Source organism: Cyrtonyx montezumae, unplaced genomic scaffold (assembly GCF_038088225.1).
Source record: "Cyrtonyx montezumae isolate F1298 unplaced genomic scaffold, pur_monq_1.0 scaffold_4, whole genome shotgun sequence".
NCBI classification, from domain to species: Eukaryota; Metazoa; Chordata; class Aves; order Galliformes; family Odontophoridae; genus Cyrtonyx; species Cyrtonyx montezumae.
The window spans coordinates 10,931,804-11,493,366 of record NW_027072045.1 but is presented as its reverse complement, the minus strand read 5'-3'; the positions used below and the strand labels follow the sequence as shown (position 1 = coordinate 11,493,366).

Sequence of the window (561,563 nt, the reverse complement as noted above, 5' to 3'; positions counted from 1 at the left end):
CATGCTGGTGGGTGTTGTGGGTGCACGGGGATTCATGGCAGCGAGCAGGGGACTCACTGCAATTCGGGGAGGGGTAGCGAGGGCAATGGTACTCAACTACAACTAGGGTTAAGGCTACAGCCCTTCACCTACTGTCCAAATCCATGTGTTGCTAAGGCGTTTCTTCTTCTTCAAGGTGCATCCATTTTTAAGCCAGAAGCACAGAAATAGCCATAAACACACCTTGCTTCTGGTCTGTGAGTCACTTATATTTTAAACTGTAAGGAATGTGTTTTTTTGTTATAATGATTGTTTCTCAGTAGCATTAGTCCAGCCACGTGCACGGGGTTTGTTGGTTGGGAACCAGCACCCAGTGCCCGTCTCCATGCACAGCAGGGGGAGCTGGGCACTGCCAAATGCCACATCCACACCTCCGCTCCGGCCTTCCAACACGTGCCAAATCTGACGTAGGATTTACAACTGTAGGTTTCCTTCAATGCCTTAAAATTGCCAGCTTTTGCAAGAGCCGGAGACTGCGTGTGCTACATGTCAGTGCCCAGGCGAGGTTGCCATCATGAAATCGTACTGTCCTCTCAGTGTTGCCAGAGTAGTTCCTGGAACCAGCAAACTGTTCGCTCACACTCTTTCCTCTTCTATTGTAAGGCACAAGTTAATAATTAAAAAGAAAGAAATAGTTACATGAACCAAATGAAGCTCTTCTGTCTTCTTTCCTCCTGTTTCACGTGGCGTGTAGCACCCTTAGCCATAGAATCATTAAAGTTGCAGAAGACCACTAAGATGGTCCACCTCAGTCCATCCCCATCATGCCCACTAACCACATGCCTCAGTTCCACATCTCCACATTTCTTGAACACTCCCATAGATGTTGACCCCACCATCTCCTTTGGCCACCTGTGCCAATCCCTCACCGCCCTTTCCTGAGAAGAAACCTTTCCCACCAACCAACCTGACCCTCCCCAGCACAGTTGGAGGCCATTCCCTGTTGCTCTGCCACTAGTTAGTTACCCAGGAGATAGTCATGATCAAGGACATCCTGTCTGTGATGGAGCTCACAGCCCAACTCTCACAAAGGCCGGCAGACAAGAAGGAAATATATGGCAGGGGAAACCCCATAGAGCTGCTCCTGTCACTGGGGTGCAGCTCCCGGCAGGCAGGGCTGGCCATGGGGTCCAAACAGGTGTCTACCACACCAGCCACACTTGGTGAAGTTAGTGGCTGCCCAGTCAGGGAGCAAGGCCGCCCACAGTGGGACTGACCTTGCTTGCCCCAAAAATGAGCTCAGAGGCTGTAGATTGTGTCACAAGATGGCTGCCGTGCCTCCTCTGCGCACCCACGAGTTACAAATGGCTTATTGTGCCCAAGTGAAGGCAATACAATCTATGTCTGGGGAAGGTTAACAGAATAGCAGAGGGTGTACCCATCTCCCAAACAAACCCATGAGAGCGGGGACAGGGGGATCTGCCTCTTGAGTATGAAGGTCCTGTCCTGTCCTTTATTCCAAGCCTCAGCCGGCTGCATGCTCCCAACAAAGCTGGGCTTTACTATATAGTTAATGACACAGAGGGCCTGCATTCATGAAGGAGAACAAAGGAGCTCGGGGGAGGAGAAGACATTGTTTTGGGAGCAGATGCAGCTTTCTAAGGGGCTGCAGTGGAGATTTCCAGCACTTCCAGAGCCCTGAGGAGGCTGTGGTGCTGGAATAAGGCCTCTGCTGTGGCCCAGTCTTTCTTATCGGGTTAAACACTTGGGCGGAAGGAAGAACACTGCAGCTGCTCAAAGATTTATACCTCTGCAGAGCCACAACCTCTCAGTAAAAAACGGCTGCAGACACTGACTGCACCATCGGCCTGGGAAGCAGCAGCGGACAGCTGTTCCTCCATCACGCTGCCTTGCTTTTATCTTTATGCTGGGGAGAATGGCAGCCCCCATGCAGGGGTGCAAGCTCCTGCCACAGGCCTGGGTGACTGCATTTTCCTGGAAGAAAAAGCTGGCCCTGCAGCTGTGCCTCGTTTCATTGCCACGAGGATGAGATGGAACTGCTCACACAGCCTGGGCTAGGTCTGGGTTGTATTCCTGCTGCTCCAGTGATGGAAGAGACCATTTCCATCGGGATCATGGATTCAAGAGCCCTTTGGCACCACTGGAGGCTCTGCAGTAACTGTGCTGAGATGTACAGTGCCTTCAGAACTTGGAGAGCCACGACACACAAGGAGCAGTTTTGTCAATCATACTTGTTTGGATGCTGGAATCCATTTAAGGATTATGCCAAAGGAAAACAAGCCAAGGAAAACCCAAATAACGCTGCATTCCTGCCAAAGGAAAACACCTCCATTTTGAGACTGGGCAAGAACCCTGCTATTCTGCAAGGAGGAATCAATGGCAATTTAGGGAAAAGCCTCTCCCAGAACCTAGGGCTGGATCTGTCCCACACTCTTCTTGCCAGCTCCAAGTAGATACCTCTGCAAGAAGAGCTTCATCCTCAAGTGAGTTACCCATGTGCAGCCCTTCATGCCAGCAGTCAGAGCGATCAGATGTCCACCCACATCAGTGGGAGCTGACCCTTTAAATTCAAGTCAATCCTCTAACAGCACAAGCAATGCAGAGCTGACTGGTGCCTTCTCAGCAGCACATGGGAAGGGCTGCAAAGCAGCTCCTGCAGGAACACTTTATTTTCTTCATAATCTCTGCCAAATCCTCTCCATCCACTTCTCTAGAGCTAATGTTTCCCTTGGAAGAAAATAAATATCTGAGGTTTTTATTTCCAAATGGCATATTTTATCAAGTAAGCAGAAAACAGAAGAACTCCGTTCCACTTGGGGAAATGTTTCTTTTGTAAGTCTCCACTGCCTTGACACAAATATATCAATATACTAAATGAAAATACAATGCAGCCTCAGCAAGAGCTCTGCAGCCGCAGGGCAGTACATCAGTATCACGTTTCACCTCAGATGGAATTACTATTCATCCCTCAAAAAAACAACAGAATTTGACCAGCTGACCTGCCTCTATGGCCCCTTCCTGAAGCTTAAGCAAACGTAAGATCTGCTGGCTCTTTTCAGCAGAGATCCCAAAGATGATGTGCGAAATTCAACTGACAGCCAGCTTTCTTCTCTTTGTGTTAAACTGGTCGCAGGAAAAAAAAAGGCAGAAAAAAAGAAAAGCTAGTGAGGAGATACTGTATGTAACGTCGTCCATCTCTCTCACCATGTACCTATTGCAGCACAACAACGGTGTTTTGTAGTACCTAAACATTCTGGTCAGCACCTGGTACCTCCCTCTGTTGAGCATGCACAATATCAGACTTGTGTGCACCATCTGACCCTCCTCCCTTCAGAACAGGAGATAATACACAGACGGCCTGAAGGATTTCTGCTCCTCATCTTTGGGAGCAAGTGTTAAGGCAGTTCCTGGCTTCTGCACCTCTTGTCTTGTGGCAGCACAATTCAGGGCCGGGTGCAACAGCAATAGTAAGAAAATAGTATCTATACATCGCTATCACAGAGTCTGTCCATTTAAAGACAGCTCAGCCATAAATGTGATTAGCCTCTTGAAACTTATCTTCTTGTTACACTAAATCTAGATTAAACAAGGAAAACAGAACCTAACCCACATGGCTCAATGCTCACGACTTGGCCTCAGCTTGACTTTGCATTTATGAGAGCTCCTGGCACTACGGCTCACGGCCTTCTCTTGCTAGGAGTTGTAGAACTGTGAGCTCAGAATTAGCCATGTCACCACCAAATAGGTAACCATAAAACAAATCCAGAACTATTTCATCATGCAATGAAACAATATAATGCCTGCAAACCAATGAACAACTCCAAGCCCATATTCTCCTACTTCCTGAGCACGAGGCTGGCTCACCTGCCACCAGGGCAGAGGTGCCATCCCATAGGAGGCCTGGTGTTACAGAAGCAATTCTATCATCAGAACCAAAGTGACCGGAGGAAATCCAAGGTTAAAAGGAGACCAACAGAAATAAAACAGCAGCAGCAGAGCTGAATGATTGGCACATTTTTAAGCAAGCAGGCTGATTGTGCAGGAAACCACACAGCCCACATTTCAGCCTTGACAATTGCCAAAGGTCACCCCCCACTGCACAGTGATGTGCCAAGCAGAGCCCCAGGGGGTGCAGCAGGAGCTGGAGAGCAGATAAAGCACCAGTGCTTTGAGGGTACACGTTAAGGTGGAAGAAAGCACCATGTTCAGCCAAGAAAACTTCGCTAAGAATATGCTGTCTGGAGGCAGTTGAGGAAGAAAAAGAAAGGAGTGGACAAATGGGAAATAAAAAGTCACTAAGGGCTCATACAAAATAATCCAGGCAACATTTTTGTTTTTGAATGCATTTTTATGCATTCTAGCTGTAGCTCTTCCCTCATTAAGCCACTGAAGAATGAGAAAGCCTAGACTGTTTCATTTTAAGTGGCATGTGCTTTACTCTACTGATAAACTGCAAAGATTTTGCAGAAGCCTTGATACAGTTACTGCTCCCAGTCAGAATTGCACGGATGTAGCAGACAGCTCAGCTAGATGGATCTGCCATTAGTTTTTATTTACAAAGTCTAACACTCACATCATATTTAGTGGCAACACTGTCACCTTGAAGCTATGCACAAGTCAGTGTTATCCTAGAAAGACAAATTTCAATTAACTATCAGCTTCTGTATGGATGTTAAACTCTGCAAAGTCCTTTGGTAGGCCCAAAGTTCAAAACTGGACTAGGGGAGAATTTGAAACACAAAATGCAACTGTAATAGAGCCTTACATAGAAAACAAAACCATAATTAGTGATGGAACAAGAAGTGGCAGTACTGTCCAAGCCAGAAACTTTGCACACAGCTGGGATGACCAGAGCTGCAGAGGAAGACCTGGTTCACAGGGGACTTCATGATGTCAAATCAAGCAAAAAAAGGGGCCTGGTGACTACAGGATTATTTATCCTGTATATGTATTGAGAAATCACCTGAGATTTCATTTTATTCCAGGTAATGAAATTACAGTTAGCTCCAATGGACATTCTGACTTTAAACCATCTTTCATAGTTAAACCTTCTCACCGAAATCAGTGATTCTAGCAACACCACATCCAGCAGTTTCAATAATGAACTGCTACAACTTTGAGTCTGACACAGGCAGGATGAAATGGAAATGAGAGTTCAATATAAAATTAGCTAAAATAAACTTTATTTTACCATTACAATATATAATCTCTTATCAACACAGCTCACAAAGTCTTTACAAAATATTTCAACTTTCTGATGTATTTTAAACACTACTTTTGTACAAACTTTGATGGGAAAATAGGCAATTGTAGTTAAACATGTTTTTGTTGGTTTTTCATTTTTTAGAAGCATCACAAGAATTACTTCAAAGACGACTTTTCTTTTGTGGTGTTACCTTCACAGGCAAAACTGAACATTGTAGACTTGAAGGGGGATTCATGAAAGCTTTCTTTAGACAAAGGAAGCCAGTATTCCTATGCTGACACAGGAAGCAAACGCATTAGAGCTACCTTAAGTGCTCTGAAATGCCTCACAAAGGACTCTTCTTCCCTTCACTACACTGACCATAGAGGGACCCTTAACAGGTTCTTAACAGTAGCTTTCACGAATCTCCACATATACAACTGAATGTGCAGCAAGAACATTGCACAGAGCTCTAGTCCTTGCTGCTGCACAAAAGGCAATAAAAAATCATCAACAGAACAGAATTGAAGTACTACAGCTTTCACAAAACCTAATAATTTAATACGTTGAAACAAATGAACAAAAATGCTACCTACTGTCTTCTGTGAACGTGGTAGTAACAGGCACATGCCATACTATTTAATCCCTCAAACCTGCTCTGTATTCCACTCACAAACACATACTGCAAGAAGTGGAAAAAGCTACCATTTTTCACTACTGCTTGAAAAATATGTGCTAAAATGAAGGAACCCGTGCTGCTGCTCGTCAAGTTGTTTGACAGATTTTACAGGACAGCAGAATTCAGCTATTTTAAATACAGCAAGCAGGTAGAAAGAGGTGCTATTTTTTTGTCTTGCCTCCATGCATAGTTTAACCAGCTTACAGCCAGCTCATCTCCATTCAGACTAGAGATGCATGATCCACAATTTGGTGTAAGTCAAACTACCAGCAAATATTTTTCAAGTGCAAAGAAAAATTGTTTCTCTTCAAGAAAAACAACTGAATCAAGTTCGTGATACATCATTTCCTACCTATTTTGGTCTCCATTTGAAGAGCTGCCTTCCTCTCCCAAATCACATCTGAAGACAGATGATCACTATACAGTTTTTTGCACCAAATGACTGTTTCCACCCAGAATACACCACACTGCCCTCTGAAGATCATCCCTGAGAATACTGTTTCAGCTAGACACTTAAAAAGTAAGCAAAATCCCATAGCTTAGGGGAAAAAGGCTGTTCATCCTGTGAGGTCTTGCAGTTTTAGGAAGTATTTAAAGAAATGCAGCAACTCTGAGCGTTTTAAGTCCCTGAGCTGAGTGAAATTTGATAGCTGTCAGAGAGTCACATGTCCAGTTACAAGCATACAGCAGTTAGCAGGAGTTTCTTTCACTTGCTTCCTGTCAGAAAATACGATGGCCTTCTTTGGTGAGAAACAGCAGTGAAGTTGCTTCATGACTTTGGATTCTTTCACCTCCTGATATTGTAGCAATCTAAGGTATGGCGAGAGGAGATACCACCAGGCCATAGTGCAGCACAAGTAAGCCATCCTAGAGAGGAGAGAGAAACTGTATTATCATATCACTTTGCCTTCTCCATAAGGCATTTCCATCACTGCCTGGTGTGACAGTCACTGCGTGACTTCAATCTCATTCATCATTTCACTGCACTCCATTCCATACAAGGGTGTGAATTTTTAAAATATCAAAGCAGATAAAAATATATTCACCTCTCCTTTCAGGTGGAGAAGGATTTTTAAGAATAAGAGAAAAATGTAGTTCTTTACTTTAAAATAATTTATATTAAGGTGATACAATTCCATTACAATAGGCACCATTTACAACTCACATTACTTCCCATCTGTCTCGCAGTGTTGTAATACATAACCTAATTAAATAGCTCCAGAAGCAGCCACCAAATTCTGGCCATTAACTCCAGACACCAGAAGTCAAAAAGACTTTTGAGGAAGAGGAAGGACACACACTGCTGCCTGAGCATGGAACCTGGATTCCAACTTCTACTGCTAACTTCAGTACCTTCACTGGCTGCTGCAGCTCACTGCTCAGTGGCTCTGTTACTTTTGACAATTGGGATAATTACAATAGAAAGACAACAAAAGAGATCAAGTCACTTTTCCTCTTTTTTTAAAGTGCAAAAGCATTGTACCTCTCCATTTCTACAAGTTAACCAGAGTCCTGAATATGTCAGTAATATATTTAATATAATTCCATCAGTTTCCTTAAGCAGAAATAAAGCCATGCTGCCAGCTTACCATTTCTTCCTACTTTTTGACGAACAACACATTTTTTAAATCCCCGTGCTTCCACTGAAGTTAATAAATACCCATTTCACCTGCAAGACAGTACTTCCTGACTCATTACAATACATCTTTCTTGTGTTACTTAATTCGCACAGCTGGTGAAAGATCTACTAGTTAGTCTTCTTCCACCTCTGGAACCTGTTCCCACTGCTGATCCCCCAGGATTCTGCCTTGCATCAGAGCTATTTATATGGACAGGCTTTAATAAATGCTTTCTTTTGAAGAGAGAAATGCATTAATCACAGACAACATATTAAAATTTCCTAACATCTTTCACTTTTGGTATTTTTATCCATTAACATTAGGACTCAGTGTGTGTTCCAGAGAAGTTACGCAGTCCTGTGTGAACATTTTAAAAACAAACAAACCACCAAAGCAACAGAAACTTTGAAGACTTACCATTTAAATTATACATAACAAAACACCACGACTGTTTTTGCTTTATGCCATTACTGCACTATACTACAGAACCTGTGAAGCATGACAGTGGTCTAATCCATGTTTTTGGAAGACTAAATATTTAATAAGCTCCTTCACCATAAAAAATGTTTCTGACAAGTTGGTATCCTTAATTACCCAAAAATCTGAGTTACTTGGGATTGGAGGAAATCTAAAAATCAGGAAATCGAGCTTAGAAGGACTCAAGTGAATAGGATGTACCTGTCCACACCTCCACGACATACTCTTTTTCTTCCCTCAGGAATCATTCTCAGACAGCCTCTATCAGCACCTTAATATTCTGTCTGAAAGATGGATGCTAATTAGAAAATTGTTTTGCCTTCAGTGGCAGAAAGATCCTTCATCAGGAAAAAAATAACTGCACCTGAGCATAAGCATAACTCTCTCTTCTACTAATATTTTCTTTAGTTCTGGCAGATAACTGCCTAATAACAGGTAATAAAAACAGCTACAGAGCAACAACAAATATGTGCTGTCGATTTCATGTAGACATTTCACTTCTCTTTAAAGGATGCTTACAATGACAACAGAGGGCTCAGTGCAGGGTAGTGGCCAACCAATTTTAACTTTAACGGACAAGAATGCAAAAAGAAATTGCCTATTTCACTGCTGGCTTTTGTAGTGTCAGTTTATTTTCCTTCATCTTCTCATTCTGTTAATAAATGGAAATTCATTACTAACTCGTGTAGATTTGAGAGAAAGAACGAGCTTTTATTAATTCTTTTATTCAGTACCGAACAAAATGGGATGGCTGTGTTGCAACGTGGAGACAGGATCCTGCTTGCCTTCACTTTTTGTTAGGTACTTAAAAGTTACTTATCAACCCCTTGGCACATAGAGTGTTGTTATACCCTCACAAAGGTATGTTTACTCCTACTTCAACCTGTGATCAACACAGCTTTTCCTCTACGGAAACTTTTCTTAAGGGAAAGAAATGCTACAGGGTATTCTTTAAGAGTTTTCCAAAAGTACATTTGGCAATAGGACACAAAGAAATGACCTATTTACATGGGAAATACACTTCTCAAATCAAAGGCCAAACCCACTGCAATTACTTCTGTACAATGAGAAGTTGTGAGGTGGTCCAATACTGGCACTGCTTACTCTGTAATTGTTCACTTTCTAGGTATTATACATTTGTGTCTGTTCAGCTGCTTTCTCTAGAGACAGAATTCTGAGATGGAAATACAAAGAGATTGAGACCCCACTGATTATTACAGATCTCAAAACAGAGCAACTCTGATGCGTCCAACAGTAAAGCAAAGTACAAGCTCTTCTCACAGGAGCTCCTGCCTCTATGTTTTTTTGCCAAACATTTGAAAACCTGACCTAAATTGGAAAGAACCCCACCTGTTAAATCCAAATGTAAGCATTAGAGTGAGCAGACTGACAGAATCATGGTACACACACCCTTCAATGTTATAAGAGCAGCAGTAGTGACGGGTGCCCCGCTTTCCAAATTCAATATTCACACAGAAAGAGTGAGAAAAACTTCCATAGCAGATGTGTGCTACAGGGAGACACTAACTAAATTGTATCACAGCTCTTACCGGCCAGTTCAGGAAACACTGGGACTGAGTTACAAGAAGGTGAGAGCTGCAAAGAGAAAAGTATCACTCACAGGAACTCTGTGCCAAGGGCCAGGGACATAAGGGAAGCTACTTTTTTAGCTTTGCCCATCTGTGAGTTCATTATATCCCTCAGTGACGCAGAGCTTTGAGAAGGGCTGTTTCAGATAGGTGAAAATCACCTGTAGCTTGGATCACATTGCAGTCATGCAGCAAAGGAGAAGAAAGTAGTGCAAGGAAGAAATTACATGGCCACAATAATTAGTAACAAGCTTCCTTCCTCAACTATTTGCTCAAAATCACAGGCTAATTGTAGCACTTTAAAGCAAAATTCAGCCTTTTAAAGATTTCTGTCACAGCCTTTGATCTCTACTTGTAAAAAATTCCAGAAGTTTTACACCATTATAAAAATTAAACAAAACCATTTAAATTTTCCTTCCCTTAGAGCTTAAAAATCACATTTCAGGATAATTAGAAAGATTCAACCAACTGCCAAATTTTAGAAAACTGGAGCTTAATGTAAAAAAATCTCTCAATGTTCCTGTGTAGTCACAGTCTCACTGGACCAAGAAAACCACTGAATTTTAGGTCTAGTGAAAACAAGACCTGCAAAAAGCAAAGACCTTTTTTCTGTTTGCCCAAGAGAGCGGGCTTGCCAGAAATCATCCCTAGCATACTGACTTTGTATAATGAGACTTGCTATATCCTCAGAGAACAGATCCTCAGACATCTGTTCTCTTTGTGGAGCTGCTGACTGGTACTTAGCCACTAAACATCAATCAGGAATACCTTATTTTAACAAGAAATGAAAAACTCAGAACTTCATTCAGGAAGATCCACTTCTGGCAATAAATGAAAACAAAGCAGTTTTCATTACAGTTCATTCATTTCCCAAGAGCATCTTTCATACACAAAAAAATTTTACGCAATGATGAAATCTAAAACTACATACATTTAATGATATCCCTGCTATTTCCTGAAGCTTTTTAGTAGGCATATTTCCAACACTATTTCTGTTGACTGCTGTATGTTATATTTACCATAAACTCGCGAGTCTGTTACTAGTTGTTTCTTCCTCACAGTTTCTATACTCCCTAAAGTGGGTAAGGCTACTAGTGGTTTCTTCCTCCCATTTTCTATACTCCATAAGGTTAAATCTTAAGTTTCACTTCATACTCAGATCAACAGCCAAGACATCAAGTTTGACACTCACTTCCTTTGACTGCAGAAGCCACGATACGCACCATAAGCCTTAAAGATTTTCACTTTCTGCAATGCTGTGCTTGATCTGTGTGCATCTGCCCTGACTGTGGGATCTCTCCTAGTTAGTCAAATTGGCACAGGTGATGCACTGCCCAGGACACCTTGAGACTGGCTTTTTACCCTTTGCCCCTGACACACGATCCCTCTTAGAACATAAAAGGGCACAGTGTGAAGTTTAAGTGTAGTGGATTGTGAGTGCAAACAGACAAGTCACGAGAACTGAATTTGCTACTTTAACTTCTGTGTCATCTACTTATATTGCTTTCAATACAATACCAATCTAAACACTATTTGTTCCTACCATAGTTGATAAAACAGTAAACGTTTTTTTCAAACTAACAGGTATGATAAATACACTATCTACCATACAACATGGTTTTACTTCCATATTCTAGTCAGCACTGGGGAGATTATTTCATTGGTTTTGCTGCACTTGAAATGGTGTGACCCTTCCATTATAAAGCTGTTTGGAGAGATTCCCAGGGAAATAAAAGGCTTTCTTATTTGCAGTGCCAGCAGCATTTAACACATAAGTTATTGATTAAAAAAAAAAACCAGTTGGCTACCTTCAAATTGTGACCAAGACCTGTGTAATACGCATCAAAGACACTAACTGCACTCTGGTTTGTGCTTTTATGAGCAATTGCTCCCCTGATACTCCCCTGTACAGACTCAAGGTTAGCCTTTGCCTTATGTGGGATACTTCAGCACTCTGATAATCTTTGCAGAGATGCAATCACCAGGAAGAAAACCAAGAAATGTTAGTTGAAAAAAACACCTGGTATGATTTCATTAGTAAGACAGCAGCCTGTTTCAGAACAGAAGAATTTCGTACCTAGAACATCATCAAGCTGTCAAGAACACTGCTTTTACCTGGTATATTTCTCAACTACATTTACAATAAAAAGAACAATTTGCATAAGCTGAAAGGTTCTTAAGTAATTTCTTCAGGTACGTTGGTTTTACCTGATGGAATATTTCTTAACCTATTTTAAAACAGTACAAAATCCCAACTGCCACACATACCTGTACTGCACTCTCTCCTATGACTTGCCGGATTTCCCTCAGTGTCTGGTAGTGTTCCAGCAGGTGATCACCACATATTATGTCTACCTGTGGAAGAACACAAACACTGTCAAGTTTAACTTAGCTCCCCTTCCATCCCCTGAGTTGGGGCTTACTTCTGGAATTGGAGAAGATGGTTTGCTTCATGTCCTGTTGGGTGAGCCTACTGAAAAAAAGAAACAAACCCAAACTGCTTTGAAATAGCTGCGATGGATTAAATAGGAATTTAGATCAAATCACACAAACATCCACAGTCATTCGTTATCTGCAAAAAAGGGCAACTTGTCAGTGCTACTGGCAAGAAATGGGCCAATACTACCCCCAGTTTTATTCCCAGCAAGAAAACATGAGAAAGTTTGCTTAATGAGGCTGCTTGGAAGAAGGATTTGAATAATAAAGATGAAGCTCACTGTACGCTATTGTCAGCAAGAACTCTTCACACAGTCCTTCTTCAAAATATAATCAACATTTCTGATGGAAGTAATAGGCATACTCAGCAATTCTGAGCATCCTAAACTGCAGCTAAAGGACATCAACAATGTCTGCAATTCCAGAGAAAGCACTTTTGTTAAGTAGCTGAATACAAAAAGCATTACTCCAGGAAAAAAGAGGTTCACAGTGAAGTGCTCTGGACCCCTTTTGCCTTGACAATTGACAAAAAATAAGCTTCTTTATTAGAGCAACCAACCCAGCACTGTTTCTCTCACAACTGCACCTTCATTATATTCTTCTTCACAGCAATTCCTAGAGAGGGCTCTCATCCATATTATAGAGATCAGACCACAAAATTAAGAGCATTGTCAACATGATGTTGTATAGTTTTCAGGGAGGAACAAGTTCTTGCTTTGCCACTGCACTGGTCAGGGAGCATATACTGTAATATTGTTACCTGTCCTCTTACCTGGTTATACAACTGCTTCCCACTATACTTTGTGCTGTTCAGTTTGTCTGTATGTATGCACCTTTGCACACTGACATTTCTCTCCTATTCTTCATGAAAAAAAATTTAGAAAGATCTGCATGTCACACTGGCAGACTGTATTATTCTGAGCACTGGGAACAGAATTCTAATCCTTACAGATTAACAGAGTATTCCTTTTCGTTCTCATGTTAGAGAAATGAATTTCTCTTAGAATAAATCTTAAATATTGGTTCCAGAAAGCATATATAGTATAAACTGCTTAGTAGTATTTCTGCTTCTGGCTTCCAGGAGGAAGCCAGAAAGTAAGAGTTAATCTGGACATAACATTAAACACTGATATGGTATATATTAAAAAAAATACACATAGACTTAAATATTTAACATCAAGATTTGAAGTTTTTAACAACTTAAAAAAAAAAAAAGAAGTAGTTTGCAGTTATTTCTCCTGTTTCCCTGGCATGCTGGCCTCTACAGTTACTGTAGGAAGACAGACTTGCCTGCTTTGTTTTCCATTGATGTAAGAATTTAACAACTTAAAAAGTGTCAAATGCTGACAACCTTTCAAAACAGAATGAGAATTCTTTCTTCAAAATACTCCACAGTTGACCCTCTTGCTGCCCCAGTTTTAAATGGTAGTCATTAAAGATTCAGTGTCTTCTAACAGATTCTTTTTTCCATATTCATCTCCTCATTAAGTTAAATTCTCTCATTCTAGCTTCAAAGCCAGAATTCTTGCCTGCTAATTGTTAACTAGGATTCATTCTGTAATGACAAATTAAAAAAAGCCACCAGCATGGAAACCAGTTGCTAAATCCATGTCTCAAAGTTATCCTTCTGCCTTAGAGAAATTATATTCTGTTACGAAAGAAGCACCAGCAATACAAGTGATGTAAATCACACTGTAGTGTTGACTAAGTGGTAAAATTGTAGCCAGCTAGCAGTACAGACAAGTGAGACAGCATTAAATACAGCTTGACCTCTTGCTTAAAGGAAAAATGAATGTGCAGCTACTTAACTCAAATGCAACTTTGAAAAATCCAATTAAAATAAAGTAGCCTTCTCATTATGGCATTTATTTCCATTAGATGACATGTTTACTGCACTTAAAAGCTATTTCCCCAAAATGAACACGGTAACAGGCAATCACAAATTAACACTCACAAAGTAAGAGGAAGTTAAAAAGGAAAACGATCATATAAGGGACATTCCTCATAAAATTAACCCCAAGGGAAAACTGGCCTAGAAAGCACTGAATTGCAATCTATGGGTTTCTATGCCAACCCACATTATGCAGCAGTGAAGGACAAAGAAAACAGTTTTGGAGGTCAGCATGACTATTAGGGATAGTTACTCAAAAGCTGAAATTTGCTTTTCTAAGGTACCAGAAACATCTGTTTCAGGAGTTAAAACTGGCAAAGAGAGGCTGCATCAGCAATGACATTGTTTAAGAACAAACCTTCTTCCAATGTTACCCCACAGGCTGTAGATAACACACCTGCAGGAACACACATCTGATTACAGAACATATCTATTTTTACATAGAAATGTTCACATCAGCCAAGCTGCAAGTGTCCCTGCAGTCTCTCTTGTCCTTATAGAGAGGATGCCAAGAAATATGACATCACTGCAGGATGACTTCAAAGGGAAAAAACATTAAAATAAATCTTCTCGTTTTCTCCCTACTCTTCATCAAAACACCAACCATACAAATGTACATCAGATGCCAAAGTGCCCGATGGATTCCAAGCAACAATGCCTGCGTTTAGTTCAAATTAAGTATGATCTACTTGGCTATTACAAGCAAATTTAATTGCTAAAAAAAAAATAATTCTCTTCACACACACAAAAAAAAGGAATAACAAATCTCATAAGAACAGTCTAGAGAAAAGCTGCAACTGGAAATGGCACTTTAGAATTCATACACATAATAATGAGATTTTAAACACGTTGCAAATCAGTTGGGAGAGCTGCTCCTAGTTCTGCATTAACAAACAGCAGAGGCAGAAGCAGTAGACCATAATGAAGTATCAAGTGCCACTGTCAGGGACATACCTGACAAGCAGGGTCCAGATCCATCTTCCTCCTGAGGAACTTCTCCACGTGTCCGATCGTTGCCTCTCCTGAAACACGCACAAACTTCTTCTCCAAAGGCTGCAAAGAAGCACATGAACTTAAGACCCTGTACATTTTCAGCCATCACCCCTGGCAATCTCCAAACCCAACTGAAGGCCCACTAACTGCAGATGACAGCTTAAGTTCTGGACTTCTCTTTGATCTTTTTCCAAACTACCACGAGGGAAGGGACTATCTATCTATTAACAGACTCTGTGTTCAGACTTCCTGCTGTTTGAAACAACATTAAAATATAATGATTTATTTCACTACTGAAATAGGAACAAAATCAAAGAGAATGAAATTTCCTATTAATTCGTCATAGAAATTTGTATTGGAGAGGATTTCAAGAACTCTCTCTTCCCTTCAACCCCTCTCCACTTCTAAAAAGGGTTTACACAGAAGCATGAGAGATAGTAAGATTTGCTTCTTTTCTCCAAATTAGGCTTGTACATCAGACATGAATTCAAATAGTTAAATGCTATTATTATGGAACGCAAGGAAATTAACTTCCTTTTAATGCTAGAAGTATTATGTATTGGGCTGGAATCAACTTAATAGTCCATAAAATACCAGAATCCATTAAAATACACTACTATGCAGAACACAAGGGCAAAAATGGTTGAATGGTCTTTCCATATAATTTCTATATGCTTTCTTCGTGAGAACTGTAGCAACAGAACATTCATCATGTCAGCCTCAAAGATTCTAATAGGTTTCTTTTCTGTGGGTAGAATTCTGAACAGCTGACTGATGATATGGGCAGCTAAACAAATGGGTACAAAGGCAGAGCAGGTGACTGCATTCAGTGTGATAAACATTCCCTTTTGAGTCATTTAATTGGATTTTTACATTAACTTCTGAACTGTTGTGGTTTACTATCCACAGTTCATCATATTCTTTCAGTTTGAAAAAAAAAAAAGTCAGAGCACTGGGGGCAAATACTAACCCTGAATTAAATAATGAATTAAAATAAGTACTTGAAAGAAAGCTCTGAGAGGTTTAAAGACTACCCTTGAATTCAGTCATGAATTAAAATACCTATCCACAACAACAGTACTTTTGGAAGAGGTTTGATTTACTCATGTGTAAGAGCTAGAAACGCCAGCAGGACCACAGCTAGGAACCTAAGCTAGCTGAAAGCTTGATGATACACTTACTGCATATAGAAATCACCATTAATGGCCAAGAGCATTATAACCTGTTCTCTCAATCCACCCCAGGGGAAAAACAAAACAAAACATACAAACAAAAAAAACCCACTTCATATATTAATTCAATGTCTAATTCAGAAAAAGAGGTTAGTTACATATTTGAGGAAAGAGCAATATTTTGTGAGAAATAAAAAAGAGATGGATTTGGTAGGTAGATGAGCAAACCTCTTGATCATGGAATAGAAATAAAAAGAATGAAGATACAGAAAGAAAAACATAAGGAAGAAGCAGAGAGGTAATATGCAGAAAAAAAAAAACAACTGAAAATGGTGTAGAAGAATACCTGTCAAGAAATGTGGTATTGCTATAAAAACCATATAGGAACCTAAATATGCACACGTGCAGAATGGCACTTCAGTCTATGGATGGTGACATTATAAGCACTACCAAATGATTCCCTGAGAGTTAATGTGGGCAGCCTTTTACCTTCAACATCCTCAGAAAAACAGAATTAACGTGATTGAAAATGCATTATTCATGACTTAAAAGGGAAAAATACACACATAAAACCCCTTTTCTGAGTCACTAACACTCCTTAATTATGTTAAGAGCTAAATATGTATTAAAAGGCAAAACTATTCCCATTGGAACGGCATGCAGAATATCAGATGGAATAAATGCCTGACATTTTAAAATTAGAAAACACAGGTTAATAATATGTTTCAATGGCCCTCTGATAATTCATGTTTGGTCCAAAATGAAAAAGACAAAAGTCAAACAAAAAGAAGAAAAGGTAAATAAGAGACATGAAAGATTGGAGGTGATATAAAAATAAGAATGTTGAAAAAAAGTGTGATAAGCACTAAAAAAAGGATGTACAAAATGTTGGGTGGTGCTTGAGAGTACTAAGTGAATAAAATTAATAGGTACATTTTTAGAAATATTGCTCCCATTCTACAGAATGGATTTCTATTTGTGAAACTGAACTTAAGTTCTTACACTTAGTGCACATGAAATCTTAATTATCCGACAGTTTGAGATGGCCTGCTAAGAACTCTCATACCAAATGTCATTAGTATTTAAAAATAGTAGGAATAGATGTTGCCATATCCAACACTTCAGATATGTGCTTGAAAAAATATTGATTAGAAATCAACTCTGCTGAGAACAAAGGAAACTAATAAAAAGAATGAGGAGAATCCATATTTCAGTTAGTAATACACTTTGCTGATATTCTCATACAGTAAAATCCAAGTTCTGCTGCTAGCAGTACACGTAAAACATCTCATTCTGTTATTCTGTGCCATTCCATCTTTTGATTCCTACAATCCCCAAAACAATGAAATGCAACATACACTGTTGTTTTGAATTACATATCCTTCCTGCCCTGAACAGAATTTTGTTTCCTAAATGTTCATCCAAAATAGTGGAAGAGCATGCTCAGTGAATCTCTAATAAGATCCTATGAAATAACAAAGGCAGCAAACAATGAGTAGTCCATCTAGAAAATCTCAACCAATTTCATTTTCTCTCCACTATGATGATCCATAACAGAACAGAGACTGTTTGGGAGCATAGGGGATGCTATTTCTTATTAGAATAGCCACTGTTTAGACAACTAGCTTTGATAGTGAAGGGATGCTGAAAAGCACTTTGCTGCAGGCTACAAAAGTATTGTCCAGAAAATTTACATAGCTTATTATTTCAATTTCAACCATGCAGAAAATTATACCATCTTTATACGTTGGGTAATGCTTCCTCTGATTAATGTAGGCAAACTTTCCACAACTAGACATCCTTCTTCAAAAACTCATTTTTGGGAGAATAATGACACCTTTGCTTAGTATTCCAAGCAAAGCCATAGTAACCCACCTTTTGGTGGAAGATGCAAGAGTAACTACCTAGAATTTCTCAGGTGAAGTTTTGTCAATATTATTCCCATTCTCCTACCATATCTAATTCCCAAGCCTTGGAAGCATTCACTTCCTCCTCTGTGATGCTATAGGACAGGTTTGAACATACACTGCTAAAAGTTCAGGCTGCACTCAGTGCAAGAAAAACAGAGACAAACTAAACACATTCAGGTAAAAACATATTTCTGAAGTAAATCATATAAGAGAAAAGTTCAAATCACATCTGCACCTTAAAATTCCCTGTGCCTTCGTTAGCTCTGAAAAACAAGAGAAGAGTAAACACAATCAATATTGCTAAGGTTAACAATTAGTAACACCCTCAAGCTCTTTATTATAATGACTATTAAATTAGTGTGGTACATCAAGCTTATTTTTAAATCACTCTTCATTAAAATCGAGTATATGAAACAACGTCAGTTGAAAGTTAATCATGTTCTCCTAACCTTTATTTGGTACCCCATTTCCTTCTTTTGAATTCAGTTACTTGACTTTGATAAAGTTTATCTACATGAAAATTAAAAAAAGCAATGCACACTAAAACCATATTTTATATACAATATGACATTAAACTGTAATACCAATGCTGTTTAAATATCCACACTTTATTACCCTCGATAGTTGGAATCTTAATGCACAGTACCTAGAAGCTGCTGACAAAACATGCCCAACCACTAAAGAGGCTTTCAGTGCTTTCCAGACTACAATTACAGGATTAATGGTAGTGCTGTCTAGGAACTCAGGAAAGCAGCAAGAGCTTCTCTGGAAAGTCAATCATACACACAAAGGTGGCAAACAAACAAATTCCCAGCTGGTCTCAATGGAGGTTCAGTGATTTGGACAGCCTGAGCACATGAGCTCTCACATATCTACACACTGCATTCCCATCTTCCAGTGCAGCATATAAATTCCTCAATTAATCAATCCCAAAACACAGCATTTCTCTACTCTTGCATTACCTGAATGAGTGCACATGTATGACAGAGGTAAAATGCAGTATTTCACTGCACTGGAGAGAGCCAAGAAGAAATACTACGAGTTGACAATTTTTTTCTGACCATTTAATAAAGCAAAAATGAATTTGCAATACTTGTGCAAACCACATATTAGCATGGCACTTCAAATTACTGTAATTAGGCATCAAACAGATCTAACTAGAACCATTATTAATATTTCAATCCAGTGGCAAAAATTAAATTTCTAAGAGAACAGACAAGCTGTTCCACTCTTGTCATTTTCTCTGATCTAGTTCCACTGTTTCAGGAGACTGTTTAACACATCTAATACATGGCACCGTTTAAAGCTTTCAAAATAACAATTATTGCTGGATTGTTCAATCTATTCCAAGTTTTCCCTCTTCAAAGAGCTTTCTTAACATTTCACTGCCAAGATAAGCTCTTCAATTTTGACCTTTGAAGAAAATAGATTTAACCTTAAACAAAGTATAAGATTGAACATTAAAAAAAAAACCAAAAAAACAGCCCAACATAAATTGCAAGACAAATATTACATCAATATCCTTCTTTAATTTGAATCTTTATGGGCTTTACTCCATTTATGTAATGAAAGCAGCAGACAGTTCTGCATACTGTAGATTGTATTTGCACAACTGCAATTGCTGCATTGCTAGACTACAACAGAAACTTGAAAAAAAGCTACCAGAGAAACAAATGCACTTAGATTGAAAAGCCATCTTTTCAATGTTCCACACACAGGCATATACACGTTTAATTCATTTTGAGGTATAAGTTGCTCTTCTACTACTTCATACTCTGCAAAAAAGAAAAATGTACCTGCTGAGAATCACCCAAGGCCACAGTGGGAGTAACCAGGAACCATGACAGTAGAGCTCTAAATCACAGTACTTTCACTGCAACGAATTCAAACTGTACCTAGTCGTTCAGACAAGATAATGTAACAAAGCTTTCTACACAGGGATCAAGAAACTATTGTTCCAACCTGAAAGGGACATAACCTGAGTCCAATTTCGGTTATATGAAGTCATTTAACACTGCTGCTGTGAGCAAGTTCCTTCTGCCACCTGGTGGGCCAGCACAGCACTGGCTGCTACCTGACAGGTCCCAGAATGAGCATCCCTCACACAGAAGTCTAGATGCTAAATTCATGATTAATACTTCAATTTAATCACATTTTAGCCAAAGCAGTAATAATCATGCCTGAGCACTAGGCCAACGGGACCCTGCAAAAATTTAAGTTTACACAACATTTATTTAGGAAAAAAAACCCCTACTTTTTAATTGGATTTATAGTGTTTTCTGTTAAATACGCACTGAACAACTGTGCCTGCTTCCCTCTCCTTGTACAATGTATGACTCTTGGCTTATAAAGATCCTGCTCATAACACAAAAACCATTAACTTTCTCCTTGCCACACTTCTTTCAACTCATGGATGTGCTCCCACACCATCCTACTCAGCAGAGCAGCAATATAACGTATTATTTACAAAGAGGAATCTAAGAGACTGCATTGAAACATAACAAAGAACTGCAAGTGCCCAATTTGAGTCATCTAAAGCTGAAATAATCTGCAGAACACTTCATACTACAATCTTAGTCATGACTCTCACTGCTTTAAAATGCACGCGTGAGCATGAAGCACACCTGACAGTCAAGCATGCACAAAAATAACATGGAATTCAATTAAGTGGAGACCTAAGCATATTCTATAGCAGTGGCAGGGATTCTTCTGTAGATACTTAGCTCAAAAAAACCCAACAAACCCTTCTCTTTCTGCAACTTCCTGTCTCAGCTACCTACAGAAATAATATTAAACAAAAAACAACAAAAGCCACATGATGGGCAACACAAAAAACAAACAAACCACACCACCTACATGATCAAAGTTTCATACTATGAATTAAAGAAATCACAGTAGAAACATTGGACATAACATACAAAAAGGCTAGGACACAATCTCTACAAAACATGAGGTCAAATCAAGTTGGTATAAGTTCATAATTTCATAAGTTCATAAGGTTGGAAAGGACCTACAAGATCACCTAGTCCAACCATCTTCCTATCACTATCCCTACCCAACTACTCAATCAGATCCCTTAGCACCTCATCTAAACGCTTCTTGAACAGCGCTAGGGATGGTGCCTCAACCACCTCCCTAGGCAGGCCATTCCAGTGCCTGACCACTCTTGCAGAGAAAAAATGTTTCCTCAGGTCTAATCTAAATCTTCCCCGGCCCAACTTCTGGCCATTCCCCCTCGTCCTGTCGTTATTTATCAGGGAGAAGAGGCTTTGCTGCCACAGTTTCCCAAGTTCTGAATGTTTAACTTTAACTCATTTGTGAAACAGTTTACAACAGTTGCGTGCAAGTTTGCAGAACACATTGTGTAGACTGCCTGTCAAAAAGCAGAGGTAATCTGCATGGAAGAGTATGTGCTGCACACCAATCAAACCACTTCCTCCTGTCAATTCAAGTTCTGCACTGTGCAGTGCTCTCAGTAGTTACAGCTTTTATTCCACACATCGTAATTCCTCAGTCACTGTCATGTAAATCTGCACCATGGCTTAGGGCATACTATGTTCAAACAGTGAACTGGTAAATCCTGGCAACAATGAGATCTATATCACTCAGCAAAGCAGATATAGGACTCTCCCAGGCACACATCAGAGTTGCACTATAATTTGTAACTAGGACTAGAGCATTCTGGTCCCTCACGTGCATGTGCTGTTATCCTGAATGAAATGTACTGCCCCAAACATTAATACTGCAATCACAGTGATTTCAGAGATGTTTCTTTGCTTCCCTTTCCCCAGTTTAGGCCTACAACCCTTTCTGGTGAGCTATCTTTAGAATACAGTATTTTTGTGGCTAATAAAAGCACATCACATACAACTACAGTCCCCTATTTACATGACCAAAACCTAGCACAGCCACTGCTAACAGTACTGCCACAGGGACAAAGAAAGCATAAGAAACAGGAGTTTTGATGCTCCCATTTACTGAGACTACACTACTTTTTCAGAAATAAATGTAAATTTTAAAGCTCTAAACTTTTCTGAAACCTATTTTAATAAGAAGATAAATATTTATTTTTAGCTGCATCACCTAGATACGCAAAATTGACTATTGCTATTCCACACTAAGCGGAAAACAGCCTCCCATCTGCTACTAGACATGAAAGAAGTAAACTATCAATAAAAACAAAGAGCCAGAAACAGCCCGAGGCATGACCAGAACCCTCACAAAAGCAATTTGCTCATAAATTTGTGCTCAACTTACCCAATGAATTCAAGTAATATTGAGACGTCAAGCTCTGGTGGGATCCGGAACACAGAGCCCAGAACTTTCCGAGGTCTTCCTCTGCTTGCTGAAACTGGCTGTGGGACAGCTAAAATATTCAAACAGCCAACATGCAAACAGAGCTTGAAATAAAAACAGAATAAGATGCTAACATGTGCCAACCAAACAGATAAGCCATGAGGGAAGAAGCATCCTATTTTTTCTTTAGGAACTAAATCAGCTCTGCATACATTTCTTGCTATGTATGTGAACCAGAATTTTATTACCAACTCTCAAAAGAGATGTTTGTTTGACAGTAAGACAAAAAACCAACCAAGAGAATCCCTCATCTGTCAAAGGACATCCAAGTTCTTATCTATTAGACTTCCTTAACTTCTGCTAAGTATTAGGGGCTAGAAAATACAATTAGCACATACTTAACACACTTTCCTAGGCAAAAGTAAAATATAAACTGTAAAAATACCCAACCACAAACTAGGTTTAAGTGTTGCTAGCTTCCATGTTTGTCTTTAGTAATCTGAGAACTATGACAACCAAGAATCTCACATTTCCAACACTACAGTATTACTGTAGTCGTGAGCTCACATTTCAAGGAAAACTACTAAAAATAAATGGGATAGTAAATATCTCCTTAACAACATTCTCTAGATGATCACAGCTCACCTGGTTTGGGCACTTCTAATCCTCTTTCTTTATAGAAGTCATGCATTTGTTTTTTTTCTCCTAAAAAAAACAAAAACAAAAAAACAAAACCAAAACAACAGAAAACCCATAACAGATTGAAATGTTATTTCGTATGCTGAAAACATACACACAATTTCCAATGATTAGAGCTTTCCAAGCACCAACAAATTTTCATTATTAGTATTCTGTGCAAAGCTGAACTGATTAAAATACCCAGACTTTAGTCTTTGTTAGTAAAAAACATGGACAAAAATCATACTGAATTATCTCCACAAAGCAGCATCCTTCTGACTATTTAAATGTTCTCTTACATCTACACCATTTACAGTCCACCTAAGCAGACAGCACAGAGTCATTGGCTCCCCAAGTACAAGGTAATGGACAGGTGACAGTGAACATACATAACCAGAAGGAAAAAAAATCCCATCACAGTGCTGAGGATTTAAAAAAGAAAAAAAAATCAACAAACAAAAAACAAGATTTCAGAGAATCAGCAATGTTTTTTTGTTTGTTTTTCTTTCTTTCTCCTGAAACGAATGAACTCACGATTAGATGGAACAACATTTTCTTTACTTACACAAAGCATGAAGGATGACTACAGAAAATTATCTGAATGTGTACCCAGATACAGTAACACCTGCTTTGCATGAGATATAAAACAAACCAAAATATCTTCAGCACAATGACTGTCATGCCCATCATCAGAATTGAAACTTTTTCATGTTTTGGTGTTTTTCAGAGAAAAACAACAAAACATTTTAAAAACAAAACACACATTGCATATAACCACACCTGGGATGGGAATTTAGAACCAAAGCTCACTTAAGCACCACAACTGTTTCGTTGTAGTGATTAAATATAGAACTTCCAGATCATCGTTGTACGTTGTGTTACATTTTACACAAATACACCTGCCCAGGGTACATACAGCCACGCATAACAGAACTTAGCAGCCAGAAAAATGCCAGTTGGCATAGGTAATTCATTAGAATTGATAACCAAATGTTATGAAGCTATTTTTAAGGAGCTCAGAGTTAAAATGGGACTTTGAGTTAATATCCTTTTTTGCTCATTCTTTCCAATTTCTAAATGGCAACAGAATAAAGAAATGGACTTACTTTCCTCCAAATTGACAACTAATTTATAGACTATGTCTTGTAGTTGCCTGTCCAATCTATCAAAGAGAAACAAAAGTCTTTAATGTAAGATATTCTCTATTTCACCAAATTGTAACAAAGCTACTAAATATATTGTTGAAATACATAAGAGACAGAGCAGTAACTCCACCTGCTTAAATTCACATCCTGATAACAGATTTCCAACAGAAGAAGCCATATAAAAAAACCACCACCCCTCACGAACAGTTCATTAAATTAAACCTTAATTTCTATTTTCAGATTTAGTAAATATACCATGCCAACAAAGATTCGTCTAAAAGAAGATCAAAGCAAATCACTTGATCTTTTTCATATAATCTAACACTGTGCAAGTGCACAGAATTACCCAGGATGGAAGGGTAAACAAACCCTGGAAAAAGAAAAATCAAAGGAAAAAAACGGAATAATTTTATTTTCACTGCTGAGATGAAGCTTACAAAAACAAAGAACACATCTTCCTTGTAACTGCTCCCTCATTTGAAATCAGAAAGCACTACAGGCTGTAAAACCATGCTTTTAAAAGCAAACAGCAAAATATGATGTTACACCTACAGAAGTGGGACAGACTTATTACCTGATATTATAAAGAGGCTGTGTCTGATGTACAACTATATTGCATTTCGGACATCTGTTGCTGTAGTAGAAGTGTCTCACTATGCAGCTTTTACAAACTGTAAAAAAAAATAATTAAAATCTTGTAAGTCACGTGTATGTTCTACAGTGATATCTGCTTAAGCAAGAGAAGCAATTACATTCAGACTTGTCAAAAAGAAATTAGAAACAAAATAAAGTCTTTCTGCAGCACTAACAAACTGCCTGTACCATACAGAATACGACACATAGGTTTATAATCCTACTGATTCAAAGGTAGGCATTTAATGTTCTGAGTGCAATACCCAGGACAAAAGTAGAGTTAAGTCACAGAACACTGATTGCTACAGATTAAAGGTTTGCTGAAAAGCATCCTACAAACTACTCCAGAAGAAGAACCAAGGTAAGAAATAATTCTGCAATTTTCATATATTTTATACATAATTAATATACATAGCAGTTCTGTTTTCGTTTTACTTGGGCTCCATCCTTCTCTGAATATTCTTCTCTACCAACCTGGGTAACTAAGCTGACTTAAATCTTGATTGAATTAATGATTTTCTGTTGCTTGATAAAAGCATCCATATGCTTTCCTTAAGGACCAGTTAGCTTTAAATAGCAGATTATCTTTGTGAAGTCAGAACACCTGAACATGAATTTTTCATCTGCATTTGCAACGAGGTTCTTAGAACGGAAGCACTGGTACTTACAGGTGTGCAGACACTCTGTAATAGTTGTAGCATCAATAAAGTAACCTTTGCAGATGGAACACAGGATGTAGGGGGTCAGCTCTGCGAGGTTTATCATACGCTACAAACAAAAACAGTTGACAAGAATTTAAACATAGAGACAAAGCCATGAAGTGACCTAATTGCAGCTTCCAAAATATCACAACCAAAATAATGAGAAAAAAAAACAAACAACATCCTGAATGCCCATTGCTGGAGGTGTTTAAGGACAGGCTGGGTGAGACCCAGATCAGGCGGGTGGTAACCAGCCTACAGTAAGGGGTGATCTTTGAGGTCCCTTCCAACCTAATCCATCCTATGATTCCAAAGACTTTTGTCTAGTCTTCAGAACTGACCTTTTTGTGAGCAGTGTCCAATTTACTTCATGAATCATATCTTAAAAGCAAACAAACTTTCAGGACAAGTTGTTTTGAACAAGCTCTGTAGCAAAACCATCAATCACTATTTGAAAAGGGCTCAGCAAACGCACGGAAGAGGCGTATTTAACGCCGCCTCTTTGCCCACATACAGCTAAACAATAAAGCAGGGAACGAGCTTCACTGCCCCATACTGTGGTACGGAAGCGTTTTATCAGGAATGCACACGAGGAGTTTCAGCAGCGCAGGCCAGAAGCCCTCTGCTTCGCGAGGGAACAAATTCCTCCCACGGCAGCGGCTCTGACAACAGCTCTGTAGCTGAGAAACCCAACACGTGCACGCTGCTTCCCCCAGCCTCAAAGCCAGAGCTCTCCGCGCTCTAATCTCACCCCCCATTTCGCGCCCACCCTTTCAGCAACGCTGACTACGCGCAAAGGCGCCGTTCAAGCGCAGACGAAAGGAACGCGGCTAACAACGAAAGAGCCGCTTTCCACCACGAAGCCTTCCCGAGCCCTCAGGAGGAGCGGGCAGCGGCCCCGGCCCGCCGCACAGCGCGGTGCACGCCGGGAGCGGAGCCCGGAGCGCGACGAAGCCCCGACGGCCGCTGTCCGGCCGCAGCTCGGCGATCCCCCGCCTTTACGGCCCTCCTCTTCTTTACCTCCCGGTCTTCATCCGAGTCGAGCTCGCCGTCGTCTGTACCAAAGCGAACCCCGGAGTCCCCCTCGAGCTCCTCTTCCTCCATCTCCTCCTCCTCTTCTTCCTCGTCGTCCTCGTCATCCTCATCGCCGCTGGATTCTGAACGGCTCCGCTCGAACTCGAAGGGTAAAGAGCGCGACCCTGAGCAGCTGGGGGCTCCCTCCATCTCCTGGTCCTCATCGGCGGGACCCGCGCCGGCACCGTCCCCGCCCGACAGCCCCGAAACCACGGAGCCCGCGTCCGCGTCCATAGCCCGGGCTGAGCCGGAGCCGATCGCGCATGCGCGGATAGAGCTGGTCATTGCTGGCCGGCCAGCAGGGCGCATGCGCAGGAGGTGTGCTGGGAGTTGTAGTTTTACCAGGGAGTGCAGTGGCCGGAATCGACCCGCTCATAATTAGTACAGCTTGCGGCGTTCTTTTCTAAGGACGTTTTTACGCCCTTTGCTCCTCCTGCTGAGAACTGAGTGATCCGCTAACGATGTATGACGCCTAATTCGCCTTGAAAGCTCGTCGGCCACAAGATACCACTTTTTAAAGTGCTTATTCTGTAACGTCAAAGACTCATGATGTCACTAAACAGATAAAAAGCTGGGAAAGCACGTGACCAGCTGTAATTACTCCGGAACCAGCCTCGTAACGGCACTCCTAGAGACATGGTCGGTCTTCTCCAAGGAAGATACCAGAGGTGGCATGTTAATGCAAAATCAAAGCAACTTTGAACATGACCTCTTGTATACGCGCACAGAAGGCAGCGCTGCGTCCTGTGGTTCGCACTCACACGGTCACTGACCCGACCGACCCGCAACTTCCCCGCGCAGCAGCACAGCCGCACACGGCGCGCTGCAGACCCATACCAACCCGCTGCCGTAAAGCCCACCCGGCAGCGTCGCAAAATGAATCCAGTCACAGGCGGCTTCCTTTGCCCTAACTGTCGCAAAAACATCTGCGCCTGACGGCAGCCGCCCGCTACCGGCGAATGGGGGGCGATGCAAGATGGCGGCGGTACCTGAGGAGCCGGTGGAGGTGTCCGCGGTGAAGCCGGACCCAGAGGCGGGGACGCCGCCGCAACCCCCCGCCGCAACCCCCGCCACCGCCGCTCCCCCTGCTCCCTCGGCCGCGGCGGCGGAGGGCGAGGCGGCGGGGAACGCCGGGGACGCGGCGTCCGCTAAGCCCGCGGCGCCGGGCCCTGCCGCCTCGCCGGCGGCTCTGGACCGGCAGACGCTGGTGGCCGTGCTGCAGTTCCTGCGGCGCAGCAACCTCCGCGAGTCCGAGGAGATCCTGCGCCGCGAAGCCCGCCTGCTCGGAGAGGACCTCGGGACCGCCGCCCTCAGCCCCGCCGGTGCCGGACTGCCAGGAGCCCCGGGAGGCGAGGGGGATAGCAGCAGCAGCGAGGCGCTGCTCAGCCGGGTCACCGCCGCCGCAGCCGTCGCGACAGGAGGCAGCGTCGCCCCCGTCTCCTCTTCCAGCCCTGGGGTGGCGGCGGCGGCCGCGGTGCCACCGGGGAAAGGTGAGACCCACGCGGGAGCGGGGCGACCAGGAGGGACTGGGTGTGCATCCCGCTGCCTCGGGGCAGTGTGATGCTGGGGAACGGGCTGTGCTCCCCTGGGTGGGTACTCCGGGGTCAGATAAGGCTGCACCCCAGTCCTCGGGGAGATTGCTGGTGCTGTCAGTCCCCTCCACACGATTTTGGAAGAGATTGCCGTTTTGGGGAGTGCATCTTGGAGGACGGGACCAAGAATAGTGGCTGTTTTACTTGCTGGATCCACTGCTAGAGTGAAAGGTGCTTCCTGGGTACCATTTGAAGAGCATCAGAAGAGTCCCTTTGTAGTTAGGCTGCAGGGATGATGCCAGAGCCCCGTGTACAAGCTGCATTTTGAAGAAGGAGCAATAGGGTACTTGTGGAGAAGGCTTTATACATTTATAGTGCAAACTGACAGCAGCTTTAAGATATTCCTCAGATAGTTTGAATATAAGTAACTTTAATCAAGGTACTCTATGGGGCAGCTTTACATAATATTGGAAATGTTTCAGGAACTTACACGTCTGAATGACAGTTAGTGTGCAGTAGGAAGTCAGCTTGTTCCTGGGATTACCTGATAGGAGATAAGTATATATTGAGGTAGAAGTCCAAGAGATGAAAATGTTTAATAACTGCTATGGAGAGTACTAGCAAGTGACAAAAGTCTCTGCCATATAATGGCTGTGTACTGCCATTATACACAGTATACTGTACTGTACTACTGTAAACTGTTCACTTGATTAACTTATTTTGCTTGCTTGTTAAAAACAAAATAATTAAACTGATTGTATCTTAGAGGCCTAGAAAGATTCAGCTCATTTGACCTCAGTTTCTAGCCCTTGCAGTGGAGGATTCTGATGCTGACATTAGCTTCTTTCCACTTACCTTAGCTGAGTTAGGCACTGTGTTAAACACCTTGTAAGCAACTTTTGGGAGGGAGGGCACAAAAAGGTGGTAAATGGTACTTGAAGGATCAGTTGCTGGGCTATAGTTAGTGTGCCACCATCCTCTCAATTGTATCACTTAAAGGTAGGGCTGAGCAAGATCAAGACAATGTTCTGTTTTGTTCTGAGTGCCTCACCTTACCTCAGGAGTTAGCCACTGTATTTCTGCTATCTGTACATTGCTCTTTGAGGCAGTGTTACTCAAATCTGTTGTTCTATGCTAATGCTTTTGCAGTTGGAGGAGGGGTTGTTGTGGAGGATCAGCCAGATGTGAGTGCAGTGTTGTCTGCCTACAATCAGCAGGGGGACCCAACACTGTATGAGGAATACTACAGTGGTTTAAAAAACTTCATTGAATGTTCCCTGGACTGTCATCGAGCCGAACTGTCTCAGCTGTTTTATCCTCTCTTTGTGCACATGTACTTGGAGTTGGTCTACAATCAACATGAGAGTGAAGCAAAGTCTTTTTTTGAAAGGTAAGTAATTTTCATTTGTGTACTTCATTTATGTGGTGTTTGCTACTTTGATTAAGTCTGTAAGCTGTGGTGGCTGGCATAGGTGTGTATGTATATAGGTACACATACAAACACATGTTCTTCTGTAATGCTGAAGAGATTTGCAATCTGTGGATGAACTGCAATTGTTAATCATTTTCCAAACTCCAGCAATAGAAAGATATGCAAACTACATGCTTTTGAACTGTATGCATACAGATTTTAATGGTCTCTGTGTTAGGTGGCAGGCTCCTTGCTGCAAAGTGTCAACGAAGGGATGCTGCTGCTTTAGGGAAAGACTGTGGGCTCATTTTCTAGCACTTGAAAGTTGCACTGAGATCCAAAGCAATGCAGTCTATAAATGTTTACTAATACCATAGTGCATATATTTAAATGCTTCTAATAAGATTAAAGGAAATAATTTACCATTAATCTCCATTTTTCTGTGCTCTTACTGTGTTTCATATCTTGAGAATAAGTTTAAATTAAATTTGTATTCTGGAATCAGACCAACTGTGAAGAATTTCAACTTGTGTTTATCCCTCAAACATGGTCAGAAAAAAAAGTTATTTAAGTAGTTCAAATGTTCCCTGCCACAAATATTTTATAAATGATTTGAATTAAAAATGGAAACTTCTTTTCTCAAGGCGTATGTCAGCTATTACATAATGTGAGTGGAAACTGAGGAATGTATTCACTGTTAAATGTGCATATTCATGTAACAAACCAATTAAGAGTACATCCAGGTAGCCTTACCTGAGAAGAAATGCCTTGTACTTTATGGTTCCACAAATTGAAGTTTCATTTATGTAAATAGATGCATTACTGCAACTATTTACTGCAGGCAATAACCCTTTGTGCATATGAATTTCTGTGAGATTGTCTTTGTGTACTCTCTCTGTCTTGTTTCCTTACCTCTTGATTCATTTCACTGTATTCTGTAAGTCACTGATTCCTCGAGGAAGAAATTTTATTTCAGCAGAAAGATAATTCCATGTATAGTTATGTGAGGACCCTCTGGAGCTACTGTGTTTCAGGTTAAAATGATGTAATTAAGTGTGCACTTAGGGTTTCCTAAGAAATCTATTATCACCTGTTAAATTATTTCTGTAGATTTCATGGGGATCAGGAATGTTATTACCAAGATGACCTCCGTGTACTGTCTAGCTTAACCAAAAAAGAGCATATGAAAGGTAATGAGACCATGCTGGATTTCCGAACAAGCAAGTTTGTTCTACGTATTTCCCGTGACTCTTACCAGCTCTTGAAGAGGCATCTTCAGGAAAAGCAGAACAACCAGATCTGGAACATTGTTCAGGAACATCTCTACATTGATATTTTTGATGGAATGCCTCGTAGTAAACAACAGATAGATGCTATGGTTGGAAGCTTGGCTGGGGAGGCAAAACGAGAGGCAAATAAAGCAAAGGTAGGAGGAAAAGAATATTGCTCATTATTATTGAATGTTTCCAGAGTTGTTTTTCAGCAAGTACTGACTGTCGCTACTTGAGATCTTAAAAAACATCATGAGCAAAAGAAAAGTAGAGTACTGTACAAATAGATGTTATCAGGAGTAGAGAAATCAAAATGTGTCACTGGCTGGTAGAAGGAATTGTGAGAAACAATTCTATGTTCTGTTCACTGAGCTAGATTTAAACTAATAATTTCCTGTCCGGTTTTAAAATTGACCGTCTGACTTCCTCTCTTCCAGTTGTTACTGGAAAGACTGTTGTGTAGATCTCAGTAATGCAATGCCACAGTGCTACACAAATAAATTTTGTAAGCTGTAGAGATTTTGCTTTAGGGAGCACTAAGAGGTGGTGGGAGAACTTAACAGTTGTCCAGATCAATTGTTGGGTAAAACAGCACAACATGTATTACACTTGTGACAGGCTAATCAGTAATGAATGCAGTAATGTTCAACTTATTAGAACTGTCCCTTTCAGACTGCTGTTTGGAATCTGATAAAAAATCGATTTTCAGTGAGAACAACTGTTACCATTATGTCATATGTATTTCTTTGGCTTGCAGGTTTTCTTTGGCTTATTGAAGGAACCAGAGTTTGATGTGCCTTTGGATGATGAAGATGAAGAAGGAGAAAATGAGGAAGGAAAACCAAAGAAGAAAAAACCTAAAAGAGATAGTGTAGGGTCAAAAAGTAAAAAACAAGACCCTAATGCTCCTCCCCAGAACAGGTACCAAGGGAATGATGTGTAGAGGACTCTTGTTAAATCCAGTATTACCACACCAAATGTGCAGTGCTGGTCATGTGATGTTTTTAGCTCTTTGTCCGTATCAGCTGTAGACAGCTTAGCCATGAGATTTCAAGGGAGGTAGTGTGAAGCTTAGCATGTAGCCTTCTGTCTTTGCCCTTCGAGTCAATCTGGATTTCCCTTGATTTTATTTGGTTACTCCCTCATCTTTTCAAACCATACGCAATTAGTTACCTTGTCTACCTGTCTGGAATTCTTAAAGCTATTGCTTCTTTTTCTCATCAATCTTTTACGTAGTATTCCATTCTTCCAAATTCACTTTGCTATTTGAATATTGAGGTATAGAGTTGCATGGGAAGCTCCTGCTTTCTCTGTTTAAACTGACAATATGGAAAGATTGTAAAAATGTGTGTTTCTAGAATTCCTCTTCCCGAACTGAAAGATTCAGACAAACTGGATAAAGTGATGAACATGAAGGAAGCTGCTAGACGTGTGCGTCTTGGGCCAGAGTGCCTGCCTTCCATCTGTTTCTACACGTTCCTTAATGCTTATCAGGTTGGTAAAAGAAGAATTTGGGCCATATGAAAGAGGGAATTGAAATGATGAGCTTCATTCTTAATAAAGGAAGTAGATGTAAGAGTTAACATTGATTATCAGAGTACTTGGAACATTCAAGATTATATTTATAGACTTATGGTTGGACTAGGTGATCTTGTAGGTCCCTTCCAACCTAATGTATCTATGAATCTATGACTTCTTAAACTAATCTCCATTTTCCTTGGGTTTGCTCTGATTTTACCTTAATTCTTTCTTGCACTTTTCCTATGTGACCCTGAGTGTATTCTGCACCAAAATGCTGAGAAGCAGTACTGCTTTGTCATCATTAACTGTGCCTCATATATCTTTCTTTTTAATGGCACAAGAATGTGTGTTTATTTCAAATACGTACCTGTCCAAACTATCCTGTTCTTGTTAAATGAGTATAGTTAATTCTTTTTTCAGTCTTTAGGATCTGGTAATGTTTGATATACGCTGTGAAAGATACACACAACATCCATGGCTGTTTTGTGTGCAGGGTCTAACTGCAGTGGACATTACAGATGACTCTAGCATGATTGTAGGAGGCTTTGCTGACTCTACAGTCAGAGTGTGGTCCGTGACCCCGAAAAAGCTGCGCAGTGTGAAAGCAGCAGCAGGTAATCAAGGCAAAATTATTAATGTGTGTATTGTTTGTGACGTGTGTTTTGTGTGAACAGAAAAATATGTGTCAGGAGAGTTGGTTTGAGCAGTTGCACGTTGTGACTTTGAAGAAACACTGCGTGCAGTTGTATAATTGCATCTTATTAGAAATATAAGTTTTTAAAGGGGTGAGATATCTGGTTGTGAACACGTACTGCTGGGCAGCCTGTACATGGAACTTGGAACCCAGAAATAGCATAGAAATAGCTACCACCCAGACAAGCAGCAGGATGGCTATACCTTATAGGAGACAGTTGGGTTTAGAGAGGATCTAGGTAGGAGAATAGAGGTACCCTGGAGAAAGATAGAAGGAAGAACTTTGAGAAGTGTGGAAAAAAAGTCTCTGTCCCTCAACACTTAAAGCCTGGTTTCCACAAATCTGTCTTTTAATTTCGCTCTTACGTAACAATGTGTTGCATTTGAAGCCGTGTACCAAGTGAATAATTCTTAATCTTGGTGTTGAAATGAAATGTGGTTGCCGTGTTCAGCAAACAGAAGCCTACAGGTTGAAAGCTATTTTAAGTCGTGTGTAGTGGGAAGCTGTTGAAACACACCTGAAAAGTGTTTGTGCCATATTTACTTTCTGGGGAAAGACATGAAAATTCATCATCTCAAGAGTTGTGCCTTGAGGCTGAACACTGCTTGTATGAAAAACAAACTCAGAAGGATTTTATCTATTCTGAATTTTTATGTTTTATCTATTACGAAGACTTGTGAAAGAATGATTATTGTGTAAAGCATTATTATCACCTTTTAGGATGGTGAAAGTATTGTAAGTGCCATTGTATATATTTCAGCGTTACCTATTCCAAGGCACTTTTGTTCATGAGTTACTTATGGCTTTTGGAGAAAGTGTTATTTGCTTTCATGGCATTTATCTGTGAATGTCTGACAGTTGTTATGATGCATGAACTTTGAAATATTGCAGATCTCAGTCTAATTGACAAAGAATCAGATGATGTCTTGGAGAGGATCATGGATGAGAAAACTGCAAGTGAGCTGAAGATTTTATATGGTCACAGTGGACCTGTCTATGGCACCAGCTTCAGTCCTGATAGGTAAAAGTTTACAAGCTAATTAGTTTGCTTGAGTCTTAATTATATGCCATGAATATGAACGTTTTTAATGCAGCTTTTTCCAGAAGATTAAAGTAACTCTTTAAAATCTTTAAAATAACAGATTTAAAAACATTGATAAGCCATGCAAGGGATAACCATCACAGAAACATAGCTGAGATGTAAGCCTTGTGTGGAACATGATAAGAGTTTGTATAGACTGTAGTCTATATAGAGAGTATATTCACAATTTCCAATGAATTAAGAATCACTATCACAGAATTGTAGGGGTTGGAAGGGACCTCTAGAGATCATCTGGTCCAACTCTCCCTGCCAAAGCTGCTCCCTAGCCCAGGTTGCATGGGTAAAGAAAAAGAATTCATACTGAGTTCACATTCAGAGAATCTTATCATTTAGTTTAGAGTTACAGCATTTTAAAGTAATGTAGTGTAGCAATTTACTGTTTGGTTTTTATTCCTTGTGTAAATGTAATTCTTAAGTGAAGACTAGCTCTTTTTTCAGCCCCTCTTTATTGCTGTGTTGTCAGAATTAATCATCAACATGCAAATGTCTCTCTTGCATAAAGACCAAGGGCTCGATCCTTCCTGAGCGGTTTACTGTTGCTTACTTCACTAAAATGCAGATGCATATAGGACATACTAAATAGTTGCTGCCCAGTGGAGACTTTTATGTATTGTAGAATTACTACGGAGTTTATGCAATGATCACAGAGTCTGTTAATTTGATATGTAATGTGCTGTACTTTCTCCTGTAACAGGAACTACCTGTTGTCCTGTTCTGAGGATGGCACTGTCAGATTGTGGAGCCTCCAAACATTCACGTGTCTGGTGGGATATAAAGGACACAACTATCCAGTGTGGGATACGCAGTTCTCTCCTTATGGGTATTACTTTGTGTCAGGGGGACATGACAGAGTGGCTAGGTAAGAAACAAGATGAGTTTTCTACACATCAGTTCTGTGGTAAATTAACTCTGACACTGACTAGCTGATATACTATAGGCTAACCTATTACTGGAAGTAGATTTTATTTCACATGAATTAAATACTAAGCAACTGTTTTAATGTTTGGTTTTTTTCCTTTTCAACACACATTAGAGATAACATCCTCTTATGTGGTCGTTTAATTAAAAATATTTTCTCCTGTTATTTAATAACCGTGACAGAATGGTCTTTATTTCTCCCTTCTGAAAAGTGTACTTTTCCAGAACAGAACCTGCTAATTCATTGAACTTACCAGTAAGAAGCCACTCATTAATTACTTCCTTATTTTGTTATTATTGTGCAGCACATTCTGAACTTCATTAGGACTCCTTTCATTAACGAAGCTTTTCTTTTCAGACTGTGGGCAACAGATCATTACCAGCCTTTAAGGATATTTGCTGGCCATCTTGCTGATGTGACGTGTACTCGATTTCATCCTAACTCTAACTATATTGCCACTGGCTCAGCAGACAGGACTGTACGGCTCTGGGATGTTTTAAATGGGAATTGTGTAAGAATATTCACTGGTCATAAGGTAAAGGCAGATTGCTCGTGTGACTTCATTTCTGTGGTGGGATTCTGAAGAGTAGCATTCAGAACAAGTGCAGATTGGCTGTCTGAATATAAGTAGACTTCATTAGCTTGTTTGGCTTTCTTGTCTGCAAATGTCCTTTTTAGGGTCCGATTCATTCATTGGCATTTTCTCCTAATGGACGATTCCTGGCTACTGGAGCAACGGATGGCAGAGTTCTGCTGTGGGATATCGGACATGGCTTGATGGTTGGAGAACTGAAAGGGCATACTGACACTATCTATGCACTCCGATTCAGTAGAGATGGGGAGATTTTAGCATCAGGTAAAAGTCCCTGGAAGCAGACAAGTTTCCATTGCGTTTCATCAGTATGAGGTGGAATTTGGTAATGGATTCCTTAAGTTGAAGAGGACAATTTAGAGGCACTTTCTTAAGCAGAAGCAGCAAATTAAAACTGGTGGTAAAAGGTATTGTGGGAACTGAAGGAACGGCGTTGCAGTTAATTGATAATGAAGGCTGGGGTCTGTGTGTACTGTTGCGGGTGGAAATTGAAGTCAGAAATGCCTCTAGGGCAGACAAGAAGTAGCTGGACTTAAAGATGCTTGGGATACTGAGATGGGAAGAGAGGTGGGGGACATGTAGCAGGACTTGAAAGGGAAAGGAAGGAAAATAAGTAATCTGTAGCCTGTTTCTTTATGCTAGATTTTTGATATAAAATCATACATCAACAGTCAGATTTATGAGCAGTCGAACTTGTGAAGCTTGCTTGGTTTTCCTGCCAGTTCACAGGGGTACTCTGGTAGCTGAGCACAGACCACTGGACCTGCAGAGTGGTCCTTCTTTGACACAGGTCTTCCCTGTATCAGAGGAAGTATCAAAGCATCAAAAAGTGTCCTTACGTGACTTAGAATCATTAACATCTGGTGTGGTTGGCACACAGCCCCTAAGGTTGTCTTGCCTTTTCACGTGCTGGTTGATAGAATGGAAACTCAGAGGTTATGAGGTGGTTCTTTGCACTTTATCTATCCACAGTGTGTTCAGGTTGGATTACAGGTGGTAGCTTTTGTGTGTGCATTCACTGTGTTAATGGTAGCTTTTGTGTGTGCATTCACTGTGTTAAAGGCTTGTTTAAAAATGCTTCATTGCAGGATGAGGGCTTAGTATTCAGTTACCAGCAATTCTGCTTTGTGAGTTTTAATCCCTATTGTGTTAACTTGCTGTCTAACTTGCTGTCTTTAAAATGTTACTTTCCCTTTTTCCCCTTTAGGTTCAATGGATAACACAGTTCGTCTGTGGGATGCAGTGAAAGCGTTTGAAGATTTAGAAACAGATGACTTCACTACAGCCACTGGACACATAAACTTGCCTGAAAACTCACAGGACTTATTACTAGGTACATACATGACCAAATCTACTCCAGTTGTACACCTTCATTTTACACGCAGGAACTTGCTGCTAGCTGCAGGAGCCTACAGTTCACAGTAAGTCATGAAGATGTAAGACTGACTGTGCCAGATTGTTGCAGCAGTGACCCCAGGACGTGAGATGAAGAGGAATGTTTTGTACGGGTGGACTTTGCTAGTCCACTGCAGGAAAAACAGAACTATGTAAACTAACTCGAGCAACATCTTCTCTGTTCTGCTCTCATAAGTCTCATATTCTGCTCTCACAGTTTGAAAATGCTGGAGATTGACAAGACAACGTGAGTTAAAAGGAAGGAATCATTTCATGGTGCTTTTGATAAATGTATACATACGTATGTACGTATGTATATGAAAATGGCTGTCTCCTCAGAGGTGGTACAGAGCTCTGCTGAAACTTCTGGAAAGTTAACAGCCTTGGTATGTGTTCTCAAATGATTTTGTTTTTAAAGCACTTATTGTACGGTTTGATGATGTTTAATCAGTCTCAAACACAGGTAACAACTCCAGATTCAGAAAAGGAGAATGTAGTTTAACTCACTCTAGCCTGGGCTGGGCAACAGGTATGGTGAGACTATCACAGCAACAAACAGGGCATTGAAGGAATAAGCCCAACAGGCAGAGGCTTGTGGGGAACTGCAGAGAAGTTACGTGTTGTTTTTATGCATCCAAGTACCAAGTCCTGAAAAGATTTCAAACTTCCGTGCTCTTCTGAGATATTAGAAATGCAGATCTTGTTACTCTGTTCTGACAGGTAGCTCCTGCTGTGTGCTAAGCAACACAAATTGCCATGTGGATGCTTTGGAGGGAGGACTTGGGGGAAAGAGATTGAGGCACAATGAAATGCATCACCCAATCTTAAAAACAATATAACCCTTGTATATTTTATTAGATCTGAAGAGCTTCAAAAACCTGCATCCTTTCAGCATACAGTTTAATACATCAATCTGTAAAACTCGTGAAGCATCAAGAAATTGAAACATTATTGCAAAGCAAAAAGCTTGATCAGTTGTCAGTATAGTGTCAGTTTGGTTTTGAAAGGCTGGCTTGTGTGCTGGTGTGACAGCTGCCGCCCAAAAAGAAGCCTGCTGTACTCCTGCAAGCCTTGCTGGACAACCAGTAAAGCTCAGAGCTTTATTTTTAAGGAAAAGTAAAATATACAAAACAGTGGGAGGATAGACATGGGTTTGAAGTCTGTGAATGGGAACATCACCACCGAAGGGAAGGCCTTTATAAAAGGTTTTAAAACTGTATGCAGGAAAATGTCAATTTGTATTCCTGGTTACTTGCAGCAAGGGTTCAGACACTTAAACAATCTGCTGGCCCTCTATTGAAGATGTAGAAAACCAAGATCTGACATTTCTAAGGTAAACAGAGCTACCTCCTATCTCATCCTTTTTCTGACTAACCCTTGGAGTAAAGGGGCATTAAACGTCAAAATAAGGGTGGAATATTCATAAGGAAGCTAATCTGGAAGTCTTCTTTAAAGACAAATGTTTAAAACTAAACTATTATGGATTTTATCTGTATAGCTACATCAAAATTTCCTAGCACTCAAGACAACCAGTTGGTCTTAAGTAAAAATATGGTGAATCGAGCAAGTTACCTAAAAGCATGTACAGCTTTGAGAGCTTGAAAAAATCACTGCCGCGTTCTGCCTTTTTATTTTGTACAGTTTTATACTTTTTATAGTATAATAAATACTAAAACCACATAGCTCGTGGCTGTAGACTGTATGTTGGAAGAAGATGCTTTCTTTCCTTGATGGCTGCAGTGAAACAAGAACAGGGGTTTAAAAAGTGAGTACTCTGCTAGGATAAACAAAGTAGTTGATGACTAGTTGTTCAACCTATGTTTAGTTCTAACTCTAGGCAATACATTTTAGCCAATTGTGTGTATTACACTGTTACAACAGTTACTGTTCAACTGGAAAGTTGGGGAGCTGAGGCTGTTGATGTAAACAGGACAGAAAGACTAGACTTACTCAGAAGGATGCCTTTAATAATAAATTAAGGATGGCAGGAGAGCAGAAGAACCCCATGTGATTTCCTCTGGCCTACGTTTTCTCTTTCTGCCATTAACCGTGCCTAGCTCCTGACACTGAGTTGGGCACTTTTTGGCCTCATGCTTTTGCTTCAGAAGTGCCAGGTTCAACCCTTGTTGCTGGTGACCTTCCAAGAAGCACTGTATAATCATTTTCATCCGAGGAACTGAATTTTACTGTAGAAAGATGGTGAGCAGAAAGCTGGCTGTATATAAGTCAACATTTTGAGAAAGCAAGGAGCGTGTGTGCTACGATTTGATCAGAGGGATGTGAGGGATGTTTCCACCCAAAACCAGAAAGGATCTATGCAAAATACAGACAATGGAGCCAGCAGCTGACTGCTGTCGTGCACTGCACTATCACTCATGAAGTAATGCTTCCCATGTAAGCTAGCAGCTGGAAGTGTAAAAATGGGAGTAACCAGCACAGCCAAGGAATTGCAAGCCATACAACTTTACTGATGTCTGCTATGACACCTGGCAACGCAGAGATGCTCTGAGCTTGGTATGATCATGCTGCCAAGTTTCTACCAAGTGCTCAGGTCAATTTAGGATGTGTTACAAACAGCAAATGAGTTAAAATACTCATGACAAGAATCAGCTACTCCATCTCCACTACACGTCATTCTTGAAACAGGAAAAAGTACTCCACTTCTGCCTCTTTGCACCATGTCATTTTCAATAAAGCAAATTATCGTTTTTTATATTTTATTAGCCATCATAGGACATCAATTTCCTTTACACTGACACAGATTGGAGCTTCAGACATGCCGGAAACCTGCTGAGAGATGACAACCAAACATATCAGTAGCACTGTGCGAAGTTTGCTATTTGAGCATCATCCCTTCCCAAAGCCCAGACAATTGTACATAAAAGCAGGCAAATTTCAACACATTAAAAAAAAAAAAAGAGCAGTGGCCCTTTATCATACAACAGTGATAATAAGCTGAAGCTCATTGTTTTCTACCCCTTTTGCAGGCTGTGAGGACAACCCAAGGGTTTTTTCAAAATGTCATTTCAATGAAAATATATTTGAGAGTGGGCTACTGAGTTTTGTAACACTTAAGAGCAAGTTCCACCACTTCCATGTGGTCCTTGCCAAGCAAGGTCTCAGTGCATACAGCTTTATTGTACAGGGCTCCTCTCTGTTCAAAACAAGGTCCTAAGTGCAATATTAATCTCCTCTTAGAATTCTCAGATACAATTAATACAGAAGTCCTTAACTGTTACAACAAAGCAATAGTAACAATAATTATTTACAGCAAAAGGATAAGTCACAGGCATGTATTTTGTACAGGCAAAATCTGATGTACCTAGATGCAACATACATCCACTCCTCCTTCCATGCCCACCCTTGCTCTCTGCACGAGGTCCCCTAACCATGTTTGCTATGTCTGAAGAACAGAAAATACTAGAAACCCATGATTCCTGTAAACTCCAGTAACAACCTAACTTGTTCAGAATGCCCCAACATAAAATGCTGCACTGCAAATAATGTTTAGAATCGTGCACAAAATTCACGTGCTTGTGTTTCTCCTCCTAATTATGTTTTGTTATTAGCCATTTCTTTGTCACCCTTCCTTCCTGGGCTGGAATTGAATATTTTCTGGAAGAACACCTGCCACTTACCATTTACTTATCTGCCACAGCAGGAGTCTTCTTTTTTGGTCTAAGCTTGAAATATAAGACGAGCATTGCAATGCCTGTGTACGTTGCTATTACATACTGAAAAAAAGGAGTTTCTGATCAGTCTAAAACTCAAAAAAACATTATTATTACTAGACTACAAAAATTAATTGCCATGATACATACGTTCCTCCTGCCAGTGATGGTATAGCTATTGAAGTACTTCTGAAATCCAGTGAACTGGTGTTGAGATCCTGAATCATGGCCAGCCATGGCTACTCCTAACAAGCAACACAGGAGAGTTAATGAGTTTCACAGTCAGTTGCACAGGATCAATAGAAAAGCAATGTGATCACTATGCTGTATTTAGTTCTTTAATTGACAGCTATTTAAACTTGTTTTCAGGACATTTAACAGACATGCATGAAGAGCAGGCACAGTGTGCCAATCCTGCCTACACAACCATAACTATTCAATACAGCCAATTTCCTAGCAGTTGTTAAAAAAAAAAAAAAGCTCAATAAAAGCTCAGCTAGGGAATAGCTTCAATTGCATACCCAAAGCTCAGTGGTGACCTGATTCAGTTAAGACCACTGCTCCACTTTGGGACTTAAAACGCTATGTGGCAACTTTCATGCTATATTAGAATATAAGTGTTTGGTCATTTAGACCTGTCCTGCTCACAACTGCACATCATTATCACTTCTTACTTGATCAAATTGGGCTAAAACGTATGCATATTTTTACAGTTTTCAGGTATACCAGGAAGCCATTTGAGGCAGCTTCAGAACCTTGTATTTTCACAGGTACAGTGAAATCAGCAAGCACACGAGGGCATGTTTTTGTGTTCTGTCTGCATCTAGACCAAAATTTCAGGCCTACTGCAAGAAGCCAATTAAAACAAAAGGCTACTGAACATACAGGAGCATATCTGCAGAACCACTCAGTATTTGAGACTGGCACCTCTGGAGATCACATAGTCCAACCCCAACTTGATCAAAGCAGGGTCACTCATGAGCTTGTCATTGGGTTTTGAGTATCTCCAGAGGTGGAGGCTCCACAAATGCCCTGGGGAGCCTGTCTCAGTATCCAACCTTCCTTACAAGGCAAGAGGTTTTAACATTTAGAGACACCTTTTTCTAAGAGTGTGTTTCTCTTATGCTTAAGGAAGTATCATATTTAGGACAGATACTTGTTTACTTCATACCTCAGCTCAGAAGAAGCACACGTGCCACGCCAAGCTCGGTAGAGATGCTTTAGTCACTGGCACCCTGTAAAATAGATAGACAGGGAATGGGCATAGCTGGTTCTGTATTCATTAGCACAATCCTCGTGCAAAGCGGACCTTGTAACAACCTGCTATGCAGTCAGGGATGCCTGCCTGCACCTGGCTAGCGGCGCAACAACAAACCTCCCCAAACACTTACAGTACAGGACTTGGAAGGTCAGTCTCGGGTAGCAAAACCCTGCAGAAGAGTCACTGGGAACCTCCCCGAGGGCGGCTCGGAGCCGAGACACGGCAACACGAGCTGTCCTACCGGAAGAGCTCTACGCCCTCGGCCTGCCTCACACAGAGCCGGCACGCAGCACCGCAGCGCTGCCTCGGCACGGCCCGGGGCTGGGGACGCGATGCTGCGCCTGAAGGTCGCAGGCAGCCTTAAGCACAGCCACAGCCCAACGCTACGCACACAGCCGCTCTCACACAAAGCGGCGAAACAGCCCTCCCCCAGAAAAAAAAACAGCAGGCAGCAACCGACACCGAGGCGGGACGAGCTCCCTCCCCCAACAGCCACACCGAGTACCTCCACCACCTCCTGCCCTACAGCCGCGCTCTGCCCTTCTTCAGCGCCCTCCCACAAGATGGCGGCGCACAGATGCGCGCGCAGACACCGCGCCGCGCGCTGATTGGCTGGCCTCGCAAGACGGACCCTCCCTCCCCCGCTCCCCCCGCCCTGCCCAGAGGACGCCCCGCCGCTTCCGCCCGCCCTTTGACCTTCGCGTAGAGCACTGCTTCCGGAGCCCGGGTGAGCGGCGCACGTGAAGCTCGGAGCGGTGAGAGCGGGGTGTTGAGGTGGGGCCTGGGGAGGGCACACCGGGGCTCTGGGGGCGAAGGGCGTTCGGCTGACCGCTTTGAATTTCACACATTACTTATGTAAAGCGCGTGTTTACGTGGGCCCTCGCGATACTTCAGTGTACTCACGGGTATGCCGTGAGTTTCTCGTCCTCCCTGGCCGTCTGGAAAGCAGCCGGCTGGGCTTTTTTCATACTTTTTAGATAATTCGATCTTACGCCTGTTCAGTGTTCGTGAGGGACAAGTGTAGCAGCTGTATGTTTAACTTCTGTGCTGTCGTTTGTTTTATAGAAGTGCCGGCATGGCATCTGTGGAAGATAACTTTCCTCGAGGGGGAGTGCAGAAGAAGCCCTCAGAGAAAACAGGGGAAAAAGCAAAACCGAAGTTTGAGCAGGATAACTTGTTTGATGTACGTCATTTGTATGCTCTTGATTAAGCCTTAGATTTCTTCCACTGTCAGAGTATGACCTAAATTGCACCCGTCCCTTGCTTCCTTAGTAACCTATAGAAGAGTCTTCCGTAACGGAATAACTGCTGGCATCCTCCTTCCTTCTGATCTTTTAAAGATCCCAAATGTCTGATACATGTTGAATGGGTTAACAAGGAATTTTGATGACAACTACCAGCTGATGTTGCACAAGCATCTGGTGCTGAGATGCTTGCATGGTTCCGCTAGAGGTGTTGCACACAGACAAACTAAGTTTTGTTTTTCTCTGCAGTGTGATGTAGCTTGCTTTTACCACTTCTCTCTGCTCCCAAAATTCAGTTTTATAAATGATTGGCCTCAACTCAAAAGGTGATATTTTAGAAAACTCCCTTGGAGGCATATAGAAATTAACATGCTTATTTCTTTTTTCTCCAATCTTGTGTTTTCATCTAACTTTATTTCCGACAGGGGAGTTCTGCCTTAGCATGATGTTCATCTTGTTATATGCTTTTATTCTTTTCCTCTCTGCTTATAATCTAGGTTCACCATGAAGAACAATCCCAGAAAAGAAAAAGGAGTGAAGGGGATCATAGGAAGCAGAAAAAGTTCAAGACAGACCACAGGGCTATTGTTAAAGACAAAGCTTTTAGTGTTGAACCACTCACAATTAAGGTTTGTGGATAAACATTTTATTTTGTATGTTTCTCTCTTTGTGAGCTTGGTAAAAATGGTGTGTTTTCCCTCGATAAAACCTGCAGCAACAATTCAGGACAAAAATGTGCCTCCCGCATTGTTATCATTGAGATAACCACTGTGCTGTTCTTTCTGTCTTCCCAGGATTTCTGTGAGGGGATGCTCCTCCTTGGTTGTATAAAAGAGGTCACTGACTTTGAGCTTGTCATCAGCTTGCCCAATGGACTCACAGGATTCGTGCCAGTCACGCAGATCAGTGATGCCTACAGCGAATTGTTGAGCAAGCAAGTGGCCCAAGGGGAGCTGCTGGAGGTGAGACTTCGGGTCAGGGCTGTGATTTCTGTCTGGGAGCTAGGGAGTATTAACTCACAATCAACTCTGAAGTCTTGTTTAGTAGCCTAGTTTCTGGTGTCTTGTGGATAGCTGAAGTTTGATTGCCTACAGTAGCTTAAATATTGTGTGAACTTCATAGACATCCTGTCAAACTTTGGAGGGGTTTGTGCTTTCTTTTTTCTTTTAAGCTGTATTATCATAGCTTAATACTGATCCTTGTCTTTAGGCAGTAAAGTGAGGAAGTTAATGAAATGATTGGAAGATGATGTGAAGATGCCAGCATCTCTCAGAGAGTTTGGGGAATAGCATGGCCCTTATAATTTTATTGTGTTTCTCCATACAATATCCTGCTGCATAGTGCTAATCTATATTTACTCTGGGCCCAGCTATTTCAAACAACCTTTTCAGTTTCCTTATAATGCAGCTCATTGGAAAGAAAGAGGATGGAGTAATCTGCTACTCCATTTATTCAGTGCTGGCTCTCCTTCCATTGTTGTGGAATATATGATGTGCTGGATGCTGGTCATTTAGTGGTGATATTTTTGTCTGTTAAAGAGGGTGGTGAGGTTGGTGTCTATGGCTCTGAAGATGTGCTTTGAACCTCAGCTGCAGCATCTTGGCACTGTTCTGCCTAGTATTTCTGTTCAGGAAAGATTAGAAGACTTTCTAGTATATGGTGTTTTCCCTGCCTGTGTATTGAGATCTTGTGTTTGTAATATTTCCTGTCTTTTTTTGTTGTCAGAGATCAAGAACTTTCCTATGGGATTTTTATTTCAAAAACACCTTCAGTAACAAATTCCGTCCTTCTTGCAGTATTTAATATCATCGTATTTGTATGTTTTCTTACTTTTGGTCATCCTTCTGGGCAGGACTTGAATTCTCTCTCGGACCTGTATTCCCCAGGGATGCTGGTCAGATGTGTTGTGACCAGTGCTGAGGAAAGTGACAATGGACGACGGAGTATCAAACTGTCCATCAACCCTAAAAATGTCAACAAGGGTCTGAATGCATCAGCACTAACATCAGGCATGGTATGTCTTCACAGCTTTTCTGGCCTTATGAGGTCCCTCTTGGAGTGCATGAGGGGAACACCTCAGTTTGTCCTTGTGTGCTGTCAGAACAGAACAGGGTGCTGCTTCTACCAGGGGAGTAGACCTGGGAGGGGAGGGCAGTGTTGGATCTTGTCTGTGTTCTTACAGGCTGTCAGCCATGAAATCTATTTATCTGATTTTTTTTAATTTGGGCAAAAAGTGTAATTACTTCTCTCTGCATAAGTTTGTTGTTTGTGCAGAGAGCTTGGTTGTTTAATTTTTGGATTTCCAGTTTGATGATTGCAGGCTTGTGCCTGCAGTTAGAACATATCTGAGCTATATCTGAGCATCCTGTTTTTATTTTTTTTTTTAACCTACTTGTTCATTAGCTAGTTAACATATGTAGCTGGTCAAGGGTTGAGTTCAGACCCCACTGTCGGATGAGCTGTCTAGTAAGAAAGAGTGTTGCATTCATTCTTCTGCTTGGCAAAACTGTTCTCTGGCCACAGAAATGAATACTTGTGTGGTAAATCTCTCGCCAGAGGTGCATTATCTGTAGACTTTCTGTTTCTTCAAATTACTGAATTGCAGTGCTTCCCTCCCAACAGCTGCTGTCTGGATTTGTGTCTAGTGCTGAAGACCATGGCTACCTCCTTGATATTGGAGTCCATGGGACTTATGCTTTCCTTCCTTATGAGAAAGTCCAAAATTACATCAAAGCAGTCAACAGAGGTAAGTAGTATTACAAGAAGAGCTGCAGAGGTTAAAATGGATGTGGAGAATGAAGGGGATTGAAACTCACTGTATCTGTGGTGTTAGTGCACCTCAGTAAGTTTTGGGTCATGATGGAGTCTTTGCAAGTTGTCAAAAACAGCAGTGACTGATGAGGAACGAGGTGCTAGGTTCCCTATTTTCTGCCAGACTGTGTTGTTGTTCCAAGCCTTGCTAGCAGTAGACCTGAATTTGATGAGGTCTTTTAGCTTCTTAAAATAGAAAGAACCCTGAAAAGGCTTTGGAGAAAACTACAGACAAAAGGGAGAACCTCTTAGTGCTTCTGGATGGGGATTTATGCTGTTTCTTGCCTTTGTAGGGTCTGGCTTGAAAATAGGGCAGAGCCTGAACTGTGTCATTGAGGAAGTAAAGAATGAGGGAAGAGTGGTCCGTTTGTCTGCTGATCGATCAAAGGTTGCTGCATCCATTGCAACAGAGCAGCAGAACTGGACGCTCTCTAATCTATTGCCTGGGCTGGTGGTGAAAGCTCAAGTGCAGAAGGTAAGTTATGTTTCTGTTTGTGTTTTTTTTGTTTGTTTGTTTGTTTTTTGTTCTTGTTCATTTTCAAGCTCTCCTGGAGAGGTACAGGTAAAATGGGCATGGAAGTTGTTAATCTGTAAAACTTCATGTTTGAGTTCAATTACATGAAAAAAGAAGGCACTGTTTTCAGCTAGGTGCTCTGTGGTTTCACCTACAGTCTGATGTATGCCATGCTTCTGATGGGATGAGTATTAATTGCCAGCAGTTGGCAATTAACCATGGAGAAGAACGGGATGATTTTTTTTTCTCTGGCCTGTGCCTAGGATAGTATTTGGCACTGTTGCAGCACTCCTCAGAGTATGGACAACGTTAGTGGAAAATCTGAAGGATTGTTTTTACAAAGCAATGTAGAAAACAAAATTGTTATCAGTGATGTTGTCTATTTTGATGTTTGTTTAGTGCAGGGTGACTTTTTGTGAAATGTGTAAATTGTTCTCTGTTTCTGAAAACTAATTTTTTTTTCTCTGCATCTTCTTGTATAACTTTCTTCCCCTTTCTAGGTGTCTCCACTGGGTATCAGTCTGACCTTTCTGTCTTACTTCACTGGCATTGTGGATTTCATGCATGTGGATCCAGAGAAATCCACAAATTATTCTCCAAATCAAGTGGTAAGAAGAGGATGAAGACTGGCTGGAGTTATGTTATCTTTTCCAGAAGCATTTTGAGGAAGGATGTTTTTCAGTTTCATCTAAGCTATTTTTCTTATCTGTCATTTGAATTATTATCATAGCTGCTTTAGGGCTCTAAAGAGCAGAACCATTTCTGGGGTAATTGTTTGGAAAGCATGAGAGACTTATGTATGATGGCAGATGAGTTCTGCAGTTGTCTTCCCCTCATTGCGTTGTTACCAGACTAGCCCATAAACAACAAATGAATGCAGAAAGCCCTGATCTGTGGAACTGTTAAAACTGAGAAGATGCTAAGTGCTCATATGTGAGCAGAGTTCAGGCATCAAGCGTGGTGTCTAAAAGCCCTGAATAGTGTGACTTCCTTCAGTGTTGTATGTACAGTGATGTTATACTGGTAACAAATATTCTCCTAGGTGAAGGCTTGCATCCTCTCTACCCACCCCACCTCCAAGGTGGTGCGGCTCACCCTGCGGCCGGCCTTCCTCCACCCTGGAAGATCCCCAAACCAGCTCTCCAGTGATCGCATAGGGGCCGTGGTGAAAGAGTCTACAGTGAAGGCTTTCTACAAGCAATTTGGTGCTGTCTTTGAGCTTGATGATGGCACTCTTGCATTTGCACGGGTAAGTACCAGGGCAGTGAAGGGAACTCCTTCATAAATCTCTTAGTGTCTTGGGGAAGAAAATTAGGACTAAGTTTTATTTCTTACCATAATGTTCTTTGAGAGACAAATACAAAATAATTCTAAAAAACATGGAAGGTGCTGGTTAAATGCAGCCTCCCTTATATAGGTTGGGCATGTAGGTGAATTGTTGCACAAGAGCTGGTGCAACTTGCTGCACAAAGGGTATGTTAGAAAAATGATTTTCGTCAGCTGCTACTACTTCAACTTAAGGTTGTTTCCATTTCCCAAACACTGAATTCCCATTTGTTTTTCCAGCTAAAACATCTCTCAAAAAACAGAAAATCTTTTAAACCTGCAGCATTCAAGACTGGATGTAAACACAAGTCTCGAATCATTGACTACAGCCTGATGGATGAGATGTGCATAGTATCTCTGAAGTAGTAAGTTTACAGACTCCCTAGTAAATTTGGTTGAAGGATCAGAAGGGTTTGGTCTACGTGGGTGGGTACTACATTGATTTGCAGAACTGGCACTTGCCATCTGAAGGTTTTAGCTTTTATCTGTGTTGTCTCATGTCAGGGTACATGGATATCACATATGTTTTATTCTAACTGTAGCGACGACATATGTGTATGCTGGGCTGAGGCCCAGTGAGGCTAAATGTCTTCTGCTATGGTCATGTCAGACTGTGACTGAGCAGGTAGCTGAACTGTGCTCTTCCAAGTCCCAGCCTGTTTTGCTCCTCCCTCTTAGTATTTCCATTTGTGGCTTTAAACGGTGCGGATTATGGCTTCTCTTTCCATGGAGCTGTGCCTGGTGGTTGTCACCAGGAATGGGAACTGGTGAGCCTCTCTGACCTTTGTCCAGAGAGCTGTCTTGGAAAGTGGGTCAGCTGGGGTAAAGCACAAAACTGTGGTGATGCGGAGTGTTGGGTATGTGTGGTATAAGAGATACTTCAGACAAAGTGAAAAGGAGAGTGAAAAGGAGATTGTTTCCTCTTATCCTTATTATATATATATATTTTAAAGTTGCCTGACAGGTCACTTCTTGTTCTTTCTTTCCTAGCCAAATTATTGAAGCTCGTTTTCTTCTCTACCGAGATATTCACACGGGGGATGTCATGCAGGTGAGCTCCTGAAGCACTGACACTGTGCAGCAGTTGTACTTAAAGAAATGATCTAGCTGGTGTACATTTTTTTTTTGCTTAATGTGTATACTCATTCAATTTCTGATCCAGACTTGTGGTAGGAAAGCAGAAAGAAAAACTTTTCCTTCTAGGGACTTCATTGACAAAGTGTGATACTTGTCTTTCTGTTTTCCTCAGCTTTTTGTTAATGGTGGCAAGGTGATCACAGTGGATCATTCTTACATTTGAGTCATGACTCTGTTGGTTGTATCTCTGCAAACAATTGCAGTTTGCCAGAGTCGATAGGAATTTTGCAGAAGTGGACTATGTTTAGGTTGTGGAAGTGTTATGCAATGTGTAAAATGTTTAATGGATCAGATTAATTTGATGTGGGTTAGACTAAGATTTGATTTTTATGGGGCTTGTCAAATTTACTAGTAGTATGTGGTGCAGTGTTGTGATTGCTTTTTCCCTGAGCATAGCTTACTTTTCATGCTGCATTTGCTGATCATTTTCTCTTATTTGGTCTCTAGGGCAGAGTATTGTCTCTGAAACCCATTGGGATGCAGGTGAAAGTTGCTGATGGAATTAAAGGGCTTGTGCCATCTATGCATCTTGCTGATGTGATCCTGAAGCATCCTGAGAAGAAATACAGCATAGGAGATGAAGTCAGGTGTCGGGTGAGAGCTGCTTGAAAGGATCTTCAGCTGCTTTAAATAGCTATATTTCATTCTAACTATTTATCTTCTGTGTTGGTTGGACAATGGCAGACGTGCCTTTTGAACCTTATTTTACTCTGCTTTTGTAGGTGTTAGAGTGCAATCCTGCAGAAAAGAAGCTATTCCTTACTTTAAAGAGAACTCTTGTGCAATCAAAGCTTCCAATCCTCTCCAGTTATGAAGATGCAGAACCAGGTCTGATCACACATGGCTTTGTGGTGTGTGCAAGGGAATTTGGCTGCATTGTGAAGTTTTACAATGATGTCAAAGGTCTGGTACCGAAGAACGAGCTGAGCTCAGAGCCCATATCTTGTCCAGATAAAGTCTTCCATGAAGGCCAGGTAATTAATTTACCTATGTCAAGCCTTGTGTGAATGAATGCAAAAGAGAAATCTGCTGTCAAATTGGCTTTGATGTGAGTTTTCCTTGGAGAAACCAAGTGCACCAAGAAGTACTCACTTTTCACTTTAAGTAGTAGTTAGCCTCATCTATGTAAGTAGAGTGTGTGAAAGGGTCAGCTCTTCTTTGACTATCTCACAGAGTTTTTTTATTCTCTAGGTGTGTGGGGTTTTTAATTTTTTGTTTTTGTTTTTTTGCTACAGGTTGTTAAAGTAATGGTCTTAAAGTGCGAGCCCCAGCAGGAAAGGCTCTTGCTGTCCTTAAGGTTATCAGGCAGGCCTGTTCCTGAAGGCAGAAGTGAGTGTACACCAAAGAAGAATCAGCAAGTGAAATATCAAATAGGAGAGGTATTGAATTCCATGACTATTTTTCTTTTTGCCTCTAAGTGTTCTGTACAAAATTTGCAATCACTTTGAGCAACTGCTTCAAGAAAAGCAGCTGGAGGTCAGGAGCCGGTGTTAAATATGCATTTCTTATTTTGTGGTCAGATCAAAAACAGGATCTGTGTAGTCAGAGGTCAGGACAAAGGAAACCCAGGACAGACTTCTAGGGGATACCAAATAGTACTTTTGCTCCTTGATGAAGTCATTTTTCTTCTGGATGCTGTTTTTGCTCACTCTAAAACCAACTGATTTTGTACCTCAGAGAAAAATAACTTCAGATAAATGTTTATTAAACGCTTGCCTTTTGTTTTTTGGAATGAACGGTTTCTAATACCCTACAGATGTTAGTGGTGCAGGAATGTGACAGTTGTTCTATTTGCTTGTTTTTAAATTTGGATGAAATGATACCCTTCACCCTTCAGACAGAAAATCATAACCAGGAGAGTGTTTCTAGTCTTTGGTTTCACTGGGAACTGAGAATCACAGCGGGCATGTTTTTGAGGCTCAGCCCTGTTGATGTGAGATTCTCTCTTGTATGGCTGAGAGGCCATGTCAAAGGCCAGCATTTGGCGCCCTCTGCATACTTCAAAGACGTTTTGGTTTTTATATCACTTTATTTCTTCTCTTTTTCAGATGGTTGATGTGAAAATCTTGAAGAAGAATGAGAATGGGCTAGAGGTTTCTATCTTAGAAGACAGAGGCGATGTGATAGCCTCTCTTCCTACAGCGTACCTCTCTGACTTTGTTGCTAACTCTAAACTGCTGTGGCATTGCCTCCAAGAAGGGGATGTCTTGCCCAGAGTTATGTGCCTGAGTGACAAGGGGGATCATATTGTATCCTTTGTTTCCTCACCAGTCAAATGAGGGAGATGGAGGACAAGAAAAAAAAATCTATCAGGAATCTGGAGTATCTGCTGCAAACAATATTTGCTAGTTAATGCATTGAAGCAGAAGTGCCTTCAAGGAGCCACTATAATTTGCTTGTTGAGTGAGGCTCTACTGCTTCTAGAATCCCACTGAGACAAAGATGTGGTTGTGAAATTGGTGAGCTTCCCAAACAGCTTCTGGACGTCAGTGTTAATCATACCATAATCTTAGCAGAAATGTTGCTAAACATATAGCAACATTTATACCAAAAGGAGGAACTGAAATATTAGGAAGTTTTCAGTTCAGCTGGATGAAGCATGCATCATTAATACTGAGTAACATCTACTAAATTTTAGTGTGAAGAGATGAATATGTTAACTGAAATTGCAGGATTTTGGGCTTCTGTACTGCTAAATATGTAGAAAGTGCTGTAGCTCAATGACTAGCAGCATCGAGAGATTGGTATCAAGCTCCTTTTATTCATCTTCACATTTTTCCTAACTGTTTGTTAAGATCTTGTGCAGGAAGTCTGCAGTGATTTCTGCTGTACAGGAAGAGCAAGTTGTGAGAAGTTTCTCTGATATCCAGCCTGGGATGCTGCTGATTGGTTATGTGAGGAAGGTTATGCCCTTTGGAGTGTTTGTGGAATTCCCTTTTGGTGTGACAGGACTGGCACCTAAAGTGGTAAGTCATGCATTCACTTGACTTCAGAAAACAGCATGTGTGTAATCATCAGGAAGGGCTGAAAGATGATTTTTAAGCAAGGCTGGAGGGAATAGTAGGGCTGGGGGTTCTGTGTTTGGGCATCTTCCCCTCTGTGGTAAATGCTGCTTATGTGTTGGTGTTTCAACTCATTTCTTAAATGAAGTAAAGGGCATTGTTCAGAGATTTCGTGTGACTTCAGTAATTCATTGTAATTGACAGCTTTTTATTTTGGCTAATTTCTCTTGGAGTTTTCATTAAGTCTTAACTCAAACCCTTCTCCAGAAAGGCACTGCTGATGTCTGACAGTTATCAGCTGTGTCCAATAATCCTTGCCACTTTGTTTCCCTGCACAGAGCATGAGTGACAAGTTTGTGACAGACACCAAGGACCACTTTGTGGTGGGACAGACCGTAATTGCAAAGGTGATGAGCACTGACAAGGAGAAGCAGCGTGTGCTCCTCAGTCTGAAGGTGTCAGAGTGCAGCTCTGGTGATTCAGCTGCAGAGAGCTTTTCACTACTGAATCAGTATTTCAAGGAGATGGTGGAAATCAGGAACTTGTTGAGAAGAAGAGGTAAAAGATTGCATATGTTCTACCAAAGGGGATCGTATCTTGAAAAGCAGTCTTCTTCAGAGGAATAAAAAAGGAAAACTGTTATTATTATTTTTTTTTTAATGAAAGAAGTTCAAGCAGAGATTTAGCTTTCAAGAGGAGCTTCTTAGGAGAAGGATGTATGTGCAGTGTCTTACATTGACAAGAAAGTTTTTTGGAATTAGAGCTGGAAGAGGGCAAAGAATCTCTTTGCACTTGAGTCTGCTAGGTTTCTTGCATTGGTTTGAGGTTGAAACTTATAAAATAAAAAGTGAGGGTATAAATAGATGAACCTTAGGGTCAATATACCAAAAGAATAATGGAGATGCAGTGCAACCAGTAGAGGAGTGTCTCGAAAGTGGCTATGAAGGTGAAAATGAGACAGGCCATGGTGAGATTGGTTTCTCAGTGGACCACAGCCTTTTTCCAGCAGTGGAGATAAGGTGTTTTTTTTTTTTTTTAATGTGAAAATTTGTAATCGATTTATGAATCAGTCTAAAAGTTGAGCAACTGGAGCATCTTGTGGCAGTGATTTCATAGTTTAGTTATGTCCCATGAATAGTTGTCTGTTTTCTTTAAATGTGGCAATGGTTAATTTTTTTGCACTGCATGCTCTTTTATTATAAGAGCCTTAGCCTACTGACCTGAGTTAAACTCCAAACGTCTTATGGGTATGTGAATATTGTGTCAAGCTCTGAAACTTCTCTAATGTTTAAACAGAGGTGTAAGCATGTGGTTTTTCCTTTTTTCTTTTTTTTTTTTTAATGGAAAAATGACTCTTGGAAGTCCTGAAGGAGTTTTTCCTTTGTGCCTGGGAGTATTGCTGCAGTGTACCAGTGAAGCAAAACAGTGCCTAAACTTGATTTTTTTTTTAAGAATTATCAGATCCTTAATGTCATAAAATTGTTTCTGCTTTCATTAGGTCATACAACTTACTTATTTCTATTTATTTGTACTTACTTTACAGATCCAGGAGCGTAAACAGTGTTTTCCACTGTGGAGGTGGAAATAAGTGCTTGTTTGTGCTGTTTTAAGCAAATGTGAAACTGTGTTGTTAAAAACATAAGTAAAATTAACATCCCAATCTTCCTTCCCTTTTTCTAGAGGAGTCTGGCTTGGCCCGACTCCTTTGTGAGCTGGTGCCTGGGAAGGAGCTGCAGCTGGTTGTGCAGGATGTGAAGGAGGATGGCTCAGCGCTCTTCAGTGGCAGCTGTGTCAGAGGCTTGACTGTAACAGCAACTCACTACCACTTGGGAGGTGGGGGTCCTTTCTTTGCTTGCTTTGTGTTTCGCTCATGTAGTATGAACCCTCATCTTGAAATTAGTTATTCAGGTGAGGAACCAACCCGGGAGGAATCTAATCAGAGCAGGGACAGCTCAAAGTGTAGTTTGCTTTTCTGCTATCTTCCTTGAGTAACTTAGTTACAGTTAGCAATTAAGTAGTCTTTTTGTCACTGCAACTTTATGAATTAAACCATTAAACCTGATCCAGAGGTGACCTTTACTGCCTGTCATGTGCCACAAGCTCAGTTACTCGAAGTACTTTACTGTTATCAGGAGATAACTTCTCTTCTTGTTTGTAGGCAAAAATATTGTTCCTGGTGAGAAAACAAAGGGTCTGGTTCTTCATGTAGATGTCATCACATCCAAGGTGTATGTTTCTCTTCGAGAAGATCTCTTAAAGAAAAGAGCCAAGCAAGTAGGTGTTCAGTTTTAATGTTTCTGTTCCCATCTTACACCCTAGCGGAATAATGAATTTTGAGTGGGGGAAGCCTTCTTTCTCCTTTTATGCTGCAGGAGATTGTGTAAAGGGAATGAAATCTCAGCAATGTCATCATCTCCATTTCTGTTTAGCGGCTCACAGAGAGCTCCCAGCACCCTGCCATCGTGCAGCACATAGCAGAAGAGGTTGCCATCGTGTCTCTGTTGGACTCAGGCCGGCTGGCAGCTATCCCCATAGCCTCTCACTTCAATGATACCTTCCGCTTTGACTCAGAAAAACTGAAGGTGGGACAGAGAGTCTATGCAACCTTAAAAATGGTGAAGGCAAATGATCTAGGACTTGTGTTGGCAGTACAAGACCCAACGAAGAAGAATGTTTTTGTAAGGGACCGAAAAGAGTCTGAGACAGCATTAGAAGAGACACTTGCTGCTGCTGCGAAACACTCTCTTTGTCTGGGGGATATTGTTACTGGTACTGTTAAATCTGTCAAACCAACTCATGTCACAGTTGTCATTGATGACAAATTCACGGGTTCGATCCATGCGTCCCGGATTCTGGATGAGGTGCCCATACATTCTTTTCCAACATACACTCTGAAAGCTGGACAGAAGGTGACTGCCCGGGTCATTGGAGGCAGAGATGTGAATACTCACAGGTGGGAAAATAAGCATTAAAAATAAGCATTTATTTGTGAATGGAAAAGGTGGAATTATTTTAATTCAAATGTTGTAGGCTGTTCTCGATGTTACCAGATGCTGTTGTGGCTATCCTTTCTGAACTAGTTGAGACCCTGAGAAAATCTGCTGTTATATTCTATCTCAGATCATGTTTCAGTGAATCAACTGTTATCTACCTCTGTCACTGGATTTATCTTGAGTGTAGATTGTAAAAAAAAATCAGACATCATTCTTAATGTCCAGTGGAAACCTTACATGCAAGCAGAATTTGGTTCAAGATTGAATTTACTTAAATACTTTGTGTACCTAAGTTGGCACTGAAATAGTACTAGGAAGGGCTAAAACAAGAAAGGATTTTGTAGTATTTAGGAGCTTGCATTTGTTTTTCAGCAGTGCAGAGGGAGTACAGGTGGCTGGGGTGTGGTGAAGTAATGAGAACCTTTGATACTGTTTGTGTCCTTTAGGTACCTGCCCATCACCCATCCACACTTTACACGCTCCATTCCAGAACTCAGCATTCGTCCAAGGTGAGTGTTGGTCTCTGTATTGTCTGTACGTGCTTTACAGACCTTGTATCCATGTAGCCAGTCAGAATCACGGTATCTCCCTTCATGTTGAAAGAATTCTCATCTTAAGCTCAAAGACATTGTCACAGTAACATTGATTCACCACAATTTCTTGGGTTTCTAATTTCTGTCTGCATTGCTAGGACCAAACCTAACTGATGTCTACTTTCTTTGTTTGTAAACAGTGAAATAGAAGGGAAAGTTGAAACAATGACAGATGACGCCCATGAGAAACTTGGACCCTACAGCATTGGACAGACAGTCACCTGTTTTGTGAGGAAGGTGAGGTCAGAAGTATGCTAGGAGGAGACAGCAGGTGAAGGTAACCCTAGGGGCTTTAGCTTAAACCTGTGAACAAACTGACATTACCAGGCTCTTAATTAACCATGAGAGTAGTCTTTGCAAAGCATAATGTCTTACAAGAAGACTAGAGGGAAGTTGTACTTTCTATACTTGAATGAGTTGAGCTGACTGGTAGTCTTAAACATTCCAGTGTGTTGCCAGCAGATGCTTCCCACTGTGCAGTCTACCAAAATGGCCTTTGATAAATTGAGTGACCAGCACTAAGTGTGCTCACTGTTGATCCTTTCTGCATGCTTGTCTGTGGATCACAGCAGCGTTATGTGCTTAAGAGTGGAACTGAAATCACCATTTTTGCTTGGTGCAGGAGCCAAGGCTGAAGTAGTTCTTTCTAGCCTTAAAATTAGTGAGTCCACTGAAGGAGCAGTGTCGCTCACCAAAGTTCTCATGCTGTTTTTGGCTGTTTGTTGTGTTTTCAGTATAACATCCTGAAAAACTGGCTGGAGGTAGAAGTTGCCCCTGATATTCGAGGAAGAGTTCCTCGTCTGCTGCTGTCTCTGAACACCAAGGTAAGGGGTTATTTTTTCTGTGTATGTCTGTTAGTGACAGCCATTGACACTTCTGATGTCCATGTGAACTCAGCTTTGTGATGTGCCTTTTAGGCATAACTGCTTCTCAGTGCTAAGTACGATGCCTGTAGCTAGTTCAGACCAGGTTAACTGAGCCATTGGAGGAAAGCTGAGCTATCTGTCAAGGGTACGCAGCTAAGATGCATTTAAAAAGTTTGAAGCTTCTTCAGAGTATACACAAGTCATTGTTGCTGTGCAAAGCTCCTTTTCTGGTAATAAGTGGAAATCTGTCTTCCCTTTCAGGTCTTAAAACATCCAGAAAAGAACTTCAAAAATGGCCAAGCATTATCTGCTACAGTGACTGGAACAGATGCCTCTGAAACAAACCTCTTCTTGTCACTCACAGGTATAGTGCAGCCTTATCAGCAGGACCCAATTAAATATAATGCTTTCCTCAGAGGTGGATCTTCACTGACCTCCGCAGTGAAGGAAGCTATTACACTTGAGAGCCAAGCTGAAGCTCCTTGTAAAATGGAACTAACCCCTCAGAGCCTGTCCCAGATGTAGCAGTGTACAAGGCAAGAAGGGTCAAATCTTTAAGGAATTGCTTACCTACTGTCTCAGACAGAAATCCTTATCTGAGTGTATTCCTTTCTGACTTCAAACATGAGGTGGTACATTTGTCAATATCTGTAACTTATTCTGGGTGTTGTAACTGTGCAGTTAAAAGACCTTGTCTGTGCTCTCAAGACAAGCATGGTGCAGTAAACTGAGAGAGCACAGATCGCACCTTGCTGAAAGCTAGTGGGTTTTATATGTGACTGTGCAACTAAAATCAGCCTCTGTGGTTCAGTAGCACTGTTACTTTGGTTGCATGCTTTCAGAGTATTATAAGGACTTTTCCCTCCTTTGCCTTTTCCAGGAATTCACTCACTGGAAACGGGTACCATCACTGTAGGCATGGTAGCAAAAATGATTCCTCACGTTGGTTTGAGCATTGCTCTGCCAGGTGGGAAGACTGGCAAAGTCAGTATCTTTCACCTAAGTGATAAGTACACAGAGAGTCCTCTGAGTGACTTCAAAATTGGCAAGGTTGTCAGGTCAGTAACTCTTGTTGTTCTTTGTTGTTCTTTCAAGAAACAAAGCTTAGAAATATATTCCTATCTGCTGACAGTTTTTTCACTACCATAAGGTGATGTCAGATCTGTAAGGTTCAGCTTGTTGCTAAGAAGTAACGCTTACTTTTTGGGTTACTTGTTTAGAAGAGAAGGCTGTAACCTCATATGTGTTCAGCTGAAACATCAGTTTTCAAGAATGAAAAAGCCCCTTTTGATTGCCTTCTCAGACTGTCATTTGAGAGAAGATAATCTTGTACTTAAGTTGATGATGAGGTTGAGGGCGGTCAGTTATACCAGATCTGCTGTAGTTCTGTGTGCTATTTGGCAAATCAGTTGCTTTTACTTTTATAATGCTCAAGTAATTGCCTTTTTCTACTGCACAAATTTGTTGGGAGGGTGAAACAAGTCAAGTAACTCAGCTGTAACACTTTCCAGTTCTTTTATGCTTCTAATAGAGACTAGGTATGGGAAATAGACTTGTTTCAAAACGCCCTTCAAATGCTGTCATGAGTTCTTCTGTCATGCTGCTTTGTGTTAGGCAATAAGTACTTCAAGGGACAGTGTTTTTTTCCATCTGGAGTTTCATTTTACTACTGAAAATATCTGTTTCCATGTGTGCCTTTATTTAAGGGTAAAAAATTATCCCTTTGTTTCCTCCCTTTATTCTGCTATGCAGATGTTACATCCTCTCCAATGAGAATGGCAAAATCCAATTATCTCTTCGGCAGTCCAGGTTGGTGTCTTCCCTTCAAGCTATTTATCTCTTACAAGTGAGAAAAAAGATTATGAAATCTGGTTGCTTTTGCTTTGCACAGTTCATTGTGAAGTGTTCAGAAGACAAGAGCTAGATTTATTTACTTATTTATCTTCTCTGAAGGAGAAACTTGTTTCCTGTGTATCAACAAGTCTGCAGAGTCTGACATTTAATGTAGAGCTGATAAAGAGTGTTCAGGTTGCATTTTTATTTCTCATTGTTTATAGAGTTGATTTGGCAACCCCTTTTTGTTTAGGAAGGAAGGAAAAGTTCCTAGAATTTGCAATTCAGATATGTTACTTTCAGTGTTCAGCTGCATTTTAACCATTTTAAGTAAAGAACAGAATGTGTTAAATATCTTCTTTTAAAACTGAACCTCTTGTATTGTCTTCTCTATGCAGCAAAAATATATAAAATGTGTTGGAATGAACTATCTTAAAAATAAATGAGGAGGAAAAAAAAAACCACCAGGCTAGTCTTGCACAAAACTTCAGACAGCATTTTACATTAAGAAAATGTCAGAGGAAACCATGCTGATCTGTTCATAGAATTATAGAATGTCTGAGGTGGAAGGGACTTGCAAGGATCATTGAATCCAGCTTCTAGCTCCACACAAGACCTCCCAACATTCAAACCCTGTGTCTGTGAGTGTTGTCCCAGCAGTGCTACTGTCAGTCTGGTGCTGTGACCGCTGCCCTGGGGAGCCTGTTCCAGTGCCTGACCATCTCTCAGTGAGGAGCCTTTCCCTGACTCCCAGCCTGACCTCCCTTGACTCAAGCTTCATACCGTTCCTTTGGGTCTGTTGCTGTCACCAGAAAGCAGCCATCAGTGCCTTCCCCTCTGTTCCCCATAAGAAAGCTGAACAAACCAACTGACTTAGCTGCTCCTCATACATCCTGCCCTATAGACCCTTCATTGTCTTTGTTGCCTTCCTTTGGACGTTCTGTTACAGTTGTATATCCTATTTAAATTGTGGTGCCCCAAATCCATTTTGTTGGGCTCGTTTACAGTACCACATCTGTTCTCTAATGCTGTGTATAACTTGGCAAAGATGCAGATAGTCCATTAGTGCATTTGAATTAAGTGAACGGTGTCTCTGAGCTGTTTTCCAGAATGTACTGGCTGTTCTTAATACCAATTTCTTTGTTTGATATCAAGAGTAGAATGTGGTATTCTTAGATGAAAGAGTGCTGTACTTTCTAACCTCTCTGTTCTTTTAGGCTAAACCCAAGGAACAGCAGGAAAGTGGAGGATGTTGAAATAACATGTATTAAGGATGTCAAAAAAGGCCAGCTAGTAAGAGGCTATGTCAAATCGGTTACTCCATCAGGAGTATTTTTTGGGTGAGCACTGAATAAAACTGTACTGGGAAATGGGAGTTTTGGCAAACTTTGGATGTACAGTTCTTGAATCTTCAGGAGAGCATCTGTTGTAGTTTTGTGTTGCAAACCTGGGATTAAATTCATTGCTGCATTCTTAAGCCTGTGAAATTGAAATATGGACAACTTGTGTGATACTCTACAGAACTTGTGGTGCCACTGATATGTTCACTGTGCTTTTTCTCTTCTGTTAAGGACCATTTATTTACATATGTTTTGTCCTTCTCAGCTTGTCTGCTTCTCTTCTGGGCCGAATCCTGTTCCAGAACGTTTCCCCTTACTTTGTACAGAAACGCTCCTTATATGAGAAATACCTGCCTGAGGGAAAGCTGCTCACTGCCAAGGTTCTTGAGTAAGTCTGAGGTTCTTGAAAAAGGGCTCTTCATTAGTAGAAGGGAGATAAGGTAGGAAGTGTGAATGGAAATAAGAACAGTAAAAGGTTGGAAGATTTTTGAGACTAGCTCAGATAGTTGCAGTCATCTTAAATGTTCTTATGATTGTTTTCTTCTCTCTCACTGCTCATGGCAACTCTCTGAAGTGTAAATAAAAAAGAAAATCACATTGAGCTCTCTCTCCTGCCTGAGGACACTGAGATGCCAAGCATCTTGCCCGAATCTCTAGGCTTACCACGTTACGGTGCAGAGGAAGAGAAAAGAGAAGAAGATAACAATAAAAAGAAAGAAGAGCTTAAGATGAAGAGAAAACAGAGGAGAGTGAACTCTGAAAGTGAGCAGGTATGGATGTAGTTGCCTAGGACATGCTAAAGGACTTGTTTAGCCCAAGTAATGACTGATGACTGGGAAAATCCCCTGGGATTGTGCTGGGCTGGGGAATTCAAGTAGGGAAAAAATTATTAAATTTCATTAGAGATAAGCAAAAGGGAGAAACAGATCTTTTTGCATTGGAATTTACTAAATAAGCAGCCCATTAATGTTGCAGTGGGAGCTGTTCTATTGACTTTTGCCAACAGATGTAGGTGAGCATGAGTTCATTCTGTTGTCTCCATTATATGAGAGCATAGTAGAGAATGCTGTTCCAGGGCATTGCCTTTTCTCTGCTGTCATACTCATTACTATGCGTTCAGAATTGTCTTTAAGACTTAATCCAGCTGTCTCTTTTCACTGTGTGCTCATTTCCCCCTGTTGCAGGAGACAAAGACAAAAAAAAGGAAGGTCACCCCAGCAGATGAAAGTGACAGTGGAATTGAAGTGTACTACCGTGAAGAAGAGGATGGTGACCAGGAGGAAGAGGCAGCTGAAAAGAAATCAAAGGTGAGAAGTTGGAAGGAGTATGTGAATTGGAAAGAACTTTGCAGCTCTGTATCAGTGCTAACTGGCATGACATGAACTGTCATTGCCAAGATACAAGGGGCACAATTTGTCAGCTATGAATGGTGCAGGATGAACTGGGTTTCATTTACAGCATAGGTGACCAGAGTTCAGTGCTTTTCTGGTGTGCTGTTTGCGAGCATGAAAAGTCAATGGTAGACTGTTACAGTAGGCTGTAAACACCAAACAAACAGCATCTGTGTCTACTTTCAGTGTAACATCTTCAAATTAAAACCTAGGGCATGCTCTGTTTTCCTCCAAGCAGATAAGGAAATGTGGTGAGGTTCTGAGGCTGCAAGTTTCCACAGGCTTCACATGGGATGAGGACATGAATGTGGTGGAAATGCCTGTACCGAGTCAGAAGGAAGATAGCTCGGAGAGCGAGGAAGAGGAGGAGAATCCACAGCCTAAGGTACTGTGTGCTAGTACCTCCTGCACTGGAGACACCACATGGTGGCCATCATGTGTTGTCTTGATATTTGCATGTCTGACTGTCTGGAAGCAAAGCCTCTTAACCCAGGGGACCTTCTCTGGCAGCTAATACAGAAATTCCTTAACTACTCTTGAGTGCTGGATTTAGAAGCAGTTCTCCGTAAAGCAGAGAAGAGAAATAGGGATTCCCACATAGACATGTTAAAAAAAAAAAAAAAAAGGGTTGAACACTTTAATGAAGTTAAAATACTTGTACTTGATTTCATCTGTGTTTTGTTTTTTTAATTGTTCTAAATTTAAAGGAAAGCCTGGAGATGGAAAATGTTTTCAGATTACAGCCCTCTTACATAGAATACATAAAGGGCTTCTTTATACTGTGATTAAGATTTTTTTTTTTTTTCAGAGAGTGTTTCAGTGTGAACAATCCAGCAAAACTGGAAATAAACTCATGAAATGCTTTCATATTTACTTTCCAGGATTTTCTGTCCCTATAAACTCACCTCTATAGAGGCCACACATGGCAAATACTTTGCCCAAGGTATAGTTGCCTTGTGCTGAGAACTATGCCGTCATCTATTTCTAGTTTAGACCTGAGTCACTTCAGTGATCCAGCCACATACCCCACTCTTGCACAATTTCTTTCCTTGTATCCTGGATCTTTAGAGTGGAGGATGGTGGCAAATGCTGTCCTGAGGGGTTGGGGTTAAAGAAGAAAAGCAAGGGTGGATGTGAAAGTGTGAGTCCTGTAGCTGGGATGCAAGTCTAATGAAGCACTTACAGCCCTTCATGTATTTCGTGAAAAGAAATCATATTTCATGCAGTTCTTTTCTTTTTGGAGTTGGATACTCCGTGTGAGTGCAGGGGTCCTCCCTGAAAAAAATGGCCCCCTCTTCTTGAGAAACCTGCCTAGCCTTGGACATGCCAGGGTCTGGCTGTGCTTTAGCTGGGCCTGCGTATTCTGACATGAAGTATCTGTTCTTCCCCAATCCTTCATTAGAAGAAACAAACAAAGAAGGAGAAGGAGCTGGAGAAGCAGAAGAAGGAGAAAGAGCTGTGCAAATTAGAGGCAGCCCTGATGGACCCCAGTCGTCAGCCCCAGTCAGCAGATGATTTTGACCGCCTGGTGCTGAGTAGTCCCAACAGCTCCATCCTCTGGCTGCAGTATATGGCTTTCCACCTCCAGGCTACTGAGATTGAGAAGGCCAGAGCTGTGGCAGAGAGAGCACTTAAAACAATCTGCTTCAGGTAATAATGGGACTTTGCCTTTCTTTGCCTCCTAGAATAAATAATGGGGAGTTAATGGTGATGGGAGAAGAGCACTGGTTGTGCCATCAGTGTGTGTGTGTGCATGTGAAGTGGGAAGTTCTGTTTCAGTGAGCTTGGAAGAATTCAACAGTGGCAGTTTTCGGCTGGTCCTTTGAAGGTGTGATGTGAGTCACTACACTTGGTCTGCAGCTGGCTTGCTGCAGCTTGTGGGCACAGTAACTCCCCAAAGTATCACTGAGTACACAGATGTACCTCTGAGCAGTTGGAAGGGTTTGGAAGAGCGTAATGCTGTCAGGGATGCCCGTAAATGACATAATTAAATAAACTGTGAAACTTGTATTGCTCATTCCATAGGGCTACAGCCTTGGGTATTAAAGCATTTCCACAGCATGGTAAAGTGGATTGTGTTTTCTTGAATCATACATGTGGTTTTTAATTACAAACAGCAGTGATCAAAAGTTGTAGTATGAAACAACTGCAATGTGTATTCCAAGAGTGGTTTTTCACTCATCTTGATAACAGGCTGCAAGTTAGCAAGTCTTCGGGTGGTTTGCAAAAGGTGATGTTGGCTGATAAGACTGTATGTTCTTGTTCACATCTACTTTAAGGGAAGAACAAGAGAAGCTGAATGTCTGGGTTGCTCTTCTGAACTTGGAGAACATGTATGGCACTGAGGAGACACTGATGAAGGTCTTTGAGAGAGCTGTTCAATACAATGAACCTCTGAAAGTCTTCCAGCATCTGTGTGATATCTATGCCAATTCTGAGAAGTACAAGGTAAGACTGTGCAAGCACTTCCCAGGTAAGTATCCTGTTCTGTCATGTCAGTAAAGCACTGACTGTGCAAGCTTCTGGCTCTCAGATATTAGCCCTGTCCTATTCGTAACTCAGGTTAATAGTTGTGGTTGCCATCAGATGAAGAACTATTGATTCTTATTTCTCACAAATGTTTAGAGATGCCTGGGCCAGGAACAAGAGTTTAATGAGCAAGAGTCTAATGAGCTACTGGGCTTTGTTGTGAATCTGTGTGATCTAACCCAACCTTGCCTTTCCAGCAAGCAGAAGAATTGTACCACACAATGCTGAGGCGTTTCCGTCAGGAAAAATCAGTGTGGCTGAAATATGCCTCTTTCCTCCTGAAGCAAGGTCAGACTGAGGCTACACACAGGCTTTTGGAGCGTGCTCTCAAGGCTCTGCCCACCAAAGAACGTAAGCACTTGTCGCTAATCATAACGTGGGCTAAGCATTGTAGGTCCCCAGTAGGTGGGCTGCCTTCTGATATCTCTGCACATGACAGTGATTATAGTAAGTGAAAACTGCAGCCAGTTAGTGTTGAGTCTGCATTCCTTGACTGCAGGGAGAGGGGTAATTTCAGCATGGATATTAATACCAAAGCCTCTTGTGAAACAAACAAAAAGAATTCACCACTCCTTTGCTCTGACCCTCCACATGGGACCAGAGCCACTTTGCACAATGGTCTCTGAACAGAGGTGATGCTGTGTCTGTGCCTGCCTTTTCTGTGTAATTATAACTCAAATTTGTGTCATTTCATAGGAAATAGGACTGCTGTGATCCCCTAACGTGTCATTACTTGTTCCAGATGTGGATGTCATTTCAAGGTTTGCACAGTTGGAGTTCCGTTTTGGTGACCCTGAACATGCCAAGGCACTTTTTGAGAGCACCCTGAACAGCTACCCGAAGCGGACAGACATCTGGTCCATCTACATGGACATCATGATCAAGCAGGGCAGCCAGAAGGAAGTACGGTGAGTTAGCCAGCTGGGAAAGGGACAGCACAGTGTTTGGAGTAACTCCTGAAAAGAGCACAGGTGCCCTGCAATGTGATATTTTTGAGGGCCTCTCAGAGCAAAGGAGAATTTGTATCTCATAGGGAAAAAAAAACAGAGGTGTGCAAAAACTTGTCCGCTCCAGATCTGGGAAGGCTCCAAGGAGATCTGCATGGCAGAGGAGGATTTGTTAATAGTAAAGAGTGATCTACAAAACAAAAACTAGAGGGCTTGAAGTAAGGTTCAGCCCTTCCATCTCTTGTAACATAAAACTGAGAACCGTCTCTTTTTTCTGAGAGATGACAAAAGAAAGTTCAGCTTCTCACACTGTATATCCATTCAGCTGTGGGCACTTCATGAACATAAGGTCAAATAGAATGGCTGGATCTTAGTGTAAATTGTCCTGTAACTTCAGAGTGACAAAGAAGGCTTCTGGTTTGAGGCTTTCACCAGTTCTCATGAATCTCTTTCTTGAGGCATTAGATTCTCCCATGAGTTTCTGTGCTTTGCTCAACGGCAAGGTACAGGACTTGTGTTGAGTGCTGTCACCAACATAGCAATCTGAATCACTTTGGTTTCTTGCAGGGACATCTTTGAGAGAGTCATACATCTGAACTTAGCACCAAAGAAGATGAAATTCTTCTTTAAGCGCTACCTGGATTATGAGAAGAAATATGGCACAGCAGAAACTGTCATGGCTGTTAAAACAGCAGCACTAGAGTATGTAGAGGCCAAGAGTTCCCTCGCTGACACCGAAACGCAGCACAAGTAATAGAAGAGAGACTCCATTCTCCATGCAAAGTGGGAATTTTGTTGTGAGTTTCCATGGACGGTGAATTTCTGGAGAGTATTGGTCTATGACCAAACCAAAGTAGAAAGAGCAAGCAACCTAAAGAAAAGATAAATGTTTGTGGCTTTGTCTGAATGTTACAAATAATCTTTGTTGATGACTGAAGACAGTTTATAATCAATATAAACATCACCCCTACCTGGTCTACTTTCCTATGGAAATGGTGCTGTTGTGATCCACTGTTTTTAGGTACAGTGGTTTGTTATTGATTTCTCTCTCTGGCAAGATGGCAGAGAAGAATATTACCTTTCACTTGAATTTACGCTTATACAGACTAATCTGAAGTTCCTTGTGCTTCTGGTAATTGACAGAGCAACAGAATCATGGCATAGATGAGGTTGGGAGTGACTGCTGGAAATTATCTGGTTCAAATTCTTGCTCAAAGCAGGGCCAGCTAGAGTAGGTTGACTGAGACCACGTCCAGTTTGGTTCTGATTTCCAAGGATAGAGATGCCACAGACTGTCTGGCAGCCTGTTACAGCGTTCAACTACATTCACAGTAAAAAAGTAAAATAAAGATGTTTTCTTACTTTTAAATAGAATTTATTGCTTTTTGACATGTGCCCATTTTCTCTGAAACTGTCCCAGGGCACCACTAAGAAGAGTCTGGTTCTACCTTTTTTTATATACCCTCCTGACAAGTATTCATGCACATGGATAAGATCTGGCTGTAGCCTTTTCTTCTTCAGACTGAACAACTCCAGCTCTCTTGGCCTCTCTTTGTATGGTGGTTACTCTAGTCCTGTTGTCATTTTCCTGTTCCTTTGCAGTTTTCACTCTGGTAATCCCAGTGATGGTATCTGCACTGACGAATCCAGCACTGGATGCATCACCCCAGATGACTCAGCACTGCAGAGCAGAGGGAGAATTAACTCATTTGGCCTTCAGATAACATGCCCTGGGATGTTCTTGGCCTTTTTAGCTGAAAAGGCGTGTACTTTTTAAAGCATACAGTGTCCAGTTACAGTGGATCCCACAATAACAGCCATCTTCTAACAAATTGTCATTGTCTGATGACAGAAAAAGTGATTTTCAGTAGGGCATCTTTTAAGAGAAATCACTGAAGTCAAAGGGAGTGCTTTTTCTGTTCTGGGGAAAAATAAATCATCCCCAGCTAACCCACATAGAAAAAGCCAACTATCTTCAATATGCTGTCCTCTGCAGGAGGAGCATAGAATGTGTGAGCTCAGCCTGTGTGATCCAGCATTCCAGGAAGACAGGTGCCTTGCTGTGGCTTCCCTTTTGGTATTTTGCTTCCTTACTCTTGAGTTAAAAAGCTATATGACATAGTGTCCTACTCTATGTATTTTGGCAAGTTAGTCAGCCCCCCCCACACTTCTCCTTGCCTCTTTGCTCCCAACATTTCCCACATATTGGTAGCTGTCGCCCTGACTCCATTCCTCATTGGATATTTTCATCCTTGTGTTGACCTCACCTCACCTTCAGCAGGGCAGGGTGAGTGACTGCCTTGGCAGAGTTAGGGATTTCATTATTCATTGCAGGGAGCTGAACTAGATGACCACTGAAGACGACTTCTAACTCAAATGATTCTATGATTCATGAAGGGACTTGATGGGCTATGAGGACCAGAAGCCCAGAGCTGTGTTATCAGTGATCATTCTCAGGGCTACGGAAGAAGGGAGGAACAAAAAAGGAAAAAAATTCCTACAATTGCATTGTTTGGGATTTGCTACGTACTAGAGAAACACCACAGTGAAGTATTTCCAACTGCAGTGTCTTGCTCTGCTCCTTGCTGTCAGTTGCTGGCCCAAATCTGCCTCTCCAGGAAGCTGGTGGGAAATTTTTCAAGCTGCACAAGTTTCTGGCCCATCCCAACACATGGAAAGCAGCTGGAGTTAATGGATAAGACAGAAGCTAAACAAAGCAAAGGCTGGGCTATACACATGCTGTATTCTTAGGATAAACAAATCCTTCAGCAAGCGTTGTGTTTTGTCCCTCTACTTCAAAAGGAGAGGAGAGGAGGAGAAGGAAGTGGAGGTGGTTCAAAGGAATGAGGGCTGTCATGAAGGGAAGTAAGTGGAGTAAGCTCATGCTACTGTTTCAGCAAGTTACCTTGCATCTGCTGACTTGCACGCGGGGGTGGCAATGGCGTATGCGTGTTCACCCCCAGGCCTATGAGGAGAAATGCAAATTAACTCTTTTATCTCATGTGAGTGCAGGTGTTGGTTTTTTGGGATTTTTTTTTTTTTTAATCTTGGATATGATAATTCCTGAAGATTAGGTCAGCTGGTAGCTAGGCCTTCCCACAAATGCAAGGCAAATTATGGTGGAGCTGAGCGTGGGTCCCAGGACACCTCCTTCAAGTTATAATATGTGATGATATTTTAAAACATAGTACCTTGGTGTTATCTGAACAGAAGAGGATGTAAGTATTTAATAGGAAGAAAACATAAGTTACCAGTCCTTGGCTTAAAGGGACTATTAAAGTATGCCTTCTGTGACCCCCTTAAAAAAACCCTCAAAAGGCAATGAAAAGTATCTCTTTTAGTAATTTATTTCAAATCTTCTTGTGTTTAAACTCCTCTGATTTCAGCGAGCTACTTTTTTAACAGTTCAAGACTTTTTAGTAAAAGGCACAGTGTGAATGGAAGTTGTGTCTATAGAGAAACTGTGCAAGTAGGAAAACCAGACTCCGTTGTCCTGCCTCCTCTTGAGCATTAGGTGCATAGATCTGACTCATGGGCAGAAAGGGGTGCAGTGCCAGAATAGCCTTGAAACCATGGTCAGCACAGTGTCAGTGATTGCAGTACTGTAACACCTTGCTGGCCTTGCACTCTCAGTACAGCTGAATCCCTAAAACAGACAGCTTGCTGCAGGGACTGTTTAAAGCAGTAGAAAGAATTCAGTGGTAGAGGATTAGGGAGAGGGCTGCTCCCCTCATCCCATTCCCACAGTCTTGTGCTGCAGTAGTGTTCTGCAACAGATCAGGTGAGTGCATGTAATGTGGTCTTTTTACTGGCAAGTTTCTTAACCTCCTTTCCCTGAAAGAAAGATGCTCCATTAGTACAACAAAGTATAATTATATATACAGTGTTTGTGTATACATATACACATATAATTATGTTATATATAATTCTGGCTGGGGCTTTGCTGCACCTTGTCAACTCAAACAAGCAGGACTCTCACCCAATGGTGGATGAGCAATGCAATGAGCTGCACACACTGCTGTGGTTCACTCTAAGTGCTGTGCTCCCTTTGAGCTTCCACCAAGCCAGCTCGCCTGAAAGCTATTCTGCTGATGGTGTCACCTTCCAGGGTTATATTCTCATGGCTGCAGCCATTTGGGCTCATTAGAGGTTGCTAGATGCTTCAATAAGAACAAAGGGAGTTTAGTGTCCTACCCAAATTTCAACTTGGTAATTACAGAGTGCCTTTTTGAATGCCTACAATATCGGTGATTCCTCCTGCCTTAGTCTCTCAGTTATTTGGTGTGCTGCTGTATTACTGATCCACTCCTTCCCAGATGCTATTGTATCCTTATTGCTACAGGAATGTACTTACTGCTTCTCTATTTCCCTCTGAAGTCTGTAAGGTGCTCCAGGACCTGTCTGTGTAATAGGCACTCCAGAACTGTGTAAGAAGATACTGGTGTCAGTAAAAAAAAAGGTGGGTGTGTAGGATGGCTGGGACTAGCCCTGCTACAGGAGAGGTGGCACTGTAAGAGTCAGAGCTAGAAATGTCCCCAGCTCTTCCTCCCTGAGGTTTCTGATGGTACTTAAGACAGCAGGGCTCACCAGCAGCCTGGAGGTAAGGTGTGCATCTGTTCTGCTTCCCTTGTCCCTCTGGGAGCAGCAGCAAGATGGTTGTCTCCAAGGGAGGGGTTCCTCAGCTCAGTGCATTGTTTATCAGTCTCTACCTTGAGGCTGTCGATTCCATTTTACCTGCTGAGAGTAGTAATCCTGCTGGTAGGAATATTCCCAGCAAATCCATGAGCTGCACACCAATACTGTTAGGCCTGCCAGGCAGACTGGGGAAACTGCTCCTAGTGCCTGTCTGTCTTAGGAAGCCAAGAAGAGCATTTCATGGCCCTCTGGGGTAGGCCCGTTCCCTTCCACCCCTTTTGCCCATTTGTGGAGCCGGCTGTAGAGGGGGAAGCCCTTGTTCTCCCGGTAGATGTAGACACCCGTGATGGCGTTCCACTGGGGGCTTGGCTGGACGCCCTCCACTGGGAACTCCTGCACCAGTTCCTTCTCCTCCTTGTCAAGTGCCACAAACCCAAAGAATTGCTTCACGTTATTTGCTGCCAGGATCCTGGAGTGGACTTCAGCTGTGCGGCGGAAAAGCTTGTCTTCATTGGAGCGGTACTGGGCCCAGTAGGCCTCCTGACGGTAGCTCAGTGGTGAGCAGCAGTGCTTCAGGCACTTGGTGAGGAAAACCAGGACGGCGACGATCCCGATGAGCAGCCAGCCAAAGAGCTAAGAGAGAGAGAGAGGTTGCATCAGAGCATGTCATGATGGCCTTACCCACTGCATGCAGCTCTCTGCCCAACAGGCCTACCTGGGACTCGTATCTCAGCCTCCGTGTCACATCGTCCCTGAACTTGGTGAGGTTTGCCGGCACGTCTTTGCAGGGGAACCTTGCCAGCACCTCAGCCCCAAACTCAGATGGGAATTTGTCCAGGGAGGATGGCCTGACAAACTCGCTGAGGGCACAAATGTAAGCCTCCCCACGCAACAAGGAGATGACCGACCAGGTGATGGGTGCCACAGCTGCCCGGCCCATGATGGAACCGAAGAGGAGGAAGGTGGCGGCAGTGGAGAAGTTCTTGGTGCCACGCTTGTGGCACTCAGCCACTACGTTCCAGGTGTGGTTGTTCAAAATGACGCCGATGAGGAAGAGTGCCAGGGCTGGGACACCGATGGCAGCCAGCCCGTAGATGTAGTTTCGGGCTGGGGAGCAGGGACAGTGAAAGGCAACAACTGAGAAGAGCTCCTCACTGCCCACCGTGCCCAGGGCCACCAGGCCGTTAAAGATCATCACATCTTTGCTCTTGAAGAACAAGGAGAGGAAGCGGAAGTTTTCAGCAATAAGGGCAGCCATCTTATTCTGGAGATGGGTGATGAGAATAGGTGCCTGCTGCAGTGGGGGGCCGTGCTAGCCCACGTCCCTGCCACAGGGACACGACGATAGGAAGTGAAATGGCCTTGGGATCGCTGAAATGAAAGGGAACACGATACCTTCACTACAGTCACTTAGAGCTGGTGTCCCAGGCTGTGGAGCTGGCTGCTGCTACCGGGGACACTTCAGAATGGATTGAGGAGGGATTCAGCCTAAGCAATGAGGGTGAACCTCAGCCTCTTCAGTTTTCCACTAAACTCTCCAAAAGCATTTCTGTAGCAGACTACCGAAGGGATGATCATTTCTACCCTTGTCATTTGCACATTCATGGTCTTTCCTTTGGCTTTAGTCACATCCCACAGAAGTGATTACCACTGGCGTTGCTGCTGGACACTTATTGATCTCCCAGGCCTGTAATGAAGGAGGACGCTGTGTTACTGGGGAAACTGGACTGGGGCATGGATGTGTCCCCAGTTCTGCCACTGACTCACACTCTAGCCCTCCCTCCTTAAACCTGATGAGTTAATATTTAGTAAAAGCCCAAAGTATGCCAGGGAGACAGCAGGAAATGAGTCCTAGGGGTGCTGTGAGTTTGCCTGGCAGGTTTGGATGCAGGGAGATGCTTTGTGGGGGGACCAGGAAGGAGAAGTGTGAGCAGGAAAGCAGCAGCTAGGGGCTGAGAACCTACTGGAGGATGGTGTCCTACTGCCCTGCATGTGCCTTCCCTCATACTGCATGTAGTGGGAGCTAGCTCCATGCTAATGCAGTCTGTTCTTCCATCAGAGGCCTCTTAACTGGGAGAGGGGCTGGTGGTACCAACAAGAGATGTTACTTTCAGGGAAAGCAAAGTTTATCATGATCCAGTATACAAACATTGAATACCTATAGAGCTGGGCCTGAAACCACACAGGAGGTGTTGCTAGGATGGGATGTGGTGGGATGATTCTCTCCCACAATTGCCTTGCTGCCCCCTTTGTGAGTGCTGCTTAGCTAATTTCTTCATTCCCTTTGCATCTGTGTGGTTTAATTTCAGGAAGCGCCAAATGTGACAAAGCCTGCGGGCCTCGGGGTTTGCTGGAGGCAGGAAGGACCTGGGCAGCCCACTAACAGTCCCTGGTGGTTTGTGCAGCACTGGCAGCATCTGTGCACATCATTGTACAGCTGTTCTGGGGGAGACCTGACCCCCCAGCACTGCTGTCCCAAAATCTAGAATGCACAGGGTGAGTGAGATATCCCTGTGCCAGCCCCAAGCTGCAAGGAAAAAGCTATGGAGGCACTGGTGTAGGTGAGGGAAAGGCACCTTAATTCACCCCGCTCTAACAGGAGCACCCAGTGCCTTTAATACCTTCCTACATCTTCCCAGGTTTCCATATACAAAACTCCCTCCTTAAAGCCAAAACCCACAGCCACGTGACAGCAGCTCCAGCCTGCGGCTCTGGCTGCCATGCTTTGTGATGCAAGCAAGAACACTAAACCTGCAAACTTGCCCTGGTGTGTGGTGTTCAAATCCCTGTTATTAGAGCAAGCTGATAAGCAAGGCTTTGCAACCTCTCCTCCAGAACCTGGAACCGGGCAAAGCCAAAGAAGAGGAGCTGGCAAGGGGTGTGCTATGCTGGCAGAGGGGTTACCCTCGCTCTGCTGCTGGGTTATGATGAGAGAAACGGGTGGGTGGGATGGGAGGGGAAAAGATGTTTTCAGCAAAGGATTTTTTAGCAGGCAATGTTAATCTTTCCCTGAGACACCTCTGGAAGCAAGTAAAAAAATGCCTTCACTTACTTGGAAAGCTGTTGAAATCCTTCTGGAGCTTTCTCTTGTTGGTTTCGCTCAGGCTCCGGCAGTGGGGCTCTCCCAGCAGCAAGGGGGATGAGCAGCAGGGAGGGTCCGGCTGAGGCCCGGCAGGTGGGCAAAGCAAAAGTGGGTAAAGCAGTGCTCTAGCTCAGCAGCTTCCTTTGCAGTGTGCCCTGGGCTGTCAGCTTTTGGGAGGAAGGAGGGAGGAGGCTGTTCTTGGGGCCTGTGCCTGGGTGGGGCGATGAGCAGGCGCGTGGTTTGTGCTGGGTGCAAGGCTGAGGTTGTGCCTTTAAAAAAAAAAAAATACCAAGAAAGGAAGGAAAAGCTGAGAATGAGTCAGTGGAAAAAGCACATTGGTATGTTTCAGATCTGCGATGCAGCTGTGCAGAGGCTGGCTGTGGAGAGGATGGGGTTAGCCTGCAGGATGGGAGCAATGAATGCCTCGATGGAGCCCAATGGGGAAATTCTGGAGCCCCTACTCTGCTCCGGGTGTGATCCCCATGCTCCCTGGGGGATGCTGGCGGAACCAAGGCTGGAGCCCATAGGAATGAGGATGGGACCCGAGGTCGGGCAATGTGGGAGAAGCCCTTCCTTGGTCCAAGGTGAAGGGGCAGGAACTGCTGCTTTTGTGCCTAGGGCTGGCTGAGCTAGCAGGGAAGATGCCAGTCTGGCTGGGTTTTCGGGAGGAGCAGGAACCCAGCAACACAAGCTCTGTCAGGTTTTGCTTCCTGTCTCTGGGATGGACCCACTCTCACAGATTGAGCAGAGGGGTGTGATGGCTGTGATGCAGTGCTGTGGTTTGTGTGGGGCAAGCTGTGCACGTGGGGCTGGGTGCAGCCCACAAGCTGGAGATTGCAGCACTTTCCTGTCTGTCACCGCCTTTTTGCTTTTCACTTCTTCTGTAGACTGATGCCTCGCTTTCTCTTCTCTGCTGCCTGTCCTTTGGCCCCAGTTCCACCCTGTCATGGAGGCCAGAGGCTCTGGCCCTTTTTCCCCAGCCTCTGTCACTGTGTCCCCAGGGTTAAGCTGAGTGCTCTTGGGATGATCTCTTCAGCACAGGCAAACCTTCAAGTAACACTTATGTTCTCCTCTGCACAGAGCAAACCTGTGCTAATCCAATGCTTGGGGTCCAGCTGAGGTCTTTGTCCTGAGTCCTCCTCACCCTCAGACATGGGTTTGGCTCCAGCCTTACCCCATCCCTATGTACTGGCCCTGCTTTTTGCAGCTCTGTGGTACTGGAGTGCACCATGCCCCATGGCAGTCCACTAAGAGCCTCCACTACCAAACGTGCTCTGTGCCAGAACCGCAGCTTGAGAGAGCTACACCGCATCCCCCAGTGAGGGGTCTGTCCCCCAAATCCAGGAAAGCTGCTGGGAGAACGTGGTGGCACAGAAGGAGCACCCTGCCTGCCCTGCAGGGACTCTGCCAAAATTACTGCATGGGGCAGAGCTTTGATCACAAAATCTGAACTGAAACTCCAGAAGCTTTTCTTTGCAAATGCACGTAGATTCCTTGGTATGTTGATGGAGCCAGCTGGCCCCGCAATGCTGATCTCAGCTGTGGTGGGACTCGGGGTACAGCTTTCTGGGTGAGCCATAAACAGTGCTGAGCTGCAAATAATGGGAGTGGAACTGCCTTTATCTTTTAATCTCCTTTGCTTGTAAATCAGGTTTTGTGCCTATTAATTTCTGGGCAGGTGCCTTAATTAAAGTTTGGGGTGTGAAGATTCATGATAAATCTGTGTCATGCTCCTTTCTCCTGGGAGTCAGCCACGTTCAGCCTTTGACTATGTGCTGGTTCATGCTGCAGAGCAGCCCGAAGGATTCCAATTGTCATTTTATCCTTTGTTCTTCTCTCCCCACAACCTCTATGGAGTTAGACACTGGTAATTAAGGTTTGTGTTCACGACAGTCACCTTATAATGGGTTGGTTTAAACAAGAACACAGGAGAAAAAATTTCAAGGAGATGAACATTTACAAAGGGATGTGGTGTGGGGGGGGAGGGAGGTGAATTTGTGTTTCTAAGAGCTTTTTTTCTCCTGCGTCTTGCTAATGCAATGAGAGCAAGGAGAGATTTCCATTGCTGCCTCGAGGCCCTGGGTTCTGCGATCTCTGGGCTGCATGGAAATCAGTGCCCGCCTGCTGTTGCACAAGGTTGGTGCTGCACCCTGCAGCCATGTGGCTGACCCAACTGTTCCTCTGTGGGCAGCCCTGGGCCAGTCTCACATGCTGCTGAAATAAAGAAACCATGATGGATTTATAAACAGCCTTTGCAGCTCTAGTGCATTGAGCCTGAACAGTAAGCCTGAATTATTTATTTGGAGCTGGCTCCTTAAACAAACACCTGGGCTGGTATATAATGTCTGTTCTCATGCCAGGGGGGAATCCAGGTGAAGCTGCAAGAATGGAACATCCTGCAGAAAATTCTTGGCAGGAGAGTCAGCCTGGCCCTCACCTGTCCTGGTCCAGGCACCCCCTTCCAGGAGCTTTTCCTTGAGCCATAACCCTGACACCAACCACACTGCTCCCATCACAATGTAGGACACCCATTCACTGCTTTGTTTTTTGCATCATCTTTATTTTAAATCTTCTCAGGGCCTGGAAACTGCTTGTGCGTGTAGGAGTCAGTGTGTAGAGGGGCTGATGGAGAGATGGACAGCCCAGCTTGATTCTTTACTGGGAATACTGCAATACTGCCCAAATGCACAGTGCTCCTTGAAGCTGTGGGTAGCTCTGCCCGCTCCAGCTCTGTCCCAAGCCATGAGGTGCATGTGATGAAAGAAAGGAAGCTTGGCACATCTGCCTCAGCATCCATTTCCACACAAACCTGTGTCACAGTGCCGTGGGATGCACAACATGCCCCAGCATCTCCAGGGCTCATCTGTCACATCAAGGCCTTGGCTGGCTGCCTCCCTCAATGCAGAGCTCATTGCCTGCATTACTGTAACTGTAGGGCTGCAGACAGGAAGCAGATGACATCACCTGGGTACCAGTGCTGCCCTCTGGGTGCTCGTCACCCCACAGTCCTCCCAAAAGCACGGCTCTGCTTCTGCTCACACCCCACTGTAGTAGGCTGCGACTTCCCTCCGGGGAGCAGGGGGCTGTACAGGGGGCTGCCATTCCCCAGCCCAGCCATTGCTGCTGTAGGGTGGGGCTGGGTGGAGGTGCAGTGGGGGCTTGCACCTGTGCCAGCTCTTCAGGGCCGTGTTCATGGTGCCCCAGTCGGTGATGCCCAAGAGTTTCTCTGAAGCTTCCCCAGCATCTGTGGGGGCTTTTCTGGGGGGGTGGCAGTGAGTGGCCGCCAGGTCTGTGCTCATGCCCTGGAAGAACTGCTGGATGCAGACCTTGGCAAAGCTCTTGGCGTGCTCTGCACAGGTCTCATCAAACAGCTTGCGCTCGATGTCGATGTAGTGGGACCAGTACCTGCTCTTCAGGAAGACAGCTTGGGTGAAGCAGGGCCGGAGGGATCTGACCAAGAAAGCCAGTGTGGTCATCAGCAGCACGAAGCACCAGCCCAGGGCCTGTGGGGGTGAGTGGGGGATACCAGACCCTTCATGGGCAGACCAAAATAACCCCTTTTCCCAAACTCAGTTTCTCTTCTGAAAATAGGGATGATTCCAATCTGTCCTAAGAAACTCAGGGAGAGCAGCTTTAAACAGGAGACCACGAGCAGTGGGAGAGTATTGGACCATCCTGATTCTAGCTGTGGCCAGAAGCAAGAACTTGAGAAGAATTAAGCACAGGACAGGGAGTTACTGACACTTCATCTATAGTTACCTGGTGAGGCTAATAAACACATGCTGGCTGTTTCCTTGAAGGCAGCAGAGGCAATTGGCATAAATGGTTATCAGCTCATTGCTTGCATGAGCTATAGCAAGCGCTCAGAGCAGCCACAGGTTACCAATGGGTTACGTGAGGGGGTGGCAGCCATGGAGTAACAACTACATTTATTCCTTCTAAACTTGCCCTAAAGGACTCTTGGCATACATCTCAGCTTTGCATCACCATCCTGGGCTGTTCAGCCTGGTGCAAGTGGGATCAGTGGTCAGGACACAGGTCCTTGCTCCAGATCCCTGCCCCATGGGAATCTCCTGCTGTTCACCAGAATACTGTCAAGGTGAAACCTGCCACAGTTGGGATGGAGCAGAGGGGTGCCCGTGGTCAAGGAGCCAATACCTGGACCAGGTTTGGTGGAGAGGAGTCAGAGAGGCTGCTGTGAGGGTACAACTTGTCCCCCTGCAAAACTACCCATCTCTCCTCCTGTGGCTTCTTTTCAATGAAAAACCTCCCTTTAAGGAAAAGCTACGGCTGTCAGTGCCTAACCCCAAGCCATCAGAGAGGGTACAGCTGTGATGCCTCTTACCTGTGAGATACAGCGCAGGTACCTGACCGCCACCTCATTGGCGATGAGCTCCTGTCCATCGTAGATTTCCTTGCAGGGGATTCGGGCAAGGACCCGCTTCACCTCTACCTGGGAGAGGCCATGGTGGCTGGCATTGCCCAGGGACTCCACAGGCAGTGCGGTGCAGAAAGCACACGTGATGCACTTCCCATCCAGCAGTGTCACTGACACCCAGACGGCCGGGGCAATCATGGCGCGCTGCGCCATGGAGCAGAACATGTAGCGCAGGACAGCCATGTCCTTCCCCCGCTGGCCCTGGGGCCTCCTCCACTCCTCCGCCAGCATGGACACATTATTGTTCAGCACAAAGCCCAGCAGGAACAGGATGAGGGGAGGCACCAGGAGGACACCCAGCCCATAGGCCAGGTTGTAGCGTGGCAGGCAGGGGCAGTTGAAATCAAAGGCTGAGTAGAGCTGAGCGCTGGCCAGGGCCATGATCCCACAGATGCCGCTCATGAAGGACTCCTGGTTGGACTGGAGGAACTGGAAGACCATCCGAAACTTGTCCATTTTCCTCCTGAAACAATTCCTCCCCTATTGCGGTCCAAGCTGCATCTTTGGTTTATTTAATTCTTTCTGACCCTCTCTGCAAAGATGGACATCAGCAAGTCTCTGTACAGTTCAGCAATTCACTTACATGCTCTGACAGCCCTATTATTTAAAGCAGGAAACACAATCTTTTTTTTTTTTTTTTCTGTTTATTTTGCTTCTTGCAGATCTTCAATTTTTGTGTCCTGCAGTTCTTCCTTGTGTCCCTGGGACCTGGTTTGTTTCTCGTTTGCTAAATCTGGCTCCATTCTTCTCTATGTCCTCATTTCTGCAGTCTCCCTGTTACCAGTCCCCTTTGCTGGTGGGTAAGGGTGCTGCCGTGGCTGTGCTCTGCCCAGAGCAATCTGTGTCCTGGCAGGAAGGGGAGTTGCTGGTTGTGCTCTGTGAACCTGTTTGCAAATGCAGCAGGGCACCTGGGTGCCTCCCACACTGGACAGGATGCCCCACCTCTGCTCTGCTGACACATAAGGAAAATGGGGCTTCCCTCCCTGCAAAATCTGCATCAGCCAAAGCTTAGCTTCTACAGAACAAACCAAAAAGAAGTGGATTTTGTTGTTGCTCTCCTACATCTTGACTCCCATTCCACAAAGCAACTCCTTCAAGCTGGCCAAAAGATAGGGGAATATTTGCACTCCACGTGGCCTTAAACATATTGGAGCAGTGCTGAGCATCAGCAAAGCATTCAGTCCCTCCAGCCTGTCAGCATCTGTGCTACTGACACGGGTGTCAAAGTGGTACCACCACAGTGGTGATCACAAAGAACACTGGTAACATGCAGTGAGTTCTAGCTCTGCCTGCTGCAAAGAGGTTAATTGCATGATCTCAAAACGGAAAGAGATTTGACTGCATGAATACTGATGAGGATTATTGTGTCTCTGGCTAGGAGAGCCAGCTGGCTTCTCTGCTCACCTGGTGTGTGGATTTTGCGTGCTCAAGTCCATCCCAGCCTGGGGAACTGCACCTGGATGCCAAGTCAGACACCATGACAGAGAGGTGGGTGGGGGTCTCTGTGTCCCAGTCAATACAGGAGATAGAGAGGAGGGACAGGAAGGTGATCATGATTCCAGTATCACTGGGAACATTGTTGATGGGACGGGGAATGCTGTTCTTGCAGTCAGCACCGCTGTGTTCATGGGCTCCTGGTGGATGAGGGGCCCTGAGGACTTCAGACACATCTGCACACTGGGTGTCAGGACAGCCCTAAGGGACAAAATAGCTGCTGAAGCTCGTGGGTGACCCTTTCCCTTCCTCCTCTCATACCAGAGCACAGTTTCCTTACAGAGCTGGTGAGAAGGGTCCTCTGGGCATCACCACTGTAAGACCAGTCAGTTGGAATGCAAATATTCCCCTATATTTTGACCAGCTTGAAGAAGCAACCTGGTGCTTCAACACTGCTTTGTGAAATGGGAGTAGAGATGTAGGAGGGGAACAGTGAATCAAGCTTTAACTGAGCCAAACGTCTCAGGAACGTATCTGGAACACAAACTGCTGTGTGTTTACGCTCCAAGATTTCTGCATCTGTGTAACAGTCACAGTATTTATGCAATAAAGCAGTCCTGTGCTACCAGAGGGTACTAACACCAAAAGTGGGTAGTTTGCATGAGCATAAATGCCTCATTTGCACTTGCAGGTGTCTGGATATAAAAAACAAATGCAGGGAAATAGTGAGGAAGTTGTGCCCTATTGCAAGATACATTTATGTGGCTCTGCTGCAGTTCTATCATTGAAAACTTCAAGCAGTACATTTATTTTGGTTGGTGACTCACTTACTGCTCTTCAGCTTGAACTGATTCCCAGTCAGTTTAAACTAATTCAAAATGAACCCCTCTTAAGTGAGAATGTGTCTCCCTCAGACTGGTTTCATTAAGAAAAAAAGTAATATCCAACACTTAACAGTCAGGTGCTAGATGGCCACAAGACTAATCCAGATATATTCTTATCTGCTTTTTGAGGTGCCTAAAACAGCAAAATCAATTGGTCAAAAAAGGTGATTTTCCTGCTACGTTTAGTGTTGGGGCAGTTTCCCCTTGAATATAGCGCGCAGAGCTGGGCTGGGTCCCCTAGTAATTGTTGGGCCAGTTGGTGATTGATCAGTAGGTCAATAGGTCAGAAGCTCAAGGGTCATCAGGACAAAGGTCAGTGGGTGAAAGGTAACCAGGCCAAAAGTCAATATATATATTAAGTCAAATGGTCACTAGGCCAAACATCAAAAGGTCGTTCTACGGGCACTGAAGGACTGTTATGACAGATGGAATCCAAAGTTATGGACTAAATGAACACCATCAACATTTATGTGGATGGTCCATAGCCTATGGGTATGTTATGTGTGTTTCAAGAAGCAAGATAGATGATTGTAATTAGTTAGGATATGCAGAAAATGTGGCAGCTGAGCATGATGTGAAAGGTATGGATTAAAGGGTGAATCTTGTCTTGAGTCCTGATCAAAGGCTCAAAAGGTCAAGGGATCAGAGGTCAGGGGCTGAAGGGACAAAGGCCAAGAAGTCACAAAAAAGCTGAGAGCCTGAGCACATACAAAATTGCACCAAGGACCCCACCTATCAACAAGGGCTGCCCTGTGACCAGGCTGACCCTCCCCACATGAGCCTTTGTACACCTGCAAAAATCTGTGGCACTGCCCTTAAATCCTACTTCCTCCCGACACAGCTAGCAAAGCTATCCCACATCTCCTTTGCATTTTGTGGCCGCTCTGAGATGAGTTAAAACATGAGAGCATGGAAAGCAGCATGCAAAGGAGAGCTCTGGACCTCTGGTCTGAGCAGGGCTAGGAAAATTTCTGATTTGACTTGTGTGGAGTGGTGCATCTGCAGCAAACCTCAGTCTGAGATTTTCAGTGTCATATCTGGTGACAGTAAACCAGAACTGAAATCCAAAGCGCAATATTCACTCCCTGGAGCTAAAGAGCATGGGAAGAGCTCTGTGCTGATCCCAGAGGGTGCTGCACACACAATTCTGGCGTGCTCAGGGGGGCCTGGGGTATTTCTGTGGCATTTCAATATCTGTCAGAGCTGATTTTTTTATGAAAGTAGGAAAAGCTCATGATGATGTGGGAAAGATGGAGAATGGAGATGAAGGAAGGGAAAGCAATGCAGGATGCAGTTTGCAGTAAGAAGTTTAATGCACCTGAGCAACAACGCTGGACAGAAATATGAGTCAAATTCATACATGTCTGAGATAAAACATCTACAACAGGGGCTGGAAAGAGGCAGATAAGAAAATACTTGCCATTAGAGGCTCAGAGCTTACATTCAAATGACGCTGAAACTAAGAATGGATATGCCCAGAGAGGCAATGTAAGGATGATCCTTTGTGTAGATTGGTTTGTACTAAAATCTAGCAGGAAAGTGCCTAAAACCCAGGTGCATCCTGACGATGGCACGGTGCTGGTGCTTGCAGAACCTCCTGAACACCAACCAACACAGTCCATTCTTCATTCCAGAATGGTTTTGTCACAGCTGCAAACTCTTCAAGATGACAAAAGCACAATTCACAGCTCTTGGATGAGTATTATCATGAATGGTGTCTGGTTCTAGAACTCTAGGATCTTGAGAGCTGAGTGTTGCTAGTTCAGCTAGGAGGTTCTTCTGGGTGCCCCAGAGCTCAGCTTTTGTGCCTGGGGTTCTGGAGGAAGAGGTGAGCACTGTGGCCATCCATCTGTTGGTCACAGCTGTGTTGACTTAAGGACAATATCCCCTTTACACATGGGTGTGCTGGGTGAATTTAGACCTGGAATCACAGCTACTTGCCTGGGTTGGAGGTCTCTCTAGCCCTGGCGGATGTCTGTGGGTTGCCTGGCTCACATCCAATGGAGGCTTCTCAAAGTACCACGTTTTCAGAAGTTTGTTCACCTGATCCTGGTCTGTGATGCCGTGGAGAAGATCTTCCTCTCCTTCCTTCTCTTCTTTCTCTCTAGCCAAGTCAAAGCTGTGGTGTCTGATTTCTTTCCGCATGCTTTCAAAGAAGTGGAGGATGCATTGGTGAGCAAAGAGCCGGCTATGCTCACAGCAGGTTTCCTCAAAAATCTTCTGCTCAATGTCAATGTAGTTGCTCCAGTGACGTGTCTGTAGGAGGGCAGCCTGGTTGAAGCAAGGTGTGAGCCAGCGGGCAAGGAAAGCTGCTATGATGAAGACCAACAAAATGCTCCAGCCAAGCGCCTGGGTGATAAGAAATAAGCAGAGCAACAGGATCAACGTAAGCATAAGGGCAGGTATGAGCTTACACATCTGGACCCCTATCTGTCCCTTCAATCCAGCTCTTGAAACTGCACTCAGGCTGAGTGTGCTGTGGAAGCTGTCACCTTTTCCCAGCAAATATGTGACATTTATCTGCTTATCAGTAGTTTAGTAGAAATAACTTAGTAAAGTGAGTCTGGAGCGTTTGCTTTAAGCACAGGAGTGCCTTAGATGAAGGGATTTGACCGTCTCCTGCTGGCACCCACTTATCTCCAATGAGAGCCACCTGCTACCTTCACCAGCTCTAGGGCCAGGTGTCGAGTTCTCACATAATTGCTGAGCATATTTTCACCTGTCTCAGCTTTCACCCTAAACATGCAGGGTTTTAGCAGGCCTGATATTCCTCACAACCTACTTTTTATCATATGGGTGTAGAATGTGCTGGTTCTTCTAGCAAAATTCTGTTAGTTAAAAAAAAAGTCCTTTCTTTCCTTCTTTTTCTCTTCCCAGGTGACTTTGGAGATTGTCACTGAGGGCAGCAGCATTTTGGGGCATAAGGCAACAAAGAGCAGCCCCGCTCCCAGCCAGACCACAGCAAAGCTGTGCTGAATGAAGAGCAGGTGCCTTTAGCACATCTCAGCCATGGGGCTGAGCTGGCAGCCACCCACCTGGGACCAGCAGCGCAGGTACCTGGACACTGCCCTGCGGGATGTGCTGTTCCTCATCAGCTCGTCCTCCTTGCAGGGCACCCTGGTGAGCAGCTCCTGTGCTTGTGCCAGGGTGGCATTGGCAAAGCCCACAAACTTCTTGGGATCCACAGAGCCACTGAAGGCACAGATTAGGCATTTACCATCCAGGAGGGTGACGATGATCCAGATGGCTGGGGCAATCATGGCTCGCTGCATGATGGAGCAGCACATGTACCTGAAGCAAAAGAGACAGGAGCTCAGTTTCTGCCCGGGAAATCCTATTTATTTAAGGCCATTCTCACTCTGCTCTGTGCAACCTGTGCTCTGGGTAATGGTTTGTCTGTAACAGGGTGAAGCTGGTTCTCCTTGCCCTTTTACTGGTATGTCTGCAATAACTGAGCTGAAGGGAAAGAAATCACAATGCTTTTCATAAAGAACAGTCATGATGGATTGACACTCCTTTTGCATGTATAAGCACCTCATCTTCTTGCACATTTAAGCCCTGATGGAAAACCTACACATGCACAGCACATGTGTGCTGACCATGCCCCAGACCCCATGCTTGTGGGGTGAAGTGTTGGGAAGTGGGTTTAGATGACTTACTGGGAGGATCAGAGATACAGAGAGGAGACAGGATAGAGGAGAGGTGAAAGGGAGAGGTGAAAAGGCTCTGCTCCTGGTGCAATCCCCACCTGATGACAGCTAGGTCCTTCCTCCTATGTCCTTGTGGCCGCCTCCACTCCTCCAGCATCACCAGAGATTGTCTGTTGAGGATGAGGCCGCAGAGGAAGAGGGCAATGGGGGGCACAAACATGATCCCCAAGCCATATGCCATGTTGTAGCGGGGCAGGCAGGGGCAGCTAAAGTCAAGGCAGGTATAAATCTTTACGCTAGCCAGAGCTAACAGCCCACAGATCCCGTTCATTACAGACTCTGAGTTGGACTGGAAGTACTGGAAGACCATCCGGAAGCGGTCCATCATGCTCTTTTATCCAATTCTCCTCCTAGGAAACCGTTTCTCTTTGTCCCCCTTTCTGCTGCTTTGGGGGTGAAGAATATGGAAGAGGACGCCCAGCTTTCAGAGCTCCTTCTTTCACCCCTTGCTTATCTTCTAGTACAGCAGCTGTTAGTTTCTTTAGCTGAGCAGGAGAAACAAAGTGAGTCCAATTTGCTGACCTTTGCTGCAGCTGTGCCACTCAGTTTCTTTTTGGTGAAGCAGTCCCCCAGCCCCGGGAGCACAGGAAGGACGTGGGAAGTGCACGCTTGGGTCTGAGTCCACCCCATCGCCACTCGGTCAGATTTCCCTAAATGAAAATTGGCTGAACAGACCAACCCAGCAGTCCGGTGGCTGTGAGAGCTGATGGCTTTCCCAGTCTGGAACGACACCTTGTGGCAAAGGCGTTGTACTGCAGAGACATTCTTGTGATCTGGAGTCTTACCAGTAATTCCAAGCTGAGATGAGGGGTCACGGAGTTGTAGGAGAAAGACAGTATTCCTTTGTTGCAAAAGGAGTTTTCTGGAACGAGAGAGAAAGAACTCTGGAAATAAGAAAATTGCTAAACATGGGCAGATGCTCAAAATGCTTATCAGAGCCAAAAATACAATTATTTAACTTTCTCGTGTTTGATGTGGGCACTATCTTCTGGAGATACACATCTGCTCCTTAATTGACAGCAACCAGAACTGGTCAGCAAACCGTTACAGACTCAGGTGGCACAGACCTTTGGCTTTAGCCTGTGTAGCAGAAATGCTGAGGCACAGCTTGAAGCAGTGATTGAACACCTGGTGGGAAGGCAGGGCCAACCCGGGGGAGCTCAGGTGCATGCAATGTACTTGAGTGACCGGAAGGAGTGGGGCCAGGATCTCCTCCTTCCCAGACCTCATTTAAGGGTTGGTAGTGAAGGCAAGAGTATCCTGCTGGAGTTGTCTGTGTACCTGAGGACTTTCAAAGGTAAGTGAATTTTCTTCTTTTGTTTTTGTGTCTGTGACTGCTGTATTTGGGTTTGTTTGCATTTGTTGTAGCCTAGAACCTCGCTACCCTGCTCTTACTGCTGTACTTTCTTTTGTGCTGTAATGTTACAGCCCAACACCGTAGCATCAGAGCACTGGGAAAGGGGCACCCTTCCTTATTCCCTTGTGGGTGTAAAATAGCATATATATATATTTTTTAACTCTATCTGATAGAGAGAACAGTAGTTTGGGTGCAAGAAGGCCTTGCCTTGTGGGTAAGAGCTGGTATGGTGCAGCCTTCTTGCTTTGGGGAAAAGGATGGCTTCACCAATGAAATTTGTGTTCCTCATTTGAAGTAGGATAAACTCAGCAGGAAGGAGAGATTAACTTGGATATTCCTTGCTATCCCTGTCCTGCTCTCAGACAGAGCTGGCACCCATAAGTGGATATTTCACTCAACTTGTGGCCTGTTGGAGCCGGGCCATTGCTGCCACCTCCTGTGGAATGGGAAGTGCTGGTTTACCTCATTAGGAGCTGCTTGTAGTAGTTTATAACTGCAACAGTGGAGCTCAACTTATTGCCCTGATCCTTTTTGTGCTTTTGCCCCATGAGGTGGGCACTATATGAGTGGTTTTTTTTATTTTTGCGGAACTGAGCACTTTCTCCAGGTTACTCAAATAATGTGTAATGAGCACTAAATGATTAATGAGATGCCAGCAGAAATAATGGCAGCTTTGTGAGATGTAGTTTGTTTTCACTAATTAAGCTATCTGGAGATTGGATGCTCCTGTGTTCTTCCTTATAACTTCATTAAAGCACCAACATACAGCTGACTGTTAGTGAGGAAGTAGATGGCTTAGTTTCGTCTTTCTTAAGAAGTCATTATAAATTGCTATCCTGGCCATTAAAGCTTAACTTCTTGGCTTATGCAAAAGCCTTCTTTCATCTCTGCATTATTCCAACCTTGACCTAATTTTCACCATGTCTAAATGAAAGAGCTTATTTCGAGGCCATTTATCTGCTTGGCTTTGAGCTGATGCTGCAGTGAGATCATTTCAGTGTTGTTAATTTACCAAAGACCCTTGGGTAAGTTATGGCTAACATCTAAATCTGCTACCATAGCTTTTGTCATCCTCTAGAGAAACTCTTGGTCAGTAAGTGTGAGAGCTCTTGATGTGTGAACTTTGGCTACTCGCATCCAATGTTCAGACAGGTTTGCTGTCAACCCTCTCCTGGTTGCTCCACTCTTATTTGATTTAACTTGGTTGTGTTTCAGTACTTCTGTGTAAGTTGTGCTAGGTAAGGTTTGGGTTGGATATAAGGAAGAACAACTTTTCCAGAAAAGTGGATGGGTGGTGGCCAGGTGGTAGTGGAGTCACTGTTCCTGGGGCTTTTCAAGACATGTGGAGACATGTTACTTAGGGATGTGGCTTAGCCAGCAATGCTGGTGGTGGATGGCTAGGTGATCTTAGAGCTCTTTTCCAATCTTTGATTCTATCTTGGTCAAGAGATGTCATGTAAGGAATACTTTCTGTTGCCTGTTACCAGCAACTCAGGCAGTAACCATTTGAGTTACTGGATGAACCTCTTGAATTTACAAGATGTAAAACCGTAACACGGGTTTTCTAGAGCCCTCTTGTGGCCACATGTATATTGCTGTAATGTGAATTAACCCGTTCTGGTTGTGGTCGGGCTTGACTTCAGTGCTTCTGGGATGCGCAGACTATGAAGTATGAGTTCACTAGAGACTAATAGATTAATGTGACAGATCATTTGTAGAGGGTTATACAGTATTTCTGTGATTTATATGTTGAGAAAGGAAAGACTTTCTAAAGATGAATTAAGAATTAAGAAATGTCATGTCCCCTTCTCTCCCTCCCACACCACAGGGGAATATCTTTAATAGTGGTCTTTAGAAAAGCTGACTGTTTTTGAGGCAGGCACTGAATTATGAAGAAGCACCCCAATGTCACTGCTGTGGAGTGTGGTGCAATAGAGCTGAGGGGTTTAAAACACCCACAGAGCATGTGGAACTGCTGCTTCATGATAGCTGCAATTCATCTGTGGGCAGAATTAGAGTCCTGTTTCATGAGGTTGTCTTGTCACCTAGCTCTTGCCTATCCCTCTGTGCCTTCTCACATCGTTAATAGTCTCCTCTGTGTATTTGTGATTTATAGAGGTTGCATGTCTTCAGAATGTGACAAATGCAAGTGCTGTTATCTGACTGTGGCGATTCTGCCTTATTCCTAGGAAATAGCAGCCTGTCTTAAATTCTCAGAAGGTCTCTTCCTTTCACCAAGAGCTGACTATTTCTCTCTGTCATGTTCTAGTTTTGGACTAGTTTTCCTGACTCTGAGCTTATGAGTTTCAGAGCTCATGCTCTAACAGCTGGTGGGAAGGAGAATGGGAGGAAGAGGTGGCTGCATGTTGCTGTGGATTTAGGGATGCAGTGCTGGCCTCTGCTTTGTCCCCACTGACTGTCCCTGGGTACATGATTGTGAGGGATAATTCACATCTTTTTTAGAAGAAGGAATCCCCAGAAATCAGACTTCATCCAGCACTGTGTGATTAAAAAAAACCCAGTAAATCTAACCCCAGCAAGTTCTTGTAATCTAAGGGCAAAACCATGCCATTCTCATTTGGTTCTTCACAAAGCAACTCTGCCCTCTGATCCTTAGAGCACAAAATACCTTAAGGTGACAAAATTAAGGACTGCAGTCCATAACCTTACTGAATTCTAATGGTTGTGGACTGAGCGGGTAAACAGCCTTTTAGGGCACATAATTTTCCACTGCATCAAGACAAATCCTTGTGGTCTTGCAGGCAATAATTACCGGCTGTGCCTTGTGTCCTGCCAAGGATAATCATCTCTTCACTGTCCCTTTAGCAACCTCCTGTCTCTGTCCTAACACTCCTGTGTTTTTGAAGCAAATAGCCAGCACTGCATTGTGTAGGATGATAGGATTCTGTGACTTTGTAATTGCTGCCCTGTGCTTCTTCATGCTTTAATCAAGACCCTCTGCTGGCAAACACTCCAGTCTCTTCTCATGTTTCCATGTAGCGGGTGTTTGTCTCTTTAAGATGCTTCTTGTCTTCAAACCTCATGGAACTTGCCTTTTCCTGTAGCTGATGGCAGCCCTTCTCTGCAAAATACCATGTTGTAGTAATGCTATGGAAAATACCTCAGGTCTCAGCCAGGGTCCCTCAGCAGCCTGTGGTTGAGAGGCTTTCTTGCAGCTCATTTCCCAGCCAGGGAGCAGCACCTCCAGCATCTTCAGCCTGCTCAGTTTCCCCTACGCCTTTCCTGGTATCTGCCCCATTTTCACCAGCCCGTTTTCCCACCTGGTCTCCTGCTTTTGTTGCAAGAGCTATCCTTGTTCCTTATGAGTAAATCATCTGTGTAATTAAGCTCATTTTTGGGAGGGATCAAGCTAGCAAACAGTGGCCACGAAACAACTGTAAATTAGCTTTGGTGCTGCTGGTTGCCAGGAGCTGACTTTGCTCTGATATTTGCTGGCTCTGAACCACAGCTTTCTGATCTGAGCAGTGGAGCAGAACCATTAGCCATATAAGTGCAAGGCAAGGGTTGTATTTTGAATTATTTCAGATTATCAAATTCTCAGTCTCCAGGTCTGGTATAATCACTGTTTTGTTGCCTGTGTCTTCACTAGAAGTGAGCTCTGGATACAGAGAGAAGCATTTTGACACCATCTCTTGCTTTCAAATTCCTTCCCAAAATGAGGATATATCCCACCTCTAACAGTTTTGACCAGTGTGAAAATGGAGAAGGTGAAGGTAGTAACTGAGGCGTTGGAACAAGCTGCCTAGGCTCTGGAGGTTTTCAAGACAACTGTAGATGTGGCACTGAGTGATGTGGTCTAGAGCAGTCACAGGTGTGGGCTGATGGTTGGACTTGGTGATCTTTGTGGCCTTTTCAACCTTTGTTTCTATGAAAACGCCTATCTTGGCAGTTGGCTGTAACTCCTAGCAGTGCTGTAACTAGGACTTTGACCTTTTCAATTCATGGAAAAGAAGGTTGAATGATGGAATCATAATTTGTAAGCATCTATTTTGGCTGCTGCACCAAATATAAGAGCATCTAATGAGCTCCACTGACATGGAATTTACATCTCAGCAAACTCAGAATAGAAATGATCTGCAAGTTTTTAATAGACAGCCATTTATACACTTAAAAGTAATAGTGTGGTAGACTTGCAGCTTTAAAATTAGAGGCGATTTTGGTTTTCAAATATTTTAGTGATAATCTCAGCATTATTTTTTAGGTGAAGAAGCAAATTTGCCTTTTGAATCCAGTAGGTGAAACTCATGCAGAGTCTTTGAGAAGAGATGATAATGTCAGGAATGTGTTCATCAGTCGACGAGCTGAAAATCTTTCACTGTTGATGTAGTGACTAGTGGTAGATGATGCTCAGCCAGGCTGTAATGCTGCCTTCAGGACTGTAGTGACAGTGTGAACAATTGAGAGTGGTGTGGCTACAACTGGAGTATCAATTCCTATGGGAAGGCAGTGTTAGTCCTTTTTTATTTTTACATTCATCAGAACCCAGTGATGGCATCTGATTTCATATTGTAATACTTTGTGCAGACTGGAAATTTGGAGGAAAGAGCAGATCTGTCAGCAAGATTATTCAAATAATCCCTGCTGGGGACTTATGCTTCTCTTCTGTTATTCCCTGGTTTGGTTGTGCATTTTGAGATTTGTTTTGAAATGTGTGCTGGCTGTTCCTGGCTGTCAAGCCAAAATTAATGCTGACATTTGCCTGTGGGGTTTGTCTTCATTGCTGGGGCAGGATTGTACTCTTGGGGAACAAATAAAATAAAGTTGCACCTGTTCTGCTGAATTCAGCGGTTCCTTATATTTTCCTGGTGAAAAGTGCTTCCCATTGTGAACACAAAACAGACTGTCTTTGAGAATCAGTGGGACTACATGATACTAATGTTGACGTTTCTGAAGTTCTGGTTGGTTCTCACCATTTGAATCAAAGAGTAAAGAAAAACTGTGACTGCAGATGCTAGCAGCAAGCTGCATATCCACTACTACTGGTGTTAAAGCCTCTGTAGTCTGGGATGAGAAGGTGACTGCTGATATTTTCAGGTCTAGTCAAATTCAGTGCAATTAGATAGGAATCCCTAATGGAGACCAGGAGGGAACTGAGCAGTCAAAGCATGGATCTAGAGCTAGGAGCTGTCAGCAAGCCCATCTAGTGAGGAACTACTTGTGAGAGATAGGACCTGGACTGAAAATGTGTTAAAACATAACCAGTCCTTGTTCCTTTGGCTGGGAAATCATGAAATATCTCCACCTGTAGGAAAAGCAAAAAATACTTTGATAGTTAACTATTAGGTAGTGTGCCAAAATCTTTGTCAATCTAAAGCACAGTTTTAAGTGTTGGGGATGTCAAGCACATTTAGGTATGCAGAGTAGTAGCCCTTAACACACTTACCCTTTCTCTAAATGACCGTCTTTACTAAAGGTTGTTTTTTTTTTAACAGTATTCCCAAGGAGACTGGTTTCTTGTCAGGATCTACCTTTGGCTAGCATTGACCCAATTAGAAATCTGGACACCTCCACTGTTCATTTGGAAAGTAAATCTAATTAAAAGCAAACATTTGGATGCAGAAATAAGAATAGGATATGAGAATTGTACTAGCATCTGTCATTACTCCTGATTTGTTCCTGTTTTAATAGAAACCCATTTAGATCTGCAAAGACTGTGGGATCTCCTTTGGAAGGGAAATATCTCTCATATTTCATTCTTTCATGGCATTCTGTCTGCCACTTCAGTAGGAATGTCCACCATCTTGACCATGATGTTGAAATGACTGAAGGGAAAGTCTGTTGACAAGGTAACTGTTTTGAGATAGGCTTTACCCAAAAGTAAAGTGACTGGGTGCAAAGACCACTGCAATGCTGGTAAACGTGGTGTGCAGCTGGTAGGCTTCCCCCAGCACACTGAGGTGCATCTGAATTGCCCTACTTCTGGGAGTAGGGTTCTGGTCTGCCTGACAGGCAGTGATACTCTAAAGGGAAAATCAAAGAGCTGGTTATTAGCTCTGCTAAAATCCTGTTAGATTCCTCGTGTAGATCAAAGGGGCCTTTAAAGGGGGAGGAGCTGATTCCCCTGGAAATAACTTCTGCTCAGGGCTTTTATGTAAGTGTTAAGAGCTGACTGCTGGGATATGGTACAAATGTGGTCATTCTCTACTTGTTGGAGTTTTTCCTCAGTGGGAGGAGGCACACTTTGACCTGCTCTGATGTGCACATGGGGCTCAGCCCCAGTGTGGGAAGCACAAGAACCTTGAGTGACTTTAGCCCTCCTCACCTAAGTGTTCAAGTGCTGTAGGTGAGACTTGCATGCCAGAGCTCAAAAAAAAAAAAAATATGACCAGCAAGTCTAACCACCCTATTTATTCTACCCTGTTGATAGCTGTCTTCATACTATTAATTCTGAACATAGTTCATGGGAAACGTAACCAACACTTTGCAAAATGGCTGATAGAAATGTAAAGGATCTCCAGGTTCTGCTTGTCAGTGCAGGGATCAGACCCGTACTATGACTTCTGTCCCATAAGCAGACAGGTTTCATTAAAATTGAACTTCCCAAATGGAGCAAAGGAAGTGATTCTCTTGCTTTTGCTCTTTTCCTTGCTTTTTTTATATAGTAGCGCTGTTATTGAATTTATGAAGCTTTTCATACAAGTAAAAGAATAGGAAAAATCAAAAGATGGTGATATAAAGGCTTGTATACAGCTAACTTGATTTAGTTCCATAACATTGTGTGGGGAGATGAATGAAACAGCTCTGGCCCATTCACACAATATGCTATAGAGCCAGTGTGTTGTGAAGGATGGAAACTTCCTTCCTACCCCACTCCTAGAAAACATATACCTACATTTTTATGGAAGAGCTGACACAGGGCCTAGCTCTAAAGATCACCTGTTATGATTTCCTCTTGCTGACTGTCGGCTGAGCATTGTACAAGTGTTGGTGAAGATTTGCATCATCAGTCTCTGTGCTTTAAGCTATTATTTCTAGATATATATTCTAAAGTGGTGCTGGATGCTGCTGTGGAATCTCTTGGCCTTTTAGGACAAGAAGCTGGTCATCTGTGAGTGAAAGCAGACTGTTGTCACTTCTCATTTTGATTCACAGAGCTGAGTTTGTGTCTGCCCCATCTAATCCTCTTACCTGGCTCTGCTTCAGTTTCAGAAGTGGCAGTGATGGGGGCAAACTTTGCCAACACAGGTGCTGCGGTGTGTTTTGTTTTGGGGTGATGTAAGATCTGACCTGGCAGTGAGCAGAGTCCTGCCTTCAGCACAGGGGTGAATCTTCTTTCCAAGTGAAGCCAACCATTGTCAAAAGAGGAATGAAATCTATGTAGGTACGAAATCTGACTACTGATAGTGCAGTTTGGGTGAAGAGAAGGAAGGAGCAAAGAATCCTGGGCCACATCAAGAAGGCCTGTTTCCAACTGTCATTCAGGCAATTTAAAAAGCAACCAAGTAAACTAAGATATTATCCCAGTTAGGTACAGTATGGATATTCTAAAAAAAAATCTCTTCCTGCAGCATGCAGGTGTGTATGTTGTATGGATAGGTGTGCCCTTTTCTTCCACACTTGTAGAAATTGATTAGGGTCAATTAAACAATGTCTGAGATCTGCGGATTCTTCAGGATACAAGGCAAAGAATTAAATGAATCTATGTGTGAAGTTAGCAGGGTTCAGTGGAACAGTCCCCCTGCAATGAGTAGGGACACCTGTGGCTAGATCAGGTTGCTCAGACATTGGTCCAGCCTGCATCATCTCCACCAGACTTGCACTCCTTGATGGGATTGGTGCCCAGAAATTGCATGTTCGTACTCGGTTCAATTGATACCACTCATACTAAGAAGCCATGTTCTTACTCGTTGGTATGGAAGTCCTGTAGCTCTAGCAAGCTGATCAAATGTTCCCTGTTGCTGAAGTGCAAGAGAAAAGCAAAACCCAGAATCAATATGCTCCTATTTTGATGGTCAAGGGCCCCTGTGACAGAGCACCCTGCTCAATGTTTTCTGCAGAAAGACTGCCACAAGTTGGCAAGGACAGAAGCAACTGCTCCTTGCTCCTTACCCAGCCAGAGCATGTACTAATTCAGAAACTCTCTGACAGAGTGAACAGAGATCAGGTCACAGTAGAACCTCAGTGCTGTTTTGTATTCCTCCTCACTCAGTCCTTACAGAGAGCTCCCACCCCACAGTGAGTTCCCATGGTGAGCAGCATGCATGGTACATGCATGAGTGCCTGTGGTTTAATAGATGACTGCACAGGGATGCTCCCTGTGTGATCGTATGAATGTACCCTATATCTGCAGTCCAAAACTGAGAAAACTCCAGAAAAGTGTAAGTCCTCTCTTAAGAAATTGGAGGACAGGTATAACGGAAATTACAGAGAAAGAGGTGAGACTGCAGGCTGCCAACAGTTGAATTCAGCAGAATGGTAGGTGTTGTAGGGCAAAGTGATAGGGTTGCTCATCTAATGGTAATTTCAGCCTTGTGTTTGTGGCTGGAAATACTGTTCACAGGGGATATGAATATGAATGAAAGGGGTGACTCTTCCCCACCTCTGCGCAGGAGTTTCCTGTTAGTGCTTTCACTATGGGGACAGAGCAGGACCCAACATTCCTACAACACCTATAATTGAGCAGCTTGCATTTGGGAAGGAGCTCCAGCCCTGTGCTGTGGTAGTGCCTGACTGGCATTGGTTCTCCCTCAAGTGAGAAGGAGGAAGGGTGCAACAATGCAGCACAGCTAACCTGTATTGTAGAGCAGGGCTTGAAGGCTCAAGCTAGCCTGCTCCATTGCATGGAGGAGTTGTCCTCATCCTGATGTCAGCATCAATTTTTGTCACGCATCTTCATTGTTTCTTACCATCTCTTCCCAGTCAGCCTCAGAAAGGCTCCTGAAAGTTATTTGCCTGGTTTCGAAGAGCAGTGTTTTGGGGTGGGGACTTCATGGCAGTAACAGGTTTTGGTGTGGGAATGTTCATGTGTAGCCCCTGACTGGGAGGATATATTTTGGTATCCACTAAGAGGAGGCAAGGTGGAGGTGGATAGACAAAATCACCTTTTGGGAAGAAGCTGAGGAGTAGAAATGTCATTTACTTGGGGGAAGGCATGAGTCATTTTTTGAGTCCTGACACTGCTGAGCTGAAGCAGTTCTTTGCCTTCAGCAACCACTGACATCCCAGACGAAGCTTGCAAAGGCATCTCCAGAACCTACAGTGTTCTTTGAAGCAAAGTGGATGTAAATATGCAGACACGCATATCCACGGGTGTTTCACTGCCGGACCCGGGACCGCCCCCCCCGCCCCATTACCAGGACCGAGCTCCGTGTCCCCACCTGTGGCACCAGCGGCAGCACATCTGGGCTGCGCACTCCCTCCCTCCCGGAGCCGAACAGCCGTCTCCATAGCGACGGGGCACAGCGAGGGGGGGGCCTCGGTGCCGCCCCGCCCCGCCGTGCTGAGCCGAGCGGAGCCGGCGCGGCCCCGCGGAGGGCAGCGGGAGCGCGGCCGTGAGCGCGGCCGGAGCTGCCCGGCATCACCGCACCTCCACGGGAGAGACCCCGCGCGGTGCCGCTCGGTTCGGATGCGGCCATGGGCAGCCGCTTCTCCAGGATCCCCGCGCTGCCCCGCGGTGGCCAGAGCCGGCTGCACCGCGCCCGTCATCACCACCTCAAAGGTAACGGCTCGGCCGGCACCCCGGGGTGGGGTGGGCACCTGAGCCGAGAGGAGACCCCAGTTTGGTTTGAGCACCCACTGCGGGGTGGGATGCCCTATGCCTGGCACTCCATGGGCGGGTCCTCTTCGTGTGCAGCCGCGCCCCGGGAAAGCACGGGCAGAGCGGGTTGGAGGTGACAGACCACCGAAGTGTGTTCTGGTGTTTCCCTGTGAAGGACTCCTTCGTTTTGGAATCTTTTTCTGGGTGCTTCAGAGATGTATCTGTGTGGTGCGGGTCTGTCGGTCCCGTTTGCAGGAGGGCAGTTGATGTTTGGGGCTCCCTGTCCAGCTCGTGTGGTAATTCTGAAGTCCCTTAGCTGAAATCCTAGAACGTCATCAGGACCTAATTGGATGGGGCTGACTTCTGTGAGCTGAGCAAGTGGGAGTGACTGCTGAGGTCTCCTCTGTCCCTGCCCTTTCCCCCCCTCCCCCCGCTTTTGCAGTAGCAGAAGATAACCTGTCCTTCTGGAAGGGGATTTCTTGAGCAGCAGTGCACACTGTGTATGTTCAATGCATCCTTTTAAGTGCATTTTTGCAGCTGAGGCATAGCATGACAGTGGGAGAGGATGCCTGACGACCCTCTGAAAGCTAGGAGTAGGACAGGTGCTGTTCCCACTGCTATTTCAGGTGGTCAAAACTTGTTGCATCTTCCCTGACATGTTGGGATTTCCACCCCCCAGTGTGGGAAATAGGGATGCTGGTATTCTTCCTTGTTTGTACTGAGGTTTTTGGGTGCTTCTTTGATATGGTCTGGGGTGTGGAATTGGTTGATGAGCTGGGCACCTGGTGGCCACACAGAGGGATTCTCTGGTTATCCTCTCCTTCCACCTCTCTGCTCCCTTCCTCTGTGCTTGGATGGTATGCAGCAGCTGTGTGAGCTGAAGGTGATTATACCGTGGCTTTCTTAATGACCACGAGAGGAGAGGTGAGGAATGCTTCCTGTTCTGCTACAGACAGTGGTTGTGCCTAAAATTAAACCTGCAAGGAGAGGGTATTGAACTCTACATGGTGAACCTTCATCCTTTGTCAATGCAAACCAGAAGGTACATGCAATGCTGTAGTAGCTGGTGTGCAACTGTAAAGTGCCAGTGAGGATTTATCTCCACAGATCGTGCTGTCAGCTGGAAGTCTTTCTGGAGCAACCTTAAGCAGATAAGAATTTATAACCTGGAGCCAGAAGGGACACTGCCACTTAATCCATTATCAGCGGCTTACGTGAGCTTTCTGAGACACTCTGTATGGATCACCTCACTGGGGGGTGTGTGGGGGACTAATGGCACTTATATTTGTCTTGTTCTTCCTTTAATTTCCATTTTAATTAAATTCCTACCTGTGCCAAGGCAGCAAGTAGGAATATTTCCTATCTGTAATGTAACAGAACAGTGAAATCATGTTAGTTTTGAGTAAAGAGTAAGCAAGATGCCTTTGTTGTAAAAACCAAGCAAATGCCAGGGACAATATGTGCCTTTTCTGTCTTTTTTGAAACCAAACTGCCTCAAGTCCTACATTTAAATGCAGAATAAACAAGCCTGATTGGATCTGACAGGTTCCTGTAAAATGGTCTGGAGGCAGAGCAGTGAAAGTACGAATGTCACACAGTGGTGTTACAAATCTGCCATTTAACATTTTGTAATGTGCATTTTAATTGAAGGTCCCTGGTTCTGCCCTCGGTGCCTGGCTCTGCACGAGGGACACTGGGCTTTGTAATGCGGCCACCACAGAGCACTCTCTGCCAGGACTGAGATAGGTCCTTCTTGCTGAAGAAGCTGTGGCTGCACTGTGATGTTATGGGGGCTGTGAAGTCAGCTTCTGCCCTACAAGTTCATCTCTGCTGTATAAGAGCCTCCATATCAAGTAGATCTGCTTCTTGCTGCACTGAAAGTTTTTATACCTTTCCTTACCTGCTTGTTCTCCTTAAAAATGTTTACCTTTAGTTGAGCAGGTCTTCTGAAGGCCATGTGATGCTTTTGGTGGTACTGAAGGCATAACTCAGATATTAAATCTGGATCTCCAGGCTGATCAATTTACAGCTGCTTTCAGCACTGGGCGATGATTTAAGATGTGATCTGCCCACCCCTTTATAAAAGGGCTTTGCGTTGTTTCTCTTTAGAAACCACTAGATGCAAGGACTTCAGAACCTCTTCCAAAGCTCTCAATCACCCTTGGTACTACTGACACTGTTGTACCCATGGGCTTTAATCATAGAATCACATTGGGATTGGGTTGGAAGAGACCTTAAAGGCCACTCAGTTCCAACCCCCTGCTGTGGACTAAGTGCCCCCAGCCAGGTCAGGGCCCTTGGGCATCTCCATGGATGGGTGGCCAGTGTGGAGACAGCGAAAACTAAGGTTAGTGGAACTGGAAACATCCAGGACTTCAACCCTTCAGATGCCACAGCCCTGAGCAGGTGTTAACCTTAAAGTTAACAGCCAGTGGCTGGAAGGAGGTCTTTGTTTGATGGTGTAATGATGAGACTGAAGTGAGATTACTGCCAGCATTCTCGTGAATTCTTCACTTCCTGTAAAGCAGGTGTAGCTGTTTCCTTGGGGTGACAGAAAGTGATGTTGTGTGCTTTCTTAATGAGCAAAAGACTGTGATTATCTGGTAACGGTCTCCTTATGATATAGACTGATAAACTCCAGCAAATACTTGCTCTCCACCCTCTCCGAAGTGTTGTTTGTCACTGCCACCAAATGAGGTGTGTGTGGCTGTTTGGCACAGCATGTGGAGTGTGGACTGCATATCCTCTCTGGGCTGTGATGTTGCTGTTCCAGGATGCTAGGAATGCCTTTTTGCTGTTTTTTTTAGCCAGAGGTGAGGAGTAGACCTCAATTCCACCTCATGGGTTCTGTGGGGAAGTGGCTTTATCTCCTCGCTGGTCCTCCATGTCCTCAGCTGTAAGGCTTAGCCAGTTCTGTGGACTGCAGATCAATATTACATCACAGAACCTAAGAAGCATTACTATCTCCTCTCTTCAGTCCTCTCCTCCAGCCAGCCAAGTGAGTTTGCTGCTCTTTCCTGAGCCTTCTCTTGCCTCAGAAGCCTGCTCTCTGTGATGAGTGACAGCCTGTGGGATTCCTTCCTATCGTTTTTCTCATGGGTTAATGCACCTGTGATTTTTATGCAGAAGAATGCATGCACTACAGTTGAGACAGCCCGAGGTAGTCAGAGGCACTCTTCTCGGCATTGGCTGATTACTCATGGGTTCTTCTCCATTATTTGCATGGCAGTGGCATCTGGAGGCTCCCGTGGAGATCTGAGTCATGCTGGGCTGGGTGCTTCTGTGGTCCCTGCTGGAAAACTGTTCTGTCCGTGTTGCTCAGATAACTCTAATTCATGTGCCTGGGTGACCTCTGCAGGACACTCTCTAAGATTTGTGTCTCTGAAGTTCTCTGTTGAAGCAGGCTGGTGCCTTGGTGGGACAGTCCTGGCCCGTGGGGATGCCAGTCATTTATGATATGCCTTATGGGCTTATGTAGTTTTTGCCTGCATTTTTGCTCTTGCTGATCTGAATGTTATATGTTTCACTGACACATAAATCAGTCAGACATTTTTCTCCTTCTGCTGGTATTTTATGAGTCTCTGAAATAAATGCAGAAGATAGTGATCTGCCTGGTGTACTCATTGCAATAATTATGTGTTGTTGACAGGAAAGAATATTGCACTGCCAGCTCTGTTTCTTTTACTTGCAAGATAAAACCAAGTGGGGAATAGAAGGACATGAGCAGATGATGAACATGGGAACTATAGGTTGGGGTGCAAGTACAGCACTGGGAGAATGCTGGTAGCAATGCCATGGGTTTGCTTCAGCTCCATTGCTGTCATAATCAGTCTTTTCTTTCTGCCTTAGGAAGTCAGAAGGTTTGCTGTTTCAGCTTCCTGCCCTTCTGCTTTCGTTTTGTCTTGGGTTGTGCATTTCCTCTGACCGCTGGTATGCCTGGGTGGTAGGTGGAAGAGTTGGCCTGGCTCTGGTTCTCAGGTTTATATGACCTTTTCCCAAGCACTCTGTTCTTTCCCCATTTTGCTGAACCTTGATTTATTGTATTTAAACTGCTTAAAATTGCTCAGTGTTTGAAACACAGCAATTTATCGATGTTACTTTTCTTTCCAGTTCTCTTTTTTGTAAGGCAGGGGAGCCTGCTGGTGGAGCACGTAATGGTGCAGCTTGTCAGAAATTTCCCAGGAAAAGACGTGGTGCTTTGCTATCAACATTTCCCAAGGGAGGACCTAGAAACCAAAACAGACTATTGAGTTGAAAATATTAGTCCGAGTCTCAGTAGCAGTTAAAAAAGCAAATATTATATTAGAAATTATAAGGGAAGCCAAACAGAAATAGTCCACAAGTAGACACAAGTAATATACATCTGAGTCTAGTTCTGGTTCTTTACCTTTCACCATCTTCAAAAAAGGATAAAGGAGAATCAAAAGGAGGAGGGCAACAAGGGTGGATAATCAAAGCTCTGAAATAATTTAATGTAGGGAATGATTGAATAAGCTTGAACTCTAACCTCTGATGTGGAGGAGTGGTAAATGACAGGTTTAAAAGTCACAATTGGCACACAGAGAATGGACAGAGCTCCACTCTTCACTGTCTCTTCCAGTACAAGAACTAGGAGGACATCCAGTGGAGCTCGTAGATTCCAGGTCCCTTTGAACAGAAAGAGGTTGTAGCTATCTACAGTGGCTAGCAGCTCTCAGAGCTCATTAATAGTAGATGTTATAAGTGCAAATATGGGTCCGATTTTACAGGAGATTGGAGGAAGTCATGAAAGAGAAATTCTTTGAATTTTGGTACATACAAAGACCTCACATTCACCCTGTTTATATGGACTTCCTAAGACTACCCATGTTCAGCTGATAATGACAATGCTGAGTTGAGAATTGAGAATTCCTCCATACCAGTGGCAGAGGGAGCTGGGATGTTCAGAGATTGCAGTGAAAGCTGGAGGCATACAGCCTGCTCCTGATGCTGGCCAGCTTCTAGCTGGATCTTCTTTGCTGTGAGCATCCTGGGTACTTGCAGAGCATTTCATCTCCATGGCAGCCTCAGAGTCTTGCACAGAACAGAACACGCAGGCTTTATCTGGGAGGCAGCAGGGGTTGCCACGAGGTCCACATGCAAACTCCCACCACGTCTCTCATGGATAAATCTGTGCCTCCTGCAGCCTGGAGTTTTGAACAATAAAGGTGCTTTTGCATGGGTTGGCTTTTTTTAAGTAAGAGAGAGCATTTTCTTTTAGCTTACTTTGACACCCCAGGGGACAAGGGTCTAAGTAGCCCTCACTTTATTTTGTTTCCTAGACTACTGAAATGCTAGATTTTGTGGAGGACTCTGTATCTGGGGAAGGTTTCTAATACAGAGGCTTGGAAGATTTCAGATTTGGCAGCTGTTCTTACCTACTGCTGCTAGGATAATTGCAGGAAACAGCTACTTCTGCATCGCTGAAACTGTTGCCCATGGCAAGTGCAGGAGTACCTGTTGTGAAGTTATGTACTGTAAACATAACTGTGGCTACTTGTTTCAAGGGGAGGATCCATGTATTCTCTGGCTTAGGCAGCCTTGAAATTCTAGAATGCCAGAGGAATGCAGTTCTGAACTGTTCTGAGGAGTGGGGTTTGCAGTGCCCATGTTTGGGTAGCAGCTCCATCCTGCAGTCTCCATCTATGGCTGATCTGAGATTAACCTGATTGATGGCACCCTGCATGCCGTCAGTAACAAATCCCAAAGTCATTTCTGACTTTAATCACAGCACTGTGCAGGTGCCTTGTGCTGTGCTGCAAATTGATAAATCCCAAAGTAGTTTTGTGGACAGGAGGTGAATTTTAACTGAACTATATCCATGCTTTAAGTTTTAAACTTCTGCTGTGACTGCAACACGTGTACACAAACCTGATCTGCCTCATAACCTAGCTACATAGGGTACTGCTGGCTGTGTAGCTGGGGAGGAGGGTAGGCACATGGGTTGTATTTGAAAGTCTAGGTTGATGCATCTCTGTAGTTAAAATTCATCCAGGGCAAGTTTTCATCTCCAATCGCTCTTTGGCATCTCTAGCTGGTAAAAGCAAGTTGTATGTAGAATTCTAGTTCATGTTTGTAATATTGGTTATCTGTCCTTCCAGTGACAGGATTAAAATAGGATTGTGTTCTAAAATCATGGAGTAGTGGATGCCATGGTGGTATGTGCATACAATGGAGAGAGCCTCGGTTCATCTTTGCTGGTGCATGGGGAAGGATTCTCAGCTCACTGGGTCAAATCTCAGAGATATTTTATGCAAAAATCTGGAAAATACGTGTTGATAGTTCTCAGTCAGCCTTTGAGATAAACTACTGTGCAATTTTTTTGTTGGTTTAAAAAAGCCCAGTGACCATTGTGTAAACATTTTTTTTTTTGAAAACTAATACTAAGATCTTAGACAAAATAAATTCTAAAGTCTGGCATTTCTTGCAGAGTCTCCCTCCTTTCTTTGTTCCTTCTTATTCAGTGTTTGGGTTTTGTGCTGCTAACGCTGACACTTCCAGCTGTTTCTGCATGTGTAGGCTTACACATGTGCATGGGCATAGGCAGGGATTTCCTGCTGCCTGCTGAACTCATCACTTGACTGGTATGGCCAGAACACACGTGCTGTATGGCACCGGGTCTAGAGAAGGCTGGCAACTTGCATGTAATTTTCCAGTTGCATTACAGTCCTTTTGGCAGAGCAATGGATGGGGAGCTCTGTAACTGTCCAGGACAAATGCTGGTGGGACAGGTCTGTAGGCTGGCTGTGGGGTGGGTGCAAGTGTTCTGTCTGACATAGGTCTGCCTTTGCCTGGAACAGATTTGCCTTGTTCATGCTCTCAGTGTTGTGTTCCCTGTGGCTTGTCTCATGAAGGGGAACCAGAGGCAACCTTTCATGTATAATTAAAACTTTATATTTGACTTGGGAAACCACTGCTGTATATCTTGCTAGCCAAACTAGGGGAGAGTATGCTGGGAAGCAATTGTGTGAATGATTGAAGAGGGAGAAAGCTGATGAGTGGCTCCATTGGCCCAGTGAAAATGTTTTTACTCCTGGTATGTCTTTAAAAAACAGTTCACTTTGGGTAATTGAAAAGGTGGTATTTGTTTTCAAACAAAATGCTTTGACAATCTGTTGGATGGGACCAGCAAGTGGGTCGGGTTTGGCAGGTTTGGAGTGTTTCCAGTCTTTTTCAAATAGAGGCTTGAGAAGAGGTTATAGGTTCATTTCCTAACGTGAAGGGAAAGATGGCACCACCGAGAGCTTTTCTTCTCAGCAACAGTCACACCTACCCTGAAAAGGCATTTTTTAGCAGTAGTAGAATTGGATTTGGTAAACTGTTTTTCTCTATGTAAGAGAGGTCTCAGCGCTTTCATCCATTACATTTAATAACAAATGAAAACAATTCTTATCTGAAAAACCTATTTATAGTCATTGAGAATACTCTGTGTAAAGAACTTGCTAAAAGGCAAATAAAGCATTTCAGGATAGAATTTTCTAACAGGCTTGCATAAGCATTTGGGGTTATGTGTTGAGGAGAGGCCTCATCCTACTGATGAGGCATGAAGTAAGAAGCCTGGCTTCTGAAGAGACAAGGCTCAGTGGAATGCTGAGCAGAGGTGGAAATGTGGGATCCTTTACCCCAGGGGAATTCATCAGGAGCACTTTGAGGTAGTCATTTCTTACTTGAGGAGCTGAATGAGAGTATGAGCGTCTTTGTGAACAGCCTCTGTCCGGACACCCCTCTGGCTTCATTTTATTTGAAAGCTGGAGATCACACCCTGACCCTGTCAGAAGAAACATGATCATGTTACGCTTGATTCATTTTAATTCACATTGACTTCCTGTATGTCAACATATGATTTAAATACACCACTGATCATCTTTTATCCTCTGTTAGGCATAAGCTCTGCTTGATTTACCTTTAACTGCTACTTGGATGGAGATGTGACTATGTTTTGTGCTCTGCTGCTTATCAGCACCATCTAATGTAAAGACAGTATTGGACTCTTAACTTGCTGCTGACAGTGTTGTTAGATTAGCTGAGCAGCAGTAGATCCAGAGCTTATTTGCTATCCAGGTTACAACTTTTTCATCAGAAGTTCAGTTCAAATCTCCTCCTTGAGTGGTATCTGTGCAAAATGAATATTGTATTGGTATTATTCTACATTTCTCTCACTTGAGCAACTGGTGCAATTGTAAGTATATATATATTTATATCTCACAGGATCACTCTGTCCATGAGAAATGGTTATCTTTTGTACTTAGCAAGTATTTACTGGGCAGGAAGAAAAGAGATGTTTTTTCCACAGAAATATTTTCTTCCCTTAGAAGACAGGATGCAAATAATTGGAAAAGTTGCAGAATCTTTTAAGAATGTTTTACAGAATCATTAAGATTGGAAAAGACCTCTAAGATTATCCAGTCCAACCGTCAGCTCATCCCCACCATGGCCACTAAACACATGTCCCCCAGTGCCACATCTCCATGGTTCTTGAATGCCCCCAGAGATGGTTACCCCACCACCTCTCTGGGCAGCCTGTGCCAATGCATCACTGCTCTTTCTGAGAAGAAGTTTTTCCTACTATCCAACCTGAATCTCCTCAGTGCAAATTCAGGGAATTCCTTTTTGCTGTTATGCAGTATAAGAGGCTGACCCCCACCTTACCACAGCCTCTTTACAGGCAGCTGTAGGGAGCAACAAGATCTCCCCTGAGCCTTCTCTTCTCCAGACTAAACAATCTCAGTTCCCTCCAGACACTTCAACAATTTAATTCTATACCTGTTAAGGGATATAAAATAAAGACAAAAAAAAAAAAAAAAACAAAGAACTACCAACACAAAGTCTATGAATGCCTTTTATTTCTAAAGTTTTAGAGCTGTGATGCTAAGCAACAAGTACAGACCCCTTAGCTTTACTCATTCACTTGAGACAAAAGGACACAATTCTGTGGGTAATACTGGTGGTTGGTGGATGGTTCTAATCTGTATGATTCTATTATTCTGTGTTCATTTTGGCAGAAAGTTATTACCTATGCTGGATGATTAATGTCCTGTTTGGACAATCTGGTGCGTGGTGCATTGCTTTGGGCAGTTGTTCTCAGCTTGGATTGACTGCATGAGCGGGCTTAGCAGATAGAGTAAAAATCTGTTTGAGGTTTCAAGTGGAGAGGTCCTGCAGGTGGGATGTGTTGCAATGAATGAGGTGAGCTGTGCATGCTGCTACCTGTGCTTTGTGTTTGGTGGCTGAGCGGGAATGGTCATCCCAATGTGAAGCCCAAGAGGAGAAATTGCCAAGTGATGGGTGGGAGTGGAGACTGAGGGTAAACTCTCAATTTAGAAATGTTAATGTTACATCCATTATTAATAACCCCATTGTGAAAGAAAAAAATTGCTGCAAACAGAGCAGTGACATGGGGAAGTGGCAGGCAAAATTAAAATTTCATTCTCGCCATGGTCTTACAATAAAGGTTTTGAGATACACACCCGGCAATGCCACTATAAATAGTCTTGTTATCTAATGTTCCAACTCAGACTATGACAGAAGATTACAAATAGGGAAACAGTGCTGTGTAGCTTTTAGCTATTTTCCCACTGCTTCCCTGGCTTCTGCTGGAGCTTTATTGCTGTGCCCCTTGTAATTCAGATGCAGACAACATTATTCACGAGTACAGCATGTCACTAGCAGGAGGAGAGTTCAGATAAAACCCAGAAGATTTATGACATAGTTTAGATAAGGCCACGTAGGAACTGGGAGGAGGGAAAGCAGTAATTCAGAGCCTAGCAGCATTTCTCAGGGTGTGGTGAGAACATCCTCATGCCAGTTCTGCTGGCTCACATACAGAGCATTATGAAGATGAAGGTGCAGGTGGAAGGGATGTTCACCTCCTCTCCTCCCCATCTCCTTGCTCTGCTGGGGATGTAGGTGCTCAGTTCTGACCCTTCCTTGGCGCCCTCCATTGTCTGCATCTGTATCATTACCTGAAGGCAGTGAGGAGATCTGAGTCCTGGGAAAGGGTTAAAAATGCTCTTTTGCAGCCTTTGTGTATGGATACGAATGACCTTTCCCATAGAGGACTGCTTCCTCAACCTTTATTAAGTAATGCAGCCTTGTTGTGGTCATGGGAAGAGGTGGGAGGGAGTTGTAAAACCTTAGCCCCGTGGGACTCAGACCACCCTCTTTTTCCTCTGTCTTAAGACTGTCCTAAGATAGACTGATGTCTAGGAAGGTAAAATGATTCATTTATAATTTGCGCAACTGATTGGCAGGAAGACTGCATTCATCTGTTCTTACATCCATCAGTTCCTACAGAGTCCATGTCATCCAGTTTTGCCTCCTGGGGCGATGCTGGGAGTTGAGGACTTCCCTGCATCCCCAGCCCGCTGAGGCAGCCAGCAGGTGTTCTTCTCCACAGCACCTCCAGCATCCTGCTGAGCAGAGGCAATCACAGTCAGCTCTGCTGACTCACTGCCTCTTGCAGTCCTCTGAAAGGCATCCTTAAATAGTACTGAAAACAAATGAGCCAGAGGATGTTCCTGATTCTGTCTGGTTCAACAGAGACCCAGTGTTGGTAGCAAATTATTTGGGTTTTTCTAATCCCCCACCCCATATTCTGATATTTCATCTTGAATTCCCAGACATAAGTGATCAGAAGCTTTCTGGGCATGGGCACTCTCAAGCTGTTCATCAGGAAGGAAAATTACTTTCTTGTGATTAGATTCTGCAGGCAGATCAAATTTGCTGCTGGAACAGAGGTTTTTATATATAGTAAAATGCTCCCAGGTGTGTTTTTAGTAGTGCTTCTGGGTGCTAAGGATTGATTAATAAGAAGCACCCAACCTGTATTATGGCTGAGGCAGAGCAGAGCAGGGTGCTTTTGCTCTGATCCAGGGAGTTGATTGAATTCAGTGGCAGACGCCAAGTATTTATGTCCTTGCCTGAGTTTATCTGTTAAATTAGAAAGTGTTAAAAGCTGGAGTTATTTGGGGAATAAATGCATTAAATAGCGATGGAGGGCTCCAGATAGGTATCGGTGGGACAGTATTTTATTTTTATGGATGCTTGTTCTCCAGTAATACACTTCAGATATCAGAATATAAAGCTGCAAGGATAACACATTGCTGTAGATTTACATCAGAATACTTGAGCTGAGTTTGGAGGGCCTTGTGTCTTCCTTTGTGACATGCCTGGAATTGTGAATAATGCAATTATAGTATCATAACATGACTGAAGTTGGAAAAGACCTCTAAGATCACCCAGTGCAATCATCTACCTACCACCAATATTGCCCACTATCCACATCCCTCAGTGCAGCATCAACATGTTTCTTGAACATCTCCAGGGGAAGTAAGTTATGCAATTGTGCATATACAATAAATGTATATTAGTAAGCAAGTGTAAATTTTGCTGTGAGGTTCCTGGCAGTTGAAATAAGGGAAGAATTATCTTAAGTATGTTGTTTAGCATATTGATACGTGTCCAGACTCTAGAGGAGCTGTTATTTGCCTTGAAAACCATTGCAAACACATCTTCTGGTTCCTTTTGCTTACTCTCCCTCCACCTACTATCAATATTGCCCATTAAACCATAAATGGTGACAACTGACTGCTGAACCAAGACTTGGGGTGAGGCTGAATAGCCGACCCATAAACTCCAGGCAAGTTGTCCTATTTCCAGTGCCTCTAAGCCATCTTGTGCCTCAGATATTAATACGTATCTGCTCCTTACAAATTGCCTTCCGCTATGCTCCATCAAATAATGCAATGCTGTAATTATTTGTGACAGTGAAAATCTCCGAAAGCATTCAAATAAAAGCCAAAGCATGTCCTGTGTGGGAAGGTTATAGTATAAAGATGGCTTGCTTTGCCTGCAGGTCACATTGACACACAAGGCAGAAATACCCGTACAAAATGAACCCTAGATGTGCTAGATTTAAGGGGGAACTCCGTTGCTCCCGCAATGGGACTGTTTTCAGGTGCTTGTCTGACTGAATGACCCAAATATATTTTAAGCCTATGACTATTTAATTTTCATAGCAATGCAAATACACTGGGTGAAGGCTAGGAGCTCTGCATCTAATTTAGCAGTGTTGCTTTAGCAACATCATGCAGGATGCAAATAGTCTCCTTGGTAACACTTCCTAAGTGGCATTAGATAAGTGCTGGTTACAAACATAGAAGCTGATCAGGAGGAGAGACATGCTCTTCTCCTGTACCTTTCTGTAGTCCCAGGCATCACTATTAGTGGTGCTTCTGGGCCAGGTTTGGGCCAGGTACAAGAGCTGTTTGAAAACTAGATCTGGGTTCCTTTGAGTATTGAAGACCTTTTTCTGGGAAGCAGCAGCGTAGTAGGGATGAAGGTGACAAATGGGGTTACTTATTGCTCAGAGACAGGGCAGTTGCTTCTGCTGTTGGCAGTGTCATATAGAAAGCCATGAATAGAGACACCTTTTCCAGCTCTCATAATTGATTTTTTTTCCTTGAAGAGAAATTGCAGGGCTTACTTGAGAATGCTAGCTTTCGTTTAATCTCCACTCCTCCAATTCTGTGTACTTCTCTTTTACCTATGACCTAATATAGTCATAGGTAAAAGAATATGACCTAATGGCTCAAAAATCAGAAAGCATACAAAAGATCTCCCAATGTTTTTTTTTTCTACATTGCTCTTTGTTTTAATTCCATTGTTTGATGCCTGAGGATCTAATCCAAGGAACCTGAGTGCATGGTAATGTCAGCTGGAGCACATGAAAAATGGTGGTGAATGGCGCCAAGTGCATGAGGCATCGAAAGATTCTGGTTAGGGATGAAAGCCTGTAGCAGCAGATGGTTTTATTTTATCATGAGCTTGTCCTGCTTCAGTAGAGGCAGACATTTGATGGAATTGTGCACGCATTTTTTTTGAAAGGGACATCCCTGTTTGCTGCAGGGGAGTTGGACCAGATGGCTTTAAGGGTCCCTTCAAACTCAGATGTTTCAGTGGTTCTATGAAAGCTAATCCAGAGCCTTGCAGTCAAGAACATACAGAACAGTGATTTCTGGCTCCAAGCACAAGCCCAGGGACTCTAGACCTGCCAGTCCAAGGTCCTTTTTTCATGCTGACAGCATGTAGCATCTTGCAACTTAGATATATGTCAACAGGCTGACTGCAACTTTTTCTCTTTTGATGTAAAAGGGAATTCAAATGTCAGTAGCCTCTCTTTCTAAGGAGAACTCTAAATAAAATTAAAACCACATCCCCCACGGCCTTTTTTTCTCTCCCAGATCCTCTTGGAATCCATCCATCTTCATATCACCCTTATCTCGTGGCCTCCGTTCTAAATGTCAGTGCTAATTAATGGGACCTTGGCCCTCAGATGATTAACAGTGAAGTATTTGTTTGTGAGATGGGGGCCCTCAAGTCTCCCCTTTCCCAGGATGAGGAGCTGGAGATGTCAGCCTGGTGCGTGACAAGCTGCAAGAGCTATAAAGCAACACTTTGCCTGAGGGTGTCATACACAAGCAAGTGAAACTTCTGGGCTGGGTGAGAGAAGTGTTTCTTAAACCTCCTAGAGGTTAAATTGGCACTGGGGAGTTGTTTGGATGCTGGGATGCTGTTCCAGCCCTAAGATAAGTTGTTGCTCCACTATCTGTGCAACGCAACAGCCTTGATGCCACATGTCTTGGTCTCTCATGGTGCTTTGGGGTCTCCAAGTCAAAAATAGATGGGGAAGATAGAGCCACGATGTAGATCATGGTCTTGCAGTGAAGAACTGGTGACTCTTCCAGGAGCAGGTGGTGTGGTGACCATGTGTATGCCATAGAGAGGCACTCAAGTGCCTGATCCAGCATGAGACCCTGCTCTGTTCTGACCCCCAGCCCTGACTTACCATACAGAATCATAGAAAGGCTTGTGTTGGAAGGGACCTTAAAGATTGCCTAATTCCAGCCCCCCTGACATGAACAGGATTGCTGACACCTAGATCAGGGCCCAGGGCCCCATCCAACCTGGCCTTGAACATTTTCAGGGCTGGGGCACCCACAGCTCTGGGCAGTGGTGCCATGTCCTTACTTCCCTCTGACTACAGTATTTCCTCCTAACATCTAACCTAAATTTCCCTCTCTTAGTTTAAAGCTGTTCCCCCTTGTCCGATTACCGTCTCCATTTCTATGAATCCACTACTTTCTCTTTTCCTTCTCTAAAAAACTGATCAGAAGAGATTGCAGCCAAAACTTTCTCCTGAGCAGCCAGGGTGCTGCGGGGTGACTCTGGCTTGGACACAGATGTCTCTTATTCAGCATTCACCTTTGACAGCAGATGACTTTTGGCAGCCCTCTGCTTGCTCAGATGGGTTTATTAGCTCTTGTGTACTCTTTCTCTGCAGCTGGAGCTTCTCTCACGGATGTGCAGGCATCGGCAGTGTCTCCTGCTGGCACCCTTGTCTGTTACTTTTATATTTTTAGTGGCCTTCCTTGTGCAATAACATGAATTATCTCTTTGACAAGCATCTTCTTAGTGGAATATTAATGTATATAATTAAGATAGTATTTGGTTCTTGAATCACACTGTTCATCCACAAATTGGCTTAATTACACAGCTGCTCCTCTTGAAGGAGGCTGGTTTTGTTTAAAAGCTTAAATATGTAGATAGGGGCTAAACTTCTTCCTCCAAGGAGACAACCTCCATTCGGGCTTTTCAGCAATTTTATTAACAGTTTTTTCTCTGTTTTAAGGATGGGAAGAAGTAGATGGAGATATCCAAGGTCAGGCTGGATGGGGCTCTGAGCACGTGATGGAGTAGGTGTCCCTGTTCATTGCAGGGGAGTTGGACCGGATGGCTTAAAGGGTCTTTTCCAACTCAAATGATTAGATGATGCTATAATTCTGGCACTACTGATTTTTTTTTTTGTTGTTTTAATCCTCTATACAGAGAGGAAAGTATTTGATTCTGTAGTTTCTGAGCTACTGAGGGTTGAAATCTTGAGGATGGCACATCCATTGGATTTGCTTACGTTTGGTTTCAGTGTTTTTTTTCTCTCTGATGCCTTATAACTCAGGTATCCCTACCAGCCAAAGTCTGTGGGGTAAGGCACCCCCTTCCAGTTGGCAAACTGTAAAACAAGCTTTAATAGCAGCCTCAATCCCTCTGTGTTATAATGGCATGGAAGAAAAGATGCCTCCAGACAACTCTGGAGCATTATTTTAGCTTTCTGTGAGGCAGCTGAGAAGTTATGTTCAATTTTGCTATCAATTCTCCAGCTTTGAGCATTGCTACTGTAAACTGTCAGCATCTCCTGTGAGTACGTTAGTGCTGGGAAATATGTAGTAAATCAGATTATAGCTGCCCTTTATTAACCCAATGCAGAAGACTTCAGCAGTAGAGGTTTGATTCAGGGAAAATGAATGAGGATAGTTAAAGTCAAATATAAATAGAGCTCATTAAAAAACAAACAAACCAGCCTCTGTTTCATTATGTGACTTTTAACTGCACCAGGAGTACAGAAGCCATTCTCATTAAAGTCCCTTGGCAGCCTTGTTCTCCTCATCTTCTTCTGCATGCTCACGAGCTATAGGAGCTCTTGGGGATGTGAAACCAATCTGCACCTTGTAATGGGAGAAAGAAAACAAACAAAATAAGCCCATATGTTTGTGTGCACTATAAAAGGAGCTCAGCCCTGCCAGCACATCCATGTTCCAAAGAGTCATAGTTGGGTTGGAAAGGATCTTAAAGCCAGTCCAATTCCTCCCCTGCTCTGTGCTGGGTGCCACCCTCTGGATTAGGGACCCTATCCAACCAGGCCTTGGGCCCCTCCAGGGATGGGGCACCCAGACCACTGCACCTAGGGCCCTGCTCCTCTGCTGTCAGCATCCCCTTTTGCAGCCATACAGCTACAGTTTGACTTGCACGCTCTCCACTCTGGTGTGGGAGGTGTTCGTTTCTGCTGTGTTTTGAAATACATATGTTTTGGGGGAAGGGAGAAAGTCCAAAAACTGTGATTTACTCAGAGTATGGAACAAATCCAGCAATAGTGATAAAACGCAGTGTATAGCTGTCTGCACTGAAGGAGCAGAGGTGGCAGAATGGCATCCAGAGTTCTCCATTCACCTACACTGAGTGAGGCTGTGACTATTGCTTTGGTGAATAGGAAATGCTTGCTATCCTATAGCCCTGAGTGTGTAGATACAGAAAGGGGTGCCCCTTGTTTTGAACACCTCTAGGGATGGTGACCCTTCCACCTCCTTGGTCAGCCTGTTCCAGTGCCTCACCGCTCCTTCCAAGAAAAAATTTCTCCTAATGTCCAGCATGAACCTCCCTTGGCACAACTTAAGGCCATTAGCTCTTGTCCTCTTGCTGTTACTTGGGTTGATGGGCAGTGACTGGGAGGAAAACCCGCAACTACTTCTAAGACAAAGTTACAACATTTTGATTTGGGAAAGGTGTATTAAAGAAAAGGTGGTGTGAATCTCATTATGGCTAGTGTAATAGCACAAGTGGGAGGTTAATATTCTGCTTAAGGGAATAAAGCTGCAATATCTCTTGAGCAAACTTGTTCCCATTGGAGAACTGGGGAGCTTAACAGCAAACAGCAACTGTATGCCATTTACAATTGCAGCTCCTAGAAGAAGCGTGGAGCCTGCAAGGGACATGTCTGCATCACACTCTGTTGTTTCCCCTGCTACAAGCACCAGTTCAGACCCACTCTCAAACCCCAGTTCAGTCTCAGCTTTAGTACCTGTGTGAATGTTGGGACACCAAAGCTTTTGGTCTTTTAAAGCAGTGTATCACTGGCCTCTGCTCAGCACAAGTTTAGCATGTGTGCCAGCTATGAGGGCTCCCTCCATTCCAATTTTATGTGGAAAATCATTCCAAAGTTTTAATTAATTTTAATTCATGATTGCAGAGCAATTTTAGCAAATGCAGATGGCAATTAGTAGAGAAATGTTAGTTTGTCTCACTTTAGCATTTTTCGTGCATATGTTTTACAAAAAGAGTTGCAGCTTACTCAGAACCTGGACTGGACTGCGCCTGCCTGTTTAATTACTGCTTACACAGAATTAATTTGTGAAGTGTTATTTTCCACAATCAATGTGCTCCAGTCCAATAAATATTTAATACTTCCATCTGCCATTTTCAAGACAGCTACCACCCCTCTTTGATGAAGTCTCTAGAACAGTTTGCTGCTGATGTAAGGAAAGCTCTGAGATCCAAATTGTGCAGAAACCTAGAAAAAGTAGGTTTTCTACACCCAGCTGGATTCTCTTCTCTAGATGTAAGATGCATAGGGAGACAGTTGTGTGTGGAGAGAGGTTTTTGGCAGACATGCTCATGCAGCATCTTCAGCAGGGAGGAGGGGTAGAGAATACCTCTGCTGACGTGGGCAGGAGGGATCCAGTGGGATGTGGACCTCTCCTCCTGCAGAACAACTCCTCACTCCGGCTGCATGGTGGCAATTTGATTAGTGGTATTCATGGAGGATCTGGAGCAGGATGGCAGTGTCCTGTGCCAATGCAAATGTCACTGCTCGCAGCACAACACGGGGGCCTTGATGATTAGTTCTGTTTTACTGTTTTTCTAGTATAATTATGTTTAATTCATGTGTTGTTTCATCAGAGTGTCTGTCACTCAGGGCTTGGCCTCATCTTCTTAAATAGCTGGATATAAAATTACAATGTGTTCCTCCAGTGAGACCATATTTCCCGAACATCATGACAGCTTTATTATGACACAGAGCTCTCTGTTTAGCTGAACAGATACAGTGAATTATCCTTTTAAAAAATCAGAATCTCTTGCATTGGGTCACTCCTTGTTCAAGGTTACTCTGAATCAACATCACAGGCATCTGCAGCTGTGGTGTTTGTGCTGTGGCCTTTAAGCTGGGTCAGGGTGGGCTGTACTTAACTGGGAGGCAAACTGAATAGCACCAGGTGGAGCAGGGCTCATTTTTCAGCAGAACCTGCTCTGTCTTTATATCCTTCCACAGCTTGGTGGCACCTTCCAGAGAAAGGAGAGAAATAGTGGGAGTGATCCTCATGTAACTACGGTGGTTAAAATTCCTAATGACCCTGGGGGAGCGTTGCTGCTGGTCCTAGCACACTTCAAATACCTCTTTCCTAAATGACCACTGTGGGCTGATGTCAGATCATAGAATCATGAAGGTTGGAAAAGACCTCCAAGATAATCCAATCCATCCCCACCATGTCCACTAACCACATCCCTCAGCGCCACGTCTCCACATTTCCTCAATACCTGCAGGAACAGTGACTCTATGACCTCTATGATCAGCCTGTGCCAGATGGATGTGAGCATGAGCCTGTGAATACAGAAGTGTAGTTTGGATAATGTTTTTTCAGTGTACTCAAGTTCTCGCCCAAAGCTATTTCCCACTATAATCTCGTGTGGTAAGACCAACCTGCCCAAGTCTAGTGGGACCATAATGAGTTAAAGAGTTAATGCACTCCCAATACACCACATGATGTTATGATGTGGAATAACAATAATACAACAAAAATCATAGAACCATAACAAACTGATTCCTGGAGCTCTTCTGCTGGGCAGCTGGACCTAGTAACTGCAGTTGTTGCACTGGGGACATGTGACAGCAAAGCTCTTCTACCCATGGAGGTGGTGGAGTCACTGTCCCTGAATATGTTAAATAAAGCTGGAGATATGGCACTGAGGAGCATGGTTAGTGGGCATCGTGGGGTTGGGTTGATGGTTGAACTGTGGATGATCTTAGTGGTCTTTCAAATATTACTGTTTCTATGATTCTGGATATATTTCATGAATTTGCTGCAGTTGATGGAGGGCCTTTGGGATGGGTGGAAGTGTCAATCAATCTAATGATGACACCTGTGGATTGAAAGTTTCACTAGATTATGGAACAAGTGTTGGAATTGCTTCTGCAATGGGCTGCCACTGCATGGCTGAGAACCACAGTTGTGCAAGTTTTGAAGTTCATGCGAGTGGTGGTGTCCCAGAAAAGGTGGAAAAAAAGATGGCTGTGGGGAATGTATTGGACATGTAGTTTGCAGTATTACTTTGGTACAAGCCCTTTGATTTTTGTTTTTAATGTGTATTTTGTTTTTAATTAAGACATCTTTTAAACTTTGTGAGGCATTTGGTGAATGGCTGACTGCCCTATGGCTTCATTAAACACCATCCAACCTCAGGAAACACCCAGTGGCAGGAAACAAATATTAAATTAAGCAATGCTTTTGGCTAGTGGCTAAGCCTCCGTAGCCAGCAGCGTGTTGTCCTGGGTGGTTTTCTTGCTGCTTTTGTGTGTGTTCTGGGGGGAAGCCAGACCTACTGTGTGCAGGTGAAGGGTGAGGAACTGGCTCACAGTTTCATGCACCAAACTTAGATGTGTGGTGCTGGGGCAGTCCTGAAGGGCTGGGTACTTTCTGTTTTCATCATCTTCTTTGCAGATTTCTGCAGTGTTTGAATTACATGTTTGAATTCTGTAGGAGAATGTAATTCAAACACTGCAGAAATCTGCTTGTTAATGGAAGATGACATGGTCTACTAGGCACAGCAGGGCTTAGTGGAGATAAATCCCTCTGCTTGATGTTCCCAGCTCTCCCACGCAGACACTGAGGCATTCACCTTGCTGTGCCTATGTGCAGAGATAAAAGAAGTAGAGACAGAGAGTTGCATCGCTGCTGTTGTGGCCTCATTCTAACCAGAACCCAGTGGCAGGAAGGAGCAGGCAGCTCCTGATTCCTGCTGCTGGCATTTACACCTAAATTAGTTACTCAGTGAGAGACCCCAGGCAGTTTGAGCTGATTGACATCGGGTCTGCTGCAGGCAACCACTTCCTCTCCCCCATTTCTTTTGAAAGGATCATACCATGTGCCTTTGCTGAATGTTACACTCCATTGGAGGGCTTCATAGAGGACTGAAGGTGTCTTTGAACTCAGACTGTGGTTTGTCATTTGACCAACTTATCAGATCAATCTCATGAGCTCTTGTGAGATTCTGGGGAGACTGTTCACCTGCTGACATCTCTTCTGCTTTCTGTGACAACTCTGTGCAAACAGGATGTTCCTGAGAACAGGATGTTCCCAAGAATGACCATACTTGCACTAATCTGTAGGAAACAAAATGGTTGCTGGAAAAAATAAAATTTTTGGTGAGGATGGTTTGGCTGTTGGACTGGATGATCTTAGAGATTTTTTCCAACCAGAATTATTCTAAGAAAAGCTGGAGCCTGGCTCAGCAGAGCCAGAAATCCAGCAGCCCCCAGCCTGTAGGTTGAGACCTGGGGTAGATCTTATCCTCTGTAGTGTCCTGTAGGGTAGCCAGTGCAGAAGGAGCCTTGTCAAAGAAATAAGCAAAGACAAGCTGGGAAATACCAGCATTCCTTAGTAGTGCCTTTCCTGGGTATTAGAGTAATTCTGTGAAGCAAGAATTTAATAGAACAAATCTGGCTGTTAACCATTCTGGTAAATAATAATAAAATAGCTCTGACAGTTCAGCCCTTGCTTGACTGATGTAGAAATAGTATCCATCTTGAAGAGAAAAATGGCAGAGGTTTCCTTTCTGCCATTTGTCAGCTTTGCAGGTGCTGTCATTGGGTACATTCAGGCCCAGAGACCAACACACATCTGCACACCTTTGGGTCTGATTTAAGCCTTCTTTAAGTACCTTTTCTATGTCCTGTTCCTTTGTTCTTGGTGCATTTCACCCACTACATGGAAAGCAACAGTCTCCTTCCCTCAAGTAGTGTGGGGTTAGTTTCTCTCTTTCTCAGGAAAGACTGAAATAGCAACCCAGGCAATCTGTTTCTCTTTTCCTACATTAATAGCATTTTCTGGTGTTGAGAGACTTCTGGTATCCAGGGCAGCAGCATGGATTGCGTGCTTTCTCTTACTTAGTGACCAAGAGGTGTTAGAGACAGGTGATAAACCTCATTAAGCATGGAGCGGTGATTGAAAGGTCTTGCATTTACCCAGGTGGGAAATGGTGCCTTTGTTGCTGTGCTTTCCTGTGCTTTTCTTCTGGCTCGCTTTATGGCATTAAAAGCTTGGAATTAATTTGCTTTGGTTGGAATTAATTGGTATTGATTGAAAGGGGCTGCTGAGTCATCTCCTCCAGTCTGCATATTAACGTCACCCCATTCTCCTTCGCCCTTTCTAGCTGGTCTGAAAGCAGAGAGTGACAAAATACTTGGACAAGATCAGCCTCTGGCTTTCAAAGTGCTAATAACTGATGTTGGAGTTCACCTTATGGTAAGTTAGAGGATCCAGTTAAGAGCTGTGGTCTGTGTGTTCTGATGCAGTAAGGAGAGCTTGGGGAGCACAGGTTCTGTCTTTGAAGCTGTTCATCAGTCTTGCACAGGTCTTCTATATAGTTGTGTGACTGGTCTGTCAGCCTTTATTTTGCTGTGTATCAATAGAAACAGCTTTAAGTGCCCAAAAGTTCAAGTTTGTTTTTCTTTCTTTCTGGCTGTTGTTTTTAAAGCAAAAGGGAATTAATTAGAGTAGCTACTTTAGTAAGGTAATGTTATTTCCAGCTTTCTAAGAAAGTGTTGGAAAGGGAAAGTGCAAGCCTTTGCTATATTTGGCAGCTTCCTTGGAAACTTTATCCTTGTATGAGAGTGCATTAAAAATAATGCTCTCTGGCAGCACTTTTGGAGCCTAGAAGTGAAAAGGTAGTAACCAGCTCTGTATCACAGACTTAAGTCTTCATGAAATCTGCAGTTGTGAAAATCTCAGAGTTGTGACTCAATCTTCTGGAGAGGAAAGCCACTAGGCATACTTAATGTTAATGACTTTTCAGTATTATGTTGTTCTTTCTCTTTCCCCAAGCTCTGGAATCAGGTTTATGCTTCCATATGATAACAGAGGATGAACTCTACAGTCTCTCTTTAATGGCCAATAATTCTGTTTAAGTTTGCTTGGGGCTTCTCTGCTGATGCCTGCTGCTATATTGTCTCTTTGGCTGGGATGTCATCCAAGTTTGTGAGCAGAGATGAGGTTGAGCCTCTGAGTTTGGACCTAGCTCTGAGTTTTCCTGGAGTGCCAACTGGCCTGCTGTTGGGTACCAATTGTACTGACTCACTAATAAATCATATGATCCTGGGTGATAAAAATCAGCATCTAAATTTAGGATACCAGGGAAAGTGGTAGCTGTGGAGGAACATTTTTCTCTGAGCTGTTACTAATCAGATGTGTGTTGTTGGAAACACATCTTTATTTTCTTTGTACCTTTTTTTTCCTTATTATTGTGAAAAGACTTCACCCATTCATTGCTTATCACAATGCAACAGCTTGTTGATATTTAGTGTTCTGAAACTGGGGTACTGCTGGCAATCTACAACTTAAAAGTAGGTTGGAATAACGAAACCACAGGTGCAACTGTGCTTGGAAATAGCAGTGGCTGATGCTGGCCCTGAGAGTGTTGGTTCTTTCAGATAGCAGTGAAATCTGTATAGATGTGCTGCAGCTTTGTGCCTGGGGCTGTGGCTCCTATTCGTCTTCAGCTGTTCTGGTGCATGTCCTGATGAATTGCTTTACTGAGTGCAGTCAGAGGGAGTGGCTTCACAGCTGTCTTTGGCTGCAAGCTAATGCTTGAATTCCCTGAAGACTGCTCTCCTGTTGGAATCGTTCCTCCTGCTTTCTCTTGCTCTTCCACAACCATTACTTTGGCTCTCTGTCACTTTGAGCTGCGTGGTTCAGGTCCATAGCACATCCGTTGTTGTGCAGTGATTTGATTGGCAATCAACTTTCACAGTTGTGATTGCCCTTAGTCTCATATATTGAATTTTGGGCACCTGGTTACTGGAAAGACTGACAGACATTCTGAAAAAAAATATATATATATGGTTGTCTATGAGATTAAAGAGATATATTAAAGTACTAAGATTAGAAGAGCTGACTGAGTACCCAGCAAAGACTAAATAAGTAGATTTGCCTATATTGCATTTGATATGTGCAAGCATGAAGGAGGAAGGCTATTTGTGTTCACTGTGAATACAGTGAGAATGAAATAAAAGAGGAAGACTTGATGTGTTTAGCAGGTAAACTCTGAGACATCACTGTGTCAGAGAAGCCACAGACCTTTGTAACATCAGACTTACTGATTTTAGTCTTGGTAGAGTTTTTCTATAGTAGAGAAACTAACGGACTTTGAAAGGAAGAGATTACTCTGGTCTGGTAGTCTGCTCACTGGAGGTTATGTATGGTAAATCTTCACCATCCTGAGATCCCAGTGGTGATGTGAAGACAGAACCTGTGCTAACCCTGCAGGGATTTGAGTCTTCCTGGCTAATGTCTGAAAAACTGAGTGTGTAGCTGAAAAGCCCTGTATTGTTATCCGAGGAGGCTGATGTGCTGCCCTGCCTTTAGTATTTTATCGCTGTTACAAACATCTTCGTCCTCTTTCTTCTCCAGTTTCTTGAGGTCCATCTAAGAGCTCAGGGCCACCCAGTGTGGAGCAGAGCTGCTGTTGCTTTCCCTTCAGCAGCCTCTAGTGGGGAGTGTCACGGCTGGAGCCGGACACAGCTCTTCTTTACTGCATGCTGCTGTCTTCGTGCAGCAGCCAGAGCACTGAGCTGGTGTCTGGAGTCGGGGATTAATTGTTTTAATCTTTGTATTGTAAGCAATGGTTGATGAATAGGAAGAAAAAGTAACTTTTTTTTCCCCCGGGCAGCTAATGTAGGAGATTTTTTTTTTTTTTCAGATGTGGGTGAAATAATACTATCTAGAGGTGAATGAGTCATTTTTCTGAGTCACCAATAGTGGGAAGAGGGGATTTAATATTTGTGAATCAGAAGCAAAAAAAGTACAGCCTGTGCCCTACTTGGTGTGAGAGAGGAAATAAGTGCTTTCTGAAGTTGTCCATTTTCCTCCCAGCAGAAGCATGTTTTAGGTCCTACTTGGAATGACTGTGATCTCTGGTCCCCATATCCCTGCTGTCTGGCCAGAGGTGCTTCTTGCCTCTGGGCTTTTCCAGACCTCAGGCCATTGTGTCCAGCACTACTGATGACTTCTTGATATCACCTTGCTCATAGAATTGTTAAGGTTGGAAATGACCACTAAGATCATGTAGTCCGACCGTCAACCCACCATCCTATTGCTCACCACTCACTTTCTCTTCTACAGTGTGAGGCCGGAGCTGGGAGTTTGAAGTTTACTAAGCTAGACTTTGTGCCTTAAGCGTCCCGTTCTCTTTCCCACAAAGAAAATGTGCAAATGCTCACAGGCAGCAGGAGGGGTGGCAAACAAACAGAGGTGGTAAATAACGTGTTGACTGTGTGACAGCTCCAATTTCTGCTCCTGGGCTCAGTGTGCGTGTTGTGGCTCTGGTTCAGCTGAGACCATCCAGAGCAGGGGGGCGTACAGCAGGTCTGGTGGTATGTGGGGCTGTCTCCTCATGTCCGCCAGCTGTCACTGTTGCTGCACACACAGGGGTGCGTGTTGTCTGGCTGATTACATTCGCTCCCATGAGTGCTTACACCCCTGCAAGCGGCCCCCTGGCTGCATCCTGATGGAGGCTGCAGAATGTGTAGGAAGATGTTTGTGGCCCCAAACAGCCATGGAGGTTTGGTTCACACAGAGTATTTAGCATTGTCCGAAGCTGATCCTGAAGCTACAACTTTGTTGCCTTGCAGAACCTTTTAATAGTTAGTACTCTTCATGTGAATAAGATGCTAACGAGATATGCTTGTAAAACGAAGGAGCTGGAGCTTTGCTTCTCCAGTGGGAGGCAGCTCAGAGGTAGTGGTGTTCCTCTGCAGTACTTGTAGAAGCAGTCAGCATCCCTCTGAAGAACTGTATTTTTACCTCCTCTGCCAAATACAAAATTCAGTGGGTACTGATCAGCCTAATGCAACAGGAGCCTGACAATAGCCTGATGCTCACCTGTATTTCAGGAGATCGGACACTTGTATTGTAATCATGTTTTGCTTGCATTCAGATGCCCTGGAGTCTGACACTTGAGTAGACTGGGTCAGGATAGTGTTACTTTGAATTAACTATTCATGTACTCCTTGGAGATTATGCAGCAGCAAACTGATCCCGCTCCATGTTTTGGGTGACAGTATTTTGGATATGAGGTCTCCATCCATTTTGAACCAAGAACTGCTGTAAGAACTGCAGGTGTAACTAAATTAATGCCATCTGTCCCCGGTGCTTCTCTAGCCTTACAGCAAAGAGCAACATTTGACCTTTAAAATTTAATTCCAGTAAAAGCAAGCACCAATCTAGACTAACCTCTGCATTTAGATTAGATCCTGCCTCATACAAATATAATTCAGAGGAGAAAACAAGTTCCTGGCAGGGACAGATGGGTAATCCCAGCCTCTGCTTTGTGCTCTGTGCTTTCTGTTAACTCTTTTCAAACCTATGTTTTTGTCAGTTGTTTCTCATGAAGCTGAGTGTTCAGAACACCAAATGTGGATGATTTTCAATAGTTTTCCCAATTCCTGACCAGACCGAGCAGCATGGAGTACAAAAGGGGAGAATCTGTGGGAATACTTGACTGTGATGAGTTGATGGTTGGACTTGATGGCCTTAGTGCTCTTTTTCCAACCTTAATGATTCTATGATCTTCTGTTACCATGGGAAACTTTCTGGGAAGAGGTTGGTTAGAATTAATTTTTTTTTTTTTTTTGCTGTAGTCCTGTGTCAGTCTGCCCATATCAGTGTCTGTGCAGCTAGAATGGGAAAAAATGTCCTTCCGATCTATGTTTCTGATTCTAATTTGGCAGAACAAGAATCTGGTTTGCAGCCAGCTAAGTAGCTGTTCTCACAGCCTTGCCTGTGCCATTAATGCCATTAAACTCACTAAAGGTTTTGGATAGCTTCTCTATAGCCTAATTTTGATGGAATACCCAATTAATGGGGTTGATGGAATTTTATGCAGGAGTAGCTGGGATGGAGTTTCTCCAAGTGTTGGTGAGTGATGGGGTTGTGTTCTGCTAGACTTGTAGGACCCCTCCTTGTTTCTCTTCTAACCCTCACCTCTTTTTGTTTAACTACAAGCACCATATGGAAATCGTGCTACTAAATAAATGTTGCAGTCCTGGCAACGTGTCTGTTTTCTGTGTTTCTTTGCCACTCTAAGGCTTATCTTGCTTATCAGGTTTGAGTAAACAGCCTGTGGCTGTTCAAAGATGGGAGAAGCAAAGGGAGGGTTGGCCACATGGCACCCTAAACTGCCAGCTTGGATGTAGGCAGATGTCCACATGCAGTTCAGCTCGCTGAGGCTGAGCCTGGATATGTAAGCTCTGCTGAGGCTTATGTTGCTTAGGCTGAGCTCAGCACTGCGCTGAGTGCCCATTCAGCATTCAGAAATAGGAAGGAAAGAGGAACTGTGGGGCCATATGTTAGCCTTGGTCCTCATCAAACAGCAAATTGAGGCAGTGACGCTGCAGTGGGGCTGGGGATGGCCCTTTCCTGGGACTTGCACATGGTTACTCCCTGCTGAATCTGTCCCAAAGACTTTTAAGACAAACGAGATAACCCGATGCTGGGTTTGCTATGGTGTCGTTTACAAAAGAGGCTGCAGGACTCTCCTTCATCTGCACTCTGAAAACAAACAATCAATTTTTCATTTTTAGTGGTTAATTCTGCAAATATGAAGGTCTGTTTAGTCTTGTCTCCCTAACATAAACCAGCCAGAACAAGGCAGCTCTAGGGGAGTTTGCAATAAGTTCCCTTATTTGGAATAGCAGGCATTGTATTGATGTGGCTGTTGGGGACCCCTTGCTGCCCTGGGGGTCGGGTGGGGGTCAGGCTGCACCACAGGGCTGTGCTGGGCACCTGAACCAGCCTTGGCCATGTGGCCAGGTTCTCTCCTGTGCTGTGTGTGTTGGCTGTGCTCAGCTGGCAGGAGTGGGTTGTGATTTGAAGGGCCTAGGAATATGAAATGCAAAAGAAAGATATTCTGTTTTCCTTAATTTGTGCTCTTGTTTTCTGCTTGCATCAGTTTTTCAGTAGCTTGCTGATGGCGCACCCTTGTAAGCCTTTCAAACTTAGAGGTTTCTGTGATCTGAAGGAAATTCCCTTGGTCCTCAGCAAAAAGGGGAATTAGTTTTCTGAGCTTGTGCTGGGAGCTTGGTTTTGGCCAGCTAGGCTCAGCTTCAGCTATGTCATAGAATCACAGAAACATTAGGGTTGGAAAAGGCTGTCCAACCATCAACCCATCCCCACCATGGCTTCTAAGTGTGTCCCTCTGTGCCACATCTCTATTGCTTTTGAGCACCCCTGGGGACAGTGGCCCCCCCACCTCTCTGAGCAGCCTGTGCCAATGCCTTCCCACTCTTTCTGAGAAGAAATTTTTCCTAATATCCCACCTGAAACATGTTCTGGACTTTGGAGGTCTGGTTACTGTTTACCTTTGACAAAAGCAGAAATAAAGTTAACATGTGTATTTCATTTCTATATCTGTCTTTTAAGTTAAATATTGTCCTTGAGCTATTTCTTTACACTCTTCTGTGATGTTGCTCTCTTTGTGGTTGGTATCCCAGCCCTTTTTCGTGCTGCAGCTGCTAGAGGCTGAGTTGCTTTATCCAGTGTCTTCCAGTGCTTTACACCTTTATTGGTTTGGTTTGCTGGAGCTGCATTACAAGCTAATATTTGATATGACAGACGCTAAGCATGCTTAAGATAAGATGATATTTGGATATGCATTCATCAGTGGAGGAGCTAATATTTTTTGTGTGTGTTCAAAAGCAGTAATGACAAGTCCAGATCTCAAATTCTGTGCTGTCCTCCCAAGAGCACTTGCAGTATCAATAGGCTTGATTTCATTGCAGCTGTCTCTATTGAATTTGTTCAGAAGGTTGGAATATGGAACTGCTTTTGTAGGTAGCTATCCATCATTACATAGTCATCTAACCAAATTTCCATAAATGGAGGGTTAAGCTCTGTCATGCCATCTGAAATTTCTTGCAGACTGTTTTAAAGTCCTAACAATGATTCTAAGGTGATGGAAATGTGCATTGGCATGAAGAAATATTTCCTTTTAACACAACATTTCCAAGGAATAAGTGTAATAACTTGTATTCCTGCACAAGGTGCTTTATAAATTCTGGATCTAGTTCAGCAATCCATCCTTGTTTAGCAAAGTGGTTAAGTGCATATTTGAATTCCACCTACTACTTAAGAATTGGTCCAAGTTTACGTGGCAGGAGCCTGGAGAAGACTGAGAAGAACCCACTCCCCCTCTTTGCTCTAAGTAGGGGCTTTTTTGCCATGCTGACATTCCTTTTTGAATGAATGGAGTTGTGATGTTTGGGAGCAGGAGCACGCTCCCACAGCACTTTGGAGTAGCCATACTCTTCGCTTCTGCCTGCTTACTCAGAGGATTGGGATGAACTTTTATAAATTTGCTCCTTTTTTAAGCCTTCCATACCAAGTGTCTAATTGACAGTCAGAACCATGAGTTTAATCTCCCTTTACACCCACCTTTTCCTTTAACACTCCCACTTGCAGAGAGCAGTAATTACACATGCCTTTGGATTGCTTTCCTCTCTGTAAACACAGAGCCTGACATCTGGGATGTTTTGAAGATTTGACTGAATCTTGATTGTTCCTGTAAGTAGGCTGTGTGTCATGCCTCAGTGGCAGTAAGTAGATATATCTCTTCCTGCAGGGACTGAACAGGACATGCTCTTTGGAGTCATGGTAGGTGCAGTCTGGGGGATGGACACCCTCAGGGCTGAGCCTGTGGAATAGGGATTTTTTTTAACAGGCTTGAAAGTGCATGGATAGGTGTGCTCATGACTGTGTAGGTGCGGTGTTAGGACTCTGGTAGAACAGATTATCAAATGAATGAATGCTGTGGATGGAATCATAGAATCCTTAATGTTGGAAAAGACTGCTAAGATCATCTAGTTCGACTATCAGTCCATCCCCTCCATGCCCACTAACCACGTCTCTCAGTGCCACATCTCCATAGTTCTTGAACACTTCTCTAGGCAGCCTGTTCCCCGTCTAACTTCTTTTTCTGAGAAGAAATTTTTTCCAATATTCAACCTGAAGGAAGAGACAGAACAAGTCAGTTCTGGGGAAAGCCTTGTTTTTGATGCTCAGATATGAGTATCAAGCTCAAAGATGAGCTTGAAGTTCCTTCTTAGTGCAGTAGGAAAATCTCTAGTTTCCATGTTGGATCAATATGAGTCAGGTGCTAAAATGGATTTCATTTTTCCAAACTAGGAGATATTCTGCTGTATGGTTTAAAATAAAACAAACAAAAAGCTTAGAACCTTATGGTGAAGAAATTCTAATGTGTAGATGAATGAACATGTTTTTTAATGCAAACGTGAAGTCACCTTCTCACCCAAAATAGAAACCTTGTTAGTTGATGCCAATAGGTTTAAGTGTGGTATTTCCCTTTTCTCTTTGTAACCAAATGCAGACCTAATGTCTTGAAGAGAGGTTCTGCTCACTGTTTGCTGCTGAGGTGGAAGTGGTGTTGCTGACTTCCAGGCAGAGGGGGGTGAGGTCAGGGAAGGCTTGTAGGGTTAGAAATTAACACCAGATATCCTGAGATCCCTTTTGACTTTTAAGCTGTGCTGGGGAATGCAAATTTTCTGTGCTTGCTGCAGGAATGGATTGAGGAAAAATTATTTTTAAGTTACATTTGGTATAAACACAATTCCTTTTCAATGCTTCGTGTCCATACAAGTCTTGTGACAAACAAAGACTGAAAGTTGTTATGAAAGGCTGTAATTCTTAGGCATTGGAGGGGGAAGGAATGAAATATTTCTCTTAATCTCTATAGCATATTCCATATTTTCCTTGCTTTGGTTACATTTCTGCAAGGCAAACTATGAATTCCCTCGCCTATTATTAATTTATTGTTACTGGAACATAATAGTGCACAGCGCAGTTCATCCAGGAAAAAGCTTCAACGAGGAGTGAGTCACGGATGGTAATAAACTTCCGTCCCTCTCCATAGACCATAGGACTGCTTAGAAAAATGCTTTTGCCATGATCCCTGAGTTGCTTGTGCTTTGTGCAGCAGCTGGTAGAGATAAAACTGAGCAGAGCTGGGCAGACTCTCTGTCTCCCCTCTATTACTATAGCATGCTTCTGAATCATATGCAAAAAAATGTTTTTTGGTATGTAAAAGTGTCTTCAGAAAAGCAGCTCCACTTGAAAACAGCCAGTCCTGCAGAGAGGGTGCATTCTTGGAGCATGATAGCGTGTGTGCTATCTGCCATGCATGTGGTGGATGGGGCTGGGAGCATGGACACGTGGAGCTGAGCTCTTGCTGCTGCCCTTGTGTGAGATGTGTTATCTCCTGGGGCTGTCCGCCCACAAACAGAATGGATCTGATAGGGCTCCACAGCTGTTTGAGTGGAACGTGGCTTTGCATGTTTCCATCAGTTATCTCCATCTTGCTGGTGTGCAAGGTCTCATTTGCAAAGGGCTGGTGTCACATTAAACTGATAAGTGTTGTGTGTTGCCTGCTATACTCAGGGCTAGGAGAACCAGGTATTTCTGGCCATGCTGTGTCTCAGCATGGTTAGGTACTGGACTGATGTGAAGCACCTTCTGAGGATGTTCACCTCATCACGGCATCACTGGGGTATGGAGAGCATAAGCAGTCCTTGAACAGAGAATGCTTTCAGTGGCATGGGTCTTACGTACATCACAGGAAGACTTCAATGCTTCTGATACCATTTCCAACCTTGTTCTGAGTCCTTCTAACATTCCCTCTTCAAAACTCATCCATGAGACAGGGTGTGCTAGAGAGCCATGGTATTACTGAGAGCTGTTTGTAACCATGATGGCTGGATTCCTCACGACTCATTAGCTGGTGTGTTGTGTGTGTGTATGTCACGCTAATGGGACGAAGGTTTGCATGCTGAGTGAATGCAAGCAGCTCTCAGCTGAGCTGTGGGGCTTTGGTTGCCTGCATACAGCTGGGAGCTGTAGGGATGTGCAGTGCCATAGCTGCCTGTGCCAGAACTGTTGAAGCAGTGCTTCAAGTGCAGTTTGTCATAGGATGTTTGTAGCTGGCAATTCTTATGATTCTAGCAAGCATGACTGCTGTTATCCTTCAGGGCTTGTTTTCTTTGTAAAGCCTGCAATTGCGTGAATCTTCTTGAGTGCAGAGGTGTTTTCTGTAATGCTGCTTATTGCAGTGGTAATACAATCATTTCTTTTTTCTTTCATGGTAAAGAGACTTATTTTTTGCAGGAGATAAGAAGTTTTTATTAAATATTTTATCATTTTAATGATTGTTTGACAGATTTTCCCAGATCCTCCTGTATTTGAACCCTCAGTAGGTTTCGTATACTTGCAAAAACGTATTCCTCCCCTCATCACTCAGGAGCAGAGCACTGCAGCAGCACCACAGGCACCGAACAGCATCCTTCAGGTGGGTGCCTGTGTTTCCTGCATTGCCTTCAGCTCTGCTGCTGGGGAGGAGTGAAGGGACCTGTCCTGCTTGAGTGGCTCTGGGTCTCTTCCACCCAAAGGAAGGAGGCTGAGACTTGGTTCATTTGTTTTATCATTAATTGTTTAATTTCTGCACTATGACAGGCCAACACAGTATAAACAGAAGGATGATTAGAGTTAGTGCAATTGCATTACAGCTGTTTAGAGCTGATAAAGCAGAAGAAAAATTGTTCTCTCCTGTGTAGTACATTCACCTGGAAACCTCAAGGAATGGATGGCAGGGGAGCTGGACAGGGAGATGTGGCATGGGCTGATGCAGCCCTGCCATGCAGTGCTTGTTAGGGTCATTTAGCCTTGAGGCACCTGGGCTGAAGGCATAGGAGGAAAAGGGCTGAAGGTAGAGAGACAGAACAACCTTTTCAGGCAGGGCAGAGCTATCAAGTTCCTTCTTGGAAGGAAGGAGCTTTCTGGTAGGCACCATTAATTTATTATTTTTAAAATTAGTATTATTTTTGTAATTGCAACAAATTGATTCCACTAAATACAAGCGCTGTCCAAATTAATTCTGGATATTTCCAGGTAATGTAGGTGTGTGCTGCCTGCCTTTATTTTTATATCTGTAGAGGTATTGGACATCAGGGACACAATCTCTGATCTCTCTCCCAACCAAAGATCAGTGGAGAAGTAACTCTTAAATATCCTATGTTGCTGACTTAAGCCCAATGTCTTTTACTTCCCTACAGAAATGGGATGCTGCTGTAAGTAGGGGCCTTTTTGATACAGGAATCACTTTTCTTGATTATGTAATCCAGATATTTTGCGTCAGTTTTTTCTCATCAGTGACACACGTGGGTTTGCTATAGTGTTTTTTTTTCTCTTCTTGTTTCTTACGTGTATGATTAACTGATGACTGCAGCAATTAACTATCTGCAGGTGGCTCCCATTCTTAGAGATGTTTTTGTCCTTTTGATCAAAGTACTGCTGCCATTGTCACTGAAAATTGGACATATAACTAGCTATTGTTACTTGTTCTCGTTTGCTGCTCATTCTGAATAGTCATAGAATGGCTTAGTTTGAAGGGGACCTTAAAGCCCACTCAGTTCCAACCTCCCTGCTGCAGGCTGAGTGCCCCCCACCAGATCTGGGCCCAGAGCCCCATCCAGCTCGACCTTGAGTTCCTCCAGGGATGGGGCAGCACAGCTTCTTTGGGCAACCTATTCCAGTGCCTCACCACTCCCTGAGAGTAATGGATGATGCTGAGACATAGCCAGGGTTTAACATAAAATTCTGTCATGGACAAGTGAATGATGAGGCTGTTCTCAGACACTTCCTAGTAGATGTGACTCTGGAGTTTACCCACGTGACCTTAGTCTTGTAGGATCAGGATAGCATATGTTGGTTTAAAGGGTAGAGAAGCTGTCAGTTATGTTTTGTTCCAGAGCACTACTCGATCAAGGAAGGATCGTGTGGGATGGGTGAACAATGGGAAGTTGTACTGTCATGAGGGATTATGCAGAAAACTTCTTCTGGATATGAGTTTATCTGTATTTAAGGTTAACATGTTTTGAGCTGTTCTGCAAATGTGGCTTTGTCAACATGGCACTTTCTGCTGGCCCTGTGTTCATTACACTAAGCCTTAAAGAGGAGATAAGGCGAAGTCACTGCTTACTAGTTAAAGCTACGCTTCCCTCTGCTGCGGTCATCTCTACGGCAGGGCTCTGAGTTTTGTCTCTTAATGCTGTGCAGCACACTCTAAAATGTTGCTTGCTTGTAAATATTTTAGTGTTTGAATACACTTTAAAAGACTGTTAATATTTAAATCTGCGCCCTGAAATGTTTCCTGCCTAGCAATTAAAGTTGCAGCCAGAGAACAGTGCTTCAGTTTAATGGCTTGTGAACTCAGACTGCAGTGATACTGCTTTCTAACAACTGTTTCTGTAATTTTCAAGAGCAAAGACCAGTGAAAAGCTAATGTACTCAGTGCTGAAAAATGTCTATTTAATTTGGTGGCGATGGGTTGATGGCTGGAATTGATCTTAGAGGTCTTTTCCAACCTTAATAATTCTGGCTGTGGAGACAGAAATACCATGAGTGACCCTGCAGGACTTTATCTCAGGTGGGAGATGGTTAGCTGGGCGGAACAAATTCAGACTGCCTCAGTTGACTTCAGCAGTAATTTTGCATTATTACATAATTATTCTTATCTATCTTCCGCTGAAATGGACTGGAAATTGCTGTGTTGACCATGTAGTACTTCAAGTGTAATCATCATATATCATGCAGAATCATAGAGACTGCAATCATCTCAGTCCTCTGTAATGACTTGGATGTTCAATCTGGCGTTTTTCACACCCCTATCAAATGTACTTTTCATTTACTGATGATGTTTTTCAAATGGGCAGGTTTATCTTTGCTACGAAACTATTAAATAGGGATTCTTTTTTTCAGGATGCACTACGTTTGTATCCTTGGAGTCTGCTTTCCCTCTGCTGCCTTCTGCCAGTGTCCCTAGTTCTTTTTGTTTATTTATTTAGTCATCCTAGTGATTAGATTTCCTAATTAGCATCTTCTCCCATTTCACTTAATTCGCTATGTCCCTTTTTTGAGTGACATGCTGGATATTCATCTGTCCAAGTGATGACACAGCTACCTGGGTTTTCTCCCATATGGAGGTGTTTGCTTGGTAGAATGCAATTATTGGCAGGCACCAAATGCCCTCGCTGCTGCCTTATTGGCTCAGGTACTTATGGCTGCTGATGGATTTGGCTGATGAGATGTGTGTTGTTCTCCTTCAGTTTTTAAGACAATTCCCGTATTGTGAATTACTGAATCCTGTCAAATTCCTTTCACCTACTTTTCATCCTACTTTTCATGTAACTTGAAATTTTGACCAATTTTACTTATTTTCTGAATCAAGACTTTTTAAAAGCAGTCTTGTCACTCTTGTGACATCTGGTGAAATGTCTCCATCATCCAATCATTTTTCCATTAATTCTTTCCCAGCTAATTTTGCTTGTAATTGCCTTCACTTCTGGGAGTTGAGTCTTCTATCATCTGTATTATTCCATAATTACTGTTTTGAACTTACTGTGTTTCATATGTGGAATGCAATCAAGTTGATGAAGTGGAGCACCTGGCTGCTACTATTCTTTAACTACTTATTCTATGCGAAGATGAGATTCGCTGTGGCATTTCACCTCTTACTGGAGATCTCAGAAGGTGAACGTTCAAATTGCTTAGCCTCAATTAAGCACTTGAGTCTTATGAAACGTGTGTGGGAGCTTACTGCCGATGGCACTTCAGGGTCAGGTGCTCACTGCTGCAGCTCCTGTCTTCCCAAAGCAGCTGCCAGCCAGGCACGCGTCCCCTGTGAGGCCCTCCCCGTTGTCCTCGTTGAACTCTGCTGCTCAAGTACTTGCTCTCCCTTCTCCCCAGATGATTTTCCAAGATGATATCATCTGAGATCTTCACTGCTGCACTAGAAGTGCAAAAAGCACAGTGCTGCATCTGAAAGCATTAGGGTAGCTCTGACGTAGCTATTCAGGGACAACCTGTCCTATGCTCTACCTCTTTTCCTGGAGAGTCTTCAAATTCTTGAGTTTGTTGAAATAACTCATCGTGATCCCTCTTATTGATTATCCTTTGTGTGATAATTAAGTTGCATCTTAAGGCAGGCTGTTGATGCTGCAATGCCCCTGAAATTGATGCTGTTAACAAGCCTTCTCACAGGAACAGATTTACTTCTGTGAGGAGGGAAGCTGTAATATTTTATTGCATGTTTCAGTCGGCTGAGAGCTTGGTCATCACAAATTACTGCAGCTCTCTTTCTGGGGCATAATTAGTTAAGTAGCTGGTTATGTGCCCATGTCTTCAATCCTTTAACAGGATCAATGACCTGACTTAGCACAGCAATTCCTAATTCCTTTATGAAACCTTGCACTGATCCAGGACTCCATCCAGTCCAAGAAGCTTCTGCTTTTCATTAGGGGCTATCTAAGAAAGCAACTAAGAACAGCCTTTAAAATTAGTGTCAAGAGTGATGTTAAAAGGAGTACTTGCTCTTATTTGAGGTGCAGTAAATTATTTTAAAAGCAATGAATTGGTCATAAAAATCTCCCAATTGATTGTATGCATGCAGTGGTTCTCTGCCCATGACAATGGTCCTGCCTTGAACAAATAAGCTCCAAAGCAAAGATATGGGGAGTGACTGCTGGAGGCATCTATGAGACAGTTTTTCAGGAAACTGATTTCTTGAGTGCCATTAAAAATAGCATTATCAGTAGCTGTATTTGAAAACATTGTCTGAAAAATGCCTGGGAAAGGTGTAGAAACACATAATAGAGCACAGAGGAGACAAACAAGAACAGTGAAGATGTGGGAGCAATTTTCAAAGATAAATTTGTAGAAAGAAATGGGGAGGTGAGAGGAGGCAGGCAAAACCTTCCTTTGAGAGGGCTGTGGCAGAGCAGAGCTATTTCCTGCCCTTCTTCGAGAGCAGGATAAGGGCAATCACCTTTGGTGGAGTATCTCAGTCAAATGTCTGGGAGAAACTAGTTCTACAGATCAGCAGAGGCAATGTCAGGACTTGACAGAGAAAGTCCTTCGTTAGTCTGTGCCCTAGGTATGCTGCAGTGGTGGCAGTGGCACTACAAAAGTGCGGTGGTTTAATCCTGACCTGGCAGGACCACTGTGGGGTCAAAGGGTGCTCAATCCTATGGAACAGTATTGTGTTATAGGATTAAGGTTGGTTTGTGCTTGGGCTAGATGGGCAATTCTGGGTTTCTTCCAAGAGATCATAGCCGAAATCGATATTGTAACTCTTACCAATAAAACCTAAGCAGTGAAAAATCTCACCTGTAAAAGCTGTAATAGCAACTTAGAGTTACCTTCTGATCGCATCTCTTTCTGGAAGGAAAGAGGAAAACTCAGGGTGATAGGACTGCACGTATCTCAGTGTTAGACAAGCTTCAGGTCCTGCCTTAGTGAATTTGTTTCACTTTCCTCTTAGATGTACTAGTTTGGTACCATTTTATGCCTGTGTATGCACAACATAATTATTATTTTTGTGTCTGTGACATAGGGTGTAGTTTAGGAATATCACTTCAGAGCTGAGCTTTGAGGTTTAACTCATTATTTAAGCTGAAATAATTAGCCAAATATTCACAAGTTTTGAACATGACAGAGTCCTCGTAAATCCTATCTGAAGCCTCAACCTGACAATATCCAGCCCCTGAATTAGGCCTAGCTGTTTATTTACTGAGTGATGCTATTTAAAGTATAGAGTGAATGGATGAAGCAGATTACTGAGCAACCTGAATATACCTGATCTTACCCTTCACTTACCTGCTTACCCTTCACTTGTATCCAGCCCCTGTTCTTTGCAACTACCTAGGTTGGGTTGCAATATGGGAACAAGTCAGGACTGGGCAGAAATAAGCTTTGCAAGAGTAGATAAGAGAGACCTACAGGAACAGCAGGTGCATCTTTTCTCTACAAGTCGATGATTCCTTAATCCTCTTAAGAGCAGCCTCAGTAAAATCCCCTTTGTGACATTAGGCATAGCTCTGGGCCAGGTGGCCTTGGCTTCTGTCACCAGATCCATGAGCTCCTTTGCTCTGAGAAACTCTCTGTGATGCTGTGAAAAGCCACCACAAAGGCAGACAAACTACCAGGTGTGCAGGAAGAGCCAGGTGACAGCTAGCCTTGTTGGACAGACCTCTGAATACATCGAAGAGGTTGCTTCCATGTTCTTGAATATCTTGGAGTTGGTGATACAGAGATGCTGAGCGTCCTTCCTAGCAGTTATGTACATAAATCCAATGTGGAAAAATAAACAGTGTGGGGCAAGGGATGAGTGATATAATACAGGCTGGTAGGGACCCTCAAGGAGGTATTACCATCTATTATTTCATGATTAGTATTTCATACCCTCAACAGAAGTCAAAACCCAAGCTCTATCCCATTGCTTTACTGCTTCAGTGCCTGTCACACTCCTCTTTTCCCCATCTTGTATCTCAGCCACCAAAATCTGCATCTTGAACATTCTTCCCAAACCCATCTTATTAACTGTGATGAGGAGTGGTGAAAGCCATGTTTGAGTGCCATATGCTACTTTCACATTTGTAGCATAACACTGAAAGTACTGTAAGGACAAATGGCTCTAAGATTGTTGTTTTCCTTTCAGTTTGGTAGACACCACTATTTTTGTTCTTGTTTTAACTAGCTAAAGAATTTTGGTAAGCCAAAATTCATCTTTGGAATGACATAAAATGTGCTGTGGGAGAATATCAAGGCTGCCAAGTTCTCTGAATTTTGGTGAAAATAATTTTGGAGGGAGACATCTTGATGTTTACAGTCGGGCAAATATCCCACTGATTCATCCATGTTAAAGTCATCACAAGGAGATTATGGAAAAGGACTGAGACCATATGCAGTAAATTTCTGTAATGCATTTTTTGCGTGTCCAATATGGTTGGTATTAGCTCTATTTCCATACTTTGATTTATTTTTTAATTCCTTCACTACTCTAGTTTATATGTTGTAAAAAGACCCTTCCTGATGCTAGGAAGAAGGCAAAAATTTCTGGCCTTGCTTCTTCATGAGAGATGGTAATAGCAGCTGCGTTCCTAGTGCTGCTGGTGATGACAAAACTATGGTCAGAAAGATGACATATTAGACAAATTAAACATGGCAGGTTCTCTATGGTGATGTTACATAGCCCTTGTGATTCAAGGTTCATTTCCTGTCATGGAAGCACAGCTTTATGATCCAGTCATTCAAGCAGGAACAAGCTGCACTCTGAGGGTATTTTTCTCTGTTCAGTATTTTTCACCAATGAAACTGATCTTCACAAGAAGAAACCACATGAGGGAGAAGAGTCTGAAGTATGATTTTGAGATACTGAAATGAGCACTTAACTTCAGAAGTTTGCTCAACCCTGGATCTGCTCCTGTCTTAGCTTCTGCCTTGGAGAAATCTCAGTCATCTTTGGCTTGGGTCAATTTCACAAATAGGTAAAAAAGATGTAAAATAAATTAAAAAAAAATCAAGACAGTGTTTGCATCAAACTGGCTTTTAACAAATGGTAAGACATGGATCTGTTATGGCATTTTGCACTTTTTTTTTTTTTTTTTTTTGCTTCAGCGGTGCTACTCTGCATTTCCCCTGATGTAAAGAAATCCGAATCTGGCCTTTTGGCTGCTCTACTTTAGCAATTGAATCTAAATCAGCCTTGCTATCCAAGCATGTAGAATTGAAGATTTGTTACTAATTATGTAGCTGCGATTCCCAACTATTTTTCTTCCTAGTTTAGTCAAAATCTTTCTGACATTTAGCAGATTGACGTTCTCTTAGCATCTCCACAACAATCTGTCCAGTTTGTTTAAGACGACAACATTTTTGGAAGAAGCTGAAGCATCTCCATTGGAAACTCAAGTACCTGGCAAGAGATGCTCTAGATACTTGTTGAGCTGGCCAAGTTCTGTTGTGCTTAGTAATAGCAATGGGCAGTTGCGTGACCTCATGTTTCTTCAGCTGTCTAGGGTTTACCTTTTGTTTTCTGCTGGAAAGCTTGAGAAAAAGTGACTTGGAGCAGTGGCCACAGCTAGAGCCCTGTTGCCCTAAAAGGTTTGCTCTCTGCAGTGCCAACTGCTCTCATTGGTGAGAGGTGGCCGATGCCAGCATGACACATGGTCATGTTTCTGGTTTGTTTGCATACTTCCTTGTTCCCGTGGTGTGGATATAACCATTGCTATTCAGACGTTGTCATCAACACCTGGGGAATGTTTGACTTATATCACTGAAGATATAAAGTGTGGGATGACTGTTCCTGTTCCCAGAACTTTGAGGGGGAAGGCCTCTATGAGAATGTTGCTACTTCCTGGCTATATTTCAAGGGACTACTAAGTTAAGAACTAAGCTTGTGTCCTAAGCTAATTTACTCTGAAACCAAGCAATAACTACTGAATGGCAGTCATCACTCTGGAAACAACCATGACGGTTGAACAACTCACCCTTTACCTGGGGTTACATTTCTTCAGCCTCTCAGCCTGCTCTCCCCACTGGTGTCTGACAGTGCTCCAAGCCTCTATGCACTTAGCATCGTGCTATGTGAAAAGCTTGGCTCTGTGCTTGATTTGCAACAGCTAATGGTGAAATGACCTATCAGGGTGCCTTAACAACTGTGAAAACACTTTCAGGCATATGAAAATAAGTGAAAGAGGTATCCTCTATTGTATTCTGTTTTGGGCAGCGCTTGAAGATATTTATATATAATGCATCTCACATTTTGAAGTGGTCATACTGAGGCCCTCTGATGCCTGCTCAGATCATAATAGAGATGAGTACATGAGGTGTGCTCATTGTGTACTCATCTACATGAGGCTCAACTTTTTAGTTTTGTTCTTCATTGCAGTAGTTCAGTGGCTACAGGCAATTTTCCATCTTGTTGGGTAAATTGGTTGTCTTGCAAGATCAGCTGTGCTCATTGTGAATGAGAAGTGGTTTGCGTGTCTTTTTTACATAACATATTGCACAGCAACAATAATTTTCTGTTGTATGTGATGACAGGTATTGAATTCCAGGTTAGCCATAATGAGGTATGTGCTATTTTTGCTAGTCCTTTTCTGCCATTACGGAAACATGGTGGTGACTTTGGGTGTTACTAACTGATCCTACAAGGGTTACTTAAAGTTCAGCCTTTTAGCAGATACTTAGCTTATCTGTACTTGTCCCTATTGGAAGATCACTGTTTATTCTCATTTTGAGCTCCATGATTTGGATAGCTTTTTACACATTGCTCATTATAAATTATACTTAGCGTGTTTCCATTTGGCCTGGATTCCTTTCTCTTTAAAAGCTTATTCCAGGATTTGTTCACTATCTCTGTTTCATATTTAAGTGGCCCTTTTGTAACCTTGGTAAGAATTTGCATGTAATTTAAAGCCTTGTGTCCAGTTTCAGTTTACAGTCCCCTTTCGTTTATGTTCTTCTATAGACATAGCAATTAAAACAGTATTGTTGGAAAGGCCACGAGGACTTGGTTGCAGAAACAACTTAACTGGCTAACTTGTTGCTGTTTTAATTTCAGAATGACAGCATAGAAAATGTGAAGGCTGTGCTTAGCCAGAGCTTCAGTAACAACACAGTAGCTATCAGTACCTCTGAACAAAGTATTTACTGATGGCTCTCCACTCCCCAAGACTTCTAGGTAAAAAAGATTGGAATATATCAAGTCCTACCCTAAGAGTCCAGGGCTCTTTGACTTAATCTGTAAATTCTCCTTTGTTCTTGGTTGAAGAGGGCTTATGATTTACTTAGACATTGTTTTACTCTGGCTGCTGCTTTGCTGCCTAAGAGGCCATCTATTAATTAGTATGCTGGCAGAAACTCACTCTCTTTTATATAGCAGTTGTCATTTGAAGATCTCCAAATTTGTCCAAAGCGGAGAAAATTTATCATCTTTATTTTGTAAATTTAGCAACTAGAAACAGACAGACACTCAAGGTCAGAAAACCATTGCCAGAGCTGGAAATAGAGCTCAGCTCTTTTGAGTCATGGTTTCTGATCTTGCTAAGAGCTAGATCACAAATGTGGAAAGGAAAATAGTTCTTAAAACCACAATTATTAATTTACTTCTGAAGTATCTTCTGTTGAAGTGTAGTTGCTAGGTTGCCACAGTCTTTATATTGTTATCTTGCATTGGATAAATAAAGCTGTTTGTGCAGTGTAAACTAAGACATTGCTTTACACACAGTGGCAGTAAACCATTGCATTGCTTAAGAATTTTGGTGGGTATTCTAGGAGGGGCTGAGTGTCCTGGTCCAGCACAGTCCTATAATGCAGTGACAGACCCTAAGGGTTGGGCACTGCCTACCAATGACTGTACGGACCTGGCAACATGATGCCTCCACTCTACTGTGATCCCCAAGATGTTGCTGAAATAATAATAGTAAATAACGTACTTTTAGACACAAAGGCAGTGGACTTGTAAAAAAAACAAACAAAAAATTAAGTGTGAAATCCTCGTATGTTGCAGCATCCAGTGAACCCACTGTGTCTTTTTTGTTTTCCCAAGTTATTCATGCAAGCTGTCTCACTCACTGTTATGATAGGAAGTAAGGAAGCACTCGCAAACATAATTTGGAACCACATATAAGAGAAAAATGTTTTTGTGCAGAAGAGTTGGAGAAACTTTATCATCTGCATGTAACTGGCAGTGTCTCCCTGGGAAAGACAGTCTCTGAAATTCCACCCATTCAGTAATGGAGAAAAGAGGATTTTTCATCCTTGTCTCTGCTGAAGTCAACTCCTTTTTGTCAGTCACAATTTATCTCTGCTAGAGGTGGATGAAGCCTCAAAATAATGACAGCATTTCAGTTGTTTCTGTTCTTAAGTTGATCTCCATTGCTGCGTTCAAACATCTGTTCCCCTGGGATGACCATTTTCTTCAGTATTTTGATTTGGAAATTGCTCTGACATAAATAGACAGCAACATTGGATTCAGCATCTTGAATGTGCTTTTCAATCTCTGCATATCTTCAGGCTACCTATTAAATTTTTTTTTGAAGGTAGTGCCAGTGAATTCACTTAGATGCTATGTCATTTAAATTCTCAGCCTTTTTTATCTATTGTTGTTATCAGACATTTATATAATAGTACAAAAGTGTGTTCTCCCTCCATGTTCACTCCAGCACATAGCCATGTAGGCTTGGAAACAGCAGCTTAATGGGATTCTTTTGTTAAAACGGGCATGTCATCTCTAAAATGGAGGGTGCCCTGATCTGATTTGAGATGGTGTTTTCTGGTTTAATGGAATAATACAACAAAACTGTCTTGAAGCAAACTGACATAACAGGCCACTTTAGAAATCCTTGGATTAGCATACATCAAGGGAATGGTGCATCCATCTCTGAGAGAGAGCCCACCTCTTGTTGTCTGTGGCAGTGCTGGGAGTATCTTTTCTTAATTTTGAAATGGGAAGTAATTGAATGCTGAAGACCATTTGGGCACGCTGCTGCCAAAGTGAGATGATAAAAATTCCTGAAAGGTTGGTTAGTCTGAAGTGAAGGTTTATGATGCATTTTGCTGCAAGATGTCCCAGCAGGCTGCTTATGTTAAAGACAGCTAGCAGAAGGGCTAGTCATCCTATTGTGTTGGGATAGGTTTTTTTTTTTTTTTTCTTTTCTGTTCTTAGACTCATAACCTTTGTGCCTTTCTTTCAGGTTCCAATTTTCTATGCTCAGGAGAGGTTTTTGATACAGGATGAGGTTTTGATACAGTAAGAGTTGAAATGAAATCTGGATGGGAGGAAGGATTTTTAAGTAGAATGCTATGAAACTATTTTTGTTAATACTTATTAAACTCCAAAGTCCAATGGGTACATCAGTTTCTTCCTTAAACGTTAAACACTACTTGAATTCCCTTTGATTATTCTTATTATGAACAGACCTGATGATTGCTGGGGTCGTTCCAGCAGCAAAACCAGCTGTGACACAGTTTCATATTCCATATAGCTTAAAAGCTGCTGGAAACCAAATGAAGCCATTCTGTACCATCCAGATTGTTGAAAGCCTTCGGGATGATTAAGGATGCTGTTCGCTGTCCCAACTTTGGTGTTTCACAGCATATTAGTAGCATCTCTGAAGACTACTGAAGCTCTTGCTTAAGGACAGCTCACCTGGTAGATGTGAAGGAATCTTGAGGGCTTTGGAGGACTGATATTACATGGGGAAAAAAAGAACATATAGGTGCAAATTGCAACAGCGATTTTGGATGATAAGTGGCCAAGGGTATAATCCACAGCACTGACAGTCCCTTCACTTGCATTCTTCTTGAAGTGATATATTACACGTTTTGGCAAATTTTAATTCAGCAGCCCTGCTTGGCTCCAGACAGATGTTGTAACTAATAGTGAACAAGTTCAGGACAAAGCTAAAATGAAGCCATGCACGCAGTGCTGTAACTGCAGATTTTTGTCCTGATAAACTTTTGGCAGAAGTGTATATATATTTATATAGTACTGAGTACCTTGGTCTCTTAAGCTATAAAACAGAAGATGAAGAGTTGTCACAACACCATTACCTTTCTGCAATGATTACAGAAGCAACAACTGTAATGTCTGTAAGGTGGAGTAGATCCAGTGGGATGTGGCGAGGCTGTTGTGCTCTAAGACTGCAAAACATTGCTTGTGATTTGAGCAGAGTAACTTGTTCTTCACACTGCTTTAAGCCAGGAAAACTTGTGTTGTCCTCTCAAGCATCCCTGACAAACCTGAGCCCTTGGCAGAAGGTCTGGTGCAGTTACAGCAATTTCCTTTTTATCAGTGGCTGAAGTATCTGTTATTTATTTGCTGTTATTTATTGAGCTGTGACAGAGTGCTGCCTATGAACCCAAACTGTGGCATAGACCAATGCAGCTTGCACTCACCCTTAGCAAACAGTGCTCTTCTCTACAAGTAGCATTGAGACTGTTGATTCTAGGGAAGAGGGAACATGTAAGGAATAGCAAGAGGTATGGCAGTGCTTGCTACCCCATGCCACCTGTCCTCATGTTTGGAGGACAAACCCTTCATCTCCAGGGCTTTGCCTCAGCTCCCATTGGGACTGAGTAGTATTCAGAATGACCCTGTGCACCTCTGTCCCACCCTTGGAGCCACAGTGGAGTGAACAGAGGCTGTTTTGGAGATGGGAGAAGGGAGGGCATATGAGGGAATGCTGCCTCGCATGGGGAGAGGAGTAACAAATGACCAGTGAGTTCCTGGTCTCCATGCACAACTTTAGCCTGACTCTTCTCCTGCCTTTTAAGAGACCTTTAGTTCAAAGCCTTGAGGTGACTGAATGTGTCAGTTGTATTTTGCCGACAAGTGATGGGGAAAACAGTGAAATGAGTGAGATGCTGTTTGAGCTGGTGCTGTGGTAGATGTGTTACCTTCTGCAGACTGGGTATGGAGCAAATGCTAAACTTCAGCAAGGGCTGTAGCTGTGTTTTTCAATGATTTCATTGCCGTTGACAGTCATCTTTTAGAGTCCCTCTGGATTCTGAAGATTGTATACTCTGACTAAAGTTGCTGTGTGGGTGACCTCTGGGAAAAGAGGTTTTGCTTTTGATCTAGTTCCATTTTAACATCACAGGCAAGAAAATTCACTGTTGAAATAGCATCTTTGTTGAGAGCAGAGAAGCCCAAGACAGCAGAACCAGAGAAAGGGTCCCAATGGACTGCCCCAATGAGGTGCCCTCTGTGCAGTAAGCAGTTGGAGCTGTCCTGTTCATTGCCTGCAGAGAATCTGAGATATTTGTGTGTATATCTGAAACTTTGTGGCTGCTCCACCATCAGTTGTTTCTGACCTTTTAATCATGAATTATTGTTCGCTTACCTCTTTAGTCTGTGATAGATCCCTTCATGGTAGGGTTTCTATTTATTGGTTGAGTGACTGTAATTCTCTATCTTGGGATGGGTACATACAGATTAGTGTGGTCTTGCCTGTCTGAGCATTTATCAGTTCTGAATAAAACATATGATGGGTTTATATTTACCACTTCTGTTTATCAGCACATTGCAAAGCTATCTACTGAGGTCAGATTGATGGAGAACTGAAGTGTCATGGCAGGGATGTAAGGCTTGGATAAATGAGAGGAAGGATTCACACTGTTCAGTCTTGCGTCTTTTAGCTTTAAAATAGATTTGAAACAACATTCTAAAAAAAACCCCAACATTGTAAAACTATATGAATGTGAAGGAATAGCAAACGTTTTCTTTATCAGGGAAGCTTTCTGTGCACAAATAATCAGAAAAGATGCAGAACTTGAACTGTGTGAGACTTGTCACTCCAGAGAAATAGTAATCATGACAATTTCCAAATGTTACAGCTGGTCCATCACCAGTGATGGTCTGTTAAAATGCTTGCTGCTTGGCAGTACCCTGTTTCCCTGCAGGAAGAGGGGCAGAACACCAGGCAGTTCTTGAGCACTGCAGTCCTGGTTCTGTGGGTCTGGCGCTGGTACCTTCTCTCATCTTGTCTGGGCTCTGACCCACATCTGGTTGGGGATGGAAGTCCCAGGACCTCAAAGGACTCAGGATCTAGTCTATCTGCAATGTCACTGGCTCTTGCTGGCCATGTTCACGTGTCATTGTTCATCCAGCATTCCCATTTCTCCTCTCCATCTCCCGTGATGAATAGGCTCTGTGTCTCTGTAGTCCCTCTTCATATTACTTTTTGCTTATTTAAAAAGGGGAAGATAGAGAAGATCAGGTGGTGTCAGGCTCCATCATGCCTACTGCCAGCTCACTTCCCTGAAAAATCATGTGACCAAAGGGAAATCATTATGCTTAATGCTTTGAAATGTATTTTGTACTGAGAAGGAAAACACAAAGAAAATTGAGGAAGAAACCTGGGCATTTTATAATTCTGAAGAAACCGCTGTGTTTTATTCCTTAGAATAAAAAACCCGAACACCTGACTTATTAGGTAAGAAACAGATGGCAGAGGCTTGAGGGACTGTGTGCACACAAAACATCTGCCATGCAGTTAATATTTAGAAAATGATGGTATTGGAACCTGTTGCTTTCTGAGGGCTATACAGTGTGGGAACAACCGTAATGTGCGTGATTCCTGGGAAGAGGTTTAAAAACAGATTTGACTGCCCTGAAATGCTAGCCATGATCTAGCTGCAGTGGCTTGGTGCTGCTCTGCTGCTTAGCATGTACAAACTGTCCGGGGTTAATGGGCAACGATGCGGCTGAGAAACCCGCGGCCTTGAAGGCCTCTGTCCATCTGTGTTAGGGACATCTGCAAGGCCAGTGAGTGAGCAGCAGCAGAGATCCGACAAACAGTCGGGGATTTTAATTGTTCAGTTGTGGAGAAATTAGCAATGTAATTACATAATTGAGTTTTCACGGCCCATTCAATCGCTGTGACTCTGCAGGGACCCTGCTGTGATGGTGCTGTGAGCGGTGGTGGTGAAACCGCCATGCGGATAAGGCCATCAGGTGGCATGTTGCTAGCAGCACCTGGGAGATGGTGAGGGAGATGGCACACCATTCCCACTATTCTGTCAGTGTGTTTTTTCTATGAGAATCTTGGAAAACACTGTCTGCGTTTTAAAGCTTATCTACCTCCTTGTGGCTGGGGATCTCACCATCAGTGGCTGGGCTGCTGTGTAGGTTTCTTTATGTAGTTCTTCACACTGTTTTTCTGTCTCCAAGTGTGGATCTGCTGCCTGAATGGCTAATCCACTCAGTGGCCCTGGGTTCTGATGTGATAGTCCAAGTGCTGTTTGGCTCTTCTGCCTTCTTACTCTCTTTTACATGTTGTGTGTGCAGAGGCATTAATTCCTCAACATCATGCTCCTGATTGTGACCATCTCATTATAATCTTAAAGATACAGATGCTTTGATTTATACCAGTTAAGGAGTTAGTCTCGGAAGTTAATATAATCAGTTCAGAGAAGCTTATAATTTGCAGAAATACTTTTCCGTTACATTCAGATAACTTAATTTTATGCGGTCTACTTGAACAACACGTTATTTACTACAGATTTTATCAACATTTTTTTCTATTAGGTATATATCTTAATCTTTGTATTTTTATCTTTCTTCCTCTCATATTATTTGCTATAGAATTAACATGATTATCTAAATAGCAAATCTTTCCAAATATGACTCAGCAGTAGCAGCTTTGACAAAGTGTCAAAACTCTCAAGATCACGGCACTCATACTGGAAAATGGATATTTAAAAGCCACCGTTTCCTGTGGTGAATTTACCCAGCTCATAGGCTAGTAACTGCAGCAATTTGTATGGATCTGACATAGCAGTTGTCAGATGTTGCTTCCATTTCTTCTTTTGTTTTGCTTCACTGGCAAAATTCTCATTGATTTCACTGGTGGCAGATTAAGTCCTGCATGTGTTTCATTTCCATGAGCCAGCAAAATGTCTCTCCTCTTTATTGTGTTCATCTTCTTTAAATATTCCTGTCTTTGCACAACTATCCCACTCAAATTTCAATGTCTTCCAAGTCTCCTTCCTCAACTCAAGTTGTCTAAATCCAGACAATTTTGGGTCCATACTGCAGTCTCACACAGTTATCAGATAGCTTCTTATAACTAGAAAGTTAAACAAGGTATTGAATAAGAGTGCTTTTGTGCTGTTTGAGTTTTAAGATCAGACTGTCCAGTGTTTTACAGACTTGCAAAGCAGCAATGTGCAGTAGGTTTTGTGAGGAAAGTAGTACAAGTTACAGAAGAAATGACCAGAAAGGAGACTTTGATCTCTGAGCTTCCAGGGGACAGGCTGTCCTTCACGCTCTTCTAAAGAGCAGCTGATTCATAGGGGAATCACTGGGGTCACTGTAGTATGGCTTGCCCAAATCTCTTATCCATTCTGTTAAATAAACTTCTGCCTTGTCCAGTGGTATCAGAATTTGAAGCAAAAACCGCAATCTGAAAAGATGAGAGGTTCTGTTGGAAGGCTTAATACCTGAAATAACATCCATGTAATGCATAGACCTATCATCTTAACACTGTATGTGCAGACATGGGGCATGAAAAGATTACTGATGTTTCTATCTTGATCTAGAAGGGCAGAAAAAGAATTGTACTACTAAGCTGCTCTACATTAATGGGTGATGTTCTTCTCTCCCATCCTCCAATAGCACACTGTTCAGTGGGAGAAATAGTCTCTAAAGGGGGAGAGAGAGACCCATCATCAGACTTCAACTGAGATCTTGGAAATATCTTAGAAACAGTACATGAATCAGGAATGATTCATGGTAGAACTTGATAAGTATCCAGTTGAAGGAGGGGAGCACTGAGTACTTGCTTTTTGGAGGTGAAGGTTGGGTATGAGTAAGGTTGGGATTCCTGTGGGAAGAGCAAGAGCCTTCCATGAACAAGGACATGCTGTTGCTACCAAATAAGTTGGTATTAGCTGTTGAAATTACAAGGCAGAAAGAGATGTAGATGTTGTTCACTTCTACCTTGACAGGATAAAAACTTGGCAATGAGCATGGCTGATAACTCAAAGAGACACAAGAATATTTGCTTCTAACAGATCAGTCTTCCTTGGTGTGAGTGTAGTGAAAGACCACATGAAATCTCTGTTGCTTTAACTGTGTCGATAAAGTCTTTGAAGAAGGACATTTGGTCTTTGTGGTTACAAAAAACTCCAAAGCAACAGAAATCATCGTAGCTGACACATAACTGTGCAGGTAAAATGCTCTTTTGCAGGTACAACACCTCTAGAATTTAGCAGCTCGGTTAAGATGATTTGATAGGGTGGGAGAAATGCTCTGTTTGTACTAATGGTGTAAGTGCTGAGGTCATTGTTGATTTTTATTAGCCTGGGGTATGGCTTAGAGGTCACCTTAAGAAAGCTAGTAACTCCATAGAACAGCTGTAGAGTTTTTGAATCCTGTGGAATGTATGCTGTGGTCCTAATAAACAATATTTATGCCTCCATTGAAACTGTTCTGATTTTGTGTAGAAATCACAAATATTATTTTTAAAGCCTCGGGCTGAACAGAAGTCAGATGTATTTTGTCTGTTCAGTGACCAACTGTACTGGGGTCAGATTCTGGCTATTATTAAGAATACGTGAATTTCATAAAATCTCTTGTTTATACTGTAAGCTATCCATTTTTCCTTTCTCAGATAGGTATAATTTAACCTTATAACATTCTTGTATTAAAGAAATTTTCTTGTGCTCCACCAAAAACATGAGATTGAGAGAAGGGTGGGAAGATGCAGACATCTAAGTAAAACATATGTTGAATGGGAAGAAATCAGTCATCCTGGGTTCTGGGCCTGTGATTATTTCCACATGCCTGGACTGTATCGCCGAGCTGTGTGCCATTAATGTCATTAGATGCTTTATGTCAGAGCGGATTTTTGCATATGCTGATGAGATTGTAAGATTGAGACCTCACTGGGTTGAGTCTGCCAATGTGGTTTCAGGGCTGCATGTAGAGGCGAGTGTCCTTCCAGACCCCCTCCTTGTGCCATGTGCCCAGCCCAATGTGTTCCCCAAAGTGCCCATAAATGTCTGGTTGGGTTACAAGCCTCCAGGCAGCAGGGTTTGTCCTCAGCCCTTTTCAAGAAAAGCAAACTGACTAATCAAACCCCACCTTGTAAAAACGGATATTTAAAACTGCTGCTTGGTGTTGGAAGGAGGCACAATGAAAAATAAGCTTAATGTTCTTGTTCAAAGGTGCCTGTGTGTCGGGGAGAAATGCCAGCCTTCCCCCATTGTTTGTCTCTGGGCTGATCTCTGAGAACACGAGACCTTGGGAGCCATTGCCATTCTACTTGGTTCCTGGTAAAAGGAAAAGAGATTTGACTGTTCCCTCCAGATAAAAATACAGAGAAGAGGAGTCTTCTAGGCCAGAAAACAACTTATTTTTCTTTCCTTGTTTTTTTGTTATTTGAGCCTGCCAGATTGGTCTGTTCTCTGCTCTCCAACTGTGTGGGCGGCACAGAAGAGGATGCTGAGACAAAGAATGGGGGAGGGAGGAAAGAAATGAAAAAGACCTTTGGACTGGAGGCATGGTGCATGGGAGGAAGAGAAAGTAATGGCAGTCAGAGTGTTTTGGTTTGCAAAAGTTTGCAGCAGGTCGGAAGAATCTGTGGTAGGTCAGAGACGCTCAGTCTAGAAGTTGTAGTGATGAATATATTAGCATGTTTTTGATCTTAAAGCATACAGATGTTTTTTTTTGCATTTGGTGATTTTATGAAGCTTGCATCCTACTGAACTTCAATGCCTACTGCTGGAAATGGGGATGATGGGTGGAGGGAGAAGTGACTGAATGGGAACATAACCATTGCTCTGCTTTGGTAGAGTATTTTACATTTTCAGTTAATCTGCTTTGTGCTTTGAATTAGGCTCTAAAGCAAGTGGAATCTTATGAAGCTAAGGCTGATTTTGTCCTGACAGAATCCCATTTTCCTGAGCTGAAAACCAAATCTCATTTCTCATTCCAATAATAGCTACCTTCCCCCAGCCTACTGCATCTGGTTTGTGATCTTTTGTGGTACTTGTAAGATTGCATTACACGTGAAATGTGATTTAACTCCTTTCTTCAATTTTTTAAATGAAAAGGGGAGTAAGGATAAATTTCAAATAAAACTTAAAAATCTATGATGAGAATAGGATGGGGAGATACTGGACAGTATCTTAAGGTGAGGGAGAAAAGGAGAGCAGAAAAGAGGTGGTTAGGAGATGAACATAGGGAGAGAAAAAGGACAATGCACATGTGAGGCATTACGTGACTTGTTTCCTACTTAAACATGCAAAGTTCATCTCATCTCATCTGGCCTAGGAGGTTGACCCTTGCCATGTATTTTGCCCTTGGAGCATTTGACCTCTAGCTCCTTTGGTTTCTTGTAATCTAGTGCAAAAACTCATAAAAGCAGCCCTGTAAGGACAAGGTTTGAAAATAAATGCCACTTCCTTTGGGACAGCCCTGAAGCAGGAGGCAGGGAGATTCTGGTAAGAACAGAGGTAGTCCTATGAGAGGATTCAGGACTCTCCCCTATGACTCCAGCAGCCTTTCAGAGCCTGAAACTTAGAGCCTGCAATGTGTGGTGGGGATGTTGGCTCATGGACATGTGGTGTAGCCCCACTCGCCTATCTCACCAGCCCACACAGCTTCTTTGGGGCCTGCTGCCCTTCATTGCCCTCTCTGAAGGACTTTTGACAGGGTAGGGACTTCGGGTAATAAAAAGGTGTTTCTCTGCTGGGCTAATATTTACATCACAAACATATGGTGCTTTGGCTTGGTCACAAATCCCTGTGCGTGCAAGTAGGAGGCTTTTTTTTCAGAAAGGGTGGAACATAAAACACAGAGGTTATTCTCTCCTGTCACTGTGTTTGCTAAGAAAAATCTTTAGGAATTACACCTTGATGCTGAGGGAATGTTATCGCTGTTAGAAAGTCGATCTCTCAAAGGTGAGCACGTGCTGGATGGAAGCAGTTCGTCTAACCTTCATTTGCACCCCAGTGCTTTCTGATTTCTTTACAATATGCAAAAATCAGAACATGATTTTCTAGCTTGGACAGAGGCAGCACCTCTTCCAGGCATGTTATGAAAACAAATGTGTTGTTTGCTCAACATGCACCATAAAAATGCTATGACTTTTGTTGGTAATTTCATTTTTCAATGTAGGGTTTGGCTGTTGCCTATAATAAAATATGAATGAGACACTTTATATAATACAAAGGTGTGTATGTGTATATATATACTGCAGAAGTATTCTCTGTAGATTTGAGTGGAACAATTCTGTGGTTTTTTTTTCACTAAACTATTACAGTGCCATGTCACATGGAACGATGCTGCTCTGTGTTTCCAAATGTTTAATAGCCATAAAACTGAGCCTGAAATAACACTTCTCAGTCCTACCTTGCTGTTGTTATGCTGCCATTAGGCAGAGCTAAAAGGAGGGTATTCAAGTGGGACTCCAGTTCTACCATCAAGCAAAGATTTTTAACTAAAAGAAAACAGGCTTCTTGCAATTGATCTCAAGGCAAAAGTCAGTTTCATTAGGTGAAAGGTACAAAACCAACAGCTCTTCACTTTTTTAGATCAATTTGTTTCTTCTGGTGAGGTGCTTGCTTGATCTTCTTATTTCATTACACCATGATAGGTCTAAAATGCTTTTGAAAAAGCATTGTACATGAAGAGAGAACCTCATGCTCTCATTGCAAAATGTTGTGTTAATGTTAATTTCTCATGTAAATAGACTTGAGGGCATTTGGAAGTGCAGTCAGTGTTATGTACAGCATATTTTCCCTCAGTGTGGGCTTTTGGTGAATTCCAGGCGATATTGCCCCCAGAGCAAGCACAGCTTTTTTATAGTGTCTAGAAGTCCTGCTCAGAAATGCTGTTTAGCCCAACACAATGTTTTATGGCAAATTGTGTCTTACATTGAATTATGTATTTTCGAGCCTCTGCTACCTGGTGTCAGTCCGTGGGAATTTCTGAACTACATTATCCTTTGGTAGTGCAAAAGTATGTAAGGAGTGGAGCACTTCTGCTTTTGAAGATAAAAACTGCAGCCAGTGGGAACTTAGGAGTATTTGCATGCTGATGGAAAGGTACTGTGCCAGCAGCCTGGGTTTGCTCAGTGCCTTGCCTTGGAAATCCTTGCTTTTCAGTCCTGTGCCTCTTGCTAGCAATCTTCCCTTCTGCTGCTTCTGCAGGGTGGTTGCACAGGGATTGAGATAAAGCCCTGAGCAGGCAGGGCTCAGCTGAGCATTCCTGTCACTGTGTCTCCTTCACTGAACCAGCCCACATCTTGAACATCCCCTCAAATACCTCACTGATGTCTTCATTGCCCTCTTGAACGGCAGCCTTTACCGCTGTGCCGCTGTGGTTCCTGTCACCAAAGCAAATGGCGCTGATGTCTTATTTGTACTGAGTGCAAGTGAGAGGGAGATGCTCAGCCTGCAAGCTTCCCTGCCCCTAAATCCTCCATCCTGCTGTGCTGCAGCAATCTGCCCTGGGATATCCAAGCGCCTGGGTTAATGTTCATGGTGCTGGAGGTAGTAATGGTGATCTTGATTTTTAAGGATTTCAACTTGGATTTTTAATTTCTTTTGACTTATGCATTGAGGATGGGGTTTTCATCCAGAGTAATACTTCAATTACATAACTCATTACATTCTCAAATGGCTGCATGTAAGCATCAGCTATTCAGCATTCCTTTTGTTAGACTGATATCTGTATCATTGTGTTTCACACAAAGAATAGACCAAAGATGCATCTCTGCTTTCCAAGTCCCCTCTATTAATGGCAATAAATTCAAGTTAAGAGGATGCTTAGAATGTAAGATGTCCCAGCTCTGATCGCTGTTTTTCATGCACTAATGCATTCTGGTGAGGTGTTTTCTCTTGAATGCTTCCTGTTGAGAACATCACTTTTCCTCGAGTTAAGTGACTGAGGTTCCTGAAGGAAGCCTGTTTTCTGTACAGGTGAGCTCTCTGCCCTAGCAGCAGTCTGATGCTTACTCTGAAAAAAGACCTGAGAATATGATCCTCTGAACTCTCCCATCTTCCTCGGTCTCTAGCTGCTTGCTGAGAGATACTGTATTGAGTGAAAAAGGGCAACTTTCTGTCGATTGATTTGTTCCCATAAAGCTGAGGGCACGTGGTAGTAGCAAAACTGATGTCAGCTTCTTAAACACTGAAGTCATTAAGAGAAGGTTCTCTGACCCTGGCAAACATCAGATTGATTTCCACAGTTCCCTGCTTTCTTCCACAGTCATTTTTGAGGAAAATTCAGATCACTTTGTGGAGAAATGTTTTAAAGCAGAGAAAATCCTATTAATAAAGGGCCAGGCTGAGAAACAGAGTGAGTGCGAAGGAAGATGGCAGTTCATAGAAACATTAAGGTTGGAAAAAAGACATTAAGATCATCTAGTCCAGCCATCATAGCTACCAACCCATGTCACTCAGTGCCACATCTGCCCAGTTTTTTGTTTTTGTTTTTTGTCTGCATGGGCAAAGGTCATCAGACATTACAGCTATTATGGGATGTATATCCCAGACCTTGATGGGTCCCTAATGTCCTCCATGCTGAATGTCAACCTGCTCCTGCCTTGGTGTGAGGAAAGCAATGAGGCTGTCTCATCTTCCATACTCCAAAACACTGCCCAATGCTCAGGGCTGCAGATGTATCCTGGGATAGTGGGAGAGGTGCCCCCATTGTCTGCTCAAGGATGAATCAGAACCATCCAAGGCTTCAATCCAAAGAAGGAAGCGTGGAGACTGTGTCCTTTGCCACCTCAGCATTCTAATCTTCTAGTTAATAAATATATTTAGCAAGGTCAGATACTGCCTCAAAGCACGCTCCTGCAGTAGATTCTTGCTTGGATCAGTGATGCTTCTTGGATTTAACTTGCTGGATACTGTTCATGAACAGGAATGGATTTGGGAGCTGGGTTTCTGTTGGGTCAGATTTTAATATCTCTGTCAATAATTTGTCAGAAGGGAACACAAATGGTGATAATAATGATTTTTATTTTTTTTAGTACTTGATGTCACAGTCACAATAGGAGACCTTGCCAGTATTAGCAGGGACAGAGAAGTAACTCAAAGGGACCTGAGGGGTATCAATGTGGAGAATGTAAAATGGGAATAGGGATGTAGATAGAGTTGTTTTTGTTTTTTTCCCTAATGTCTGAAAAAAAAAATCAGAAACATGGAAGAATGAAGAGAAATTTGGAAAAGGGCAAAGTCTGAAAGGGGCGTGGAGGTGATAAGCCTGGATCAAAGAAGTTCTAGTATGAGGTATAGAATCATAGAATGGCTTAGGTTGGAAAGGACCTTAAAAATCGTTAAGCTTCAACCCCCCTGCCATGGGCAGGGTTGCTAACCACTAGATCAGGCTGCCCATGGCTGGAGTAGAAAGCTTTGCCATCTGGCAAATAATCCTTCAGGAGTTAGCACTGCATGAGGGGCAGACCATTCTACTGTCCTGGTTCTCTGGGAATCTTGGGAAGGGGGGGTACATTTGGTACATTTAAATTATTATTATTATTATTTTTGCAAAAAAAAAAAAAAAGGCAATTTTTCAATCAACTGAAATTGTTTATATATAATTTTCTGCCAAAAAGGATGACTCATTCTGGCAGCTTGCCCTCCCCACCCTCCCACCGCCCCATATAAACAAATAAAGTCAATAAGTTACAAACAATAAAATAATCTGAAAAGATAACAGTTCAAAATTTTCCTTTTGGTGAACATAGATCAGAATGCGTAATGTTTTTTTAAGACATCATTTCCGAGCTGGATTCGATGACCGTAACTTGAAAAAATGAGGTAAAAATAACTCTTTAAAAATGCTTCATTTTTGAGTAAAAGAAACATTTTGTTCAGTGAAACGCACAAAGCATTCAGTTTTGGGCCAACACAAAATGATATTTTTTTTCTTGCAATCTCTTGGTTGAGGCAGCGAACCAAAAACTCAATTATTCACAGAGCTGCAGCAAGATTAAGGTAAGGATGGAAAGCAGAGCTGAGCAAGCAAGGGAGAAATGTTGGGGTTGGAGAGTGGAGTAAATCTTATTTCCTTGGGGTGAAACATGGTGGTTTAAGGCGTCAGTGCCTATCGGTCACTTCGCTGTCAGTGTGAGGCACTGGGTCAGTGTGACCCAGGTGATGCCCTGTGCCAGCTGGGATGCATGGGCCATGCTGCGGGGCTCCTGGGGACACGTCCTCGTGCTGCACCGCTGCTGCTGTAAATGCAGCATCGTCCAGGAGGGGAAGAATAAAAAGAAGGAAAAAAAAAACCACCCAAGTCTTCTGCCAAGAAGCTGCTGTAAGCTCTGCAGAGTGTGAGTTTGGGCAGGGAGGAGCTGAGTGCTGCTCATCCCAGGGAACGCTGCTGCTTGGCTCCGGGTGTGAGTCTCCTCGGCGGGGCAGAGGGAGCCGGGTGCTGGCGGTGCCTGCTGCTGCTTGGGGATGCTCCTCTGGCAGGTTCGAAATGCTTGGCACAGCTTTCCTCACACACACGGTATTAGTGCAAACACCCTGACTGTGCTTCTCTGGCTTGAGCTTTTTTGCATTGCTGTTTTTTATTTTTTTATTTTTATTTTTTCCCCTCTTATCCAGCCATCCTAAGCAATAATCTAAATTTCCATTATCCCAGTGGGATAGTGAAGGAAATGGGATGGCAGGCTTTGCCTAGCACCATGGTAAGGGGAGGGAGGCAGAGAGGGCTTGTGGCTGTGTAAGTTTGAGTCCCACTCCTTTGCAGAATGAGGAATGACTGTGGCATAGCAATAAGCTGCATGAACTACTTCTAAATAAGCCAGCTTGGATGCACTGTGGCTGGCTGTGGCAGCATGATGCCTGCTGTGCTCATGTACCCCTACAGCAGCAGACAGGAGAGGTGCAAGGGAAGTTATGCACGTGTGGGGCTGGAGATGGAGAGGAGAGAGCCGGTTCTTGCATGGGAGAAAAGGAACAGGACCCTATGCATCTCCCCACCCCCCTGGCATCCCATTCCCTGCTACTGGGGCTGCTTTCTGCCAGCAGAGGTAATGGGCTGCAGTGTAGGCACTGGACTGAGCATGCAAACCTCGCACCAAGGAGTTGACAGGGGTAATGTTTTTATTATTCCAGTCTGTGGTGAACCAGTCTGCATTTCAAGTACTTCTTTGCTATTAAATAACTAATAATTAACCAGCAGAGGCCGTTTGAAGACTCTGGTGCAGTGATGTCTGGTAATAATTCTTTTCCACCTATTTTATTTTATTTTAGATTTTTGCCCTTCCCATTTATTCTAAGGCTCCGCACTGGGATCCCAAAGTGGTTTTCAGTGCCCGAAGCCGTTGGCTGTTTATAAATAAGTTCTGAACGCGGTGAGTGAAGTTGGCAGCGCCTCGGGCTTTGTTCTGAGCGCTGCCGGGTACCACGGCCACCTCCGTGGCTCCGGTTTTGGGAGCGCAATATGGGATGCTGTGGGGAGCGGGTGGGGGGAACGCCGCATCCCCGAAGCGTCGGCAGCTATTTCAGGAAGACGCGAAGTCTCCTCCTTCTTATGTAAATAAACGTGACAGCTCCCAGCGCCGGTGCGGGAGGGCCGCGAGTGGGTGGAGGCAGCCGGCGAGGGGCAGCGGGGGCCGGGGGCTGCGGAGCGGAGCGATGAGCGGCGGCGGTGCCTGAAAGGGGCGGCTATGGGGGGCCAGGTGACCCGCGGGCCGCTGCACGGTGAGCGCTGCGAGGGGGAAGGTGGGGGCCGGGGCGATGGAGGAGATGCGTGCGGTGTGCGCCGGCTTCCAGCGGGGGATGGAGGTTGCTGAAGGGGAACTTGAGAGGCTTTGGAAGTGGTCACCTTGCGTCTCCTTGCCGTCAGCCGCTCCGTAGCATCCATTCATTTCTACGTTGTGTTGATGCAGCGTGGAACGGACGCTGGTTTGAACTACTCGGTGTACGCTCTGGCTGAGCCATGGAGCCTGCTCGCTTTGCTAGGTAACGTGAAGCCGCGCAGGGAGGAGGGCTGAGCGCCCAGCGCGATGCTACAGCAAAATCCAGGCAACGCGCGGCCATGGCCGAGCAAATCTCATGCCGTAAATATTTTGGTGAGAATCCTGTGCTTGTTGAACGTGCCGATGGCTCCGCAGTGTTCTGCTCACCTCGGGACACAGCGAGTGTGCTGCACGTCCCGTGCGGGGGGGGACGGGCTGTCAGAGCAACTTCCTCGTTGCTATAGTAAATAGGGATGGGAAAGACGCAGATGGTGTCCTGTGGGCTTGGAGCTGCTCGTGTGCTTCCTTTGAGTAGAGGTGTGTGAGGTATATGCTGAGGCTGTGAGTATTCATGTCCCCGTCCTGATTTTTGTTGGGTTGGGTGGAAACCACAAGCTCTGCAGTTTAAGGAACGAATGGGCAGTTAGGAAGCAGATGACTCTTTCCTAATGGCGTGTCTTGAGTGAGATTTTAATTGGTTCATCATCTGTGTTCTGAAGTGTCACCCTTAGCCTGACCTTATTTGTTCTATAATGTCGCAGTGTACACATCACGTGCAGAATATGAGTGCTGCTGGGTCAACATTGACAAACAAACAAACAAAAACCAACCCAAAACAAGCAGCTCTGGCTCTTGTAGGTTCCTTTTCCCTTTTGACGAGGTGTTTGAATGAACTTGAGAAACCTGGCTGGAAAGGAGCAGCAGCTCTGTGTGTGCCAGGGACCTGGCATTCCTGCTGGGGCTTTCTGCTGCCCGCTGAGCCTAAAACTTCTGCCTTACGGTGCTGCTCCGCCCGCCAGCACGGCTCTCCTTAATTTCTATTTTCTTGGGAGATGCAAAGTAATGAGGAGACATGGGTAATTAACTCTGATGCATTTCCCTGTGGACACAGGAGCTACAGGCTGCGTCATAATGAGAGGTGATACGCTGCTGTGTGTAGCACAAGTCTTCTGAAAAGTGGGCGTGCGTTATATTTAAAAATAGGAAGAAGTCATCCACCAAATGACATGTAATGAAAATAGACTACATCTGCACTTGTGGTTTGTCTGTGGCTGCCATTCCTGCAGTTCTATCTTTCTGCTGAACATTTCTGTTTTCAGATGTTCTCTTTCAGGGGAAAGAGAACTGAAACCGTATCAATTTCTCAGAAGAACAAGTGAAACTGAACGTAATGACACTGAAAGGAGCTCTGTGAGCAGCCCTGGGGGTTAACACCCCTTGCTTTTAGAAGCCACAGGCAAAGTACACATTTGTGTCTTACAGATTGAAAGAGTGGGCTGGGGTTTTCAGGGGCACCTGAGTAATTTAACTCAGCTGAAAATCAGCAGGGACAGGGCAAAGCCTTGTGCACCCTGCCCAGCTGCTGGAGGCTCCTGCTGGGATGGGCACAGCTCCCACACCTGGCATAGTGTGCGGGGGCCTGCCTGCTCCTGGTTGCCCATCTTCACTTTGGTGGGGTTAGAAAAAGCGAATTGAGAGACGGGCTCCTGAACTGGGCTGTGAGGGTGGCACTCTGAAAAGTATCAAAGCAGCGTGGTGGTGTTTAAAAGCTGTGGGACGATTGGAAGGAGACGTCTTACGGCTTTGCATGTTGGCACACAGCTATTCGTTCCTTCTTTGTGAAACGATGTACGTTGCCCAAGTGCCCTCATGCAATCTCTGGCCACGTGCCCATGTTCTCCATGGTGCTGTGATGGCCTCTGCTCCTCTTCCCCCTTTCTACCCCATGCACACAAGTCCTTGGCGTGCTTTCCAGTTGCTCTCCGTGCAAAAAGAAGAAAAGTCAAAATAGGAAGTCCAATGGTAACGCAATCGTGATGGACAGGATGTTTACAGTCCATGCAAAAGGGAACATCTATATGTGTGGTGTTTATGTTAGCAATATTTTAAACAGGAAATGTTAATATGATTGCTCGTGGTTCATCTGAGGAGAGTTTCTTCAAGTCTGGCTGTGTGCTATAGCGTTCCTACAACATAGGCGGACTTAACTAAATATTTATGTTCAACTACTTGTTAATAATCGTGCATAAAACATCTCTGATGGATGCACATCTCAGAACAAGTACGTTGTTCTTACGCATTTGGTTCAACTGTCACCTGCTACGTTCGTTTTTAATTCCTCTTTACGGCTATGAGTAGGATGCTATTTGCATTCAGTTTTAGGGGATCAAATCCAATTTTTGAGAAAAAATGTCTTGAGTATTTTTTTTATTATTTTAAATGTATTTTTATTATTAACTTGGAACAGAAAGGACAGAAAGTCAGGCTTCAGCCAAGGAAGCTGCTGCACTGTGCTGGAGAGGGCTCAGTGCGTGGCTACGTGCAGAGGTTAGTGATGAACGTGTCCGTATCTCTTCAGAGGGCTTTTGACTAGCTGGAGTGTACACAGTGGATTAATTTATGTGCAGGGGATGTGTCTGTGTGTGTGTACATTTGCTCAATAACCTTCCCTCCTACGAGTCACAGTTGCTAATAAGTCCCTCATCGCAGGGCTTTGTCTTATTTTTGTTTTAATCGCTCACGTGTCACAGGTGCTCATCGGTGATCTGCAGCAGAATAATTTTTACAAGGAGCAGGGAAAAAGGTATCTTGTGTCACATTTCCCAAACTGTAGTTGAATGGCATTGGTGTAATTGCAAAGAAGTCCCTGGTGAGAATGCATCAGTTTTTTAGCCTGGGAAACAGCAATGACTGACAGATGTAACTTTTGGCTTAAACAGTTGAGTTTTTAAGCTTCTTAAGTGGACGATCTCTGTAACCTGAGTATGCAATAAAAACAATGGCTCCTGTCTTTGTGGGGTGTATATATAGGTGTAAGCATTATGTATGGCCAGAATTTCCCCTTACCTATCTAAGCACCGGTGTGCTGTGCAGCTGTGTGGTTGAGTAGCAGGAGGCAGAAAGAAGCAGGAGAAGTGGCATAGCAGCTCTCCATCCACACTGCATGATGGTGAAGACTTTTGGGCAGCGCTTTGGGTTCATTTTCAATTTCACTGGCATTTTGTTTGCCATGTTTTTTTCCTGCACCTGGCTGATGGTTTATTCCTGTGCACGGCAGATGTGAAGTGCTGGCACAGTCCTTCCTCTGCCTTTTGTTCCTATGGAGAGCAGTCTGTGGGACTCACTGACAGGTGTCACTGGGCAGTTTGGGGTATTTGGGGTTGGCTGGAAGCCTCCAGCCCCAGTGAATGCTGCTGAGCTACCGCTGGAGGGCTTTGGGGAATGGTGGAAGCTGGAGGTCATTTCCTGAGTGAAAAAAATAGCCATCGTGCGCAACTTCATTTATTCCTTCTTTGCACAATGGAGCTCTATTTTTAGCTTCTTCTTAATGCTTTGTAGTGTAGTGAATGGTATATCTATAGACAAGTGCTGAATCAGCCCCTTGCTGTATTTCTCACTTTGCGTGTTCCTTGCCCATTCTGTAACAACCTTGTCAAATGCTGCATTACACCCTTGCAGTTAATGCCGCCCAACAGAACTGTACTCTAGCACACATTATTGTACACACCTTCAGGTTTAATAATTTCTTAGCTACTTTGACCTGATTAAAACTGTAAAATATCCCAGAAGAAATGAGAGGTAAAAAAAACAACGAGCTGACATCACCAGTTTAGTGAGATTTCTTCACAAATTCATTTTACTTTGCATTTTTTATCATCTCTAAACTATTATCCAGATTCTGAAGTATCTTACCTAGCTTCCGTATGTGGAATGATCGAAAATTGCTTCACCCTCGCTAGGGGGTTAACATTTCCTATATTCTGCAGGCAGTCGCTAACTGAGAGCCAAGATGAGATGGGGAGAGGAGGCTCTTTCTAAGGTCATTCTGCTTTCAGCAAGATTGGTATCTAGCTCTGAAAGCAAATGAGTATGTGTGTGTATGGGAAGTTAATCCTGCTCAGGGTTGGATTAACTGGTGCAGAAGACCCTGGGCAGAGTGCCAAAGCAGTGCTGGCATTTGCTAAAAGTGGGGCTCCCAGAGATTATTTCAGTTTGTGCTTCTCACCTGCAGATCACCTTTGAATGTCCTTAGGTGGCTGACAGTATTGACTGCTGACAACACTTCAAATGAAGTGGGTAGTGCCTCCATATATAGAGATTTTATGGGTAGCCACACTTATACTTGAAAACCCTATTTATTGTGAAAGGCACACGACTTCTTTAGCTGTGGCATTATTTGACTCTAGGGGTCTTGGTATAAGTGGTGGGAGCAAAGAACATCCCAGTTCTAGTTAAATCTTTTGCTTTCCTAACATTATCCCTGTTCATTTTTCCATGTCATCTTGATGCTCTGTACTGACGGGACCTAGGGACTGAATGTTTTGTTGTTTTTCTGATTTGGTTGTCTTATTTGTCTCCTCTTTGAGTGGTCCTCTCCCTCCTCTACAGGGAACTGTTCTTACATCTGATCTGTCTTCACTTGTTCCTTACTTAATTCCTCTTTTGTTGAGAATCATGGATGGTATATTTAGCTATCATTCAATTAATTTAGAGGTAGCAGGTGTTTGTTCAGAAGGATTTGTTGGATCCTCTGATGAGTCCCAGGGAATCATCTTCGTGGTTAATCAAAACAGATATTCCCAGAACCAGAAGATGCATACTGTTAATTTAATTAAGTTAATTATTAAAGAATCTTACATTAACGTCCATACGTGCTGAGGGTAAAATTGAGATCAGTCTAAAAAAGATTAATCATAAAGAAAAAGGGAGCCTCTTGAAAAGTGAAGGCAAAGCAAAGAATTGATCCTGATGGATTGCCCTGGGGAATCAGTAGGGATTTACCGATGGTGCAGCAGAGGGCGGAGCTAGAGGTCAGGAGAGATCTCATCTCCCAGAGGCTGAACAAGGAGCGTGCCTGCCAGCCTCATGGTCCATGTGCCCCTGCTCAGAGCATATGCTGCAGTCCTCTGTCTGATCTTATTTTGCTGTAGGGTTGATCCCTATTAGTGTTGCTGTCTGTTTGTTTTTCTCCCCATCTATCCCTCTCTAAATTATAGTATTTTTCTTTGAAGACATATTTATCTGAGTAAAGCTGGTCTGAGATGAGTCACAGCCTTCCTCTCTGTAGCTCATGACAAGATAGTCTCAATGGTATATCAGTTCCTTGACTCTGTCCTTGATTGTGTCTTGAAGGGATGTTGAACTTTGTTGGCATTAAAAATAACATTTAAGATGACTGCAATTGGTGAGTCTAGGAAGAAGTGTCCTTTGGCTTTCTGGGATTTGTTGTTTGTCTGGCAGCCTAGCAAAGGTGGGAGAAACACAGAGAGAGCTACAATTGATCAGATTCTTGAATATGTATTTACCATTGTAAAGGTTGATAGCACTTTTATCTTAAAGAAAAAATGACAGTATAAAAAAAAACAAACCCCCAAAAAACCTTATTATGTCCACCCTCCACACTCTATCTACATTACCGAACATGATGCAGAATGTAAATGGTATACTTCTGCTTGCTTCCCCTGTAACAGCCTGTGTTGGCAGAGATCTGGAGTTCTTGCCCTTTTCCTCAAGCCCTCGGGATAAAACAAGACTCCTTGCTATAAAAATCAGCTCCTTTTCTGTGGTCTGTTTTGCATTTACTTGTGTAGTCAGAAAAGGATATATGCTAATACAGAAGGGGAAGTGTTAGAGGTCAGTTAATGCAGGGTGCCTAGAGTTTGAGTTGTCCTACCTTGTATATTGTGGCGTCCCTCATACAGCAAGCCTGCCCAGAAGCTGGTCAGAGTGTGGAGACCTACAGGCACACTGCTATAGCTCTGGGGCATTACATTGCTAGCAGCAGAATTTGTTGATGGCGTCTGGAGAAGAGAAAGGACTCTATACTTGATCAAATAAGAAAGATGTTCAGTGACCTCTTTGTAAATTTCAACTAAATAACAGAAACTGTTGCTGTCTTTGACTATTGAAGAGAGATCATTATGGATCAAAGCACACAGAGCCCTGGATAGTTCCCAGCACTGATGTGCATACTGCTCGGTGTGCTTTCTGAGAACACCAGTTCTAGTCTCACTGCAGGTTTTACACTGGTTTGCTTCTTGTGATTGCATGAAGCTTTCTCTGTAGCCAATGGATACCACTCAAGACTGAGGTCAGTCTTGGTGTTGTGTGTAGGAAGCGCACTTCAGTTGGTGTTTTGAGGGCGGCAGGTGCTTGTGTTTGACTTGCACCTTTGCAGGAGTGGAGGTTTGCTTTGACTAAGCCTCCGGCAAGAGCCTATTCTGTTCCCTGTGGTGTTTCCCAGCTAACCAAGCCCTTCGTTTTCTTTGCAAAGTTCAGGTGCTCCTCAGGCTGCTGCAAGTCCCAGACCTGTGCTGTCAGCCATGAGAAAGCCTGGGGGGAGGGTGTGGGTTTGAGCCTCGAAGTGCTCTCCCACTTACTGAGAGGTTTCCAGCAGTCAAGGAAGGATGGGAAGTTGCTGTGTAGAGCCCTAGTATGATGCTACCCTCTACTTGCAGAAAAATTGAGCCATAAACCATACTATGGCACACAGAAAGTGTTATAATTTCAGTCTCTGCTGGAAGGACCACATGGAAAAAAAAATGTGATCAGTATAAAAAGAAATATTTATGTTTCTAGGAGCATAGACCTCCCAAATAATTAACATCACTTGACAAACTGCTGTTTAAAATGCAAGTGGTTTAAGTGCTGCAGCTCAGCAGGCATTTGTCACAGTTCTGGCATAACTGCAATGCATGCTTTGGGTTGGTTGCTGCCTTAAAGTAAAGAAAATTTCTTCTGGTAAACATCTTTTGCTTAAGAAGAAGGTCTTCATAATTTTTCTTATTGGGAAAAGCTATGTGTTAGAGAACTGTCCAAATGGCAATTTGGTGGCAAGGGCATTGGGCCTACTGTCTAGGAATGAAATAAATCCTGGACTTAAGGGAAAAGGCCTTGGGGAATTTTTGGAAGCTACAACGTGAGCTCTAATTTGTGTATCTGTAATGGTCACTCACTGAGCTAAAATTACCTAAAATAGAACCTTCCTTTTCTCTAAGGTGACTCTTGGGTGACTGACAGGAGACATAGAGATTGTTAAAAATTGGTATTTTCAAAGGTTAAAAATTAGAATCTTACAAAGAGACTGAGATTAAAATAAAAAATGGAAAGAAAAACGTCTGTGGAAGATAGAAATTTAAGGGTGCCCATAATGTACTGAAACATCCCAGATCAAAATGACTTATGTCTTTGCACACCAGATTCATATTATCAGATATAAAATAGAGCCTTAAGAATCTAATTACTTCTACAGAGGAATTATTAATGCTGTAAATTTCACACAACTTGGAAAAGAAAAATTGCTCTATTTATTTTCTGCCTATCCTGAACTAGTTCAGTATTGCTCTCTGATTTTTCAACTCCAAAGGGAAAGAGACCCCAAAAAGGGGCTGTTGTCTTATAGCTTCACTTAGAATCGAAATACGTGTTTAGAGAGAATGCATTTTTTGGGAGTCCTGATGAATGATGGTCCCTCTCATACAGTAGGAGTTGCTTTTATTCTACTTACAATTCCTCTGTCGCTCAAAGGCTTTGCAAAAATTGGCTGAGGAGTCCTTGATCAAGTGACATGGCCATGACAAGGTTTCAGGGTAGACTCCCTTCTGTCCAGCCCAATGCTTTTTGCTTTAGCAAGGGTAGTTGATTTGGTATCTAGATTTTGTGTCTCTGTAATTTTTGGCTTGGAATCTGCAAAAGATCTATTTTTCCTTGACTTGATTGGTGTATTGTGAACATGGCTTCTAGCAGGCTTAGGTGGGAGAGTGGGCAAGGCTGTCTTCAGGATACAGTAGGAAATCTTGTATTATGCTAAAAATTTATTTCTGAAATCTCGTATGTTTTGAGAAGACAGACCACCTCTTGTTTTGTCAGATCTGCTCTAGCAAAGTACCTGCCAGAACATCAGAGCTCGCACATTTTTATTCCCTACACCTCTACCCCTGGGGTGCTGCTGCTTGCAAAAGATCTGATCCTACTGTGAGATTTCATCTGGGCTTAGAGTTCTCACTTGATGCAAAGAAAGGAGCAGTTTCTGCTAAATTTAGCAATTAGAATGATCAACACGAAGATCTGCAAGCTGTAATCGCAGATCTCTGTGCCTTTGCTTAAGGTGTTAAAAGTGGGCATGGAGATGCAGGGATTCCAGCTCCCTGTCTCCTTTTTTGGCAGTTGTGCATTGGTATTTATCATACAAAGGATAAAGCTTTCAGGCTATCCATTCCTGTGGTAGCAAGGATAAAAAGCAGAGAAATATCACCTGAATATTCTCCAAGTGGATTTGAAAGGATGTGAAAGTCATTCAGCCTATCTGCAAGGGTCGACTGTAATTCTTCTTCACCAAAGGTCAGGTAACCTAAGCCACTTTGCTGGAAGATGTTTCTACCCTTTTATCTAAGTGACTGCCTGTGTTCTCTTTAACTGTTTATCAGTCATCCCACAGTTTCAGACACCTTCCCTCTGTACACCCTCGTCCAGCAAAGCTGCTCTCTGGGGACTCCAAAGGTCATCCCACACTGATTGCAGTTCAGACTTACCAGTGAGCAGGTAATTGCCTGAAGGAGATTGAGAAGTTATTTAGCATGTGGTAACTGGTATCCTGCATTTTGTTTATTGTCCATGACAATACACATTTTGCATCTTCTAATCCTGTACTCTGGTAAATCTGTGCTTGAATTCTCATGGACAAACCCTATTTAATAGGTCTTTGCATGTAGCAAAATCAGTATTTCTGATTCTGTGATACGTGTGCCGGGTTCTTCAACTTGTGTGATGCAGGATGAGGAACGTGACATTGTGTAGGAAGCTGTAATTGAGTGAAAATACAGGCAAGTTACCTTGAATAATTTCAACACATCAGAGAAGTAACTTTGAAGTGTACAGTCTGGGAAAGTGTAGAGATGGATAGCAGTTTTGAACTTGTGTAACTTGAATTTGATGGCAAACTGTTTTTATTCTACATACCATATATACAGCAGTTGGTTCAGACTGTGTATTTGAGATGTGCTTTTGAATGGAGAAAACTAAACAGCAAAGTGCTTCAAGGTCCAGGGGTCCAGATTTGTAGACTCCTGTTCAACAGCTGCATCTGTATGCTGGCAGAAGGAGCATCTGTCAGACACACAGTGTGCTCCTCATTATATTAGAGTTTAGGGTTGTGGCTTATAGAAACAGGTGCAATTATATATTTAAAAAGTAATAAAAATCCTGAGGTCTTTGTCAGAAGAAATGCCCCTTAGCAAGTCAAAGTGACTAAAGGATTTTCCATGATTTTTTAAGCTATGGTGAATGAATTGGCCTCAGTGCTTAATTGGTCCTTGCTCTTGTGTGACAATGTAGATGTCTTTCCACCAAGAGGATACAGTCCCTTGATTCCTTTAAGATTGTTTCTTATTCATGCAGGAGCTTCAAGGCAGTCACACAATGATTGTAGTTACATCAGGACCAGTGCTCTGAATTGCATTTCTTCCTCTTTCCATTCTTTAATTTGCAAAAATTCCCCTTTGCATGAATTTTAAAACAGCATCTTCTTCCTTTTACAAACTGTTGTGTTTTTCCAACACTTCTCTCTTCTTTCAGCTATTTAGAAATAGTCATCTTCACGTTGTTCCTCCTACGTTACTTGCTGTAAGTTCCCCAACTTTGGTAAATAACTGGTCATCCTGGTGTAAGACATGGTTATGAAAGCAAGTCTGCAGCAGTAGGAAGTTGCCGAAGATTGCGTTGTAGGTTTTCTTTTGCATAGCTGGTGTGTGTTGATGTTAATAAAATTTCAAACTAGAGGTAGGGGAGCTTCCTAAATATAAAGGTAACCTCCTCTACTTAAGAGGCTGACACAAGTACTAAGGAAATAACAACACTTTATGGGAGTTCTGTGAAGGCTTTTAATAAACAGACCTTGAGCGTTCTTGAGGGTCTATTTGCCTCTACAAAATCTGTGAGTATTAGAGGCCTTGTGCTGTTAGAGTCACCTCCAAGCTGTCTTCTGGTGTGAGATCCAGCATAAGGATAGCAGGTAGAGTTGCTTTGGAAGACAAAAAGCTTCTCTACATGCTCTTGTTCTCAGGCAATTTGGATACAGCACCCTTGGTCATTTACTGGCTGACCTGTTGCAGTAGGCTCTAAGAAAAACAAGTTCCTGTATGGACTACTGCAGCACCTATTTATAGCGAGGCGTTAAGTAATAACTTCATGGGCCTGGCATGGGAATGGCTCGAAGGGTTATGGAATAGTGTTCATGCTTTTTCTTTGGAATTGACGCCAGGGATGCTGTTTGTCTTCATTACAGTAAACGGTAACTTTATTCCCTGACTGGCCATTGAAGTTTCAGGTTTGAATTCATAGGGCCAGATTCAGATGCAAAAGAAACAGAGTTAATGACCGGTAGAAGTGTTTAAACTGGTGCAAGTGATGTGCTGCAGAGCCAGATGGACTGGCAAAGTCAGTAATTTAGATTCCTCTTCTCCCTTTGGTACAGAAAGTGAAGATTAATGAAGGAATACACCAGTGGACGGCCAAATTCTTGTATAAGAGGAGAAATGTTGCCCTTCTCCTATTTTGCTGCAGCAGCACTCAAATTATTCGCCTGGAAAAATATTATTTTAATTGTATATGGTGGCTAGCACATCTAATTTTGGAGAAGAAAGGATATGAAAGCCAGCAGAGGCAAAGTTTGTGTGGTCTGTGCTCTTCTGGAGAGAGAGGTAGGAGAGGAGAAAGGAGGATGTCAGTAGAGAAATGGTGGAGGAGGAATTCAAGGAAGTACATTGCTCCTGTAATTTCTGAAACATTTATGAGGCTGTTAAACATGACCACATAGTAGAGTCACATTTTTGTGTACCTGCTAATCTGCTAGATCTAATAACCCTGTGCTTTAAGGATTTATGTGCTGCCAAACATAATCTGCTGGGATCAGTATCTTCTGGGATGAGTCAGACTGTGTAGATTCATAGATACATTAGGTTGGAAAGGACCTACAAGATCATCTAGTCCAACCATCCTCCCATCACCATCCCTACCCACTAAGCTACTCAATCAAATCCCTTAGCACCTCATCTAAACGCTTCTTGAACAGCGCTAGGGATGGTGCCTCAACCACCTCCCTAGGCAGGCCATTCCAGTGCCTGACCACTCTTTCAGAGAAAAAATGTTTCCTCAAATCTAATCTAAATCTTCCCCGGCACAACTTGTGGCCATTCCCTCTCGTCCTGTCATTATTTATCAGGGAGAAGAGGCCCACCCCCTCCTCACCACAACACCCCTTCAGGAAGTGGTAGAGTGCAATAGTGTCTCCTCTGAGCCTCCTTTTCTCCAGACTAAAATGTACATGTTTTCTACAGACTAAAATGTGTACATCAAACCCAAAATGCAAGTGCAGTTTCTCTTTGTCCGTGAAGAAACCAGAAGACCCTCAGTAATTACATGCTTAAAGGACTTCCCTTTAGGACTTCTTTGGCTATTTATTTTGGATGAAAATCTTTGATATCTGGATAATGGATGTAGATGTAAATAGTTCTAAGACTGTAGCAACTAAGTGCAAAGTGAGGAAATTTCTTACACTGAAAAGGGAATTTTCAACAGGAATGAAAACATACCAAAAATCAGAAGACATAGCGAATGATGGTACATCTACAGCTACCAATGTGCAGAAAGCAAAAATCTGAGTATTACAACATCAACACCAGAAGGATTTTGCAAAAAATTCACACAACAGTCATCGTATTGCTTGGAGGGACGTGACAGCAGTAAGGAAATTACTGGTATATCTGTTGGGGGTGGAAGATCACCATTTTATCAGAATAGGCTGCCCAGGGTGGTGGTGGAGTCATTGTACCCGAGGTGTTCAAGGGATACAGTGATTGGCACAGAGGGACGTGGTTCATGATCAATGTAGGGGGTGGATTGATGGTTGGAATAGATTATCTCTGTGGTCTTTCCAACCTTAATGATTCAGGGCATGTGGAGCTGAGCACTGTCCTTTAGCTGTGCCATCACCTTGCTGTGTGCAACCCTGGCAGCCCTGCAGGAAGGGAAGTACTGCTCCTGGGTTTGGACACACTTGCAGGCAGCAGCCAGTAAAGGAAGAAGATGTGCTTAAACCTCTGAGAGCAGTGGGAGGGGAGCTTTCTGCAAAGCGTTGTTTGGGCTTGGAAAAATAATCACAGTGTTTTAGAAGTGCTTGTTAAGTTTTAAATACGGATGGGGTAAGGAGCTGCTTCCAGCAGGCGTGCTGTCAAGAGACCCTGCGAATAACAGTGGCAGTGAACTTTAGAAGGGAGAGTGTGAAATAAATATGACCCAAGCATTGCATTTTTGAAGAAGACTAACACAAAATGACCCAACTTTGTAGTACCTCAAAGTGAATTCAAATGGGTGGTTTATATTAGGAAAAATGGCAGACTCCAGAAGTAAATGTCATGTATAAGAAGAAAAACTACTTCCTGAGATTCTTTAGAAATGGCATTATGGCTTAAAACTTCATGGTATGTGGTAGTGAATGATAAACATAATCTACACTGTCCAGCTGGGTAAGAAGAGAAGTAAAAGAACAGGCTCTGTGTTATATATCCTGACCAACCAGATACTAAATTAAAGTGAAGCCATCCACACATGACATTTGCAATAAATTCAAACAGCAAAATGCGGAAGAGACTGCGAAGCCACTGGAAATTTCACTGTTTCTATCCAAAGTTGTCAGCATTTCTGAGTTGTAAGGAATGTTAATGCCTTGTTCATATATGCTGCTGTAAGGCAGAAGCATGTGGACTTGGTGCTGGGTGTCCCCATGCTGTGCCCAAGGATGGGAATTTGGAGTGGCATGTTAAGGTGCTGAATCCCTGGTGTGGTTGAGTCTGTGTGCTCTTGAGCAAGAGCTCTTTTCTGATTGCTGTGATCTAAGCTCGTCTAGCACATTGGTCTCTGAACTTTCTGTGTATTTGAGGAAGTTGTAGTATGAGAGCTATATCACTGTAGTCTTGGGGATAGCTCAGTTAGTACAAGTGTAGTGTTTGCTTGGAGGTGAATGGTGCTGTCCCTGTCTTGGAGTGTTTTCCAGCGTCTTTCTAAGAGTATCCATCCAGCAGCCTTTGTTCTTATCCTGCAGCAATGGATACAAACTTTAAATGTCCAGCACCCATACCACCTTCCTACAAATGCTGTGTCTGCAGAGAGATTCCTGCTTTCTCCCGTCTGTGTTATTCCAGTGTACTGCTCACTTGCTTTATTACAGGGATACTTGGCAGAGCCACAGGTTTTGTAGAGAGCATGGTAGGAAGGTGTATCCAGTCTGGGACTTTTGTCTTTTGCAGTGAAAGTGGTCTCTGCTTAGGGAGCAGTGCTATGCAGAACACTTAGTACATGGGAGGTCAGAGACAGCGCAAGATTTTTGGCCACTGTCTTATGCATCCCTAATGTGTAGTTCTGTATGCACTAAGATGACAGGTAGTCAGCTGGAGGATGCTCTCACAGTGCTCTATCCAGACAGGAAGCATAATTCAGAGATGCTCATCATTACCCTCTTAATGCCCTATCTCTTGTTACTGGGGACAGAGGAACTGTATTAAGAAAAACATCCTGCTGTAGCTCATTGTATCATAAATATGCAGTATGAGTGGTCTGCTATAGGCTTAACTCAAGCTGCTGAGTCTAGAAACACATCCTTGATTTCTCACAAGTAATTCCAGGACTTGAGAACAGCAGCTTCTCTAATTTGTATTTTCTTTGCACTGTTTGGTAGATTAGTCCATTTTCTACTCTCTTAGATTTTAGTTCTGCGGATTCATATTATTGTTGCAACCACTTTTATGTTTGCTTTATGCCTGGTCTCCACTGTTCCCACCTTCCTTCTTGTCTTGAGAAATACATGAAGTTGAACCTTGACAGATTACTACTTTTTGTGGTGAACTCTCAATATTCGGACTTTCAAGCTATTATACCATACATGGAAAATGTGCCCAGGATAGACTTTCCATTAAACTATTTAAATTGGAAGAGACAGCTGGCACATCTTCAAGTATTCCAGAATTAGATCCTAAAATACTGAGGCTAGTTAATCTTTTGGAAGAACAAAAACTCTTACTGATTTATATTTAGCAGAGGGAATGCATTTTAAAAACACGGTCTATATGAGGCCCCTAGAAGAAAACATCTTTTACATTGATTTGTAGTCCATGGAAATACTATGTAGCCATAAAATATTTGCAGTTGGGCTCTGTTTTTATGTAGCTACTTCTTTGCAGTGGGAGCTGTCATTACCCCTCCTGGCGTTTCTGCTCTGCAGGCTATGCAGTGAAGCACAGCTGCCTCTGGGCAGCAGCTTTGCCGTTCATCACAGCTGTGCCTAACCTTGCAGGGGGGAAAGGGAAAATGCATCTTATGCTATGTTGGGAACTCTAGCTGGGTAGATGAAGCTTTGGAGGAACTCTAATACAGATGTAAAGTGTTTTACATGCATTGCTCTGCTCTGTACTGAGAAAATGAATAGCAGGAGTTATGGTAGATTTCACTGGTTTGTCTCAGGTAGACTATATTGTGTGATACTGTAAAGGACAGTGGCATAGGAGGAGGTTGTGGTGATGCTGGTGACAGATTTGCTGCAGATGTCTGTGGGAGATGCTGAATGAAGACCCCCTAATTAGGGGCCAAGAGGTAGTTAATTACTACATGGCATCATTACTGAAGGTGCTGAGTTTAAAAGTTAATTTACGAGGGGAAGAGCTTTCTTTTCAACAGCTTTATAAATATGTAGAATACTTCTATATTCCTCTCAGCTTTCATGTAATCTTTTTTATTATTATTATTATTATTATTTTTCTGCCAAAAAGAGCTATCCTCTCATTACTTGGCACTTCTGACCCCTCACAGTGCCAGCAGCTGGGTCGTTTCTCCTGTGGGTCACCTCCCCAACTCTGTCATACCCTGCTCTCCTTGCTTCCCGCCTCTCTGGCATTTTGGGTCTTCCACAACTTCCTTTGCACGGAGAATCATACAATCATGGGATCGTTAAGGTTGGAAAAGACCATTAAGATCATCTAGTCCAACCATCAACCCATAACCATCATGACCACCAAACCATTTTCCTCAGTGCTGCATCTTGGGCTTTGCCCAGGAACATCTTCATTATTTCTCTGAGTAATTTCCACAAACATTAGTTCAGACATAACCTTTCTACAAGTAATTAAACAGATTCAGTGCTCCTTTATGGTACCTATATCTCTTTGCCCAACTGTATTTTTACTCTCAGTTTTTTTGTTTTGTTTTGTTTTTCTTTTTTAAAAAAAGTATTACAACTCAGACTTTCTATGTATTGATTGGAGCAGAGCTCTTCTCCCATCTCTCCTAAGCTTTTCTGTCTCCTTTTTCAACCTCTATACAAATTGCCACCCTCCTGGCCTTTGCTCATACTTGTAACCTCTGTATCATTTTCAGGCACACCCTCAGAAAGCCTTGCATCTAGGTCGTAACCGAGGGTGTACTGTTCAATGGGTTCTGCTGAGGTTGCTAAAAAGGTCCCACACCCAGCTCATTGCCTGGCACTCCTGCAGAGGTTATGGTCTCACCGTGGGAAGTGGCCAAACATGATCCATCACTGCTCCACACTGAAGTCATATTCCACATCATGGCTGCTTCTATGTTCTGTCCTTTTTTGCACCACTTCTACTGTTTTTTTTTTTTTTTCTCGGTGACATTAAAAATAAGCTTAATGACTTGGAAGGTTCCTCAGACACTAACCACTTTCCATCAGTCAGTTTTAAGAGATGGATCCATTGTGGATCATCCTGCACTGAGCTCTGGCTTCTGTTGCCTACTTTTCATAGTGGAGGGACATCTCACAGGCATCTACGAAACCACACTTGTCTTACAAGTCTACTACTTCAGACACTGCTTTGCTTTTTTGGTCTTAAAAAAAAAAAAAAAAAAGGAATAACTCTTTGCCTTACCCGAGCTGGTATTATCTCCTTTCATGTACATGTTGTCTGTCTGCACCTGTCTCTTGTCTCCTAGTTTGCAGTTTAAGTGGAAAATCTTACACTATGTGCTAACCCACTCTCTTGATACATCTAATCACTGCTAAAATAGCACAGATGAAAATAAGTTACGTTTTGGCTTTGATTTGTTTTGGAGTCCTGGATGGGAGTGCTAGATCTGACCTACTGGCTCAGATCCACCTTGTAGATAAGTCCCTAATTCACTACAGTTTAACCCAAGATGCTCTATAATTTCAGGTTGCCTGGATTCAGTGTTCTAGAATTAACTCTTTGCATTTCTATCATTCCGTGCCCCAAACCCCCATTCCTGCAAAGCTGTAGTCCCTGTGCAAGGGCAAAGCTTTGTGTCCCAGTCATCTTGTAATGCCAAGATCAGTAGTTGACTGTAGTGACAGCAATCTGATGAGGACATTGTCACCAAACAGGCATGGGGAGAATTGGTTGTAGCCTGGAGATAAGCAATTATTTATTTTTTCAAGAAAAGCAAGCACGTTTATAAAGGCATTGAAAAATACTTTGTTTTTACATTTGCAATTATTTATTGTTCCTTCTCCACTGTGCTAATGTCCAGGATCAGGCTGCGCATGAAGAAAACAAGGCTTGCAACCCTTTTCAGTTTCCCATGGTGTTAAGCTAATATTTATTTTTAGTAAACTGTATCTTGAAGTGTGCTTTGAAAAATTCACTTGCAAAGCCTAGCACAAGGAATTCATTGTGGTTTTCTCCTTTTGAACTTAGTTAATAAATGCAAAGGATCAGTGGAACTAGCTACTCTATTTCACTACCATAATTTCCCAAAATATAGAACCACCTCAAAAAGCAGGCTGCATTGTTATTATTCATCTCATACTTGATTGGTTTGTCTCCCTGTGCTGCTGGTAACCGTATAGCTTTGGAGAAGCTGTGCAGGTTTTTTTTCAGGGCTAAGGCTTTCCTGCTGCACTGATGTTCCCAAATCCTTCTTTTTAAATGCATGCACACTAAGACTGGTGGGCAGATAAAACATATTTGTCATCCTCTTTGGAACCCTTTTCTCCTTTCATAGCGTGGTCTTTGCTCTGTCCACTCCTTTCCCCATCACTGTCTGCAGGACAGGCAGGGGTCACTGACCTCACACCTCTCTCCACCTCTTCCCCAGGTGGACAGGGATTTGACATTCCCACCTCTTTTTCATGTCAGTCCCTGGTCCTTGCTCTGAAGCCTTCTTTTCTCTCTCACTCATTTATGAATATTATTTATTTCACATGCTCAAAGAAGTTTATCTTAAATACTTTGCAGTTAGTTTTCAGTCTGAAATGAATTTTGATATGATTCTGTTAGGTGCTTATCAAGAGGTTTCAACTGGAAAAAAATGAACTCCAGTCATTCTTTTGTAGCATTTAAGAAATCCCAAGCCTTCAAGATTCTCATTTTGCAGAGAATGAATGCTTGCGGTGAAAACCTGTAGCAGGCTTTGGGATATGTTTTCTAAGCTGAGAACATCCAGTGCCCCAGTTCTGCCTTTTATAGAACAAATGGATCTTCCTCAGGCCTTGAGATCCAGGAGCCGAGGGATATTTAGCACACATTAAGGGAGGAGTGTGCCACCTTTGGGACAATATTTTGCCTTTTTAAACAGCCAGGGCTCAAAGCAAAGAGCTCTTAGGGTGCTGAAGGAAGAATGGCTTGGACTGCTTCGCAGTGTGATTTTCATTAGCAAAAGAAGTGATACGAATGGCACCTATTGTTGAGCATGAATTGGAAATGGCAACATATCTAGTCTTCAGAATGGTGAGAGTGAGCAGATACTGATCTTTGTGACCCTCAGCATGAAACCTGTATGGAGACCCACGGTCCTTCTCTAGGTTTGCAGCAGTTTGACGCAAGATCTGGTTCTCAGACATGATTTTGGTCTTGTGACTTTTGTCACAAGATTCCAGTTGTTTGCATGGTGCTGGCTTGTTGCTACATGTCCAATTTGTCATCAGGAAGTATTTCTCCCTGGCTCTTTTATTACCTGATCATGGCACGGGAAACCTGTAGTGCCCTTGAACATGCTTTCAGTTTTCAACCTTCTTGTTTGTTTGCAATTTCTATTTGAAGTGATAACTTCATTTCTCTCTTGTGAATGACTGATAAGTCAGCTTGTGGGAGACGAGGAGTCTGGGACAGACTTTTGGTTAATGCAGTCTCGTATGGTTCGTGTGGAATCAGAAGATCTTTCATGTGTTTTGCCAACTGAAGCTCCAGTTTTGTGATCTCACTCAATTCTTTATTTAAAGAAAAAAAAATAATTGAAGCCTACTGCAAGAGCCCTGGAAGTAACATACAATATTGATGGTAGCAAAAGCTGAGGATGTCAACATGTGTTCTTAAATAAGTGAATGGGAGAATGCTGGAGTCCAGGTCAAGCTCAGTTTGAATAAAGACTTAAAGCTGATGATTTATTTTGTCTTTTGCCAGCCTAGCAAGCACAACGATATATCACCAGACTGCATTTCCAAAGTGATAGTTTCCTTGTCTAAGTTCAGCCTTGGATATCTGTGTTGTGATTTGAGGTTGCATGGTATATTCTCCTATTGGAATGGGCATACTGTCCTGAAGAACTTAGCAAAGACATCGTATTTAGTCCGTTGCTTTATAACTTCTTCAAGCACTTGTAAGGTGGAAACAAAACCCAAATATTTTTTTGTTTAAAATTAAGACCATTTTTCTTTTTTAAATTAAGACCTTTTTCAATCCTTATCTGTCCGTGTTCCTTACATAGGAGTCTAACTAAGAACATAAGGGAGCAGGTGGATGTCTCATCCCCATCCACATTTTCTATCTGAGAAAGCTTGTCCAGGGGTGGGTTCTTCCATTCCCAAAGGCATAGTCGCCCTGTGTTTCAGCTGTGTGTATGAGAGCACTCTTCCTGCAGGCATTGACCTAGGGTGGTTTGACCCATTCTCACCCAGCAGAGCCACCTTGTCACAGCAAATAAGCATTCGACTAACATCCTTCTATAAGGTCAGGCACGACCCTAAGGCTCTATAACACGACTCCAGCAGATGCTCTGGACATATGCAGCACTGTTATCAGAGCCTGTTTTGGAAGCTGTGAGTGGTTTTCATCACTTCTTTATGATGTTTCAAAAGGGCATCACATCCTATGGAGTGATGCAGAAATTGTTATAATCACAGCCAAACTACCCAGTAAAATTAGAGCACAGAGACAATGAAGTTAAAATGTCTGTGCCTCTGTGCTGCACAAGTTTGTTTTGGTATGTGGCTGCTAGCAACAAATTTGAGTTATAAAATTCAGATCTGAATGCACAGGTGACATGAATGTATATTTGCTATTAGCTTCTCTTGTGAAGAACAGGAGAAGGAAAATGACTTATATTCCATGTAATCCAGAGTATCAAATCACTCCCAGGTGGTTTATCTCTCATTTAAGGCATTAATGAGAGCTTTTAAAGGTAAAACCATTTGTCTGGCCTTCTGGCTGTGTTCTGAAGGGATAGCACTGAGAGATAGAACAACAGGAATGAGAGCAGAAAGCTGGAGTGGCTGGCATTGGAGTTGAGTCAGAATGTTCTCAGTGAAATCCTTGTTCATCAACAAGTGGTACTTGTTCATCAACACAGTGAGCCTGAATCATTGCAGCTTAATGCAACTAGAGACTAATGATGTCCCAAAGGCTGGGACTTTATATTTCAGGCTTTATATTTCTACCTCCCGAGAATTACATTAGAGTTGTAACCATTATTTTTATAGTAGCTGTATAAAGACATAACTGTCAGCAATGAATTTGCATGAAGAATGGATATAATTAGTTTATGTAGTTTGTGCAATTGAGAAATAGAATTTTAAAGCATACTGTTAGTCATGCAAAAGCAAACTGATGCATTGCTAAGGTCACATTTGCTCTTATTGCATCCCTCAGTCGATCCTGGAATAATTCATTATTTTGTTGGTACTGTTTCTAAATCTGAGCATCTCCTCCCAAATGTATGTGCATAATGCAGTTTGTTTGTGTGCACAAGGAAAAGGAAACAGATGACTTGTGTTTGGTATAATGATTGTTCTGTGCTTGAGCTGCTGCAGACTCCCTTTTGAAAAGAAACTAATGGGTCCTTCCCATGAACAAAGCTGCTGCCTTGACTGTGTTGGTTTTGTATTGACTTTTTGTATAGGGCCTTGTTTAGAGAAAGATGTAATTTTCTCCTTGCTTGATACCCTTGCTCACTCTCTGCTTTTGTCACTGTGTCATAATGTGCAGATAAGGGCCTTCATGGCAAATACCTCTCAGCTGAGGTTCTCATCAGTAAAGGAGAGAGGAGAAGGGATGTGGGCTGGTGAAGGAATCCAGGTGGGATATTGCTGAGTGGTGCTCAAGAATGATTTGAAACCTTTTTTCCTTCATTCTACTTTCAGATTCCTTAGGTGGCTCATTCCCAGCCTCCTCCCACCGATGTCACCACAAGCAGAAGCACTGTCTCCCCATCCCACAGTGTGGAGCTCTGTCCATCAGCCCTTTGCTTTTCCACCCCCACGCGAAGGGGTCCCAGATCATCATGGACACAACACAGAAGGCAGTGAAGCGCCAGGCTAGCTTCTGCAATGCCATTACCTTCAGCAACAGACCCATTGTTATTTATGAGCAAGTCAGGCTTAAGGTGAGTAATTGATACCTTCTCTTATTGGCATGGTAGCTGTTGGGAATGAATGTTGGAGTCTGCCAGGCTTTGATATTTGCAGCAGGTCTTCATCTCATCCACAAAAAGCACAGTAGTCAGATCTTGATCTTTAAAGGTCTCCAGTCTTTGTTGATACTTCTACTTTTGTCTGTCACCATAGTTCATAAAATCATAGAACGGTTGAAGTTGGAATGACCACTAAGATCATCTCATCCAACAATCAGCCCATCACCACCATGTCACTAGACTGTGTCCCTCAGTGCCACACATACCTTTTTCTTGAATACTTCCAGAAACAGTGACTCTACGGCCTCCTAGGGAAGAATGTGCCAATATCTCACCGCTCTACCTGAGAAGGAATTTTTCCTAATATCTAATCTAAACTGCTCCAGAACAGCTTGAGGCTATTACCTCTTGTCTTATAGCTGTTACCTGGGAGAAGGGGCCAGCCCCAACCTCACTACAACCTCCTTTAAGATCATTGTTAAGAGCCATGAGTTCTCCCCTGAGCCTCCTCTTCTTCAGACTTAAAAATAAAAAAAATAAAAAAAAAAAATCAAACCTGTTCCCTCAGCTCCTCCCCACAGGACTTTTGTTCCAGACCCTTCACTATTTTGTTGCCCTTCTTTGGGCAAGCTCCAGGGCCCTGGTGTCTTTCTTGCAGTCAGGGGCCCCAAACTGAACACAGTACTTTAGGTGCTGAGTACAGAGTGTGCATCTCTAGCCAACCAGGCTTTGCATGCATCCATGCAAAGGAGCTTTAGCAGGCAGACTGAGAGAGGATGAAGAGTTAGCTGCTGAATTTGGTTCCACAATGAGAGCTTTTCTTCATATAAACAAGGCAGCAGTAAGGGTGGTCTGGAGGTGAGAGTTAGCCTCTCCACAGCAAAGGGGTGAGAGGTGGAAAGGCAGGTGAAGAGGACCTGGAAGTAAAAGACCTTGGTATGGGTGATAAGTGGGTTTGGCTGAAAGGAGCACTTATGGCTGTCTGAGAAAAGGAATTTTCTGACAGTCTGCTGACTGCTTTGTTGTGTCAGTCTACTGATAGCAATAATGTCAGAGAAGAGAGCGTTGCAGACATCATGTTTTTCTCACAGGCATGGACTGATTTCTCTTCCTTTGCCTCTGTTGTAACCAAGAGGATGGAGCTATAGCCTTTCTGCTGCAGCTCACATGAAAAGTTAATCTCCTTCACAAACTCTGGAAGCTACTTGCCAGTGGAATTCACCCTTCCCATTAGGAAATGAAGCTTATTTTAGGCACCTTAAGGAGTTTGGGGCCCTTTGCACTTCACCTAGAGATTTACAAGCTTATGCCTTCCCACTTGCAGGACTGTGTTTTGCATTCCTTGTTCATTCTGTGCCTTCCATTGGCAGAGCATGGTTCATTGTCTTTGGCAGATTTAGCTCATAGCATACACAGATGAACATGCAAATCCTTCATTTGTGCAGTGAGTTTTCCAGGGGTTCTGTCTGCACATAGCAACTGAGACTGAATGATCCTGCTGTTGCCCATCACTAGAGACTGCAGTGTGCTGAGATCTACAGCAGCACATCAACCTTCTGTGATAGCCAGAAAAGGGGAAAGAAAGGAGGAAGACTCTTTCTTCTGAAAATGCAGGGAGATTGCAGAGATTTCAGGCTCAGGCCCAGAGGCAGAAAATCCCTCCTACAGGTTTGCTTCATTTTCTGTAGGGTTCTTACTGCTTCCACTCAGGCTGGAAACCCAGCAGGACTCGCTCACATTGCCTAATGGGATTTTTTCCACATTGGCTAGCAGTTTGGGCAAACAACCGCAAAAAAAAAATAAAAAAAAATTGGGAGGAGATGAAAGTAACATTTCATTTTTGAAAACATTATCAAAGGTTTGAGTGGGTTTAGTGGTTTAGGCAAAGGTTCTCTATTATTTCTTTCTCATTCTGAAACAATGTAAATATCTCAGGAAATTCACACTTGTTTATCACTGTATATTTTAGGATTTCAGCTTGCATAACATATATGAAAAATATGTGCGCAAATGTTTTGTCTCTGCTCGTGAGGTTTATGAGCACAGCTCCTGCTGCATCTAATGGGAGGGTCTCATGGGAGCAGGAAACAGCAGGCTGCAGCAGAAATTGTACCCTGAGGATTGACAGAAATGTGAAAATGCCTTTGTTTTCCTATGAAGTCCATCCCACAGTTACCTTGTTAATGTGTGCCTGTGGAGAATTGACTCTTAGAGGTTTTGTTTCTTACCAACTAAAGGCTAGCCATGAACCCCATCATTAAGGTCCTACAAAATCTAAACTCTCTGGAAAACTAGAAGAGATCAGGAGATTGGATTCTGCATATTAAAATGTTGTCTCTGGGTTTTGTTCTGAGAGTTCCTTGTAGCTCTGAGTATCCCATTGAGCAACCAGAACTGTACTGGGCTCAGGAAGGTTTCCTTTCTTCATCTCCCAAGATCCATGCCCCAGTATGGTTTCTTCCATGTAATTCAGGGTGCTGCTAGGGAGTGGGATGAACTTTTCAGAAGTAACACAAGGCAGTAAAGAGCAGGAGCGTGAATCTGTGGGAGCAGTCATAGCTTAGCAGTTTGGCTGTGGAGTGCATCTTTTCCTCCCCTTCTGGCACCCAGGGGACTTCCCAAGCTTTTCTACTAGCAGTGGCTGCTGAAGAGAAAATTTGGTCCATCATTAACCATTGCCTTTTTTAGCAAAGCTGTGTATCCCATGTCCAGCTGTGTCTAATTCTTGGCAGAGTTTATACTAGATTTTAATTTGAATATTAGTTTGCTTGTGGTCAGATTGTATTGAGAACTGTTTATAGGTGCTGATTAATACATGGGACGTTTGCAGCCTAGATTAGCATATGAATATTTACTTCATGCAGCCTGTGATTGCTGTAAAGCATTGGCAAGAGACTGTGAAAGAGTAAATTGTGCGAATAACAATGAGGCCATATTTATCTCAGTCCCAAAAGCTTTTAGGGCTTGCAGTAAATTTGCTACAATAAATAATCCTGGCTGCTTCTTGAAGTGCATGCATATTCCCCGTTCTGGCATGCACATCTCATCCACCCCCCTTCCACTTGGGACGTGTGTGATCCATCTCAAACCCACCAGGGATAGAAAAGAGCAAATCTGCTTCAGTCCTTTTCAGTGCAGCCCCAGCAATGCCCACAGGCCAGAGCATCCTGTGATTCCTGTGATCTGGGGGCAGGTCTCAAGTGTTGGTGCTGTTTTGTGTAAACGGTTGAGGTGCTTGGCTGGGTTGAGGAGGGATAAAGAGCAGCACTTGCTTAACTGAGGAGCTGTCTGACAGTTGATAACTCCTTTCTGAAGCCCTGAGGTGTTTTGTCTGAGACATTAATAAAGGAATCTCTAGGCTTGTTGTGCTCACTAGGGCAGATTTGCCTTGGAGAGGGATGCGTGAAGGAAAAATGTGGTATTTACAAATGTTATTAGGAAAGAATTCAGAAATCCAAACGCAGGAGCACCATCTCCACCTGGGGTTCTGCTGACACCATGGAGTCCACCTGCTGGTGTAGGAAAATGAACCTTGTGCCAGGGAAGTATTATGGGTGTGTTTAGGACCCACTGCCTGCTCCCCTCCTGTCCTTTTTAGACCAAGATTCAGTTCAGTTGAGAATAAGCCAATGGCTCTGGAGGCATCTCTGATTATTTTAATGATGCATTTGAAGAGCAGAAGGCTATGCATGAAATGTGCAGTTTCCCAGAATCTATTAACAGATGCTCCTAACACTTATCTGGAGAAACACAACGTACAGCCAAGATTAATAGGTTTTCCCAAGTAAGTTAACATCTATGATTGTGCCCTAACTGTGTATTTGATATTGTTAAGTACTTTAAACTTCATGCTTTTCCACATGCAGGTCCTCTGGTGAAAAACATGTGATTTCATCCAATCTGACAAGCTAGAAGGTGTAAAATCATCTCCATCTTAGTTGGGAAACCCAGAAAACCCTATGGTGGTGGCTGAGATTCTGGAGCTAGTGTTTTTCTTTCAGGTCTTGAGAAAACCCATCATCCAGCCACTGCCGAAGAGCAGCTCTGCTGCTGCAGATGCTGCCTCAGCTGAGATACAAGTTCTCATGGCCATTTTTTTGCACATTTTGTGTGAGGACTGTTCTTAGGGCAAAAGGAATTACCTTAGAAATAGAAGTTGACTCATCATGCAGCTGTAATTACATTTCATCTCTCCCCATGGATTGAATGTGATTCTTTTCTTACATGTGCATTATATCCTAAGTATGCAGCATTGCTGTTTGCAGATGAGATAGCTACAGCAATGTTTGATGGGTAAAATGATTCCTAAATCTGGTGGGCTCACTTGCATGGTGGTTTTTGGTATTTGATGGCACCGAGACTGTGGTGTGTATAGACACAGATGTTTGAGTGCTAAATGCTGTTGTTGCTGTTGTTATCTTCACAGATTACCAAAAAGCAGTGTTGCTGGAGTGGGGCTCTTCGACTCGGGTTTACTTCCAAGGATCCTTCTAGGATTAACCCCGACACCCTGCCAAAGTACGCGTGCCCTGACTTGGTTTCCCAAAGCGGCTTCTGGGCCAAGGCTCTGCCAGAAGAGTTTGCTAATGAAGGGAACATCATTGCCTTCTGGGTGGACAAGAAGGGACGGGTTTTCTACCGGGTGAATGACTCTGCAGCAATGCTCTTCTTCAGCGGAGTGAGGACGGCAGAGCCCCTCTGGGCTTTGATCGATGTCTATGGGCTCACCCGTGGGGTGCAGCTCCTAGGTGAGTGCTGCGCGAGCCGGGCTTGTGCCTGGGTGACACTGAGCCATCCCTCTGCCCCTTCCCACAGCATCTTGCAACCCTGGCCAGGATTGGTTTGAAGCTTAGCATGTAAATACCGTATCAGTGGGAGGTGGGAGCAACCACTGCAGTGTATCACTAGAAGTCATCTGTAAGCAGATTTCTGCTTGAAAGTGTTGTGCTGACTACACACTGAGAAAGCATTTTCTGGACTGTGGCACATACTTTGCAAAACCTTTCTTTATATTTTACTTGCTTCCTCCGTGCCAAAGTGGGGAAATGAATCTTACATTTTAGGGATGATTCCTGCCTGAATGACACTGTTGTGATTCTCTGGCTTGGATTGGTGAACAGATTGTAAATATGGATCTCATCCAAATTACTGAGAGAAGCTGTAGCTGGTTTTGCAAAGGTGTGGCTTTCACAGAGGAGTTAGATTCATGCTCTGGAGCCCAAGGATTGGTAATGCAGATGGAGCTGGAGGACTGGGATCATTGGTGCCTGTGTCTTCTGCCATCCTTAGCTGAAATAGAAGTTGTTTGCACTCCTGAGGACTCAGGCTTGCCCCAGATGTGTGGTCTTGGCAAAGTTTGGGATTGTAGAGTTTTTCTATCTTAAACAGGTCACGTTTTTACAGTTTTGCCTCCTTTCTGTACTGTTTGTTGCACTAAGAAATACACTGTCAGTTCTGCCTGTAGAAATCTACATTGTGTTGAAGAGGTATGTGGGTTTAGGATGTGAAGAAATGAGACCAACCTCTTCTTGCTGCAGAAACTACTGGCCAAAGATTGCACAAGGCAGAGGAATTAAGGGGTTTCTCGGCAACTTTTTACTTTCTTTTAGGAGTAGAAAGATTTATCTTCTGTTGTGAATCAAGTTGAGTCAGAACCACTGGGCAACCATTCTTAGGCCAGGAAGGTGATATTTGAATTGAGCTCTGGAATTTGGGCAAATGTCACAGTAAGGACTCAGTTTGGAAGAGCTTACAAATGTCTCAAAACCCTCTGTTCTGCTCTTGTGAGATTTGGCATGTTGGGACTCCTCTGCCTGATTAATGAGGGCCCATAACTCTGGATTGTGCATTTCCTTTCGAAACACCCAAGAAATGGTTTCCTCTCTGTCATCTGCCCCTGCGTTGTCCTAGCATCTTCCACATCCCTTTTCACAAGGGAACTCTTGCCAGCCTCTGATTTGCCTCTAATTTAACAGGCTCCGAACTCTCACTGCAGCCCTGGTGGGTATAAACTCTCTGAATGAAGCAGGCAGCTTCTGAGTTTACACAGTTGGCGTGGAGCTCAGATACATATTTATAGCATGTTCCAGCAGCCTTCAGCAGGCTTTAATACTAGCAACTGTGCTGAAACATCTTAGGCTTGAGTTCTCTTTATCTCCATTCAGTATTACACAGCACTAAAAATCAGAGCGCTGAAAGCCTTGGCTCTGTCGCCTCTGGATCATATAGGCATACCCACTGCAGAGCTCTGCATGCGTGTTAGTGTAGTAGACCACACATATAGTACAGGACAACTTGCCAAAAACTCCCGGGACTTGACAAATGGATTTCATAGCTTAGCTATGAACATATGGTCACATTCAGCCCAGCACAGCATGCAGGGCATCTGATGGAGGCTGGGGATGTGCTGGAGTATGAAGAGCCTAGCACTTCAGATTCCAGTTCAGAGATTTATTTCCTCCCTCCTTGATGTGTTCCTTGCTCTTAGCCTCAGTGTTTTTACCCAAAGACCGTAGGGCTGCAGTGTCAAACTGCACGCACTGCCTTCATTTGATTTTATGCGTGCTTCACCCAGGAATCTGACCAAAAGCTTTACCATTTGTGGTGGTTGTCCTTCTGTTTATTGCAGAATTATTCCCTCCCTGCTCCCAATATGTAACTTCTTTTATAAAATCAAACTTGTCCTGGGGAAAGATGTGCAGCAGTCAGTGCTGTGTCACTGCAAAAACCCAACCTGCAGGGAAAGCTGTGTGCCTTTATATCCCCAAAAGTCAACTTCCAAACTTACGTTTTTCTTATCTGTCTTACAGTAGCAGTCCCAGCCACAATTAGGGATCCAGTGAAACAATGGCCAAGTCCAGTGAGACTGTTCCTTTCTTAGAGATTTACAAGCTTAATTAGGCTTCACACGCAGCTTCATCCCTACATGCTAATTGCATGCTGAATTACTGCTGTCAGTGAACAGGCACATGTGGCTGTGGATGTCTCTGAGTTTGAATGCCCATGCTGTAGGCTCAGAAGCAGAGTCCTATGAACAGCTTCTTTGACTGCTTGATTTTGTTCTGAAAAAGGTAAAAATGGCTTGTATGTTCCACTGCATCTTGGCCTAAGGGAGGTTGAAGAACTGAATATGAATTGTGTCTTGGCTGTCACTGCTGGAGTGAGTGTAAATGAGAGACAACTTAATCCACATTTTGCAGACAGATTCAGAAATGAGGTTCACCGTTCCCAACCAGTGATGGCTGGGAGGCTGCTCCTTGCTGTCGTCACCACTACACGTTATACAGAGGAAAGGTCTTAAATTCACTCAGGAAGCTCATGCTGCTATGACCACAAACAGGGTCTCAAGGGCTCACATAGGAGAGGTTGTTGCAATGAGGTGCATGGAGGATCAGTGTTTTAGAGCATGGGTTTCAGCACAGATGCAAGCTTTAGTGACCTGTAAACATACCCTTATACAGTGACTCTCCTGCTGACATGCCCAACTTGCAGGCAGGATTGTTTACAGCTCTGCTTCCCTTTTTGGGCAGCTAGTTTTGCACAAGTGTGCTTTTATATTCCAGGATAATTTAAAGTCAAATTTACTAGAATTGTGACTTATCACTTCAGCGTACACGTGCGCTCTTTCACACTTCAAAACAGAATCTGAGAAAAATTGATATAAGCAGTCTACCACCTTGCTGCAATAATAAAGCATAAAAAGGAGAAGGAAGGAGCCAGCTGTTTATCTCTTGGGATCTTCAGTTTTGGAAGAAGAGTGGCAGCTCGCAGGAACCAAATGGTATTGACTCACATTGATTTGCTTCTACCAGGCAGTCGGCTAGTAGGAAGCAGCCAGGTGTTTTTTCCTCATTGTCACATTTATTACGAGTATAGTTGGCAACCAAACAATTTTCCTGTTTATTATTTCCTTCACACTCTTCTCCCATCCATATTTTCAGTATTTCAGAGTTGTCTCAGTTGTTTACCAGCAATGGCTTGGAAAACTAAGGTTCATCTAATTTAGATTGACACACTGAAAGGCACCTGTTGAAAGCAAAGCTTCACCACCTCTGGTAAATATAAAATATGTAAAAAAAACTGCCTTGCAAACTAGGATGATTTTAAATGTACGTGTTTTCCTGAAGTAGAAATGGTATGAATATAACTTCGATCACAAATATGTATACAGATCCTGTTAGAATTAACAGCTGGTGCTGTATATTACATTAAAAAGTTAAGAAATCTTGTCTTTCTCAAGATACCCTTTCCATCTTCTTACTACTTCATGTTTTCTAAGTGTCAAAAGTCAAAATGCGATGGATTTATGGATGTAAATTTACACATTTTGGGACTCAAGGTAGTACACAGTTGACAAGGAAATTGCGTGTTTTGTTGGGAAAGAAGGAAGCACGTTTTTCTTTCTTTACCTGTGTTACTTCTTAGGTGAGTTGAATCTCTAGCTCCAGGGCACTTTTACTAGAAACATTAAATAAGCCTCAAGTGAGGTGGATTTATGAGCAAATTTCAGGTGTGAGTGGTGTATAAGACTGATGCTAAACCTGATTTATCACATGCATCTATAATTTTACTATGTGGTTATTACTGTTTTATTTTCCATGTGCAAAAACTTATTTTCCATTACCCACAGGAATCCATTTCTTTTGCTATTCTGACACATGCAAATGAACACACTGATGTGCTGAGAGTGGCTCACACTGAAGGAAATTGGATAATCAAATATGACTGCAGTGTATTTTCACACTGCATTGTTAAAAGTGGAAGCTATAAACTACCATCTCTGTGGAAGCCTGTGACTGTCTGACAGAAAGGAATAATATGCATTTAAACCAAGTTCTACTTAATGAAGGCAAGATATACGCAACCTGCAAACAGTCAGTTGTCATTGTTTTTCTGCATCTCCTCAGGGGAGAGAGAATTTAAATTGCTCATGAAGTTTTATTGTCTGTAGCTCTTGTCTCTATGGCAGCTGCAGGAAGCTCTCTAACATGGCTAAAGATGTGAAAACAGCGCAATAAATAACTCATCTCCTGCCTTTTTAATCAATCCCTGCTTTGCCTTAGCCTCTCTGGGGAGATGTATTTTTCTATATATGATAGGTACCCAAAAGTTAGCTTGCAGCCCAAAGTTGTCTGTCTGTCCCTCTGATGCTGATTAGGCTGCTGGGATTGCCCTTCCAAACAAACCTGAGCTCATCTCAGCTGTGTCAGTGCAGTGGCCTTTTTGCTTCTCTTTGCTGGGACCCCCTGTTGAGGGACTGGCCCTTCAAGCATGAGACAGTCATGGTAGGGTGTCGGATTAGGAAACTGAAAGACGTGTTACATCTGTTGCTCTCAGGTATACCTGTTGCTTTCTCCCACCTTTTCCTTTGAGGGACTGCTTGGGGAGCTGAAGTGTTACTCAAAGGGAACAGAAGGGACAAAATCCGGCACGTAAGGGGCTATTGGCAATAGGTACCTGACCAGAAGTTGTATGCACATTCGTGTCAGGAGAACCTCCAAGTGAACCTGGGTGGAAACCTGGAGAACATGGTTAGTGCTGTCAAAGCTGAGAGAAATGAAGGTTTCATAACAAGGCAGAGGGATCACTGGAAAATAAATTCTGTGCTTTGTCAAGTTCCTTTAGTTCTGGTAAGCTGTTCCTAATGCAGGTGAGAAAGGATATATGATAAAACTTTCTGTGTTACCCATAAAAGTACAAGGAACTGTGAAGTCTCTGACAACTCTTAACTGGTGTTTACACAATGGGTACATGGATGCTGTAGTTATACTGACACTGCATATATATAAAAAAGGACAGCTTCCCATTAAATATCTGTTCTCATGATTGATTTGGTGGATGCTTTAAGGAGGAAAATATTCAGGTTTTCACTAAGAAATTTATCTTTCCTTTGCTGAGTGTAATTTCTTAGTATAAGTATGAAAGCTGCAGTCTGGAAACAGCGATTCCAATTAAAAGTGCTTTGACCTTATCTTACATCCACCAGAGGTATAAACCCCTGGAATAATTGAATATATTCTGAATTTATTACTCAGGCTCTTGTTAGTTGCAGAAGTTTCCAGCATGGACAAGGCCCTGGAGAGTAAGAACAGGCTGCAAGTGGTGATCTCTTGGGAAAGATCCTAAATAATTTCTTATGTTAGCAGAGGTTTTGGTATTTCGATTTAAGTCATTAGGGTAAGATATGCCATTATTTTCTTTACAGAATACATTCTCCCAGTTGCTACTTATGCAATATATAATTGTATTTGCCTTGATTTGTCTAATGTGGTTTCTTTTATAATTGTTTAAGAAATAGAAGTCTTTAAAAAGAAAGGCAGAGATCATACAGGTACAAGGAATTAATCTCTTCAGCTTTCTTAATACCTTTCTCAAAAATACTCAGCAAAAGAGTTTAAACCCAACAAACTTCATCTTTTAAAGCTGAAAGCTGACTCCTCTTTGTTCATAAAGCTATAGCTTGACAGAGACAATGTGCATTTACTCCAGGGAAGACAGCTGAAGCTGGAGGTGAGTTATAGATGTAAGCTGAGTAGATGATCTGGTAGAAGAATAACAATTTATTGTGCTAATCTTGCAATTCCAGCTGTTGCAGCTGTAGAGGCCCTTTCCCCTAAGGCTTTATGACAGATGATGGCTAAACATTGCTGATAGGATAAAAGTAGACACTAGCTCTGTACAGTATGTCTTCACTGGCATGAGATAGCACTTTGCCATTTCAGTATCTAATTGCTATCACAGCCTCTATTGTGAAATCCACTATGTGTTGGATGTGACTGTTAACTTTCTAGGTGCCTAGATTATTAAAGAAGTTTGACACCTTTAATAAAATTAAATTACTTCTTCCATCTGTATCAGCAACAGAGCTAAAAATGTGATTGCACTGTATTCTGAAGTCTCTTTATTTTCCCATTTTGTATGAACAGAACTATTGTTGGGCTCCATCTGAAATCCTTACCTGTAGCGCCACTCCTGCTGTGTTTTACTAGTCTGAGCTTGCAGCTACCTGTGGGGCTGCTCTGGTTTTACAGTGAGCAGAACCTTGCCCTGACTTTTTGCTTAGTCACCATTTCTCTTTAGCCAAACACCAAGCAACAGAAGCTCTTCCAGACTCTGCGTGTCCTGTCCTGAAGGAAACAAAGCAGTTTTGTCTGAAGAAACCTTTTCTGATCCAGGACTTCTCTTTCCAAGTACCCTTGTCAGGAGAAATGACCCTCTAGGGGTCTCCATGAGTGTAACTGGTCACAAGTGAACGGAAGATGGCAAAAATGTAAGTGGTGGTACCTACTTGACCCAGATTTTCCATTAGCAACTCAGATCCGCACTCACTGTTGTCAAGGGTAAACTGCCTTGATGTTGCTTATTTATGGTGCTTACTTTCATCAGAAAGTTATTGTCCACTGTGAGAGTATGCCTGATGCCCACTACAAGTAATTGGCCTGAGATGCTATCTCACAGTAAGTCATGAGAGCTTTACCAAAGTATTTTAAAGGAAATTCTGGTCCTATTTGCTCCTATTTGGTTTTGACTTGGAATTGGTACATTTAGAGTCTGTGGCTAAGAATACAAGTCTGATAAATCAGATTGTTGGCCACTGAATAAAATCTTGTATCATTGGCTGATGCTGGTGAGTTTAAGAAGATGGAAATCTCTTGCGATGCATCTAGCCACTGGTGGAACGCTTTGCAGACAATTAATTCTCTACAGAAAAAAAAAAAAAAGCTAAATTGCTCTATCTTCTTTTAAGAGGATAAGGACCACTCCAGGGAAAAAAGCCTTTAGAATCCAGTAATCCTATTGCCATGCTGGTGACATGCCAATAAACTCCGTGTGTCTTGCATTAAAAGAACCAAAGCCCTTGAAATCTTTAATGCAGGGCATCCTCCTTTTCTCTGCACAGATCAGTCCAGAGGACCCCAGCACCTCAGAGCCTTGTAAATGTTTGTCTGATCTGGGAATCTGCTGATGGCTGGATTGGTACTTTTCTGCATTTCCTCATTTTGCTACTGGGTTTCCCTGGTTGTCCTTTGCTCTCTTTGATGTCTGTAGGCAGCAGCCATGGCCTTCCTGTGCTGTTCACAGGAACCAGCTGACCACTCTGTTGTCCCAGCATGATTTGAGTGGAAGCATACCTTTGACAAGAACACCAGACCTGTTGGTTTCTGTTCCTGTTTGCAGACCTGCTTGGTTTTAACTGGATCTGACTAGTGACTCTATATGCTGGAGTATACTGCTGTCTGCAATGAGCCTCAGTGCTGCTTCTATTTGTCAAAACACTTTTTATTGCTCCATTCTTAACGCTATAAAGTCTACAGGTCTCGACTACAACACTGCTTGGCCAGGTGGAAGGAAATTGGCTGCATGCTGAAGGTCAGTGCTGAAAACAGTTGGAAAGAAAGCTGAACTGATGGAGATTTTCATTGCGGAGCTGCAGGGACTGGCAATTTCAGTTCAATTTTATTGGCTCACTCGAGAGAAATAAGTAAATTATTTGTTCATAGGCCATAATCACTATCATGACTACTCATGCTGTAATTTCTAGTGCTTTGGTTTAAGATGTGGAGCTGAAATAAGTGTTCCATAGGAAAGAGATGAACTCCAGAGAGTTTAAATAATGATCTGATGGTGAGGCAGAGTGCTCTTTGAGTCAGGGCAATGGATGCAAGCTGGTGAAGGAGAAATTCAAGTGGGAAGTAAAATGCCAGCTTTTAAAGGTGTGCAGTTCCCAACTGTACATATCACACATTCTCATTTGGTTAGAAGACTGCATAAGGCTGCAAAGTCCAATAGGATGGTTAAATGCTTTCCCACCTCTTACACATATGTGGTGGTATCCAGTGTGCCAGAAATCAGGTTTATGGTTGGGTAAGTCTGTTGATTCACATTCCTAAAGATAGCTATGTGCTTAAGTGCCCTGCTGGATATTTTCCTTCACCATCTGCTTGTTACTGTGCTCTGTGCAGGGTTTGCTAGGTCAAAACCAGTGGTCTGTGGTTAATCAGTAATCAATCGGTGTGCTGGGATCAAGCTCTGTGCTTAATGGTTTTTCTGCCCTGAGAAGCAAAGACTCTTTCAAGAGGAGAAAGGTGAGCGTGAGTCGGTGAGGCTGGGACGTGCTACAGAAGCTGGAGGGGAGGTGGGGAGGTTGCCTCCCAGCAGTGCTTGCTTTACTTGGAAAATGCATCTTGTTTTTGTACAGGAAGAATTATATGGGATCCGGAGGCATGAGGTGGGCAGGAATAGGAAAGCATGGAAATAGGGTGAGGTGCTGGCTGAAAGCAGTGAAAGAACTGGTTTGGCAAAGCAGATTTGGTTATACTGACAGGGAAGGGAGGAACAACCCCATGATCAAGATGCCATTCCTGTCTTGCCTGGTTTCTTTGCTGGTGCAGGGTTGCTGACTTGCTTTAACATCACGATGGCAATTTATGAGGCAAAGGCTTTGGTTGGTTACTTTTATTTTTTTCCTGGACAGCACCTTGATGCTGTTTGCTCAGGGATGTTAGGAGTCTTTGAGCTGTTTTGCATGGGTCACTTTGGATGCCTGGTATGTTCCTTGCAGATAAATCAGCTCTTCTAGCATGCCAAGTGCATACTATTGATGGTCTCTATAAAAAGGGTCACTAAGAGAGAGGAGAAAAACAACCCTTGGTGAAAGATGAGTCAGATGTTTCTTACATTCCAAATTAGATTGGTGTGTTTGTGTTCTTCACTCGATAATACTTATTTCTCTTTGTGCCTTTATCACATAGTTAACTTATGATAGAAGTCCTCTGATAATGATGAGAGATCTGTCAAGGTGAGTAGGGTCTGTAGGGAGGGAAGTAGATACTTTTAGCCAGTGGTTTGCAATGGGGATTTTGCTCTAAGGCTGTGTCTGTGAAATTTGCTGCCGGATAAATTCCCATCCATCAAGCTGCACTTTAAAGTCTAATCTTCCACTTACTAGCATCTTTACAGCTCTTACTTGAGATGTATATTGAGTGCAGTGCTTTTCTGCAGAGGGCTTAGTTACAGTGGACAGACAATTAATGTAAATTAGTTGCATGTGTGGATTTGGAAAGGACTAGTTATGCCTACCAGCACTGTTTCTATGGACAAGCATTTGGAGCTCGAATAGCCTGACCTGATGTAGGGTAGATTCACAGTGAGCTCAGCTGACAATGCTTCTTTGACTTAAAAGCTTTCCAGACAATCACAGAAATGTGGGGAGAAAAAAGCCTGTCCCATCTCTGAGGCTGGCACAAGAGTAAATGATACCTCTGGACAAACCCAGGCATCAGTCTCTGCCTGGCTTTAACAGAAGGATGAAACAGCAGTAAATGACAGCAGCTTTGCTGATGATACAAAGCTGAGAGGAATTCAGCAAGACCTGAACAGGCTGGAGAGCTGGGCAGAAAGGAACCAGATGAGGTTTACCAAGAGCAAGTTTAGAGTCTTACAACTAGGGAGGAAAAACCATGTGCACCAGTACAGGTTGGAGAATGACCTGCTGGAGAGGAGTTCTGAGGAGGGGGACCTGGGTGTCCAGGTGGATGACAGGTTGGTCATGAGTCAGCAGTGTGCCCTGGTGGCCAAGCAGGCCACTGAGATCCGGGGATGCATTAAAAAGATCGTGGCCAGCTGGTTGAGGGAAGTGATCCTCCCCCTCCACTGTGCCCTGGTGAGGCCTCACCTGGAGCACTGTGTCCAGTTCTGGGCTCCCCGGTACAAAAAAGATGGGGATCTGCTGTAAAGAGTCCAGCGGAGGGCTGCAAAGATGATAAAGGGCGAGGAACGTATCCCTTATGAGGAAAGGCTGACAGCCTTGAAAAAGAAGACTCAGAAGAGACCTCATCCATGTCTATATATATCTAAGGAACAGGAGGCAAAGGCACGAAGCTGAACTCTTCTCAGCAGTGTGTGGTGATAGGATGAGGGGAAATGGCCACAGACTGAAGCACAGGAAGTTCAGCACAAATGTGAGTGGGAACTTCTTCACAATGAGGGTGACAGAGCACTGGCACAGCTGCACAGAGAGGTGGTGGAGGAGTCTCCTTCTCTGGAGATGTTCAAGACCCACCTGGACATCTACCTGTGCAACCTGGGCTAGGGAGCTGCTTTGGCAGGGGGGTTAGACTAGGTGATCTCTAGAGGTCCCTTCCAGCCCCTGCAATTCTGTGATTCTCCAAGTGTTCCAACAACTTTTGTTTTGGTTACTAGGATATAGCATTGTTTGGGGCATACCTGCAGTCTGCAGTCCCAGATACACATAACTGCTGCCCCTTCCTCAGAATGTTCCTACTGGTGGCTGTTTGACCAAGCTACTGTTTTATGGTGTATGTATTTCTTTATTTTCTTGTCTCACTGTCAGCCTCTCCAGCCCAATAATCATGTTTTCTTCTTTACTGAAGCTTCCGTATCCTGCTGTCATTCTAAAAATGCTTCTGTGATGTTAAATCTTCTCCAGTTACATGATGAGAATTAATTCATTCTGTCACAGCCATGAAAATCTGATTCAGTTCCTTTCTTTTGGTATCTCAGTCAGTCCTTGATCACAAATCAGCATGAGTCAGAGTTTCCCAGGTTATTATTTCCTCAGAAAGGCTGATTGCAAGCCTGTCTCCTTATTTAATATCATTTTTCTGACTCCTGTAGAGCCAAGCCATTGAAGGTACAGTCGTTTTGTTTTGAGACCTGCCTGTTCTGACATTTAGTGCCACAGGTAGAAAAAGGGGTGATGTAAAAGAATATCCCTGACCTGTTTTAGTGTTGCAGCTTCTCATCATCAGGTAGTTGTGTCCACGCTTGCTTACCAGCATGAAGATGAGTACAGACACCAGCAGGATTTATTTCTCTGGAGACTTAAAAATCTTTGGTCCCTATTGGGAAGGAAACATAGCGTTCTTTATCAACTCTTGCCAGAACATGAAAATGATTGGTTTTCAAAGCAGCTGTATTGTGCTGAGATATCTGTCAAAATGTGCTGTAACGCCCCGGATGGGTTTTGAATCCTTCTGGGTTCAACTTAATTAATGAGTATCTTATCTGGAGTTAGTAGAAGTAGACCAGAATGGAATAGGTGTGAGAAATACTCTCTTTGGGGCTTTTACAATTCATTTGTTCTCTCCAATCCATTTACCACTCAAATATTCCAGCTGGAGGCTGGCTGCCACCTTTCCTTCCACCTTTGCTTCCATGGAGGTGCTCTGGAGACAAACACAAGGAAATCCTGCTCCTCCTTGCATGGTAGCTCTCTGTCACGGTTTTATGATTTTTATATTATTATATTATATTATTGATATTCCACATCATAACATCATGTAGTGTATTGAGAGTTAAAGAGTTAATGATCTAGCTTCATGGATCGTTGATAGTTACGGATATGCCTGTCTCAGAAGAACTACATTCCCTAGAGGACTGTGCGATGCTTTGTATTTTTATGTGTTTCCACTCAGAGGGAAAAGATAAAAACTGTCTACAGTCACAGGACCTTCTCTCTTCCCTTTGGGATCAACTCAGCAGTGGGTGTTCGTTGCAGCCGTCCGCCTTCAGCGTTAGCGTAAGGCCTTTGGTTTATCGGACACTCTCTCTCTTACTCATTATTTGATTCATTAGCCTCAATTCCAATTATATTGCATTATATTGTGTTATTCTACTTTCTGATATTCTTATTTAATAAATTAGCTTTCCTCCTCGGATCGTTGCCGCTGTTTTGTTCCTAGGCCCATCTCCCTTCTCCCTTTTCCCTTTCCTCCTTCCTCTTCCCCAAGGTGTGGGCCCGTGGGTCCCCTGACTCAGTTGTCATGGTACCAGGTCAAACTGTCCTGCAAACTGCTGGCATTTTTTTGGCACCCAATGTGGGGCACGAGGGGCTGTTAGCTGCCTTACTTTTAGAGTGAATCTCTCCGCTCTCAGAGATCTTCATTAGAAAGCTTATCAGTACTGCAGGAGCTGTACTCAAAAACATGGCCTTGAAGTCCACGCGTACTGCCAATTCTTCTGGGATATTTGTAAACCTTTTTGGGTGCTGCCAGCTTGTTTTAGTAAAGAGAAAAAAGAAAAAAAAAAAAAGCTTTTTCTGTTTCTCTTAAAACTGCACTTACAGGGATTCTGTTTCATTGCTTTTTCCCTTTTAATGCTCAAAACGTACTGGAACTTAATTAAGCTTGCCAGTCTGATCCATGGAGCTTGGTGCCTATCTGATAAACTAAAAACAGTGATGAGACGCCTGCCAGATACCTGGGCACCCCGGCTAATGTAACAAACAGTGCAATGTTACCAAACGATACCATGTTAACAAACCATACCATGTTTGAATGGGTGTCCAGGTTCCCCTCTCAGTTCCTTATGAATTTTCAAGATTACAGCTTAGGGATTGTGTCAATGATTGGGACATCAGTCTCCCAGCATGTAGTCTCTGCAATAGTAGTTTACATCACGTGGAGGAAGCTTTTCCCAGAAACAGAGAATGTTGAATGGCAGGGAAAGTGGAGAGTTTTAGGAAAGAAATTAGAAGCATGGGGACCCCCGGTGCCATGGGATTTTACTCCTGAACACTTGCGGGATCCTGAGGAGCTAGGCCTGTGTCTGAGTAAGGGGTGGTGCGGCTCAAAAAGATCTGAAGTGGAACAGCTTATCTGGGGCTTGGCTGATGCTTACCGAGGTATTTATGTTGTTCTGGAGAGAGAGTGTGTCCACACTGAGGCTCAAACCAAAGAGGAAAACCTCCCAGTCAAACCTGACCAGCCACAGGAAGCACTGGTATCGATGTCGGTTGCCCCGGTGGAAGGCCAGAAATGGAAACGTGTGTCCTCACGTCTAGAACGCAAAGAAGAGGTGGCGAAAGAAGAGGAAGATTCAGGGGGAGGCTTCAACACCACCACCATCAAGAAAGGTAACAAAGAAAAGTGAGAGACATGGAGGAGATAGTGATGATGAGGATGATGAGGCAGTCACTGTTAGTTACCACATTTTGTCAACCCATGAAAATGTCTGAGATCCAAGGTTCAAGAAAGGAGTTTATTCGGCATCCAGATGAGACTACTGTCACTTGGCTGCTTTGGTGTTGGGACAATGGGGCCAACAGCGTGTCCCTCAATAGTAATGAAGCTCACCAACTAGGAAACATTGCCCAAGATCCGGCTGTTGACGGGGGATCAGCAGGTATATGGATGGAATCGCCAGCCTCTGGCAATGAATGTTAGCAGCTGTGAAGGAAAGATATCCCTACAAGAGTGACTTGGAACCTAAGGTGAAAAGATGGAAAACTATTGAAGAAGGCATCCAGAATTTGAGAGAAACGGCTGTGGCGGAAATGCTGTATGATCCCACGTTTGATCCTGATGATCAGGACCATGATCCAGAGAACGTAAGGAGTACACCCGAAATATGTCAGAAGCTTTCAAAAACAGCACCAGAAAGGTACGCCGGTACACTAGTGACAATGTTCAATAGATATGAGGACCAAGACAGAAAACCCCCTGTTTTTTAACTGATTCTTGCACTTCAAAACTTTGAACAAAAATTTCCGCCATCACACGCTTCCATTTCAGCCATATCAAAGTTAGGAGGACAAATAGAAGACATCTCAGAAAAATTATCCTGACTGATTAATAGGGATGAACCTGTGGCAGCTATCAGAAGCAAACGCCTTCCTGCTCGAGCAAATGACAGCACTCACTTTGTGTTGCGTGCAGCTCTGTGGAGTTACCTACGTGCGAATAGAGAAGATATGAAGGAATGGCATAAAAAACCTACCCCTCCACTGTGAGCACAGGTGAGAGAATTACAACGCAGACCAATGAAGTTGTTTCTGTCACTGCAGGTAACCAATAGAGGGGCCTTGCCCCTAGCCAGAGTGGGGAGAGGGATAATAGAGTGTATTGGACTGTGTGGATTCAATGGCCTGGCACATTAGAACCACAAAAATATGAGGCACTGGTAGATACTGGTGCACTGTGCACTCTAATGCCTTCAAGTTATAAAGGGACAGAACTGATTTATATCTCTGGAATGACTGGGGGCTCTCAGGAACTGTCTGTGTTGGAGGCAGAAATAAGCCTCACGGGTAAAGACTGGCAGAAGCATCCTATAGTGACTGGACAGGGGGCTCCATGCATACTTGGTATAGATTATCTCAGGAGGGGACATTTCAAGGATCCCAAGGGGTACCGATGGGCTTTTGGAATAGCTGCTGTGGACATGTACAACATTAAGCAGCTGTCTGCTTTGCCTGGCCTATCAGAAGATCTGTCTGTTGTGGGGTTGCTACAAGTGGAGGAGCAACAGGTACCGACTGCTACAGAAACGGTGCACAGACGGCAGTACCGCACTAACAGGGATTCCTTGTTCCCCATTCATAACTTGATCTGTCAGCTAGAGAGCCAGGGAGTGATCAGCAAAACCCACTCACCTTTTAACAGCCCCATATGGCCGGTGCGTAAAGTCAGTGGAGAATGGAGGCTGACAGTAGATTACCGTGGCCTGAATGAAGTCACACCCCCACTGAGTGCTGCTGTGTCGGACATGCTACAACTCCAGTATGAACTGGAGTCAAAAGCAGCCAAGTGGTATGCCACCACTGACATTGCCAATGCTTTCTTTTCAATTCCTTTGGCCTCAGAATGCAGGCTGCAGTTTGCCTTCACCTGGAGGGGCGTTCAGTACACCTGGAACCCTTTGCCCCAGGGGTGGAAACACATTTGCCATGGGTTGATCCAAACTGTTTTGGAACAGAGTGGTGCTCCCGAGCATCTGCAGTACATTGATGACATTGTTGTGCACCTCATTGCTTCTCACTGCTTCCCACAGATCCCAAGAGGCAAAACCCCAGAGCCTGCCCCAGGAGGCTATCAGTGCACAATTTCAATGGCCAACTTGAGGACTGAGGAACTGCTTCCGTGTTTTCTATTGATAGCAGCAGTCCCTTTTTGTGGACCTCTTGGGTACCCCAAATGGGTTAGTAGTAGCTTTAATACCCAGTTGGGTCTTTTGCTTGTTTGCTACTAAGCTCTAGGATTTTTTTTTTGCACATTAAAAAAGGAGAAAAAATTGCATGACAACAGGACCATTGTTTTTATGAGGAACGAATGTTTACTAGGATTTAGAAAAGCAGCCAAGCAACAGGGAAATGAATGCCTTTACTCCCTGGTATGAGTACATCAGATTGATAACTAATTTTAACAGGAAGGGACAAAAGGCGTCCTTCATTTTAGAGGTAAAGGATTTGGCTCCTAGTTGAGGGTCAGATTTCTCAGCATCTCGGGACAAGCAGTGTGTGTCTGCTTACTGCAGGATGGCAGTGCTGCCTTTCTTCCTCGCAGAGGAATCATAGTGGCCTTTTTCAACCTTAATGATTCTAAGATGATCTAATCCAACCATCAGCCCCTCACCACCATGCCCACTAAACCATGTTCCTTAACTGCAGGTTTCCACTCCTCTCAGTTACTGATCCCTTATGTGCCAATGTGGGCAAGCCAAGCTACCAACTCAGCAGAGGTGTTTTGTCCTTGCTTGACTTTGATTCTTGAAGACTGCTTCTGCCAGAGACAAGAGTTACTGGCTTGATTTTGCATTGTATTATGTGTGTGAAAGGCTCTGCTGTGATGCTCCTAACCTGCTAGGCACAGCAGTTATTGACACTTAGATGTGTGAACTCAATTTCCCCTAAGATTTCCAAACAATTTGGGTGTTACTGGTGAGGATAATTAGGAGATGCTGGTACACTGAGTGGAATGGGTGGCCTTTCTGATTTTCATCTTTTATTAATCATCCATGTAATTTCCCTTAAAGGATAAGGTGTGAATGCTTTTTTTAAGGCCCAATTGGATCTTCAGATGGTGAGCAGAGATGAGACCCTCTAGCTTTTATTATTGCAAATTACCCACTTGGAAAATGAGAAATCTGTGGCTAGAGATACTGCCTGGGAGCATGCTTGTGACACAGGCAGAGAGATGCTGAATAAGCAAGAAATTAATTCTTCCTTCCCACTTAAGAGAGCAGTTTGTTTTTGCTGGACCTTTGCCTGCATTCAGGCTGTGGTATGGAGCCAGTGTGTGCTGTCTCACTTAACCCTGGGTGCAGAGAGCAGCCTATGGCAGGGCAGAATGCCTGCCCTGGGTGCAGCTGGCAGCTCGGATGGGATCTGGGAGTGAGTGATGCTGATATCAGCACTGCATTAGAACACTGGAACACATAGGTGAAGCAAATGTTATACTCTGTTCTAATGTAATGCAGTAATTGTGCTTTAAATACTTAGGATGAAGAATAAATTGGTATACTCTTACTAAAGAAAAAGTGACAGCATAATAAACATAACCTTATTAAACTCAAGGAAACATAAATCACTTGTAATTCAAAAGCTTTACCAAAAATTATTACAGTTCATTGCTGTATCACTGCAGCCTGTGAAAGCTTTTTATGTTTTGCTTTGAAAAAGGCGTTTCTGGTAATCAAAGTTGTTGCTCAGTAATGAGCCCCAAAGTAGCTGGATGGTGTTCCCTTTTGAGGTTCTTCATGCCATTTCTATGGCATCAAAATGATGCCTGGTGTTGGTGGAGAAGTTCCCGCGGATCAGCATTGCAGCAATCAGATACATTGTGTTTTGCAATACACCCCTCTTCCCCCAAACCCACCGTGCTGTTGAATTCCATCCACTTAAAACAGAGCCTATGTTTAACAATAATTTAAATCATTATCCTGCCTGTCAGCTTGGAGTTAAGGGGCTACGCAACTGCGATTCTCTGTTTAGAAACTGCCTGGAATAATAACTTTCAGATGTCTCAAATATGCACCACTTATCTATAACATCTAAATACAAATGTCTCCCTGCTGAGTGAGCCCGACACTGTTTACCTATCGTGTCCAAACCATTCCAGAGGGCTTGCTTGGCCCGCAGCGGAAAGCCCTATATCCGCAACTCCTCCAGCACTGTCAGTGTAATGTTTTTCAACTCCTCTTCACCTTTGGGTAATGGTGAAGACAGAAACAGCCTAAGCCTGGGAGTGACAAGTGAAGAACGTCCCAGTGCACACAGCCCTGACACACGAAGGGTAATTGGCAGACAGGATGATGCTTGCGTTGCTGGGTCCTGGCCAGCCTGCTGAGATGATCCCAATGCTGAACCCTGTCTGCTTCCAGCATGATGGGGTTGGGCATGGCCAAGACCGTCACTGGCCCAGTGGCCCCATATGCTTTTTCTGCCCACAGACCTCAATGAGTCCTGACAAGTTTCAAGGACCATGAAGCTCCACACTTGTCTGTTGCTGAACCCCAATCGGCTGTAGTGTGGGGCTGCCCCTGGGGTATACTTGCAGTTATTCAGTGAGTAATCGGATCAGGGAAATAGAAGAAATTCCCCTTCTCCTCACTATAGCTGACCTGTTGTTTCCTATGGCCTCATATGTCTTCTGAGGGCTGTCCCAAGGTGTGGAGCCTCTCATGTTGCAAACATGGCACTGGGTACCAAAGCCTCACTGCAGATGCTGCGTATCCTCATACTGTAAGCCCTGGAATTTCCTAATGCACCCTGGTGAGCCCTACTCAGTGTTCTGGCTTTGCTTCCCTGGGGCACGCAGGCCACCATCAGCTGGCATGCACTGCCCTGATGCAGCCAGCAAAGGCTAAATAAGGGGAAGCAAAGAATGTTTGACACATCATTGCCTCATCTGTGATCCCTAGGTGAAATCTGAGTCTCTGCTCACTTGCCATGAGCTGAAAACTATCAGATGTCTGCAGACGTTGCTGACAATTCTTCCTGCAGTGACTTGGCTGCACAAAGCACACATCTCTTTGGTCTCGGTTGATGTCTGGGTCACCTGTGGGCAGTGCTGCTGCTATCCCTGTACCACACAACAGCAGGTTGTCTGAAGTGCAGTGTTCTGAGCATTTAAGATTGCAATTCTTTTACTAGTTTTCATAGAGCATGTGGAAATTGGACTGCTAGCAGAGGCAGGACGTGGTAGCAAATTGTTTTACATGGACGTCGTTAAGGAAGCAAGCATGTCCTATGCAGTTTTAGTGGCAGCTACTGTGCATATCTCCTCCACAAACACCCAGGGATGCCACAGAAGAGCACTGCTGATCTTCTGTCTCTGCAGCCAGGTTTAGCCACAGCCATATTTTTTGGAATGCATATAGCAAAGCATGCATGTTGTTGGCTGAGCTCAAAATATGGTTTCTTTTTTCCTTTTCTTTCTTTAATGCAGGCTTCCTTGTAGGGATGTGGCTTGGAAGGGAGTGCATGGTAGCTTGCTTATGAAAACAGCCCAGTTAGGCTCAGCTTTCTTCATGCACCAAGATTGCCTCTGGATATGAATGTACAATCCACTATACTTACTTGAAGTGCCCAAACTGCATTATCTTTTTTGTTCTTCAGAAAGCATTCATTTATTGAGATGCATGAAACTTGCTTCTCCTGGCAGGCTGTTCCTAGACCTGGTGTGCTGGGAAGTAGGTCCTACCTGCACATCCCATACACCAACTGTTTTTTTTTCAGTGTCTTCACACTATGTCTTCATTGACTTTCCTACCATTACCCATACTAGAAGGCCTGGAGAAAGGTAGTGTAGCAGCAACATTTCATATGCTTCACCTGTTTATCCCTTGTCCTGATGTGTATCTGTGCTGCTTGTGTGTGACAACTAGAAGCTACATATATCATTGATGAGAAATATCACATTTACAATTTTTTTTTCTCTGCTAATGGTTTGCAACTCAGCCACATATACAGGAAAGTAATTTGCAGGTAGCTGAGTTGCCTCTGTGCTGTTTTTGGCTCTACATTTGCATTGGGTTTTCTGTTTTCAGAGAAAAAGCTATGTCGTGCCATGATGCTGATGGGCTTTTCCCTGTCCAGTTTTCAATGGAAAATGTTGGGGAGCTCCTGCGGAAGTCACAGGGACTTGGTTGCTACAGTGGTGGGGTCTTCTTGGAAGTGGTGCAGGCTGTGTTCAGCTGAATTGCTGAGATTTGGAAGCGGGAGCTGGAAATCTAAGAATCTGGTTTCTCTAAGTACTTTGACCCCTTGGATTGGCTGAGCAGGCTCCTGGGACAGTGTAAGACATTTTGCAGTGTCATCTTTTTTCTTGCGTCTTAGGAAATGATGAGGCTGGATGGAGTTCAGAGGGGTGAAGAAGATAGGGTTTTTATTTGTTTGCTTTCCATTTGATTACTGCTGCTGTTTGTTCCTGAGGAGTGTTGGCTGCTTTGCAAGGGGAGGAAAGATGGGGCCTGTCTGCTAAGATAGGAACCGTTTTATTCGTAGAACTGTATGAATAAGGATAAATTACTGAATCTTGTAGAAATCTTGAAGGTAGGACAAGGCCCTCTCACTAGCTGTAAATAATAATCTCTCCAAATGTTTACATATCTGGATACAAAGAAAAACCTAAAACAAAGCAAAAAAACAAACCCAAAGCAAACACTCAAACAAAAGAAAACAAACTGCACAGAGACCAGAAATCTTGCTGACTTTCTGTGTCTTCGTGAAAAGCGAGGGGAAAGTAATCCATTAAATTGTTCACACTTTTTGGTTGCCTGGATAGCGCTGTGCTGAAATACCACAGTGTCTAGCTGAAAGCAGGAACCCACTTAGGATAGCAGATCACATGCAGATACCAGGGAGAAACTGTTGAGGAACTTAGGAGAGCAAGCTGTCCACATGGGCACTGAATATCAGAAACGCTGCAGCTTGGAGTGGCTTCCAGCTGCTCACCCTTGACACCATGGGGGGAAGCTCAGCTCAGCTGGGACTCTGCTGGTTCACAGCCTTCAGCACATCCAGCTGTCAGGGATGGTACAGGAGTTATGAGCCTTGTCTCTGCACCTTCTGAAAAAAAATAAAGAGTTGTGGAAGCTGAAGGCTGAGTGAAACCGAAAAGGAGGGAATTTGTAGCTCCTGCAGGTTACATGTTCACAGTACTGAATTGTCAGAAAAAAAAGGAGAGTAGTGAATTTATTGTTTGTGTTGTTATGAGGCTGTTGTTCTGGCTCCTGTGCTTCTTTGTGTTGCACAAGAAGACCAAGATGCAGCTTCTGTGTTAGGAAATGTGGCAGTTCCCTGGAAAAATGGAATACCTCTTGATGTGTTCAGTTATTTTAGATAAATTACAGAATGCAGAGCTACTTTATGTTGTTCTTCAACAGTTACTGTCAGGGGCTCAGCCACGCAGGAGGCTGCTAAAACGTGTAGTGGTAACAGCAAGGACAGGGTGGATTATATGCTGCTCTCACCTACGCAACAGATTTATTTAAAGTCTCTCAGGCTGTTTCCCACTTAATTCTGCATGGATTTCCAAGAAGTTCAGCTTCTGGCCACCTGTTCACTGAAGAAATACTTAAAAATGGGCTCTTTTTTTAACATGTAAAATGTTTCAACATTCAATGTGGCAGTGCTGGGTCTGGGACCTCCCTCCTGCAGACCTACTGGGGGCATTCAGAGCATCATGAGATGCTTGGAGGAGGAAGACTCAAGTGATGGAGATAAAATGGCATTCCCATTGTGGGAAGAGTAAAAGAATGGAAGGGGTCGGCTGGCTTTCCATCTCTCATTCTTGAGTACAGTGAAGCACAGCTTGCTCACAAACTCCAGTGCAAATGGGGACTATGGATATGGTGGGAGAGTAGTGGGAGGGAAGCTTCGGGCAGTGCTGGTGGCAGATAGAGGGAGATGTGGGAGGAAGGGACAAGGCAGATGGTTGTGAACATGGAGAAAACCTTAACTGTGGAAACAGAGGGAGAAGCCCCACCAAAACAGATCAGTACAGAAAACTTTTTTGCTCAATTAGAGGAATCCATAAATTATTTTAGAATGTGTGCACAGGACAACCAGGCCAGTATTTCTAATCTGAAATCCTGTCCTCTAACATGCGTTTGGCTGTTAGCAAGTTCCAATGTATTGTGTAAACAGATTCTATTTTAACATGTCTGTAAATAGCTTCCCAGGAAAAGCCCCATTCCTCCAGCCCTGCACCAGGGTCCCATTGTCCCATACTGGTGCTGGGGTCTGATTTTTCCTTCCTGCTTCACGTGGACGTGCAAAGCTTTGACAATTGGACTTTGTACTCTCAAGACATGAATGCCTTCCAAAGCTCGAAGGAGTGTTTTGGGTTTTGAGACTGACCTTCGATTTCCAGTGACAGCCAGGATGAATTTCTGCAATTTCTCAAGTTGCCCAGGGGCTGACATTGACTAATAGGACTGGATATTCAGCAGGAGTGTTAGGAAACTCTCAATGATGAGATTTATTCATGCCGTCCTTGCATGCTTTCAAAATTGTAGGGCTAAACTCACGTTTGGGGTGAGTGGAGCAGTGTTACAACAGGGGTGTACTTAGACCATCACTCCTAAAGCACAGAGCAACTCTTTCATTAACCCCACCCTAGTCCTCTTTAATCAACAGTAAGCAGTCTGGGCTGCTTCAAGGACAGTAATAACTACATGCAAAATCAGATTGTATTCTGTTGAAAAACAGCAGTGAGTATTTGCCTTTTGTTTATCTTTCATATGATAACAGAATGATCCTGCTGAATTTTACTGGAATAGTCTTATGCTGGCTGGAAATTAATAACTATATGAAAGGCAGTGTAGCAGGATGTAGCTGACTGTTTGAGAAAGGTTTCTGCAGAGCCTCTGCGCTGACCACACAGGGGAAGACACTAGAAACAACTTACGGGAACATTGGGGAAGCTTTTTTGGTCTTTTCCTGTTTGCTCTGCAACATCTCAGAGATCTGAGGCCATTTCTAATTGTAGGTAAATGGTGAAAACCCTCTCAGGATCTGGTGATACAGTGATTATGTGGTTATGTTGGGACTCCTATTTTTCCATGTCCTTCACTCCTGCCCTGTGTCTGGGGCGGGGAAGATGAATATAATATTTTTGTCATCTTTTTTGCTGGTTAAACTTTTCAGTTAACCAGCAAGGGTTAAAATTAGGTGCAAGTTTGATTTTTATTTGCATGTAAGTGAAGGATGTGGGAACAGACAACATTTACCTTAGGTTGTGTACAACACTTGGTGTTTTTTAACAAAGCAAAATTTTGGGCCAAGTTTGATCTGACAATGTAGTTTTATAGTCTAGGTTTGCCTAGAGGCATCCAGTCATCCTCACGGGCACTGTGCTGGATTTCACAGAAGTTGAAAAACACATCTGCATCACCTCAGATGCTCTCAACTCCCATCATGGGCTCTGATGGGACCACAGCTCTTCCCTGGCGTGACAGCCAGTGGCATCCTCACCCTAGAAACAAGCCCAGCAGCTCATCAGACCATCTCACAAGGCTTACTGCTAAAGGATCAGAACTCATTTACTTGTTTTTTTTAAGTGCCCCTTTGATCAGAATTTGACCCTGCTTCAGGCTAAACAAGAACGGAGCAGCCCCTTCTGCAGCATCCAGACCAGTCTGAGAATGTGAAGCTGTTCTCAAAATACGGATTTTCCACTCACAATTCATTTGGGCATAAACATACCCTGTCTAAGGAAAGATTGTCAGAGAAATTCAGCCACTGAGTCCTTCACCTCTGAAGGATCCCAAACATAGCGCTGTACACAGTGTGCCTCTTTTTGTGGGTGAGATATTAAGAGCTTATTTATTTATTAGAAAGTGGTTTACAATGTAAGTAAATTACTGAGTTCCAAGTCCCTCTTCTAGTTGCCAGATGCTGGGAGGATGTTTATGGTCGCTGTAAATAATTTCTTAGCTAATACAAATGCATTTTTAGAAATCAAGAGCTGATGGCTGGCCGTTTATGGTGTGCAGCTGAGGATTTATTGGTTCCTCCAGAATATGAGAAAGAAAACAAACAGGCTTTCAGAGGCTTTTGAAATTCAGAGGCAAGAAAATCCTCAAAGGTGTTCTTCACTCACAATGCTGTGGGCTTGAGTCTGCACTGCTGCTGCTCAGCTCTTGCAAGTCTCATCTAGTCAGGCAGATCAGAAGATGCTCAGCATCATTCAGAATCCAGTACAAGCGTTTTGGAGACTGAAAGGCTGGGACTTAGTGGTACAGAGAGGTTCACCTTGTGCTGAATATGTATTTGTATTCTGCTGCTGAGTGACCTTTGTTAAGGTATGCTGTAAAGGAAGGAGATCAAATGCTTTGGACAGCAGAGTGAACCTGTACTAAGAATGGGCTCTGTGTTGTGGCTAAAGGTGCTGAGGACTGAACAGCAGCTGTGACTCCTAGCGGAGGGGTGAATCAGGAGAATAACCTGCTTTCCTGACAAAAATAGGGCACAGAATTAAAATGGAGCTAGAAGGAATTTCTTTTTTGAAGCACAGCCACAGTGAGGAATTAGAAATCAGCAATGTGACGTCAGGGCACGTGTGGGATGTTGGGTATGGCTCTTGTGAAAAGACTTTGTGCCTCAGGGAGGAATGGGAAGAAATGAAGTGTTATGGATGCTTCATTTGAGCACTCAATCTATTTTCAGCCTTGATAGGGACGGTAGCAGAGGAACTGCAAATATCAGCAGAAGCTGTGACCGCTTCTGCCTGAGCACGTTGTAGTGGCTGCACATTCCTGCCCCGCACTCTCTATAGCAACATATTTTTGGTGTAAAACCACAGAACTGAATAGTTGTGAGCACAGGAGAAATCTGATGCTGCTAAATTGTGCTGAGGCAGAAACTGTCCTTGCCTCAGCCTGAAGCCTAGGCTGGGGTTTTGGTATGGAGCTGAAATGCAGTTTTGACACTTGGACATGCTTGGATTCTTCAAGGAAGAAAAGTGTCCTTTTTCTTATTACCTGCAAAGTACCTTGTTTTAGGATAAGAAAATACCATGGGTAGATAGCAGGCTGGAGTTAAATGTCTGGCTCAACAATTTTAATGGTGCCAATGTTAAGTATAAGTCTGAGGCTAAATAACTTTCTGTGCAGTTTTGAGGTAGTGGTGGATTTCTGCCCCAGACCCAGTGTGCTGAGATTTGGCTGCTGTCATTGCAATATTGACATTTTTTGCAGTGGGTGTTGTCTGGTGCCATTCTGATCCTTTTCTAAAATGCTGATGGATTTGCCCAAGCCTTGAATTTAGCTGCACAGCTCACTGTCTGTCCCTTGAATCATTCCCATCCTGCTGATTTCTGGGGCTGGTGATACACATGCTGGGGTGGATTTGGGAGAGTTCGGCAGGTACAGAGGCAGCAGAGGATTTTCTGAGCAAGCATACAGCTGCTGTTGAAGGAGCTGTCTCCCAGGGCTTTACCTCCAGCCACTCGTGGAACAGGAATACTGAATGGCTTGGCAAAGGCACAGAGACAGTGACAGCATTGAAAATGCCCATGCTGAACAACTGGGAGGCCACTGACCTGGAAAGCAAGCCGGGATGAAGAAATGTCAGATTTCTGGAGATAAGTGGGTTTCCCAGAGGCTGAGAGGTGGAGGCAATAGACTCCGAAGGTTACTTGGGATGTCTGATCCCTAATGGACTGTGAAGCATCTTAGAAGATGCTTAGAAGCACTGGTGCCTCTGGTTAAGGGCCCTGCTGGCACCCTTCTGGAACTTACCTTCCAGAACTGGGCACTGGGGTCAGCAGGAGGACACAGGCATGGAGGTGACCTGGGGACAGAGCAGGAGGATGCCCTCAGTGCCGCCTGGTGAGCAGCTTTTGGGGCTCATCTCATAAAGTTAGCATCCAGAAAGTAAGGTCAAGCCACAGGTTTTATTGCTTTAAGGACAAACTGATGCCTTCCCAGCCAATTCAGTCCCCCAAATGGCGTGCCAGACTGACATGAGTAGGCTGCAGACACCACAGCACCTGGCTGAAGGGAGAAGGGCCTGGTCTGCACCAGCAAGGCTGACAGCCCCTCTGCATAGCTGCTTTGCTCCAGCACTGGAGGGCTTCTTTAGGTTTTATTGTCTCTTAAAGGCTGCAGAGTGTGTCCCAGACAAGACTGGGCATCACCAAAGGGCTGCCAAAGGGGCGCTTGTAAAACCATGGCAGTGTTTGATGGTGAGGAGGAAGGAGTTGGCAGGGTGTATATGCAGCATCTCACCCTCTCTCCCCACCCCTGTGCTGTGTTTATTGAATCCTCTCACTGTGTTATGTCTAATTTGGGCTGTGAGCTCCCCTGGGATGGGACCTGCCATTTTTAACTGCCAGGCACAAGGCACACCTAAGCCACCTTATAAATAATATTTCTGTGCACGGGGAAACTTGACACGAAAACGTAAAGGGGTAGCCATGGCAACAGCTGTCCGTGTGTTTTGTGTCTCCTATTGACAAAGCAAAAGGGCCGGGTGCCACGGCTCCAGCTTGCACCAGAGCATGGCTTGGCGGGGCCTCCAGAATTTCTCCTGAGACTAAGTCCTCATGCCCCTGATTTTCTTAATGCTTACTTTGATATGAAAAACAGTCATAGAGCAGAAATGCTGCCTGTAGTAACCCTTTCTTCTCTGATTTAGGTAGTGATGTTAGATTTGAGCACATCGTCTGCTTTCTCTCTTCAGGCTATTAGAAATGTGTGAGTTTTAGCTATATACCTTCCCTGTACCATCTTTTATAGGCATTAATGGATGCAGATGTGAATTATTTGAATTATCCAGACCTTTGTTCTGATGAGGACTCCATCTATATTTTATAACAAAGAATATTTTCCCAATTGAAAATAAAATAAAGCATGCATTTTTAAACTCAGTATTGTTACAACACCAGAAATGGTTGGACTGTACTGAGCAGAGAAGAGTGAGAGGCTGTTTTTCTCTGATAACCAGGTCTGGAATCCACCCAAGGGTGCTGAGGGAGCTAGCAGAGGTGATTGCCGAGCCACTTTCTGCCATCTATCAGTATTCCTGGTTATCTGGAGAGGTCCCACAAGATTGGAGGCTTGCCGATGTGACTCCCATCTTCAAGAAAGGCCGTAAGGAAGACCCGGGGAACTACAGGCCTGTCAGCCTGACCTCGGTATCAGGGAAAGTTATGGAACAGATGATATTGAGGGAGATCACACGACACGTGCATGGCAATAAAGGGATCAGACCCAGCCAGCACGGGTTCACCAGGGGCAGGTCGTGCTTGTCCAACCTCATCTCCTTCTATGACTGGGTGACCAGACAGGTAGATGAGGGAAAGGCTGTTGATGTAGTCTATCTGGACTTCAGCAAGGCCTTTGACACGGTCTCCCACAGTATTCTCCTAAGGAAACTGGCAGCCCGTGGTGTGGACAGGTTCACTCTTCTCTGGGTGGAGAACTGGCTGGAGGGCCGTGCCCAGAGGGTAGTGGTTAATGGAGTTAAGTCCAGCTGGCGTCCTGTAACGAGTGGTGTCCCCCAAGGGTCAGTTTTGGGGCCCATCTTGTTTAATATCTTTATTGATGACCTAGATGAGGGAATTGAGTGTACCCTCAGTAAGTTTGCAGATGACACAAAGCTGGGAGGATGTGTCAAACTGCCTGAGGGTAGGGAGGCCCTTCAGAGGGATTTGGATAGGCTGAACAGCTGGGCTGAGCAAAATGGGATGAGGTTCAATAAGACCAAGTGCCGGGTCCTGCACTTTGGCCACAATAACCCCATGCAATGCTATAGGCTTGGGGCAGAATGGCTTGAAGAATGTAGAGAGGAAAAGGACCTGGGGGTGTTGGTTGATGCTCAGCTCAACATGAGCCGGCAGTGTGCACAGGTGGCTAAGAAGGCCAACAGCATCCTGGCCTGTATTAGAAATAGTGTAGCCAGCAGGAGCAGGGAGGTGATCATCCCCCTGTACTCAGCTCTGGTGCGGCCGCACCTCGAGTACTGTGTTCAGTTTTGGGCCCCTCACTACAAGAAGGACATTGAGGCCCTGGAGCGTGTTCAGAGAAGGGCAACAAAACTGGTGAGGGGCCTGGAGCACAAGTCTTATGAGGAGCGGCTGAGGGAGCTGGGATTGTTTAGTCTGGAGAAGAGGAGGCTCAGAGGAGACCTTATAGCACTCTACCACTTCCTGAAGGGGGGTTGTGGTGAGGAGGGGGTAGGCCTCTTCTCCCTGATAAGTAATGACAGGACGAGAGGGAATGGCCACAAGTTGCGCCAGGGAAGATTTAGATTAGACCTCAGGAAGCATTTCTTTTCTGAAAGAGTGGTCAGGCACTGGAATGGCCTGCCTAGGGAGGTGGTTGAGGCACCATCCCTAGCGCTGTTCAAGAAGCGTTTAGATGAGGTGCTTAAGGACTTAATTTAGTAGTTGGGTAGAGATAGTGATAGGAGGATGGTTGGACTAGATGATCTTGTAGGTCCTTTCCAACCTTATGAACTTATGAACTTATGAACTTATGGAATCCATCCCATGTGCCTCAGCCATCCCTGGCACTGGTGGCAATATTTCAGTCACTTCGAGCTGAGCAATTTTTGTTATTACTTAGTGAGGATCTGATAGTTCCCAACAGCAGTTCAGAGAGGTACACAATGACATTTGTCACCAAGCACTGCTTTGAAGTTTTCTACTGGAAGAGGCAGAAGAGGTAGAGAAATTAGTCTATCAATGTGATGAGAAATTGGTGCATTTGGAAGAGCTACCCCTGTACTGGTTGCATCCACTCTAGCCCATGTAGATAGGTACTGTGTTGTCGTTTCTAATGGGCAAACCATTAGAAAGTAGAGGGCTGATTAAAAATTTCTCAGATTAGAAAAGTGTGGCATCATGGGCTAACACGGTAAAAATAAGGATTTAGGAGTTTAACAGGTTGAAACTTGAAAGTGGATGAATGAACACCAGTACACAGTCCTAGGCAAAGAGCTGCCAAAACTGCATCAGCAGCAGGTAAGGAAGAGGCATAGAGCATGCATCAGTCAGGGAGAGTGACTTTCAGCATAAGCTGAAATGTTAAATCCTAGTGAAAATGCATTGACAGTACAATGGGACATCGTGTGGCAAAAAGCAGCTGCTGAGAAATGACAGAGGAAGATACCTGCCAAGGGCTTTTGATGAGAGATCAAAGAGGAAAGGAAAATCACCCCGTGGAAATTGAGGAGAGACAGAAAAAAATCACTGCATTTTTAGTTGTGTGTGTATCTTACTCAGAACAGTTTCTCCTTGAAAGGTCCCAGGCACCAGCAATAGCACAAATCTGTTGTAACTCAGGTATTTCTCCAGTGCTGTGTTTATAGCTGGTGAGTTATGTTTCCGAGGAAGCCATGAAATGGCCCCAGGAGGGCTTTTCCACGTGAAAGGCTCAAATCTGACTGTCCAGTCTTGTCCAGTACAGGTCTGCTGGAGCCATCCCAGGCTGGCTCCAGCCCCAGTATCCCAGCAGGACCAGAGATCTCATGCCTATAGCATCAGGAGGGGAAGGGAGGAGAAGGAAAAAAGGCAGCAGGAAGGTGGGACTGGGAAGAGCAGAACCCTTCAGCACCTGAGTCCTCAAGTGTCCATGGAGGCTGAGGAGGGTTTTTCTTAGGGGCTGCAGCTGAGATCAGCATCAGGCATGGCATTCTGGATGGACCCTGTGCTCTGTGTGAATCCCATAGTTTCAGCAAGGTCACACTGCTCTGACTGACAGCCAGACTACAGCCCTCTGGCTTCTTTATTTATTTATTTGTCTTATTTATATGTTCAAAGCGCAGCTTCAGGAAAGCCTCCTGTCATTCTGTCTGAACCTTCTGAGGTCATGATCTGTGCATTTAAATCAGCTTTACTGATAGCCAAGGCATTGAAGCTTTCCTGAGGGTGAGAGCAGAATTTGTCTCTGCTTGCTGAGGAGTTAGCTGAGGCTCTGGTAACAAGATTCAGCCCTTTAGTTTCTTCAGAGCATCAAAATAATTTGTAAAGCAATCACTAGCCTAACGGCCGTTTGCTATGACTGAATTTATAAAGAATTTTCTTGAAGAGATGAACTTTCCAATTGTATACGTTGGCAAAATTGAGCACCGACTCTCTTTGATTTTCTCCTAATTTCATACATCTGTTACTGCTAGAATGATTGATTTAAGGCTGCTATTTTAGAAAACCTCCTCTGCTGCTTACTCCACTGGCTGGATGCAGAGGGACAATAGTGGAGAATGGACCTGACCATAAGAACCTTTTATTTACTGGAATGTAGTTTTTACATCTTTCTCTGTGTTGCTTTTGTGCAGAAAAATTACACTGATTTGGGATTGGTGATGTATTCACATATATGTCTTGCTACCTTCAGTGAGATGTAAGTACTTATTTAGGTGGGGGGGAATGTTTAAATGCTGTTGTGAAATGGAATAAACCTGAACAGGTATTGAACTCTTCTGAATTGGTGCAGACTGCAATAATTGTGCTACTTTAGAGCAAGCTCATCACACAAAGCCTTGATTTGCTCTTCCTGGGCATTACTGGCAGAGTAGCTCTTGCAGACCACATCAGCTCTGGAATAGGAGTGGAGAGGATGGGGTACAGTGGCTGCAATGACATTTTGTACAGAAGATAAGTCAGTAATTTTTTTTGAGAGCTCCTTCATGCTATCCTCTAGGGTGGAAATCCTCCAAGATCTGAATACTGTGAATTAAAACAAAAATATTTTGGACAAATAACATGATGTGCTTTCTTCCAGAAATGTAATTGTTGGATCTTTAGGTGAGTAACTAGCTTGGAGGAGGGAAGATAAACTGTAAACTTAACTAGTCATATCTGAAAAATGGAAAGCATTTTGGTGTGCTGTATCTGCTTTCTTTCATTATTTTCAAAATGATGTATTTCAATTTTGAGTCTTGAAATAACATTTTAATCATGAAAATTACCACAGTAATTTCCAAATAAGCCCCTGAAATCAGTCGGAGAAGCTCTTGATTCAATAGTCATTTGCTTTAATAAAAGCAAGTAAGATAAACAGAGCACTTTGTGTTAGCCTGAAATACTCTATCTTCTCAATTTATTTTTTCTCCAGGCAGCAGTCTGAAGTATTATGTGTTATTGCTGCCCTTCATAGGTTGTGTCTTCATTACAGAAAGTGGCACTCTCAGCTCCTGTTAGAGACCGTGAGGAGATAAAGTCCTTGTGTTGCCCACACAGTTTATCATTTAGCAGTACTTTAGCAGGCCAAGTGGGCCTGCAGCATGCCCCAAGAAAAGCTCCGTGCTACATGTGCTTGGGTGATCTCCAGCAACAATTCTGTGCTTCCTGTGGGAGTGGAGAAGACCTAGAGGTGTATTTCAGGACAGTAAGCAGTGATGCTGTGCAGGATGCTGAGCCATGGCAAGGACAATGTGGTTGTTGGTGGATGGACTTCTCACTGAGCAGCTGTCAGTAATAGTAGGGGAGCCTTTCACTGGGCAACTTGGAGAGAAGTTGGGAAAGGAGTCATCATCTCCACTGCTAGCATGAAAGCACAGCTGGAATTGAAAATAGGCGAGAAAGAATAAATGCAGGATACATAAATACCACAGGAGGGAGGATGATGGATGGGAAGGAGGGAGAAAATGCTTGTTTTGAAGAGAATTTCTGTCAGATGACTCAGAGGGTAAAAGGGATGTGTCTGATGTAGCGTGGAAACTGTCTGTGAGCACTAAGATGCGATGGAAACACTCTCGCCCTAACGCAAAGAGTGTTGCAAGTAGAGTTGTTGGAGGGCCCATAGCAATCTTCAAGACGGTAAATGGTAAAGCTGTGGGATTAGCACTGTGTGTAATAATGAGCTGCTCTCTTAGAATTGCACAGTCGTGGAATGGTTGGGTTGGAAGGGACCTAAGATCATCTAGTTCCAACCCTGTGCCATGGGCAGGGTTGCCAACTGCTAGATCAGGCATCAAATCAGATTGCCGAGGGTCTTGTCTCGATAGATAAGGTAAAAATGGTCAACATTTCTTTAAGAAAAGGGGAATAAAAGAGATGATAGTGCCAGGAATAACCAGTGGTGTCACTGAGAATGAAAAGAGGGCTCTGTAAAGTTATCAGGTATCCAGGAATTGTGATTATTGCTTTTATTTCCAAAAGAGAAACTAAAAAAAAGACTTTTCTACAGAGGAATTTATATCCTGAAGATCAAGAAGCTTAAGAGACAACTGTCAGTTTTCAGGAAGAATTAGGACTTGCACAGATAATTGTGAAAAAGACTTTCAGTGGTAGAAAGAATAAGAGGACCCGTAAAGAAAAGCTGAGACACTGTACAGATTGAGATTAAAAATAAGGTAGTGCGATCCTAAAAGTGCTGATTGTTTTTCTGTAATTTGTGAGTGAAATAATAGCAGCTGATCATGGAGCCCTGCAGGTTTTGAGGGGAATGGAGGTGGAAATCATTGCATCCAGGTGGGAGTAAAATTCAGACTTGTATGTGTGTGAGTGGGAGATAGATAAAGGAGAAAATGATGGAAATTAAGTGGTCTCCACGAAACCCAAGGCATGCAATTCCTGCTGAAACCTTTTTTCTGTGACTTCATGGAGGATTAGGAAGCATCAAATTGAAAACCCACGGGCAAATTTAAGGGAATTGGACAAGGAGGTGCTGACATCCACTGTGGCAGTGGTAAAGCACAGCTTTAACCTGAAGGACGTCCACCATCTGCATGATGGCTGGCTGGAAGGATGACTTTACCCAGAATGAAGCCTTCCTGAATGAAAACCAAAATGTATTGTTTGTAACACAGAGGTTGCCAGCACCCTGCTGACTTGGAGCATCAGCTTTTGTGGAAAAGAAAACAAATCCCCAACCATAACAGGCATATGGAAGTTTGTTCTTCATAATGTACTGTCAGGCCTTTTCAAAACATTCATGTTTGCTAAGGAAAACAGTAATTTATTTTAATTCTATGAGGCTAGTTATTTTCTTTGTGCCGTTTCATACATTCAGATCAAGTTGACATGCTTACAGATGTCATACAAAATTGCACGAATGTTTGTTATGAACCAGATTGGGTTAGAGGACTTTGTTATATAGCACATGTCCCAAAACTATGATTTATTAGTCAGTACTCAACCTTTGTACGTTAAACTATAATCTTATCCATATACGAAATTGCATGATTTCATTCCTTAGTTTTATTGAAAAATATGCAGATGATCAATTCAATTACTAAGCTGAACTGGAAGCCACAGTTGTTCACTCTGGCTTAAAACCCATCTGAATTTTCTTAAGCTCGTTGGTTTGTGTTTATTTCTTTCTGAATATGTCAGCTTAGAGGCTGGCTGTACATGAGCGCACATTCCTTCTCATCTTTTAGAGTCTGTTCTTTAGTTTGTTTGTTTCTGATTTGCTTTGCTGTGTTACTTTTTCTGTGAGCACAGCATTGATCCCTGACAAGAAATCTGTGATAGTGCTGGTAAGCCATGGGAGGATATCTATATCCTCAGAAAAGTGTTAGGAACAGATCCCAGGAGTTTCCTGTGATTCACCTGGCAGGACATCAGGGGCTGTGTACTGAATGGTAGAAAGGCATGAGTCCCTCAAGAGCAAGATTTAGCTCTAACTGGCCCCAGGAAGCCAGAGGTTTGCACAATAATTGCATCTAACATCTAGCAGCTGGTAACAATTAATTGGTTAAGTTTTTCTCTTCTATCCCATTTTTTTTTAATCACCTCTCCAAAACTGAATCATGCAAACCAAATTACTTTAGTGCTCCATCTCTGCCAGAATGTTTGGGGAGAAGACCAGTTCAGTGAGGTGCTAATTAAGCATTGTTGATTTCTACTAATTTCTGTTGAGGTGGAAGATGCCTTGCAAACTAGTTCCACTGAGTCACAGCCTGGTAACTGGTTCCACTGAGTCAACGGTCTGGCTTCTTTTGTAACTCAGTTTTAAAATCTGGTGACAACTTTTGGTGTAATCATGAATATTTCCCTCACACTTCAACTCTGTAACCCTCGGACTGGGGTTTGGCATCTGCTTCTTGGTTACAGCAGCAATTTTCTCTCTGATGCTTTGAGCTATACTGGCAAGACACCTGAGCATCGTAAGAGTAAGCTAATTTGATCTGTGTTGGTCGTAGGCAAATAAATGGACTCAGATGATTTATGTATCTGTCAGTTCTGCAATGAAAATAGCTGCTGTTTTAGTTAGCTTGGCTCCCAAATTGCAATGAGCACAAAGCCAAAATTTATGTGTAGCCATTAATTCCTGCTTCAGCCATGTGAATTAATGTGAAAAACATGTGCCATCCATTGGCCACAAAGTGACTCCAATTGGACATATTCTCAGAGTAGGAATTCTTGAACAACGTTTTTCATGTTGATCATTGGGGTACTGTGATGAACAAATGGTTCCCAAGGAGGCTGAGTTTGGAGGTGGAGAGAGAAAGCTGCAGATGGAAGGAGGATCAGCAGGTGGGAAATGAGATGGAAATGGGGTGGGTTTGTTGTGCATTGGCTAACCACAGGAGGTTTCAGTTAAGAGGAATTGACTGTCCCCTTAGACAGCTTGCCCCATTCCATGGCTTCCAGTCTATAACATAAGAACATTAATTTTTCCTGCCTCCCACTCACCATTTATGTATCTTTTCTGTTCACGTGGCGAGGAGCATCTTCTACTGCAGCAGCTGGGTCCTGATCCTAGATGCTGTTTGCTCCAGAGCAGATTTTGCTGACTCTTAGAGAGCAGCCTGTGCAGCCTACACATATAGCTGGTACGAGTGAAACCATCTGTTGGCTGTCGTTCTGCATATATTCCTGTAAGTGTGTGCAAAAAGAGAGGAGCCAGAGCAAGGAGAGCAGAAAGGAGCAGCTTTTTTTAAAATGTGCTGTTTGCACTATCAATGAAATAGAGTCTTGCACATATACAGGTATTGTATAAGTAGGTGTTTATTTAACTGATGTCCTTGGTTTTATGTGGGTGTTTTGCAAGGAGAAGGAATGGTTGATCCGAGGCAATAAATTGGGCAGTTTAATTTCTCGGTTGTTCATAAAGGGAAATGTAGTTTGTAGAAGTGAATTCCTAAGTATATGGCAAAGGAGGTTTTTAGTCTGAATCATTCCTTTGAGAGATTTTAAACATTTGCCTCCCACATGCTACAATAATTCTCTGAAAGTGGCTTCGTTGCACGATCCGAGAAGCTGCATTCTGGCGCCTGATGGTTTATGAGAAGTAAACACAATGGAGTGGTCTCGGATCATATACATTCAGGATTTAACAGTAACAGGCAGGGTGGGGAGGGCAGGGGAGGGGGAGACCCACGTGCAGCATCCCAGCACAACGTCTGCCCAGGAGAGCAGGGCTCTGCTGCGTTACTGAGAGCAGAGCAACCCAGCCTCCTCCAGACCTCACATGGAGAGTACAAGCTTGCAGAAAAACAAATAGTTTTACAAGTGTCTGCCCTGACGCAGTGCCAGCAGGCGAGAGCACTTTGGACATGGTTTGTGAGAGGAGCTCCGTCTCTTTGTGACTGTGAGTGTGGCATCGGTTTCTTCACGTCTCAGTTTTTCTCCCATGTTTATTTTAAGTAAGGGTGATTTTCACACTCCTGTTTGCTTAGCTCCTCCCAGTGCAGTAAAGCAGTTAAGACACACATGACAAAGCCCAACATTGCTGAGGGCGAAGCATCCCGTGGTGGTGAGGACATCTCGAACACCATTGAGTGCAGCAGGCTGCATGCAGATCAGCTTCCAGTGGTCTCTTAATTTGGGTGAATTTTGAACCCAGGGCCACACAGTGGCACTCCTCTTTGTTGATCCAGCCAGGGCTGCTCTTCTTTCCAAGTGAAGGTGGTGCTGTGGGCTGGCTGCCATACAAACACTGAGGAAGCTGGCAGCCAGAAGGATTTGGGAGCTGGTATTGCTCCTTGCCTCCAGGTCATGATGATCTTCCTCTTTCTTTTATGAGGGATAAGTGAGAATACAATTTGTTTCCATTTCAATGAGTTTTCAGTCCTCAATCACCTTAAAGTGCGCAATAAATGCAGCTATAAATGATGCATGGAAATTGGTTACTTCTGAGCTGAAACACGGGTTCCCCAGCTGCATGCCTCAGCACAGCAGGACTGAATCAGCAGGGGAGCAAAGATTGCCTCACCACCACACGGGCAGACTTGGCAGGGCCAGCAGCTGTGCTGAAGTGCGGGTAGCATTAAAACCCACACTCCTACGATGGGGAGTACGGGACTGTGTGTGACCAAGGGTTTCCAGGAGCTCGGGTTTACTTCTTGTCTTATGACTAGTTGCTTTTTCCAATTGCCTTTGAGTGTGATGCTATTTTACAGCCCAGTACATCTGCCTCATATTTCAGACACATTGCCCTGCAATGGTGAAGCCTTGCCAACTGGGCTGTGAGCTGCATGAGTCTGCTGTAATGAGTGGAGGAGATAGTGTGTTCTAGCATGGTGGGAATAATGCACTATCAATCTTTCCACAGCTGTATATTTACATAGAATATTATTGTACAAGATGTCTTTTGGTAGCTCAGCACCTGTGAAGTTTGTTGGTCATGGAAGTCATATAGTAAGCACGAGTACTTGCTAAAAAATACCGTTAGCCAGGGAACTGAGGGATTGAAAGATGAGGAATGCGTCTGTGAAAAAGCAGGGGGAGAAGGAAGGAAAGAACATGGGGCTGTGCATGGGAAAGAGCAAGCCATCATGGTTCTGACTTGACAAAGCTTTTACTTTTTGCTTAATAGCTCAGGGCTGAAATGCAAGGAATCATTCAGCTGTTCCTTGTTTTCTCAACATTCCTCTCTTCTGGGAGGGAAGAAATGGGATGGGTTCTTAGACTCTCTGTGTGATTCCCCGAATCTTAAGGTGTTGGGGTTTTGTTTTGTTTTGTAGCCCTAAGTCTTAAGTTTGGTTTACTTATTTTACATCTTCTGTAGCTCATTCTGAAGCATGGTCACAGCCCTCGTACTCTGAAGAAATGCAATTTATGCAAGGCACCAGTCTCAGAAAATTCATGGAGAGGAGATCTGACTCTTTAGAACTTGCAGTTAAATCTAGTGTTCTTGGTGTATTGTGTGTGCACCAAGCTTGCTCTCCCTGCTCAGATCCTGTTCAGGTGTGTGAGTCCTCGCTGCTCATGACCTTGGAAAGACAAGTCTTTAGGCAACAGCAAACAAAACTGAAAACGAAAAGAGAAAAGAAATAATGATTTGACAGCCTGACAGCAGTACATCCCCTCTGGGTTTGTACAGGGCTGAATTATCTGTGCATGCTGGTGGCAAGAAATGTGTTTGTGTTTGAATGTGCATGCAGCTGTAGTAAACATGCATGTATGTGGTATCTGTAATAAGTATGTACTATGACTATTATGCATGTGTAAGGAAATGATCTTAAGAAGTCAACGCATGGCAGCAGTTCAAATACAGGGCGGTAATGGCACACTTCTGATCTGGATGCAGCGACTCCAGCTGTATCTGGCTGCTCCCCAGCTCCTCGTAACTGCTGCTTTAAAGTGTTACTGCAGTTGCTTTGAGCCTGCAGAAAGCAGGAGGCTCTTCCATGCCCTCAGAGCAGGAAAACAGAGAGCTTTGAAGCCTCTGGTCTGAGGAAGATTCCTCAAGTTAATTTTGTATGCAAGAAACCAGCTGCTGAGAATATAAATTTTGCAGATAAACACTGCTAAAGACGGAGAGAAAACAGAAGACTGCTGAACTGCTCAAGTGCCCTTCATCTCTACTTGGCTAAATAAATTACTCCTACTCATTTTTTTCTTAAACAAAGCCAGATAAAGATACAAAGGGATTTGTGTAGTTAGACATCCTTTGCAAAAACTCAGTGTCTTGGGTTCTTTAGCTGATGAGCAGAAAATCTGAGTTTAGTGGAAATCCTTTCTGCTTTGCATAAGTCTGTATTGCTTCTGGAAAGCTGAAGTCTATAAATCCAGCACTGGCATCAGAACTGCACTGGTGCAGAGCTCAGCCAAACCACACCAGAAGGGCATCTGGGCAGCCAGCCTATGTTGAGCTGTGCATGGAGGTGGCTGGCTTGCTGCTGGTACCCTGACCAGGTGGGGTAGAGCCACCTCTGGCAGCTTGGTAAGAGCTGTGGTCTTTGCTCACATGTCCATCTATTCTCACACAAGGGCATCCAGCTGCCTTTTCCCAAAGAAATGCTGCCCCAGCTGCCTTATGCAAGTAATCTTCTAAGCTTGAATATTGCATAAAAAGGGATGATTACTAAATTCTTTGGGCTGGAATTGGTTGACTTCTTCAGCAATGGGCCCTTGAACTCGTTTCATATTGTACAGTCTCATCACATAAAAACATTCCCTCTTTTTGATGTGTGCTCCAGTTTTGTCTCTGCAACTATAAATGCCTTTGCAGGCATTGAAGATTGGTTGTAAATGTTGTGCAGGAACAAGGCTGTGCTATGGACCGCTGCAGCACAATCAGCTTGATCTGTGTTAGCAAAGTGATAAATGAAGCCTTAGTGAAAGAAAACAACTTGTTTCTGAGTTCTTCTGGTGAAAGAAACTGCTCTGTTGCCTCATTTGTTTCACAGTTCACCAGAATTGTTCTTATAGCCCTTGGCTGATATCAGTTACGCCAGTTAAGCGGCTTTCTACATCTCTTCCATCTTACCTACTGCTCCAAAAGATGACTCCCACTGTTTTATTTCATATTCAACGGGATTCTTTTCTTTAGCTGAATATTTTGAGATTTGTGAAAAAAATAGAGCCCTGGAGCAGGCCAGCATCTGTTGGAGACTCATCTCTAAATTTTCACAGACCCACTTCAAATGCCAGTAAACTGCAATCCTTTTCTCCATGGATATTTGCACACATTAATGAACTAACTCTCACATTCAGTCCCATATACTTGAGACATCTTATCCCTTATATGGCTAGGCATCTGAGCTACTGATAGATCGGAGTAGAACAGTTGGAAACATAGCCCTGGTTTGCTATCGCTGCCATGTGTCTTGGCTGCAGAAGAACTTCATCTCTTTTAACCTCTTTTCAGATGGAAAGAGATATTTTGTCCAGTAGCCAAAGGGAAATGCATGCATCCTGGTGGAAAACAAGCTGTTTCAAAACCCTGGCTGCAAGCTACCCACACATCACAGTTGTCAGCCAGGCTGCACATGCATGGTTACAGGGAATAAAATAGAGAGGACCTTCTGTTCCTATTCAGAAAGGTCTGTACCCATTCACCTATACCAAAGAATCGCCATTGGCTGCCAGTATTAATTTGTTCTCCTTTGTGGGTTTACAGCCAAAGGAAGGCAAAATAAGTCTAATTCTATCCAGCAGGGACACTTGCAATGCAAATGCTAGCCCATATATTACAGAGCATTAAGACAACCTGCTTCTAAATCACTTGGGGTAATTTTTGATTTTATTTATTCCTCTATTTCTTTAATTAAGCCAGAATATCAGTATAAGGAAAATCAAATATGAGAAACAAAGCCCTTTTTTAAAAATTATTTTTATTTTTTATTTTGACACTGTGGTTCCCTTGTAATAGCAGATTATTTAAAGAGGAACCTGGAATAATCCAGTTTAAGCAAAGCAGAGATCTCTCCTGAAGCCAAACTGTGTGTGGGTGTGCTCTTGTCAGGGCTCCCAGAAGAGGAGGGCAGGGAAGGCTGTTAGTCAGACCCGGCATGTTGCAGGAGATATTGGTTATTAAGTAGCTGGCATTTTTCCTCGGCATGCCAACATAGAACCACTGCACTGGTATATCAGGAAAGGATGCATCCTTACGTTATGTGAGTTCCTGCTTTTTTGTTGCCAAGGAGATGTGGCTGGAAGAGGTGCCCTGTCTGCTGCAGGTCCCAGCCTGAGATGTGGTGGTGTGGCTTTGTGCCACTGGCGGGGGACTGTGTTGTAAAGGGTATTCCCATTTTGTGACATTTGGAGCCTGACTTGAAGCCCCACTGCAGTCATAGAGTCACAGTCCTGCTTGGTGCAGGCATAGCTCCTGTAGAGCAGTCAGTATGGGTCAGAGTTTACTGTAACTTTTACATGGAGTTACCCACATGTTCAGGTTTCTCACGGTGTCTTTATGCATTTCAGCTTCTTAAAGCTCTGGAAGTTAAACACATACGTAAATCTTCTCATGATCTCAATTCTATAATATCAAATAATGTGTTTTTTTTTTCCTCAGCATATTGCTTTTTGAAATTTCTATGGCAACAGCGTAGCTAAGAATATGTTAAATAAAAGTAATTTAGGCATTAAAGGTAGGCCATTATGATCCTTCGAAAAAGAATTGAATAAATTGATGATTAGCTCTTGAAATAGCAGGGGAAATGAACAAAAAGGATAAGGTGCAATTCTGTTTCCACTGATGGATACGAATGCACAAGCATCATCTTTGTTATATATGTATGGGTTTGATTTTAGTTATTTGTCATGGCAATAATAGGTGATTGTATGTTATTTATAGAAAACTGCACATGCCCAAGTTCTACAATGTGAAATCCATATTTGTACTGATTTGCAGTAAGGACCAGACCACTAATGATTGATCATATTCAGAAATACAAATTAAATTTCATATCATGATAAATAAGTTAAAACTGAACATAGCATTCATTTTAAAACAACAACAAAAAAATATGTCTATTTAAAAACTCATTTCCTAAACCTATGAGAATTATTGTAGACGATGAGCAGGGCATGAAACCTCGGAGCCTGCATAAATATTGATTGGTACGTCCAGGGCGTATTTCATATATTTACCCTCTGCTTCCCTTCACCAAGGAGACCTTCTCTGGGTCAATTCTTTCCATCGATTTTGAGTCTGCCTACTCAGAAAATGATGCCGGTGTGGAGAGTGCGAGAACAGCCATCGATTGCAAATACGTTTTACCATACTCTGCTTCCATGTTTTAAAGTCGGAAATTTTATTAATGGTGGCAGCTTTCTGATTTTCCCTTTTAAACATCTCAATCAAACCGATAGCGTCCTGCAGACTCCTGGATGTTGTCACTCTCTGCAAAGCGATACCTATTTTGCTTTCTCTTGTCCTTCCCCACAGACAGTGAAATCATTCCTCCTGACTGCCTGCGGCCCCGCTCCTTCACCGCCATCCGCCGGCCATCGCTGCGGCGGGAGACAGAGGACACGCGCCTCTCAGTCAGCCTCTGTGACCTCAACCTGCAGGAGGAGAGCTTCCACGTGACAGCCACCACCTGCCCCATCCCGCAGAACTCTCTCAACTCCCAGCACTCCCACCTCCTCCCCTCCCAGCTTGAGAGTGACCTCCGCTTCCACCACCTCCGGGGAGCCCACGTCAAAATCCTCGACGACCAAACTGTGGCCCGCCTGGAGCACGCTCGGGAGGAGAGGACTTTGGTTTTCACCAGCAGACCCCTTCGGATCAACGAGACCATTTTTGTCAAGATTAACAAGTCCAATGCTGCACGCACGGGGACGCTGTCCTATGGGGTGACATCCTGCGACCCCAGCACTCTTCGGCCCAGTGACCTCCCCTATAATCCCGAGTCCTTGGTTGACCGAAAGGAGTTCTGGGCAGTGTGCCGAGTCCTGGTGCCCCTCCAGAGTGGAGACATCCTGGGATTTATGGTGAATTCGGATGGTGAGCTGCACCTGAGTCACAACGGGGCCAGCACTGGCATGCAAGTCTGCGTGGACTCTTCACAACCCCTCTGGATGTTCTTTGGTTTACACGGTGCCGTCATGCAGATCCGTGTGCTGGGTAGGTCTCACCCTCACCTTTCTCAAAGCCTCACACACCAAACAGCAAGGTGGGACCTGTTGTGGGGAAAGAGGGAAGGAATGTAAAAGTTGATGTCTCCCTTTCTACTCTAGGATCAGGTTCATTTTTTTTTCTTTTTTTTTAGGGGAAAATGCACTAAAGGGATGTATGTAGCACATGGCTGTGACTTACAAGACTTTTTGCACTTCTATAGCATCTTTCATCTGATGATCTCAATAGCTCCGTTCAGATAATGAATTGAACCTCAGGGGCCTCCAGTGAGTATAGATGAGTCCCTGTGGACGTAGGTGAAGCAAGGATGGAGGAGGGGTGCTTTGGGCTGAACTAATCTGAGGCACAGACAAGTGACTAATTCCCTCTTCTGTGTGTAAGCTCTCTGACGTGACTGAGTCCCAGAAAGAGTGGTCCCTTTGCTTCCTTCAGGCTCATGTGTGAGAGATAGGCTGGAAAGCAGAGAGAAAACCCTGTGCTTTCTAATCCCAGAGGTGCGCAGAGCATGATGCTGACCAGCACAATAGAGGAAGGGTTTCCTTGTGCTCCAGCCTTATTTAAGGCAGTGTAGCTCACACAGCAGGGTGGACATCTCAAGCTAGCCTCTTTCTCTTGATGTTTTTTTCCTCTTTTAAGTTCTGTTAGCCAAAACTCTTTATTTAAATGCTGAAAGTCATGTCTTGAAAGTGTGGAGGGAAAGGCCTTGAAATAGCATTTGTTTAGGAACAAATTGAATTGTAGAATCATAGGGCTGGAAGGGACCTCAAGAGATCATCGAGTCCAGCCCCCAGCCAAAGCAGGTTCCCTACACCAGGGACCAAATTGACTGAAACTCTTTGTGTGTAGATACTGGAAAAGCATCTTCACAGGGCCATAGGCATAGGATGTGTTTGGCCTTGAATTCGGACCATAATATGGATCTGCTGGTGTCAGTTGTTGGAAAGTAGGTGATGGTTTCTGAGAATGTGAAGTAGTTTCTGGTCCTTCTCTAACTAGAAATGCTTGTCTGTACTGTTATATCCATATAAATTTAAATATACTTCTGTTCTTTTTTGCTTCAAATCCCCTCTAAAATATCCCTTTTACCCAATAGAAAGAAAAAAAAAAACAAAAACCCAACCAACTGAAATCATATCAGCACCTCTTTTCTTAGGATTTATAGTCTTTGTAGATAAATCATGATGAACACATGCATATGTCTGCAGGGTCCAGTTCACAGTCAAAACCATAGTCTGAACTGCCCTAAATGATTTGCTTAAAGTTGACCATAGGCCCATGCTGTGAGTGTTTTGTGGCCATTAACAGATCACAGATGACAAATGTAATGCTACAGTTTATTTCCAGGAGCCCAAGACTCAATCCCCGATAACTCATCCTGATGATATTTGTTGTGGGTACTGTACATTATCCATGGCTAGCTCTGCTCTCCACCAACACATCATTGTTTTAATGGTAGGTGAAGTCAAACAGACCCCAGTCAAAGTAGGAAGATTAAATGTTTCTGTATGTGTAAGAAGGAAAGCCTGCTCAGGTCATGGAGCTGCTGGTCAAACCAGTGATCAACCTGTACTTCCTTTCATATGAGATCATTAATGTGATCCATTTTCCATTGATAATCTGCTGAGCTGGAAAAATCCTTTCTACCTGTATTTGTATGCACAGAACAGATTTTTCCTGACTCTGTCGCAGGAAGAGAAGTTGAAAATAGGGTATTGTTCTTATTTGGGATGTAAATGAAGAGAAATGAACTTGCTGACCTTGCCTCGCTCAGCGAAAGGATAAGACCCCGCAGGGCCTACAGCTTTTTAGCCACATCAGCTTGGGCAGCAAGCTGCTGTCTCTCAGTTAAAAGCTACAGAATTGGAGTTTACCAATAACCTTTAATGTGTGTTAAAATACAAATCTAGTTTTTCAGACCTACTTTTCCAGTGTACTAATGCTGGAAGCAGCGCATTGCCAGTATCAGTATAGTGCTGCTGCACTCATGCTGTCCCAACAGTGCATATCTCTGTACCTGCAGTAATGATGTAGATCATCAATATCCTAAGAAAAGGCAAAGAAAATAATGAGCTACCATCTCTAGCTTTTGCAGAGCTATTAGGGAGGTGATGTGCACTGTTTGCACTGCCGTGGAACAGATTATGGCACTTGCCATAATATCTGTCATTATGATATTAGAAAATGTAAAAAGAATATAAAGTATTCATCTTTCTAATGACAAGCTCCATCTCCAGAATGCAAACAAGAGTAATTTTGTGTGATCTATCTTTTGTAGTTTGATTTTTAACACAAAGGAGAAGACATGTTTATAGTCATCTTTTCTAGCTTTAATGGAAAATGTGAAGTTCCATATCCTTGAAAGAAATGAGACAAAAATACTGCAAGAGGCATAATTGTACCAAACCTATCTGAAATAGCAGGTGTCATTCTTATTCTGGGGGCATGCCATTATTACAGCAATCATAGCAGTCTTAAAGGAACATCAGACATACAAAAATGTAAAATACAGCAAATGAAAATCGCTGTTTCTGCTTTTTCTCTATCTTTTCTGCTTTTCTGGAGGGAGGATGGAAGGTGGAAAGCACCTCCATCACTCTTGCAGCTTTTTGTCTTTTTTGTCATTTTGTTACCTTACCATGGGGAAAAGAAATGAAACCTAACTACTGCTATAGCACAGTGAGAGACCACAGTCATCTGTAGTGGTGGTGGAAGGATGTCAATTTGGTGTGAAGGAAATGTTAAAAGGCAGCTTGACCGCATAGAGGGAAGATAAATGGAAGAGGAGGGCATTTTAAGATAGCAGATAATAGTAAAAGAAATATCAAGCTCCTTGCAAATGAGGAGACACAAATTTAATTTAAATGTAAGCAAGGGTAATTAAGGACAGGAACTAACCATTGAGGGAGGCAGTAGATCTTTTTGTCAGGATTGGAAGCCTTTCTAAATATTTCATTTGTAAAGTGCTAGTCTTGCTTCAGAAATGCTATGGGTAATATGTGTAGGACAAACCCAAACCAAAACCCAGAGCGTTAGGCATGTAGAAATGAAACAGATTTTGCACATCCTTGAGGAATTTCATTTGTTCTGGTTTAGATTCTTCTTTTTTTTTCAGGCATCACTTCTATATGGCAGACAAAACCAACCTATTAAATTTGATTTACTGTTTTTTGCTTTTGCTGGTAAGCATTTCAGCTCTCACGCAATTTTAGTGACAACTTTGAAGAGCTGAAATGAACCAGCCTGGACACATTGGTCTGGTTTTGGTGGTGTAATTCATTTATGAAGTTAAACTGATCGACCCCATAAGGTTTTACAATGTATGACTCACGTCTGGAGGAGCTATCACAGCAACAAGTTTATATATTTAGCATTTGGGGAGCCAAATGGTTGGGGATACTCTTTCATTTGCTTGTGTCTCAGAGTGAATCACCAGTATGTGAAACATCCTTCATCTCCTTTGTATTGTTTTTCTGTGTGTGGTTTCCCATGTGTATTTCATCCTTTCCAGTAATATTGGAGTTCTCATTTGAGCGATGAAATAACATGTTCCATCAGCAGTTGTAATGACGAAGCTGAGTTGCTGCCTTATCTGTGTCTGTTCTGTCTGTGCACCTCAATAACTCCAGCCCCACCACAGCAGCTGCCCAATACTGCAGCTCCCTGGATGTCTCCTCGTGCAGGCTGCGTGCCTGTATGTTGGTGTGGGTAGGTCTGTGCTTACATCCATGCTGGTAAATGCAGCTGTGTGTGGACTAAGCTCTCCTGCCTCCTGTGTTGTGGGCGTTGAGATGGAGCTCCTACTTAGCTGCCCATTGCAAGATACTTAAAAATTAATTGCTGCTGAGGTTTTCATCCTCTTTTCAGACTTCCTGTAATTTGGTCGGTGGGATCGAAACAGGGAAGGGGCAGTGGGGGAGAGCCAGCCAGGGACTACTGACAGAACAGCTACGAATCCTTGGTTGCTCAGAATTCCCTGCAGCAGCAGTTGGCAAAGGACCAAAATAGGAGTAAGGGGGCTCAAGGGGATACTGCAGAGCAGCGTGGAAAATGAGGAAAGAGAATTACTAATTGATGCCTCTTGGAAAGTAGTCCGTTTGTATTAATGCCTCTTCATAAACCCTTCATAAACCACACACAGGTTTTATCTTTCCTTGCAGGTGACTTTTGGCTTGGTTCTAGCGCTGTGTAGATCTCTCCATTCCTTTTCAGTTTTCTGTTTATTGCTTTGAAGGAGAATTAGCACAAAGGGAAGCTGTTGTGTTAGAGTGGACAGGGTGCTTTACAGCTTGTCTCCAGGAAAACTGCATGCTCACATATGGTTGAATGCAGAGAAATAGTTGTCTTTTGTGGTCTGTGTCAGCAGTGTCAGAGTTAATACCTTCTTGTGCTTTGTGCCATTCAGTACATAAACCCATATTTGGCGTGGGCAAGTCAAAGAGCACTACCCTGTGTACTGAGCTATCAGCCAACATCTGGTAGAGGCTGGCTAAAGCAAGCAGACCTCCTCTAAGTGACAGCCACAGGGCTTGCCTAACTCTGATTACACTTCCTCCGTAAGAGGGAGGTTGATTATCACAACTGGGATAATAAACTGTTCCTGATGCAATGAGGTGTTCATAACAAGTGATGTATAGATCTCCCTTATCTCGTAATGTCTTTTGTTTGCCTGCAGTGAACGTACAGGATGCAGGATCATATACCAGCTTCTTTGAATTACTGCTCATGTCAGGAGATAAAATCTGCCTATTCTTTGAACTAACACTGGCAAGAGTTAGTTATTCTGGCTACTGAGAGAATGACACAGCAGACTAAACTCTTTCTTTTCCTTCTTTGTCAAATGCCTTTTCATCCAGCAGCATGTCCCATAGAAATTCAGAGCAGTGCTGGCTGAGGAAAGTGGAAATATTTATCTCCTGCATGTATCTGCCACCCTATTTAGACATGTCCCTCCTGGCGGAGCGCAGAGCTTGGAGGAGCTGGGTTAGTCCGTGGTTTCCCTTCTGCTCAGATCCACTTTTTCTGTGCTCTCCCAATTATCCTGAGCCCAGTGGACTATATGAGATGGAGCAGAAAATGCACTGTTTATGAACAGGAGCCTTTCTGATCAGGGTAATTAATAGCTGTGCTCTTTTAGAGGGTTTTTCATTTTCTAAAGAGAAGTGAAAGCTCCAATTCTCATTTTTTCATGCATTTTGTCTACTTTAATCCAGGCTCCTTTTTTGACCTCTTGTTGATCCAAGCATCTGTCTGGGTGTTTTGTTGGGCTAAACTGTGAGATGGAGCCCCTTGGAGGCTCTATCGCTTCAGTTCAGTTAGATGCTCACTGCATGGTGTCCATGCCTGGGGGACTTTTCAGGATGAAGTGCTGAGTAACAGCTTAACTTCACCCTTCAGGTCAGAAAATATACCAACTGGCTTGTACATTTGCCATGTGCTCTTTGCCTTCAGACAGCACATTGGGCTGTACTGTCTGGAGCTTTCATTTTTCTTTCTTAACTGCACTGTGGGTAATGGATGTGCTGGTGCCCTGCTGCCCTTCTGGACACAGCAAACAACAGTGCTCCGGTGAAGCCAAAAGCACACTCCATTTCTGATCCACAGGAAAGTCTGAACTCTTGTTCTCTGTGTGATTTGGTTCTAACTTCCACTTTCCCAAACTGTGGTTAAGTCTGATACACATTTGTAAACGTAGGTCTTATGGTTTTGCATGCAGAATCTGCCAGGCTGCATTATGAAGTATTTCTGGACATTTCCATAGTGTAATGCAAAATTCCTTGTGTTTTCGTGGGCTTGTGAAGAACAAACTGCAGTATTGTTCTGTTCAAAATTAAAATCACCTTACTGAATGCAAAATCATCTATGGATTGTCAGCTGGTGTTGGTCACCTGAGGGGTAGAGATGCACTGCAGTACAGAGGCCAGGCTCTGAGAGCATGGCTGGCCATGAGCATGGAGCCCAAGGGGAAGGAAGCTCTGGTTTCTGGTAAATGCTGTATTGTTCCTATCGCCGTGGGAACATAACAACTGGCTGTGTAAATAGACGTGGTTTATAGCATTCAGAAGTGATGGATATCATTACATCCTTTCCTAGCATTATTGTTGATCTTTAACTACCATGTGCCCAGGCAACTACAGGTGCTTTGTTCCTTTGTTTCAGTATGATGTATTTAAAAGTCCCTCTTGGGCAAGACCTGGGTGGCCCCATGGGACAGAGTAGCTCTCCTGTAGCCTTGGCAGGAGGCAAGAAAATGTGATAATGTGCATAAATTTATATGGCTGCTCTTTGGAACAGAGCATGCTGTGGCGAGAGCTGTCATTTTAGCATTGAGACAATCTCACTGAAACTGTGTGTAGTATTTGCAGCTCTCTGTGCAGTTGGCGGAGCATTTGCATTAGTTAAAACCAGTTACTGAAATAAAATGTGGAAGGATTCAGACTTGGTAAGACTCACCCCTTCGTGGATGTGCCACTGAAGAACTACCAAGGTTTCTGGTATTGGTGTCAAGTGAAAGGTATTTGTCTGTCATCTTCCCTGTGAATACTGAGAGAAAGAAACTTTGTCTTTCTGGGAGAAGGTGGGGGGAAAGTACCCCATGACATGTTGTCTTGCCACTAGATTGCAAGGTCAAGATAAGACACATTAGTGTAAATTCCAGGTTCCCCATTGCATAATTGGTATTGGCTCTTGCTGTTGTATATGCAGAACAGCTTTTTAATTCTACCAAATTCTCTGCTCTCTAAAAGATAGAAGTATGTATCTACATTTTTTTTTTTTTCTGTAATGAAAGGATGAATGGAGCATAAAATAATTTGGGAAAGTTTTATGCAGTGTACATCCATGAGCCAACAATATGAGATTTTCCATTAAAAAACAGGAAGGACAGAAACTGAGATCTCAGTCCTACTGTGCATGATTATTTACTAAGGTTGGTCCTGTAACTAAGGGTCAGTATAAAGCCAAAGATCATTGGTAGGTAAGTGCAGCTGAGAAACTTGACAGGGTTGCTCTAGAGTCCAGTCTGTAACATGACAGCTAACTCACACTGCAGGAGCACAAGTGTTAGGGACAGATCTCCATGGTCAGATGTTCACGTGAGCTCAGTCTCCATAATTAAGACAGATTTTTGAAGGAGATAACAAAATCCATGGCCCTGACTCATTCAAAGTGTTACACGTGAGAATGTATATTAAAAAGGTTTTGAGATAGGGGTATTATTTTAGAAAATAGGCTTAAAAGTCTGATTCCTGATGAATGGAAATAAAACTGAGAGTTTTAGCTAACTGAATGGGACTGTCAGGTGCCCAGTGCTCGCTGGGCTAAAATATATGAGAAGTGCACAGCTCTCTTGAGCACCATTCAAAGCGCTGCCAGCTGAAGGCTGCAGCCAGATCTGAGCATCTGATCTAGTCAAATCCACTGTGTGCAGGAAGCACTGCAACCGGTGTATGGATGAAACAACACTGAAAATCAGTACGCTTCCGAAATAGTCATTAAGAGTCTAGACAGGTTGCTGGTCACCTTTCATTGGCTGATAGATGTTTTTCGTAACTGGTTCACCAACTGACAGCTATTGGATGGGAGATCACTCTGTTGTCATTGTTTGAGTCGCACAAATAGAAGGCCCTGTCCTTCTGTTGCTGCTCTAAGAGGTGGATGCCAGATGAAGAATGTGTTATGAATACCTTAAGTGATGAAGATTTAATTGCATCAGAGTAAATGTCCCTAAGCACACTCAGAAGGGGAATACAGGCAGTGCTTTGCTCCTACCACCTCGTGTTGTCACTATGGTTGTTGTACGATGTTCTCTCTGGGCCCACACAGTAAGAAGCAGGTTAACGTGATCTCTTTGCTATGAGGAAGAAATACAGAAATAATATTTTTTATAAATGAGAGAGTTGAGGAGGGAGTGTTCACTGATAATTTTCAAGTATTTCTAGAGAATATTGCCATTTTAACTGGCCTGTTTAGTAACGTAAAAGCTTTCCCCAGACAGCCGCTTTCAAGAGAGGAGCAAAGAAATGTCTCTTGGTGGTGACAGCCCCAGGGGATATCCCCTGAGAGTGGAATGCAATGTTCTGGGAAACCACCCCGTTCACCACAATAGACACGGGGAGCCAAAAGCATCTCTGAGGGTTTCAGCTGCTGTGTTTTGGTCACAGTTAAGACCTTCTATAAAAGGGCAATTATGGATATAGATAACTGCTCTCACAAAAATCATAAATGCCGGATGGGATCCCAAGAGATTACCACCTTCCTGTTCTTAAAGAGCTGAAGTGATGGAGATGCCATAATCTCTCTAGGAAGTCTGATTGCTTTACAATGCTTTGCTATCTATATAATGTGTAACTTGAATGCCTTAGGACTCTAAACCCATAATTTCTTGTCTTCTTTGAGCTTTCACAGAGAACATATTGCTTCTGCCTTCCTTGTAGCAGCCTATGAAAACTTGCACTGTCTTGAAATCATACAGCATTTTAGGTTGGAAGGGACCCCTGGGAGTTATCTAATCCAACGTGGTGCTCATAGCAGGGCTGACTTCCAGGTGATCACAAGACCATGATCAGTTGAGTTTTGAGTACTTCCAGGAACAGAGGTACAATTGTGCCTTCGGGCCTCTGCTCTACTGCTTAACTACTCTTGGTTGAGCCTGGATTGATGTGACCTTTTCATAACAAGATGGCATTGTTGATTTACTGCTATCTGGTGACCTCCAGCAATCCCCAGGCCTTTTTCTGCAAGACAGCTGTATTTCTACTTGAATGGTCCAATTCCCTGCCCTGTATTTTGGTAGCTGATTATCCCTGCTTAAGTACTGTTTTTTGTATTTGAACCAGTTGAATACCATCCCTTTTTTCTGCTGATCTAAGTTCATGTAGGCAAGAGCTTTTTTGAAGTAGAAACTGCTGACATACTAGCAGCCTTTCCTTGCTCTGTGCTGTCTGTGTACTCCATGGTCATACTCTCTTTCCTTTTGTGAGTGGACACACAGATTCACTTATATACATCTCTCACAGAGCAATGATATAGCATTGCAGAGAAAGAGTCGAGCAGCATTGGATTTTCCTAATGCTAGTGCTGCAAAGATTAAACAGCAAATGGAATTGATTCAATACCTGTTTAAAGGTGATTCTAGTGTGTTCAGCATGTTTGGGATCAAGCACGAGGCAAGTTAGGAACGGAGCTTTACAGTATGTTTTAAAATCAGTATGTAAACTGATTTATTTACAATTTACTTTCTTTTAATCATGGTTTGAAAGCTTTTGGTGGGAGCTCTGTGCACACAATGAGCCTGTTTGGCCTTGAGCGCACAAATCTGGTTTTAGTTAAGCCAAGCTGGCCATGCTCATTCCACCCGGCACATGATGTCATTCTGTGCTCCTTGTCACGGTGTCTGCACACCATCCAGCAAGATATTAACAGTGTGAGTAACGTGTCTTATGTTGATTATTCTGTCACCAAGGGAGAAGCGTGTCTTGTCTGGTAGGGAACTCGGGTTGTTTTAAACAAAGCTCTATACTTATGCTGGAGAAAAGTCAAGAACTGTGCCTTGTGTTAGGAAAGGGCTGGGAAGGTGTGTCTGGCCTTGGGACTTGGGCAGGGCCGTTCTGGGACTCAGACCAACCTCTCAGCTGCAGTTCCTGCACTGACGAGCTCTGCTCACCCCGCAGAAGGGCCATTTGCACTGCTGCCAGCACGCTCCATCAGTTCATATCTATGACGCTTGGGGCGCCTCCAAATTCTCCTATCAGCCCAGGAAAAAGTGCTCTTACTAGGCTTTATTTTGCACTTAGTGAAATGACCACGTTGGTGTTAGAGATGCAGTGTACCATGTGCCAGCTGAATGGAAGAAATGTCTCCGGGCTGCAGGAAGAGGGAAGGCTTGAGAAAATTGTTCAGCTGCTCAGTGCTGGCATTTGTTCCGTGTGCAGTGAAGGAGCTGAAATCAGTGCTCCTGCTGGGCCTGTTTACAGCGTGTTACCCACAGGGCAAGTTTTCTGCTACGGTCATCTGTCAGATTGGCAGGGAAGAGCCACTGCTAGTGGCTCTCATTAGAGGCTGCATCATTCTCTTTGCATATTTACCAAGATGAGCTTCAGCCTCAGCTCCCATCTGTGTATTAACGGAAGTGATTCTCTACAGCATCTCGAGTGGGAGAGCCCCAAAGCCTTTTACAGAGGTTAATTGATTGTGCCCGTAAGCAAACGCTCCTCGTTTGGAGAAGGGTGAAACTGAGGGTCTGAAGGCTGAAGCACATTGCTTATTTTTCCGTATGCAGACTTCAGAACAGATTTCAACCCTAGCGTGCTCTCCCCTGATTCCTGTACAACACTTGAACTGCTTGCTCTTAATTTGCTACAAAGGGCAGTTGGCATGTGCTGCAGCTGCACTCGTGCTTTTTTGCACATTCCACGGTTGACACTTGGGAGTCCCTGCTTCCTGAGTTTGGTCCTCTTTGGCTTGATAGTTGCAAATAGGAGCAGTAGGATCTTTGCGTGGGGTCCTGGCCTCCTGCTGCTGCTTTTTCTTGGGAGAATAGCCTCCAGCTCATCAGGGACACTGCAGATCCCAACCCTCTGTATCTCTTGGCTCCTTATATGGTAACATGAAGAAGTCTTTGCATTTTAGCTCTGATTCCCAGCCTGCAACATGAAACTTTAAAACTGCAGGGAAACTTACCACCAAGAAACCCTCCCTTGGTTCATGCGTGTGCCTCACGTGCGTGATGTCTCTCCACACACCACCTCACCACTGTCATACTAAAGGCTGTATTATTAACAATGAACTTCCCCCTCTAAACCTTTGCAGCAACTAGAGCTTTATCATTTTATTCCTTCTAGCCTAAAACAATTTATACCCAGATTTCCTCACCTGCTATCCCCTTCTCTTACCCTAAATTACCCTACAAAAGAGGCAGGGCAGTGAATGGAGCTAAGTTTTCCTCATTGTCAGACACCTGAATCTGTCTTTAGGAGGTCTTTGAGTGACTTAGCCTGGGATGTATTTTACTCTGAATTAATGCAGAGTGCTTTGACAAGGTGATATATTCTTGTGCTGGAGTCCAGCCCATCCTTCTGCAGGCTTTGTCCTTTACTGGCACAAGCCCATCACTGGGTACAGTGCTGCACACACGTAGGATCATGAGACCGCGGGGGAAGGAACTAAAGATTTAAGACATACTAAAGGGCAGAAGCAAAGGGTTATGATGGTTAGAGGAACAGCAGGTAGTTTCAGGGACTGTGGAAGCCTCCTGACTTAGGCCAGCTGCTAGCATTTGAAAAGGTGTGAAAGGTCTTTTTTTTTTTTTTTCCCCTCTAGATTTCAATCTGATCAGACATGAAAGCTGGTCAGCACTGAGAGTTGCACCCCTGCTGCTTATCCCCTGGGCCTTGTCAGACACAAGTTTTTAAAAGTAACTGTGTGTTTCTTCCCTCCTGGTGCAGGTTCCACCATACTGGCCGAGCGGATGGGGCTGTCCACACCGAGCTCGCCCACATCGACGCCCAATTCCCCCACTGTCCTCTGCAGTGGTGTTTCTGACCCCATACTGTCTACGTATGGCTCTGGCCCACTCTGCAGCTCCATCAGTGGTAAGTGTGGAGAGATTTCTCCCTCCTTTACCTCTGCCTCCCTTCACAGTCTTGTGGTGGTCTCCCAGGATGGATTTAAAAGGACTCTTGTCAGCTCCCTTGGAGTGGAAGGGTGAGCCTCTGCAAAGTCTGTTTTCAGTCTGACTTGCATGGAAGCTGCTGAGATGCCTAGACAGCAATATTTCTCCAACCCTTTTCAATAGGAAATGTCCCAGAGGACGCAGCAAAGTTTCTGTTTTGTGCATTGGTCCTGTGACACACAGTGGATCACTCTGTGGCATTGGTGTTGCTCACAGACTTAGGCTGGAGCTATAAATATGCCTAACCCTCCCCCCTTCCTTTTCCACACACATACAGTACCCCCCTTCAGAAAAAGGCAGTGTCGATATTTCTAATATTCAGTGAGATTTAGATACATGTACATTAAGTACAAATGACAGGATGTTCTGCAGCATTTCTAGAATGCCAGGGGTCTACATGATCCCAAGGCTGTGTGATTTACCAAGCCTTGCCAATGTCGTCCTAGCCAAGATAGTTTTTCTCTAACAGTACCTTTTGAATGGTTTGTGGTGAATTCTCTCATTATCTTGCCACCTCATCTGGCTTTGCAGGGAGTTTTCACCATGTTTATATTGGGAGCATAATTACCACAGCCCTTGTGGCTCTTGCAGCAATGTGCCTGCTATGACCTAAATGCTGCCCATGCCCCACTCCTGTCCTGGAGAGCCCACATGGAGAAATTTGTCACCAGGCATTGTAGACCCAGATCCTTGGATCAGCCATGGAGATGAAGCACTGCTTGTCTTGGGAGCTGCTGCCACCATGTGCCACCTGACCTCCTCCTTTTCGAAGCAGATGCTTCACTCCACCCCTTCTCGTTTTTTCCTCCTTTGTTAATGTTTAGACAGAGGTTTGAAAATGTGAAACTGCTCTTTGTCCCAAATGCTTGGGAACAGCTGTCTCTTGGTTTGTGCTGTGTGGGTGGTAAATCCCAGCAGATGCTACCTCACTGCTGCACCAAGTCAGCATGTGAACCAGGGCTCAGAGACCAGCAGCTCACCGGAAGGAGCCCTGATCCTGGAGCACAGCTGAACTGTGACATGCTGCTAGGGCACAGTTCCTCCCTCTGATGCTGGCTTCAGGGCGATTTCTTTGGGATGTCAAGAAGCCTTTTAAGCAGCATAAGTGACCGTGTTCCTTGTCTTTCAGGCACAGCTCCCAACTCTCCTGTCAGCTTGCCTGAGTCGCCCATCTCCCCATCCGTCTCAGGGCCCTGGGGAGATGAATGTACCATTTGCTATGAGAACATGGTAGATACAGTCATTTACTCCTGTGGACACATGTGTCTCTGCTATTCATGTGGGCTGAAGCTCAAGAAGATGGCCAATGCTTGCTGTCCCATTTGCAGACGGGCCATCAAAGATATCATCAAAACATACCGCAGCACTTAGAGCAACAGCAGCTGCTGTGATGGGACTAGGAAGGTGGAGAGGAGGCTGTGAAATATCACGAATCTTGGTCGTTATTCATCACCTGGGGATCTGAAAACCATCGTCCACCATCAGTCTAGATCCCCCTCTTCCATGGACGAGAGATGAGACCAGCTTACATGCTACTCTTCTACTCTCCCGGGGCTAACTCCAGTGCATCAGGGAAATCACCACGGACTGCTCCCCCATATGGATTTTAAACTTTCTCTCAAAAGAAAAAAAACAGCTGGAGCAACCATCCCTTTTCTATGTCACGCACAGGGGAGGTGAGTCTTCAATGTTTAGCACGGACAGCAAGAGATGAAAGGTCCAGCGCTGCACCTCTCCTCCTGGAGCCATCCTGCATGCAAAGGACACCTTGTGGAAGGAGAGAAACAAGCAGTGTGTTTCCATTTACAACTAGCCTGACCATAGGAAGCCCAGTAAAAAGTGTGGCATGAGGCAAGCATGGACCCAGCAGGGAAGATGCAGGGAGCACATTAGTGGTGGAAATACAGGAGCAACTGGGACTTTTGAAGAAAACCCTCTCCGTGTCAACCATGGCAGCACCTCTGGGGGACCAGCACCATGGCTGTCCTGTTGCCTCCTTGCAGTTCCTCATCAGAGGTGTTCATTATGGGTTTGGCAGTGAACACTGGCCTTTCTCCCTCCCAGCAGTGTCCAGTCACCTCCTGGCACCATCCTGTTGCATGACAAGCATCTGTCACACCCCACCACCACTGAGTTGCTGTGGCTTTTCTGGAATGGTCTTCACGCAGCACAAAGAATGCAGCAGAATCTCTGCCTCCATGGCCTGCAGGAGGGGAAGATGCACCTCCCTCGCCTTTCCTCCCCTTGTCATCCAGACAGTACTTCAGAGGGAGAATAGAAAAATGAAGGAAAAAAAAAAAAAAAAAAAAACCCAAAAACACACACAAAAAAAGAAAACAAAAAACCCAACCCCACTGGGGAAGAATGTATAAACCCACATGTCTGCGGGTCTCATTTACTGGTAACTTTATCACTGTGCTTTAAGACAAAAAACAGCCAGGTGGTACTTTTAGCCCTTTACAGCCAGCCCGCCGGCAGGATATGGCTGTCCTTATGTGTTAGAGGGGGGAAGAAGAAAATAATGATGGTTTGAGGGGTTTGGTTTATTTAAATAACCCCACTGTCCTATCTGGGAGCCCTACTGTCCCTATAGCGGGTGCCATGATGACCATGGCGCTATCGTGGCCGCTGGCCTGGACCAGGGCTGCAGGGCCTTGCTCTGATACAGCAGGTGCTCCCCAGCTGTCCTCTGGCCCCATCCTGGTGCCTCTGGGAGGAAGCAGCAGCACTAGACCCTGAGGGGAAGTCAGGGCTGGGGTGTGGTGGCAGCCTTCACCCGGCCACGATGCCACCATGCCAGGGAAGGCCATGGAGCTGTACGCTTCCTGCTGAGCCTTCTGCTGTCGTGGCCACCACCAATATGGTGGGTGAAGGGTCTGGGAAACACGGCCTCACCCTGACCCCTGAAGGAGATCGATGCTAAGAACTGAAGAGAACTTCGTAAAGCCTTTCTCTAAAGGCACCGCCATCACTGCAGCCTCCTACAGGGGCCTGCAGCCACCCCCAGCCTGCCTGGTGGGCACTCCGTAACTTGAACACTGATCTGGTTACAGGGATTAACGCCATTTCTTTGCACACCTCTCACGTCCACCCCTAACCCAGCGGCTCTGCTCGGACAGGGGTGGGGAGGAAGCGGTCACGGCCTCCACACCAGGAGCACGGCCTCCAGGAGCAGCAGAGCTGGGGAATCTGTGTCAGTGGTGAAACACACCCCAAAATTTCAGAGAGGAGGAACCCAAGAGGTAGGAATGTGTCCGTCAATCAGTGGATGTGGGGAAACGTGCAATAAGCAGCCTCCCGGGCCTTCGCCACGCCTGTGGGACCGGCTCCCTCCCGCACAGGGCAAGCCAATGGGTACGTCCTGTTTTTCAAGAAGCTCCATCCATGGGTACCCGTGCAGTGGTGTGAACTCCCTTTTCACCTTTTGAATTCAGAGTGTTTTAATATATTTACTGTGTTTTACTGTGGACCAAAGTCTAGAAGTTAGCAGAAACCGAAAGCTCCCCGGGCATCCGAGCTCAGAATTTGGGGTTCAGTTGGCTGCAGTTGTGAGCAGGGAGGAGAGCAAAGCTCTCTGCAGGGAGAAAACAAAACAGCAAAAGCAGTAACAACAACAGTCCTAACCTTTTGTTTTGTTTGAATTGTGTAGGCTCCCACGTACCTCTGTGTTCTTGTGTCATTTGCATTTCATTGCTTTACTTTAAGATGTTTTGTGTTCTGTTTGAAGAGAAGAATAACTCATTGTGAAAAATTGGATAACTGTGATTGTGAATAAAGCTGATTTAGGTATCCTGCAGCACTGCGACTGGCTGAGTATTTGCCAGTTGCACCAGTGTGGCAAAATGCGATGGGCAGGGCAGGAGCAAGAGGATGAGGTAAGCAATGGCAGCATGAAAGCTGCTTCCTTGGGGTGAGCTGGGGGATGGTGGGGTCAGCTTTCCTTCAGAGCTGAAGGATGAGGTGGTGTTTAGAGCTGGATGATGATGATGATGATGAAGAACAGGCCCCTGATGGGCTTCATATCCACCTACACGATAAAGAAAAGACACAAAATTAAAAGTGAGGACTAAGGGTGCTCCTGCAGCTCACACCCGTGCTCCTGAACATGTTCTCTGCTGTGTCAAGCCAGATCTGAGTATCCCTGTGCTGTAACTCCAAGCACTGTGCCCAGCTCCTGCTTTCCCAGGGACAGAAGGACCTCTAGTGTGTCTCAAAAGCCCTTTTCGTTCATGACAGCCGCGGGACATCCCCTGGGGTTGGGAGCTGCACAACACAGCCTGCCTCTAGTAACTGGGGACACTGGCTTCTCCAGGCAGCCCCTGCCAGCTGCACTGAGACCAAGCACTGCTACCTATTGTGACAAATGAGCGAAACCCAAACCCTCCGCTTCCCCGGAGTCAGCGAGAGGAACCAAGGCAGGTACCCTGCGCGCTAGGGAGCGATGAGGAAGGGGGGAGGGATGCTCCGAATGGGCGCAGGAGGGCAGAGCCGGTCCTCCATCGCCACCTGGTGCTCTGCCCCGGCACGGCACACACCGCCTGCAGCGCGTTCAGAATGCTCGTTTCTGAAACGCACACGTCTGAGTGTATGCTAGAAAGAAAAAAGCCTTCCAACCCTAAGTTTCACTGTACGAATGTGGGAAGAAAATACACAGTTACGTGGCACACTCCTCACTCAGGTTTGTGCCTCTAAGTGCTCGGGACTCTGTGCAGCCTCGAACCTTTCTTACAGCCTTCAGAGAGCTGGGATGGCTGAGCAGGAGCCCTTGGCTACCACCTACCTATGTGCTGGCATGGTGAGCAAACGCCGTGCCTCTGCTGAGAGCTGCTCCATCTCCAGGGATATCATTTCAAAGAAACCTAGAATTGTCTGAGTTGGAAGGGACACATACATAAAAGCCATCTTGGCCCAAATCCCCTGCACTGAACAGGGACACCTACAGCTCCATCAGGTGCTCACAACACTGTTCCAGCCTGACCTGTCCCCAAGGACAGGGCATTCACCACCTCTCTGTGCGTTTGCTTCCTGCAGCAGGAAACTTCTTGTTATCCGGGGCCTCCGACCTTCAAAGCCAGCAAGGTACCAGCAGAGCTCGGCAACCTTGTAATGCTCAGACCTACAATGCCACGGCCTAGCTCTGCAGCATACACTCAGTGGTGTTAAGAACTCATCCCAACACACTCAGTAACCCTTTTTGTGATTAAAAAGGGCCACACATGCAAAATAATACTTTCCCTTCTTATTTTGGATCTGATGCCACATCACTCTCCAAAAAGAATACACTGAAATGTGTGCCAAGCCTTAAGACCTGGCTCAACACAGGCAAAGGGTCTTCATGTTTGAGGACAGAGGTGAGCAGCCCATAAAGTTTTACAAATTAGATAAACCAAAAATACAGGTACAGCAGCACTCCAGAGCCAGTGGACAAACAGAGCTCCTTTACCCATTTAAGCCTGAGCTGAAATTTGCAATTGCATGCACATCCAAGTCATAAGTTTCCCTAGGAAACTTAAAAATTTAGTGTTTTGACAAAGCAAGTGCAATTAATATGGTATTGAAGAGCTGAAAATAAAATAAACCAACTGGATCACAATTAAAAATGTCAAAAATTTATTTTTCCTTAGGGCATAAGAGACAATGTAAACAAAATACAAAATTAAAAAAAAAAAAAACAAAACACATGTCAATTCTTACAGTCTGCAAACATTTGAAGATAGAGTACCCTTTCCCACCTCCCCCCAGAACACTGCAAGCCTGCTCAAATGTTAACAAGCAACAATTCTGGACCCTGAAGGTCCAGTGAGTTTTGCCAAGTCCCAACCTGGGAATAAATCTCTCATGTAAGAAGGACACTGCATCTGTTTGACCAAACACTTACTTAAAAAAATAATAAAAATAAAATAAATATTACAGATAAAGATCAGATTTAGCACCACCTTTGGTCCAAGCAATCAATGAACTGGGAGATGACAGGTACAGTCTGTTTAGCAAATCCTTTCTGCCTGAGTCTTTGAAGATGTTAGAGGTTCACACTGCAAGAACTTGTAATAACGCTGAGGGAACAGCCCCCAAACTCTGCTGTCCCTCACAGCCTCCCTGAGTCCTGAGCACACAGAGAGGTGAACTGGTTACCCTTTATTAGATGCTGATCACCTCCAGGCTCTGATAAGTGCCTAAGGAGGGATGCTGAGATCTACTCACAGGCACAGCAATCTTGAGTTCTTGCTCTGCATCTTCACATGCACAACTGCCTGAGATATTTTTCTCATTCTCCGTTGAGCGACCCATGAGAGTTCTCACTTCTACATGCAAAGACATTATTAAAATCCCATGCCACAGCATTTGGTTTTACTACATTGCCTCAGCACATGGGAAGAAAACACCCACATTTCCATTTCTTTACACTGTATTGCAGTTCTCTGAGCAAGCTCTTGGCCACAGCACGTGCCTGTTGGGTAGCCATGGAAAAGAGGGCAGCTCTGAACCATGTCTGGTCTGGGCACTAAAATCAAATCTGCAAGTCTGGATTAGGGGGAAGGTAACATTTCACCCAACCATTGCCCCCCACTGACAAATGTAGAGCAATGGCAACACTGTGCTATGATCATTTCATCACTTCTGATGAGATGAGCATCTGACACAGACGTGCTTCTCCTGTCCCAGTCACAGGATCAGGCCCACAGTACCGTATGCATCACCTAAAGACCCACAGGTCCCCAAAGGATCTGTGCTAAACTGTGGGGGACATTTTCTACAGGATTACTTGGCAAAAATGAAAACTACATTTTCTGCACTGAGGATGCAACTCTCATATTAGTCTGTAAAGGAGTTACTCGTCTTTCCTAGCAACAAGTCTGACCTGCATTGCATCTACCAAATTTACATGCAGACTCAGGGACTGGTCACAAAGAGGTCTTCTGTTTTGTGCCAGTTCAGAGAGGAGCATTTTGTTTGGTAACTCGTGCCACCAATGGCAAGAGGTACTGTTGCATGAAAAGTGTCATTTTCTGGCTTTCAGTTTTGACTGGGATGACTGGGAAGGACAGTATTTTCTGTCATACACCAGATTTGCATTTCTAGGAAAGCATCTCAAAGAGCAAAATACATTTGGGCCCCATAAGGAGCTGTTCACTGAACAAAGTCACGTCGGTCTCCAGCTCAAGTGCATTAAACAAAAACTGGGCAATCCACGAGGCTGCAGTACTTATTTCTGCTCATAGCTTCCCACCTGCTCTAGGTACATTAATGGCTGATGCCACAAAAGTCAAAATACCTGTCAGCTCTAAAAGACTATCTGGACACAAAGCTCAAATGCCTGCACTACAACTGATATTCACTGCCTTCAATAGAGCTGGACCACAGGCAAATATGGTCCAGAACTGTTACAGCAAAAAGGGCTTCCCCCAGCTCATTTTCTTTACCTCTTGGCTTAACTCACATCCTAGAACAAACAGAACAGACTCCCGCCTATAAACTCTTTCCATATAAAAACAAAAAAGTTCTCAGTTATTCCTTTTCCATATACACCACGACAGAAACCACAACAACTTCTGGACGTTCTCCTATGCAGAACAGACAAAATGGTTCCCATGTTAAAAACAACAAAAATAACAAGCAAAAAAGCATCACGAGCTTGACCACACACACACTAAAACCAACCACACGTTTCTCTGCCTCTGATCACCGACATACTCTCCCAAGCCCCCACCAAGTACATTCCCACCACCTATCTGCTAGACAAAGTGGACACAAAAATGACAACAGCTTCTTATAATCAAGATCACATTAACAACATCAACAACTGAGGAAACCCACTGCAAAACCTCATTTGGACCAGGGTTAGATTCGTTTTGTCATCAAACACGAATTTGGGACAGAGAAAACCATAGGGCTTTCCAGACCAGACGTGCTCTCCTAGTAGAGGGGAGCACAACCACTTAGGTTCCAGCCTTCATTCAGCACCAGGTTTAGGTTCCCATTAACTACCTAGTGTTTCCAGAAATTATTTGAGCTAATTAACAGCTTTGGAAGCAGCCACAGATGTATGTGCCCAACAAAGATATCTGCATCTGAGCTTTGACCGAAGCAGCAATCAAGCTGCAGGCAAGACTTCTGATGTAAAATCTGATACCAACTCTTAACTGAGACATCTTACTGGTTTGATTCTCTCCAAATACTGGGAACAGTAACTAATACAGCTGCCTGCGACAAAACCATTAAACCTGCAGTACAGGAACAGCACCGATGAAGCGTGATGAGAGCCAGACAACAGAAATGCACTTACTCCGTGCACTATTAACCCTATATAGCAGTCAGCTTGTATCCCCAGTACAGAAAAGCCATTGTAATGCACCACACACTCTTCTTGTGCAATACTCCAGGTTCGAACCCACCATGAGTAACGAGCAAGCCCCTTCAGCAAGGGGCAAAAAAAATTCTCCTCTAGGCTGGAAACAATTATAACATCCTCCTGCCATGAAAATCTAAAACAGACAATAGTTATGTTGGTTATTCACTGAAATATCTCATGTTTGTGAAGGTCTTTTTTTTTTTTTTCTTTTAAATTCCTTTTTTATTTGCTCCACTTTACTAATGGTTACAGGCTAAGTTCCAGTGACTGAAGTATTCTCTCCTGTCCCACTTCTACGGGACAGACAAGCCCAACCTGGATGCTCAGGAGATCCAGACCCAGAACAGAATTTGATGCCCCCCCAAGGGTGATGATGGGGTTTTGGCAGTGCCATATGATTCCCCCTCCCCTCTGTTTCTTCCCTCCAGCAAATAGGGAACAAGGAAGAAAGGTACAAAGTGCCTCCAGAAAAGCAATTGCATGGCACGCATTTCTCTTGCTTTGGGAGATCACTGGCTTCAGGATATAGATTGCCATTGTCACAGAGTGTAAAACTCAACTTTTCTCAATAATGAAAAATCCTAACACAGAGCAGTGATGTATTAAAACAATCTATACAGAGAAAGCACCTGCAGTGTCAGACCAAATAATTTACGGCCTTATTAGAAACTCTTTTTCCTCTCGTATTTTATCTTTATCCACCCCTCCCCTGCCAATATAGTTGCCTCTCATTTCTTTCCAAATCATTAATACAGTTCCCACTGGTTTGATTTAGTAACAAACAGGAGTCTCAACTCAGGACAGCAGTGGCTTATGCTGACAAAAACAGGTCTGTAAAAACGCCAGTGTGAAGCTTTAAACCAAATTTATTCATTAAAAAAAAAAACAAAAAAAAAACCCCAAAACAACAATCACAAAAAAAAAATAATAATTGCACTCTTCAACTAGAATCAACACTACCTCGATGCAAGAACAAGTGAAGAACATTGGTGATGGGACCAGCCCAGCCATGACGTTATAAAATGGGAGAAGCTACTTTTGTTCTGCCTGTGGCATCAGGTCTGCACGCAGCTTTTGCCCCAGGGCTCACTGCACAGCCCCCAGCCATGACATGAGGACACCCCACACAGCTGACACCCCAAGAAAGGTATCCAAGGGGAGGTTCTGGGGGACTCTGAGTGCTCTGACTGGCTCTAAGACAGAGGAGGAAAAGCAGCAACAGCAACCTACATCGCAACCCCAAGTCTGCGGGACACTCTGGACGTGGCCCTACATACAGTAATTTAGCTGAAGCTACAGACAAACAACAGATGGGGCCACTGAGCAGCACAGAGGGACAGAAAGAGAAATAGGAGCACTGGGCACAGCTAGCAGAGGTCACTGAAGAATTCAAGCATGCAGACACATTTCCTATGCATCGCCACGTTGGTGGTCCCTGCTTCTATCAAGCAACTAAAAGCAAATGGGAATAAACATTTGCTCTTGAGCCATTGTATTAGTGCAGTTGGCAGCTACTGAACACCGAATTTACACACAGCACTTCTCTACGTGGATAAATAGCATCTGAAGTTAGCAGAGAAGGAGCTGCTGGTGTTGGGAAGACACCGGCAAGATAGCAGCAAAGCTCCAGTGGGTCTTACAGAGCTGCAAGACTGCATGGAGCAGATGGTTCACGGCAGCCCAAGGCTCAGCACTCCCGTGCTCCTTTAGGAGAGGTGGGAACCCAACAGGGGTGCTTCCTTTGGCTGAGGAAGGGCCGTGGTGAGCGCTCATGCCGATGCTCCCAGACTTCTGGCTGGTTTGGACAAGAGCAAGTGAAAGAATCAGGTCGGTTCTCCAAAACACAATTCATCTGTAAAGCATCAGGATCAATGACATGGTTTTGAAAAACATTTCAATACAGCTGCAGAACTCAGTTCTTATCTGAATGCAAAGGTCTCTGGTAATGGCCACGCCTTTTCACAAATGTGAGAGCAGCAGGACAAGAATTAAGCAGAAGGCTGAGGTACAACTGCCCTCCAGGCAGCTCATAGAACACAATGCTCTGTCTTTCACATTGCTTTTGGATCTCATGAAAACAGTCCAGTTTTTCAAGGAGAGGTTTTGCTGCTATCTGGATAGTCACATTACATTGGACAGGAGGAAGTTTCTCCATCCATTCAAATAGGACAATATATATTTATTTATTTTTTTAAGAAGCAAAGTTTCTGCTCAGCTTTACTTTGGAACTGAGAGATCATCCTTAGCAGGTCAGGAATTAAGATTTCAAAAATCAAAGTAGCCGTGAAATTCTGCAGGTGAGAAATAACCTGGATAAAATGGGGACTTTCTTACTGTTAACCTAAGGAAGAAAAGGAATGAGGGCCTGTAGAAATATATTTCCACAGCTCTCAAAATAAATACAAATAACAGTACAGTATCAAAACTTGGGACAGCACCAGCAAAAAATTTTCCCTTCTTAAGTTATTGATTCTGAAGCACAAGAGGATAACCACCAGCAGAGACAAACCAGAAGGCAGTATCATGCAAGGATGACATAACAGAGAACTTAAAGCATAGCTTGGAAGTCCTGTATTAATAAGGACGTCAATGCACATCCTATACACAAACCTGGCAACATGCTGCATAATCCTTACACTTTTAGTACCAGGTGATGCCCTGACAAGCAGCCATTCCCAGCCCAACAGCCCCAGCTATCCATCCCTACCGACCCAAGGGTCCCATTTTCATCCACCTGCCCCCTTCCCTGCATCTCCTGTTCCTGTAAGAGTGCACGAATAGAGAATTGCAAACATTTCACACTGCACGTTCCACTCCAAGTCCTGGATGAGGGGCCTGTTTATTCTATGAATATTGCACTTATCCACTCATTGGATTTGATTTTTTTTTCCTCAAGAATGCAGAGTATCTGGGAAAAAAATAGAAAAAAATAGTAGGATACAACACAGGAAAATATGAGTTATTAACAAGCTAGCTATGAAGATCTAAAATTAAATAGTACTAGTTCTATTCTGTTAATACTAGGAATATGAAAATAATGAATGCTTTACCAAATTCCCTTGTTTTTCATATAAGATAAAAGCAGTAACTTTCTTTTTAACTGAGGAAAGCAATGAATATATATTACAATAAAATACGATTCATTAAGATCTGAAAGTGATGAAAATAGTCATATAATGCCTTCGTCAAACTTCATAGCATTGTCATGGAAAGAGCCTTTGGAGTGCATCCACAAGGGCCACATCCATGTTTTAGCTGTACCAGTGCATGTGAAATTCCATTTTTAGGAGGCAAACCATGAGCCAATTTCAATCTGTGAAATTACTGAGCACGTGCCGTTTTTGGTACAGTGATTCAAGATCCTGGCACGTGCCCATTGCATCTTTTACCTTGGAAAGTTTGGCTTGCAAAGGACTGGTACATACAGCTGCACCCACCCACTGCAAGGCATGAGAGCTGAGAATTAACAGGAATTGCCTCCCATGGAGAAGGGCAGCCAACAAAACCGTATCGCTGCTGTTACAAGAAATTGGGATGAACTGGGAGACAGAGGAAAACAGCAATTAAATCTTTCAGGCATTATATAAACCTCAATAACGAACTCAGAAGTGCTCATTATTATTAAAGTTGCAGTATACAGCAAGACACAATTTTCACATTCTCAAATTTTGTTCTATGGCGTTGGGCTTGGGGTTCTCCGTTGGTTCCAATTCAAAGCTTTTGGGACGTGGGAGCAGCAGGGACAGCAGCCACCTCTCCCCCGGACGAGGGCTCCCTTCTGCTGCAATTGACATCTCCAGGGCCCCACAGAGCCCTGGTTCAAGAACAGACAGAAAAAGGGAGATTTAAACAGTACTACTGATTTCTGCATTGAGTGCCCACTGAGGTGTATGTTACCTTTAAATACTGATCGTGATCCAGTGTCAGTTCTGACAAATTTAGTAAATAAAGCTTAAGGCAACTTGAACATTTCAGAGAAGAGATAAAACGCTTCCAGCACTGCACTGTCCTTTGAGCCCCCCTTCCAGGTTTGCCCTGCAGTCTGCTTCTCTGGTGGACTTTAGGACCTTTCTCTTTCACAGCTAATGAGAAAAATGGGTACTAGCTGCTTGCCAATGGAAAAAAATAAAAAATGACCTGATATCTTTCAGTTGAAAGAATAAAATAAAATAATGAGAATAAACCACCTGTGATGACAGCAAGAAGAGAGGACAAATGAAAAAAAAACAACAACTGTATTTTCAGGAACTTCTGGGGTATGGTATTTGCTTTAAAAGTGCCCTTTTAAAGTACAAGCAGAATTAAAGGGAAGCCCAAACCAGAGCCTTCCCAATGAGGGTGAAGCCCAGAGTGCCAGGCAGCAGCTGACAACAAGCAGCTAATATGCACCCGTCCCTTCTGCAGGTGCAGGTGGGAAAGAAGGGCAGGGGGCAGCCACAACAGCACTTGGCTTTGCAGCCTCATCTATAGGCTCTGTCTTTCCTCAGCCCCCATAAGGCTTTCATGACGGGATAGAGGAGCAATTGGGCCACTGTGTGTGTTGGGCTGATGCTCGAGAAAAGCCTGGTGGTAACACAGGCACCATCTGTCTGTGCCATCCAGCATCGTGCAAGGCACGTGGCACCAAGCACCACAAATGGCCACAAAAAGCAGTTTTTCCTTCTCAAGCCCTGCAAAGACTCCTGCAGCTCAGAGATGCTCAGCTTTGCTGGATGCAAGTGCAACTATTTACTGCAGCCTGGGCTCTCCCATCTGAACCGTGTGCTGCTCTCCTTTCCCTGGGTGGGGGGCTCACGTCACTCTGCACCATACTCAAAGAATTCAGTGGCTCAATGCAGAAGATCTGGGAGCCGTGCTTCTTCATCCCCCCAAAGAGACGGCTTGGTGGGAATGTCTCTAAACAACTTTAGAATATTTTAAATAATAAGTTAATTCTTAATAAATATGTGCTTCAAGAAAATGATAATTATATACTGCACCTTTAAATAATGCACTTGGTTCTCTGCATTGGCTTCAATTTGATTTCTTTTACTGTTAAAGTGCATTAATTCAAAATAATGAACCACTTCCGCATCATTATTGTTAAAATAAATCATAACATTAATACAAGTCACTAAGTCACTACTATTAGTACTGCAATCTAGCAGATAACTCTATGTATTGCTCTATTTAATACTGTCCAGCAGAAGAATATAATACTTCTATTATAATCTCACAACAGCTCCAGCAGTCTTTTACGGCTGCAACCATATTAGTACAACTAAAAATGGGGAGAAGTATGAGACAGGGCCACAATGCCTCAGACAGACATCCAGTAAGATGGAGCCAACTGGATTCATACACATATATTATATAGTAAGACGTAAGGTACAAAGAGGACCCTGCACACCGATACAATCTGTTGTGCAGATACACCTCCTTCTCCTGACACCACAATTTAAAGGGATCCCAAACACCCTCCCTTCCCTGTCTGGATTCTGGGAGCCACTCAAACCACAGCACTATTTGTAGTCAGTTGTGGCACTTCGATGTTGTTTCAGCCACCTAAAGGATATCAGACAGGTTAGCTTTAGGCAACTCTCTCAATATTACCATAGCAATTAAAAACCCCAACCCCCCAAAAATTAAGAATAAAGACAAGAACAACATATAAATGGTGTAATTTTTTTTTGGCAGAGAAACATCCCCGGTAACACACGATATTGTTGTGCTATTTTACTCAGACCCTTGATCCCAGCCTATTTTAAACTCTTTGTAACTTTTACCTTCCAAGCCAAATCATATGAAGCTCTGGTGGAAAAAAAGGGCATGTATCATTTAGTGTAAACCAGTAGTGAAATAGTATGCCTCTTCCCCCTTAAAACAGACATACAATACTGCCTATCATTTTAAAGAATTAGGTGTTGATTTCGAGTGATTAATAGAATCATTTTAAAAATAAAAAAGCAAGCAAGACTTTCTCAAGTACAGTAGGGATTTGGCCAATGATGTTTACAGTACAAGAGTTGGCTACCTCAAGAATAACGTCATATTCCAAGCCTTCTCCAATGGATGCCTCTTCTATTTCCCTCCACGCTATCTCCACCAGGTGCCACGTTTCAAAGCATGAGTTTAAAAAAAAAAAAGAAAAAAAGAAAAAAGCAAGTAGAAATGAAGAGGCAGCTTCCTGGTTAGTGCGTTTTAGACTTAATTGCTTTTGATATTAAATCTCTGGGCCTGAAAATCCCAGGCACACTTTCCAGTACAAATGTACTTCTTGGATTCTAGTGGGAACAGAAACACATATTTGGCTCCTACTTCAGTTTTAAGTCTCTTCTGGTAAACCAAGACAAAAAAAAAAAAAAAAAAAAGAAAAGTTAACCCAGAATGCACAGAAAAGAATCAAAACATGGAAAAACAATTCCTCAAAAATATACAAATTAAGGATGTGCAGACCGAGTTTGATGGCTTTTTTTCCCCCTCATTGTAAACACTGATGTTGCAGAAGGTTAGAGCTATTTCTAACTAATATCTTTGTGGGCCCTGCTAGCAGTCAGTATGCTTGGATTTGGACCAGATTGCAAAAAATAAAAATAAAAATAAATGCAGAAGCAACACATTTGACAACCACGTCTTCAGTGTCTTAACAGACTTCTGTAAGTTTTGATATTATGACAAATTTTGAGAAACCCAGCTCAGTAAAGAGACTCAACCAGGATCTCCTGGCAAAAGTCAGGTACAGAACTAAACAGAGAGCCTACAAAATAATAAACGTGCTTAAGCATAGGGCTTGTAGGTTTGTCTTTACGAGCACCAGTAGGCATTGCTGCCCTAGAACACCTGAAATCAACTCAAAGAAGGAGACAGAAAGAAAAGAAACAAGGAGCCCCCCAACCAACACCACCTGATGGCCATTTTGGGTGAATTAGCAGTAACAACAAAGCACAGCTGAAGTCAGAGACCAAATCTCTCCACGACGAAAAGGTTCCAACTCAGGACCAACCAACTGTTGAGAAGAATTAAAAAAAAAAATAATAATAACGCTTCTCCAAAGGATTAGAGTCCTCTGTGTTTCAGAAAATTCCATTTGCTTCTCAATGCAAGTTGTAGAAACGCATCTGAAATTCCACGTGTGGACAAGAATGAGGAGAAAAGGGAGCCAAGATTGTGAAAGAGTTTGGCACAGAACTCCCCAAGCTGAGATGCATGTGTATTTTTCTCTCACAAAAGGCACACGTTTGGTTTCCTATCAATAACGGGAAAGATGGGATGTTATACCCTGTTACACATACAAGATTATTAACAACTTCACAAAAAGGCAGTTGACTGCTGCATCTTCCTCATAGTTGCTTACAATATGTTAACCCCACAAACCTCTCCAGAACATGGCAGACTTGTCCTCAGTATAGACTCCTTTGTCCTTTTATACAAATTGGGGTGCATGGGAAAGGTCTTTTTGTATAGCAGTTGTTTATTCCACATGTACACAGCAGGAACAGTATAAATTAGGGAGGTTAAAGATATTGCAATACTAGTTCTTTTTCTCCAAATAATTTGAGGGAACCCAGCCCTTGAATGGCTTCACACCATTCATGATCTGGCAGTACCACCAGCCATTTGGGTTCCTTTCAAGGACCTCCATGCAGACACCTTCTTGAAACCCTGCAGTCTCCTCATCCCCTTCATAGTCTGCAATCGAAACATAAATGTCCTTGAGATTGTTGTGGATGAACTGGGATTTTTCAATGGGTTTTGGCCTGACAGTGGACACAGGGATCCCATTCCTCTGGGCTGGGAGGTTGGAGGTGGTCTCTGAACCCTCAGAGCCTGACCTCTCAGGCTGCTTTCCCTTCGCATCACCCGGCGGCGATCGTGCATTACTGAAGGAGGAATTCCGACGAACATTTCTAAGATGATCAGTGGCTGTTAAAGACTCATTTCTGCGCAAGGAGCATGACAAGTTGTTATCCTTAGGTGGTGGAGACACAAACACTGACTGAGGTCTGACAGCAAGCTGCCTCACTCCATTCCTCATTTTTATGGGTCCTGATGTCTTCGAAAATCCACCTGGAGGTTTGCTTGGGATGGGTGGTGTTGCACGTTTGCTCTGGTTGATGGTATTCAAAGCCTGTACCCTCTTCTCTATCTTCTCTAAGCTGTTTGATTTATTTTCATTTTTTCTGTTCCTGGCAAATGAGGCATCCATCTCTGTTGATGTGGTTTCTTGTTGGTTATCAGGGAGAGCCAAGTAATGAGAAGGAGCCCAGCCTTCCGTATCTCCATATTTCAGATACCACCATCCACTGGCTTGCTTTTCAAGCACTTCCACTTCTACACCTGCTGGGAAGCAAATTTCAGAATCCTGTACCTTCTGGTATGAGTCAGTGGTCACATAGAAACACCTGGAATCATTTTCTTGCTCAGTTTTGGCTGGATGGCTAGAGCAGAAAATGCCATGGGAAGGAGCTGTAATGAGGTCAGCTGAGCCCCTCCTAACGTGATCATCATGGTTTTCAGAAGCTGTGTGTGGTGGGCTTTCAGACTCTTCACTTCTTGAACCTTTAAGTCCACCTCTGAGTTGCCCAGTTGGCCTCAGCTGACGCCTTAAAGTGCTGATATCCATCTTTTCTTGACTCTGAGAATCTGCCTTGTTCAGGAATGGTTTGGGCCTAACAATTGGTTTTGCTCTGATGGAAGGACTCTGCCCAGGCTCCTTCTTCATGCCTGTTCTTTGCATGCTACGTAATCCAACATCTGAAGCTGATCTTGGTTTTGTCTCCTCACTCCTGGAATAGTGACATTTTCCAAGCTCAGGCTGGATGTCTTTTTCCATCTTGGGCTTCACAAATGATGATTTAGGAGAGATGGAACACGGAGAGTTCCTTCGAATCAAGGAGAGAGAAGAGCTTTTCTGAGAATCGGAGTCCCCACTAGATTCCTTATTGGACAAAGCATCTTCCACATAACGCCTGAATCCTTCATTCTCGTAGATGGTCTCTTCTTCATTAGCAACATCTTCTGAAGACTCTCCTACTTTGAACTTTGCTTTCTGAAGTGATGACACAGGAGAGGGCTTGAGGGGCTGAAACAATCGTTTTTCAGGAGTGCCCTCTTCACGATGACTTTCAATTACTTCACACTCTGAATCAAAGCCAAAGGCAGGTACATCATACTCAGGTTCTTCATATTTGAGTTTGTGGGGAGAGTCCTGGGTATCCCCTGAAGAAACCATTCCAGTTGTTCCTTCTTCAGAGTCTTTAGGTTTACTGGGTGGTGCTGGGGGAGGAACTTTCGGGCGGGTTAAGGTACTAGTTCTTCTATTTAAATTTGGCTTCTTCCTCTTGTCAATATAAGAGGCTGGAGCCCATCCTTCTTTCTCTCCAATCTGCACATACCACCAGCCACCAGAATTTTTCTCTATAACCTATGAGACGATAAGGAACACAATACTTAGACAAAAATCTCAATGAATTGCTTTCTGCTCCTTCCCTTTCAATCCCGTCCCCTACAACAGCCAAGTATTATTTTTCCAGTTGCACTGTTAAGGCTCACCTCTGCCTTCTGTCCACCACGAAAGCTTATCCCATCAGAGATACAAGACTGGAACTCTGCAATGGTGTAGTATTCCACTTCCACAGAGGGTGGCTCTGGTGGTTTGGGCAACTGAAAACCCTATGGCAAATAGGAAGTTTTGTTCAATTAAACCATAGAAACAGTGGTCTTAACAGCAGTACGTACAAGTGTTTGCCTTCTCAGGTGTTCTGTTCACTGAACTCTTCCTGTGCATCTTCCTAAAAGGGATAGGCCACAGGACAGAAAGCTTTCTAAATATGCACTCTTCCTGATGCTTTTGCTAGCTATTAAAAGTGTGATAATTTTACCTGACCAGTAAAACATTTTTATTGAAGGGGCGTAAAGTGTGAGCTGCCATACCAGTCACAGTCACAACAGCCCATTTACACTGGGACTTCATCCAGTAACACTCAGTTCAGGATAACTTGTCACAACTGCAGAAGACTGCACTGCAACAGGCACATGATAGATTCTGCCTATTGCCAAATAGAATACTATAAAATGCAATCCTAATGAATTATTGCTCTTAAATCCGCTGCTAGATTTTAATTCTTCAGTGATATGACCAAGTGGACATCTGCCACAGGAAGAAACAAGAGAGCTTTACTCAGCTGAAATGACAGAAGGGAAGAACCTCACTATAGGGCCAAAAGATTCCAGTTTCTCTCCATAACACTCCCAGAACTTCCACTGAACACCAACAATCCAAACGTCAACAAAGCACCCGTTTAAATTGTACAGCGACTTTATGAAAAACAAGACAATGATATTTAGAGTCATTAGTAGCATATCAGACTTCTCTAAAAGCTATATGCCTTTACATTACACTGTCACATTTTAGAGGGTTTTGTATATTTTTAAGGTGATAAACAGGACAAGAGTCTCTTCAAGAAGGGACTCACTGCATCACTGCATCTTAGAAACAGTGTTGAACAGTGTTGTAATTGGATGTTTCATCACTATCAATTCTGAAATACAGGAGAAGTAAAGTAATACTGTCAGATAAAAGGGTGGTTTGGATCTGAAGAAGATAAGTGAAAACACCTTACTTGTTTAGGGTTTCACATGTATTATCATTATTATTTTTAGTGTGGGATTATCTGTGGTAGTCTCGTCAAAACAAAAATAATGCAAGGAGAAACAGAAAAAAAATGCAAATTTGATATTCTTCTAGTTGCTTAAGAGGCATCTCAAGTGCCAAACAGATTACAAAAACTATAGCAAAGAGTGAATGCTATGTACTATCTATCTACAAAGAAGTTATTAGTGTGATTTATGTGCAATGGATTACTTCAAATGAGAACTATACAGACAATGGTCCAAATGTCATAAATTGGTCCAAAATTCCACATTCCCACCTTTGAAAATAAAGGATCATAGAAGGTCTTATTCCTGTAGCACACACCCTTCCATAAGATTCCAAGTCATCTGAACATATACAACAGTGGAACTTAGCCACCTCAAAGATGGGAGCAATGGAGGGAGGGGAGGAACTCCCAGGTATAAGACATCTATCATTTGAGGTCAAAAGACAAGAGTCCTTGCTAAAGGTGTTCAGAAGAACTTCAAACTTCCAAGTCAGCCACACAGGCTCTAATGCACATTCATGTCATAGTAGATTTACAATGTTCTTCCTTCTTCAAACTTTCATTTTCCCATGAAAATACTCATGCCACCAACATCATGTGGTTGAGGGGTTGGTTTGAAACTGCTAGGTCAGGTCTGTTTCAGTTCTACACCCTCAGCTGCGAAGGCTTCTGATATCTAACTCCCAATAACTGTTTCAAGTCCAACACAAGCATCTCCTTCTCAAAATACTTATTTCAGTAGGACTGAAAGTGACTCTCTTCGAGGTTCAGACATAACATAGCATTAAGATATTCTCATATGGAAGGTGGCTGCAATTTAAGAACAGTTCAACATTTCCTTAGTTAGGGCAACATTTTGAAAAACAAATCTCCCAGTTAACATTAGGATATCTACGTTTGTTCAACAATAAAATGAACAGTCACGAAAATAAAGGATGTCTCAGATATGCCCCACTGCCCCACACTTAGCACAACTGAAAGAAGTCTCATAAAGCACCCACACACCTACTCCCACTGCTACTCCATATTGTAAAACAATACAAACCAGACTGGATTCTCTTCGTGGGGGTGGCCTTGTTCTTAAATTTGGAGAACCTAAGCAGGAAAGATGAGGGGAAAGTTTATTTAGCTTGTTAGGTACTGCTAAACACATTCCTCAGCAGCTCTCCATTGTTACAGTGAAAGTTTTAGAAAGCAATATTTGAAATATTTAAGCTACCTCTGTGAAACAAGCAGGAAACTATGAGGATATATTAGAAATACTAAGGTAACTTTGCTATTCATCTCAGCTAGGCTAGCAAATTTAAGAGGAAATCACTGCCAGAAAGTAGTGGATTGTATGTTCTGCTGGAACTGGCCAGGCCATTGGAGACAAGCCAACAAAGAATTGGCCTAGTATCTAGCTTTACCCCAGCAGTAAAAATAATCCACTATATTAGTAACATTTATACTGTCCTCTCTAAAACTATCATACCATTCCCTGCTCAGATGAGTGTTAGCATCTGCATTTTGCAGATTAAGTAGTACAAACATTATAGCAATTTGATCCCAGGAAAAGAGCAAAATGAACGAAAGATAAGATGTAAGTGGTCTCCTTGATTGGAACACACCATCATGCCATCTGAGTTACTGGGGCTGGGGGTCAGCACATTTTATGGTGTTCAGAAGAGGGAAAAAAACCTGAAATAAAATGTTAAGTCACCACATACTGGCTAAGATAAATAGGCATTAGCCTGACTTCGTATAAAGTCAAATTTTATCACTATTAAGGAATGATGGTATCTTGCAGTTCCTGCAGATCTGCAGACAACTGCAAAGGTCTACACAGCAGGCTCAGCTCTAAGGTCAGCATACACAGGACCTAATTTGACTTTAGGTAATGCCAGCCCTGAAAGATAGAAAGCAATAATTCATTGCAAGCCAGTGGAAATCCACACTATTACTGACTTACTTATCTGAGCTCTTTGTGGTGCTATCCTTGCTATAGCTGGAGATCCCTGGGCCAGTTTGGAAGCCTGCTTGTCTGGTGTCATCATGGCATTACCATTAGAGTCATTGCAAAGAATAGGCAAACTGATTTCCTTCTTGGTAATATGTGTTTCTGAGGTCTCATTTTCTGCTTGAGTTTCCTTGTCAGTGGATTTCTTGTTCAACAGGTTGCTGATCTCCATGATGTTTCCAATGATTTCCACTGGCCCAGTTAAGTTCTTTTTTCTAGATGGAAGATCATCTTTAGCCTTCTTCAGATATGAAGCTGGGGCCCAGCCCTCTTTGCCAAGATACCTGCAGGTGCAAAAGGAAATATCAACACATTAACACAGCCTTCTCACACATTCAAGGTGCAACAACAAAGGCAAAATTAATGGATGATGACATAAAACCAAACTTGGAAACCACAAAAGCTGATCTGAGCGCTCCATTTATTACCCATCTCAAAGTCAGCTCAGCTAGTAGCAAACTGCAGACTACTCTTAAAAGTCACTTATCATAAAACAGGAGTCTCTCTGGGTGAGGAATACAGTTGTTCACAAGACAAAGAGCTTCACTGTTTTTGTTTCATGTCCCATCTAGACAGTACTAGAAAAATTCAGTATTATTCCATCCAGCAAAAAAATGCAAGCCAGTGAGTATAAGATTTTAATCCTTCCAAGCAACAAATCAAAATGGAAAAGAGCTAAAATAAGAATGAAATTCATCCCCACACAGAGCCCCTACAGGCGCTCTATAAAAGGCCCTTGTGCAATCCTATCTCCTTGTAATTATAATAATGAATACTTCCCCTCCTCTCGTAACTCCAGTCCTGTCTGATCAGCTTTTTTATTTTTATGGAGAATATGGGATTCTTAAACCACTGTAGCTTCCTCCATCATTGCAAGGTTAAGAAAAAATCTGAATAGAGAAAAAAACAAACAGATTTGATGGAGACTAATTTTCCTAAACTAGCTAGGGGCTATTTGAAGAAATAAACTGGGAAATCTGAAAAGACACTCGAATCCAGTACGTGTTCCTGGAGCACCAGGCTGAGCTGCTCATGCTACACTTCAAACTGAAGTCATTCTTTCACAACTGGGCTTTTGGGAAGACGATTTTTCTAACTCCTGCCATTCCTAACACCTCAGCAGGGATTTCAGATTACAATCAGACTCCAGGGAGGACCATGTGGATGAACTCTGCTTTTCTTAATGAAACCTTAACCTGCTACAGAGTGAGTCACTGAAACCCCTCTCTCTTTAATCTTTCATGATACCCAAGGCAGGTGCTTGAACCGTAAGTGGGAAAGCAGGCCCCATTAAATTCCTGGTGCTCAGGAAATCTGCAGGAAATACAAAGGTTAAAACAGTAGGACTCTAAGGTTCTTCAATGAAAATAGAAATTCAGACTGCAGAGGAGGAAGCTGGGGGGGGGGGAGTGTGGGGGAATATCATCAAATAGTTTTCAATCAGATGCATGACTGTCATGTACAGCAAGGATTTGGGGGTTCACTGTGAGATTTCTGCACCATCTGAACACCATCCATCATGTCTGAACACTCAAGAAGGGCACTGGGACTTTATGGATCGAACAGTAAGATGTACTGCATGTTGGCTTCCTTAGACTTGTTGTTAGCATCTTGCTGTACAAAAGCAAATACAATTCCTGTACTTACAGCAAGAAGTACAAGGGTCTCTGTGTTTAAAAGCTTGCCTTTTCCTCCCCTCTCTAGATCAATATGGACACTAAACAGAGATGCTGCTGTTCCCTACAGCAGCTTCTTTCTGTCATGCATGAAGGCAAAGATAAGGCATCTTTCCTGTTCAGAGAGTTCAGCAATGTGTTTTTCCAAGGATTCTGGTATCAAAGAAAAACATCCCAAGAGCTTTGAGTGTTGTTTGCAGCAAGGAGACTAATAAAAAGTAATGAAGTGATAATGGCTTGATTTGGTTTATAACAGATATGCAACAACTAGCTACTGACACTGTATCAGTCTACACAATTCTGTCCTCTTTGAGGATTTTCAGACAAACAACAAACCAAGCTGAAAGGAAAAAAAAAGACTTCCATATGTTCCATACCCCTCTTTATGGGAAGGCATCTCAGTACCATCTTCAAATCCCGAAGACTTTTTGCTCCATCTGCTTCTGCAGTAGATGGTCTTTTTGCAGAGCTACAGACCAGTGAGTGCATCAGGTAAGTCTGCTGTTGTTGGTTTTGGAAGGCCACAGAACTTTACATGATTTGGAAATGTAAAGACTTGAGCTATGCCGGCCAGCACACTGAACACCGCAGTTCCAAAGGTTACTCTCAACAGAGCTTGATTGTGCAAAATCAGCAAGAAAAAACATTCTACATCCATCTTAGTTTGTGGGTGACTTAACACGTTTAAGATCAGAAAAACAGCAACAGGCAGGCTCTATGCTGGCTCGTTAGTTCTCCTGCCAACCTTGTGTGTTTGGATCAGCCCATGTAACCCTGCAGCTTCAGACCTCTGATCTCACACAGTTTCTCCCAATGAATAGAAGCAGCAATAGCTGAACGGTTCATAGCTCTGGGCAACATACCCTCAGCAGAGGCTGTTGGTAGCTACTCCTTCCTATGAGTCAGTAAATTCAATCTGAAGTTAATGCTGTGCAGTAGCTGCCAGCAACTGCCAGCTTATTTTTGCAGCTCCATAAAGAAAATTACGCTTATGGAAGAAGTCAGACAGACTTACACCTTAGTCCTCGAACCTGGTAATCTCAAACCCCTTTTACAAAGATCACCTCAAAGATCACTCTCACCTATAAAATGGGGAGATCAAGAATTAAGACAAAGGCCAACCAGCTTCAGAGAAGTCTTGAACCGGTAACAACCTTCACTTAACGTCCAAGAGCTGAATCACAAACATCCTTCCTTCGTTTATAATCACAACCCACTGGAAATACCTCAAACCCCAGTCTAGGTCCCTCCCAGCTCCAGGGCAGCTCAAGTGCACCTCATTCTCTTGGGCTCAGGCTCAGAACAAACAACAAAACAGAAGCAGCAGGCTGATAGCAAACCCTTTGCTTTGTGTGTTGTCATTTCAATGCAAATGGGCGCCATGAGATGACCTCCAGGTACAGGTAACAATGAAAAGCAAGATTTAAATAATGGGTGTTAATGTCATTGGGAAGTGCACAGATCTGCTGAACTCAGTGCAGCAGGATGAAGGGTCCGTGACAGAGCATTTGTTTCACTTCTCCACATCTGAAATATTTTTTTAAAGTCATAATGTACAAAATAAAGGAGAACACCAATACTGTCTCTAGCTTCTACAGCAAAGAAATGGGAGGGCTATAGAATGAGGTACAGTGATTTGGTTCCCCATGATTTCAAAACTCTCTCTGTTGATATTACATGAAGGAAAAAATGGATTCAAACCATAAGAATGTTTTTTTTTTTTTTTTTTTTTTTTTTTAAGGCAGAAATGCCTGTGTGAGTCTGAGAGTCACATCTGCTTTCCAGCTCCAGAGCACTGGAATTACTCCAGAGGGAAGCAAACCGGGGGAGGAAAAAAAAAAAGAAAAAAAAGAAAAAAGAAAAAAAAAAAAGGAAGAAAAAGAAAAAGAGGGACAGGAAATGAGGATCAGCACATGGCAAGGAATTTGGGGAAATTACATATTTAAGGTGGAACACGCTAATGTCTTTAAGGTAGATTCCATTTGCAAGCTGCTTGGGTTTGTTTTTATTTCTGGACATTTGCGTGTGTATTCCGGCTCTGCTATCCAGCTCAGCAGACAACAAGGCAGCAGGATTCAGCTGCAGCCTCTTCCCACTTCCCTGAATGCTCACTGCAGGAGAGGGAGTTGTGCTCAGTGCTCAGAATGCAGAATTGTTGAGGATCAGGAACCTTTTTTCTGAATGGTCCCGAACAGTATCATTGGGGCTTAAGCCTAATAAATAGCACAAGAAGTTCAAGACAGTTTGAGCTGCAAAGGAGGAGCTTGCCAGGGACAGATCACTGCATCAACATTTCTCAAAGTGTTGCTGGTGGGGAAAAAAAGTTTCTAAGAGCTGACTAAACCTTGAGCCAGAGGGCAGAGCAGTACTCTAAAGCGGCAGAAGATGACTGACACCAAAGCACCCAACACACTCATATGGGGAAGAGCTAACCCACCTTTCAACAAAACAGAGGCTGCTCAACCCGAAATGTCTCTTTAAAAAGAAAAGCCAAGGGCATGCTGCATTCCCAGCCTAACGTGGAGAGGGTGGGGAACCCACTGCTCTTCAAGCAGATGAATGTGAAGGAGCCACTTCAGCAAGTGTCAGTGTATGCCAGATTGCACTTCTACTGTACAGCCTGACAAGCACACACTTGTGCTTTAGTTTCTAGAAAAACGTGTGGCTAGTTGAAAGGAGACTGCAAGGGAAAAGAAAAAAAGGGACTTCTATTTGTTGTAGAGCTGTTGGCAAGGCAAGGGGGAATCTACAGTAGTAATACAGCTACATTTCAAAGAACACTGAACTAAATCAGAGATCTCTTGCATTGCTTCTTCCCTCACAAAACCTACGTGCTCTTGGCTCCTCTATCTGCAGCTTTGGATTCCACTCCCGTGAATGATTAAAGAAGAAAAAAATGTGACCTGACCAAACCCATACATTCTGAGTGCCTCCTATCTAGAGTACTTTCCTGACTCTGCTGCTATCTTTATTAGCTTCTTCCCTCTATGGGAGCATTAGATGGAAGACAAAAATCTATTTTCTAACTATGGGACATCAAGAAAAATAACAACATTGCTTTGGTCAGCAATTTCATAGCCCTCGTCCATAGTTAATGAATCCTGCAGAGCTCAAACAAAAGCAAGTTATGGCTTGAGGAAGAAAAGGGGAAAATCATTAAAATTACACGCTGAACAGAAAGATGACTTCATGAGATGTTCTGCACTGGCTGAGAAATAAACCTGCATTTTTAAGCTACCTGTTGTATCACTTCTTGTTTAAAAGGACATGAGATGTCATAATACTGCCAGATCCATGCACCTGAGGAAAGCATTTGTTACAAAGAGGCAGAATCCTATGTGCTGTGTATGCCTAGATGGAGAAAGCTTTTAAAGTACTGACACCTTATATCCCTATTTTATGCATGCTTAACATATATTTTTCCAGAAAAATCTCCTTGTAAAGTGCTTAAGTCACAAGCCTCTATGACTGTATTTCAAATACATAAAGTTAGACACATGACAATAACTTCACCAGCCCTTAGAACACAGTCCTTTGACATTCTTGAGTGCCCAGTCTGGATAAGCAGAAGTCAGATGAATTAGCTGAAGTGTCAATAAGTTTCATGAGGAGCAATAACCAGAAAACTGACCTTTTGTCCCTGAAGACAGCACCATCTACCCCAAACAGCTCAACAGACCACCATCAGCCTTTTAGCACTGCTATAAATGATTTAAATGTGCTGCAGAAAAACTGACACTGGAAACAGATTAAAATTACACACAAAAGAAATCCTTGTCAGGGCTGTCATATCAACTCAGATATGGGCTTTCAACTTGAAGGAAGAAAAAAGTTTCCACAGGTTAAGGAATTTCCCCACTGGAATAGTCTAAAGCATATGCTGCAGCATTATTTTAATCAACATCACATTGTCTTTGCCTTTTCTTTACATTTCTTCAAGATGCAGTACAGATAATCTGGGTTTCCTTACCCAGCTACAGAATTAGTTAAGTGCTAACATGAAGTGAACAATAAGAAAAGTTCACTGCCACAGGCCCTGCAGAAACATGGCTGTGCAGCTTCTTTACCTTATGTACCACCATCCTTCCAGGTTCTTTTGGATGACCTCCACGGTGACCCCTTTTTCGAACCCAATCTCATCCTTCCCCTGGCTGGCGTATGGCTGGATAGTGACATATTTCTCTTCTAGTGAAGGGAGAAAAGGCAACATCAGTTAGGGTCAGAATTAGTCCAGCTGTTTTTCTGTTCTGCCTGCTTTTAAACTGTTACACAGTGATTACGTGGAGCCATTGCAAAAGGCGGAGCCCAGCTCAGGGGCCCACTGATTATTTATGCTGACGACATGATAGATAATCAGCCCCTTGCCACTACCCTGCTGCTGATAATCACAAAGCATTTCCATGCCAATAATGACACACAGTCCCCTGAGAGCTTCCCCCTCCCCTCCCCATGTTCCTCAAGCGGGTAAGAGAGAGGATTTGTATCTGGACTTCACTCCCATACTGTAACTTGACAGAATCGACCCAGCTGCCAAATCAGCCGAGCGTCACTGCAGGAGCTCCAGCCAGTTGGCTCTTTTGAACACGTACATGGCTGCACGAAGTGTTGTGTTACTGAAACCTGAGCCCCAGGTCCCCAGAGGGACAGATGCTCCCTAGCACGGAGGGGCAGGCCCGTCACGCTGCTCTCCCTGCACTTCCAGAGCAGCATGAAGTGGCAGGAATGAGCTTGAACCAGCATTTAAAGAAGCGACCTATGAACAGAAGGGTTTTGTGTTTAATAGGAGACCATAAAGCATCTTGCGGTCATGGGTTGTGAAGTGTTTGCAAACTGTTTGCAAACACACTTTTGCAAGACCTCACGCCAGAGAAGTACACAAGGGGCAGTGGTAAAAGAGAAGAAACCCAAGAAATACTTCAAAGGCATAGCCTAGATTTCAAGTGTGGTCTTTGAGCCAAACACCCTATTCATCTCCAGCAGTTATCACCCTTCCAGGCTGGGCAGAGGTGAGCAGATGAGCTGAGCCCAAGCCAAAAGGCATAGCAAACAGTCACCATCTCAGCATCCTCACCCACCCACAGAGTTATCTCCTGCAGCATCTCGTGTTCTAGGTCAATCTTTCCACTGTTACCTTGAAAAAGTACAGTTGGCCTTGAAATCAATTAACAAAGTCCTACCCTGAACCCAAGCCACAGTGCATTTAACAGCATGAGTTTCTGTGGCTAGATCAGAGCAGGGAAGACCATCACTGAAGTACTCCCCAGCAGCCTTCCCAGCAGTTTGTGCTGGTAAGCTCAAGGCACAGCCAGAACAGAGGGTTGTGCATGGGCAGGAAATTAAGTGAATCCAGAGTTGCTAATTGCTACAGAACAAAGGAGCTATGAGAAGGTTGAGGCAAGCACTTTTAGGGAGAGAGAAGCAGACCCAACAAGCTGTTGGGTTTTGTGGCTCAACTCCATTTTGTTGCTGGGTGAAGTATGGAAAATTGAAAGAAAAATTCTTACTGAGACAGACTAAGAAACACCTGAGAAATGGGGAAAGAAGTTGGCAGGCCACCTGATGGCAGAAAACTCAGCAAAATGACATCTGAAATCAACTCCTTTCAATGGGATGCACTGGATCCTATTTCTGACAGAGCAGAACCTGTCAAAACCTTTGCCTCCAATACTCTCTTCTACACCCTGCTAATGCAATTACTTTATTACTGATAAGGAATCAATACAGCACCTTCCCCACAGACATACTCTGCTACAAGATGGGGTCTGATGAGTGCTGAAGCAGCTAATGAAACCTGGCTTCAGAGTCTCAGGAGAGTTTTCCTTGCCGCATTCCTGCTCTGCACAGAAAAGGCAGACTTGTCTTTAATCTATTTAAAGTGATTCCTGCTGATGGAGTTGCATGTCTAGTTTTGTCATCCACAAAACCCGAAGGACTAAGCTGAAATCAGGAAAATCCCTGGATAGAGGAGATGGCCAAAAAGAAATTCAGGTACAGAGCTGCAACACAGTCCACAAAAACATTGCACTAGACACTTGCAGGGACATTTCTAGGATGGCTACAAAGTGCTTTGTTAGCACTGGAAGAAGGCTTTGCTTGGTCTCCCCCACATCAAAGCTGCTCTATAACCAATGCTGTTGGAGCTCCCCCTTGCCACTACAGCTACAGCAGAGTCTCCGTTTCCTTTATTTTCTTCCTCACATGCACCCACTGTAGCTAAAGCCAGCTACTCAGCTAGTTCCAGCTCCTCTTGCCAGACAGAGTAGTCCTACTGTCCCCAGGTGGATGTGACCTCCATCCTGCAGAGGACAGGGGAATGCATGACTCAGGCACTCATGCCTGCATTTGCAGCAGAGCCTTCCAAACTCTTGCTCCAGCAGTCTCTGGTGGCTGACGAATAGCCACAATGGTCACCCAAAAACTCCAGCAGCAGCATATCTTGGTTCAAAAATGCAGGTGAAACCAAAGTTTGGGGAAAGGGTCCTTTGCAAACCAGGATGCAATCACCTTCTGAACATTAGATCTCTTCCTACCCTACTCAAAACACTGTTTGAATTCTATGCAGGTCATCCCATCCAGGGGGTCATAACACTAGGATGCACAGGGGAGACTGGTGGGTCTCTCTGAGCTGCCACTGTCTGTCTTATACTGTCCAGGAACACCTTCATTCTCAGATTTCCAGTCTTGTAGCTTTCAACTCCCCTTAGAGAGAGAGGCTTCAGGAGATTCCTCTCTGCAAAGAGGGAAGGTAAAGTTAGAAAAAAAAAAAAAAAAAAGAGACTGAATGGAAGTGGAAGGCTGAGAAGTTCTGCCATGAAGCAAGACAATCGTAGCTGGGTAAAAATCCATTCAAAAAAGTGTGTCCTACAACATTTGTCTTTAGCAGTTCTATTTTTAAGCGTACAGATCAAAAACAGGAAGGCACCATTAAAATTTCCCCTTGCAAAGTGCTTTCAAAGCAAAAATTATGGTCGTTTCCAAGATTACACACGTTTGGTTTCTGTCAGTGGTGCAGAGGATACCACAAACACACATGAGGTTTGTAACTTAAACAGTATTCTGAAGACACAGGTCCCTTTGCAACCCAAGAGTAATTCTGGTTTGCTTCTCAGAGACTGTCTCCAGCCAGAGGTTGTTACGCATAAACCAACATTTGCTGGAGGGAGCAGTGGAGCTTTCAATACATGTGTCACTTAAGAGGATTGATGTAGCATTCAACATATCAGATTACTATTTGCAAGTCTTTAAGAGAAGATATTTGACACTTTATGATTGATATGAAAAGTTACTGGAAAGACTTAACACAGATGAATGGCTTCATGAGAGACTCAGCAGAGCAGCAGCCAGTGGCAAGGCACTGCATTGAATTACACTGACAATTCTGAAATGCTGCTTTTGTTCAGATACTGTGACAGGCAACAGTATAGAACACATGGCAGTGAACCATCACAGACTCACCAACAAAGTTATGTGCCCAGATCTGCAAAGAATTCTCAAGTGTTTAATCCTGATTCATCAAGTTTTGACTTAACAATTACTGACAAAAAAAAAAGAAAAATACAAGCAAGAATATAATTTGTATTCCCCAGTTGCAGATTCCATTACATCAACTTCACTGTTGAGGTCAAGTGGGCAGAATAAGCATTATGTGATAGAAACACATACACCAGCTACAGAGTTGTATTCTGGAAATAAAGAGATAAGAGTCCAATTCCCCTTCAGGATCAGCTGAAAACACAGACACATCTGTTCTTAGTATGTGACATTCAGAGTTCTGTTAATAGCTCAATCAGACAACCTCACTTATATTTCTGTATTTCTAGTTTGCAGGTCAAAGACATCTTCCTCAGATGAACTGAAGGAGATACCTCAACTGGAATTTCAGCTACATGTGTAGATCTGAGCAAGGTACGCATCAAGAAGCAAAACTTGCTTGGCAGAGAGATGCAATAAAAACCCGTCACGCCATGCATTATCCAACTGCAACTCACTTAGCTTGCAAGGGAAGGATTAGTATGTACCATTTTTTCCTCCTGGACACTGACACATTTAAAACACACACAACAAGAAGTCCTGCCCTATTCGGACTACCAGACCCACACCACCCACTTGGAGCGTTCCCAGGGCTTCTGCCAGCCCACTGCTGAGTCCACTTCTTACTACAAAATCCCACTTCTCCATTGGCCTTTCTCCTCCTTCCTTTTCTTCCCCCCCAAAGGCAGGCTCCTATATTACTGTTTTTTCCTAAAGGCTCCTCAGGAAAGGCAGTAGAAGCTTGGAAGCAAAATTTAGAGAAGCTGAGAGCTGAGGCCTTTCACTGATTACAGTTTGGTGATGGTGCAGCTTCTGCTAGCTTTGAGATCAGAGCCCTGTTTGAGACTGCTGGAAGCAACAAAAAAGCAATTCACATCACACAATCCAAAACCAGGCCAGGACAATTTAAGAGTGCCCATGCATCTTCTTCTACCTATTTTCAGATGCAGTTTGATGAAGTGCAACTTTTTGCATTAGAAGTACTTATAATATTTTTTTTAAATCATAATTTAAATCTGAGCAAGTGTACCTACAGACACCTTGGCAATGTTCATCAAACAGCAAAAGGTCATTTTTGCAGCCCTAGTATAGCAGGGGCTGAAATATTTCTTCTATCTCACCCAGTCTATTTGTTGGCTATGGTGTAACACATTGGTTGGAAAAAGCTAGTGATGCCATATTTCACTTGTTATGATTTGGGAGCACTTCATGCCAATGACATTTATTCTTGTATAATGGCAAACCATGACAATAACCCGTCATGGTTATTTTTTGGCCTAGAACTAGAGCTTGTCATTAAAGAGCCAGCAGAAGCATTCATTCCACTACCCTCTCTTTAATCAGAAAACACCCAAACAGGTTCTGTTTTGTTTCCTCTGCTGTATTTTTGTCTACAGGAGAAAACAGAATCTCAAAGAAATTTTAAACATTGGATATGGCATTTTTTACACCAGGTGCCCCATTATGACAGAGGAAAAACCTCAAAACAGCTAAGATGATGTTACATCAGTTCCTGAAGAAACTATAATTGTCAGACAGAGCAAGGCACTAAACTTGACAGCTTAAGAGGTTCCTTCCAATCCCATCTGTCAAACCCAGACTTCAGATTTTACACGTGTGCTCACACACAGACACTAGAGTTATGAGGTGTCTTGAGAAAGGAACTTGGTCCCTCCTCTGGCTGTCTGGATTTATACTTACTCTCAGGTCAAGGAAAGCAGGCCTATGGTTTTACTGCTAGAGTTGTAACATAGAAGTTCAGTAGCAGTTTCCAAATCTTCCTTATTCAATCTTCCCAATTCCCTTGGCACCGGTTATTTTAGATTCCTTCTAGTCTGTCACCAAGGTAACAGCTCCTTTCCCCAACATCTTCAAAATCTTCTATCACAGCTACTCCCCTCAGCTAGACCTCAGGCCCTTCCAACTCTTTTGCACAGCCACCTCCTCTTTTGCTCCCTTCCCAGCACACTGCTGTTGCCCAGGATCACTCTGGTTCTTCAACCACTTTTCTATCAGGTGTGTCAACAAAATGAATTGCCCCATCTTGAGTTTTTAATCCTCAGGGCTACCATCTTGCTTTAATATATCACTACACACAAGTGTTCCGCTCCCGTTGCATTTCTCACTCTTCCAAATCCTTTCATCTTTCCCCACTCAGCTCCATGCCTTTCCCATGATGCCTCATCAACCTGAGTAGGCTCCCTCCTTCGTAGTATCAAATAACTCGAAAACTCTCAAATCCTTACTAAAATAAGCTTCACCTACCCCAGCTTCCTGCCTTGCCAAACAAGCTTAGTTTAGCCCTTTTCAAAAAGCTTTTAAAAATACCAAATAAGTATCACTTTCCACTGTGAAAAACCTTTTGGTCGTAATAAGATGCATGCCAAATTGCCACTTGCCCAGGCTCCTTTGATGCATGAGCACTCCTTCTTTTTGTTTAGGCTGTAAAGTATTTGGGACTGGAACCTTGCATTTATGGCAGTGAAAATACCACGCACATTTCCAGCCCTGCATAATCAGTCTCAACTCTCCCAGGCAAACAGCCAGCGCTCAGGCATTTCTGCTTCCAAGTTCTGAACGCCCTGTGTTGCACACCCCTCCTTCACCTAGATTTTAGAAGTTTGCTCTCTTCCCTCTCCATAAACAAGCGTGCAAACTATCTGCAGTGGTTCAGGAGCCAAGTAAGGGAGCAATTTCCTTTGCTCAGCTGGTGCTTGGACATGCCCCCAACTTTCTGTGACCCCAGCCTGGTTGGAAATGTCAGGGGGAGGATGGAGGGGAGCTGGGCTAGAAATTAGCCAATTAACGATTTCTCAGCAAAATGCAACAGCCCCAACCCTACATCTTCCAAACCACAGAAGAATTTTCTTTCAAAATACTTTCCCCTCAGTCAGCAGTCTGCTCGCCCTCCCCACTTCGTCAGACCTGCTTCTGGAAAAAGTCTCCCTGCTCCAGAGTGAGACACGACGACTCAACACTGGCTGTGCTTTCCTTCTCTAAATATTCTGCAGGGAAAATAACTAGCCACAGCTATCAAATATGATCATCTGCAGGCAAGAGTCCTTCAGCTTTTGTCTCTCCCCCATTCCTTCCTGTCCCCTTCTTTTTTCTTTTTTTTCTTTAAATAGCAGAAAACATCATGCCAACACACATACACAGAAAGAATAATGACACTTCTTCTGAACAGTTCTGCATTACACATGCTTGCTCTTCAACCAGCAAGAGGTAATACACATTTACTACTTTCCTTGGAGCACAGGGGTAGGGGGGATAGGAGAAAATAAAGAAACTAAACTACATCTAGTGCTTTGTGCCAATTTGATTTAGCACTTGAAAGAGGCAGTCAGGCTGCCACAGCTGGCACACAGGCAGCAGGAGGATGCACTCGGGCAAGGAGATGGCTTCAAACTTCAAGAGCAATTTGACGGCTTCCAAGCTGCCTCCCCTCTGCTCCACCACTCTCCCAACAAGTCAGGCAAGCACTAGGAAGACCTATAGTTTCCAAGCTAGAACTTTAACTCTTCCATTGAATGGCTTATTTTTTGTGCAAGCAGCTATTCTTAAGTAATAGGTTCATTCGGCAGAAATACAGTCTGTATGTTGCTACACTGTTGGCATGAATAAATGTAAAGAACTCCCCTGCATTGTACCAGCTCCAGTGAGAGTGCTGGGCTCAAACCCAGGGAAGGAATAACTTACAGCAAATATCTGGCATATAAAACAGCACGTAAACCCCCATTTTTCCCTACCAAACTCTAATAGCACAAATGACTTCTTGTGAAATAAGCCCATAAACAATCCCAAGCCCTCTTCTAGGGGAAGTTCCAAGTAAGTGCGTTTGTAGAAACAGCATTTCACCTGGTGCAAGAGAACATGAACTCCGCAGCTTGTGGGTCCAACAAGGGTCAGTCGGAGGAAAACTACAAATGTTTAAGCTTCTCTTTGCAATCAGCATTTGTATTAAGTTGGCTCTCAAAACCACAGGCAAAAGTTTAGAAAATACACCATATTTAGAAATATTCAACTTAAAAAAAAACCACAAAAAACCTCAGCAACTACACAAGAAACATAAACCAACATAATCTTTTAGATCTGGGCACACCACAGAAGGTTTTAAAGAGAAAACTTCAGCAACAAATGTCATCTGTTTCTCTTTGTAAAAACAGACTACAGCTGTTCTCTTTGCAGATTTCTTTCCAGCTTTATAAAAGGAGCACTACTATGATATTCAATAATTTGTCTTTCATCTTTCATCTTTGCAGACCCAGCAACATTACTCCCAGATATCTGAGATTTGGGGTTGCTCAGCCTCTTAAAGGTCTTTACAAAGAGACAAAGTAAGCCTCAAGTTGTCTCCAAAATCCTGGCCTTCAGACCTATGCTTAATTTCTTTAGTAAGGGCTTAGGCAGTTTGATCTCAAAACTAGTTGGTAAAAAAGTTTCTATTTATGCTTGAGTAGCACTAATGAAGGGAAGCATCCTTTTCTGCTTGCCTTGAACTCCAGTGAACTCTCAGAGCTAACCACTCAAAAAGCTGGGACTATCTCAAGCAGAATATCGCTGGGTGGGAAGAATTTCAGCCAAAATGTTTAATTGAATTTATTTCCGAGAAAGAGGCCAAGTGGGGGAGGGGAAGCTGTTTTCCCTGCATTAAGCAGTTTTGGCAGTCTAAAGTTTGAGCAGCCTCATGTTCTTCTGTGCTTTGGAGCAAGGGCTCGAAGGCTAGCAGCAGCATGAGCACAGTTCAAGCATTCTGTCATTTCTATGCAAACCCACCCAAATTTGGCCTTGTTAGAAGCCTTTTGGGTTGGAATGGGAGGGAAAGAAGGGAAAATCAAGTCCCTCCTGACCTCACATAAACTGTGATCTGTTAGAGAGAAGTGGGCTGGACATCCATAAGGACTCATACTTCTACAACTGCAGATTGGAAGGGGTGGATGCCCACACAGGCTGCAGCCATGCCAGATGCATACTACCTCCAATATGTCCCCAAGTGCTTAGATCACTTTCTTTATTTCCCATCAACCTGCTCCTATAAGAACTCCCTATCACCCATCTCAAAAGACACCATGCACCTTCGTTTTAGCTAATGTGGCTGGTTATAGGTGAAATGCTTTGGAGGGAACTCATACAAGCATATACTCCTTGGAAGTTGCTCAGTCCTTGAGATGCTGCCATGATCTAGTTTGAGATAAAGCACATTGTCCAACACAGTTTGAAACCCTGTACTGTTTGGGCCTAAAAGGGAAGAAATTTTTGCAGAGCGAGACAAAGGCTGGGATAGGAGAGACTGTGTGGTGGGGAAGACTGCCAGGGAAGACAACATGACACCAGCCAGAGGGCAGCGCTGGAAAAGATGTACACGCAGACAATGGGTGGAAGAGGGAAAAGAGGGAAATGCAACTTAGATCCTTGCGTGCTACCAGTGCAATCTGCTGCAGGACTGATCCTGTAGCCTTAACATTTTTAGAGTTTTGTTTGTGATATAGTATGAATAGGAAAGAAAGCATATGTTTAAACTGGTAAACAGTGCTTAGAAAACTGATTCTCCAAAGTCCTCCTAGTTAAATTCTCAGGATGCATCTGGCAGACTTTGATATGAAAAAATAAGTAGCTCCCATATTCTTTGGATATATAAGCTGTTTCTTTCCACCACCCCCACATGCAAGCCAGCACATGTGCTTACTGCTGTTTTTGCTTTTTGACAACTTTGGTGTGTATATGGCGACAAAGCAGGATTTTGCCTAAGGAATGTAGTATTGGTTGATGCAGGGTGAAGCTATCCTAATTTTGGTTCCTTCAAAGATACTTTGAAGCACAAGTAAAAGGTCACTGAAGTTACTTGTTGCTTGGAATCTTCATGGGTCTGCACATAGAACTACCAGCAAAACCAGGAGAAGATAAGCTTGAAACTTTAAAAGTACATTCTCTGTTTACTGGGAGCTGGTAAGCTTCTCTTTTTCTTGTGTCTGGTTCCATTCTCTCAGTGAGGTTATGTAAAACTCACACAGTGAGTTTCCCCCCCTCCCCTCCTTTATAAATCAATACCTGGATGATCCTGCAAGAAAGAGAGGAACAGAAAGGGGTACTTCTACACCAGGAAAGATGAGTTGTATGCTCTATAGAAGTGCTTGGTTTGGAAGATTCTTCAGCAGATGCCAAATGCAACTTCAAAACTTGAAGCGAGGTCAGTTTTTTTCCCCATGCTCCCACCTGACCAAAGCTAAAAAGATGCTGCTAGTGGTGGTATTTCAAACAACAAGGACTGACATCCAGAAGCTCACAGAACTTCCCTAGAATTCTGCCTTCCATTCCAAGCACTGCTTAAAAAGAAGAGAGGAAACAAACTGGAATGACTCTCATCTTTCTGTACCAAGCATGGTACTAGTGCACGCATCTCTGATCTCTCCAGCATTCTTCATTTTTAGCTTTCAATAGCCCTTAACACAATCCTTGTACTTACTAAGGTAGGAAGGTCTGAGTACAGATGCGCCCAAAGTTAAAACGCAATAGATGTGAACTTTGCCAGCCTGCACAAACAGTCATACTACAGAATTACAGGTACTTATTTGCCTCCAGTTTTCGGGGTGCCTGGCTCCATCTGTCACGTATGACACACATCAAAACTCTGGAGCCTCAACCTGTCTCTATCAGCATACCAAGGACACAGACCCCAGCAACCACTCCAGTGCACACAAGCTGAGGCAGCAGCATGGTTTTTGGAGTGCACTTAGGGCTGCTGCCATAGGAAGCTATTCATTCACCTCGACTCTGCTGCCTGTTGACTATCCCGCCCAGCGTCCATCGCCGGTCCAGGCGCCTCAGGTGAGCCTTGCGTCGCTTAGAAACTAGTTTGGAACATGGATGGAAACATAAAAGAAAAAAATAATGGCGGAAGGGTGAGAAATAAAAACAAAACATGGCACTTACAAGCACCGTCTTGATAAAAGAACAGGTTAGGTGGGAGACAGAAACTTTGGTTTTAGTTAATACAGTACAGTGAAACAAGTTAGACTCTTGAGCCTGAGCAGCATAAATCATCTAGAACTGTCAAAAACTGCCACTGTTGCTATTGGCTTTAAGAAAAATATGAAAAACACATATATACCCCAAAGCAAGCACAACAAAGGAAGACTTGCCCATGGTGGCTGCAGTGGCAGGTCAGATCAGTATAACTGCTGTTGTATCTCCTAGTTAGGCTGAAGGGTATTTGAAGAGTTCAGTCTACTTCATGCGACAGTCAAAACCAACAGGGCTCTAACTCTCCCTAAGCAAATTATCATGTTATTAAAAAAAAAATCCACGTGGAAAAACAGAATACAGCTTCTCAAAAGTGAGCACACCTCTAACAACAGCACTCTGGAACTGTAGGTACTCAAACTGGAGGAACTCAAAGCAACTCAGGTACTCAACTGGAGACTGATGTCTCCTTGATTGCAACATACAGCTCATACAGCTCGTAATGCCACAGATAATGCTCATGATTGAAACCTTGACTTCTAACATATCAATTAAAAATATAAGGAAATAAAAACCTGTTTTGATAGCTAACCTGTTACTGAGCAGGCTCAAGAAGCTAACAAGCTAGAACTGTGAATTAGTTCTACACAAACAATAATTTATGCTTAAAATATAAACAAAGATGAAAGATTTATGGAAATGACATTGTGAAGGCAGCTGCGCACAGAGGACACCACTTGTTTTCCAGATTGCAAACATGGAACTGAACTTCAGCTCCTTTGTCTACTTGTGAAGATGTGAACACAGAACATTTGGACTGGCACAAAATCAGACACTTTCCTTTTTCCATGCTTACAATGGAAGGCCTTCCTTTCCATTGGAAGCGTGCTTGGTGCTATGAGATTAATGCAAAAGCTGTTCATAAACTAATTCCTTTATCACAAAATCACAGAATTGCAGGGGTTGGAAGGGACCTCTAGAGATCATTGAGTCCAAGCCCCCTGCCAATGCTAGACCAGGTTGCACAGGTACATGTTTATATTTACACTTAAGTCATTTTGGGAATATACTCTCAGACTCATGAGAGTGGACACCAACTGTGCTCCATAATCAACCAGGAACAGTAAAATGATTTGATCAGGGGAAGGACTGGCTGTTCAAGTAAGAAAAAAATCAACTTCCCCAAATAAGCAGCTCCTGCCCCTCCCTCAATGCCCCATTAATGTCTCTGAGCTTTCTTTTAATTCTTTACAGATGAAAGCAGAGAACCATCACAAATTTTCAGAGGAGCTGGATTTTAAATATAAGATCACTGTGATTTTGGCCAAAGGGGCTTAGTAAACCTCTTAGAAAACCATGGTGGAAGAAAAGAAGAAGCTGACTTCATTCCTTCCTGGTACTGCTTTTCTGATGCATTGGCTTAAACTTAGTAGTTTTCTACAAGTCAACATGACATTAGACTGCCTGTTACATCCATGCTACATGCGAGGCAACACAAGGTATGTCAGTACACATACAGACTATTAGCAGAGAAAGAAGCTGAAGTTGAATTCACACTAATACTGACATAGAACACGATTGCGTTAGGTTTCTCCCCAAGATAAGAAGAGATTAAAGACGTTGAACTTAAAAGCTTTAGCAGGAGGGAAGCTGCTTCAGGTGTCAGAGACCAGTCGCTCACAGCTCCTTACTCACACTGGCTAAGTGGGGAGACACATCTGGGAGCACCCTTTGAACATCTTCAATTTTCCTACATGGTCACACAGATCTACCAGTGTGCTCTCTTCTACACAGCACAAGGCTGTCTGCACCACTAGGCCTTTTATATCATAATTATGTTTTTATCAGTTTTTCATCTTCAACCATACTGAATTTTGTCATTCTTAAGCTTTGGTGATCATTCCATAGTTAGCCACCAGAAGGGTTATTTATCAAAAAGCATATAATCTTTTCAAGGGCACATTTCAGGATGTTTACTTTAACAGCTTCTGTGGTTGCAAATGCTTCTCTGTACTGATTTCCAAATGTTTTCCAAACTTAGTGAGAGGCTGCTGCCCTAAACACAGGCCCAGGCAGCAGTTGCCTGTCTGCCCTCTTCCTAAGGAAAGATGTTGTGCAGGTTCAAATACAAAGAGGAAACACTTCTGTCATATACGCTCTGCACATGCAGACTGGGACACTCAATGCAACCCAATCAGTTTTATTGGAACCCTCCTTCTCCTGCCTACTGATTACTGGCCAATTGTCCATGAAAGAATCTTTGGTTTTACATGCTTATCTTCAAGAGTTGGTCTTAAACCTTATCATATGATTCTGTGATAAGACTCTTGAAGAAAGCCTTTCCTTTCTACTGATAAATATTAGGAGGACATTTCTCTACATGGCAAGGAGAACAGCTCAAGTGAAGAAAAAAACAGGAGGGAAAAAAAGAACAAAAGAAGCCTCAGCTTGTGGTTAATAGCACAGAACAAAGTTACTGAAAAGCACAGGAAAGCAGGGCAAATCAAAGCAGCTGTGGAGGTAATGCAATTAGATTTGTCACTGGGATGGAACTGAACATGGGAAAAATGGTATCAGGTTTCAGTGTATCTGGATTTGCAGTAAGGCAAGGAATGTGACTGCTGACCATAGCTGAGGAAAGCAATATAGTGGATTAAAGAGCGCTGAGAAGAAGATAAGAAACATTTGATGGATTTTCCATTACCAGGATTGACTGCCGTGCAGCAACAGCCCTGTACAGAGTACACTCCAGAGGGCAACATGAAAGGAAGAGATCTTAAAATGAAAGCAGTTAAAGCAATAAGGCTGTCAAGCATGCAAGCATGCACCATATTTAAAAGTCAGGAGGCAGCTACAGAACAACAGGCAAGACATTCTTCAACTCTTTCAGAAAACAGCAGTAAGTTGTTTGTTCTTTACCAACAGAAACTTTGGTAACTGCTTCTGCATCTGCTAAGACACTGTGTCATAGCAGACTGGTTCCCTGTCTACCAGTCAGTTTCTAAACCCTAAGTGACCCAGGATATGGGTAACTTTGAGCAGGGAAAAAAGAGCCAAAGATTTCAATAAGCCACAGATGTCGCTCTTGATGTCCAGCACAAAATAATGTTTTGGCTGCTTTCTATATCTTCATGGGCAGAGTCATTCCAACATATCTTTAAACCTATTTATGCTACAGAAAAGTCTGTTCATTTTCCACATATTGTAGAATAAATGCCATGTCAAAAATACTTACAAATTTAGCTAGAGGTTCTTTAGAATTGAGCAAATCATAATAAAAGTGTCCTTTGTACACAGTTACTACATGAAAAGTCCATTAAGATGAGGTTAGTCTTTCATAATGGAAAAGGGGAACATGTGAAGCTGTACCATTCCATTTCTGGAACCTGAATAAGCATCTTTAGCCAAAAAAACAGTGCTGCTGAATATACATGACAAATGGTATCTCACTTTTAACAGAATAAGACCTCCACACACTCACAGGCCACAATAAGCAGCAGTTAAACTAGTTTCAAGGATTAATTTGTGTAATGAGAAGCCACTACTGAAGTCGAACCTTTCTTTTTTTATTGCCTGTGGCTTCCAAAAGCAGTACCTTCCAATTAACAGCTCTCACTTGTACAATTTCTGCAGATAAGCCACGCAAGTTCTCTCCTTCAACAGCCAATACAGTCCAAGATCTCTACCGAAACATACTGCTTGGACTTGCACAAAAGTTATTTTCGTATTGTTTAAGAGAATTAAAATGAGCATCATTTCTCCTTTAGAACTTTTTGTTACAGTGACAGTCCAAGTCACAAAGGGATTACAGGCATGTCCTTTTCCCCATTTTCTTCTGCAACAATTTATGTACCATTATAAAAAAATCAGAGGAGATTACTGAAGTGGATTAGCAGCACTGAATGGTGGTATGAGTGTTCAAAGTTGTTCTCTACAGGTGGAAAAGCATAAAGCAAAGCAAGTACCAGTTTCCCTTTGATAACAAAAAGCTTTCCATACCTTCCCCAGTTTTGGATGTGTTGATGTCAGAGTCATCTCTGGTTCCATTTTGGGATTCCAAGTATGTAGCAGGGACCCAGCCCTGCTCCTCTGCAGTGCTCACAAACCACCATCCTACAAAAAGAAGTAAGAGAAGTTGCTCAGTCAACAGTAAAAGTGAGATGCTACTGAGGAACAGGTACAGAGTCAGAACCTTCAGATAGGTTTAAATAAAGAGGCGGTTTCTATCAGACACTCTCACAGTGCTAGATGAGTGCCCAAGAAGGTCACAAAAATAAAATAAAGAAATAAGTTGTAAAGGAACAGTTTCTTTTAATAAATCTGAAATCTAACCACGATGACTGAGTTATTCAGTTCAGTCTCTCTCTTCAAGTTTTTGTAATGTGTACATCTACAGAACCAAGACACAGGGGAAATGAAGGAGATGGCACAAATCCTGATATGGTGCATCACCAAAATCAAAAGATGTGAGTTAGGAAGTAACAGAGGTACACAAATTTCAGATATAAGAACTTCTAGCACACTTGTCACTGTGGCTGTCATTCAACAATCATGACCAGAATTCAATGCCCCAGGAAGTACTGCATAGAACAAAAACAAGAAAGGAGAAAAAAACAACTGAAATGTGACTTCAGGCTGTATGTACCAGCTGTGCCTTCCCATCTGAACCTCCATGTTTCCATCCCTGTCTATAAGAACACTAAGTGATAATGAATTCTACTGAGACAATACTTTAGGTCACAGCTATGGATGGCTCACCTACAATCTTATTCATCAAACTTTTAGTTAAGTGTGTCCCTGTCATAACTATCCTTGCCTCTTTTCCTCCTTGGCTGCACTGAGTTATTGACTCTTGTGTTAAGTTTGTCGTAGAGCTGCTCACCCAACAACCTGTGGCTCTCAGTTCCAAGTAGAACTGCATTGTGTTCCTGTCAGGTAAGGACAGGGTTAAAATACAGGACAATAAAAAGCTAAGAAAACAATGGAAATGTTTTACCTTCTATAATATCTCCCCAAAAATGCAGGCTGATTTGTCAGAATAGCACAAGCTATTGTTCAACACCAGTTTCAGAGCATCCCCAAAGGGAGACGAGAAAGCAGTTATTTCTGCACAAGCTCTTTGAAACAGTTTACATGCTTAAATGGCCATCATAAAACCAAGTAATTTCACAGGAACCTGAACCTGCCTGCAATGAGCTAAGACAGAGACAAGCTGGGTTGGTTTGTAAATAGATGGGGCACAAACTTTATTCAGTTATGGCAAATCACAGAGTCATGTGTTGGCCACACAGCCCTTCTGCAACCCCTCTCCTTCCACATTTGTATCAAAAATTGCTAGGGAAGATTATACTAGAAGACTGAAGTTAGAATTCCTCACTTTCCTTCCTGGAGCCTGCTGCAGGGAGGCATGTGTGCAAAGGAACAAGCCCCCTCACTTGCCACAACACAGCTGCTAGGTAGCTCTATTTATTTACTGTCCAAGCTCAGATGTGGCTTTCCATTTTCTGGCTCAGCAGAGGGTTGGAAACTTTGCTTCACAAAGCTCATGGTTGGAAAGTTTAAATTTAGTTATTCCTCCTCAGCAGGAGGTGGATTCTCATGCCATGAAGGCCACAGCAGCAAACACTTGGAATCTGCCAGACAGTGTCTTCATGGTTGTTCCTCCTTTTACCAGTAATGCATCGACATGGCTAGCAAACACAGTTTAGTATACATTTGCAATTATGCACAAAATGCCAGGAGCTGGCTTTCACTTGATATCAGTTTGACTGGAATAGTTTATGTAAACTCTTCCTCAGAAAAAAATAAAGTCAACTGCAAAAAAAAAAAATAAATAACCAAACCAAACAAAAAAGCCTACTGTCTACACTTAAGGTGTGTTTTTGGGCCGAACTCAAACCATGGTAAGATAGTCTTTGGAAGGCTGGATTTCACAGCCCTGATGTCAACCCGATTTCACAATGCAGTTCCTCAGGTTTGGCTGATGGAGATGCGCAGGGAAAACTCAACATATTTTACTTAAATAGCCTGAACAATTGAGAAGGGAACCTAAGGAACTTCCAGCAGCACTCACAGAAGAAGAAAAGTCCGAATCGATGCTCAGAAGAAAAATGTGAGGTTTCAGAGTGGTGAAGCAGGCACTGCAAAACTAGCTCATACCTTACAAGGTAAGAAATCTGAATTATGATGGTACACCTAAGCCATAACCTTACTGAAAGGAAATAACAGCATAGGGCAAGAACTAAGAGGCTCCTAGCAGGAAGTGGCTGAAGGGCAGGTAAGGGCCACAATGCAGCTTTTGCATGATATCCACAACCAACAGAGCCAATCTGCTGAGCTATTAATGCTGTAGCTTACCCTGCACTACCAATCCATTGGAAATATGATGGCAACTGCCATATGGCCTCCACCAGCACCACCTATTTACTTACTTATATATTCAGCAAGTTCACAGAACTGCTGGTCTACAGGCAAGTTAGCCAGACTGGCCTTTGTTTGCAGAACGTTAGGACTAAAATTGAGCCAACTGCTGCTTGTCCCTCCCCTGCCATCTTTCCAAACCATCACAGTATTGCAGAAACGTTAGAAAATTTACTTTTGAAACATAACAAAACACTGCATTTATTTTGAGTTTTCTCTCTATGCTGGAGTTAGCTCAACTTCACAATTCATTATTAAAACCATTCTACAGCAACATCTGCATGGAATTATGTAAAGTTATCTGTGTGCACTGCCAAGCCAGTCTGAGGCTCGCTCTTGCACTCACACCATCTGTAAAAATTAGGCAGTGACTTGTAGCTCGAGTTAACCCTTACAGATGCCTTTAACTCTCAGACATCAAAATGCATTTCTAAAGCTGATGTGGCATGGGCGTCTAGACAGAGATCATTACCCAGCCCTCAACCCTGGTGAGGATTCAAAGGGAGTTTCAGTCCCAGAGAAGGCACATAGGGAACTGTAGCCACTGCACCAAGCTCAGCTCACAGTATGCTGCACTACTCAAAATCCTGCCTTCAAATTAATCCAGGAATATGAATTTCTAAGGTAGGCATGCAATGTTCTCCCCTATATGAACTGACTTTTTGGTTGGCATACATCAGCATCGTTAGCTGCAATAGCCAAGATATCTCAGTTCTCATAGGGTCCATCTAGTTTCTGATAACTCACATTTTGGTATGGTTCTACATCAGCTACTGAGAGATGAAAAGTTCATTTTGCCCCACAAACTTGTAACGATGACTGTGAAACAGATTAATGACATTTGAGAATGAATAAGTGACCAAAAAATTGATTCTAAAAATCACATTCCTGCTTTTAATTATATCCCCAGTCCTCTTCTCAAAAGGTTTTAAAAATGTAGAATTAAGGAAGCAAGGGTTATTGCCAACCAACCCTGTGGGAAATCACAAGAAAACCATTAAAGGTCCATATTTTTGAAAGTGCTGCTTATGTTGACTCTCACCCATCCGTGCTTACATATTGTCCATTTCTCCACACAGATAGGAAAATTAAGGACTTGAACAAGAGTAGCTTATGAGGTGCCAGAAATATCTTAAAAAAAGATAGGGTGATCTTGCTGAATATTGGTCTCTAGTTTTCCCCTCAGCATTAAGTTCTCTGTAGATTTTTATTGTCAACTTTTAGATTAACCAACATAAACAAGGGTACTAACGATGTAAAAAGGGAATGGGAATCTCTCCTGCCTGAGTGGACAACACATTCTTATAAACAAACACTTAAGCAACACTCCACCTCACAAGAGTCTTGGAAAAATCCCACTCAAGCAGCAGTCTGGTACATCCTACATGTGCTCTTTGCACTTTAGAGAGCTGCTACCTTTTATGTCCTTTTGCCTTAGATCAAGAAATCTCAAAAGAAAGTTCCAACAACTTGACTTGTCCTGCAAAGCAGTACTAGATGCTATCAGGCCTCTTCAAATATGGCACACAGATGTTTTCATGCCAACAGACAACTATTTTCATTCAGAGATATTATCTCTTTCTTTAAAGAACAGCTCGGGTGTGAGAGTATTGCTGTGCAGATGAAGGTACTTGCTTTTTCCTCCCCTCTGGAGCTCTTACATCCCACACAGTGCATGTATATTTGATACACATAGAGAAGTCAGTTATAATTGCTTTGGACAGATCTCCAAAGAATATGTAAAAGAAAGAAGACATCAGAAGTAGCATTTTGCATGAAGGATTTTTTGCAGTAAGCATATTCACTCTTCCTAAAATTTCACAGCGTTGTCCATATACTGTTAGTCATTACCATTGCACATGCTGGCTCTTCTCTTTGCACAGGGCTGCTTATTCCCACACATTTGGCAAAAGTACCTGGTTGACAGTACTGAAATTAGGCCAGTGTCTGATTTCAGAGCATTTTACATGCTTATGATTCACAAAGAAGCACCTTTCTCTTATATATGGACATACATAGAAGAGGTCTTCCTTGCATGGCCCTTACTGTGGTTTGGGGTATAGAGGTCCATATGTGAGTCAATGCACAGCAGACTTAGGCTGTCATCTCTGGGTGAATTATTAAAGTCATTGAAATATTAAAGGCAGCTTTCATCTTCAAACACAGAGTTTCTCAGCCTGTGTGCACTGCAGACTTCACTGCAGCCACAGTTCAGCCATAAGCAAGGTTTGCCTCCTTTAAAGATGGAAGCAGGGCTCTGACAAAGGATGTACTGAAGGACGAAAGACGTGCTTGTGCCAGACACCCCACTGGAACATAATGAAGATTCACAGCACAGATTTACAGCCTTTTATGTGCCATACCCAAACCAGACTGGGCCACATGTTAGGATTTCAGCTCAAACGTGTGTCATGATCCTTCCAACCAGTTCAAGTCCTAGAGCTACCTCCTAGCAGCATGGTACCAATGCATTCACAGGGGCAAACTCACTTCTAAGTGGGAGCCTCATTTTGCAAAGCATCGCAACCCTAGAAAGCACTTGACCTACAGTCAAGTGTACAAGGGTTCTGATCTCTCTTGAAACTACTGTGGCTGTACTCTAGGTACAACTTCAGGAAACAAGCAAAAACAAATTCACTATAGCCTATATTACTGCTTCTCTCCAAAAGTTTTTCAAATTTGCTGAGGAAATACCTCAAGAAGCTCACATTGCTCTGGTTGGGCAGCAGTTACTAGATTTCTCATGTGAGAGAAAGGAGAAGAGTATCTTGCCTGCAGATCTCCAGGTAGTACAGCATGGGAGAAAGCCTGCCAGCTGCCAGGGGAATTGCAATTTCTATATGAGCCATGAAATAGGTTTTCTATCATACCACTAAAAGCTGAATAGAGAACTACAAACATAGAAACTCTAGTACTAATATTTCATTGTGGGTTTTGTTTGTTTGTTTTGTTTTCTTGAAGGAACATGAGCTTCTTTCCTTTCTTCTCAAAGAAAATAATCAAGTTTGGAGAGTTAAAGAGAGTCAAGGGTCAGACCATCTAATACTGAAGAAAGAAGCTGCACACGCTGGTACCTTTCTTCAGCATTTTACAAGAAACCCTACACAAACATAACAGCAGCTTCAGCTTAATAGCATCACTTAAGAGCCCTGTGAACCCAGAGGAAGTATGGAATGCACTGGAGATGCTTTTCTCCACCTTTTTGGGAGAGTCTGAAAGCTAAGTTGTGTTTTCAAGGTAAAGGCTACAGTGTTTTTGGCTTAATTTGGTAATGGAAACAGTGTTTGTGAAGAGGGCTTCCCAAGGTGAGGCAAGAGACAGGAAACAGGAGGTGGGGACTTCTGCATGGCAGGTCACTGCTGATATTGTTTTTTGGCTATTAACAGAACAGCACTGCACCTTATGGAGCTAAAAGTTGGAACAGAAAGCCAAGCACTGAGACCAGGGTTTGCTGTTCTCCAGCAACAGTTGATAGTTAATAGCTAAACAGCTAATACTTAGGGCTCAGCAGCAGCAAGGGAATTAAATTCCTTGCACTGCTTTAGTTATTACTGAATTCAGAGAAAACAGAAAGGAGTTCTAAAGTTTGTGTGGTGTTACGAGTGAAAGAGAAGTTTTTTCCTTGCAATATCTAGCTGGTAAGGTAACTAGTTTCTTCCAGTCTATGTGGTTATGTATTTGCTATCCCAATCCTTCCAATTAGTCATCTTTCTCCACCCTGAGGTTGGCAGATGGAAGCTCTTCAGCTGTGTCTTTAGTACCTCTTCCCTTTGTTGCTATACTCAGTTCCTTTGGTTGCAGAGCTGGCTGGCATGGAGGGTGCACCATGTGTGAATAAAACATTTTAATTATTGCTGCCACACAAGTTTTTCCTGGACCAAGAGTAGCTGAGCTGACTAGGTGTGTACATAAGTGCTCAATCAAGAGCCCCAAGTGAATCTCAGATTCTGGCTTAAACATCTAGCTTGCTTGGATTGCTTTCACATCACATTATGTGCACCAACACATATGTAGAAATTCACACCATGACCTCCACATTCAAATGAGAATCATTCTAGTCCTCTGCTGGGATTGGAACTGCATTTTCTTGTACTTCTGGAATAAGTAGAAATGTTTAGAACATGGGAAAAAATCATGAGAAAAGCAAAATCTGGATAATATACAAATCAGCTCTAATACTTTATGGGTTACATCACTAGTAGAGACGATGGATACTTGGAGTATTAGACAACAAGGAAATACCACATTACTGTATTTGTTCAAATCTTATATGCTAGTAGGTGGTAAATCTTCCAGAGGCACATATTTGGAAAAATACTTAATCACTTACATTTTAGTATAATAGTGAATTTATACATGTGTAAAATGCACAGTTTATCTTTGTGTTCTGGTACTGTTAAACTCCCCATGTGCTAGATCTGCAGCTATTTGCTATGGCCCAATAGATATCTAGGGGCTTCCCCTCCCTGCTTTTTTGTTTTAAGAAAATAATAATAATAATAAAAAAAAGACCTCAAGCTCATGTATTGACACAGCTGGAATGAAGGAATCTGCCAAACACGTTCTCAAAAATTGGCTCACACATCCACAAGGCCATTGTATAATCCAGTACAAATTATACCAGTTGTGTCCTTAAAGCAAGGAAATAAATGCACTATTACATTAACAGCTATGGAAAAGTATTGGAAATTGCCTGCAAATCCCAGGCAAAGTCCCACCAAGCTCTGTGCCATCAGCTTTCCCTAAACTATCAGGTACTCTGGACTCCCAAGAGAGTAAAGGAAGAAAGTAACTCTTGATTTGCCAGCTGCAAAAAAAACCCACTCAGTCAACATGCCCAAATGTTAGCCAGCATCACAGGTTACTGAGGCTGAAGGAGCACAAAACAATGAAAAAGCCAGCAGGCTGCATAGGTAGCTATGAAGCTGCAAAGCCATGAAGTTGCATAAAGGAAAATAAATTCCAAATTTCAAATATACTAATGCCCTCTGAACATAAATTTAATACAATCTTTCTCTTCCTGCTTTACTTAGTTTCACCTAATGGTGAAACTGTCTGTAATATAAGCTGCATTCTGTATAATCCAAGCAGTTTGTGGCTCACAGCCTTTGTTCAATAGAGAAATAAAATGAACTAAGAGAGGAATGCTTTACTCAGAGGAACTATCAGCCATGACAAGGAACAAAGCTATCTTCTGGTGGGCATACAGTACTGCACAGGCAGCCTGGCTGCAGCAGTCAGCCTGTGAATGCCAAGCACTGCTCAGTAATTGAGCAAAACAAGATCCACCATAGCTAAATGGCTTCAAGAAGGCTACTGACTTGCACTGGTATGCCAGCCAGCCTGATCCTGTTATGCAACCTGCAGAACCAACCTAGGTGTTCCAGAAAATACTTACTGCAGATTTTCCTTTTTCCATCTAATGGGCTTGGAAACAGGATTTCCTGCCTGACCTCTGAGTCTGATTGCAATACAGATCGATTTTCTTTCCCTCAATCTTCATTTGTTTTGTAAAGTGAAAGATCTACATGTACGCCTCAGCAAAGACTTTGTGATTTCACTAACCATAAGGTAAGATTACTAGAGAGCACACTGACTTCATAGGCAGTACCAAAAGCTGTGCTTGGGGTCTGTACAGGCATCAAGTGGTGCCTACACAGCGCCTTCCTTTCTTGTTACGTAAGCCCTCAGCTTTTATTTTACCTTAATACATCTCAGAAGTTGACCAGTGAGGATGCCATCTGTGGTCCACCTCTCTCAGTACAGCTTCTCAGATCATTCAGGTCATCCATGGGCCACTTTCCTTGCTGTGCCCTTAATTACAGCCTAGAGTCTTTCATCTCTCTACTTCCAACAGGACTTCTGTTCTTTATCTACTTAATGCTTTTACTGTTAGATCCAGCCCAAGTAGGGTAAGCCAAGCATTAAGTCATCCCTCATCCTACTCAAAGCTTGTACAGCCACCTCCTCTCCAGCAGCACATCATTTCAACATTTACACCTACTTTATAGATCTGACTGAGGGTTCAATGAACCTGCCAAAAAAGATACCATGGACTCCATGTCTGTAGCCATCAGTAACTTAAAGAACCCCCAGCTCCAAGTGGGTTTGATGGGTGTAGATAGAGAAAGAGTGAGGCAGACAGTGCAGAACATGCACACCCAGGTGGTTGCTCTATGGCAGCAGAAGAGTGACTCACTGCCTTCAGAAAGGCTACACCGGAACCACCAGCTCCTGCAGCAGATTTTCCAGAGCCAAGGCTTACAGTGAAAGTGTGCAAACAGATGGCTTTCCACCCCACAGGAGCATCTCAGCCCCAGGAACCAATGGAGGCTCTCTTGCTCATTACCAGTTGTGGGGCTGCATTTTCTGTGGTCAGCCAACAGGGTGCAAAAGTCAAACTCACATGTGATTTCTTTTACGTGCACAGGGCTTGATCTTAAAGCAAACACATTTTGTGTCCAAGCTTTCTCTAGGAAAACATGAATAAGCTTTCAAATGGGCCTCATGGTAATCTTGTCCAAAGATTACAAATCACTTCCTAACAGTTTAAAAAGTTACAGACCCCCAGACCCAGTATATAGGAAACAGCCTTCACAGGCAGCAGAGAATAGCCAGTATTTACATCCTGCACAGACTGACAAAAGTTGTTTTCTTTTTAATTTCTTGTTTCTGTCATTTGCTTACTGGGAAATCCTCAAAGCCACACAGATTCAGGAAAAAGAGACTGTGGACAAGAAGTGATCCTAGCAGAGTACAAAACAGCACTCCAGGTGCTAGAATCACATAGGAATCCCATAATTCAATCAAAAGTACAGCAGCCATCTCTGAGACAGACTTCAGTAACCTCAGGGAAGGATCCAGCAGCACCGGACAAGAGCTTGAAGTAAGGAACAAAGACCATACTATATCCAGCAGAAGTCAAGAGATAAAGCAGGCAGATATTGGCTGTCTGAAGCACAGCTGAGTCACCTAGCTAAGGATGCTACCATTTACAAAGAACTCTAAGGAACTTGGAGCCATAAAGCTCCTCCTGCTAAAGGAAGAGAGATACTTGGGTCTCCTGGTGCCCAGCTCAGTGTGCAGAGCACAGCACGTGGCCACCTCAGAAATGGCCATTTCCATATCCTGGCAGCTCCTTGAAGCAGTTCCTTTAAGCTCTGCTTTCCAAATACAGCTTCTGTCCAGCTCTATTAATTACATCTGGCAATACCGTAGCCCAGGTGGTACATTCTCACAAATACTGATGTAAGAAGCTGAATGCTCCGCTTGCCCTCACAGAGCTTCATTGCTTTTCTCCTGAGCTTCATTCAAGCCATGCTTCTGCAGTGACCCCGGGAGCTGAGCCTCAAAGAGCTGCCTGCACAGGGCAGCAGGAAATGACAGCTTTGGAAACGAGTACCAGAGTGATGAATAGCAGGCTACAGAGCCTCCCTGAGCTAGTGGGCTGCCAATTAATGAGCTGCACTGTATTGGGCAAGGACATATATGGCAAGTAGTATCACCCACACACCCCAGAAGAGATTACAAACTCACTTAAGTTTGGAAAAAGCTTTCTGAAAATACTGATCTGAAATTTAGAGGCTTACAGGCATGTAATTATGTTTTGGTCAGCTGGACTGACCCATTTTGAACTGCTGCATGAAAACCAAAAGAAAAAAAAAAACTAGAGAAAAAAAAAAGAGGAAATATTTGTATTTTATGTGTCACAAAGATCCAGGCTATGGGAACAGCCTGCGCTGGTGGAAACAGAAGAGGATATTCACCTTTAGGAAGGGGAAACCTGAGCCTATCCATGCAGAATTGAAAACCAATAGGAGTTAGTAGGGTTTCTGGTTCCATTAGCTCAAACAAAAAGGTGCATGGGCAGTGTAAGAAGAGAAGGCAAACACACACACTGCTGAGACAGAAACTCCTGATAAGATACTTATCTTCTCTCTCAACAGAAAAGCACTCCTATGCGGGAGAAAATGTTTGCCTAGCTGCTGTGTAGGAAGACTGCTTCAGCATCTTCACAGACCTTTTGCTCTATAGTAGTAAAAGTGCCATCTCCTTACAGCTTAATTAGCAGTGTCACCTGAGACACTGACCTTAAAGACAGGTATTTAGCCTTTGGTGCTCTATACAAATCTGAGAGGCCGCCTAGACCTGGAGAGAACCGCTCTGTCTCAAGATTAAAAGCACCCCAAGAAGCCTTACGCTATGGGAGCAACAACTTTGCCATTATTCAGAGAAAGGCTGGCTTGCTACCTGTGTCAGTTGCCACTTGGCCTCCACGAAGGCACAGTCAAGTATGCAATAAGTCAGAATCCCAATATTTAGATATTCTCATACTCTGACCCTCCTTCCTGTCTCTTCAAGTTTCATCAAACAAAACATATGTTTGCTGGCAATAATCACTGAGGTGATCTGATACTAAATAAGGGCTAGCCAGGCAAATTAATGAAGTGACATACAGAAAAACTGTCAAACTCCACATGTTTCACTGAGCTGAAACAAGACAAATATAACATTGTGAGGCTTATCCCTTTCCATTAAGAACAGATCAAGTGTAAAACAAGGGAAGAAGTAATGCTAGTAATTTAGACCCTCCATTAGTAAGACATATGCACTGCATAATTCAGCACCATTTAAAATAAATAAGCAGCATAGTAAGGGATTACCTAAACCTGTTAGATGGATGATACAGAGACACAGGGTTATCTTTTCAACATGCAGCCAATTAAGCCTACCCTATGAGTGTCTGCACCATTAAGCCTTTCCCTCTCCTCTGCCCACTGCTGCCAAACGAGGACACATCAGACTACCTGGACATCCTGCTGCCAGTACATCACACTTCCTCTGCTTACACAACTTTTTCCGGAATCACTCCAATAACAACATCATAGAAATCTGAAATTCTGGCAAGCTGCAGGTCTCTGCTTTTCAGGATCTCACTTTTTGCTGATCTGAGGTGTTTTAAAACTCTGAGTAACAGCTGGCTAGAAGGCAGGGGCACCATGGGCACATCCAAATACTTATGGAGTACACAAAGCTCAGGTTTAGCTGGTTTGGGTTTGCTCTCCCCCTCAGAGTCCAAAGCTGAGTGGCACCTGATGTATTCTGGAAAGCAAACATTTCTAGAAGCAATACCCCATTAGGACAAAGAGGATTGTCTTGCTGCTAGGAGCTGGACTAGCTCTGAGAAGCTCTCTGCAGTAGAATTGAGAACCAAACCAATTCTTTTCAAGGGGGAAGATTTTCCCTTTACAAAGTCTTAGTTACTTCCCTTCCCCTCCCCCACCATCCAAATTTGAACAGTGTTCCCTTTGTCTAACACTTCTGTAGACAACCATTCTCTGGAGACAAGGCCTAAATGTCTAGCACAACAGGACCCTGATCTCAGCTGGGCCTTAGGCACTGCCATAAAAAACACAGATCACAGAAGCACAGCTCTGGCAGTGTAAAACAGTCTGGACAGTAAATAAGTCTTTGGGTAGGTCTGTTAGCTGCCATACTAATTATGATGTTGGAATGCTACGGTTTAACAAAAACTTACATACCCTGAAAATTTATGCCAAAACATCCCATTCAGTAACTATGTGGACATTTGGAGGGGTAAGCTAGAGTTCACTGCAATAAAACTGAAGTTAAACAACAGGGCACCTCCAGCAAGAGCAACTGAGCTATTAGAACCTTTTAGGTTGACTAATGAATTTATTTGCTTCTACCTGGATGCAATAAATGAGGTGTGACAGATGGAAAGGACCTCACAAGCACACCTTTTCACCTTACTACTCCGAGAAGCATTTAGTCAACTCTGCTCACATTTGTTCCTTTAAACCCTGATCTCTATGGAGAAGATAACACCAGTTAAAATTCAGAGCTCTGTATGGCATTTGCTGACGTGACTTAAAGATGTCACCATGGCTACAGCTTATTTCCAGGAGCTGTCTTTCCTTGTCTTTTCCACCAGGAGATGCAGATATCCTCCTTTTTCCCTGCTTTCCATAGAAAGTAGGATAAACAACACCATTAACTAGTTGACTTCACACTTCCCTTAATGTTTTTGACTCTTCAGGGCAGCCCATTACACATGACTCAGGGAGCTGACTATCTTTAAGGAGAGGCAATCTCTCTGCTCCTGGCCTGTCTTCTCTACTGCTTGCCAGCACTTACTGTCCATCACCACAAAGGAATGGAGCTATTCATTTCATGCCATTGTCACCTCTATTTTTAGAGCTCTAACTAGGTTCACACTGTAGTTTATTTATGAAAGTAGGATGTGTTTTATTTTGACCTGTATTATTCAAGCAGCTCTGGTCTCCTGCTCAGTAAAGATATTTAGCAGGAAAGTAAAATACCCCCCAGACCACATGTCCTGGTCAAGTGGGGGCAGAGTCATATCCTGGGTCACATTTTCACAGAAATAAAAAGCCCCTTCTGTGAGGAGGCCTTGTTACCCCACCAAGGGCCATGCCTGCACCCCAGAGCCGCACGGCTTCAAGCTTACTGCTGTTCTGGGCTGCCACTTCCAGCCTGCCTCACGTTTTCCTTCTAGCTACAACTCAGGCCTTTGGATGAGCCCATGCTTATTTATTCACAGCTCAGTTTTCCAATTCCACGACAGAGCCAAAGAAGTAAAGCAGCTTCTCCAGATGAGGTCCTGGAAATTAGCTACAAAGATTTCTGTTCTACAGAGGAAGAGTCCTGCATGAGCTAGCTCTCCAAACCCGATGAGGGCTTGCAATAGACATGGGTATTGCTTAACTGGCAACACTGCTGGCTGACCTCAGCTTATATGTCTCCTAGCTACACAAGCTGCACCTGAGTTTTTAGACTATTTTTGGTTTTTAGCTTTTAGAAAGCACTGCTACTTCATGACTTGAGTGATTTTTAATTTGTTTTTTAAAAACAGTTCTCTCTGTTACGCACAGATCTAAGTGTGATCCCATACCACTGTTTCTATGCTTATCGCTATACCATTTAAAATGGGATTGACAGAGCTTCATTTTGCAAGCAAGATGCCTGTCTTTTAACCAGCATCAAAAGTCTCAGGAGCAAAAGGTTTAATTCACATATAGCAGAAGACTTACTGCAGAGAGGAGTTACTGATTAAAAACAACAAAACACTCAAAGAGAAAGAAAAGCAGCTAAGGCACCCCCTGCCCACTGGAGCCAGCTGTAATTTTGAAGCAAGAACAAAATGAACTTTAGTTTGACTCCTCTGCTTAGAATTACTCTGTGACAACGATTCCCTGCTGCCAACACACACTCCAGCTCCAAGCATGGGGATGACTGTGTCCAAGCCAAACACAAGGGTGGCTAGAGAGCCTTGCAGCAGATTAGACAGTTCTTCTCTGTACTGATACAGCAAGTACATCTGGGCACCCTGGCTATGTTAAGGGCACATTCCTTGGCTGAGCCAAAAGCTGTTGAGCACCACTGCAGACACCACTGATGATTATCTCTGCAGCACTGATACAGCACTTCCAGCAGCTCCCTAAGCTGGCAGATGGGGATTCTTGGGAATGAGAGTTGCGAAAAGCCCCCGAAGAGTTTATAGTCTCTCTCAGATCATCTCAAGTGCAACAGGAAAACATGCCAAAAACATCCGTACTTTGAATCATAATGAAGTGCTCAGTAAGAGGCTGCACTTACTGAAAGCCAGCTGCAAGCAAAGGTAGCTCTTGGCCATCAGTGTCACCTTTGTGTCCTGAGGACCCCACTCAGACCTGCAAATATGATTGTATGTGGGATTGGAGCTCTACTTGCAAAGTCTAGTGCTTCATTTATGCATCTCTGAAATTAATCCAATTCCACTCCAAGCATGCTCTCAAGAGGTTCTGGATTCCACAGAAACACAGGGCTGCACATAACCACATTTCTCAAGTTGGTTTTTATTTTGTTTCTTTCTCTGTTTTTAATATTAGAAAAAAATACTAGAAACGTCCCTTACAGTGATGATGTCACCAAGTAGAAGAAAAAAATCAGAAAAGTGAAATACAGTGTTCTTTTATTATCCATTTCGTTAAACATCAGGACTCCTGTAGCTACATTACAACCTGGCCATCAAGAAAGCTAAAAAAAAACAAAACCAAACCATACTGAATCAGAGTTTAGAATTTAAACCCCACAAACCCAAACCAAGTCTGCTAAGCTCCCTTTTGAGTTTGTTGGTTTTTTTCTTGTTTCCCCAGCCCCCCAGATTTAGCAGTAAAACTTCCAGCGGCATCACATGACTCTCCAGCTAACATCAGCAAGTACTAGCAACATCACTGCTCATATAACTCAGAGATACTTTAGGGGGGCACCAGAAGATGAAGGAAGACAGCAGACATCTCCTTCAGCAGTGAGCTCTTGCCCATGCAGGACAGCCTGGGCCAAGAAGGACTTCAGCACTTTCCAACCCCTCCCCCCACCACCCCTCCACATACACACACACACACACACACACACACACACACACCTCTTACCCCAACATTCACACTTTGTAGTGGTTTCAAGTTCCTGAATCAGAAGCATTGCTGGATTTCCAATTTCTAGATATCCCTATGCCAGCAAGGAAAAAAAAACCTGAAGATTTTAGTTATTTTCCAGATTGCATACCAGGCTTAATTCCTTATTCTCTGTTACTATTGTCTATGAGTTCACTTGACAATTTTCAGCCCTCCAGATTTACAGCCATTCCTAGCAAAGTATTTCATCCACAAATAAACGTAACCAGTCTTTTTTTTCTGAAGGCAAGGGGAAAAATATATAGAAAGCACACAGATGTTTGGCAAGCACATCAAAGCAAAGCTAGTCAGTACAAAAACGCTCACCACGAAGATGTTCTCATTGCTTTAACAATACAATCAAGTTTTAAATATGAACAGAGGAGATTCCAAATGGGTGCATAACATCTACAACAATAAACTGGAACTGCACAGAAACCTGGGCTACAGAGAGATCCATGCTAAATCAAATGGAATCATATCACATCTTCATGTGTCACTTCACTCTGTGAGGCCAGTTGCACAGTCTGTACAAATCTTTGTTTTTCACATTAATGTGAAATTAGATGAAGTTGGGCAGAGATATCAACTCCTGGCTGGTAAGTATCAACTTAACTGTCTTTGGCACAGCCCTACTTCTGTTCTCTGCATAAATGGAGAGTACAGTTTTTGGCTCTCCAAGCCTTCAATTCACCACTGAACCATGTACATTCACTTAGATGCTCTTGGATCTTTGGAGAGCAGAGAACACTTTCCCTCTGACAATATTTCATAACTTCAACACATAATACCTTTTCCAAAGGAGGACAGATGTGCAGGAGCAGCTTCAGTCTTCCAAGAAGTTTTCCATTAGGATCTTGGTTTTCTCTGGCTATGAAGCCCAACTGCATAACCATGGCCCCTCAAGGCTGGAGATGGGAAACAGTTACTTGAGCTTTCCTTGCTGAGAGCAGACCATCCAGCTGAATCTCTGCTCAGTCCCTGCAGCAAAGAGGTCTGCCTGCCTGCAGCTACTCACCCTTTACTGGGGAGCTTTGAGAAATGATTATGCACTTGTAAGACAAGGGACATTTCAGCCAGAATCCATCACATTGAAAATTCAGGCTTTTGAAGCATAGAGAGGTATCATATCAGGGCTAGGAGAAATGGCTCTATTTTGCTTTCAGAATGCTGTATACCTGAACTATAGGAAACTCTCATCTCAGATAAAGTTTTGTTGTTGTTGTTCATTTGTTTTGGTGTTTGCTTTTTTTGTTTATTTTTCTCCTGTCCCAAACTCCAAGAATTGTATTCTCTCATGCCAAGGCCATTAGTAAAAATGCCCAGATTTTCCACAATGGCTTGGATGCATGCCACAGTAAGAGAAACTCCTTAATAGTAAGTTCCCATCCATGAAGAGAATCACACTGCTACAGGGAGACTGCATCTGCAAGTGAGTACCAACATTTGCAGGCTATTCAGTCATCCTGGAGGACAAAGTGCACAGGGAAAGAGATGGCCATGTTCCACAAGGAGGCACTGAATCCATGACGGTACATTCAAGACAGACTACCGTGGGCTGAAGTAGCAGAAATCCCTCAAAAACCAGAAGAGAGACAGATCTGATGGGAAAGAACATAGAAGAATTCCTAGAACTTCAAGGGAAGGTCAAGTTTTCAGCAGGAATCCAGTGAGAAGCAGAAAGGCAGTCACATAAGTCAGGTTTCTGACATTTGCATACACCTTAGGAAGTATGTTATTTGTTTCTGCACATTCCTATTAGGACTCACTAGTTTTTGCTTACTCTTTCTTTGTTGTTTTTCACCAGGAAAGCCTGATGCTGCTGTCAGATGATTAAGAAGCTGCTCACTAATCACAACAAAAATCCAGCACTCATGTGTCTTTGGCTGTAGCCACTATACAAAGAGCATTTGGGATTCTGGGGCATTTGGCAGCTTTCCCCTCCTCCAGGACTGACATTAACCAAAAGCCTCCTATCCAAAACAAAAAACACTAGACAGAACACAACTCGCATTCCTCCTATTTTGGGAAAGTCTGGATTGGAAACCTACTTTCTCATCTTGAACCCATGTGTAATCCTCTAAGCATAGTTCAGGAGCCATATGACATTAACAAGTTATTCCATGAGGGCTATAGAAAGCTAATATAGTGAGAATAATAGAGTAATAATAGAGTGAGAATCTTCAGCAAGATGTGTCACAAGATGCAATGCAAATCAGAGCAAGCACTGGTCATATTCCTACTACTGCTGCCCACCAAGTACCTTCCACTGCAGAGAAAAGACGTGTTTGGAAAAGATGACAGTGACAAGACTTAAAAACTCCATTTGTATAAGGGGAGGCTGAGTACTGGCTTCATGTTTCACCCCAAGCCTAATTCTGATTTCCATAAGCAACTACACTTGGATTTTCCAGAGATTCTGCCACCTATTCAGAAACCAGTTTTGACCAGAAATGGGCAGAACAGGCAGTAATGAGAACTTGCCATAGTTGATCACACTCTGAAGTCCTCTGCCCCGATGGCCTTCTACTATCTTTCAAATGGTGATTTCTGAGCATTTCTGGGCAAAATTCCACCTACAAGATACCAGTGGCTTTGAAGCAAAAGAGGACAGACAAACATCCAAATACAAATTGAAGGCACTTGCTCAAAAACTCCACTAGTGTCTCAACATTTCTTGACTAGTCAACACCTTGCAATTTCATTTTTAAAAAAGTACTTCTGGCATCGTTCTTGGGCCTCTTAAATCAACACCAACAAATTCCACTACAGATTTAGACTTCACAACGTGACTTCAGTTCTCCAAATAAGAGTCTTGTGAAAAAGCTCTGTTTCTGCCAGCATCCACTTCCAAGTCCTCTAGCCTCAGATAGCAAAGAAACAAAACAGGAGAGCTGCGTTAACGACAGTCAACCTCCTACACACTCAGAAGCTTCCTGGCTACTGCTGCATTATGAATTTCACGAGCTGTCACCAAACAGAGCCAGTCCTGTGCCCACTGGTTTTGAATCACACAGCTTGTGGTCCTACATGCCATAGTAATGCAATAGCCTGTCACAAGTTGGTGACAGGAGGCACAGCTCCCTCGTTTCTGGGAAGATTATGATGTTGTACTCATCCAGCAAAACACAGAAGCTTGCCATCTACCTGTAAGTGTTCAAGGCTTGATAGGTGGAGTTTGGGAAAACATGGTCTAGTGAAAATGAGCACACAAATATCAAGCTTAGTTGGGCACCTAGTTATGAGAACTGGGATGATCAGAAACGATTTGTTGACTTGTGGAAAGCTCTAATTCACACCATTCTCTAAGACAACACTACAAATCTCAGTCAACTGCTGCCTCAGTGTTGACTTCCAGGAAAGTAAAGTACCACTGAAGGCAGAGAAAGTTGGATGAAAAAACGTAAGGAGTTGGAAGACTCCACACTGGTCTCCATAACAGAAGTTAGCACAGTTACTGTAGAGCAAAGGTGGCAAAAACTAACTAGAAAAGTGCATGTGAGAAGGATACACCTGAACAACTGACATCAAGGAAGAAGACAATTTTAAAGGTCTTTCACCTTTCACAAGGTACCTCCTATAAATAATGCACATTTCAAGAGACACTGGCCACTGCTTATCAACTTTGTTGAATTAACAGTACAGCCTATAGGAGGAAACACTCCTTTTACAAACCTCAGAATGAAGCCAAAACAGCATGTTGTTCCCAAAGATAGACTAGTCTCCAAAGACAAGTGATTTGTTACAAGACTGGACGTTGCCGAGGCTACAGATGCATCACAGAGTATGTGCCGTGGAAATAAAAGCAGCTAATTTTTTTCATATCGTTATCTGTATCACCTCTGTCCCTCTCTTCATTCTTTTTATGGCTATTTTTTGTATCACCAATGAAAAGTACTGGCCATAGCTAAAAATTTGGTGGAAATTTGCTGTTTCCAACCTTTACAGGTCAACAGGACTAAGAAAAAGATCAACACCTCCCAGAAAGAGTTACTGTTCAACCTAAGAAATCAATGATAAGCAGTTCTGACCTCCATCATGGCACCCAATGAATGACTACAGCTACGAAAGCTGCTTTCTTAAGCAACGGCTTTTACCAGTCTAGCTCAGTGCTCAACTACAGCATTCTAGACTCTTTCCTGCCAACTCACTTGAAAGAAAAACATTAAGTACCAATGGATGGTCTGATTTCAGAGCACTACCTTATAAGTGCAATTTTGGTCCATCCACCAAAACTCAATGAAGACACAGCTTTGAGAGTCACAGAAAAATGCCTCAGCATCATCACACTGCTAAGGTTGATTGAGGCAAAACATCTTGTCTTAAAGATGTCTTAAAGTCTTGTTGAAACATGGGATTTCTGTTTTCCTAACTGGGGAATGTCCTGCATTACACTTTCCTCAGATCAAAACAGCTTGACAAGAGAAAGTTAACAGAGAGTTAACTTTCACTATTCAAAAAGGATCAAAAAGCATTTACCATAAAGTATTCCCTGCAGAAGATGCACAAGGAAAGGAACAAGAAATAATGATACCTGAAGTCACTAATCCCCACCCACACTCAGCTATGCCTGCTTTAGGCCTCCTTCCCATGCTCGCTAATCTTCTAGTGAATTTTCTACCAAATTTTACTGTGGCTAGTCTGTCTACTCAGGAGTCTGGTTAAAAAGAAGAGGCAAAAAAACAGAGGAGAAAGGTTGAAATGATTTGGGGATACAGGAGAAGAATTACTAGATAGATAGCTGAAGCAGACTGCATTACAGATTCAAAGACCTGATACTGGTTTACAGAAGCCAGAGCAACTGACCTGGCAGCCCACAGCCTTCAATTAGAGATGTGGATGAGTCTGGCCCAGTGACTGTTTCTACTCACGATATTGCACTGCACTTAAAACACATGTGTGTATGACCAGGAAGCATTTGGTCTTCACCTCATCCAAGTGTAATGACTGGAAAAAGGCCCCTTAGCCATTGAAATGTAACAAGCAAGGAGACCTCAATGTTAGCTTCCATTACAGCACTGCATAGGGTAGCTACATCTCACGTGTAATGGAAATTTCCCTGAAACCAGTATCAACCTCCTTCAAATACCACCAAACAATTCCCACTAACGTGAACCAAATTTAAAACAATGACAGCAATGAACCCACCATCAATCCCCAGGACGGTCCGGTCTCCAAATTCCCACATACACATTCTGCAGACAGCAACCTCAGTACCGGGTGGTGGTGTCTACTTAGGACTGCTTGCAAGGGAGAATCCTTGGAGCATGGTGGAAAAAAACAACACCTCCTCCTGTGGCTAGCTCTCAAACCTGGATACTTTTCAGAAAGAGGGGCTTAACTTCCCTGTTCTCAGCTGAGTGAAAGGGTTCACATACCAACCTCCAGAGGATCATTTCTTATTTTAAAATTAATAGGCTAAAAGCCCAGGAAGTGCATAGTCTGCTCCAAAAATATACCAAAGATGTCTGGAATGACTAAACTTATAATTTAATTTGTAGCTGGTTCAGGAACCAGCTCTACTTGCTGTGCTCAGGAGGAGCAAAAGGCATCTTCTATAAAGCTCAGTTATCCCATTTGCCTGGTGACAGAAGTGACCGTTTCTGGTCATTCTACTTTTATTTAAAGAGATTTTGGTTAAGAAAGGTCTACAAGAATCATTTGCAATAACATCTTGAACGTGTAGCCTTCCTGTAATTTTGGTTCCTCGTGATCTGCAGTTTCCTTCTTGGTAAGGACAAGAATTTTAGACAAGACTAAGAAAAAGATCAAACAAACCGCCTCTCAAGTTTCTCATCCTGTTTTCAGACGGACAATTTCTGCCTCTGAAAGAGAGAATTTCACCTTCTCTTTTTCAAGTCAGTTCATGCAGTCTTTACCCTGCTCAAATACAGACTTCAAAAAGACATCCAGGGCACTGAAGAAGCTGGCCATGAGTTTGAACCTACAGTTTCAAGTGGTCAGTGACAGTTCACTTCTATCCACCCTGAATCTGCAGGCATACTCAGCTAAGACAAAAGCCTTCTCTAACAGACAGATGGTACAAAAGGCCATGCAGGAGATCAAAATGCTACTTAGGACCTTATCAAAGTTCAAGCCCATGATTCAGGTTTGATATTAAATGCTACTCTTCCAGTCCTAGGGTCACTTCTGCATGGAGACCCACTCACCTGCCAACCCTCATCGTGTCCCACACAGTGTTTCAGTACACTGACATTTGCTAGTCAAATTTTTTATTTCATTTTGCACGCAATGCAGCTAGAATTCTTAAGATGCATTGTCTTTTAAGGAGGACAGATTTAATCTGCACTTATGTTCATCTTTCCAAGTCAGCACAATGCCTCAAGAGCTGAGTATCAATTCATGAAGGTGTTTTCTTACACATATCAGAAAGAGCATGTGCCTGTCAGTGTTAGGTCAGCTGATCAAGCTGCTGCTAATCATGAAAATGCAACAGCTTATTTTCTCTTTGATCCAAGTACCAAACCAGCACAGGATTCTAAATCAAACACGTGGCAGCCGTGTCATACAGGAGCAAAGCTAGGTCTGCAGCGTGAGTGCATCCAGCACTGCCTTGCCCCTCCAGCTGCTGCAAAATATGCTTTCATTAAAGCCCATCCCATGTGCTGCTTACCAAAAAGGGTGTGTGCACACAACACAAGCAGCAGGAGGCGATTCTGCAAGCAGAATAAGAACTTTCAAGAGCAAGAGGCTGGGTCTCTCCAGCACACGTTTGCATTGTGGGTTAAAATAGAAGTGGATTCAAGCAAAGTCTGGAAAATACTTGGCATTATTACCAAGTTGAAGTTCAACTATGTTGCCAATATAACTGCAGTTCGGTTTCATTTGAAATAATAAAGTGATGTCCCATTGCATGTGAAACTTTCAGATGAAGTCACACAGTATCAAGATACAAAAAAACCAAACCTGCCAATAAAAATAGTAAAGAGAAGCCAGCCAGTAAAACAGATCCCAGAGAGCCCCTCTCATCCCCTGCGTCTTCCAGAACTACTTCAGTTAATCCAGCCACGAGCCAACATCTTTCTACCAAAAAATAATTAGTCTCCATCAAGAATGATGGAAAGTCTGATGTCCTTGCCTGAAGGGCAGAAAGGAAGACATATACCCCTCTTTCAAGCTACCCCCTAAATCTGATTGTATAATGAAACTCCAAAGCAAGGCAATTACTTTTATAGATTTTGCTTAATCTGAAGATAGACAAAAAATTGGTCTGCGGGGAAGCTGAACTCTTTTTAACATGAAAACCAAAAGTAAGGAGTTATGTTACTGGTTGTAACTGAAACGCGTCTGCTAATGATTACAGCTTCCATTTTACTGCCAAAGTATTATTAGAACTGCTTATTTGCTGTTCAGCTTGGGGAAAAAAAATCTACTCCATTCTTTATTAATCTCGTCCTCATCTGACACAACAAAAATGCACTATCAGTCGTTTGCTTACTTTGGAAAAAAAAAAACAAAAACAGGCTTGAGAGTCACCAGAAGAGCCAAAGCCTTTGTGTATAATTGCTCTCTTGATTAACTAGAACAAAGGGCAGAAGATGTCAGTCACTATGTATTAAGTTTAGTGTTTTGGAGGTTTATTTAAAGCTATTTCACTGTGACTTGCTTTCTTAAGAAACTTTGATGTTACAAAGACCTTAAATTTAAACATATATATGCATTTTTTTCTTAATATATACATATACACACATACATACTTTTAAGACCTCAAGGCAACTATAGGACTGATGAGAAGATCTCCATAACAGCCCTGTATCTTCTTGGCCCCAGGTAGTTCCTTGCAGCAATGCTGAGCTTGTGACCTATTTGGCTGATATAGGAAACCCAATCATTAGAAAGTATATGTATTCTAATATGAAAAGCAGATTTTCCTTGGAAACGTTTTCTTGGGGCAGGTTTCAGGGTCCCAAAACTGGCAGTGACTGCACAAACAGAGGAGGTAATGAATAAAGGCTCCAACCAGGGATGGAGTGTAAAATTTTTTCCTTCTCAGCCTGCCATCCTGGGCTCCAAACAGGGTATGCAGTGGAAACAGAACAGCTTTAACTGTTCTGCCTGCCTGTGCATAAAGGTTCAGTGCAGCAGGATTAAATGAGAAGGGAAAAAGGAGTGAATTTGTAAGCAGCTGGAAATTTCAGAACTGAAGTTTTCACAGGTCTGGGAGAGTCTACTGCTCAGGAGTTTCTGGCTGTGCTGTACAGTAGACTTAAAGGTAGCTTTGCTTTTTGTATTGGCTTCTCCACATTTAGAGACACATTCATTTCCTCCAAAGCTAAACTGCCTTTGTAAAGAAATAAAGTATCAAGTCTATGGTTTCAGTAATCATTTCCCATCTTCTCCCAGGTCAGCTAGATCATTAGGGCAGTCTCAAGTGCTGACAAAGATTTCATGTCCACACCCACCAAATATGAAGTCCTGACAGACACGTTCCCTCTCTGTTCCCAGATAGTGTCATAAGGATCTCACCCCCTTGAATATGGGGAAGTCAGAGCAGCTGTAGACAGGAACCATCTTTGCTAGGGCTGACACTGGCTTTCTCCTTCCCTTCAAACTACCCTCCCAGTTGTATGGAACAAAAATATTCGTACTCACTGACCTGGCAACACAGAGACATGACACCAACTAAAGAATAGACAAACAAATGTAGAAGTTGAAGTGGTTGGACTTAAGATGGCTACGTAAGGAAGAAAAAGACGCATATGTGACCCAGCCCTGCCAGAATACGTGTTGCCCAATGTTAAGAGAAGCAATGGGAACTGGACAAAAACATGAAAATAAAGCATAAGGCATTTCAGGAAAATATATACAACAAAGGTGATTTCAGATTGGAAGTTCATTTTTTGGTGTCTGTCCATTTGGAGAAAAGTTCCAGAAAAAGCAGTTCAAAAGCAAACTCTACACAGATAGAATCTGAAGTTCAAGAGCAGAATGCTTTATAGTAGTACAACTTTATGACACCTCATGTTAATCATTACTGTTTCTCTCCACAGAGAAGTAAAATGGGGCAGCAATGACTACAAAATAGTCATTAACCCCTTCAACATCAAAAGCTATGATAGACCTGAAGAAGCAGTATTACTAGTTAACATTAGCATTAGTTACAAATGCATTGAAGTTCAGTGAACTTTTTTTCACACTGCACTGCTACTAAATCAAGCAGAACTCAAACAGCAAGCTGCCCATCAACTCCTCCATCCCACTAAGAAAACTAGCAGAGCTCCAGAGCCATCTGGAGGTGTTCCAGAAAAGCTTCAGCAGTTAGGCATTTGCTGCCCAGGGAGGTAGTGGAGTCTCCTTCTCTGGAGACGTTCAAGACCCATCTGGATGCCTACCTGTGCAACCTGGGCTAGGGAGCTGCTTTGGCATAGGGTTGGACTAGATCATCTCTAGAGGTCCCTTCCAGCCCCTACAGTTCTGTGATTCTGTGATTGCAAAAGGCACAGAGCTGCTGCACAGCCATATTTCAAATATTCCAGGTGAGTTTGTCTCTCAGAAGGAAAAGCAAGCACACGCTGCAATTCAGACCTGCACAAACTAAGCAACGTCTTCTAAAATGCAGATTGGCTTCCCAGTAAAAATAGCAACATCACAGTACAATTAAAAGGACAACCTCTCCTCACCATGGGGCTGAACAAGCATTTTGAGCTGAAAAGCAGAAGCCCACTCAATTCCTTTGCAGAGCCCCCAAAACACAAGCATTTCAGAGGCAGCAATGGAGAAAAATCTCATTTTCCATGGTGAGGGAAGATACTTATGAAACCAGAGCATTAACAGCCCTGCTTTGATTCCAGCATAGCTAATTCCCTTCCAAGTCTTGAACACAGAAACGCATAGTGCTTGCCATGTAAGTTACTAAGTAGAGCAGAAGAAAAGTATTTAGATACCACAAGATAGCAGGCATGAATATTCCAAGGCATTAATAATTCAACAATTTTATACAGCACCCTCAGCTCTCATGTTGGTACCGTGGTACTCAAGCAATAGGCAGGCTCAGAAACATTAGCCTCAAATAACTTATCAAAGCACATGTACAGTGCAGCCTTGAACCTCAGCTCAGCAGCAACTGCAGAAGCACTGCGGCATGCTTCCTTTGTGAACACAGTAAATCCAAGTTAAATTCTCAAAGGCTGAATAAGGGCTTCAGCCATATCCTTTGACTGGAAGTCAGAAAAGAAAGCAGACACCACTTCTTTACCCTTTCAGAGATGCATTTAAAAATCCAATTAGTCTAAGGAAAAAAAATAAAAAAGGCAACAAAGATAGGGTTAGAATACGCTTACAAAACATAATCACCAGAGGTCAGGGTAGGCTGTCAAGGGCTGCTTCCAGCTTAGTGCAGCTGCTAAAGGCATTAGACAGCATCACCCCACCCTTGGGCTCCCAGGGGCAAAAGCAGAGGAAGAAGGGCTGCTCCTCATCTCCTGCTGATCTGGCTGTTTCTGGTGCTAGTATTACGTTCTCTCCATCCATTCAATATTTTGCAAACAGGACACTGGAAGAAGGAGTGCTTGTTTTGCAGGGTTGATCAGTCACTCTGTTCCCAGAAAGGACAGATCTCCAGTGATACCTTGGCCACAGCAAATCACCCCGTCTACTTCTATCTCTGCTCTAGGCTGGTCTCAAGCTTCATTTGGAGTCAGCCCAGAGCCTGGATTAGTTTAAATGTTCGAGTTCATCCTACCAATACTCTGTTGACCTCATTGACTCCTTTTCCATTGACTAGTTTAAAACAAGGCATCCCAGCTCCTTCCACAGACGCCAGCTTCCAGACAGCTAAAGCTTAAATAAATCCCACCAGACACACCAAGAGAATTTGCTTTGCTTATACTGGTGCAAAACAAAACATGAGAACAACTAGCCTTGATCACCAACTCCAAAAAGCCTGTAGACAGAGTTGAAGACACTGCTGCAATTGAGACAAGCAAGTGTTCACAAGCAAGCATTGCTACCCTTAACACAGAGGGCTCTGAAACTCTGCCAGCATGGAGAAGCCTTTCCCCAGCCATGGAACTGCAAGCATCTGAAGGAGAAAAGCATCTATGCTTTGCCAGTATTGTCCTTGTTTGGAGGAAAAACTTCTACAAAGACTGTTTTTTAGGATATTAAACAACTTTCCAGTAACTTCTAGCCAAACATTCCTCATCACCCACCCTGCCTCCTCAGACGGCCTGTGTTTGTCTGCCTTAATACATACACTGCCTTAGTACATACGCTGGGCAGAAAACCACGGCAAGACAGGAACTGATTCATACATGGATCAAGTATCCTTTGCTGCAGGGCTCCCTGCAGAAAAGGCAGGGAACACAGTAAGGCAGCAGCGAGCTCAGAATAGGATGCCCGATGTCACTGTTGCAGCCTGAGGACAGCTCTTACTTCTCAAAAGAAGAATTTGGGATGATCCTTCCTTAAATTCAGCTTTATTCAATAAAGAATTATGAACACTGGTACATGCAAGAGTAGCTGCACAGGCTGTCCTTGGTATTAAGCATTGGCCACTTACCTAACCCTGTCACCTCAGATGAAATTGCTAGTGCTAGAGGAAAGATATTTGACCTAAGTGTTTGTTTCTTCTCCTAAAGTTCCAGGGACAGCTCAAGGATGGCATGCTGCACTAAGGAGCATTTACTTTTTAAATCACAATCACTCTCTCAAAGTTTGCAATTCAAATGCACAGCCATGCTGGGAAGAAATGGAAATGCAAAGAACTGGCTTTCTCAGAGCAAAGACGAGGTCAGGGCTAGATATACAAAGAGAAATTAAGATATGAGTCACATCTGCTGGACCATGCTCTCTTAAATGCTTTGTAAGATAAAAGCAAATTTCCAGAGAAAGCCAACATGCACAATTGCACCTGAAATAAAGCACGATGCTGGCAAATAAGTGTACTGTGTCTGGCAACACTTCCAACTGGTGGAAGCTTAGCTATTGACATTTTGTAAGTAAACACAGTAATGGCATTTGCAATTTGGTGTAGAGCTACATCAACGTTAGGAGCCTAGGAACATGCCAAAGTATCACTTATTTGTTAGAATAAACAGAAGTACACTGACTTTGGTTAACTTCTGAAAGAAATGTAATGCTCAGAGACATTTGCTACCATTGCACACAGTGCCGCGCTCCTGTCATGTACAAAGGAGGGTATACAAAGGTGGTAACATCCTAGAGAAAGAGGTGAAGCAGCAGAAAGCAGATGTGAGACAGGGAGTTGTCTTTACAGAATTAAGAAACCAAGACTGTAACGAACGGGACTGAAAATGCCAGTCGGGAAAGTAAGCATGAAAAAGAGACACTGGGGACCCCAAAGCCAGGGCACCCTAACAAGCAGAGGCCTTCCTCATGGCAACACTTCAGTGCCATGCCCCATGTCCTAGCCTCCCTTGCCAGATGGTCTTCTAGGTGCTAAGGAAGCTACCCCAGCCACAATAGCTTTGTTTTACGTGTTGTAACGTAACATTGGAAATCTGTCTGCAGTTACACAATTGCAGAGGAAACAGCTACATCCCTCTCAGCCCCACTGAAGAGCCGTCCCTTGACTCTCCTGCCACAGAAGCAGCTCACAGGGGCCACAAGGAAAGAGCCCCATTCCACCACAAACAGCAGAGGTGCTCGGAATGCGCTTATGCTTCCCTGTCAGGTTTTCCATTGCAAACACTGCTGCCACAGTTTATAACTTGACCGTTTCAAGCCACATCCACATAGAACTTGGCAAGGAGGGAGCTGCTCAGGCCGAGTCCCTCCCCTTCTACCTCAAAGAAATCCTGCTTTAAAGCCACATTTCACTGCTGCAGCACAAATGCGTATCTTCAGAACACTTCACAAAGCTTTTCTAGTTAAGGTACAAGAGAAACAAATGTACTTGACAGACAAGACTCGGGACAGTTATTTATATTGCTATTCCAAAGCTGCACGGAGATGTTTAGATAGAGCTGGCCAGTGCAGGTTGGCTACACAGCACATTTAAACAAACCCATCAGACATAGCCCTGCAACTGCAGCAGGCACCCAGACACCAGCTGGAGAGAATGTAAACCTTCACTTCAATCTTGATGTATTTGTGACCGCTGCTACATGCAGTATTTCCCTCCCTAACTGAGTTAAAAAATAATAATAATAATAATAAAAGAAAGATAGTATCAGCACACTGTTGGCCTTCTGCTCACCTAACCAGAATTCAGAGGAAAGTCTGAAAGACAACTTTTGTTGAGCCAAGGTTTTTTTTTGTTTTGTTTTGTTTTCAGAAATATATCTGTTTCAAAGACTGAGAGCTAGTACATAACTGAATAATTTGTTCTGAAACACTGAAAGCCTACAGACTTCTTTCAGTCCAGCAAGATTTGCTTCCATGGCAATTGCAGCAACAGGTTACAGTGACCCATGGGCTTCATAACAGAGATGAAAGGTTTCAGGATTTATTCACCACACATGCTACACTGACCTCGCTTTTAAAGTCCTAATATCAAACAGAAGTTTCTACTTGAAATGATGTCCAAGTCATAGCTTCCATTTGCACAGTAATGAAGACAACTTCATACAATTCTGTTCCAAATAGGTTTGCCTGAGAGGTGCCTCAAATCCCATTGCTTATGTAGCAAAAATAACACTGAATAATGCTACACAGTAAATTTAACACGAAGTTAAGCTGATGGATAATAACCAGGTAAGAATTCAATATGCAATATGTTGGAAGGTTTTTATTCCCCCCTGCTTCTACATTTTACACCAACCTTGGAAAGAATGGTGTATTTCCTTCCAGAAGGATGCACTATTTGGAGGCAAACAGGGAGATGGCATCTACCACATGCCCTAGAAGCATTCAGAAGAAAACCTTCAGTAGAACATGAAACAAGCACCATTGTTTGGAAACAGCTTCTGAACATCGCTGCGTAAGGGCCATCTGGCCAGTAAAGACAAGGTGCTTCTTCCCTACAAAGCTGTGCAACAAAGCCTACCTAACATTTCTCCCACTCTAGAAAACAAAAGAACTATTAACACGTCCCAAGACATCAACATGCAACTCTATTCAAGCAAGGCTTTAAAAATAAATAAATAAATAAATAGATAAATAAGATCAAGCAGTCAGCCACGTCTGTTCCCATTTAGCTTTCCAAAGCTTGAAAAGCAAACAAAACCCCTCCAAAACCCCATTTATGCAGGTATACACACATGGAAGTTTGCACCATTTGCACAGCAGAACCACCACCACATTCAAAACACACTGCTTAGTGTGATGGGGACGTCACCCCCCTACCTAACAAGCTATCTAGTCGCTTTTCCCTCATATCCTGAGGAGTTATACATGCAAAAAGTTCATTGCTGACACTGTCCCTGCTGCAGTGCCATATTCAACACCTCGCTTCATCACTGCTTTCTGGGTTTGGGAGGGGAATGAGCTTAATTTATACAACCACAGCTCTAGTTTCACAACACTTTTGAAGACAATACAACTATACAGTAAGGTAAATTGCCACCCACATGCATACTCTAAATGATCTTACATTCTTAAAAAAAAAAACAACTAAAAAAAACCCAAAGAAGTGTATCCCCACATTCTTAGAAGTCATAACCACATATTCTAGCCATGCTTGCCTACGCTAAACAGATTCTGCATTCAAACCAAGTTGCAAGCTTAAAAAGCTTAGACTTGAGAAAACTTCAGCTAGTTCCATTACATACCGTTTCTAGTTTCAGCTGAAGAGACCAGAATTCAAAACATTAAAGTCATTCCTGTGGTATCCCTAGCCTAGAAGAGTGTTGGAGTGTATGTTTAGAGTCCTGTTCTTGGACAAACTAAAATATTATTTCCTTGCCAGAATAGTTTAGAGAAGTATCCAAAGCAAGTGATGCTTTGTACATCACTGACTTGGGGACATGTTTTCTCATAACAGCACGATCACAGATCCCAATACTTCATATTTCTTCTTATTCATATGAGCACCATGAGACCTAGGTGCTAAGCATCAGAATATGGTCTCAAGGACTGTAACCCAAGTTCAAGGACGCTTCCTTAAGAGTCACATTTCTGGATCTACTACTTAAAATTAAACCCTTTTGCATCTCCACGTACCACGTGGTTCAGTACAATACACTATGAACTATGCAAGGCAGAGAGGCCACATTAAAAGAAAACACAAGGGAACTGTAATTTGAAATTCAGAGACACTTCTTGCATTATTTAACAACCCAATTCCCTTGGTACCATAAGCCATTATCAAAACCAGGGATATCATGGATGTGAATGCAAGTTGCCACAATGACCAGGCTTGTTCTGACAGCAGTAACACCCACTATAGACAATGAGAAGCCCTCAGACTCAGAAGGGAGGAGTCTTGTCCATTAGTCCAGACAGATGAAAAAACTGAGACTTTTTTTCCCCTTTCAATCACAATGAAAGCTTTAAAGTGGGGCAAATTAGCATTTTGGTCTTTACTAGTTTTGCAAGTGACACAGTCAGTATCCAGAGGACAGGTATTTCTGTTCACCCCAGTGAGTGTATTTCCACACGCTATTCCCCTGGACACCACACTAGGTCACTGGCCAGCAACTGAGTGCTTCACCCAGCCAAGCCAGCGTTCGGCTTTCATACAGCAGAGAAATTACTACTCCATTAAAAGAAAAAGGAATACATAAAATACAACGCATGATCATCATGATGGACAAACTGACTCAGAGCTCTGGGAAAGAGACTTGAGCCCCTGACCAGGGTGTCCCGGTTCCCTGGCCAGCACACTCTGGAGCCAGCCGGCCAGGAGAGCCTGCGTGCAGAGCTCCCTCAGCACGAGCCTTGCAAGCACTGCTCCAAATGCCAGCAGCTTCTCTGGATGAGGAGACACAAGTCACGAGTGGGCTGGAGAATAGCCCTGGACAACTGCTCTGGATTAATGCACAAGGAGTGCTGGAGGGAGGAGGGGAGCTGCTGAAGACAGGCAGTTATTTAAACCAGCTGCTAACCTGCTCCACCATGTACACAGTCTCATACATTTGTTTAGGCTGACTCAAAGCTAGCAGGCATCCAAGAGTTAAAGCACACAAAAGACATCTATACGAACACTTGCCAAGAATCTCATTTTCCAAATACAAGCTGGTTATTGCATGGATGGCAGAAGAAGGGATTTCATCTTGCTTTTACATGACAGGCTCTGCCTCCTTGCCTCTAAATTCCCCAATTAACGCTTCTTAAGTTTTGTAGCCGTGCACTGCAATGTATTTATCTACGCACATTCCCCTCCCTCCGTACTGAGCTCTGGGCCACAGGCTAAGCTGTCAAGCCAAGTTTCATCCCAAGCAAGTTTCATCCTATAAATCCTCCAAAAAGGGGAGTTAGTAATGGAAATGCTGACGGAGACTCAAACAGACAGCAGGGCAACTAGATCATCTACTATACATCAGCTTCATTAGCTGCAGAACCTTCTCTCTCCTTCACCTTCATTTTCCATTAGCGTACTTCAGCTAATTAACACACAAAACCCATGAAACATTCTTACAGTAGAAGGCAACATTTGGCCACCAGCCCAAATCAACATTGAGAAACTTCAACATCCTCAGCCAGACATAGTAACTGTACCAGATGGAGCTAATGTACAGCTACAAGCAGTGATGAAGAAACTGAAAGAACATGAACACATGGAAAAAATCTGACCACTGGAAGAGGGACAAGCAACAAAACTGTCTTACCGCTTTCGTTTTTCTCTATGACATCCACGACCTCTCCAGCCTGGAGGCTGATCTCAGAGTTCTCCTGCTTCTCATAGTTGGACACCACCACATATTGCTCCAGGATCATGGGTTCAGAGCTAGTATCAGCACCTGGGGAAGGGAAAAAGCAAGCTGTAAGCCAGCTTCCAGCCATGGCTCCTCGAGAGCGACCTCCGTCCATCCGAGTCACGACAGGCCAAGTTGTCACCAGAGCCAAGCGAATCAGCAAACAACCTTGGCTCGCAGCATATCCCCAAATGGCTGGCCATATAGAAATAGCCTCCTCTGGCCCACAACCCAGCAGCACAGAGGGACATTGGAGAGAAGAAGAAGAAAAAGGGGAGGAAAAAAAAACTTTTTTGAAAAGGAGACAAAAATATAGCGACTTAGTCACAAAGTTTCATGGTGGATTCTGAAAATAAACCTCTTCCCAACATGGTTTCCACAATCCTTGCTCCCATTCAGAGAGAAAAATCCTGGGCAGAAGCAGCATAAATCCACAGCTGAGCCATCCCCCCAGTAAACCAAAAGAAAAACAGTTCTCCCCTTGGCGTCTCAGCTCCTTCTCCACTCTAAAGGCTTGAGCTGAAAGTCAAAAGGGGGCTGTAGATGCCAATCATATTCGTCTGCACTGCAGCCCTTAAATAGAAACACATGAGCGGGATTGTAAGAGAGGGAGGTGGGGTGGAGGGAGAGAGGGGAGGGCGGGGAGGAGTGTTTACTTGAAACAGAAGAAGAAAAAAAAGTTCCAGCACCAGATCCTTGCTAAAACACGGCCACCCCCTGCCTGCCCCCCCCCCCCCCCCGCCAGCGCCGCAGTTCCGCATTCCCCAGTGCAGAAGCAGGAGCAGGGCACGGCGCAGTGTCCCTGGGTCAGGCACGGTGCGTCCCACTTCCCTCTCCATCGTCCTTCGGTGCCTTTTTGGAGCTCTTAAAGCCAGTCCTCCCTGTTTTTTTTTTTCCTTTGTACTGGAGGTTCTTGGCTGTCAGAGCCATTTATGAATGACAGCAGGCTCTCATACAAACACAGATGAAAAAAGTGCAAAATAACTCTTCTCCCCGTTCCCCCGCAGTCTTTACATTTCTCTTGGGTGTTGCTTTTTTTTCCCCCTTCTTTACTGATTTTTTTTTTCTACCCCCAAATCAAAATCGTGCAATCTGGGAGGAGTCACGGTGCAGGCACACTGCCTGGGGAGTGCACCATGCACAGGGGATCCCAGTGCTGCCACCACTGCACAGGATGTGGCTCGGCTCCGATGCAACATAAACAGCACATACTCTGCTCCTCCAAACCGAGGCACCACGGCACTGCTTCTGCCTGGAAACTGCCTTGAAAGGTCACGAATAACCTCAAAGTTTCTTAATTCTCCCGTCAAAAACACATCTTTTAAAGCATCGGAGCAGAACAAAAGGTACCCTGGATTTCTGTGCCAAGAGCCACCAGACACATGCCTGTACGCAAAATTCTTTTACAGGTTTCCTGAGTTTCAGCACTCTCTATAAAGGCAGAGCTGTCTGGGCCAACAGTAGCTCCCATCTCTCTAGATTAAGATGCAGATGGAGAGGGGAGACAGCAGCAGACATATGAACTGCTGAAAGTCCCATTTCGTGTGACGGGGGCAGAGCCAGGAGCAGGCTCCAGGTCTCCTCAACCTCTGAAGACAAATTGGCTACAAGAGACAGGAAGGAAGCAGCATGGTCTGAAGCTGTCCACCGGACAAGCCGGACTAACAGCTAAGCACAGGATGCTCAGTGTTGTGCTGCAGTTCCAAAAGCAGCACGCCTGTATGTATTTGAACTACAGATGCAAACTAATTCTGCAGACAAATAATTAGCATCCCTGCCAAAAGAAAGATAAAGAGTGCATCAGTCCTTAGAATAGCATCCTGTGCAATGAAAATCCTTAAACAAAAGTAATTAATTTAACATTTTCCTGAAAGGAAACACTATCACAATGCCTCCCTTTGGACCAGACTTAAGAAATCCAGAAAATTAGATGACTTCCGTGCTCCCTAAGCATGCCTCTGACTGTTCTCATGTTCCATAGGTTAATTTTCTTTAAAGAGGTGTCATCTCCTCTAGAAGCTTGTGTTTAAGAGATTTAGCTCTTCTGTGGATGGCTGAACCACAGCCAGCAGTAGGAACAGGGGGAGAAAGCAGTGAACTGACAACATTAAGATTTATTATACAGTTTTTCACCGTAGCTGTTCACTCTATAGAAGCATCATATTTCTGTTCACAATGAATCAGCCTGATTCATATGTTCTGGTTTAAACCAGTGCTAATTGGGTTATCGGGAGTTTGAGGGAAATGGGGGAAGACATCTCCTACTTCCCACACAGTCCCTTCTCCAGTTTGTAAAGGGGGAACAGCAGCAGCATCTTCCTTCACCTCATTTAAGCAATCAATGCCTATGGCTCCCACTTCATTTTTGCACTAAGATTTTCTAACCAAAACCAAAAGCCATCACAGCAACGTATTTATGCACGTGCAAAGAATTCAGTGTGCAAAGAAAGGCAGAAGGAGGGACCCAAACAGTTACAGACGGAGAAAAGGACACTCTCAAAGCTATTTGCTTAACTGACACACTAGATGTCCATCCTCTCTACCTCCTAGGCAGTACTTATAGGACAAAAACCACCAGACAGCAGTGCCTTGGTGGCGGGACGAGTGCTCGTGTGGTACACGTGTCCCTGCTGCGAACAAAGCGGGGACATGGCCAGAGCACAAGCTGGCAGACATCCCACACCAGCCACCCATGCTGAGCCAGGGACTGTGTGCCAGGGGAGTGCCCCGGCCAGCAAACCCAGAGAAGGAGCACTGCCAACCCACTTCCGCAACTCTCTCTCTAAAAATAAAATAATAAAAAAGAACCAGCAAGATACAGCCCATCTGCACTCACATATCTGAAACTCAGCAGTCTACCCTGTCCTGTCTTAGATAAGGAATTCCGTACAGGAGGTCTCCTTCATCACTACAGTGTCTGGTGCAGCATTTGCAATTAAGAGACTGCTTTAACAGAAGCTTGAAGAGTTACAGGGCTGCTAATAAGGCAAAAAAAAAAAAAAAAAAAAGATAAACTCCTTGATAATTTAAAGCTACAGCAGATCATCCCACCTTACTTTTAATTCTGGGAACTGCACATGGACCTGCAGACGGTGCCCCTGCAGCTCCCCAGGCGATGATCTCCCAGGATCAGACCGTACAGTGGGAAAGACTTCAACAGTAAAGGAAGGAAGAGAGCTGGAAGAGACAAGAACAGCTTCTCCCAGTAATCTGAAGCCTTACACATTATCTGGGAAGCCTTGTTTCAGCTGTTCCATCACTCCGTTCAGACACAGCCAGCAGGATACAAACTTCAGCCTTCAGTCCTCCACCCCTGACAGGCATGTTTAGATAAATGAGTCCTCAGCGAGGCTCAGGATCCTGAGGATCACACCTACACAGTGTGAGCCCCACAGAGCAGAGCAGGGTTCTCAGCAAGCTCACATGCACACTGCAATGCCCCATGGATATCACAGCCCCACTTTTTGAAAGGCTCTTCAGTACAGGCAGGAGGAACGGAGAGCAGAGGATAGGATAAGGCTGATGTGCCAGGAAAAGCCCCCTTCCAACCCTCACCCAAAAAAGCAGAATTAGTATTTCAGTTCAGTTCCAACTTGCAAGCCCTCCCAAGAGCAGAGCGCACGACAGATCGCTGGCTGAAATAAGAGTTTGCTTGCCTCTCCGTTTACTTTTGCCTCGAGTCCGTTTCCTGGTTAAAGTCTTGAGGATAGCCCTCCTCCTCTCCATAGGGCTCCACTTTACAATCCTCCCGCTCCTCACCTCTGCGATGACCTTCCCAGGGCTGGGCAGAAATGTCATCGGGGCTTGTCCATGCCCCCAGAACTGGCACTACGAAGTGACACTGTTGCACCCTGACCCCCTCTCCAGGCAGCAAGGAGAGAGCATCGTTCCTCCTGTAGTACTCAGAGCCCAGCAACTGTGGGACAGCCTCCTAAATAAGAGCACAGAGCTCCCGTTCCAAGCGGCTCCTTCCTCCTCCGTGTTGCAACAGCTAAGACCTATGATGGTTTTGCAATAGCCAAAAATTAAAACCACCAAGTGGACTCCAAAAATAAAATCATCTGGATATGGAAATTTGAGACTCCTGATCTCTGCCAGAGTACTCCGTTGTTATCAGGCTATAAACATGTCTGCTCTTTTAATCCATACAGCGTGCTGGACTTTATATCGCTCTTTTATGACTATCAATCAAGTGTTTACAGATTCAGACTAAACGAAGTAGGACTGGGCTGGTCAGTGGAAGTTTTGAAAAGAGCCAAAACCACAAACGTTCAGTGAACACCACGAGCATGAATCACAGCTGAGTAACCAGCTGGCAGGTAGTCCTCCTTCCCAGACCTGGGCTGCAGCGGGCACGCACAAGATGTGCACAGGAGCACTGGGCAGAAGGCACCCCAGTGCCACAGCTCGCCATGCAGCAGCACATCAGAGTTGTACACTTTCCAGGAGGAACTGTGGTGGCTTAAATCTAGAGCTACAATTTCTTCTTCAAGCTAATTCTTCAAGGGTAACCCTTCACATATCTCAGGGAAATTCCTTTGGAGGAAGTTGAGAGCAGGCAGTGAAGAAAAGAAAGTGTACCCAGGACAACAGCAAGCCCATGTAAAATCCTCCAGTCAGACTATCCCCTCTCAACAATCACAGCCTCAGCTTTAAACACACGGATTTTCTTTGTCTAAATAAAATCCTTACTTTTTTTTTTTTTTTTCTTATCAGAAGTTCCTGCCTCTGTGGTAAATAAACATGTTGTATCTGCATGTTTTCTTTGAGCCTTCTGCCAATGATATATCCCCAAGTATTTCAAGACAGAGAACCTAAACGTCGCGTTAAACAATTTTTATCCTCCACACAGGATGAAAAATACTTTAATATAAAAAGCACACGAGGTTACACAAGAGCTCAGGATCCCAGAGCTGATTCAAAAGCAGTTCCTAAAATAACTGACTCCTAGAGTAAGCAGTGGAATGAGACTGACAGACCTTCCTACAGATCTCCTTGGGGACAATATGGATTTGGATCAAAAGTAGGTTCTAGTCATAGTAAGTTTCCTATACATGCTCTAAAGAATCAGGCCTTGACTCATCTCCTGGATAATTCTGCACACTCCAGTCTGTCCCTCCTCAGCCCCATCACAAAATTTGGATTCTAATTGCATGACAGTGATTCACAAAGGCCACTCACAGCTTGTGTCAATAGGAAAGAGGAGCCAGCTCCATCCTTTCTGACAGGTGGGGTCCCCCCAGCACTTAAAGTTCAGCAGTCAGCAGCTCCTGGTTAACAGTCCTGAGCTGTGAAGCTTTAGTGGGGAGAAAGAGAACTTCAGTACCATGTATAATAACTAAAAGAAATCAGTACAAGTCAATTCCAGCCTCTGGGTCTTAGCAATAAAACTGTACTGACAAAATTCCTTTCACCTCATTACAGAGGAAAACAAATATTTGCAGAAGGATATCAAATGGGTCATTAATACCCCATTGTTTCTGCAGCTCATGTTCTGAGATCAGCTAGGTGGTTCTTGAAATAAGGACAAAGCAATCTGATTATGCTTTCTGAGAAGAGTTTCAAAAGCAGGTGATGCCCTGCTGTTAAACAGAGAAGATAAATGCAGAATGGGAGAGGTTGGACTTGTTCATTAAGTAACTTAAACTCAAAGCCAATGAAGTCCAGCCTAAAACCTTGTCCAACACCCAAAATGTCATTGCCTGAGAGTAACACAGTGTTGAACACCACCCTTTCCAGCATGGCCAAGTCAGTACACAAATCCCCTCATCCCAAGTTAGGGGCCATAATTAACACACAAGGAGTTTCTCCATAATTGAGTACTCATACACGCACTTTCAAGTCCACAGGACATATTGCCCCATGCACTAAAAGTGTGCATAGCTTGCTCACAGAGCAGCAACAACTCCAGTCATTATTATTCCAGCTACACACGGAGATAGTGGCACAGATGGCAGCTCCACGAGTCATGTAGATTCCCTCCTGGCCCAATGGGCTGCTACTACAAACAGCTACAGTGAGCCCAAGCCAACAGCACATGCAGTCATCATGAAGAGAATAAGGCTTGCTACCATGGCAGCAGAAAATAGCCTCTCTCCTGGATTCACTCCCCAGTGAAAGGGACGCACAGTATCTTCTAGCTTCTCCAAGAGGCAAGATCTGGCTGAGCCTTCAAGACCATGGGACAAATGGCAGTTTTAAGGCAGGCTGAGGTCCAGCACTGGATGTGCCTGATGCACAGCTGAACCAGCAGCAAAACCCAATCCCATGGACAGAGCATCAGAAGCAGCTTGGCCCTTGGTAAATGCCCGGCACTCTCTCAAGTGAGTGCTCCACTTCAGTTTCTTCCTTCTTCAGAATCCTCAGCAGCATTTCCAATAAAATCCTGACAAACGGAGAAATTCAGTGCTGACCTTTGCCAACTGGAGCTTGTTATGATTTTTATTTTTTTATTTTTGATCTGCTGAGTTTTAAGGTAGAGCCAAGAAAAATTAGAGGCAGGAGGGCAAAATGAAATGTGGAGTCCTCTTTCCACTCTTTCTTGGAAAGTTGGCTTTCTAAATAGCAGTTCTAACCAACTAGGTTACAGGTAGCAACAGTTAAGAAAACTGAAGCATTCTGCACACAGATCCGTTAAACCATTTGTAGATTTTCACACAGCTGCTAGACAGGGTCCTCCACTGGGCTGAAGTCACCTATGTACTTTGGCACTCTCCCCAGTCATGCTCTGCATGGCAACACATCCACATTACTCCACACTGCACAAAGCCAACTAGCCAAGGAATGTAACAGTAGTTGGGGCGTCCCCAGCCACCCTCCTGGCACGTGGGTTGCAATGATGGGAAGGGGAGGCAGGCTGCTTAGCTGTGTGATCCTCTGGGTTCCTGAAGGCCTGCAGTCAGAGGCACCCCCTAAATCCCACCATGGCACTTCTCACAGTCTGGCTGCGTGACACCCGTCTTCTTCCAAACTGGGAAATTAAACCATGTGTAACCTTTGGCTGGAGTCTGCATTTAATGGAGCAGGCTCATGTCCTAGGCAGGGAGTGCCAGGGTAGCACCAAACTGGCTTTTCTTCCAGTCTTCAGCACTCTAAGACGCAGACTGATACCACAAGGACAAAGACGCCATGCTTGAGCCTTTAACTCTGCCATATTACAATACAGCCCTCAGCAGTTCCGATCTGAAAAGCAGCAGTGTTGGAGCTGTGGATTTGTTTGAATGAGAAATCAGCTGAGTGACCACATGAACTAGAACAGCTTGGGGAGCAAGAGACCTGAGCAGGTGCACCAGAAGATTTCTCAGCAGGACTAGGTATGATCATTTCCCTTTTTCAGAACTATGCAGTGCAGTTTATCACTTACGTTTACCATTTCATCATGCACAGCTTTTGAAGCCAAACTGACAATGTGCATTTAGCTAACAGAGGAGAAGGAATTTATATTCATTAAAATTACACCTTCTCTTTCCTCAGAAAGCTTCGGTATTCTATTTGCCATATTACAGACCACAACATAAAGCAGTCCCAAGAGATACAGGGTTGGTTTTCTCTGGGTTTGTATCTCCCTTACCTCCCCTACCTCCAAATCAGACCATTTGTGGGCTCCTTACCACTCTTTCCAAGCAATGCCACCCCTTCTCAACATGCTGCCCAACCATTGCTCAGCCTCAGTCTGTTTGTCTGAACTTCCTGATGACCTATTAACCACCAAGCTCCTGTGACTGAATACTTCAGATATTTTTGTACAGTTACGTCCAAACACCACCCTGAAATCAGACTTGTTCTGCTCAGAGTGAAGAAAACATCCCCCAGGGGTGTACTGAACTTCTTTCTAGGCCAGCATTTCTGAAATCACTGCAGCATTACTTACTAAGAGCCTCTGACTAGCAGGCACTCACCCTACAGGTGGGATTTTGCTCACAAGGTTTGAACAGAGTATCAGCTTGGATACTCACCAAATAGGGCATGGAAAGCAGGAGGGCCATTTCCATTCTTCCTTGGCTTGATACTTACATGTGGTCTTACTGCCTGTATCCTTCACAGAGAAGTTAGTATCACTAGCCATGGACTTCAAGTTTGAGAGGAACAAAAGGATCTTCTCTGGCAGAGAAGTCCACTGGTTACTCAGGAGAGGACCTAAAAGCTTACCTTTTGCTCTATATTGGGCTAACCCAACCTCACCTAGAAGTCCTGTCCCAGATCCCTCTTCCCCTCTGACTCCTTGTGTGCCCATGACAAATTCTGCAGTTTTTTGCATCTTCCTCAGTCCCATCTATTCCACAAAACACCCTTTCTACTGACTGTGGGAAAGCAAAAGAGCATTTCAGAAGAACAAGAAGCACATTGACGCATTCATCTTCTTTACCTGAACCCACAAGTTTCCTCACTTTTGCTCTCTTCCTTGTCCCTCAGTGTGGGACTGTGCAGGTGTGTTGCTGCTGAACAGGGACAGCCCACCACTGGAAGGGAAACTGCTTTGGGCTGTAGAGCCGGAGTCAGGCAAGGGAAATGTTACACAGCAAAATGCCATCTACTACTTTTAGAAGCATTAGGATTAGCTAAAGCCAGAAATGCAGTGCCTTTGCCAAAAATCATGCATCATGAAAAAACAACACACAGGTACACAACAGATCCTGGATATTCACTGCCAGAGACAGTGAATTCACAGTCACAGACCCACACTCAACACAATTCCGAAACCACACACAACTTAAACTGCAGACTTTTCTTTCCAGTAGCATGCAGAACACCAAGAAGTTACCTGGAGTGACAGTCTTTTTTGGAGTCTCAGACAAACTGGACATCCAAACTGGAAATCCAAGAAAAGGGCAGCCATGAAAGGAAGAAATAATTAGAGAAAGAAGAAAATCATATCAGCAAGTCTGAAAGCTAGTTAAAACAGATTTGAAAGAAACGTTAACTTTTTCTTTAGAGTTGTGTCAGCATGATGGGGACTTGTTTAAGGTTCAAGTCACAAGAACTACCCACTTAATGCAAAAGTTAGTGAGCTTATGAAACCAACACGTAGAGCTTCAAATTTGAAATTTGAGTAAGATATGCTCTGAGCTTATTCCCAATAGGACAGGAAATGCATACCAAGAGACAGTTTGACTCATTAAGCCTCAGACCTGCAAAAGCATTTAGCTTTGCAGCTGTTAATGATCCCCGTAAGACCAACAAGCAACTCACAGAAATTGAACTTCAATGCATGCAAGCATTTTGTTACCCTGGAATTGTGTTAAGTAACAAAAGACAAATAACGCCCCATGGAAGACTACAGAGCTCATATGATAGGTTCATAGGTTCATAAGGTTGGAAAGCACCCTTGGGTGGATCCCATCTGGCCCCATGGACTTGTGGCAGTTCAGATGGAGGAGAAGATCTCTGACCGTCTCTGCTTGGATCACAGGGGGTGCATTATGCGCCCCGTCCCGGACTTCCAGGTCAGGGCAAGTACCCTGTGGACAACTGTCCTGTCTATTAAAGACAGATGTGAAGAAGGCATTGAGAACCTCAGCCTTTTCCTTATCATCTGTGGTTACATTCCCTGCCTCGTCGAGTAAAGGACAGAAATTTTCCTTAGTTTTTCTCTTGTTGTTAATATATTTGTAAAAGGGTTTCCTGTTCTCCTTTACAGCAGTAGCCAGTCTAAGTTCAAGCTGGGCTTTAGCATTTCTAACTTTCTGCCTGCAGATCTTGGCCAGTTCTCTGTAGTCACCCCAAGTATCCTGTCCCATCTTCCAGAGGACATAGACTCTCTTTTTCTCTCGGAGTCTCAACAAAAGTTCCCGGTTCATCCACACTGGTCTTTTTCTCCTCCAGCTCGACTTACGGGACTCCGGGACAGCCTGCTCCTGTGCCTTTAAGATTTCCATCTTGAGGAGCATCCAGGCTTCCTGGACCCCTTTACCCCTCAGGAGCGAGTCCCAAGGGACCCTTGCAACAAGCACCCTGAACAGGTCAAAGTCTGCCCTCCGGAAGTCCAAGGTAGTAGTTTTGCTAGTCACCCTCTTGACATCACCCAGAATAGCAAACTCCACCATTTCATGGTCACTCTGGCCAAGACAATCTCCAACCTTCACATCTCCTACTAGTCCTTCCCTGTTAGTGAAAAGTAGGTCTAGCAAGGCATCTCCCCTGGTAGGCTCTTGCACCAGCTGTGTCAGGAAGCAATCATCCACACATTCTAGAAATCTCATAGACTGCTTCCTCTGCGCAGCATTATATTTCCAGCATATGTCAGGGAAGTTGAAGTCCCCCACGAGAATGAGTGCTGGCCATCGTGCAACATCTACGAGTTGTTTGTAGAACACCTCGTCTATTTCTTCATCCTGACTAGGTGGTCTATAACAGACCCCCACCACGATGTCACTCCTAAAGACTATCCCCCGATCCTTATCCATAGGGACTCTATCATTTCCAACCTCAAGCTCTTCAACATCAGAACACTCTTTGATATAGAGAGCTATGCCACCACCCTTTCTTCCGTGTCTATCCCTTCTGAAGAGCTTGTAGCCATCAATCCCACAGTATTCCAGTCATGGCAGAGGTCCCACCATGTTTCTGTAATAGTCACAAGGTCACAGTTAGCCTGCCTCACAATGGCTTCAAGCTCTTCTTGTTTATTGCCCATGCTGCATGCATTGGTATAGATGCACTTCAGCTGAGACATCTGCCTCACCCCTTTCTCCAGCACAGCCTCCTTAGGCTCTTTACTGGTGACCCACAAACAAACAAACAGTGGGTAGTGACACTTCGCTGCCCTCCCTGAGCCCTATTCAGCTGAGGGGTGAGGGCGCGGGCCCTGAAACTCTGGCAACGCCTACGCCTCGTTAACCTCTTGTGAGAACTGCCGTAGGGTCTGGCCGCTCTCACTCGGTTCCCGAGAGACAGGAACCTCCCGAAAACCCGCCCTGTACCTCAATCAACCACTGCAGCTCCGGCTGTGCCGATTTCAAAGCAGTTGATATGACGAGGACTGAGTGTTACTTGCGGGTTCTGACCGTTTTAAATCCCCCGCCGTTGCCCTGCCAACGCCTACGCCACGTCAGCCTCTCGCGAGAGAGAGCTGCCGCGATCTGTCGGGACTGGCCGCTCTCACTCGGCTCCCGAGAGACGGGAACCTCCCGAAAACCCGCCCTGTACCTCAATCAGCCACTGCAGCTCCGGCTGTGCCGATTGCAAAGCAGTTGGTCACAAGGACTCAATGTATAGCGAGGACTCTGGTATAGCCAGAGCACAAACAGAAATACAAGGCAAAAATATGGCGAAAGAAAGAGCTAATGCAAGTGTTATCAACAAGGTCAAAAGATTTTCCTCCCCCTCAATGAAATTAGGTGTAAATACTTGGCTTGCGATTCTGGGAATAATCTTTACATATTCTGTTTTGTTTGTTTGTTGTTTTGTTTGAATAAACTGGAAGTATGTTTACCAGGTTTCCCTCCACTTTAAAGTAAGAACCAGTGAACAATCCCATTCTGTAGGATGAAGGAACGTAAGCAGACCTGTCACTCTAACATTGCCTGGAAGAAGATGCAAGGGGAGGTGTTTATATGATAGGCTAAGAACTTCCTGAATTCTGATAAGCAACTTCAAAAAAGTTACCTGGAGAGAGAATCAATCTATACTGGCACACTTGCTTATTTGACTCGTTACTGTCTTTTGACCCATAGAATATCATTAAGGCAGCCAAAAAAACCAACCAACCAGTACAAGATTCCTCGTACGTATGTGCTAGCAATTTCTCAGTTACAATATAAAGCATGAGTTTTCACACATTCCCACTGGAAGCCAGAGCTCCAAGAAACACTTTGCTGCATTTCCTCAGCACTATGGGAATGACAAAGCTCTTAAATTATTCCTTTACTTCACTCCCCCAATCCTCTTCATGTTAGAGCAATACTGGAGGTCAGCAAGATTTGGCCTTTGTTTTTCAGTAAGTTCTCAGTAGTGACCACTGGAAAAAAACCTGAAAACTCCAACCATCTAGCCCCCAAACCCATGCACTGCACTCACAATGCAGTACAAAATACACCGTGATAACATACAATCACTTATTTTGGATGACAATTAAAAAGGGGCTCTACACTGGTAGAGTGCAACAGGGAATCATCTGGCAGAGTAACTCATACTCTAGCTTACAGAAGGAATATACAGCATGTTTCCATTACAGACTCAGGGCACAAACGGGAAAGGGTGTGAAGGAGCTGTTGTCAGCAACTTGTCGATGAGCTTTTGAATAAACTTCCACTGCCTTCAGGAAGGGGATTATGAACGTCAGTCAGCTGTCAGATCTTTTTCCAGACAGAAGAACCTGAATATTGCAGTGGTAAATGATGCAGATGTATCGTAGAAACAACCAGGAAGATTCCAGTTTGCCCCAGTACAAGCTGGCAGCAAAAGGCTGAAACAGCCTCCAATTAAAAGCAGAGACAGAATAAAATGTGCTCCACACAAGCTTAGGGCTTCCCTAGATCTGTTCAAAAAGGGAGGGTGTTTAGCCCCCGATCCACAGCAGCCTTATCTACAGACACCCATGTGTAATCTCATAACTGACACGGAGCATCATGCAACAACAACAACATCAAAATTTAGCTCCTATCTGTTCGGAGAAAAAACAAAAGTGGCTTTCTTCCCTTGTCAAAGTCATAATCTAAATCAGAATAAGAAGACAATCAAGAGTAGTTACTGGGGAACAGCTCCCTGCTGCCGGGGCAGCTCCCCAGCCCCAGGAGCAGCACACAAGCTGCAGGACTTCTCAGCTGCCCCAGCCTGACAGCAGTGAGGAGACGGGGCTGCTCCTGAAGCAGAAGGCAGCTAGCATATTTCAGCTGCTCCTGCACATCTGCTTAGCATTAAACTTCCTTCTCGGGAATTTTTTTTTTTTTAATTCCAAGACGTTTAAGCTCTAATTGCTACCAGCTTCTAAGAGTTCCTCCTACAAATAATAAAAATATCAGACATTAGTGATGGATTCTACTTCACAAAGAGCTCAAACAAGAGCCGTGGGGGGATCCAGGACACAGGGGGGGAGGTCAAGGGCCCCAGAAGCATGCTGTGCCCATGCCAGCAACACACAAACTTTGAACGGCCCCAGGTTTTCCCTTCAGGAGTTTTTCTGGAATTGGAGCCGGTTTCCAATGGGATTGGTAACTGTAAACGAACAAACCCTCGCTTCCTGCCTCTCCTCTCCCCCCTCTGCTGCAGAGTCAAGCACCGGCTGGTCTCAGATGACTTGGGGGGGTTGGATCTCAGTATTTGGAAGGGAAATTAAAACTGCCTGCTCAAAGCAAGCCATTCCTAAGGTAGCGGCGTTTCAATTCTGCTCCTAACACCAACCCCCACAGTCCTTGCTGTCAGCTTCAGATGGAGCCAGAACAAACCCCTCCGCTCGGAATTATTTTTAAAAGCTCAAAAGAAACGCGGGTTCATAAATTACAGCCCAGCCAGGAGCCAAGGAGCTGTGCAGAGTACCAAGGCTGCCTTCAGAGCCACCACACTGCCCAGAAATAGCAGCACCGCAAGCTTTGGCATTGGCCACTGGATCCCATCCCCTTGGAGCTGCACCCAGTGAGGTGGGAACCTCAGGATAGGTCAGCTGGAACCTCAGGTGGGGAGGGAAGGAAGGAATTAGAGGAGGAAAGGCTTTGAAGGCTTCATTTAAGCCAGTTGCCGTGGTGAACTAAACACAAGAAACAGATGATTGCATTTAGATTTCACCAGAAGCTTTTCTGCTGCCACTGAGAACGGTTTGTTTGCTGCTCCTCCCACTGCTGGCAAGGGAGCAGGCGCCAGACTGCTGGGGACTAACGCTTTATGCTTGTGATACAGCCCTGCTCATCTCATTTTAGTAGCAGGCTATTTGTCTTGTGTGCAGCTAGAGCAGAGAGGTCTTCAGGAAAACCCACGAAAGCCAGAATCACTCTGGAGCTGAATGCATGAATTTGGTGCTACTGCAATCCAGGAGCTGCCACCTCCACAGATCACACCCATCCTGCACATCCAGGTTGTGGTCCGGCAGGTGCAAAGCGGCTCCTCCACAGCTCTCTCAGCAGCAGTTACTGATGCGGAATTCCTTTTTAGCCAACAAAATGTTAAAGTGTCAAAACATTCAGTTCAACATTGACTACAGTATCCACTATTTAATACTGCTACATAGACTAGAAGCAACATGCAACTAGAGATTCACAGGTCAAATGTTGCTGGGGCTATCAGTTTTCTTTAAACTAGTACACGTACAGCTTTCTATCTTGTTAAGGTAAGTATTGCCCAGTAATATTGCTGCAGCAATTCCCAGAAGTTAATGGGATCATACTGGTCCTAAGGGTCAGAATGGCTATAGCTCTGGGCATGCAGCCCTTGCACCAATCCAAGTCTGTGCATAGCTGAGGAGCTATCCTGGGCCAAAGACAGCCACATCCAGATCATCTATGGGGCATATCTTGCCTTGGCGAGTAAAAGAAGTTTAATTACATAGGTATGACCTGTTCTATTCAGGTAGGGCTTCAGGGAAGTCAGCTTCTAACATCACCTGGGAATAACGAAATCTCTGAAAAGTTGTGCAGCTCTAAGGTACAGCATAAAATGCTGGGAAAATGAGTACAAGAACAAGTCACTGTGCTGATGAGATGCTAACATCTGAAAATGACTGCCCCTTTCCAATAGGGATCAAGTCCATAGGGCATTTTTGCCCCTAATGAGGAGGAGTTCAATTAGCCAAGGACTGCAGTGGTGAGGCTGCAGCTGTGCATTTTGCAGATTCACTTCACAGGCATTCACCCTTCCTAACTTTTTTGGAAGGATGAAAAGAGTAAGCAATACAGTCTTCCAGTGAACTCAAATTACAATGACTTCCTGGGTAGTCAACAATCAGCGCTGCACTCCACTTCAGAGAACTTCACTGGTGGTCCAGTAACTGGCAGAGATTCCTCAAACTGGAGCTGGGGGAAGTCAATGCTTTTTCTCCTCCATCAAGCAAAAGGCATTAAGAGACGAATAGGGCTGTTGTGAATTTATCAGTGGTATTTGTCAAATCAGCAAGAAAGAGCTAGAGTGGGCTGTTTCTTAGAAGTTGTCTAATTCTTTGAACTGGCCTAGAGCCTTGTTCACTGTAATGTTCCCCACATAGGGCATTATGGAAAAATGAAGTTAAGCCTTCATTTCAATCCTGATTTTGCAAGTCAAGCACATCAAAAAGTTGGTATAAATGGGAGTGCCCTGCTGTTGCCCTAGGTGTTTAAGCAGGACCTTACTGCCCAGAGCAAGTAAAGAACCACAGAGGGCCAGGCTCAGTCCTGACTCTTCCAGAGCTGCTTGCTGGGTTTTGGCTTCCACTTGTCCCCTCATCATTTCCTTTCTGTCCTGTCAAGCATGCTTAGCAACAACTATCTCTTCCAGGCACCATCTTCACCACCCAGAGCAGGAAATGGAGCAAGAACCCCTAAAACCATAGGGTTTGTTCCTGTTCTCATCTACAGCCAGATTGCCATGTTCAGTGTTTCCTATACTCTTGAATCATCTTGAAACTCCTGATCTCTCATACGTATTGGCCATCCCTGTCAGCCTGTTGCTAGATTTCTCTCCTTTAGCCCTCTCTCCTCTGACTGGGGCCTGACATTGGTTAAATGAGAAGGTAAGAAAAAGCAATACTGCAGGACTGGGGAGGGAGACAGACAGAATGTTGATAACCTCCTGAAGAACAGACATACCTTCTTTTAAAAGTGATTCTGCACCAGTCACATGCAGGTCTACAACACAAGCATAACACAGCTTGGAAAGAAAAAAAAAAAAAAAAAAAGCAGATAAACCTCAGTCTGAGTTGGTACCATTTTCACACATCTCTGGCTCACACAATTAACTCATTCAACTAGGCAAAGAACAACAGATAACCAGAGAAACAGGAGAATGGCACAGAAAGGCTACAAGTGTTTTGATCTATTATTTCAATCACCACTGCCCAGGGCATCTTGTTTAATTGTGCCATTGACGTTTCTCCCTGCAGGCCCCAGAAGGACCTACAACAAAACCAATATTTGTGCCCAGTGCCTGATCCAGGACGGGCCTGGAAACCACCCTGTCCCCTCACCACATCAGCTGATATAAGCTTCCCTTGTTCTTATGACTGCAGGCCATTGATGCAGTGTGTTCAAATCAAGTTTCTTCTATTTTCTTTTTACTTTTATATATATAGTATTTGAAGGAATACAGAGTTTTAAGTTTCTCTTTCTTTAGAACACAAAAAATCTCAGTCTGAAGCAAATCTCTCATCGCTGCTGGATGTCTTTTCCTACATACCTGAAGCAGATCATCACCTCACCTTCTCCTCAAAAGAGTCCAGCAGAAGGCAACAAAGATGATAAAGGACATGGAACACCTCACGTATGAGGGAAGGCTGAGAGACCTGGGTCTGTTCAGCCTTGAAATAAAGAAGACTCAGAGGGGATCTGATCCATGTCTATAAATGTCTAAGAATCAGAAGGAAAAGGCATGAGGCTGGACTCTTCTCAGCAGCGTGTGGCAATAGGACAAGGGGAAATGGCCATAAACTGAAGCATAAGAAGTTCAGCACAAACGTGTGTGAGAACTTCTTCACAGTGCAGTGATGGAGCACTGGCACAGGCTGCACAGAGAGGTGGTGGAGTCTCCTTCTCTGGAGATGTTCAAGATCCGCCCGGACACCTGCCTATGCAACCTGGGCTAGGGAGCTGCTTTGGCAGGGGGGCTGGACTCAATCTCTAGAGGTCCCTTTCAGCCTCTACAATTCTGTGACCTCTACTCTGCACATTGAATGTAAAAGAGGTAGTACCTTAAAGAGCTACACTTCAACAGATATCACAGGACATCAACTAATCAAATATCTTCCAATATGCGAATTCAGCTGAAGCGCAGAAGTAAGACAATTTGACAGCAGGCAGAAAATAAGACAATTTCAGTCCAGCTCCCCAAGCCCAGCTCTCCCTCCTTTCCTCCCCCCAACCCCCTTCCGAGCAGTTTGTGTGGTGCTCATGCCGCAGGAAGAGGGGCTGCATGCAGGGGGCAGAGGGCCAGGCTGCAGCCAGGCTCCTCGCCTGCCTGGCTCAATGCTGCAGAGCAACATCAGCCTGCTCCCACTTGCCACGTAAGCAGAGCTGCCTGGCGCATGCTGGACCCACACACGCTGCTTGGAAAATGTTCCCATCTGGCTTTCACGTGACTCGAGTGTGCTTCAGAAATTCATCATCTGGATAACTTGCTCCTACAGGGAAGAAATCCACAACCAGAGAGTCCTGAGCTGCAGGATGAGAGGACTGCTTGCTCTGTGCACAGCACAGCTCCATGCTCACCAGCTGTACTCCAGCAGCCTCATGCAGATCCTCATCCTTTTTAAAAGCACCCACTTACAGAAAAATGAGTTCCAACTGTCTACTCTGTTTACTTCTGCAAAAGCCCATCCTAATCCCATTTACAAACCCAGAAATATACAGGGCTGCACAGTTCTAGCTTTTGCAGCCACAGTTTGCTTTAAGTCTTCCCACACAGCAAGCAAGGACTGCTTCCCACGTGACTGTCATGGTCCCTGCACATACAGTTCTGTAGGAGATCCCAGAGAGCCCCCAGCCAGAGTCAGCCCGCACTGCAGAGCGGCCCTGCTGCCAAGCACAGCACGCTGCAGCATGGGCCTGGCCAGGCAGCCTGCCTCAACTGGCAGCAGGATGAGCTGCACGCGTCATAGCCCCCGCTGTAAGCCTGGAAGTAATGCTTTTGGCCATCTCCAGGAGAGGAGCCACCCCATCCAGAGAGGATTTTGCATGTCATGTAGCTAGCCTAAGTATGACAGTGAAAGTCACATCATCCTGCAGTAAAGTCACCCCAAGCTCCGCTCCTCAGGCAGCCAGGCCCCGTGGGCCCACGCTCACATCCCTGCTGAGCCCAAGGGCCATCAGCTTCCACTCCAGCCTGAGCACACATCTCACCTGCCTTATCTAACATGCCAAAACCAAAGTCTGACAGCACACGCTTCCCCAGGCATGAAAGAGGAAAAAAGCCCACGCAAGCAGTGCTAACACCATCTGCCATTTGACAAACAGAGGAGGGAGGCAGAACAGGAGCAGATGGAGCTCCCTAGAACCAGGAGAAGGGCTGTCCCACCCCAAGAAGCACTCACAGGATGCAAGCTATCTTTGCAGGCCACACCTCATGCTTGCAGCCCAGCCCTGCCCTGAACTGGGAAGCTCAGAGAGTACAAACATTCCTCTCCATAACCCTGTATCCTGTCCCCACACTTCAGTTTAAAAGCCACACAGCCAAACCACACAAGACACAAATGACTGTGCTTCTCTTACCCCCTCTTCCTCCCCCAGTATACGGGCCACCCAGAAGAGGACAGCAGGCCCATACATCCAGCAGGCTATGCAGCTAGTCAGCCAAAAAGTGCACTGCAGAAAGAATAAGGGCTCCTATCTATCTGCTCTTCTCTTCAGTAGCTGCAGGCGTAAGTCCAAAGCATTTTGATTTAAATAGTGACTTCAGAAATGTGGTGCATAAGGATAATGAATAGAGAGATCAGTTTCCTTCTGCCAGAATACTACAGAATTAGAGTGGATTAGACTGGACAGTCACACATTGCCCAGCAATGCAGAACAGCATCACTTGTGCTGTGATGAGATGAAGGGTGCCTGGCATAGCTAAAGCTCTTCCTTAGAGCCCTCTGAGCAGAGAGGGACAGCCTTGCTTTGGGAAATGGCGAGTGGATGTTGCTTCAGCTATATGTTGCTCACAGAGTTTTTAGAAATAAACAAACAAACAATCGGGAAAGAAAGTAAACTGTCCTGGGAATTATTACATCAGGCAAAAGCCAGTAAACTGAACAGCAGCTACAGTTCAGCAAATTTCATCGTGAGAAGAGGGAACTCCGCCATCAAGAAGTGAACTGGGGATGCACATTAAGATCATTTACTACTAGGCTCAGGCCCAGGATGGACATCTCTAGTAATTGCACACTAAGCTTTGTTTGGTCCTTTGTTGCTATGCTTCTGCTTACTCTATCCATCTTTTATTACTAAATCCCTTCATCCTCCTTAAAAAAAAAAAAAAAAAAAAAAAAAGAAACAAAAAGAAAGAAACAAAAACACTGTGAGAACAAAGATGTTCTGCCAGAATCTGCTGTTTTCAAATTCCACATGGTAATTAGTACATACAGCCAGGAAGGGTAATGGTATGATGGGAGAAAGAGATCCTGGGTTTGATCAGGAGCAGTCCTGTCAGTACTTATTTGTGAGGGTGCAAAAGAGTGTCAGACAAGCCACCTGCTCCAGCCACCCTCATCAGCAGGGGTAACAGCAACAGAGAGCCGCTCCACCATGGCTGCTGCTGCACTGACACACTGCAGACAGCAACGCAAGAACACAACACACACATGTGATTCATCAGCACACAAACAAGAGCACGTGTCTTCATCTGCAGGGACCACATCTCACCACAGATCTCTTGCAAGGATTAGGACACCAAGGCCAGGCTACATGGTTTAAGACAGGACCCTTCCATGGGCTTTGACAAACTTAGATCCCCGTTCACCACCTTAGAAACAAACAAAAACCTCCTGAGCTTAAGCTTTCCAAGAGGGAGTTTACGGAGTGAGAGTGGAGGTGAACAAAGAGAGCAGAATAACTCTAACATTTGTGTTGAAAAATCCATTCTAGCTTTGCTGCTGCTATCACCCGGGCTCAGATTCATCCACCAGTAACCAACTGCCTGCCTCATTGTCCACACACTCAGAACTGGTGCTCTCCCCAGATATCTGCTGCAGTTACTGCCACAGGAGAGAGTTGCCTCAAAGTAGGATTTACCACGTCAGTTTACAGGATATTTTTTTAACATCTTTAGTACCATCTTCTCAGATTGGGCCTGGTGGAAGTGACATTTGGAAGGTTAAGCTCTACCTCCTTGGTCAACTCTGGGGATAGGCAGAAACAGCTCTGACTATGCTGGTCCAACTAACGGCTCACGCATTTGTGACCCTGCTGAATGATTAAGCACAGAAAGACTAGCACACACCACTTATTTTCTCCATATTACCTCAAAGCAGTTCAAACTGAAGTTAAGAAAATAAAACTCATTTTTAAACATAAAAAAACATGCAAGACATGCCATGGAGCCGTAAGCACAGGCTGGATATGTGGTGTAATACAGTCAAAGAAGTTAAGCTCTGGAGGGATGAGCATAGCTCAGCTATAAACCCAGGGAAAGAAAGCCAAGAGTTCAGCCATTTCTGTTGCAAAAAAATCCATCATTGCAGCCCAAGGAGCAGCCCCACAATATGACAGGCCATGAGGGCTGCAGTTCTGTTACAGCGATCTGCTCATCTCTCCCCTGGAGGCCCCACTTCCGTAGCTGCTGTAACTTTCAACTCTACTTAATCCTCCCATTGAGGGAATATTAAAGAGATGTCAATAAAAAGACAGTCTGAGTGCCTTCAAACAGTCTCCCAAGTTTTTATTTACATCCTTCCTCATTTTAGACTACAGAATGGAAAGGAAGCAGATTGGGTGCTGCAGTGTTCTGCTAGTCCAATAACTGGATGCGGGAACTGGGCTGAAGGATGCTTCTCTCTGCTGAGGAAGCCAAGCCTCATCAACAGCCCCACTGAGGCACCACTGGCTTGGAGCAAGCTGCTAAGCTAATGCTCTGAGTGCTCAATTACAGGAGCTGTTTAAACAGACTACAGCTGGCAGGCTCACCCAAAGCATGGCCAGCTCAATGCAGACAGGATCTGATCAATTAGGGAAAGGAGACACTGTGGTGCTGATGGAGCCATAAACTTCAAGTTTACTTCCCCTCATGGTGGGGACACCCTATCTCATAGGAGCAGGGAATAAGAGAAAGCCACCAAGCAGCAGCTTAGAACCAGGGCAGTCAGGGCAGGGGGAGCAAGCAAGCAAGCAGTGGGGTTTCTGTAATGCTTTCAGAAGCAGGGTGGCCAGCAGAGCTTTTGCAAGCAAACACTAAGTAGGCACAAGGGCTTGGCTACCTACAAGGCAGGTGGCAGAGAGATTCCCTAGTGCTGAACACTAAGGTGAAGCAGCATCTTCTGCTATCTGTAACTTCACTGTAAGCTAGGGGAAACTCCCTCAGCAATAGAGGAGCATGAAGACTCAGTGTGAAAAACCTCTGGAGCCCATGTCACCTCCTTATTACCACCAAATGCCTGGTTCCAGCTTTATGACCAAAGATCTGACAACGACTTTGGCAAGGAACAACCAAAGATTCTCAGCAAGGGAAGAGAGCCAGATCATCATATTCCAGGAGCATAAAACCTATTGTAGACAGCAGCAGTGTAAGGGAGACAGGAACATCTTCGAGGATAAACATCCTCAAACTAGTTTCACAAGCCACATCAGGATTGGCAGATGTCTCAAGGGTTAATTAGTTCACCGTGCACAGATGGTAGCTGGTAGGGTTTGGAGAGTGGATTAACCTAATTTGTGGTTTGTAACGTACCATGCAAATATCCATTACCAGACTTGGAGCAATTCCACCCTTAGTTTTTGATTTAAGGAGAGAAAACCGCACATTGGATGCTTGCATAGAAGTAATGCCTATTTTAAATGAAAAATGAGTTGCCATTCACTTGGTTAATGGCAATGACAAATCCGTATGAAAAAGTGATTCCTTCCCTTTTTGCTGCAGGGGGACTCCAGATGAATCCAGACAAGATCACTTGCTGTGGGTATGCAGAACACATCAGCCTGAACCACTCCTCACAATCGTACCGAGGCCTCCTCAGCACTGAGGGATGGACTTAAAGCAATAATTCAATTGACTGAAAATAAGAAGGCAGTTCTGCAGCATGTAACATAAAGCCCTACAAATCCAAAGCAACAGCCCACGTGGCTAATCAGGCCACAGCAAATGGCCATGCCTACACAGAGCCCCAGCTGCTTCAGCAGAGCTCCAAGCTGACTGCAGGTTAAAGCATTTATAATTAGATCATATTCAAGGAAAGGGCTGTGTCCGTACAGCATTTTGCACAAGAGGAAGCCCTGGCTCAAGGCTGGCATGCAGAGATGCCCCAGATCAGCACAAGACTCCTCTGTTTAGCTAAGTTAGATCCATGCTGCTGCACTTAGTTCAGAAGGTCTCCAGATGTTTACAACTGCTATCAGCTGCAGTGATAAATGTTTCCCTTACTCCTGTTAAGCTATGAACTTCCCCAGTTTCTCCCTGCTTTAAAGGCTGAGTACAGGGATAGCTAAAAATGCACTCACTTGCAAGGCAGAGGTCAGGGTAGGGGCGACAGTGGCTGTCAGAGGCATTCCCCAAATGTTTCTGCCATCGGTCACACTCATGCCTTGCCTTTTGGGCCAAGATGCAGCAGCTGTGAGATTCCTGCCACTCACACCAAGTCTCCTCCCAGCATGTTCTTGTTTAAGACAAAAAAAGTCATTCTCAGGTCTGTTGTGAGGCATTGGCATTCAAGTGTCTTTTGTCCCATTTAAAGCAGAGTAGTGCCTGCACCTACTGAGGAAGTGTCACTTCAAAGTTATTAGTTATCTTTAGAGGCTCCTTACAACACAGCCTGGGAAGCTGTGCTCATTTACCCCATCACTGGGCCCAGTATCATAAAGCTGCCCTTTGTTAGAGGCTGTATCCACCAACTCTCTTGGCATATTCCTTGGCATGTTGTGTGCACACTCCCACGATATCCAGCTCCAAGCAGAATGAAGCCTTCCCCCACCACTCTACAAGCAAGAAGATGGTTGAGAACAGAGTCCCTTTATATAACTCACTTTGGTCATACTGCTGCTTCACATTCCTCTTACAATGTAAGTGGGAAAAGCATCACTAAACCCTGCTGTTCCCAAGCCCTGGCTGTGCAGTCAGCCACCAAGGGGCAGAGAAGGAGAAACTCCCCAAAGGAGACCCAGCAGCACATGAGAGTGGGAGAGCAGAGCAGGGAAGCCCAGCCCTGGGGATCAATGAGCATGCTGTTCGGGATGCCTCAAGGGGAGCAACATCCACAGATAACATCCCAGATGCATTGATTCAACTCCGTCCCCCTTCCCTTATTGTCACAGTAGTTCAGCTCCAGCTTCTCTCTAGAGTTGCTGGAATGGAGAAGCAGCTTCTCATCCCTCCAAAGTAATCCCTCATATATCTTACAAGAGCAGCATTGTAGCTCCTGTGCATATCAACTTGTGCACTGACCCCAAAGCGCTCAGTTTCCTCATGCTGTTCTAGGCCAGAGCTAAATCAGGTTGCCCCAGAGACTTCAGCAGTGCATTTCAGCTGTCTTTACACGACCTTAAAACCTCAGTGCTCTGCACAGGACACTGTAAACCAGGAGCTTCTGTCCTCAGCTCTACCTTCTGCCTAATCTCTCACACCTTTACAGCCTGCCCCTCTAAAGAGAATGCTGCTGCCCCTTTAATTCACTGTCCAATTTGTACAAACAGTGCAAAGTTTATTAAATATTACATGCTAGAAATGCAGCAGTCTCTGTACACTGACCTGCCTAGAACTACAACCCAGAAAGAAGCTCTGCAGGACACGAGGAAGTTAAATGCTCTCCAGTTTCTAGTGTCAGCACGCAGTGCTGCACCTGCCTCTGATTACCATCACTCTCCTGCATTTATAGTAAATCTAAAGGAATTCAGGAGAAGAGCACCACACTGGCCTGCAAAGGGAGCAGCTATTAATGCACAGGATGGCAGGGTCAAGCAACAGCTCTGCATTAGCGTACCACTTAGCTTATTACAGGACTGCAGCATAAAAGCTCTCATAATTAACAAATCAATCTAGGCAGTGACATTCATTGAGTTCAGTAAGTCACATCCATCTTTCCCAGAGATTCAGCCACTGCAACATTTCTTTATCATCATCTCAAAATGAGAGAGGAAAAAAAATCCTCCCCTCTCCTCCCCTGCACAAAGGCCATAGTTTTCCAGGGGTTGCAAAGGGTTTGAGAGGCCTCTCTGGATACCCTGCGTGCAATCTGGAGCACTCAAGAATACAAAGAAAGTCAATGAGAGTTGCAGGTGCTCAGTACTGCTTGGGAGAGAAAAAAAAACAAACCCTATCACATCCAACTCAGAACAGTCAAATACAGAGGCCCATAATTACACATCCCTGTTGAAAATGTATCCATATAAATCACTGAGAGCTATAAGGAAAAAGGGAGAAAAATGGTTTTATGTAGTTTCAGATCAGGATTTTATAGGATATTTGAATCCAGGATTTAAAAACAAAACAAGGAGCTATGGCCCCCGAGTCAGCCCAAAGCCAGACACAGACACTGAGAACATTTTGCATTGAAAGCTTCACCAGATCTTTTTAGAAAGACAAAAATAAGATTCAGATCCAAACAGAAAAGCACTCCCTTCCTCTTGCCCCCCAAAAAAGAACCTCAACTCTCAGGCTACATTTTTACCAGGTAGAGACAGACTTATTTTTTCCTTAATAATAATAAAAAGAAACAACCCCATTAGCCTTAGTCTAGAGAAAGAGAGGAAGAGCTCTATAAATACCATCATTTTAATTGCAATACTATGTAAGATGGGTTTCTTCTCCTCTTCAGTGGAGCAGAAAGAATTTGATGCCTGGCTACAGCAGGTTTCAGCAATAAAAAGTTAAACTGCTATGTAATCTCCTGCAACACAAGATAAAGTCTAAAAAGGAGGAAAAAACAAAACAAAACAAAAAAAAACCAAGTCCCTTCTGTAATCATGCAATAAAAAAAAAAAAATCTCAGTATCTTACCTGATTTTCTCTTTGAAGATCCATAGTCCCTGAAAAAAAGACAACAACAAATAGACATGGTTAGAGCTGGAAATAGTGGTGAGAAAATGGACGAGTCCCAAATTTCCACCCATAGGCTTAAGGGCTCATTCTGCCCGCTCCCCCCTTTAAAGAGGAGCTCAGGGCTGCAAGGCATTGACAGGCAGGGGCTGGGGCTGGGACAGGTCCTGAGCAGCACCGGCTCATCGGCAGCAGCTGGGCTTCTGCAGCACCGAGGGCTCGGGGAGCATGTGATCACCGAGACAGAGCCAACCATCCTCCGGCAGCAAGGCAGGGGAGAAGGGTGTCATTTTTTCCCCTTTAAATCGAGCTATTAAATGCATGGCTACTGGATTAACCCCTGTCGTTCCCCCGGAGAGGAGAGGGAACGATAACTGCTCGCTGTAGGGGTGCGGCTTCTGTGGGCTGGGCTGGCACTGTGTGCCGTCCCCTCCTCCCATTAATTGGCGCATAACCTCTTGATTCCTTTTGGGCATCTCTGACAAGCACGAGGAGAAAACTAAAAACTAATGTCTCAAACCTATGCCCCTTCTTCTTTCTTCCAGGATGGGAAACGCACCCTGACTTTTCTACAGTGATGTCAGGACCCTCTGCTCCCTACAGAGCAGCTGAAATCTCAGAAAGCTGCTGCAAGAGTGGGCTGAAACTACAGACCACCACTGCAAGAACTGATCTGGGATCAGCAGAAACACTGCAGTGGCTGTGCTTCCCCCTGGAGCTCTGAGCCCCATCCACGGGTAGATGGGGCAGAGGGGCATCACCGTGCAGGAACTGTGCCCACAGCCCCCATACCTGCACCATCTAGGATTTGCTCCCGGTGAGTAATGACTCCTTGGGAGTTTTCTGCACCCAATTTGGATTTTCCAGTTTCTGTTTCAATTAAGGGGTTGTTTTCTCAGCCATGCCTTGTGTCTGATATGAAGATGTTACTGCTCTTGCTTCTTCTGCAGAAGTGATACTATATGTTCAGAAGTAATGCTTACTATGTGGTACCCAAAGCAGAGACCCCACAGAATGCAATCACCAGCCCCAGCTCTGCTCACACCCGCACTCCAGAGCTCCCTGGGACAGTCCCTAGAAGAGAGGCATGGCCATTTTTCCATTCCTAGCCACCCCATGCCTGCCACTTGTACATATCATCCAATTCCCACAGCTAGAAATGGGCTGTTGATGGATGGATAGAGTTAGCAAGCAACCAAAAACAGATAAAGATGTTCCCAGCATCCCACCACATCAAGCCACACTCAGGTGTGGAGAGCACAGTGCAAGAAGATGGTTTGCCTGTGCCCTCACTCCACTCCAGCAGTGACCACCACGGAATGCTCAGAGTTCAGCCCTCTGTCCCAGATGCCCTCCTGCATCTTGCAGCCCAATCTCAAGCTGTTTCTCAGGGCTTGTGTGAGAGGCTGCAGGAAGCTTTTAAATGAGGCCTTTTCTTCTAATCCTAAAGGATGACTCACCCATACAATTTCAAGAAGGCAGAGATTATAAAAGGCAAAAATTTGAAACTGTTTTCATCTTTCCACATGCAGATCATGGGAGGACAAGAAATATTACTCTATAGAGAACTTTTCCATGCTTATCTTTGTTCCTGTCCTATTCCTCATCCAGCTGGCCTCTCTTCCATAGAAAAGCACACAACTTACGGCAGCAAGCTTGCTCTAAAATTGAGTCCCATGAGCCCTGTGGTGGGCAGGCACATCCCACATGGCACCATACTGCTATCATGAAGCACTGTACTCCTTAGGGTGTGACACCACAGTTCTGTTCAGTGGCAAACAGAGGCATAACTGCTCAAGGGAGCCAGGAGCCCAGCGAATCCCTGTTTCTCTTGGCTTACGTATAATGGAAACAAACCTTCATCTTGCTGCCCCACGCTCAGCCAGTGCACACTGCTCCTCCCCTCTGTGTCTTCTCCTGCATATGTATCCTACAGGTTCCTGCACTGCACTCAGGATGTCCCTTTATGTGCCACAGTGTTTTTTCTTCCCTAGTGTCCTCCTCAAAATTTACATGTAGTCCAAAATGAAGGTGGGAACCTCACTTAAGTACTTCGCAAAAAAAGAAATGGCTGCTGTCCCAAACTGACCAAGAAAACTAGATGATGGGAAAAAAATGTATTATACACATTACATTGATGAGGAATCATAAAAAAAGGCTGCTGAACCTGCACCTTCTGGTCTTAGTTTCCAGTCTGAAGCATGGGACCATCCTTCCATAAGAAATTAGATGATCACTACACAATATTTGTTTTCAGTCACCACCACCATCCAACTGCAAAGCTCACTCAAAAAGAAAGCCAACAGCCAACCTGAAGGATGGATTTTCATCTTTCATTCCTTCCCTAGATTTTAAAGTCATATTTTACTATGTTCTGACTTGGGAGTTCCTGAAGTCCATGAACCCCAGGTCTCCCTGACTCTTAGGGTTTTGTACATCCACATTTCAATTATAAAGTCAGGACAAAGCAGTGTCAAATAAAATGGAGCTTCAAGTAAAACCCACATTTCCTCAGTGAATCTCAGAAAGCAAAAACTTGTTTCTACCATCAAGGGTGGGAAAAAATACCACTGCTGAAATAGAAAGCCAATATGCCATAGTAAATAATTTCTCTGGCTGGGTAAAGTACTCCTTGTAAACGCACTCTTTTCTGCTAATTAAGGAAGTCTGGGCTGCTGCTTTGTAATAGCAGCAGCGAGGAGCCCTGCCTGGCTCCATATTTATTTTTATGCCCTATAATTGAGTGATTCATTGATGCCTTTCCTCTCTATAGGTGAATACCTATTTGCCTCACTATTTCCAGAGGAATGTTATTGAGAGGTTGAAGCATCAGATTATGTTCAACACAATAAAGGAAATTCTTTAATGGTTTCTCTTAACTGTAACAACTTTGAATCAGAAATTCTGATCTCCTGTAACATGGGCTGCACCAGGCACCCTGCTAGCCCTTACCTCAGACAAGAAGGCTGGCCTTGCAGGAAGAAAAACCCTTCCAAGCAAAGGTACAAGGTCACTGCAGCTATACAGAGAAGCTCACTTTCCCTTAAGCGCTGGCTCTTTCCTTTTCATTTTCTTTTTATCTTTACACATGCACACATATTTCTATTCTGACTTCTTCATTTCTGTGTGAGAGCAGACACCACCATCCTAATTTCACTTTAAGCTCTATCTACAAGAAAAGTGGTGAAAGCAGCGGGTGGAACTAAGAATAGCACCAGCAGGGCCCTTCTTCATCAGCCAACATCACTCCATTCTTGAACAAATGCCTTTCACAAAAATAGTGCCTTTCTAGCTGTTTTTCTTTTTTTTTTATTAGAATATAGCAATTTTGTCTAAAGTCTTCCCATGGGGTATCACCTTTATTTGACACCGAACCTCATTACTGGCAAGGAAAGCATTTCCCGCTGCTAATGATATTAAAATATCACTGGTGCCAAGTACATCACAAAGGCTGAACACACTCTTCTTGCTTTATTGACAAGGAGAGAGAGGCTGGATCTCCTTTTTCATCGGTGTTACATCAGGATAATGCTACTCATTTGGCTTCTAACAACGAATGTGAAAGGAGGAACATGACTATTGCCACAGAGCTGACTGCCTTGTTGTCACATTAAAATACCCACAGTTGGTCAAGAATTTTGTGAAAGACCAAAATATCTTATATTACATCTCTGAATTTGTTTGCCACTTTCAATGTACTTTAATTGAGGTGGTTATATTAATAACATTATGGAAAAGTTTTTTGGTGCATCCTTTATCTAGGGACTAACTTTGCTGCTATACTCAAAGTTAATGATAAAAACAATGATGTGTGTGTGTTTTAACCTATATAAATATATAGAGATTTATACAAAGAGGCAGTGACACAACTGGAAAGATACTTAATAAATGAGGAGCATCCTGACATATGCTCAATAAAAGCCTAGGAACTGTTTCACATGGAAGAGAAGACTGGCTCAGCACAGGCATGTTTGTAATGGACTGAGTCAGTCCCTTCAGCAGTATTTCTAATTCAGTTTGATTTGCATGTGGCCTGGAGGGTTTCTCCTGCATCCCCAAGGAGATTTGGAACTTTCCATGCAGAAGCCCTCTGCAAGAACCAGAAAAGTTTGCTGAGCAGCACTGTAACAACAGTGGGGCTTCAGTGCTGCAACTCTGTCCTGCATAGCTGCCCCTTTGGAGGTGATGGACTGCTTTGGGAAATCCCTTCCCTGCTACTCCCGGAGCCTACAGGCTCTATTCAAGGCTTTTCCCCTTCAACACGGGACAGCAGACCCAAGCAAGCTTACCCCGTGAGATTCATTCCACTGCAATACATCACCTTGAAGCCCAGGGCCTCTGCATGCAAGCGAGGCTTGGCTTCAATTCATCTAGCAGAGATTTCAGACAAGAGATTCTTGACTGTGAGAGAAAGCAGTGCCTGCAAAGCAGGGGGAGCTGCCAGAGCTCAGGGAGGAGTGCGGCCGGGGGAGCCGCAGACATGTCATCAGGCGAGACAGAAGCTGAAGGGAAAGTAAATCTTCCTGCTGTCCGCTTCTCAGAGTTTGCTGTCCAAAAGAGATGAGACAGTGACAAACTCTGAGTAATAGAGGTTAATCTGTATCCTCTGGAGCGTTTTAATACATAAGTTGAAATATTTCTGTATTTGTTGGCTTTAACTAATTCATGTTTAAATACATCGTAGGCGTTTACGTTCCCATGCTCCTTAATTCCTAAAACTCTCTGGTGGTACAGAGAGAGGTTGTGGTGGAGATATATGACATTTCAAACAAACAACACAGATTATAATTTAATTACCAGTGATTTGCCAGGCAGATTAAAAGCACAGAAATGTTTTAGCAAGAGAGTTCGGATGGCCCTCTGAACATCCATATAGTTTGCAGTCAGTAATGAGGACTGCTGCCTTTCTCGGCAACTGTTTTTCTTAACACTGCTATCAGATTCTGGGACAGTGTTTTCAAAGTAAACCAATGCCAAAATACTTTGCTACTGCTCTTTACACATACTGAAATCTGAGCCTTGAAAATATTCTCGCATCTTGAAATTCCCCTGATTTCACTCAACTGCCCGACTAACACCTTCAGTTCGAGACAAGCCCAGAACCAGGTGTGATCAAGAACCAGTGCTGGCTCCTCGGCTGTTACCAAGCTGGAGGAGCTCCCAGACATACTAACACCATGCAAAGACAGGAGAGATATGGAGAGTGCAGGGTTAACATCCAGATCTATGATACTAAAAGTGCAAAAGTTGAACCACGTGCATTAAGGGATCTCCATTCCCTGAGCTCTGAGTCCCATGTGACACATATTTAAACAAAATTAGCTCTATATGCTATGCATCAGGAACACAAACTCAAGCACACAGAGGCATACAGCTATACATTTTTCTCCTCCAGCACTCTCCAGCAATCATAAAAGCACAGCTGATCTCTTCCCCCAGCCAAATAAACAGATGAAGCCTTTTTTTTTTTTTTTAATCAGAAAATATTCTGTTCATTTCCTGATATAAATCGTTGCATTGTGGAACACTCTCAGACATGAATCTGTCCTTTCTGAGCAGAGGTCAAGCTTTTCAGCCATGTCAGAAAGGCACCCATTGTGGTAGCCCTGAGATTTCAAAATTCCTTGCTGGAGGCAAAAGGGACTTGGGGAGCAAGAAGGAAAACTGTCAACCTGGCTTTGAAAACGAGTGTTTCTTGCTGGCTGGAAGCAGTCTCTGCTTGCTGCTGCTGAGAAGGGTAAGCCAATGTTGTGCAATCAGCTCCTTAAAAGAAAGAAGACACTGCAAAAGAGAGTTCTGCCTTCCTGCCACTTTCCTGTTGTTTCCACGGTGTGGCTGTAGCACTGGCACAGACAACCAGCACAGCTTCATATATTCTATGTTTCTGGTTAGGCTGCAGTGATTTCTCAGCACCATAGAACACCAGCAGCCCAGTTTGGCCCACCAGGACCCAGCTGGAGGTCCTCACTCAGTGCTGCCTTCCAACAACTTCTTTCAAGCCAACAAAACAAAAACCAATCCAAGTTCTCCTTTGGAAACTCTAAGTGTTAACACTGCAAACTCTTCCATATGTGCAGATGAGATCTTCCCTGCCCAGGTAACCTTAGCTTGCACAGGATAGTCATGGTTGGAAGGAGATGGGTACTGCCTTCTCCCCAGCAATACTCCTTGAACAAATCCATGAATTTATATCCCAGAGGGAATGTGCAGGAGACTGAACATTAGCTGACAGAGGACAGCTTGAGCTGTGCCACCAGATTTGAGGTGCCAGGGAGCAGACAGCTCTGAGACACCGCATGGCGGCCTCCCTGTACTTGGAGGGACCTTACAAGGAGGGAGACTGACTTTTTTACATGGTCTAACAGTGACAGAACAAGGGGGAATGGCTTTATGCCAAAAGAGGGGAGATTTAGGCTAGATGTTAGGAAGAAATTTTTTACTCAGAGGGCACTGAGACCCTGGCACAGGCTGAGGCTGCCCACAGAGGCTGTGGGTGCACCATCCCTGCAGACTTTCAAGGACATGTGGGATAGAATCCTGAGCCCTGATTTGGTGGTCGGCAAACCTGCCCAAAGCAGGGGGCTAGAACTGATGCTCTGTGAGGTCCCTCCAACCTAAGCCATTCTATGATTCTGTGTTCTCCATGGATCTTCCAGCCTCTTGCAGACCCACAGTACTCAAGGGGCAGCTTGCTCTTCTTTTGCGTGTATAAAGGGTATAGAAGGAAGAGAGATGGGTTCAAGGCGTCCCACCCATTCCCAAGTGATTGGAAAATGTCACGGATTTGTGTCCCAGGATTCCTCAGTGGTGAAGCTCATCATTTCGCTCCAGTGAGCATCTTCAGTGTTTGGTTTGGGCTGATGAAATGCAGAATTAGTCTAATTTTTCAAAATTACTCTTTACTATGATTAAATTATCCTCCTGGAAGAAGACAGGGGTTTGGAATTGTACATTCAGCATTTCACCAGGCTGTGAGATAGCGAGCACGCTGATCTGACAGCAAAGCCAGGCCACTCTGGCACTGGGGAGAGATGGCTCAATGCAACTTGGAAGCAGTGGGACACTGGGGTAATGAGCTAACTCCATGTGATCCTCCACTGCAAAGTTTTGGTGGCCTTGAAAAAGGCAGCATGGATGTTTAGAGCAGGCTTCTTCCTGGAAAGAAGGATAAAAACAAGATCTTGCCTAAGAGTCACATCCTCATCTGGTTTTGTTTTACCCTGTTTATCTCCTCAGATTGCAAATTTCTCTGCAGGACAGGAAAATGTATTTACCTTAGCAAGAATTCTGGGTTGAGGTGCTCTTCACCTCCTATAAACTGACCTTGGCTGTCCCCTCTGGAGAGGCCTAATTTATCTCTGCCTTCCAATGACCAAGCATGTGTCACTTTATGATGGTCTTTATAGCATAAATGCTGAGTGATAAAAACAAGGCAATAAAAATTAATCACTTTCATGTGCAGCTTTTCTAGCCATGCTCTTCACTTTGGGATTTTGCTATACAAATATACATGTGCATACGACATATATTTAAAAGATGCAACTAATCACGCTTTCAAATTAAGTACTGAATAGCAGAACCATAAATTCACATGTAGCTTACAAACTGGTCAGGCTTATGAGCTCTTACATATATCACACTGAAGTGGCTAAGAGCTTAAGAAGGCAGCACAGGCTCTGAATTTTTATTTCATGTACTCTGAGCAATTCCCCATTTGAGGGTGGGCTGCTCATATTCTATTAGGAGAGCTGGATCCAACCACTAGTTGGCAAACATATGATCCATTGAGGTTCCTAAACTGCAGCCCTAATGACAATTACAAGAGGCTGAGATCCTTTGTGGCAGATTCCCTGTCCCTAAAGGTCAGGCTGGAAGGACCTCTGAGCGCCTGATGGAGCTGTAGGTGTCTCTGTTCCTTGCAGGGGAGTTGGACAAGATGGCATTTAAAGGTCCATTCCAAATCAGGAGAGCTCCTGGAAAAGGAGAGAGGGAAGGAAGGGAAGAGATCTTCAGGCTTCTAGCTCGGGCCCAGATCAAAACTGTCTGAAAAGAACACTGAATTATCACACCAGGAGGAATACTGGGAGCACATTGGTGATGAAGGAGTAGAAAGGGAGAAAAAAAGGCTTCCCCAAGGAACTGTCTGGGGCTTCCTGATCTCCTTGAAAAAGTATGATTTGCCCTCAAATTGGATTAGTCTCCTTAGAGGAAAAGAATAAACAGATGAGGAACCTCCAGTGTAGAAAAGATGCAAATGAGCAGGAATTGCACTAGAAACCTATAAAGCCATGGCTGACCCACAGAGAAGAGAGAAAATATTCTCCCTCCCCAAAAAACCTGCAGAATTAACAAGCCACCAGTTTAAATCAAACAGAAAAACTTCTGCATATGGCACAGATGAATCACGGTGCTCACTGGCATTATATGCTGTAATCACCAAAACTAGGCGTGGGTCCAAAGAGCAATGAGATAAATTCAGGAAGAAATAAATGGTGGCTATTGTGCTCCATGCTCTGGATGCTCTGACCCAAGAAGTCCCACAACCACTGAATGCCAGAATCAGAGAGGATACACAGGGGAAGCTCACTCTGTGTTTTCTTTGTTTCTAGCATTGGCTACGAGCCACTGCTGGAGACAGAAGGCCAGATGGGACCCCAGTCTCACCTAATTGTAGCCTTATCATATATTCTCCTGTAAAAGATCAGACTGGATTAGGATAAATTACATCCCAATCATGCTGCATTACTCAGCACATTAAATTGTCCTTAATCACATACTTTGATGCTCTAGATTCCTGCTTAAATCTGCCCTCTGTGCATATTTCTGTGCCTATTCTGTTGAAACCACTGCCAAATTTCAACTGCACATAACAGGGCTATAATGAAAAGCCAATAAGGCTCTTTGATCCAGCTTTACTAGGACTCATCATGGGGACATCTTCTGCAATGGCAAAATGGTTTCCTCATCCTGTCTCTTTCAGAAATGTTTCAAGAGCCTTTAAAAGCAATTTAATCCTGATTTATGTTAGCTAAGTGATTTTTACTGCACATGTGAATTACAAGAAAAGGGCCCTCATCTCCATTTTTTACACTGCTTAGGAAATCAGTTATAAATGCTGCAGTGCATTCAGCCTCTCTGAGTTCAATGCAGCGGAAACTAGCAATTTGGTTAAATACTTCATCATTTCCAATTCTCCCATATGCCTCATCCAGCATTTGACCGGAGAATTTGACCAGACCAAAAGAATTATTTTTAGTTTTAGTTTTTGGTAAATGGTACTGAGCTTCCTGTCTAAGCTGTTTACATTATTTCTAGAAGATGTGCAATGAAAGAAACATGCAATTCTTTAACAGCAAGCACAAGAAACTTGTCAGTGACTATCTAATAAAATCAAGCATTCATTCAATGACAGTTAGCCACCTCATCACATGTTTAGAGATGAAAGAGATGTACAACTGGTAACCACACAAGCTCCCACAGGAAGTAGTGGAGTGACAGGAACCCAAAAGTATGGTGGCCTGATCTGACCTGCCAGTGGCATCGAGCCAGCCCCAGGCATGGGTTCATCCCAGGGGCAAGTGGCAGAAGAAGGGCAGAAGCCATTGCAAAATGCATGCAGGACAGCCTACAGCATATTGCCAGTGGTGGTAAGTACTACAGGGCTGCTGCTGCTTTGCTTACAGCACTGCTAAGCGAAGAACCACCCCCAAACTGATAAGACCCTGAAGTAAAAGATCTCGAACAAGGACTAGACAGGACTAGAGAGAAATGGCCTCAAGTTGCACCAGGGGAAGTTCAGGCTTGATATTAGGAAAAATTTCTTCTCCAAGAGTGGTGAGGTTTTGGCACAGGCTTTCCACAGAGTTGTAGAGTCATGGTCCCTGGAGGTATTCAAGAAACATGGAGATGTGGCACTGAAGGACAGTTTAGTGGTATGGTAGTGATGGGTTGATGGTTGGACTAGATAATCTCAGTGATATTTCCAACCTTAATGATACTATGATCACCTTAATTTCCCTGTAAGAGGCTGTAGATTGCAAGTGGATCACCACTTTGCTCCCTTTTGCCAGACAAGCAGCAGAAATACAACAAAAAGAGACAAGTACTTTTTCTCCCATTTCTCCACATCTTGGAGGAGCCCTGGGGAGCCACCAGCAGGGCAGAGCAGAAGAACCCCCAACTACTGTAGTCTCACAGCCATGCCAAGGATACAGGGTCATGCAGCCTCCTACCAGATCCCCGCTTTGCTCCCAGCTGCCCCAGAGCTTACGTCACACCATGTTTCTGTCCCCATGATGTGATACCCTGTGTCTTGGTATGGCTGCAGGGAATCCTGCATCCTGGCACAGAGCTGGCACCAGCCCACATGCTGGAGCCTCTTTAGGGAATTCCCACTGCCAATGGCATTTTTGAAATGTTAAAGGCTCTAAATGAGAAAGGCAAGAAATGAGTTGCAAGCATTTCCAGATATGGCCTGGGCCCTGTGATATCTCCAAGTTCCCAAAGGAGAGCATGCCAGATGCTTGGTATTATACAATTTTGCGTTCCCTTCTGGTGTTGTTCTTATGGTGTCTAGCACTTCTGCTTACTCATCTGGCTTTTTAGCAATGTGCTGCTTGGACCTTTCGGTCTTGCTACTCCTGCACCAAGGGAAGAGGGACCTGAAAGATTAAGACAGTAGTGTGCATAGACAGCAGATGGCTGTTGCATCTGTACTTACTTCACACTGCTAAATACCCTATTGCTCTAGATAGTTTTATATCCCCTTTCAGTGGTAGATCTCTCTCCTGACTTTTTAAAGTCATCTGCTGTACGTATGGCCCTACGAATGGTAAGTAATTTTTCCAGGAGAGGCAAAAACGCACTACACATATGGGAAGAGAAGATCAAGCCCACAGTTTGAACTCTACCTTCTTCATCTGGTGACTGTAACCTTGCCTCCCCTCACCACCTTTCGTTCAGTTAGATCAGCAAGATTAAAGCAGCCATTTTCCAAATCTGCTGCAGCAGTATGTCCTCAGTTAAATGTCTTGCAACATCAAATATCTTTCCAGGGTACTAAAATGGAATGTAGTTCCCTATAAGACATCAATTTCATATACCTTGGAATTGTTTTCTGTCTGTTTCTACAAGGCGGCACATGGAAATATCTTTCATGTCATTGTTTTTTTTTAATGTACTTGTCAGGGACATAAATCATAGCATGTAAGATCTGTGAGTTCATGAACTCCGGGAATTTTTTCTAATCAGTGTCCTTTGAACTGAGCTTTTTCAGACACTGTAAGACTCCAAAACATATCTAGTACGTGCATCTCGTAAATTTGCTTGAATGGCAACTACTAAAACCAGACTTGTCTTCCTTGATTACCTACCAGCGTTAGGCGGCCTTACAACATATTCTGGGAGTCTAACACTAAAACATAAAAGAAAAAAGATGTCTCGATCTTGTCTTGCCCAATATAACTGTTCAGATTCATTAAAAGATTTTAAATTAACATCCATGAGCACGCCAGAAAAATAGAGACAACTTCCCAAAGATAAAACCTTTCCAATACTGGGATTACCTTCAAGGTAAAGAACATAACTTATTTCATATATCCAACTTTGATAATAAGTCCGACTCCTTTCTGCCCTTGGGAGTTTAGAGAGCTAAATTAGGAGACATCTGCAAAACGGCATCAAGAGCTTTTCCTGAATACTCCAGCCTTGTATCAGACCTGAGTCTGATACTGAAGGGCCACAAGGATGCTCAGAGGGCTGGAGCACCTCTCCTGAGAAGAAAGGTTGAGAGAGCTGGGCTTGTTCAACTTGAAGAAGAGAAGGCTTCAGAAAGACCTCATTACAACCTTCCAGTTCTTGAAGGAAGCTCATAAGCAGAAGGAGACTGACTGACTGCAGATAGTGACAGTACAAGTGGGAACGGCTTTAAACAAAAAGAAGGAATATTCAGGTTAGATGTTAGGAAGAAATTCTTTACTCAGAGGGAGGTGAGACGCTGACACTGCTGCTGCCCAGAGTGCAGTGGGTGCCCCATTCCTCAAGGTGCCCAAGGCTGGGTTGCGTGGAGCTCTGGGCCCTGATCTGGGGGGGGAGCACAGCCCATGTCAGGGAGATTGGAACTCAATCTTAAAGGTTCCTTCCAACCTAAGCCATTCTACGACTTCTATGGTTTCTTGGTACTGTGGGTATGAAATAATAAAAAAAAAGATCTTGACATCAAGACAGTGTGAGAGATTGTCTCAGTATAAGTGCTTGGTTCATTTGGGGAAGGAAACAAAGGAAAACAGCATCACTATTAAAAGGGCAAATAAAAAACTCATACTGACCTCAAATACATGCCTATTTACTTACACAAAAACACCTCTAATCATGCTGACTGGCTTTCTAAGGTGTCCAGAACTAAATATTAAGTACTTCTGGAAAAAATAAGGGAAGATTATTCTCTTACGGTCATTAAAAAGTACATTGTGCTTTATGTAAATGGTGTCAAGGCACCCCAAATACAGAAGTAACATCACACAGTATGAAACAGTTCAACCTTTGAATAAAGCACAAATTTTGCAGTCCAGTTTATTTATAAATTTGGATGTTGTTCAGACCAGCTCACGTAAAACCAGCCAATTTCTTCTTGTTCCTTTTATGTAACTCCTGCCCAATTCTCAATCCAGACATTAACTTTTAATTCACCTCATACACCTCCAAAGAGGGTGTGTGTGGTATTTTCAATATATTTTTCCACGTTCTAAGTTCATGAAAGTGAAGAGACATAATGAGTGAATTTAATTAGTTCCATCCACTCAGCTGGTTATAGAACACTTCTTAATTTGGCTAAATGAGAAATCAACAGTTCCTTCAAAATGCGCACTGATTCGGGGGTATTTCTGGCCTGGAACATGATGGATCTCTCTGTTTTCTAGGCTTTAGTGCCACTGGTTCATGAATCCTGAAGTGAAGCAACAAATCTTTTGCTCTCAGCTCCCAGTACCAACTCTGAATTCAGTGCTATTTTGAATAACCTCTCTTTGCTGTAAAATACTGTGAGATCCAAACTAGAATCCAGGCACATCAGCCATGAGATGAAGCAGAAGTAATTAAGAATCAGAACATGGAACTGTCGTGCTGCCAATAATCTACTTATTAACAATTTCTTCCCTGCTCATCCTCTGGGACAGAAGCTAATTCCTGCAATGGGGCAGTTCTGTGTTCCACCCACTGCTCCTCCGGCAGCAGCTATCCTGTCCTCCAGGATTTGTACTGGGGTAAATGGCCAAACCCTGCTTGTCCTGCACTGTAGGGTGGAAGGGATCTGCCAGGTCCCCTCTGAAGCATGTCCCAGCTGAACAAATCCTTATCTAACTAGCAATATCATGTGCAACACTGGAAACTCAACTCTGTATTTTATGCAGCTAGAATAAAAATCATTCAATCTCTACAACGCATGCCATCCATTAGTGGAGCCTGGGGAGCTGTGCTGAGAAACTAGCTCATGATTTGATAAAAGCTTTTCCATCTAAATCACCGTCCAGAAGAAACTCAAGTTCTGGAACAGTGAACTCCACGTGCATTAGAGGTCAGGCACACCTCTGATGCTAGTTATTTATCTGCCTTTGTTTTACACTGAGGACTGTGAGGGTTTATGGTAGCTAATCGGGCATCCACAACCTCTCCGGGCAGCACAGCCAGGCCAGGGCCTCAACACCCTCTGAGTAAAAAAATTCTTCCCAACATCTAACCTAAAGGAGCACCTTGCCTGAGTTTTCATTTCTTGATCCCTCATCAATTCTGATTCAGCTGAGTAACCTTCATCTCATACCACTGGGAGTTTAAAAATACACAAGCACCTCTGAAAAATGTGTCAGTTCTGAGAAATAAGAAAATCAGGTTGTGGGTGGGAGTAACTGCACAGTATATTTATATAAAACTTTGAGTGACAGGCTTTTAAATCCCACTCTACAGAAAGTAGATTTTTCAGCACTTCAGATACTAAATGCAGTTATTATCATAGGCTTGAAGCAGAACCATTTTAAGAGAGAGGGGTCACTTTCAATTTGACTTTTAGGGCAAATTTTTTTTTGCAGGTTTTTTTAAAGTAATTATTTTACGTTTAATCCCAGGTTTTCACTGGTAATGTCACGCCCAATTTAGAAGGTACAAGCATCAAGTGACTTGGCATGGGGATATACTCAAACAAAGGAAAAGAAACTGCTTACAATTTATGACACGCTTTGATAGCCACGATTTAAAAACGCCATTGATTCACTCCAGCAAATGTTACAATAACAAGCACAAGACTAATGACCTGATGCCTTGTCAGAGATGTTCACAGGTCAGATAAAACGGCCACATTCTATCGACAGGATCCAGCCTTTCAAAGACAGCCCTGTTTGAGCATCTACCGGGCTTTGATCCCCACAAGCCGTACGTCAGCACGGTCCTCCCAAAAGCTGGCCTCATGCTGAGGGGTTTCTGCTGACACACTTTCTGAAACCCTTTTGGGCTGTCCTACCTCCTGTCCGCCTCCGTCCCGCACACCCGAGTGGTTTCCTGCTTTACGGAGAAGCAGTGAGAGAAGGGAAGAAAACCTTCAGCCCACATCAGGGCTTGCCAAACAGCTGGAGAAGAACAGCCCTAGAAAAACTGATATTTAAACAACTGTGGGGAAGATTTGTCAACTTAAGAGGAGCGGGGTGAGATCATCCATTGCCTTCTGTTGTCTTTTGGCTGAAAGTAGCCAACGGACAGCTGGATTGCCCCGGATCCTGCACTTAAACACACTTGCGGAAATATTTGTGTTTCATCATCATGTTGCATTTTTCTCCTCTTCTCAGAGCCCTTCCCTCAGCACACTCTGTGGTTTCCAAGCCTGTATCACGTCCCTTCACACCTGCTGCGGTCTGTTTGCATTTAACATTGAGCAGAGCGTGTGAGCAGTAACAAATACTTTTCTCAGTGTATTTAGTGTTTCCTTTGCTCAGTAAAGTTGGCCATTTTTTCAGAGTTCCCTATTACTTATAATTATTGGCAATCCAATCTAGGGAAATGAGGTTTGATTATCCGTAGGTGCTCTGAGGATGTGATCCCAGGAGCTCAGTGGCATGGTAGCACACTGCATTTACACAATCAGGTAATGTATAACAAATTGCAGTTGGGTGACATCAGTAAGATCTCAGCAGCACCTGCAACACCTTGGTCACTTCATTTGCTTTGGAAAAGGCTGTGTTTCTCTGGGAACAGTGGCACTTGTCCCTCCACCTTCACACTACCAATCCATGCTACTCATACAGAGTCAGGCAGCCCTGCATGATGGGAAGGGAGCTGCTGCAGTTCCTTAAAGTAATGTGAAAGACAAATGAGGTTTTGCTGGGACTCAACCACCTGTCTTTATATGGGCATGGCCAAAATTCCCCCACTGGGCACCGCAGAGCAGCAGCAGCAGCTCCTGTTCCAGCCCCCAGGATGCATTGCAATCATATTCTGGGCTTTGGCAGAGTTTCACCCTTTAATGTTTGATACTTCTCCCCTGAAAGACAGAGAGACATGCACAGGGAGCATCAGCATGTGAGTATTAGCTAAGCGCAGGGAGCCAGCTCCACTGAGGTGGCCAGCAGACACAGCCTTACCAAGGCCGACATGCTTGCATGAACAACCTTCAGAGCAAAGCTGAGGGCGAAGGCCATGAACCCCTCAGTGGCAGTAATTTAATGTTCCTACAGAAGTTCCTCCAAGAATGGCAGAATCACTCCATGGGCTCTGAAGGACAATACCCAGGGACAGGGCTGAGTGTGGCACGTTGCCATTCCTGCCCAAGCTCACCAGCTGGGCCTGCCTCTGCATTCTCAGCTGTTTGACAACCCGAGACAAACATGCATCCCCTCCTGGCAAGAGTTTATATTTTCCCTGCTGTGGTACACAGGCTGCTGCTCAGCAGCACGTGGCCAAGTCCTGCATGGGGGACATGCTCCATTCCTTGGCCCTAGCAAAAGCCCCAAGTTGCTGCAGTATGTCCAGGTTGCTCTCTACTTGCTGAGTCCCACTGTGGCTCATTTGGCCCTGGTTCCTGCTCCATTTCAGGCTCTTTTCGTTGATGAACTACCACACACCTCCTCATCTCCCTGCATGCAAGTCATTCTGGATCACCAGCCCCACAGAGGGGCAGGGGCTGGTGTTAGCTCCACTGAGCACTCATAGCCTGGCTGGCTGTGGGTCCCAGGCCAGGGATCACTTTTCAGGCAGGTTATGGCTTGCCACCAAGGCCTGGAGGTACCTAGCCATCATGGGACAGGACTCAGACACATCATCATCATCTCTTGCATCCTTTCCCCTCTCCAACTGGAATCAGCCACAACATGGATGGGCCTGAGCCAGATCCACGGGGACACCAAGCTTGGGCCCAAGCCCAGACACCAAGGCTCTGCTCTGTCTCCATCTGAGAACGAAGCACAGCAAAAATCAACTCTCGGGACACTGCAGTGAACCATTCAAATGAACAGGGTTAAATCACGCTAGCGCAAGCCACCAACTTCAAAAGAATTACACAGGAGATGAATCTGAAGCCATTATTTTCCTTCTTTGTGCCTTTCAGAAAGATGATCTACTTTCCAGACTGTGGTGCTCACCTTACACTTTGGTCAGCCAGCCTTGCTAACAATATTCTCTCTGGTCTTCTACTCCGTGGGCTGCTCTTCCAACCAAACAGCTCCAAGAGCTGCTCACCAGCCCTGCTTTTCCCTGCACGAAACAGTGTATTTCCGACCGGCCTAATCTATTTTCTGTATCAGGTAACATTCAAACATTCTGTATCTGTAACATACAAATACAAAGAAAAAAAAAGAACAAAATTTAAATGTTTTTAGAGAATCAAGGAGGGATACAAACACACATTTCTCCTGTACTGGAGAATACAGGTAAAAGGTACAGGAACATTTGCAACAAGGGGTATCCTCTACCTCTGAAAAATACAGTGCACGAAACCTGAGCATGATTGATGTAGGTATGTCCCATATACTTAGCTGTAATTGGAAGCACTTGTAGCTAAGGCAATGTAGGAGACCAATGAGACAGGCGGAGAAAATCTCATATGTAAAAGATATAATCTCCCAGCTATGCTGTGATCTGCAAGCCAGTCCTGCTCCTGAGATGGCTCATTCAATAAGAACGCCAAGGAAGATGGCCTTCAACTTTCAGCAAGAAGCTCAATAACCTTAAAAAACATAAATCAAGACCACAAGAATTGGCAGTTGATTTGATAGGAAGAAATTGCCTTTGGGGACTGCTTTGTGCCTGCCAAATTCACCCAGACACAGATCCACATATGGATTTCTAACCTCTCCAGGTTTCAGCAGTGATTACAGCAGAGACTGTGGTATGAACCATGCTAGACATATTATTCTGGGAGAGCTGATTCATTAGAGGTAGACAATGAAAAGCTCAGGGGTTATTTGGTCCCACCTCCATAGTTCCCAGGTATTCAGCTCTGGGGGTTTTGGCACAAGAAAAGCAGACTTGAAATTCAGATCCTGAACTGGTTTCAAACTTTGCTGAAAGTCTGGAGGTGTGCAGGTCTGAGATTTTGACTACTAGCTCCCCAAAGAGGCGGCTAACTTCTCGGGGTGAGGTGGCGAAGGATGGAAAGAACCGGTGTTATTTCACTTTGCTCTGAATGCAACACGACCATCTGTGCAGTCGCTGCACCGTGGGGCCTTGAAGGAGGTACAGAACAGTCTGACTGCAGTCAGTCGCTGAGCAGCAGGCCCTGCCAGGCTGTCACAGCCTGCTGGTGCTGCTCAGACCTCGGGGAGAAATGCTGCCTGACAGCTGCTTTCTGTCTGCAATGCTTCGGCCCCATCACGTCCCTGCTACAGCCTTTTACTGCCATGGTCAGACATACACCAACAATGCCTCAGGATGAGAAACAGGCTAAAAACAGAAGTGCAGAGCAATCAGGAGCTCCACAAAGCTGCATGTAAACCTACTACAAGTGGCATATTTCCACTGTAAACAACCCGTTATCACGCTGCATTCATTGGGACAGCAGCTGGCAACGTGCAATGCTCTGCGCTCCCTCTGCCGGCTGCAGCCGCAGTGTTCAGCATTACCCAGGTGCTCTGGGATGCTTCGTGCTCTGCTGGAGGCACCATCAATCCCTCCCATGAGCTGCGGCAACATCTGTGCAGGCACCGCCTGTGAAGTGAGACCCGCTCCGCCAGGATTTATGCGGATAAGGAGTAAAGGTGACAGCCCTATGTGAAAGATGAGGTCTCCGTGGCACGGCACAGAGCTGTGCAGGAACAACCTCCAGCTGGGACCAAGAAGCCCCTGCTGCTTCCTCTGTGAGATGCAATCCGTCACTGTGCACCAGGCACAAAGAGGGCATGGCGGGTTGGGGAGGGGAAGTACTTCTGGAATAAAAATGAAGTTCTGATACAGGCACCACTTGCCCTGATGTCCTCTTTTGCCAGCACCTTGAGACATGCAGGGCTCTGTAACTGCACCTAAAGGTCTGCTGGTAATTCATCCATCTCAGTGTTATTGATTGTGTCACAGAAAAGTAGCAAAACATGAAAATATACATTTGTCTATATACATCCAGCAGGCAAAATTGCTGTTACCCATCAACCACAGGCGCCCCAACAGCAGCTGATCTGAGAGCTACAGTACAGTGAGCCACGCAGACATGGAGCAGCTCACAAAGAACAGTAGCATCAATTCCCTCTCTGCAGCAGAGAGAGAACCTGAATTCAGAACACTGAGCACCCTCCTCCCCCTCACTCCACAGGACCTGTGCACGTGTGGCCCCATCCAGCAAGGCTCCTGCTGAGCCTTTCCCACTGATGGCACTGGTGGGTGCAGGGCAGCTGGTACCTCCATCAAACTGCTTCCTGCTGATAAAATCTTGAAGGCTAACAAGCTTTAAAAGTCAGCCTCCAGACTTATTTTTCCTGTGTCATTTTTGATATAATGGGGGCAAAGCAGCCCACATATCTTTTAAAGCATCAGGCAATTTAATTTCTTGCTTCTCTGCTGATCTCTAAGTAGACACAGCCCTTTTGATGTCTTGGTCTGTGTTTTAAAAGGATGTGGCAATCACAACAGCTTAGAAATGTGCATACAATTAGTAATGCTAATACAATTAACAGTGAAGGGCTTACACTTGGATCACAAACACAGCATTTTTCCAAACCAAGCCTTCCTCACAGGCTTCCAAGTAAATGGGTCAGATAGCAATACAGAACTTCAGATAAAGAAAAACTGATGTTTCAGACTCAGAGAATGCTTCAGAAAGCACGGACTTGGAACTATCAGACAGATTAAAGATGTGGCCACATTTCATGCAGGGTAACTTGAGGCAAGGCTGGCCCAGGGTTGCAGAGATTTGGAGCCATGGGTGGCTCTCACCCTATGCTGGATGCAGCTCCAGGACCAGTGTCTGTCCTGCATGCAAGGCACACACACACTCAGAGCAAAGGATGAAAAATTCATGATGGAGTTTATTGCAAAACTCCCACTGAGGATCAAAGTTGCTGGCCCAGCCAGCCTCACATGCTGCCTTTTTGAATTTTCTAACATGGGAAAACACATCAAAAGCCTCGAAAGGAAAAAGCCAGGGAGCAGCACCTTAAGCAGACAGCCGCAATTGTGAAGGAAAGGGGTTTGTCAGCACTCTGCATGGGCACAAAAACAGCTGGTTTCCCAGAAGAGAGAAAAGCCCACTTGGCCAAACCCAGGAACAATCACAGGCACATCCCAGGCCAGACTGGCACTGTAACAAGGGCAACCCATGCTACCGCCGGCAGAGGAGCTGGGAATGATCAGCACTTCTGGGAACTAACCCGCTGATAAGAACATAATGCATTCAAGTAACTGGGCTGAGTTTGGAGCCACTTCTCAGGATCTTTGAAGACATGTGACTTCCCAGTCCTGGGAGACCAAAAGCAGCTGGCTGAAACCAGCCCTTGGCACAACCTGGGTCAGTGTTTCCATCACTGGAAGCTGTCCTCAGCTCCTCCTCCCTTCTCAGGTCCCAGGCACCTGTGCATGGGACAGCAGTACCTTGCCTGGGCTGCGAGCCCTGGCTCCTCTGCTGCCAGGGAGGCAACACTGCAGGCAGGCACCTACTGCCCGGTGGGGACAGGAGCTGCTCCAGGAGCTGCTGAGCAGTGTGAGGCCGTGGGAAGGGCAGTGACCTCGGGCCTCCCAGCAGCAGCTGGACACGGCTCTGAAACCTCAAGAGCTGTTGTTCAGGTTTTCAATTCTTAATTGCAAATGTGTTTTCCTCTTCAGATTGTTTTACCAGCAGTTCATAACTCTGTGGCTTGTGAACTGCCCAGCTCTGGGTCAGATGGTCTCATGCAACTGCCGAAGTCACTTGATTCAGTCAAGTTAAAGAGGCCCAAACCCCACTCCCCTTCCCCTGGGAGCTCTCATTCTTTCCTTGATCACTTAAATCTTTATTCTGCAACACTTCCAGTCTTGCAATGATCCTTCTATTTTACCCGCAAATGAAGAGTGATTTTCCTTCAGAGCAGCATTTGGAGGGCTTTAATCGGAAATTTGTCCCCGTTCCATCATACTTCAAAGGCTTTGCAGCTTCAGTCTGCTCCTCGCTCTGGTTAAAGGGATTAAAGCAGTTTGTCCTACTCCAAGGCAGGAGCGGGGCTTGGCAGGGGACACCTCAGAATGGTGAGAAGGGGTCGACTGCTGATGGCCTGATTCCTATAAGGTGAGCGTGAGGACTACAAACACCTCACTGATGGGGATGGATGGATGAACAGACAGTAGATGGACAGACAATAGATGGATGGAGAATGGATGGATGGATGGATGATGAAATGATGTATGGTAATCATATGGGACAAGTGAGTGCAAACCTGCCACATAGGGAAGAGCTGTGCTTTAGAAGTTTGGGGAGAAGTATCTCCTCCAAGATTTGCTAAGGAACATATGTGTGAATAAGCAGCAGCCCACGAGAGCCTCAGCAGATGGGGGGTGGAGCTGGGTCAACCAAGCAGGCCAAAAACTGGACGAATATACAGTGTGTCAGGCTGCACATGCAATACACTGGCAATACTACTTGGATGAGAGCAAACATCCAGATTAGGTGCTGACAATTCCCCTAACAGGATCAAGCATGAAATCTGTCTGAACGAAGACCTATCTCTAAGACTTTCACAGCCAAAAATCCAAGCAAGCCAATGACACCTTTCACTCTGAAGCTCACCAGAGTGCCACAGCACATCTAATGCTGAAGATGAGAGGTTTTCTTTTCTACAGCAGCTCTATAGCATTGTAAAGATAGAACAAGAAGAGCCTAGTGATCAGCACTGCTCTTCAGGTCTGGGGAGAAGATTCAGTCCAGCACTGTCTGCTGAAGAGACAATCAGATCCTCTTCCAATCTCTTCCATATGCTTACAAATGCCTGATCCAGGTGCTGTTCTGGAGTCATTAGTATTCATGTCCAAGACTGTAAGTCTGCTTCTTTGCTGTTGCCTGGTCAAGTCTTAGAAGCAAAGTTATTAAATAAAAAAATAATAATAAAAAGAAAGTCTATCATAAGTCAAATGGAAAAAGATAGAGCTATAACACCTAATAAGAATCCATGTGGAAAAGCTATTTCATATCTATTCATAGCAATATGCCACATCTTCTCCACTGCTGTCTAGGGGAATTCCTGCTCTTTGGGACGATGGAGCCAAGAGCAAGCCAGCATCAGCAGACGAGCATGGAAAAAGTGTGAGGCATGGCACATCCCAGGGAGAGCAGAATGCTCAGTGCCCCATGCCATCTGCACTCACCACACCAAAAGCTCTGCTTCCAACTCAGTGCTCTCTGCTGCAAAGCCCATGCATGCAAAACACCATCTCCCCACAGTGTGGCAGCAGCTGTCTGCACAGCTCATAACCCAGGGCCTCCTGGTGCATGTCTTATCTCCAGAAGTGATTCAGGCACTGGCCAGGGAGGTGGTAGTGTCACTGCCCCTGGAAGTGTTCAAGAAACATGGAGATGTGAAACAGGGACATGGTTCAGAGGGCGATATTGGTGGTAGGTGGACTGGATGATCTTGGAGGCCACTTCCAACCTTATTGATTCAACAGACTGTAAAGCAAAGGGCACCCAGATCCCTGGTCACTGAGTGGGGTCTTTATACACTGCAACATACACAGCTTTGCAAAAAGTAGGAGAGTTCTGCAAAAATCACTGAGTGCATACCTTAAAAATCACAAGTTTTTATGTCATCTTGGGGTGGTTTTTTTGGACAGACTGATACGTGAAATTCCAGCATTGCCACTGATTTTTAAACAGAAAGTCAGAATGGCAGTAAGCTACAGCTGTGCTAGCAACACTGTACAGAGATACAAATATATATACAAGTACACAAAAGAAAACAAAATATTATTGGGCAGATGAAGCCCAGCAGGCCCTGCATGGAGCCTGGTGAGCTCCCTGCTGCATAGCTCAGCCTTCCCAACACAACCTGCTGCAGCAGGGCCGCTCTGCGAGCACCAGGTGCTAACATGCCTCTGCACTTCATGTGGCTTGGACAGCATTCTCCTCTGTGCTGCCAGCCCATGGCACGCTCAGGTATCTGCAGGCAAAGCTGGCATGGGTCAAGGCTCTCATGTCAGGGGCAGGAAAAGTGGGATTGGCTCCTCTTTGGCTGCCCCCATCAGGGCTGTTTGCTCATGATAAGATTGAGCCCCAGCGCTCAGCTCCATTGCAGGAAGTTTGTTCCCATCGCCTCATTTCCCACCTTCCTCCTCTCTCCCTGCAGGCTGGGGAGGTCACAGCACAGGAAGGAGGCACTGAAGAGCTGCCACCCTCTTCCCAGCAGCCCTGATGCCTGCAGTAGGACCCCAGCACAACACTTCAGGGAGCAAAGCCTAAGGGAGAAACTCCAGCAGTGATTAGAAGCAGGCAGAAACGAGTGGTTGAGGATAAGCTTTTTCAAAAGGTAATAAAAGAGTAAATCATAGTATCACAGAATCATAAAGATTGGAAAAGACCACTAAGATCATCTTGAGCACCTCCAGGGATGGGGCACCCACAGCTCTTGGGCAGCAGTGCCAGTGCCTCACCCCTGAGTGATAAATTTCTGCCTAACATCCCAGCTAAATCGCTCTTAGTTTAAAACCATTTCCCATTGTTCTGTCACTATCAGACCGGATAAACAGCGTGTACCCCTACTGTTTATAAGAACCCCTCAAGAACTGAAAGGCCACAATGAGGTCTCCCCAGAGCTTTTCTCACTCTCTTGCCCATTGCCACCATTACTGTACCCAGCCAGAAGAACAGGAAGGGTCAGCCTCATGTCTGGGTGGTGGAAGGAGCACCCTTGCTGTTAGTCGAACAGCATGCTGAGGAGCCACCAGGCTGAGCATGGGGCAGGATCCTGAGCCACAGTGTCAGCACCTGGTACTTTTCTGTGAACTATGCAAAGGCTGAGGCTCTTCCTGCAGGTCAGAGCAGTAGCAAAGCCCAAAGTGCAGTGGCAGAGGACAGAGTGGTGTGGCACAGAGCTGCGATAAAACAGCTCCACCTCATACATCCAAAAACTTAAGCCAGAGCAAAGTGAGTCTGTTGGCAGTACATATGCTACAGCCCATTGCAATCAGAGTGCTGGTGCTGCCTGATGTTTACACTGCTCCTCCCCCATCTCTGTTTGACCCAAGAGATGTCAGTGGCTTCAAGGTCAAAGAGAGGAGAGCTCAGCAGAAGGGATTTCTTCCTTAAATGACCTTGTGTCAAATGCATTCATGTTGTAGAGCCCATAGGAAACACCTCCACTTGGAGAAAACCACTGCAGAAGTTTCTGTCAGCCCAGCAGATGCCCCGTTCCTTCCCCTGCTTATCTCAGATGACAAAACACTGCAGTATCTTATCTTTCAATGTCCTCATGCTCCTGAAAAGCAGGACCTAAAACTTGAACACTTCCATAACCAGAAAGGTTGCAGCAGGAGCTGTCACACCTTCTTCACAAGTGCAGCATCCAGCACTGGGCTCCGAGCAGAATTCTCTGAACACAATAACAGATTTCAATCCTATTGTAGCTCAGCAGTAACCCACAGTTTAACCCTCAGCCTGGAGCAATAGGGAAGTAAGAGAAAAACACCTGTTTTTATAGCCATAAGCTATCCAGCTCTGGTTATAAATGCACATTGTCTTCCCTTCTTTTTTAGCTGTTTTCCCCCAAGTGAAACATTTGGGCTCATAAAGAGAGGACATCCAGATTCTATTCCCAATAAAAAGCAAGCTCACTCACAGCAGTGCCCGAAGTGTGCAGCAAACTAAGAAATGAACACTGACCAGTGCAGACTCCACAGGGTCAGATTCCTGCTGCTTCTCCACTGTCCCTCCCTCCCAGACCTATCCCCTTCTGCCTCCTCCTTCCCTCTCCCGTGTCTCTGTGAAGCCTCTGGTATTTTCAGCATACCCCCAGTAGAACACAATTATAAATGCTACACTTTACATTGAGCCTAATGGTCAACCCAACTGTAGGCCCACCTGTCTGCAACAGAAACTCAAAAGTGATTGTTTCTGCCCCAAAACCTGAAGTATCCAGACGCAGCAGGGAAGAGGGAGCAGAATGCCCTAATTGAGTAAACTCAGTGCTGGCAGCAAGCACACCAGTAAGGCTGTGATCTTTTGGGGTGAGTTCTTGTGGCAAAAAGTGAAGTGACAGTGCTAGGAGATACAGGAGGAAAAGGATGTCTGGCCAGGCAAAGGAAAGCCAATAGCTGAACTGCAGGAAGTTCCCTGAAGGTCCTGAGGTCTTGGCCTGGATGCTTTTACAGCTGTTAATGCTGGCTACAGCCTGGCTAGCTTTCCCTGAAGTTCCTTTCCTCAGGCCACCTGGGACAGGAGAGAGCAAGGGCACCGAGCCCTAGGTCTATGGCACTCTCCCAGCAGCACGCCTGGTCCCCACACACTGCTGGGGCTGTGAACAGCCCTCAAAGGGAGGCGGCTGAGGCTGCTTCTCAATTCCACCCCTGTGATCTCAGACCAAGTGGCCATGAATAGCCAACCAAACAGGACTGAAGCCACCAGCCCCAGAAAGCTGAACCAAGAAACTCATCTTCAAATGCATCATTGGCTTCCTCAGTTCTAACAATCCCCTTGGAGGCACTTCTGCATCTCTGCTAAGCACAGTAATACTGCGTTACATTTATTCAGACCATATGTAATGCACACAAGAGCCCATAAAAGCTTAAACAGCACAATAAACATTTGGAAAAGCACAGTGACCAGATTTACGGGGCTTGGATACCTGCCAGCATGACCCACCAGAATCAGATCCTGAAGTTCTGTGTAAGCACAAGATGTATACACAACATATACAAGCACGCATCGATGTGCTGTTATTCCCTACGAAAGATAAGCAGCCCCCAAAGCCCATCCCCAGCACTGGAATCTCATGGCCTTCCACTGTTACTGAGTGGGATTAGTTTAAATCAAGGCCATAAAGAAGGTCTTGGCAAGAAGCAGTTGATGTAGCATGACAAAACTTCATCCCAGAACACACAGTAAAATTGAGAAAGAGGGAAAGACGAAAAGATTTAGACACTTAATTTCCATTAAAGGGAAGATGAGCCCTGCTGCAGAAAGAGGGCTTTGCCTTGCCAAATTCCATGCTAGTTTTCCTCCACAGGGATGATGCGATACCTCCTGTGCCACCTACCAGGCTGGAGGAGAGGGGATGATGGCTAGGCAGAAGGGAAGAGGTGTGAAGTGATGACAGACCCCAAGGGGTACAAACCAATAGCATTTTGTCCCAGGAATCTCCAAAAACCTTGAACTATCACTCACACAAAGCATTTTGGGATGGTGGGAGAGCAATGCTGGAATGTAAAAGCTCCCCTAATTTTCAGTGAAACAGTTGAAAGAATTTTGATTTACAGATATCTTGGGTGTTTTTTCAACTCAATTTCTTCTCTTTTACATCTAACACTGAAATCTAAACACTGTATTTTCCACACTTAGAGACTCTGTCAGCTCACAAAGATTCTGCACGAGCAGGAGCTAGCACAGATGTGAGCATCCCGTGCTCAGGACAGAAGCCAGGAGTCCTGGCTCCATGTCTTGTGCAATAAAATGCAGCCAGGGCACAGCCTCAGCCTTATAGCAAAAGGAAAGAGATAAAAAGAACAGCACAAGATACTGCTTTTGAGAAATCCGCTTCATTTGTTATGATAAAGGAGAGCATTAAGGATTAGCTGGCAATAGATGGAAGGAGTTGCCCACTTCCCACACACAGCTTCCCAGAAAATGTATTTACAAGTTTAAGACGAGCTGCTATGTTATACAAAAGGAAGACCAAAGCGTGACGACAGATTTACTTACATGAGGCTGAGAACGTGAAGATGCCCTTGCTATCAAGGAACCAGCTCAGAAGTGCTGCTCCCTTTGCTGGTTACTGCAGACAAGAAGGCTGTTTGTGCTCATCAGCCAGGCGGGGAGGTGGGCAGTGCCCTGCAGCTGAGGACAAAGGCTACAGGCACAGGCACATTCCCTCACCCACTGGCACGAGGGGGAAGTCAGGCAGCAAAGGATCTATCTGAGGCAGATGTGCTCGTGTTAGCTCAGCAGCCAACAAGCATCACAAGAGTTATGGGTGTGAAACACGGGACAGGCAGAGGCAAAACAACATCAGCATATTTCTGAAGCATCCCGCATCCACCTGCTTGGGAAGGTGACTTGCTGCCCAAGTACTCAAATGGCTCCAGCCTAGCCTTGCCCTGCCAACAGCCCCGCAGCTGGAAGCCTGCATCTGGAGGGCATCTCCAGCACAGCTGCCACAAGCAAACACAGCCGTAAAGGACAGAGGCAGCAATGGCAGAGGACGCAGCTGACACACGGAGCATCATGAGACACCTAGGGCTGCTTCTGCACAAGGATTTGCAGATGGAATAATCTGGCCAGAAGCAGGAATCTGGGACTAAGGAGCACAGCCCTCTCCAGATAAGGTCCTGGTGTATAGAGCAGTGTAGACTGGTCTTTGCATCTCTTCTGCGTGGCTATCTGGTGTTCCTTGCAGGAGAGTGGTTTTAGATGAGATAATCTGCCCCAGTTTCAGGCAGGAAAGAGACAGGATGAGTCTTGAGCTAAAGATTCCCCTTCGCATACACACTCACAAGCAAGGAATGAGTGCTTTCATTTGGAGACATTTCATGGCATCCTGAATCCCAGTCCCCCTGTAACCTAATTTCTCAATGTCCCTTCACCCTGTTACCTTCAAATACAGCACTTTCAAAAAGCTGATATGAAAACGGATCCATTCCTACAGACCCAGGAAGCTGCAGATCACCAGGTCAACCAGCTGAAGTGCTGATGGGGTGAGCAAGTACACCAAGAGTCACAATATGAAGCTAAAAGCTCGGCCTCCTGGCTGCTGTTCCAGTGCTGGTGACCTTTACAAACCACTTTCATACTTCTGTTTCCCCATTTTTAAAATAATGCCAGTGCTTCACAGTCAGATAGACAGAGCTGCTCCATGCTTGGGCTGTGCCTCGAGGTCCGTGGTGAGAAGCTCGTCAGAAGGGCAATGCCACAGCAATGCCAATATCACCACTGCACGATTCACACGACACTTCAGTATTATTCTTTGGAACGATCCCTGGGAAGATTTTGGTTTGACTAAAATAAGATGGATTATAGGCAGCCAGGGACGAAAATAACCCCATTCCCATGTGTTTAGCGCTATTTAAAGGGACACAACACCTATTTTCGGAAAGTTCAGCTCTCTCTGGTTTCAGAAGACAAAAAAGCTGCCATCCTTCAGCGCAAAGAAATTTAGAAAAGCAGACATAATATCATTTTCCAAAATCTTTAAGTATGCCTGAAGTGAGCCAAAATATGGGAGATGGGGCAGAAGGATACCCTGCCTGACGGAGCATGGTGATCACTCCAGAACATGAGCAGGGAGTGGTTTTCCTAACAACTTTTAGATGAGGATCTTGGTTCCAAGCTATGGGGTTGAAGGGTGAGCACAGCAGCACAGCACCAGGTGCACTGGGACAGCACTGGCATGCAAGGGTGAATGCTGGAGCCAAAGGATGTGAGCTGACAGCAGGAGGAGCTGAGGGAAGCAGGCGGGAGCACACAGACCAGGCAGACATAGTGAGAGGTGTCTCACACACAGCAGCACCCTCAGAGGGATGCTCAGCAAGCCACCCAATGCTGTCTCATTTGTTCTGAAGACTTAAAATGAAAGGACAGATAGGACAAGGCTGAAAACAGAAGAGTAAGCTTGCTTTTGTTCATCTATAATATTAATAGACGCATTATGTAATTTCCTTGGCTTACTGATGGGGCAACTCTGGTTACAAGATGGGATGGGATTTCCTTGAGGTCATTCCCCCAAACTGTGTGAGTTGTTATTTTCCTGGCTCACCCACAAACAGAGCGGTTTGCTCTTCTGAAACGTTAATGTCCGACTGTTGAAAGCCTCTGCCAATCAAAACATTGTGGCCTTACCCCGTTTTAATAATCTAAGGCATCAATCTCCCCCTTAGTGTTTGTTTGATGTGTTCTGCGCCCTGCTGAAATATCCCCTCCAGACCCCCCTGAGCTCATGCTCTGATTGAAAAGAGATGCCACGCATCAAGCCTGTAGCTTTCTATCTGAAACTCTTAACAGGGGATTGTGGTAAAATGTATTTATTTTCATGTATTGAGGAAAGACCACATATTCCAGCCTCTTTTTTTTCCATCACTCAGAGATGGGCCCAAGGCCAAAACGGTGCTGCTAAGCTTGTTTTCTATTTAAAACCTTCGTTTTTATTAATAACCCTTTACAGCCTACACACCAGCACTGCGGGAGTTGCATTTCCGTGTTATGTCATCGTGAACCGTTATGTATTTAATTCCTGTACCCACAAACCCATATGGACATCATTAAACACATACTGTACAGTATTAAAACTGTGTTCCATAAAGTGTGATTTAAAAAAAAAAAAAAAAAGGACCTGTGAAGTGTGGATTTTTTTTTCTCCTAAGGTCATGGGAAAATGAAGAAGTAGGGGAGAGAGAAAAGGTTCAGCGGTGCTGCGGGTTAGCTCATGGCAATCCGTGCCTGCAGACCGAAAATCCAGCCCGCACTACCCACCATGGATGATTAATTACCCAGCAACTTCAAGCCAGATATGACAAATTTCTGCTTGACAGACCGCAGAGACAACTTCTACAGAAAGTACATGTTACAAACCAGCTCAGGACCTTGATGACTTTATTTCCCCCAAATTTGGTTTCCATCACTTCTCCTGGAAGGAGATCCCCGCAGTGGGATGAAATAGCAAGCTGCCCTGTATTGCTATGGGCCAATTATTGGAGCCACTAATGAAGGTGAGGCAGACTATGTCTTGAGTGAAATGTCTGCACGGCACTGGGCTTGCCCCGGTGTCTGTTACTGCCCCGGGCAGGCTTGGCATGGCTGTAGTCTATCCTAGTAGCAAACCCTGCACTTGGGTAACTTCTGCAGGCCAGCCTCAGCATCAGGATACTGTCTGTGTCTAGGACACTCCTTTCATCCCCCTATTCTCTACTGTATGGGATTGGGGATGAAAGGATATGGCAGAGAGAAAGTGACTGAAGAAAGATAGCAAACAGCAAATGGACCCAACATACAGATTGCTGGTGGAAGTAACAGAAATGAGAGTAGAAATGCTGGCAGAAGCAGGGCAGAATGCACTAAGAAGAAAACAGAATCCATGGGATGTAAGGAGAATGAAAAAACCCCAGGGACAGTTAAACACGGCACAAGAAAAGATGTCAGTGTGAGGCAGAGAAACTGATGTAGTCAAGGATCATAAGGAAGCAGAAACAAAGCAGGAAAGAAGAACAAAGTACAATAAAAATGGCATCAAAATAAGAGACTTATCTATGTATATAAAATAGGAGAGAAAAAAATCGGTTATTTACAACACAAAATACACTGGCTAGGACTACCTAATCCTTTACACCAGAGGGTGACCTGTCAAGCCCCGTAGCAACCAGTGGGCAGCCCAGGGACTTCTCCCCATACCAGTATGTGAATCTTGGAGGCTAAGACAGGAAGAAAGGGAATAAGCACATGCAAAGTGAAGACTACTCAAGTGTCCCATTGTCTGAAAACCTCCAGAGACCCTGAAGTCAGCAGAAGCGGCTTCACCTTTCCTTCCAATGCCCCAAAACTGTGGCTATTTGGTCACAGTTTCCTTTGAACATGAGCAAGCACTAGCCAAAGCAAATGAACCACAGCAAAAATGGTACTCATGGGATCTTGAAGCTAATTCAGCCAAGGAAAGGAACTCTGCATGGCTTTCTTATGGATAAGGATCAAAAGAGATGTTATTGGTGCTCCCTTAACTTTACTGCTAAACAGTTAAAAGGTCCTCTTAAAGATATGAATAGAGATACACACCTAACTGCTTTTCAGACCCTTTTTTGTTTTCTTTAGGAAATATTATCAAAAGCAAATTCTTATAAAAGTGTTTAGGGCACAAATAGTTTGCTACATAAATCCTGTAACTGAGCAGGTTGTTGAGCCACTGCTATTTCTGCTGTCCTTAGGAACCTCCAAGAACAGGAGTCATCGACCTTCATCACATGAAAATTAGTGACTTAATTCAAGTTAAATTTGTTGTGTTGGCCCCAGAGCCCATGTGCAGATACTCACACGCATGTAAACCTCCAGGCAAGGGAGAAGAGTTAACTTTACTTGCAGAGGAGGTTACTGATGAATGAACCTCCTTTGTATCTCAGCCCTCTCCAGAATTTTTTATTCCCATCAAACCAACAGACAGATGAATACACAAACACACAAATAACTTCGGCAGCACGTATACCCCTGTTGAATTCAATACAGTTATTTACTGTGCAGAAAGTACCTACATGCATAAATGTCTGAGGAGCAGGGCAGCTCTTGGGATGAGGCTTCCAGCAAGTGTAATCTTATCTAGCTGCATTACTCTGGAGGTGAAATGTTTTTGACACGTGTCTCTGTAGGGCCGTGTCCTACTTCTTTCAAAATCTGGAATTTGCTTTGGTGTTTCAGAACTGAAGCATTAGAAGAAGCAGCAACAGCTTCCCAAATGATCCTGCAAAGGACCCTCACTGCCCCAGGCTATTAATTGCTCTGTTTTGGGCAAATGCCCACATAAACTGATAGTCACTTCTACTAGTACAGTTCCCTAGCATGCAAATGTATCTGAACTGAACACATCTGAAATGCAAATAAGGTCTTTCTGACTGCATATTAGGATAAGATCATGTCAGAAAGCAACATTTGTTTTCTGAAGCCAGAAATTCTCTGCTTGCTGATATTAACACGATCTTCTCTCCCAAACATTAGCTACCCTGCCAGGGATTGGGTTTATTGGGCAGTAAACCAGGGCTCAGTAGTTTATATGCCTGTCAACAAAAAAAATGAAATAGAAAACACTCGTCACAAGTGTACATGGCCAAAAAATTCTGATTTATGATGATGCTGAATGACCGAGGCAGGTGTATAAAAAATACCTCAGGAGAAAGATCATTAAAAAAAAATGAAGGAAAAAAGGTAATAATAATGCACTGGAGACCAGCTTTCCAAAAGAAGAAGGGGAAAGGGACGCATCTTATGGTGCTTGTTTCATCCCTCGCCTAATAGCCCAAACCCACCTACATTTCAAAGCATTGCATTTTTCATATGCTGGAAGCATCACAAAGCATCCTTCATCAGCCCGGCCTTTTGGCAGCTCTCCTGCTCCACATGCAAATGCTACATCTGGAAAAGGCAGGAATCCTCTCTCCTGCCTGAAAGCCTCCTTTTATCTCTCTCCTCTGCGGAACTCCTACTCCTTCCAGCTGCTCACTCCAACATACCATTTTACTGAAGGCATTTGAGGCTTTCTCTCCATCTGCTGCTCTGCCCAAAGCCCCGGCTCACCTCCAGAGCCTCCCCAGCACACAGGCAGCAGATACAGATGAGCGCAAACCCGATAAGAGTGAAGATGAACAGAAGCTCATTTGTCAGCAGAGGAACCGTTAGCTGGGGAGCAGCTCGGCTGGGGTTCCTCCTCCCCCAGGGGATGACACTGCTGCATCACCAGCATTACTAACATTGTTAGCGCCTGTCCAACAGAGCCTGGCTTTGTGCATTGAGGCAACCCAGCTAACAATAGGATACTTTCCTCCTGACTTCTTGTTGGAAGAGTTTAAAGCTGTTCGCAGGGATGTGAATGAATCTTTCCCTACCAGCCCCACGGCCCTTGGCTTCATTATAAAATAAGCTCAAAGGTGAAGGAATTGATCGAGGCTCAGCAGGATGCCTCAGCACCCAGGTTACTGGTACAGGGACTGCAGAGGCTATGCACAACCTGAAGAAACACGTTACTGGGATTGCAGAAAGGAAAGTGCTTGGTTCCACTACCCACTTTCACCCAAATTTGGGAGATACGTTGCTGAAAAGTTCTGTCCTATAGAAAGGAATGTGGATCACTGGTAACGTGCACTGCTACCCCCTACAGTATAAAAGCTCCTCCATTCAGAATACCTGAAGTCATTCTCCACATGTGGGGTGAGAATCTCACTGTGCCAGCCCCGGTGCCAGGGCTGTGGCTGGGCTGTCTCACTGTGAAACCCTTCCTGCTCTTTTATTTAGCAAACATTCATAACACCCCAAGGAGTCTGTCCACTTGACAGCCATTCTGCTGCTCATCAGAGATGATAAAAGTTATCCAAATTTGGGGACCATGTGTCAAATGGAACTCAAATACTCATTTTTGGAAAAACTCCCAATAAACCACATGATGTTATGATGTGGAATATCAATAATACAACAGAAATCATAAAACCATAACACTTTTAAATGAAAATTCCGCTTCAACCCAGAGTTGATCAACATCTTCACAAAATCTTGTATTCTGATGAAAGACAAATTTCATCTTAATACCTTCCTAAACTCTACAGCTCCAACCAAGACTAGCCAAGAGAGGACAATGTTGGTGAGGATCTACACATTAGGAAAAGAGCAGTGATGATGCCAATATTGCTAATTCACTGCTGAACCATGACCAGTTCAAGCCTCTGACAAACTCTGCTTCTGGTATAAGTCACTCTCACTTCATTCTCTGCACACTGGGATGGGAAAGGAAAAGCTTTATCTGTTAGATATGGTGCCCCTTCAGCCCTGCCATCCTAACCCCACAGTTGTTGCAAAGGTTTTATTCTCATAAAGCATTTTGTCCCCCAATAATTTCTTCTTCTGTATTTTCAAGCACTAGATATCTCAGGTTACTAGTGATTTTTTTTGTGATGGTTCCCAAATGAGCCTGAACTGCTCTGATTTTTCAAGCCCGCAAGACTGTAATTGAAAGCAAATGTAATCAGACATATACAGTGTTCTGAGGTTCACCACAGTGCACTGCAGTCAGCATTACTGGAGTGGCTATTAAAACTTCTTGGAGCAAATACAGCTTGCAAGAATCTAGCAAATAACCAGCATTTATTAGATTAGACTAAAGCATTGCAAAGCCACAGTCAATCCTCTATTCAGAATATATCTGAGGTCTGTTCAAACGAACAGCTTTCCTAGCTTAGGCCAATTGTTTTAAGAGCTGTGAATGGAAAGAAGGGAATAATTCTACTCTTAACACAACAAATTCTGCAACCTTACATCAGTGTAAATCTCAAAAAGTCCATTACTGTCAACAGAGTCGTTCCTATCAAACTCTGGTATAACTGGAAAAAGAAGGTGGCCCAAACACAAAGGGTATCTTTAACCCAGACACACTGCTCTAGCCAGAGATAAGCAGTAGCAAATCCCTTCTATAAACCTCCTGAACAAAAATGCAAGCATTAAAAGGGGCAGGGGGAGGGTTTTATGTGAATTCCCACTGGCTCTTGAGTCTGCACATAAAAGCAGGTCTAGGGTTATCTGTGAAATTTCAATTAAATCAAAAGCTTTGATAACATGATAAGTCACTCCAGAGTTTGGAGTCAAAACATGTTGTTATTTGATCCTCCGCTTGTGTTTCTGGGCACAGCCAGCTTGAAAGACAGTCAGCTGCACACCAGTCATGAAGATGGAAAGGGTGGAAATGGATCTACCAATAGATCATTGTGTCTCATACAGCCAGAGCCACTTGGGGTCCAGTGTTTTTATATAACCTCAGTCCTAAAGAAGGATCCCCTCTATCTCACTTGAGAGAAGGACAGTGCAAAACAGATCATTTTGGATCTGTGCAGCTCTCCGGAGGACGGCTCCCTACTGCCACAAATATCTTTTCTTTCCAAGCTTGCTACAAACACGGTTTTAACCAGCAACAGCATTGAGAGCTGAATGCAGGATGCCATGGACGTGAGACACCAAGCCCTGTCCTCCTGTCTGATGGCAAGTGCTAGATGCTAAGGGCTGTGCTGGAGACACTCACAGTTTAAAGTCCTGTTTACCAAGGAACGTCACTTCTGCTTGAAATGCTCCACCTTAAATAAATTTGAGATGTCATATCCATCTGGCCTGTATTACACAGCATTAAAACACTTTAAGAAACGCCTTCCCTTGTTATATATAGCATAGCATGCACAGCGTGATAAAGCCTTATCAAATTTAATGGGACGTCTTATATTGCCCCCAACCAGTTCAGAATTGCATATATAGTTACACTAGGCTTGGGTACAAGAGAAAAACACCTTTTTTTATAACCAGGGAAGCCACTCATGGAAAATAAAGAGAGCCTCCAGATAAGCAGCATCAGAATTACACAGCAATCAACAATAGGAAGCGCAGGGCGGCAAGAAATCCCATCTGACCCCAGGCACCAACAGGGGATAATTTATCATCCTGGCAGCAAGCGCCCCATTGAGCACGTCTGCCCCTAGTGCTCTCCTCCACGGAGTGGAAAAAGATCTTCATTAAACAATAGCTGGGCGATATTAAATATAGACATGGCAATGACAAGCTGGATTCTTCTCTGTTATATAATTACGTTTATAGCATGAGCTGCCTCTTCTTGCTTTTCAGAGACGTGACACATAGGGGATAAGACGGGCACTGCTCCACTCTGTCATGTTAGTGCAAAGCAATCCCCAGCCCATCCCTCCTGCAGTGAGTCAGTGGTGACAGGCACCCAGTGCTGCAATTAACCTGCTGGCCAGGGCTCACTGGGAGCAAGGAATGGAGATAAGATGAGGAAATTCCCAGCCCTACTCCTGTCCTCCATCTCAGGTTCATCCACCAGGCCCAGCAACACCAAACACTGCCCCTTGCATGGACCTAAATATTTCCAGTGTGCTTATCCACATCCGTAGTTCAGGCTAAGGAGCTGCCCATTCTGAAGCATCGAAGCAAGCATCACCAGCCCATGATCACAGGCTTTAGAAGATCCTATTTTACTGGCTCAAGAAACAAGGGCTCAAGGATAACAGGTGCCCCAGCTCCTCGACCACAAACATGGTAACTTCTGAATCCAGTTGCTTTGGTTCTGCTCCAACCCTGCCTCCTTCCCCACTGCCAGGTAAATTTGATCTTGTGCCTCCCTAACTGGTTTGAACACAGAAGTACCAGCAGAACAGGCTTTCCTCAGAGGCCGTGGAAATAATGATGATCTAAACCAAAATATTTTTGGTGACCATCTCTAGAATTATACTGCAAAAGGAGCAGAGCTTTTTTTAAAATTATTACTATATATTTTTTTACCAGAGTCAAATCTTCTTAGCAAATCTCTGAAACTATACATTGGCAGTCATACTGCAGGTACAGCCAGGAGATGGGAGAGGCCTTTACAAAATAAGTAAATGAGGCAAAAATGAGCAGACTTCCAAATCTGCTCCATTAACCACTAACCTTTCTTTCTCTGGGAGGAAGGAATTTTATGGGTTAATTTAAACATTAACTGAACTGTTACTTTCTAATCTACAAATAGAGATTGGCAAATTATCAACAGTGATTGTTCCTTTAGGATATGAGGAAAAATTACTGGACAAGAAAAAGGAGCTTGAGCCAGCAGCCCTGGCATTTAGTTTTTCTAAAGGCAACGTCAGGTTTTCAAAATGCCTCTTTAGACCCAAATCTTTTATATAGAGAAAGAAAAAACTTGTCTCAGATTTGTAAGCCTTTACTAACTCTGACACTACTGCTGCACTCGGTCCAGGCAAGCTAGCTCACAGTGAAGCAGGAGCCTGTTGGCAACACTCTGATTTCGGTTACATTCGGATGCAATCAGGATAAGTCTGGTTATTTTAAATTCATCCTGTGCCAGTGACAGCACACCACTTTTAAACCCTGCAGTGTGGTCATGCCCAATCCAGGAAAAAGCTATTTTTGTGCGCTGGGCAGCCAGTGCCAAGTGGCAGTGCACTGAGCTATCTTTGCTTCTCTCAACCCTGTGTCCTTTCACAGTCAGATCTACAAAGCGAGCACAAGTCCAAATGTGATACTGAATGCAAGGAATACAGGCTTTTGCTGAACAGTATCAGCACGACTGTATGCTGCTCCAACTGCCATTCTTGCATATCTTTTTGTTGTTGTTGCTGTTTTGTTGTTGCTGTTGTTTTTGTAGTTGCTGAATCTATTTCATTTAACATGCACTCTGTTTTCCCCAAGGTTTACTGTGTGAAAGTTACTGACATGCAATTTCTCTTCTATTTTTTTTTTATGGCCAAGCAGTAAAAAGATTCAAATCTTGTCTTGGACAGGCTGCACTACCTCCTGGTACCACTGACACTGCAGCAGTTTCAGTACTCTCCATTTGATATTGCAGCCTAAATCATTTATATGTTGCAAACAAAAGGGGAAATTCCCATGTGAAACAAAAGAAGAGAACGAGTCATGCATGTGTTATTTCATTTTTTTCCATACCTAGAGAGTACTCCACCCACACCTTGGCTTTGTTTAAGATAGCCATGTCAAAGGGAGACCCTCCAAGGATCTCAGCAACAGATGGGAGTCAGCACACACCAGGGGTATCTGGAGCCCACCTGATGGTGACCCTGCACTGATGGGACCCAGCAGTGCTGCTGAGGCACCAGACTCACCACAGCAACAGACTTCTGCCATCCCAAAGTATGGGCAGCATGCTGTGAAGCACTTCTGTGATCCAGAAGCCTCAAAAACCATTTCCACAACAAATTTAGGTGCTGAGGACCAACATTTCAGAGTAAATAAACCTCTAAAAAACACATTTGGTGCTCTACTGAACCTAGAGACCTGTGGCAGTTCATTCCAATGGCAATCCATGACACTAGATGAGTGGAGAGGGGCAGCCAAGCAAGGTGCTTGGCAAACATCCTTCACAGGTTGTTACATCCTTGCCTACCCAAATCTCAGCAAAGGTGATTGAGAAATTTTTGAAAACATAAAACTCTTCTTCCCATCTGAACAATGGATCTTAACCATCTTATCTTCATGTCAGCCTTTTCAGATAAGTATCGGATATGCCTTTCTTTTTTTGTGTTCTGTGTATTATGATTTACTTCCCAGATGGTGAATCACATGAAACTAAAACTTCCATCATTTGCTGATTTTGCATTTCTTGGGGAAATTAATTTCCATTTCACATCTCTCAAGTGGAATGAATTTTCCAAAAAAAAAAGCGTTCATTGAGAGATCCCAACACCACCACCACGTAGGGACTGACATACTGACTGTCATGAGATGGTGCTGACTACATTCCTAAATGATGGGAAAATTCTCTCTCCTGTAAGCCCTGTAAGAAAGATCAATCACAAAACAAAGAGCAGCAGCTCAGAGACTTCGCTCCCAAATGTGTCATGAAACACTATTCTAAATGGATGAAATACAAGAAAAATGATTAGCTTAATATCAAACAAATGAGAATAAAGGTAGGTGTTCTACAGATGAAAAACTTGCCTCCTCTTTATTGGATACTGCAGGGCAGATCATTCGGGAACATGGAATAGCCATATGTAACACATTCAAATTAATGGACAGAAAACCAATCTGTTAGGGAACTGTGCTTTAGCACTACCAAACTCACACACTAAAACATGATTAATGAGTAACCCTGGCAGCTTCTTTTCGGATTCCTTACCAGAAGTTGGTAATAGGGAGAATCAAACTTGCATTCACAGTTACTGCTTAGCATCTGGGAACTGGAATGGGACACTAGGATTTATGTGATGGATGTATGATGGACACAGCCCAAAGCTACACCACACATTTATGTACTTCAGCAAAGGAACTGTCATTATTAAGTGCATTTTCTGCATCAACCCTCAGAATGTTATTTTGTCTACTTAGTAAGTGCCCCATTTTTTCCAGATTTGCATATTGTTTGAAAATCACTTTATGACTCTTACAGTAAAATATTATCGGATAATAAACACTGCTTTAAACTCAGTTGTTAATGTTATTATTGGTGGTTTAAACAGAAATCTTGTTTGAGACTGCCTGAATTTCTGCAGGGGGAGTACTGCAGAAATGCACTGGTGGATCTTGGTCTGCTTTTGATATTGCAGTGAGACCAGAAAGGAAAATGAGTACTCATATGACCAGTCTGGCTGTGATATTTTGAATCAAACATCAAAAATGCCCTAAAAGCAGTAGACCATATGCAATGTCAAATTGATTAATACTTTTCTTTGGGCATTGCTGTTATTTTTTGTAAAAAAAGAATAATTCAAAAAATGGTTTCTGAGATTCTGTTTGTTGACTGTGAGCCCTGGCCTGACCTTAGCCTCAAATCCAAATCCCCAGTAGAAGTCTGAAATTAATCCACCTCTGGCTTAGTTATTAGTAATTATAATTATTAACAGAAGCATCCAGTAAATGAATGGCTTACAATGACATGGTGTTTTAATGTAGGATACTGGAAAAATAAAAAAGACCTTTCTTCTTTTTTTACAGTAACTTTTCCCGTAGCTCTCTTACAAATGATGTGTTTTCACCATGGGGAGTGGTCCAAGAGAGCTCCAAAACTGTGTCACAGAAGATTTAGTGTCCTATGAAGGTCCATCCCATGCTGCACAAAGGGAAACTGCTGTTGTGAGCTACCTGGCCCAGCCTCAGCAGGGCTGTAGGCACAGCTCAGCTGTGCTCTCTGGTGACACCTCTCCAGTTCTCCTCACAAGCTGCTGGACAAGGAATAGGTTTAGTGGTACTGAGTGGAATATCTATTGTCACAGAACTTGAAAGCTTGGACCATCACCAAAACAGGAAACAAAACCTAAGCAGCAAATCCAATCCAACAAACTGGCCAGATTATAGCCGTGTTGGAAAACCCCATCTTTTATTACAGCTGGATTGTGTGCTGCTCAGCACTGTGGGAGAGCAGAGCTCAGCAGTAGTAGGAAACGACCCTGCAGGGAGCAGCCAGCAAGCCAAATGGCCACAGCCTGGAGAGAAGAGCTGGCGGGGGCAGTAAGGGATTCACTCCTGGAGGTCAGCTAATTGAACTCCAGGTCAGGCTTTGTCTTATGAAGCTGAGCATCTGCAGAAAGACAGAGCAGGCCATCCTGAAACTAAAGGCCATCTTGCTGTGCGCAGAAAGAAGACACAAAATCAGCACAAGAAACCCCATTCTGCCATCCCTCGGTGGCTGAATCCCTCACGTGGTGACATTTGATCTCCTTTAACACAGCCACTTGGGTGCCACGTGTATGCTGCATTGTCACTGCACAAAGAATTGCTGCACTGAGTGCTAAAAGAAGCAGCTGAATAAAGAGAAAATAATTCCAGTAGCCTAGATTCTGCCCTCAGGCTACCCCCTACCACCTCCAGTGATATTATGGGGCTGTGAGTGAGGTCCAAGGAGGGCTGATTTCACAGGGCTCAGGCAGTGCTGGCTTGCTATTCTGGGGCGGGTTTGCCAGAATTCAAAACAAGGGAATTAATCAGGGATTTCTCTGGCAGACAACACTCCTTCGTGCAGAGGCTGAGAATCTCCCTGGAGGTGTCCTTCTCCAGGACCCTACACAGAGGTCCAGTGAGCCCCACACCTTCTCCATCCCTCCTCAGTCCACAGAAGAAAAACACTAAGATGTTTCCATTGGCTTTTACATCATCTTTTTGTAGAGATTAATCTTCAGTTCCAACAATACATCTTTTGTGAAGCACTCCCAGCAGAAACCTTAGACACCTTCCCTAAGATCTGTTTGCTTACAGAAGACGAGGTAGGATTTGTTTAAACCCAGCTAGATTAATGTCCTGCAGACATTAGTGAAGTGAGATTTAATCAGGTTATTTCTCTACATTTTCCAGGGAAATAAATCACACTTATTACTAGGTCAGAATACGTTGTAAAGCCTGGGCTGAGAAAATTTAGGCTTCTTTGTTTTTCCTAGAGGGTGCAAATGGGTAACCTGAAAACTGCTTCAATGCTATTGAACTGGGAGCTCAGCAAAAGGCTCTCAACAAAACATAGGAACAGAAACGAGAAAGAAAGCCATAATGGCTAGTGCCCTGCCCATGCAGTCCAGTCACAACTGTTTTACTCAGGCCTAATGCTACGGCTCTGAATCAATACAGAAAGCAGGCAGAAGTGCTGAACAGCATTAAATGCAGGTTCCTGAGGTTCACATGGGATTCTCCAGGCAAGCTCTCATGTAACCCTGCAGATCCTACAACTCCTCTGGGGTCTGTTTCTGTTTGGGACATGTGGGTATCTCCTTGCATCAGACAGGAGTTTTGGATTAACCTCTGCAAACCTTCTTACCAGACTTAAATGGAAATCATGATGGTCAGTAGATCCCAGAGTGCAGACACATCCTGCTGCAAAACTTTCTGAGTTTGCAGCACTTGTTTAACAGTGAACATTCCAACTTCATTTTCTCTACTTATCTCAGATATTTCTCCAAAGAAAACCTGTCTAGAAAGAAAAAAAGAGCAGCTCTTTTTGCAGACTTCATTTTAAAGCTGCGCCTTTTTTTCATTTCACAAACAGACTTTGCTCTCAGCTGCACTAGCAGTACTTTCCTTCGGTACAAATACCAAATGCCAATATGATCAAAGCCATACAATGCAACACAGAAAGTCTGGAAATCAAGCTGTGAACTTCCTCTCCTCTACACTAACATCACAACTACAGGTCCAACATAAGGCAGCCAAAGTCAGTGCAAAGCTTTCTGCTACATACAGGTTCTTCATGCACCAAAGTGGCAAACAACAATGACAGGATGAGAGATAATGGCCTTAAGTTGCATAGTGGGAAAAATTTCTTCTCAGAAAGAGTGGTGAGGTATTGGCACAGGCTGCACAGGGAGGTGGTGGCATCACTGTCCATGGGGGAGTTCAGAACCATGGAGATGTGGCACTGAGGGATGCGGTCAATGGGCATGGTGGGGGTGGGCTGGTGTTGGACTAGATGATCTTAAATACCTTTTCCAACCTTAACACTTCTATGATTCTGAGATTACTTCTGTGCTAAGCTAACGCTGGTGAAACCAAATTGCAGAAAAGCTGCCTGCAATCAGGTTTCAAACCGTGCCACAAAGCTGCACAAAACACAATGGGACCATCAAAACATATAACTGAGGAGCACAACAAAATATATCCTGCTTGTTGTGAAGGAGAAAAGGAAATATCACACAAGGCAGCACAGTTACTTGTAAATACCCTCTTGCCAATGCTTTCCCTGGATAAATTAGTTCTCTGAACTGTGACAATATCACCATGAATCAGCCTGTCTATTCCAAGGTAAAGGCTATGATTCTGTTTTGTGTTCAGTGGAAACTCTTTTCCCAGCCTTTTCTTAGCTTCCTGCTTAGAAAGAATAGGCTCTCCAGAGACGATTTTGGATCTGGACCACAATCTTGCTCCCTTCAGATAACTAAATATCTGTGGGCAGGAGTACATTTAAAGAAGCAGCTGGTAATTATTAGCTGAGTACTTACTGGCAGGATTTCCCTCCTGCTGCTGTGCCAACTAAATGAGTCCTTGGCGATAATTATCAGGTAAAACTCACAAGCAAGGGGAGGTTCCCTCATTAGAAGAGCATCAGCAATAGACAATGCAAAAGTGGGTGGGAGATGGCTGAAAAATGAGTTTGAGGGCTGCTTGATTTCTCTGTCCTCCACACACCCAAGTGGTTGCATGTAATTGCTGGGCATTTTCTAAGATAGTGATTGAAAGCTACAAGATCTGTTCCCACACCTACAGTAGCATTTAAGTGAATAACCTCCAGCTTTCTTCCAGCCAACAAAAAAGAATTGGAAATGCATGTAGCACTTACTCTTTTGGAGGGTTGAGATCTTCTGGGCGAGCCTCAAAGAACCTGAAGACTTCATCACACTGTGAAATGTGAGGGGGAAGTCGAACCAGCGCCTGCAAAAGGAATCAAGAGGGAGGGACAAACACTTAGAAAAGCCATATTAAAAACATAGTATCATAGAATCATCATAGAATGGCCTGGGTTGCAAAGAACCTCAAAGATCATCTAGTTTCAACCCCCCTGCTGTGGGCAAGGTCGCCAACCACTAGGCCAGACTACCCAGAGCCACATCCAGCCTTGAATGGACGGAAGATGGTCTCAAACATCTGAACTACCAAGCAAGAGGTGGCAAAACAGTCTTGGCAGGGGGAAGGAAATAGAAAAGGAAACATCAGGCCCAGCTACTTAGCTGAGAAGAAAGGGAATTGCATGACTTGACTGCAAATGTCAAGTAGGAAGTGATGAATTCAGATAAGAGATGGAACCTAGAGTTGTCATTTTTTGCTGTGTGTCCAAGAGCAGAATTTGATCCATGTGAGCAAAACCATTACACTGAAAAGATGAAGTACTTTGTGGCAGGGACTCTGTGACAGGTTTGCACAGTACCTCAAGGCAATGTGGCTAGGGCTTAGAAGTTCTTATGTCAATGCATACAAGTACAAGCAATGAAAATCTGCAGGCTCAACACCCTCATACAATGGATTAATGTTCCTCATAAAGCTTTCTGTTTAGCACTGTCAACATTTTTCTGTTTTAGCAGAGTTTGCTAGAAAACAAACAAACAAAAGCACACAATTTGTTCCTAAATTAATAGGAAAGGAATTTGATTAATTGCCTGCAAAATAAAGAAAAAAAAAAAGGCCTGGAGGCTATTCCTGCACAAAGGCAGCTTCACTGCACTGTATCCTGGCTAACAATGTCCATACATTCTGTAAGGTACAGATATGCAGCATTTATTATGCTCAGCAGAAGTAAGTGTAATTTGGGAAGAACCAAGCTACATGGAAGTGGATTGGAAACTGGTGAGACAAGCACACAAGGCAGAATCATGCTGTAAATTTGCTGCCTAAGCTCTAGAGTCTGACAGTGCCCAAGGAAGACACGCAGCTGACCCCAACCCACAAACAGCAGCTTCACATGTAATGATTCTGAGATTTACTGCAGAAGTGACCATTAGGACAGGAGAAGAAACTGGAGTTAACCTCCCCATGTGCTAAGTTATGGTGGAAATAGGCCGTGAGTTAAATATAGACCAAACTTCTTAGAAGTGCTGTAAACCCATTTGACGAAATGAGATTGCCTGGATCATCTGCTAGTTGGAAGTAGGACAAACAATCTTGAGAGATGGATGAAAAACTACAGCAGAGCTAAATGAAGGTGCATTAGGGCAAACTGGTTACACTAACCCATGAGACGTCTGCTTTATCTTGGTCAGACAGCCAATGAAGACCAGCCAAAGCATGAAGGCAGGATGGGCAGTCTGTTAACGTGTCTGCTTCCAGGCAAACTTCAGAAGAGAACAAATTTGCTTCCAAGACTACTCCTGCTTGGAGGCATCAAGGAAAACAGCCCCCCAGAATAAAAATCCTAATCCGAAGCAGTGGGTTTCCAGTATTAGGCAATCTGATCCTGTTTTGAGGTAGTCCAAAACTGCAAGCCTAGTGCTTCCATGGCTACAGCTCACCTTACCCTGCTTGACAGATATTATACAAATGCAGGGGAAATCATGTGATATCAGCAAGCCTGTGAAGAATGAGAAGCTGACTTCTGGCCATGCACAACTGTGCTACAGAGCAGAAAAAACACCTTGTTACAAGGAAACAGCATCAGCAGTGGAAGCCTGGCAGTAGCTGGGGTATGCCTACAGAGCACTGGTGGATCCTGCAGCTAATGCAGGACCAAGTATAACAGATGGAAAACTGAAGTATTCTACTTCGAATGAGAGACATCTCAGCCCCCACTGCTATCCACTCAATCCTGCTGTTTTACCAAACAATGCAACAAAGATGTGAGCTCTCTGCCCTTATTCCTGCTGCATATAAGCAGAAATGATACTGGGAAACCAGCAACTGCCCAGGAACAGTAAAGATTACAGCATGCTGAAAGAGAAACGCTGCACCACCTCAGACACCGAAGCGTGTTTTATTCAGCAGAATCTCAAGGAGGAGATAGACTTATGCAGAGTAGGACTGCTGTCTGAAGAGCAGTGTATGGAGCCAAGATTCATCGCCAGCTCTATTACTAACCCTTTTCGGTTTGGACAGGTTACTTAACCTCATTCCATGAAATTCAGCAGGGATATATCTTCTGTTACCCATTTAAAATGCTGAGCAAAAACACTTACCTAATCTGCTGAAAGGTTATGAGGCTCAGATATTTAATATCTACAGTGTGTTTTGAAATCTCTAAGGGCTTGATCTTGTGCAGTCAATAGGGCAACAGCAAATGATACATATCATTACCAGAGAAACATGAATACCCACGTTATATGTATCGCAGGGGGTCCTGATCATCAGACACCTTCTCAAAGAAACATCACTTCCCTATATGTTGCAGGTTCCTAAAAAAAAGGCTACAGATGTCAGTACTGGACCAGAACACAGAGCAGGTTTTCAGTGATGTAGGAATATACTAGCAAGCTGCTGTGTTGCATTATGTTTCTAAATCAATGGAGGCTTTAAGAAATCTGACCCCTCCAGAAACATTAAAGCGAGCATCATGGTCATGCCAAGCTGCAGGAGGATTACTGGTTTCAAACTACGAGGGGTGATTTAGATTGGATATAAGGAAGAAGTTTTTTACAATAAGGGCGGTGAGGCACTGGCATAGGTTGCCCAGAGGGATAGTGGTGCCCTATCCCTGGAGACACCCAAGGTCAAGCTAGATGGGCTCTTAACATCTGATGGAGCTGTAGGTGTCCCTGTTCACTGCAGGGGAGTTGGACCAGATGGCCTTTAAGAGTTCCTTCCAACTCTAATGATTTGATGATTCTATGATTCTAACTGGAAAGGCCCTCCTTGTCTCCTCTCTCTCCAAGGCAGAGAGCACTGTACAAGAGTCAAAGAGCTGAAGTTGTTCCACGCCAGTGACCAGCTCACAAACCCTGGGGACATGGTGGCCCTGGGGCAGGGATGGCTCTCCCACTGGAGAATCACCTCCCAGAGTGTTGCCATTCTCAGCCCAGTGTATTGAGATGAAATGAAAACCACCTGAAAACAATCTACCATCACATGTTTTGGGGGGAGCTCAGTGTAAAGTCTGCAGCCAATCAATTTGTATTTATTTCTAAAGAACAAAAGCCAAAGAAAGAGCAGTGTGACTTCAGAGTGAACAAAAAATGCACTGAGGACATGGGCAACACCTCTGCCCCTCTGCAAGGGGAAAATGCACATCTGGGCATTTCCAGCAGAACGGCTTCAGGGCAGAGCTGCAGCAGGCTGAAGGTAGGACTGCAAGGTCAAGGAGAGAAGAGGAAAACAGACGGTGAAAGGATGGAAAGGATAGGGATGTGACATTCTTCCTGGTAAGCAGAAAACAGAGGTAAATATATGCAGTTACAAACAGCACGCATCCAGAAACAGCAAGGAATTTGCACAGGAAAGGTGAGAGATAAAAAGTGCTAGTGGGCAGAATTCATCCTTGCACCACTGCTGAGTGTTATCAGTGAGATTCCTTCTTTGGCAGGCGAAGGTGGACACGCACTGCTGAGACCTCACACGCTCCTTAGAAGATATGCTTTTAAGTGCTACTTCAGCCTGTAATGATGCCTGTCTCTCTATATTACAGGTTTCAGACAGTCTCACAGAGAAGTAGGTGATTGGAAAAGCTATTAGAAAAGCTGTCACGTCAGGCAGGGCGTTAGCAATCAGCCCTCAGCATCCAGCACGACCGGCTGTCTGCCTCACACAGCACCGCAGCAAAGCACAGCACGGGCTGCAGGCAGGGGCTTGGTGCTGTAGGTCACATGGACTGCAAACAGCTCACTGGGAATTTATTACACTAAAATGCATGCACGTGGGTGAGGAAACATGCAGTATTTAAGTGTGCCTTGAGAGCTGCGTGTTGCGTTTACACAGATACATTTATAAAAAGCAGATGCACTGATATGCATTTATGGAGATACACAGGAGGTGTGTGAATATGCATATGATATTTACCCCACTGAGCCTTTTGTCTAAAACTGGAGACTGGTCACACTTGTGTAACCACTTGTACAACCATTAGAGGAGGCCCAGCATCCCTGGGGGGATCTATCTGCCCCACAGGGGACACTCAGCACCCCGCAGCAATGGGGGGTTTCAGACACCCGGTGTCCCTCATGCTCAGTGGGGCTAATCCCAGCTCCGCACACACAGACAGCTGACTACTGCATGATTACAGCTCCCTGACTTTTCATATTAAGTATCCTGTTCTCAACTGCTTATCATCCTAATTAACAATAATTGCTTGTGGCAGATGTTTCGGAATGGTCATGAGTTCACCAAGAGGGAAAGTGCAATTACCATAGTTCATTTCTCAAAACAGAGAAATAATATTACTTATCTGAAAACACTTTTTGCATCTGTTTTGTTGAGAGGCTCACATACCTCCGAGCTTAAACCTCCCAAAATAAACTGTGGAGGTCGGATGGCAAACACTGATAGTCAGAGCTGGAGGTGCCCCTGTTTACTGCAGGGAAGTTGGACTAGATGAACTGTAGAGGTCCCTTCCAACGCAAATGATTGTATGATTCCAGAGACTTGGGTGAAGAGTGCATGGCAGTGACTCACACTGGAGAAGTAGGGAGATGTAGGAATAAATAAAGCACTGTGGTGAGGTGGAAAAAGGGTGCAATTTTGGAAATGACTGACACATAGAAGGGGTTCTGACATGAAAGGGCCATAAAAGTGCAAGCTCTACACCAGGTACCAAAAGGAACATGGCAAATAGTTAACTCTTACTACTGCAGATGGCTCAAAGACCAAGATGGTTCAAAATCAAAGATGGTTCAAAGGATTCTGAAAAGCAAAGTAAAAATGACCGATGAAGTTAAAAAGTTTTCCAATTAAACCCTTCATTGTCGACCAGGACTAACTATTATTCCATTTTAATTCAGCCTTAGCGTAGAGAAACCTTGAAAGACAACCTGGACTGAAAGACCAAGAGGGAGGCAATCATGTTTTTTTCCTTTTTGAAGTGTAACTTGAAAACTTTAATAAAAGAATGACTAATAATTTCCTGGTGTTGATGTGACTTGCTCTTTTAATTTTTATTTAGGTGGCATGCATTTGGGCACCATGGAGAAGCCCATAGGCTTGAAGATAAATCCACCTCCAGTTGGGAGAGCATAAAAGTGTGTGACAAACTGAAATATTTATGACGAACGGACTCGAAATGAAAACCGAAGAACGGATCTTCAAAGCTCCCCAGCACAGAGATGCTTCCTTCAGTCAGCACCAACACACAAGATGATGCCAGCCTGCAATGCTGCCTTGTGTTTTCCCAGAGGGCTGAGGAAGGACAACGTGAAGGTTTGGTCTTTCTTTCATATAGGGTGATGCATAGTGGTCAGGCACACCCAGGAGGTGTGTTTGGGAGATCAGAAGCTTACTAAACAAAATGCCCCTAGCGAGACTAGGCTGTGAAGTTGCTGCTGCTTTTACATCATCAAAAACTCGTAAAAATTTAAGAAAACCAGGCCCATGGAGCCCAGAAGACCTTGAACTGCCTTAGACTAACTCCAAGCCTAGAGTCAGGAGGAAAATCATCCAGAGATATCAATTCCAGTAGGCAGGCAGCACACGTTTACAGGCAAAACTGAGCTTGTTTGCTAACTCGCTCAGGTTACACATCAGACATCCAGACCTTTACTTTCACATGTTTACAGAGAAATGCCTTGAAACTTTTTTCCTGTACATCCCACTCTGCTTTTCATCACAACTTTAAAGTTTCCTGCAGCTTTACCAAAAGCAGTGGCTTGGTTATCTCTGTGATGCCATGCCCTCAGCTGGCACACAGCAGCAAAGAACCTGACAGACAATGGGGCTGCAAGGCCCATGCTGTTGGCCAATACTTTTTGCAGGCCTCCTTATATTGCCAGTGTCCCACAAACTGTGGGACAGCTTTTGCCTGCCTGTCCCTGCTTCCATGCCCCCAGCAGGAACCACAACACATCAAACCAGAAGTTCGACCTGCTGCTCAGCCATGCAAATTGCTGTGCTCCTCAGAGGCAGCCTGCAAGAAAACAACAAATGGTCGAACATTTGCACCATACCCAGGGCCCATTTGTGCTTTGTCTTACCAGGTGAAATGGATTCAGACTCCTCATCTGGCAAAAAAATTACCACAAACTTTGCATCGGAAGCTGCCTGACTCCTCTGCTTCCTCACAGATTCCAGTGGACAAAACTCTGTTGTCTCATTTATTCATTTCACTCCCTCATGTCAAATACTCTCCATCAACTACACTCACATCATTCTTTTTTTTTTTTTCAATTAGGCATGTCGTCTGCCTACTTGTTTTAGGACCAGCATGGGACAACCCTGCCCACGATAGCTGGATGGAGCTCCATGATCTTTAAGGTCCCCTCCAACCCAAGCCATTCTGTGATTCTATGACATCAACTTTGCGCTCCTCTTTTAGATGAGCAGTAATGAACTTCTCAAAACAATGCTCTTGCTCTACAGTTCTGAACAATTCTTCAAGAGTAAAAACATTCACTGAACAGGGGAAGAAAGGCAGAAAAAAAGCAAATGATGCTGAAGAGGGGGGGTATGACTCTATTCAGAGATCCCACTAAGACCCATGTACACCAGCTTGGTGACATCACACTCCTTGGAGGTGAGAGGCAGGGCAGTGCTGGGCTGGGGCCGTCTGGGCATAGACAATGGGGTCTCAGATAAGCAGCTTCCAGTCTGGGGCGGGGGCTCCCCCCCAAGTAAATTGCTGCTTTCTCTGCCACGCATCTGCTGGGTGAACCCTGACATTCGTCTTGGCTGCTCTCGTCGTGGGCAGTTCCTGTCTGAAGCAGGGAGGCTGGCGACGCAGTAGGACCATTTTAAAGCAGCCACTGGGCCGTCGGCAGGAAGACAGTGTGTTAATTGTCATATAGAAAGCCTGATCTCATGAGATAAGACTTGGCTTACAGCTTCCTTGCTTGGGCCATGCAAAAGGCAGGGGTTTGCTGGGGCCACATCACCGCTGTCTGCAGTGCGCCCCAGGCATTGCAATGACCTGCTCACTGTTGTGGATGAGCAAATGTCTGACTGGGAATGGAGTTTTTCCCCTCCACCTGCTCCTCTGACTTTCTAAAAATAAAAAGAAAATCCCATGGTAATGAAAAGAGGAAGTCTGGGGTTTAAATTATAGGCTGATGTGCTCAATACTTCCCCAAAAGTCAGGTATTAGTCCTGATAATAGAAATAACTTTAATCTACTGTCAGAGGATTAATTATCACAGAATCATGAAGTCTAAGCTGGAAAGGAAAGACCAGGTCACTTAACCCTCTTCCCCACACAGCAGACTTTTCTGCCCTGCCATAAATTTCCAGGCTTTCACTTATTACAGGAAAACACCCCTGAAAGCCACCAGTCCATCTCCAGTACTGCACAAACCTGAAATTTCCCTCCTGCAACACAGACAGACAGGGAAAGAAGAAAACGCCATCTTTGTTGTGCCTCTGCCTACTGAACTCTTGCATTCATCAGGACTGAAGTAGAAATAAAATCTGCTTTTATGTGAAGAGCCCTAGCAGGGCAGACTGTGCTTGTGGATTTTTCTGATTAAATAAGGCACCAATGTGGTGCTTCAGATATGCAGCACAGCTGCCTTGTTAATCTTGGTGATGTTTGGGATGGACCATCTTTGCTTAAAGAAGACCCTCCTTGCGATGAGTTCAACATAGATGAAACTCCTGGTAGTGAGCACGGGGAAAGGCACGGGACAGCAGCTGGCTGTGCTCCCCCTGGCAGCTCTTCTACACCATCCTCTGGAGCTCCTTACCCTGCAATACTCATCAATGGGCTTCAGCCTCTTCACAGCTACATCTCGGACGTGGCTCCTCCGGAACAGGATCTTACCTGAAGAGAAAACAGAAGATTTATTTCATAATCAATATAAAGAATATTTGGTTACTGCTCAGTGCTAGTGTTATGCTAGAGCAAATCAATACCAAGTTATGAGTCACTTCCATGATGGTGCTGCTCTGTCATGTCAGGGCAAGGGCTCCATCACTGCCCCGTTGCTGCACACCCAGCTTCCTCCTAGCACAGTGCTCCTGGCCTTGCACACAGAACAGCAACACACAAGGAAAGAGGAAGTTTTGGTGCAAGACACCTTATAAATCTACAGAGGGAAACCAAATATAAGAAAAACAAACAAGCTCTTTTTTCTTCTTTAAAGTGAAAAAATAATAACCTCCTTAATCGATGATATTTCTGCAAGTCAGCTAAGATTAAACAAATAGCTGGGTTTTCTGTTAAACCAGTTGTAACAAAGTTTATCAAAATAATCTAGAAGCTGAGTTTCCCCACATACAAGGATGTCATGGAGTTGGTATTTTTTTGGCTCGAAGGGATTTTATCTTCATATCCTTTTTTGGTGGTTTTCTTCCCCTTTTGTGCTATATTTCTTTTAATGTATTGAGACAAGAATAAATTATATGTTATCCTTGTGGTGCAGAAACAGTATCTGCCAGCATTATTTAATCCATGTAATGTCTATGCAAAAAAAAAAAAAAATGCTGGCATACATAACAACTCCTGATCCAAACCTTTTCTGCCAACAGGCAAATGAGATACTAATCCATAGATGGTGGGATAAGAAAATGGACCAGGAAATGAAATCAGACCCCAGATCCGAATATGTGGCTTTGATTTTGTCATGGTTAAAGAAGTCGAGAGGTTAATGACACCACTGCCTTTAACAGCCCAGTAACAGAGGCTCTGCACCCTCCCAGACTCTGCCCCTTTTGTTTGCCTTTTCTCCACCCGGCTGCTACTCTGCAAACTGTTAACAGCCTTTTGTCTCAGATAGGAGAAAGTGGCTTATCACAGTCGATTTCGGGATCAAACCCATCAGTCGGTTTGTCCTCTGAAGTAAAGTCATCATTTCAAAGTGCCACTGATCTCTCTGGTTCCATGTGGTTTTCTCACCACAAAGCTGGTGCTGAGCCATCCCCGCAGGATGTAGTGCCCGCAGGTAACAGTGCAGAGCACATGGGAAACCTTCAATACATATCCAAGGCATTCATCCACACTTATGTGATTTAACAATGGTTGCTACATGTCCATCTCTTGCACTGCCTGATGCAGGACGTACCAAAAACTTGCTCATTTCTTGCTTCTACCCTCCAGTAAATGAGAAGAACCATCCCTACCTACAAAACATTTCTTAGTATCTCCAGAATCACGATGTACTTGCACTGTATAACAGCAGTCAGGCTCTTTTCCTGGGAGGGGGCATGGGGTAACTGTAGAGAACAGACTGCTTCCCTCCTCCAGAAATGTTGCTGTGGGAGATTTTTGCATTTCTTTGCAACTTTCATAAATGTAGAGCAAAGAAAAAGGGACATTTTGGAAACATTTGCACTTTCTGGCTTTTCTGTTTTCAGTTCAAGCCAGGAGTCAAAAGTAGAACTGGTGACCATATAAAAACACAAGGGAACCAAAGACTTAAACACATTAAAGATCTCCTGCAAAGGCGACTCAACTTTCCTAAAAAGACAGTTTACAGGGAGGCCCAGTCTTCAAAGTAACATAATAAATGAAAGACTCAGACATAAGAAACAAGATAAATATAATAAAGAACGTTATATTAAACATAGAGTACAAAAAAGACCCCAGGATATGACAAGTCTTCATTCAGTCCTTAAATGGAGATGGAAAATATCAGGATGACTGCGGTGTTCAGATGAAGCAAAGCCCAGGAGGTGCTTCCATTTTTAACCCTCAGAAAAAGGGAATTTTCACTCTGCTACTGAAAGCTAGAAAAGGTTATGCAGGGGCTGTGGGGCAGATCTGTGTCTGCCTGATCCCTGGCATTGAGAACTGAGATCTGGAGAAGACCAAATAGCTCAGATCAGCATTGCCAAGGGAAAAAAAAAAAACAAAAACAAGAAGAAAACCAAGATGGTCAGCAAGCACATCCTGTTATGGACAGTGGGAAAGGGGCCCTGACCACGCAAATATGGAGATGCCTGGGTGGTGAAATGTCTTTGCTGAGGTATGGGCACATCCCTAAGGAGGGAAGGCTTCCCAAACACCCAGCTTCTCCCCTTCTCTGGGAAGAAAGGATATGCCAACAGAAGCGTGGCTGAATCCATTGTGACCACCCAGCAGGAAACACCACAGACAATGTACAAGTTCCTACTGCTCTCTCAAGTTCTCCCATTTCTCCAGGGCTGGGAAAGCACTAACATGGTGGCTAGGATCACCCTGTTAGCGAGATAAAGCAACAAGCAGCAGGCAGATTGCACAGCAGGGCTTGTAAGAGCCCCCAGAAAGGAAATCTTGGGAAGGCAGCTGATGGGAGCACGTTGAGCAGCACTGGGGTGAAGCGGGAAGTCCTGCAGTGGCTGTAAATGGGTAATTTCCTTGCAAGGGCGGAGTGCTGCTTTGCGTACTGCTTGGCTTTTCCTCTGGGTAGTTTCCACATCTCTGAGGAAGGGGCCTACTTCTACACTAGCACATCCAGAGTTGCTTCCTCCCTCAGTGACAAACTGAATTTTACTTCAGCTTTTCTAACTCTCCTCAGGCACCACAGCTCTACGTCACGCTCAGCTGGGAAGCTATAGGCTGTAAGATGGCACTACCTCGTACGCCTTTCATTCACCCATATGCCAGGCTCAGACCAGGCCAAGGATGAACAGAACGTGTGTAGGAAGGACTCAGCAGACAGCAGCACTGGGAAAGAGACGTGGGGAAGAAACAGGGCTCCAGTCCTGCTGCTAATGCAGGATGACAATATTTATTTTTATCCTTTTTTCTTTAAAGAAAATATTGTTCCTAGGAAATTGATGTGGATAAGAGGCAAAGTATCAGGTTTAACGTTGTAGGGGACATCTTAAGTCATCCCTTCATCTCTCTGTGTGTATATAGATGTAGCCTTTAATTCCATGACCACACACCTCTTCTCCCATAGGACCCGGTTTCCTCCCATACACACAGCGGGTACACACAGTGGGAAGAAGAAAGCTGTCCCAGAGTCCACCGATCTGGCAGCTGCTGATTCTGCAAGCTTGACGGTATCCTCTGAACACTGCTTCACTTCTGTATAACCTCACACTTGGAATAGCATAGATTTTGCCATGGACTCCAGGAACAAACAGACACAAAAGCGTCCCATCACTAGGGTCCTCTCTTTAGCCTCCAAACCTGTGCTGAGCAAACCAAAGGGTGAATGCTCCAACACCCTGCAAGATGGATGGACCTAAGGATGCTGGTTGTTTCATGCAAGGTCAATCCCTCTGTCAGAGGTTAGGAAGAGACCAAACACAATGCAAAAGGGGCAATGGACAAATGCACATTCATATTTAATCTTCCACCTCAAGCTCAGTCATTGCACTTAAGGGCTCTAAGTAAAGCAAACTATATGATAAATACTCAACAATGGACAGCCTGAATACAAATGAGTATGTTAAAAATATTGTAATACCTCATCTGATTTATGTTTATAAAGACATAAAGACATATTGATGTTTATAAAGACAGCTGTGGAGGCTCCATCAGTCAGCTGTCTCCACAAAGCAGGAAAGGGCTCTTGTTTCTGCCTCTTGATGTTTCTATTACTGTGTTGCTGGTTCTCTCCTCTTTTTACCCAAGAACCAGAGAGGTACCAGGTCTGTATACAAAATGCCAAGTAATGTGTCCAACTTAATGTTGAATTCCTCGAGAGTGTGCTTACAAGGAGCAGTTCCAGCTTCTCCTTTTGGGCTAAGGAGCCTCCCCCAGTGTAACTAACACCATTTAGTGGCTAAAGTACTTTTTATGAAGGCTTCTACTCGTTACACATAGTTGTTCTTACTTTTATACACTGACGAAGTGTAAATGTGCAATCGGATATGACTCCTCAACCTGTTTACGCTGTGAAATCCACCCCAGAGTCCCACAAGAAAACTCTCAGGCACCTGTCATGCAATATAACTCCCAAATGGTGCATTTAAATCCGTACCACCACCTTGCAATGTAAAACATAGCACTCAACAACACGGCACTACAGGATAGAAGAACAATTCTATGTTTCTCATAGACGTACGTGTGACTGTCAACCAGATGGCAATCTGACAACTGCCAAAATAGAGGTGTGTTCCTTATAAAATAATGTCTCGCTTTCACATGGGGATCCCAGTTTCCATGGATTGTTTCATCCACAATTTCCTGGAGTCAGGGAGCCAGTGCCAGGGTCCTAACACTGATGGCATTTGCTCCTGACAAAGAAAGGGGAGGGAAATGATTCATGCTTTTCCACTGGTGGGAGGGGGAAGGGCTTAAGTAGAAACTCGTGACAGAGTCAGAACTGCTGGGTGAACGTGGCTGCCAAAAGGCCTCGGTTGATAAAGGCTTTACTAATCAGCAGAAATTACTATGGAAGGTGACAAGAGGTGATGGAGACAGATGGGGCTGCCAGGAAAGCCAACACAAGCAATAACAGCATTGCTCTGAGATATGGGGTGGACAGAGGGTGTCCTTCTGTACTTGGATCCTGCTTTTAATGCTCAAAAGATGCAATGTTAAATAAAACCACTGAAAAGAAATAAAGCATGGGAATTAACATGGATTGACTATAATATCACTAGGAAGAGAAATATTCCTTCATTAGAACTGGTACAGAGTATGTGAATCATTACAAGGTGAAAGCAAAGATAGGCAAGGTTGACTGCCCACCAGCAAAGAGCTCCTACCTCTGAACCTGGCTGCCTACCACTGACCGTAGGGGTTGGCTTATCCTGCCAGGGTAACAGTGCCAGCTCTAGAGCAGCTTAGCCAGTACAGACTATGGGAATTTAAGCACTTGGCACAGCTGGAAGAAGGATGAAAGCCATGAAATTCAGGAGTGACAGATGGGGGCTGCAGGGTGCAAATCTCAAGCTAACAGCTCTGTTACTGTTTGTACAGTGTTCTGCATAAGCCAAGAGCTGCTTTGTGTTGCTCTATGTCCTGCTGCTATCCCCCAAACAACCTGCTGCTTCTATAATCTCCTCTTCAGCCGCCTCAGCTGCAGAACTCCCACTGCTCTAAAGCAAGGTAGGAATCATGGTGCAGGCAAATTGTACAACATTTGGTCTGGGATGGGCAGGCAAAAGTGCTACGAAATTCTCCTTGCTATTTTCCTACAGTGGGGTTCCTTTGCAATGTACATATCAGATACCCACAGAGACACACCACCTTACTTAGAGCAAAGTGCCAGAGTACAACAAAGTAAAACAATCACCTCATACAAGAGGATCTCAACTGGAGCACAAGACCTCAGATCCCTCAAAACTGAACTCCCCAGTGTGGGAATGGCTGCAGAGTGCTGGGGTGTGAGCAAAGCCTTCAGCTTCCATGGTGAAATTGCTGCATCCTTAAGCTGCACGACTCAGCTTCTCCAATGTGGAAAGTAAGCTCTTCTGTAATTACTGGTTGCAGCTGATGGATTAGAATACAGAGTTTACTGCTTTGAATTGCAGAAAGCAGTCAGTTTGTCAGAGGGGAGAAGGAGAATGGTATTTACACCTGCAGCCAGCAATCACTGGGAACTCCCTCACCTGGAGGAACCCACCTGAGGACAAGCCAGAGTCCCACGGAGATGGGGAACCAAAAGAGGGTCACATTTTCAAAACATGGGAAACACTACCTAAGGAAACAGGCAGGGTTTCATTGCACAGAGAATGCAGGAATATCCCCCTCTTTGCATACAAGCTTTGCTATGCCATGAGCAAAAGGCGCAGGAAAACAGGAAAGCCTATGCAGATCCAAACAAACATCTGCCTTGCCTATGTGTACTTCTTCCCTAAGGTAGGAACCTGAATGCTCAGACATTCACTGCACCCTCTGTTTCTTTGAACATTACCTAAAAAGATCCATGTCCAAATCTTCAGGACTAAGTCATTTAACATATGGGAACTTGAGGGCTTAATTATCACTCAAGTTATCAAGACTTTGTGCCAAATAAATGATTAAAACATCAGCCACCACATCACTCCACTTGTGCTGAAACACTTGGCTTATCTTTTGTATCAGCTGACAGTGGATGCCTTCTTTCACCCAGGTAGTTAGTGGCTCCAAATCACCAGTGGTCTGCAGGCACTCTGCAGGAATCACTGTTCACTGGTACAAGTTTGAGAACCAGCAGCCCCTGTTTTGCCCTGGGTGTTTGCTGATCAACATGCTCAATATCATGCGAGCTACTCCATCTCCTGTCCCACAGAGTGCAAAAGTGAGTGCCAAATGCATCTGTACCATGTTTCTTAACCAAAACGCTCATCCAGAAGAGCTGGACTACACTCCTGTTGCTACACCAACTCATTATCTAATCTTAAAGAAAACACCCTATGTAGCATCTGGCTCACTGGGGTCTGCTGAAATCAACAGGCTTCTATCTGCTGATACCAGTTGTATCACAGAAGGACCATATGGTCCCTGCACAACCTTTTAAAGCACAAACCTTAATGAACTGAGCCTATTAAAACATTTTCACTGTCCTATAAGGTCTTATGAGATTGCACTGCAAGTGTTGGTGTGACACTTAGCCAGAGATGCTGGACCAGCTCCAGTCCCACTGACAGAATGTCTCTCATACACACACCAGGGTTGGAACCTTGCAGCAAGGTCACTGCAGGGAGGTGGGTTTGTACCACACCCTTGCCAAACTACACTGGAAAAGCACAGTAAGGTCCTAGCCACATCCTTTGGTGTGACTGGCAATAACACTGCTTGGGAGACTCCACCCTTCTGGTTGAAGCTGCAAATAAAATAATATTTGCACTCACACCACGTAGATCAAAGTCTTTCATTATTATTATTAGGAGGTAGGTCTTGCAATAACTTGATGCTATGGCATATACTCCTATAGGAATGCTGCAGGTAGAAATTGAGGGGGTAGGGAAACAAAGATGACTTCACCAGATCACAAAACGAGCACATTCTAATGGCAGCAATAAAGCTGGTCCCTAGATCCTTCTGCCATGGAGGGATGTAGAATGAAACTACATCTAAGTTAGTATTTATGGCCAGAAAATCTGTCTTAAACATTTATTCTAATGAAAAGCAAATCCTCAATCTGCCAAAAAGGAGGCAAAATTCTGTGCTATGGAAGACCTCAATTAAGTCAGCTGCCAGGTACACATGTACCACATTAGAGGAGGTGAAATTCAGCACTCAGACTGGCAGGGACACTGCTCCTCAAAGCAGTTGTGGTATTTGGAAGGCACCAATTAACACAGAAATTAAACAAACAAACAGCTTGGCAGCAAACATAACTAGATGCCTGTGTTTGTCAGAGTCTGGAAATCAACAGCTAGGGTTTCAGAGAGCAGTATTCAGAAACAAACTTCCCTTTGCTTCGAAAATAGAGCGCTGTTATTTCTTTCCAAATGGAAGCGCCCTCCCAGAGTCATTCAAGCTAAACCCTGGACCAGTTTTAGGCTGAATTTTCAGCAGGCTAAGACACAGAAACTAAGCACCAAACAACAACCAGACCACAGTGACCAGCCTGAGACAGGAAGCTCATCTGCAGGCAACGCCACCATCTCAAGGGCATCATTCTCTGGTTCCAGACATCTTTTTAATGCACCTTACTTTTTGGTGCCACAAAGACAATCTAACATTTCTTCTCTGCCTGCTCCTATCCATCATAAAAGTGCTGTTGATTTCGAAGGTGCAAGGGCACATTTGGTTGCTGACAGTATACGGATAAGAAAAGGGTATATTGACTTCCAGCCCACATTTGGGGTCTGACCATGCCTACCTCTCTCTGTGCTGACACTGAAGGCTCTTTTCCCTGCCTCCCCTGTGCTTACAGCACAAGGACCAGCCTCTGTCACATGCAGCTCTCCCAGATGGGAGCATTTCAGCCATTTCCAGCTCATGCCACCTAACACAAAATACACTCACGACTCAGCACCAGCACTGCCTGCTAAAACCATATGAGAGCTGAGACTCATTCCCTGAAAAATCAAGCCCTTCTTCCAGTTTCCTCCGCAAGCAAGTAAATTCACTACTTATATATGCAAGAGCATCTCAGAAAAAGACAGCTGCTGTCCTAGAAAGAGCCTCCCTGGGTCCTGCAAAGAGCCTACATCTGAACCCAGGAGAACACAGCGCTGTCAGGTATCAGCAGCTTCCCCCACTGGAAGCTGCAGAATAAAAAGCCCCTTTCAGGGATTAACGCTCTCACCAATTACTTGCCCCTTGAAAGGAAATGTGCCCTCAGTCGAGGTGACAGCAGGACCCTATGCACGCTTTTGTTTCCCTTTCATGGTTAATACAGCCTTTTTACTGCCCAGGGAAAAGAAAAAAAGGCAGACTGGAAACTAATGTTTTGTTATTTTTTATTTTTAATAAGGATCACTGGGCCAGCAGCATAAAAACATAAAACTAACCCCAAATTTACTGCTAAATTAAAGAAAAAACAGTAAAATGAATAGGCTCAGAAATCTGAATTAGGAATGTGATCTGATAATTACCCTTTCGGGCCCTGATTAATTGCATTTGAAACCAAGGAGACAGAACAGCCAAATGCGACTGACTACTAACAAAATACACATGACCAAACAAACTGGTCTTTCTCCCTCTGTGCCACCACACCGGAATGGCAGCTCCCCAAGTGCTGTTTGCCTTTGTGTCCTGGTGTGCAGTGCTGTGCAGGTCTGGCCAGAGTTATAAAGTCCCACTATTGGGTACCTTGGATAACCCTGCTGGGGTGGTCCAGCCTGCAGACTTGTGGTCTCCAAGTACTGAGTAGAGAATGGACAGATGCCATCTCCTCCACCTCCGGAAGAATAACCATCCATGTGTATAGCTGCTACAGTTCAAGACAGCAGTTTCACCAGTTGTTACCACACACTGACAAAGGACAGAAGATTTAATCCACTCTGTTGCAGCGATGTAAGAGTGTTACATTTGGTTGGGCCGAAGATCTACCTGAAATCCTGCTCCTGTCTACAAGAGTGGTCAGAAAAAACAAGGAAGAAATTCAAAGAGCGGGAAGCATGGAGTAGGATCCATCTCCTGACATGTATTCCCCATTCCTGTACATCAGATGTCAGACTTTTTCTGAATTAAAAATTGTTTATAATAACCACTTTTGACTCCATCCTACAAAAATTGCACTAGTGCTTTCTTGAACTCGCAGATGGTGCATTCCCTCTGGAGATCTCTGGAAACAAATTTCATAGTTTAATCATATAGCATGTAATTACATACTCCCTTTTCACTTCAAGCTTGCTTTCCAAATTTCAGAGGCTGTACCTGTTTTTTGTATTCTGAGAATCAAAAATAATCACATCTTTGTCATCTTCTCAAATCCTTTGTGATTCCACAAAATTCTGTGCTTCCCAACCATCCCTTCTGTTCCAGACTGAAGACTTCTCATTTATTCATTCTCCTCATGCAGAAGATAATTCACCTCTCTTATCCCCCTGTCATCCTTCTCAGCAGCTTATTACACCTTTCTTGAGAGCCAATACATGGCGTTCACGACATGGGGAAATCACAGATTTCCACCACTGAAGCTCTGAGTTCTGTTTTCCATTCTCTGCCTAATTCCTCTGAACACCATGTTTGGCATTCTGACTGCTGCTGACTACAGAGCTGTAGCTTTTGTGGAAACATCCTCAAACTTACTGAGACCTCATTGCTGGATTGCACCAAATCTTTTTTTTCATCCATCGCACCACTTTGTACTTACACACCAAGTCGTATATTTGCCATCAGAACCATGAGATCTCCCCCCCCCCCCCCCCCCCAGTTTTTGCAGTCAGCTCCAAATTCGAATACCCTCAGTAATTTAATGACTGGCTAAGCTAGTTATAACACTAACATCCCCTTTTGCAGATCCTGGGTTGGACAGCACAGATCCTAGAAGAGCTCCTTCAAGAATCTTTGCTGGTAAAAACGAGACTCTTTTTGGATATGAAGTTTTAAAATCTTAATGCTAAGAGAATGTATCATGTTAAATTGTGGGCTCATCTGTACCTACTGGCTTTCAAATATCCATTTTAAAAACTTTCCTATAATACTTTTAATTTCAAGTATCAGAAACCAAGGATTATTGTTAATGTCCACAGCTATCAAAGCATCCAACCCTAAACAGAAGCTCTGATCTGGCAGAAAATAAGCTTACAGCCTATGTCAGTCATACATCAAATAACAAGAAAGGCTGTTAATATAATTATCTTCTTATTGCTATTTTGGGAGGCACAGTAGGTTTTGATGGAGCTTGCAGTAATAGGATCTCTTATGCCATGATTTACGAGCATGTCTGTCTTGAACAATTTTCCACATGGGAAATTAATCACATTCCGTCTAATGGGAGGGAAAATATCCCTTTGCAGTTTCAATCGGATTTGTCATGGTCAATTGGACGTGGGATTCTCCTTTATCCTTAGTTATAGACTGAGGTGTAGTGCTGTCATCCAAAATTCGCTGTTAGACTCTGAAGATGGAGATAATTCATTAATGGGTAATGCTTCTACAGAATGCCCATCGTCTCACAGTGAACTAAGGCAAATATATCAATACAGTATGATCCAAAAATCGGACTGTGGCATATGTCAGGTATTGTACATAGTTACTTCAGAAACTACACGCCAAAAAGTTTCAATTACAAATTTTGTATAGCTCAGTGCCATTACTTCTCTGGTAGAGAAATACTCAGCCCAGACTTCAGAAGTAGGCAACACATCTCCCCCACCAGTGCACCTACACAGACAAGCCAGAGCCATGCCAGGATGAAGTAGCTGAAAAAGGCCTTACCAGCCAGCAACCACAGTCAAAGCCCAAGCCACCATTTCATGACCCCATGTTCTGATTTGAAGGTGCAAAACAAGTTCCTGGGTCATGCAACCACTTAAAACATTCAGGGTCCTCCCTCCGACTCATATCACATTGGTACAGCTAAAGCAAAGGGTCTCACATGTGAAATCACAACTCCAGTTGGTACAGGAGTGACAGGCCACTGAGCAGAGCCACTACCATCTGAATGTGCCCCAGCTGGGCATGAAGTCCCTGCAGATGTGACACAAACTGAATACGAGGTCCTCCACATGCCTGGCCAGTGACAAATCTGAAGGTTAGCTATTCTTAATTCTCTACAAGGACTCAAGTCTAAACTACCCAGAAACTGTAGCTGACTTTCCCTATGATCTTTACTTAGATCATCTGCAAACAGAATTTTAATCCCTTCCTCTTTTCTGCAGGATGCGGAGCAAATGTCATGGTGCCGATTCATCTCTACTACATATCTCTGAGAAACACTTCAGCTCGGAATACCCCAATTCTGTTTTCAGTTCCAATGGAAAAGGGATGAGAAAAAGAGAACCAGAAAGAGTGAGGGAAAAGAAGGTAGAAAATTAGCGCTTAGTTAACTGGCATCACAGATAAAGGTGGTGTTTCCAGGTAGCAGGAAAGGATGTCAACAAGATGTGTGTCTCGGGGATCCCTTGACTTTGCCATTAAGAAGCAGAAGAAAGTTACTCAATGTTCCTTTAAGGCTGAAAGACTAAAGGAAAACAGGATGGCTTAACGTAAAAAGGAGTAATCGTATGACTGGAAACTATGAGGGCTCCTAGCCAAGCACCCAAAGGAACTGAGTAATGTTCATTAGTCAGTGACTTTATTGGTACTTGGGACTTTCAACTGCTGAGCAGGATTTAGACTGAAAAGATATTCTGGGGTATGCTACTCTATTTATGTTTGGACAGAATTCAGCCTCACCCTGCATAACATTTTTCCATGGCGATTTGAGCAGAAAAAGCCCTCACATTTTCCCTGGGCAGGATGGAAGTAGGTCCCCTTCTTGGGATCAGCAGAGTGGAAAGGGAGAGGAGAAATGTCATATGCCAGCAGTGTTGTAAGGGCAGAGAGGAGAGGAGCAGGAGAGGAGCAGGTCTTCTGCAAGGAACCTGAAGATGTTTCCCAAAATATTTACTCCCAGAGCAGAACCCACCATCCCAGACACTGTCCAAACACAGGACAGCCCAACAGTAATTCATTCACAGTCATGATGATCAGTTCTACTGTGGCTTTTGAACAGTAAATCTGTCTTTGCACACACTTCAGTAATGATCAGTTCCAATAACTTTGCTCTGTAAAGTGAGCTGACACGATGAGCAAGGGATGTGGTGATGAGCACATCAGCAGTGGACAAAGGATTCTGTGCTGTGAGCCTCAGCTCTGCTTGCAGACCTGATCCAAAGCACAGGGGGATTAAAAGGACTCTTCCATTCATTACTGTGGCTGCATCAAGCCTTAGCTTACGCATCCTTCTTGAGAATTTCCCAAGTATGCATTTTCTAGCACAGCCTCCTTATTTTACCTTCTCTTCAAGGAGAGCCATTTGAATTCCAAGCAGATCCTTAAATCACTCTCAGTTAATGTGTGGATCTTCTTTCAAGTACCTTTTTTTTTTTCATTTTATTTATCCAGAAATAGTACCAGACGACTCTTTGTCACAGATACTTCTTTGTAGTTCAGCAACGTTTTTTTGATTTTTCTATCAATGACATTGTTTTCCACACTGTTTAGCTCACAATTTCTCCATTTATGTTTATGTGCCAAGAGAACAAGACAGGCACATTTCAGCTATTGCTTTAGATTTTAATTATATAGCCATTACCTGAAAAAGAGGTCTGTTATGAAAATGCACACAATACAAAAAATCTAATTTACTTCCAATATTTTGAAGGCATACAGAACACTACCTTTAAGGACACACTGACTATTCCTCTGCATTTAACTCTTCAGCTGTCAGGGAGCGATTCAGGAGGTTCAATCCTGAGTCACTCAACTTGCCACAGAATCATAGAATCATTAAGGTTGGAAAAGACCACTAAGATCATGTAGTCCAGCTGTCCACCTACCACCAATACTGCCCACTAAACCACATCCCAGAGTACATCTACACATTTGTGGAACACCTCCAGGGATGGTGAGCCTACCACCTCCCTGGGCAGCCTGTTCCTGTGCCTCACCACTCTCTCAGAGAAGTTGTTTTTCCTAATATTCAACGTGAACCTCCCCTGGTATAACTTGAGGTCATTACTTTTTGTTCTATCACTGTTACTGGGAGAAGAGGCCAACCCCCACAACCTCCTTTCAGGGAGTTGTAAGGAGCTGACTGCTTTAGATCATCTTATAAACCGAAGGAAATCTATATTGGTAACAAACGCGTCCTGAAATTCCCTGAGGAATCACAGGCGTCAAAAAAAAGCTGCAAAGAAAAATTCTTTCCTGGCGCTTTAGAGGCACTGCAGTAGAGGAACACTGCAGAATGGGAAGTGCATGTTTCCACATAAGAAAGGCATTAATGAGAGCTGAGTCTGGCCCCAGCAGCAGTATGACTGCAAAGCAAACTAAACTGACTGACATCAGAGATGATGTCTCATTGCCGGGAGTGAGAACACAGCTCAGATACATACAGATTAGGTACATATGCAGCATCTGTGATCCTGCAGCAGACATCAGCCAGCTTCAGGCTACTGAGCAGAGGAGAAATGAGAGGAGCCTGGCAGGGATAGCCCCTCACCTGCACTGAGAGGCACCCAAAGGATATTAGAAAGGGTTCAGGCACCCACACTGGGTACTCTGCAGACAAGGCCCTGCATGGGAGTGAGGAATTGAAGAGAAGCTGCACCCCTGTGCTGGAAAGATGCAATGTGCAAGAATGATAGAAGAAAGAGACAGAAGTTAATGGGACTGAAAAAAATTACCCATCCTCCCTACAGAACCACTAATAAGTACAGATTTTCCTGCAAGAATACTGATGCTCTTGATGTTCAGGATAACTGTTTTCCTTCCACTGTATTAAAATAGCTAACCAATTTGAAACAAAAGTCAAATCTGCAAATACACAAACACAGCAGGAACACACTGACACTTCAGAAAAAAGGAGCAGAGGTCAGATGACACTCAGGCTCTTCTGAAAATTTCCTGCTGGAGTCTTTCACTCTGTAAAACTATCCTGAAGTAATTCAGACACTCCAGGTGGAAAAGGCAGCTGCTTTCCCAGGTCAGCCTGAGACCTGCTCCTGTGATCCTTCACTTGACCATCCAATAGAATGGGAAGGAGGCTTTCACTGGCTTCTTCAACATCTGTAGTCACAAAAAGCCCAGACTGTGTTCCATATATGCCAGTGAGAGGCTCCTACACCATGCCTGTACCAGTCTCTGTTTGCTTGAGGCTGTGTTTCATGAGCCTGATACAGGATAAAATGTGAGTAGTTCATTCTGCCATAAATCCAGCCCTGTACCCATTCACTTTTACTGTGGTCCAAATATTGCAAGGAACTGCACCTCCAGCAGCCTCCTGTAAAGCAAAATCTGCTGCTAGAAAACAGCTGGGACTGGGGTTCCCTGGTTTCCTTCATGCTGTCTCGTGAAAGCCATGCTGTGTCTCCATGCCAGCCTGCAGCCCTTTGATGCCCACGTTTATATCTGTCCTCGACACCCCCCGTCCTCCAAGGATGAAGCAGCAGACCCTCCTCTCTTACATGTCCTACTACATAAGGCAAGCAGCCAAGAACATTCCTTTCCTTTGCAAAGAAATCAATTCACCATGATGTAGTAATTTAACACCCCAATAATTAAAAAGTCTAAGCTCAAACTTGCACTTCCACACGTTTACTCAGAAGGGAGGAAAACCAATAAAAACGCCATATAGCCATCACCAGAACCACCCCTGCGAAAGCCCTAATTCCCTATACTGCTTTAATTAAAAGCGGATGAATAGCAGCCTAGAAACTTTTAAGACAAATACGGCCAATCTATAGGTTTGTAAGAATAAAACAGGAGGAGGGAAACAAACACAAAATCCTGCCAACATTAGGGCTTACCAGAGGATTACAACATCTCATCTCTCACTTCAGGAGAACTGGGGAACGGAGAGGGCAAAGCTGCATGGAGTGAGCACTGCACATGGGAATGGGTGGTAGGAGCAGAACACAGCCCTTGGGACACCAGCCCCATTGGTGTGGCTCATCTTCATGGCTCCTCAAGTAACGTTCCTAGAGCTGACACTGCAGAACCTAGGATCTGGTGTAATAGTGAAAGAAAGGGGCCTGGGAGGAGAAAATCCTGTCAGATGATGAGTACAGCTGACCTCTGGTGAAATGGAGAACAACCCAATGAGGAATAATCTAATCCATAAAAGTGAAGTATTTATCACCGCTGTTACAGCAACAGACCACCCTGCTCCAGGGGACATCTGCAGACAGATGTGAACACAGCTTGTGAGCACGGTGATAAAGGCACTACTTTGTTGTAGGTAATTACAGAAGGGCTTTACTGCTGCAGTATTTGAGTGCTATGTGATGCTTTATGGATTTATTCTTTTAACATCATAGGAGATGTGGAAATTCTCATTTGCCTCTATTTTTTTTTTGCCCAAAAAGTTAGTGCAGTGAGACCAGGGGTAGATCCAGATCTCCTATATCCCACCCCAGATCTTCTGTTTCTGTGCTGAAAAAAGGCAGTAGGAAAATCTGGAGGTGAGTGGTGGGCAGGATTATTGACTAACCTTGAGATAACTGCTGCTTTCCAAGATCACACCCTATGGATGAGAGAGGGAGAGAAATTGAAACCAAGCCCCTGAATGGGCTCCAGCTGTCCTTGTGCTCCCAGCACTGGGCTGCACATGGTGGGGAAGTTGTCCCGAGAGCTTCATGGGAGCAGCATCTCCACACACCCAACGTGCATGCACAGAATGAACCCAAATCAACTGTTTTTCCACTTGGGTGAGAGAAAATTAAAACCTTGTGAAAGTTGCTTTGCTTCGGAAGGAAAGCAATTTGGCTTTGCTTAGCTCTACTCCATCTTCGCCTCCTTATCAGTTTGGTTTCATTCTTAAGTCTTTTTAAAACCTAGTGTCATATAATCTGGCAGCCCCAGTGATGGGGTTTATATAGAAAAACACAGGGAAAGGTTTTTCAAAAGCACTCACACCCGCTGCAACCGCTCCTGCTGAACTCAACAGCAAATCCAACGATACAGTTGGGAGCAGGGGTCAAGGCTGAGCAGGCTTGGCAGTACAGAAACTTATGGGTGGGATTTGCAATCTCTTCAAAAATGATTACTAATAACAAAGTATATTAAAAGTAAAGAGCAGAGCTGTGACCCTGAAAATATTTACATATGTGCCTACCTTGCAGCATGACAGTAATTATGGGGGAGCTGACTTTTCTAATTTGAGCCAGGAATAAGGTTCCAGATGCTTGTGACAAACCTTAGCTCACAGAGGGAATCAGCTGCAGCAATTATGCTCTGATCAGAGCTCAAGCTCTGCAGAATTGTTGCACATATGCAACAACACTCCTTAGGTGCACCAGGATGTTCATAAACACAGTCACACTGGCACCAAATGTGCGACTGGACTTCTCTGGCTGTGGTGGTGCTGGATATCTGGAGAAAAAGCACTAAAACCCATTCATTTCTCATCGACCACAGCAAAACTTGGATCAGAAAATGAGGGCTGGTTAAAAAACACGAGCAAAAAATATGCATTTTATTATAGTTCTGCAGATCTGACTATGTGACATGAATAAATCTAACTTCAAAGGATGAAACATTGTAATTACAAAGCATTGCATTGACTACAACCATTTCCAGGCTATTATGCAAGTACGACTGAAATAATATTGTGGGTTTACTCTAGGATTACTCTAGTTCACTATTAATCCCGAAAAGAAGAAGGATGTGACTTATTTTCTCTTCCTGACAAATCATCCTGAGACACTGCTGAATCAGACATGTTTGCAGCTTAAAATGAAATAAGAACTTTAACTTTTATTACTGAAGTTTAAGTATGCATTAATGAAAATGTTAAAACTAAATCTTACTTAAATCCCTGCATTGTTCATGAAATAAATCTTTAGATTTGGTAGTTACTTAAGAACAGACAATGAAAAGAGCTAGAAAAGGTCATTTCCACTGTTATTTGTTGCCATGCAGTTTCACCCTCACGTTCCTGCACAATACTGCAGTCTTCACAACACGCATTTCAGGGGAAAATGTTTTAGTCGCATAAAGGCTATAACTGTTCCCACTACACTAAAGCCATAAAACTATTGCAATTGAACCTAAACTTGATAACAGCTTAATGACATACAGCAACATTTGGACTAAACTGAAGCTGACCATATCACTCTAAAGCTCTTTTCCAAGTTAAAAGGCTCTTATTTACAGTCTTTACTTACACCCAAAAGACTCTAACATATTTTAACTAACCCACCTTACTTGTCTTCTTAACCTCTGTCCCTTTCCAAGAAAAGAGATCTCATTTGGCCACAGATAGGGTTTGATTGCCAGCAGCAGAATTAACCCACAACACAATCCCTTGTGTTTATTCACTGAATGGTGGTGCATATCCTCAGGAGCGAGATTAGCCAATATTTCCACTATTAAACAGGTCGGCAAAATAGGCTTGAAGTACCTCTGTTACCACATCAACCACTTACACGAAACAAAACTCTAAATCCTATTTACATCTTCTGGCGTCAGACACCACCATAAAGCAGCATACGCCAAGCCCCACCAGTGTGTCAGTGTCACCATTACTGCTGCTCACTCAATCTCCTTATATACAGGTCAGCCCTGGGGGTATCAGCTGGCAGGGATATCTCAGCAGCTTGGTTTCATGTGAGAAGGAACACGGAGCGAGAAGCAGCCCAAGCAGGTTGTTCAAATAAGCTCTGCTGTGGCAGCAGCACGCCTCCAGCTGTGGGATGCTGCAGTCAGATGGGGTACCAAGCAGGACAGTATCAGGCTGGGAAGATTTTTCTTGGCTTTGCAGCTGCTGGCTGCTCACTGGCAACTCTCCCAACCCCTGATGTATCAGACCCAAGCAACTCCTTCTTCTCCCAGCCCCTAAGAGAAGGAGGTGACTAGGGCATTGTGCAAAAGTAAATATTTATGTAGTTGGGCCCTTCCTTCCCATTCCCTTTTATTTTCTCCCCCTTCTTAAAGTGTCACAGATCAGCTGTTTTCATAATTGTGCAGGAAATGAGTTTCCCGCTGGCTGGCAGCTTAACACCCTCATGCACTGAGGCTGCACCACTGCTGCCCGCTCCTGCATCCACCCTGGATCTGCAGGGGATGGATTTAGCCAAAAGACAGATGTGACAGGGCCAGGGAAGTAGGCACAGAGCAGCACGACAACTCAGCTATCCTTGTGATACTGAGGAACCCCATCGCCTGGTCCATGGATCAGCTTAGCATCCTGGGAGACCTGATGCTCTGTTTATGCCCCTTGGGAATAAACATCCACAACAGAATAGCACAGCTTCCTGCCTGTATGCCACTCAGGAAATTCACGCATATTTCAAGCTTGCAACTTTTTCTTTGTTCTTCGGACAGAGTCCTGTTCACTGGAGAGGTTGCTAAACAGCTTATTATCTATAGGAGACTTCTCCTCCCAAGCGGAAATCTGCTAAACACAATCTGGCATTTTCTGTGTTTGCTAGAAATATTCTTCCTTCTGCTCTCAGTATCTTGAAAGCTAATGACTTAAATAGACCAGCGATGACGACACTGCCTGTTGGGAACAGGCAGCAAATGCTTTTTCTTTGTACTCTGTTCCAACGGTTTTACTGCTTATCCGAGAGCTTTTCTGCATTCAGCAGGAAGAGTGACATTCAGTTGCATCTCTCACTTCGACAGTGCCCATAGCAAAGAAGTGAAGTCTGCCTGCCAGCCCCAGTGCCTGCCATAGGAACGCATCGGGTGTCAAACCAGATTGCCAATGTGTTGCTTATTCCGGGTCAGCCCCGTGCACAGCCCTGAATATGAGAAGGGACCTGCAAGTCTAAACTTGACGATGATTAGGATGTAAAATCAGAAGCGATGTAATTTTCTGCTCTTTATTTAGAGGTGGCAAAACCCTGATAGAAAATAACATGGTGAAAGTGCTTAACTTCAGACCCAAGGAAATCTGAGAGCAAACATTAATTACCTCCGTCCCCAGTATAAGCCTGGGGCCTGCATTAGCACCTCTGTGAATTGGAGAAGCTCAAGAGGATTATGTTTCCCACTCCGAAGACTCACTTTCTTTTCCTCACCTACTTACCCTTGGTTTCCTTTTTCTCATTCCCATGTAATTTCCCTCTCTCTGCTTCAGTTTTCTCTTTAAACAGGACTACAGCTCTGAAAAAGTTGCACGTGCGTAGACACTGCAATGGGATATTTCATTATAATGGAAGGAGATTCAGTGTGGCAAGTCCCAGCCTGTAGTATCCCCTCATTCTGCTCCTAAATATAAAGCTCCCCTTATGAGTGAGAACAAACATATTCACAAGAGCCTGGAAACAGCCACATTGCGGAGCAGAAGGGTCTCCAAACACACCATATTTAAGGACATCAGCACCAAAAAAGTTTAATGAATTGAGAAAACAGAATAGCAGAGACCGCTTGTGATCAAACAGCAGGTTTGATTCCCAGGTTCATTGTTTCCAAACCCTCAGGAAAAAAATAACCACAGTCTATTTTAAGCACATGAGTACATAAATACATCAGCTGGCCCAGTCTAAAGACAAAATGGGATGAAAACAGATGCAAACAGAGGTCTAGACTATTACTTAGCTGTGAATTTCAGCTGGGCTGTGCTTTCTTATATTGCCCAGATAGCATAGCTCTGCAAACAAGAGAAAAGATATGGCAGAAGAGAAACATCTAGAGGGAATCTCTAGAGCCTGTGGGACTATAAAGGCATCACAGTCCCCAGCAAGCCTGACTCCCACATTAAAAAGCACTTTCATTATATGGGTCATTTGTTGATGGACTGTGGGAGAAAGTCAGATTTCAAACTAAAGATGAAGACAAGCAAACCATTATATAAAGCCACCTTCTCTCCAGCCTGTGGGTTCAATGCAGAATGCTCTCAGACTTGCTATGTACCACCCACTTCAGATTACAGACTCACAAGAGTTATTTTTAAAAAGTAATTATAGTAGTAGAGGGCACACTCATCTGGAAAGGCTGCCTGAGGAAACAGCAAGCCCAGGGCAGCTCAAACTGCTTTAAAAGTCTATAATCGTGTTTATTTATTGCCTTTAAAAACAAGAATCAAAATCCAACTAATTTCTGAATAAAAACGTTTGTTTATTTCCCCGAGGAATGCAGGCAGCTATACTGCACTGAAATCCTGCCCTGGTTGCAGGCAGCTATACTGCTCTAACAACCTTTCTGGTTGAGCACTGAGCATTAAGAACAATTAAAAACAAAAAACATTAGCTCTGGCTTCAAGCAAAACCAAACCAAAATCTTTTCCATTCTTTGTCTGCCCTTGAAACTGTGGCTTGGTAATTACAAAACTAATCAGGAGACTCAGATGGTCTAACAGAGGCACATCATGTTCTGCATATGTTGATCTCTGCCCAGAGGAGGTTTCAGTGTGAGCAAAATACCAGCTCTTAATGCAGGGGGAGGAGAAAAGTATTCCATGGGGTTTTGCTACTCCAGAATGGACACTGTTCTTCATTTCATTTGCTGCCTTGTAGATTACGGATCTCAACACTGGGAAAGGACCCAGGAAAGAGACAGAAGAGGACCAAGTACTCGCACAGAATTCACCATCACTTCCCTGCTAAACTTGGGTGGGCAAGAAACAAAACCCAGACCTTCAGCTACACTGCATGCTGGGCTCTGCTCAGTGGAGGTTGAACCCACAGAAGCCTTGGGTGGATCACTACTTGCAAAAAATGCCTGCAGCAAGCAACAGGGTCAGTGCCCAGCTTTATTAAAATGACAACAAGATAACAATAAAAACCACTTAGAACAACCCCACTCATCCACTCCACCTCCTTTTTCCTTCCTTTTGTAACAAACTCAGGCCCTTGGCTCAAGCCCTGTTAATGCCTAAAGACCTTCAGGAGACCTGATAATGTCTTTAAAACAGGGTAAGTATGCACAGCCCCCCTGCACGCAGTTATGTGGGGCTCATTACAACTCTGGCAGCATCCTCCTTTGAGCAGAGCAAGTGCTCTAAAAGCCAGCAGTAGTTGGCAGCTGGCATTTTTTCTGCAGGTTCTTCAATAGGAAGCAGCCTGAGGGCATCCTATGACCTCATGCTTGACAGCCGTAAAGACTTTAAACCCTAAAAATATCCCCACAGAATATGAAGAATATAATCCTCTTGACTGTCCCCCTCCAAACCATCAATCCTCCCACTGCTCAGCTCAGGAACAGCCACTTCCTCCCAGCAGTCCACATTTTCCCTTCAAGCCTGGAGCCGACAGGAAATCCATTCTCCTCTTATAAGAGACAGGAGATGAATTTTCCGCAATAGCTCTCCTAGCAAAGCAGAAAATAGAAAGAAACAATAGAAACTGCTTCCTCAAACAATAGGAGCTTCACAAAAGCAGCTTGCTAGAAGCACAGCATCACCCATTTATCAGCCAGTCCTGAATAAGCCTGAGTGGAAAGTGGCCAAGGACCTGTTAGCTATCTTGGCCCAAATAAAAGGTCATTTTATAGTTGGAGACATCCTCTCCTTTCAAAGAGCAGGAATGAAAACTGACAAAATCTTTATTAAAAGGAAATTATATTGCACTATGGCATGGCTCCCACAGAGCTCCAGCCCCCAGCACCCTGCACCATGGGCCCATTCTCTAACAGCTCCTCTGGGGTGGACTGCAGTGCTGACTTACTGCAGGCGGTGGAAAGGGATGGAGGGGTGAGGGCCCCCTTTTTCCACCCAAGCTGCTCACAGCCTGTAAGCCCCAGTCCCGTACCCCCACGCCAGCAGGGGTTGCAAGGGCACAGACTCACACAGCAAGCATGTGGAAAGGGCACCAGGTTCTTTGCAGATATTATTTGGTGAACCTGCTCTTACAGTGCAGATCTTTTCTGGGGGAATGCTTGGTGTCTGATGTTCAGGAAACTGTAGCAGAATATCTCCATAACTGGCACGTTGCAGGTTATTTGTCATTTGTATTACTCTTGTATTACGCAGCAAGACAGACATCTGAGACTTGTCTGTGTGTGCCCATCAGACCTGCAGAGCCTACACCCACACACAAAAGGAACACTGTTTAAAATGATATGCTTTATGTTTTAATCTGAGAAGTCAGATATCCAAGATAACTTTATCTGTTTTTTTTTTTAACCTTTAGAATTCTTTTTGACTGGCTCTGAACTGCTGCAACTCTGATCGTTTACAAGTGGGTAAGGGATTGAAAATGATGCTGAAGAGAAGTTAAAATAACTTACTAATACCTTGCTGCCTGGGCCCAGAGAGCTGCAGGAATGGATAGTCAAAAGTGAGAAACAAGCCTGCAATTAAATAAATATCTTTCTTCTTATGAAATCATTGAAAGATTAAGGTTGTCAAAGACTAATAAGATGATCTAGTCCAAATCCCAAGAATTAGGATATTTCCTTTTAAATGCCCACCCAGCAATAACTACTCCAAGGTAGAAAAGAGCTGCCAAGAGGTACATCCTTGATTCCTAAGTCCCTCCTCAGCTGGTGCATGCCTCAAATCCCCATGTGCTCTGCTGCCATGCGGTGGGGAGCGAAGTAGAACCCACACACCATGCACTAACCACTGCTGAAATTCAGTCTCTGACAAAAGTACACACGGCCACATCCTGATTTTGCTCATCCTGGCCTCAATTTGCACAGGTGGAATGGGATCCCAAGGCCACCACAGACCTGGTTATGGGCTGAGCCCATCCACTCTGCTGCAGCACAGAACAACCTCCAACCAAATCTCTGAACAAATGCAGCTTCTCTGCAGCCTGGGGTAAAACGAAAGGAGCAAGTTGGAACGCACACAACCGAGAGGAAAACAACCAATGAAAGTCTGTTGCCAGCCTCTGTCCTCACTTCTTCCCCAAGGAAAAGACAGCACTTGAAAGGGAGGGGGAAAAAAAAGCACAGCACCAAACCAAGACGGAGAAGCAGGCATAGCCACCTGGGATGCAGTTCATCGGCAGGAGCTCTACCTCCCTGCTGCGGCCCACGAGCGGCAGGGACGGCGTGAGGATGGTTCCGCCCGGCGTTCGTTGGAGATTACTCGCCAGCCTCCCGTGCTGTGCAAAAGGGGAGGCTCCTGCTGTGCTCCCCAGCTGGCCCCAGCTACCTGGGCGGTGCTGCCATCACCTCCTGCGCCCGGGGCCGCCGCACCCGTCCTGACGCACGCATGCACGCAGGTGGGGCTGCGGCCGCCCTCGGATGGGGCTCATGCTCCCATGCCTGCTTGGTGCTGGGGAGCTGAGCTACAGAGCCCATTCTGGCCCACCTGGTTGGCTCTGCCTGACAGCTCCTTCATCTCCCACCCATGTGCTCCACGGGGAAGTTCATCAGGCCATGGTGGGACCAGAACCATTTCATTCACCACAATGGCACCGAGCTCTGCCAGGAGCATGCACTCCAAAAAGGCTCCTTTCTGCTTTCCTCACCCTAACCAAGAGAGGAAGAAAATCTGAGTGGGAAGGAAGGGAAGCAAGAAGGAGCCTTTCTGAGAGAGGTACCCAGTGCTGGAGACAGGGACAGGGCTGGCCCCTGCAGCTGCCAGGCCAACCTGGAAGGGCTCCCCCCTCCCCCGAGGATCTGCAGCCCAGTAGCCAGCACAAGGGGATGATTTCATGCTGTGCAGTGTATTTTCCCCAAGGCCACACTTTGGAAGATGCCATGGAACAAGAGGAGCTGACATCGCTCAAGCTTCAGCTTTGTCTCCGGATGGCTCTTCCATTTTATGCCAAGAGAAATGAAAAACAATGCAAGCCATGCAGTCTCAGGGTCAGCCATTGCAAAACTGTTAATCCTGAGGCTGAACTCTGTCGTTTTATATTTGCCACTGTATTCTCCAAAAGCACAACAGATCAGTCTTCTTATTTCAGTTCAATTTATTATATTACCTCAAGATCCCTGAAATATGGGAGGACAAACCTACAACCTCTACTCTCTGCTGATGCAAGCAGAGAAGACACAGAGGGAGCCAAGTTCCAAGTCTGCAGTCCAAGGACTTTCCTCAGATTCACAGCAGAAGAGGTGATGGAGAAATCAATGCCTCAGTGTTGGCTGGGCTCACCCAACAGTCACACTGTTACAGGCAATCAGCACTTTTCATTTGTGTCTTCTTACAAGCTATAATCAGTCTAGAAAGGGTTTTTGCAGCAAATTTTATTCTAACTCTTCCTCAACCTCCTTCCACCTTCCCTTACAAACATCGCATACAATTACCTTAAAAATTAAGTTGTGCTCTCTGGGCACCCCACAAACATTTTCTTGTGCCTTGTCCCTTCAATGGATGCTTTTTCAACAGTAGAACAGAAACAGAAATCAGAGAGAAAGAAAGAAAAAACATACAAGAAGATAAAAAGGGACAAGAGTAGGAAAAAAACCTAAGTTCTTCTTCCTCATTACGATAAAAAAAAAAAAAAAGGAAAAAATCAGGGAAGCAAAGGGTGTCTCCAAAAGTAAAACAAAACTACAAGATAATCCAGACAACAACTTTTTCAGGACTACCTGTCACCATATAGTTGATTATTTCCTTGCTCACCTCCATAGCTGTGAAGCTGTAGAGTCTTTATAACAGTATTGGAAGGAAAATATTAAAAGAAAGAAATTGATAGAAATAAGATATACAAAACGTATCTAAAGGAAAGGAAAATTGCCCTTTTCCTTCTTTTGGACCCAGTATGATTTCTTCTTGGAGGGCAAGGCTCCGAAGTCTGTTACACTTTTCTTGTTCCTACAGGCAAAAGGCTTCCAGCAGAGTTAAATAATAAAGCTTGATTGCCCCAACAGGAAGGCACCTTGCCTAGTAATTTGCAGCAATATATTCACAGCAAAACAACAGTAGTGCAAAAATCAGAGCCAAAATGTAACAGGCCAGCAAAGCTGTGGCCATCTGCAAGATCATGTTCAAGTGAGAATGAAAACACATTGGGTCCATGTTCCTCTGGCTTCCACTGCAGCAGATGCTTTGTTTACTGCCACCACCCAACTTCTGCATTCAGACCGTGTCTGCACAGGCTGCTATTGCTCCACTGCACTATGTATGACCCATCAGCCAGTCCCACACACACCTTCTCCTTTGGCAAAGCAACCTGTCCTTAATTCTCCAAGCTCAGACCATGCCTTTATTTCAGATCATCGCAGCACCACTGACAATCAGGAGTGCTGCTACCCAGTAGCCACTGCATCAGTGTCAGCTTTCTACAACAGACCTGATGGGGGGAAGACATGAAAGCCTACAAGCTGTACAGGCAAGCTGAGGGCACTCAGCACCTAGCAAGCAGAGTCACTACAGCTTGGCTGAATCAAACCAAAAATAAGCAAGCATGATCATAACATCTTCATAAAAGCAGGATTTAAGTACAAACATCTGCCTTGCTGTTTTCTAATTAAGGCAGTTTACATCTAGGTATTCCTTTCAGTGATCCACAGCTCTGGCAGTAGAAATGCTATGCATATTCTAATTAAGGCAGCTAGTTTACTTAACAGTTTGACATTGTTTTACATTAGCTGAGTCACTTTGTTGCTGGATAAAGCAGCAAAGGCTTTTCAGCAGTTCAACAAGAAAGAAGCAGCGAGTCTGTATAAAAAGTAGAATGTGTATCATAGATATTTTAAATTAAATACAGCTGAAGTCTATTCTACTCCAGCAGCTCCTCTCTCTGGGACACTAAGTCAACCCAAATGTTTCCTAGATATAACTCTTCCTCTCAAGGACACACATCTCCCTCATGTTCTTGGAGGGTGGGAAGGGTGGGAAGTGTTATAACGGACATATGGGATATATCTCATTCTCCACAAATATCACCCACTCATATATCAGAATATACATCACTAGGAACTGCACACAGAACGAGCATCTGTGACCTGGATTCAGCCAACATTTTTCTAGGACAAAGTAAAAGAAATTGGCCAGTGACGGTCAGTGCAGAAGGAAAAACTTACTTGTAGACAGAGATTTTCCTACAGCTCCTCACCTAAAGTCATTTGCACACCTATACAGTGTTTTTCATGAATCTCAAACTGATTTGCAGTGAGAAAGGCAGGCAGGCAGGCAGTACCCATTCTCACTGTATACGGATTTCACAAAGTGGTTCATCTATGAGCTTGTTGGTGGCTCAACTGGAAATAAATGCTGATCTTGGACTCCTCTCATTCCAGGTTAGAAATAAAAGGCAACACCACCTCCCCCTGGCTGCAAAGGGTCTGGATGTAGCACAGGGGAGCTGTAGAGAGCAAACCCTGATCCCTGGGGCTGTCTTCTAGAAGCCCCATGGAGGCTGCCAGGCTGACATGCTGACTGACCTACTGTGGCTTCAAAGCTTGCGTCACATATTTGCACTGGTGGTTTACAATTCCCTGCTTCCCTGCTAGCTGTGCTCACCACACATCAGCAGCAGATTCTCTGCCTAAAACAGTGTCACAGACCACAGCATGCTCACAGAGGGCTAAGCTCTCCCATTGTAGCTTCTCCTTTTGGGGAAGAGCTGGGATCTCCTTCTTATAGTTAAAGGCAGAATGGACCTTTTAACAGGCTGAAATTACTCCATTTATCCCAACACTCAGTGCAGTGAGCCAAACTTTAAGACAACAGCCAGAATCGTGCAGTCAAACAATAGAGAGCTGGCCTGAGTCTGAATTTCCAAGAGCACGCTGCGGTCTGGCTCATCACTGCCATGCCAGCACTGCAATCACTGCTGCAAGTGTGTGCACTCCCTCTCAGGAGAGGGCATCTATCACATCCAAACCCTCTCTGAAAGCTGTCAGAGAAACAGTGGCTCAGGCCAAAGAGATATTCATTTACTTTTGGCCAGTATTGGCCAAAACCAAAATGCATAACAAAATTGGCAAAAACAAAATGCAAACCCCTGTTTGCATTTAGTCGTCTCCCAGTTTCCTTTGTATCTCAGTAGCAACTTTAACTATTCATCCTTTATTATGCAGTAACAGTGCCTGCAGGGCTGTGACACACAGAAATGAAGACAACAGTGTCTTTGGCTTCCAGTGGCCTCCCTGTTCCAGGCTGTGTATAGTTGTAGTCTGCGGGTACAGTACCCCAGAAACCAACTTTGTGCAAGAGGGCATGAGCCAGGTTGAACCTGAACAGCTGATATATAATAGCCCCCACTGGGAGTCATAACGACCATGCCAGTTATTTTAGGAGGAAGAAAAGGTCTGGTATCACAAGCTGCCAGAGAAAAGGTGTTTGTAAGACCGGTCACAAAAAGTATTAAGACCATGGTTGGGGAAATGCAAGCCCCAGACATTCTCATTCACCTTGCTTAGGGCCTTTACCATAACATTACCTGGTAGAAAAGGGATGATTCTTTGCTTGGGGTCTTTCTGGCCTCCTTCAATGGGGAACTTGTCCAGAAGCTGCATCTGCAAAGGAAACAGAACAGAAGTCTTAGTGGAATGGTATAGACTGGCTGCTTAGGGACAGAGGATTTCTTGGTCTGTGTGTGGTTTGAGAGGATTAGCAAACCAAAGCAACTGCAGGAATCCCTCAGCCTAGTTGCAGGGGAGTCTGTACATAAAAAGGTATGACACAGCTCCCTCCAAGAAAGGGAGGGCAAGTTTCTGGCAGCGTGCAGGAGCTGGGATGGGGCCCAGGCAGACATCTGAGCCTGGCCTTGCCATGCTTCTAAAATTAGGCTCTCATCCTTCATCACAAACACACACCTCGTCTCTAATCCCCAGTCTGCCCAGGTTGTGGAGACCGTTTTTTACCTGTCCCCATGACAGACCACCCGCCTGGCTAAAAATGCTGCTCAGGCAACAAGGATTAGAGGTTTTTTAACAAAATACCCTATCTATTTTCTCACTGGCAAGGCACTGCCCACTGCCCTGGTCTATTCAGAGCTTTCCAAGGGAGAAACAGATTGGTGCCAAGCACCCTTGAACACATGGTTACGGACCACCCAAGCCAGCATTTCACCCAGCTAAGGTTTGGCCCCACCAGCTCCTAGGCACTGTCCATCACATCCACTTGCTTTTAACACATGCCTAAGGGCCTACTGAGCACAGATCCCTGTTGGAGGCAACCAACCTCTAGTTTGAGGAACTTAAAGAATCATTGATGGCCATGATTAATGTGCATGGTGGGGAGACCACTCCACCTGTGCCTGGGCAAGCAATACGCTGACCCCGTGCTCCTAAATGACCCTCATGATCTCTGTTTGGGAACACTCTTCATTCAGCATTGAACTGAAGCAGCATTATGCATCCAGCAGCGAGGGTCTGTGAGTTAAACAACCCTTCTGCTACGTCAACAGATTTCCTTAAAAAAAATTTTGCTAACATAGGAAAAAAAACATATATTTTTTTTTACTGTTTTTGTTTTAAGCACACAGAACCCTACTTCTCTTCCACTGCACACAGCATCTCCACCATTTTCACCATATGGTGCAGCAAACCAGAGATCAAGAGGAAACTCGGGAGTAGAAGGAACATCTGTGCAGGAGAAAAAGTTAAAAGATCCCACATGTTTCCCCATCAGGGAATCAGCCTGGTAAATAAACAGACCGTAGCTTTCAGATTGTTAGCTCACTCACTTTTCTGCCTACGGAGACATGATTTTTATTGAAAATGGGAAATTTTGTTTTCTTGTAGATGTTGCTCTGGGTGTCTGAGGTCAGGAGTTCTGTTCAAAGAGAAGAAAAGGGAGGGGGAAATTCCCCAGTGACTGACTAGAGGCTTCACTGCTCCTGCTCTTTTAGCCAGGAAGGCGATTCTCACTTTACTACACAGAGACTGATTCAAGCTGGAACCGATACAGTCAAATTCCCATGGTTATTCTTGGAGTTAGATTAGCTTGGCTAATACAAGCCTTTTTAACCACATCAAGAGAGTCACAACGTGTACAACTTAGTGCTATTTATCTAAAGGGTGGACATCAGCAAAATAGATACAATAAACAACAGCTGGTAGAGTCTGGCTAAACTTTCCTAGACTTTTCTGCCCCAGCTCTTACTTCCACTGGGAAGGTTCGGATGGCAGAGAGCTGGGGGTGCCAGAGCTGCTCAAGAGGTCACCAGTACAAATCACAGGGACACAGCCTGTCCCAAAAGGTAAAGTCCTCTAGAAGCACAGCAGATTTCTTATCTTTGATATACGAGACAGTGTCCCAGTGGGCAACACACACGTTTGTGTAAAACTAAAGATAAGGAGTGAAGCTGCTACTCCTTGAAGAGGTCATACATAATTGGGCACCCATGGAGGAGAGTGACAGTCCCTTTCCAAGCTTCTGAGCCCAGACACCACGTGCTGCTGGCTTCTGGCTCCTGGACCAGTCAGCTGGCTCAGGCATTTGCAATACCCCATCAAGAGTGATAGGCTTGGTGTTGGATGCCTAGGCAGGAGAGAAGGGTGGGGATGAAACTATCTGGCATGACATGGAGAACTTAACTGAGATCTTTCAAAGGATCAGAGCAAGGACATCACAGCAGTCCAGCAATTACGTACCTGCCTCTATTCCCAGTTGTTCTTATCAACACATAAAAAGCATTCCAAGCACATCTGTCTGTATAAATAAGTAATAATGACAAGGAAAACCTGCAACACAGACTGGAAGATAACCGCTGCCCAACAGCTCCACAATGCAGGAAACCCTTCAGGATGCCAAATCCCAACAAAGAGCTGAAGAAGCACGGGGCATACTTCAGCACCTATCTGCACACAGTTCTGCTATTCACAACCAGTACAAGATCTAAAATCTTGGAAAAGCAGGATTCTGTGCCCTTTAACACTTGGCAAAGTAAAAGACAACAAAGAGATGAGCTTAGGGGGAAAAAAACCAGCAATAGGCCTGAATGAAACATCCCAAATCAGAACTGTTTGAGCTGGAGGGAACCCTTAAAGGTCATCTAGTCCAAATCCCCTGCACTGAACAGGGCTGAACCACTGAAACTCCTCCTGGTAGTCACAGCACTTTCCCCATCTGGATGACTAACAGCCAAAGACCAATAAACAGATTTTCAATTCATTTAGTTTGATGCCTGCAGAGCATCTGAAAGTTAAAAACTCTTTGTGACAAATGGCTTCCCATGAAAGGAAATTATTAGTACTTGCAATAATAATTGCATAGTATACATATGTTTTTTTATTAATCGTATCTTTCACTTAATCATAGAATCATTTGAGTTGGAAGGGACCCTTAAAGGCCATCTGGCCCGACTCCCCTGCACTGAACAGGGACACCTACAGCTCCGTCAGGTGCTCAGAGCCCCTCCAGCCTGACCTCGGGTGTATCCAGGGATGAGCATCCATTACCTCTCCAGGCAGTCTGTGCTGATGCCTCACCACCCTTATCAGAAAAGACTTCTTCCTTATATCTAGTCTAAAGCTCTTTCACTTAATGTCCCAGGCTGTCCTGCTCAGACACAGGCAATCTCCTCAAAGTGCCACTTGCATACACAACATTCAACTTAGGATACGTGAGTCACTGTATGAGAAAATCACTCTGCCCTGCAGACTAAAACCATCCCAGGGTGAAGGGAAGAAGGGCAGTCTGGATGTGGAGGCTTCCCAGAGGATGCAGTTAGGGCTGTAGCTAGCTTCAGGCAGACAAGAAAACACAAGTGGGCAATATATTTTCAGCAAACCTGTGGGAGCTTGTACTTGGTTTGCCTGCTTGCAAGTATTAGTACATGAACCCTACCATGAGGGAGCCTCCAATTGCATGACCAATGTGATGAGCAGAAAGAAATCTGTTAGCACATCCCTGTGTCACAGGGTGAGGGATCTGTTTGGAAACAGGGAGGGTATAGGAAAGTGGGAAATGAGCTTCCCACCCATTCAGGCAGCGTGTCTGGAGTCAGGCTGAACAAACACACCCCATTCCTGCTTCTGGCACAACAGATGTGCATCCACAAATAATTCATCACCAAAAACACGTCCCAAGGCTTTCTGTCCCCATATTACTCTGGGTTTGCCAACAGCTTTCCTAAGTTAGTTCTCTACTGAGTCCTGCCTTGTGCTCCAAGCAGCTTTGTTCTCGTTTCTGTGCTAAACTTTTAGTAGATAAAGCTTATGGTCCAGATTATTACTTTCTTACAGTAAGTGATAATGCAATTAATGATATTAAAAAACAAGAGAATCACTCGTGTGAGTTGCTACTCATTCAAATGAGAGCACTGTCCTACTTCACTCCTTGCAAAGAACTGTGAAATCTTTTGACTTGAAAGAATGGAAAAGGATTTCAGTGATATCAACTTGAATAAGAACTGTTTTTTGTTGAAGTCACAGCCCTGGAAATCAGCAATTGTTTGAGAATCATTGTCCACTGTAAAACACAACCAAAACCAGCTAGTTTTTACAGTGCCAAGCGTAAATTCTGAAATGTCAGGCAAATTCATCCTTAAAGGCTCAGAAACTGAAAGATAGCTAACACGCTCTTTATGCTTTTAGTATAAATGTAGGTTTTGCTGGAAGCTGCCCCACACGTTTTGTTTGTGTGTGAAATGAGAGAGATACAGCCAGTATCCTAACTCACAGCTAAACTGTTCATCTCTTTTGGTTCAGATCACCTCTGCCAAAGAAGGTAACTATGCAGTGAAGAAAGAGATGCTCCTGCCAACGAGGACTTCATTTGTCTCAGCAGCCACCAGCTGATGGCATCTGTGATCACTTCCCATCAGTTGTCCTGTGAAAATTGGATTCAGCTCCCTGTCTGCCTCATGACAACACCACCTGATTAGAAATCTAACAAAGAAAAACAAACACCCTTTGAGATGCTAAAAGTAAGATCTCTAAGGATGAGAAGCCAAGCAACTTCCTGATAATTATTTACTTACTGCCTTCTATTTACCTTGATTAGACTTTCACAAAACATTTCCTTCCCTTTTAGATACAAGGACTAAAAGCACCTGAATCTACCCGGTGATGCGTTTTCCTCAAGAGATCTGATTTTCACTCTGCTATAAGCCAGCCAGTGCGGGGGACATGAAAATATAAACTGCTTAATGGCTGATCCTACAACATTTGCCACTGGGACCTTTGTTCCTTATTCGGTTATGAGGTTTTGGAAGAGTGTGACTAAATCCACCTCCCTGAAGCTAATCCATTAGGACAGTTACCTGATCTCCATGTATGCCATACCCTATGGACTCAAGCTAGAGTTTCCTGCTGGGCTGTTAATTCTTCCTTCTCTGCAGCCGTTTTAACTTTCCTTCAGTTATAAGACTGAAGTCCCCCGCACTTCTTAAAATGAGCAAATTAGGACACCCACATAATCTCTTATCAGAATGCATATCTTGCTGATTCCTTTCAAGCGGACGTAGGATTGCCTTGTGCACAGATAAAATCAAAGTTCTCCAGTGGCTCAGAGCTGCAATCACAGAAGATTTATTTTAACACACAGAGACCCTGAGATAGACTCTAAGAGGGTTTCCGCTAGATGTGGGTCACACAAAACTTTTTCTATTTCCTCCTCTGTTTCACCTTCTCACAGGAATGACAAACCAATCTGCTCTCACAGACACAAGGCAGCAGGAGGTCTGGCTAACTCCTACCCCTCCAGAAACAGAATTTAAACAGAGCTGCTTTAGCACAGCATCAAATTGAGAATGTTTGCAGAAGACTTGAAGATCTTTGGGCGAGAGCATGAAATGACACAGCCCATCTGCTAGCCACTCTCATGTATAACTGATATCTCATGCAGCAGAAGGAGGTGAAACTCCATCTCCTCTAAAAGCAGTAACCATTTCCATAATGCAGCAGGAATAATTGCATCAGGCAGCCGGTGACGCTGTCTCTCTCCCGGTGTTACATGATGCCACAGCATATAAGAGAAGTGCATTAATTCAGTCCCTGAGAAGCAGCAGCAACTGGCTTTCCTTTTATTTTGAAAGCAAAAAGGGAAAAAAATTAAAGCAAACGCCATGCGGATAACCAGCTGACATGCCTGACAATTAGAGCATTATAGGACATGTTCTGAATTAAATATAGTGCAATCCATGAGAAAGTCAAACAAAAGCAGGAAAACGCATATAAAGTAAAAAGAACAGACATTTAAAGCATGGTGTAATCCCCAAAGGGAAAATGCCTCTCTCAGGTCTGAAAATTTCCACCAGAAATTTTGGAAATCTTACAAGCCCTTCAGTATCCAACTAAAACAGCCAGAAGGAGAAGGAGAGGACACAGGGAGTGGGGGCATTTCCCCAACATAATCCATCAAAAGAGGGAACGCCGTTTCCCAGCTGAGACGTTCGGTATTTTTCTTAAAGAAAGCCTTCTCTACGGGCCCCACAAAACGAGCCCAGCGTTTGTGGCTAACACAGACTGGCAGAACATTCGGAGGTGCTGGTTTGGTATGTCAGAGGCTCTTGGTGCATCTCTAAAGAGCTTCTCAGAAAGCCCCCAGTGTCCCTTCACAGAGCAGCTATTGATGTGTCCTGCCAGATGCATTTTGTTTCCCCACTACTAAATTAGTCTGGCCTCATCTGACTTAACTGCACTGGAAGATGCTTAGACAAAGGCTACTTCATACTTTTCCATCATCCATGGTGGTTCTATGCCCCCTGTTACACTGCTATCCACAGCACATTTACTCCACTGACATCTCTGGGAAGGAAGACCATACCATAATGCCTGTTTTATAGGGAAAATAGAAGAGATAAATGCTGCACTTATATGGCACACCAAGGTCACGTGGAGACATCAGAGATGTGCTGATGCTATGCCCCAGCAGGTCAGTTAGCTGAGCTTCTGAGGGAAGCTCCTAATTTTGCCTTTTTTTTTCAGGAGCTGGCACATCCAGAGACAGCCCATGCATTCAGGCTACACCACCTGGGTGAGTCCTAAAGGGCTCACAGCAGGCCGAGGTAAAATCCCAAGGCAGAGAGAGGAGCTGACTGTAACTGTATGTAGGGCGCCTTCCTGACCTCCTGTTTAAGAGCAATGTTAACCCTTACCAGTGTGCCTAGCAGATCTGCAGCACAGTCCAGGAGAGGAGCACCAAATAGATGGGACTGCAGCATCCCCACTCCACTGCTGAGCTCACACTGGTTTTACCACAGGGCTGCAGAATCACATCCACAGTGGACTGCAACACCCTGTTCTGCCCTTACTGCTCTCTCATTGAAGTATAAGAGCTGATGTCACCCGTGTTTTAGGACAGGACTGCTCATCCAGACAGACCCATTAACACAAATCAATTTTGTTACAACCAACACAAAGCCTCTGAAACCTCATTAATATGCTGGACTGTAGCCGATCATACTACACAGAGTAATCCTCCATGAAATTTCAGCTGTTCACCAGCAGTGACCACCATTTTGACTAAACCTGCTTAAAACAACCCCTTGGTTCACTTGGTAGAATCTTGTGAGTCTGTAAGACTATTCCCCGCTTACGCTATGAGAGCGATGAGACTTTAGCTCCAAATGTATGAAATTTAATCCCTCTGTTTTCATAATCTACATCTTCTCTACAGCCTGTTAGCTCTGCTTGATATATTGTCCCCTGGAAACCACAAGTAACTTTAATATTGAAAACAGAAACAATAGCTCTGAACACAATGGCACATTTCACTTTAGAAGCTCCATCTGAAATGGTATCTGGTCATCTCTGTAGGATGCTGCTCACAGCTCTGGGGAGACAGGGGAGACCAACTGTGCAGCTCAGTACAACAAAGAAATGGTGCCAAACAAAACACGGCAGGTTTTAACTACACGCTGAGAGGAGGCTCCTTTGTCTTCTCCCTACCTCCAAACTTTGTGATATTTTGCCTGTGGATGTGGTTCCAAGCACATGTGTCTCCTGTCTTTAGGGTAATTTAGAAAGGAGCACAGACAACAAATCCCATCACCCAAGCTGTGCGTGTAACAGATATCCTGCTCTGGGCCTCGGGGAGGTAAGCAAGCAGCCAGTAGGACAGGCATTTCAAACAGCTCAGACCCAGCTGCAAGGCTTTACATTTCCAGCCCCACTATGTGTCCTTGCCAAGCCGCCTGGTGCCCAGGAAAGACAGACCCCAAGCTGGGGTCTCTCCCTTGGGCTTGCAGTAGAGGGAGGATTTATGATCCAGAACGTAAGAACAAATGTAGGTTTGCAAAAATCTGTCATTCTTACCAATATCTGTCATGCTGGCATCTCACAGATGTGTGTTTATCCACACATTTACCCACTCTGTTAAAGTTCACAGGTAACATCCCACAGAGCTGCTTTCAAAGAAACCTCCTGTCCCCAGCACAAGTTCATAGGATGGGTGCTGGGCACCCAAACCCATGTGAGCTCCTTCCAGTCACTACCCACAAGGCTCTGTGTGGGTACTGGTCAGTTTTTAGAAAAGAGAGATTTGGGCAATGCCTGAACCCTTCCAGCCTGTGCCCTGAGGACCCATACAGCTACTTGAATGTCCCAAAGGACATTAAATGAGAACGAAAGAAAACCCTGGAAAAGTATTTGGTCTAACCTATCCCAAACATTTATGAGAAACTTGCAAGGGAAGGAGGAGACCTACAGGCTGACTTGTTGACCGGTCTGATGCCTATTAGGGCAGGACCAGTGAGGAAGCAAGCATCTCTGCCTGTCTGTGCTTTGTAACCAGCTTTAGAAGCTGGATGGGACAGACAGGCAGGATGGACAAGCATTACAGACATCTTGCATTAATCCTGCTGGGTACTATGCAAGCACTTAGGGCTATTTCACACCCTCCCGAGGGGTTTTCACATCACTTTTCTGTCTTCCTCCCCATCACACAAAGCCACAATAGAGAGACATGGGAAGAATATCTAGACTGAGGAAATATCCCCATGGATGGGTTGGCCTATGTCTCGCCACCAAACTACGGGTACCACACAGCTCTCCTGCTGCCCCTGGGCTGGGGCAGGGAGTTAACATTTCAGACCTCCCATCAAAACTGCTCAATGATGTTTCGTCAAAGCATGCATCCAGGAACATGGCAACTTGCATCAACAAGATTTACCACTCAGGGCCATATCCAGGTCAAACTGGATGATGGCAGGGTGGTATCCAAAACCAGTTGCTGGTCTAGGGACCCCAACCCTGCTCCCAACAGGCTCTGTAGGGTGATGTATCTGAATTTCAACATGATTTGATGCTCAGGAAAACTTTTATAACAAAGTCTGTTGTTATCTTCAGTGTATTTTAGATCAGCCTTTAGCACCTTGGCATCAGGGCTGTAAGGGAGCAGAATACAGCTTGTCTAAGGAACTGCATCTTCAGCTATCTGCAGAAGCTAACCCTAAAACTTCAATTAAAAAAAAATTATCCCAAAATAGAAGTGAAATGAGGAGGAGGTGGGAAGATCTACACCAACTGCTATCTACCAGGATGCAAGCAACTTTGAAAATTAAGTTCTGTGCATGGATCCTGATGAGGAAAAGGCAAACTCTTGGACAGTTTTCCACCATAAAGTAATATATCAGCCTCAGTAACCTCCAGCTTCTACTGATCTCCATTATCAGACAGGGAGAGAAAAGGGTATGGAAGCACAGCAGCTGCACACCTGTGGCCAGCATTGAAAGCAAACATGCTCATTGCTCTCTGCCAGCAATCCAGATGCAAAGTTATCTCACTTAATTAGGGCTTCCTTTGGGGGGGGAAACTTTGGCTTAAGTAACTGAACAAATAAATTACATAGCAGGCACATATGCAGAGGCACAAATAACCTATTTTACTAAGCCAGGTGCAGACAATTGTACCCAACCCTTCATCTGGGGCTGGTGCACGTTTCTCCATGAGGTCAGATGCAGAACCTCATGCTGGCCACAAATGGAGAAAAACCTAAGAACAACTCAAGAAAAACAGAAACAAAACTTAGAAGAAAATTTCCCTCTCTAACAGGTGTGGAGATGCGATTCCGTGTGGTTCCACACATGGGATTTCAACACAGCCTGAATCCCCCACTGGAAATCTAAAATGGTTAAGGAGGCTTTGAAATCTCACCCCTGCTTTGAACCTTACAGATTAGTATCAACGTGGAGAAGGATTTGAACTCAGAGGAAGATGCTCATATTTCTAAAGCAAGCACTAGCAGGTGAAGGAGCAAGCAAAGAGGCTGTTCTCCATTACAGGCAGCAAAAGCAGCCTGAGCAGGAGATCCCCTTGCCTGGATGTGGGACTGAACAGCATTAATCAGTGCAAATACAACAGAGGCTCAAAAAGGAAAACAAATTTCCCTTATTAGCCATATTGTGGCATGAAACAAGGCAAACTGCCAGAAGACAGCTTCTCTTGCTTTTCTGTTAAATTGAGCTGAAGAATATGATTCAAGCATCAAGGCTTTCAGTGGCAGACTGTCTACTTAAAAGCATCTCTCAGATATCAAAGAAGAAGGTGGAAGAAGAACTCCAGACTTATCTTGAGTCTGAATGTGTCCCTCAAGGTACCGTTCCTATTTGATTCACACAGCAAAAACCTAACATCAGATAGAATATGGAGAAAGAGGGTAAAACTATAGTAGGAGTATGATGAGGGGCTACAGGGTTGTCCAGGAGACGTGCAGATGCTTTGTGTACCTGCAAACAGGTAGGGGAAGAACAAACAAAAAACGACTCAGAAAAGCAGTAGGAAAAGCTGAGATAAGGATTTCTAGGCTGAAGAAGTAGCACTTTCCATGCTCAGTCCTTCATGCCAAGGCAATTCATTTTGTCATGATATGAGCAGATTTTCACATGTAATCAAACTCCCTTCCCAGGGCTGTCTCTTCCAATGGCCTTTTGAACTGGGCAGTCTCCAGGAACTGATATTGTTTCATTGGCAGGAGTGAGAAAGCAGAATATCACGTAGGCAATAAACAAATACAAAGCGGCTTTTCTTAAACAATGTTGCAGGCCTACAGAATGGAGACAGAGCAAGAAAAGAAAGCTGCTGTTACAGTATTTCTGATGTTAAAGACGGTGACAGTTTTACAGGAGGAGAACTGGGTCCTTGGGCCAGACCCCAATGCCAGGACTGAATTTAAAACTTCACTTGAGAACAAAATGATGAATCTGAGCTTTGAGTGTGGCCCCAACCACTGTTGCAACTGAGCACCTGGTGGTCATGAATGGATTTACTCTCTTAAAATCCAGAAAAGATGAAAACTTTTATAAGCAGGGGCAGTCCAAAACCCGAATCTCTAAAACCCAGCTTTTCCACTTGAGTCAAGATGGGAAGGAAGCGGGGGTGGGGGGCATTAATCAGATGTAATTAGATTACATGTAATTAGATGTAAATTAGACTACAAATTATGGTTTGCACCAGGTGTAGAAGCACTAGAGAAAGCTGTTAAAACTGCATCCCAACAGAGAAAACCAGCCACAGTGCGTGTGGGCTGCAGCACAAGGAAGGTGAACACACAGCCCTTCCTGAACGATGCTCTGGCTGCTGTTCTCTCAAGTGCAGGAGCACAGTGAGCATCCAGCACATGTGGCTCAGCCCTGAAGTTTCACTCCAGTTGTCCCCATCTCCCTTCCCTTATTCAATAAAATAGACTGAGCTATATTAATGCCTTTATTGCAGAAAGGGCTTGAGCTCATTTAATGATTCTGTACGAAGGGATTATTTATTGCAATTTGTATTCACTGAGTCTTGAGGTTTCTCATGAATTTTCCAGCCCAGACACCAAAGAGACCTATGTCTTCTTGGAGCTGGTTTGTGATCCTGAAATACAAATAAATGCAGGTCACCACAAGGGAAGGAAAGAGTTAGTTTTCCACCCTGAAGACCAACTTACTTGAGAGTCTGATGTATCTGAAATCAATTTATAAAAACAAAATTAAAGGGCTATCTTTTACAGAGAGACTTTGTAATGACATGGAAAATTCACAGCTCCTAACATTAAGACATGGGCGAGGGAAGCCTGAAATATGAATCAAAAATATTGTGGCTATTTGCAGAAACTAGCAGCACCGATTTAAACCCACACCCATCTCCCTCCTCAAATAATCACCCTGTGAGCAGAGGTGGTTTATGGAGCCCTTTTGGAAAACGTTCCTCACGGCCTGCCTTCCAAGCCCAAAATAAAATAGATCACAGCCTCGCAAATACTTCCCCAGGGTGCTGCTCTCTCCTCCCCCATCCCACGCCTCCCATTTGTTGCTTATTAAATGAACCAGCAGGTGCTTGAACCACAAGTTCAGCACAGTGGCAGTGAGTGCTGTGATGAAACCCCCCTGGAATGTCTTCTTGGAGAGCAGCATCCTTCCAGGGACTGGGCTTGGAGAGGAAAGATGAGAAGATGGCAAAGAATGGGTAGAAATTTGGCTGCAAGCTCAGCTATCATAGGGTGCTTTCGAAGGACATGTTGTTAGAGATGGCAGCTTTCTGGGGAGGATGCTGGCTCCTCTCTGCTTTGCAAGCCACCTTCCCCACAATCCTGCTGTAACAGGGCATGCTGTGCTGCAGGGCTGGCCAAACCCCAGCCTCTTATCTCACACACTTTAGACCCAGGGTGGGTACATCTTCAACTTTGGGATGTGTCCTCAACTCCTCTGCAACAGGCAGGATCACCAACCTCCAGATCTGGTTGGAGACCATCCATGGTCTTGAACACCTCCAGAGACAGAGCAACCACAGCCTGTGGGCAGCCAGTTCCAGCACCTCACCGCTCTCTCTATAAAGAGCTTCCCCCCTACGTCCAATGTAAACCATCCCTTCTTGAGCTTAAAACCATTCACCCTTGTCCTACCACTGTCTACCCTTGTAAAATCTTAAGGCAATATACAACATTACGTCTGTGCGACATCGTGGCACTGCCGTTTTGTTGCCCATTCTCCACACGCAAAGTGTACCTGCAGAGTTTGACCCCACTATGGGTTGCAACTTTGTGTTATTTCCCTCCATGAGATGTGACCCCCTGCACAAAAGACTGCTTCAATGCCACCTGCAAGCCCTCAGGATCAGCCCCTGCATTTATCCTCAGGACAGCAGCTATGAGCCACGCTGGAGACAGGAGGAAGCCCTGGCCAGCACATGCAGGAGGAGATAACATCTGTTTCTGCTGCTCAGGAAACCAGTGCCCTAATGAGGCAACCTAGGACCAAGCTCAATGAGGTATCCATACAGGGGCTTCATGACCAGACATCCTATGCCAGTGATCCACTGGGATATCATGGTACAAGCCTAGAAATCAAGCCTAGAAATCAACTTCTTGTTCCTTCTACAAATTCTATTTCTGGCAGTGAAAGACTATCTGCCCAGGACATAATTCCAAGAAAGAAAAACGCTATTTGTATTTCTGCTGAGAAGTTTGCTTTTCTTTGGTCACTCTGCTGACTTTTCACTTCTTCACCAAATCCTGTTAGAAATGCTTGGGTTTTAGGGGGAGGAGAGAGAACGTGGTCATTAAGGTCTGGCTTAGCTACTGTAATACAACTAATGTTTGGCTGTACTAAAAAGCCAAAGACTTCAAAGTGCTTTATAAACATTAATGAATAAACTTTCTCCAGGAAGGCTGATTATAACCCCCATTTTATGGGAAGATAACCTCCCTGCCATGCCACAACAGCAGTTCCCCATTCCCTGTCCCACATTGAAGACTCCCAGATCCTAATGACACAAAAACTGAGGCAACGAATCTCTTTTGACCCCAAAGTGGAACAGGATTTGACATAAGGTTTTGTAATAGCAACAGGCATGACCTTGCAGTGCTAATACTCCTGTAGCCCACAGCATCCCATGCTCAGCCTCATAATCTAGGGCTGTTCTATACCCAGAACGAAGCCAAATCTTGAACGGTTTCTCCCCAAATCAGAAACACTGCAAACTTCTCCTTTTCTATAAGGGCCACCAGGGACTATCAGTGTGGAACACAACATGCTGTCTTCCTTATTTCCAGATCCCAGTGGTAACTGAATCTCCTGAAACATCAAATACCAAATCCTCTCCTTATTTGCAAACGAGACATGTCAGACCAGCAACTTCTAACTCTCAGCATGACAACATAAGCATCACACACAGTTCCATTGTTTTCACAGAGCTGCACAGACACCAACACACCAAAACCTGCACACTGACCTGGATTAGTTACAGGCATGGAAGTACTCACCATGCGACAAACCACAACATATTTTCCTTCCCAAAGCTTTTTACCTGGATGACACAGGCACCAGTTTTGCTGAGACAGCAGCAGCACAGCTGTGATGAAGATAAGCCTGGGTTTAGATTTCAAGGCTCCCCAGACCACACAAAGGCCAAAATGTGCCACCAGCTGGGCTGTCCTAAGCCAGAGATTGACCAGAAAAAATGAAGAGACTGTGAAATTGTTTGTTCCAGGTGAATAACACACACTTCCTGTACAACAAAACTTGAATCCTTACACTCACATTCGTCTTCTGGAAGAATTTTTTCCTGCTATCGTTTAACTCGGTCTTTTTCTGTTTTGTTTTCTAATTCCTTCTTACTTGGCATTTTCCTCCCCTCCCTCACATGTTTTTGCGGTCACTTCCCTTAGAACACCTGGCTGGAGGTAGCAGCTCAGCAAGTTACACAGGTTTTCTTAACACACCCTTAAAAAACACAAATGCATTAAGACTTGCATGCAAGGCTCTTATATCAACTCAGTGTGTAAAGACACTGCTAAATCCATTAGTACCCGCCCCTGACTGCACCTGTTAAATCAGACACCCCTGCATGGTCACCAATGCTTCACCAACAGCTCTTATACAGAGACCAGTCTGCATTGCAGATCTACAGAAACTGTACCACATACCCTGGTGCTTTCCTGGACCTCTGCTCAGACATGGGTGAGCTTGTTCACAGCTTCTGCCAATCGTGAATTTGTCAGCAACTCACACAAATGGGCAGGGAAGAGCAAATGCTAACCCAAACAACTGAATGGGACAGCATCAGAAAAGTGAGGTTAGAGGCACTCACTGCCCAGCTTCAGGAGGGGAGGAAGCAGGTTTCCATCCAGGCACTGCCAAAAAATCAGGCACGTTATAAGAGTTCAAGCCCTCCCTTTCCTGCACAGATCCTATCAAACAGGTCTCTCTTTTTAAATCAAATGAGAAAGGTAGAGAGCAAAGCCTCGTGGTTTGCAGGGTGCTCTTCAAACAGAGCACCCAGGAACTAGTGTGTGAAAAGCTATGGTTTTGCAGACCATGGGTATTTTTGCTTTCTGTAAGACTCATCCACTCAGTGGCATGGCTCCTCTATGTTTTGCTCCACTGAAGACTCATGGATGCTTCCCACAAAGGGGGGGAAATGAGAAATTGCAAAAGACAGTTCTGCAGCGGGATACTTGCATTTGCATGAGAAACAAAACCACTCTGGCTCCAGAAAAGGAGAAACGTGCCATGACTCTATGCAGACAGGAAGGCAATAAGGTGGGAAACAAACTCCCAACTTCCCATTCCATTCAGCACTTCTGCAGAAAAGACCAGTTCTTAGGTACTAAGGGAAGAAGCACACAGCAACCAGTTCTCAAAACTCAGGCTGGGGTGTGCCTGAGCAGGAGTCTCTCCTACAGCAGTACACAGTGGAAGAAACACCACTGATGGTTTTGTTTGTGCTGTAAGCAAATTCTGGCATGCCGGCATTGAGAGCTACAGCCCCTTCCAGACAGAGCCTTCCCACATCAGAGCCCCGGGAGCAGAAAGCCGGCAGGGGCGAGGTGGCAGGGACAAGAGCCCTGGCAGAGCCCTGCATAACCTTTCCACTCTGGCTGGGCCATTTTCTATTTGCACTTAAATGCATTAATGTAAATAAACTCCCCATAACCCTTGCAGGGCTATTTAGGACATTTGTGGAAACAACCGTCTCCTCTCATCGTGAGCCAAGGGATGCTAACACAACAGGCACTTCTCATCTCGGTCTCTGCACACTTAATGAAAGTGAAGGATTGTGTTCTCCGCACAAAAGCGGAATTGTGTTGCAGGGCCGGGGGTGTGAACTCCATGCGATTTTCCGGCAGTATAAATAATGGAAAGCCGAGAGCGATTATGAGTGGCAAAGCAGCAAGGAGGGGGAGGACTGTCACTGCTCAGACTCTTTGGGTTTGGACTGTTTTAGGGAAGAAAGGCCACGGAAAAGAAATCCCAACAAGGCATTTGGCCTTTCTCCACAATTTCTGTGTGAAAATTAATCTTGATCTCTGGTTAAAAAAGCAGCACTTGGAGTGAGAGAAACCCTGAGGCCGTAGGTCTGTGTGGGGCTGGTCCTGCAGCCCAACTGCTCGCCCAAGTTTTATTGTTCCAGCAAACAAAACCTGGAACAAGGTTAACAAACAAGTGGGCTCCTGCCAGGGCTGAGCTTAAATCCTGCTGGGGATACCCAGCGGGCTGCAGTAAGAGCTTCCAACACCTGAGTGACAGAGGTGGGATAACACAGGAGATGGGATAACCAACAGTGCGGAAAATGGGTCCAAACCATCCTCAGCTGACATAATTCATTTGAAAGAACCTGTTGCATTTCCTAACTCTAGATGTATATCCAGGAGATCCTCACAGATATAGATATTGGCAGCAGTGGTGCTGGTAACGACTTATACAAACCAAACCTCAAAAAACAAGGGAATGATTTACAGCCAACGGTCCTTTTGCCCAATTTCACTGCTTTCTCTGCTTCCACAAGTAGAGTTTGATATTCTTCAGGTATTTCTTGAAGGATGTTTACAAGCTCAGATGGATGCTGAGCAGGCATCTGACACTAGTGTGCCAGCTACCCCTTCTGATCCCCAACAGAGTGATTTTAATCCTTTGTCAATCAGGTTCCTATGATAGACAGTGAGAAATCATACACTAGGAAATCTGCTACTCATTACAGTTCTGCACTGCTCCCTTGAGGTTCTTAGTTTGGACAAATCTGCTCACGTTAAACTCATTCTAGATGATTAAAAAAAACCAATACAGAAAAGTGACCTAAAAAGCAGGTAAAACCATTTGTCCATAGCTTCCAAATAATATTCACAGAGATTTCTTCAATGTTTGCCCAGTTCTAAAAATACTATCCCATGAATACATAGCATTTGGTAACGTGGTGTCACTTCACAGCTGTCAGATATGCTCTGGAGAGGGAGGCTGAAGCAGGAGCTGGCATCATCACAGCTGCATTTTCCCACATCTTTCCCCAAACCTTATACTGCTTTGGGCCAATGCCCGTGGTGAATTTCTCTCTCACATACTCACGCAGACAATACACCTCTTACAAATCACATCTCACTGGGCTCTTAATAAGCAGAGAGAGTACATCACTGCTGAGCTCTTCTGAGACTTCTCATCTCTGACATCAGCATTTTTAAAAAGGCCATTTCCAACCTGTCTCCCACCTCAGATCATGTACCAGCCATGTGCAGCACTCCGCAGCCACTTGGGCACACTGGAGAAGCAGCAGACTGAAACCCACAATCCTGCTGGCCCCAAGGAGCCCAGGATTTTCTGTGACAAGTAACATTTACCTGCTGGCCAACAACATGCAGTTGAGTAATTTTGATTTATGCCAGTAGGAATCAGCAATACGTTGGTGTACGTACGTACATACACACACACACACACACTCCCTTCACACAGTCAAGCTCTCAACTCATTGCAGTTTCATGCTTTGCCTTGAAATACCAGCAGGCTTGATGAAGTGTATAACTGCAGTGCCAGACACACAGCACAGGGGACAACTGGAAGATGTCCCCTAAAGAGAGGAGGAACACTAGTATCACACTGCATATTTAAATGGATGCAATAAAGAAGCCAACAACAAGAAGTAACAGCCTCTAACTACATCAGGGAAGGTTCAAGTTGGGTACCAAGAATAACTTCTCAGAAAGAGCAGTGATGCATTGGCACAGGAGGTGGTGGGGTCACCATCCCTGAAGATGTTCTAGAAACATGGAGATGTGGCACTGAGGAATGTGGTTTACTGGGCATCGTAGGGATGGGTTGATGGTGGGAATGCATGCTCTTAGTGATCTTTTCCAAGCTTAATGATTCTGTGAACCTCTTTGTGACGCCCCCAATGTTTTTAAAAGAAAACCTACTCATTTCTCTAAATACACATAGATCCGATAGCTTAATTACACTTTGTTTTACTTCTAGGATTAGGAGCCTGACTAAAGAAGAACTACAAAATTAATGTTAGTGAAGACCTGCCAGTGTTGAACCTCTGTTTCAAGGCTGCAAAAAACAGGGAACCAGCAGATGCAACACGTTACCTACAGCAATCAGAGCACTCACTAATTATGCAGCCCCTCTAGAGAGACTCAGGTTGGCAGAGGATGCGACGAGATGACAAGGATGGAGGAGGAAAAATCTCTTCAGAGCAGCATGCCACTTGATGCCATGCTACTGCAAAAACTTAAAAATTAATTAGTACTTCATTTGGGTTGGGTAAGGTAAATGCTTTTTCAGAGTATGGTGAAATGTTTCAGTGCTGCTGATTCTACACACAGGTTAACAACACCAGGGAAATAAGCACTTGTAAACATCTACAAGAATATCAGCATCATATGGAACAATTCCCACATGGTACAATGACCCCAAACAATATCCATCATGAACACGGACCCCACAGTGGGATACAGGATCCTGGTTTGGCACTGCAAGGGAAGAGGGCACAGCTCTCAGAAATGCAGCTTCCAGAAACCTTCACCCCACACTGAGCTCAGGACAGCTCCCCACAACAGCTCCAAGATCTTCCCCATAGGATGTTAAGTGTCCTGTGAATGCTTCTGGTTTTGTGACCTCTTGTGCACAGAGGAAGTCTGAGATGGTACTATAGAAACTTACCTCTCCTGCTCGGATACATCCACCAGAGAAAAAGAAAACCTTAACTCTTTGACAGCAAAATCCATTCCCCATCTCTACAGACTTCTCAGAGCACCAAAGCAGAGTAGTGTGTGTACCACCTCTGCTCTTGCCTTGCTGCCATCATGCTTGGAGTTAAGCTCTCACACCACTTTCTAAGCTCACCCTGTGTCTCTGCCTGTCACAGGGCAAGCTGGCAAATACAATAAATCAGGGCTGAAAAGCAAATATTGCCTAGCAGCCACCATGAAGAATATTTCATGGATTATGAACAGTAAGGATTCGGTTTATGATGTAACAGCACACAAGTACAGAAGCTTGAAGGGAAGGGTTCCTACAGAACAAGTCTCTTGCACTACGGGTTATCTGCTGTGGTTTTTTGAATGTGGCCCTTATTGTAGCTCTGCTGGCACTTTGACATTTCCCCATCATGGCCCTCATCTTTGTCTGACGTGCAATGTCTCTTCAGAAACAAATACTGGAAGCTGAACAGATTGTTTTGCCAGGCAAACATTTAAATAATGATGGAAATAAGAAGTATAAACAATTCCATTCATTCACTCAAGACAAAGATACTGCCCCAAGCCAGCTGGTATCCTAAGGCTTTGGCTGAGCCCTAGAAGAAAAAAAAAAATGGTATTTAAACAGCCTTCAAACCTGCTAAGACAATCACTCCCAGCTCATCTACCACATCAGTTACATTTTATTTCTTTCTTTCACCAAGGGAACCTTGCCCTGGGCTACTCTTCTGAAGGAAGCAGCTGAAATCTGCCACCAGGAGCCCAACTGGTTTTACCAGTGCAGCTCCTGGCACACACAACCAGTGCTCACAGCGATGTCTTGGGGATTATCGTGGCAGCCTGGTGTTCTGCACCACCTGCAGCCCTTGCTACTGCCAGCCTCTCAGAACAGCAGACAGCTCATGTTTACCCGGAAAAAAGGACGTGCCGTTTCTCCCCAAGGAGCTGCCGCTGACCTTTGGGACCAGATGTGATGACAGAGCCACATTCTGATTTCCTCTGGATTTTCCCAGGGTAGGTTCAGTTTCAATCCTGTCCTTAAGGAAGCTGTTGTCAAACCAATCCCATCCCAACTGCTGGAGAAACTCCATAACTATGGCCCCAAGACCATCAAGGAGGGCCTTGAAGCCAAGCCCTGGCTCTGAACCTTATGGTTGCCAGGCAACTGCTCCAGAGGAGGATCCCACAGCAGCTCCCAAGATGCTGGAGGGCCCAGGCTGCCACATCAAGGGCAGGAGCAGGAGAACAATGATCCCTGAGGCCATAGCATCCTGGACAACACCAGCACAGCCCAGAGCAGAGGGAAGCCCACACTGTGACTGCAGAGCCTGGATCCCTCGCTATGAGAGCAGCCCAGCAGGAGCAACATCAGAGAAGAAGGACTTCCCTTCCATTCCCCATGCCTCATGTTTCACCATGTGCTCACAGCACAGCTCTATCCAACTCTCTGCCACACTGCTTCTCCCCACCTCTTCCCCTGACCTATCTGACCCCACCTTTTCCTCCTGCTCTTCTGCCTGTTTCCATGTGCACCCTCACACGCACACAAATGCTCCCCAAAGCTTGTTGGAGGCTGGGAATCTTCCTAATGCAAACCTCCCACGTGAAAGGGGCAAGCTGCATCACGCAGGGAGCAGCCTTCCTTTCCCTCCCATAGCACTGAGTGCCCTCATGCATTGCAGCAAGCCCAAGCCAGGCTCCTTTTGCAAATTTAGGCATATGCTTGCCCCACTGTGTTCTCACCCATACTCCTTATCCCTGATAAATCCAGTACATGTTTGTGCTTGCTGATCCACTGCTTCTATAGAGCTTAAAGCAGGAACATTGTAAAACAAAATGCCATACATCCTACCACAACAGATGTAATTGGACCAGCAGATTCAGTGACTGTAGGTATACACTTGGGCAATTAACCCCAATCAGCTAATGCTGAAAACTTCTCCACCAGGGTTATATCAGACATCGATCTACAAGCACCCTGTGATGATTCCCCCATTGCTCTGCCCATTCACAGAAGCTGCTGAGTCCTGCTTAAATCACAGTAACCTGTGAGACACAGGGCTCCAGCCATCAAACTGAGTGGACATTACAGTATTTGATACAGCTTGGAGAAGACAAAAAAGGCATGTTTGTACAGAGCAGCACATTACAGAAGGACGATCAATAGCAGCAACAGTCAGATGAACTCCAGCCTGAATGAGAACAGTAGAATTACAGAATGCAGTGACTTCTTTTGTAGTACCACTTTTGTTTAACGTGCTCTTCAGTCCTCAGTTACTCTATTACAGCACTATAAACAATCAGGATAGCCCTAGCAATAACAAATGAAGCTCTTGATGTTTTATCGTCAGCCTGGAAACAACTTACATCTCTTTCCGCTCCCTAATAAAATTCTTTATATTCTTTATTTTTTTAAAGCTCTAATTGGCTGCCAGTGAGTTCCTCTTTCTTCACCACTTTGAAGAAACCTGCTTAGATCAGCAGTCAGCATCAGGCAGATAATTTTTTGCTAACTGATGCACAAAGCAAATGCTTGAAAAGAGCCCTGTTTATTTGCCTTTTCACAATTGTGACATTTTAGATGTCTCCTTGCAGCCAAAACATCTGTGTGGGTCATTGTGTAGAGAAGCTACTATCTGCCCACCTGACATTTCTGCTCCAGCAGGGCCCGTTGTTCACCTCCCAAACAGACAAAAACACAGAGTGGGATTACTGCACACCACTAAACCCAGCTGCTGTGTTTTGCCCTGGAGAGAGCTGCAGTTTGCTATGGTGAGAAAGGCTCTTTCCCAGTTCTATGCACACAGCTATCCTCACGGGAGTGACTGAGACACTAGCACCTGAGCACAGAGCTTGGTTCCTCTGTTGACAGTCTGGTACAGACAGCAATAGCACAGAATCAGACCAGAACATTTGGAGACACTGGATAAAATGCACAAGACGCACTGCTGGGGATGTGAGCTAAGATACCAGGCTTTGAATGAAGCATGGCAACATTTACTCTGCTCACTTTGCTGGAGCAGCGGGTTTCTCAGCAGAGGTGCAGCATTCATCTGGGGTCACAGTACCTACAAAATGCCCAAAGTGGTGCCGAGTAGTTAGCAGAACAAGACAGGGAGCAGGGAAAGAGCCATCCTGCACACCTGCCAGCTGCAAACCCTGCTGCTGCTTCCCATATCCCAGTGTGGTCAGTGGGACAGGTGAAATGGCTGCATCCCCACCCTTCTACAGGTGCAAGGCTGTACTCAAGATGTAATTTAACATAGAGTGGAAATGCCAGGAATCACCCTACTGTCCCAATAAAACAGCATCTTTCTTCTTCAGGTCCTTTGGGGACAATAGGAACGCTGCCTACCAGAACTACCAGCTCAGAAAAGGATTCTGCTGCCAGTGATGGTGGGACACTTGTGAAATGTGCCTGAATGAGCCACCAGCCTGCCACAGAGGCCAGTACTTGCTATGGGCAGATGCTCATGTGGCTCTGTCAGGGATGAGCAGCTCAGGATCCCTTGTTCTGTAGAGCAGCCAAACACCAAGTACCCAGGCACAGAATGCAAGAGAAAGCAGCACTTAATATATTACATTAAGAGGTGGTTTTGACCCCACACGGTGCTCAGGTGCAAATGCCTCCCCAGAGTGAAGGACAACAGAAAATTGGACTTGACAAGCAATTTATCATACCACTTTCATCTATACAGAGTTAATTCAATACTTTCAATCCTATTTACTGAAACACTGACACCCACACGGAGTCAGCCGCTGTGATTTGACCCACGTTCAACAGCAGATGTGACTGGGTTGCACAATTAAATGGTGCAGCAACACCATGATCTAATTTAACACAGCATTTAGATCTCCAGGCCTCACTGAAGCAGCACAGAGCTGGCATTCGGCTCACTGCTTTGGCTTCTGGTTTCTGTACATCCCACATCTTCATGGAGCAAACTACAGCTTCAAAACCCCATGACGTGTCCATACTCTCTGCTCTATTACTTATCTTAAAAACCAATTTATGCATATACAATGCTGAAATAGCACGACAGAATGCTTCTGGGATTTGAATCCTTGGGACAAGGCAATGTCCAAATGCCCACAGTGCCTAAGTAGATTTGCTAAGAAGCATTTAAAAAAGAAAGTAAGGTTTTCTAAAAGCTCTGAACCACTTGCTGGACAGACAACTTGCTCAGTGAAGACTGAGCTCTTTTTTCTTTTTCTTTTTTTAAAGAAATGTGAAATCACTGTAGTGAAATTAATTGTTTATATTCCTTTCTCTTTGCCCCTAGGCAGCCCTCTACATTTTCCTGTGGGTCCTATCTAGTGTCACTGCCAACATCAGGCATTGTAGGTCATTACAAGTCAGCCCTTGTTCTTCCACTTCAGTTGAGGGCAAATGAGACACGTGCAGGCTTGGGAAGCACTGAAATGCAGCTCTAGGACAAGCACAGTGGAATGAGTGAAGCTACAGGCTCCTGCTGTTTTGTATACAAGTGGTGTCTGTGAATTGGCTGAGCGTTACTGAGCGTGTGCTTGACTCTTCTGCTGGAAATGCCACATCAGCAGAAGAGTAATAGTACCACTTGCCAAGGCCACGTTGTCAAGCACAATACCAGGCTGCAAAACCAAGGTCCAACTAGTCCTACAGTGCTAGGTCAGAAGTTCAGGCTTATCAAGAACATGGAAATCCCAGGTCACTTACTTATGTGGAGCAATGTGAGGGGATCACTTCATCACCAACAATCATGTGGCAACCCCAGCACTGGTTGCGTAGCCTATGACCAAGAGGTTCAGCCCCTCATGGGCTTGGGGAATGGGTCCAGTACTTTCATGCTGGTCTCCAACTTCCATCATGAAGAGCTCTGATCTGGCTTTGCTATTGCAAATATCATTCACGGAATCTTAACACAACTGGGAATTAGTTTGCAAGAAGCAGCCCAGCACAGATCTCTCCTACAGGCCAGACATCTGTCAGACAGCAAACACGAGGAATCCTCAGCTACAAAACCCCGACATGGCTGCTTTACAACACCAGGAAGGTTTTCCTGTAAATGCAATGAACATGTCCCTGCTGTAGCTGCTAGAAGCAAGAGCCAGTAGAAGCAGGCCATTAACCAAGTGTTAGGCACAGGGAGCAAGGAGCAGCTGCAGAGCTCCCACCTGAGCCTCTCAGTGCCTGCTTACACATGTGCTGTGCTAAAGCAGCAGCTGCCACTGAGCAAGAATCACTGCATGTGAAGCCAAGAGTACCACAAAATATGTTTACCAAAATGCCGTGATCTTTTAGTTATTTTTCTAACCTCTACTGCAGATTTCCAAATTAGAATCATGAATACAAGCTGCAATTCAAGATCCACAGCCTGTTTCCATCGTCTCACCTAGAAGATGCTCTGGCAGCATGAAGAGCTTAGGAAAAAATAATAAAAAGGAAAAAGAATAATAATCTCTGGGAGTTTAAAATCACATTATGGCAGCATGAGAACAAAGGGCCTTGTTTTATTATTTTATTTATATTACAATCAGAAAACTGAGGCACAGATAAACACGGTGGTATGCCTACAGAGAGCAGACAGGGTCACAGAAACCCCATGTGAAGACCTGTCAGTAACATACAGTGCCTCACCCCACCAGGGCTGAAGAGGCTGCTGCAGAGGGCTGTCACTGCTCATGCAGCGGTGGCCCTGTCAGGCATCTCCAGGAGAAAAAAGGGTTAAGGAAGGGAATTTTGTTACTTTCTTGTCGTATTTTCTAGTGGGGGGAGAAGCGTTGTGCAAGCAGGAGTTTTCCACTGGCGCTAGGCCCCCTTGCACTTATCAATGGGACCTTTCAGGGCTCACTCCCTGATTGAGACATCATTTCCTGTCCAACACACTAACCCCATTGATAACTCCACGCTTGATGGGAACTTTTCAAACCTACCAGGAAAGGCCAGGAGACCAGAAGAACATATGCATGAAAACAGAACTGGGGTAAAAAGAAAAAGAAGAGAGAAAGAAATGGTTCTGGGCGCAAGCCACGTGCTGATAACAAGTGTTTGTGATTTTTTACCGTGAATCTTTAGGAAGTACACAGACACATTGTACATCACACATATGATTCATTGCAACAGAACCGGCAGGCCTTGTGCTTCAGACCAGTAACAAGAGGAAACAGGCTTAAGAGCATCCCTCTTTGGCCATCCAGTCACACAGCAAACATGGACAACAGGACTGGCTATGAAAAAAGTTCAGTTCTCCACCAGAAAAGCCAGAAGAACAGCGAGTTCTGTACAGCAATGGCCGTGAGGATCCACTTGATATTCTAACCACAGCTCAGCTCCAATCACAGCCCAAAACCTGTATTGTTTCTCTCAACATTAAGGAGTCTATCAAACCCCAACTTTTGCTTTCACTTGTACCCAAGCAGAAATTTTTACAACCCCAGGCAATATGCAATTATAATCTTGCTGCCTAGAAAGGCACGATACACAAAGCTAGCAATGGATCTGGACTATGGCTAAATAGGACACCAGCCAGAAAGCTCTCCCTGCTCCTGCAGGTGCACAGCAGCAGCACCAGAAATGAAGTAGCTGATGCCCACAATAAAACTCCAGAATTTACATTTCCAAGCAGCTGTCCAGCAAAAAGTTTTTGATGAAACCTAAATACACAGGCATGGGATAAAGCAAGGGAGCCACGCTGGGTGTTTAGAACAGACCAGCAGGAACCAGGACACTGGCTGGCTGAGTAGGGGTTAGAAGGAGGGACAAAAGGTTCCCACCATCATTCTCAATACTGAATTGCTGTGGGAGTGTGCAAAAGCCCCATTGTTTTCAGCAATGCAGGGTAAGTAGTTTCTGGGGACCCAAAATGTAGCTCCCTCTCAAAGTGCAATCTCAAGCATTTAAAATTAGATTTCTTCCTCAATAGAAACTACTCATGAAAATGTCAGCTTCAAATGCCTTTCCAACACAAGTGAGCATACCACCCACTCACCTTGTACCCTACAAGGACAGAGTCTGAAAAGTCTGAAGATCATGACATGTAACAGACCAAACAAGCACAAAGCCTTTCTTAAATGTATGAGCATCCCAGCTGGAAACATGACAAGAAATAATATGTTATGTAAGAAAAGACAGACTTACCTGCAGGTCAAAGAACTTGCTATACCTTCGGTAGATGATCTGGGAGGTCAGGTCTGACCACGTTACATTGATGATATAGACCTGGAAAAAGAAAACAGGTCAATATGAGTTATAAAGAACAGGGTATGTCCAAAGGCTGAACAATGTACAGAACAGGTACATTCAGCATCTCTCTGGCCACTCCTGTTCACAGAACCCAGGGTGTAGGACTAGCCCAAACTAAAGCTATTGCCCTGCTGCAGCTTTCAGCAGAGGTCTCAGGAGAGCTCGTAGTGGTTTCCCACTTCACATCCAGCAGAGCTATTCCAGCCCTGATGCAACAACCCATCGCGAGCTCCTGATCTCCCACCCCACGGCTCCAAGACTCCCTTCTCTATGGAGGTGCAACCTTGGCCTTTCCCAGGGCTCTGATTCAACAAAGATATTCAAGGGAAACTCAGCTCCAGGGGGCTGTGGGTTTACAGTTCTATAACACAGGCAATGTCACACATCCAGACACTACAACAGCCCAACCCTGCTGACGCACGCCAGCTCAGCACCTCTGGTACCTATCAGACTGACTCAGAAGTGATGTAAAGCAGCCCACTGAGCAGGAGGTTGTTCTCCTACATTCATGTGAAAAGCAATGCAAGTCCAGAATAAGCCCAGGATTTCTCTTGTCCTGCCTAGTACAATTATCTTATAGAAACAGTCTTTCATCAGAAAACATGCTAAAAAATTATTCACAAGTGCACACATTCAGATACATACATACACATAAATATATGCATATATTCTGCACAAACATTTCCTTCTGACCCCAGTACCTCCAAAACATTTAAATATTTATATATATATTTATATATATAAATGAAAAACCGAGATCCATGCACTGCGCTCTGATGCACTATCCTTGAGACCAAGCACTGGTCCTGCTGCCCTGATGACAGACACGCCACAAGACTTGAGAAAACACAGGATGGAGTCACTGAGGGTGACTGCCCAACTCCAGTGTAATGGAAATCCCAGCCAGCCCAGCTCCTGGGTCTTTAAAGCAATTTCCATGTTTCACATATGGAGTGAGATAAGGATCTGGCAGAGGAAACAGGAAAGCATCCCTCCTCCCTCAGCCCCTGTGCTGCAGCAGGAGCTCTCCCTCTTGCCAGGAATGCAGACATGAAGGGCTGTGCCCCCATGATGAGCACCATCCTCTTCATCTCCCCCAGGATACCAGCCTATCTCCCAGGGTGCAGACACTGGGTAACTGCTAAAGATGTGACATATCACATGAAACCTCCTGGAGTTATGCTGAAGAATCAGAATCAATGAGGGATTTTTCCCCCATCCTCCTACCAGGAGAGAAAGGTACAATTTCAAGTCCTGGAAAGCGTGGAGATCCTGCATTCTCACTTCCCTCTCTGCCTGTTAAGACAGCGGTGACAACAGGGCTGATTTGCTCCATTAGAAGAAACAAGAATGAGTAACACAAGATCTCAGATCCCCTTTAAAGACCATACCCACAGACAGCCAAAGGTCAGAGCATAGGAAGGAAGCTGTCATGGCCAACCTTCAGACCAGCCACACTGCACTGAAGAATATTTTTCCACGTGTTTGTTGTACAAAAGAAAAAAAGTTTGTAGTTTCACTCCAGGCTAATTCACAACACAAACATTTCTGCTGGTTCTCCGTCCAACAGCTACTTTCAGATGGAAAACCCATTTGATTAAAAACAGATTATGACAGATGAGAGCTGACTTGGATCCAAAAGCAACTTCAGATACTGTAATTCTGGCCTCGCGTTCTCACAAAGGGAACGAGACAAGGGTAGAACATATTTCACCTATAAATGGAGTTGATACTTTTTGTTTAGCTACGCATCTTTCCTCCAGAAGATGGAAACAAAACACACTGCAGCCATCCAGGTGCTTTGAACCTGGAGGTACCTACCCCACGTTACCCTCTTTGGAACCCACGAGAGTCACATGCCCTCAAAATCTGCTCACTGCCTGATGGGACAGGAGCAGACCTCGCTGCAAGCAGTCAGCACTGCAGTAAATGGCACTGCACACCCATCCCAGAAGAAATGCCCTGTGCGCGAGGCAACGTTTGGGGCAGGAACTGGGCCAGTTGCATTGTGCAGATCCCAACTCTGATCTCCAGGCTCCACAAGAAAGAAACTGCCACTGACTAGCAGTCAAGCCAGGATTTTGTTGCACATTTAAAGAAGGAATTAAATCTCTTTGAGCCCTAGGTCTCTTCAAGCTCAGCAAAATATAAATTGGGTAGCATACAGATGGATTGCCTTCTATTTCATGGGGAGATCACAGCAGGAGCAAGAAAAGCCTTTAATCATAACCTGGGGTTCTGCAAAGTGAGAGACTCATAGACTCAAAACCTGCACACTGGGACGCAGGTGCACAAGCTGAAATGGCCATTGATTTTCTTTGCTTGTTTGCATAAATCAAATTGCTTCTGGGAAGCCTCCACTTAAGATACTGGGGAATAGGGGTTTGCAGGAACTCAGAAAAGATCTGTAAAATGCGTGATATTAAAAGCAAGGTCCAGAGAACTCAAAAGCCTTAGCCATCACATTTCCTTCCTTTAGAGATCAGGGTTTGGGGTTATTGGCTGCTGTTGCCTGAACCAGACCCACAGCTTTCTCACTAGCAGCAAACATTACATCAGCTTACTTTGTCTTTTTCTTTTTTTTTTATGCTCAGATCTTGTAACGAGTCACTGCCAAAGTGATCAGCAATATCCCAGGGGAGGAGGAGCACAGCAACCCCATGAGAGCCTGAGGTCACAGAAATGCATGGGGTAGGGAGGCAGCAGGAAATATCAGATAAATAGAGCTGTCCCACGCTCAGCGCCAGCAGAGCCAAGGCTGAGCTTCCTGTGGCATTTGATGGCACCTCAAAACTGAACCCCCCAAGGCACAGCTCACAGCCCAGGCACAGAGCAGAAGACCCAGGTGAGGCGAGATGTCCATGATGGGGACACACCTGGACAAAGCAGAGATGTTCCTTAGCACTAATGCGTATGATCTTGGCCTTCAGTGCTTGTCCTGCCCATCTGAGGGTCAAAAGTTAGCTCTGGCAAGTAAGAATGGTGTTTTCCTACAGTCCTTCACAGAACTTCACTGTAATCACAAACCACAAATAGTGAATTACTACCATAAATAATTGTCATAGACAAGCTGCTTTACACCTACTCATGACCTTGAAGGGGTCAAAACGCAGCTGGCATTCAAAAGGGTCACCCCAGAAATGCTTAGCAAAAACAAGCCCTCAACAACACACAGTAACTGAAATATATATTACAAAGAACTCACTGCACAGTCCTGGGATGCCCCAGCTATGAAGGAAGTTCAATTTTTCCTTTCACAAATGCAGTCTTTTTTCAGCTTATTCTGTATTTTCAAATAAATCCTTCCTGAAGGAAACAAGGAGCAGTTCCTGCACAAACTGGAGAATATTAATCAGGAACTGGGCTTGACAAGCAGCTCTTAATATTCATGCTGTGTGAAGGAAGGTGCAGGATGTCAAGGGGGTTTTATCAGCTGCTAATTATCATTTAATTCTAGTTCTGGGAAGCTTCCATTTTAAACACTGCAGAGCAGAAAATTTATTGCAAACTGAGGTTACAGCTCTCCCTTCACTGCCTATACAACACAAGGGATGACTTCCTACTACAAAAACAAACAAAAAACAAAAAAACCCAGAAAACAATCACATTAATTCAAATGTCATTGTGCATGCCTTTACCAACGAATGCCTCTTTTTCAATGGCAAATATCCAGTTCCATCTGGCACAAGATCCATACGTAGGGAATTCAGGTTGCTCTCACGTGACTGATTTTTCAATTGTTTTTTTAGAGGGTAACGTTTTGTTTTCTACCATCAGATGAGCTGAGTGGAAGATAAATGCCTGAAATGAGCAGCATGATGAGAGCAAGATAAGAACCTCTACAAAGAGGCAAGCAGTTGGCAAAGATCCCAGAGCACTGACTAGAAACAAGTCTGTACCCATAACAGAGGGCATTGATAGCCTTTTATAAGTAATTACAGTAAATACTAACTTTCTTAAAAGTTTATGAATGCAACAAACAACAATATGGTGCAATTTGTATGCAGATATCCTCATGATAGCCCCTTTTATCCTGGAGAATGACAGCATCTTCAAAGCCTTCTACGACAGCACTGGATGATCCACTCCAGTGAATCACAAGCTGGAAAAGATCCTCCTCCTCCCTCATGTTCAGATGCTATCTCAGCTTGTGAGCTGGAAACTTCCCACTGGCAGAGCACAGCATGTGAACACTCCCTGCTCCACTTCAGCCAGAATGAGCCCAGTTCCTGCAAAGCTGGTGGCAATTTCAGCTGCTTCATTTAGCTGCTGGAGTTTATACCAAAACAGCACAAACTGCAGCAGACATCCACAAAGTCAACATATGGTTGCATCCCAAATTACAGGAGCACAGGCACTGCACCAATTTGCCATTTGCATAACTACTTTAATGCCAAAGACACTCCAGTGATTGCAATTCAGAGCTGGCCCAAACACGAAATTGGTGTGATAAAAACCCAGAGTAAGCACTTTCTGCACCCACGAGGCTGAATCAGCAAGGCTACGTGCCCCCCAAAAGCACAGTATTGTAGCTGATTTGGGGTACATTCTTTCACCCAAAAAAGACACAGGTACCAGGGCTTCACTACCTGAATACACAGGGTGAGGGTCCCCAGTTACTGCCCTATACAGATCAGAGCCAGGAAAAAGCCCAGGGATCAGCATCAGAACATAGAGCCTCACCCCACTCACACCACCTGTGCCTGCACTTGGCTTGGATCAAAATTTAAGCTTATAGGTTCATAAATTCATAAGGTTGGAAAGGACCTATAAGATCATCTAGTCCAACCATCCTCCTATCACTATCCCTACCCAACTACTAAATCAAATCCCTTAGCACCTCATCTAAACGCTTCTTGAACAGCGCTAGGGATGGTGCCTCAACCACCTCCCTAGGCAGGCCATTCCAGTGCCTGACCACTCTTTCAGAGAAAAAATGTTTCCTCAGGTCTAATCTAAATCTTCCCCGGCGCAACTTGTGGCCATTCCCTCTCGTCCTGTCATTATTTATCAGGGAGAAGAGGCCCACCCCCTCCTCACCACAACCCCCCTTCAGGAAGTGGTAGAGTGCAGTAAGGTCTCCTCTGAGCCTCCTCTTCTCCAGACTGAACAATCCCAGCTCCCTCAGCCGCTCCTCATAAGACTTGTGCTCCAGGCCCCTCACCAGTTTTGTTGCCCTTCTCTGAACATGCTCCAGGGCCTCAATGTCCTTCTTGTAGCGAGGGGCCCAAAACTGAACACAGTACTCGAGGTGCGGCCATACCAGAGCTGAGTACAGACATAGACTCTCTTTTTCTCTTGGAGTCTCAACAAAAGTTCCCAGTTCATCCACACTGGTCTTTTTCTCCTCCAGCTCGACTTACAGGACTCCGGGACTGCCTGCTCCTGTGCCTTTAAGATTTCCATCTTGAGGAGCATCCAGGCTTCCTGGACCCCTTTACCCCTCAGGAGCGAGTCCCAAGGGACCCTTGCAACAAGCACCCTGAACAGGTCAAAGTCTGCCCTCCGGAAGTCCATGGTAGTAGTTTTGCTAGTCACCCTCTTGACGTCACCCAGAATAGCAAACTCCACCATTTCATGGTCACTCTGGCCAAGACAATCTCCAACCTTCACATCTCCTACTAGTCCTTCCCTGTTAGTGAAAAGTAGGTCAAGCAAGGCATCTCCCCTGGTAGGCTCTTGCACCAGCTGTGTCAGGAAGCAATCATCCACACATTCTAGAAATCTCATAGACTGCTTCCTCTGCGCAGTATTACATTTCCAGCATATGTCAGGGAAGTTGAAGTCCCCCATGAGAACGAGTGCTGGCCATCGTGCAACATCTACTAGTTGTTTGTAGAACACCTCGTCTATTTCTTCATCCTGACTAGGTGGTCTATAACAGACCCCACCACGATGTCACTCCTAAAGACTATCCCCCGATCCTTATCCATAGGGACCCTACTTTATCATTTCCAACCTCAAGCTCTTCAACATCAAAACACTCTTTGATATAGAGAGCTATGCCACCACCCTTTCTTCCCTGTCTATCCCTTCTGAAGAGCTTGTAGCCATCAATCCCAGTATTCCAGTCATGGGAGAGGTCCCACCATGTTTCTGTAATAGCCACAAGGTCACAGTTAGCCTGCCTCACAATGGCTTCAAGCTCTTCTTGTTTATTGCCCATGCTGCGTGCATTGGTATAGATGCACTTCAGCTGAGACATCTGCCTCACCCCTTTCTCCAGCACAGCCTCCTTAGGCTCTTTACTGGTGACCCACAAACAAACAAACAGTGGGCAGTGACACTTCACTGCCCTCCCTGAGCCCTATTCAGCTGAGGGGTGAGGGCGCGGGCCCTGAAACTCTGGCAACGCCTACGCAACGTCAGCCTCTCGCGAGAGAGAGCTGCCGCGATCTGTCGGGACTGGCTGCTCTCACTCGGTTCCTGAGAGACGGGAACCTCCCGAAAACCCGCCCTGTACCTCAATCAGCCACTGCAGCTCCGGCTGTGCCGATTGCAAAGCAGTTGGTCACGAGGACTGAAAGCTTTTGGAAAGTTTGCACTGTGGATCCAGCAAGCACAGCTCAGGCTCCTTGCCCAGCTTGACAGCATCCAAGAGACCCTAAAAAGCTCAGTGAGACCTGAGAAATTCCCACAGAGATGAAGTCAGACCCTTCACCCGTGGCGAGCCCACTACCAGAGCCATGCCATGATGTCACCTTTCAGCACAACAGCCTCCTGGGATTGGCAGCTCAAGCCAGGCCAGGCCAGGCCTGAGGAAGGGCTATTCTCAGAGCAAGGCCAGAGCTGTTCTCACCCTGGGATTGTGAAGGGAGAGCTGAGAAGCCGGGATGAGGCTTAGTGGAAACACAAAGCACAAGGAATTGAGAAAGCTGCTCTGGTGGCAGACACACAGCAGCCCCAAGTGCAGGGCTGGTGCAGGTGTGGGCGTCTGGCTCCTCCAGAGCAGATGTGGTTTCTCAGACATCCCTCAGCAGGGCTCACCTTTCCATTACCAACGGGGGAAGTGTAACTGAGAAAAAGCCAGAACGACCCACGAGTCTAGCAGACAGATGTTGCACATACCTAAGGTCTGGAAGCAAAGCAGAGCTGCAAGATGCTGGGAAGGAAGAAATGAGGCAGTCTAATTAAACATGCAGAGAGAAAAAACAAGGAGAGAAAAGCATTTTCCTTCCTCCACTAGTTTTCTTTGAGGATCTTATTACAGCTGTGAACGGCAACACAAGGATCAATGCCAGATAATGCTGCTTCCCTTTTCAGCTGTATCACATCAGATCTACTCTATGTACAAAGAAAAACTCACTTCTAGCTCTGAATCCAGTCATGCTCGAACCTAGCTGGGTCCTTTCTAGTTCAGAAAACCCAACACTGCCTCATTCACCTCCATGGGCACAGACCTTCCTCTCAGCAAAGAACTACCCAGGCTGAAAGCCTGTTTTCTTACCCAAATCCTGACACCTAAACACTAATGAAAATAGCAAAGAACTGCCTCCAGGCAGCCAGCAGACACCCCTGCGGATGCACAAAGAGGAACTCACTGAAGTACTGAGGCACATGGCAAGCAAGAGCTTTTCTGTTGTTTTCCCAGCTTCATGGGTGTGGACCAGACAAGGTACAAGGTTGTGTTAGAATGATGAATCCAGCTCACTGTGTTTTCAAACACAGAGTAATAGAACAGTTAGCCTCTTTTTTTTTTTTTTAACTATCATTATTTTCATAAATGGAAGAGGTTTCCAAGTCCAGTACAGAGCAATCATAAAAAGGAAGAATGCACAGGCTCTCTGTGAAACCTGGGTCTCTCATGGCCTTCCCAAATACCCCAGCTGGGTCTGAAAGAGGCTCTCTAAGGCAAGCAAACAAAAAGAATACAACTGCATTTGAAGGTAAAAAGTCTTCGGCTTATTGTCTCTTATATCTGAAATCCCTATAGAATTAAAATAGTTCACTTTAACTCAGTGCTTGTGTCTTTCTTCCCAGCAGGTGATCACTGTTTCCATGAGGACCCCAAAGTACGAGAGCTTTCCAGTAAAAGAATAGAAACTATTTTTAAAAGTAAAGAGATTTGAGGAAAGCAACAGTCCATGAAAATAGACCATCTTCTATTGGATTTCAGGTCTTTTGGGTAAATTTAACTGTAAGATTTTGCTTGAACACAAAATCTGCATTTCTCTCATTACACAGGTTTGAAAAACTGATTTGTAGCTGAACTTGTTCTGAAAGGAAACATAGAGAGAGCACAGCTCATCACAGAGGTGCTCAGCACCAGTGCTGAACACAGAAGTGAGGTGCAGGTGAGACAACATTTATCAACTGTACTGACCATACCACTGCATAGATGCATTTTCCCAGTGCCAGAGCACAAATGCAGTGCTAAAGTTAACACACCTTGCTGCTGCACAAAGAGAGCACTCCATGACACTGCCAACCCCACCGCATGTAGCAGCACAAGGCAGGCTTGCAACCTGTAGGTACACAATCAATTGCTTATATCTCAAAAACTTCTGGTTATCCTAAAATCCAACCTTCCTTCAGGCTTCTTGTGTTAGGAATTCCTGCACTGCACCAACACTTGCATGTAGTTTATATTAGCGTGCAAATCTTACAGCTTTGATTTGTAACCTTACATATGACCCCCAGACACAGTGCTGGAAAAGCAAAGCAAGGTCCTGGGAAAGGGAGCAGAACTGCTCCAGGCCCTTTCAGAACAATGACAAAGCTCTGGGACATTCTTAGTCCAAATAATGGAAATTCTCCAGGGCTTTTGCTATAGAATAGCGGGATTTTATTATTATTATTATTTTTGAGTAGAGAGAAACAAAGTTCACGTAAACCAGAAGACCCCCAGGCTCAAAAAGTCAGATCTGAGAGGTACAGTACTTCAAGAGTGATCTATAGTCCATGAAAAAAAAACAACTGAAAAACTCTAATCTCTGTAGTTTGTGCAACCACAATTTTGGTGCGTGACTAGAGGATAAAACTTGAGGTGAAATCAACTGTGCCAACCAGCAAAGCATGACAGAATGGTCTGTACCATGACTAACAGATGTGTATTTGCATTTTATTTGCAAAAAAGCTAAAGAAGGTATGAATTAACACTCATCCTCAATCTGCTAACACTGTGCACTGCAAACAATGAGTACACAATGCATGTGGATCTTCTATTATACAGTCAGCACAACCGTACACGTGTAGCACTGACTGCACTTCTTCCTTCATGGAACAATACTGAACGTTGAAACAAATTTAACTAAAAAGGGAATAGAGCTACACAACCTCACAAAGATGCAATAGTAAAGCTACTGGGGAAAAAAATTATTTCACTGCGGTGACCTTTTACCTCAGGCTTAGGTGAAATCCAAGTTTCTTGTGAGAACATGAAATGAGATGATTTTGCCAAGTCACTCAAAGAATATCCAAATTTCACTGTGAATTGATACAGAGAAAGCAAAGGTGGAGTGCTCCGCTTATTTCCTCTTGTGCTTCTGGCCAAGGCAGGAGAACCAACAGAAGAGTCCTGCACAGGACAGATTCCCAACAGTAATGGCACAACACTGAATCAAACACTAAATTACTGTCTTCCTGTGGAACTTGAGGGTTTTCAGGAAGACACTGCCAAATCTTCACACCCTCCATCCCTCTTCTCTCTACCTCTTTGCTGCTGTCTCTGTCCTTTCCTTCCCTCCTCCTCTTCTCACAGTCCTTTTCCCTCCTTTTCCCACGCTTGGCTTCCTGCCTTCTGACTCGCAGGAACACCCTCTCCCGCTCCAGATGTGCAGGACTATCCCAGACAGCCACAACACATCCCGCTCCAGCTCTGCAATTTGCAGCCCAGGCCACACACATGCAGAGACACACACACACACCCCTTCTCACGGGTTTCCAGGCCACGTTCATTCAGCACACCAGGCTGTGTGGATGGGCAGGCTATGCATGGGTGGACCAGGGACACAAAGGATGTGCTTCTTCAGCCTGAGGTAGCCTCACGTATTGCTGCTCCACATGGTGTTCCCCTTTAAGGCCTACAAATATAGGAACCTTATAGTGGGAGAATGGTTGTCATTGTTAGACACTCAGGCTGGTTTCTGTCCCTTGCCCAGCTTCCCTTTAGGAGTGACAGTGACAGCAACCACTAACCACATCAGTTTCTTCTCATTTACCTATCACAGCCCACACATACCCAGATTGTTACTCATGTTTGGAAGGAGAGTGCGTGGCTGCAAGTCAGCATGTGTCACCTTAGAAATAGGCCTCTGAGAGTCGTGACTATTATAAGTTCTACTGAAACCAGTAATAAAATGTGAATCAGCAGAATGACTGTACACGTTTACATTTCTGTCAAATTCAGGGTTTACAGTGCCTTGGAACAATAAATAATCCTCTTCCTTCCAATCCTCAGACATTAACATTCTCCCACTCTTAGCCACTTTAAGGGAATTATTAATGCTCCACAGAAAGAAACTCTATTAAGTCTGCTTAAGTGACCACCCAAAGCCCAGCAAAATTACTGTCTGTAACAGCAAGCCTTCAAGAACTAACACAGCTGTAACCAACACATGCAGCATCTAGTGACAGCAGGAATTTGTACTCAAGATTTTGTAGAAAAACTGATGCATCCTAAAGTCAGGATCTCAAAATGGCCAAAAGTCACCCATCTCAGATCTTTCTCTACATGGCTAAAGTGGAGTGAAGATCTCTGGAAGCATATACTCTTCTGCTGAACAGAGGATCCTACAGCAGACAGACACCTGATGTCCACAAGGCTGAAGTTAAGGTAGGTATACTGTAGGAGGTACTTACACAGTGCAGAGATGCCCATATGGGTGCTGAGAGGACACAGCATCTGCAGTTCATGCTGGGTCACAGTTGGGCCAGTCCCACACACAGTCTATAGCCCCACACCTTGCAGGGCACATTTAGCCCAGGCACAGCATCACCTGGATGCAGCCACAGTGCTTGGTAGGACCTCTGAATCCATCCCCACCACACATCTCAGCCCCAGCCACTGGGCCAAACTGCCCGCAACACAATGCCAGATCCTTCTTGAAAATGAGGATTTGACTGCAATCCTCATTCAGAGGATTCAACATTTTTAACCTCAGCCTCCAGAGTGACTTTAAATCCCTATTTATGAAGTGCTAACACACAAAGGAGCTGAAGGCACAACTATAACTTACCATGAAGCAGATAAGCAAAGATAATAACAAGAAACAGCATCCTGACAGCAGGCCAGGCCCAACTGTCCATACACCAGCGGCACAAAGCCAGCTCGGGCATTCAGAGACCCTGGCAGGCAGTAACGTGCTCACAGAGTCTGGGAAGATGAGAAAAGATAGATATGCTCAACAACCATTTAATCCATCTCAGATTTTGATTTTGCTAGCTGCTCCCAAACACCAAACCCTACGGCCTTAAACATTCCCAGAAGGGTCAACTAATTGAGCAACACGAAACTTCCATAGTTACCTAACACAACTTTGACTTTTGCTAAGACCAAAGTTCTGCTTATCAGATAAGTACACACCAAAATTGAAGTGGATCAGGGTGATGCCAGGCCTACCCTAAACAACCACAATTTTGACTGACAAAGGGAGAAACTGAATAAAAAACATTATGGGGAGAGCCAAACTCTGCAGTCATCTCCATACAAGCATCCCTGCCTGAGGCCTGAGCTGGGCCAGGGGCAAACTGAGCTGCAATTCTCCATGTTATGTGTGCAGGGCATGAAGCAGTCGGCTGACTGCCATGAAACGCATGAGGTGTGAGTTACAGCATCATAACTCACGCCCCGAAGTGTCTTATTGCAAAATGGCCCAGGGCAGAGCAGAGATTTTCTTTCAGTGTTGTAATTCCCCTGCCTCCTTTTCGTCTTCCACAACCATCTTTTGAGTAGAGACACGTCCAAAGAGGATCAGATCTCACCCTGTGAGACATGAGTAAAACCGGCAGGGCTTGGCTCACTGTGGCTTTCCTTAAGGCTTCAATAACGTTAGATGAATACTCTTCAAATATAAACCACTTGCTGGCTTGGGAAGCAACATTAATGCATGCATAAAGATGTGTGCTACCAACAGGCTCTGCTAAGACATAGCAGCACATGATCCAACAGATTTTCATTTGTCTCCATGCACCAGAGAAGGATTGTCCTGGAAACCCATTGGGTAAAGGAAGATCTCCAGGTTCTAGGCTCATCTCTGCTTGCAGCCCCCTGACAAAGTCTGGGGCAGAAATCTGCTCCTAGGTCAACTAAACCCCACTAAAAGCAGAAAACACAGAGAAAGAATCCACTAAAAGATATCAACCCCCCTTCGACATAGCCACCATGGCTGTTCTCATTGAAGGAAGAGATAGTCAGACAAAGTGAAGGCAGGAGCTATTCCAGATGAGAAAGCCACTGGCTTGGGTGTCAGAGCCACAGCATCAGGCTCCCATGGTCACTCCTCTCTGTTAAGCAGTCAAATTGTTCTTGATGATAAGCAGAGGAAGCCAGCTGGAGAACAGAGGATGACCACCAACCCTGCGACACAGCTAACCACAGGGTAAAACCGCTGCTCTCATCAGCATTCTCTGTGAGCAATCTTGGAAAGACCAGGATTGCCCTGGATAGGAGTAAAACCCAGGCTGGCTTGCCAGGGACCCACATGTCCATGCTTCAAAGAATGGGGATATCTACTGTCTGGATGGCTTCTGCATCTTCTTTCCCAGACATACAAACACAACTAAAAAACTCCCCACATCTTATAAACACAAAGTGAGTCTTATAGAAAAGTCTAGCACTTCCACATCCTGGCATCCCCAAAAGATCTCCTCAGCAAGTATCCTTTTTCCAGGCACTAGGATGATGAGAGCTTTGCCTTGCTCCCATGGATAAGTTTCATCTCCTCAAGATAGGATGTCTTCCTGGAAAGCAAAGGGCAGACTGAACAGTCTGTGGAGATCACAACAGTGATCCCCTTCTAGCACACTACTCTTCAGGAAAGGTCCAAAATTCCAGGAATTTCAAAGGGATTTAAACCTACACTTAACTCCATTGCTGACTTGCAGCTTGTGACCAGGCTCTGTGGAAAATCCTCATTCTTGTTTGCTATCACCACAGTTTTGGGCTTCCCCCAGAAGAGGTCCATGCCTGGTCTACAGCTCTGGCCAAGCATGAAGGTGCTCCTCCAGCCTTACACAGATGAGCAGGAACCCTCTGGCCCATCTTCTCTCCAGTCCCAACAAATTGCTCCAAAACCCTCACTTCGCACATCCCTCGCATCCCACCAGCTCATCTGGAGGCAGCTGAATCCATTCCACATTGGCTCACTTATTGCCACAGCTGTGGCAGCCTACACACACCTCCAGTCCCACAGCCCCTCCACGGTGGCAAGAAAGTTGGGTCGTGACTACAGTCACTCAGCAGCTAGGACTGCATTGAGGCAGCCATGTGGCAGGCATCAGTCCATCAACTGCACCGCATCTTAACCTGTAGCCATAAAGAGTCACAGCAAGCAAGCATGACACTGACTCTCCAAGTCAAACCATTAGCACAGTGAGAAACTGTGACAGGAAGAACACAGAAAATGGAAAAGTTGCACATCTCTTCCAGCTAGCCCCATTTCTCTCCCACAGATTTAAGAAGAAAATATCATTTTTATGGGAGAAAATATCATTTGTAGGAGGCTAAAGGGTTTTTCAGAAATTCAGAGAAATCTTCAGGAGAGGCCTGAATTCCTGCCTGCAGACCTGGCAGCTCAGCAAGTCTATGGTTCGCTTGGAAATGCCACTCAGAGGCCTCACTGCCTGCCTGCTGTCATGGAGCCCTCCTCAGCTCCAGCACACTGCTCAACTGCAAAGCTCCTTGGCAGGGAAGATTATCCAAGTATGATTTAAAAGTGAGCTCTGAAGGCAGGGAGCTCAGCCAACCGCTGCATCTGGCCACAATACCAAGAGTCAATCCCGCTAGTTAATAACCTCAGACTCCATTGAGGTGTGACATGAAAAAACAATCCCAATAATATCCCATCCATGTCACTTTAATTTTTCCACCCTTAAAAGGACATCTGGCATGGAAGGCTTGGGTTTTCCTTCATCCCATGGAAACCAGCAGCAACATTTTTCCAAGGTTCTCTGTTTCTTCAGCAGGGAATGGGAAGGGATGCAGTCAGTTCATGCACAACTGCAAACATTTTTCCAGCCAGCTGTGTTCCCATCCCCTTCTCACCTCTCCTCTACAGAAACACAGTTACTGCAACCAGCCTGGAAAGAAATGCCACTGTTCCAAAAATCAGCAGCTGACAGAGACTGACTGCAGCACACCCACGACCTCCTTCAGGAAGGCAAAAGCATCCCTCCCACCTCACACAGAAAACTCTCCAGTAAAAGATCTCCAGACTGAGACTCTTGCTATCTGTAGAAACAGCCTCCAGATCTGTTTCTAAATCCAACTCTAGCAGAGTTTCCTCTGTGTCAATGCTTTTGTATCTCTACCTTTGTGATCCTTTCTGAAGGGTTATTTTGAGACTACTCCAGTGAAGCAAATGCTGACTTCAATTGCATGGTACCAACAATGTAGTTCTTATTCTCCCTATCTTTCTTGTGTGCTACAAATACAGGATAACAAATATGGTAATATCAAGAAGTATTTGTGTGCCCTTCCTCATTTTTATGCTGACACGATCTGAGATTCTCCTCCAGTTTTGTGTTCATGTAATTTCACAACTCCCAAGAAACCATCTTTCCCCCAAAAAGAACCATGGAAATGGGCTTGGCTGTCTATCTCAAGCACCAAGCTCCTCTCCACAGAAGAAGGCAGGGCTCAGACAATGCCCGACAATCTTGACTTTAACTCTTACCTCAAGTGGGTGCATTAACCAGTGGTGCCAGGAAACAGATGCAGAGATGGAGAGAGCAAGAGGCCCCTTGTGAACTCTGACCGTAAACATTACAGTTGTTTTCCAAACACCAGGGCACAACCTTAGAAAGAAGCATCGCATTTCCAAAGGAAAATCCCATTGCAGTTACACCCCTGAATCAATGTCACCATTCTAAAGATGCTGGAAGCTCTGCCCAGGTACAAATACTTCACTGCCTCAAAGGTAGGTGGTATCTCAGAGGTGAGGCGGGTGGGATACAATTTCATAGAATCATTAAGGTTGGAAAAGACTTCTATGATTACCTATAGTTCAACCGTTCATCTCCTACCAATATTACCTGCTAAACTGTGTTCTTAAGTACCACAATTTAAACTAAGAAAAAGTGAAGAAAAACACTCAGGAAAACCTTGCACTTAGCTCTTAAAGAACCATGAAGATACAAAGTGAAACACAGAGAATTTACAAACCAGCTCCTTTGAGAATGCCAGCATTGACATGCACAGTTAAGACACAAAAACATGAGATTGCCAGGCTCAAGACAAAGGAAGAACATTTGGGAAGCAAGATTTCTTTTTCCCGAGGAGATAAAAAAAATAGAGCTATTTAAAAAAGAGCATTTTCATACCAAATTTATTTTGAGCCTTGGGCTGCACTCTCCTACTAACTGCTGAACAGGCTACTGTGCTCCTCTTCACTCCACAATACTTATTTGACTGGCACAACATTATTTCAGCCCTATAAACCCCCTCTGGGACATGCTTCCAATTCACTTAATTTCTTCTCTCACTAATCATTTTATTTGCCTAATTATTATCAGTGCTTAAAACAAGATAGACATCACGGGCAGAACCGGTGGCCAGTCCCTCCCAGCAGCTCCTCACACACCACCCCAGGACCAAGACTGAGCTCAGCACTCTGTGCCAAGGCTGCAAGAGGACACACAGAAGACACCTGGCAGCATGCTATAGGGCTGCCCACCACAGAGCATGAAGCATACTCAAGGGTGAGAGCATCTAGCTCAACACTCCTATGCCTTACCTTGGCTTAGAGAGGATGCCCTCTTTGAGAACCTACTTTCAAGGAGCAGCAGGGCCTATCTATTCACTTTGATACAGGCAAGCACACCGTTCAGGTGTGCAACACTGCTCTTTTAAGGAGAAGTTTGGCAGGAAAGAAGCAAGACAGCAGCTGTATTTCCTTACGCAAAGCTCTCTAGCAGTAACCTGGAGGCAGAATTTGGATGCAGTACCCATGAGACAGAATGGTTCTCTAGACCATACAGAAGCAGCATCTGAAGGGCAGGTGTAGTTAAATCTAGATAAAGCCAATTCTAGGGACCCTTTAGAGCAGAGATTAGAAGTCAAGAGTCTGTGGGCAGTTATTCACAAAACTGAAGGGTGAACAGGTTTGTGGCGTATCAACAACACACTTACACTTGTTCAACTTTTCCGATAATTCTGAAATCAAACCAGCAACTAGTACTGAGAAAACATTGCTGAAACACAACAGAAGAACACTCCACTAAACACAAGCTGCCCCTCCAAGAAGCAGAACTTAACTTCAAGTTTTGTGGCCCACTCAAATCCCTATGGATTTCAGAGGAAAGGTGAGAAGGGAATGGGAGCCTGTCGACTCGCACAGCATGGGAACACAAGAGCTTGGTCATGCACAAGGATTTGCCCCTAAAATGTTTCCCTGCTCCCCCTGCGTGCAGGTCCTCAGACACACATGGCTGGCATGTCCCAGTATCAGATGCTTCAGGGAGTTCAAATGCTAGTCATGTCTAACAGGGCAAACAGCACAGGATTAGCATCACCAGGGGAAAGAGGGCTTCCCAGGGCATGATCCACCTCCTACTTATCTTCTCTCATGCAGACAGCACTTGCAGCAAAAGCCTGGGTTTCCACATGCTCAGTTAGATACCCAGGGCAAAAACAATCCTGAGGAGAACCTGCTCTGCATGACATGCAGAGAACAACAGAGATATTCCAAAAAGAGGGGAACACACGTGTGGGGGAAACAAAAAAGAATATCCTGGAGTCCAAAAGCACTTTTAACACATTTGTTTCACAGTCGGTAGAGTATAGAGCAAAGCCCTGGAGCTCTGCCAGCCAGTATTTTTACAACCATATCAAAGCACACAATAAAAACAAAAAGCTTAAGGGTCAAACTTAACACTGAGATTAGTAACCAAGCTGAAGCAAATAGATCAATGCCAGGTCTGGACAGGATCCTCTGATCATAGGCCCTGAAAACACGTTTGTTTTTCACACAGACAGGAGCCATGTGTGAAACCCAGGTGCCAGATTAGTCCTTCAACCCACTGTGGCGGGAAGAGTCTTGTGCAAAAATATGTAAGCCCTCATCACCAGTAAGTGCTGACAAAGTCTGTAGCTGCCTCAAGTCACGTACATCACCCAGGGGAGCACAGTGCTTGAGACCCATCTGCTCAGCTCTTCGCTCATTGCTACTTTAGAGCCCTACTTCAGATACAATCCCTGTGTTGCATGCTGCCCCATGTATGACCATGTTCACAGCCTGCAAGCACTGGGGGAAGAGAGAAGGGAAGAAAAGCCACCAGTGAGAGAGAGGACAGTCACACACCTGAGATGCTGCTTGCTGACAACACCATAGCTCAGAGGACAACAAGCATGCAGCAGCTCCAAGATGAAACACGTGGATTTGGAAATTTGTACGGACACCTTCTCACCCTGCAGGTATCAGCACTGTGTATCTCCGACACATTCATCCTGACAGGGCAGGATGCAGCAGTGATGGGCACATGAGTTGAGGAGAGGGATGGGGAGAGGCAGTGCTGCCTCCTGCCACAGCAGTTCCCTTCTGCACGGCTGCAGCACCAGGGTGCCCAATGCAGATTTAACTTCAAGCTGAATTTCTCTTTTATCAAAGGGGACAGGCAGCTTCTCTATCAAATAGACTGCAAGAGAGAATTTTAATGGAAAAGATCAGAGAGAAGCTTAAAGCTCGAGGTGTTTGTTTTAAACACTGGATGTTCCCTCCGTTTGGTTATTTTGGCCTCTGGTTGAGCTCCCTTTTATGCTACATATAAAGATAATTTCTTCTTTTGTATGTTAGTTAGGGCTGGTCAGAACTGGGAGTGACTTCCTTCCAAAATAGTTTTTTTTTTTTTTCCAGCAAATTAAAATGACTTATTTGTTGCATTCAGTATTTTCCAGCACTGCTTTTAGTTTCTGCAGAAGACACTACATTTGAATCCAGAGGGTGCAGCTTCATTTAAAAAACCCTTTTCTACTTGTTCTTCAGAAAGAAAAAAAAACTTAAAAAGATATGGGATGATTATATCTAAACAGCAATTCCTTGGTTTCCATTATTCCCCCAGAACTGAAGTTAAAAGTGAGCGTTTTTCAGCTGCAGTGGTTTTCACCACAGACGGGAGCTCTCCCACAACAGGAACAGCATACAATATTGGGACCATGTTATACACACCAGGGCTTTTGGCAAACAGATGCTGCTGTGACCCATGAGCTGTAGAAGGGCTCTGAGCCTCCACAGGTGGCACTGTCTGACCTGAAGACAGGTCTAGGTGGATCTGAGGCAGCAGCATAACTCCCAGAACACAGGGAGATGAAATTAAGCATCACTGATAGACTCTGCCTCTAGCAAGCTCTAATTTTGATTAAAGGAGCAAAACTTTTAGCTCCCCTGAGCAGCCTCAGCTTCCACTGAATTTTTCTTTTGATCCATCTCTCCCCAGTCAGAATTTTAAGCAGCTATGGTGTTTTCTTCTCCCCTTGCTGACATCTCTCAGCCCACGGGGCTTGGAGGGGTTAGTCTCAAGCACATCACACAACATTATGCCACATATGAAACAACATATGTCTGCAGAAGTTGATGGAGTTATAGCATGCACTTGCACAAAAACAGAAAGTAACTTTAGGGAAGAAAACACATGGGGAACTTTTCCAGGAACAAACCAAACAACCTGACAGAGACTGCATACACAATAGTTTCTCTACTACCTCCAGCTACAGAACTCTCTGATGGAGGGGAAAAAAAAGTAGTTTTAATGAGGTAATTTTGACCTTCCCCCTCAGCTGAAACTTCAGTTGCTGGGAGAGCAAAGTCTGATCATGGGATATGAAAGCATACTACAAGCAGGAGATTCAGTCTAACCCCAGCACATACTTGATACCTAATAAATCCCAACCTGACTCCAGAAACTCAGCATCACCACTGCCACGTGCCCACTCAGATGGGAAGGGATGAAATCTGCAAGTACTATCCCTTGTGACCACACACGTTCCTTGTACAATCTGTGAAGGCACCTTGTATTTGCTAAGCTGAAAGCATCAGGTAAGAAATGGAAGAACTATCATACCTCCACAGAGATGAGGAAAAGGCAGCTTGCTTCATTCAAATAACCAATAGTGGCTACCAGGAAGGTAATTTTGCAATGCTAATTAAAGGAAATAAGGAAATTAAGAGAAAAAGAAACAGATACAGACTACAAGTGATTTGCTTCAGGCTTTGGGCACAGAACTTCTGCAGATCAGATCCAGAGAGACAAAGGCCATAACACCCACAAAACATCTTTTATAACTTGCCTCCTGGACCATGGCTCTGAGTACACAGTAGGAGTAACACAGAAGATGCCAATTTGAAAAGGGCAGCTCCTAAGCAGACAACTTTGCACTGTGCACAACAGAGAACTCCAGAGTTTGACTGCTTTCACGCTCCTGATCAGGGCATCTTGTGAGGATATTTGCAGTTTGTGCAACCTGATTGTAAAGACCAGGGAAACCTTCCCTCAGGCCCATCCTATGTGACAAACTCGGGTGCACACCGTGGCCAGGTCAGACAGAGCAAGGACACCTACATCACCTCCTTCCACCCAAAACAGGAGAAAACAGTGCTGATCCTTTTCAGTTTTCTGAGGGCTAACGAGCCGTGCTACAGCAGTGTTCACACTGATTGCTGCCTCTTGCTAAGCCTTATTACAACTGTAAAATCAAACAGCTCATTTTAAAAGCACTAAAATGACTTCTACCTCAGAACACAGCTCTCAGGGGAAAGAAGAAAGTTTGCAATTTCAGCAGGCAAATGCACAAGATCATCTCTTAATTACCAAAGGAAAGGCAGCTGGTTCAGTTCACGCTATCATAGTAATTTCCCTCTCTTTGATGTCTTGATCACATCTTTTGAACAACACACTTCATGCTTAACACTGTGAGAACACTTATTTTCATAATGAAAGGGAAATATTTTGCTCCATGCATAATATTTAGTTATCCTGATAGGCTGCATTGATAGGTCTTCAAATATTGTGTTTTCCAGCTCAGGCTGACTTTAAAAGAGGCCTGCAGGGGAGTGCAAAACTTGTATCTAAATGATAAATATGTAATCAGTGTACGTGTCTAGCATCCTTTAAAGCATTATCAAATGCTGTTTAATTGGAAAAATATAAGCACCCCAAACCTTCCTGTCCTAAAGGCATAAAAAGGAAGATGAGTTGTTTTTCCATTTTAGCTTTAAAAGCTAAAATTTCTAGGCCATATGAAAATGATGTTAAGCACTTGCATAGCATGACAGCATATCTAATGTCGTGCAACAGATAAATCAAAAATTCTGCTTTCCACTGACACCAGAAACAGCCAAAAATCTGGAGAAACCACACAGCATTAAAAGCTGCTGATAACGGGATGGTATATAACAGAATGCTGGTCCAGCTACATATATATGGCACCAAATTCCTCAAGAGGCAGCTGAGCATCCATTGAGAGGCCCACTCCACACAGCTGTCCACAGTTGGAAGCTGTTTTCTTGATAAACAGGGGCCCCATTCAAGGTGGGCCACATTTTGATTTAAGTGTAAACAATTGCAGAGCATAACCTGCAGCCAATCCGGATATCCCTACTGGGCTGCACAACAGAAAAAAGGGGTAGTGTATTTTGGAGAACTCATTCAGAGGCAGGAAAAATGACTCCTAAATACTTTTGACCAGGGCCATTGGCAACCACTCAACCTTTACTCTAATTCTCTACTACAAGTTGTGTCCTGATCTAATAGGTTACATTCCATTTACCTACACAAAACCTGGCTGCGGAGGAGTGACTTCAGGATGCAGACCTCATTCTAACCATAACACCCATTTCCTCACTATTTTTGCTTTAAACCAGATGTTATTATCTTGGTGTGCATGACATTTACACTTAACAATGCAGAGGCTGGTTGGATTTGCTGAAATAGGGAACAAAACCATGGTTAAACTACTTCCTATATGCGAAGGCACTTTGAATATCGTGTGTGTCACGGAGGCTGGCAAACCAAAGGCACAGCCACTCCTGGCTGAGATCAGATGTGCTCTGGGCTGCAGCTGGGCAGATGTGGAGGCAGCTGGTCACAGTGACACTGCCCCTTCCTTCCAGCACTTGGTGCCGCCTCTGCCAGAAGGACCAGGTGTGCTGTCCCTTGAAGATGCAGATGAGATAAATCTTACTAGGAAATGGGCTGCAGTTAATCTCCACTGGTCTGAGAGAGGGGAGGGTTGAGGCTGCAAGAGGATGTGACCTCTGGCCAGGAGTAGCTGGAAGTGATGACATTTTACTCCAGGGAGAGGATAGCATCACTGACCACAGCCCCAGGCTTCCAGCAACTGACAGAAAAGCTTTTCTTCCAACAAAGGAAGTAATCTGGGACTTTTTGGCTCTCTGAATTGGCTAACCACTGTCTCAGATAGGCGCCAAGACAAAGTGAATGCAGGGATGAGGACCAGGGCAGTCTTCAGCTGCAGTTGCTTCTGATCTGGCCCTGTTACAGTACTACACACTAGGATCCTTACTGCCTAGGGGTGCCAGACCCCAGAGCCTACGAACAGCAAAGCAGGCCCTCCACAGCACTTGTTTCAGTACTACAAGGTGAAGATCCTCTCTGGGTGTGTTGCTGTCCTACAGGGAAGCAAGGCAGATATGGTTTCATGGCTCAGACCAACATCCTTCCTCCCACGCTCTGTTCAAGAGCCCAGCTGAGCTCTGCCAGCCACCAGCAAGCTCTAGACAAGCATAGAAATGCCTACGACTGCAGCTCTACTAGCACAATTTGGGACCTTCTTCTTCCCACATCCATTTTATATCTTTTTCCTTGCCCCAGTATTCACCTCACTGCCAAGCAGCTTCCAAAACTTTCCCACTTCCAGAAAATTTGCCATCCCACTCAGGATACAGATGTGGACCCAGCGCAGGTTCCCTCACTGGAGGCACCAGTCTCCCATACCCAACTCACCCATCCTCTAATGAGCTCCAAAAATTGGAGGAGACTGTGCCCAGCACTAGTGCAACCTGGGCGTGACCAGGGGAAGGCACTGACTGGCTGTGAGCAGTGCTCATCCGGCCCTTGGAGGAAGGGTAGGAAGGAGAAGTCGCTACCATCTGTAGCCATTGTCACAGAGAACTAGACGCACGCATATCCCTGGGTACAGTTTCTTCCCCTAATTTAGCACAGCACTGAGCAAAGCTTTATCCAGCCAACCTCTAAAAATAAACTGAATTTTGTTGTTGAAACAGGGAGGCACTTAGCTCCTCTGCTTCCAGCACACCGAGCCAGCAAGGGGCTTTGCTCTGCCCCACTGCCACTCCCAGACAGCTGAGGGTCACGATGTGCCCCAGGAGCCGACACAGCTGTAGGGACAGCTGAGAGCTGGGAGAAACTGAGCCACGAGTTCTGCAAGCTTGGTGAAACAGTTGCTCCAGTGACTTGAGTTTCTTATCCCCTAATCAAAGACACCTCTCCCTCAATGCCAGGAACATTTGCCAGTAGAGAACATGTCATTTCAACCAGCATCAGTCTGTGCTACCTGCAGAACACTAAACACAAAAGCTGAATTATGTTTAAAAGAAAAAATGGTATTTATTAGAAAATTTGTAGTAAGAACCCAACAAGGTATTTCACCAGAGGAGTGCCACATTGTTCCAGCATGTAGGAAAGCTCTTACAGCCTAAGATGACAGCAACAAACGCAGGATAATAAAACCTCATACTGCTGAAATACAAACACATCACATTAAAAGTTGTAATTTAAGAGAGGGAGGCATCTTGAGTTCTGACAACACACTCTTCTGCTGGCAGATTCAAAATGCTATGTGAGAACCATTATCAGCACGTTTCTTTACAAAGACCAATTAAACCAGGGCAGAAATTAAAAGACCGTTGTGAGGAAACCCAATGATGCAGCAGGAATTGCAAGAGACCTTTGATTCACCCTCAGTTCCTCAGGTGAATCTCTTCACAGTGAGCAAACACTAAAACCCACTGAAGAGTTACAATCAAAAGCTGACATTCCCTGAAGCCACTTCAGACTGCTCACTAAAGCATGCAACAGATTGATCTAGTGCATTATCAAAGAGCTGTTAATGATTAACTTTATTACAGGTGTTAGTTAATTCATGGTAATTATGCATCAACTCTTGTAATACAATTTGGGTCAGTTCATCTACAAAGAACATTTGTGCTGCCACAGACTTGAGTGCACGGTGAGCTTGTAAAGCTTGTTCACCCTACTACCCCATGCACTGTTACTAAGATGGAGTAAACTGCCCATGCGATTCCGCCTGAGGTCAAAGGGAAACTAATCCCACTCCTGTAATTTGGGCAAAAGCAACTCCTTGCAAGATCAGTGCTGAGTGTCTGAAGTCAGACTCACTACTACAGCTCACTGCTCAAGCATGAAGAACCTCAGTTCCTCTGCCCAGCAACCCACCCTACATGACCACAGGCAGGAATCCAGATGCAGCAGAGTTAATTGGCAAGAATCAATTGCTTTTTCCCTTAGCTGCATGTTCCCAGTGCAAGAGAGTGAACCGATTCCTGATGAACCACCTGGAAGAAAAGACTGCAGAGAGAACAGTTTCACAACAAATGTTCTCAATTTTGACCTCCTTTGAATAATCTTTTTTAAGTATTGCAGTAACAAGGCTACAAAGTATTTTACAGCTAGTCACACTGCTGAATGTTTGCCACTCTTTTTCCAAAATAAGTAACAGCTATTGGCAACCTCCCCAGCTCCTCCTGCTAATTCCCAACTGCCAGCAAGGTAACATGGCCTCAAGACATGGCTAGGTATCTCAAGCATGTCCTGCCCTACAGCCTTCTGCTTTGTTTCCATGCCTTCGTGGGCAAAACAACTCAGGGGGCTGCAGAGGAAGTCAGGTGTCAGCTGTGAGACCTGTGTGCTTGTAACCACCATCTGACAGCATGTGGCTCATTTTACACTGACAGGTCCTGTCTGTGGGGCATGGGTTTTCTCATCCCCTGCCTGCTCGCAGTTGACAGAACTGGCTCCAGTCCCTCAAAGTGGCAGCTAAAATGACCTGCTCCTTGAACGTTCAATGATTAGTTAAGAAAGCTCAAAATGATAACCCTCATCCTCACCTCAGAATATATTCCAGCAGTTGGAGTACGTGACTCCGTTTGTCCATCCCCAGATCCTGGCCAAGATTAGCAAAAGGGATTTGGGAATAAGCAGCTGAAGAACTCCCAAGAGCAACCCAATTCCCAACACAAAGGCCTCCCAAAACTCCACACAGACCACAAAGCCGAACTCTTGGGGTCACTGTTCCCTAAAGTCAACACCAACACACTCAGTGATGAGACACTACTTGTGCCAGGTCCCCCATCTCACAGACAAAAACCTGTTAAAAAAAGATCTGCAGCATCTTCCTTGCAGGGCTGAGGTTTAACCAGCTGTGTACGAGGCTCTTGTAGTCCCAGAGAAGCAGTATGCAGCACCACTGTGTTCCAGCTAGTAGCTGGCCCTGGGTCTCCACCACACATTTTTAGCTTCTCTACACAGGTGTCCTTTACACAGAAGCTTTACAAAGGAGCTGCCACTGAGCAGCTTTGACTATCCCAACACAAACATCTCCGTCCAGCCAGAAGGATGGTTTGCTACTTCTGTTTTACCCTTAGCAAATCACATTAGACTTTGAAGGTTTTCTGTCACAATCCCATACACTGCTACCTGCTGCTGACACTAAACACATGCTCCAAGGTGCTCATGTAATTTCACTGATGCTTGTGGAGAAGCACAAATGCAGTGAATATACCAAATATAACATTAATAAATGGTCTCTGCTCATTTTTGATCAAAGGAATAGTGACTTTAAGCCTAAGAAAGGCAAAACTACCACTGGCTGTTACTTCTGCTGATGCTTTAATGTTTTAATGTAAAAACTATTGCCTTGAAACACAGGACACTGTGATCACCCCTTGAGTCTACTAATGAAGTGAGTCAAACACCAGAAGAGTACAAGGGCTTCTCAGGTTGCTTTGATGAAAGCGTGTTGCACCCATCACAAAAGTGTTCTTAGTTCAAATGATGAGATATAAGATCTACAATACATGTAAAAACTGGCATCGAGTATAACAGTGAAAACATTTTTCAATGTTCCTGGGAACATGTCCCAGCAGAAGAGGTTGGAGAAGCATCAGGCAGGAGGATGGCTGACCAGGGCCACCATGGCTCTGCGAGAAGAGCATGATCCAACTTTTTTTGAAACAAAATCAGCAACCAGCTTTGTAAAGGGGACGACTTCAAGTGAAGCTGATTTCAACGACAGCAGATCTGTAACTGCAAAATTTGGACCCATGGGGACTGACATCTCAGGGGTTGCTATGGCCTCTCCTTCACCCCAAAGGCGAATGCCAAAAATATTGAAAAAGAGCAGATATGGCAGCTAAAAAGAAAATGTTCTTCTGAAACATCTCAGCATCAGTTTCAGATCATCAGCATCACAAACCAACCTCCAGAGCAGCTTGCTGATAATCTCCCTGGTTATCTCCGCCAACACACGTGTGATGTGGCACGTCATCTCCATGCCTGCCAGCACTACAAGCTCAGAACATGACCCTGGCTCCCTTCCCCAAGCACTGAGAAACTCAGTAATTGTTTTGTTTGGCTCCCCCCTTGTCTTCCCTTCACAAAATCAGCACGCTGCCACAACGCTGATCTGGAATTATTTACTGTTGTTGAAGCTCAGACAGAAACCACAGGCCACCTTGGCTCATCCCAAGCTGGACAGGCACGCTGTGTGCTTCCCCAGGACAGTGGATGCCCAGGCAGGACTCACCAGGAGCTCGGGAACTCTGCCTAACACTGTTATCCATGTTTTCTGAACATTCAATAGACACCATCTGCTTAAGATTACCCTCATTAAAGCTAACGTGGGAACATAATCAGCCATGGCTTCTCTTCTCTGCTTTTGTAAGGGAGACTTTGGTTCTCTTTGAGACTCCCTGAAGACAAGAAAATGAAACCATGACATAACTGCAAGGTACTTCCCAGCAAGTATTCTCCTTCATGCCAACACAATGCTCAGCTCAGGGATGGGACAGTCCTAAAAGCCCATGTCCTCCAAGTCCCTTCTGCCTACATCTGACAAGCCACCCCACTGAGGCTAACCCATTCCCAAGCAGCTGCATCTGTCTCCCAACACAAGGCTGTACATATCATCACACGTGTCCACTGTGTGCCTGAAGTTGCCCACACTGAGCTGCTGCTACCTGTGCCTGAGCTGAACAGTTCACCTGTATTCAGCCAGCTGGGCCTGAGGAGGAGGACAGGCTGGGACACCTGCCTGCTGCACACCTTTGAAAGCAGTCTCTTCTACATCACAGAATGGCCTGGGTTGAAAAAGAACCTCAAAGAACATCTAGATTCAACCCCCCTGCTCTGTGCAGGGTCGCCAACCACCAGACCAGGCTGCCCATTGCCACATGCAGCCATGCCTTGAATGCCTTCAGGGACAGGCCATCCACAACCTCTCTAGGCAATCTGTTCCAGTGCATCTCCACCCTCTGAGTGGAAACCTTCCTCTTAACATCTAGCTCGCTGGCCACCCCTTTTTTAATGCAGCCTAAGATCATTGGCCCTCTGGGCTGCAAGTGCATACTGCTGATTCATGTCCAGCTTCTCATCCACCAGGACCCCCGTGTCTTTCTCTGCAGGGCTGCTCTCCAGGAGTTCTTCCCCCAGTCTTTATATTTACCTGGGATTGCCCCAGCTCACAAGAGGGTGTCAGAGCAGCTCAGCAGAATAAGAGCTAGGAAGGGACACCATCACTACAAAACAGAAAAGTAGGACAGTAGGTCAAACCAAACTAAGAGGGAAGAAACCTGTTTATGCCAGAAGACTAGAATCAAGATAATTGTGAACAAAAACGTCTACGCTGGTACTGAGGCTTCCAATCAAGCCCCCACAATCAACTTGAAAGTTCATACACAGGAATGCAACATGCTCATACACCATTAATGACCTAGGTCTGCCTTAGGTCTCTGTTCTACAGTCCCAGAACCCACTCACAGCTCTTTCAGCCATAAACAAAAACTTTTTACATCAGCCCAAATAAACTAGGGCTCTGAAAAGGTACTTCTGCCAGGAGGTATATTACTGTGTGCACACAGCTCTCCCTGTCTAATCTGCCTACCTTGCAAAGAGGTGCCAATACACAGAGTGTTTGGGGATCCTTTGATGAAAGGCATTAAGATAAGTTCAAAGCCTGAGTATATATTAATAGCAATACCAGATATGTATTCCTCTACAAAAATAAATTGCCACTTGACCCAGGGCTGGGAAGCAGAAACCAATCTGCCAAGACCCAGATGTGTGACACCAGCCCATAAAAGCACAATGGCCTCACAGAGGAGTGCATGGAGCACAGGAGGGAGCTGACAGCGATGATGGGAAGCTCACTTCCTTAATGCGTGCACTGCTCTTCCTAACTTCAGCCGGCCGAGACTCAACAGCTCTCACTAATACTGACAATGTGCAGCGAGCCTCAGAAGCCTGAGCTGGTGTTACACAATTAAGGGGCCTAGGAAAGCATCAGAAAGATGCTTTTATCAGAAAGAAAGTGTGGGGAAAATATCAGAAGACTCATGCCAGGCCAAGTTGAATCTAAGCTCAGCATTCTGCTTTCAATGAAGCTGGATGGTTAATTGCTTAAAAGAGAGGACAGTGCGCTTACTTAGCCTTTAGTAATCAATACATTACTGAGTTTCTCACCCAACTCAACATATCTTGTGCTTAATTCCTGGTCCCAGGAATTTGCTGATTCTTTTTCTAAAACCATATGTACTTTCAGTCTTCAAATCAGTTTTCAGCAAGGTGTTCCACAGTTTTTTGTTTGAACACAACAATTCTCAAACCATTGCCAAGAAGCTGAACCTGTACCTCCCCACCTGTACCAGAAGAACTCAGGATCTGCATTCAAACAAGCATCTCTCATTCCTCTGTTTCTAAAGTACTTCAGCTGGGGCATAATTTCAGATCTCAGTATGAGAATGGTTGGATCATTGCCAGACCCAGAAAGACAAACTAGAGCGAAGATGGAAGGCTGTTTGTTTTAAGCAGATTAGCTTCCAGCCACTGAAGGTAACTTTATAAATCTTTAATTTCATATTCTTTGCAGAGACAGCTAGAAATAAGTCTAGAAGCAAAACAAGGAACAATAGTTACAAGAACAGTATAAACAGCTTTATTTCAACCGTGGTGAGATTTGTTTCTGAAAACTAAGGAAATTAATTTCTAATGTTAGCAGTTTGACAACCAGCTTTTTAAATAGGAACTCAGCTATTGTGTTTGGAAACAAGAGGGAGCAGGCATGAGCAGGAGCCCTGGCTATGGCTTGGTTATTATCACTTCGGAGGAAGGTTGCAAACCCCTTCGCCTTGTCTTGCACGAAGAAACTGGTGAATCCAAGAGACTGCTTTGGCTACAGTCACTGGAAAATGAAGCTTTACAAACAAGGCATATTTGTTAAATAGATACAGAAGCCCCATCACACTAATGCTTCCAGAAACAGTTCTGGAAGGATTAGCTACAGCTTCTAGTACCAACACATTTCCCATAAAACTTCTGTAGGCTTTGGATGGATGCAGAGACCAGAACACAGGCAACAGTGGAAAGAAAGAGCCTGGGAACTCAGATAAAGACCCAAAGTGAATGGACATTCGCTGACGACAGCGCTGTGAAGTTGGCTTTGGTGCTTGGCTTCTAGTAAAAAAAAATGACACAACGCTGTGTTTACTAGCAGGGAAATCTGAAGGTTGGAAATGGACCCAGCAACCACTAACACTGTTTTCTGACAAGCCAACAGATTAACATCTATTGTCACTGGGGCAAGGCCAGATTTGGCTGGAAAGGGGCCAGAAGTTTGATGTCACTGAGAGGCCCTCATGGACGTCAGCTGAGGAGCATTCCCATGTCATCTCAGCATTCAGCACTACTGTACTGCCTAAAGGAAGCTATTAGCCACCACCACCTTTGGTTTAACCTTTTCTATCACAACATAAGGTAAAAGTGTGTCAGGTTTTCAGCAGTAGGGGGGGGGATCACAGCTCATGTCAACCAAATGCAAAAGAATAATAATAAGGAATCAAGCAGAAGGGGGTGCTGTCAGATAAAATACACGTTCAACCAGGTTTGAACCATAAGTCCGGTGTTAGTACTAACAAGAGTCTCTGTCCTATGAATACAAACAGCAGGCATCATTTCCACATTTGATTCCTTTCAATGTTTTCAAGTTCCCTGTGATTCAAATTGTGGCCAGTTGCATACATGACTTCATCTAAGTCAAGGTTTCATCACAGCTCAGTCAACACCTCCTACACACATAGCATGATAACAGCCAAGAATTTTCAGCTCTCCACCACTGAGATCTAACTCAAGCCCAAAGTCACCAAAACTCCAGCAAATGCCAGTGCCTGGTGGCAAACAATCCCTCTACTCATCAGATGAGCTGAAGACCTGATACCTTAGATTGCCGTGTAACAGTATGGTGAGCACGGCCCCAAAAAGACCTCAGCACACAGGGAAAGTTTTGTCACCTTTCCTCAGGTACAAAGGCTGCTGGAAGCATATCACTGTATCTGTTCTTCTACAGACCCTCATACACACTGGAAGTCCTTGGTGTTTGCTCACAAAGGGCTCTTCAGTCCAACCTTATCACATTTAGAAGTTCACCTAGAATTAGAGACTTAAGATATCAGGAAATAACACCATGGCGAGACTGAATCTTCTTAGATGAAGGAGGAAAAAATGAGAGTAAAGGAGCATTCTAGTGGTCTGATCAGGACTGTGGCATCAGCTCCAAAGAAGCCTTCAGATTCACTGCAAATGTCTGCTTTCTGTCTCATTTCTTTGGCCAAGCCCCCTTCTAGCATAATCACAGAGCAACGAAGATGTTAAAACAGAAGCAAAGCACACACACATACAAAGCCTCACATCAAAACTCAACTCCTGTCGAAGAACTGCACGCTCCCCCAACACAAAATGACTAGGATTACCTAAACAGGAATCCCAGTGTTTTATCTTGAATAACATCAAGGCACACAGATACACTGTTACCCACACCTGAGAAGATCAGTAGGAAACTCAAGACCAGGCCAAGGGCCTGAGCAGAAATGCCTAGCTTCCATCCCCATCCCCAAGCTGTACACCCTTCGATCCTGCTGACTTGGACCTGAGCCTCATTTCTTTCCCAAAAGGGAGGATTGCAGTGAGACCTGCATGCCAGTGCGTGGAATCACCTTCCAGTGCCCCCTCCATATTGCAACCACTGGACCTTATGCCAAGAGACAGAGAGGAAATGAAAGACAGAACAGTAAACTTCTTCCCCAGTCATAAATACAGTAGTCTTCAAGGACAAATTTACTTAAAATATTTTCAGTTAAAAGCAACCTATTCATAAGTTGGTTACCTTTACAAATCAGAGATACCTGCATTAAAGCATGAAATGCAAGTTATGTGCCCAGCACAGAAGCAGGTGGAAAACTGCTTCCCCAAAACAGTACAGAGTTTTGACACAGACAGTTACAATCTCAAAGACTGCAGCAAGATATTACACAGAAAATTTCTTCTAGAGCAGTAACAGCTGAAGACTTATCCATATGCCTCAAGGGAAAGTATTTTGGAGGCTGGCTTCTCCTCTAGACTCTCCTTAAGTAAAGCACTCTGAGTCGCCTTTATAAAACACCTTCTGCTGAAGCATTAGAGGAAAAATTAATGAGATTTGGGGAAAACAGAACTTTTAAAGGTTGTCCCAGGGAAGTACAAAGCAAAAGATATAGGACTGCTAACTTTCAATACATAGAAAAGCATCATGCATTTTCCTCTGTTATTTAGTCTCTTCTTCAGCCAACAGCTCTAACCTCCCACCACTAACAAAAAACGAGCACTCTTTTCATTAATAGAAAGAGATATTAGTAACAAGGTTGGTTCAGGGAGTCTGAATATCATCTGACAGACGTATACACATTTTTATAAATATCAAATCCACATGCATGCACAGAGCTACCCTCCTGCTTCTGGCTGTTCTCCTTGTCCCACAGAGCAGTCCCAGAGCTGATTTTAATTCCGCTTAGGAAAACACTAAACTCCAGCATCTCTTCCTGTGACACTCTCAGGAGATGGGAGGAGGGAGATGCACTTAATCTGCCCTCCATGGCCTTCTTCCAGGAAAATACTTCACATATCCTTGTTTGTTGTTTTCAAATTCTAAGTGATTTTAATGCTGGTGAAAGTTTCTGGAGTGACAGCCCTGGGAAACTGCAGGCCTCCAGCTTACGCACGAGCAGGGGCTGTGCCAGCTGCCTGTTTTCTGCTGAGGACTGGGAGCCCAGCTGCCTCCTGCAGCATCTATCCCATGAGCAGATCTCCCCTCAAGAGGAAGCAGGTGTCAGTGCCAGCTCCCAGGCAGAGGAAACACTGAGCCCACTGACTGTGTTGCCACAAAGCACTCACAGACAGGGGAACAGAAGACTTTACACTGATTTTTGGAGTATTTTGCTTGAGATAACAGGGGGTTCACAGGGAAACAACAAACCAAAAATATATGCCTAGATTAAGTTATAAACAACCATAGAACAGCCTGAGCTAAGAAGCAGAAAAATCCCCTTGAGCTGAAGAAACAATTAAAATTACTCATCTTCACACAGTAAGGAACATGGCAATTCAGATGCTCCGTGCTGCATCAAACCCCTGAGAGTGCAAAGGATGACTGAAATAAGGTTTCACCTCTGGTGTTGCACCTTCCTGACACACAAGTGCTGGCACAGACCATGGCCCACACCCAGACTGTCCTTACACATCACCTCAGTGCTCCAAGAGGAGAAGGAACACCCCAGAGGAACAGACCCATGGCCAACAAGCCCGCCCAGCACCCTAGACATGCATTTCCTCACAGGTGAGCATGACTATTAGATCAGCCCACTCATCATGGTGATGATTATGTCTGCTGAGCACCATTTCCAGCTGAGAGCACAACCCAACTGCTCTGCAACCACAGCACTCCAGATGGAGCTGGTGGTACAGAGGACTGTTGATGATTTAGGAACTTTATACATCATAGCTCACATTTCTTGGCATGTTCTAGACAGTGGAGAATCACACTGCCAGTATTTCAGGAGCAGTTGTGAGGAATTTCTGTAAAAGACGTAGAAAAGTAGCATGAGCTTCTTGTTAAACACACCTACGGTAACAGTGGTTTCACATCTTTCTCCTGATGAATGTGGGATGTTTTTCTCACATGCAAGTTTGCATCAAGCCTCCTACAGCACCTCTCCTGTGGAGACAGGTGGAAGGAGTCGGGTTTGTTCAGCCTGGCTCTGGGGAAGCCACATTGCAGCCTTCCAGTACTTGAGGAGAGTGACTTCTTACATAGTGTGATGGACAAGGACAAGGGGGAATCGCCTTAAACTAAGAGAGTGTTAGATGCTAGGGAAAAGTTCTTTACGCAAATGGAAGTAAAGCCCTGGCACAAACTGCCCAGGGGAGCTTGGGTTGGCACATCCCAGGAGTTGTTCAAGTCCAGGCTGGATGGGGCCCTGATCTATTCATTGGTAACCAGCCCACAACAATGATCTTAAGTCCCTTCCAACACAAGCCATTCTGCGATTCTATAGGATTCTATAAAAACATTCTACCAAGCACTAAGAACCTAGGAGCCTAGCACATCACTGTATTTAGTTAGTATGCTTTATAGGAAAAAAAAAGAAGAAAACCACACCCCACTGATCAGGGAAAAAATGATAGCAAAATGCCAAAACATAATTACTGCTAGTTAGGTTTCAAATACAGCATGTCAAGGACCACATACATACTCATGGACACTTAAAGTCTGCCAATTCAATCACCACAAACTAAAGATGATGCATTATAATAGTGAATTCAACTACAGAATTACAGCCTTACTGTGGAACGTGGCACACTCTGTTCCCGCGCTAGAGCTGTCAGTGACTGCTAAGCCCATTTAAGAACATACCACAGCTTTCCTAGAGCAGCATGTAAAATTGCAATGAAGACACAGATTTGGGGATGTATACCCTACTCACAGAAGTAGAATGCTCCTAGTCGAGAGAGTTAATTAAATAAACACTGACCTTCTCTTTCAAAAAGCTAGAATGTGGAGTAGCTTTGCAAAAATAATAGCTCAATGAAATCAAGAGGAGAATCTTTACAACTGTCACAACGGTCATCCTAAGCACCACCACATTCAAGCATTTACAGGTACTACAGTGAATAGAATATTCTGCTGCTCTGCCTTCATCCTGGAGCCATTTAAGGTGTTATTACATTAACCTTCTTCATATCTTTCCTAAGCCCATCCTTTGCAATGATGTCTGATGACAACCAGTAGCTTGAGTTGCTGTTGTACCGAGGACACCCCCTGCTCAGCCAGCTAATACTGCCTCACTGCCCTGTCTGCCTGCACCTGCATGTCAGCACTTGTCTTCCCTGCCCAGTGCAGAACATCTTTCAAATCTGTCCACGTCCTTATTAGTATGAAGCCAGACTCACACTGTAATAAAGCCTCTTACAAATTAAAAAAATTATACATAATACATGCAATAAGCATACTGTATTTGTGACATTTAGCAAATGAGACTCAGAAAGACTGACTAGATTATTAGTATTCAGGTAGAAAGCAGCGCAAAGAGACAGTGAGCAGGATGAAGTCAGTAGGTTTTAATTAGGTCATGAGATTTTCCACTTCAAAATTCCTTTCATGTGAAGAAATCCACCAGGTTTCCTTTCACCTTCCCCCAGCACCCCCCCAAGACATGATGATGTCTCTGCCTAGAAGAGTAAAAGATTCTGCAGAGCATGGCTTTGTTTTTACAGTAAAGAAAAAATGAGATGTGCTATGTAAAAATAAGAAAACAAAATAGAATTTACCAACTTCTCAGTAAAGCCTCTCTCTGAAGGCGTGAGCCCAGGGAAGTCACTGGGAGTTTTTTCCATTGACATGACTATATTTCGGTCTTGAGCATACCTGATTAAGCAGCAGACACCTTCAATTTCAAACAGTGTGCTACTGTGCAGCTGCCTGGCTTTTTCATGCAATATTTACACAGCACACTCCAGGCAAGAAGGTGTCACTTTTAGCTACAAGAAAGCATTCAGCTGCACAATGCCAAACAGCGTAGCTGCTGTCAGCCTCCTCTAACAATTGTGCACTTCTGCATGACTACCAGGAACCAAGTCCCTCTGTGCAATCAGGAGCTCATTAAGAGGACACAGCATGAAAAAAGGAAAATTAAAAAAAAAAAAAGAAATATCACATTTGAAGGTCCAGCTGTTTCCTCCCAGTTGACTAAATTAGAGAGCTCGTACGTCACCTCCTGTTTCAGGTAGGGTCACATTGAATCCCTCTTCCTGTTTAATCCTCATTCAATGGGAAATGTTTTTTTTTGAGGAAGACAATGGCAGAATACGAGGGCAGTATTTTTTCTGGCTCTGCACTTCCATCAGATAAATTGCAAGACTGCTTCAATGCCCAAGGAGAAAACAAGAAAGTGCTGCAGCACACTTCATGGGTGGCCGTGCTCCAATCACTTAACTTTTCTTTGCCCCATCTTCATAAGGAGGATACTGGCACATACTGACTTTGCAGAGACAGAGGGAGGGCAGTACATGAGAGATGCTCACTGACAGGGCTGGCCAGCACAAGCGATCAGCCAACTGGTCACTCTGGGAGGCAGGAAGTCTGGGCTCCATTTCCTATTTCATCATTTGCTTTCTTCAGATGTCTGCTCATCTCAGTCTTCAGTCTGACCCTCTAGACAAACGGCACGATCTGGTCACTCAATTCCTCTCCCTTTTAGCACAAAGCAGTAAAAGGGGTAATTCTGACTTCACAAGTGGGCCTCAACATCCATCCACCCAGGGCTCTCAAGAAGTTTCTCAGTCCACCCACCAGCTTGCAGGAGCTGAGAGTGCACTGCACTCTTTGGTCAGAACTGAACTGGAACTTGGTTACTAGGGAAAGTCAGTAGGGGCACCTTAAGCACTTTTAAAATGGAACTTGGAGGCTTTGGGAACTTTTACCCTCAGCTCTTGGGCTTGCTAAAAGCTTTTCCCTGACTTTTCTTTTGGCTGCACTCCCAGCACACTGCAGGCACAGCCACAGGAGAGCCAATATAGGCACTTGCAAGGCCTTCAAGCCTCCTGCGTTATTTCATCCTGCCCTAAGCACAACAAACCAGGACAGCTACCTTGCATCTTTACTGTTTTTTAATCTATTTCTAAGGCTGGGGGCAGCCATTTACTGTGCAAACCATTGAATTTAGCCATTACTGCCTCTTGGCTAAACACTACCCACCCCCAGCTCTGCTGGAAGAGAGGACTGCAATTGCTCCTTAACCTGCTGGGTTACCTTATTGTCCTCTGAAAAAGCCTTGAGTTACAGAGGTAATTGCCAGGCAGTATATGATGAAAAGCAGGTAGATGCCTAAAGTGTCTCAGCTACTTTGCAAACGTGTCTTGAACAACTCAGGACTGCACATCTCTCTATGGTAAAGCAACAAGACCTCTAAGGGGTAGAATCACAGACATGACACTGGGTGACTAAGAAATACTGAGGAGAGGCAGAAAGGCAACGTTTCAAGACAGTGAATAGAAAAAAAAAATTGGATGTTATGCTGGCCTCATAAAACAACGATGCCTGAAAAATGAAAAAGCCAATAGGACACAACCTCTGATGTTAGAGAAAACTTCGCTTTCACAAGCAGCACTTCCATAAATAAGTAGTTGCAGTGATAACAGATGTCCTCTGAGTGCAGGCAGCTTTGGACTAGTGAGGTTTCATCTTCCCCTCCTGCTACCTCAGCCCACTTAGGAAAACCTCTTACCCACATCATCCAGTTTTTAGAAATTATTTTTTTTTTATCTTCTTAGTATGTCTTACCAGACATTAAAAGCAAAGACAGTTATGTAGCCTGCCAGGTAATAAGATTTGCACCTACAACACACAGAGCAGAAGAAACCATTCCTGAAGACATAAATCTACCCCCAGCAGGGTGGTATAGCCTACAGTGCAAGAATGTTTGACCCTGACTGACTTTTCCTGAGCTCTCCTAGGCTCTGCACACAGGAGATCACAAACATTTTTGATATAACCTTGCACAGAAGTCCCATTCTGAGGAATGATGAAGTCACCAAGGAGACTAACAGTATTCTGGCTTCCTCCCAGCACCTCAAGCAAAAATACTAGAAATGGTAATAATTCACACCAGTGAGTCAAGCTGGATCACAGGCCCTTGGCAGAAAACCTCAGAGTTTCCTGTTGGGGGGGAAAGAAGGGCATAGAAATGGATTGCATGTCTTCAGTAGGTACTCCATCTGCCCATAGAACACTGCCTTCTCTTCACATCAGGCCCCTCACGATGCTGCACCTGTAGGCCACCAGCCTCATGAGCTCCAGCCAGGCCACTCCCTCTCTGCTCTGGAAGACATCTGGCCCAGGCTGACCCAAAGCAGAGGGAAATCCAGCTCCATCTCCCACAGTGCCATGAACAGTTAATACTAGGATCACAGATCCCAGCAGTCCATAACATATCTGGATCTTCCTCATCAGCGCTGGTTGTCGTAGAACTAGTGGCCCACAGTGAAGCCAAGAAAAGCCTGAGCCCCTTCTGAGCCTAAGCAGTCAGCAGGTGCAGACAAGACAGGGAAAAGTCAGTCCCTAACAGCACATGTTTTTTCTTCACTAACGTTTTTACCACAGAACACCTGTGTCAAGTGCACACATGCTCTCCTTGGCGCAGCACTGAAACCCAATGCAGCAGAATTCACCCCTTTTCAGCTCAGCAATGCCCAATTTGTTCAGCATCCACATCCATACAGCAGAAGGACTCCTACCAGAGCTCATCAACAGCCATTCAGAAGTGGCATTAGGAAATAATCACACTGCTGAGAACTGGGACTGCATGCAGACAGAGCAGATGACTAAAATCAGCAATGCACCTCACTCATTTGACTGGAGAGAGACAGCGAGGCTACTTCTAAAGCAAGCGTGTTGCTGACATCTTTATTTTAAGCTATGCTTTATAAACCTGTAAAACACACAAAGCCCAAATGCAACAGAAGCAGAGCAGCGTTGAAAGAGGAAATCCATGCTGATGAACCTATCCCTTGCCCCTGGAATAACACAGGGGCACTTAGGGACCTCAGAAATGACCTCAGGCACATAAAAGTCTAGTGAGACACACACATCAGTAACTACTCAGTCCTTTGGGGAAGAGCAAATGGTTGGGAAAGGGAGGGGTGAATTCTGTTCATTTGGCTTCTAATGAATGTTACCATTACCCAGATGCTGCAAAACTGTGAACAGGTGAAGGTGTTAAGCTGTTCTCACTTTGCTGAGTACAGGATCAAGCACACCTGCTAGGCAGAGACTCCCTGCAGGGCTCCCTAACAAGGCACAGTTGGGTAACTGATAAGCTGCCTGGAGATCACCTGGAAGCACAGAGAGGAGCATGTCTTCTTTAAGCTTTCCCATGAATGATTAAAGGAGGGAAGAATCAACAATGGATCTTTTTAAATAGAGAAACTATTGCTGTTCTGAGATCATTTCATGTTTAATTCAGTTTATCACAATTTCAGATTAAAAAAAAATTAGTGAAGCAATCCCATGAACAGACCAAACTTCTGCAGCCGAGAGGACAGACTTCGGGACTGCTTACAATGTAGTGAGAGACAGGAAAGGGATTTGGATTTTGTTGCCAGCTTTTTTTTGCTTCAGAATGGCTGACACCATCAGCCACGAACAAACATCCTAATTCACTCAGTGTCACCTCAGCACAGTTCAGCCAATGGATGACCCCCGTAGCACCAAGGGTCTGTCCAACAAACCCAGACTTGACCTTCCTGACATTGTTCTTGTAAAAGGAAAATGGGAAAGCAAAGAGATGTAGCATTTCTACAGTATTATCATCTAGTGCAAATTAATTCTTAAAAGACCATCAGTATGGAGAAAGAATAGGAAATGAATTCCAAAAACCGTAAGTTTTAAGAGCAGATTGGGATACACCATAAAGAGGCACATGATTATTCATCCAGCCTTCTCTTTACCACATGCTGCCATCCAGGGCCACTAGCCAAGCAAGTACCCATATGCTCCCCCATTGCGGACAAGAAAGCAGAGAGGCATGGCAGACCCCTTCCCCAACAGTGATTTCCTAAGGGTGTGAGCAGTTGGGTTCATATCGAATGGCACTGGATCTAAGATTTTAATCTCCTGCCATGCACAGGGTCCTATAAATCCTCTATTAAACTCATAACAAGTTTCACACAGGAATCACAGCAAGGGATGTACAAAGCCACCACCTCATTCTAATTTCTTGAGTCGAGGCCACAAAAGCTGTGCTGTCGCGGAAGACAGCTGCTCCAGGGGATGACTGCTTCTAGGCTGAGCATGCAGGGGCTTAACGTGCTGCTCACATTTAGCCCTCTTCACGTGCCTTCAATGCCTAAAAACCTGCCTTCATCTCCCCAGGCTCCACCATGTCCCTAAGAGATCACAATGAAAAGGAAAGGAGTTAAAGCTAAAACACCTGAAATACTGACATCACTATCCACCACAGGAACACATCGTTCATCTGACGCCAAATGCATTGTGCAGCCTTAAGGCACGGCACGAAACTGCTTAGGGATGCTGAAGGCAGAAGGGCTCTCTGATATTACAGAGCCAAAATACAGCCAAAAGTACCGAGGTTTGCACTGTCCGAAGTATACAAGGCCAACAGGCAGAATCCTGAGCCACATTTATGTTCATTGCAGAAATTGCTTTGTGCTGGAAGAGCGCAGAACCAAACCAGTAGTGACCAATGGAACAGATCCAGGGAGTTCAATTCTCTGACAGTGCAAGTTCACCCTGAGTGAAGAACTCTGGCCAAAGCCAGATGAAAGGCTGCAGCACATTCATCTGCAGCACGCTGTAATCTAGGAAACAAAGCAGCCGCCAAGACTTCTGGACCTAGGGGTTAATTCACTCATCTCAAGTAAAGAGATTCACAAGGACATGGATCATTTTTAATTGAATTATTCCAGAGCTAGTTTGTGAAACAGGATGCATCATGCTGAATGCTGCTCAGCCAGAGACTAAGGGTCACTCAGATGAAAGGCAGATGCTACATTATTTACACAACAAACCATTTAATTTGCTTTTTTTTTTTAATGAAGAACTGAACAGACAAGGACATGGAACTGTAGTGCGAAAGACAATTTTAGGAACAGTGTATGGACAGCAGGGTGAAGGGAAAGAAATAGATTCCCTACTAGAAGCACTGTGTAGAGCTGTGTGTAAGAGTTCAGGTTGCTGTTAAAATGCAGTGATAACAATCATCAAGGAAACAGAGAAGTGTTTCTACAAGAAAACAAGGGAATATTTTCCCCCACACTGGTAAATATAAGATAAATCCCTTCCCTCTAGTTATTTTCTGACAGAGAAGAAATTGACTTTCATTTCTCCTAGTGCTTAGGAAGGCATTGTTCCCAGTCCGTTTGTGTAACTTGCTGCTTGGCAGTCCTACATCTCTACAGAAGCTTCACGCCTCTGATGCCAAATCACAGCCACCTCTCAGGTGAGATAACAGACTGCAGTGGTGTCAGCCACAGCTCAATGACAACTTGCAAAAGCAAAAGCCTTCCCTGCCTGGAAAGCAGTGAATGAGCAATATGCTGAAGACAGCAGTCCAGCTGGCACACTGGGAGCAGGAGACTTCGAGCTTCCACTCTTATGAATGGGGCACAAGATGTTTAACTGTAAAGCTGAAGCTCTCATGTGCTCTGCATCTGCAGCTCAGCATCTCTCAGCCACATAGTGCCCTCTAGCCTTAACCTGGGTTGCAGTTTAAGCATTAGAGGAAAACGCTCAGTGACATGAAGCATTAATACAAAGCTTTACATCCACTCGTCGGTGCTATCTTTCAGGCAACCAATACAAATGCCAGTTCCAAAGAAACCCAGCAGACACGAAGCACCAGGAAATACAGTGCACTCGGACTTATTTCACACCAGCACCCATCAGGCTTTTTCTTTACTAAAGAGGGATGATTTACTTTCTGTATACAAAATCCAACCTTCTCTGTACTTAAACACAGGTTGTATTTCGAGAAGAAACTTAAAGGACCGCGTGCAACTAAAACCCAGAAGAACCAGAGAATGAAGATTTTCTTCTTTTATTTTCTATGTATATGGCCAAAATCAACCTCGCTGTTTGCAGGGAGCTCCCGGAGGCAAAGCCAGCTCCGCATGACACCCTGCAGCCCGGGGACGCTGTCAGAACCCCATCCGCTCCCGCTCTGTTAGCAGCGAGGTGCGAAAAGAGGAAGGCAGCACAGATGAAAGGGAACCCGAACGCGGAGCGTGCCTCGAGGAGCACGCAAACCTCCCCTGCCCCTCGGAAGAAGTCTGTGTGCAACTCGATGGGAAGCAAGCAGCAAAGCCCGCTCGGCACCGGCAGGCTGACCCCGCAGCGGCAGGGCTCGGGGACAAACTGAGAAACCCGGCGGCGAGCGAAACCGCCGAGTTCCGCCGTTCACCTTCCGAAGGGAACGGCCCCCGCCCGCTCCCAGCCCCGCACACGTGCATCGCCCGTCCCCGCCGCCACTCACGTAGTGCTTCGAGGGGTTCCTTCTCTTCTCCACGTCCACCACGTTGGCGTCCAGCACGCTGTAGGACAGCATCTTCACGCACCCCGCGGCTCCCCGCCGGTGCCGGCAGCACCCTTCGCCGCGCTGCCCGCCGCGGCGATGCCGGCCGGCGCGGCGGGCGGGAGGGGAGGGCCGGGCTCCCCGCTGCCGACTCCGCCCCGTACCGCCGCGGCGGTTCTCCCCCCTCACGGAGGCGGCCCGGGGAGGGCGGGGCCCGACCCCGCCTCGAGGCGGCCCCGGGGTGAGGGGCGCGAAGGGAGCGCGAGCGGCCGACCCCGCGCGCTGTGGGCACGGCCTGCCTCGCGGTGGTTGGGTTATTCACCGAGCAACCGAAGCGAGATCTCTCCACCGAATGAAATCTCAGCAGCAGCAGATTCCACGGCACTGCTGGCAGCTGCAGAGCTGCAGGACTAGCAGCGGAGGAAGGGCCCAGCCCCTAGCGAAAGGATGCTCCTCGTTCACAGGGAAAGCGCAGTCAGTCTCAGTAGGGTTTCATTGCACACTATAAGCATATTTTGTGAAGCACAACTTCTGTGCTGCTGTAAAACAACGGATCGCGCAGCAATGACAGCGTAGTAGCAAGTGAGGATATGCTCAAATGCAACAGCAATGGACACAGAAACAAAGGAAAAAATATCTGCCTACCTTTAGAAGAACTTAGGTACACAAGGATCTCCAGCAAGATACCCTCACCTCCACCACCAACCCTCACATGAGGTCTGGCAAGGGCTGGATCCTGGCTCCACCCCCTTTGATCACTCAGGTACATTGCATGCACCTGAGCTCCCCCGGGTTGGCCCTGCCTTCCCACCAGGTGTTCAATCACTGCTTCAAGCTGTGCCTCAGCATTTCTGCTACAGCTGTGTAGCTCTCACAACCGTTGTAAGGGACACACTGAAATCACAAAACCACCAACAGCTGAGCTTGAAGGCTGATGCTTGAAAGTGAGAAGCTGGTAAATGGTTGCCACTAGCAGCTTAAAAAGTTGGAAAAACGAGAGCAAGGCCACAGCATAACTACCTACTGCATACATGGTCCTTCCAGCACACAGCAGGAGATGCCCTGAGCCTCCTCCTCCCTCCTCCTACCACACACAGTTCACCAAAACTAGGGAGCTGATCCCGGTTCACCAAAACCGCTCACATCCTGGCACTCCATCCTGAGATGTATGCTAATGCTCGATCACCTTCTGGTAATGGCTGCCTGGCACAGGGGAGACATTCTCACCTTTGCCATTGCTTTTTTCTTTGGTGCATTGCCTTCCCTGCTCTTCTTCGAAGGACATCCTACCTCTAATCTGCTTTCATGACACAAGGCAGTAGAGCGATTATTTATATTAGAAACCTTTACTGTTTAGACTGGCCAAGAAGTCCCTGGTGTGCAGAGCAAACAAAGAAAATTCTTCCCTGCAAATGTAAATATTCAAATAACCCATTGATAAAAACATGCCCAGCACAGGCGGTCTTTGGGGTCTTGGATGCCTCTTTCCTGTGAGCCATTATCAATATACATTACACATTCCATTCTCTTCTATCACTCTGTCCAGAAAAGAATAAAGGGTTCCCCACATGGTTTAAAACACTCAGGGTTTGTTTTAAATCAGCTTTCAAAACATTTCATTGTGAGGAAAAAAGAAAACATACATCATTCTCCAAACGCTTTGCCCCATCCTTCCTGACATTCTTACTAACTGGCATCTCCTTACGGGTACTCTTCCTCATCTCATCTACTATCCAAGGAGCTGCTATTTTCACTCAGACCCTAATGTCACTTGGAGGTTCGTGCTCCCCTGGGGACAACCAGGATTTGCTTCACTGTTTACCTTCCTTCTGCTCAAGGCAGCATAATTGCTGCTCCAGATGATCTTCAGCTGCAAAGCCTGCTCAGCCCTTGTGCAGAGTACAAGCTCCTCGTCTCCTCTGTCTGCTGCTTGTACTCTCACCTTCTGCTCTCCTTGTTTGTCCGCTGCAGCCATCCATTTCCATAGGAAAAAAAAATGTATGTCACTAGGGGCATGGATTGTTCTTTTAAAATACATCCAACACCCAGTCTAGTACTGCCTCTCTTGGGCAGCAGCTGGGAAAAGGGAGCTGCCACCAACTGCCCAGCCCTTGTGCTAGAGGGGCAGGCTTGGGCTGCCCGTGGGACTCAAGGAAAGCAGCAAGGAGGACAAAGCACAGCAGGCTCCTTGGGTGACCAGCTTTGCACATTGAAGATCCTGTAGCTGAGTGGGACCATGAGGACACAGACCGAGGCACTGCAATTCTGTAGGAGAATTACTAACTCTAGAAGTTTTCATTCTAAATCTCCTAGTATTCCTATTTCTTTAAATCTCTGTTACTGAACTCCTGTCATGACAAGGAGCCATCACTAGCATTAACAGTAAGCTTAATACGTATATTAATATCAAGAGCTAATTTAATGATTCACCTTTACAGACTCTTGGCTCCAGTAAAACCCACCTGAGGAGCACTTAGAGAAATTCAGACTTCCGAAGAGCAATTTGAAAAGCTGCAAATATTTTTTTTATTTATTTTTATTTCTTATTACCAAAGAGGTAACCTGATTAGCCTGAACAATGCAATACAGCTTCAGCCCAGCAACATCAATTTTACTCTAATTCCACAAAAGCTGATGTGACACAATGCACACGTGATGGTCTCAGAGCTGGAGCATGACTTGTGTTTTCATCTTGCAGGAGGACTTGGCCATGCTGGCTCATTTTTGCAAATAAGCATTTGAGTTGTAAATTGAAAACACTTGGATCATAAAGTCAGCAAGAAAATAAAACAAGGGTCTGATTTTTCTGTGCTTCATTAAAGCCATTTGTAATGCCTCTTGTTAATTCATGGCATATCACTGAAGATAAGGAAACCTCTGTAAATATCATCCAGCATTCTATAGCATAACAACCCCTTCTGAGTGGCTTGAGTTGCTGTTTAAAGACAACCTTTCTTTCCTGCTTCTGATTTTCTGTTTGCCAAAATCTGCCCTTGCGACACACCCACATCTTGTCCCATTTACTATGAGGAGCTCTACTGGTGCTCATCACCTTGGGGGGAAGTGAAGTGCCTCACGAGTTCAGCTGCCATGGGGAGTGTTTCAGTGCTGTGCATGACAAATCAGCCACACAACTCATTACTGGCAACTACAGTTGCATGCATAATCTGCTAGACGTGGTACTAGAGATGTGCCCCTTAGGGCTTTTTTGGCTCTGATATGCAACAGCACAACACAGAGGCTTTGTTACACCCCCATCTCAACTCCTGTACTTATAAAACCTCAGTTCTTACAACGGCTGCTTTCCATGCAGTTCTTCCACTTCAGGTTTTCAACACACACGCCTTTTGATACAAGTGACAAGAACAATAGAGCCTGTCTGGCATTCAGATCTCAAACCCTGAAACACAAAGCACAATACAATCTTTTTTTTTCCTTCCTATTTTTTAAAAGCAAATTGCATCTCATCTTCTTGGGAGATTACTGCTTTTCAAATGAAATTCACTCTCGAGATAAATAGGCTCACAGCTCATGTAGTAGAAAGGAGCTGCAGAAACCAGCTGCAGTCCCGCTGAGCAGCCCCACAAGATCGGTGGTGTGCCCCTTTGCCTCTCAGCCTCCTCACCAGTATGCTGCTTTATCAGCCCAAGTGCATCCTAGTACAATGGGAGAATGATTATTGAAGTTTTCCCTGCTAGCAGTGTACATGCTTTCCCAATGGTGTAACAGCTTTTAGTTGCACTATAAAAGAGCTGCTTTACTCTCCTTACTTATAGATTATCCTTTCCCTCAGACAGCTAGCTCAGAATTTAACCTTTTCATGACTAACATGATTTTTCAGTCCTTCTCTTACCAGAGTTGGGGATTAAAGACTTCAAGCAGCAGTAGGTGCATCTCACACTCTGTTTAGTAGCAGCACACTGCAGACTGTTTTTCATCCACATACACCTTGTACTTTTCCGTTGTTATGAAGGCTTAGTAGATATCTGATGACATGGTTTAAAAACATAGAATAAAACAAGCCCAAACCACACTTTTCTTATGCATTGTATAAACATCAGGCTTACATTTGTGGCAGCTGAAGTTTATCAAACTGGTCACAGGTTTGGATTTGGATTCTTCAGGCTAATTCCCAGATGCTGTCCCTGACTTCAGTTCCCCTCGCTGTTCAAGAGGGCATCTCAACACTGGCTTCAGCCTCATCCTCCACAAAAAAAAAAATGGCAATCTGTTGTTGAAAATATAGGCTTATTACAAATGAATTAAATCTAGGAAGTAGTAGTCTTTAATTGCATTCTCTTCCCATGATAATTCTAAGTATGCATATGGACGCTGTGTCCTCAGTACTAACGGATTTAAAGTTTCCACCAAGTCCCATTTAAACTTTCATTTCCTTATTCTCTATTTTTACTCACTCTACTCCTTCTGAAGCCAAATGGTAATTTTATTTGGCTGCACACCCACAAGAGAAAGTAGAAAACTTTAATTGCCAATATCCAAACTAGAACATTTGATAGGTAGACTGTGAGTTGTGAAAACGTATCGATAAAATCTTATGAAAACTCAGCTATAGAACTGCAGTTACACCACAGATGACAAAAACACAATCTCAACTCTATAAACTCCTACCACAGTGGAGTGCATTAACATTTCTCTTTTATTTAAAGTCACTTCCATGTGAAAGCAAAGTGGTTTTCCCATCAAATAAAGACTTCTTTAGGAGGTGCGTTTTTGGATCTCCTGAGCATCATGGGCAGATACAAGCAGTATTTGTATTCCCCAGTTGTTCCCAGCTTAGGCTTTGTAAGGAGATGTCTGAAAAACCAAACACCCTGTAGGATGTTTATTGCTTGGAAAAAAAAAAGATGACATCGTTCAAAAACAGAGAACTGGAAAGCAGGACCTGGTGTAAGTGTGCTTTTCACCTGCAGAGTGTGGAGCAGTGCCACTAGCTGCAATGCCATCCAGGCAGCTCCAGTCATCTCCTTGGATCCATCAGCTCCTAATCGCAGCTGGGTGACAATTACATTGCCCTGAATATTTTGACCCTTAATATGACAATAGCATCTTGCTTTGAGCATCAGAACTTGTCTTTTAGAAAAGACAGAGCACCCTGCAGAACAGAGGAACTGTTAAAGGACAGCGACAGGAATGCAGAGGAAGAACATATACATATTGCTGTACTCCAGATACATTTGTGCAGCTGTTTATGATAAATGTTCTCTTACTCTGATTTTTTCATGCCTTCATTTCCTCCCTTCCTTTCTATTTACAGAAAATAAAATAGTACAAGTTCTTGCTTTCAATTATGTGCAGCACCTGCTGCCTGTTCTGAAACAGATGTCTGAAGCATCATTAAGCAATTATTTCCTATCCTTTTTTCAGTGGGACTAATTTCAAACATCTTTTTGTTAAACTCTCCTCCTTCTGCTTCCTCTCTATTTCTCACCCTCTCCTACATTCAGAGCTCCAACAAAAATTTCTCTCTGTATCAGTTTGCTGCTGTTCTGTTTGTTCTGGATCACTGTAACCACAGAAGAACAAAGAGACTGTAACTACTGTGAACCAGGAATTAAGTTCAAGAAACATTATTGGAGAAAAAAAACAGACAAGGTGAGGGAAGAAAACAATGAGGGGGCATTAGTCAGCAGTGGAGGCAGTGGTTTCAGAACAGCAGCTGGCTTGTTATGGCTCAGGCTTCGTGGATGTTACAGCAAATAAGTTTTACACACATGCAAGAACAACTCCTACACTCCCAATGTGAATTTGGCAATAGGAAAAAAAATGGACTCCAAGCACCCTTCTCATTTCCTTACCACCTTGTATACTCACAAGACAGCACATTCTAAAGCTGGGTAGGCCTGTAAGGCTTTCTGTGATGACTATCGTTGGGGAAGGCATGTGTGGGAAACAATTCCTCCCTCTTTTTTCCAAATATCACCATAATATTCGGATGAGGTCTCACTGCTGGGAGGAACCACGTACTTCTCAGCTCATAATGGACTTGGCACATGCTTCATTTAATCACGTGGACTGTTAGGCAGTGGCACATACTTGTGATTTCTCTTACCATGCTCCAAGCAGAGATAGGCCTACTTTATACTCTGCTTTACTTTAATTTGGGGAAACTAAAAGATGAATAAAGTAGGTGTCTCAGCCTATCAAAGCAGTGGTTTAGCTGCAGCTATTCCTCCAGTTGTCAAGCAAGACAAGCAAATGTTTGGGCCCATACATGCTCACACATTCATAACTTGCTCATCCCAGGCTAAGCTGGCAGACAGCTCCAGTTCTAGTTGGTAGGGAAAGGAGTATTCATTCTTCCCATCAATAACAAAAGCACGTTAAGACAAGTGCTGTAGGACATGCTGTGCCAGGTTAATTAGCACCACACTGTGCAGTGGTTCAACACTTGTTGAAAATTGTTCCTTAAACTTATTTCTTTCACTGGCAAATTCCAGGTTATGTTATGCTCAGGCAATCTTATTAATCTGGGCCGATTTCAACACATAAGCTACTGTGACTAAATTAATATATTCTCCACTGTGCATTTAAAACGTATTACTGGGAATGGGCTGCTGGCATCCCTAACAATCCGTTACACAACTCTACCTTGATCAAGATGCCGCCGTTTCCCATCACACTTGTCTGCCCTGGGGAGACCTCTGCCAGCAATGTTCAGGAAAAAACAGTCCTTAAAAGAGCACTGTAGAACAAGAAAACAAATAGTTCTCACTGCAGAAATAACAAAAATTTGTTCCTTGTGATCATCTTGTGTGTCATGTCTTTACTATCCTGTGACAATTTCTTCCTTCCCCTTACTGTTGGCACTCATTTGGGCTTCCCTGTTCTATCAGTGCATCCACTTTCTAGAAATGTGCAAGACTATATGATCTTCAGGTCCTTCACCCCTGCTAACTAGTCAACAGATTACAAAGTCTCTTGGGACAGCAAGGCAGAAGAGTCTGACAAACGCTCAGACAGACAGCATGGTTACATCAAACACACCAGAGTATAATGACAGTTTCTCATTTAAAAAACAAGAAAAAAAAGTCAGGCTAAAAGAGAAGACATTACCTAGTAGGTGCACAAACTCAAAGTCTGCATCATCTTGACTGAATATGTACATGATAAAACCTGCAAAAGGACTTGAAAGTTTCAGGGGGAGGCAGATGGCTTCTGCCATCTGCAAGCACAACTTGTACTTGCTCCAGTTTGGGCAAGACACAACCATTTTAATTTTTAGTTCTATGTATTTCACACTTGGATATAAGCAAATACTAACACCTAGAAACTTTCAGGGTGCTACAAGGTCAGGGGCCCTAGCAAGGGGGAAACTGTTCTCCTGAAATTGCAGCTTGTTGCTGTTGCAGACTACATGGTAAAGGAAAGATCAAGGCTGAAGCAGATGATGTCTGCCTCATCTGGTGCCTGGACAAGGAGCAAAGCACTGCCTGCTGGAAACTGAATGGGCTGTGAATAACGTTAGGTGGGTCAGGCAAAGGGATCATGCTGATATTTTCAGTTGCCAGAGGCTGACAACGATTCTTGAGTTAGGAAAAATAAAGGGAACAAAGTGGGCAGAAAGGGGGTTTGACCGCAACCCCGGTAGAGAGATGAATGGTGAGACTGAATGAAATGAAAGGCCTAAGAAATGACAATTAGAGGAGAAAGTGGGGAGCAGAAATAGATGAAAAATTGGGGAGAAAGCCTCTGTGCCTGAGAGGGCACACTGCTGGGAATTAAACCCAATTCCTGCCTCAACGTTTCCCTGCTGCCTACCAACATCCATAAAAACATTTCTGTAATGCTGGAGCTCTCAGAAGATGGTAACTAATTATTATAACTACTCTTTTATCTCCTGCAGCAGAACCTTTGTTTGCTCACCAATCTGCAGAGCTGAGGAGAGATGGAGACAATGCTGAAAGAGCAATAAGAAGCACAGTGCTACACTGAAAAGGAAGTTTCAAAATTCATTTGTAAGTATAAAGATACAATCTTTGCTAGGCACATCTTTTCCCCAGTAAGCCCAGGATCACCTTACTCCCAAAGTAAAGCAAATAGCATTTATCTGACAAGCAGATTTTCAGTACTTTGTCTCCTTCTCCTTGTGGCTCCATGCCTTACTGGCTGCTCATTTATGAACTCCCAATTCTGAATAATGAATTGGCAACTTCTGTGCATGGCATTCATTGTTGAAATAATCAAGTATAGACAGATCCACAAAACTGACAGCTCAGGGTCATGTAGCAAACAATTTTCTTTCACATTTGTGTATAATACATGCCCTCATGGGTACAAATATACAATCCAAAGAACTGATAACAAGAAAGTTCAGAAATCACATATCTGGATTCCTACTTTCAGGAAGCCATCATTTGTATTAGAGGATCCCTAATGACTTTTTAATCCTAAAGAGGATTCCAGCAAAAGTACTCTATACAAATATAAATCAGGACACCATGATTGTCTCATAGGATATGGAGATCAAAAAGACAACAGGCAAAGCAACATGCATGGAAGAGTCAGAGAAGGAAAAAGCTGATAGTAAAAGGAGAAGTAGGATTAGAGCTCAATCCTGCTCCAGCAGCTATCCACTCATTCACTCATTACCTCTCAGCCACAGAATTCTTCTCTAGCAGCTCCCACCTCTCAAGTTTTTAAACGATTGGTGTTACCAAGAAACAGGGCTTATGTCCTACAATGTGGGGAACTATATTATTTGCAATTTACAAAGAGGAAACTGAGGCATGAAGTAACTTTTCTCTTTCCTCTTATCTAAGCAGATCTGAGGAACTGAAGGTAGAATTATTCTGTCCTTCATTTCCTCTCCAGAAAAAACAGTTAGCTTACATTCTGCCAGAATATTGAGATAATAAATATTAAGATTGTATGGTAATTTTCATTCTAAGGCATTGCATTTCTACAGAAACACGTTTTTAAGGTAACATAAAAATGCTGACTGCTTTTGAAACCTCCATTCTTACTTACCTGCCTTTTACTGCCATAACTGTTTCTATGGAAACTAGAACTGGCCACGAAGCAGCTCAACATGAATTCTCACTTGTCAGTTGTACCTTAAAGTGCCACCTTCAAAGTCCTTTAATAAACTAGTAATGACTGTATTGCCTAAAGAGTTTTCAAATTAAACAAAACAAGAAAGCGTGCTTTCACTGAATGTTCCACACAATATTTTGTAGGTGTGGTCTAAATCTAAGAATTTTTTTTAACAGTGTGCATGATATGACTCTGGTTAAGGATATGATCTGTAAACAGAGAGACAGTCTATTAGCAGTAAAAGCCCTAGTGTGTGTAGTTCAACTTACATAAAGGTGACTTATACCAACATGGGTATGTCTAGACTGCTGTCACAGAAGCATACTGTAGAGATACTGAGTAAACAGGTAAATCAGCCTACAGTGAGCTCTGTGCTCCCACAGCCAGCTGGGGTAACTTCTGTGCAGGCCTATGCACGTGGTGTTCCCTCTAAGTGCAGGAGGGGGAATGCACTCAATCAGAATAAGTGTTAGTCTGAGCTGGGTGGCTACTGAGGAAAAAATAAGGCATGCAAAATTAAGGCACAACTATTGCACACTATTGTTCCTAATTACAATCTGCATCACTTAAATGTAGGCCTCTCCATTAATTTTTACCTTGACTTTTTCAGTCTCGTAAAAAACAGTAGGCTCCCTTGTATTCATTCACATTACTCCCCTATATCAAGTAAGAGCAATCCCTTCTTCCAGTTCTTGAGGAACAATCTCCAACAGAATACACCCTTCTTTCCAAGAGTCCAGCATTGCCAGCAAGGACCAGCTTAGAAACTGCTAAAGAAAGATTCTTTCCAGAGTTACTGATCCGTCTTTCCCGAGAAAAGCTCCTCACTCCTCATCTCTATGAGGCTTTGCAGTTATCAGTGCTTTTCAATCACAACAGGGGCACGACAGACAGGGCACTTTTTGTCTGAACCAATCTCTTGATGCTTAAAAAATAGTAGCCCAGGAGTTTCAGGCAGACCTATATAGAGGAATATGCTGAGGCCAGTATTAAGATCTGACTAGAAGATACCTAAGCATAAGCACAGCAGTTAACACTAGGAGCAGTGGCATCTTGCAGGGAAACCAGCTATTAAGCTCTGCAGCAACTAGGGAAATGACAGAAATAACTCACAGCTTTCCACTATGAACACTTGCACCATCTCTACAAGGCTGGGGTTTTCCACAGGTCTCTGAATGCAAATGCCAAATACTTCATCATGCCTTTGTCTTAGTCTGTATCTCACTGCAGCCATGGCTTGGAGTGAGGCATATAATACAAAAACAAAGCAGAAACCTGGCACACACGAGGCTACTCACTGGCTTTCTTCATGCATATGGTTTATTTTTCCCTGCTATGTCGATCCTTATAGGGCTTCACAACTACATCTGCCTCCTGTGAGCTTGCTATTTCAAGTTACTTGGAAGGTGCTGAGCAGAGAGAAGGCAGATATTCCTCCCTTTCTACTCTTCTCTAATTGCATCACAATCCCCTGCAGCACAGATGCTGAAAAGCTCCAGGCTCTGAACAGTGGCATCTAACAGAGTTCTGACTATTCCAGGTCATATGTCTTGCATGGTGACCTTTTCCAGGCCAACGTTACTTTGTTAATATCTTTTGTCCTGCATGGATATGGACAGCATTTTTTCTGAAAGTGACAAGGAAGAAGAAGACAAAAGGCAATGGGAAATGCAAAGATCACAGACAATCTTACTTGTTTTCATATTGTCTGTTCCAAAACACCTGATTTATGGCTTATCACTTGTGATATACAAAGCAATTTAAAAATAAACAGAAAAACATGAGCTGATTTTGAAACTTCTGGTCTGTATAGAATCCAAAACAACATGGGTCAGTACTGTATGTGGTAGCTGGGGGGGGAATGCAGACAAGCTTTACAAGCAGTGGAGAAGGCTGCAGAATGGGAAAGGGATGCAGTTCCTCATTCCTGAAAATTACTTTTCAGAGGAAGGTGGGGACTGTTTTAGTAGTGACACAGCTGTGCACATTCAGAAATACACATTATACGTATATATACACACATGGGTGTGCCAACACTGCCAGGAAGAACAGGTAACCTTTAGATTGTTCGCTTGCATGTGCTTTCTCTATCATAAAGCATATATAAAATGAACAGCTACCACTGTATGGAAGGATCACAACATCAGTCTTAAAGCCAGAAAGTAAGTCCTGATGTGACCACTGCTGTGAACAGCACTCTTCAGCAGTAACTTCTCTTTAGGGCTCGCTGGATGCAAATGTGAGAAAGGCCATGTCACATCTCACTGCTAATCAGGGAAGGACATGCAGGCAGAAAGCCCATCTTCTCTTCCAGCTCCCCCTGTTATATTAGGGGGTCCAGAATCAGTTAGATACAACATTCCTCAGTAATAACAAGGAAGTCAGAAATAATATTAAAGCAAATACTGGGACAACTTCTCAGAAGCTGGACAAAAAAAGCAGTTACAGAAAGAGAAAGCTCTTTTTTGCCCCCACTGAGATCACAGTAGGTAATAGTTTTTCAGTGCCAGAGTTCTGTTTCAGATACTCCTTATTCTCTATACTTTAACCCTGACTGGATCAGAACTAACACATCCTATCTTCCCTCCTTAAAAGGCCATATAATATCCTTCCATAGTGCTGACAATATTGCTGCTGCTCTCCAGCAGTTCCAAAACACGTTGCATCACCACTTCAGCCAGATTGGGATTGTAGCTCTGCCGAACACAACTCAGGACATGAAGAAAATGGCAGCCTTTTTCAGCATCTGCAGGAAAAAAAAGAGGAAAATGTAGGCAAGCACGAACAGAGACCTCAGCATAACTGCCTCTTTTTAGATATCATAATCCAAAACAGGGGAAATAAACTAACAAAAAAAGACTCTTATAAATAGCATGTACTAAAAATTGATGATGTACCAAAGTACTAAACACAGAGATGTATGTATTCAGAGGTAAGAGATCTAGTGTGTGCCTGCAGTTCTCCCATCACTAAATGTCCCTACTGATTTCACTAGGAGGTGTCAGGGCAGTAACACTAATCGTGAGCGTGAATGATAGCTGTATCAACTAATATATAGGGCTCAGATACAACCTGATAATGAGGGTAACTTCAGAGGCACTTCCACAGCCCTTCTATGAAAACTATCCACTTTTTGCAAGTGCAGTTCGTCACAGATTCATCAATGAGTTTGAGTTGGAATGCACCCATACAGGCCACCTAGTCCAACTCCCCTGCAGCAAACACGGACACTGACAGCTAGATCATGAACAGAAGAAACCAAATGAAAATTCCTTTTGCCCATATCCAATATTTAAAACATTTAGAACTGAAGGCAGGCCTACGGCCAGATGTGACTGCCTGCCCAATGCTGGCATCTTGTGGAAGAACTGTCACAGTGCAACCTCCATTCACCTGGCTATACGATCCCATTCATACACTCCACACTTCTCAAACAATTACTGCAGTAGAAGGTCACAGGATTTCAGAATCAAGCTTTATCTCATTTTAAGAGGAATGAGCCCTGAAAACACGAGGGCAGAAATATTCAAGACATTCCCTTTCCTAGTGAGCAAGTCAGAGACAAACGTCCTCAATGGCTTTAGTACAGCATGTGGTAATTGTGTATCTGATGAAGCTGTGACTTGAAGCCCTGCTGTCCCTACCAACAATTTCACCAACAAACCATGCAAACTTACTAATCACCAGCACTGCAGGATGTGAGTCTTCCTCAAGTCTTCAAAACAACAAGAGACTTTTCTCCTCCAAGGCTAACAATGGAAAACGATCATAAACGTAGCACAAGCGACTTTCCTTCACCTCATTCCTCAGCTCAGGCATAAGGTAAATTAGACAAAGATACTGAGAAATTGGCATGGTGGCCTGGGACCAGGGAGATACCTGTCCTTAAGTTTTTCCTGCTTTTGTTTTTATTTTAGCCAATCCCAATTGGCTAAGCCCCAGAACTGCCTTTTGGAAGCTGCCTAGAAAAGACACTGGTAAATAGGAGGAGCTGCTGAGTACACTTAAATACACAGTTCAGCCCAGCTCCTATTAAGACTATGATTCAGGCAAGGACATTTCTTTAGGAGTCAGTGCACAGCATGATGAAAGACCTCTGTGGCTGGTGGCCAAAAATACATTCACCACCCTAGGAAGGATGAGTGCAGAGAACAGAACAATGCACCAACCTGCTCTTAGTGACTGCTGATGCAAACAAAGTGGGTACCCGTACTGTGCATTAGTCACATGTTCGTCATATGAAAGTCAGAGTGCCCATCCCTGATCTACAGTGCATTAATTTCAGTCTTCATGAATTAGTGACTCAGGTATTACCCAACAGTATAATACATCTTTTGTTTTAAGCACTGGCAGAAAATGGCATTTCAGGGTAGTTGCAGGCATGTACAATAATTAAGTAGCTCAGATACAGACCTAGGCTACAAATGAAATTTGATGGAATATACACTTTGCAGCAGTGGGATGCCGTTCATTCATTGACATACCACATTTTGTCCAGTGATTCAGGCTGTGATTAACAGTCTCACCTACCGGTACCAGAAAGGACAGAGTTACAGAGTAACTTCCACTTGCTACATTAAAGCCTAAAAACAGCAAAAGCATCAAGAAAAGAAACAGGACTGGATTAAGTCTACCATTTTGCAGTTCAGTCTGAAGTCCAATTGTACTGTCACACCTTTTTCTGACGTCATTAAGAATCTAGATAGTCCCAGAGTGGACTATCATTAAGGGAACTTCAAATTGGGCTGTTTGGAATTAAAATTACAGCCAAGGACTATCATGCTGGAGTTTTACACATCAGGGTTTGTGGAGTCACAATGGGGAATCGTTTGCACAATAGATCCAGGTAGCTGGGTTGGTTCTGAAAAATGCATCGTAAAAAAAAAAATGATTGGGGTGAAGCAGTGCCTTAAAAGCAAGCAGAGTACCTGTTGACCTGGATAGACGAGTTTGTCTTATACAGTCTTGCTGTCATGGAAGGTTAGCATTGTTCTTGAAGAAAAAAGGGTTAGAATTTCTTGCAGCAAACAAGGAGGTACTATAAAAATTGATGCATTATCCCATTCATATTTACTCACTGTGAGCCTGCTCATTATGCCTGCCAACCACCCAGCAGAGGGGGCCCGACAGCAGCACTGAGCTCTGCACTGCTGCAGCACGCCCTGACAGGAACATGCCCGGAGTACTCTCTTGGTTTTGACTGAAGCTTTTTTGTTTCCCTTCTTAAAATACTGTGTTGCCAGAAACCAGAACATTGAAACCACCAGAGAAAAACAGATTGACTTGGGAATTGTGCTTTCTACAACAGGAAACTAAACAGATGGAAAGCTTCAAGGAAAACAAGAGGTTCTGCAAAGCAATTGCTATTCTTTTTCTGCTCAATATGAAAGATGACTTTGAGAACTAAAGGCTCTACAAAGCTTTTTTCTGTGACCCATCTACCAGTTTTTGGATGGCTGAAATAACTTTTCAACCTATGACAGGGAACTGAGTACTTCACCACTGTGATAATGCATACCCAGCAGTCACTCATTGCCCTGTGCCAGTGGTACACGTTCTGGCTTGTACACAGTGGGCCAATTAGGAAAAAAACACAGGTTTCTAAGAGGAATGATTTGGCTTTTGCAGAGGAGCTGTTTGTATTTGTTAATGGGATAAAAGACAAAAGAACAATATGAATGGTAATTTGTTGCACTGAAACAGCCTTGGGCAAATGAGGCCCACCTTATCTGCTTGTCCAATACCATCCACTTCCACCATCCCCAGAGATACAAAACTTTCACTTCCATCTATAAACCATGTGTACAACTGCACCTCTGCTTAATGTAATGAGCTGAAAACTCAAGAGTCATTTCACTTCACTTACCCTTTATTCTCTGCAGGATAACCATCATCAATCAGGTCCCACAAGCACTATTGTAACTATGATGGCAATTTAATATTATACATCTCATATTCTAGTCAGTCATTTACTCTTCTGTACATTCTAACCCACAAATAGCTACACTCTAGCAGCAAGAGATCCCTGCTGACATTCTGTCCAATGAATTGAGAGAAATTCTGTATCAACCTCTCTCTGTAATTAGTGATAATCAAGCCAAGCACAAGCTATTGCTATGGCAAGACACAATAAGGAACAGGGATAACTCTGAAACCAGACAAGGTATATGACATAAAAAGAAGTGGATTTATTTTTTTCTCCACTGAAATGCCTACCTGTAAGGAACAACCACCTGAGCTCTTGCACTCGCTTAGAAACCTACAGAGAATGCCCTACTGACATAAATGAATTTTACTGTTGACTTAATGGAGACTGTCAATACTGCCACTTTTCTGCCAACTCCCATATAAAAACTGAAGCCTATCTGAAGTGCAAAGCAACTGCTACTAGGTGCTGACCTTGCTGACCTAACTTCCTTATATTTGTTTCCTCTCCAAACCTATATATTTTCAAAAGATAGAGATTTAAGATAATGGCTGCTTATTTCATCTCTGACAAGCTTGCTTCCTTCTAGGCACATGCTCTTTCTCTGTGCTTACAGGAAGCAGCAGCCACACTTCTGCTTTTTAGCTACTCTGATGCGCTACAGGAGCAAATTAGCTCCAAGTTCAAGGGTAAAGACAAGAAACATACCAAATCCTGCCTCAGGAGAGTTTGTCATCAACGTATCAGCAACCATCAGAGACCTGACCACACGTGTACTTACGCCTGGGTTTCCGGCAGTCCTCTTTAATCACATCAAGGGTCACTTTAAGCAGCTCCTTATCATGGTCGGTTACCTGGAGGAAAAAAACAAACTGACAATTAATAGCAGTCTATTTCACAGGAGATGGTATCAGTGTTAAAAAGGAATCCAGGGCTCTGATGCATTCCAAAAACTTACACCATCGTAAGTGCAGCTTGCTGCCTCCAAGATTAATAACGAACGTTACATTTTCAATTCCCTTTTTTTTATTTATTTATTTTTTTTATTTAAGCCATGTTAGCAGCATTCAAGAGTTAGGAGAAGAAAATGAGATACTGGAATTCAGCCCAAAAGAAGGGAGCTGACTCAAGGGAACAGAATCCCAAGTTTCGACCTAACCCTAACAAAAAGACCTGTCCCACTCTTCAGTGTGCTCTATTGCATCTGTGCACAGTTCAGTGATGCAGTAAACACCAACTGCACCTGGAACAGCAGCAGAGCTGGAGGCTGGTACTGAGCTTAAATCAAAAAACAACCAGCTCAGTGAGCAATAACGAGGTAACAGTGATGAAGGCTGTAGATAAGCCTGTTGAATATACATACAGAGACTCTTTCTGAAATATTTCTACCTTAAAAATATAAAATAGCATTATCACTGAAAAAGTTTGCAATCACAGCTCAGTTCCTTACATGGTACAAGTCCTTAGAGGTACCAGGTTTCTGGAAAACCATTCCTTTTTCTTGTAGTTTCTTTATTGCTTCCTTGAAAACACTGTGAATCCTTTTGGAGCTGGATTCACTTCCTGAATTCACCTGGATGGGATGACAGGAGAGAAGCAGATAGTGAGAAATCTCAGTCCTGCTGAAGCTGACAGTAAAACCTTCAAGAGCAAAAGAACATAATGAGATTGTGTTATGCATTTTTATTCACTTGAAAATTCAGAAATCTTCTCTGTAATATATGAACTAACCAACACCTTGGGCTCAAAAGCCAAACAAACAAACAACCAAACAAACCAAACAACCCAAAAGCTGTACTATTCTGAAGAAACCAGAAACCTCCTAACTGCCTTCTTTGTATTTAGCAGCTATTTGATTACATACTGAGAGTTCTTTTCTTTTGGAATCGTCCCATGACGCTTACAGAGAGTTTGACTGTTTAGCTGATCAGCTTTAATGATATTCAGACTTTTCCTGTAATAAAGGGAATATGGGAGGAAGCCAGGAAGGCTAGGGCTTTGAAAGGTGATATTCAGGAGGAATCCAAGCGCTGGGGATTCAATCTCCATCTCCTGATTTGGAAATGTGGCAGTATCCAAGGAAAACAAGGAAACTGGTAGTAACAATATTTATTTCTTCTCCTTTGGTTTCCAATTTTTTTTCTTTTTTTTTCTTTTTTTTTTTTTTTTTTTTTTACACATTCTGATCATGTTTTTAAGAATTTCTCTACAGATCTAATGAAATGAAAGGAGAAAATATATGCAAGAAATTAAAGCAGGTATATAAGTTAAAGAGAGAAAGGATTACCTTTAGAAGGCAAGTGAGAAAATGAGATTCTTGTGGAAGGGAAACAATGGGCCTGGAAGTCCATCACTGGGGAGATTATTAGAAGAAAGGGTTCAGTACACTGCTAAAAGGTAGGAAGGAAGTAATGAGGGGAAAAATTAGGGAAAAGCAGGGTATATTTGAAAGCAGAGCTAAAAGAGTGGGATGATAGCAAGGGAAGTGGAAGGATATGAATCAGCTATGGCGAAGAGACTGTACAGGTTGACAAGAATAAGACCACGGGTTACACTTTTTCATCTGTGTCAGCCCTACTGTATCTTTCAGCCTCACATCTACAGAGACTGCTTCAATTCCCCATTTATTGTTTCCACATCTGTTGGGAAACACACTGTGCTCCCTGTGATTTCCTTCAAGAAGACAGCTAAACTGCTTCCCACAAACAAACATGTGATGAATAGAATCAGACCACACCAAAGCAACCAAAGCAAGATCTGCCAAGCCATTTTTTCAGCTGTCACCATAAATGATCCCATTCTTTCCTGAATAAAAGTATCAGATATCACGTATCCTACTTCATTCATCGGGGCAATTCGAAGAAATTCTAGGAGCAAAACAGGCAACCATCGTGCACCAGCAGCAATCCACATGGACACGTGGTAACAGACACATCAGTAACCTAAGAATATCTTTTCACAAAACATTACTTTCATCCATTTGTAAGTCTCAAGTGAAACTCAGACCACCTCTAAAGCCTGGGAGCTGATGTATCTAGCCAGGAATAGTCCAGAGATTCAATGAGGCATCAGCACGCTCCACATTTTTCTCCACGCCCTTCCCCTCAATTTTTCAGCAGGCCATAATCACAGCTCTCTATATTTTTTCCCCCTCTCTCTGTGCTCCACAACAGCTAACTAGCTTCTTTCCTCTCAAGCTGTTAGCAAAAAATAATTATCTAATAGATCAAGATATTTAACACAGAACAATGGCTATTATTCTCAGCCTTTACTGGCTTCAAGTTTTCTCCTATTACAGAGTTCAGTGTCTGAATGTTTGTCCCCCTGGGCACCACAGCTATATCAGTTTGTGCAACAGCAGACACTGCTTTCAATGACAAACTTGACCTTACATTTGGACTTCATTCCAGTCACACCATTAATACTACTATCATATTTCTCTTCATAGCGTCTCCTACAATGAACTGAAGGAATAAACATAAAATGTGGTAGGAAGGGGTTTTGTTTGCTTGTTTTATAAATTAAGAGTGAATATTTTCCTCATAAAAAAGCACATTCTCATGGCCATGCCTAAAACAGATAGACTTTGCCTCTAATGATGCAGGAATAAATACTCAAAAATTTAAGAAACTGCTTGCAAAGCAACCATCTCAAGACTGATTAATTTTTAATGTGAAAGCAAACATTGAAGAAGAAAAAAAAGATAAAAATATCTCCAAAGAAGTATGATAATTATTCAGTTTGGCTTAACAGTGAGATCCCGTCAGAAAAAGGAGATAATTAAAAACAGACTCTGTGTGAACTGACACACAGCTCTGCCTGGATGGATACCGAAACGGAATCACTAAGAATGTAAGTAAAGAGATTGACAGAGAGAAGGCAGAGAGGCATGCTTGAGAGTGAGGAAATAAGTAAGCAGCATCCTCTCAAACATGCAGAGTCCATGAGAACGAGCTCAAGAGGAGAAGGACTGCTGCCAAAGAACAAACGGGGGCTCTAATGGTACCCCCAAAAGATAGAAGTTATTTTTTCTAGCATACTCCAGAACACACTTGTACCTCCCCATCCCTCTGAGTACATTAACAATTTAACAGTTCCTTTGTGCACACAACCTATAATTCCTTAATCTGTTCTTTTGTTCACCCAAAACATCTCCAACTTCTCATCCTGCCCATTCAAAAGTCAATAGCATGTCTCCTTAATTCCGTGACACTTTCTTTTACACCAAACCAGACCCTCATTTCTCCTGAGCTTGAAGTGTCCCCTAAGATCCAACAACACAGTGACACTTGACTGCTGAGCAGAGGTCTAGAGGAGATTGCACACAGGGCTATCTACAGACAAAAGAAATCTGAGACTATGAAACCCTAGCAGATTTCACATTCCTGCTTTTATTTCAGGAGACTGAAAAATGCCTGCATTTCAACAGTTGTAAAAATGTGTCTGTTGCTGTTAAAGTAGTTCCTTCTGAGTCACAGCTTATTAACTATCGCTTTACTTTTATGAAGCCTTTCATCCAAGAAATTCAAAGCATTTTCAGGTATTAAGTAGTTTAACTGCTGATCCAAAGCACTAGCAAGATTTGAATCTGGATTTTGAATTAACCCCTCACGATGTTCACACTTCATCTTTCAAAACATCTCCCCTCTGGCAAATCTTAAGTTTCAGAGAGCACAGTTTCAGGTTCCCTGAAGTGCTGACAGCAGTTGTTCCCCCAGCTCTCCCAAATCAGAATCTTTTTAAAAATGAAGCTGTACATCCAACCAAAGTATCACTCTAAAATCATTCATCACTTTTGTAAAGTCACCTTCCTCCCCTTTATCCCCCAGCTATTGAACGATGATTTTACCATCCAGAGCTTCCCTCCCAAGGCCAGACAAGAAATACGTAGCAAAGCCAACAAAACACATGCCTCCAGAATTAAACTGGTATTTCAGCCAACATATTCCAGCTGGTGGCCTCACTTAGTTTAGTGGACTGGTGCAGTGCAACCAATTATTCTCTTTATAGCAAAGTAAACTTCCTTTACAATCAATAATTGGTCAAAAATGAAGTGGTACAGGAATCAGGTTGAATGCTGAAAGTATATAATCTATGTCTCTTCATCAATCATGACACACCTTCGCTGTGTTAGTTTCCTGGTATAACCACACATGTGAAGCACCATTTCTATTAGTAGTATCACAAGTTCTCAGGCAATGTTTAAGCCTTAGTTTAGACAGGTGACAATTTTAGTGATAGTGATGATAGTGATTCTGGATGTGTCAGTACTGAAGTCCTATAATAAATCAGCTTTGCAATATTTAAAGTAGCAGTGAAGCTTCCTCCAGAAGCAGGAAGTCAAGCACGTAACATCAAGAACATATACAACAAGGCACTGTGTTATACCTACAGCACAGTGTGCATGGCCACAGGAAGTATGGATGCAGTAGAACTCCTTGCTTCAACTACCTGCCATTGCTGACCCTGAGATAACATTCAAACCAAGAGAAGTACAAAGAGCAGAGTTTGGAAAACACAACCAAGTTCAAGCTAGTGACATGCACTATGTGGAATGATAGTACTAAAACAGCTCACACAACAGATTACACATGAAAGAAGTACGTAAAAAAGGTTAATCAAGACTGCCTGGTTGCAAATTGAATCTATTCCAGTTCAGAAACTGGATGGATCAAGTTCACGTGAACAGATTTTTTTTTTTCTCTAAAAGAACAAAAAAAATTGCATAAGTTCAGCAACAGAAGGCTACCACTAAGAAATAGGAGTACTGGTTATGCAAAAGAAAGGTTTGCCAGTTTCAAAGATAGTAACAGATTTCTTAATTCGTAATTATCTTTAAAAACATCAAGCTACTTGTTCTTACTTATCCTCTGAAACTATACAATTAAGTAACCTAGTATGTGTTTGAGCAGAGGACATGATTAGAGTTCAGCTGTATGCATCTGTGAGAGAGAAACTTATTCTGGAGGGTCAGAAGTCTGCATTGCTGGGGAGCCATTAGGACTGGAGCTCAGTATTGTGTTGTGGAACACAGACAGGGTCCAGATGCAGTAGGAATAGAGAGGTGCTGCCTACATCACGCTACCCCAGCTACTTCTCCCATCCTCATCCCCTGCTCCACTCTGCTGCCAGTGATTCCATAGCAGCTCAACACCTCCCTGAAAGAAATTTTTCATGAGGAAATATCTTCTAAAGTACTTGCACACTGTTTATCACAATGGGAGGGTAAGAAAGATGAAGAGGGTGCACTAACATCTCCTAGGAGATGGTTTGAGGGAAATGCAAATCAAAATACTACAGCAGGAAGGAAGGAGGAGATCAGATCTCTCTCTTATTTTTGTGAATCAAACTGAGTACTTGACCCTTTGCCAATTATGAGAAGTAGCACTTCCAAGACACTGAGCAGAGGAACAACAAAACACATTTCAAGAGCATTACTAAGAGCACTCAAGTCGTTCAGGTCACTTGACAACTGAATGTTCTTTCTTATGCAAAGAGATATAAGCCTCTTTGCAAGGAATTAATACCAAAGGGCAATGGGGAGAACTGCAATTTCTAAATAAGCATCTGTGTGCCCAAATTCCTGGGACATATACTCACACTTCTGCATCAGGGTCAGGAGCAACAACTATTAATTATTATGACAGTTCCTCATGACTATTAGCATTGCTGATGCTGGAGGAGGAGGGCTGTGCCTTTATGTTTGCTCTGCACCAGTTCCTACTTTAAATGGCTTTGCAAGTCATTCCTCTTAATCCTTCTATAAATGAGAGAACTTCAGAGATGGACATTTCCAACATCAGTTAAAATGAGCACTACTTCCTTTTATGTAAAGAGTTTGGGAACTCTTAATATTGTTCCAGTTGGTTTAGAAGAATACCCTGTCCCATTCTGGATATGTTAGCATCCAATTTCTCCTATCACAAATGAGACGAATTCCTGTCCTTGCTTATATCCACAATTGCTTTAAAGCAAACAACAAAAATGCTCTTAACAACAATAAAAGAAAAATATAAAGAAGCAGTTACCAGAATCAGTTCATTGAGGCAAACAAGAACAGAGATTGTTCTCATTATTATTTAGCCTCATCTGTAGTGGACTGGCTTTCATTGTTTCTTTTTAAGAATTAAACATTATTAACATAACATAGCAATTTTATCTTTACAATGTATGTCAGAATCAGGCACTGAAAATGACTGCCGTAGATTTATTTCTCTACAGAAAACCAGAAAGTAAACAAGTGAGTCACAGTACTCTGGTTTAAACGTTGAAGTTGCCATTGGTAACAAGGTTAAATTCATGACTGTTACTTTTGCAGAAGTCTATCACTCTACTCCAGATGAGAACCTGGCTTGCAGTTTATCCAAATAACAACGAATAATATTAAGCCATTTTACAAAACATTTTTTATTCTATCATTTTGCAACTCATCAAGAGCATACTATTTCACTGGAAAGCTTCTTATCCATTTGGTTACATGCAACTGCACGTGAACAGATTTCATTTAAATCCCACTTTCTGATCCTTTCAGTCATGGCATTCCACAAGGCCACATACATTTAACAGGGAGCATTTTTCATTCACTCATTATGATTTCCTTTTGAAAGCAACATCTATATTATAAACTGAACTTCAAATGAGAAATAAGATGAAGAATTTTTCTTCCCCTTTCCTGTTGGGGACATCTACTCCAAATAGCCATAGTGCCTTAAAAGGATCTCTTTTTCCAGTAGTGACATTATTCACAGATTTATGTAAGTTAGATTCTAAGGTTACTCAGCTCACATACAAGATTACCCTTAACAATAAAATTATCTTGTAGCTTTCTTCACTCCACTTTTAAACATCCCAAGTGACAAGATTGCTCAAACCCTGGAAATAATTTATGCAGAAAGCTAAATGAGGACAAGGCATTTGTAGTTTCTGAATCCATTGAAGGCATTAGTTTCTTAGCTGGTTGTTTAGACTTTGAAAAACGACATTGCTTTCCCCAATAAAGATGTAGAAACAATTGCTTCCACTCACCTGACAGCTGGGACTAGATTTAGGCCCATCAGCTAGAGATACCAGAGAATGAATTGTTTCCAACTCCTGCTGGTAAAAGGTCTGAATTTTGTTTTCTAGTAGGAAGTCTCTCACTTTCTCATGTAGTGTTTGGATTAAGAAATCCAGACCTTCTAGGCCACTTCAAAAATACAAGAGAATAGGTCAAAAGTTGAGAAATACACTAGTTTTTAAGAACAGTTATCTAAAGATGGCCTGACAGACTGCTTTTAAAATACCAGAAAGAATTTTACTGTCCTTAAATAGAAAAGAATTTGAATCTAAACTCCTAACTAAAGCAGACCACTTTAAAACCCACTGAACAGATTCCCTTTCTGTAAGAGATGCAAGAGGTCTATCTATGCACATTATTTTAATACCTTTCTATTAATCAGTTTGGTTGAGTTTTTTACTTCTTTTCCTCAGATAATGGACAGGGATCTTATCAGTAGGAGAAAATAAGGCTGCTACTGTATGCTTGTACAGAGTATAAGTCACAGGGAGACTCTGGTCTATCTTCCTCCACAGTTATTACAGTAACAAATAAGCAATGATAGAATCTCATGCTTTGCCTTTAAGTCAGTCTGGATAACACATTTACCTCTGTCCTGCCCCTGGGCTCTGGAAAGGCTTATCATAAACTTCTCGATAAAGGCAGGGAAGCTCCAACATTCTTGAAATCTGAACATCACACACAGGATCGTCCACTTTATCTGAAAGCAAAAAGAACAGATGTACTTGGCTTTTAAACAAGCATACCTGAGGCAGCACAACGAAGTTTCACATGCCAGTACTGAATTGACAGATTTTGTTTGTTGCTGTTGTTATACAAACAAAAACAAACCACAAAGGTCACTCCCACTTATACAGTTTAAAAGAAGAAAAATGATCTGTTATGGTGCAATGCAGACTGTGCTTTTGCCTGGTAACTGAGAACTGGGTATTTTACCTGAAACAGATGAAGTGAGCACACAGTGAGGGATTTTATCTGTGCTGGTGTTAAAGCAATACAGAGGCCACGTCAATTGCGTGAGCCTCCTTCCATGAAACAATGGTTTTATTACCAGTCCTTCAATGGTTTATATATTCCTTGTTAGGAAAGAAGGGCATAATACCCTTTCAGATTTTAGCAAGAGCTGAAAAAATGATTTTTTTCTTTAACTCAGTACTACACAAGGTCTTCAAAAGACAGGCTTCCCTAATTATACAACAGCACAGACACTAAGGAGAAAAGATGTTATACAACTGGAAGGTCCTAGGATATCCATAATTGATTGCCACTCAAGAAGCTGTGAGGTACAGGGTCAGCACACTCAGATCTCTGAGTGACTCAAAAGGGGGAATAATTTTCAGGCATTTTGTAGAGCCAGAAAGTTTGGGAAAACAGGCTTTAATGTAAAGATGTGACAATAAACCCCTTGGAATGGGTTATGTGGGCCACAAACAACAGTTTCTTCAAAGCAGTTAATATTCTTGTTTGAAGTGTGACACAGAGGGTCTTAATTTTCTTTAATATGAGTTTTGGCTGTTCTACTTCAATACAAAGAAACCTGAAGAGCACTCACAGATATCCAATCATAATATCTGGATGATAATATCATATGCATTATAATAACCTCATAAACTTTTGAGGAATACCTCTTCTACGGGTAGCCTAGTCCCACAAATTAAGCAGTGTGTTTTCTAACCTTGCATTGCTAAAACTAAAATAAAGGCATACAGATATAGAACTCATTTTTCTAAAGAGACATAAAAAAATAAAGTGGAAATCGTTCAGTAAACCATATAGAACTCGAGTCCTTCGGACAACACTCACAAAAGCATGAAGACTGAATTTCTCTTTGTTGCCTGAAGGTCCGGACATAACCTCTGACCCTGATGACATCTCCAATCTCCAGCTTGATTTTCTGGCTCAGTATTTCCTGGAATTTCTTCATCTGTTCATGCACTTTAAGACTGCTGGGAGTGCTTGGACAATCTGTAAGAAGAGATAGAAAAGCAAATGGCATGGAGGCCAAATGCTTAAACATCAGTGTAGTCATACTGCTAGAAAGGGGAAAGGTCCCAGGCTTCATTCATGCTGGGTAGCAAAACTTCTGGATGGCAAAGTTAGCTAATAATATTACATTATTTAAATAGTTCACCTGGGGAAGGTGTAAAAGGGAAGAGATGTCACAGTTAGACTGAAAAACTGAAACGTGAATGGAGATTGACAAAATTGATTTTGTCATACTAAAAGAGGATAAAGAAAAAAAAAGATGAAAGAAAAAGGTCAGCTGAACTTTTATATAAAAGAAGCATGAATCATCTGAGGTGAGGCCAAACCATTCATGTGATGCAATACACTGAGATGAATGCAACTTGACAGACCTTCACTTTTATGTAACACACCTTTGCAGGAGAGTAATTTCTTCATAATTTAAAACCTGAATAATGATCTAATAACCTCTGATCATCATTGCAAACTTTGAAGAAAATGCCCTATGCCTCTTGGGAGCTGTTGTCATTACCTGACACAAATTCATTTTCATGAATAAAATAATATTCTGTCAGCACTATTGTACACATAAAATAATAACGTACACAGCTGAAACAAGCATTCTGTGCCCTCACTCTGTCAACCACTATTTCATGCAATGTCTTCCTTGAATTTATGTTCTTCACAAAAAAAAACTGTGAGTCCCCATTTCTTTTTTGGAAAATGTTAAGTATAAGTTACTATGAATGAATTATCTGCATGAATAGATGTGCTTGTTCTACAGATATCAACAGTTTTTAACTTCTACATCAAGCATTCCCCTGCCTTTTCTATGCACATATAGTACTGGAAGAGTACACTAATAGCATTTATTTCAGTGGGTTTGATTAGTTGTGATCTACCATTGGGGTTTTCAGGAATATCCAAAGTAGAAATTATTTCACACTTTGATATACAAGAAGATAAAGGGAAAGTCAGACACTACTGAGTTCTTCTCTTACTGATTCAAAAACAGATTCACCTCAAATACACAATTTTTGCTCATTTAGAACAGTCCAAATCACAAAAGGCCAATAGCATGCTCCCCCTACATTTAGATCTACTTTTGAGTTCAACACTGATAGCATATGCATAAACAAGGAAAATATGAACCCTAACAAAAAAAAAAAAGAGGAACTCAGAAACCATTGTATCACAAGGGTGGGAAATGAAGATCAAGTTGGTGGTCAATTGACTGGCTTTGTAAACTGTACGAAGAGGATTCTCTGAAAAATTTCACAGCATGGAATTGAAATACATTATGCTAACAGGGAAAAGGCATGACAAGACATAATGCAGTGCTTTGATTGGCACCACCACTGGCAACAACACAAAAAGTAATACGAAGCTTTCAAGATGGCCCAGGCTGTAGAATATAGTTGTTCTGCAAGTGAGATCATTTACTAAATTATTTAAGATATAAACAAAAAGTACAGTCACAAAGAGGAATTACTTAATAAGTTACCTGCTAAAGATCTTTCTGCTACCATGGGATTTTTCCAACAGATGCAATTTATAACACCAGTACTATCATCCACTGAAAAAGAAAAAAACAAATAAATTGCAAACCACAAGAATTACAGGGAATAAGAAAGTAGGTAGTGATGTTCCAAGAAATGAAAATACGTAGCTATTCTTAGCAGTCATATCCTTGCATATCTCATTCTAATCAGTCTGTAAAGGAAAGTGGGGGCTCATCTCCTCCTTATGGCTTTGAAATAATCTCCAAACTTATTTGCAGAACAGTTCAGTGCTAGACAACACGTCTACGTGCATGGTACACAAAATAACAGCTATCTCCTCAAAAAAATAAAATAAAAAAATCAAATACTGACAAATGATGATGATTCACTACATACATTGTGTACTAGAGGTTTGTAATTATTTGAAGAGGCAGAAGATAATCCATGCTGAAAGTTGAAGCTAAACAAATTGCAATAGGGAATAAAGCACACTGCACAGAAGCATTAATATCAAGATAAGAAAACAGTCCATCAGGACTGGTGGGGAGTGAGGAGAGAGTAACTCAATAGATTTGAGTAACTCAACTGTCCTATCTCCAGCTACAGTTTTTTGCACTAATATTGCAAAGTCTGCTGGCCTTTCCCATTTAAGAGCTTAGAAAGGCAGCTGCCATATCCAGAAAGAACAGAGGAGATGCCTATGGTTCTGCCCTAGGCCAAGGATTCCTAATTTAAGGTACCACTAGTGGTATGCAAGCCATTTCCGTATTAAAAAGCTTAACACCTACCCTCTCCTGAGCATGTCAGCTATCTGGCTTTTCCTGTCTTACTAGTACCTAGGTAAAATAAGTTCTGTGATTCCTGCCCTAGGCACTGTATTGTTCAAGACACCAGAAAAGGAAAAAAAAAAAAAAAAGAGCAAAGAAAACTATGAAGCTATCAGAAGAATCAACTGTTCTACAGATCAAGAGACTTCATATGGGCAGCTTGCCCAGCAAACATCCTCTAAGTGCAAAGGTACCAGGTGCCTGTCAAACCACGGCAAGGATCACATTTCCAGTCCATCTAAAACTCCAGGCACATTGCACCCCAAGTGTCACTGCCTCCAACACTGACATTCCACTCTTCGTAAATAACAGTCCACAATTTTCTTCTGCTCCTCAAACCAGATCCACAAAAACAGACACTATCAAAACAAACAAATAAACAAACCTAAACTAAAAACAAAAAACCTCAAACCTAGAAAAGTATCAGCAGTGTTTACCAGGAAGGTACTGATTGGTACCTGCAGTTACTTCCTCTGGGAATCACAGCATCAAAGCAAAATGCCTTTGCATTGTCTCATATGTTTTGAAACAATCTCTCACTTTGAGGGTCCAATTTCAAGTCATTGTCTTGTCTTCCTGTTTCTCAGTAGGTATGCTGAACTACTCTGGAACAGACACATTCTTAATAGCAAACAGCATTTACAAGACGCAGGCTATCCCAAATTCCATCACTAAAAGTATGGTTGTTTCATTGCTATCCCCCTCCTGTGCTCCTGCATCTGCAGCTATTTCAGCAGCTTTAGTTCAGCACTAGTGTAATCAATCTAATTAAGAGGGCTTCCTCTCTTTGGTACAGATAAAATGCAACTATTTTAGGAGGAGAAAGAGCCACCATACACCATATCAAGCCACCAGTGACAATAAGAAACAGGTAAAATAACATTTCACAATTATTTTACTGCATATGTAGATGTTCCCTTAAAGACCAACTGCAACAGACATGCTTCCTATGGAGGGCAGATTATTCCTCATCAATGTAGCAGTTAAAAATGGAGCCCTAGAGAGACTGACCTATACTTGACCACAAAAGGAACTGGGGTTGCAGAGCTAGGCCTTGAAATAAAGATGACAAATAAAACCTTTGAGCAAAAATAACTCCTGAACCACAGGTGAATGAAAACTATTGCAATTGTATTCTAATTAGACATGATCTAATCAGATTTAAAATCTATCTTAAATGCACTCCGGGTATCTACAGGCTTTTGAAAACTTCCTGTGCCCTTCACTATCCTTCCTCACCTCCTTGCATTTCATTGTATTTACTTATTACCTCTTACATTATCTCACCCATCTTAACACTTAACTGTTTGAGAAGCAGACCACTCAAAGTTACCTGGTAGATTAATAACTGTGTTGATTTCTTCATTACAAAAAGTGTTTGCTTTATGTAGGGCCTATGTGAGTCTACTGAGATTCCAGTGAGATTTTTGTTTGTTTTTAAGGCAAGTGTTCAGCCTTCCAGTATGGTCCTGGAGAATAAGAAATGACACATCTGATTTTGTTTGGTTTTCTTAAAAAGGAAAGAAAAGGTCAGAAAGGTGCATTAGCTAAAAACATGAGCTTGTTGAAAGCTAGGCTTTAATCAGATATCCTTTTCTTAACTGATCGTAATAAGAGCAATTAGCAAACAAATCAAAACGTCATATTTTATGTGCTGTTTTGCACAGCATAAAGAATTATTAGTCAGGAAAGAGTTAATTCACTCTTTTCTAATAATTACATTGCCATCAGCTCTGTCTGTATGGATTTGCAGCATGGAGAGAACCTAAGACTGTTAAAATAAGAGGTATATATTCTGAAGTAGACAGTTAGGAAGTGAGTGGGGAAAACGGAGGCAGTGACACAAAGATATTTCAGTTCTCTATCACAGAAAAACTACAAAGGGGTAATTGCTTTGAAAATCACTTTTAAGCAGATGGAAAGTGAGCAAATACTGAGCAGTAGTCCAGTTGATGCAACACCTGCTCTGTGACTCACTAACCAGAGTCCGCTGAACTGAGAAATGCAAGAAGTTACAAGCAGGAAACTGTCTGAGAAGTTACAATTTTATGCTGCTGGAACCAGCCTGCCCAAAAGAGAAGGCAGGCTGAGTAGAGGCACCCTGGCAGGTAGCCTGAGAATTCAAACCAGGAACTGCTGGAACAAAGAGCAGAGTTAGATGTGAAAGGACAGCAGGAAGGCAGGCTGAGAGCTGTACTTAAAGGCTGGCTGATCTAACACTAAGTTCTTTTTGTTTCCAGTTTCTTTTTATTTCTATTCCTTCATTTTCAGTTCCAATCAAACATTTCCAACAGGCTTTACATTATGCTGAGGCTAGCACGGGAAAGGGAAAGAACTGCCCATTAAATTGCTTTTGCCTAGTTCATTGTGCTTCTGTTTTCCTCTGTCTTATGAAACTATCTCAATTTGTATACCAGTGCAATAACACAATAATTGCTGACGTTTGATTTGTTTCAACACTTCAGTACATCATCAGTTTCATAGTTTCTTAACTCAGGCACTTGTTCAGTCTGTTCTACTTCAAGTGTCAGAACAACTCAGCTTTAAAATACATCAACTTGTTATTCAGTGTAACAGCAGAGTAATAACACAAATTAGATGGGGAAAAAAAACACAGAAGATATCCTATTTAATAAACTTGCAGGGACATTTCTGTAGAGCAGTCTCAACTTTAAGTAGCTACACTCCATTCCTACTGTGAGATGACACTCCATCCTCCCCCACCTTCTGAAATTTACCACCAGTACTTCAGAGTCTGCTCATTCAGCAGACAACCACATTTGTTATTTTGTTATGACAATTTTTAATTTGTCATTAACCAAGTTAATGAAACAGTCCGAATGCAACAGAGAAAAGCAAGAGGGAGGAGTCAACTCTGAGCTGCTGGTGTGCACTGGGATGGTTGGGTTGGATTTGCTAAGACACTGTAGCAATTAAGTATAAACAAGCCCTTGACAGCCACTAAAACCTGTCCCCAACACAGGATAAAACATACAAAGCCAGAAAGGATTTCTAAAGTTCAAAAAAGGAAGAAGTAGCTTCTCACAGAAATCATTAAAACCATTTATACATGACTAGAGAAAAGGCACAGATGTGAAAGAAAAACAGCGGCGAGGAAATGGCCAAAATTGAAATCTTCCAGATGACCCCAAATCAGTTCTTCAGCTTCAGCCATTTATTTTCTCTATTTAATAGTGAAGAGAAACATGAGCTTGCTAAGTATTCTGAGATGGGCATATTCATCATATAACAACAACTACAAAAACAGTAGATTTATTTCAAGAACAAGGATCAAAAAAGGTAACTTTTAGATTCTAACAGTGACTAAGAATAGAGGGATGATAAATGCAAAAACAAAGATGGAAACTTTTCTTACCTCCATAACTGTGAAAGGCTTCCCTCTCTTTAGTTTGAACCACTGTCCCGACAACATCCACCTGTCTCACTGGATGTCCATTATAGAAGAAGATACCTAAACACAAAACATCCATGATGAGAATAACTACTTTTTCTTCAACATCCTGCCTTAGATAGGTTTGTCTGACAAATGTGACTTCCTCACACACTTAATGCACCCTAATTGATGGACGCTTGTGAAAAATCCCCTCAATCAGCACACGCTGGAAACACAAGAAGAAAGTATCAACTCTATATAGGATACAAAAATTGTGCTACTGTAGTCTCAGAACTTTGTCAGCCTTTTGCTTTCTTGTACAGGATGTGCTGAACTGTTTACTGTGGGCTTTAGGAGGTTTTTTGTTTGGCTCAGTTTTTCTGTTTGTTATTCATTTTTAACAACTTCAACAGTCTTCAGAATAAATAAGTGAATACAATGGAAGCACTTGGAGCTACTCACAGTGCAGCTGTTCCTGATTAAGGCAGAGCCTCCTAAAGGAAAACTAACACAATCCTGTCTTTTATTTCTAAAAGAACATGGGGTAGGGCATGGAGGAGTGTGGGGGTTAACAACCCTCTCACACTGCAGAGTACAGTGTGCAGCCATCATGAATGGTATCCTAAGCTTCAGTTTCTGAAATAACATGTTCTAGAAATGTCCCTTCAAAGCTATTTTTGTGCATCTATAAAGATGACTTGGATAAGAATAATACAAAACTAAGTTCAGGAAACAGTGAGAAATCAGTATTGTGGAAGTCCCCTGGGCTCTGAGATTGCCGCATACTGCAATTTCTTTCAAGAGCGTGACAAATGTTTTTAACAAACCCTGATGGAAACATACACTGAAGCTTCACAGTCCACGAGCAGGAGAATAACTGGGAAACAAGCTCTAGTTAAATCCCAGTCTAGTTTTCAGCCGATGTGTTTTCTTCAGTTTTGGAATACTGTTGTTTTACTGAAATATGATGCTATCTGGGATGTTCAACAACTGCCTTCTAAAAACTACATAACTCAAGGGGCTCAAAAAGGAACATTTGTCTCAAGGCACTGTGGCAAATCTTACAAAGGGAAAGAGAAACACTGCAGCAAGGGATTCACAAAAACATTCTGTATTAAAAAAAAAAATCAAATGTAAAATCCAAAAATAACTTGTCCTACATTGCCAGCAGCCCTAAGTGGGCCTGGCCATTAATTAGTTTTCCTCACATACGAAACAAAAACAGCAGTTTCAGAAAAAGTCAAAGGTCAGCCAGGCAGGTCCCAAACAGGAGTTTTGCTGACACAAGTCCACTGCAATATTTCAAGGATACATCTATTGCAGTCATCTTAAAACCATGCAGTCACTGGTTAGGTGCAGTATAAAGAATGTTTAGCAGGTTTATCCACTTCTCTCTCATTCCATTTATCAGGACACAAATAAACACTGTTAGAGAAATTCTCAATGAAGGTGCTCCCAGTGTATATAAACATTCATTAAACCTTACAAAACCATATATATGGGAAGGTGGGGGTCACTTTCAGGGCAAATCTATGGGGCAAAGACATCAATCTCTTCATGTGCAAACAAGCAACATGTTATTATATTCATGTCACACTTAGTAAGCTGAGTTTTGGCAAATGACAGTGACCAGCTAGAACTGGTTCTCTATATCCCCATAAGCTTACACAGAACTCTACCCCTCACTCTCTGAGAAACTACCTGAATTCATATGAAAGATGACATTTACATATCAATCAGAAGCTGCTGAACTTGATGACTTGAGGGAGCTTTTCTCTTCCCAGATTATCTGTTTATATAATCAGCAGTAATAAAAACATACGACATGTTTGAAGCCCTGTGTAGGTGCATTCAATCAAACTCCAGTAACCCAGCAAATAACATGCACATTAACATGCTGTTACCACAACAGGAAACCACAGCTGCACTTTAGGGGGACTATGGATACAGAAAAGGCAAGTTCTGGTCCTATCATTACCATCACCAAGCAACGAGGTGATTGCCATTGCTTTAATTCTTATTACCTTCTTTCATGTTATTTGTAGCTTCCCTTGCTTGTTGATGAGCTGTCACAATGCTGTACTGCATGATAGCTCTGCACACATTTCCATGATGTGATTATGTGTTACAACTGAGCTTGACACCCACTCTCACTTCAAGGCCTCTAAGTCAACACAACTGCTGTGTTTATCTGGGTGGTTTTCCAGCCTTCTTGTCACCATTTCTAGCAGGAGAGGAATTGGACATGTTTACTGTTTTCCTCTGTGTTCTTTTAAGGGATTAGTCATTGCTGCATCAAATCCTAATGCTTAAAAATGGAAAGAAAAAACTGATTAGGTCATTCAGTTCATTTCCTCAGAGCCACTGCAAAATTGTTCCATACAGTAAATTCCTGGCAATTCATACAGTCAGGATATAAACAATCCCAGTGAATGGGATCCCACCTTTTTCCTGGGGAGGCTGCTCCATAATTCAGGAAAAGCACCCTTAGAATATCTGCTAACATTTAGCATGTGTTTCTTTCTATTCCTCCTAGGTACAACTCTGTTTTGCACTCATTCATTCTTAATTACCCTTACTTAATGACTGATTCATGGCTAATCAGCTCCAGCTGGTCTTCAACAAACCCATTAAAGGCAGGGAACACTGGCAGCAAACACCTACCTTCCTCCTTCCCCAGAAGAGATGTTTCCATTGTGCCAATGAGTGAGATATGCTAAAAGATGTCCTCTTTGGTACACACACAGCACCAGGACACTAAACAAGAGTAAAGGATGCCTGATCTGAGTTTTCATTTTAGCCTTTCAAGTTTGGTTAGAAAATGACACAGGATTGCAAGCAAGCTTAGTTGTGCAGAATGCCAGATGCACAGGAAGTGAAGAAAGCTCACATGCACCAATTTTAAAGACTGATATCTTGACATGACAGATACCACTTCCTTAGGACCATCTTAAAAAAAAAATCAACACAACTGAAACAGTTTGAGGCAGAAGACAACTCACCCAAGTAAAAGAATGGGAAGGAAGTGAGAAGGAAAAAATTCAAGCCACGTAGAGATGAACAAAAGAGCATATAGGATTGTGCTTTCAAAGGCTACTACTTTTGTAGGATGTTTACTGATCCTCATAGGTTTAATTCTTCTGAGTGCATTTGTATGTGTGAACACATGAATTGTTTTGTGTTATGTTCAATAACAATTAAAATGTCTCTGATAAAAGGAATAGCCTTTATCAGATGCACTTGCTATCCCAGTACTACAGTAAGACTGCAGACTTTCTGAAAGCCTTGAGGTACTGCTCTCTAGTTCAAATACCAACAGACTGTAGCCCCATTCCTGAAAAGACTTCAAGAAAAAAAAGTTTGTGAAGTCCCAATGAACACAAGAGTAGTTGTAAAAAAGAAGAAAGCCACCAGTCCTTCATTTCTACACGAGTGGTACTGTTGTTATCCTTGCTGGTAAAGAAAAATAAATAATAACAAAACCAACAGGATGGGACTTATTCAAAGACCCAAACAGATGTACTTTTCCCCCCTGTGGAGGAAAAAATAAACACACACTCTGCTTAGGGTTTCCTGCTTTTCATCATCAATTCTTAGTTTCTTGGGCTTCCTCCTCAGTTTTTCTACACCTCAACAGATTTGGGTTTGAAATAATGGTCACTTCCACAGAAGGGATCACACTGCAGTCCATTTGGATTGTTTATAGTGAAAACAGAAACTGAAGGTCAGACCCTCAGTGCTCTAGACAGTGTACACATATGGGTGATATTGGCTGAAGATCAGCAGAACCAGACTGTAAAGAATACAACTGCCAGTGATGGTTAGGAAATAAATGCATGGTACAAGATTCAGCCCAGGTGCCAGAATTTACAATCAAGTTTTCCAAATATACAAGGAATGTTTTGTCTTTCATAACTAAAAATTAAGGAAACAAAATCTGTATCTATTTTTTACAGTATGTTAATATGCCATCAACTAATTGATATTATGTCATAATAAAAAGAAGAGGCATAAAGCCCTCCTCAAGCACTGTGGAAAGAGTGACAAGATATAACATATATGGCCAGTAGGGACCAGCATTTCTAGAACTGTCAGAATATAACAAGCACTACTGCACAGTGGAAGTACTCTATCTTAATGTAAGCCAGCTTGTGTATGTATATATGTATACGCACACACACACAAGAAGAAAAGCCTACAGAACTAACACATTTCATTTTTTCACCTGTATTTCTTTAAACAAGGTATACAGTCTGTTCTTGGAACTGTTAAAGGCACTACTGTCACTTAGTTTCAGGGTATGGAAAAATAACTGTCCATGAAGCATTCTGAAACCCCTGGATGAAAAGCACAACATAAATCAATTACAATTCTGCACATCTCATAATCAGCACACAGAAGTACATACCTGGTACTTGCTTAGATTCTCTCATTTCTTTTATATCTTTAATATAGAGTCTTGCAAATGCAGAAAATACGGGATCTAACCCCCAGAGCAGGGAAGGTATCTCTTCTTCATACTGCTTGGACTCAGACTGCATTCAAAACCTATGAATGCAAGAAAAACAAAAATGTAGTTATTGTCTACACAGAATGAAGAGAAGCTGCTCTACATTCCAAAGTAATAAAAAATTGGCATATGATCTTACAAACAGCAACACAGAGCTGATGAGGTGTCATAGGAACATACTAATACAATGTCACCTTTGCTTCTGCATATAAAAGACAAAAAATAGCACTTCTGACAATTTAATTAAGTATTAAGACTGAAACTCAACAGCCTTGTATCCACAACTTCAAATGAGACAGTTTTTTCATCTATGGATAGATAGAGTAGTCTCTATCCATACTACTTCATAAGTGAGATTGTGGGATATTAGTTATTTCTTCTGTACTCCCATTTCCTCCCATCATTCCCTTCCCCGTCCATAAGATATTCCCCTCACTGTTCACCCTGGACTTTACTGGGGATAGGAAGGCTTACATTCTATACCCCCTCAAAAAAATAAATCAAAGGCAACAAGCTCTTCTTTGTTTTGAGCACGCAGTTTCCAATAACTTTGTAACAGTTACTTTTCCTTTTTACCCCTTCAGTTTCCCCTGTCCAATATCTGCTATCTTTTGTCATTACCAGATTAATTCTCAACTTCATGCAGTTGGTTTCAGGTAGAAAAAAAAAAACAGCATCCAACCTTGACAGTTTGTCCAGAACATCCTGTAGAGATTTTGAGGCTGAATATACTTTTTATTACACCCATGTGGGTAGCTAAATCGTTCCTGTAAACCTTTACAAGTTACCATCAAAAGGACATCAGCCACTTACAGGTGTGGTGCAAACATGGTAAGCACACTGATTTTGAGTAGTGTGTAGTAGGGCTGAGAGCAGGAAGCCACAGTCTACAAAGAGAAAGCAAGCTCCATTCTATGGGCTGTCAGTGACCTCTGTGCTCTGCACAAGATGCTTATAGATACTGCTAAAGAGACAACGTGATTGAACATCATGACAGCACCCTGCATCACTGGGAAGCAACTTGGCTTGGATTCTGCCTCATTTCTGTTTTCACACTTAAACTTTAATTTGGGCCTGAAAAATCAGTGTAGCACAACATGCCAGAGCATTGCTGACATCTACTTTACACTGTGAAAAGAACTGCAGATGACAACTATAATTATTTTCTATTTGTTTTTAGTTTTATTAAAGACTAGTGACATTTTGACCTTTCCTAGACTGGTCACTTATCTTGTGAGATGGTGGGAGTACTTGAAGCCCTCAGTTCTACCAGGCACTTCAATTTTAAGTAATAAACTGAAGATTTTTGTTGACACCTGCATTTATGTGTGTCGTCCCCCCCCAAACAGGCAGGTTTTCCCAACCCAATCCTTTTACATATGCAAAGCCTATTCAAAAACTCTTCTCACTCTCCTTTTCTTGCTCGAATCTCCCCAGGAAACACACTTCTCCTCCTGCTGAATTGCAGTCACTCATCAGAAGAAATTTCTAAACTAAGCTGTTAACTGCATGATCTTATTAATGCAAGGCTGTTACCACTCCATATGGCAGCTCTCCAGTTTCTTTCTAAATAATCTATAGAAAACGTAAACCATAAACTTCTCCAAGCAAAAATACAGTTTGAACTTCTATTTCACTTAGCACATGCATTTTTATAACACACTGAGTCTTCCAAGTCTCTTCTTTCCTCATAGTCTCACATACCCCGATGCTTGCAACGTCCCTATACCCAGTACAGAAATAAAAAACCCAAAAGATTAGTCCAACAGATTTCATGGCTCATACAGAGATCACACACCAAACAATACACACGTATCAGAATTAATGTGTAATCAGTTGGAGTAAGGAGAAGCACTTCCAGTCAGTGTCCCACTCCCAAACAGGAAATACTACAGTAAAATTTTGTCTTTTATGCTGTTATAGTTGCTCAACTACTCAATTCTAGTGGCACTTCTCTCAGACATGTATCCCATGGATACAACCTCAGCTTTATAATTCTGTACTGAGCTCTTAAACCCAGCCCACGGTGTTAGCAGCAGTTCTTTTCTCCTGCAACAAAGACATATGTTAACCAACCCAATCCAGTGTACCTATTTTCCTGTTTATAAACTTGTTACACGTAGATTTATAGTGTCAATAAATATAATGCTCAGAAAGCTGATAAAAATGCTTTGAAACAATTTGTATTTTGCCAGAGAACAGTATCTTCCCATGAGTGGTTCTTGAATGGGCACAGGAAGCCTCTCCATCCCAGGGGTTAATTAATCAGTGACTCATCCTGGCAAAAGCAAGACTTGCCCTTACGTTGGGAGTGCTTGCAGCTCCGCTCTGGTACTGTTGGTGATATGCTGTCACCAATTAAGATAACAGTGACTTTGTGCAGTGAAGACCCAAGGGGTGAATGGCAGGCATTGTGGCTGCACGCAGCTCACAACAATTCCAAACGGACAGTAGATGTACAAATGTTTAAGGATTAAAATGACTTTTGCTAAAGCATTGTGACAAACAATTGATAGAAACAATACAAAGTCCTAGAAAAACATCATCTCATTCTATGTTTAATTTTCAGTGCCATGTAATGACTTCAAAAAGGCAAGAAAGGTACCAAGTCCATAAGCTTAACAGAATGAAATATCCCTTTTGCCACTATAAAACATCTCTGAAGAAGGGCAATAAAAGCACAGTAAAACAAAGGGAGTTGGATTTAATTTTACTATTTGAAACACTACTCTGGGAAAGAGTTCTGTTTTAAAGGCAAAAATATAAAGTTGATATGGCAATTACCCAAGCACAAATAAACAAAAGTAGTCCTTCTGAGAGTACTCAAGGCACCACTGTATCCAAATAAAGGCGTTTCTTTGACTTCCTTCTATCAATGTTACCTTTCCTGACTGTAGCAAGAACTCAAACATGACTGTTATCCTCAGACTTCTTGTGAACTCAGCAAGGTATTATCCCAAAAGGAGGAGAGAAACCAAGGAAAGCTGGCAGTCTTCCATCAGCTGCCACCACCCAAAACCAAGCCATTTTGTATGCTCCCTCCCAAGTGGCCCACCTCGGAGAGCAGCCAAGGCTTGTTAGAATAGCTCCCAATTAAACCACCCAAACAATTTGTTCAACAGAACCAGCACAGGCCAATCAATATCTCAGCTCCTAATCCTGTTTTCACCATGTACCTTTTTCAGAAACAGATAAAAGATTAGGAATTGGTCTTCTGCCAATCCTGGTGAAACAGAAACCACAAGAATAGTATCTGTTTTAATGCTTCTTGTAGAGTCTTTTCTACAGATGCGATTAAGAACTGAAACTCTTGAAGGAAATTTCCTTAGTTAGAGGTGAGCTGTTTGGAGCCATCAAGCCACAGAAGAAGCACTCTGCAAGTAGTTACCTACAACCAGGCTGCAACTATTACAGAGCACAAAGACTTCCTCAAGCAGGCTTTGAATCAGTAGCAGAGGATATTCACCTACCCACGCAGGCAGTTCAAGCATCCTACAGGCATCTGCTCTCCTCCAAAGCCAGCAGCCATGACACGAGCTCCAATCCTTTACACAGGAAGCATCACTTGAGCTGCTGCAGTTAATGACCCAGTACATTAAAGTGGCTTAAAGTCCCCCTTGGTTTACTGGAACAGAGCAGGCTACAAGCTGGCTGTGAGGGGACTGCTCCATGGGTCAGCCATTGCTGCCACAGAGAAAGCAAATGGTGGAAAGCAGGGCAGCTGGGCTTTGTAACCACCTCAGCCATCTGAATTGAACTCATCTGTGCTTGTCTCAACACTCCACAGGACAAAAGAGTATTATTCAATTCTTCATGAACAGTGGAGGCACATCCAGCACAGTGCAGTTAAAAATGGTTTTCATTATCCAAAGCCACATAGCATTTTAAATTAAAACCGAGCAAAGAAAAGCAACACTGTATTATATGACTAGATTCAAGTGAGCTTGAAAGTAAAACCTTTCATTATGGATAATATCAAATGAAGATTCTAAAACTGAAGCTCTCCAACAGACTTCTAAATAAATACATAATTAAAGAATATTTTCAATACCATTGAAAAGAACAAAAACAATGCACTGCCACCGAAATAAATCACTCAAAGAAAGCAGGGTGAGCACTTCCAGGCTTCCATAACAAACCACCTTTGCTGCTCACAGGCAGCTGTAATCTTACCACAAACACAGCAGTAGTGGTCACTACTGATAGACATAAAGCTCCACTTGCTATTTGTATTTTAAAGCTATGAGATAATCACGGTGAAGCACGCTCTTCACCTAATGCTCTAACCTGTCTGGAGTGAGGGCAAGAGGAAGTCTGTGAAGGCGATTAATTCTCCCTGAAAGCTCTTAATCTCCCATGGTGCTGCTACAATGAGCTGAGCTGCTGAAAAGACATTCCTTCCCTGGGAAAGACGGTTCTCAGCTGTTAAAGTAAAAATAAGCAAAACCAAAACCACTCCACATTTCTTTTAGCATAAATAGTAAATTTGATGGCAGAAAATAAAGCAGCATAGAAGCTTTGATAGAGAAGGATTCCCAAAAGCCTCCTGGCAAGGGGAGGTCTTTTTGACAGTCGCATATAATTCACTGATCCAACATACAGGGATACTCAAGTCAGTTAACAAGGGAAAGAAAATAAGACATAATTCACTCCATTTGAGGGCAACAGTTAACTTTCCTACGTCAAAACGTTTTCGAAATATTTGCAGCACCTAACAAAGCACCCCGTTATGACAGATCTGTTTGAAGATGTGAAAGTAATTTAAATCCTTCTTTACTATACAAATGAACGTTTAACTACATCGCAGCAATGTGAGGCTGTGCTTGAAACATGGTCTCCAAATAACACTGCTATTAGTACACATGAAGTCAAACCAGAAGAACACTGAAGTCTCAGATACAAGCAGGACCACTGTACGATCTGTGAGCATAGCTACCAGGTGACATTGCTCATTTGGAGCTCTTTTGGAAGACTGTCACTTTGCTGACAAGGAATAGTAAAATCAGCTGGATGTTGGCTTTTATTTCTAAACTGGATACAGTATTTTTGTTTGCTTTCATTATTTTGTATGCAATTCCACAAAATAATTCTTTTTCTCCTCCTAGTAATGACTAGTAACACTTCCTGCATTCTCTCTCTTCCTGTGGGAATGTTCAAGCTATTAACCCTTGTGAGAACCAAGTTTTTATTTTCCTCCCTTGTCCTCTCAGCTATCATCTAGGATACATACCAAAAGAGTGATTTTATACCTTAAAACTGCTGCAATTCCCAGCCCTACAGCCTCCAAATTTCTTTTACAACTTCTCTACTTGAAATCAATGATAGGATTTCCTACTCAGGACTGGGCTGCTCTGACCTACAAAACCAAAAGTTTTCCTAGGTGAAGAAATTTGATTTTGTCTTGTCCTTTGGATGCTCAAACTAGAAAGAGATACAGTTAGAAACACCAAAGGTGCATAACTGTGCAGAATAATTTGTTCTTAAGTTACCAATAATCTCTTGCACTGTGTTCAACAAACTCTGAAGGATGTGAAGAGTAGTTTCTTCCCCGCTAAGAAACCTTGGTTAACCATCCTTTACCTTCAGCTGCTGAATTCCATTAGGAGCTATTAAACATCCAGAGACTCTGCCCTCTACCAAATTTGGGGTTAGAAATTTCTGTAACTCCCAAAGGATGCTCTGCAATAACGAGCATGGTACAAATGCTCCCTCTGAGTGCTTTCTAAATACCATCACTGAGTTGATGCAGGACATCAGCTCTGCACAGAACACCAAGAGCTGCACAGCATCACCTGTTCTGCAGTAGGAACGTATTCCTAATAGTTTTCCTCCCTGTAGAGCAAAGAAAGCCAAACAACTTTGCTAGTAACTATTTTTGCCCAGTTTTAATAAATCCTTTGCCTGAACCCAGTAGAAAGGCAACAAATAGGAAACCAACACAACTTGAAAGAAAACACCTCATTGACTCCTGTGTCTGAAAATCCTCATATTCCCTATGTGAATCACTGTCACAGCTGCCCAATGATCAAGTTATTACTATTTCTGACCTATTGGCATGTGGAAAAAAACAACCAAAACATCCTCTTATAAACAGATCAAAGCATTTCCTTAATTGCATTTTGATAGATGCCACTCATGCTTCTGAAGCCAGTCACTCCTGTATGCAGCATCAAAACATTACATTACAGCTCAGATAGAAGCCATAGAAATTGTTCTTTCTGTTGCTAATGTTATGGGTCTCTGTTACAGGAAAGTCAGTTCATACTCATGTAATGGGATTGTTTGGTTTAATCCATAGGTATGGCGTGGTGTACCATAAAACACAGTTCTGTGGATGGGAGATTAAAGATCCATTCTACCATATTAAAAAAAAGAAAAAGATTCTGGGGCACTAGAGATAAAAAAAATGCATCACATCACAACTCCTTGTTTTCTCATAATCAGGTCCCAGTGTCCAAAATTTGTGTATGCTATTGTGAAACATCCAACAGCTGCTGTTTGCCTTAACAATCCAACCATTACAGTGGCAGTATACGCAGCTGTAGCATTGAGCAGTTGCTACAAAAAGCCAAATTATATTCTTCAACTTACAGTATTCTTTTTTGCTTCAAAAAAACTGGAATTACACAAGAGTTTGTAGCTAAAAGACCAGAAGCTTATACAAGCAGAAACTGTTTTAAACATGGATGCAACATAAAAATGACATCATTTTTCAGTAAAAAGCTATATTGTTTCCTTAGTAAAATCATTTCAAAGTCAAGTTTTGCATTAGTGAACAGCTGATAACACTGAAGCTCTAAGGCCTGAACATTAGGCTTCACACCAAAGCTGACCTCTAGATGAATCTCACAACTCAGAGTTATATACCATCAGTATTTGATCACTAGCAAAATAAGCATGATCATTAGCAAAATATGGACAAAACATCTCGTTAGCAAGAGATGGGGGCTTAGATAAAGCATTACAAGAACGTGTTAACCTCTTCCTGTTCAGAAGCACAGTGCCAAGGCCTACCAGTACACAAACTTCCTTGTTTTATTCCCTAGGTGCTTCTGCCTAATCGTCACAAAACTTGTTTATCCAACAATATGAAAACTGGACCCTCTTGCAGCAAAGTTGGAGACCTGACCTATAAGTGGACACACAGCATAGGACCTCCCAATGGCTGAGGAATGCCCTCCAAATCCATGCTGCAACCAGGGCTCCCCGGCCACTGCGGATCCAGATGATGGTGCAGTATGAGGGCAACTGGTGATGTGTTTCTTAATCACTATTGCTGTGCTCACGTGTAATGGTTAGGTGAATTGCCTTGTTCTGAATGATTCTTGCTGTATCATTGTGGTTACTTTCCCATTGATTTAAACTTAAGTAATCACACTTCTTTAACTCTGTGTCTGTGACCTTTGTGCCGACTCTGTCCACTAGAAAGACAATCCGACATTAAATATTTCTCCTTTTTGATGACAGATATGTTTCCAATATTACCACCCAGCAACGTCTCTCCAGGACACTGCTAAACAATCAGTGCCTTTCAGCCCTTTACTTGTGTCAGGCTGTCAGATTTTGCCAAGCACTCCCTCCTTTCAGCGAGGTGTATCTTTAACAGTATCTGAAGTAGGCATAATAATCATCCTGCTTGTGCGTACCACGTAGCCAGGGTTGGATTTACTGGCTGGCCATAATATTAATAAAAAATTACACTAACTCCTCTTACAGAACAAGTCGTTCTGTCCAAAGATTCCAGAGGTGATCAGGATCACGAGAGAACACAATGTCCGCACTGGAAAATGATTCCTGGGAAACAGAGGACAAAATTCAGGATTTGCAGAAAGAAAAGCAGCAATACGTGTGGATTTTTTCCTCAGACATTTTCGTGCCAGTATTGACCGAGATGCAAAGCTATCTTTATCCCTTAATAAATTTCTAATCCCAGCTGCTATGTGAACCAATGCAAATTCAAAAGCCACAAGCAAAAAGAATAAATCAGCTCGTGACTGCTGTGCAGGAGCAGAGGGGCTCCTTACCATCTGCAGGAAAGGCAAACACGGTGCAGCATTTGTAATGCGTGCTTTCATGTGACTTCTAACAGCCATCAGATGGATGAGGCTCTGCAAGTTTTCAATACTTTGTCTGGCATTCATGCACAGTTTTCATCAAATAGTTTCCCCTTCAAAAAAGAAAAAATCATTTCAAGTGAATAAAATGCTTAGAAAGAAGACATCAATATAGCTAAGACTGTAGTATTTCAACTGCTTATATATATATTTACATCAACACTTTGCATAGACTCATTTGTGTAGATCTCTGAGATTATCAGTCATCGACAAATGGAGTAAACAAATTCAGAGTAAGAACTATACTTTAAAGCATTTATCCACAGTGCAGAAAAATATTTTAATACTGACCAAAACCTCATGTTTTGGGAGCTGTCAGGTTAAATGGAAAGCAGAAACCATTTGACCTTCTTGAAAATTTTATCATGAAAGAGGATCTGAAATTCTAACTACAGAAGTCATTTCATCAATAGAGACTCAGCTACATATGTTTCAATTTGTTGACATTTTCCAATAAAACTAAGGCATAATTCTGCTAAGTGGAAAAGCACAATTTAACCCTCAAATTATCCATGTGAGTTTGACTGCCCTTCAGAGAGTTCATCTCGAAGGTGTGTTTGTAGCAGAGCAGCTGGCAGCAAGAAGACAAACTTTCTTTTGGCATTCTATCTTCAGCTGACATGTTAAAGAATGAATACATCTGACCTTCTATTTTTCCATGAAATATTCTTGTAATATTTTCTGAAAGATATAGAAGCCTTGACTAAGGGTCAAATAAGTGCTATTGGTTTTTCTACTGACATTTGATTTCAAATGAAGCCTACTCCATGAAACATCACTGGTTTACATGGAAACATCAAGGTAATTTGGGCAGCTTTATATTGGCTCTGTCATCATTCCTGGAGGTGTTGCCTGATACCTCAAGAACTGCACGCCGGGGGTTTGCTGGGAGTGCCACCCCCGCAGGTAGGAAGGATAAACTCATCACACACTTCCAGGGCACTGCACCTTCCACAGCTAAACACTGCCATCAATACTACAGATACTCTGATACTTCATTCTTCCTTCCTTACCTGGACATAAATATGGGTCATTAACTAATGATACAACTAATGACAGTTCCTCTGCCCTCGACCTTCACTAATTATAATATTAAGACACGGGACTCAGGTACAGTAGGAAAGGTAAATGACTGATGAAATGGGAGAAAAGGGAGAAAGATCAGGTATGGACGAGTCACCAGAACATTTCCATGAGCTAAATGCTGTCATACAGTTAAAACTACAGCAGCACAAGGCAAAGCATCAGAACTTCACTCCATGAAATCCCAAACCCCAAGGGAAAGGCAGCAGATCCAGCAGGAAGCAAGGCAGACTTTGGGAGTGACCTCAGAGACAGATGAGATCTCGGCAAAAAAATCAAGAATACAAAAAAGCAAAAAATCAAACATCAGGCATTAAATAGAAAGATCTAACAGTTAACGCCACAGAGCTTACAATCGAAATGAGCATCTTACATAAGAAACGTCATTAAGAGGAAAAAAGATACAGTCTACAGAAGAACACCTCCATCACAGTTGGAAAGTATCAAAAAAAGGGCACATACATCAAGTAAAGAAACCAGAAAAGACAGCACTGAGTGTCAAGGGTGACAGACAGACTGGGACATCCGAAACAAGAAGCACGTCTGGGATGAAGCCACAAACAAGTCACCTGTGACCTCTGAGCAGTTCAATGAACTCAGACATCAGAAAAAAGATCAAAGGATATCAGTGAAAGTGTGGGTGGACATAAACTCAAGGCAATACAAAAATACACCAATAAATATTTTGAAAGCACTGAGAACAGGATGTAGGACTGCAGTTAAAGGGCAACTTATGCTGTGAAGAACACATTTCTAATTAGATTTCTGAAGCAAGCAGGCATTTCAAATGGAAAGATATGGAACAGAAGTAGTTTACACAAAGTAGAGGTAGAACTTAAGCGAGGGGTAATGAACAGCAGCAAGTGGAAGCAATTAAGTCAAGAGGAAAGGCTGGTGACATTTAACAGCAGAAAGTAGGTAGAAGACTTCTAAATCTTAAGAAGGATTGCAGTACAGAGTCACAGCTATTTTTAAGCCAGTTGGTTTGATGCACTGCTAACACAGTTATTCAACAGCAGCCTACTCTGACATTTTAAGGAAGCACTGAATTTTCAAAATGCATTGTATTAAATTCCTGAAGGAGAAATTGTAATGTACTTATAATTCACTTTTACCTTTTTATCCCTACCATCTGGAAACATTTATGGTTGTTAAAAACTCCTGCAAACAAAATAGAATAAAAAATAAAAAAAGTTAAAAAAGCAGGCTTCATACAGCCTCCTCCATACCAGGAAGTCAATGCAAATTGGGAATGATTTGCTACCAGCACTTAACCTTCACCTGAGAGGATTTATTTTAGGATTGAGTGGCAAGCTGTAACTCTAGAACACAAGTATAAGAGGAAAATAGAAAACTGGGGCTCATTCCCATTTACAGTTATAGTGTTTAAATCTCAAATTACTTGGAAAGGAAAGTTAAAAGCAAAAATGTATTACCAGATTAATTGTTGATTTGTTGTGTGAGTGGGAATTACACTGTATATTTTCAACATTAAAAGCTGTGTGGTACAGAGCCCATCTTTAGGAAAGTCTCAAACATCACATGTAGCATTTGATTGTTGTTAGGATGATCCTTCTGCCCTTGTTCTGCCCCAAGTAAACCCGTTTTATCACACATGTGATACATTATAGATACTGTATGTGAACTGCTTGCAGTAAAAAAAAATCATGTTACCAACAGAGCTGAGGAAGAACATGGCCCTAGCACCACAGCCTGAACTCTGAAGAGAGCAAACCCAATTAAGTTTGTTCTCATATAGCTCAAGATCTTTTCTTAGTATGGCATCCATGTCTCATTACTGTTACAAACTCCAACATCACGCTCACGCACCTCCTTTAGCTTCAGGAGTAGTGTCACAGAGCTACAGAAAGGCTGATCCTGCCTCGATATGAGGATTTCATATTGTGGCTTTTAGATTCCCTTTGTCCCCTGTTCTCACCAATCACATCAAGTAACTAGATGCAAACTCACTCCAAAGCACTTTTTATCCAAGAGCAATTTAAAATAAAGAATATACATATTATTAAACTTATTATTTTAACATCCAAATCAAAGCTATCATCCCACATGAACGAGTACCGTAAAAATAGTTATCAGAGAGAGGAAAAGGAAATTGCACTTTAAAAACAGAGACTCCACAAGTTAAATTGGCTCTGGTAACACTGAAAAAAACCTTATCAGTTACTTCCTCGTTCCTTATTGTAGTCAAACTATTTGCATGAAACTTCTAAATGAAGTTCATACGGGCAGCGAGCCAGCCCAGTGATCAAGGTGAAAGAAAAACAGCTCATCTAGATGGCAGCTGATTCTTAGCATTAGTTTTACACAGGTGGACAGATTGGTCTTGAACTTCCTCACCAATGGTTTCACACCACATGTCCCAGCTGCTGATACCAAGGAACCACAAAGCCCAGTACCATGTTTTAACGAGAGCTACACCAGCTCAGGACCGCTATCAGGTCCGCACAGGGATGTGACAAAAAGCTGTCACTCCATGGCCACCTTGCTCTGTGGGGTGGGGAGGCCTAGTGCAGCACCTTCCTGTGCACCACATATATGATCAGCAGCACCGTTTGTTCACAATGCCAGTTCTTTCAGTGACACTGCCTACGCTGCCTCAATGCCCATAACTGGTGCATCTCAGTGCTCTATCATTATTACACGCAGACTACCTTCCTTAGATAACAAACTATTATCATGCTAATAAAATGGTCTGAGAAATGAGATGTACCGGGGGCCTGACCTTTAGCTTTTAATGCACTGTTTAAATTAATGGTAACCAGAGGCACTCAGGTTCAGATGAGGTTAAGGTGTTACACAGTTCTCACACACTGTATGTATCACTGGACCTCTTTGTCTCAAATCATTGCCTTGACTGCAAAAATCAACTTGCTGTATCTTGTCATATCTTAAACTTTGCCTCCAAGATGTCTGCAAGCTGCTCCTTACCCAACAATGAGAACACCTCCTGCATTCCTGCGAAGACATACCACATGCCTTGTAGCACACCAACAACGTGACTATTAAAATGCAATCACGTTTCAGGCCAGCGAAGGAAGCACTTGTCAGATAAGGTAAATCAAGCCTGTCCCACTGCTAAATCTTACAGGATAGCAAACGTGCAGCACAGTAACATTATGCCCTATAATGACCGAACATTGTGGCAAACGAGTAGCACATGGAGAATCAGCAGAAGCAAATCTGCCAACACTGCCTTTCTCCATTTTGACTTACACCAAGCTCAGGCGCCTGGCAGCCCTGCAGAGAGCTCTGAGCGGGCAAGAAGGGCCCCACCTTGACCCTGACCCTACCCACACCTGGGCAGCCTGAGGGAAGCAGGAGAGCTCCCTGAGAGCGAGGCCGCCCTACAAGCAGCCGTCCCTCAGCACTCACCCACGGGGCCCAGCGGCATTCCCCACAGGATGCAGCTGGGGAAAAAGCAGCGGGGCGTCGGGAAAGGGAAGGGCCCTGATCGGAGCGGCCCCAGCAGTCCCTCCCTTAGGGAGCTTTCAGAGAACAAGAAGTTCTAGCGCACTCCGCAGCTACAAATACGAGGCAGACCACCGAGATAAACCAAAATCGAAGAAGGAAGGAGAAAGAACCTCCGCTACCCCCCGGAACACGAGGAAAGAGTAAGGCTGGCCCGTCCTCCATCTTGGGGCCAGACCCCCAACTTACCCGCCGGACGCCTCGGCGCGCCGCTATTGGCCCGCTCCGCTCCGCCGGATCACGTGGGAAGGGGCAGCCCCGCCTCCTCGTCCCGCTGTCGCCGGCGCGCACCCCTCGGTGCTGTGGCGGCGCGGCGCCTGCGCATGCGTCGGAGGAGTCGTGGCGGGCAGGGCGGCGCGAGGCGGTTCCAGGAGCGCGGGAAGCGGGCGGGGGCATTACGTGCGCACGCGCTGCCAGCAGCAGCGGGAGGAGGAGGAAGAGGAGGAGGGGTGGGCGCCGGGAGCGGCACTGCCCCGCCCCGCAGGAAACGGCGCCGCCCGGGCCCCGCTCCGCGAGAGGGCGGGGAGGGGGGCGGCCGGGACCGGAGCGAGCGGAGCGCCGTCTTCCTCTACGCCGCCTGTCGCGGTCACCGCGGGCCTCTCGCTCCGCCGGGCGCCGGTCCGGCAGCGGACCGTTCTCCTCACCCTGCGGAGCGGCGATCGCTCGGCCGCTCTCGCTCTCCGTGCCGCGCGCCGAGCCCGGCACTTGTTGCCGACGCGATGGGCGCCGTTGCCGCTCAATAGGCGCTGAGCGCGGCCCTCCCTCGGCTCCGTTTTCTCATCCCTCGGAGCGGCCGCCAGGGCATTGCCCGCGGCACCGGGCAGCCCCGGCCGTTAACGGCCCCGCCGGCCGCCCCCAACCGTCGCCTGCAGGCCGGCTCCAGCGGCGAGGGGAAAAAATGTCTTTCTTTAACTTTCGGAAGATCTTCAAGCTGGGCGGCGAGAAGAAGAAGAAGCAGTACGAGCACGTCAAGAGGGACCTGAACCCGGAGGAGTTCTGGGAGATCATAGGGGAGCTGGGCGATGGGGCTTTCGGGAAAGTGTTCAAGGTAAGGGCGAGCTGGGAGCTGAGCTGCGCTGCGGATGCAGTGAGTGCGGGGCTCCGCAGGTGCGCGCCGCGCCCGGCAGTGGGACGGGCTGGGATGGGACGGGACGGGACCCTTAGTGGCAGAGCCCTGCCACTAAAGATAGAAGAGGCCCCATGAGGTCATCGTCCCGTCCCGCCGCACCCCGCCCCTCGCTGAGCCGTGCGCTTCTCCCGTGTTTTGCTTTTTTGCCTGGCTTGTGTTCGGCCGAAGGTTTTCCAGGTGTGAAGTTGGTGGTGGTTTTATTTCGTACGTTTCTGTACGGGAGAAGGCCGTGAAAGTAAAACTGGCTTATGCCCCCGTGCGTTGTTTATAGGGCCAAGCTCATGTTGCTCTTAATGGGCCTGCTCCTATCTTGTTCCTTAAGGAACAGAGTTAAAAGGTCGTGTTACCCTGCTGTCCTTATGTGGCAGAATTTCTGCACTTCCTTACCACTTTTTTTTTCAGTTCTTTCATCGTTAAAGGGGTATTTCCGAGGTTTGTCATGTGGAATTCCTCAAGCGTGTAATGAAAATTGATGCAATGCTTGCAAGTGTTTGGTGAGACCAAAACCTTCAGACAAACCTTCAGCTGATTGTGCTCTGAATGGGCACTGCTGCTCCACGTTGGGTTTGGAGATAGCGTGGAGCAAGTGTCATGGAGGGCGAGAATGAGAGAGCCTGGGAGCTGACAGGAGTTGAGACCCCAGAGCAGGTTCTTGAGGCTGGAAAAACTGTTGTGAATGCACAGCACTTGCAGTGTTTCTGGAGGCTGATTTGGTCAGGAAACATTTATTTATTTTACTGCATTTGACAGCTCATGAAATGTGGGTACAGAGCTTGCACTCAGGAAACTTGTGCTATTTTTTGCATCTCTATTTTAAGTTTTATTGTATTGTGGTGTTACCTGTTTCTAAGTTTGGGCAAAAGTGTGGTGGCACTGAGAACTGGGAATGCTGGGTGGTTTTTTTTTCCCCCTAGGAGTTTCTGTCCATGTTATGTATTAAGAGCATCTAGTTTATTTTGATGCTTGTGTAAGACATAGTCTAGATGTCAGTGTGGAAGATCAAAGGTTTCTTTACTGAAATGCCTGGGAAATATGGCTGTGACTTTAAAAGCATAACGTTGTCTCTAAGAGCATTTTGCAGAGCGCCCGAGTTTTTCTTTTAAACTTCACTACAGAGTTTTGATTCCCTTTCTGTCTCTACAATGCTCTGTCCTATAGAGACGACTGGGGGAGCCTTAGAGAAACAGCACTGAGTGTGTTCTCCCCCTCCCCCATGTGCATTTCCTCTCCCCAGCCCTCCTCTCGCTGGGTATTTGTCTGCAGGCCTGTCGGTCTGGGTACCGGGCTGTGTGAAGGTGTCTGAGCGAGGCCGTTTTTGCCTTGCAGTGCACTTTGTATAGCACAGAGTTTTCAAGTCGGACTGTTATTTCTGAATGTGAAATGACAAAATGTAAAGTGCCCATCTTGAGTTTTTTGAAATTAAACTCTTTTTAAAATTGTCGTAATAAGAATTACCTGTGGGGTTACATAGATGAACTCGGTGCATGCAGCACTTGTGAATACTGACAGGTATGAGTCCTCCTGCATCGTTTCCATCCAGTTTGAGGAAAAAGGATTGCATGCAGACATGAGCTGTACTTGTTTTCCTGGGTCTGAGCATGCTTGGTGAGGAACTGTTTCGAAAGCAGGGGTGTGTTAACAATGTTCTTTCTTGGATCTTCACCTCTATTGAGAAACTGCAGTCATAACCTGTTTGATACCATTTCAAGTCTTGGAATCCAAACTGTTAGTCAGAACAGACCTGTCAACTTGGAAAGACTGTGCTTAAATAATCTGTATTTTTAACAAAAGGATAATACTGATGTCAGTTGCATCTGACAGAAGTAAATCCCTTTGTGCATGATGAAGACTGGAAACACTCACTAAAACACGTTTTGTGAACGTACCTCAGTAGCTTCATCATCTACGTTTCACATTCCTGTAGGTGGTTAATCAGGTGTAAATGAATTCCACCAAAAGGCGGTGGGAGCACTTTTTGCTGCAGTCCACGAGGGGAGGTGTGGTCCGGAATGCCGCGGTCACAGCCCCCTCTGGAGTCACCAGCCGAACTAACAGTGGCTGGGTCCTGGGTGTCGGAAGAGACTTCAGCACATTACCACCTCTCTCTTTCCTTTAAAAGGATAAACAGGTTTAGCTATTTAGCAAAGAGTTTTGTTCTTGTTACTCCTGAACAGGAAAATAAATGGAAACCAATGTTTCGTAGCACGGAGAGATGGGCTGTTTCTTTGTTGTAACAGGTTGGATTTGCAGAGGTGAGAACATCTTTGCAATTAGGATTGCAGGAGTCGCTATGTGAATATCCTTGGAAGTACCAAATATTTAAATAAAAGCTGGTTCTGAATTCTGAAGTTGTCCCAACACTCTCACGAAGCCTGCCTGATTATATTGTTGACATTAGACATGCTGTGCCTAGTGGGACTGCGGTTGTATGCACTAGCCTGAAAGGGCTTCAATGCTTAAAGGACTTGTGATTTGTTTCCCTTCTTCTCAATCAAGTATCAGGACCACGCTTTTTTTATTCTTATTACTTCTTCTGAAGCCGTTTTCATTTCCTGATGCCTGCTTAGCTCCTGCAATTCATGCCTACGTGTTCAACTCGTGCCTTTGTGTTCACCAGCTTCCAAAATACTGTTCCTTCAGACTCCAGAGCATTTCAGCTCTGGTTGCATGGCCCTCTGCAGGCTGCCAGTGGTGAAGGCTCCCTGCAGTACAGCATACCACCTAGCCCTTCTCAGCCTTCAGGCTGTTTTTTTTTTTTTTTTTTTTTTTGTCTCAGTTAATGAATAATGGGGTATTTTTCATCCTTCATTTTCTGTGCTTTTGCAGTTCCTCAGGATGAGGTGAAGGCCCTTGTAAAGACAGTTTTGAGGTGATTATAGGCTTCTTTTTCTTTCTTAGAGTGCTGGTTGTGCATCATTCAGAATTCCTGACTCTTGGGCTTCTGAAAGCCACTGGAGAAGCAGATTTCAGTTTGTACTGGGAGATAGATCTCTCTCAAACAACTCGTTTAAGGATTAGAACACCTGGTTTGATCAAATTTGGGGCGGGAAGGGCAAGTTTAGGCATCTAATGTACCTATTGTAATCAAGTAGCTGTAGAAATCAGTTACATTATTATATCATGTTACTGTGCTTTGTGTTGGTCCTTATGTATCAAGTGCCAGTTCAGGGTGTGTTCAGTAAAGATCGCTTTAAGGTTAAACTGTCGTCATTTCAAGTAGCCAGGTGAAGTCTGTCATCAGTTTAAAGCTGCTCTCTGGACAGAAGTTAATGCTCAGATGGTGTGAGAAGAGCCCTTAAAAATGCATCCTGTGCTCTGCAGCTTTCTTACTGAAGCTCCTGCCTGAGAATCTTTACCATGCAGTTGCACGTAACTAATTAAAACGGAGATGTCTTCCAGAGTTAACATTCCAAGTAAAATAAACTGCTTGGTCTGTACTGAAGTGAAATCTTCCAGCAGGTTTTTTTTGGTGTTGTGAGCTCCGTGCAGCGATGCAGGAGCGCTTGCGTTGCGGAGAGACATGAGCTGTGTTCAGTTGGTGTGATCTCTGAGACCTTCTCTAGGAGATACTCCTCCAAGAAATCTGTGGTCTTTTGGCTGTCGTTATGATAATTACGGGTGCCATCTGCACAGATACACTAACTGCAGCTCTTCTGCAGGAATGCACAGTGGCAGAATATACATGACAGCTATATATATACTCATACTATACAAGATACAAAGTACCTATATGTTTATAGGGAAAATACGTAGTGTATATACACACTTACACAGTCATTCTTAGGTTTTGATGAGAGGACCCTTGCCTGATTTTTGAATTGCGTTCTTGCTGCTGGTTTTGAAATGGAGTATTCTGCCCATTTGTAGTCCCACATTTATTATCCTGAATGTTAGGTGCTGGGAGCATCGCGTGTGCTGGGTTCTGACTGGAATTTGGGAAGTCAGATATTTGTATTTCATCTGGAGTTACAGAGACGGATCCTCCAGCTCTCAGCTGTTAAGCAGCGCTTGGTTTAAAAGCCATCTCTGCTCCTTCTTTCAGCTGCAGCTGATATGTTTTACCAGCCAGTACAAACTCAGCTCTGGCTAATGAAAGAAGTTTTGATAATTCTGTTTCCTTTAAATGAAATAAGCTAATGATGTAGCTTCATTTAAGTTAAACTTTTGTTCCTGCATTTAATACAATCTTGCTATAATTGAGCTGGATGACTTTCATGGGAGCTTGTTTTTACCTTACTATCTTCTGCAGCACCTAGAAGCATACAGCTTTTGAACAGGGATTTAATAAATCTGGACCGATTTGTCTGCCTCCTTGCAGCAGCCTTAACTCCTTTTAATGCTTAAAAAATGATCTGACTAGTGCTGGCTGTTTACAAGTACTTGTCTACATCATAACTTAAGATATTTTTGAATATTAGAAATTAATCAGTCTGTCCTGAAAACAAAATCAGGGCAGAGCAAGGAGAAGTTATGTTCTCTAATCTCAGTGACCTTACAGCATGCTTATCTAAATCATTGCTACAGTTGGGTTATCTTTTACGATAGCAACGTATTGTGCTGTTTACTGGGGTGGGTATTTCTAACACATGTAAATTAACACACATAAGAGTAGATTCTAGTGATTACCTAATATCTAAGCACCACGCTTTCCTTCATCTGCTCTTACTTTTGGTTTACCTGGTGTCACTTCATCACTGGAAGGTGATTGCTCAGAGTTTTAGAGTTGTTAGAACTCGCAAGCATTCTCATGTTAGGGATGCAGTGTCATGTGGAAGGCTGTTGCTTGAGTTCATCTGAAATTCTGCATGTTTAGAGTTAATACTGTGTTTCAGGAACCTGAGGGTTCATGCGTGGCTGCAGTAAGGCTGGATGTGGTGAGAGTAAGCAGGTGGAAATGTCCTACATTAAATTCTTACACATAAGAATGCATCAGTTGTGAACTTCCACCCATCTTGATTAAAGTTGTTTGCTATACTTTTGTTCCAGTCTATTTTCATTCATGACTGGCACTGTGAGTTGACCTCTGATTAAACTGGAGCAGTGAAATAGTTCAGTTGTCCTCCAGAGATCTGAATTAATGACGTACCCTTAAATGCCACGTTGCTTTGTTCCTCGATAGGCACATTAGTTGATAGAGAAGGGAAGAGAGCTGCTGTGCTCTCAGGAGAGTAATGCATGTGATGATAATGTTCGATTTTTAAATATTTAGTCCATATAAAATAGAATTCAAGCTTTACTTAAAGTTAGTCGAGATCAGGCATTGCCATGAGAGCAAGCTGCGTGGTTTGGGACTGCTGTGCACGGTTCAGATGGGAAGCAGATCTGGGAGTGGCCACGGAAGGCGAGTGGCTGTAGCCTCGCGGATGGGCACGGTGCGTTGCTCAGAGGTAACTTTCCCTGCACCCTGCCTGCTGTGCCTGCTGCTCCACTGCACTGCCTTTACTTTCATATGATTGCACCAGGGGCTTGTCATAGATAGCAGATAAGAAAAGGCAAACCTGCCGGTTCCCTGCTGGGAAGCACGGTGTGGAAAAGCTTTGCAGATCTCTGTAATGCACTGTCGCTATCACTGAGCTTTCTGAGGAAATGGGGAGTGTAAGAGTTATCTGTGGGCTGTAAACCAGGGCAATGTTCTTGTTTGGAGTGGATATTTGCAGGAGATATCTCTCTAATTTAGTCTGTAGTATGTAAATACTCTGAAGAAGAAAGCATCCCACATGCTAAGTACCACACGTTTTGGACATCTCAGAGCAACTTGGCTTGAAAGCGGCATCCCGATACCTAACGTATGAGTAATGTATTGTCTGCTGCGTTCGGAGTTGAAGCTACAGGCAGATTTGAGGAGGAGAAATGTAAATTACTCATGGTCACTTCTTAGTAATGCAGTCATCTTTTCCAAGGTGTGAGCGCAGTTCTATAAACTGTTTAAAATTCCAACTAAATAGGAAATCCTTAGTTTAAATTTAAAGGAAAAAAATGTTTATAAATGCGGATATCTTTTCCATGTCATTTGATACTTATATTTCTTAGCTCACTACTTGTGCACTTGTATTATTGCCTGACCATAAGACTGTCTTTGGATTTCAGGCTTAAGCTGAAGGTGTTTGCCTAGTGTTTTCAAATAGATTGCAGAAGGAAGCGTTTTCTTTAAGCTACTCCAGCTTGGTGAGAGAATTTTTACATGTCTTCATGTCCAAGTCATGTGTTGTCTAATTAAATAATTCTGATGCAGGAGCTGAAAAACCTGTCATACTGTTTGTCTAACAGTTCTTAGAACAAATCAGTTAAACCTTTTCAGCTTAACTTTGGGCAGGGAAGCGTCCTCCAGTGATGGAGCACTGTGCACCACTGTTGACCATCCCATAAACAGCACTTAGTGAATAAAGTACTGAGTTGGTATTTGGGATTTGGGATTGCCACAGTTCTTCGTTTGGGTTTATTATTATTGAGAATCAAACAGAAAAAAATCCCACAAATTTAAATGATTTGAAAAGCATCCTAGAATTAATATTCATACGTGTCTGTCTTGAACTTCACACTATTTCAAGATTATCCTTGTATAAGGCCAAACTAGAAGATGAGAAGACCTATGAGGTGTCAAAGTTGGTTCTCTTTCAAAAGTTTTCTCTCGCAGTTCTGTTGATTTCTGACATTGGCTGTGATAGTGTCCCCCATCTTGCACAGGAGACAATAGGAAGCAGGAGCCCCTATTTTTCTGCTCTTCTGCCCTCACAGTCTTTCAAACTTGTGAGAGTGCTGAGAATGACTGCTGCAGCAAGTTGTCTGAGTAGCAATGTGGAAATGTGTCGACTTCTAAATGCTCAAAGTCATCAGTGGATTTATTTTTCTCTGATATCTCTGGGTTCAAGTCCTGTTGGGCTCAGTGACAGCATTGCTGGTTTTGGGACAAATTGAAGAAACTGGAATAAATGAGTCTTTGATGTAAATGCTGAGTGTTATAAGGTCTCAGGTTGTCTCATGACTCCATCTTCTAACTTGTTCTGAGGTGGAAGCAGAAGAGATTTTGCCATCCACATTGGTATTCAAGTTGCAGTATGGTACCCACTGAGTATGAATGATGAATGTACTTAGAGGCTGTATAGATATGGTTTAATGACTCCCAGGTCTGGGTAGGAAATCTTGTTTTGCTGTGTGTAGGTGCTCTCCATACGTCTGAGACACGTGTGGTCCAAATACAACATTTGCTTTGCTCTTCTGCATGACAGGTAACAGCTTTGGAGCTGTTTACCAGTTGATCCTAATTACTACCAGTATAGAATGCAACTGTGAATGGTCCTGACATGTTTCATAGATTGTGACCCACGTCCTGAGAATCTTGTAAGATTATAGACATCACTCTCCTTTAATGACAGCTGTGTTTCTGTAAAAGAGGCAGTGTGTAATTAAATCCTCTGTTTTGTGACCTTGAATGCTTTGAGACCTCAGTGACTGAGGTGTAACTTGTGAATTTTTTTTGGTCTTTCCTTCTTTGTGCTCCCCCAATAACCTCTAATTACATTCAGATTATAAACTCAGTTGCCAAAGCCATAGTTTCACCTCTTTTGCCTATAGTTTTACTTTACAGTAATTGCCAGACTGCTCATTTCCAAGGTTTGTGCTGTCTTTACATTTGATACTGGTCAGATTGTTCCAGTTCTCAATGTTAAGTGATGGAAAAGCCATGAAACCTGCAGTTAGACAACAAATATGGCTGGATTAGCTATGGGAAAACAGGATTAATGAGCTTTTGGCATTTGTCTACAAATCATTATAGAAGTGGGTATACAGCACAACAATCACAATAAGTCATGAATGATTCTTCCTTTAATGCTTAGGTATACTATTGTGTTTGGGTTTAGGAGGACAATTTTTTTTTTCTTACAGCACTTTTAAAGGTAAAAGCAAGCTGTGGTATCAATCACAGTATTCCTTCAATTTCACTTTTCTGGATGAAGGCTGCTTTGCAATGTTCTGTGGGATTGAATGTTTTTGTATGGAGTGGGTAATGTAAAACAGCTGAGCATGGATGGTGATCTGAAGGCCAGGAGAAAGATGCAGACTTTTTCCCCTTTATATCCCTATGTTTATATTTCTGAACCACTTCTTGTTTGTTTTAATTGCCCACAGGCAAGAGAAATAAATTGCTCAAGAACAGCTTTGTGCTGGAGCCAAGCCAGAGTCTGGGTTTAAAGAAGCATTTCCACCTGAAGCATTCTATTACATTGCTTTTAATTTTCACTCGCTTTCTGTGGAAAAGGAAGGGAAGAAGTAGAACTGTGCCATAACAGCTAAGTTGATCTGTTGATTGGCATTTAGAATTTGTGAAATTACTCCTTAGTACAGATGACTTAAGTGACTTTTACCTTCATGAGGGTGTCTTGAGTTACTCTTGTTGTTGTTCCACAAGATCTTACTCTGTAAAACTGATGGAGACCAGACAAAATAAAGGGATGGCAGTATTTTTTATAAAGGTTATTTTTCTGAAGTTGTCTGTTTTCTTGGTGCAGTAATTCAAAATGAGAGAGTAGACTGGAATTGCTGGAAGTGCAGTCCGTTGTGATTTGGGGGAGCCATTTCCATAGACCTGAAGCTGTGCATCAGAACAGTTGTACGAGGTGAGCGCAGCAGTGAATCGTGCTGTGCCGAGGCCGAATGATTCCTGAATCCATCTGGCTTGGCAATGAGTTAGAGACAGTCCCTTTACTTTTTTGACATCCTAACTGAACAGTCTTTTATTCATGGGATTGCTTGAGGATTTTAAAGAGCTGAATCTTGTCTCTAGAAATACTTGGTCATAAATGTGATTCAGAAGGCTGTTCCGAGTGAAGCTGCACTGGAATTGATTCTTTCTCTTGTAGGCAGTGCTCCTCTGAACACAAATGTTTTCTGTTGCTAATCCAAAGTTTTCCTGTATCAATTGTCTAGATTTCACAGTACAGAAGATGACTTTTTACTTGCATTTCAAAGTAGTACTTTATCAGAAAGAGAGTTAATAGTTTGTACTGAAGAGGTAAAAGCTCTTCAGCAATAATTAGCATGTTGCACTAAGTTCTCATCTCCTTCAGTTCATGTGCTGCCTTCTTAATTTTGTAAAGCTTGGTCAAATTCCTGTCGCACCTTTAGCTATTTGTGTGAATTGAAGAGGTCCAGCCTTTTTAGTGTGTAAGACCAACGACTTGACCCTTCAGTAGTTTCAGTTATCATTCCCTCTTCCTTCTCTGTCTTAGTTGCTTGACTTCCATAGATGCCAGGGTTCTTGCCATTCAGCACTCAGGTGCAGTGTGCTGCTGTCAGTGTTGGGTGGTTGTGGGTCAGAGCCAGAGGGCTGCACGAATACTGGACCTCAGATCATCTGTGGGAGATGTGGCCAGATCCCTAAAACAGATGGATTATTGCAGAAACACAGATGAATGGGTACTCTCAAGAGTTCAGCCAGAATTGGTTTTTGTTCATTCAGCCCTTCCAGATAGCTTGTACCACTAGTGAAAATGCACAGAGGTTAGAAATTGTTTGTTTAGCACATTAGGCTTAAAAACAAAACAAACAAACACCTGAAAATTAACAACAAAACCTGATATTTAAAACTATTAAAACAAGTACATAGACATGATAGGTCCTCTGTTTCAGCGACATGAGTTTTTGACCTTTGTCAGTGTTAATTCTTAGGTTTTGCTGCCCTGAATGGGTCCTTTAACCTTTGAGCCAGCACAATATAAAGAAAACTTAGTTTATTCTTATTCCATATCATGCTGTGAATAGAGCTGATTTCTGTGTGTTAGTACAGGTCAAACAATAGGGATGTTAAATAATGCAGGGTGCTGCAGTGGATCAAGAGAAAATCAGAGAGTATGACTTGAAGCCCTTGAGGGCTCCTGGTGCTTAGGAAATGGATGTTGAATAGCTGATGACATTAAAACTTTTTAAACTGTCATATTCAACTCTCTTAAGGTTCTTTTGAATCTCTGAAAGGCATTAAAACTGTATGGAACCGCAGTTACAAGTGTAACAGCCAATAAAGCACTTTATAAAGCTGTTGAAAAGCATCATTGATAATCAGTCCAGAAGTGACTTTTGGAGCTTCTGGTTCTTCACTGTGACTGCTTCCCATAACCATGTATGGCAGTGCAGGTCATGGCAGGCAGTTCTGGCAGTGCATTCCTCTTCCCACCTCCTGCTTGTGGGGCCTTGTGATGATCTGGGTTATGGGACTAAGCCCTTCCCTAGGCTGGTTTTACATGGTGTCTGTTCGTGTCTTCTGGCTTGTCTTCCCAAACCACCTCACAGGATGACCAGGTAAGGGACAGTGCTGATGCAGGGGAAGAGGTCAGGACAGTGGAGGCATTGGCTCAAAAGTTTTTAAATTCACCGTTTTAAAAAAGAAAAAATGGATCTGACAGGAAACATCAGGAGCAACTTGTCTATGGATGAGGTTCATACCCTGCTTTTGTGGCACTTGAGAAGCCAACTGGCAGAGAGTGCCAATGTTTGTGTGGATGGCTGTAGCTCATCTCTTGCACACAAGCTCCAGCTGGAACATCCCTAAATCCGCGTGATGGGAAGCTCCTGCACTGACTGTCAGAATGTTTCCTTTTGATTTCACGAGGTGGAATGTAGCTTGAGGATCACTGACATAAAAGACTCTCAATAAAACTGCTGGCAGGTCACAGACAATGTAAGGTCTAAATAGCATACATCATTACAGAACCTGAAAATAACCTGTTCCTATTACGAAGCTATGAAAGAGCTGAATGATGCCATTTTAGTAATTCTTCCATTGTTTTGTCTCTGAAGTTAATTTCTCTTAATTCATTTCAAAGATATGAGCATAAGTAGTGATAACTTTGGCTAGAATTATAAACGTCCTGTTCTTTATAACACACTTTAATACCAAAGGAGAACTGTGGATTTGTCTCTAACAGTTTTACTTGAACTATAATGAGGATTTACAACTTTTTTTAATGAAAGCTACCAAAATCTATTTGACTTCCTTTTCCCTTCAGGAATAGGGGAAACTTGATTGCAACAAACCCAAGCGTGCAGGGAGCAACTGAATATATGGTTTGAGAGGTTTGCAATAGCTATAGCCAGTATTAGTGTGGTATTGATGCAGCCACGGTTCGCTTCTTGCCGTGCTCATCAGGTGGCTTTTTGTACAGTGTGAGCTCTTGAATTGCTTATATAGCCTATATATTTTTTTTCCTTATATATTGACTATGCTTTATGTATTGTTCACTTAAGCTAGACAGAGTGAGAGGAGGTGACAGTGCTTCTTCTTGGTTTGTTTTGTCTCACCTCTGGTAGTTCAGCTGTGCTCTCTGCACTCTGGAATGTGGCTGACGTTGCAGTATCAAATGATAAAGTGCCCTTCCTCAAACTGCCTGTATTCTTGAACTGTAAGTGTTAATTACTGTTAAGTAATTCTGTTATGTTCCATCATCTTCTTCAACAAATGCCTGAAATAAACTGTTTCAATACAGATCCTCAAATGTTTTCTTTGTGCCATCTGAAATGTAGAGCATTTAATCGTATTCTTCACTTTGACAGCGAGTGTTTTTTAACTTAATGACTGTACCACATTTCACTTCTGTGACTATGCAGTTTCCTTAGTAACCTATCAGAAGGCCTTTGTCGAAGGGTTTTTAAAGTCCAGAGAAATTGTCATTTGTCCTTTATTTGTTATTTTGTTAACTGGTTCCTTCTTAGCGTAGAAAAGAACTGTTTTTCTATGCTCAAGCCAGACACATTTTTCTGGTTTGGGGCTTAAATCGCTGCTCTGGGTTGGAAGGCAGTTCTCATCATCCTATCCCCAGTCTGCCCAGATGCTCTGGGCAGAAGACATCCCATTTTCTGTCTGTAACCCAACACAAAGCAACGTGGTAAGGAGGAACTGAGGCCTGACCTAGCTGCTGTATTTAAATTAATGAATTTGGGGTTAATATGTGTACCTCAGTGAGTGTACAGAACGTAGCAAAGTGCTGGTAAACAGAATGACTTGGTGCTACCTGGAGCCAGAACTCCCAGGGGCGTATTTGTTGGCAGAAAACTACCGAGGTACCACTTACAACTCCAGATGTCTCCCTGGGAAAGTAACAGTGTCTCTCGGAGCCATGTTCTCATTGAAAGTAACCTAATCTCCTGCCGACTGCAGCCTGTGTGCTGCATGAGACAGGAAGCAAGAGCTTGTAAGGTAGGGACTCGCAGGGAAAGGAGTCGGTTTTCTTAAGGCTTGTGCTCAAACAAACCATAAAATCATTGGGAGTAAATCACAGATCTCACCCATCAGCCTGGTAGTATGGCGTTTGTCTGGGGAAGACCAACAGACAACTCTGACTTGTTGGCTAAGGTCTTAAAGGTAATTGTATTCAGCACCTAATAACAGTAATTGTGGTTGGATTAAAAACTACTTAACAATGCTATTGGAACCTTTATTAATTTGTCATCTATAATAAAGGTATGCTTATTGCTAAAGATTTAATTTCAAGCTACAGTGACTAAAATAAACATTATGCTTTTCCCAGTGCAGAGAGACTGAACAAATAACTACAGGATGTCTGTAGCCCCAGATGAGAATCCACGGGGCTGTGCTTTCTGGGAAGCAGGAGCTCACTTTGGGGCTGACATTGGCTGCTGCTCAGCTGCACAAAACCTCTGCTGGCAACTGCTAGTGGCTGCTGCAGGAGAAAGGCCCTGGCAGAGCAGCTCGAGCTGCAGGGATAGATCCTGGTTTGTCACACCTCCCCCTTCCCTATTACTGGATTGTAATGCAGACTTGATTACTTGGTTGTAATGCTTGCCTCTTGGTTGTGTATTTGAATGCTGCATTTGGAAATGGAACGTACAGTTATTGTAACAGAATTAAAGAAAAAATAGCACTCCTCTGCATTTACACTTCTGACACCACTTCATATTTTAGTCCCAAATGTTTTCTTTGTTACCAGCTGGATTCCTGTGAGCTATCGGGCAGCGATGGAAGGGGTCAAAAAGGAAAGAATGCTACGAAGTAGCGTGCTGTCTTTTGGATTTGTGTCTTGACAGTGTTTGGGAAATGTCTGCTTTCTGTTGTTTGTTTTTTAAATGGGTGTGATCAAATAAAAGGAGTGCTACTATAATCAGGTATGGTTGCCACTGTGAAGTTGTCTGTGGAGAACTGTTTGAGCGATTTTGCACCTCTTTCTGAGTTCCTTTCTGAGTTCAGCTCTGGTTGTCTCACAGATATGCTTAGAAATATTCCTTCCGCTTTCAGGGAAACAATACATGCACTGAGATGCAAACTCTGCTTAGCTAATATGTGAGACACTGCAGAGTTAATGAAAACACACGGGGAAATCGGGAGGTTAAATACAAAAATTATCTCACATACCACTCACAAAAATAACATGTGGAATCCTCAGAAACCAACTGTGGGGAAGCAGAAGAACCACAATAAATACAGATACAAGGATAATGTTAAAATAATAAAGTTGTCATGGAAACAGCTCCAAAAACAGTACAGCCACAAAGGCAGCACCACCCCACGGTGCCATAACTACGCACTGAACCCTGGGCACAGCACTGCCAGCAGTACTTGTTGGAATGAGGGGCACTTCTATCTGCACTGCCATTTCAGATGTTTTCCCTGGCATGAAGCATTTACTTATCTAAGGAGGAAATTGTATGGTAGGTAGCTACAGCACGCTGTGCAGCAGTGACATCTTTTCTCTAATTGGCCATGGTTTAAGGGCACCTCACCTTCCCTGGTGGATGCTGCTGTTTGTTAGCTCCTGAGCAGTGCTGTGCTGTCACCTCAGCGTGGTGGAGCAGGTACAGCTGTGGTTAGCTGCCCTTGAATTCCTCAGAGCAAACGTGTCTCTTGAAGCTACGGCTCATGGATTTTCATTTTATTTCCTAATGTTAGATGCTCAGACAGGTGCAGAATGATGTGGCTTCTTTGCATTAGTTGTCTCATCTTCCTTCATTTTCAGAAGCTGCCATCTCCTTCCTTGGCTTAACTTCTGATTTATTATAAAAACAGTAGCTTAATATTGTACAGCTAGCTAGGTTTGCTATTAAATTTGAATTGATGCTTTTAATTAAGTATCTCAAAATTTGATGTTATATTTAAGGCTCCCTTTTATTTGGTTAATGGAAAAAATGTACTTTTGTTAATGAAGAACACCTTTCTGTATTTAAAAGGTACTGAACAATCAATGCTGATCAGTCATGCAGGTTTTTAATTTCAAAAAGCACTGAATATTATTAGCTAAGATATAATGAACCTATGCAGAAGAGTCCAGTGTAGCTTCTCCATAGGCCTAAGGTCCGCTGCCCTCTGCCAGCTCTAACGGCCATCTCCTGCCTTGTAGCACAGAAGCGTGGTGTTTTACACTGAAAAGCACTTTTTGCTGGATAGAGATGCTCGTTTTCCTCTTCCTGGCAAGTCTGAGGCACTGAGTGTGGATGTAGTTTTGTCACAAAGAATGAGTCAGAGAGGAAGAACTTCTCATCTGGTTTGTGTTGCTGCTTGCGAAATGTTCCCTGTGGTTATGTAACATCTCAGAGGAGATCAGGCTTAGGGAAGAAAAGTGACAAATAATGCTTCATCTGTCATCTCAGCAGTGACTCCAGCTCACTGGGCAGCAGGTGAAGGACGTACTTCTCTCAGTTGTAAATAGTGGTTTAATGTTGAGGAGCCTACGTGCTGTATATCAGGTGGGGAGCTGCGCTGGGTAGGGTGCGTTAGCTGGTGGTAGGAAACTGAAACACGTCCTCACAACCGAGGCCAAAACTTCATGGGGGTCATGTAAAGATGAAAGACGGTTATCTCTGAGCTGTAATCCTATTAGTGGGGAGCAGGGTCTCTGCTCTCCCTGTTGTCTGTGGCTGGGGATATGTAACTCCTTGGCCAGGCGCCCAGACAGTAAACCTGTCTCCAAATATTCTGCTATCAGCCTCTTCACAAAGCTTCTGGATCTGGAACTTGTTTGGATATTTGACGCTGTACAAAAATCTGGGATGAAGGAGGAGGGGTCTCCCATCTCATGTGCTCACGGATCCTAGTTCACATAAAATAGTTACTCCTTTCTCTGGTACTGCTGCATTTCCAGCTGTTGGCAACGTTTTTGTACGGTAGATGTCACCCCATTTTAGAGCGAGGGATGTCGGTTCAGAGAGGAAGCAATCTGCAAGTTCTGATCTACGAGGTAGTATTTATTCTGTGCATCCCCACTACCCATCTTTCTCAAAACAGAGTTAGGAGAAGAAAGAGATTTTTGTGTTCTTTGCCAGCGAGTCCGTCCCGTGCATTGTAATGGTGTGACATACAGTTCGATATTCCCCTGTGCGTGCTGTCTCTCCGTAAGTTAACATTTGCTGCAGTAGCATTTAATCCAAGTAGAGGTTTGGCTGGAAAGATTGCAATATTTGTGTATTGCTGTATGTAGAAGTTAATATCATCCGTGTCACATTGCATTGGTCAGGTTTTGAAGGACTGTTATTCCAGTTCAGCTTTCAACTGTATCTACGTATAATTACACTTAGAAAATTTTCTCTCCAAAGACAGACGGTCTCTCTCTCCTTTTCTTCCCTGTTTCCACGTGAGGCAGGATCAAACCACAATTGTAAAAGACAGCGGTTCAGATGTCCTAGTGTAGGACTGAAGCCTAAATCCACTGTTATGAAAGTGGAATCAAAGGAACTTACTTTGAGTGTGCGCAACCTCTGAGAAGCATTAATGATTGTTGGACTGAATATGCACAAATGCAAAGCAAGCATGTGTAAATCGAGACTGCAGCTACACTAACAGTTTTGCTCTCACTCTGACCTTTGGGGAATGTTATGTGACAGAAGAAAAGCTTCAGCCAGAGCCTGGAAGAAACGAGCATGCCCCCGCACGGCTCTGAGTGCTCTTTGTTCCTCTTAGTGGGAAATGCAATGCCACACAAGTCCGTTAGAATACAGCCTGCCTCTTATTTGCCTAATGAACTAGAGGAAAATCTTCCATCAAGAGAACACCTCTCTGTTTATAAGAGATGTTTGAATGGTTAATTCTGCTCAGTTGTGCACTATTTCTTACAGCCACTCACGTGAATTGCTGCTTGGTGCACAGCAGTGCATGCATTCTATGGTGGAAACTGATGACACCTTACTCAAAATGAACCTTTCAAATCACAAAACATATTAAGATGTTATTTTCAGGTATAACTTGACGTACACTTGAAATGTTTTGTCTGCTCTCAGAAATCCAATGGAAGTATACTAATTATAAAACATATTTCTTTTGAACAAGAAAAAAAGGGTCTGGATGTGGACATACAAATGACTCTTGCTACTACTGGAAGTCAGAGTGAAAAGCATACGTTGGTTTTGTTTACAGTTAAGATGCTCATAAAGATGATCCTACAACATCTATCAGCACTTCTGTCTTTTAATGAGATGTTTTAGTAGAGCTACCACAAGGAGGAAATAAGGATTTCATTCAAAGCAGATTTTTGATGACTTGAAGCAAAAGGATCTGGGGAAAATCGAAGTACTGCATCAATCTGACCAAAGCAAAAAAGGCAGGACAGCCCAGACATGCAGGCAGTGCCCTAGAGAGGGAGTGCGTACCCGTAATGTGCCAGTGCTTCTTCCTTTCCAGCAGAGGTGCAATTGAATCTGAAAGCAGCAGCATCTCTTAGTGTTAACTGATGTAGAAGTGGAAATGTCATTCAATTTAAGAAAATAAGGTTATGGTACAGCTCGTGTGCAGATTTGTGTGAAAATGAACATTATAGTGCTCTCATGTTTTTGTGAGGTATCCTAATAAATTTTTACAGAATTTGTGAAGTATCTTCCTAATAAATTCTTACAAAATTTTACAGAATGCTCTCATAAACATCTGCTTTAGATCTGCTGCTGTTTAGATGAGAGAGCTCATGGCTGTAGGAACGTGCCTATCTTCTTTAAAGCTCTCTGACTTCCAAGTTACAGCATTCCTTCAAAGAACTTGTGAGAGGATTATTAAGTGTGTATAACCGTGTGCTTGTATCATACGCATGTATACGTGGTGCTTACTGTGAAGCAATGACTGCGAGGTGTCCGGACAAACTGATGATGGCTCAGCATCTGTTTAACACAGGAGCTTGAACACAGCCCCTGGCTCGAGAAGAGCATGACCTCCTATTTTCTGGCAGGGACCAGTTTTTGTGTGGCTTTACAGACAGCCGTGCTGCCACAATGTGGGGAGTGTCAGAAAGGGAGGGTGGAGCTGCCTGGTACTCCTTGCCAAGTCTTGGTAAATGGCTTTTTGAGGATTTGCACAGAACATCATCCAAGGCATACAAAACAGCAATGGCCCTACGTACTGACTGCTTCCTGGCTTCAGGAATGGAGCTGGAACAGAGTATCTCCACATCCCTGTCTTTCACTGAGTCCTGACCTTGAGGAAAATTGCCGAGCATTTGTTTTTCTGCTGGAATTTATCTAGTCTTTATAGTAAAGGTATTCTCTTTTGTGGAAAAAGCAAACTAAAGGCAGAAACGCAGTACAGAGTTATTTTTTGCTGGTGACAACTGCCTGCTGAAACCCATATCTAAACATTTGTTGTGACTTTTTTTAACAGGCTCAGAACAAAGAAACCAAAGTACTGGCTGCTGCAAAGGTGATCGATACTAAATCAGAAGAAGAACTTGAAGATTACATGGTAGAGATCGACATCTTGGCATCCTGTGATCATCCAAATATTGTTAAGCTACTAGATGCTTTCTACTATGAAAACAATCTGTGGGTAGGTATTTTTCTTCTATAATGCTTGCATTTGTTTTAAAAAAATACTGACATTTTTTCCTGATTTTCTTCAAATATTACTTATCAGTCATGCTTCTTCTGGTTGTCTCTATTGGGATAAATATACAATTTCAAAACTGATTTATAAATTGTGAGTATGACTCTTAGGAAACTCACTGTAATAATGAGTTACTCTGAGTCATCAAGTCAGTAATTTGAATCTAGAATTTGGAAATGAGTTCATTTTGGTGTGTGGGGAGAGTTCTTGGTGCCCATTTGTTACAGCAGGACTCAAATGTTAATTACATTTGCACAGTTTAGAATGAGATTCGGAATTTGCAGCTGTGAAATAAATAATAGGCTGAAAAAGGTCAGCTTGGGAAGTATTTTAGATACATACAAGTGGTTCTGTTGGTGCTTCCAGCAAGGGGAGTTCACCAGGACTTGAACAGTTATTACTTTACTGGTGTTTGTAGGTAGCAGTGCAGTGGGTGTACGTGTGATTTCAGTTTTCGGCTGTGTCCTGTGTGCTGACTCACTTGTGCTATGAAAACAGATTTTTTCTTCTGGATGGCCCAATGCCACATTTTAAGTACTTTGGGGATTAAGAATACATGGCTCTTCAGAACGAGCTTGTACCCTAAAACAAATCTAAGACTCCTCGGAAATTTTCTTTTAATTATGTTTTTTCTTTGAAGCATAGAAACAATTGAATTGTAGTACCGTGTTTCCTTGTGATTCTGATTAACTCTGTGAAGAGCTTGTGTAACCCAAATGTGGAGTAAAATGATACTGGGTAATACATTGGAATAATGGAATGGAATAACTGGAGTTGTGACAAAATTTCCATGCATAAAGGTGAACACGAAAGCAACAATGCATAGAAGCAGAATGGGAAACTGAGTTCATAGGCTTCGTGGGCAGATTAAAGTTAGAAGGGAGATGAGCAGTTTTAAAATGGAGCAGTACGTCTGTAATCACAGTGAAGTCAGAGAGCCATGAAGGTGGGAGACAGAGAGAAGGTCTCTGAGTGGTTTGCTCACCACTTTGATGTGGTACGTAAACGGAACTTAATGGAGGAAGAAAAAGAAAATGAAAGAGATTGGAACACAAAGAGTATGGTTTTGCTTTCCAGCTTTAGAAACACCATTTCTTTCCCAGAGGGGCCTTTGTCAGATGGTCAGATTTTACAGAGATGAATTCTTCACATAGAATTTCCTACACTTCAGTTACTTGGCAGTATGTGTTCAGAAGCATTAAGTGAGAGAATGGTATAAGAATTTACGAATACATGTTAGTTTTGTATTAATTAAAACCATAATTTGAATTAAGATGTCACATGAGTGGTAAGAGTGTGTAAGACATTTGAAGTTTCTTACTCTCTGAGCAGTGATGCTCGGATTTTAAATGTGCTCTAAAGCAAAAGGTTTCCCAGAGGATTGTTAGAATTCTAACCTAAGTACTCTTTGGCTGTCAGAATGAAAACTGCAGTTTAATGTTCAGAGTTGAAATTAAAGAAGGAAAACTCCCAATGAAGAACAGGGTGGCACTCTTGGATGACCTCTTCTCACGTCCTTGCTCTCCTCATTCTCTCTGTCTGCCCTTTTTCTCTTTGTGTTCTTTCTGTCCTACGTGTCAGGGGAATTTGTGCCCCAAGCAGTGACAGTGCCGTTGGTTTTTGTTGGTTTCTGTTTCACACGTAAACTTTGAACTGAGGATTGAGTTCCTGTAGTATCGTTGGATTCTGTGATGAAAGCACTGATGTGCTATGGAGAATGATGAAAATGGAAGGAAATTGAAACTACTCATTTTCCATCATCTTAAAAGATTATTTGTTCCTATTTTCATCTCACCTGATGCAAATTAACATAGGGGTAACATCTCCTGGAAAATAATACAGCTCTTCTTCTTGGACCATTGAATCGGAGGTTATGGTACAGAAGTACCGCACAGTAACCGAGAAATGAGTTCAGAGATGATGTAAATTCAAGCTGACCTTAATTCTTATTACTGTGGAATTTTATCTTTGGATTAAAACTCTTATCTGAGGGTCTTCAAGCATTTTTCAAATAATTTACTTTAGCATCACAGCCCTACTGTTACCTTGTTAACAGTATCAATGTTTCGTAGATGTTAGTGCAAAAATGGTCAAGGCCAAATAGTCTGAAGCTCTCATCTCCCAGTCATGCTCAGTCAGTGGTTCAGCTCAGCAGAACTATTTAATTTGTAATTGATGTATTCTTTTGTTTGTATACAGATCCTGATCGAATTTTGTGCAGGTGGAGCAGTAGATGCAGTAATGTTGGGTAAATAAGTTGTTTCAAATATTTAATTTCATAACATCTTTAAAATGATAATATTGAAATATTTTAAGCACAGATTGTTCACAGATTGTTTTGGAATATAAATGTATAAGTAATGGGTGTGGTATGCATGTTGAATGTTGGGGTCTTTAGAGAAGTATTTGTAACTGTATCTGTGGATACGGTGAAATCTGTGGTTAGACAAATTCTCTCTCATTTTTCAAGTGTTTATTTACTTCTCAAAACCCGTGTTAATGTCTTGATCCTTTTAAGTGAATGTGATGAGCTGTTTTCATAAGCTTATGGAGCACTCCTTTTGTTTTAACGTCCTCTATACTGATCCTTTTTCGGGATCATTCTTCCCCTTCTCCATTCATCCTCCAATTTATACTGTGGTAACTTTTTATTTTGCATCAATCTTAATTAAATTTTCTGTGCTTACTCCTCCAATTAGTGCATGCCAGTACCAGTATGTAAGGGATCTGTGTTTAATGACATTCATGTACAGTTCATATGAGGAGGATTTGATGGAAAGAAATGAAATTTTTGTTTCACTGAAATAATTGGAAGTTTTGCTGTTAACCCAAATGGAGAAAACATTCCACAACGTGATGTTCAGAATCTGTCAGATTGATTTTATATATATATGTGTGTACATATATATATATATTTTAACATGTTTAGTGGTTGCTATGAACAGATAACATAAAAATGCAAAAATGGTGTGTTTATTTCTGCCTCTTTCTCTTCCAGAGCTTGAAAGGCCATTAACGGAACCGCAGATCAAAGTGGTGTGCAGGCAGACACTGGAAGCACTGAACTACTTGCATGAAAATAAGATCATCCACAGAGATCTGAAAGCTGGCAATATACTTTTCACATTGGATGGAGACATTAAACTAGGTAAGCATGTTACATGTAAACCTCTCCGGGAATGTAGCATGCTTAATTATACATTACTTTAATTTACCTTATTGTGGTAACTTCCTTTTTAAAGTTTTTAATTTTGAAAATGATCGTTCTTTGCCATGACTGAGAAGGAGTACCTGGTACTGTTTTCTCTTATTTCCATTTATACCAGGAGAATTAATGTAACTATCTCTGTTTTTCCATTCTTTTTTTTTTTTTAATTTTTCATTGCACTGAAATTAGGACAGGAAGCTTGCATTATTTTTTTCTAGACTATTCTATTATTGCCTGCTTAAATTTCTGTAAAATAAGAGAAATGATCCAGATTTTTCCTCTGATGTGGTGGGGAATCCATGAGGATTCCTTCATGAAAACCTCCTGACTACTGGAAAAGATAGGAGTTGTCTGAACCCGTTAGGTTCAGGGCTTCATACAGGCAAGTGTGTATAAGCTATTAAGATGACAGCTAATTAAGAACCTGCCTAGTTAGATTATTGGTTCATGTATCTGCTTTTGCATGCATTTCCCTGCACAAGGTTATTCTTTGCACCTATTGTATTGTATGATTTCCTTGCATAGGGTTGTTCTTTGTAGCTCTAATAGCTAACATGTGCCTTTCTCCTCACCCACAAGTGTTGTTCATCTTTTGCTTTTTCATGGAAGCCTGAAGATTTTAGTAATGGACTCATTCTCACAGGGCATGTTTATAAATGTAACAGAATCACTCTCTTAGTTTCTAAGTATTACTGCACAAGAAAAAATAAAAATGATAGTAAGTCTCATGGTGAGGGAGAAGTGAATTTGTTTCTGTTCATATTCGTCATTAGCTGGCTCTTCCTCATATGGACTGTAACTATTTTAAGCTTTTGTCAAACTTGGGTGTAACACAGCTCTGTGCAGGTTGTCCAATACTGCTTTACACTTCAGACCAGCAGCCCTTGAAAGAGCGTTTCAGCCCTCTTAAGTTCTCTGTACTTTTAGTTTCAGATACACATAGAAGTGGATAATTCCTTGCTTTATAAATACTTGAATGGGAAGTGATTTTTTTGTGTTGCACGTGTGCTTTATTATTTTACTGCCTGTAGTCCCCTCAGTATTTCAGGTTTTGCATTTGACTGAATAGTTCTCTTAATCTTTTTTTTCCCCTATCAGAGCAAAATTAGGCTTCTCAAGTGTTGAGCCCATCAAGCCCATTTGTCCCGATTAAGGACAGCAGCATATGGCTATTTGGTTCCTTTTCTGTAATCTCAGTATTTTCATGAAGGAAAGTCACATCTATAATAGGCCCATCATTTATATTTAAATCTTTTTTTTTTTCAGTAGAACATACAGGGCTTTGAAGGCAAGTGATATGGAGAAAAAATGAAATAAAACCTTACTTTTGAAGAATTTAAATAACAAAATCAAAAATTGAATTAATAAGAGAGTTAATAAGCCATATCTGAGCAGTACAGCCTTCCTGCACTAAAGTCATTTTCTAATGACCTTAACCTGATTATTCCTACTGCAAATTCACGCATCTTTCTTGCCACACATAGCTCAACATTGGCATTACTTCTTTGAGTAATGGAGAGTTAAGATTTACCCAGTGTCCTTTCCTATTAGTACTATAAAACCTGAATGCCTGAGTAGGCAGCTATCAAAATGCAGATATTTTTATTTCACTTCAAATTTTCAGTGCAGCAGAGTGCCTGCTTTGGAACATAAAGCTCTTAAAAGCAGCTGTACAATAAAAAATATAATGCATTTTCCACCTTCCAGTTAACAGTATTTTCTCATTCATTTTAAGCGGATTTTGGAGTATCTGCTAAAAACACGAGAACAATACAAAGAAGAGATTCCTTTATTGGTACTCCATATTGGTAAGTGCACTGCTCTGCTGAATTTTTACTTAGAACCAATATCCCGATGTTACCTTTGTTAATATGATAATGCTGTAAGCTTGAGGAGTGTAAATGTATTAAGAGGAGAATGCGCTTCTTAAGATGCTGCAATAATTTCAGATTGTTTGGAACCTTTTCCATAAGATTAGAGTGCATTTTATAATGTGGTACTTCATTCTTCTGTTTGCAGGATGGCTCCAGAAGTAGTCATGTGTGAGACATCTAAAGACAGGCCTTATGATTACAAGGCTGACATTTGGTCTCTTGGCATTACTTTAATTGAAATGGCTCAGATAGAGCCACCTCACCACGAACTGAATCCAATGCGAGTGCTCCTGAAAATAGCAAAATCTGATCCACCTACACTAGCACAGCCTTCCAAATGGTTTGTATTTCACTGATAACTTTCCCACCGTTTGTAGAATTTGACTGTAAGGCAATGTGTGACTTGACTTCTGATCACAGACACAGCATCACTGAACTTTTTGGCTCTGGCTTTATGCACGAGGCCGGGTTCCTTTTTCAGGACTGTCTCAAAATTGGGTAACAAGAGAGTTATGTATTTTTATACTAAGAAGACATAAAAAAGCTGTTACTTATTTGATCACTGTGATATCCTTGTGAGATTCAGTTAATGGTATAGCAGATGGGTTGCACTGTAAATTCAGAGCCAGAAGTAAACTCTTCTATAAATAGAAGATCACATTAAAGATGAACACGCGTCACGTGGGTCTTTCCATCCATATACTATCTTTGTTTGTCTAAATCAATAGAAGGGCCTTAAGTTGCAGTGTAGATGCATATGAAAGCAAAAAGAAATGTTTCACTATGCACTGATCTTGTGTCAAGACTAAAGACAAGACACTGCTGGTTTGCTTTGCGTGTAGGTCATCGGATTTTAAAGACTTTCTGAAGAAATGTTTGGAAAAGAATGTAGATTCAAGGTGGAGTGCAACTCAACTTCTACAGGTATGAGGAATTAACTCTTCAGAGCTACTGTTTGAAGACAAACATTTTATATTCTTTTAAGAGCAGAGTAACTGTTTAAATACAGTCCGTGTCTGTACACTGTTTTTGATATTGCTGGAAGGTCTTTTCTCAGTAAGACGTGATGCAGTAATAGGAAGTGCAGGCCAGATTCTTTGTTTACATATTTTGATGGGTTGTAATTAATGATTTTGCATAAGTATTTAAATTCTACTGCGATGGGTGGAGCTGATGCTTACGTAAGTAGTCAGTTGCTGACAGGTGTTCTACAAGCTTTAGTGCTCAGCTGCCTCCTATAATGCTGTCACTGCACAACAGCTAAACAGGAGTAGATGTGACTAGGTACATTTGATTCTGTTTAACGTCAGCACACATTTACTTTATCCGGAATACATCTGACACATTGAATAGGTTTAAGCAGAAGGGCCAATCAGAGAAAGAAGATTAAGATGGTAGGAGCAGGAGAAGAGCAGGTATCTGCTTTCCCTTAAAGAAAAATGCGGAATTCTGTGTTCTTGTTAGGAAAAAACATGAAAAAGAAAAAAGACATTTTTTTCTAGAAGGAATATTTCCAGATAAAATTTACCAGGAAACAGTTTTACTGTGGAACTGGAAAGAAATGAAAACCATTTCCAGGAAAAATAATCTTTTAAAAAATCTGTCTACTTTTATTCTTTGGACTATGAAGAAGGTTAGTATAAATGAATAACTGGTGTTTCTAGCATATCTGTTAGACTATTTACACAGTATATTTGATTACAAATGTTCTGAATTTAAATCTTCAGCAGAAAGAAATACAAGTTATGTTTATTGCTAAAATTATGAGTCTTAAGGTTTGAGGGAAACAGACTCATGTTTCTCTGAAGTTGATATTTCTTTTAAGATGTTTTCAAATTGTACACAGTGAGGTTAGAGCTTAATGATGTGCTTTTCTCTTATTTTCACAAGCATCCATTTGTTACCGTTACTTCCAATAAACCAATAAGAGAATTGATTGCAGAAGCTAAGGCAGAAGTTACAGAAGAAGTGGAAGATGGTAAAGATGAGGATGAAGAAGAGGAAACAGACAATTCTCTGGTCAGTTTAAAATTCAGTTGTTTAAATATGCAGATAGTTTCAATCACTGATTTTCTATGAATTAATCAATTTTCTGATGTTCTACCCAACTTTCACTTCAGGTCATCGAAGCATAAACATAAGATAACCTTATTACAAAATAGTGCTTTCAAAATCAGCATGCTCATTACAAACTAATAATGAAGTCTATTATCTTCTTTTATTTTCACACTTATATGCAGTGTAGAATCTTTATGCATGAAAGGTTTTACATCTTAATGACAAGATGAATAAGAAAACATATTTGTACATTTCTTATGATGCCTAAATCGAGAAGGGAAGTATGAGTGTTGCACAATAAGCTAAGTTTGTGATTTTACACTGTGACCGTCAAAAGTAAAGAAAATAAATTTTACCTTGAGCAGATTGCTTTTATGAGTGTATTTTTAAAGATGCTTAAGAGTCCTACAGCAGATGCAGTTTGTCGGAGGGCAGAGCCCTGAAGTTGCTGTGTGGTGTGGGTTGCAGTGTTCGTGTAGTTGGCTCTCTGGTGTAACAGACTGAGGTACTGTCAGCACAGACAGTGACTGGTACTGCTGGTAGCTGCCATTACCAGCACAAGAAGTACACCTCCATTCCCTCCTCATTCCTCACCAAACTGCTTATGTTTGCTGCCCTCCGTACCGCTTTCCACCCCAAGCAAATCTCCAGAAGTGTGCATTCTCACCAGCTTATTCTCAGTCCCTCAACCCACCCCTAAGCTAAGCTACTGATCTCCAGGTGAGCTGGGGCTGAGCCAGTTAAGTTGCACAGCCTTAAGCAATTGTGCCTTGGTGCTGTGAGCTATTTGAGTGTTTCCTGTCCCAGCCTAGGGAACTGTGACGTACATGCATTGACCATTCTGCACTTGTTTTAAAAACTGCTTGGAGAACACTAAGCTTCTAGAATGGATGGGTCTATTACATGCACTTTTAGATTAAAAGGCTGATTTCTGCCTGCTTAGGAAAGCCTGCAGGTGTAGGATGTGTGTGATCATAGCCAGGTTTGTTACAATAGCTATCCTGGTATATTCCCACTGGCAAATCAAAAGCCTGATCTGCAAATTACAGGGTTGTAGCAGTAAGTACAGCCAGGGATACCGTAATCACTTTGAACAGTGGAAGAGCAATTATGGTTAAAATGATTCTTTGTTGGTATATTCTTTTTTACATCTGTATGTAATCTGATAATCATTCAGATTTCAGCAACAACCATTTCAACAGTTATGTAACTGTTTCTATTCCAGTTCGGTATTACCACTTCCTCAGCTGTGCTGAAAGTTTTCACCATTTTAATGGAGCTTCACAGTGATTAAAAAAACAAACCAAACAAGTGTTTCTATCAAAGAACAGAAGGAGAGATGATACATTTGATGAAGCAGAAGGGGTTCCTAGTATTGAATTTTATCAGTTCTGCACCAATTAGAACTGTGTCACTCCTTCCTACCGAACTGACACAGAGACATGTTTTTTCAAATCTGGATGTAGATGGGACTACCAGGGAGAAGAAATTAGTAACGTAAGGAGCGATGGGGATTGCATAAAGACTCCTGAGGACTCTGTGAAGCATCTGGCAGAGGACTGACCCTGATCTCTTTTTTTCAATCACAGTGTATTTTATTAAATTCTGAGGCATGGGAGAGCGTTCTGGGGAACTGTTCTGCTCAGAGTCCAGCTACAGTTCAGGCATTTGTCTTCTGGTGATGCCTAAATGAAGTGCTCTCAAACTATGGCATTCACACAACGTTTCCTATAAACACAATGTATTCATCTCTTTAGATATTCTTCAATAGAACTGTGCTTTAAGTAAATTTGAAAATGGTTAAATATTTTTCTTTCTTTAATTTTTCAGCAGTTACCTGCAGACAAGCGTGCATCTTCTGACCTTAGTATTGCCAGCTCTGAAGAGGATAAGCTTTCACAGAATGCCTCTGTTTTGGAATCTCTTTCTGAGAAAACAGAAAGTAATGCAGTTGAGGAGAAAAGTAACGCTATATTTCCAGATGATAAAAGCATTGAAGAAGACTCTGAGGACATTAAAATTAGGAAAAGAGCTGAAAGCATACCTGATGCTGCTGTTGGTGATAACAAAGTGCAGAATGGTTCTGTGCCAACTGGTGAAGTTGAGCAAGGCAAAGTATTGCCGACTGAAAAGAGTACAGGAAGTCTGGAAGAAACAGCTGAAGATACAGAACCTCAGAAAGGAAGGGGAGAACTTAATGTAATAACAAAATCAGAAATAAAGTATGAAAACAACCTGAAAACAGAGAAAGAAAATGACATAGGAAATGAACAAGGAGAGGAAAATCAACTGAAAATAGTACCTAGAGCTGACAACAGTGTAGAAAGTGGAGAAGCTGTTTCTGAGGAAACAGGTGAAAATGAAGAGGAGAAAAGAATTGATCTCTCAGAGAGCAAGGATGAAAAGGTCACTGCAGAAAATACCGTAGAGCAAAAGGAGGATGAAGACAAAGCTCAGAAAGAGGCAATAATAGATGTCACTACTGAATCTGTACCGAGTGCTGAGGATAAAGTGTCAGATGAAGAAAAGCAACTCATAAAGCATGGAATTGAAAACATTAAGGAGATAGGTGGTACTGCTGAAACACAGATCAGCGATGGGGATAAAATACCTGAGACGTCGGATAAGCCAGTGGAAAGTCAGGCTAAGCAGGTCCTTGAGATAATCAGCTCTGAAGAAACTCCATCAGAAAGCCAAGATAACGTGATCAAAGTAGAGAAGAAGCTGGCAGAAAGTGAAAATGAGAATATCTGTGAAATAAGTAGTGTGGAGGAAATGGAGAGCAAAGACTCTGGAGATGATGTGGGCCAGAAGGCAGTAGAGGACAAGCCCGAGGATATTTCTGATAAAATGGTGGATGAGCTGACTGAGGTGGACCAGAATCCAGAAGAGCACCGAGCTGAGAATATCCAGGAAAACAACATACAAACGGACAAAGAGCAACCACAAGTTTCTTCTGACAAAGTAATGAAGAATAAGCTTCAAGACACTACCAGCGAGCAAGCTGATTCCTCTGAACTCACTCCGGTCCCCAGTATTAGCATTAGCACTGAAGAAAATAATGAAAAGGTCAAAATGGATAATCAAGACAATACTGAAACATTACAGCAGCTCGAATCTGAGAACCTGAAGGAAAACGATGCGGATTCAGGCACGGGTTCCACAGCCGATAACAGCAGCATTGATTTGAACTTGTCCATTTCTAGTTTCCTTAGTAAGAACAAAGAGACAGGATCAATATCTTTACAGGTAAGTATAAGGAATGACATTTTTAATATAAAATCCCATGTGAATCCGATATGAATGCAATACTAAAACCATCACCAAGTTTGATACCTGTAACTGAGAAAACTGAGTGAAAAACGTCCATGGCTGTGTGGAATATACAGATGTGTGTGAGTGGGGATGTTCTGCACTGTGCATTCAGTACGTGTCTGGGTGTTGTGCAGCCAAGCCAGTAGCTACAAAACTGCTCATTATTTTCTTAATTTGTTTCATGATGACATTTAAAAAAAGTGAACTACATATAACAAAGTTAACTGTTAAGCACGACGATTTGCACGCTGTTGTAGTTCAGAGCTCAGATTCAAGAAAATGTTTCAGTGTCTTATTCTGTGCAGAATCCCTGCTTTACCAGCACAGATCTCTTTCAGTGTCTGAATTTCATGCTGAATTCCTGTCACTTCCATCTTCTATTTCTGTTCAGATGTAAAAGATCTAAGGCAGACCGTCTCTGGAGTTTGTGTATGCCAAACACTACTCCTTTGTACTGTACGCAGCAGTTATGCTGGGATGAATGAGCTTATTTGGATAGAGCACATTCCAGAATATGAACTTTACTTTTATCTTCATACTGATATGATTGTTGCTACACTAAGATAGTAACCGTGTAACCATGAGTTTGAGGAAAAACAAGAACAAACAGAGGACAACCTGAAATAGCTGTGCTATCATGACTTCGGTGTATTTGCGGTAGCTCTAACACAATGGAGACAAAGTTTCAGTGGTCTCTTTTGTTCCTTAATGAAACAACAGCAGCTCTCAGAAGTGGGAATTACTCCAGTTATGTCAGCAAGGTCATATCATGTGAGTACCAGCTGCTGTCATGAAAGAATTAAAAACAAAACCAACCAACCAAAAGAACTGCGCCTCGATAGTAGAATTTCTTTGCAAAGCACAGGTGAGCAGATGAGTTAAACGTCGCTGGGTTTCAGTATTGATTTTCACAATTAAATACCTTCATTGCTGACTGGGGAAAATTACAGGCAAAAGCAGGCAGTAACTGTGACCCTTCAGCTCTTGAAAATCAAACTGAGTCTGTTTTGTTCAGGGCTGATCTGTTGGTTTTTCCCTCTGAATGACAGTTTGGATGGCCAATAGTTACTTCTCCTTGGAGTAAAGAGTGTTCCATTTTATGAGGATTTTTCAGGTCCTCGCTTGGTAAATCAGGTAGTTGATAGGCAAGATGTCCTGACTGCTATGCAGTATACCTCCATACAAACACTGAAGTAATTTAATATTAAGAGAATTGAAAATAAAAAAAAAAAAAACTTCTGGCTTAAATACAGAACAATTTACCTATGCTTTATTCAGGAAACCAGGAGACAGAAGAAAACTTTAAAGAAAACTCGGAAGTTTGTTGTTGATGGAGTAGAAGTGAGTGTAACAACATCAAAAATAGTTACCGAAAATGACTCAAAAAGTGAAGAAATGAGATTTCTGCGGTAAGTAAATGTTTGCAAGAAATTACAGTGTCTTGAATGGAGCAGCTGGTTTTTGTCACGTCCGGGGACTGAGCTGGTTTTTTGTCAATAGAAAGGAACGCAGACTGTTCCTTAATGAGCTGACTGAAAACCAGCTTTACTGGATCTAGGTTGTAGGTGCTTTTTGTTTTCCCATCAATATGAACTGTTCCTTTTCATTTTTAGGCGTCAGGAGCTGAGAGAGCTGAGGCTTCTTCAGAAGGAGGAGCAGAGGGCCCAACAGCAGCTCAGTAACAAGCTGCTGCAGCAGCGGGAGCAGATGTACAGGCGTTTTGAACAGGAAATGACAGTGAGTTCTGAGTTTTGCTGCCCTTAAAATGTGTCATCCCGATGGAGTCGGCAGAACGCTAGTGGCAGCAGTACAGCATTTCCTTCTTCTACGGCTGTGGTTCGGTCTCCATTCTTGCTAATAACGGCAGTATTTTTGCATTATGGGGTGCTTACCTGGTATGCTAGGACCTGCCTGCAGCTGTGCTTTCTTATTTCCTTCTCAGAGTAAGAAGCGTCAGTATGACCAAGAAATAGAAAATCTGGAGAAGCAGCAGAAGCAGACAATAGAGCGCCTGGAGCAGGAGCACACCAATCGACTGCGGGATGAAGCGAAGCGCATCAAAGCCGAGCAGGAGAAAGAGCTGTCCAAGTTCCAGAACATGTTGAAGAACAAGAAAAAGGAGGTAAGAGACAAAGACGGTTGCACAGAAAATAAAGAGTGTGGCCGCAATAGATGGTTGAGGTTAGGTCTCCGAAAACAGCGTGCACTGCTTAGAACTGAAGTGTCCGTTACGTTGATCTTGTTCTTTAACTCCAGAAGGAGAGCTAGGAGGAGAAAATCTGATGGCCTAAAATCTTTCCCAGGTAATTTCATGTGCATTCTAGAGCTAAGGCAAAGCAAGTCACGATTGACCCTGATGCCTTATGCTGTCTATTTATTTGCATTAGAATTAAGAGAAGTGGTGTTCCTGTGTTTATTTAGCATTGTAGAAGTTGTTTTATTTCATTCTTTGTATATAAATGCCTCTAGTGTTTGCTTAGTTGGACTTTCAGAGTTCTTTTAAAAAAAGCACTGTAGTGTTGAAGTTGTTGCATAGAATGATCCTGTACTACAAAAGTGTAGAGAAAAAAATGTGTTCAGTGTGAACTGTGTGCTCATAAATAACCATTTTTTTTTCTTTCTGCGGAACCTCTTGCATTTTTGAGTCTCTTTCTGTTTACTGGTGATTGGGTCCTACATGGGAAAGCGGGAAGAACATTACATATTGCTCTGAGCTAAAAGCAGTTCTTTCATGGAAACAGGAATAGCATGTGGTGATTTGGACTCTGTTTTCTGGTGATGCTTCCAGTATTAAACAAACAGACGTTTGTTTGCGGCTGTAGGGCTTTGTATTTAGAGCTTAAGAGGGCGAACTGGAGTTTGAAGGAAAATGCAGCTGGTGCTCTAAGCCACCCGTGCTATACTGAGATGTGTGCAGTGTTAATTTTTGGAATTCTTTAAGATAAGTTTAAAACAACAGCAGCAGCAAAAACAAAAACAAAAGAACCCCACAACATAACAACCATCAGCAAAGTAACAGATTCATTTGCAGCTGTTTAGCCAGGTTATATTTAGAAGACTACTTCTATTCCTGTCTAATTTGCCTCAGCTGAAACAAACGTTCCATTCCAGCATATGTGTAATGAAAACTTTCTCAAAAACATTTAGGCACTGGTGGTTTTTGCTTTTAAATTCTTCTGAATTGAACACAACCCTTGAATATTTTGTTTCTGTGATCATTTTTAAGACTTGCCCTGCATAGATGTCATTTATGGCTGTGACACTTAACAAGAGCATCTTATAAATTCATATTCCAGATAGTATCAGAAATGGCTCTTTTTAGTGGGATTTATTTAATCTTCCAGCAATTTTTCACAGCTTTACCTCCAAGTAAACGTACTCCGTAGTCCCTTTTGCAGTAGTGTTTCAAGAAAATGCCACTTCTGCAAGTGGTGGTTTTCTCAACTACTGCCTGTTGTGGCTGCTGCATGAACAAGCAAGCAAGAGACTGCCATTTCTGACAGCACCAGACAGCATTTGCATGCAAAAAGAAGCTGGTATATACCTCCTTTCTGCACTAGCATGCCTAAAACTTGCGTTGCTCCATCTCTTTTCACTAAACTAACATCCCTGCCACTGAAGTAATGCATGCTTTCCATTACCTCTGGTGCTTCACCTGCATGTCCTCTGTTCACAATAATGCTTGCTGCGGAGAAAGTGTTCTTTTCGCCACCTTCTGCATGCTTATATACACTGTAGGTTTTTTGTGAAGTGGAGAAAGCACCAAAAGAGCTGAGAAAAGAGCTCCTGAAACGCAAGAAAGAGGAGCTTGCACAAAGCCAGCATGCTCAGGTAACAACAGCAGCTTCAAGCTACTAAAATACAAAAGGCAGTGGTATTCACACAGCTCCATAATTTCACTTGTAGTTGTTGTTGAGTGAATATGAAACTTAACTCGGACTAACCCTGTGTATGCTCTTTCTTCACATACTCTCCTATCACTTCCCATACAGTACAATGTGTAGAAATGCAGGAGCAGTGACTTCTAGGTTTGTGCTGTTAAGTGTAACATTGTGCATGGTGTGCCAAAAAACTGTATTTTTCTATGACAAGTTCCACTGCAGTGCTTTTATGAGTTGTGAGAACCCCCACAGGTCCACCAAGTTATAAAAGTTTGAGTCAGAGGTTATTCTCAGAGTAATATCATCACAGAGGTGGAAAATACATAGAATCTGTAAGCATGAGGCATTGTTCCTAGCAGCAGAACAGACTGTCACAGGATCACAGAATGATAGGGGTGGAGGGGATCATCGGGGTCACCATTTCCATCCCCCGCTGCGAGCTGGGTGCTCCCACCAGATCAGGGCCCATAGCCCCATCAACCCAGCCTTGGGCAGCTGCAGGGATGCAGTACCCACTGCTCTCTGGGCAGCAGTGCCAGGGCCTCACCATCTCCTCTTTTAGTTCGTCCTATCGCTACATGTCCTTGTAAAAAGTCCCTTCCTCTAAAAGATTAGATCAAATGAATTTACATAATGCCTAAACATAGGTGAGTGGAAACTAGAAGACATCACACCTTCATGCCTTCAGACTTGCTGCCTTTTTTTAGCTGGCTGGGGAGGGGCTTGCTAATATTTCAGAAGAATGTTTTTGTGATGGGCATAGCCTGTACAAGAAATATGCCTACAACAGAGCAGGTTTGGATTGAGTAACTTAGATTAAATGTTCATGTGAATAACTTGGCAGAAAATAACAGCAACTTTGATTACATGTTGTATTCAGGAAGAGGTTTCCTGGCACAGAATTTGATTGAGTTGCAGTGCTCTTCATGCTGAGGATTTGTGTCTCTGATGTTGTTAAGGAAACAATTCAGGAACTAAATGTTTGCAGTGTTTGTGATGACTTCGTTTCCTTTGCTGGTTTCATTTTGTTGAAGTAAGAGTTGTAAAGGTGGAAGGTCCTTACTTGGAACGGTACAGTGCTAGACAAAGTGCAGATGTTCCATTTTAATATCCAGAAATTGTCCCAGTGTCTGCTTTTGTTCCATTAGGTTGATGTTTTAAATGTATATTATTGCCATACAGCAGAGTTTCATTTCTTCTTTTTTTTTAAGACCAGCGTTGTATTTCACTGTGTTCTGACATAGGAAGTACATTGTGTCCCACAGGGCGTTGCTCAGGTTATGATTCAGTCTTTTCAGTTGTCTTCATGTACGCTTTTCAACGCGCAAATGCAGGATGTAAGTCCTAAAGTACAAACCAACAAGGTTTTTTTTTCCCCCTAACGTTCCAGATGTTTTCTCTTCTCTTTCTGCTCATATGTGCTGATCAATTTCAGTGCTGCCTCCAAACAAGTTGGCACCAATGTGTACAACTACACTACTAACAGTAAAAAGAACAGCACTGCAAACTCCGGGCAGAACGCTGAAGTTTCTCACAGATGTGACACAGTAATGCTCTCAGGTGTCTGTTATTTGTTCAGCACATGTGAGAAACACTGTGTGACTTGAATGCTCTGTGTGCAGTGAAATGATGGATTGTAGAGATGAAGATACTTACTGGGCAAAACCAAGTGGTGGTTTTAAAGAGGCAGACTGCCTTTTGCACCACCCAGCAAGTTCCTGAGTGAGGCCTATGATCTTTGCTGCATGTGATGCTTTGGTAGATGTTGGAAGTAGAAAGGCCTGACTGCTTTCTGAGATTGCCAGGTTTATCTCAGTGCTAACAATTAGCAAGGGTTTTTTTTTGTGTGATTTTCTTTTTTTATGTGTTTAAGTTGATAGAGAAGCAATGATATTTAACTGAATGATGATAAATCCCCAGCATAATCTTTTGTGACTACACAAGAGCAGCTGTCCCCTTCTACTTCCAAAATTAAATAAAAAATACTAGGAGATCAAACAGCATTAATTATGTACCTGATTGCTCAAAATAAACTTTTGTTTTTCTCCTTTTCCGACTAGAAAGGGAAACACGACAGTATTGTTCCTTCACCTCATATACTTGGTTAGGAATGCCTGATGTTGTTCCCAGATCTGGCCTCCCAGTCTGTTTTGTACCCTCAGCTCTGCTCCTTTCTGAACGTGCATCAGTTTATTGCACCTCTGGCATTCTGTTATCTGTGTAAGCTTAACTCTGCTGCCCACTGGGAGACGTGAAAGACTTGTTTACTTTTTCAGTAACATTGCATGAAAATGAAAAGCAAGATTCTCCTGGTCCTAATATGAATTATTTGTAGTTAACATCTAGTTGTGCACATTGCTGGTGGCTCTTAGCAAGGTTCTGTAAAACATAAAATAAATCAATAGCTCAGGAGGCCCTTCCAGCAATCACCTGCAGTATTTTCCAGCCTCACGCAGCTTTAACTTTGCAAATGCTTCAGCTGCCCACTTGGGCTCGGAAGGACGCTGCCATCGTGCTATTTTGTAACCTTTATGTCCTGGTGGAAACATCTGTGTTAACTTCTTGAAGTGTGTGTGCGTGCATGCCTGTGTGCTGGTAGGTGTGGTTTGAGGTTGGGTTTTCTTGATAGTTGCAAAGAAGAAATACAATGGTATTTTCTTGGGTGTGGAGGGGGCATCTTATTACTCTCTGTTCTTCATGACATGATGCAGCACCTGAGGTAGCCTGGATACTGGGAAGGTGCGGATGATGCACAGGCTGCGTCACACAGATGGCAAATCATTTGTGAGGAGCCAGGGCAGCTCTGAGTGCTGAGCTGAGTGCTGCAGAGTGCAATTCCCACAAAAGCCATTGGGTGTCTTCTTTGCAGTCTCACAGGATCCCAAACCTCAGTCAGTGTCTTTGCATACATGAAATGATAAACCACTTGAGACTGAGACGTGATTCTGAAACTAACATAAATAACTCTGCTTTACCGAAAATCCAAAGCAAAAAAATAACGATCATAAATGCTTCTGTTTTCTCACATCCATGAATCCATAACCATCGATAGAATTGAGATCAGCTGTATGTTGAGCATGCTTGTCTTTGCTAGCTTTAAACTGCAGCTTTTTTAGAGAAGAGATAAAATGAATTGTAGATTACTGTTTAGTTTGTTGTCCTTGGTCTTATTTCTGAAAGTATTATTCAAATATTAAATATTCCCTTTCCTACACTGTATGTAGAAAATTAAACAAGTAATTCTGTAGCTGAGGCATGTTAGCTCAAATCTCCATAGCTGAACTTGTTTCCGTGTATAGCTCGTACAGAGAGAAGTGGGAATTTCATTGAAATGCCATGTGGCTGTAAGTACAATATTTAATGCATTGGCTTTCAACAGGAGCAGGAGTTTGTACAGAAGCAACAACAAGAACTGGATGCATCTCTGAAGAAAATTATTCAGCAGCAAAAGACAGAACTAGCCACTATTGAACGGGACTGCCTCAACAGCAAACAGCAGCTCATGAGAGGTGAGTCCTTAAAGATGGTTCTTCGTGCTGCATTTCACTAAAACGCTAAGATGGAACAGTAATAAAAACAGCTGCTTATAAATAGCATTACTCTTAAAGTGTGACTGTGGGCCACTTCTGCAGGAGGGTTAGAAAGGATTGTGCTGTACTTTCTGAACCTGCATTGTCTCTTCAGCTCGCGAAGCTGCGATCTGGGAGCTGGAGGAGCGACATCTGCAAGAGAAACACCAGCTCCTCAAACAGCAACTCAAGGATCAGTACTTCATGCAGAGGCACCAGCTGCTTAAGAGGCATGAGAAGGTCAGGGTTGACTTTGACACTTTCTTTTGTGTACTGTAATCTCCTTTATTTTTTATCAGTCTCTGTGGTAGCTGTTTGTTTAGGCAATACCAGTGCGGGTATTTCCATGCTGCACATATTCTGTATGTTCTGTTGAAATGAAAATAAACCTCGATCTTGCTTCACTGTCAGTGTAGCATAAGGGATAGTATTTTTACCTTTTGATTCCTTAAAAAGAAACCAAAAGAAAAAACACCCTTTTGGTATTCAAAATAACAAATAGCACTTATGCATAAAAATTAGCAGAGTTTTGGCCTGTGGTTAAATAAATCTACTCATTAGTAAATCATCTTGGAGTTTAATGGTCACAATGAGAACCCAGATGAGCTTTGGGGCAAGTTCTGAAATCTGTCTATAGCTAAATCCTGTACAAGCCCAGAAGGCAACACGTTCTCTATGAGGCATTTCACCTTTTTTTTTTTTAATAGAATATACTAAATAAAAGAATACAATTCTTGGAAATCTAAACCCAGTACAGAGGAAAACAATAGGATTTCCTTGGTCTTTGGATCAGAATCAGCCTTCTGTGCACACTGACCTATACATTTGGGCATTTGTTTTTCTTAATCCCACACTGGCTGCTGCTTTCACTGCAGTAGTGGACGTTCAGTTCTACTAAAGCTTCTCATCTTGAATAGCACAGACATCTTAAATATATAATTCAGGAGTTAAGCAGCCATGTGTACAGTATATCGGATTTCTTAGAACTTTAAAGAATTTTGTCTGGGTTGGGCATGAGCAAATGCTCTGACATAAGAGGTATTCTGCAACATTTCCATGTGGTTCATGTTTTAGGAAACAGAACAAATGCAGAGATATAACCAACGCCTTATTGAAGAGTTAAAGAACAAGCAAACTCAGGAAAGAGCCAGACTGCCTAAAATCCAGCGAAGTGAAGCAAAGACTCGAATGGCTATGTTTAAGAAAAGTTTAAGAATTAATTCATTAGCCTCTCCAGATCAAGATCGTGAAAAAATTAAGCAGGTAATTAATAAAAATGATCTCAATGGGGTAAATGCTTGATGTGACATAAACATAAAAGTGAACGTGGGACAGAACACACTCTGCAAGTTTGCAGGTGGTGCAAAGCTAGGCTGATGTACGGATGAGTCTGCTGCCGTTCAGAAGGACCAGCCAAGCTGGTCAAGGGGGCAGAGATGATCCTCATGAAGTTCAACAAAATCAAATTCCAAGTCCTGCACCTCAGGGTCACTAGAAGTATTTAAATATTTTTGAATCGTTCAGTGCAGCCATCCTGTATGCCATTCTATATGTACTTGTTCTTTCACATATTGTTGTTCTCTTCAGGCAAATTGTTGTCTCTTGGGGTGCAATCTGAATTGTCTTTTTAATTGTAGTTTGCAATCCAAGAGGAAAAGAGACAGAAAAATGAGAGACTGGCGCAGCATCAGAAACATGAAAACCAAATGCGGGACCTTCAGTTGCAGTGTGAAGCAAACATCAGAGAACTGCATCAGCTACAGGTTAAACATAGATGACAGTAGTTGGACATCCAGTGGGAAGGTTCTGTTTTGCCTGTGCCTGTTACTAACCTGAAACATATTTTCTGCATTTTCCTGATTCTTGTGAATTCTTTCAGTGTTGCTTTCCAAGGCCTGCAGCATACTACTTAACCAGTCAGAAGCTTGCATTACTGAGAAATCATTTTATGCCCAAGAAGAGCATGAGCCATAAGCAAATGATCGCTCTCAGAGTATTTACCAAGTTCCTAGTGCTGTTCTGCATAGGCAACTTGTCCTTTTAACCTGCTTTTGCTCCAATGTCAGCAAACACAACGAAGTAGGCAGCACCAGGCACTGCCCACAAGACTCTCAAAGTAACACATGGAATTAGATGGTCTTTACAGAGTTCAGGCTGCCATTTATGCTGCAGCTTGTGGAAGGTATTTAGAAGGAACGCACTCCTTACAGCAAGGAATTCATGTTGTCAGTTTTGGTATGCCTTTTGTAGAAGCAGATGCTGTATCCTAAAGGCTAAGGCCTCATTTGCCATTCGATCTGCTTTTTCTTTGCTTTCAGGACACAAGGCAGTTTTAAAGCATTAATTCATCACCTGCTGATAAAACCTTTGCGTGGAGAAATCTTTCAGTGGCCAAGGAAGCTGGATGTACTGATCGCTTTTCTTGCCTCCTGTGAATGCAGGCCTTGGCTGTGCTACTTAAAATGCCTCAGTAAAACCCTAAATACTGTGGGAACCTGTGTGAGACTCAGCTCAAGTAAAATTGAGCAGATTAGGGCTACTCTGAGCCTCCCCAAGAGAAGCTGGCTCTTAGCTGTGCTCAGGAGTAGCCATGTGCTTTTTATTCCTGTTGTTTTTTCTTTTTTTTTTCCCATTCTCTGCATCAGACCCAGTTGGGCCCGCAGCTTTACAAACAAGAAGGGTTTTAGGGGCTGCAAGTGCCAGTTGCTCTTAATAGAAAGATTTGATGCAGCCAAACACTATATTCTTGCCATGCTTCAAAATTTCCTCTGAAAGTTAAGCAACTGCATGTGCAAAGAGGATGTGAAGCTGGTGTGTGCTTTGGTCATCGTTCTCATTATAGGGCGATTCGGAGGCTGTGCAGTGTGAGCACATCTCTCTCTAGACCCCATTTGTTAGGCTCAGCTTCTTAGCACTGACAGTTGAAATACTCAGCTCCTGTGCTGCAAACCCTGCTTCCTTTCAAATGTAATCAATTTTAATAAACTATAAAAACTCTTTAGAAAGCAACGCAGAAATGCCACATGACCTCAGTTAGCACGAGTAGGCCATAAACACAGTTTTGACTAATGCTGCCAGCTGCTCCCTTAACAGCAGTCAGCAGTGTGGATTTACAAGTATTTCTTATCTCAATTGGTTCTGAAGGAAAGATCAGCTTTTGATAATGCACCCTCGTAACATACTTTTATCTTGTAATTATGTACGTCAGTGTTTACACAGAATAAGCTAATTAAAAAGAATTAGGACAACATATGTCACTGTACAACACTGAGTTGTCTAATCTGAATTAGTTTTACAAGGATTATCTTTGTCTTGTTTTAAGAATGAAAAATGCCATCTACTGGTTGAACACGAGACTCAGAAGCTAAAAGAGCTAGATGAAGAGCACAGCCAAGAACTGAAGGAATGGAGAGAGAAATTGAGACCAAGAAAAAAGGTAAATCGGAGCAGTTACGAGTCACGAAATAAGGAAGTGTTAAATCTTGCAAATGCAGAGCTAGCAAAAAATAACACAGAGGAAAACCAAGCTACTGTACTAAACTGCCACAGCTCACTGTGTAATCAAAGAAGTTAAAGTAGGTGCAATAAAAAAGGTGTGCATGTTATCAGGCCCTTACTGTGTTCCTCTTGCAGGGGGTGAGGACATATTAGTGTATAAAACAGCTCAAGTAAATCTGATTTAGGCACGCATTTCAGCAGCCATTAGGATATTGCAGCAGTTGAGGGCTCAGTAACAAATGGAGTGGTTGTGGTAGCTGATGTTTTTATTTCACAATGGAAAGCAGTAGGCTTTCTCACAGCTTAAAGAATCACCTGCAGGCAGATGATGCTTGTTACATTGCTGGGACCTGGGGGTTTTGGAGTCTGATAACTGTAGGTGACTTCTTACGATGGTGCTGCGGTTATGTCACATCAGGCTGGCAGTGGTGTAAGAGGCTTTTTTTGTATTTTGCTTTTATTCCTGTGACAATCTGATTTTGGTCTTAGACGCTGGAAGAAGAATTTGCCAGAAAACTGCAGGAACAGGAAGTTTTCTTTAAAATGACTGGAGAATCTGAATGCCTTAACCCTTCGACGCAAAGCCGGATTTCCAAATTCTACCCAATCCCCAGCCTTCACTCGACTGGGTCATAACTCTGGGAACTGCTGCAGGGTTTTCATATTTGGAATTCTTCATTTCTTTGTCCTCATCATCTAACGTCATCTAATCGCAGCGTGCATTAAGGACCTGGCACTTCTTGTTTTCAGTGGAGACAATCGGTGTCACGATCACTTGGTTTTTTTACTTCTTTGAATGGAAGAAAGGAGAAAAGGAGTTGCTGCATAACAGTAATGTGACGTCCTTCCGATGTTTCAAGGATATGTGTTTTTTTCATCTTGGTCTCAGAAAGTAAGTTATCTATAGTTTTGACTTCACGTAAGTCTAGAACATGAATTGTAATATTTCTCATCACAAAAAAAATGTTTATGTGAATTTTTAAACGGTGTAATATTAGTTCTGCTACTGTGTTTTTAAGTGTCTCATTTCTACAGGAAGAGAATTCCACAACTGAAACTGCCCTGAGGGGTTTAAAATGATACAGTCCTGAGCAGTGTTCTCAGAGCAAGGACTGGAGCTCATTACTCAGAGCCAGTAACCAAAAAAATGAACCCTTGTGCTTACACGATTGGTAACAGTAAAAGCCTTTGCAGCTTCTTGTAAAGAGAAACTTCTGGCATAAATTACACTGAACTGATCTCCGTTATGTATTTTGTCCATGAGTTCCACAATGAAATGGGGTGCTAGTTTAATTGAGACAGTGCCTGAAACACTTAGGTATGCTAATCCTGGCAACAGGGTGGTGTTTTGTCATTTAAAAGCAAAAGAAAAACTCCTTTGCATTGCTGTTACTGTACAAAACAGAAGATTTCTTGCTGCTACTGCCATTTTTGTTGTAAATCCTCACCCTAAAATATTTTGCACTAAAATATGTAAAGGTGAAAGAAATGCTAACTTTAAAATACACGGTTTATTAATTTCTTTAGCTATTACAGGTGGTTAGTTCTACAAATTGAAAACCTCTAGAATGTATTTTTTTAGAAAGCAATATGCAAAACGCACATGGTCTCTCTAACTGTACCTAGAAAAATGGTTCTCACCAAAGCCTGTTTGTTTAAACTGCATCAGAGCGTGGAGGTGGGAGGTTGTATTTACAGGCAACCATGGCGGAGTCTGATTTGATTAGAAAGTGTTAAGAGTTGATTTGTTGTTGTTGTTTTAGTTACATTATTTTATAGAAAGATTTAAGTTAAATATATAGACAAAATTCTTAATGAAGCCGTTTTTGTTTTTTTGTTTCGCTTTTGTGTTGCCACGTACTAACATAGATGGTTTTTATTTTTCGAGTTTATAGATGTACAATAAGTTATTTACCTGACTGATCTGCAGTGGAAAAAATCTGAAACGTTTCTTATATAGCTGGTAGGGAAATAAAAGTGTATTAGGTCACTTTTACTGCACTCCTTTTGGTGGCAGTCATATCCAGACAGTACTGTAAACTGTACTTTGGTATGCCGTGTTAAATTTGTAAAATAGTACTTCCTTTGTTATTGGAGGCCTAACTTTCTATTCTCTTTGGGCATCAACTGTAACATTTGTTTTGCTAGCTCGCATTAAATGTGAAGCTGGTGAACGCGATACGGTGTTCATTTCATGGGAACAGTATTGATGCATGTGAATGAACTCTTAAGTTAACATAGGATTTGAATCAGATGCTGAAACCTTCGGATGCTGAAGCTATACCTTCTCAGTGAAGACACTTAACATTTACAGCACAGTATCAACAGTTGGAAAATGCATGTTTTAATTTAAATTTTGTAACTTTTGATAGCGTAATTACTTTACTAGCTAGTCCTAATTTCTGTTGTTTTATTATATGAAAGTGTATCGTGTACTGTTGTAAATTCACATACCACATCTCTGGAATGTTACCTGCTGCAAAACACAAAGTTCTTTAAGTTGTTTCTTCAGTCGGGAGGAATACGTCTCTGGCCTTTACTTTGTTGTAAGCTCCACCATCGTAAACTGACTGTTACTAAAACGAGCAGGTAACTTTCATCTCTGTACTTACAAACTTGTTTGCAGTTCTGTATGCAGTAGGCTCACTGACTTATCTGGGGAGCAGACGTGGCAAGATGTCCCCTTCTGGGTTCTGCCTGCCTTCGTGCACGTTAAGCCCTCAGAGGAGCGCCAGCCTTCCGCTGCCGGCGGTTGCAGCGATAACCTGTTAATGGTACCGGCGTAGCGGTTACCTCTGTCGAAATCTTGAATTCAAAGACCCTTTTCACACGAGTTCCTGTAATCTGATCTCAAGTGTAAATTGTACAAAGAACGGTTTTGTGTTGGAGGGAGAGACTGAATGTAGTGATGGCAGCCTCAGTGAGTCCTTGGGCAGGGCTGCAGTCAGAGGGTGCTGGTAGGCAGCTGCAGTCTTGTGAACTGTGCTGGCGTTTGGTGTCCGGTGTGAAAATCCATTCGTTCAGGGACAACAGGAACTGACA

General features: G+C 43.5%; 11 protein-coding genes across 25 annotated transcripts; 4 read left to right on the top strand and 7 right to left on the bottom strand.

The window, feature by feature from the left end:
• Positions 1-5,590: 5,590 nt before the first annotated feature.
• Positions 5,591-26,787, bottom strand: PCGF6 (polycomb group ring finger 6). 3 transcript variants are annotated; one of them, XM_065746048.1, is made up of 10 exons: positions 26,425-26,723; positions 25,372-25,471; positions 24,645-24,741; positions 24,032-24,087; positions 22,893-22,952; positions 22,209-22,317; positions 18,187-18,214; positions 14,831-14,929; positions 11,818-11,904; positions 5,591-6,731 (listed from the first exon to the last, which is right to left on the bottom strand). In XM_065746048.1, exons 1-10 carry the CDS (start codon positions 26,710-26,712, stop codon positions 6,675-6,677), a joined length of 981 nt encoding a protein of 326 aa, XP_065602120.1. In that variant the 5' UTR covers positions 26,713-26,723; the 3' UTR covers positions 5,591-6,674. The 3 variants fall into 3 exon arrangements, with proteins under 3 accessions (XP_065602120.1, XP_065602121.1, XP_065602122.1); XM_065746049.1 differs by having other exon boundaries at positions 6,669-6,749; XM_065746050.1 differs by lacking the exons at positions 5,591-6,731; positions 18,187-18,214 and having other exon boundaries at positions 26,425-26,787.
• A 667-nt stretch (positions 26,788-27,454) lies between these two features.
• TAF5 (TATA-box binding protein associated factor 5) lies at positions 27,455-38,360 on the top strand. Its single transcript, XM_065746869.1, has 11 exons — positions 27,455-27,968; positions 29,160-29,400; positions 30,532-30,847; positions 31,450-31,613; positions 32,051-32,186; positions 32,707-32,827; positions 33,799-33,928; positions 34,704-34,868; positions 35,286-35,463; positions 35,607-35,784; positions 36,728-38,360. The coding sequence occupies exons 1-11, from the start codon at positions 27,455-27,457 to the stop codon at positions 36,943-36,945; spliced, it is 2,361 nt and encodes a 786-aa protein (XP_065602941.1). The 3' UTR covers positions 36,946-38,360.
• A 1,255-nt stretch (positions 38,361-39,615) lies between these two features.
• On the bottom strand, positions 39,616-40,863 carry ATP5MK (ATP synthase membrane subunit k). Of its 2 annotated transcripts, none has more exons than XM_065746868.1 (3): positions 40,737-40,863; positions 40,554-40,649; positions 39,616-39,705 (listed from the first exon to the last, which is right to left on the bottom strand). In XM_065746868.1, the coding sequence occupies exons 1-2, from the start codon at positions 40,821-40,823 to the stop codon at positions 40,557-40,559; spliced, it is 180 nt and encodes a 59-aa protein (XP_065602940.1). In that variant the 5' UTR covers positions 40,824-40,863; the 3' UTR covers positions 39,616-39,705; positions 40,554-40,556. The 2 variants fall into 2 exon arrangements, with proteins under 2 accessions (XP_065602940.1, XP_065602939.1); XM_065746867.1 differs by having other exon boundaries at positions 39,616-39,702.
• A 2,001-nt stretch (positions 40,864-42,864) lies between these two features.
• PDCD11 (programmed cell death 11) lies at positions 42,865-65,157 on the top strand. Its single transcript, XM_065746051.1, has 35 exons — positions 42,865-43,030; positions 43,589-43,720; positions 43,886-44,053; positions 44,944-45,105; positions 45,714-45,837; positions 46,196-46,377; positions 46,917-47,024; positions 47,459-47,665; positions 47,983-48,107; positions 48,733-48,793; positions 49,327-49,473; positions 49,602-49,853; positions 50,115-50,258; positions 50,928-51,128; positions 51,675-51,845; positions 52,220-52,439; positions 53,562-53,714; positions 54,040-54,155; positions 54,311-54,834; positions 55,321-55,383; positions 55,608-55,704; positions 56,202-56,291; positions 56,595-56,697; positions 57,214-57,391; positions 58,086-58,142; positions 59,384-59,506; positions 59,772-59,894; positions 60,081-60,276; positions 60,691-60,813; positions 61,136-61,282; positions 62,303-62,547; positions 63,177-63,345; positions 63,624-63,777; positions 64,169-64,334; positions 64,941-65,157. Exons 1-35 carry the CDS (start codon positions 42,923-42,925, stop codon positions 65,125-65,127), a joined length of 5,526 nt encoding a protein of 1,841 aa, XP_065602123.1. The 5' UTR covers positions 42,865-42,922; the 3' UTR covers positions 65,128-65,157.
• Positions 65,158-68,300: 3,143 nt separating this feature from the next.
• On the bottom strand, positions 68,301-72,325 carry CALHM2 (calcium homeostasis modulator family member 2). Of its 2 annotated transcripts, XM_065746449.1 has the most exons (3): positions 72,061-72,325; positions 69,724-70,379; positions 68,301-69,641 (listed from the first exon to the last, which is right to left on the bottom strand). In XM_065746449.1, the coding sequence occupies exons 2-3, from the start codon at positions 70,264-70,266 to the stop codon at positions 69,225-69,227; spliced, it is 960 nt and encodes a 319-aa protein (XP_065602521.1). In that variant the 5' UTR covers positions 70,267-70,379; positions 72,061-72,325; the 3' UTR covers positions 68,301-69,224. The 2 variants fall into 2 exon arrangements, with proteins under 2 accessions (XP_065602521.1, XP_065602519.1); XM_065746447.1 differs by lacking the exon at positions 72,061-72,325 and having other exon boundaries at positions 69,724-70,457.
• Positions 72,326-74,605: 2,280 nt separating this feature from the next.
• On the bottom strand, positions 74,606-77,366 carry CALHM1 (calcium homeostasis modulator 1). Of its 2 annotated transcripts, none has more exons than XM_065746085.1 (2): positions 76,436-77,366; positions 74,606-75,593 (listed from the first exon to the last, which is right to left on the bottom strand). In XM_065746085.1, exons 1-2 carry the CDS (start codon positions 76,982-76,984, stop codon positions 75,126-75,128), a joined length of 1,017 nt encoding a protein of 338 aa, XP_065602157.1. In that variant the 5' UTR covers positions 76,985-77,366; the 3' UTR covers positions 74,606-75,125. The 2 variants fall into 2 exon arrangements, with proteins under 2 accessions (XP_065602157.1, XP_065602156.1); XM_065746084.1 differs by having other exon boundaries at positions 74,606-75,500.
• A 3,370-nt stretch (positions 77,367-80,736) lies between these two features.
• Positions 80,737-82,884, bottom strand: CALHM3 (calcium homeostasis modulator 3). The gene is made up of 3 exons (XM_065746761.1): positions 82,595-82,884; positions 81,882-82,137; positions 80,737-81,195 (listed from the first exon to the last, which is right to left on the bottom strand). Exons 1-3 carry the CDS (start codon positions 82,882-82,884, stop codon positions 80,737-80,739), a joined length of 1,005 nt encoding a protein of 334 aa, XP_065602833.1.
• An 88,464-nt stretch (positions 82,885-171,348) lies between these two features.
• Positions 171,349-230,959, top strand: NEURL1 (neuralized E3 ubiquitin protein ligase 1). Its single transcript, XM_065746047.1, has 5 exons — positions 171,349-171,539; positions 175,993-176,314; positions 216,321-217,001; positions 228,455-228,601; positions 229,811-230,959. The coding sequence occupies exons 1-5, from the start codon at positions 171,438-171,440 to the stop codon at positions 230,050-230,052; spliced, it is 1,494 nt and encodes a 497-aa protein (XP_065602119.1). The 5' UTR covers positions 171,349-171,437; the 3' UTR covers positions 230,053-230,959.
• A 10,441-nt stretch (positions 230,960-241,400) lies between these two features.
• On the bottom strand, positions 241,401-470,368 carry SH3PXD2A (SH3 and PX domains 2A). 5 transcript variants are annotated; one of them, XM_065746041.1, is made up of 15 exons: positions 470,231-470,368; positions 429,345-429,425; positions 403,833-403,908; positions 376,379-376,455; positions 368,419-368,510; positions 326,243-326,271; positions 310,272-310,319; positions 301,424-301,555; positions 269,836-269,949; positions 265,641-265,724; positions 255,414-255,531; positions 249,623-249,954; positions 248,717-248,766; positions 246,563-246,682; positions 241,401-246,434 (listed from the first exon to the last, which is right to left on the bottom strand). In XM_065746041.1, the coding sequence occupies exons 1-15, from the start codon at positions 470,300-470,302 to the stop codon at positions 244,542-244,544; spliced, it is 3,318 nt and encodes a 1,105-aa protein (XP_065602113.1). In that variant the 5' UTR covers positions 470,303-470,368; the 3' UTR covers positions 241,401-244,541. The 5 variants fall into 5 exon arrangements, with proteins under 5 accessions (XP_065602113.1, XP_065602116.1, XP_065602115.1 ...); XM_065746044.1 differs by lacking the exon at positions 265,641-265,724; XM_065746043.1 differs by lacking the exon at positions 310,272-310,319.
• Positions 470,369-480,792: 10,424 nt separating this feature from the next.
• Positions 480,793-518,426, bottom strand: STN1 (STN1 subunit of CST complex). 4 transcript variants are annotated; one of them, XM_065746199.1, is made up of 10 exons: positions 518,379-518,426; positions 505,402-505,541; positions 500,976-501,071; positions 496,775-496,846; positions 495,109-495,270; positions 493,894-494,005; positions 493,275-493,434; positions 486,700-486,822; positions 486,031-486,103; positions 480,793-482,069 (listed from the first exon to the last, which is right to left on the bottom strand). In XM_065746199.1, the coding sequence occupies exons 2-10, from the start codon at positions 505,532-505,534 to the stop codon at positions 481,912-481,914; spliced, it is 1,089 nt and encodes a 362-aa protein (XP_065602271.1). In that variant the 5' UTR covers positions 505,535-505,541; positions 518,379-518,426; the 3' UTR covers positions 480,793-481,911. The 4 variants fall into 4 exon arrangements, with proteins under 4 accessions (XP_065602271.1, XP_065602272.1, XP_065602273.1 ...); XM_065746200.1 differs by lacking the exon at positions 518,379-518,426 and adding an exon at positions 508,974-508,998; XM_065746201.1 differs by lacking the exons at positions 505,402-505,541; positions 518,379-518,426 and adding exons at positions 503,018-503,217; positions 503,658-503,741.
• A 467-nt stretch (positions 518,427-518,893) lies between these two features.
• Positions 518,894-560,143, top strand: SLK (STE20 like kinase). 3 transcript variants are annotated; one of them, XM_065746039.1, is made up of 19 exons: positions 518,894-519,237; positions 536,897-537,061; positions 539,318-539,366; positions 540,117-540,266; positions 542,062-542,134; positions 542,346-542,540; positions 543,043-543,124; positions 544,091-544,219; positions 546,092-547,507; positions 548,852-548,982; positions 549,187-549,310; positions 549,516-549,695; positions 551,312-551,404; positions 554,834-554,963; positions 555,139-555,263; positions 556,098-556,286; positions 556,661-556,786; positions 558,346-558,459; positions 559,011-560,143. In XM_065746039.1, exons 1-19 carry the CDS (start codon positions 519,088-519,090, stop codon positions 559,155-559,157), a joined length of 3,768 nt encoding a protein of 1,255 aa, XP_065602111.1. In that variant the 5' UTR covers positions 518,894-519,087; the 3' UTR covers positions 559,158-560,143. The 3 variants fall into 3 exon arrangements, with proteins under 3 accessions (XP_065602111.1, XP_065602110.1, XP_065602112.1); XM_065746038.1 differs by having other exon boundaries at positions 518,895-519,237; positions 546,089-547,507; XM_065746040.1 differs by lacking the exon at positions 551,312-551,404 and having other exon boundaries at positions 518,895-519,237; positions 546,089-547,507.
• Positions 560,144-561,563: the final 1,420 nt, after the last annotated feature.

What these genes read in the sequence shown, in the direction of transcription:
- STN1 (XM_065746199.1), bottom strand. Translation starts at nt 505,534, where the DNA reads ATGCAGTCTGAGTCCAAGCAGTATGAAGAAGAGATACCTTCCCTGCTC. An exon ending in AGCCTTTCACAGTTATGGAG is followed by an intron (nt 496,847 to 500,975) that starts GTAAGAAAAGTT and finishes TTTCTTTTTCAG; the next exon opens with TGGATGATAGTACTGGTGTT. An exon ending in AATCTAGTCCCAGCTGTCAG is followed by an intron (nt 486,823 to 493,274) that starts GTGAGTGGAAGC and finishes CATCCCATCCAG; the next exon opens with GTGAATTCAGGAAGTGAATC.
- PCGF6 (XM_065746048.1), bottom strand. Translation starts at nt 26,712, where the DNA reads ATGGACGCGGACGCGGGCTCCGTGGTTTCGGGGCTGTCGGGCGGGGAC. An exon ending in ACTCGGATGAAGACCGGGAG is followed by an intron (nt 25,472 to 26,424) that starts GTAAAGAAGAGG and finishes TTTTGTTTGTAG; the next exon opens with CGTATGATAAACCTCGCAGA. An exon ending in TACAGAGTGTCTGCACACCT is followed by an intron (nt 24,742 to 25,371) that starts GTAAGTACCAGT and finishes TTTTTTTTACAG; the next exon opens with TTTGTAAAAGCTGCATAGTG.
- CALHM3 (XM_065746761.1), bottom strand. Translation starts at nt 82,884, where the DNA reads ATGATGGACCGCTTCCGGATGGTCTTCCAGTACTTCCAGTCCAACTCA. An exon ending in AAGGACCTAGCTGTCATCAG is followed by an intron (nt 82,138 to 82,594) that starts GTGGGGATTGCA and finishes CTTTTGCTTCAG; the next exon opens with GTACATGTGCTGCTCCATCA. An exon ending in ACCTGCGCTGCTGGTCCCAG is followed by an intron (nt 81,196 to 81,881) that starts GTGGGTGGCTGC and finishes CTTATCACCCAG; the next exon opens with GCGCTTGGCTGGAGCATTTT.
- PDCD11 (XM_065746051.1), top strand. Translation starts at nt 42,923, where the DNA reads ATGGCATCTGTGGAAGATAACTTTCCTCGAGGGGGAGTGCAGAAGAAG. An exon ending in GTGACAAGGGGGATCATATT is followed by an intron (nt 51,129 to 51,674) that starts GTATCCTTTGTT and finishes CTGTTTGTTAAG; the next exon opens with ATCTTGTGCAGGAAGTCTGC. An exon ending in AGGAGAATCCACAGCCTAAG is followed by an intron (nt 61,283 to 62,302) that starts GTACTGTGTGCT and finishes CTTCATTAGAAG; the next exon opens with AAACAAACAAAGAAGGAGAA.
- NEURL1 (XM_065746047.1), top strand. Translation starts at nt 171,438, where the DNA reads ATGGACACAACACAGAAGGCAGTGAAGCGCCAGGCTAGCTTCTGCAAT. An exon ending in ATGAGCAAGTCAGGCTTAAG is followed by an intron (nt 171,540 to 175,992) that starts GTGAGTAATTGA and finishes TTATCTTCACAG; the next exon opens with ATTACCAAAAAGCAGTGTTG. An exon ending in CCGTGGGGTGCAGCTCCTAG is followed by an intron (nt 176,315 to 216,320) that starts GTGAGTGCTGCG and finishes CCTTCCCCACAG; the next exon opens with ACAGTGAAATCATTCCTCCT.
- CALHM1 (XM_065746085.1), bottom strand. Translation starts at nt 76,984, where the DNA reads ATGGACAAGTTTCGGATGGTCTTCCAGTTCCTCCAGTCCAACCAGGAG. An exon ending in ACCTGCGCTGTATCTCACAG is followed by an intron (nt 75,594 to 76,435) that starts GTAAGAGGCATC and finishes TCACCCCCACAG; the next exon opens with GCCCTGGGCTGGTGCTTCGT.
- SLK (XM_065746038.1), top strand. Translation starts at nt 519,088, where the DNA reads ATGTCTTTCTTTAACTTTCGGAAGATCTTCAAGCTGGGCGGCGAGAAG. An exon ending in GAGAACTGCATCAGCTACAG is followed by an intron (nt 556,787 to 558,345) that starts GTTAAACATAGA and finishes TCTTGTTTTAAG; the next exon opens with AATGAAAAATGCCATCTACT. An exon ending in AATTGAGACCAAGAAAAAAG is followed by an intron (nt 558,460 to 559,010) that starts GTAAATCGGAGC and finishes TTTTGGTCTTAG; the next exon opens with ACGCTGGAAGAAGAATTTGC.
- ATP5MK (XM_065746868.1), bottom strand. Translation starts at nt 40,823, where the DNA reads ATGGCTGGCCATGATTCAGGATCTCAACACCAGTTCACTGGATTTCAG. An exon ending in CCATCACTGGCAGGAGGAAC is followed by an intron (nt 40,650 to 40,736) that starts GTATGTATCATG and finishes CCTTTTTTTCAG; the next exon opens with TATGTAATAGCAACGTACAC.
- TAF5 (XM_065746869.1), top strand. Translation starts at nt 27,455, where the DNA reads ATGGCGGCGGTACCTGAGGAGCCGGTGGAGGTGTCCGCGGTGAAGCCG. An exon ending in CGTTCCTTAATGCTTATCAG is followed by an intron (nt 32,187 to 32,706) that starts GTTGGTAAAAGA and finishes TTTTGTGTGCAG; the next exon opens with GGTCTAACTGCAGTGGACAT. An exon ending in GAATATTCACTGGTCATAAG is followed by an intron (nt 35,464 to 35,606) that starts GTAAAGGCAGAT and finishes TGTCCTTTTTAG; the next exon opens with GGTCCGATTCATTCATTGGC.
- SH3PXD2A (XM_065746041.1), bottom strand. Translation starts at nt 470,302, where the DNA reads ATGCTGTCCTACAGCGTGCTGGACGCCAACGTGGTGGACGTGGAGAAG. An exon ending in CCATTGATGAGTATTGCAGG is followed by an intron (nt 368,511 to 376,378) that starts GTAAGGAGCTCC and finishes TTCCTTTTGCAG; the next exon opens with GCGCTGGTTCGACTTCCCCC. An exon ending in GATCTCAACCCTCCAAAAGA is followed by an intron (nt 326,272 to 368,418) that starts GTAAGTGCTACA and finishes TCTTTTTTTCAG; the next exon opens with GGACTATGGATCTTCAAAGA.
- CALHM2 (XM_065746449.1), bottom strand. Translation starts at nt 70,266, where the DNA reads ATGGCTGCCCTTATTGCTGAAAACTTCCGCTTCCTCTCCTTGTTCTTC. An exon ending in GGCTGAGATACGAGTCCCAG is followed by an intron (nt 69,642 to 69,723) that starts GTAGGCCTGTTG and finishes TCTCTCTCTTAG; the next exon opens with CTCTTTGGCTGGCTGCTCAT.